Source organism: Vicugna pacos, chromosome 26 (genome assembly GCF_048564905.1).
Source record: "Vicugna pacos chromosome 26, VicPac4, whole genome shotgun sequence".
NCBI lineage: Eukaryota > Metazoa > Chordata > Mammalia > Artiodactyla > Camelidae > Vicugna > Vicugna pacos.
The window spans coordinates 20490969-20963232 of NC_133012.1; the positions used below are offsets into that span (position 1 = coordinate 20490969).

The 472264-nt window shown below is 44.3% G+C and overlaps 8 protein-coding genes, 5 long non-coding RNA genes and 1 other non-coding gene across 33 annotated transcripts; 6 read left to right on the forward strand and 8 right to left on the reverse strand.

Moving 5' to 3' along the window:
- Positions 1 to 11369: 11369 nt before the first annotated feature.
- Positions 11370 to 27920, reverse strand: LOC140689604 (uncharacterized). Its single transcript, XR_012064644.1, has 4 exons — positions 27648 to 27920; positions 21896 to 21959; positions 11949 to 12037; positions 11370 to 11495 (listed from the first exon to the last, which is right to left on the reverse strand). It is a non-coding gene; the product is annotated as an uncharacterized lncRNA (long non-coding RNA).
- An 8642-nt stretch (positions 27921 to 36562) lies between these two features.
- On the reverse strand, positions 36563 to 73996 carry TRAPPC11 (trafficking protein particle complex subunit 11). 2 transcript variants are annotated; one of them, XM_015248975.3, is made up of 30 exons: positions 73862 to 73996; positions 71223 to 71444; positions 69224 to 69393; positions 68489 to 68559; positions 67499 to 67613; positions 65456 to 65555; positions 65008 to 65081; positions 63357 to 63453; positions 61868 to 62001; positions 61088 to 61235; positions 59056 to 59149; positions 58231 to 58310; positions 58057 to 58135; positions 57920 to 57974; positions 57425 to 57570; positions 56934 to 56995; positions 56713 to 56845; positions 55992 to 56122; positions 54277 to 54432; positions 52611 to 52798; positions 52345 to 52493; positions 52048 to 52169; positions 51398 to 51517; positions 50540 to 50605; positions 50272 to 50428; positions 45936 to 46047; positions 42850 to 42941; positions 41625 to 41758; positions 39974 to 40141; positions 36563 to 36824 (listed from the first exon to the last, which is right to left on the reverse strand). In XM_015248975.3, the coding sequence occupies exons 2-30, from the start codon at positions 71424 to 71426 to the stop codon at positions 36780 to 36782; spliced, it is 3402 nt and encodes a 1133-aa protein (XP_015104461.1). In that variant the 5' UTR covers positions 71427 to 71444; positions 73862 to 73996; the 3' UTR covers positions 36563 to 36779. The 2 variants fall into 2 exon arrangements, with proteins under 2 accessions (XP_015104461.1, XP_006198036.1); XM_006197974.4 differs by having other exon boundaries at positions 71223 to 71447; positions 73862 to 73920.
- Positions 73997 to 74200: 204 nt separating this feature from the next.
- RWDD4 (RWD domain containing 4) lies at positions 74201 to 87623 on the forward strand. Of its 2 annotated transcripts, none has more exons than XM_072950491.1 (7): positions 74201 to 74486; positions 77062 to 77142; positions 79434 to 79543; positions 79703 to 79850; positions 80410 to 80527; positions 82901 to 82954; positions 85809 to 87623. In XM_072950491.1, the coding sequence occupies exons 1-7, from the start codon at positions 74463 to 74465 to the stop codon at positions 85835 to 85837; spliced, it is 564 nt and encodes a 187-aa protein (XP_072806592.1). In that variant the 5' UTR covers positions 74201 to 74462; the 3' UTR covers positions 85838 to 87623. The 2 variants fall into 2 exon arrangements, 1 of the variants encoding a protein (XP_072806592.1); XR_012064520.1 differs by having other exon boundaries at positions 74203 to 74486; positions 82901 to 83090.
- Positions 87624 to 115769: 28146 nt separating this feature from the next.
- On the reverse strand, positions 115770 to 122021 carry ING2 (inhibitor of growth family member 2). 2 transcript variants are annotated; one of them, XM_031691378.2, is made up of 2 exons: positions 121081 to 122021; positions 115770 to 116591 (listed from the first exon to the last, which is right to left on the reverse strand). In XM_031691378.2, the coding sequence occupies exons 1-2, from the start codon at positions 121250 to 121252 to the stop codon at positions 115921 to 115923; spliced, it is 843 nt and encodes a 280-aa protein (XP_031547238.1). In that variant the 5' UTR covers positions 121253 to 122021; the 3' UTR covers positions 115770 to 115920. The 2 variants fall into 2 exon arrangements, with proteins under 2 accessions (XP_031547238.1, XP_072806591.1); XM_072950490.1 differs by lacking the exon at positions 121081 to 122021 and adding an exon at positions 119905 to 120026.
- Positions 122022 to 122500: 479 nt separating this feature from the next.
- Positions 122501 to 137135, forward strand: LOC107034665 (uncharacterized). 3 transcript variants are annotated; one of them, XR_012064523.1, is made up of 5 exons: positions 122501 to 123001; positions 128088 to 128168; positions 129223 to 129296; positions 135094 to 135242; positions 136516 to 137135. It is a non-coding gene; the product is annotated as an uncharacterized lncRNA (long non-coding RNA). The 3 variants fall into 3 exon arrangements; XR_012064521.1 differs by lacking the exons at positions 135094 to 135242; positions 136516 to 137135 and adding an exon at positions 133087 to 133356 and having other exon boundaries at positions 122875 to 123001; XR_012064522.1 differs by lacking the exons at positions 135094 to 135242; positions 136516 to 137135 and adding an exon at positions 133087 to 133356 and having other exon boundaries at positions 122878 to 123001; positions 129223 to 129270.
- On the reverse strand, positions 123646 to 137736 carry LOC140689504 (uncharacterized). Its single transcript, XR_012064532.1, has 6 exons — positions 137577 to 137736; positions 130921 to 131008; positions 128017 to 128175; positions 126641 to 126708; positions 124126 to 124228; positions 123646 to 123844 (listed from the first exon to the last, which is right to left on the reverse strand). It is a non-coding gene; the product is annotated as an uncharacterized lncRNA (long non-coding RNA).
- A 2123-nt stretch (positions 137737 to 139859) lies between these two features.
- On the reverse strand, positions 139860 to 143190 carry CDKN2AIP (CDKN2A interacting protein). Of its 2 annotated transcripts, none has more exons than XM_006197970.3 (3): positions 142708 to 143190; positions 142129 to 142259; positions 139860 to 141721 (listed from the first exon to the last, which is right to left on the reverse strand). In XM_006197970.3, exons 1-3 carry the CDS (start codon positions 142977 to 142979, stop codon positions 140376 to 140378), a joined length of 1749 nt encoding a protein of 582 aa, XP_006198032.1. In that variant the 5' UTR covers positions 142980 to 143190; the 3' UTR covers positions 139860 to 140375. The 2 variants fall into 2 exon arrangements, with proteins under 2 accessions (XP_006198032.1, XP_006198033.1); XM_006197971.3 differs by having other exon boundaries at positions 142160 to 142259; positions 142708 to 143152.
- Positions 143191 to 143256: 66 nt separating this feature from the next.
- LOC116285663 (uncharacterized) lies at positions 143257 to 185890 on the forward strand. Of its 8 annotated transcripts, XR_012064526.1 has the most exons (8): positions 143257 to 143738; positions 145244 to 145404; positions 155644 to 155822; positions 156845 to 156985; positions 162981 to 163421; positions 165075 to 165148; positions 184229 to 184307; positions 185833 to 185890. It is a non-coding gene; the product is annotated as an uncharacterized lncRNA (long non-coding RNA). The 8 variants fall into 8 exon arrangements; XR_012064530.1 differs by lacking the exons at positions 165075 to 165148; positions 184229 to 184307; positions 185833 to 185890 and adding an exon at positions 151618 to 151677 and having other exon boundaries at positions 143259 to 143738; positions 162981 to 163641; XR_012064525.1 differs by lacking the exons at positions 165075 to 165148; positions 184229 to 184307; positions 185833 to 185890 and having other exon boundaries at positions 143268 to 143738; positions 156841 to 156985; positions 162981 to 163641.
- LOC140689605 (uncharacterized) lies at positions 166395 to 170139 on the reverse strand. The gene is made up of 3 exons (XR_012064645.1): positions 170001 to 170139; positions 167618 to 167668; positions 166395 to 166532 (listed from the first exon to the last, which is right to left on the reverse strand). It is a non-coding gene; the product is annotated as an uncharacterized lncRNA (long non-coding RNA).
- Positions 185891 to 195919: 10029 nt separating the features above from the next.
- Positions 195920 to 196582, forward strand: CLDN24 (claudin 24). The gene has a single exon (XM_072950617.1). The coding sequence runs from the start codon at positions 195920 to 195922 to the stop codon at positions 196580 to 196582; it is 663 nt and encodes a 220-aa protein (XP_072806718.1).
- A 1536-nt stretch (positions 196583 to 198118) lies between these two features.
- Positions 198119 to 198781, forward strand: LOC102538345 (claudin-22-like). The gene is given in 1 exon segment (XM_015234419.3): positions 198119 to 198781. A coding segment is annotated over 1 exon segment (663 nt).
- Positions 198782 to 202293: 3512 nt separating this feature from the next.
- Positions 202294 to 329667, reverse strand: WWC2 (WW and C2 domain containing 2). Of its 2 annotated transcripts, XM_072950493.1 has the most exons (24): positions 329144 to 329406; positions 267831 to 267940; positions 261174 to 261377; positions 260327 to 260403; positions 247516 to 247595; positions 242852 to 242981; positions 239813 to 239959; positions 238695 to 238768; positions 235147 to 235389; positions 230231 to 230320; positions 228996 to 229189; positions 228570 to 228692; positions 225195 to 225324; positions 224551 to 224631; positions 224373 to 224459; positions 221286 to 221478; positions 219901 to 220065; positions 215653 to 215771; positions 213622 to 213820; positions 212077 to 212241; positions 210927 to 211019; positions 207591 to 207833; positions 205677 to 205804; positions 202294 to 202596 (listed from the first exon to the last, which is right to left on the reverse strand). In XM_072950493.1, exons 1-24 carry the CDS (start codon positions 329272 to 329274, stop codon positions 202530 to 202532), a joined length of 3273 nt encoding a protein of 1090 aa, XP_072806594.1. In that variant the 5' UTR covers positions 329275 to 329406; the 3' UTR covers positions 202294 to 202529. The 2 variants fall into 2 exon arrangements, with proteins under 2 accessions (XP_072806594.1, XP_072806593.1); XM_072950492.1 differs by having other exon boundaries at positions 228570 to 229189; positions 329144 to 329667.
- Positions 329668 to 402233: 72566 nt separating this feature from the next.
- Positions 402234 to 425483, forward strand: DCTD (dCMP deaminase). Of its 6 annotated transcripts, none has more exons than XR_012064533.1 (7): positions 402234 to 402352; positions 403933 to 404047; positions 404317 to 404452; positions 420264 to 420380; positions 421730 to 421826; positions 422763 to 423052; positions 423134 to 423269. XR_012064533.1 is itself a non-coding variant. In XM_072950495.1 (6 exons), the coding sequence occupies exons 2-6, from the start codon at positions 403940 to 403942 to the stop codon at positions 423210 to 423212; spliced, it is 537 nt and encodes a 178-aa protein (XP_072806596.1). In that variant the 5' UTR covers positions 402234 to 402352; positions 403933 to 403939; the 3' UTR covers positions 423213 to 425483. The 6 variants fall into 6 exon arrangements, 4 of the variants coding, with proteins under 4 accessions (XP_072806596.1, XP_072806595.1, XP_072806597.1 ...); XR_012064534.1 differs by having other exon boundaries at positions 421773 to 421826; XM_072950495.1 differs by lacking the exon at positions 422763 to 423052 and having other exon boundaries at positions 423134 to 425483.
- Positions 425484 to 458294: 32811 nt separating this feature from the next.
- On the reverse strand, positions 458295 to 458428 carry LOC116285703 (U4 spliceosomal RNA). Its single transcript, XR_004195384.1, has one exon. It is a non-coding gene; the product is annotated as a U4 spliceosomal RNA (small nuclear RNA).
- Between the last annotated feature and the right edge of the window lie 13836 nt (positions 458429 to 472264).

Genomic DNA, 472264 nt, shown 5'->3' on the forward strand with positions numbered 1-472264 from the left:
GGGTCCCGCTCCCAGAGTTCTTCTCCCCGTTACAATGTAATGTCCTCAGTCATCTATAGTCTAAATGTGAGGCAGTGTGGTTTAATAGAATTTGGCTATAGAGTAGGACAATGTATCTTTATTCGATTTATCAAGTAAATGAGGAACCTTAGGCAAGTTACCTCTCTGACCTCAGATTTCTCATCTCTAAAATGGAGTCATTATGAGAAGCAAGAAAACGTGTAAAGTGCTTAATACCTAGTAAACAATTAGTAGAATACTAATCTCCTTTTCTATGCGTTCACATCTGGTTACATACCTTTTTCCTTACTGTGACTTACCCCTTGACTTCTGTTTCTCTGAGCCCAGGACACATTACAATGTTCACAGTTTTCTCTCCGCTGGGTAAAAGAGATACTGCTCTGATCCAACATGGGGAGTCTTCTGATTCTATTGCAAGCTTTCCCATGTCTTGCTTTCCAAAAAGTTATATCATAAAAATGAAGAGACCTTAAAGGTCACCTAGGTAAGCTATCCCTCTGGTGACAGAATCTTCCAGAACTTTCCTAAATAGCCGTTCTGATTATATAAGCCCAACTTACGGTCTGGCCCTTCCCGCACATGGGCTCCCAAGCCAAAATGCCAGCCACAGAAGCCATGCAGTGTCTGCGGGTTTGGGGGTCTCCTGCCAGGCCTCTCGTTGCCCTGATCCCTGCTCAGGAAGCCCCTCAAAGGTTCCTTGCCATCATCTGAGTGCTCAGAATTCTTTCCCAATTGTCCCCAAACCATGGTGTCTCAAAGCATCTGCCAAGGCAAGGCATGTTCCGTGGTATGAGCCTTCTCCCCGCCTCAGGCATACTCTTGGTCACCTGGCCTTAAAAATCAGTTTCTGTTGATGCCCAGAATGTCACCAAGTCTCTCTAAAACCAGTTCTTCATTTTCTATTAGTTTTTCTTAAGCAAAAGCACCCAAACACCACCACGTGCAAGAAGCAATCATACTCAAGTGTGATACAGCTTTTCCCTAGGAAAACAAATACAATACGGCCTTCAGCGTCGGCAACCTTTGACGTTCCCAACCAGATATCTGCCCCCTTTGAGTCACGTCTCTACCATTTCTTGTCCAATGATCTGCTCTGTTCTCTATTTGCATAACTAAATGTCTTATTTGGATGATTTTCCCAGAACAAAGAATATTTTCTAGAACACTCCCGCAGGAACAGTGTATTCAAATAGCTATCTCTTGAAAGATTGCTTCAAGCCTTAAAAATGCAGGCTTCCCATCTTCTGCTACTTCTTTCTGGGCTCAAAGGTCTTAGGGCCAAGTTTTCATTAAGACTAAGACTCAAGCTTTGCCTTGCCCAGAATCTGCAAAAAGAAAGCCTCTTTCCCAAACACGTGGCTTAGGAACTCAACCCTAGGACGCCTGGACAAGTTCTATTAGCATACTCTCCACGTCTAGCTCCAGGGGTCACTGTCTCCCTTGGGAAGCAGATTTTCTTAATAAGAAAATGTATCTGGTGCTCAGAGTATGAAGAAATCTTTACAAAAGATCTTTACTCCTTACAGCAGCCTTTGAGGTAGATAATACCATCCCCATTTTATGGATGAGGAAACTAAGGCACAAAGAACATAAGTAATCAGTCTAGGGTTCCCCACTCACAAAGTGGTAGAACGGAATCTGAACCTAGACAGTGTCTCCAAGGCTCAGCCCCAATCTCCAGCCGCTGCTGCCGCAGGAAGTTAGGATAGGGATGAATTGTTGTTCAAATGCTGTTATGAAGACAGAATAAAAACCAATCAAGGAAAAATAGATTCAGGGGAAACAATAACCAAAGAAACAATTCTAAGTATAATTATAGTGTGAGATAAATGCCTTGAATGTGTCAAACAGGTAAGTGGCAGAAAGAAACAGGATGCTGAGGGGAGGGCACTTGGAGGAGGTGGGTCTTTACTCCTGCCCAAAGGATGAAAAGGAGACTAACTTGCTGAGCAATGGTCGCACTGCTGACGTCCCTGGAAACACTGTGCTGTGTATTCAGTGCCCTTCACAGAGCCACTTGTATATATTGTCACAAAGGAGATGCAAATGTTGCTCAGCAAGGAAATCTTCCCTTCCCAAGTTCAATATCCAAGATCTTTGTAGTGACCCAAGTACTGGTAAGATTTCCCGGTTATTTTCCAAGGAAAAGTATTTAACATCTATCAGATGCCTTTTTCTTACAAAACTCAATGAGGAGGAACAATGATTCTTCTAATTTTTCCAAGGAGAAAACTGAAATTCACAGATGTTAAATAATTTGGCCAAAGTCACACAAGTCGATAAACACAAGATTTGAACCAGACATATGACTTCAGAACCCAAGTTTCCTCAGCATACATTGCAGCCGCCAAAGGAACTAAGAACCTGCAAGACAGACTAGTGTTACTTCGATCAGAAGAAATTCTTGCGCCAATTTACTTGAAAATGTTCAGAGAAAATAATGAAGAACTGCTTGGGTATCTAATCAAATAAGAAACCCTCAAACCCCCAGGGGAGAACCCTTGCCTCCATTTTCTCAATACTGAAGTTCAAGTTTGAGTGGGGTTTTGTGCAGATGAGAGATCACTAAGAATGAAATTCTTCCTCTGCACTTCTCCCCATGGCCTGCTATCAACCGCCCGCCATCCCTGCAAGGAAAGAGGGCTTCTCTAAACTTGCTCATGTCCAAGCTTATCACTTGCTGGTTGCCCACTGGGATGTAACAGCTGCCCAGACAGTCATCACTCAGGAAGCTACATTCCAGCATAAGGACCTTCAGTTTGGAATTTCTGTTTGCGGCAGATCATGTCTTCAAACGATGGCTGCCGGAACACTTTCATGTATGTGCGTTTCTGTAATGTGACCTTGTCACGCCCCCATCAGGAGGTGGAGTCTCCCTCTCCACCCTCTTGATGCTGATCAGGCTCTGAGATGGCTTGGACCAGTAGGACAGAGCTGAATTGATGCTATGCCAGTTCTGGGAGTTGACTTTTTAGCCTCTTAGTTCTCACTTCTGCTTCTTGGAAGCAACCCCCATGTAACTAACAAGTGCAGCTACCCTGAGATCATCACGTCATGAGGAGGCTCAAGCTAGCCACACGGGGAGGGTGTGGAGTGAGAAAGGGCAGTGCAGGCCAGCTCCTAGCCGTTCCCACCATCCCAGCTCAGGCACCAGACCCAGGAGTGAAGGAGACATTCCAGCCCAGCAGACAACAAATATAGAAGGACGAAGGCCCCAGAGTAGGAACCCCCAGTCGAGCCATGCCAGATGTCTCTGGGCACTCAAGTCAACCCATCTGACTTTGTGTAGCCGAGGTGAGCCATCCCCACTGTGCCCCATCTGAACTCTGAGCATAATAATGTGACAGCCGTTTTTCATCAAGGAGTTTTGAGGTGCTTGGTTTCAAAGCAATAGATGATTGGACCACTGTTGCTCTCATAATGTTTGCATGCTTCTTTGTGGAAGTCTAACCGAAAAGAATCCAAGCAGGAAACAAGTTTTCAATGACCACCTGATTATGGCATCTGTGGAAAGTCAACTTTTATAAAGGAAGAAGGAAGTCCTGCATCATAGGTAGATTTAGACTCATGAGTCCATAATTTAAGGCACCAACTGATTAATGTGTCAAAAACCACAGCAGTTGCACAAACTGCTCGATAAAGCTTTGCTGCGTTAGGAGTCTAGAAGCGCCACAGAGCTTCTCTAACCATGGGCTTACTGCTTGTTCTAATGAAAAGCCTCCTAAAGGATTCTAAAGAATACCACCACCCTTAATTGTAGCACACCACGTATGCAGTATTAGTGGCTCTGTCTAGTGGTTGAGAATGAGTCTGATGCTGAAAAGTCTGCAAAAGTGCATCCCATGTTTCACTTCTCCCAACAACCTACCGAAGACACTGACCTTAGTCACGACCTCTATTGATCTTCCTTCTGTACAGGGAAGACTTTTTGATCGCCTGAGACACTTTCTCAAAATAGCTCAAAGTGCTCCTAAATGCTACTCTGATTCCTCACTCATTTTTCCCCTCAAAGAATGGATCTCTTTTAGGACAAAGTTTAATATGGCCACCATAACGGAGAGCCTCATCTGGCCTAAAAATGAACTCTAGCTGTTTCTTAAGACACTTTTCAATAGCACCTCTGTTGACAATAACCCAGTCATGACTCCTCTGGCCTTCATGTGACATCGGCCCTGGCATCTCCATTACGATGGCAGAAGCCTGACCCCAGCCCAAAACCAATTCTCAAAGCGCAGTGTGCAAGATAAATTTTTCTTTCTCTTAGGTTTCTAATCGTGATTTATTCTTGTTGGATCCCTTTAGCTGTGTGTGTGGCAGCAGTTCAGAATAGAAACCCGTCTATTTTCCCCATTAAAAGATTTTACACTTATTCTGCCTATAGTCATAAACCCGACTCAACACACCCCAATTTTGATGCAAAAACTCATTTTTATTTGAACAAAAATTCCATTGGCCAAAATAAAATTATTGTGGGTTTTTTAATGAAATGTTTTAAATATTGGATGCCCACATCCTTAGCACGCATGCCTCAGACATTAACTCTGAGTGATTGGAAGTTACTAAATCTTGCTCTCGCTCATTAACGATCACATATCAAACAACTATGGTATTCTAGACACTGTGCTGAGTACTAGAGATTGAGAAATAAATATGCCATAATCCTTGTTTGGGAGGAGCTTACAGTTTGCAAGAGGAGACAGACAAATAATCTCCCCCCAAAGTGAAATTATGCCTCATTGATGCAATGGTAAAAGCTTGTATATACTGCATGGGAGTACAAAAGGGGGGAGGATAAAAGGAAGGAGTGGTTCATGAAATAGGCGACACTGAGAATGCGGTAAGACTTCATACAGTGGGTAATACTGAGCTAACACTCGAAAGATAAGTTATTTATTGTATGAGGCTGACGTATTACATACAGCTCTTCCAACTAAGGGACGTGAGCCACCAGTAAGTCTCTACCATTGGAAAGTGTGTCAAAGAAAATGGTTTATTAACAGGAGTATCTGTTGGAGACTGAGTCCTTTTTATTTATTTTTAAATGAGGGTAGATTCAAAGCTTCTCTAGTAATAAATTGACTCGATCCTTTGCAAACTGCTACGCTTTCTTAGCTATGAAAGAGAAGGGCTAGAAGTACAACTACCCTTCCAGGATGTGTACATCTCACTAGTGCTCCCAAGGGGCTGTGTTCCTCATAAATGGCATCCTCCGTGAAGACTGTGGTGGGGAAAAAAATAGAAACTGCTTCCATAATACGGACTATACTTTCATTGATGTCATCAGTATATAGGTGAGCATATACAACACCGTGTTGCTATTTCATGTGAAATAACAATCGTTGATATTAATAACAAAACAACATGGTAAAAGAAATACAATTTTTATATGTGTTCTCCTACTCACTGGAATGGAACCAGTTCATTATCTGTTGATTTTTTTTTTTAAATCTAATTGCCAAGTTCTGCCCTTTATTTTGTCTCCTCCAAATAAGGAAGTGAATAGTCAGTGTCTGAGCAATCCCGCAGTGGAAATTATAACTGACCAGGGCCCTCCCATCTTGCCCAAAGTACACATCCTCCAGTAAACAGGCCCTCCCTCCTCTGACATCACCGCACATGGCAGATCTCCGAAGGCAAGAGAAGGGCCATCTAAAAATAGACGGTTTTAGGAAGACACTCTGGTTAGTCAGATAACTGCTCTCTGAAACAGGCAGATACCAAAACATTTAGAAGGCAGAAACACAGTCATTCACAAGAGGATGCTTAATGACCTCATGCATGGTGTATTCGTTACAGTAGAACTTCAAAATCTTCTACATTGGGCATTCAATTATAAACGGAATTAAATTCCTGTGGTGTTTTCCACTTAATTACTTTAGAAATGTGGCTAACCGAAGCTTAGAAAAAAATATACGTAGTTAATTATTCCTGGTGATTCAAGATAAAGTCTTTAACTTCTAAGCATTTATCCCATTTATTCTAGGTGAATAAATGTACTCTTTTTCAAGAAAAAGTTGAAGTTTTGTCATTTGTTCATATCTCTTTTATACTATGAATGGGGATTGTCTTGATAATTTAGCAGTGCAATGTAAGTAGCGAATCAACAAGACTTGTATACCAACCATGACATATTGTGAATCTCAGTGTCTTTCCAGCACACCACTTTTAATTTGTTCTAATTATCCTACTTATATATTTTAAAGGTTGTAAGTGTAAATTGGAAGACTAATTAGATAAGCACTCCATGCTGAAAAATTTTAGGTCATATCAGAATTAAATATATACATACAGTAAAGACAACATATGGAAATCTTTAAAGGAACTGAAAGTAAAATCTTTAAAATTAGAACTCAGTACATGGGTTTAAGACTCTATCATTTTTTAACCTACCAGGGTGATTATAATTATTTTTTAAAAGGCAGGCAATAACAAGGAAGGACAATGCACAGCGCTTTGAGAAAGTTCTCATCACGCGAATGGAGACTGTTAAACCCACCACTGCAAAAGGCTCAGGGTTGCCTTTTCCTTAGGAGTTCTGCCCAGCTGAGCATGTAGACTCCTGGCTGAGAGTATATCACAGGAAATTTACTTCCACATTTCCTCCAGAACGTTCCCATCACTAACCCCAATCCTCTCATAACCCAGGCTTTGACTAACTTTTTCAGTGCCGATCACAGACAACTGATCCATAGCTAGAATTAAAGCTTTCCACGAGAATATGACTTCTCTGTTGGTGCTTCAGTCTTCCCCTAACTCCAAGAACTTAACCATGGAGATTTGTTATCCATTTTATAAATCACGAACCCCTTTAGGACTACCCTAATCAATTCCATGGGTCAAAATTAAAGAACGCTATATTGACAATAAAAATAAACTTCCTTGGTCATGATTTTGGTATAATTCAGCATCTTTACAAATCACCTAGTAGCTACACTAATATTACAACATGGTTCAGGTTGGGGAAGGTATAGCAGCGAAACAAAAACAATGTCGTGGTTCTATAATACGGTCAGACCAGTCCAAGCATTGTATTCCCAGAAAGGGAAAATGCTTCTATGCTTTATCATGCATTCATTAAGAGCTAAGTGCTCTTTCAAATTTTTGCTTGGTGGCCCAGGAAGCTAAGAGATTACCACCTGGATTTGATGAGTCAGACTCTAAATATTAAAAATGTCCCTGCAGGCAACGTCTGTTTCTCAGATCTGCCCTTTTGTGGCTAGAGACTCAGCCGTTTGGGAGGCTCAGATCCCCAGACTCTTATCCGCCCTGCCAGCCCTCCTCTTTAAGGGATTATCGTCCACGGAGTTTGCCTTTGCCCTGAAGGCGCACCCAGGGAAATCTGCAAATGCACCAGCCAGGGAGAGATGCTCAGGGACTGGGGGTCACTGAGGCTGTGGGTAAGTGACCTGATGGAATGTCTCCATTCCTCTCCCACACTCCTTCTCCAACCTCCCCTCTCCTGCCCCATGCCCGGGAGCCCGGCTGTGTGGACGCACCAATGGGCAGACTTGCCCTTTTACTTCTAGTTAGCTCTGTCCCATGGCAGAAATTGGCAAGACAGGGGAGGCCAGGAGGAGAGAGGATGGGATATTTATTCCCCCAGCTCTTCCTGGCCAGGCCCGCGGTGGCCAGTAGTTCCTCTCCCCAAGGCCATGGCTCCTCTCCAGGGCCCTTTTCTACTGTGGTGGGTCTTGCTGGATTGGTGACCATTCCCTTACTAGCTCCTTGAGGCCTCAGAGAGTAGTCAAGGAGTGTGTACAGTTGCTAGCCCCACAATGCGTCTCTAGCCTTTCTTAGGTTCTCCTAACCCTGCTCCTTCCTTTATAAATACTCCTACATGAAACTTTCTTCACCTACTTAGTATTTATTATGAGCCAGGCACTAAGCTAAGCACTTGACAGATATTAACACATTTATTTTTCAAAGCAGCACCCTCCACCTCCAAAGGTTCTAATAATATGGATCTTAGTGATAAGAAATAGGTACAAATCATACATGTCTTCTGTTATTTACTTTTAGCTTAGTTTTCCTTTCTTTTTGAATGTGCGTATTTTATTATCAAAGTAACACCTACTCACTTTTTAAATATAGAAAACAAATACAGAGCAAGATAAAGTAAAACGTTAAACCGTTTGTCAGTTCTTCCCAATTCCACTCACCAGTGGTAACTCCTATTAACTGCTTGGATTCAGGAAGGAAACAGTTGAAACTCTCACGTGGGGTAAGCAAAAAAAATTAGTCCACAGATGACCATGAACCAGGAGTGTCTCAGGCATATGGCATTATAAAAGGAACTGTTCTGGAAAGACCTTTGGATTATATAAAAAAAAGGGGCAAGAAGTTCACTCTAGACAAGTGGCCAGAAGAGCCCAAACAAAAATCATCACCCACCTTCACATCAGTGCTGTTAAATCCTTAAATCAGTATTTCTTGTCCTGGACTGAGCAGAAATGAGTTGCTGCCCATGTTCAGAGTTACCAAAACCTTCACCTAATACGAATCTTCTTTTGGAGGAAAGAGCTGATTATTTTGTGGGGTTTTTTTTTTAATCCTCACTTATTACAGACACACCTACATTTTTCTAATCATTTTGGTTCTGATCTTGTTGATCACAACATAGTTATACCTTCATTCACCTTCCATTATAATACTGATAACCGAATGTAGAACTTATTCATAGAGACAGAAAACAAAACAGTGGTACTTGTTCAACAGGCATGAAGTCTGGGAAGATGAAAGAAGTTCTGGAAATGAATAGCAGTGATGGTTCACAACAATGTGAATACACCTAAGCCTCTGAGCTGGACACTTTTCAATTGGTTTAAATGGTGACTTTTCTGTTATGTATATTTTAAATCAAAATACACATTTAAACAAATTTCTGGAAACTCAAACCTCTTCCTTTGGAGACTGGAAAAGTCCAGCTCAGGTTACCCATGAGTTTTAGCTTATCTTGAACGAATCCCATTGCCCTTTGGTAAATCCCAGCAATGCAGTGCCTCCCTGGGCAGCGCTGTGGCCACGCCCACTCCTCCCCACCCCTACCCCCGTGCCTGCTGCTTTCCTACACCTGCTGTCTCGCACCCTCCTGCCCGCACTGACTATAGCACACAGCTCGGTAAACTCTTTGTTTGAAAACATCCATCTTTTCTGTCTCCAAGACTGGGTCATTAGTTCTGTAAGTGTTCTCTTGGGCTACCTTCCAACCTGCTGAAGCCTCTGTTTTAAGTGCATTGAAGTCTGTCCTCTCTTCAAGACACTTGCCAAACTCCTTCACTTGCCTCTCACTCTTGAAAACCAAAGCACAAACTAAAATAAAAGCAAACTCTGCTATACTTTATTCCACCTGCACTGAAACCTTTACGACACCAAGTTAATTCAGATCTTTGTACATTTTATGGTTTCTGGTTGTTCATTCAACAAATCTTATGGCATGTCTGCTGGTGGCAGGGACTGAATTTAGCACTGAGAATGTAAAGGCCGTTAAGACACAATTTCAGTAGTTGTGAAGTCTGTGATTATGCTGGGGGAAACAAATAAATCAACAGGAAATCACAACCCAGAATAAAAATGCGACCATAGGAAGAAGCAGTCTGCTGTTCATGGTGTGGACCTGATCCTGTCACTTCGGAGGAGGTGACTCCCCCAGACCCTGCTGATGTGTGAGCCTAAAGCAAGAAAGTTCAGAGGAAAGGGGAGTCGAGACAGATACTCTAAAATCCAGAAACATTTTGGGCGGTCATCCTTTAAAATCAAACCAAGTTACTCACCTCTCTCTCATGACATTAAAGTATATTTTATAAGCCAAACTGCCTTAACTACGGTTTAAGAGGTGTTTTCTGCTGTTCAGAACTGTCTTTTTTGTGTATTCTTTGAGATAAGCTTTGTCAAAGCATATTTCAGTCTAAAAATATAAATACTTTCCTTTAGGAAGTCGCCACTCCCTTCCCCTCACATATTTGAGGAAATACTGCAGATCTAGTCATGATGTTTAAAAAAAAAAAAAAGGGAAGTGCAACCACAAAACAAATCCCTTCCCAATGTTTTCACGGGAGCCAGTACCAGTTAACACCAAAATGATGGGAGGTAGGCGGGGGTCTCTTCCCCCTCATGTCATACCCCACCTTCCGTTTATGTGGACTGAATGCCAAATAAATCTGAATGAGAGTCAACAAAGGTCTTTTTCATTCTGGGGGCACACAAAAAAGCAGGATTTAGCCTCAAAGTTTCAAATCTCTTAGACCTTCCATCGGCTGAATGAACTACAGGAATCTGTGTGATAATCCTTTGGAATGACGCCCCTTCAGAGCAGAAGGAGACGGCGGGCACCATAGGACCAGCCCCAGTGCTGACCCCTCTTTCTTCCCCGACTCCTCCCCTGCCCTGACTTGTCTGGATTCTGTGATTATCACTAGACCAGCCCCCAGGGGACTCCTTGAAGGCACCCTGACCGCTTTCTCTTTGCTTCAGCACATTTCCAAGAATTGACAAAAGCAATTTGGAAAAGATTTCTTTCCGACTGCGTACTACTTGGGCCACAGGTCCACATGCCTTGTTCTGACTGTCAGAGGCATTAAGTCAACACAACGTTAAGTTACAAGATATCAGCTGAATATGCCCTTTCAGTAGCTGAGTCGAGCCTGCAAAAAAAAAAAATTCATATTATTTATCAGAGAGTTTTATATCCAATTGGAGGAGTAAGTATCAGTAAGTACAACACAGTTAAAGGACAAAAGAGGGTGACTTTCATGAATTGCTAAAATCTGTGATATCACTTGAAAGGAGTGTTTGGTTTGAGTTGAGTGTTTGGGAACACCTTTATGCAGAATAAACAAAAAACAGCCATTAATGCTGTGGGCTAGCCTGAGCTTGGATCTGGTACTGACCAGCTGTGGGAACCAGGGCAAAATACTTAACCTATTCCTGCCTTAGTTTCCTCATCTGCAAAATGGAGCTAATCCAAGTACTTATCTCAGAAGGTTGTCATAAACAATGACCACACACATATATTTATACATATCTATGTGTGTGTGTGTGTGTGTGTGTATATATATATACACACACACTTTTTTAAATCTATTTTCTCACTAGAATGTAAGCTCCATGACAACAGGGAATACTGATCACTTGTTGCTATGGTAACTGTGCTGTATCGGCATAGCTAGGCTGGAACCACATTCCCAGCGTTCTCTTCCCTGCATATTTCTGGGGTAGGGTTGACCACAAGAGAAATCCACATGATATTTCCAAAGTGAAGCCTCCGCTGTATTTTTAGGCTCTGAGGGTCCGTGCAGGGCTCCAGGCAGTGCGTCAGCTCTCACGTGGTGTTGCCCATCTGCTGGCACACCTGGTGCAGGGGGTAGTCACCAGGTTCATGCTTCCCCAGCAAATCTCTTCCCTCGGCCTCTCTGGATCCTGGGGCAGGGATGTGTGCAGCTCCGTGGTGAAGACCACCAGCTTCTCCAGCAGGTCACCTGTGTTATCAGGGTTGGAGGCAGTCAAGATAGACAGATTCTGGTTTGTTCTCCTGGATCACAAACTGCCTAGGCTGATTCCATTTTATGTCTTGTTTTCTAGCCCTTGGTGGAGATGACCCTGTGAAGACTTCAGGCTTACCCCTAGATGTTGAGGCAACAGCCTTGCCTTGGCTCCCCCAGCAGGCTGCACAATTGTATAAGTTCTGATTCCTAAAATAAACCCCTTATTCGGCATCCCTTAGAGCCATTCTGCTTCTCTGACGGAACCCAGATGATATGGAAATTAGTACCAGAAATGGTTCCAGAGGATGTGTTCTCAGAACCAGTTCTAAATGATCTGAAATTGATTCTCTCATCTGATTCAGTTTAAAGGTATTAATGATCCAGGATCATTAATAATAACTACTAATGGTAGTACATGAGATGTGGTAGCAAAAATTATTTTGTTACCTGCAGTCAAATGAAAGCAAGGCTTTGGGCAACTAGGCAATTTCTTCCATAAAAGCTCTTCATCTATGATCAGGTGGTTTGGCTGCAATCTGGAGAATGTGGAGAAATCAAATGATGAGCTCAGGGCTTTAAATCCCCAGCTCAAGATCTGGCTAAATGACGAGGAAATGTTCTGACTACCCTGAAAACAAACAGCCTTCTTCCTGTAGCTACAGGACCAAGATTTCTCAAAAACCAAACGCAGAGTCCAATTCAACTGAATTTCCAACCTTAAAGGACAGGGACCATGAAATCTGGGGAGAAGATGGATAGGAATAGTCAGTGCAGCTGGGGATGTTGACTTTCCAGGTTCTGCCAAGTCTTCCATGTCGGTAGAAGAAATGCTTTCTCCCATGTCTAAGAAGGTGATCCGCCTTATGCCAGAAGATCTCGCAATGGCTTTATAAAAAAGTCTAGTGACCCTCCTCAGGGTGAACCCATTGATTCTAGGCCAGAATTAAAGTCCAGCAAGTCCCAACAGGTACAAAATATGCCCTATGAGGTTGCAATGCACATCACATAATCTGCAAGATTTTACCAATTTGTATCAATAGAAATCTAGGGAACATGTGTGAGAATCCAATAAGGGTGTTGAATCACAGTGGAAGGAATATAATGTTGGACTGGGCTGAATTTATTTATATAAGTATACAATACTGTGTGTTATATAATATAAATTGAAATGGAGATTCTTGCTTCAATGTGTTAGCTCAGTGTCTGGGAGTGGCCTTAACAGTTTCCTTATTTGGTTGACTAAGACCTGGACCCAAAAGTAGTGACACTAAAAAAATAGCACAGAGGCTTCTGGTACAGGATGAACCGAAGGTGAAAAAAGGTCATACCAGTTTCAGACATAGTTAGTCTTTAAGAATGAATGAAAAGGAATGGGTTATCTTCTTACCCATGTCTAAGAGATACAGCCTCGTGAAGTTAGTCTCTGCCTTTTACACTAATTCCAAGTATAAACATCAGGGATCATTTCTGTGCAGCCTCGTGTACCATTTGCAATTTGCAAATATCCTTGCGTGCTAAAGTCTGGGAGATGTGGTTAATTTTAATGAGAGATTCTAATTAAATCTTTGAGCCATCCAAGCACAAAACCCTTCCCCTCTTTCCAGTTGTTCTTTCTCCCATGGAATCTGTCCCTTTGGTTGAGTCCAGTGAGCATTCTCGCCAGTGCTAAACGCTGTGGAATCCATCACTTTTGTGGTTTTCAGTTATGACCCCACATTTCCTATCTCCGTGTGTTAGGGAAATGTGAACTTTATGTCTATGGTGGCTTTCATTAACATGCCTGGGGCCAGAATCCAACGGGTCACATGAGCCAACACTAGACAAGGAGGAAAAAGGAGGAGCCTGAATTCCGTGCCAGCGGTGGGGGTTTCAGCAATCTCCTGGCTCCTGGTCCCAGAAACACTCCAGTCCTCAAAGTTTCAGCAGAAAAAGCCCTCATGAGTCTCAGGAATAGAGTTAACTGCCTGATTTTTTTCTTCTTTTAAGCAGGGTCAGTTCCCAAATGCTCTCCTTACTCTTCAGTTCTGTTTCTTATTTTGAAAAAAGGCATCAACTTTCCTTTTTTGACAATTCTTTCTTATATAAAGATCTTAGCTCTTAAAAAAATCTTTTTAAATGGAGAACAATTATGCAACGGCTTCTTAGGAATCTAAACCTCAATGTGTGACCTAAATGAATAATTTAAAGAAAAAAAAAACTCTAGATGTAAACAGAAAGACGAAAGTGTTCTGAAAATCATTGCTCAATGTTTGAAATCACGTATACCATCCACCACTTACGTTAACATCACTTAACGTTCCTTGAAATTATTCCAGGGGCAATATTTGGTCTCTTTCTCCGAATTTATACGGAATTTGCCAATTTCATTTCATTTTAATTTCTTTTCATCTATAATCTTTTATTTTTAGTTAGGACATTTTATCATTTATCACACCAATATAATGAGCCATCATGGTGTGTGTGTGTGGGGGTTATTCAAGAGCTATTATTTACTCAAAATATTTAATTAAAAAATCCATGGTTTGGTTAAATTCTGTATCGTGTAACTCCTAACATATTCTAATTCCAATTTATAAAATTATTAAATTCAGAACAATTTCTTGCAGTTTTATGTTTTCTCAGTTGTAAAATAAGAAAAAATAATACTGACTACTATTATCAGTGTACATAAACAGCATGAACAGAGCTTTGCCAGCACCACCTGCTAACACTTGCTTAATAATCCTGCACTGATTTATGCCACTGTAGCAATTTTATGCTGGGTTGGTTTTCCAGTATCAAAGCAGGGGTGTGGTCATTCTGTAAAGAGGAGTACTACGCAAGCACAAAGCTGAAGAATTCTGGGTGGGGAGGGGGGAGGTATAGCTCAGCGGTAGAGTGTGTGCTTAGCATGCACAAGGTCCTGGGTTCAATTCCTAGTACCTCTTTCCAACATAAATAAATAAACAACTAAACCTAATTACCTACTCCCCACTCTCAAAAAAAAAAAAAAAAGAATTCTGCCTACCAGAATTTGCAAACTGAGACATCTCCTTAAAACAAATACAAGACCTTTCCTTGAAGGTGTCTTAATTTTCATCCATAAAGCATGACAGTCTTATAACAATCTTACAATCTTTAGTTTATGGTAAATCTCATTGTGTAACAATTGTTACACAATTAAGATTTTATAATAATTTCCCATCAACTTGAACAAGTCAAAAGTTTTAAGACCAGCACTCATGAAATTCCTAGAATGTTTCTAATTCAATGGCAAGACTTATAAAATGCAAAGATTAGTGGGCTCTTATAAACTATCCAGTTCTTCTTTCCTGTGAACATTTTGTATAATTTGGGGAAATTTTTAATAATACAATTTAAATGTTCTTTCTTTTCTGCCTGGATTTCTTTGCTTTGGCAGCTACAATTTTATTTTTTTAAGAAATGATTATCATTAAATCAAGAAGTTCTTGGCCTTAACTGTCAAGCATTTTGATGCCCAAAGTATGTAGGCATCGCCTTAAATCTCATTTAAATGACATCTTGTGAACTATTTCTTCTTATTTTTGCTGTGGATGGGTGGTTTCGGAGACATATAATTGAAACATAAGTAGGTATGAAAATGAATATATGTATATTTATGCATGACTGGGACATTATGCTGTACACCAGAAACTGACACACTGTAACAGGCTATACTTCAATTTAAAAATATTTTGTTTTTAAGAAACATAAGTATAGTTGCTAAATAAAATACAGGACATCCAGTTAAATTTGAATTTCAAATAAATAACGAAAATATTTTTAGTATAAAATATGTCCCAAATATTGTGTAGGATAAACTTACACTATTTTTTTCATGGTTTATCTGAACACAGTGGGGTGAACCCATGACCTAAAGTTCAGGCTAGCCTTGCCCATGATAGTGGTCTTCGGGTAGGAAGATGTGATTTGAAGAAACAAAACAGTTTTGCTGTCAAGTGTGAAGAGCTTGATTTCACATCTGCCAAGGTTGCTCGTCCCCCATCCCTACCCCAGTCCCAACCTTCCTCACACCCACCCTGACTCCCATCACGGTCCCTTCCCTACTCATGCCAACTACCCCCAAGGACGTAGCAATTTAAGACCCAAGATCCTGCCTTTGACCCCAATAGTCCATTCTGCCCATGGCCTCAAGAACTCTGGTCTATACACGATAAACCACTGCTATAATTGCTTCAAGATTTTCCTATCAGATTATGAAGCAGAAAGAAAGAAAAAAAAGATTATAAAACAGAAAGCTTTAAAATCTAGCTAACAAGTTAGTCAAATGACTTCTTATCTTCCTTTCTTTCCATCTTTCTTTCCTTCCACCTTCCTACTTTCCTACCTTCCTTCCTCTCTTTCTTTCTTCCTGCAACGTTAGTCTCTGACTTCTCCATATTGAGAGAATTGCCTTGTCTTCGTTTGGACAGGTCTTAGGAGAAGTTACGTGACTTTGCTCCTGAGGGTGAGTGACTGGATCTCTCCTCGCAAGGGATTTGAGGGGTAAGTTCCACCCTCTCTCTGCTTTGCGTGACAGAACGCTCTGTGCACGCCTGATGGAATCCAGGACACCGTCCCACGCCCTCCACTTGTAAAATATGCATTTCAAACTCGATGTATCTTTCAGCGTGAGCCTGCATCAGAGCTGTAGCGGTACCAGGAACTCCCCCAGAGGGCCTCACTCCAACACTTCTCTCTCCCACGGAGAAAGTAACCTCCTGTCACCCCACAGCGCGTGCTCAGCTGGCAGAGTGAATTTCTATCATGTTAAAAGAAAAATGCTCACCACAGTTCTCCAGAAACTCTGAGACAAATGTCAGCTTTAATGCTATGTGTATCAGATGTATTTCAAGGAATCAAGAGCTTGACTAACTTGTTCCCAAACTTTAGTTTTTTAAGACTTTTTTTTTTCTGAGTTCCTAATCTACTTCAAATTCCAACTATTTTGGTTCTCTGAGAGTGGGTTATTGTACTTTGCAACATGGCAACCCTGAGGCAGCATCCTTCCCTGTCGGGATTCTAGAAGGAGACAAAAGAATGATACACAGAATTCACTATGGGTAAGTTTGGGCTAAAGGAAGTGCTGTTTTTTTGTGCTGTGGGAACCGTCTCCCTGAGCCACAGGGTGCCCGGGACCACAGACGTCTCGAAGCCTCAGAGAAGTGCGGCAGCCCAGCCCTGCACCCCATCCAGCCCTGCACCCCTCGGCTCGCTCCTCGCTCCTGACCAGCTCCACAAAGAAAGTACTAGCATTTTCCAAACTAGATTTCATCATGTTCTAATTAACTAATTGACAACAGCAGGACATAACGCGACTAAGGGCATATTGTACGTGTAAAAACTAAGAATATCTTAAAAGTGAGAAATGCATTAGAAACAAACACAAAGCTACTGAAGGAAAAAAAAAAAGCTACTGAATAACCCAGGAGATTGACATTCTATCTATTCCAGTAATTTCTGAACCTATTTCCCTCAAGAGGCCACTTGGAAGGCACGACTGATGGTTATTTTATCAGTCTAGCAACAAACATTATATACTGAATACATCCTACAGTGTGCAAGGCACTATCAAATGATTACCTGAATTTAGTTAAAGAACTAAATGCATTTTTTGCAACTGCATGTGATTATCTTATTATTTCAAAATAAAAACTCTAATTACAAAAAGATGACTGAATTCCAAGATTTTGCAGGGCCTTGTGGCCTCATAAATAATGAGTGAACTTTCACAGCAAGAATTCCTGGGGAAGATAATGGCTCACGCATCCCTCCAAATTGGTATAATGCGTTGTCTTGGCTTTGGCTCATTGAACCAAAGAAGACAATTTTAGCCGTGTGTCATTTACTGGGCAGGTCTTTTGAGGGAGTAAACCTTTGATATGGAGTAACTGGGAGGAATCCCCCCCATAGCAGCCCTGTACTATGTCACACTTATATTGTGTGTGGATATGTGTGTGTGTGTGTGTACATACACATAGGCAGACCTCAGAGATACTGTGGGTTGGGTTCCAGACCACAACAATAAAGTGAATATTACAATAAAGCAAGTCACACAGATTTTTTGGTTTCCTAGGACATATAAAAGTATGTTTTACATTATACTGTAGTGTTTTCAGTATGCAATAGCATTATTTCTAGAAAAACAATGTGCATACCTTAATTAAAGAATACTGTATTGCTAAAAAATGCTAACCATCATCCGAGCTTTTAGCAAGTCTTTTTGCAACAGCAACATCAAAGATCACTGATCACAGATTACCATAACAAATATTAATAAGGAAAAAGTTTGGAGGGGAGGATATAGCTCAGTGGTAGAGCGCATGCTTAGCACACACAAGGTCCTGGGCTCAATCCCCAGTACCTCCATTAAAAAAATAAATAAACCTAATTACCTCCCGCCTCCAAAAAAATAAGTTTGAAATATTGCAAGAATTACCAAAATGTGACTCAGAGATATGAAGTGAGCAAATGCTGTTGGAAAAATGTTGCCATTAGACTTGCTCAATGTGAGGTTGCCCCAAACCTCTGATTTGCTGAAGAAGAAAAAAAAAAAAAAACACAATGTCTGCAAAGAGCAATAAAGTGACGTGCAATAAAATGAGATATGCCTGTATAACCTCTGTTCATTAACTAAAATTAACCCATCTATCTCTAGAGTCCCTTCAGCTTGGAGATTCCAGGATTCTGTGCTGTGTCAGTGTCCAGCTCAGCCCCGACGGAACAGGACAGAGGACAGACCCTGGCTCTGGGAAGTGGGAGGGTCTGGAGTGTGAGGTGCTGCCTAAGGGATGCAGCGCCAGGGACCAGGGTTGGGGGCCGGGGCAGAGACGGGGCTGTCAGACTGGAGGAGGAATCCGATGGGAGCTGTGAAGGCAGCAAAGTGAAACTTGGCCATGACCATGGCTTTACCCAGATCTAGACCTACACCTGCAAAGCTGGAGTTAATGGCAAAGTGTCTAAAAAATATGCTCAATGAAAACAGTCGACTGACCCTCTTCTCAGGAAAAAACCAGTTACAGAACACCATGAAGTCAGCATCCAAGCCTTTGTTTTAATGCCTAGAAGAATCTACATTTACACAGTCAATTTCCGCCTACTCCGGAGTTAAACTTTTGACTTCTTTGTTGAATCCTGGCAGAAAAGGGGCCGGAGGTTAATGGACTTGGGAATCTGAGGCTCTGTAATGTAAGACCACGCATTCCATTATCACTTAAGCTTCTACACATTATCCAACTAAGTAAATACAGCAACACCTCACTCATCAGCCGTCCAAGTAGACAGCAAATGCAAAGTGCGTAAGTGGGAATCAGGAGAGCAGAAAAGGTGATGGGGTGGGGATGACAAGTATTGAGAAAACAGTGCTTGGGTTAGAGAGATGGGGCAGAGGGACAGGCAGATGGGAAAAGCCAAGCAGCCCCTCCAAGAACTGCCAGCAACCCCCGGAAGAAGGGAGGAGGAAAGATCCTCCCACTGAGAGACTTCAGAGTGGGCGTGGCTCTGCCCACAGCTCGATCACAAACTTCTAGCCTCCAGAACTGTGGGACCATCAGTTTCTGCTGTGTAAAGCTACTCAGTTGGTAGGACTCAGTTTTGACAACCCCAGAAAACTAAAACAAGGTCCTAATCTCCCAGGCTCATTCCATTAACTCAGACAGTTGCTTTTGAAATAAATAAATGTTATTTGTTGAGTGATTACCATTTTCCAGACACCATTCTAAGCATTTTGCATGGGTCAACTCACCTGATCTTTACAAGTAACCTCTAAAGTGGATACTGTTATTATAAGATGAGAAAAGTCTTGCGTATTTTGAAGCTCTGTTGTTACAGATGAGAAAATGAGACAGAGGAAAATTAAGGAACTTGCTCAAGTCCATTCAGCTAGTGAATGTTGGAATAAGAAGAAATTGGACTTAGGCAGACTGGTTCCAGAATCATGCTCTGCTGCCCATAGGACACCCTTCGGCACCTAAACTATCCAAATCAATTGTTTTCATAGAGCAAATGGTCCAGATGATTCACTTAGCTTCACTGTGGGTAATTCAGGTTAAAAATTGGCAAAACAAAATACATTGAGTTTTATGGCTCATTGGCGATCTCTGCCACTCATTTTTCTACTCTACCAATATGCTGCTTACCATTTATTCATTGAAATGTCAGGCTATTTACTGGTGCCCTTGCAATAGTTATTCCTATTTCCCGAATGTTCTTCCTGGCTTTGACAAATTTTAAATTGCATCTTACCTTTCACATCACAGCTCACTTGCAACAATGTGGTTAAACAAATATGCATCTAACAACAGAGCTTCAAAATACATGAAGCAAAAACTGACAGAACTTAAAGGATACGGGAACAAATGCAAAATTTTAGCTGCAGACTTTAATAGCCCTCTCTCGGTAACGGAGAGAACCAGTAGTCAGAAAATCAGAAGGATTTAGGAGAGTTGAACTTCATCCATCAGCTGTACCCAACTTGATATTTATAGACCACTCCACCCAACAACAAAACACATTCTTTTTAACTGTATGTGAAGGATTTGCCAACAGAGACTATACCCTGGGTCACTGAACAAGCCTTTATAAATTAAAAAAATTGAAGTCATACAAAATATGTTCTTGGACCATAATGGAATTAAACTAGGAATCAATAACAGCAAGAAAGATATCTGGAAAATTCCTAGGTAGTTGAAAATTAAACAATTCACTTAATCCTTACAATAACCATGTGAGGCAGATATTATTATTCCTATTTACAAATGATAAAAAGAGGCAGAGAGAAATTATGGAGCTTGTCCAAGTTCACTCAGGTAATGGAAATGGATCCAGGCAGGCTGGCTTCAAAATCACTGTCCATATGATGTACTTTGGAGCAGCCTAAATCATCCCAATCAGTGTTTCCATGGATCAGATGATCCACATAATTTAACACTTGGCTTCATTTTGGATAATTCAAGATTTTTTTTTCACTGGGTATGAAATCCTAAGTTGACAGGTGTTTCCCCCCATAAGCACTTTAAAGACGTTTTTCCACTGTCTTCTGCCCCCGCAGTTTCTGATCATTGTTCTCCTGTAAGTCATGTGCCTTTTTATTTGTCTGGCTGCTTATCTCCAGTTTTTAGCAGTTTGCCTGTGTTTTGCCTAATGGTCATTTTCTTGAATTTATCCTGTTTCGGATTTGCTGAGCTTCTCTGGTCTGTCGGTTGAAACAGTTTTTATCAGATTTGAGACTTGGGGGCTGTTATTTTCTTCAAATAAATGTTCTGCCACATGCTCTCTCCTCTTCTCCTGGGACTCCACGTTACATATTGTCCTACGATCACCGAGTATCTGTTCACTTTTTTAAAAGTCCTTTTACTCTATTTGCTTCAGCTTGAATGATTTTTATTCATGTCTTCAAATTCCTCAGTTCTTTCTTTTGCACTTAAGCCTATGGAATCCATTTTTTAGTTCAGGTATGTATTATTTAACTCTAGGAGATCCACTGGTTCTTTCTGGCAGAAAGAAAATCTCCTGGCAGACTTTAGAATATAATCCCCATGAAGGAAGGGCATTTAATCCATCTTGTTCACTGCTTTGTCCCTATTCCTGACAGCATAGTATGTGTGCATGGACAAATAGCATGACTCCATGTCCCTGGCTGTAGCTAATGAGATAAGGAACAAATAGTTGACTTAGCAAAGAGTGTTTGGGAACAAACAAGAGCTGGCATGGGTCTTCTGTTCCCTCTAATGCCTGATGACCTCACTTCTGCCCTTCCCTCTCCTTATGAAAATCCGTATTTAGGACAGTCGCTGATTGCCTTAGTTTGGGTTCCAAAGAAGCCGACCCTGAGAATCCTGAGAGTAGGATTCAAGTGCAAGCAGTTCATCTTGGAAAGGATCCCAGGAAACATCAGTAGGTGAGCTGGGCACAGAGACAGGGAAAGGATGGCAGCCAATGCCGGGTGTATGATCAGGCACATCACTAAGTGGACAGCTGGAGCCTCATCCCAGGGCAGAATCCTGGGAGTCAGGGTAGGGTTATCCCACCTAAGGGGCAAGGGAGCTGCCCCTTTGTACACCATTCCTATCTGGCACTGGTTGAGGGCTGCTGGCGCTGGGGTCACGGAGGTCCTCTTCCTGTACTTTCAGCCTGTCTTGGGGAGAGTAGGCTCTGGAGACCTCGGGCGTGAGTCTTGCAGAACCAGTTACAGTGGTACATGTAGCTTAAGGAGAAATGCGGAAGTTACCCTCATCAGGTAACACTGATAAACTAATTTATTCTGACAATAAATATCAAAAAAGACAAATACTTAATAGCACAGTGCCAGGCCAACATAAATATTAGCCTAGTAGATAAATCACAGATTTTGGAGTTAACCCACCTTAGGTTCAGTTATAATCTCTTCTATTTACCTGCTCTGTGACGTTGAAGAAATTTCTTAACCTCTCTGAGCTTCAGTTTGTCTTTTACAAGAGACTGTAATACATAAGATTGATGTGGAGAATAAATAAGAATGTACCCGGTACATAGTCAGCTCTAGAAAAGAAGAAATTTATGTCCCTTCCCTTCTCCTGGCCTTAAGCCAAGGCAATAAATTATGGAATTTCAGGCACCAGTGAACCAGGAAGAATTTGTATGGAAGACATGAGGAAAAGAGAAGACAAGGTTCTGACATTCCTGAGTTACACGTGGAGGGAGCACCTCTCTGCCCCGCTTTCCGTTTTAAGCATGAGTGCCCAAGAGGGTGCGGTACAATTTCCAGAAGTGGGGAAACCAGAGATGATGCTTCAGTGCAAAAATGCATAATTAAGCAATTCAATCAAATATCTGGATATTTAGTCCATGAGAGGCCACACTCTGAACACTGCCCTGGATTTTGACAATATATGAGCTCAAGGAAAGCACTGTATTTACACTTCAGTGTAGATCACTCAATTTGAGTTAGAAAGCCTAAGTTCAAATTCCAGCTCTGCCACATATCACCTGCAAATGAACGAACCATTTGATTTTTATGGGCCTCAGTTTCCCCACCCACAAAATGGAATTGTACATGCTCCATCCTTGCCATGAGATTACATGAAAACGCAAGGCAAACCATACTGCGCTTCTATAAAGGTATGAAAATGTTATTCATTACTCCCAGTAACACTAAAATGTATTTCTAGGGGATTTCAGTCAGGGTAAGACCATTATAAATATTTCCAAATCCCCAAAGCCATACGATAGCAACATTCAAACCACCCTCAGACAGTATTTTCAATAAAATTAGGTGACACGGTTTACTCTGGTGGTTTGGGTAGGACCACGAAACCTGCTCCTTATAGGGTTAGCAATTGTGTGAGGATATAGGGGAGTTCTGAGGGTGTAGGAGCCAGTGATGTGCTCAGCTCTCCAAAACATTATGAAATAAACAAAACTCAGGAACCAACCTGACATGTAGTGTCTGCTGATCTTCAGCACATGAATACTCCACCACAGTGAATGTCGCTGACTGCAGATTCGGGATGCGCTGCACACAGTCAAGTCTGGCAGGAATCTCAGCTTTAGAGTCAGAGCCTTAGAGCCACTTGCTGAGAGCCTTAGAACACGACCTTGCAACAAAAGCTCACCCTCCCGAGAGAGGACTCTTCAAGGACCTCAGAAACATTCCATAAAAACTCTTCTGGGGGGAGGGTACAGCTCAGTGGTAGAGCGCATGCTTAGCATGTACGAGGTCCTGGGTTCAATCCCCAGTACCTCCATTAAGAAAAAGAAAAAAACAAAAAACAAAAAAACCTCTCTTCTAGGAGCAAAAAGACCTGCCCTAAGTAAAAATCTTCTAGTAGCAGAACCTAAATTGATCAGGTCTGAGCGCTGGGTGTAAACAGAGAGGAGGTACAAAGAAACAAGATCTCATAACCACAGAGTTGAATGCATGGAATGAAATACTTTAAAGTAATAATAGGGAAGGGAGACTTTGAGCCAGAAGGCACCTTGGTCTAGTCACTGTTTCCTACACGACAATGTTGTTTTTAAATTATAGGAAAACCCATCTTCTGTAAGTATAAACATTAGAAGAGAAATGTCATCAAACACCCATAGGAAGATATTTTAAGGAAAAAGAGAAAAAGGAACTGATTTTGTTTTGGCAGATAAAGAGGCAGACCAAAAGTAATTTTTAAAACCATAAGGGGTTACAGAACACATAGCATAAATATGACATGTAACAGTTTAAAAATAAGAGCTCAGCAAGAGGGATGTGTGTCAAATAAAAGCTGAGAGAGCTTGGGGAAAAAGTAGAAAATAATATTTTATGAACTAAGACTAAGCTAGAAGTTACACAAGAGCAATTAGACATCACAGAAAGCAGAGCAAGGGAGGGTGAGGTTATAAAGGAGGAGATTAAACAGAAATAAAGAAAAAAAAATATCTTTAAGAAGGTAGATGTAGAAAATAGGCAAAGAAAAATCCAAGAATGTATAATTACAGTTCCTGAAGGAGGAAACCAAATCAAAAGATCAGAACAAACACTAACTTAAGAAATCTGTCAGGAAATAAAAAGATCCTTGAGCCTGTATATTGAATGAGGTGACTATGTTCCTGGGAAACTCAACCAGAAGGGTCCACAGTGAGACACATTCTAATTAAACTACTGGAATTAAAAGAAAAAGTCATTTTGGTATCCAGACGCTTCAAAAAAAAAATATCAATCGTAATGGAAAAAAAGGACAGATTTGAAATGAAGATTCCTATAGAAAAACCTGTACAAGAATGTTCATAAAGACTTTACTCACAGTAATCAAAGCTAGAAACAATTCAAATGTCCTTCAGTAGGTGAGTGGTTAAACAACCCGGTAGTTCATTCCATGGAATACAACTCAGGGAAAAAAAGACAGGAAGTACTGACACATGCAATAGCTTGGACGAATTGCCAGAGAATCTTTGTGAGTGAAAAATGCCAGTCCCCAAAGGTTACATACTCTCGGGTTTCATTTATACAACATTCTTGAAATGACAAAATTATAGAAATGGAGAGAGGAGTTGTTGCCAGAGTTTAGGAACCACATAGGTGGTAGAAGGTGGACAAGGTTATAAAGGGGCAACACAGGAATCCTTGTGGGGACCGATCTGTCTTGACTGCGGTGGTGGAGACAGAAAAGGGCTTACAACGAAACACACACACACACACACACACACACACACACACACACACACACGCAAAACACAGTTAAAACTGGGGACACCTGAATGAGGTTGGTAGATTGCACCAATGTTAATATCCTGGTGGGATGTAATCTAGCCTTGTAAGATGTTACCTTTGGGGGAACTGGTAAAGGGCACACAAGGTCTCTTCTGTATTATTTCTTACAAACCCATGTGAATCTATAATGACCTTTATAAAATAAAAAGTTTAAAAAGTGCACTATCCTGTGCTAACCAATGCTTTAAAATCAGTCAGCATAGGGGAGATTTTGATGATGACGGCAGTGGTGGTGATGGTGGTGATGGTGACGCTAACTACCATTTACTGTCCTGTCACTGCAGGTTTCAAGAGAACTGGTGCTTCCTCTTCATCACTACTGCACCCCAAAGACTAGAACAGTACTGAATAAATATCTCTTGAATAGTTGTATTGGGCAAATACTAGTTGAATAAATGAACAATTATGCAAGATGGCTATTGTTAGTCTCGTGTTTCAAATGAGAAAACTGGGGCTTAAAAGGTTAGTACTCAAAGGTCACACAATTATAAGCAGAAAAGTCAGGACGACTGATCACCAAGTGCTATTAGTGACGACACCCCGGTCTCCCACGATGCTAGCACAGCTCCCAGTAAACCAACATGAATGTTCCTTATTTTCATATCACCACTTCAACTGTCTAGCATCTCTCCGCTGAATCTCATGACCACTCTTATTTATACAGATGCATCGTCAGCCCTCCTCCGAGCCTTATTGTTCTCCGAGCATCGCTGTGAGATTATTAGTGCCACTGCCTGTGAAGGGGAGAGAAGACTGGCTTATGTGTGTTCAGACAATCCACCAACGACTAGAGCCTTTTTAAAGCATGTGAGGTGCTCTGAAAATTTCCACTAATTTCTGAGAATACACTTAGGAACCACCTTATAAACTGATATTATTCCAATTTGTTGGCCATGTAAAAATCTGCAGATGGATCCACGGTCAGGTATGAATAGTTTGAAAATAATAGGTCTAGCTGCTTTGGGGAGAGACTATTTTGAAAACAAACTCCCTTGATGTAAAGAATAAACACTGGGAATAAATTCTCCAAGATGTTCAAGGTCTTCATTACTACATAATGAGATTATGGGTTACTTTTTTCTGCATTTTCCAAGTTTTCTGCTCTGCATCTCTATTCCTTTAAAAAATAATATGGTACAAATGAGAAAGTGAACAGTCTAGGTTAAAATTTTACAAAACTTTTTTTAATAAAAAAAAGATTCTTGGGGGGAAGGTGTAGCTCAGTGGTAGAGTGAGTGCTTAACATGCCCGAGGTCTTGGGTTCAGTCCCCAGTACCTCCATTTAAAAAACAAACAAATAAATAAATAAACCTAATTACCTCCTCCCTCCCCCAATTTTTTTTAAATTAAAGAAAAAAATTTTAAAATTTAAAAAAGATATTCTGAATAAACCTAGCGAAGCTGGCGGCAGGAGGCCAGGGAACATCAGGAACACCCAGAGCATCACGATGGCGCCCTGGCCGGGCCAGCAGGTAGACCCGCCCACTTGACGTTGCTGTCAGCACGAGGTGGTGGCAAAGCTCAGCATGCCCGCCTCCAGCAAAGATGGAAGCTTCCTCTCCGGGAAGGCAGGTGGTTTAGGCGGCAGAGACAGGCCAGCCCCTCCCGCGGTGCACCCAGCGCGGGCTGTCATTACGTGCTATCAACAACAGGGCCTCTTTAGGGCTTCGAGGGGGAGAATATCAGAGTGAGAAGTTCCGTGTTCTGTGTCTCTCTGACCCTGTGTCCCTATGCCTTGATTTCAATGAGAAAAAAATTTTAATTACTTATTGTTTGCTGCAGAGAAACTAAGATAGCAAACTCTTGTAAGGAACTTTCACCGAGATACAGAAATGGTACCCGGCCAGCAGGATGTCCAGAGTGCTTCTCGGACTCATTGGTGCCAGCCTCTCTCTCTCTCTAGGGCATTCGCAGTGTACACTCTGGGGACCACCAGTCACAAAACGCAGTGTAGACGGAGCTGGGCAGCATGGCAGCCTGGCCACGTCTCTTACCATTCCTTACTTCGATAGGGAGACCCCAAATGCCGGAAATACAATTTTCTTACAAATCGGGGTCCTGAAAGGCCTGTCCTGCTTTATTTAGGCCTCAGGCAGGTGACTCCATTGTTATTTTTGCGATGATGAAAATGCCATGCAGAGTTTTTGAAGACATTTCCAAAAAACAAAATATTACTATCAGCACCATATTTTACTTTACTAGAAGAGCCCCTCCCTGCTCCTCCACCAAAGACGGTATTTTCTACTGTCTCAAACTTCACTGGGGCGTAAGACACAAACACAGCTTGGGGAGAGACAAAAGGGTTTTGCAAGGGGAAATAGAGTCTGTTGCCTGAGGTGCCTGAGTTATAAATTCCACTGGCCCGTCTGCCTGCAGCATCTGGTAAACCTCTCCTCAGGTTTTGACACAAATCGTCAGTTCCCCTAATGTGCGTTACCAACGTTCCAGCCAGTCTCAAAGTTACCTGGAGCTGGAGCTGGGCACAAGGGGTGCAGCTGGAATCATCTGGGGTTTGGTTTCCGCTCTTCCATGCCTCAAGACTTTGTCACCATGGGACTCGGGAGCTTCTAGGGACCAGGCATGGCTGTGACCCGTAGTTTTAGTGGTCATTCAATTGGGCCCATCTTTGAGTGAACAGCTGGATGGACAGTGGGCAAATGACAAGGGACATGAAGTGGGCGAGGAAGGAGTTCCCGTGTATAGATGTAAAAGTGAGGGGGAAAAAGAAGAGGGAGAAGGGACAAGAAATAAGAAAGAAGCAGAAAGAGAAATCTGAAAAACTGGGAGATAAAAATTTCCCAAGAGTAAGTCTGTAGCTCACCAATATAGACAATAAATATGTAGCAGCCCCTTCTAACGTGTCAGGGCTGGTTCTCGGAGCTGGAGACAGATCCGTGAATAAAACCCGTCTTTTGGGCACTTACATTCTCGTGGTTCTGCTGGAGGGCCCACTTAGGACATCGTGGCAAGAAGGAAGCTACTGGGTCTTGCTTAGTTAAAACTTTGAAGCTCTTTGGGTTCCTTTGGCATCAGCCCCGAGGTCAGAGATCTAACTCTAGATCTGCCTCCAACAATCTAAAAGCTGAGACCTGACAAGTGGCTGCTCTGAGAACTACCCTTGCCATACAGGGCTGGGGATTGGAAGAGAACCAAGTCAATGAGCACGTTGCCAAGCAACAGATCAGCCACCAACAACCTCAGGAACCTTCTGGGTAAGAGAAAAGCATCATGGTTATAATGACAGTGGTAGGTCACCTGCTTCTTTCTTGAGTGGCCACAGAATAGCAGATCTTCCTCTTACGCAGGGCAGTCTCTCCAGGAACCCACAAGGGGTGCTTCCAGTGGGTAAACTGGTTTCACATCACCAGGTGTGCCCAATCGCAGACTCTCTTCCTCCTTGTGCTGTCATGCTGTCTTTTTAAAACATCACACTTGCCTTTTTTTCTTGTTGGGGGGGGGAAAAAAAAACCTCGTTGACTGTTGAAAACATTTTAGAACAGGTAAGTAAAATGAAGAAAATTAAAATCACCTATATATCAAAAAAAAAATTTGGTGCCTATACTTCTGGTCTTTTTCCTTCTGGCGTGTAATTGTGCTTTTGCAGTTTTGTTTTGTCTTTCAAAACAAGATCATATTGTAAACATGCTGTTTTGTAACTTGCTTTTTTTCCTCAACCATATATAGCGGCCGTTTTCCATGTTAAGTATCTCCCTATGACCAGACCTCTATATCCGGATAAAGGCGATTTCGCCCTCTTACAAAGAAAGATTTGTCTGTGGGAGCTCAGGCCCCACTGAGAGCTCTGCAGATCTGCCAAATCAAACAGAGAAGAAAGAGTGAAGGAAGGACTTGGTGGGGCAGCCCTGGCATCCGAGCGGAAATTCCAGAGGCACCTGAGTTTGCCAGGAGGCCCCCGCCACCAGCACGCTGCTCTCATCCCCTGGCCCTGCTTTCAGATACTTGTTGCCGTCTCCTGGGACACGGAGCTTCTCCCCTTCCCTTCTATTGGGCATCTGAGGTGGGTGGGATTGAGGGGGAGCTCAGAGAGGCCAGGGTGTTAGGCCACCGGGTGGAGAGGCCGCTGCAGACAGCAGACACCTGCAGGTGACCGAGAGGTTCTAAGTGAGACACATCCTCTCTCTTTCTGGACCATGATTCCTCCTGGAAAGAAAAGGTAAATTTGATCCTGCTTCACCTCCTAGGAGGGCTTTGCAAAATTCTTAGAAGGCATTTTGCATTACCTTTGGAAACCCCATGGGGGCCTCTCTGAGATTGGCAGCAATCTCCACTTTCTGCTGCTGCACCACATTTAGGCCAGAAGCGATCCCAGCAGGGTAAACGTCCACCTCAGAGGCGATGGGGGCGCTGTGATCTCTCCCCAGGGCATCCCCACTGCCCTGCCGGTTGGGAGTCCGGTCCCTGCATCACCGCAGTGTGCGCTTCAGGGGATGCGGAGGGGTTGCCAGATGCGTGGCAGGGAGCACGAGTGCGTGCAGAGCCCAGACTCACCCTCCTGCCCCGGGTCCTGCAGGTCATTTCAGCAGGTACAAGAAAACCTTTTCGCTTGTCACAGCTGGGTTCCGATTTTAAAACATAAAGGCTGCTTGTCCTGAAGTCACCCAGCCTGTCCAACCACTTTGGAAATTGCTTTCTGCTTCGAAGAACTTGGAGTCAGTCACCCGATGTTGTCCTGGGTAGTGAGAGGGGGTTATTTATGCACCGAGCCACTCTGAAGGGGCAGCCCTGGGTTAATTTTCTATGAAGGAGTGGGGAGTAGCACTTGAAGAGAAAGGTTCAGCCTGCCAGCTCGCTCAGACAAACTTGACTTTGAGAGCAGTGAACACTCGACTACCTGACAGAGGAGGAATGATTAACCCGAGAAATTAAACACTGTGGTTAATGGTTGTAAGTAAATGTATCAACACAGACCCTCTCCTTTGACCAAACTTCAATCAGGCTGCTCTGAGAAACTCTGCTCAACTAGGCCTGACTTCGGCCTTTCTCCTTGTCCTTGGAGAATCCTGTTTGAGCAAGAATCTTGCTAAAAGTTTTCCGGAAATCCCCATGCTGGTACCTGGCCACTCTGGGCTGCCTTCAGCAAGAACTCTGTTGAGTTAGTCTAGCAAGACTCCCACTTAAGACCCTAAGGTTTCCCTTAGCAGCGGTGGGGGGACCCATCCACTGACCCCCCGCCCTGCTCCTTGCCCATAAATCCACACTTGTCCCTGTGGGAGTCGGAGTTGAATCCCAATCTCTCCCCTACAAAACCCCACTGAGTAGTCCCTCTTGAATGTATCCGCTTATCTTTAACAAGGGTCATGAATAGTTTTTTTCAACAGTATCTCTGTGTTTGAAAATCCATCATGCAATGATTACCTGTTTTCAAAGAATTCCTATAAAATCCATTTATTAAACATAATGTTTCTTCCACGTCAGGCTCTTGCACTAATTCCCCAAGGGAATCACCCGGAACATCTACGATACTGAGTTTAAGCATGTGGTTGACGCAGGTTTGCAGGACTGAGTGTCTGACGCCAGTCTGTAGAAGCGGTCTTGTTGGTTTTATCCTCACGGCTGCAAATTCCTTGTCAACCTTGCTTTTTAAAGCAGAAGCGTTACACAGGTGGGCACAGGCATGAGGCGCCCTGTGTTCGGATGAAGCCAGATGGAGGGCGCTGGGTGTCCTTTAGAGAAGCTGACAGCCACCACCTGACGAAAGCCATCACACCAACCTGACATTCCTGTCCTCCAGCCTTTCATTTACATGATTATCTCATAAGAAGAGGGGAGAAAGGAGAGGACCAGCAACACCAAACCCAAACCGGAGCTCCTGAATAACAGGAGAGAGAACACGGTGAAGTCACCACTCGTTATGCTGAGAACTCTAAAGGAACAAGTTATTAAAAATTCTTTCTTTCCTACAGGAACTATACTTCAGGGTAATTAAATAGATCTAGTGCATGGGGGGTGGGAGAAACTTCCATACAGCGTAATTCCAGCCAATAAACCCAGGGTAGTGTTTTAAAATTACATTTTGCAACTTCTAATTAACTGATTCAGACAACTGCCAGACAACTGATGCATGTTTAGCTGAACCTTATAATAAAGGGCTTAAGCTGTCATCCTCTGAGCCCACTGATCAATCTGAGCATCACTAAAAGGCAACCAGACATGTGTGGCAATAGGACACTAATATAAGACACTCTTACAGGCAGATTTTGAACTCTTAACTCCCAGTCCACAGCCAAGTCCAGGGGATGGAGACACAAGCTAAATGACACCCTGGGGAAGCCATCAGCCAACACCAGGATGTGGAATGGTTTACAAGACAACCGACCCCCGCTTCTTCAACAGATCGATAATAAGGGATAAAAAGAGAGCGGGGACTGTTCTACACTGAATGAAACTCAAAAAAGACTTGAGATACAATTAAATATAATGATGGATCTTGTCTGGATGCTGATTCCAACAAACCAACTGTAAAAAGACAGCTTAGTCAATCAGGGAAACTTGAACATATGTTGTGCATTAGGCAACCTTTAAGGACTCACTGGTAATTTATTAGATGTAATAATGCACTGTGGTGATGTTTTTTAAAAAGTCCTTTTATTTATGGGTGCAGTTATTTAAGAGGGGAATTAGATGTGAGTACAAGACGGTAGATGGCAAATTATAATGGCTACTGAAGCTAAGAATAAGCATGGAAGTGTGTCAGTTTCTAATTGTTCGAAAATTTCTCATGATGATAAAATAAAGGATGGCAATCCAGAAGTGAGAATACTGTACGTGCAGCCTAAGCAGCTAGAGGGCACTAACACCGCTGACAAATCCATGTGCTGTCACGGAGCGCCTCCCATCCTGTGTTTAAATCATTCGATATTTAAACACGTCTCAGATATAGGACTTATTGTTTCCTATTAAATCTGCCTTTCGGGATTCAGTCCTTTGTTGAGACAGTGGTTTTTGATGATCACCCAACATCAAGCATTTTTCAAACTAGGATTTTTTTAATAATCTGATAAGCACTGTACAACTAAACAGAAGGCAAGCTTCATTCCAATATCCTCAAAATCCAACAGAAAAACACAGAATAATTTTATTAGGAACATGAAAGAGATAGGAAGCCCTACCTCTCTGCAGCTTCTTCACTCACACCCTATGATCACCTCCACGGGGGTTCTTTTCTACCTTGTGTCTCTTATTGCTTCTTTTAATCATGGAAAATTTCAGACACATCCAGAAGTAGAGCTCCCGGGCATCCTCTGGCCACCTTTAACAATTATCAGCATTTTCCAAATCTTGTTTCATCTACCTCTCTCTGACCTGGTTTGTTTTCTGGCTTTGGTTTTGGTTTTTGGGAGCATTTTAAAGCAATTCCCACATACCCCATCAGCTCCCCAGCCTTGTGACGGCACTTCTTCGGCATCCATCGCACTGCAGTGGATTCTGTTTGCACAGCAATGCAGGATCTCCTACCGAACCGCTGGTCTTCAGAAACAGGATTGCTTTACGGATTAGGAACCAGCACGGACACTGGCCCATGGTGGGCACTCCATACACACTTGGAATCCACGTGCAATTAAGGGCAACAGATTGACTGCCACAGACTTAATTAAGAACAGGTCTTAATTCACAGAACACGTCTTAATTCACAGAACACATAATGCCTCAGCCATCAAATCCAGATTGAGCCAGAAGTCATTTACTTGGGACTGAAGACTGGCAGCATTAGAGTGGTGGCCGTGTAGCATGGTGGTTGAGGATGCAGGCTCTGTGGGCAGATGTCTCAATCTGAATCCCAGCTCTCCTACCACCTGCCGAGTCACTGGGTTGGGCAGATGCATTTCCCAAAGATGGCGGCAGTATCTCCTGTCCCACTTGCTCTCCGGGGATATGGCCATTTCCCCATCAGGAGGTGGAGTTTACGTTCCGTCCTCCTATGTGATATCCAAGGCCAGCTCACGGAAGGCAAGGCAGCTCCCGCCCTGCTGGCTGGAACACCCACACGGAGCTCTGTGCTGCCATGTAAGTGTCTGACTACCCTGAGACCGCCATGCTGTGCGGAGGCCCGAGGGCCACACAGAACGGTTCTGTGATGAATGGAGAGCCACCTGGCTAGCCCCATGTTGCTTCGGCCCCTCGTTCTCACAGTCCCCACTATCTTCACTCCAGGTCAGACTAGCAGCTGCATGAGTGACCCCAAACCAGAACTGCCCAGCCAAGGCCTTCCTGAATTCCTGACCCACTGAAACCATTAAAAAGAAAACTGTTGTTTTAGGCCCATCAAGTATGGGGATGATTTGTTTTGCAGCAATAACCACAACACTGAGCAAGTTACTTAACCCCTCTGTGCCTCAGTGTCCACATCTTTAAAATAGCCGTAATAAAAGTACCTACACCACACTGGGCTTTTACGACTATTAAATGAGGTGAGAATGTAACTGTCTGGCACACTGTGGCCCTCAATAAACGTCAGCAACCATCATCTGCGAAACGCACATGGCTTAAAAATCCTGACCAACCTAATAAAGATATCATTTCCAAGTTCTCCCATGCCAGGCAGGCTGATACATTTTGGAAACGGGTGTATTCCATAAATGAAAAATCAACTTCCAGGTGGCTGAGTTTTGCATTCTCTCAAGGACTGGGGAGAAAAACAGAATTTAAAACATGGCTCGCAGCCTGTTAACTTGCACATTATAAGTCACCTGAGGTGCAGGAGTGTCTGGGAGGGTGGCCTTTGGTTCCACGTCCCCCTCTGAACGCGCCTCAGAACGCAGACACAAGAGGCCCGGGAACCACTTTCTCTTTTGCTCTCAGGCACAAGTAAACTAAGTAAAAGGCAAAGTTTCTCACCAATTATACCTCTGGAGAGACCTCAATATCCTTAAACTACAAATTTTTCTCTTGCATGAAAACGTGGGTTTTTATACTCATTTGGTGAAGTTCCTTAGTAGCTGCGTCTGAGAATGGCATGGTTTGCTAAAATAAAAGACAGTTACGGAGCTCAAAGGATGGCATGAGGGTCACTTGTTAGAAGTGGTTCAAGACAAACACACGAACAAGAGAAGGCGCACATTTCTGTCTGGTACCAGTGACAGCAACCTCTAATCACTAATGTCCAACAACCTCTAATCACCAATGCCCAATGATCTCCAATCACTAATGTCGCACTTGTTTCCTGAAAATTATAGCCATTACCATTTACTCACTCAGTCGTTAAATAATACAACCCATCTCTTAAGTATTTTGTACACTAGGAGTTGGGACACTTTTGGTCTTTTCTGGAGTTTTAGATCAAGAAGGGGGAGCTTCAGAAAAGTATGAGCTAGGACCACATGGAGCCTCCCCATTAAAGGAGAGCACTTCAGTTTCCCATTTGCTGTTTTTCCCTTCAAAGCATCCCCTCTCTCATGGCAGTGCCCTGTGAAAATTACTGCTCAGATTCCTTAACAGCTATTATTAGGGCCAGTATCAACTGAGACACTGAATATTCTGGGTGGAGATATTAACAGGCCATGAAAGAAATAACGGAATTAAAACAAAAGAATCTTTTTTTCCAGTACTGTGAAGACATTAAAAAAAATTCAACTCAGTAAAGCCCCTTAAAGAAGAATTCAAGCATAAGGAACCAAAGACTTGATGAGGACTTAGCTAAAGTTGCAAGTCGTAATTTTAGAATCATAAAAATGTAAAATTAAGCAAGTTGAAATTTTTTTTATCCCAAAGACAGTATCATCCGTATCCTCTTGGTTACACCCAGCACTGATCATCCACCAGAGCTCACTTTCATGATACAGGAGTCAAACTTTAATACATAGTTCCCCCAAATTCCAAATTTTAAACGCTTTACTTAGTAATGTATACCCCTGCGTAGGGCAGAGTGCTGGTGAGGAGCACATTGAGAACCAAATGGTACTTACTTTCATGAAAGACAGATGATTGTGGCTGACGGCACAGAGGCAGGAAGGGGAAGGCTGTGAGGTCCTTCTTGACACTCGTAACTGTGGTGAGTCAACAGCTCCTGCAATACTTGGACTGTTCTGATTTGGGGACCCAAGGGAAGATCACGATTTCCTGTATTTCTGAATTAAAATTTTCAATTTAAAAATAAGTAGAATACATTCACAGTAAAATGAACAATATGGGAGAATTTCTGGTCGAGAAAGGGTTACTCTATGGAGGGAAAGCCCGGCTGTTCACCTGGGGTGTTTACAGGAGCACACACGCACACAGGTCACACTGACATCAAGGCTGAACAGTTTAAAGTGGATGCCAGGGATCCACCTGCTCTAACACGCACCTAGAACTTCGTGTCTGACAACGGCGGTGTGAACACAGGAGACCTTTATTACGCAAACACTGCATCAGATGGACATTCAAATTTTTCAAACTGCAGGTTACATCCCATTAGTGGGTCATGAAATCAATTCAGCAGGTTACACCAGGGGTACTTTTTAACAAAACAGTAGAATACAAACTATAAGAGCATACAGAATGTAAGTGTTATTTCACGGCATTTTTGTTTAGCTTTATACTTTTACACACACACACACGTATGTACATACATATATGCTCCCAGATGTAGTACATTATGTAAAGTGTGTCAACAAACTCTGGTAACACAGATGCCCTGGGAGACGCACGGATGCCCTCTCCAGCCTTCCCATGAACAGTGGCGGTCACGCAGACGTCACTGGTTGGGCATTACCGTGGGTCAGGTGCTGACCCAAGCTCCTCTCGTGTATTTTATTTTTCTCATCCTCCTAACAAGCCTGTGAGTCGTATCATTCGCACCTACATCTTACAGGTAAGAACACAGACACACAGAGGGTAAGTAACATGAACAAAGGCATCGGCCCTGGGACTGGACCCAACAACCCGACAAGCTCGCGTGGCCTCCACCTGAACAGCCGGGTAACAGGACTCACGTCTTCTCACCCCAGCCCATCACCGCCCAGTCGTCTCCCCAAGGATCAGCCAAGCCAACTCAAGAACACGGCTTCAGATTCCAGCCCTGCACCCTCCACCACACCCCATGCCATGGTGTTCCTAGTGAAAGCTGTTCCACGAAGCTGAAATCAAACAAGTTCAAAGAAGAGGAGAGCTACGTACGACCATGTGTGAAAGAGAATGTATTTATTTACATTGCTCATTTCCTTTTTACAAATCCTACAGTTTTAAATAATAAAAATTCCTGGGAAATAGGGTCGTTTTTAAATTAAGATATTTTAACAAAGAGAATTTTCACAATGTGATTTTTATTTACATGGATTTCCAGAAGTTTTAAATAGTTTTTTTTTCAAACCGCACAGCATAACTAAAAGCTCTTATTCAGACCCTGCATCTTTCTCAAAAAATTTTTAGTTTGGGAAATTATAGTCAGAACCTTGCAGTTCAGATCCTTAGGGATGAAAGTCTTGTTCAACACACACAAACACAAACCTGCTTCATAAATGATCCACATTTTGGCTGCAAGCTGAACCTATGTGACGTGTTTTGACGGTATGCAAAGATATTTTTTAGACATCTTTGATTGCTTTGATTAGAACTTTCTAGAGGTTTTCTGTATCGGCCACGTGACTGCTTTCCAGTTCCTGTTACGTGTTCTGAGCACACATTAAATTCCTGAGGATGGATCTCTCTCCGGTTTAGCCAGCTCTGAAAGGGACTCACGGGGATTCGGAACTCCGCTGGGGCAGGATCCGGTGCACTTTCCTCACCTCTGGTCCTGTTTCAGATGCTTGCTTTCCCCGCTGCCGCACACGCGCATCACTTACTTTGAAAAGAATTGACTCTTCATAAAACGACTTTTAACAATAACAACAGCCTGACATCCTTTCACATCACACTGACAGGTTGCAAATATTTATTAGTGAAACTGTAAGAGAGGATCGATTTTCCTAACATTTTAAGCATGAGTTCCTCTGAACTGTTGGTATAACATGCAATAAAAAATAGAAAAGATTAATTTTTACCATGATCAAGCTACACTTCCCAATGAAAAACATCCGGTTCTGCCCCACTTCTCCGCAAGAACAGGCGGGTCCTGGGCGTCACGCGGCAGCGATGGAGGCGTCATCCACAAGTCGGCCCTGGGGCTTCAAGGTGGAGAAACAGAGCGAGTTCACAAGATAATCATGACAACGAAACCTCTATTAATTAAAGAGATTCTGAAGCTCTGTTTCACAAAAACAGAACAAATGTGTGCAGGTATCAAAACAAAATCTCTCCTCCTCTCCTCCCACCTTCCTTCTTCGCTGGGACCTGCCGACCTCTGTGCCCCTGCTCGGGTCACCAGTGGCGGACGTCACCAGCTGGTCACACCCTCCACCCACTGAATCCGCCTGGTCACGGCTTCTCCCTTAACCTTGTGTTCCAGCAGCCCTGCCCATCCACCACCGGGGGCTCGTGACAGTGAACTTGACCACCACCCTGCTTAAGTGTGAACTTTCACGCTTCTCTCTCACTCAGCTGTGTCCTGAGCGTTAAGTCGGCCACAGACCTGAGCTGACAGATAAGCTCCTTGGGATTCAAAGTCCCCCAACCTCCTGCTTGAGAAAAAGTGACTCATAATGAACTCTAGGGCATTATCAATGAACACCACGAGGATTGAAGCAGCAGATAGAATCTCCCTTTCACTAAGCTCGCTGACTGAAAACATTTACAACATCACAACAGAAGAGGAAAAGCTAAGAGTGAGTGAAAGGTATCTAACTGCTTTGAGGTGTAAAATTTCTGGCAGGTCAGCAACACCCCAGAGAGTCACTGAGTAGCTAGGAGAATGAATTCTCACAAATAATTTCATCATTCAGATGGACATTAGCAGATCTTGTGGGAAAAGCACGAGAGATGGTGTTTAGACATGCCATAGATCAGGGTTACAACTTCGGCACCAAAGGCTGACCACTTTGCTTTAACAGAAGGATTCCTGTGGGAGTCCCTGAGGCAGGGAAGGGCGCGATCCTGTCGTCTGGCCGCCGTGTGGTTTTCTCTACGTATGTACATCTGCATGCACGCGTGTGCTAGTGAGGCATCTGACATTCAGTGCAGGAATGCAGTGAATGCAAGAACAGGTTCCTGCTCTTTCCTACTTCATATCATTTTTAGGACTGATGGAGGATGTTCAGTTCTAGAAACAGAATAAATGGCTCAGTCAGATCAAATCCTTACCAAACCTAGCTTCACAAACAGGGGCAGGGGACAAGTATATGATGTAATTAGAAAACAAATCTATTTTCCAGAAGAAGAAAAATATTGATCCACGCTTGCTCTAGGGCAGCGCTGTCTGATACAGCTCTCAGTGAGGAAGGAAAAGCCCACGGCACTGCTACCCAGGATGGTACCCACCTATCACACTTGGCTACTGAGCACCTGAAGTGTGGCTAGTGCAACTGGTAACCAATTTTTAATTAAATTAAGTTTTAATTAATATTAATTTTAATCTCAATAGGCACGTGGGGCTCAGGGCTACCATACTGGAAAAGCACAGCTCTAAAGTTTAATAAAGGTACAATGAACAAAGTTTAACAGAGGTACAATTTTAGTGATTGTTCACCAAGTGGGAAAAGGGCAGTCCTCACTCACTGTCTTTGCTGTGACACGTAAAACAATCTTAATTATTAAGTTTCCCCCAATGATAAAGGAACTGGCTCTGAGGAATCCAATCAAAATTTTTAGCAGCACTCAAGTTACTAGAAGGTAGGTCTTAAATTTAAAAAAAGATCATGGCAGTCAGAGAAGGGTGTGTTAATTACGTTAAAACTTATGAATGTTTATTTTTCTGGAACCTTCCCTTGTGGATTTACACACTATCCAGAAGAGGCTGACTGTGAAAGAAAATCAGAAGACTGAACTGACATCAGCTCGGATTAGGTCTGGGTGTGCTGAGTGCTACCGGCAAAGAAATGCAAGAGATTAACTGATAGACCCAAAGTGCTGGCTTCGTAACATGATCAACCCGCATCTCAAGCTGTGTTTGTAAAGACAGAACAGGACCAGCTCTGCGCACTGATACGTACTTGCAGTGATTAAAGCCGTACTTTTGAGTTCAGGAACAGCAAACTTGTAAAGTCAAACAGCTAAGAGGACATCAGAGACCACCCATTCCCACTGCCCACACCAGCCATGAATTTCCCTCCAGGGTGACCTCAAACATGACAGTGAGAAGCAGCAATGGGAACATCTTTAGAGTGGGACTGGGTGGAAATGTTTAAAAAGCCACTACTGTATGGAGAGTGGAAAATCTCTGCACCTTCTTTTTGATTTTGCTGTGAATCTAAAACTGCTCTCTAAAGAAAGAAAATCTTAAAAGGAAAAATAAAACCACTATTTACACACGCAAGATCTAAAATTATGAGGTAAAAAAATTTTTTAAGTATGGTATAGAAGAGGAGTTTAAAAGGGTTAATAAAATGATTTTTTTTTGCAGATGCAAAAAAGAAAATTGTTAAGTTTGGAAAGAAAACAGGAAGATTGTGACAGATACATGAACACAGGCTAATTTATAATCTACCAAATCCCAGATTACATAAACAAGGGACAGTTCCCCAAAACCTGACAGATACAAAAAAGAAAACAGCAACTTGTCATTTCAAAAAGGGGGCATAAACTTAAAAAAAAAGACACACAGGATTCATATACATTCATGTCTATCTGGTTCCCAGGGGCAACCAGAACTATCTGGAGAAACAGCCTTAATTTAGGCATCAAGAGTAGCTTAATCAGACTGAAGCGACCATCCTACAGAGTCCTTTATACCGGAACTGCAAATCGTATCACTGTAGAAAATCAAAACATTAAAGGGTACAGTTACCAACCAGTGATCATTTTCAGAAAAGACCCAAATCCAGTAGTGTTACATAGTTAGAATCAGGAAAGTTCAGGGATTGTATTCAGAAAGTTAATCCATTTTGATTAAAAACCAGTTACAAATTAACTAACATTTAAAAACATACTTTACTAAGCCAAAGAAAAAAATATGTGTAAGAATATTATAAAGAAAAATCTTTATTCACCCAAGGGAATAAAAATCTTTGCAATTAGATCTAAAAAAAAACCTATAAAATATAAATCTAAAAAATATCTATAAAATAGCTTTATAGAAATGAACAGCAGTATTGCCAAATAAACAGGCAAAACTATCCGTTAGCCTCAAAATACTGTTTAGTGAAGTTTACGTGACAAAATATCTTCTTTTGTTGGTTTTCAAGGCAGTAAATGTGAACAGCAGGAAACTGCTCAGCCTTACCTTTACAAAGATACTGGTAGGTATAAAACGCCTCAGCAGCTGATTTGTGAAGTTAGGAAATCTAAGCAGGTTGATGTTGAGGGAGGGCAGTTGCTGGTATCCGGCCATCAGAGGATAGAAATTATATAACATTTCCTGCTCGGTGCCAGGTAGGATACGTAATCGAATCTAAATCACAGAAGTTGTAGAGAAAGATAATCAAATACACACAGCAAGTACACTTGAAGTATCCACATGGCATTACCCCTAGATTACTGACAAATGGTCAGACCCCAAACCCTTCTGGTAAAACAATCACGCCCTTTCCTGTTCCACCTTCCACCCAGATTCCGAAATGCAGGGCTGAATTGGTATTGAGGCCAGGACCACCCAGAGAACAAACGTATTAAAAACCGTGCATGATTTCTCAGTCTCCGCCAACATCTCAAAGGCAACTTACACCTGCTTCACAGTGAGAACAGGAGACGGAGCGGGATTTCCTGGGTCTTGGACCAGGCAGGTTTTACAGGCGTACGTGCTACGTGAGAATCTGCAGCACAGCGTCTTTGTAAACATTCTGTGCACAGAAGACAAACTGGCTGCTTTCTGTGTTTTGTCTTAGAGGTTTTACCTTTGTGGAAAGGCAAGTAACTTCAGGGGGAAAAAAAGATGTTTGTACTTTGGGAAAGAACACATACTGGTGAGATTTTTGGTATCTGACACTATCTAATTATTTTTAAGTCAGTATGTGAAAGAGATCAGAACAACCAAGAAAAGCTTACTAATTTACAAATGTGTACCTATGAGGACACGGTGTGGCACAGATAACACACACATGTGTGCACCAGCACATTACAGCTAATACTACATTTAGTATCTATTAATAAATTTAAATTAGTGTACGGACGTACAGCATCCTTCACACGTCATCCTGTTTGCACCTCACAGCAAGCACAGCACTCAGAACGCGCACAGCCAGGTGATGAGTCAGGTGGGTACTGCCAGGTATTACAACACGTTTGTTTCTCTAATTACATCCTTGTTACTAAAGCATTTACTGACCATCGAGGGGTTCTTGTTACCACTTGGGCAGAGGAGGACAAAATTCTCACCGAAACAGTTTTGCCTGAGAGTGAAGGTCCCACCCCCAAATCTGATGAACTTTTCTACCTCTGGTTGAATAGATGAATGAAAACACCTGGATCATTTTTATGTACGGATACAAAATTGTGTCTAAACGTAGCAGAGATAAGTGAAATCTATACAAGATCAAAATCTCTAAAAAATTTCACTGATAGAAAAGAATTGGGTTTTTAATATGTGTAATCACACCTCAAGAACTCAAATTAAAAGACACACAAACTTATCAGTAATGAAAGAGATCTAAAATTTTCAGGAAGTCTATCAGAGTCCAAGAATTTATGATCTCTTGTTTTTTAAGAAGAAAGAGCCGATATGTGTGACTTCAGTGTGAAAAGGACTGCCCATTTAATCCATGTCTATAGCAAGTTGTAATTAATCTTCAAAAGTGACCAGAAATTTACCACAATCGAAACAATCAGGACCACAGTCAGCCTTATCAATTCACTTGTGAAAACTAAACATATGGCTTTCCACTTCCTGGTCACATTTTTGCGTCTTCAGAAGCAACCCAGTGAGATACGACCGGTACCTGTTTAAGTCCTGAGAACATGAAGGCATCACTGGGCTCCACAGAAACCTCCACATCCTGAACTAAGTCTGTCTTATTCTGCAGGTGATACTTGACAGGTAACGACTCTCTGACACGCCCAAATGACGGCAGGTCTGCAGAGAAAGATGACACGTTTCTCTAGGTTAAAAAAAAAAAAAAGCCCACCATCTATGGGTTCTTTTTGTACACAGGTCTCATTCCACACACATGGGACTATTTAAATTAATGACAGCACTGCTGAGTAAGAAAGGTCTTTGTCTGACTGGACAACAGCCATGGGACGATGATATGTCAGCATGAGAAGGATCAAAGTCTCCACCTAAGATTGTTTTAACTTTCTATTTTGAAAAATGCCCAACATTTACGGAAGTAGAATATGACCAATTTTGTTCTATCTGTACACTCCTCCTCCCTTATCTGACTTAGAAAGAGTCTTAGCTATTGGGAGCTGAACTGTATTTCAGGGATAATTTTTTTAATCTATCAAAGATTTCCTTACATATCAATAATGGCTCAGGATGGAATGACAGACCTCATATGCCCCCTGACGGGAGCACAGACCATTAGCTATGAAGCATTCTTGCCAAAAACTTAAACCTGAATCTGATCAAACCTATACATCTAACTACCAATTGATAGGGACAGAGAAACACTTAAAAATGATACAATGAGATCAGCAAAATCCAGACTGTAGGAAGCACTACAGGACTCAGGACTCAGTTTCTTCAACAAATGAACATCAAGGCAGAGAGGGAGGAGGTAGAGTGGGTAGAGGAGGTGACAGAAGAGGTGGCAGTGGAATACAGGAGACGCGTGCAGATTTCAAAAGCACAGACATGCCTCAATGGCAATACAGCGACCTTAAAACACACTAAAGAACACTCAGAGTCAGCTAGGGAAATTTCAACACTGGAATCTGGTGATATTAAGGAATTATTGCTAATTTTCAAAGTCCTGACAATGGTACTGTGATTGTGTTTAAAAAATAGCCAGTAATATTAAAGATGCATATGAAATACTTACAGATAACACCTAGGATTTGCTTCAAAATAATGCGGGTAGGAGGAGTATACAGACAGAACAAGACTGGGCATAATCTACTTTTGTAAATGTTGGGCATTTTTCAAAATAGAAAGTTAAAAAAAATCTTAGCAACTAAAATATTCTCATTGGATTCTTTCAAGTAAAAATTGAGTGCCCTTACCTGCGTTCACATGGAGAGGGATATTTTCCACAATCACGTGTGGCAGAGTGATGACCGTGCTGATGGCAGGGATGTTTTCCGTGGCTGAAGTCCTACGGCAGAAGAGGGTATCTTTTAAATTCGCATTTCATGTGAGACGTTAATAAATCAAAAACAAGGAACATGGAGATTCAGCAACTGATTACGAAGGAAATACAAATTATCCATTTTCTAAAAGTTTATTAGTGGAAGTAGTTTTGTGAAGTAAGAGCTTTCATAATCTCATTTTTGTTTAGAGTATTTCCAATGAACAAATCTTATAACCCAAGGCTGTTTGGTCCCAGTGATGATGGAAGGAGTTGCATCAGAATGTAAATCGACTGTGCCCCGAAGAACACCATTTAACACGGTGTTCTGTGTAAAACGTTCTCAGTGTAAGTCGTGGTGGGATGCTTTAGACCAGGACACAAACGCCTTCCACACTGAGGACTGTCCACAGATGCTCTGGCACCAGACCCCTTGGTGTGCACGGCTGTAACTGCAGAACTAAAAATAATTTACTATCAACAGACACAGTGGCATTCCAATATTACTGAGATAAACTGAGTAACATTATGAAACTGTCAAATACTTTCACCCCGTATTACAGCTGGGAGCTGGGAGGGAACTACAGGACAGCTGGCAGCTCTCTGACTGCCAAGGACAACCCGTGGGAAGAGCCTGGACATGGACGTGGCAGAGCCAACGTGGTTACAATAGTGTCAACTATCACGGAGCACACGCTGCAGGCAAACACACCCAACCCCCACTGTTAAGAAACGTGTGTCTACGGTATTACAGTAACACGACAGAGTAATTAAGCAGTGCCTTTGAAATGCTGTTTTAATTCCTATAAACATAGGAATTAAATTAAACATCAATATGCTAAATTCAGGAGTGGGGGACAAGAAAGACAAGTTAGTTTTCCCCCCTAAATAAAATTACACATTCTTCCTCATTTTTATCTTATCCAGATTTAGGATTTATAAAATGATTGAGCCATACCAAGAAACTAACACATGAAACACCATGTATCTGCCTCCCAGTCTAAGATAACAGAGCTGAAACTTCCCTGGTACCCCTTTCTGCTGCATCCCCCACCCGCCACTCCAGAGGTAACTACTAGCCTGATCGTGGCATATATCCATCATTCCTACGTATTTCTTTATTTTTTCCAAATTATACACATAGCCCTAAGAAACAAACGTTTTACATGTTTTCCAAATCTACATATATGCAATTTGCTCCTATTCCGAACATCTGCAGTTGCTTTGTTTCACTTAATATTAATAGGCTGACAGGAGTAACTCTGGTTCCTTCTTTTTCAATGATGTATAATATTCCAATACATGAATATGCCACGATTTGTCTAATTTCCAGTGGGTGAACACTTAGTTTGTGTGTAACTTTTTACTATTATAACCAGTGCTGCTATGAACACTCTCACACATACTCCTTTTCTGTGCGTCTGAGACCTTCCTAGTACTGCAGGGTGTAGCCATCAGCTTTACCTGCTATTGCCAAGTAGACTTCCAGGGCAACTGTTCTAATTTATACTCCCCCTCTTGACAAACTTGCATCGTTAAACTTTTTTAATTTCCAAAGTAGTAAGAGTCCATTTGAATCTCCGATTACTTGTAAGGCTGCCCTTTCCTCCCTATGATTGATTACTGGTCATCTGGCTTTTTCTATTCACTACACCACCTTCCCAAGTGTTTTTCTCAACTTTCGGTGAAGAGACTTCTCTGTTTTTCTTATGATCTGAAGAAGTTCTTGATATGAATTCTAATCCTGCCAGTTTTAGATGCTGCAAATAGCTTTCCCCAGTTTGTATCTGTCTTTCTATTTTCTTCATGGTGTTTTCATGAACTGAGAAACAACTTTAAGAAATCAAATTCATGAATTTAGTGGCTCATACTTTTAGTGTCTTATTTAAAGAAATTCTTTCCTATGCCAAAGTCATAAAATGAGTCTCTTATTTTTCTACTAAAAGTAATAAAATCTTGCTTTTTAGAATTAGAACTTTAATAAACCTGGAACTAACTTCACATACAGTATTCAGGAGATATCCCATTTTTTTCCCAAGCTGATACCCAACTGTTCACCTCCAATTACAAAAGAGCTCATCCTTCCTCCACTGAGGACAAAGCTACCTCTGTAAAATGTAATTCCCCTGTGCGGACCTAGGGAACTAGTTCTAGACTCTCTCTTCTGTTCCACTGGTGTATTTACATCTCCCCAAGCCACTACCATAGTGAGAACAACGTAGCTTTACAATAAGCCTTGGAATCTAGAAGGACAAGTACCCTTGCCGAGTTGTACTTCTGAAGTATCTTGACTATTACTGACTTTTTGCCTTTCCACATAAATTTTAGAACCAAGAATGTCAAGTTCTACAAAAATCAAGACAAGCTGTTGAGATCTTGAGGGAAACTGCACCAAATCTACAGAACAATTTACAGTATTAAATCTTATCCAAATCCTATCAGAGACTGTTTTGTCTCTCTCCACTTATTTAGGTCTTCCTTTAATGTCTTAAATTTAAAAAATTTTCTCCCCAAAGGTAATGCACATCTTCTAGTAGACATATTCCTACATATCTTACCATTCTGCTGTTATGTAAATAATACCTATTTTAAAAGTACTGTGCCTAGAGGTTTCTTACTGATACACAGAAATCCAACTGACTTTTTTATATTGATTTTACATCCAGCAACTCTGCCAAAACTCTTTATAATTCTAATAATTTGTTGATTCCCCTGGGTTTTCTTTGTAAACAATCCTATTGACTGCAAATAAGGGTAATTTCTCCTAATGTTTTCAGTGGTCCTATCATCAGAATTAATTTGGCTAAAATTTCATTAGTACATAGGTCGAAAGTGTAGCAAACACAAATGAGAGTTTAATTATCCTTTTAAATCTTTTTGTGTTTTTGACAAAAGGCCAGTGACAGCACGTGACTCCTAGTCTGCTCTCCAGGCTGACGGAAGCTCTCAACTCTTAAATGACAATGACACACAATAAAAGCACTAGAACAGCACAGATAACAAAGGCTGATGTAGTTTTACCTCTTCCAGGAGATAATATAATGCCCAGTCGCTACTCCACCTTCAACATTGCCAGTAGATGGGCAGCGAAGACAAAAGCATTCGCTGGCACTCTCCCCAGTCTGTAAGACAACTACAAGAAACAGTCTTCATCATCCTTGTTCAGTGATTTCACCTATGAAAACAGAGCTCTACATCCAAGTAATATAACCAGAAAAGAATACCTTATCAATTATACGTTATTCACAGAAACCAAGGCTCAGAGATGTTATATGACTTTTTCCAGGTCACAATGTCCCTTCCCAGTGTTTTTCCTAATCTATTAATATTCCATTATAATAACAAATATGTGAGGCATCCGCAGGTCACTGACAAGTTTCTATAGCAACTAATGAAAGGGAGAAGTCTGAAGTCAGAATAACACCCTTTGGAGATTATTTTCCTTCCTCCAAATTATTTCATGTCTCCGAAAGAAACATTTCACAGTAGGGAAAAAGAAGAGAAAAATTTAGTTACCCCTTAAGGTACTCAAAATGTCATACCAGAAAACTCCGACTTTCTCTGAATAAGCCCGTATTACTGACACCGCTCAAATGGAAACACATCACATACTGCTTCATTATTGCCTAACGTGACTGCTGAGCTCCTGTGCGAGATGCTTGACGCTCTCCTCTAGCCTATTTGTTTGCAAATCTCCTAGTGACAAAATAAATGCTCATCTAAACCAAGCTTCCCCTATCTTTCTGCACCTCACAGCCTACAATGGTATGCCTTTAAATGCAAGTCAGTCGGTATCAGTGCCAAGCTAATGCCAATTTTAGTAAACCTATGAGTGAAATTTTCAAATAATGCCAACAAAATCCCTAAACATTAATTGTTTTTGTGGTTTTCCAGTGAAGAAGGCTGTGATAAATTAACAGTTACGATTATGGGTAGATATCAGACGTGAAAGTGAAAAAAGCTAGATCAATCTTTTTTTTTAGACTAATCTTTAACAAAATGAACTGTCCAACTTAATGGAAGTAATGTTTATGGACTAGGAAATGATGTAGCCCAGTAAGTAAAAAACGTATCAATTCAAATCTCTCAAGAAAGCTTTTTTAAAAAAAAATCTGAGACATTCAAATTAAACTCTCCTAAAGTCCTCCCTAATTCTAAGAAGTTAACCCAAATGATCACAATGTTTATTAACGCTTAACATTAAGGTCAAATGTATGACCTAGGCAAGCTGTTAAAAGTGTCAAACGCTAATTACGCAAATTTCATAGCACATCAGTGCTGGTGGTGTTGGAGGTGGAGGACAGAATAACGCCCCTACACACACCAAAAGATACCCACATCTTCATTCCCAGAACCTGTGTTACCTGACTCAGCAAAAAGGACATCGTAGATGTAACTGAGATAAGGATCCTAAAATAGGGGGAGTATACTAGATTATCCAGTTGGGCCCAATGTAATCACAAGGGTGATCAGGGAAAGAGGGAGGTATGAGAGAGTCTGAGATGTGACCACGGAAGCAGAGAAAGAGAAAGGTCAGAGAAAGAGTCAGGAAAATGCTGCACTGCAGGTTTCAAAGATGAAGGAAAAGCCACAAGCCACAGAACCCAAGTGGCCTCCCCTGCCTGTGAAAGGCACAGGGAAGGACTTCCCTTAAGAACCCAGAAGGACTGCAGCCCTGCCGGCACCTGGATTTCAGGGCTTCTGACCTCCAGGACTTGAAGATAATAAAGCAGTGCTGCTTTAACCTGCTGATTCTGTGATCATCTGTGACAGTAGCAGCAGGGAGCGAGTTCAGGGGAGATTCAAACTAGAGGTCACGCTCTGACTCAGCCAGTACTTGTTAACCAGCTGCTCTTGGGCTGGCCGTACAGAGATGAGGCGGTCACAGCTCCAGCTCTAAAGAGGCACACAGTTTAGTGGGGGGGGGGTACCTATGAATGAATAATTCCAGTACAGCATGCTAAGTGTCCTAATGGAAGGACGAACGGGACATCCTGGAGCAAACAGGGAAGAGCACTTAGCCCTGCTAGGAAGGGTCACAAAGTCAAAGCCTATCTGAGCCCCAAAGAGCAAACAAGAGACCAACAGGCTGAAGAAGATGCAGGAGGGACAAAAGTGATAGTATGTGCAAAACCAGACGGGGGCAGTGCTTGCTGAATGGACACCGCTTGGCTGAAGCCCAGGAAAGGGCCACGGGGGGCTGACTGTGTGGAAGAGGCCAGAAGGGGAGGCTGAGCCTGACTGGGAAAGCTCTGATGGCATAAAAGGCGCGGCCAGCGTAGTCCTTACAGACTTGAGCTCTAGCAGCAATGCGAAAGCACCAGGGGCGAGAGGGCAAAGAGGAATCAGGCAAGAAGCTGCTGCCAGCGGCCAGGCGGGGGCGGTGAGGGCGGCGGCGAGGAGAGACGTGCAGAAGGGAGGACCGGCGCCAGGCCGGACGTGGGTCCCAGGGAGCCAGCCGTGTCCTGCGGTGTCAGCGCGGGCTGCGTGTGCGCGGACTCCCCTGCCTGGGCCGGGGAGTGCGGGCCGCCTAAGGCTGCGTGGCAGGTGAAGACTTGCAGAGGAAGAAGAGGGGACGGGAGTCAAGATCTTGGAAATGAGCAACGTATCGGGGTGAGAAAGGGAGCGAGGAAAGAATGGACAGCAACCAGCTGTCCTGAGCCGTCAGGAGACCAGCACGGGGCTAAGGCGTTCACTGTAAGTGACCTCCTACACGGTACTTCACGTGCACTGTCTTCCTTAACTCTGAGAAGTGACAAGACAAGACAAAATGGACCGTCCAAGTTCACGAAGAGCCAGCGGCAGGCCCAGAGCTGGGTCCCGCGCGGTCTGACCGGGAAGCTAGGCCCGCTGCAGGCGAGCACGGCGAGGGGGCGAGGCCCAGACGCAGCAACCCCTGGCGGCGGCCTCCGCGCCGCAAGAGAAAAGCGACTTTCCAAAGCGAGGAAAACAAAACTTAGGAAGGCCTTCTGAAACAAAATGTGTCTATTATTATTACCGTCAAGAATGTGGAATATATTTTCAGCTTTTAAATAGAGAGGTGTAGGGACATGCTTGATTTCTATCTGTTATTCTTACACAAAGAGTTTGTGCTGAGATCTTGTGGAAAAAAAAAAAAAAACCCTCTCACCCCAGGGGGAAATGGCCCCTCCTTTGTGATGATGAGTGTCCTGATATGCACAGAAGTGAGCATGGAGCCTGCCTGTTCCTTCTGGTATCTTCTAAAGAGTCCAGTCTGCTGCTTCACAGTGAAGCACTCAATACTAGTTCTTTACTTATTGATAGACATTGAAGCGTATTTATAGGCCAGGTGCAAAAATTGTTGGGATTCTGATAACTACTCATTTCAATCTGAATGGTAGATCAACCATGGCTTGTAACACTGAAGTCAACAGAGCAAATAAAACAACTCATTCATATCTGGCTTTTGTTTGTTTTTGTTTTTGAGAGGGAGATAATTAATCTATTCTGGAGGGGAGTACTGGGGATTGAACCCAGGACCTCGTGCACGCGGAGAATGCACTCTTCCACTTGAGCTATACCCTCTCCCTGCATCTGGTTTTAAGAATACACCATGATTGTTTTCTCTCACAATATTTGCCCTTATAATCTGGTTGACCACAATTTTGCTTGCGTTGACATTCAGAGTAAGTTTATTCCCTCTAACAGCTCCAGAAACACAGAAGCCCAAAGCACTCTGAACTGGAAAAGTAATATCTTTTATACATTGTTTTAGTTGGGTGATTTAGTAAACCTACTGTCTACTTTTCTATATTTTCCAAAGTTTCCTTTATAAATATCTTTTCCCATTTCACATTATAAACAATAGTAAACATCAATTTAAAGTTAATTAGAATAAACAATCTATAAAAATCCAAATATGAAAAATTTTATTTTCAAGCATATTTTTCAGGGTAACTTTCTTTTTAAAAGAATCTGATCTTTGGGAGTGGAGGGTGGGAAGGGATAGACTGGGATTTCAAAATTGTAGAATAGATAAATAAGATTATACTGTATAGCACAGGGAAATATACACAAAATCTTACAGTAGCTCACAGAGAAAAAAATGTGACAATGAGTGTGTATATGTCCATGTATGACTGAAAAATTGTGAACACTGGAATTTGACACAACATTGTAAAATGATTATAAATCAATAAAAAATGTTTTTTAAAAAAAAAGGTCAGCAGAGAGCAGAGCATGAAATCCCATGTGTACATGGTATTCCACTTGCTAACTCCTTGGTAACCTCCTCTGTTTTTGCATGAATGTTTTCTGTGATCTAACCTTCACACACACACACACACACCTCTCCCCCTGGCTTCTGTTAGTTAAGCGGGATGATGGACATCCTCACCTTTGTCCAGCTGGGACTCCAGCTGGTCCACGGGTGTCATGGAAGGCGCGAGCCGCAGCTCGCTGGAGACGACAGTGAGGGCCCACGGCGAGGCGCTCAGCACATCTGTCATCAGCAGGAAGGGGATGTCGGCATAAACCCGCTCCAGGTGCTCAAACTGCCGCACAGAAGAGAGAGAAGGTCTGTCAGGAAGTACACTGACCCATTGTCTTCTTTCTGCTAACTTTCAAAACCTAAATGATTTCCAGTATGCTTCAGAGGAGCTTACCTTTGTAGAAACAAATTTAACTGCAACATCAAAAGGAAAGACGGTCTCTATTGTTACAGTTTCATCCTGCAAGGAAATGCAGCGGCACACTCAATGGCTTTTCTGACTCTTCACAATAGGTGAAGTTTTAAAAATACTACATAAAACACAACCAATTACTAATCAATGAACAATCCCAATTTATATATTAAGAAGCTAGAGCTTTCCCTTAGGTGATGTTTATAAAAATCTATGTAGAGAGACCGTATTTCTAATAAATGATTTATGGCTCTGTAACAGTTCACACCGCGTAGTGCTTTCTCATACATTTTTCCTCTCAGGACCTAGCAGCACCGGGCGGGACAGGCACCATCACCACCACTTTGCAGAAGAGGAACCAGAAGTTGAGGATGATTAAGTGATCGGCCTTAAGCCACAAAGCCAGTGGTATGAAGCCTAGAACCTGGGTCTTCTTTTTGTGTAAGTCCTTTACCTCACCTTAACTCAAGATGACTAAAATAATAACAGTAATACCGTGGCATGGTATTATAGACACTGTGTACGTATTATGTGATGCTCACAGTAGCTCAAGGAAACAGATGCCCTAATATTACTACCATTTTAAGATGAAGTGGTCACATGGCTAGTAGGTGACAAAGCAGAAATTGAACTAAACTGACACTGGAGCCTGGACTCTTAGCCAACCTGCTCCATCCTCCCTGCAAGAGTCTGTTCAAAAATCTTGGGCTTATTATAGCTTAAAGAAAAAACAAACAAAAAAACCATGCTGCTGGTGAGAAACCTTAAAAAAAAAAAAAAAGACCTGTTGGTTAAAAACTCCACATATGATAATTCTCAAAATAGCTCTAAAAAAAATACCTTGTGACATTTGCAAATAATTTCTTTTTCTTCAATAGTTGTATTGATCAGGTAAGAAACATACACAAGGAACATTCTTGAACCCACTGTTCCACAACGAACATACAACATTTTTTCCAGCTGTAAAAAAAAAAAAAGAAAAAGCATTGTAATTACTATTACAGATATTCTCTCCTAACATACATTCTAGGATAACGTTACCATCTTGTAGTGTTTACTGTACCATCTAAATTCTTGACCACTTTTTACCGCTGTTCCTGCCACAGCCTAAGAGGGGGATCATTACTAGCCCATCCTTTTTTTTATTATCATTCTCAACTTTCCAAGGATTCTTGGTGCTTGATTTGGAAATAAAAATGGACTGAAAAATATTCCACAAAGTTACAAATTTCGTGTTTTTAGTTATTTCATCAGGCAATTAATTCTCCATATTACAACCACTTGTTCTAAAAATCTCTTGTATAAAAACTGCTTGAGACATTTTACACATTTAAATATGTGAAATGTGTATAAAACGTGCATTAGTTAAATCACTTTTTTTTAGTCTTGGGATATGCTGTTAAAATGCTCTAAAACTGTCTTAGACTCATAACATATTTAAAACTACAACCTAACTGATTTCCTCCCCAATCACAGTGGACCACGTTCACCTGTTCCCCTGGATGTAAGTCTCCAACAGGAATGTCGGTGAGTAGAGCTGGGTAGGACTCGTCACATAGCTCTGTTCCGTGAAGAGTCACATGAGTTTTCTGAGTTAAGTTGGCATCCTGTCCTAAAAGTATTAACGTGGGCATTTTAAAAAATTCAAACATTCCTCTGAACATTGAATACTTCACACAGAGCACTACATTATAACCATATTTTAAACAAACTTCCTATAGCTGATAACACTGATGTTTATTTTATGTTGGATTCACACTGATCAAATTTTAAAAAGGAATGTTTACCGGGTTTTAAACCAGCAGTGAGCTTCACGTCTCTGATGGGGGTCTTTTCGTGGGACTCAACAGTCACAAGCAAACAGTACATTTCGTTCGTCAGGGCAGGAGGGTCATGCCGCAGATGGACAGAAATGTTTGGAACTCTGGAAATGATCCTTTGGGAAAAAGGTTAGCTAAGTAACTCATTCTAAAAAGCAAAGAAAAAAAACCAAAGTACTCGAAGTATTCAAAAGTAAGCCGACCTTCTGCAATCTGCCCCCAGGCCGACTTACATGGTGCTGGCCTGGCCCACGACGCTGTCCCAGTGAACCTCTCCGGCCGCGAGCTTCGGTCTTCTTTTGAAAGAACGGGAGGCCTGCAAGGCTTCCTGGGCGGAAGCAGCGTCCCCTCCTCCTCCCTGCCAACTTAAAACCACACATCGTCCCGCCTCGTTGCCCAGAACCAGATCCACGGATGTAATCTGGAAGGAAGAGGGCTGTCAGAAACGCCACCGCAGACTGGCTCGTCACCAGCCCCTTCCAACAAATTACAAGGCAGAGTTTTGGGTGACAGCGCCCCTCGGACCCACAGTGGGACAGCAGTCAGGACACCGACTAGCTGTGACATTGGCTAGCAGCATGTGCGGTCTCCACTATTTCGTTTTTAAATCCAACTTTCTAGCTCAGACGCGGACTGTATGGTATTGTTATCTTAGCACCTGGCGCAAGGCCCCAAGCAGCAAACGGTCAATGAGTGGTTGCTGAGTGAAATAAATGAATGTTTTGATAACCACGAACATACTCATCACCTAATTCCTGACTCTACACATCTTTTTCCTGAACACACCTACAGTATTAGCAATGAAGTTCTTTACTAATTGCATAAATGTTCTTTCAACTGCATCCATTAACAAATATACTCAAAACAGCATAATTATGATTTATGTGTGGCAGGCTTCCTTAGGTACCTTGTGAAATATAAAACAAGTAATTAGGGATTTGGTCAAAATCATGAAGAATTTTAAAAAATGAATAAGCAAAACTTCTGGATATTGGTTAATAATAAATAAATATAATAAAATCAACAGATTCACAAAAATTGTTATGGGAATACTGGGACTACAGTCTTCAGTTTCTGACTTAGAAATGGTCCCAAATTCACATTAGCCAACCATTCCCATTCAAGCCATGGGAAAGAAGCACTTAATGAGAGCTTACCTGGTCCTGATAGCTACTCCAAGCAATTTACACTGATTCGATTCTCGTGAAACACTAAGGAGTAGGTACTGTCATTATCCCCATTTTATAGATGAATACACTGAGATGCTAAGAGGTCAAGCAACTGCCCAGGGCCACAAGCTAGTAAGCTGGAGAGCTGGAACTGAAATCCACATACTTTGGCCCCAGAGTAAAATATTACTTTCATCTCATATTTCTGAAGGACATTTTAGTTATCTACATTAAATGAATCCTTTAAAATATGTATCTTCATTTTTTCTTAAAAATATGCAATCAGCAACATATAAACAAAATGACATAGCTCTTTAATCTGAATTATGTCATATTATACAAAATATAATTGCTACGATACAGAATACATTTTTCTTCTATATACCTTTTTCCATATACATGTATATTCCTTATACATATAAATTTCCAGCTTGAAACTCCTTAACTGATTATGCAGTCTTTAAAAACTGAGGTTGGTCTCATGTACTAAGAGGAAATGATGTCTAATACAACACTATTAAGTGAAAAAAGCCAACTGCTAAATATTACATATAGTATATTCTTGATGAAGGGAAACCTACAAAAAGCCATAATGAATGGTTTTCCTTGGGAAGTCAAGTGGAAGATCTTAATTTTTTACCTAATAAGCTTTTGTATTATTTAAGTTTTCTTCTGATATATAATTACTTTTATCATTTAAAATATTTGTTAAACAAAATTCGTAACTAACCTCAATCTTCTTTCCCACATCTTCAGTTTTTGCAACAAATTTAAACAAAAACTTCCTTGTTTTACCAGGAACTAAGCACATCTTTCCCTGAGTCAAATTTTCTAAAACTTCACTTGCTTTGGATGCTTCTTCGATTACACAGAACTGGTTGTATTCCTGAAAAAGAGGTTAGCAAGGGTCATGGTTTATGAGCTCAAATGTCACATGTTTTGCTAACTCTAAACACCAAATTATTTGGAGATTATTAAGTTAAAGTGCACTAAACTGAAGCAGTGTGAAGGGTTATTTATTTTAAAGAAAGCATTTTTATGCCAAATGGTGGCCCTCATCCACTCACTCCTGCCACAAGACAAAGACAGTTCACCACACACAAGTCGACTTCTGAAACGTTTGGACACCCTCCTCCTGGAGAGAGAAACAAAGACATATTCTTTGTTGCACTGGACACTTCTATCACCTTTTCTTAAAGAGCTTTTCTTTTTACTTGGCTTCCATGATGCTGTATCTCCTGTTTCTCACCCTCTCTGGCATCTTCAGTTTTTCCCTCAAAGGTCTCTCTTCCTTCTTCTTGTCCCCCAAATTCAGAGGTTCCGCAAGTCTCAGTCCTTGGCTTTTGGTTCTGCTTTTCTCTTCTGTTCATTTCACTGCAAAGTTTCACCACCTCTGCATATTTTGCATCTCTGCGCTAGTATTTCCCACATAAAAACGTCTAATTCTGACCTCTTTCCTTAGCTAAAAGCTCATCTTCACAGTCGTCTATGGAGTAGTAATTCCACTATTACTCCAAATTCAACATGTTCTGAACTGAATGTGTGGCCACCTTCCCAGAAAAGCATACTCCTCACAGATACGGGGACATCTTTCGTGCATGCATCTACAGAATCACCATCCTCATCCACTCAATAAAGATCAAGAACTTTTCAAGAGCCATCTTCTCTCCCAGCAGATGAATTACCTTCATAGAAGATTCTCACATAGTTAAAGTTTGTACTTTCCTTCTAACTTTCATGTCTGCTCCTGGCTTATGAAGCCTATGTACCCACTAACTTTTTTCTTGTGATTTGTATCTTAAATTTCAAATAACATATATTCAGAATATAACTTCAAAAATAAACTGCTTTCCTTTTTAATATTTTTATTAATCTAATTATAACATGGTCTACGTTGTTAAAAGGAAAAAAGAAAGAGAAAGAAATGGAATAAGAGACTATAACAGGAAAAGAAAGGTAACAGGCTCTATACTGACCCTCTAATTTCAGATTTAGACTATTTCAGAGTGAGCAAACATAAAAATCATCTGTCCTCTTGCAGCTTACATTTTAGTAAAAACAAGTAACGTACCAAATAATCACAGGACAAAAGTTTAACCGCGGCTGTGACAAGTACTAGGAAGGGTTATGTGAGCCTGGCTGGGCCCATCGGTCATGTAAGTCAGGGGAGGTGTCCCCGAGGAAGTGAGCTCTTAAGGGTATAAAACAGGAGGAGGAATTAAGTAAATGAAAGAGGAGGCAAGACCAATCCAAGCAGAGGAAACAGAACGTACAAAACCACTGAGCTATACCCTGCCCCCATCATTTTTGAATAGACTTTATCAAAGTCCATTTGTTAACACAAAACCATTAAGATCTAAATTTCACTGAGCTCATTTTACCTAACATAACTCAAGTGACAGTAAGATACACACATGGTAAAAACACATTGAAAAGTACCACTACCTGATTATTAAAGCTGACACAGAGCTTAGAAAACCGAATGGGATGTGGACAATCAGCCTTTAGATAAATATCAAACTGCACGGGAACATCCACATGAAAACTGGGGGCGTGGAACTTGGCTTTGCATTGCACTAGAAATGAAACAGAAAGGGCTGTCAGACACTCCCCGACCCCCCAGAGCCACACACAGTGTTCTCTGATCCACATGTGCTCTTCAGAAAGGAGTCAGCTACACTCCATATTCTTACTGGCTTCCGCACTTGAAACATTTCAACAGACATAAATGTGGCTCACTTTTCAAAAAACAAATTTAAATAAACTCTAGCTCCAAAACCTCTTTAATTTTAAAAACATGGTTGCACCTGAAACGTAACTGACATAGGATTTTAAAGAGAACCATTTTGTTATTTTTAACTTAGTTCAAGATACCTGCCCAGACATTAAAGCATAAACCTTTTAAATAACTGCCTTTTCAAATGAGTTTCAAATAGCATCTTAACTACAAATGAACAAAGTAAATTTTAAGAACTAAACTAAGAACTTAAAATTTTAATCAACTTTGTAAGTCAATAGGGAGAAAGTTTAAAAAAAAATCAGTTCACCTATAAAATGACTGTACTCTGAAAAATTCCTTGACTTACATTTACTACTCCTCATCTATTCATTTTGTAGAAATAAGAACAATTTCTCTGAAATAATACTGTAGAAGCTGGTTACCCACCAAATGGCACGAAGTCCTGGACTCCTATCGTGAAAACATTGCTGCCAGCCAGGGAAATTCGGTCTGCCCACAGCTTCTGGGCAGTTTTCACAGCTAAGATATCACAGTCAGGTTCAGGGTCAGGACTTTCATTCTGCACCAACATAGGATTCAACATCTGTTCAGTTAGTTATAAAAATATATATATACACACAGATTTTATACAAAGAATCCCAACCTACCATTAAAACATTTATGAGGTTCTTTTCTATCCGAGATTTCTGGTCATCTTTCAGAGTTGAAGCTAATGTGAAGGAAGAAGGGAAAAACTGAGAACGTAAGTCAGGCAAGACTGCTACCCCCACTTCAGTTGTAAAAATACTGAGGAATAAAGATGTCTTCCAGGGTGGCTGAGCAGAATTCCGGAAAACTGCCAGCACAGCTTTCTAAAAGTTACCCCCAGCACTGCATATATGTGCACTTGAACTCTATGTGAAAAACTGTTCTAAGCCACTTTCAAGAGGGCAGAAGAAATCCTTTCTTCTCAACTACAGTTAGACCCTCATATAAGTTTCATGAAAGTATAAACCCCTTCACTCCGCAAAGCGGCCCACACATAACAAAAGTACTACCAGATATTTGAGACTGAATCAGTCTCCCAATTTTAAGAAGCTTAAAGATGTTAAATTATGTAAAGATGATTCAGAATTTTACTGAAAGAATCTCAAGTTACCTCTTCCAAGGAGTTCTAGGGAATAAGTAATGTAATCTTTCAGTTGGGCCATGAGGTAGGAACACTTCAGAGCGGTGGTCAGTATGGATGTGAGGAGGGTCCACCAGCCTTCGCTCCGGTAATCACACATCACATAGTCCAGCAACCTAACAGGAGACAAGCCACAGACACGCTGAGTCCTCGTCACGGCTAAGGGTTTGAAGAGTTCTTGGAGAGACCAAAATAAAGTGCTTGACTCATTTTACACAAACTTCAGAACATGGTACTGATATAGTTTAACAGGTATTTTCACATTAGGTAACTGTGAGGTTTCCTCAGACTTTGAAAATGATTGAACCAGCAGACAGTACTTGAAAAAAAAAAATCACGTAAATGGAGTTTAACAGGAGTAGAAATAAATACAGAAATAATAAACCTTTCAATACAAATTTCCATTCTAATTTTGCTGGAAAGGAATCAGAAAACTTGTGAAAATAAGTAGTGAACAGGACTCACTTCAAAGCTTTGGTGTAATCCTTCGCATAGTAATATTCCTCTCCCATCTGAACCACTGTAAAGGAGAAAAGATTTTACGTACGGAGTTTAAAATGACTCACAGCTACACGAAATTGTGGCACGTTACAGATACGTACTCAGGTGACTTTTCATTCTTGGACATTTGTATTTCTTAAATTGTGCAACAGCATTGCTCAGAAGAGTTATTATTATTTCCTGTTTGAAAAGATAAAGGGTGAAACATTTCAATAAAAGTAGTCTCATGTCTTCCTTGAATCCTGTAAAAAAGCTGATATTGGAAAAAAGCTTACAGAGTGGACAACGCTTCTCTCCTTCAGCTGAACAGCAAGAATCCCCGCCTTCTCTTTCTCAGGATCAGAAAGATCAAAGCCTGCGTAACAGAGGACACAGCCCATTTCAGACAGCTCACTGAACATAAATCCTTCACGTGGACATCGGATGTGTACACTCCTTGAATCCTTTAATATAATGTACTGAAGATTCTTCAACATTCTAGAATTTCAACGATCCTAAGAGACAGATTGGTCAGCATGGAGACGGCTCTGTGATCTGGGTTCTAAGGGGAATGTCACTGAGCTCAGTGCCCGGGTGGAATCAACCACCTCAAGAATAATGTCAGTACTACTCTCCGGACAGAATACGTTTCCTGTAGCTTCAAGTAAGTAATTTCTTAACACGTGAGGTTCAATGGCCAGAGACACTGCTCAAATTAAGTACGTACAAAACACAAAGAAGATGCAGAGAAATTATTTTTAAGGTCATACAAGTAATGATGTTTTAAAATATCGAACATAAAAAATCATTAAAGTTAACTGGAATTCAAATATGTAAACAGACAGCAGTGGCTTACTTACATTACATCTGTTTAAGACAACAGATGTCCAAGTGTTCTGATCAGACCCACATCTTTAATTATGTTATTCTAAGATGTAGTGATACAAAGAAAACATTCTAGAAAGTGAAGAACTGACACTTAAACTCTTTTAAAAATGTTTTAAAAGCACGTATTTTTACTTCAACATGATTTGTTATGCCTAATGCAGCCAATGGAAGAAGCATGATAGCAATCTTTTGCCTTCTGAAGTTGAGAGAAAGAGGAGGAAAAAATTATTTACTTAGGATTCCTTGTCGCCATGATCGCTGTCCATAGAAGTCAAGAACGCCTGTCTGTGTTTCTAAGGGGTCCGGACTGGGATACGTTACAGAAGGCTGCAAGTGAAAACACAACCCTGAGTTAGCGTTTACACAACTCCGCCCAAGCCAGCTCTCCCTCCCTCTTTGTTAGAATGAAAAAGCCTTGATACATACAAATACCAAACCCACGGTCGAGTAGCAAGGTTGCGACTATCTTAACGTAAATTAAATTTCCACAAAACCAAACTAAAAATCTTTCATCTAATACTAGGTAGTCTCATAAAAATTAAACTAAATAAATCAACCTGATTCAGACAAATGATTTCACACTACTTAACCTCTTTACATTTTCTTTTAAACTATAAACCAGTAAAAATATGCTACAAGTTACGCTTGATGGTTATTCCATATGCATAAGTGCTTTACAAGCAAATGAAAATAGTATTATAAGGGGTTTTAAAAAGAAGATACTATTTTCCTTCTTTATCACTTGTGTATTACATTTTGGTATTGATGGGGGAGGGGTATTTTTGGCACCAGAATTTACAAATTTACACTGCTTTACTTTTCTTTTTTATAACTTTTTCCCTCTGAAACCAAAATGTAATACAAGTAATTGCTGAAAAATGCAGAAAACTTCCAAAAGTAAAAGAATAAACATTTAAATTACCTATAGACCACTGTTAACAATGCATACTTCATGTTTTGTATGCAAACATTTATTATCTACTGAAATAATTTTTCAACCTGCTTTCATTTAAATACATTCTGTACATCTCACCATATCATGAAGTATTCCTCCAAAACATTTTTCATGGTTGCCTGTTGTTCCACATTTTAACAGATTCCCTGTAAGTTGTTCATGTTGTTTTTATTTTACATTGCAATCAATAAATCTGTCAGAACAACTTTATACATAAATCTTAACACTGTCTCTCAGGATTTCTTGTCTGCTTTAGGCTTCCTGAATGTGAAATTCTGGGTCCAAAGATGGGCGTGCTTTGAGGCTTCTCAAATTTTATTTGACAGAAATATTATTTTACATTCCAGACAACATTTGTTAATGCACGTTACCTCGTATCCTTTTCAAGACCTACTTTTAACCACCTTTTAAAATACTTTGCTCAAATTACAATATGCCCAACTTTTAAAATATAAAACATGCAATGAAGTTATACATCACATACAAATAAAATGGTAGAAAATAGTCTAGTTATAGTATGGTTTGAGCGAAATTAAAATATAATACATGCAATGAAGTTATACACCATATACAAATAGCATGGTAGAAAACAGTCTAGGGGGGAAAAAATCCAAACACTTAAAGTACTAATATGCAAACTGCTTTTTCGAACAGTTTAAGCAGTACTGTTGTTAATATTCACCTATCTTCAGAGAAGAAATCTGAGGTTTTAAGTGAAAAGAAACTGATACAAGTCTGAATGCAAATGTCTCTGTCTATACACACACACACACACACACACCACGTTCTTAATTTAAAGGTATTTTTGGGGAAACCGGTATCTAAATATAATTATTCAAGAGAAAGGCAAAATGAAACATCAAGTTTAAGAAACGACGCGAGTAACATGATGCTTCAGATCGGTTCTTCAGAGTTTCCCAGAGGAAAACCCCAGGAAGAGAAGAAGTCAAAGTCAGCCTCTCCTGTGGGTCAAAATAAAGCAGTGAGCACAGACAACGAATGGGTTTACAGCGTGGCATGGAATAAACGGTGGCTTTCATTTTACAGCAGTTTTCTCTCATCTAAATCACTAACTTATTGCCAATCATAAACCAGTTCGTCAGAGAAAAACTTCCTAATTCACAGGTGGAAGTTAGAGTACTCAGGCTGAAACTGAAAACAACCCTAATACCTGAAAAGATGAAAGATAAAAACACATTATGTGCAAAGGCTTGGAATAAAAATTACCAACACCAATCAGTCTTACCTTCCTTCCAGAGAAGATTAATAAGGTCCCTAAACGCCAGATAACACAGGGGTCGGCGACTCACCTCGTGGTGACAGAGGGCTTTTGCGAGCTGCTTCCGCTCCTGGGCGTAGTACGCTGCTTGCTGGTAATAGAAACCAGGATTCTGTGTTTGAATAGCTGTCAACCCCAACTTAATAGCTTCATCAAATAAATCTCCAAAGGCCTGGAATCTTAAAAAAAAAAAATCAAGAAATTTTAAAAAATAATAAAAAAGAAAAAGGAAAGAAAAACCAGCTCACTTCTAATAGTGATTCATCCTGGAACCAAAAACCTCAGCAGATGGCGTCAAAATAACACTACTGATGAACTGTGAACTGTGGGGGTCTCTTTGTCTAGACTAATACACACTCACTGTAGGTTACAGAAAAATTCTCCATTTAAGAAGTCAACTCTTCTGTGCTAGTAAGTCTTCATAAATATACCATCAAACCAGAGGTCAACATGGGTCCCACCACTCAAATACAGCCTTGTTTCTGGAAAAATTTTCATTTTAGCAATTTTTAATCATCAGTCTCAGCAATCAGCAGGGATGTTGTCTTATTCACTGCTAGACCCTTAGTATCTGGACATACGGTGGAAACTTAATAAATACGTGTTGAATGAAAGATATGGTACCATGAATTAGCTGATTTCCATCAAGGAACTATATGAATCAGTATCTACCATTACTTATGCTAGATTATTAAAAACCTACTTACTGACAAAAATCTGGCTTCAATTTAGAACCAAAGTTTATGCTGAGTCCATCCCTCCGAGTCCCATTTGTTTAAAAAACATTCTGCAAGTACAATTTAAAACATACTGCTTAGACATCCATGCCGCGTGCTCAAAAGACAGCTCCGCGCTTCCGATCTTCTTCTTACACAGGTCGATGTGCTTTCGGAACTGAGCGATCGCGTCCAACGGGGTGTTGTGCTGGAAACACAGCCTACAGATCTGCAAAATGTCACATTGACCCCAAAGTAAAGGAGGAAATCAAAATCAAAAGGCATATGCATTTCAAATATGTAAAATTTGAGACTAACTTTGGGATTCCCTTCTCTGAAGTTCAGCAGAACTGCAGTGCAATAATACGACCGGGTTCCTCTGTTAGAAAGGTCCTGCTGAAAGCAGAGGCTACGTCCCCTAGGGAAATTTTATTTCATTTATCTGTTTGTAATTAATCTACTCTATACCTTCAAAATATTTTCAAAAGTGTAGAATAGAATAGAGAAATATTAAACCCAATGAAGAACATAAAGATGGGCAAAAATAAAACATCTCCAACAGGAAGCTGAGAAAGGACAGGTTAACTTTCAGTTTTAGAACTGTTGGCACAACTAGAGCACAGGAGACTCCATACCAAACAAGGATTACAGAAATTCTTGAACAACTTTTCTCTGGGATGCTATTTCAAAGTAAGAATCTATACGGGGGGTAAAATGAAAATAAGAAACAAAGCCTAAGGGTATTTCCCTATGCTTATTACCAGTTTTAATATTTTTGTATGTGTAAAGGAATACATGAAAAGTTAAGTCTCTCATCCATCCAGTTTCCAATCTTTTCCTGTCACAAGACGTGATAAGCATCCTCGGACACGTGCTGTGCACATCTTAGCACGTAGGTGGGATACACTTCCCAAAGTGGCATTGTTGGGTCAAAGGGAACGTCCACTTTCAATCTGTACAGTCATTGCAAAAACAGTCTTGGCAGAAGCTGTAGCAATTTACGCTTACACACGCAATGAATAAAGTATCCATCTGCGCTCACATCACCAACCCAGCGCCAGCCTCCTTAAAAGATGAGTGTAGAAAGATTAAAAGCAAAACAGACAGCCTCTCTTGCCTTCTGGGGCATCCATTTCTACCATATACAATCTTAAAATGCTCACATAGCCTATAGAAGTTTCCTCTAAGGTGAGGAGGTACATCTTGTCTGCGGCTGTGCCATTAAACCAAGGAGGGCTTAACACAGTTCTAACTGGTTGCATCTTTTAAAATTCAATACTATACGCAGCTTTTTTCTCACTCCCTCCTGCTCCCACTTAAAAACAAAAAAATACCCTCCTCAAGGAGTTTCACAAAAGTACAACTGCTCAGAATGAGAACTCTGGGACCCCTCGCCCGAAACCAAGCACACGAGTAGGCTGCTAAGAACCAGGGTGCTCCTTGAGATAAAGGACATAAAAGAGCAGAGCACAATTAATCAAATACTCACTTCTCAACACAGATGACTAATTTGAATTTTTAATTTTAAAAAAACAATCTAATATTTAAAGCTAAATTTTCTTCATTTGGAAGTATAACTATTACCTTGTAGTTTATAAATCCTGCCATGGTCTTAATTTCCAGAATATTAGTTTCATGGGCTCTCAATTCATGTACAAGGTTATAGGCGGTCCTGTAATTCCTAATATAAACATGGGGAAGGCAGATTAATTTTAAGAAAAGATTCCTAAGAGCAAAATTGTTAGAAATAACAGAGATAATATTTACTCAACATTTCTTAGCACTCAACAGCTCAATAACACACACATATCAATCTCTGACTTCCCGAAAAATGATAAATTGATTCATTATACGTGGGAGGAATCAATGACTTCTCAGTAAAGACCAAACCATCGAACCCTGTTCTGTCATTAACATCTGTCTACAACTAATCGGAAATAAGTGGAAAAATAAAAGTGAAGTGGAAAACTGTTCAAAGTTACATCAAAAAATCAGCATTCTGAAAAAAAAAAATCAGGATTCTGTTAGAAAAAAAGTATTTTTTAAAACCATCATTACAACTTTCTTAAAGAGAAACTGTATTAGCAAAGAAGGTGCTATCAAGACAGACAGGTCAAAAGCTTTACACTCAAGTAGCTCTACAAGTCGAGTGGGCACCCCTGGCCTCGGGGGGACGGGCTGGAGTGGGGGACGCCCTCAGGGCGGGTAGTGCTGACGGAGACAGCCTGTGGGAAAGAAGCACCTGGAGATGGAAGGTAACCAGAAGAATCTCAGGCTTCTCCACAGAAAACTGTTTGCTCCTAACTTCTCCAGGTAACATTTTTCTTTCCAGAACTGGTTTCGAACAGAATTGGAATTGAGGGTGTTTAACTAATACTAAGGACAAAAAATGAACTACGTGAAAACCAGCTATACCTGTAGGAGTTCACCGAGATTTAAAGAACACAGCTTGGTGCTTAGCACCTCATTAGTAACAAGAAAGAGGAGGTTTCTGCAATATTTCTTTGAATGACAGATTTATTTATTTCTGTCCACTCCCTGCCCCCGTATACTTAGCCTCTCCTCAATTTTGGGATATATAGCTGGTTTTGATCCCTTTGCTACGCTGCCACTGTCAATCTTAAAAAAACTGAGTTAAAGCTAGGGCGAGATGTTTTATTGAATTGTCCTTCATAAAATACAAAAGCAAAGGAATAAAATGTTTAACCACTGCCAACACACCTGCAACTACCCTTCAAAGCACTAAGCAGAGCCTTTGAATGAAAAGTGATGTGAGTGGCAGGCATCGTAAACTAAAAAAAATTAAAATAAAAATAAAATCATAGTTGAATAAATGTACTATACACCTTAAGAAATTAGCCTGATTCAGCTAATGTTTAATATACATTAAACCTTGAAAACTGGTCTTAACACAAGGATTTTACTGAATACACAAATAAGAAGTGGGCAGCAGAATGAGAAGAATTTTAGTATTACATGTCTTTAGATCATGAAATTTAATTAAATTAGACCAGAAAGCTTTCTGACACTATAAAATTTACTTCTGATAATAATGGATATATTTTTTAAAAAATACTATGTATTGTATCTCTAGACAAATTAAAGTGAATATTATAATATTAGAAACCTGAATCTAACCAACATAAACATTTTAAAATTAAAGTTTGGCTGAGATTCAGAAATTGCCATTAACATGCTATTGAAAAATTTAGTTTGACAGCCGTTAGAAACTTACTTCAGAGCATTCTGGGTATCTTGTTTCAACTCACTGAAGAAAGCTATTTTGAACTGATGTCGAACAAATAAAAGCTGAAGAAAAGAATGAGAAAAAAATACCATTACTACAAGCATTCTCTTAAAAGGATAAAAATTATAATACTGTTTATTAAGAGGAGACCTAAAAGTATGAAGGAAAATATTCAAAGTTAAAGTTCAAGAATTATTCCAATAAACAAATATAGTTAAGAAGGCCATAAAAATCTATCTTTAAGAGTTTTAAGGGCAAAGAGCATAAAAGACATTTGTTTTTAAAAGCCTTTTTAAAGAACTTCAAAAGTACAGAAACCATTTTAAAAAAAATCAAAGTATTAAAGACATTTGATAATCCCCTGAAAAATAATCAGTGATGAATAATCTGTTCTAGAATGCTGCTATTATTTCCTTCTTTAGGAAAAGACATGTACCTGGTGCGTGGTTTTATTCAAAAATTCTTTATGAGATTTCACTCGTCTGATCTCAGTGTAGTAATACGTCTGTGCATGTTCATAAAAGGCATTTTCTAATCTGTTAAAAAAAAAACCCAACATTCAAACACTGAAGTTATTTTAAACCGAACTGTTTTCAAGAATCGTATTTGTAAGAACTGAAAGTAAAATCCTGACACAGATAATGTCTGGTTTACTTCATGATTAAGATAAAAAGGGAGGCATAATATAAACTGAATTTTTAGATTAAAAAATACCTACAAATAAGACAACTTCCCCACTTAAAATTATCTAGTCCAAGAAATAACTGATAAAAATAATTTTATTTTTATAATCTGTAAGATTACCCCCACCCCTACTATTTTATAATTTTATTAAGAAGTGTGAAAGAAAACAGATATCCAATACTTAATTAGATCTGACAATTTTTTGTGACTAATATTTAGAGTTTAAAGAATAAGAAAACTAAAGGGAAAAGGACCAAAACTAAGAACAGGCAAATGAGGTGAAAATAACATTTGTATAAATTAAATCCTGCTTCACTCCATAATTATGAGATGACAGATGAACCAAGAAAATTGAACGAGCAGTAGGTAAATAACTCAAAGTTCTGTTTGTGAAAAGAAGTTCATATCAGAAGTACCTTCCTAGGGCACGAAAGAAAGCTGAATTCATGGTCAGTGGAGTAAGAGAGAGCCCAGCAGAGCCAGAAGACAGGAGCTAGCAGGAAGCATACTGACAAGGAACGGCAGTGTGACTGGGGAAGTCCCCAAGTGCAAAGGACAAGCAGGAAATGTCAAAAGCCCAGAGAGGCAGTCCAGGGCCAGCCAGGAGGCCGGGATGAGCCACCGCGGAAGACGGGCACCTGCGGGGTTACCAGTCACCCAGATGTCGTCCCAGCCCCCCCGGGGCTCTCTGTGGGTCATGTGCTCAAACTGAAAAAACAAAGCTCATTATTCTTTTCCTCTGCGTTCTGGGCCATCATCTCTATTCTTAGTGGCTACTGGTGTGACTTTATCCGGGGTCACAGCTACCGATCATTGCTTTTCCACGAACTGCATGTAAGGGGTCCTGCAGGTCATCTTCCCACTGGACCCTGCTGCTATCCCACGCCCCCTCCTCCCGAACAGATACTTCTTTCTCAGCAGCCAGGTCACTTTCACACCAAAGAGAAAGCCATGTGCCTTCCAGGAGCAGATCATTGGCAGAAGCCTGCTTCTGAGACACAGGAACAAAGGCAAGAGAGGCAATAACTAAAGACAGACTACACTGTTCTTGAGTTTAAGGACGTTTACGCAGAATAAAAAGGGAAACCATTTTATAATTAAAATCAATGAAAATATTCATATCAAAATACATCCTAGTCAGAAACTGAAAACCATAAAACCTCTCCCCTACCACACTGAATGCTAGAAAATAATGGGTAACAGTCACATAATTTGTGAGACAATGCTGTGTCCCCAGGTAACATGCCTGCTATATACCAAGGCTTTATAATGCTATTTAAGATACAGTGGAGCTCAGATTCTTCTTACAAATTGTTTAAGAATATACATCAACATATCAAAAATGAAGCAAAACAACAAGCCAGAAATGAAGACACTGTCATATAAAAGGACACACAGTATTTACGGAAAAGTACAATGTAAAAACATGCAAATATTTTAAATGAAGGTGAGCTAGATCTACACGTGGTGTCAACGAGGTAACACCACGTGGTAGCTCAGTGTGTATTATATGATTACATTTACGTATGTGTGTATTATAAAGATTATGTATCATTTGTTCTTACATAAAAAAACATATTTCGAAAGGAAACTTAAGGAACTGTTACCTCAAGGAATTGGAGAAGGTTAAAGAAATGATGAAGACGACTTTATATTCACCTTATATCCTTTGTATCCTTTGAACTTTTCCCCATTGAACATGAATTTCTTTTTAAATAAATGGGTCTAAGCTCCCAATATCTCAATGCCTAATGAACAATCTAAAGAAAAAAAAACGTTAAGGACCTTTATTTACCTTATAATATAACCCACCAGGTGGTCCGTGTGGGGCAGCACGAATAAAGACTTGCCTGAGAGTTCACACGCATTACACAAAGCTGCAGCCCTTTCTGAAGCAATCACATCCTCCCCTGTTGACAAGTTCCACAAAGATAAAAGAGAGAAATAAAATAATTAATGTATTTTTCTAAATGAATATTTTCCCAAATCAGAACAATGCAATTAAGAAAAGACCAAAACCACTTTTCACCATGTCTGTGGACCCCTGGGGCCCTTGAGAGCCCTGTGGGTGCTCAGAAGTTACTCCGTGCATATCTGTCTGGAGAACACCATGGAATTTTCTACTCAGCCAAGTCAGACAGCCCAAGTAATGCCAACAGACTCTCCACATAATCGTTTCAAAAACTGTAACTAAAAATGGAAGCAACAATTCATGAAAGTGGTCTCCAAAACTATTTAAGATGCTGTAAGTTTCCACATAGAAACAAAAAAATCATTTGGCCTCTCAAAGTCTGAGATAGTAGAAGAAATAAGCATTTGAAACAAAGACATTTTCTTACAGGAAACTAAAAATCCTAGTGTGACTCTTTGCCCTATTGCAAAGTTAAGAAAAAATATTACGTAAGGAATACAATTTCAAATAAATCTCAGATAAGTAAAAAATCTTTTTTAAAAATCAAGTGATTTGACACAACATCGTAAAATTATTATAAATCAATAAAAAATTTTTAAAAATATCAAGTGAATAACCATTTTGTCAAGTGACATGCGCCCGCGGGGGGAGGTAAGTAGAACTAGGGGAATAGAACTCAAGAAGCTCTGCACTCTTTATAATGTTTTTAATTTTTTATAATAAGCATTTAATTATGTGTTACTGGTACTTTTTAATGTTAACACTCTCTCTTTCCCATAACTGAATGCATAAAGCATTTTAACTTTAAAACCTAGGCCTCTCGGTACTAAGAACTAGAGTTATAAACCAATCAATTAGTTATTAATTAACTACCTGGGGGCAAAGGGGTTTTTTTCTGTATCAGTACCACTGCAACTTTTGTGTTTCTCCCTTGTAAACTCTGCCTGCAGGGGAAAAATAACAATAAAATTAATTAAATTGTTTCAAATTTTTAAAATGTATTCAAGATTTTACATAAAGCACAAGCTTGATAATTCAAAGAAAGAAAGACAAATTTCAACTAAAAAATCCCCAAACTTAGGGGAACTTTTTTGCCACATACAAAGAAGCATAGGTGCCACAATGACTTAAATTTTTAAAATATAATCTCACATCAAGCTTCAATTCCTTATAAAAACCGGCTTTAAAAGCAAAAAGTTTAACATACACTTTAATAAACTACAATTTAATTTCTTTATAATGACACATTACAGAGTAGTCAGCCAAAAGAATTATTTTGAAACAAATGGTGATAAAGCAGAAAGTGTTTTATGAGACTAAATAGCAAATTGCTATGTCTTCCAAAAAAAAAAAAATCCTATATATGCAAGAAAAAGCATTTGGAAATTCAGGCCAACCTGTCTTCTAAATTTCCTCACATTGCTCAGCATTATTAAGTTAATATTCATGCTACCTGTTAGAAAGAGAGCAGGTTTCACCAGAGGTCTGTGATCCCCCAACGACCGCTGTGGCCTGACCAGCACTCAGCTGCCCTCACTGACGGTCAGGGGTCAGTAAACTCCAGACGTGAGGGACCCGACGCGGTCCACCTGACAAACGGGGCCATACCTGACGATCTCCACTCTGGTCGCGCACTCGGACTGCTTTTCTTTCCACTGGGGCTCGTCCCAGTCCAGCTCGTAGAACACAACCACCAGGGCTGGCACCAGATTCAGATGTTTATTCATCCAGCCCGTCTTCAAGATCCCTTTGGGGATGTACCACTCGTACGAAGTTCTCTGCAAACGTTGGCAGAAGATGAAGAGATACTTGATCACAAGAGCACAGGCGCTTTCTTTGTGTTTAGCTCATTCAGCAAACACACGCCAGCTTTTTGAGATGTGGATACCGAGGCTCACAGAGATCAGGCAAGAGCTAGCGAGTATTGGAGGCAGAATCTCAACCTTAGAGCCGGTACCATTTCCATTTACAGAATGACCAAAGCCAAAGCGTATCTAACGATGTCAAGGCTTTCAAATACCTGGAAGTAAACAGTCGCTTTCCCGGGATTCTACTTATAAATTCTACTTATATTCCTCATCATCCTAGTTTCTGCTCTTGTAAAAGCTGCTCAAATTAAGTATTCTCTAAAACCCAATATGGCTTCATTAGTTTCAAAGTCATATTGCCAGGATGGCATTTCACCTCACTTGTGGGTGGAAGAAAAAATAAAGGACAATTCTTAAATACAGAAGCGTGACAGCAGTCACCGGGGGTCGGCACCGGGTGCCCCGTCGTGGGGAGGGAACGTGGTAGGTACGTTAGCCCTGGGAAAACTCGGGTGAGATCTCCAATTTCTTCCAAGGCACCTGCACTGGCTCAGATACTCCAGCTCGTGCTGGTGCCACCTCTACTTCCAGTGAGGAAAGGTAGGGACAGCAAGGACACCTGACACAAAAAACCTGGGAAACAGGAAAGAACCAGGAATAGGAAAATGAGAATCGAGGAGGAAATCCCGGAAGGGCTGAGCTGTGCTGGGCCGCTGGCCTTCCCTGATACAAACACCACATTCAAAACAAAAAAAACAAAAAACATGGAAGGGCCAGCAGGGCTGTGACTCCCACACCTGCAGAGAAAGCTCAGTTTCTAGAGCTTGGTGTATGAAACTGCGTCTCCACTGTGTGACTCTCAAACAAACGTTCAAAAAAAATCAGCTGGTGACCAAATCTACAGGTCCTCTCCCGCCCCAGCTTAACTGAGGACAGCTGGTATTTGCATTTTTAATAAACACCCCAGGTGATGACGATACACTTGGGCCAGAGACCAGACTATCAGAATCACTGCTCTTGGGCAGGAAAAAGTGGGCAGCTTATTTTGCTCAACGTGTCTTACTAACGGACTTTCACCATCAAGCTCGTTAAGGTTACAACAAATATCGAATCAATCAATATACATAACGTTCTTTAATAAGTGGATATAATAAGCACCATACATGTAAGAGCTGGTATTATTAATGCATACTATCATCATTATAATTATTTTTCTGTGTAAATCAGAGTGTCTACCATGATGTTCACCCTAAAAATCTGTCCTGATTCCACACTGGAATATTGTTTTAGTTTCTGTAGAACTCCAAGGACAGACAGCATCTCTTACTTAAATTTCTATCACCAGTCTGCTGCATAGCTCCAGGTACATAACACAAAGCAAGTGCTCCAAACATGAGTGTGAAATTGAACCAAACTGCAGAGACCAGGGATTCCATAAGGATACTGGCAATGATGAATGGGGAACCGAAGACCTTCCTTTTAGAGAGGTCTTTGTTAAAATTATGGAGACTTGAGGGTTTATTTTTTAAACAAATTTAAAAAAGGAAAATCTAGGGTCATAGGTTAAAAAGCTTAATAATCATAATCATTCCTCTGGAGTTAAAAGTGATTATTAGATACACCTGTAGCATATTGGGGTGTAATAAAATGGCCTAGCATTTTCTTCATGCACCACTGCAATCATACCCTTGATAAACTAAAGAGTTTATTCACACAGATACAGGAACAAAATGATACACACACACAGAAGGAGAGAGGGGGAGAGAGAGAGAGCTCCCATGAAACCATCATGGCATTACCTTGGGTCTACATTTGGGATACTCGTGGTCACCTGGGAGCACCTTGAAAGAAATCGGTACCCGATCGGCCCTCCGGTTGGCACAGAAAGCATCCCAGACAGCTCGATGTACAGCATTATAAACCACATCCAGGCCCGTGAGGGTAACAAAAGCCATAGGCCGACAACATAACTCCACAGGGAAGTCCCACTGTGTGGGGCTCATGGTCAAGGCGTCACGAAACTTCTGAAATACAAGTGTTAATACATTGCTAATTAATTTATTAAAAGCCCACATCTGCATCTAACACGAGCCTCCACCATTTAAAAAGCATTACAAAAAGGCAAAAGACTTCGAGTGCCTGAAAACTGCTGCACCAGTGCAAAAGAAGAGGGCAAAAGGGAAAATTTTAATTCCTGAATTGGAGCTATTAAACTTTAATAACTATTGACATTACATTTAAAAAAAAATCTTTCATATTACAAAGGTTGTAGTCAACTTTTAGACAAATCAGGATTTTCAGTAACAGCTCAAAACATGCACAGATCCTTGGGATGGGCAGACCAAGAAGGCAGGAGGGTGATCAAATTACCTATTTCAGTTATAGAGAAAAATAATTATTGACTTATATTCAATAAAGTACAACTGTCTCTAATTTCTCTGTAATGTCTTCCTAATGTCTAATTTCCAATTTTGTTAGGTATTATTAAAATAAAAAGCTAATTATCTAAATAGCTGTGTTTCCTCATTTCATCACAATCAATACAAATGTACTATTTAAAGGAAAATCTACAAGGGAAAAACCAACAAGGAATGGAAATCTCTAGGAAGACATGTTTCCACTGTGTCCTTTAGCTGAGAACTGGTCTACATAAACACAAGTAAGCACTTCCTTTTGAAAAGCAATTATATAAAAATGTGTTTATCCCAAACAAAATCATTTTATTTTAAAAACAACTTCTTACTTCCAAAAACATGTATCATTATGCCCATTTAAAAGGTGGTCTCCACCAGCACGTCACACAGGACTCAAATATAATTTCTGTGGAAAGCGAGGAGCGCCTCTGCCACCACTTGACAACCAAAATAGTATTTTTAACTGAAAAGTTAATTTAGGGAAAGACTATCAGGCTTCTTGCATTTAAGTACAGAAGGAACAATGGGTACTAAATAAATGGCTCAGAAAGCCTACCAGAAATGACAAATGTCCACAGCAGACAGAGGAGTTTTCGAATTGTTTTAACAGATATTTTGAGGGTTGCATTAAACTAGGAGGACAAAGGACTGCATGTTCAGAAAAAGAAATATTCTAATTCTAGGGAATCTGGGGAATTTGACCCTCTTTTTAATTGAGATGGTCAAAACACAATTTGGGTACCGCTGCTCGATACCAAAGAGTCTACATTAGAGCCTTAAAGGCCCATTTCCTTTAATAAACCCAGAGGCTCAAGAGAATTAGCTGTGGTCTTTGAATGGAGTGGATAGAAGGGGAAACAGAAATGGCTTTTAATCATTTAAAATCACAATGCTCTCCAAGAGAAATATAATATAAACCACATAAATTTTCTAGCAGTCACATTAAAAAGTAAAGAAGCAGGTGAAATTAATTTTAATAATATTCTACTTAACCAATATGCCCAAAATATTATCAATTCAATGTTAATATAAAAGTTATTAGCAAGAGATTTACCTTTTCTTGTGCTAAGTCTTCAAAATCGTGTGTATTGTATGTACCCTCAGAGCACATCTCAGTTTGGGCTGGCCTAATGCAAGTGCTCAATAGCTACACATGGCTCCTGGCTACTATACAGAACAATGCAGCTCTAAATTAAGGTAATTCTGTCCCAAAATTACTGTACAAAAACTGTCTCTGAAATTCTTATCACATTTTACCTTAGAGAGCTGTGGCACTTGAAATGGCTGTACCAAATTCCACAGCCAAAAAAAAAAAAAATTATGGGCAAAAGACAGGTGAAGACGTTGTACGGATCTCAATAACGGCCTGTAGGAGAAACTTCCAGATCTTCTGGAGAAAGAAGCAACTAACCCAACTATGACATGGAAGGAGGTGCAAAAGTAGCAAGTGAACACTCGGGAAGGGAGATCATGTAGGGCAAGAGAAGTCATCTGGAAGCTGGCGTGGCAATAAAATAAGACGTAGAATGACAGACTGCAAAGAAAGGTGACCCAATCAAAGTGGCAGATTAAAAAAATGATGTATACACTATTTTTTAATTAACAGAGGTTCAAAGTGCACGACACAAGGCCAGTTAAGGATGAGAGTCACAGATGTTTAACTACACAACAGTCAAAAGAGGAACTCCAGTTTGAGGCGGGGATGATGGAAAACAGCTGACGCCGAGGATGTGAAGCAACAACCCGACTTAGGAAAGCATTCCGTCCCCAGGGCCGCAGAATCCTGCCCGGGAAGCTCCAATGAGGAAAGGGGGAGAAGAAACGCTGCAGCCCTAAAGGCAGGCGCTATCTTCCTCCTCTCCTCCCCCGTAAACCTGATGGTCCCAGAAACAGGTGCGTCTTTTCTTTACAAGGTAAAAGAGAATTGCACTCGCTGATGCTGTAGGAAAACGCACCCACTACCCTCCCCAGGCCAGCATGGTTAAGCACCAGTTCTCTCCCCTGGCGGTCTGGCCCGGACTCACCCAGGCCGCACGCCCCGGGCCCACTGCATCTGCTGCCGGTCGCCGCCAGCCGGGGGAGGACGAGGGGAAGCAGGCAGGAGTGTCAGAGAACGCCGGGAGCCTTGCCCACCGCCACCGCCCCTGAGCCGGGGCCAACCAGTGAGACTTCCCTACGTCCACCTGCGCAGGCCCAGGAAGTACTCTCTGGGCCTGAGTGACAGTGGTCTACACCAATCGCCGTGCCAGAACTTTACGCAGCTCCACAAAACGTAAGGAAGACGCTCCGCTTCCTAGAGGAGCAGGAGCTGGAGGCGGGGAGAGGAGGAGCCAATAGGAGAAGCGAGAAGGGGAGGAGGCGTGGCCTCTGCCGTTGCCGCCCCGCAGCCTCTCCCCAGAAGCCCCGGGGCTCCAGCTGCCGCGATCTCGGGCTTCCAGCCCGCGGTCCCCGAGCCGACGGCTTCGCGCTGCCCGGGGGCCGGGGGCGCGCGTGACTCTCTGCCGTGCGAAGAGTCTGCAGCCGAGGGCACGGAAAGGGGACGCCCCGGCCTCGGGGCCACTGCCCTCGCTTTCTCTTCGTTGTCGCGAACACCGTCCGCCCGGGAGGCGCCCCGTGACCGGCGCGATGAGTGCCAACGAGGACCAGGAGGTGAGTCCCAGAGCCTGACGCCCCTTTCCCGCGCAGGCGCGGTGCCTGGGCTGACCCCCGCCCCAGACCCCCTACGTGCCCTCGCCGCTGCAGCGACAGCCTATTTGGGGTGCCCCAAGTTTACCGGTGTCCAGCGAGAAGAGGCCTGGCACGCTTGCCTGGGTAGGGGGCCGCCTCTGCCTTTCCTCCCCCTGCAGTTTTCAGTTTTGCAAACCCCAGGGTCCCCCTCACCGGGTCTCCTAATAACAAGGGCGAAGTGTCCTTGGTCCGCGACTTGGCTCGCCTTAAATCCCGTGCGTGATTTAGCCCTGTGTACTGAGTTAGACCCTTTGGAATTTGATCTGTTTTAAATTTTAAAATCTCTTGGCTGGTAGAGAAAGTTAGTTGAGTTAGTTAAATTTCTGACATAAGAAAATAATGACACTAGTGTCTTCAGGCTGTGTTGCTTTGTGGAAAGAATCATTTATCCATCTGATAGTTGTCTAGTGGATACCTGAGTATTGAGCATACCTGAGCTGCATGCTTTACCCTGATATACTTTCTCACGAAATGCCTCTTTGACATTGAGTCACATGGTATTAGAGTTGGAGGGGATGCTACAGGTCACCTCGAGGGGAACCTTTTAAATTTGAAATGTGTACATTTGAGAAGAAGGGTCTACAAACGTAAAGTGATTGTCCCAGGGATGCACAATGAGTTTGCAGTAAAATCAAGACTAGAATCCAAGTCTCCTGGAAAAGTAGTAATTGACTTTTCATTTAGAATATATTACTTGAAAGTTAGAACTTTTACACAGTAGATGTGGTGGAGGATTGGTTGGTACCTTTAAAGAAAACCCCATGTCCAACAAGCTATGATATCTGCATCCGTCTAAAATATTCTTACCAGGTGAGTTCCTAAGCTAAGGCATGAACAGTTTGTACTATGAAGCATGAAGCATATAGTGTAATTTTTCTCAAAGTTGGGTCCATGGACCACCGCCTAGAACCATTTGGGTGATTGTTAGAAAAACAGACTCCTGAACTCTACCTTGGATGTACTGAATCAGAATTCCTGTGGTGGGCTCAGGGATCTGCATTTAACAATAAAATTCCATTCTTCTTCCACATGACTGATTTTCAGATGTTTGAGGACCGTTTTCCTGCCCAGTTTTTCAGACCTCCTCTTCTCTTACTGATTTTTAGCTTTTCTGTATTGGTTCATTCTTTTTAGTTCCTTCGCTCTTCTGGAATTGTGTGTCCGAATAGAGTACAAGTTTGTAAGTGCTTTATGCAAAGCAGATTTGTCTTTCATCCTCTACATTGTATGTTTAGGTTTCTAAAGACAAGTTATTCTATTTACCCTGTGAAGTTTCATCTTGTTCGATTGTTTTTCAAGGACTTTTTGAATTCTTACTCTGCCACCAGCACGATTCACTATCCCATCAGATTTCATCCACAAATTTGATAAGCCTGCCTTCAATTTTTGTTCCTGTCCAAGTCATTTAATTGAATATGGGGAAGGATTAAGGATGGAAGGAACAGCACTGTATTTTGTGTAAGGGTGTTTGTTCCAGTCTCATCTCAGTTCTTCTTGAATCCAGCTTGAATTGTTATATATTTTTTCTGTGAAGGTAGCAAGAGAAACCTGTGGGACCTTACTGAAATCCAGGTAGACTGTTTTGTGCCTTTCCCTAATGTACCAATCCGGTTACTCTCTCTAAGAAGGGTTGTGTACATCCATTGCTTTTTTCATATACTTACCAAGTCCTAGGGGTGACTCCTGACCCTCCCAAGTCCTCACAAACTGTTTCTTTAGTAATCTATCCTAAAATTCTGTCCATGTAGGTCAGACTCACCCATCTTTAGTTTGTAGAATTCTTGACATGCTACTTTTTGAAAACTACAATGTGTACCCAAGTACAGTCTTTCTTTCCTTTACCTCTTCATAGGTGTTTGTCAGTAATCAGGACACTGTTTGGGTCGTCTCATTTGTAAGCCTACAATGATTCAAGAAATATTTCCGGGCAAAGATTACTAGTTATACTTCCTCTTGGGGTCCTTTTTCCCACCTTGGGTGGATAAACTTGTCTACCTTTTTCTAACTACTATTTTTTAAAAGTTCCTTTTACTGTCCTTAAGTGTTTTTCCAAGTTTTATATCACTTTGTGGTAAGGATTACAAATATAAATAATATATGTAAATAGTGGGAAATTACTGGGCTTCGTGGTTCTCATCTGCAGGTTTAATGCTCTTTTCTATCCCGGGCTGCTCTTCAGCAGAGTGATAAAGTTGCTGTAAACTCCAAATCTTGTTTTCCTCCCTGGAAAGGAGAGAATAACGAGATCTTCACAGGACTGATGCGAGAATTAAGTGAGACAACCCACTGGAAAATGCTTAGAGGTGCCTGGCACATAGTTTTAAAAGATTAGTATTGTGGTGTGTTAGTGATAATACATGTGTGTTACGAACATGGAAGGCCGTGTAAGTTAGCCAAGTTCTACATAGTTGAATGGGCTTCAATCAGAAATGAAAGATCCTCTATTTCCAATCCATTTGTATGACTAAACAAAACTCGTTTGACCCGTTTCTTTCAGATGGAACTGGAAGCATTACGTTCTATTTATGAAGGAGATGACAGTTTCCGGGAATTGAGTCCAGTTTCATTTCAATATAGGGTAAGACATGGCATGAACAGGAGTACTTACTACTTTGCTAGAAAAGACAAAAGTTGCTTTCTAAAATGCTGGGTTTGTTTTTTACATTTAGTGGTCAGAAAATAAAAGTGAATCAAGTAACAATTTAGGCTGAAATTTTTTTGTCGTTTAATGTTAAATATTAAAAAAAAAAACCCACAAAGCAGAGCATGTACTAAAAATGTTACAGGAGAGATTAGCATAGCCCCGTGCAAGGATGAGAGATGATGTGGTGGCTTCCCCTAACACCGTAGCAAGGCACCCAAGATCTTCTGGCATCAACCCTGGGGATGCTGGTTGATCACTGGGTTAGGGCAACAAAATCCAGATCTCTTCAATGTAAAAGCATCTTTTCCATTTCTTAGTTATGAAGTAATCTGTGTGGTGATACTGCAAAACCATGTGAATATCTTGTTTCTCAAGAACTTTTCACCTACAGATTTTACATCCATTAATAATCCTTGACAGAAACAGTCATCGCAGTGGTGGTTGCACAATGGCGATTTTCTAATCAAACCATGGAATGGTTCGTGATTAGCATCTCACGATTTGTGAGATCCTGCCTTTCCCAGAGCCGTTGAATCAGAATCTGAGCAGAGGAAACAGTCAGTCCCGACCTGGGGACTTACACAAGAACACTGGCCTGGATTCCTTTTGTCATAAAAGACATTCAAGAGGAGGTGGGGAGGGGGCTGGGGACTGTTCTCAGTTAAAGCAGAACAAAGAGGACAACCAAATGTAGTCCACGCCCCTCAATGGATTATGGATTTGTGAGTTGAGGAAGTGGCTTATTAAAGGACACTTCAGATATGATTGGAGGACTTTTAATATAGATTATGAATTAGATAATATTTTTGTATCAATGTGGAATTTCTTACATGTGGTAACGGTATTGTGGTTACAAAGGAGAATGTCCTTATTCTTAGGATACTTTACCCATAAATATTTAAGGACACTTCACAATGCCTGCAGCTTAGTTTCAAATGATTCCACAAAAAACCAAAGGGGGGAAAATCATTGGGGAAAGGGAGTTGATCCTGTAAAGGAGAGGAAGAAAGAGGAAGCAGATGAAGTAAAAGGTATTTGGTGAATAAGATACATGTCAGTGAGTGTTCAATGTTCTATTCCAATTTTTTTGTAAGATTAAAATATTTCAAAATAAAAAGCCGGGAAGAGCAAAAGAAATAGAAAAAAATCTTTGAATAATTCAGGTTAAAAAGGGGGTCAAAATATACAAACTTCCAATTATAAAATAAATCCAGGAGGTGTAATGTGCAGCCTGGTGACTACAGTTGATGATACCCTACTGTCTCTTTGAAAGTTGCAAAGAGTAGGTCTTAAAAGTTCTCATCACAAGGAAAAAAAAACGATGTGTGGTGATAGATGTTAACTAGACTCATTGTGGTGATCACTTTGCAATATATACAAATACTGAATCATGCTGTACACCTGAAACTAATACAATGTATGTCAATTATACCTCATAAAAGAGTGAATAAAAAGAAGAAAACTTACTCAAGAGTTGCTGTCCAGCTTAAGGCATTCCTTTTCCTTATCTCTCTCTCCTTTTCTTTTTTTCTCTAAATTTTACGTTTCATTTTCTGATTTCTTGGGATTGTGCTAATGCATCTGAATTTACCTGTTTTTTTTTTTTATGAGTGTTTTCCCCTAGACTAAGCCATGCATCTAATTTTCTTGGCAGCAGAAGTTTTAATTTTGAAGTCCAATTTATTGATTTTTAATTTTGCTATTAATGCTTTTTTATTGTGATAAAAAATATATAATGTAAAATTTACCATTTTTACCATTTTAACCAATTTAAGTGTACAACTTAGTGATGTTAAGTACATTCACACTGTTGTGTAACCATTACCATATCCATCTCCAGAACTTTTCCATTACTTTTCCAAGCTGAAATTCCATTCCCATTAACGCTGACTCCCCACAGTTGATGTCTTACTTTTGTCCTCAGAAAGCTTTGATGAAACAAAAAACATAGAAAAAGACAGTGTTGGTGCTGGGAAAAGCTGAAGGGCTGGTCTGAGGGACGGGCCGTGGACATCTGGAAAAGTGTGTATGCAGACTAGGGGTGAGTTAGAGTCAGACCGCCCTCGCCCTCTGCTGAGTCTCGGACCATACCTGTGAACTGCTCAGAATACTGCATTTCTGATCTGATCATGAACGTTGGAAAGAATTCGTCACTTTAAAGATCATCATTTAATACTCTCTGTTTGTAGCACTTTTTACAAGCCTAAGATTTCCCTTTCTTTCAGATAGGTGAAAACGGTGATCCCAAAGCCTTCTTAATAGAGATTTCCTGGACAGAAACATACCCCCAGACACCTCCAATCATATCTATGAACGCCTTTTTCAACAATACCATGTGAGTAGTGTTTCCTTTTCATTGGTTTTTGTATGTGTGTGTGTGTGGTAACCCTCTCTTTGACTTCTCTCTCAGCAATATTTTTCTTGTGCATTGTAAAAGGCAAAAGATTTATTCTATCTGAAGAGAAACTAGACTTATATTTCTTGTGCATTGTAGCTCATCAGCTGTAAAGCAGAGCATATTAGCCAAGTTACAGGAAGCCGTGGAAGTTAATCTCGGGACCGCCATGACCTACACGTTGTTCGAATATGCCAAGGACAACAAAGAGCAGTTCATGGAGAATCACCGTCCCTTTCATTCTACGGTGAGCCTGGAGATTGGTTTTTGCCACGTTTCTTTGCGTTTGTTTTGGTTTTACTCTGCTGGTAATTCATTTTTCCTAGTTATTATTTTTTTAAAAGTTGGAAGGAGACTTTATGTTGGATGTAAAATGAGATTTAAGTCTGAGTTAAATAAGAACAATGAATTTTAGATTTCTTAGTGTCCATTTATCTTTAAAAATGAGGTTGTATCTTCTAGATTCTACCCTTCATATAAGACTAGAATGCTTCATGTCCCCACCGAAACTGAGATGTGCAGAACCAAATATTTTTTCAAATTTATTTAACATCTTCATGAAGCTCTTCTTTCTTAGGGACCTGGTTGTAACAGTTGCACTAAAATTATGTCCTTCAACATGAATTGAAAAGAGCTCAGTGAAACCAATAATGTCCTAAAGTCACCTGATCTAATGAATATGATGATGTAAGATTCTTCTACTTCTCAAACTTAGAAATTGTCGACTCATTTTAGGAGGTAGTCATATTTAGTGTAATTCAATAAGTTTTAAGACAGGAGTCTAAGAATTATTTCTTTTTTTCTAGACGTCCATAAGCAACATGATCTCCGTTGAAACTCCTAGCACAGCCCCATCAAGTAAGAAAAAAGACAAAAAAGAACAACTTTCAAAAGCCCAGAAACGTAAGCTGGCAGATAAAACAGGTTTGTATTATTTTCCTTCCTTTTGCAGCACACGTAACTGGGTTGTTTTCAGTGCGATATGGGTGCTGAAAAAGTATATTTAGATTTAGAAGATTAGTTCTCTACTCCTTATTCTTGAAACATTAGGATCAGAGACTAAGATCACTTAGGTGTGTGTTGAAAATACTTACTGCTGCTTTACCACAAGAGAGAACCATTTGAGAAGGAAACTGAGTGACAGAGTAACTCTTAACGAGTCTTGAGGTTGAGAAACATTGGCATAGTGCACAATTGTGGGTCCTGCCTGTCGCCTGTCTGACACGTTTGAGATTTTCCTGTTTGTTTAACTCTATGGCAGGTATGTGTATTATTGGAAATGTTTTAAAATTTACAGCTCTCATTTGAGATGAAATCTGGTGTCACATTACATCTTAACACAGTGAATAATTTAATGTTTTTGTCTGTAGTTGACTCATTTATACAACAACCAGGAGATTTAAGAACAGAATTCCTGTGTGTCCTAACCCGGGGTCCTTTGGTAGGGACGTTTAGAAGAGTATTCTAAACTCCAGCTCATTTCACCAATTACATTTGATCGTTTTTCTTTCTTCAACTGGAAAATTTGCAAATTGGTATCAGTCTGTAAACTTTTTTCCCAGTCAAGGAAAATGAAGATAATACCATGTGTGCATGTTTACGTTCATATACACGTATACAAGTGTGTTTGGATACTTCTGTACTGTGTGTTATTGGTGTGACATTACAAGCAGCCCTCTGTTGAGAAGAACTGAGCCTTTTACTTTGGTGAGGAGGTTTAAAATAACGCCTTTTCTTTTATAAAGTGATGGTAGTTTTTTGTTTGTTCGTGTTGTTTAATGTCTGTGGCAGAATAAAAAAATAGCAACCCTGTGTTGGCCCTCAAAATACATTTTTGAAATTGTAATGATTTGTAAAATAGAAAATGTGGGAATCCATTCTTCCTCATGTCAGAGCAGCGTTAGAGTGTAGACGACTGAAGCAGTAAGTCGTTAGCCGCCACTGTCTCTTTCCTCCAATTTTGGTTCATCTCTGTTTGGAATGTTTCAGCATCCATGTCAGTTCATGGCCTGTTGCGTTCATGCACGATGACCTGTTGTTGTCGCCTTTCACTGACACCTCCCCACCTCCCTCTCCCTGCTGATGCTCACCTGAACGTCATTATCTTCCTGTAATCATGGCGCAGGAGTTTGTGACTTAGGACACTTAGCTTCAGAATAAAACTTGAGTGGGACAGTCGTGGCCTGTGGGTAGGTTTTAGTTAACCAGAATTGGTGATCTGTCCTCATAACCCATCACCAGAGAGAGCGAGGATTCTTGCTGGCATGAAGGAGAAAAGAACCATTAGCATCTCAAACTGAGCGCCAGTGGTTTTGCTTCTCTCCTGTAAGAATCATAGGGTTAGTTTCTCTTGCTGTAAAATTAGTGCACTTGTTTTGAATGCAGATTCTGAAGGCTTCATTAAATAAGACACATAAAGATACATCATCAAGTAAAGAGGAAATCAAGCCATTTTAAATTGAAAAAAAAAATTTTAAGAAAAAAAATGGGGGTGTGCCTCAGTGGTAGAGTGTGTACCTAGCATGCACGAGGTCCTGGGTTCAATCCCCAGTACCGCCTTAAAAAAAACTAATTAAAAAAATAAATCTAATTACATCCCCCACCAAAAAAAAAAAAGGAAAAAATTTTAGATTGTGTTTATTAAATTATCCTTTAAATTTGAATGCCTATTAAAAGAGTGAAATCACTTTATAAACTATAAGTTCTTATAAAAAGATTGAGCTTGTTTTCAAGTACTCCCTACAGATTAAAATCTGGATTAAAACTGTCAGGTTAAATAATGGATATTTTATCAGAGCACAGCAGTTAATAAATAAGTTGGCCAGGCCTCCTCTTAGACTTGAAGGCAAACATTTGTTCAGAAGGCCTCTTGTCTTGAGCCTGGCTTCCTAGCGTGAACCCTAACTCGGGAAACAGCGAAATGACACAGCTTCTCACTTCAATAAGCAGTGACCTTGTATCAAGCAGGCAACTGAGCCAGAGCGTAAAACTGATAAACTGTCAGCTCCTCTTCCTGGCGTTACCAACTCGTCTCCTTATTTTTTCCTTGATAACGGGTTTTATCTTGGACAGAAATAGGGTACATTGTGAAAAGAGGGTACACATGCACGATTTTGCAAGTATCCCCAGGAGAAGAGTGCTTTCAGTTCACAATGATGATAAATTCTTTTTCCAACTTAATAATAAGTGATTTAAAATCTTAACCCATTTGTTGTATAGAATAGTATATAAAATCTTACTTAAATTTAAATATTACTGATTAGACTTAGAAATAAAGTGACTGTTTTTATCCTCCAGATCACAAAGGAGAACTTCCCCGAGGATGGAACTGGGTTGATGTGGTGAAGGTATGTGATATTTATATTCCAGTCTTCCAGAAATTGTTGCAATTTATTGCCACCAAATAATGAAATTCCTGTCTTCCATTTTCTCCCCTCCAACCTGTGGATTTTCCCGGGATGTGTGTTTCCTTTTTCACATTCAGCATGTAAGTATTTTTAAAATATCCTTCACATCCTTTTCTTCCCTACACCCTCAATTTTAGATTTTCTTTTTTTAAATACTGGAAAATCTGTAGAAGTGAGTTATAACTACAGTAAAGTATGACTGTATGTAAGTACACCTTAAGAATGGATGTACTTAAATATGACTCTGAATTATTAACATGGAAATTCAAGAAACGAGTCATGAAAAGGAATGCTTTTATTTCTTGGTAGAAGTGAAGTATTTTTTTTAGGGCAAGCCCTAAATGTAGCTTCCAACCGTTGTCAAGAAAGACTTTCTGTTTTTGTTATTTAAAATTGTTTACTTTCTACTTGGAATTTTGTGACCTACTTCTCTCAGTATTTGGCCTGCATTACTCAAAAACTGATCCTTAACACAGGAAGGTAGTGTCCTTTGTGGGGCTTCATGAAATGAGGTTTGCATGCAAGTTAGTGTCACTACTGCTGTGTGAGATAATTAATAGGATCCAAGGGTAATGAAAGATAAAGGTTTTATTGAGGACCCACAAAAGTGGGTACTTTAAAAGGTAGTGTATTCTTAAAGTTTACTTTAAAACTGGCTGTGTGGGACATGAAATGCCTTTTCTGTAGAAACTAAAGTAAATTTTGTGCTCCTAAAATATGGTTGAAAATATTACCTGTGAGGAGGGAACCATGAGCTGCAGTTGGAATAAAGAAACAGTCCCAGCAGACCTTGTTTTATTGTGTTTTGCTTTATTTTGCTTCATAGATTCTGTGTTTTTTATAAATTGAGGTTTGTGGCAATCTTGGATTGTCAGACTATGGTTCACATTTTTAAATAATAAAGTATTTTTTTTATTAAGATATGTGCATTTTTTAGGTGTATTGCTGTTGCGCACCAAATTGGCTACAGTACGGTGTAAACGTAACTTTTCTATGCACTGGGAAACCAAGAAAGTCTGGTGACTCGCTCTATTGTGATATTTTCTTTATTGCCTTGGTCTGGAACCAAACCCATGGTATTTCTGAAGTCGGCCTTTGTTTCTCCTCGCCGTCTTGGGCAAGAGGCGGACCCTGACAGGCCGTGTGTGCAGGTGAAGTTTCCCAGGTGTTCTGTCATTGACTCAGTCCCCTACCACGGACCCTTGATGGGTACTTCACGTTGTCCTGGTGCACTCATATTTATCTGACCGGCTAAGTCTGCTCTCTCCTTAAAATGCTGCTTCCTCCAGACCGAGCTGTCTCCCGATCAGAGTGAGTGTGTCCTGTCAGCGCGGCCCATGCCAGCTGAGGGCAGAAAAACAGTTGGATTCATCTCCAGGCGCTAGTGCACCTCCCTCCTTAGCTTTTGTTTTTAAGAGAGTCCTTGTCAGTATAAACTAAAATTTTAATCCAAAAAACAAAGTAAGTTTGAAATAATCCTATAATCTTGGTAGATAGGAGAGAGATTTTTAAGGAGGTTATCCTCTAGACATGGTATGGCCTCAGAATCCATCACGCCGAGCTAGTGGTTTCTTCGTCTGGGCCATGGAGACCCTCCCACGGGGTCCGTCGGGCTCAGACTGCTTGCATCACAATATCACGGTGTTTCTGCCTTTTCCGCACCTTCTCTCACACGCGTGCGGCGGCGGCCGGTCCCGGGGGCCACGTGCGGGAGGCTGATGCCCTCCCCAGGGCTCTTCTGTGAGAGCACTGACAGCGCGTGTGCTTTCATATTCTTGTGTTTTCCAGAGTTTTCTAAGGCAGGAAACAGGGTTAGGATCTGAGGGTGCTCCGTTTGTTCTCGGCGCTCGGACTGTGTTCTTGGGGCCTCTCCCCGCACACCTGCCTCCTGGAGAAGCCGGTTTGTGAGAGGCCCGCCGTCCCCTGCGCGCGCCCGGGAAGAGAGTGCAGGAACGCGAACCAGCACTCTTCGCTTCAAGTTCCGGGTTTTTGTTTTAGAAAACGCAGCTTTTCACTTTTAAAACGTTACTGGGTTGTCATTATTGTTAGATTTGCATGAATTAAATCTCTCAGTTTTCCACTGCAGGTAGGAGATAGATTTCAAACAAACAAAACCCACCTCTTGAGGAGCCTCAGTTTTTAAGAGTGGGAGGAGGTCCTGGAGCCAGAAAGTTCGGGGAAGTGCTTCCCTAGCGGTTTCTGCTTCCCGCGGCTTCCCACGTTCTCTGGGGTTCTGGGGGTTTGGGTTTAGAGGGGTTTCTCAGTGGCTGGGTCTTTATTCCGGCCAGAATTGCCTTTGTATGTAATGTATTCTTGGCAGATTTTTATCTGCTCGTACCGCCCCTCCCATCCCCCAAATTTGCCAACTCCTGCTGTGGAGTTTTATTGGAAGAAAACTGCCATTTAAGATTTGTATCACATTTTCAAAACTGTAAGCGTTGTCTGGTTAAGATGATAAATCTTACCGCAGTCAAAAAAAGGTTAGAATTTATTGTTTGTAAAAATAACTAGGAGAATATCATTCATTGCATAAGTGGTCCCTGGTTCCAGTTTATTTTTGAAAAGCTTCAAGGGGTTCTGTTGAGGTTATGTTTTCAGAGAATCCTGCTGAAAGTAGCTGAGCCTGAAGTTGAACACTGGTTACAGGGGCAAGCTGTGGGCGGTGCAGGGTACGCGCACCTGGTTGCCTGTGGTTCTGTTAACGCTGAATGTTTACTTTTGATATAAAGTGGAAGTAGTGAACTCAAATAATACAATAGCTTCACCTTGCTGAATATCTCTTTTATCTTTTTTTATAGTTAAGCAAAACTGGCTCGAAAGAGGATGAATAGCGCTTGGAATGAGACACGGGAAGAGCATCCTTTAAACAGTAAACTGGGTTCAGAATCTTTCATTAGTCTTTTCTGGTGTTGAGGTGGTTTTTTATAAAACAATTTTTTGGTATGTTTCTTATGTAAGAAAAAATGTTTTAAGCTAAAAGTTCATGAAGAGATGTGGTGGTATTAAATTATTTTCACAAACTTGCCTTAATAAAAGGTGAAAATGTTACTGTTTAGTATACTTTATGAAGCCAGTTGGGCTTTGTAAATGGACAAATATGGGGAATTATAAATAGCCAGTGTTAATTTGTAGGATCTCATTCTAGTGGATGTGGTTTTTTTTTTTAAAGGAATATGAAGCTCTTTTCAGATTCTCATGCCAACGGAACCAAGTGTTGAGTGAGCAGTTAGTCCACAGAACGGCCCATATTAATAGGTTTTTTAACTCTTAAGTCTTCATCCCTTCTCTCTCTTAATTACTGAAGTATAAATTGCTTCAGAGAAATTTAAATACTAGTATTTGAACTTTATACATAATATTCTTTGTAGTTCCTTTTTTTATTTTTTAAGGGTGAACTGCTTTTTAATAAATGAATATCCATTTATACTTGTCTCTTTGGTTTGGGTCATGACATTTGATTGTGGGAGCTTTCAGTGGTGTGTGGAATAGGAGAAAGGAAAAAAATAAAACAAGCCTGCCAACTACATTAGAAAGCATTGGACTAGAAGTGCTGGTTCCTATTCAAAGCATTTCTCTTTGCTGCCTATATCAAGATGGGAGTGAAAGATGCCTTAATATTTAATTTTTGTACTGTTAGAGACAGTGGTTTTAATAAAGTCCTATTTATCTGTTGTGTATTTTTCGTTGTTTGGTAACAGTTCTTCTAAGTGGTTTAACATAATACCACTGTTCAAGCCTTGTTTGTTTTCAGGTATCCAGCCCAAGCATCTTTGTAAAAATAGACATGGAAGTCTTTGAAATGCTGAACTGTAGTACCCGCTTGATTGTTTTTTACGTCATGAATAGTGTAATTTTACCAGGAAGTTGTCGGTGTGTGTGTGATTTACAGTGATTCTGCACGTGCCCCTCGCTTTACAAACACTTAGAACTGTTGCTGTGGTACCTGGAGGGGTCAGCTGCTGGGTCTCCATGTTATACCTGTGTGGCTTGGGTCTGAGTTTTCAAAGAATAGATCACTTTTGAAGATGTCTCTGTAGCAAAAGAGCAGTCTGAGTTGTATCCCTGTTTTCTGCTGGATTAACATTGGCGGCTGCAGCTAAATCATCTGAATTTATAAAGTAAGCATAGTTACGGTGAAGAAGTTCAGTGTCTTTTAAATACCAAATCACGTTTTGTTTCTTGAATTAATACGATAGAAACATCAAAATTCAGGACCCCTGGAATGTGCCGGCCTTTGTTTTGGGGCTGTGGGTGTAGCTTTTGTCGTGTTGATAGCAGGTGTCATGCTACACCTGCTAGGGGAAGAGTGCTTCGTTTCGCTCTGAAGACTCCAGAATTGTTCATGCATGTTGTGGTTCACAGATTACAAAGAATCATGCGAGTAAAATGCCAATGAACTATTTTTACTCTTTTTATATGAAATGTCCAAATTTCGGGAGGGGTGATGGTGGCAATGGTGCCTCTTCCTACCTTCTATCAAACACTTGAACATTCTTGTCAGTGTTGCCATCATCTGTTTAATGCTCCCAGTATATTTTCTCAAAGCCTGTTTACTTCAAATTGTGTGGAATGATACAATTAATAAGCAATAAAATCTGAATTACACACAGTGATTTTTCTACATGTTTTATTTCGCATCACTTGAGAGAGAATTGATTTTGTAACTCTGCACAGACTTACCTTGCAAGATGGACCACCGTGTGAGAAACTGTTCCAAATGTTGGACTGAAAAATACGTTTTAAAATGAGCTGATGAGAGGGTGAAAAACATCCAGAGCCTAAAAAAGGTAAATGAAAGTTGGAACCTTGAGGTTAAGGACAGCTTTAGTTTTCACAGCCTCAGGGGGCCCAGAAGACAGGAGATGAAGTCCAGGATCCACCCTGGGTAGCCACACACACATACACATGCACACGCACACGCACACACACACACCCCCACACCCATGCATGAGGCTGAGACTGGTCCCCCAGTGGGGGGCCTGAGGAAGAGTTCTTGTCTTGCTCTTTGGTTCTGGACGGAGTGGTACAATGTTAGTGTACCTGCATGTATTCTCCTGACAACGCACACCAAGTTAGCTCACATGGGTATCAGCCCCGATTCCTCCCCGAGGTGGGCAATCTCAAAACACCCTCAAGCCAGGATGGCACCAAGTGGGTAAGAAGTCTGGACAACTGGTAGGAATGACCACAAATTTACTCTGGAAGGTTGAACCTGCCTCCAACCCAGACCTCCAGAGATGCCTCACAGTGAAAACTGAACAAGAGGCATTCATTCTCTGATGTGGGTTGGCTGGTAAGCTGATTCTGAATCCCAGTGTTTTTGATTATTTGACAAAATAAAGCGATGTGTGATCCACAGTGTTTTTCAAACTGCAATTTGTGATCCATTAGTGAAGAAATTCATTGAGGGCCTTTATCAGCAGTTTTTCTGGTGGAATTGAGGAGAATGGACTTGAACAGAAAATACTGGCGTGTGCTCTGTTGTCAGGGTATTTGGGGGTGTGTATGTGTAAGTATTATGTAAAATTTATTTCTTAAAGTGAGTAATGGTAAAAAAAAACGTTTGAAAGCCGCTGCTGAGAGCACACAACAGATGGAACAAATTTTATGTGGAGACTTAATTTTTAAAAATAAAAAATGTGCCTTTTGAAGTGTTAAGATCATTTATTATTATTATTCATAAAGCCCAATTATTAAAGCTACATTGCGCTATATAATGGGAGAGGAGCAAAACATTTGGTTTAAAGTAGAATCTTTTAATGACTTTGTAAATTTGTAATCATGAAAATTCTTGCAGGAAAATTTTTTTCTTTTTAAAGAATGTTTGGTTTTTGTAATTGAAGTATAGTTGATTTACACCTTGTCAGGTGTACGGCAAAGTGATTCAGTTACACGTATATATTCAGTTATATATAATTTTAATTGCTTTACTTTCTTACTGTTAAGAACCAAAAACAAGAAAATTAGTTTCAATTTTCCCACCATTTCCAGAGGAATAATCATTTTCTTCCTCAGTTTCCTGCATAAATCCAGTTTCCAAGATAGATGATAATCTGCTGATGGTGGTGATAAACAAGACAGGAAACACTCCCACCCCTGCTGATCTTCCCCTATTTGTTTACTGCTGGCGGCTGGGAAGTTTGAAGTGACCTTGCATGTTTCTCTGTGGCCATTTGGAGCTGTCAGGTCTTTTCTGCGACTCCCACAAAGATCTGACCTGTTGGAACACTCTTGATATTTTAAACAACAAGCCATCTCTATGATCAGTTCTTTCTTCCTTCATTAATAAAAGACAATACAAGTTACAAAAGGAGGGTGCGGTCCAGGGAGCGGAGGGGGATTGCAGATGAAAACATTTTGCTTCATAATGAAGTGGTTAGAAATTAATCTGGAAAGCTTTCATCTATGACAGTGTTTAGTACAGAAGGAGAAAAGGAAAAGGCTCTCATTTAATGTGTGGAATTACAGAGGACAAGCCTTCCCAGCCTCACTGAGTGTAGCCTGAAGTCTGAACGAGCTCCAGCCCTTGACTCCGCTGCTGCTGCAGGGCGACACTGCGTGTTTGCTTTTACAGAGGGCAGGAGTGTTCCGAGTCACTTCCTCCCCACCTCACTTGTGAAGGAACATGCTACGACTTGGACCCTTGTGTCCTGGGAACATCTTAATCCCTCTGAAGTTTCAGTGGAAGCACAAATACTTTATTAAAATTCCTACATTCTTTTCACTGTCAGTTTTGAATTCTTAAAATCACACTTTTTTCAAAGTCTACCCGTCATATAATTTTTTTAAACCCAAATGTAAAAGAAATTAACCACTGAGACCTTTTCCTCCTTTTTCTGTTCTCTTTCTCTGAAGATCACTAAATCTAGGATCTGTCAGTTGGCCATTTCACTTGATAAATTCTGAGTACGCTAAACATCCCTTACCTTCCAGGGGCTGCTCAGAATTTTAAATTGGTGGATGTTATTTATTTAAAAATCTTCATGGTTACTGAGAAATCACGGAATTTGGTTACAAGAATGTCCGTCCATCTGCTAAGAGAAAAGCTTAACTCCCACAACATGCTGACAAATGCCATCTGTTAAGTTTTTTCCCTTCGTTTCTATCTTTCTCTCCAAGCCTGTTTTTCACTGAGTGAGGTGGACGGCCTCTCGAGGGCTTTTTCCCCCAGTCCAATTATACTGACATATAATTGACATCTAATGTCGTGTAAGTACAAAGCGATGATTTGATACACTTATCTGCTGTGATTTTTTAACCCCTGCATCTCTTCACATAATTATTTCTGCATGTGGTGAGAACATTTAAGATCTCTTAGCAACCTTCAAGTATGAAATACAGTGTTGTTTACTATACTCGCCACGTTGCATGTTAGCTCCCCGGAACTTACTCGTCTTACAACTGGAAGGTCGCACCCTTTGATGAACATCTCCCCATTTTCCCAGCCCTCCGGCCCCTGGCAGCCACCAATGTACTTTGTTTCTATGAATTCGGCTTTTTCAGATTCCACACGCAAATGAGATCACATGGCTCTTGTCTTTCTCTGTCTGATTTATTTCACTAAGCGTAATGCCCTCAAGGTCTGTCTATGTTGCCACAAATGGCAGGGTTTCCTTCTTTCTCGTGATTCAGTAACATTCCATTGCACAGAGGGGTTTGAGCAGAGGAGGGAGGTGATGTGACTTGTGTGAACAGTTGACTGTGGCGTCTGTGTCGGGAAAGGACTGAAGCAGGAGGAAAGGCAGGGAGAGACCAGTTAGGAAGCTGTTGCAGAAATGTGGGTGAGAAGATAGTGATGGTTTGAACTAGGGTAGGAGGAGGAAGTGGGTGAGAAGTGACCAAGTTCTGGGTGGATATTGAGAGAACTGCTCACAGGATTTTTTTTTCACAGGATCAGATGAAGGATGTGGAAGAAATAGACATACATCAGTTATGACTCCTTAGCTTTTGATCTGAGCAATTGCACAAAGCCAATCAGAGAGATTAATTCTCCCTAAATTATTCCTAGAAATTTAAGGTAATCTTGGTGATGTTGCAACTTGCTTTTTTTAAAGAAAAAAAAGCTTATTCTGAAGTTCATCAGGAAAACCAAGTTCACTAAAATTGCCAGAAAAAAAGTATTTAAAAAGAAGAGTAATAAGGTGAAATTAGTTCTACCCATTAGTAAAACACGTTTCAAGCAACAGGAATTAAAACAATAAGGTGCTGGCACCTGCTCTCATCAATGAAATAAAATAGAATCTAGAAATAGACCTAAACATGGAGAGGAATTTATGCTAACCCTGTAGAAAATATAATTTCTTTAATAAATGGCATTAGGACAACTAGATAGTCACCTGGGGGGAGGAAAGGAAAGGCATTCCTATTTCACCCTTTGTATCATAGACATTTCCATAGATCAAGAAAAAAGTGATCCTGCAGCGAAGATAAACAACAGAATGGCAAAGCTACTATGGGGTTTGCCGGGACACAGGACTTCCAGTGACAAAACTAGAAAATCCATAAGCTGGACAGCCTATTTACAGCTATGCCCCACCTCAGCTCCTGGTGTTAAATTCTTTCGTTCTTTGCATAGCTTTGTTTATATCTGTGCAAGCTTTTATGCTGAAAATAAATAGAAGTGCTTTTGCTTATAATTACAACATAAAGGAAATTTTATGAAGGGAGAAAAATTAGGGGTTTTATGAGAGAGAGTGACAGGAGGCTCCGCTGCTTGTTTGGCGATGGCCAGGCGGCAGGGCTAAGAACAGGACGGATCAGGTATTTGTAAAATGTCCCTCGATTTTGGTTTGTCGTGTTTCTTCATGATTAGATTCAGGTCCTGTTTTGGCAGGAATATCTCAGTGTGTCCCGTCAGGAAGAGCCACGTAGTACCTCCTCTTTCCATTTCTGATGGTATCAACTGTGAACACTTGCTTAAGGTAGTGTCCACCAGGGTTCTCCACTGGGAAGTCACTGTTTCATACCTTATAATTAATAAATGTTTTGTAAAGAGATACTTTGATACTATGCAAATATTTTGTTCCACCTTTCCCCCTACTCGTTTCTCTCTGTGATTCGTGCCTGAAACAGGTATGACCATGGAGTGTCTCGTGGTGATGTTCTAATTCAACCATCATTCCTTCTGCACTTATTCACTGGCATTTCACAGCACAGCATTCTCCTTCACACTTCAGTATGGACTCATCTCCATGCTCGATTGATCATTATTTTTTGTGCTGCTTAATTTCTCCCAGATTTGGCCGATGAATGCCCCATCAAACCGGCACTTGTACTCTTTTGACAGGTCCCTGTCATACCCGAGCCATTCTTTCACTTGCTGGCACAGCACTGCGCCAGCTTACCTCTTACTGAGTGCTTGGACAAAATCACAAAGCGTGGCTCAGTGAAGGCAGTCCTGTAGACGGCCAAGACGCTGTGATCCAAAAACGCTACTGATGGTCTTGCCGGATTCAAGGCTAAAGCACAAAGAAATCATAGGAAGGAGACTTCTTTTGCCAATCTTCTGTAAATATTGCTTCTCCTGAATAGGCTTTTGATAAGATTTGGACATAGGCTGATTCAAGATTTTCTTTTCTGGCAAAGCACTATCTAATGTAACTTTCTGATGATGGAAATGTTCTCTATCTGCATCATCCAATAAGGTAGTGACTAAGAACATGTAACTTCTGAGCTCTTAAACTGTGTCTAGGATGACTGAGGAACTAAATTCTTAATTTAAATTAGTTCACCGTAGCTTTCATTTGTATAACCGCCTATGGCTAATGGCTGCCATATTGAACACACAGGTCTAGAGGGAAGGTTTCCTAAGGCATTTATAGAGGATGCATTTAAATATATTCAAAGGGAAATGATGAGATGCAACCCTAAATGATTAAACAGTTGAAGCATTTTGTGGAGTTACTAAACCGAAACCTCTTGGGAAGTTGTATCTATGCATCATGTAAATAGTAGATTATAAAATCACCGTGCCACCCTGAGGCTACTCCTTATTTGTGACGACATCATCACAGCATCAGCTCCTGGGATATTTATCTCTGTGGTCTCTCTTGCAGGGACTGTGTGTGCAGATCACATAAAAGTTGTTTCAAATTGGTAACCTCTGGGGGCAGTGATGGAAGGGAGGGAGGAAAAAACAAGCCCTATTTAATGTTCCCTCAACAACCTAAACTTTACTTAAGATAGACTTTATTCATGAATTGTCTGTATACTTTGTGGAAAGACAAACAGAATTATCTGACCCTGAAGACTTAGGTTGCCTGGCAATAATCTGGAATGGTCCAGAGCCTCCCTCTCTCCCAGCAGGAGGAGCTGTGCCCAAACCCAACTTCTCACAAGGTCAACAGGTGTTGGCAGCAGACAACTAAGTCCCCGAACAGCTGCCATCTAACTCCAGACTGCCTGATACCCAAGCAGACATTGTGTCCCAGTTGGCAAGGCCACTCATGCTGGCTCTATAAAAAGGGAGAGCAACTGAGTAGGGGGAGGGACTTGAGTCCTTCTCTTGGGGTCCAGACCCATATTAGTTCAACTTGCCCCAACTCACATGTCCCTCCGCAGAGCACTGAGATCAGAGACCGCGTGCGTCTGTCTGCTCACGCTCTACTCATGTGTTCCCACCTGTTCTGAAAACTCTCACCTTGTTTGCTCAAGCCCTTTGAGGGATACATTTTTAATAAAATTAATCTCTATTGTCCTCTCAATAGCTGACATCAAGGAAAATCACCAATGAAATGTCAATATGTGATCCTGGAGGAAAGAATGCACTGGAGTGAGATCCGTGGACTAGATGGTAGGACGATTTCTCTGTTAATTTCCTGGTTTTGATGGTGGCCACTTTGCTTGCATAGCAGAATGTTCTGGTTTGTAGGAATTACAAGTGAAAGAATTCAGAGGTGATGGGGATACATCTGGAGAAAACTCTAATTCAAAAAGATACGTGCACCCCTTTGTTCACAGCAGCACTATCTACAACAGCTAAGACATGGACACAACCTAAATGCCCATTGATAGATAACTGGATAAAGAAGATGTGGTACACACACACACACACACAAACACACACTAGAATACTTCTCAGCCATAAGAAGGAATGAAATAATGCCATCTGCAGCAACATGGATGGACCTAGAGATGATCATCCTAAGTGAAGTAAGTCACACAGAGAAAGACAAATATCACAAGATAGCACTTTTATGTGGAATCTAAAGAAATGACACAGATGAACTTATTTACAAGACAGAAACAGACTCACAGACACAGAAAACAAACTTATGGTTACCAGTGGGGAATACCGTGGGCCAGCCAAGCTGACATGGAGACTACTGCAGGGTGTTTTACAGAATTCAAGGAGAAGTTGAACAGAATGGGCATCAGGAGAGATGGGAACCAGGGGAGCCTCAGGGACCCACCGGGCAGCTGGCATGTGGGCCTTTGAGATCATGGTCTTCTGCATTTTGTCCCAGCTCTTTCAGTCTCAGTGACTCAATTTAAATAAAATGAGAGAAAAAATCTGGCCCAGTTTATGCCACAGGCCTTCCCTTAGTCAAATCACCAGAGCCTGGAAGAAAGTCTGGTCCTGAAACTATGCCAGTCAAGATCCACCCCTTGTGGATATGCAATAGTTCTCAGCATAGAGGGGTCCCAAGGAGGCCAGCTATTTCTAAATCCCCCTACTGCATTTCTGTCAGGTAACAGATCATCAAGAAAGACCAATGGCTTATAATTCTGTCTGATGATCACAATCCCCTAAGAAACTTTAAAAATGATAGATGCTCTACCCAACAATTTCCTTATGGGAATCTCAACAAGTATGACCTGGGATTTTTTTTCCCAAAAAACTTATTGGGCGATTATGATGATGGGCCAGAAGGAACGGTGAGCTTTGGCTAAATCAGGTGGTTGGAGGACATTCTTGATAGGTGTGACTTGAACTTCCTTGGAGGGAGCACAGGACGTCATTGGCCTGAAAGATCAAATTCCAAGCAGATCCTTAAAAAGATTCTACAAGTCCTCATAAATTAAACTGCGGTCTGGGCCCAAAAATAGCTGCACAGGAAAGACAAGTGGGCGTGTGAGACAGATTCATCTCTGCAACCTGACTTTCCTGCATGGGTTTGTCTTTGAATTTATCACATTGCTGTCATATCGTGATCAGTTTAATGAATCAACCGAGCTTATGCCTGTGTCAATGGGAACTGCATAACACCCTGGGAGAACTCAGGGCAACTGCACCTTGAATTCAAAGCCTTTAGTGGAACATAGTGATCTCTACCCTATATTATTTGGATTTGATAGCATCTTATAATGGAAATACTGACATTCTGCCAGCAACTAGGAACATAATTTATTTAAATCTTGGCCGAAAATCACTTATCAGTTTTTGATTTGGAAAGATACCTTTTCTTCATTCTTATCGAGAGCAATGGTTTGGAACTTATCTGTACATATTACTGTACTGAAAGGAATAACCGAAAGCTTAGATATACTCTTTGTAAATATTTGCGTTCTGGAGGGTCGAGTTCTCTAAATGTCACTCACACACTTGCATAAACACACACACGCACACACAGCCTACACTCCCCAAATTCCCCACTGAGAAGAAAGAACACCTCTAACCAAACTTACCTCTATCAAACACTTACTAAACCACTTGCTGTGAATAATATGGAATTGAACCTTTTGCAAAATACTTGAATGCCCTTTCAAATTTAATCTGCAGGAAACATAGGGTTTAGAATTTTATAGCACAATGGGGTGAACCAGGGAGTGAAAAGCAATTAAACACTTTCAGATTGCTAACTGTGCACCAGGCACTGTTTTAAGCACTTTTGATGGATTATTTAAACCTCACAATAAGCTTATTAGGCAGGTTCTGTTATTATTGCCACCATTTAAAAGATGAGGAAACCTGGGTACATGGAAATGACTTAATGCACCCAAGTCACACAGGTCATAAGCATGGTGCCTGGATTCAAACCCAGGCAGTCAGGCTCTGGGGCTGTGGAATATATAATAAGAAATAGACTTGGTCTCTGTCCCGGATTCTTGGAATTTCCTGAGTGGTGGGAATGTCTTTTGTCATTCATAAGGTACTCCTTGCCGGCCTATCTAAGTTTATGTTAATGATGTGACGTAGGGTGGAGACCCTACAGAGCCTCAGGACGGGGCTGGTCACCTGAAAGACCAAGTTGTTAGAGGGCTGGAACTTTCACCCCACCCACCAACCTCTGAGAAGGTGACTGGACATCTAGCTCTGCGCAGTCTTTTTTTTTTTTTAATTGAAGGATAGTCAGTTTGCAATGTTGGGTTAATTTCTGGCGTACAGCATGGTGATTCAGTTACATATATATATATATTCCTTTTCATATTCTTTTTTATTATAGGCTATTACAAGGTATTGAATATAGTTCCCTGTGCTATACGTTAGGACCTGGCTATTTATCTATTTTATACATAGTAGTTAGTATCTGCAAATTACAAAGTCTTGAATAACAAGATGTGATGCGTTTCCTGGTTGGTAATCATACTGAGCCGTTGGAAGGGTGACACACCAGAGAGTCTGAGGAAACTCTGGACCCTCTACCCTTACACCGTGCCTGTGTATCTCTTCCTTTGGGTTGTTGCTGAGCTGTATCCTTTAGAAGAAACCAGTAAACCTAAGGAAAGCATTTCACTGAGTTCTGTGAGCTGTTCTAGCAAATGATTAAACCTGAAGATAGGGTATTTGGAACCACTGATTTACAGCTGGTCGGTCAGAAGTAAGGGTGGGTAGGACTTTTGACTGGCATCTGAGGCGGGAGCCTTCCTTGGGGACTGAGTCCTTAAATCTGTGGAATCTGATACTAATTGCGGGTAGCTAGTGTCAGGACTGAATTGTCGGACGCCCAGTTGGTGTCTGGAGAAGGAGTTGTTGGTGTCTCAGCTTTGACGCTATTCCCACTCTCCCAGTGGTGGTGGTTGACCCTGTGCAAATGGATGGTACTTATATAATTGTTAGCTTTTCCACTGAAAAGGGCCTGAGGTATAAAGCTGAGGTTGAAATGATGTTCCGTGTCATTCGCTTTAAGAAAGCAGTTACCTGTGTATAAGTTTCAGAGGGATTGCCTTCAAGTGTGTAAAATTAACATTGCAGAGCTTACAGAAATAAGCTTCAGGGAGTTGAAAAATCATTCCCCGAATGTGATGCTGAAAGCATGAGCTGTTACTACCTGCTGATTAACCTAACTAGTCTGCTTACTGGTCCTGTCTCACTGCAGAAGGAACACAGTCAAAGTCACATAAGTCTCTGGAGGAGGAGGGGGTATTGCCTCGATGTTTTGATTTTCCATTTACCAATCCAGCCCCTAAGCTAGTTGCAGGCAGCGTGTGAGCCTTTTTTCCAGCTCTGTCTGAGAGTTCTCAGCATTCTTTATCAGCGACATCCCTGCTAACACAGAAAGGGCCAGTGCATTGCTCCTATTAATATGCTGAAAATATTTGCTTCCGACATCTGTCATTTTGCATAACTCTAGATACAAACCATAGATACCATCTGGGATGTCAGAGCAAAGGGGAATGTGATGGTTTGAAATTCTCTTCCGATTTAATTTCACAGTTTTTAGAATTCTTGTTTTTCTTCCATGATAATCACAGGACAGAATAATGAATAATTCTCCTCTGAGTGAGTGATGAAATTACTACAAATTAAGAAACTGTTATGAATATAATTTACAAATAATTATATGACAGAAGCATGAAAAGTGCAGAACTAATGAAACAAAATTAATTAAAGCTACTGAGAGATCATTTTGGTTTTTATTTATTTGTTTTTGTCACTTCAGGATAGACTCTCCCAAAGTGCTTTACAACACTGAGAACTACAATTCAAAAAGATATCAGGAAGAATATTTTTTAAAAAAAGGATATCTGAAGAACTCGCTCATAAATGTGTATGGCAGATATGTTGGGTTGCATTGCCCGTGGCTCAAGGTATAGGTCTCATCAGAACCTTCTAAAAAACGGAGCTGTCCTAATGTGAAATGTTACATCTATTGACAGGAACATGGGATGGGGGCAAATAAGTTGATGTCTAACCGGTGCTTCCTCATTGGAAGGGACGTCAGAAAAGTAAACAAAATAAGACCTCTGAAAATTATTTCTTCCATAAAAGCGAAGAGGAAACTGGTAAAAATTGTCAGAATATATTTGTCTTTTCAACAAATGGAGCTGGAACAACTGGACATACACATGCGAAGAAACGAACCTAGGCACAGACTTCATCCCCTTCACAAAAATTGAAAATGGATCATAGACCAAAATGTAAAATGAGAAGCTATAAAACTTCTAGAGAATAATGCAAGAGAAAGCCTGGATGACCTTGGGTATGCCTGTGACTTTCTAGATAAAACATCAAAGTCACCATCTATGAAAGAAATTAGCTGGCCTTCATGAAACAAAAACAATTTATGCTCTGTGAACGGCAATATCGAGAGAACGAGAAGACAAGCCACATTCAGGGAGAAAATATTTGCAAAAAGACACATCTGATCAATGATTGTTTCCAAAATATACAAAATACTCTTAAAACTCAACAATAAGAAGACAAAAGCACTGATTAAAGTGGGCCAAAGACCTGAACAGACACCTCACCAAAGAGGATATGCAGATGGCAAGTAAGCATATAAAAAGATGTGCCCCATCATCTGTCATCAGGGAGATGCAAATTAAAACAGCAACATAATTTTCTTTTTAAACTCCGACCACCTTCTAGACTTTATCGGTTATCATGGTTTTTAGCAATTTGACCATAAAGAACCTGGGTGATTTTTTTTTTTTCCCTCCAGCTTGGAATTCTCTGAGTTTCTTGAATCAATGGTTTATTGTCTTGAATTAATTTTGGAAAATTTTCAACCATTATCTCTTCAAATATTTCTTTGTTGCTATTCTCTATCTTTCCCTTCTGGGACTCCGATTTCACATATAGTAGGTTGTTTGATACTGTGCCACAGCTCTTGGTTGCTCTAAGCTTAAAAAAAAATTACTTAGTTTTCTCTTTATGTTTCAGTTTGAGTAATTCCTATGAACCTTCACATTGCTTGACCCCTTTTCAGGTTCTTCCCAGTCTGCTCGTAAGTCCATTATAGGAGTTCTTCCTCTCTGATTTCATGTTTATTTATGCCTAGAATTTGCATTTGCCCTTTTTTATAGTTCTATCTCTCTGCAAGAATTTCCCATTTGTTCGTGCATACTGTCCACATTTTCTGCTGGTTCCTTTAACATATTAATCCTAGTTTTTTTTAAAGACCTTGTTTGATAGTTCCAACTTCTGGGCCATATCTGGATCTAGTTTTGCTGATATGTTTACCTCTTAACAGACTGCTTTTTCTTGTTTGTTTTTCTTTTTGTGTATCTTAGAGTTTGTTGTTGTTGTTTATCAGCTTTTTAAAAATAGACTGTGTTTTGTTTTTTTTAAAGAGGACACTGATGAACTCATCTACAAAATAGAAACAGACTCATCGACATAGTAAACAATCTTAGGCTTCCTGGGGGAAAGGGGTGAGAAGGGAAAAATTTGGGAGTTTGAGACTTGTAAATGTTAACCACTATACATAAAAATAGATTTTAAAAAAATTTCTTCTGTATGGCACAGGGAGCTATATTCAATATCTTGTAATAAGCTTTAATGAAAAACAACATGAAAACAAATATATCTATATATACGCATGACTGGGACATTATGCTGTACACCAGAAATTGACACATTGTAACTGACTATACTTCAATTTTAAAAAAATTTTAAAATATAATACATCTTGAAAATTCAAAAAATTTTACATAGTTTTTTTTAAGAAATTTTAGATTTGCAGCAAAGGAAATTGCTGCATACCCCCTGCCCCCACCCCACACACAGGGGGGCAGCCTCAGTCCCTTTCTGTCCCAGCTCAGTTTGCAAAAGGCTCTGACATGTAATTCTTCTCTATTAGTAAGTGTTCCATTTAGTTTGCTTTCAATGATTAACTGTAAGTCATTTGAAAACACACACAACACAGCTTTCCTCACTATCAGCACCCACCCCCCGGGGGGATGCATTTGTTCTAACTGATGAACCTCCCCTGGCAAACTAGGATCACCCAAAGCCCATAGTTTACATTAGGGTTCACTTTTGGTGTTGTACATGCTACGGGTTTTGAAAGTGCACAAGGACATGTATCTAGCATCGTCGGGTCCTACAGAACAGCTTCTCTCCTCTAAAGATCCTCTGTGCTCCTCCTACTCACCCCTCCCTCCCCACAACTGTTGGCAACCAACCACTGATCCTTTTACTGTTTTATGTTAACCTTTTATGGTTTTGCCTTCTCCAAAATGTCATGTAGCTGGAATCAGACAGTATGGAGCCTTTCAGACAGGCTTCTTTCACTTAGTAATATGCATAAGAGTCTTTCGTGTCTTTTCATGGCTTGATAGTTCCTCTCTTTTTTGTACTAAATCATATCTCACGGTCTGGATTACCAGTTTATTTATCCACTCAACTATTGAAGAACATCCTGGTTTCTTCCAAGTTTGGACAGTTATTAATAAAGCTGCACAAACATCCATGTGCAGATTTGTGTTGGACATAAGTTTTCAAGCCCTTCGAGTAAATTCCAAGGAATGCGATGGCTGTGTTCTATGTTAAGAGTATGTTTAGCTTTGTAGGAAACTGTCAAAACTGTCTTCCAGGGTGACTGGACCGTTTTGCATTTCCACCAGCCATGAAGGAGAATTCCTGTCGCTCCACATTCTCATCAGTGTTTGGTGCTGGCAATGTTCTGGGTTTTTGCCATTCTGATAGGTGTGTGGTGATATCTCATTCCTGTTTCAGTTTGCAATTCCCTAATGACATATGACATTGCGTATCTTTTCATATGCTTATTTGCCATCTGTACATCTTCTGTGGTGAGGTGTTCAGATCTTTTGCCTATTTTCCCCCCTTTCCAATAAACTTTACTGTGCTCGCTTTGGCAGCACATACACTACATGGACTTTACTTCTTAGCACAGTTTTAGGTTCACAGTATGTATTTCAGATTGGCTTTGTTCATTTAGTAAATGTGCATTTAAGATTCCTCCATGTCTTTTCATGGGTTAATAGCTCATTTCTTTTTAGCACTGAGTAATATTCCATTGTCTGTCATAATTTTACATAGTATAATAAATAATGATACTTTAAAAATGGGACATCTTGACCTAACAAGATTTTTCTGGCCTGCTTTTCTGTAAATTCATTGATTAGATCATTGCAAGCTGTACTTTTAGCAATTTCATTTTTCATCACTATAATTGAAAGCAACATCAATCACTCTTGCCAGATGCCAGATCACTAGTAATTTTGGATAATTTTTAATTTTGAGAAAGAAGAAACTATTTCTGGAGCTCTTAAGGGCATTTGTGGTCTGTTAACACCATGATACATTTCTGATAAATTACTTTAAAATATAGGTTAGCACATCTAGAGATTATTATCAAAGAATAATTTTTCTAAAAAAAGGATTTAATTCTTAATACAAAATCGATCTCCTGTAAGTCTGAATTGAGTTGTAAATTTCAAATTACACACTGGCGTTTTAATAGTTTTTCTGGTATCTCCTCTAACTTGTGGAGGTTTTTGAAACTGGCCTCATCATTTTTATGTAACTTCAAACACTAATTTATGCATTCTGAAATTGTATCTTCAATTACAATGAAGATTTAATTTTAAGAATTTTTTCCTCGTTAATACTTGCTTTATTCGGAGCTCCTTATGGAAGTGGTGCTCTTTTCCGTTGAATGCCATGACCTTTAAATTTCATTTCCAAGCCTGTGGATATTTGCTTTGCTTTGCTTTGCAATGTTCCAGCAGTTTTAAAGACTGGAGAGGCTGAACTCTGAGAATTCTAATAGCTTCCTGATAAGCTTCAATGCAACACCCACGTGTATGGTTTCCTTTTGTAATAATTTACTGGCAAACTTTACTGCTTGAGCACCCACAGTTCCTGTCCTGGGGCTCAGGCCGGAGAGCTCATACTTGTGCAGACATTGCAAGGATGGGCTCTGGGGACAGAGGGTCGAGCTGCCTCCCACCCCAGGTGCTGGCAGCCACTCTTTTTCCCTGTGGCTGCAGCTGGTCTGTCTCCACTGCTCCTGCTGCTGCTGCTGCAATTGTCAGCAGCCCCAGTCAGGGCCAAGTCCTGGCCCGGCCACCTTGGGACCCCACTGGGCCCAGACTGTCCCCAAGGCATCCATATGTGTGCTTGGCCATCAAGCCAATTGCTCAGGGCCTGTCCCCTGATATTTCTCTGCTGCTGACATGCATATTCCATTGTCCCTTAGGGCTTCACGTACAAAACACAAATGCAGAGATTAAATTATCAAAAATTTCAAGATGGCACCAGTAGAGCATTAAACCACACACAGTAAGTGAAAGAAACCAGTCACAAAAGACCACATATCAGAGGATTCCATTTATGTGAAACCAAGTCCCAAACTCAGGAAGGCAGGCTTGGCTTTCGCTTGTCTGTTTCCCAGTGTGGCGTCACCTCCCATCAGTAGCACCCAAGGGCCGTTGGAGGTGGCGGCAGGCATCCTTTCCCCTGTGTGACGCCCCCTTCTGCTGTCTCCCAGAGCAGTTACCCCACCTCCTCCGTAGGCTCCCTCCTATGTGGTTGTGCCTGATCTTCTCCATGGACTTGCAAGACTGTTGCTCCACGATGCCAGTGGGCCCTTCCAGTTCAAAGGACCCTTCGCATCAACGTCTTCTCACGCTCATAATCAACAAGCTGCCTGTTTTGCCAGAGAAACGACTCAATTCCTTGCATGAACTGGACCGCTCTTCTCCTCCACCCACGGCCCCTGTGTCCTCTCTATTGGCAGCAGTGGCTTGAAGAGAGGGATGCAGACAACATTCAAAGAGATCACATTCTTACAATGCAGGGATTACAGTCTAAGGAGTGTCAGAGAAGACACGTTTGGATGGTGTGTTGTTCTATGTTTGAAGCTATAACTTCCCAACAGAAAAGCTGACCTGACCAGAATGCAAATTATTGTTCACGTTTTCCTGCATGTTCTGGATAAGACTTGCATTTGTAGTCGTGATCAATGAGGCACTGTAACGACCTTTGAGAGAGTCATTAGAAGCCCAGTGGACGGTGCAGCTTCATGAGTAATGACGTAACCAGCATTAAATACACGGTGTGGGGAGCTGCCGAGGCTGGAGGCCTATGTGGTTCAACACATCCTGGTTCTGTGGAGCCCCGAGTTGTGAGTGCGAACAATGCTGCTAACTTTTTTCATGATGAGATATAAACTTTCTTATTGAGTGTCCACTAGCTGATGAATGTATAACTAAAATGTGTAGTATATCCACACAACAGAATATTATTAATTGGGCAGTAAAAATTAATGAAATACTGACACGTGCAACAACATGGATGAACCTCGGTGAAAAGGACTCAGTCACAGAAGTCCACATAGTGTATAATTCCATTCCTGTGAAATGTCTGGAATAGGGAAGTCTGCACAGACAGAGAGTAGATTAATGGTTGCCTGGGGCTTGAGTAGGGGGGTGGAGTGGGGCATGGAGGAGTGGAGGGAGTGGGGAGTGACATCCAATGGGGACAAGGCTCCTTTTAGAAGGGACAGAAATATTCTAAAATCAGATCATGGCAATGGTTCCCCAACCTGGTAAATGTACCAAAAAAAAAAAAAAGATTTTAAAGGGTGGATTGTATAATATGTGACCAATATCTCGGTAAAACTATACAAATTTTTTGTATTTGGGTTTTAAAGTATTAATGACTTATTACAAATTACAGGCATACCTCATTTTCTCGCACTTCGCAGATAATTGCATTTTCTACGAATTGGACGTTTGTGGCCACCCTGCCTACAGCAAGTCTATCAGCATCATTTTTCTAAAAGCATTAGTTCACTTTGTGTCTCTGTCTCACATTTTGGTAATTCTCGCACTATTTCAGACTTTTTCGTGATCGTTACGTGTGTTACGGTGACCTGTGATCAGTCATCTTTGATGTTACTGTATGATTGTTTTGGGGGAGCCATGAACCACATTCACCTAAGACAGCAAACTTAATTGATAAATGCTGTTTTGACTGTTCCACTAACTGGCTGTTTCCCCATCTCTCCCCCTCTCCTCGGGCCTCCCTATTCTCTGAGACACAACAACATTGAAATTAGGCCCAATAATAACCCTACAATGGCCTCTAAGTATTCAAGTGAAAGGAAGAGCATGTCAGTTGGGCAGACTTCATTGTCGTCTTAAAAAGAAATTGCCGCAGCCCCAACCTTCAGCACCCGCCACCCTGACCAGTCAGAAGCCGTCAACCCCGAGGGAAGACCCTCCATCAGCAAAAAATTATGACTCGCTGAAGGCTCAGATGATGGTTAGCATTGTTAGTAATGAAGTATTTTTAATTAAGATATGGACATTGTTTTTTAGACACAATGCTGTTGCACACTTAATTGACTACAGTATAGTGTAAACATAGCTTTTATATATGCCCTGAGAAACCAAAAAAATTGTGTGTGCCTCACTTTATTACAATGTTTGCTGTATTGTGGTGGTCTGGACCCGAACCTGCAATATCTCCCAGGCCTGCCTGAATAATTTAACTCTAAATATTAGAAGAGTCTCACTTCAGAACTGGGTTACTTAGACTAGTAACTTCAGGCTAAGGCCAGGTTTGTAGTACAGAGCACAACAAATGTAAAAGGCTGAGTTATAAATAGGCTGGTTCTCGAGCTTCTCCCACTCTGTGACTTGCCTCCTGCTTTCCTCCAACATCTGGTCAAATTCTGACGTGAGGATCTCAGCACAGCCGCTGGAACACTGGACGAAAGGAGACTCGTGGCGTGTAGCGTGCCTGGCAACGGAAGCTTATAAATCAAGCTGAAAGGTGGTGAATCCACAAGATTGATGGCTCATGGGAAAATATGCCAACTCAAATGTAAGTTGATACCAAACCAAATGGAGAAGCATCTTCTTACCTAGCACTGCTCCCGCTGTCAGGCGGTCTTTGCGAGAATTCACTGCAGCACGTTCAATTGAAATGGAGTCTCCCATGACTTGACGCTTTCAGGTGCTGCTCAAGACGGTTTCTGACCAGCTTGCAGAAGAGATGGACAGTCTCCAGCACATGCCTTTGGCTGAAACGGCGAAAGGGATTTGAAAAACATTAATTCCGGAGCCCCTTAAAATAGCAATGGGAATATGGGGCCTTCATTTTAACTTCATTTAACCCTTGAGGACAAGAGGCACCCCATGCCTTTACTTAGGGAAGCTTAGCCTGGCTTTAAAAACTTCTGAAAATGATCTGCCAGGGTCACGAATTAGGGATGTTCAACAGATCAGGAATCGTGAATGTCTTTCTCTGTGAGTCTTTTCTTCCCCTCTTCTGTTTCTCTAATGGAAATGGCAGTGGTTGAAATTGCTTCTTGAAATAGCTGGAGTTCCAGCCATCTTTCAGGAATCCCCATTTTCCAGGCAAATTTTGCCTCGTAATCCTAGGTCAAGAGGTCATCTCTCTGCGATGAGACACTCAAGACTGGTTAAGAGCTGACGTCCTCTCGTCTTCTGTTTCCGGCTCACCTCTGGGGGGACTTCTCTTCTGTCTACAGGGTGGCTTTGCGCCTCTTTGTGCTGCCCGGCCTCCCCCCAGGACAGTCAAGACTCATACAAACACCAGCTCTGCTTAAACCGGAAGGGGTCTCCGTGGAACCTCCTGCAGCTCCCTCTGAATCCGCTGGTGTTCTGAATAATGACCTAAGATTTGTTTTCGTTCATGCAGTCCTTCTGCGTTTTATATTCCTGGCATCAGACTTAGGATTTGAAAGATTGCATTTCAAATTCTCACTTTCTCTAGTTGAAAATTGTCTTATGCTATCGAGCACTAGATTGAGTTATTTACTAAGACAGTCTGCTTTTTTTTTAATGGTATATATTTTACTTATTTTCAAAATATTTTATTTATTTATTTATTTACGTATTTAATGGAGGTACTGAGGATTGAGCCCGGGACCTCTCCCATGCTAAAATTAAGCACGTGCTCTACCACTGAGCTATACCCCTGTACTTTCTTTATACACTGTCTCTGACTAGAAACTTAAAAGAGCTGTTTTTCACAGACTCATGTTCCTTCCACCCTGACTTGATTATATTTTAAGGGGTGTTAGACCAACACGTTTTCTGAACTAGGGAACACTAAATCTCCTAAGGCATATATAGAATAGTGAGTGATATTTTACATTTCATGACCAGTTTTTAAAAAGACGGCAGGAGAAGAAGACGTGAGCTGTGGACATGGGAGACAGGGAGACAGAAGGAAAAAGGGTTTTTGGAATCTTGGAGAAGCCAGTGTTCGTCAGACCTCAAAATACCCCAGAACATGAACTAAATGCATCAGCTCTGGGATTTGGAGAAAGAACACAGTTAACTAGATGCTCCCATAAGGCCCTAACATGCAGGTGTCCAACCAGAATCATTCAGTGTTCCTGAGTGAAAGGTACAAGCACTTGGTCCATTCGACATCTTCATTCTAAGAAAACAGGCCTACTGAGAAGGGAGGGTATGTTTAAAAAACAAAGACACTGGACTAGATTAACAAAAGTTTCACGACATTCATTCAGAAAATATTTATTAATGATGTATCACGTGTTAGCACTGTTCGAGGCACTGAAAACACAGCCATGAGCAAAACAGACATAATTCCTGCTCCCAAGGAGCTACAGTTTAGTGGGAAGAGACAGTCAAGTAACCATGGGCTATAAAGAAAGGTTCACAGGAATGGGGGGATAACACGTCATTGGGACGTTTTCTCTTTTCATTGGTGTTTTTTCCTTTCTGTTTGAATTGTCTTCATCTACGATCTCAAATTTCCACAGATGCAAGATTCATTTGGATTACTGTCATATTAGCAGGACGAACATTATTAAAATTCTCTGAGAAGGTGAAGGTCAGATAAGCATCCTTTAGTTGGAGTTTCACAGACTATGGTCTTCCTCCTAATCTATTCATTTATTTATTTTCAGAGGAGGTACTGGGGATTGAACCCAGAACCTCATGCATGCTAAACATGCACTCTACCACTTGAGCCATAACCTCCCTTCTTTCCTCCTAATCTAGATGGCGGTGGATGAGAGTTTTGATTGGTTAGAGGAAACAGAACATTGCAGAGCGTAAAACAGGTATCCGTGGAGTGGTTGCGGGACAGAGGGAGTGGGGGAAATGGACATCTGAGAGCAGAGCGCTGCAGGCAGAGGGGGAGTGAGTGACGATGTGCTCGGGACACAGCGAGCTGGTCCATGTGGCTGTAACAGGATGAGCATAAGAGGAGTGCCAGGAGGAGATGGAACTCGGAGCCAGGTTAAGTGGGGCCTTTTAGGCCGTCATAAGGACTTGGGTTTTACTCTATGATGGGATGCCACTGAAAGACTGATTCACTGAATCTCTTTAGCTGCTTTGTCGAAAATAAACAGAAGGCAAAGGGAACCACCAGGAAGATCGGTTAGGAGGCTGTCCTCACAGCCTACGATCGTCCTCGCAGATGTGATTAATAATGGTCTAGATGAGGTGTGGAGCAGGGGAGCAGCGAGCTGCCCAATGTGTTTTCCAAGGTCAGATGGACAGAATTCGCAGACAAACTTATTTTGGAGTAGAAGAGAACAAAAGGAGTCAAAGATGACTCCAAGATTTTTGGCTTCAGCAGCTAGAAGATGGAATTGCCCTTGACCATGAAGAGGAAGACTAGAAAAGAATAAGTTCATGGCTGGGAGGGAGTATAATAGTCAGGGGCTAACATGTTCTGTTGGAGAGGTCCGTTAGATACGCGAAGGGCAGTGTTGAGAAGGCAGCTGGATATGCAAGTGTGGATAGCAGGGTTCTGTTGCTGGTATTTATTTGGGAGTCATCAGAGTGTCAAGGGTGTTTAAAGCCACCGGACAGGATGAGATCCCCTAGGGAAAGGGTGTAGCTGGAAAAGACTTCTGAAGCCTTCACCTAGGACACTCCGGGATGTGGAGGACAGGAAGAAGGGGCTATCCAACAAAGCAGAATGAGAAGGAACCATTCGCCTCCCATCCAAGTACAAACTAACCAGGCCCGACCCTGCTTAGCTTCTGAGATCAGATGAGCTCGGGTGCGTTCAGGGTGGTATGGCCGTAGAAAGAAGGAACCATCTGTGAGATTGGAGGAGATTCTAGAGTAAGTATACTTTGTACCCTGGAGACCAAGTGGAAAAAAAAAAAAAGCATTGTAAGAAAGAATGATCATTGTGTCAAATGTTGTCAGGAAAAGATAATGACAGAGAACTGACAATCGAATCTGGTAATGTGAAGGCATTTCATTGGAATGCTGGAGACAAAGCCAGGGAAAGAATGGAAGGCCAGAGAGACAAAAACAGACAGCAATTTCGAGTTGTTTCTCCATAAAAATGAACAAAGAAAATGGGATATTACTTGGCAGGGAATGTGGTGCCATTTATTGTCACTGTTTTCTTTTTTTTTTGTCTTCTTTTTTGTTTTTGAGATTAGAAGCATAACAACACTACATGGCAGTAGAAGAGTCCAGCGGACGGGGGAATCACGGATAACTGAGACGGAGGGCATGACTGCAGGAAGGGAGTTCCTGTGCAGGCGCGGAGCGGTTGGCCTTGGCACTGGACAGCCACCCATCATAAGGAGACGGGAGTCAGGCCGACCAGGAGTTCCAGGAGAAATAACGGGCGGAGATCTCCGGTTAACTCAGTGGTTGTTGTCAGTGAAGTGAGAGGTGAGGTCATCACCCTGTGAGTGTGGAGGGAGGAGGGGTCCTGGTGGTTTGAAGAAAGAAGAAAAAGTAGAAAAGGGATCTCGGAGAGTGAAAGAGTAAATTGACTCAGTGAAGCGGGGATGGCTTGGGCTTTGTCACAAACTGAAGGAACGGACGGTCAGCACAGTTGTGTGTTAGTCTAAGCTTCTCTCTAGCCACCCGACTGCAGAAGCCAAGTGGGCTGAGTTGGGTTTAAACAGCGTTGAGAGGTGAGGAAAGAAGCGTGCTGGCTCAGAAGGTTTGCCAGCGGGGGATCAGCTCGATGGGCCAGGAATCTGAGTCCCATAAAGCAGCAAAAGCCAAACTGAGCAGCTGAAAGGTGGGCGGGTTTGATGGGAATGTTTTGGAGGTCCTGGTGGTACTGGAGGTGCTCAGGTCAGAGTGGAGATGGGAGTGAGCCAGATCGATGGGGGGTGGTGGTCAGAGGGTGGGAGGCTGGAAACTGAGAATTTACTCTTGGAGATTCCAATAGTTGCAAAGTCTAACATGACACTGTGTAGGTGGCTGGCTGAGGTGGGATGGAAAATTTGAGGTGAGGAGGTCAAGGCCAAAGTATTGAACAGATTATTTCTGTCAGTGATTTCCAATGTTTTTGCAACTCACTGGATTAACAGACCACTTGTTAAAGTATTTAAGCAGGTCCTGCAAACTCTCTCCCACACTAAGTACTTCACGGAAGTGCTTTCCCACAATCCTAAATGCGCTCCTGTTGGCTCAAGAGGAACAAAGTCTTGTTTCAGATCTTCAAATGACGTGAAAGTGACATGTTAAAAAAAAAAGTTTTTTAATCTCTCGGTTCTGGATAGTTAACAATTTAATCTACTCCTGGAAAGAGAAATCTGATTAATTTAAGATGAATTTTAAAGACTTAAATAGAAAGACAATAATTTAAATCCTTCAATTTCTTTTTCCTTCTCTTAACCAGCTATAGGAAGCTTCTTTATTTTTCATGATGCAATTAGAAAATTTCCAGTAAACTACATCTTAAATTTAGTCAGAATGATCCGGAAGTAACACTAAACTGACGAAGATGTGGAAAATATTTGGTGCGACACTCAAGCACCAGCAGCTCAGAGCCGAAGCTGCTGCAAGCTTTTTGCAGTCAAAACTCTTCCATCACTATTTTACTACAGTTTATAGGCACTTTTTTCAATCTGTGATAATTCACTTTTTTCAAATTGGTGGGAAATAGAAGTTTATAGAAGCTAAAAGGCAAACGTACGCTCTAAAGATCACAGAAGAACCTTTCTGAAATTTGGAGGCTGTTATGTCTCAGGAAGGCACAAAAGTACAATAAAAGTCTGTTGTAAAGGCTGGGAATTGTTAGCTGCCACCACGTCACACCCTGGGTGGGTAAAACAGCAAGTTCTTCCCCCAAAACCATTGCCTCCACTGAGGCCACACGACCCCGTATCACTCGTCTAAAACCTGAGCCCTGGGGGAGAAAGCTAGCCAGTTGGCCCAGCATCGTTGTTCGTACGTGGGAAGTTTCTAAGATTAGTGCACTATATAAATAAGCTAAGGGCCCTGCTCAAATACAGTAATTAGATCTTGCTGCTCAGAGCCAGTAGATAGCAAAACGCTGCTCTTTGAAGACAGTTAAGAACAGGGAAGAAAAGAAAAACTCTACATATTTTTAAAAACCGAAACAATACATTGATGCTCTAAATAATGGAGACTGCTAAATCAAGAACCTACTAGCAAGTGGGTACCTGAGGAAGTTATCTGAAAAATTGTAAGGATTTTTTTGGGGGGGGTACTGTTATGCTGTGCCCCACAATGACTGTAGACAAGGAATCGCTCTCAACTCCTGAAAGTGTGACATTGAGGGGCTGCAAGTTTTTATCCGGAGATCAGAAAAAAACAGACAAAAAGAAAACTCCTGTGGAGTCAGGATAACGTCCGTTACCCTAATAATGAGAGAGAAAGCTGGTCACTACCTTACGGGGTTTACAGAAACCTTAAGTAAGAGGTCTGTTGCATCTGCGTGTCGCTAGATAAATGCCTTGAAATTAAGACAGGTTAGTATTTCTGTCTCATACTTATGGACAAGACCCAGACTGCAGCTTTTAATCTTCTGTTGCTCAAAGTGTTTCCCGGAGTAGCACGCTAAAGCTGTGCTCAAAATTCTCTTTACATCCTTTTGATGACATCATACAGAAAGATGCAATTTGGCATTTACATGTTTTTTACCCTTACTTCGTATTATTTACTAATCACACCTTTTCAAAAAGGGAGGTAGGGTTTGGGCTCTTCTTTCACGGACAATACTACATAGCTGGAATTTAATAAAGTTGCTTTGTTTTCATTGTATTTTTTAATCTTTAACGCACAGAAAGTGATACTAATTTTCCCTTTACCAAAGTGATTGATATGCTCCTTTCTAAAAGTAAGTTGACGTCAAAAAGTGAGTTGTTTTGAAGAAAAGTATAGAGTAAGTAATACTTTTAAATATTAAATTAGAATGGTTTGTGGAAAGGGCAAACATCCATCAGGCTCTTTCTAGTGTCTGACATGTAGCAAAACCCTGCCTACAAGTCTGGTTACCACATACACAAATTAAAAGCTGTTATTTTATTTTTATTTTTTTAAGAGCTATTATTTTATAAACTACCCAATTAGTGAACCTTGTGCCAGAACTCTTTCCTGCGAGTATTATTAAGGGGCATGAATAAAAATCACATTTTTAGGATATCCGTATCTTAAATCACACTTTACAGCTGAACAAACTGCAGGCCAAGGACAGGTGACCTGACTGGGGTCCTGGAGGAGCCACATCTAGAATCCTAGTCCCAACCTCTGCCTTCCCATTCAGGATGTGACAAAGGAGCTTTGGTTGCTCTGACTGATGGAGAGTTTAGGCAGCACAGCAAAGGTAATTGCAAGAAAACTTTTACTTTATTTAAAATAGATTTTGAATGACATCACATGATAAGGACTTGATTCAAAGGCTGAAGAGCGGTCTCGCTTATTTATACCAACTGCTCCTTTAAGGCTCGTTTTCAGGTTGGGGAGATGAGGACAGACCCCTTGGAGGAAGCCACCTGCTGGGTGTATAAAAAGGACAACGGAGCTGCCATTTTCCTGGCTGACAGTGGAGAGGGTTTGAAATTTTAAGTTATTTTGTACAGTCCTCTTTTTCTCACACTTGCATCCAGGCAAAAGAATGAATTCGTTTGAAGTTATGACCAAAAGCTTCAACTGACCCTGTTTTGACCGGGACACTCCCGGTGTCCTGAGTGAGTGTCTCCCCCCTCCTCACACGCACCTTCCACTCCCTCCCGCAGACTTCCAGCACCTTCCCATCTCAGCCCTTCGCTGGGAGCCTGGAAGCTGCTAGAAGAGAACGATCCCATTTTCCCAGCACCAAACTTAGCACGCGATATGCATGGATACCCATTCACTCCGAACCTCAGCACCACTGCGTTAATAGACTTTTGTCTTGTTCTGGTCACTGCTTTATCCTCAGCACCCCAAACAGTGCCCTGGAAATAACAGGTATGCAGTATTTTTGAATAAATGAGTAAAAATACTGCCCGCCCTTCTGACACATGAACTGGAGCTGCCCCTGGGCCTGCTGGACGTTAACCCCTCGTAGTCCTGGCTGTCTCTCCTTGCCCGCTCAGATGTCACGCCTGCAATCACCACTCCGCCTCCAGCTCTCATCTGTCCCCTTCTGATGGAATATTCCAGTCAGCATATAATCATGCGACTTCCTCCTTAGGAGTTCGAATCCTCCCTTAGCTCACCTGCCCCGTCTTCCGTTCCCCTTTACATGGAACCGTGAGCTGTCCGCAGCTGCTGCCTCTGCTTCCACCCGCTCCTGCTCCTAATCCTCTCCAACCAACCCTTCATCCCAGACCCCGCAGCCGGTTAAACTTAACGGTCCTCAGCTTACTTGGGCGGTGCTTGAGATCACTCCCTTCTTGAAACACTTTCTTCACTTCTACTGCTGGTGTGCCACGTTGCCCTGGTTTATCTCACTGAGGGACCTCCCAGTCTCCTCTGCTGGCTCCTTCCCCACTTACACGTTGCACTGCAAGGCCGGCGCCCCCCTCCTCTGCATCCGCACCAGCTTCTCCTCAAAATGTGGGTCCCTGAACCGGCAGCATCAGCACCACTGAGGAACCTGTTAGAAATGTAGGATCTCAGGCCCCAGGCCAGAACTACTGAATCAGAATCTGCATCTTCAGAAAACTAGGTGATGCACATGCACCTCAAAATGGGAGAAGCACTGATCTACTTACATGAGTGATTTCAGGCAAATGGCTTTCAATTCCCTTCATAAGCTGAATTCCCAATGTTTTATCTCCTGTCTTTTCCCTTAACTTCAGTCCCTCACCGCCATGTTGGGGCCTCCCAGACCTAAATGCAAAACAGAAATCTTAATTTTTTTTCCTCACTCAAGCCAAAAGCCCGAGTCATCCTTGCCATCCCTTTGCTTTCCACTTTCTGTACCTCTAAACACCAGCAGTCCTACGAGTGACTCGCCACCACTTCCACTGTTACCACCCTCGTCTCAGCCAGCAATCTTTTTGGGGCAGACTTCTGAAAGAGCCTCTAGAGTGTCTGGTCCAGGAACAGGGACTTTTCCTTTTCTTCACCCATCACTACTTAGAACAGTGCCTAGCACACAAGAGCACCCGAGTATCGAGTCTTCAAGCGTTGCTGGTAGAACTTTTGGGGGCAGGGGACAGACTCTCAGAGAAATGTCAGCACTCATGAGTGTTTCAGGGCCACACACATCTGGATGTGGCGAACCCGTTAGCAGTTTTCAATAGATTCAACGTCTCATAATACGGCAGTGGTCCTACAACTCTTCTGTCCGTTACAATCACCTGGGGATCTTTTAAAAATTCTAATATTTAAACTACATTCCAAATGAATTAGATCACAATTGCTGGGGGTGGGACACAGGTTATCAGTTTTTCAGAAGCTCTTGAAGTAATTCCAATGTGAGACAAGTTTGGGAATCACAGGTATAGAGTATGAGTTGGCAAGCATGATATGAACTAGTACGTGAGATCTATGATACTTAAGAAAAGAAATGCCAGTCATAATGTTTATGCAAATGTAAGACTTCTATTTCCTGTGTGGTACAGAAAACAAGAAGTATTTCTTAAACTGTTTCAAACATTAGGTCTTAAAGAGAACACATCTTTCAAGACGTTCCATGTTTGTTTTCCTGTCAAGCCTAGTCCAAATTTGGGGACTTCTATTGGTAGGTTCATTTTCCCCCCATATGCTGAGGAAAATTTATGTACGAAGGTGCCAACCTCTATGTAAGTCTCATCTGAAAGCTTTGGGGGCTTTGCACATACTGATATTTTTAACGGTATCAGGTAAACAGCTCTATCCTGGTAACAAGGATATAATCACTAAGACAAAATGCTGTATTCTCAAGAGAGAAAAGGATTTCTTCACAACTCAGTATTTCTTGCTCTAGAGATAATATAATCAACTCTGGTCATCAGTCAAAATATCCTTAGGATGGAAGCTAATCAAATATTGTGCAATTACCTGCCTCTAAGCTTGCCTTTAAACTGTCTTCATACCTCAGAATGAAGGACAAAATTAATGAGAGAAAACCAAAGTCAAAAAATTTGATTATTAAAATCCTCACTACAGTGTAAACACGGCAGATTTGGAAAGAACCTTGGAGAAAGCTAAGCCAACTGTATACTACAGAAAAAGGGCCTGACACCGAGATGGGGTGAAATAACATGCCTAAAACTCACACAGGAGAGCTAGAAGAGAAAAAAACATTTTTTTTCCTTTTTTTTCAAACAAGCAGACAGGATTTTTCACACATTAATCAAAAAGAATGAAGATCATTAAATTAGGAAGAAATGAGGAATAAAAAGTATGTTACACATAGATTTTAAGGACTAGTTAATCCGCTCCCCCCCACCCCTGAAAAACGGAAAAATTCTCCAAATATATGGACATATATCCATCAAGCTGCTTACCCTTAAAATATTCCAATCTTGGAAAATTCAATTTACAAATACATTATTAATTGCATTGTGATAATGAAATTGGTTCATTAAACGTGAAGACAAACAGCACCAATACCAGGAAGTTAATAAAGTAAATACACTATTACTTAAAATAATATATAATCACTGATTGGGACAGAAATGAATTACAGCCACTCGCAAAACTGTTTAAACTACTGTTTGACATAAAGGCGGTATTTAAAGACTAGTATGTGCTCTTTTCCCGCTGACAGGCCAATGGCTAGGCAGCCAGCAGTGGGTCAACATGACACTATTAAATAAGATGCATTTTTTAAATCGCTCAACCTTGAACCATGATACTGCATAACCAAATTTTGCCAATCTAAGCCAATGGCGGCATTTTTGGTAGTCTTAACTGCTCCTACTTGTCCCAGTTAAAACAAAACAACTCCCTTATTAAGCACTAGATTAAATGTAGCTATGAAGCAGCAGCCAGGCGTTTATAAATGGGCTACTGCCAGCGTATCAAAATGCTACTAAGGAAAAATACAGCAGCAAATACTCTAATAAGAGCACATTATTCCACATGGAATCCCGAATTATTCTTATCTCTAGTTCCTTAAATTCTTGGAAGACTAGAGATGAACAAGTGTATGTAGAAATGGGGCCAGGGAGAAAGCAGCTCTGAGTGATGTAGTGTTCCTTTTTAAAATTACCCAAGATAATCTAAATGCTTACAGAGAACTCCAGCCTGTATCTAAATTTTTTTCAAGCACGTAGAACAAAAATGCTAGCAAAACTTTGGTGTTTACCCCAAAATCAGCATTGCAGTTTTCAGTGAAAATGAAATAGGCATGGTTTGTGAAGTTTTTATCATGTTCACGCCACCCTTCCCTATCCCCTGCTCCTTCCGTCAGGTGATCTGAAGACTACCTGCTTTAAAATATTTGGTAACTCAGTGCAGAAAATTAAGGTCACAGACAAAGTACAACAACTTTTAATACACCATTAATACTAATGATTAAAAATTATTGCATAGTCTTATGCATTTACCCTAAAACATTTTCTCAAAGTAAATTCTGAAAGAATTATATAAAAGACAAATAACCCTTTAAAATGTGCATGGCCTTTACTACCTCGATCTTCTATCCTTTTTTGTCTTTTCAGTACTTTTGTCCATCGTTTTCTCATTATCTCCCCTGCACTTTGGGCAGTACCATTTCCCCTTTGGTTTATAGGTAAGTGAAACACATGAAAAGTGAAACCATTCAATTGGACACTGTTCATTGTCACATCCGATCATTTCCCCGTAAGACACTTGGTTACATAAACAATATGTAGGTTCATTGGGATCTATTGCAAACTCAACAGGTGAAGCTTCCCTCTCCTGCTTGGCCTTGGAGCGCTTCTTCTTCTTGGCTGACTTGGATTTCTTTTCTTTAGGTGGCTGATCGTCACAGTCTTCAATTCCATTCGTCATGTGACACAAATCACGGCTCTCACTGGTCCGCTGTCGGCGGGGTCTTCTCGAAGACCGCTCTGGTTGGCTGGACTCCATCTTTGCTTTATCTGAGGATCGTTCCCCTTCGGCGGGGTCTTGGAAACACTGTGAATGCAGCTCCATCTGTCTTGCCCGATTTTCCACCAATTCGAGCATTTGTGTGACGATCTGAATTTTTTCATCTCCCAATTCTTGACTATTGATTAATGCTCTCTGGAGATGCTGCTGGAGGCGTTTTTTCTGGCTTGAATCATCTTCTTTCTTATATTTTTCATAGACATCATCAATTTCCTTTAATGTTTCTAAAAATGGAAAAGAAAAATCAGGCTATTGTGTGTTGGCGCATGTATAACGTTTCTCAAGGTAGCTATTTTTCACAGAACTGATGCAGTTAGAATGAACTCAAACCATAAAACCACACTCCTTCATAGTATGAATGCATTAAAAACATTTTATTTCCCATACAAAGACCACATATTATCCAGTATAAAAGTATGTTTAGAAAAGAATGAACACAAACTCTCTAATATTCACTATTCTATATTAGAAAGGAGAAGAGATGTGTGGCTAATCAAGCCTTTTACACAGGCTGGAACCCTCTCTGCCCCTTCAGAGTCCACTGAGTGTAGTATCTCCTATACTTCAGTTGACCCTTAAAACAACCCTGTCTATAAAATTTCCATGCTGGGCTCTGGTCATAAAACTTGAAAACAGTGCAAGGACTAGGCTACAGATGACCATCCAGTTGTCCTTACAGGATTCACAATTCAATCAGTGAGCTGCTATGTGACTCCAGACACTAGACCTTTACTTTCCTATCACCCCCTGGACATTCTTAAGCAAAGCTGACACAGAGAACCCTTCATTTCCCATCATATGAGTTCTAATGGCTCTTTTATTTCATCACAAGGGAGAGTCTGAAAATCAAACTATTTCCAGAGCAGATGCAGGTTCAGGTTCTGGCATCAAACTGACTAAGCTACTAACGAAATTATAGTCAAGTCAGCATCGGACCACTGTGCTTTTGTAGATAACTCAGCAGTTGGTACTAAGCTTTCTGAACTGCTGATTTAGGTATTGTATAGCATGTGGGACACACTTAAATCAATTTAAAATGGCTGAGTCATTAGAAGCTATATAAAAATCTGAAAATGAAGTTCTAGATGTCACCAAAAATTTACCTAAGTTTCTTATTCACATCTGTTCTATTTCTTATCCTTGAGATATAATGCTGTCTGAGTTCTGTCTTAGTAAAGGTGGAGAAAGTTAATTTTTATATTCACTCTAAGTTATCACAGCACATGCCGTACCACTGTATTATCTTCCAGTATCATTACTGAAGGATAAGAACAGAGATGTTAGATGAGTAAAGTGCATACACTGGGGGTATCTGCAAGCAAGGGAACACGGAGCAAGTATTCAACACAATTTATGAATTAGCTCCTCCCTGGAAACTGTAGGTATTCACACTTGATGGACAACGACTTAACCTGGCGTACATGACAATGCGCCACTATACATTTGAGGGTACTCATACCTGCCTAGCATATTTTTAAGTAAAGCTCACATCAAGCCCATTTGTCCAGCTAGGTATGTAAGCGGGTATTATAAGAATGCACTTTTCCTCCAAGAAAAATAAGGAAATTATATATTTTTCCCTCAGACACACAAAATTTGAGGTTTAAAAAATAAAGGCAAATCTTCAAATATTTCAAATCTAATAATCAGAAATTAGAAGCTAAATATATTATTTCATACCAGCAGACTGATACTATACATGAGGAAAAATATTCACAATTTTAAGACATCTTAATCATGGAGTGAAAGAAGAAAGGAAACGAACACTTACTGAGCCCCTTCTACGTGATCTCGCACTAAACCCCACAGCAATGCCACGAGGAAGCCATCGCTTCCAGATTGGAAGAAAATGAAGCTCAACAGGTAACAACCCCAGACTTTGAACTCTGCCAGATGTGTAGGTCTGGCTCTGGCATCAAAGCACTTTCTACTCAGCTGCATGGAAGCACTTGAAATTGAGCATTAAATTTTACTTCAAAGGTTATTTACCTAAAAAATTATGAACAAGAATATTGGAACAAAAATTGAGGTTCTTTAATAGCCATTTCCCATAATATATACTTTATTCAACTGTGAAATTGTTTTCTTCATTTCTCTGACTTTAAAAAATTTTAAGGCTACTTTTAAGGTTCTTTAGTAATTTCCAAAGTGTCTCAAATAGGTAGGAAATTTCTTTCACTGCCTATATAATTTATATCACAAAATACTTCTATAGGTATTAGCTCTAAAAACAGAAAATACTTAAGACCTAGCAAAAAAAAAATAGAAAACATGAAACATAAACCAAGAAAACACAAGTATATAAAGCTAGTAGCTGGAGACTATGAAAGTTGAGTTTAGTAAGTATGTGCACGAGTAAAAATTAAATCATTGTTTTTATATTATGCTTGAAAATGAAGTACAATCTAAATGGGACAAAAAAAATTTATAATCTCTTGATCTTTTCACACCTAATACTGTTTCTCATGTTACCAAAACTACTTCTGTCATTTCTAGGTGGTCAAGATGCAGATCTCCCTGTAACAAATTGTTCCTCCCCAATTCAAATGAAAAGAAAATAGGTTAACTTTTGTGAAGGCAAACATATCTTTAAAGAAATGTAAAAACCAGCAAGCTGTATGAACTTATTATTATTTGAAAAACAAAAAAATGTTAAACATACAATTCTTAAGCACCATGTAACATTTTAAAGTAACAATTCATGTATGTGCTCCATGTCTATCTACAAAAAATACCTTTGGAGAGCTTTTCTTCCCCCTTTTTTTTTAATTCTTATTTTTTATTGAAGTGTAGTCAATTTACAGTATTAGCTTCAGGTAAGCAAAGCGATTCAGTTATACATATACATACATACATACATACTTTTTTTTTTCCAGTTTTTTTCCATTATGGCTCATTACAAGAAACTGATATAGTTCCCTGTGCTATACAGTAAGTCCTAGTTGTTTATTTTATATGGAGAGCTTTTATTAAAAAAAATTTAGTTTAAAAACAAGGATGTGCACCTGAAGTAGCCAAATCTGTGGAGTTAAACATTCCCCACCTAACTGAACAAGTTAGCTGAACTCCTTGTAAAATTGTATTTGTCTTCAAAATGAATTTTTACTTTACTGGGTTAAGATTAAATGAGATAATGTTCTGGATCTGGTACAGCAATTAATAATACAGTAATTAATCTGTACTAATTCGCTTCCCACCAACAGAGATCAGTCCTCTCAATCATATGGGTTCAAAAGGCAGAAATAAAGTATAGATTAAAAAAAACACAGGCACTTAAATGTTCTAACATGTTAAGGCCCAAAAATATCACCCACAACTGGGTTCCTCAAGAGATTAAATCATAGGATGAGTGACGTGTCTATAAACACAGAATGCGTCCAAGAAGTTAATTTTTTAAAGCCCATATGGCTGATTCCACATTATGCCCTAAGTCTGTTCCTTGATTCAGGGTTATTAAAAGCAAACGGCTCTGCATTTAAACTACTCCCCTCCCAGTAGCAGGCGCAAGGGCCTCCAACGGTAAATAATAAATAATACTGTTAGGAAGGTTGAGTCCCTGTCCCGGCTTCCTGGGTCTGATCACAAAGGGCGGCTTCTGCCTCATCACTGAAACTTGGCGGAGGACGGACCCAGGAGTTAAGGGACGCCAAGCGGTTGCCCAGTCAACCAGCTCACAGCCTCCAGGAGCCCGGAAGTGACGCAAGGCCCGGAACCTACGCGAGGCCAGGGTCAGCGAGGATTCCAGTAGCTGTGTCTTCGTCGTGATCGAGGATTGGGGAAAAGTCGAGAATCACAATAAACATGTCCCAAATCCTAACACTAACTCTGCTGAGGATGAGCTAACGTCCCAAACGGCTCCGACCCCCTCCCAACCAGCCAGCTTCGCCAAATCCTTCCCGCGACCAGCCATCTTCCAGACGGGCGGGAGCGCGCGCGTCGGCGCCCCGCCCAAGTCCTACGTCACGGCCGCAGGCCCCGCCCCGAGGGCGGGGGGGTGCCTCCCCGCCACACACACCCCTCTTCTTTCCCCCGCAGGGACCCCCAGCCTTTTAACCATTCGTTTGAAGGAGCTGGGAAAGGCTGCGGCCCGGAACTTTCCCTGGGGCAGCGGAGGGGAAGGGACTCCTCCGTTCCCGAGCCGGAGAGCCGAGGGAGGGACCTCCCCGGAGTCCGCCTTCCCAGCCCTCTCTCGCCCCCTCCCCCCTGCACGTTCCAATGCATCTGCTCTCAGGGGATGGGGGCCCAAGGAGGGTGGGGAGAGCCAGGCCCCCGAGACCAGCAGAAGTCCGGCGGCCGGCCGCTCACTCCCCGCAGTCCCCGCCCGGCTTCACGCTCCCTGCCAGGGCAGGAGGGTCTGCGGCACCGGGCAGGCAAGCACCGGAACAAATGCTTGCTGCTTAAAATGGCTGATTCCCCTCCACACCAGCTGCAGCCGCTGGGTCTGCAGCGGAGGCTGACGAGCGGCCCCCAACCCCCACCCTCGAGACCCCAGAGAAGTCCTCACCGACCGCAGCGGGGGAAGGGAGGGCCGCGAACCCGGTCTCCTGCCCCGCTCCCCCGTCCCACACACCAGACCCCTCTGTGCACTTGGGGAGACTGACACAGGAGAAATGAAAAGTGGCACTTCCCTGGGCAGGCTCCGAGCGACCGTGCCCGGCGGCCAGCGGACCCGAGTAGGGGAGGAGCCACACCGGCAGCCCCGCGGCCCCCTACCTTGGTATTTGTTGTCCAGCTCTCGCAGCACGGACACGTTCCTCTGCATGTCGTGGGGCAGCGACTCCACACACTCGAGGTAGTCCTGCACGTAGCAGGTGAGGAGCCGGCTCCGCTCCCCGGTCAGGAGCGCGGCCGACGAGTATAGTTGCTGCTGCTGCTGCCCTAACATCCTGCCGCCGCTGCTGCTCCTCGCCGCCGCCGCCGCCGCCGCCTCCGCATCCAGCAGCCACACATGCAACAGTCACGGCCGCCGCGGCTCCTCTGCTCCGCAGCCGGGCGCCGCGGGGACACCGGCAGCCGCTCAGGAGGGCACAGCCGAGTCCCCCGATCTCCACTCCCCCCAAAAGAAGCCTTCACTCCCCGCCCCCGCGGTAACAAGCCCAGGGGCGGGGCGAGATCAGGACTCTCTCCTTTTCCTCCTCCCTCCCCAGGACTAGAGCAGCGGGGATCCCCCCAGCGGAGCTGGCGTCGGGGTCCCGGGCGTTGACACTTCCTGTCCCCTTCGGAGTCCTCAGATGCTACCAATGCCGTCTCGCAGCTCGGATCCCCATGACAAGCCTCTCGCTGCCCCCTCTCCTCCCAATCACCCTCCGTGCCTGTCGTAGAGTCTCTCACTGGACTGCCCCCGCCCCTCCGGCGGCGGCCGCCTCTGCGCCTGCGCAGGACTCCCTCCTAATAAGGCCTGGGGCCCGCCCCTACCGCCCTACCGAAGGGTTCGCATTCTCCCGCCTTCCCTCCGCCACCCGGGCGATTGGTCTGTCAACTCTCGGCCCGCGGGGAGGGTGCGGAGGGCGGCCAAACGGCAGGCTGCGCCCCGCCCCCTCTTAAAGGAGAAGCACTGTCCAGCCCGCCCCTTTGCTCGGTGTCCGAATGGGACTTGCGGGGACTGGTGGCTGACTCCCTCCTTCCGTCCTTCCCCCAGGGAGGGGGAAGCCAGGCCCAGCTCCCCCGGCCCTGGGTTACCGACTCTTTCCCCATCAGGTGGATCTGGCGCGGCCCCTCGCCAGCCTTAAAAGGAGCAGCAGGCGGACGCTTTCCGCCGCAGCCCGGAGGGAGGCCTGTGGGGACGACGCTGCCGGCGGGCTGCGGGCGCGGCTCCGGGCATGCGCGGCGGCTGTGTCCTCCTCCCCGCAGGTTCCGTCCTCCCGCCGCGGCTTTCGGGCTCCCCGAGCACCGGGGACTGATCCCGGAGGTAGGCGGTGCCCCCGCGGCGCCGTGCGGGTCCTTTCTCCCGTAGTCCGCCCGCCGTTTGAATCTCCCTCTTGGCCTCGGCGCGCTCGCTCCCTTCCTCAGACGCGGGGCCTCCCGCCGCCCAGGGACCTTGCAGGTTTTGCCCACCCTCCGGCGCATGAGGAATCTCGGTTAATATAGGCTGGCTCTGCCCCTTACCTTGGCCAACAGACAACCTTAAAAAAAAAAAAAATGTCCTTCCACCCCCCGAGAATGTTTAAGCATGAAACGTCGGCGAGGTCTCCCAGTGGCGTGAAGGGCACCGCCGCCTTTACATGTCTTTCTACCCTGAGACTGAAAAGCACTGGAGGGACGAGGGGTAACAGAAGCGAGAAAAACCTAACCAGTAGTCAGGCCCGCGTCCTCATCTACGTGGTCGGCTGCCAGGGTTTCAATTCCGTCTGATGTTAAATGAAATGCCAAGCAGAGGAGCCGATTTTAATTCCACATGGTCTCAGGGTATATCATAGCGTGTGTTTTTGCAAAGAAATGGGTGTAAAGAGAACGAATACACAGAGAATTTTAATGGAATGCCTACGTAAACAAACACTATTGTGAGTAGTACCTTTAGGCTAAAAACCAAATGTAAGTGGGTGATACAGTTGGCTTTCTTACATCCAGTTGGTTCGCAGCGGTGGTGCGCCTGTGTGGTCACTTATTTACAGCACTTTTGTAACAGCTGTTAATAGTAAGTGACCGCTGACATGCAAAGAGAAATCTAGACCTTGATCTAGAGGATATTTTAAATTTGAAACCAAAACAAAGCACTCTTGGAAATTTGCGACTTGGGAGCAAAATATGTATATGTATTACACAAGACTTGGAGATTGTGTTATTATTCTGTGACACTTTGATGTTTTGACCACTTGAATATTAAGTCAACCCAGACAGTAGTGTCTTGTATTTCTGAGAACCATCTAGAGATTTTACTGTTGTCATTCTATTTAAATTTTTCAGATGACCCAGCCCCATCTAGTCAAAAAACAAATCACAGTTAAGAATTGAAGTGGGGGAGCGGATAGCTCATGCTTCCCACGCAAGAGGTCCTGGGTTCAATCCCCAGTACCTCCTCTAAAAATTAAAATAAAATAAAATAAAATAAAATAAAATAAAATAAAATAAAATAAAATAATAAAAAAATATAAACTAATTACCTCCTTCCCCCAAAAAAACACCAAAAATAAAAAAAAATTTTTTAAAGGATTGAATTATTTTTCATCTCAAGACCCTACTTATGTTTACTCATAGATTTGAATCAGCTAGTTTTTTTTTATTGAAGGCCCAAAATAAAGCAAGTGCTTTATTATTTATTGATTCAGATTAGACACAAAATGCACGTATGGATTTTATTCAGGGATCTGCAGGCAGATATTACACAAGGTTAGAAACTAGAAGAGAGAAAAGGCAGTGGTTCGGAGTACCTAGAGCACTCCTTCCAGGAACCTAGAACAGGAAGAGAGGAAGGAAGGATGTGTGGAAATGAAGGCCTTTTACAGCATTCTTTTCACCTTTCATAATTCTGTTGAACAGGCTGAAAGGAAGCAGAGTCCAAACAATGATTTTTCAGCTTGTGTTGATCTAAACCTAGAAAGAACACTCCTATATGTGTATACATGTGTGTCTATATGAATTATTCCAGACATGTGCTTTTCTTGCTCTATTAATTTATAAAAGTTAAAGGCTTCTTCCTGCCATACTTGTGAAAGCAGACTCTGTGGGGAGAGTTAAAAAAGAAAAAACCCACCATACTCCTCAAATTCAACCCTTGACCTTGGTTATTTATCATGTTCTTTCTCCTCAGTAATCACTTACCTGGAAATTTGGGGCCTTTTCAAATTGGGTTGCTATACTATGCTAAATGCAATATTTAAAAGTCCCGGTTCTCCACAATATACAGTTAAGGTGATATTTAATCCTGTGAATAAAGCAAAAAGACATCTATTTGCTTTTCATTACATATTTTCTACCATAAAGTAACCTTAAAAAAGATAATACCCCTGAATTAGTAGAAGTACCTGGCATTACATTTATTTATTTATTTATTAAAGTGGCAGTTTCTTATTTATTTATTGGGGAGGTGGTAATTAGGCTCATTTATTTATTTACTTTAATAGAGGTCCCTGGGAGTGAACCAAGGACCTCGTGCATGTGCTCTACCACTGAGCTATGCCTTCTCCTCACCATTACCTTTCCTTTTAAATCAGTTACTTTAAGGGGTACCTGGTAGGATGGTAGGAAATGTTTAACGGGTCCCTGGTAGACCTTTATTTATACTATTGTGAGGGAGTAACCAATTCAAACTGAGAAAACTATAAAAACAAACTACAAATAGTTCTGAAGGATTCCTAAAGATACCTCCGGAGAAGATTTGGCTTCTGCTTGAGTCAGGCCAATCACATTTGAAATGCTTTTTTTTGTTCTACTTTTTAATATTTTTAAAACCTTTATTGTGGAAAATTTCAAACACACACAAAAGTAGAGGTAATAGAAAGAAATCAACAATGAAAAAAAAAGAGTAGAGGTCATAGGACCTCTAATATACCATTCGCCCACCTTGAACTTTTACCAATATATAGCCCATAACAGTTTCGTCTCTAACCCTTTGCACTCCCTTACCGTTGCTGGGTTGTTATCATTTTATCTGTAAATATTTTATTATTTTTTTATTTTATTTTTTTATTTTTTATCTTTTTTTTTACATTTTTTATTGATTCATAATCATTTTACAGTGTTGTGTCAGATTCCAGTGTTCAGCACAATTTTTCAGTCATTCATGGACATATACACACTCATTGTCACTGTAAATACTTTTAAAATATGAACGGCTAAGAGATGATTTTTTAAAAACATCCACAATATCATTATCTCATCCAAAAATTATCTTACTCTCATTTAATATGCAGACAATTGAAATTTCCCTATTGTCTCATTAAAATCTTTTTACACTTGGTTTGTTCAATAGGATCCAAACATTCCACACTGCATTTGGTTAGGTCTTTTCCAAACCAGTAAGAGGCAGTTAATTCCCTATTTAATTCAGTGCAGCAGATAGCAATGTTTTTCTAAGGAAGATATTTGGATTGTTAGGGAAATTCAAGAAAATCACTCTGAACAAAATACTCATATTAAAAGGTCACCAGCTGATACCCCCTGTAGAAATGTAATTGCACCTACTGCAGATAAATAAATCCTTAAAAATCTGAGCATTTGTTGTATAATTTGTTCTAAAAGATCTAAGTGAAACATTTTAAATTGTACTAAAAAAACCCTTAAATTTTAAATCAGTTCATTAGTACAACAGGCAATAACAACAAGGAAAAATACTAACGGTCTGCAGCTCCACTGAGCTCAGTTTTTAATTGTTTGGTTGCATAAGTAGTACACATTGTAGGAAAAAAATAGACCAAAAACAAAGACATATAAAATCACTAAAAACTGGAAATAAATCTTGGTATCTAAGTACACCCCCAAGATGATTCCATTTTAGTTTTTTGCTTTATGGAAACACTTTGGCTAGGACTAAAGGACAAAGTTAAGAAAATATGTAGATTTTCGAGATGGAATATTGGAAATATGGGTACTGTTAGCCTGCACATTTAGTTTACGAGGGAGACAAGCACAGATTGGTGTGTACAGTTAATCCTATTATAGGTTACAGTACTGTTCAGCAATTAGAATGACTACTAACAGCAAAAGATGATCTTAAAATATTTTAATGAAGGACTCTATCACTAGGATTATAGTCATAGAAAATTCAGTATGATAAAATGCCATTCCCATAACCAAGAGAAAAAACAAGCACGTATTACCCACTTTGGTTATCCCAGAGAGAAGAAAATAACACATATGGTATACTTTGCATATTGCTGACCAGAAAAACATTCAGTTTTCCCTGGATGGTTACCATAGTTACATGAGCCGTTTATAACATCAAGAGGGGGAACTAGGTCACAATATTGAAGGAGTTTGAATTATGCAATTATGTTTCCTAAAAGCAGGATAAAGGGTTTAAAATTTAGGGAAGAGGGCTTTATAGTAACGTCCAAAATTGAAATTCTGGTCTGATTTTGCTGGAAAAACTTCATAAATTTGTCCAAAATTAAATAGTTGATATTGTAGACGTAAATTGTTTACCCTGACAAATAATGTCATAGCTCGATCCGTAAGTGTGATACAAGAGATGCCAGCACATTCTGTCCTCGTAGAAAGCCCTTTATCTTAGTGAGCTGTCTTACCTTAAAATGTTTTTGCAGATAACCAGTAAGCCCAATGATAGCCTAGGATCTGGGAGTAGCCAAAACGTGTAAATGAAGCTCTGACCTCTTACCTTGGAAAGTCTGGGAGCTTGGGGCAGTGCTTGTCATATGCTGCTCTTAATTTATTGTAGAGATTTTCCTGTTAATTTTATCAAATGGACAGAGAAGCATGGAATATATTGAAAGCCATGATAGCATAGACTTCACTTTCTTTAAATTACACATTTTTTTTTTTACTAAGAACCTCAGAAAAGATGATTTTATTCAAGAACCATGTCTGTTGTATCAGAGTCCTGCACAGTGCTAAAGAAACAGAGGTTAGATGAAGGAACAGCAAAGAAAAAAAAATGCATCTCAAGGTTGCACAATTTCAGATTTTTTTAAATCTCATTATCACTATATAGACTCATAGATTTTTTTATACCTAAAACTAATCTTAGATCAATGATTTCCCCCAAAGGAAGAGAGAGTAGCTGGGTGAGCCCCTGCTGCTGCTGTTGTCCTGTCTGTAGGGAGGGATGGGGAAGGTTGAGAATCCCTATTAGAAATCACCTCTAAGCCAACTTTTCTTTTACAGGTGATGATATGGGGACCCAGAGAAGTCAAGTAACTAGCCCAGGGTCACACAGCAACTCATGAATAAGTGTACATCTAAAACTGAAGATTAAAACAAATACTAATCTTATTTTCCAGTTGATAATCATTGGAAAGGAGAAAAGTACCCATGGGGGGAAAATTAAGAATTTGGGGTATTATAAAATTACTTTTTCTGAGAAGTCTTGTGGCAAATTTAACAGTATTACCTCTGAAAGAAAACTAGAGTTTCCAGAATAGTATTTAAAATAATCATAAAGTCTACGGCCATACCACCCTGAACGTGCCCAATGTCGTCATAAAATAATCATAAAATTCAGAGTACTGGAAATCATGTATCCTTTGGACTGTCATTTATTTTCAAGGGCAAATGCCCCATGCCTTCAGCTCTAGTTGAAGTGGCCTTTTAAAAATGAAACTCATGCTACTGGCCAGGAGCTTTTTGCTAAATCTTTTGTTCTTTGTAATGAGTCTAATTGATTATTTAATGAGGCTTTATTGAGGCTGTTGTTACATTAATTGCTCTCGGTATGGATGATTTAATCCAGCACTTTGGTGACTATTGATTTAGCTTCTGAGGGTAACAAATTTTTAAAAATCGCTTATCTAATCTATTTCCTTAAATTGAGGTTCTCTAACTTATGTGTGTTTCTGAAAAATTGTATTAAAACCTTATTTTGCTACCAGTAACTTTAAATACTCTGGTTCTATAATACAGAAGACCCACATTTTGAAATTATTTATTCAACAAATAATTTACCTGATTGTCTTTTGTCTTCTAGACTGCCCTCAATTGTTTTGTTCTGCTTGAGAAAACATAGGTTATTTTCTTCCTTATCTAACTGCGGCCTACCTGGGGCTGCTTTTGCTTGTCCTAACTGGTGTTCATTCCAGATACTTTAGCATAATATCCTTTGCTCACAGAAATGACATCTTCAGGGAGAAGACTTTGAAGAAATGCCTGATGTGACAGTAGAAATATTTTCTTCCGGTATCTCATCTAAAGTAAGTACTGGAATTAGATTAAAAAACAAATATATAAAGGTATGGGGAAAATTTTGTACAGAAAATATTAGAAGCTAAAAAGCCTTCTGTTATGGGGAAATTGAATCAGAGAAAGGAGTGATTATTTGAGCCATTAACGGTGGGGGTACAACATTAGAATTAAAATTTAGGGAACATGATATTTAAATTATATCTGTAGGAAAAAAAATTATATCTGTAGAAACTATTTGTAACACTTTTATGCATAACAAAAAATACAAATGTAGTACAGGGTTGGACTAAGAGTCTATCTAACTTAATCTTTGAAAAATGGCATGTTGATTCAAAAATAATTTCAAAATTGCTGGTGACTTCCTTACCAAAGTGCCTACTATATCGAAAGAAATAGTTTTAAACTCTTGCCAGGCCCAGGGAAAGAGAAGTCACCTGATTTAGTTATCAGATTTACATCTCTTATGATCAAACACATGAACATGGTCCTGTTCAACATGAAACGCTCTCTGGTAGTCGCATTGAGGTCCCTTTATGGTAATGTGGGCTATTGGGAATCACAGGCTTCCAGGTCTACCCAGGGTTCTCTCCTCCATGCTCCAAGTACAAAATCCTGAGGCTTCAGTTGAGAATCTAAATCTACTATTGAAGGGGCGGGGGGGGGGCAGGCTTTCTCCCTGTGGAGTCAGGGGAGGCCCTCCCACACTGGAGGAAACACAGACCTCAGACTCTTTAAGTACCACCGGCCACCTATCAGTCTGAAACTTGAAGTGACTGGCTCTCCTTTTCATTGATAACAAAGAATGCCTGCACTACAGATGGTTTACAGGCATATGGTTTTTGAATAAACTTTTATTGCTGCTCTTGTGGTGGTGGTGGTATTTTTTAAGAGGGGGCTTATAAAAATGACCCAGATTAAGAGTAGAAATTTTCAAAATAGGCAGCCCTAAAAAGAAGTGCATTGAATTTCAACATTCAGTCTACTGCCCAAAGTTAAGTACTTTTAATACTATTTTGTATGTCCTCCCAGTCTTTTTTTCATCTGTTTACTTTTTTTTTACAGAATTGAGCTGAAATGTATACATTCATCTGTATGGTTTATGATGACTAGGTAATGTTCCATCACATAATAATATTGTAAGTTAATTACTTTATACATTTTGGTTGTTTAGGCTTTTAGTTTTTCTGTCTCGTAAGGCTGAGATGACCATCTGTGTGCTCAGTTATTTTTATGTGTTTTGGATTATGTCCTTAGTAGAGGCCCCTTCCAGCAGAATTATTGGGTAAAATCTTCTGCTATATATTGATATTCAGGCAGGTTTTCTCTTTTCCTTCCCCACTCCCTTCCTCCTGTGATCGTTCACCAGTATCCACAATAGTAGTTGCTTCCTTCTGTGCCTTATTTTATACTCTTTGGGATCTTGTATTCTTCTCAGATTCCTCTTTCAGTTGCAAAACTGCCAGCTAACACAGTGGGACCCCTTTGTATTTCTCCATTAGCCTCAACTTGAGAAAGAGACAAGCTCAAGATTCACATTTGATCCATCCTACTTCTTAAACTTTCATCTCTTCCCGATCTTTAACAACAGAAATACAAATCAAAATATTTTACATATCTCATCTTATTTAACCCTCACAATTACATTAAAGCAGTCTTATCATCTTTGTTTTATAGATGCAGAAATTGAGGCACAGGGTTTAAATAACTTGCCCAAGATCATACATTAAACAATAGATTGAAGATTTCAATCCAGGCTTATCTAACTTCAGAATTCTTTCTATTTTACCACTGTTCCTGCCTAGTTAAAAGAAAACTCTATGAACAAATGCCCAGTGGATTAATTTCCCAAATAATGATGTAGGGGAGGCAAACCTTCCTCTTAGATTCTGTGTCTAGGGCCTGCGAATTAGACTGAAAAGGATACACTCACAGGAGAAATGGCATACAAATTTTGTCTGATGCTAATATTTCAATTTTTTCACATACATGGAGCCCTTCATGTAAAGTAACTATCTAGAGAAGCAATTAAGCTCCAGGGGCTCATGTGCCATCTTAACAAAGGGTGATAAATTGTGGAGAGGTGACAAGACAAAGTAAAAGGGCTTTGGGCTTCTGCACGTAGTACATTGTGGGAAAGTAAACACACTAGGGAAAGTGACGGAAGCAGGGTGATTTAGTGAAGTTTCATTTACGTAGACTTATCTCGATGTCATCTCCATCTCCTGCAATACACATTTTTCCCTTCCTGGTATGGGAGAGGGTAACACCCTCACAAAGGGAAATTTGTGCTCAGCTTTTAGGCAGAAACGGCGAGAGCAAACAGTTTTTCTTGCATCTGCTGTTTCTCAATTTCCATCAGCTCAAAACAATCCAAATGCCAAAGTGGCATATTTGGGGATGGCGTATTCCGGTCCTCTTCAGTTTACCACTGCCACTTGATGTGATTAGAGAAATGACTGACATCCAGCGCTCCTTTATTCTTTGTTTTCCTCTATTACATTTTCCTCATGTTCAGGCCACTTATTCTTTCAGTTTTTCCCTCAGTCTTGGCTCCATGACTGTGAAATTGAAATTTTAATTAGGTAGCACAAAATGATTTTCTAAGAGTGCTGTTAATTAATAAAAAGCATTGCTGCTTTAGGTGCTGTTTTGAAATTAAGAAAATTGAGCAAAATTGCATTTGTATTCTGCTTTAATAATAAACATAGCCTGATGCAAAGGAACTTATGAATATTACCAAAACAGATAATATAGCCTTACCTTTTTTCTTTTCTTTAGTAGTGTTGAATGCACATGTATTATAAATTACTCAGGCCAATGTCATCCTGATTCGCTGAGATTGTTGCTCCTGGAAACCAATAAAGTAATCAAAATTCCCAAAGACAGTGAAAACTAATCATACTCACAAGTGAGACAGTAGAACACTGTATGGTCACGTAAACTTGTGGAGAAAATGTGTATCATTCAAAGTAGAGAATTAAAAGCAAGGCAAAGCTGGATGATGGTGGTACGTTTATTTGGTCTGTCCGTGAAAATTTTCACCAGGAGGAATACTGTATAAGAGGCACAAATGTCAAATGGCAAAGCCACGAAGCAGATCAGAGGCAAAGTTAGCAACAGGGTTTCCAGCCAGTTTTGAACCCTCTCCATCAGAATGATCTTCAGCAGTTATTGGAAATGCATGTTTCTGGACCATAGCCTAGTGTGACTTAACAAGAAATCGCAGAAGCAGGGCCTGGGAATCTGCTTTTTAGACAAGCTCCTCGTAGTTCTTTACTCACTGAAGTGGAAAACCACAGCCTTGTCTCTGATTCCCTGCCTAGTTGCCAGTCACTTGAAGAAGTCTAGTCGCCTTGTGGCCCCACATTTGTTATTTTCATGTGTAGCTAAATGTTGGCAAATTTTTCTTCAGGGTTTGCATTCTTGAAATAATCAGACATTTATAAATCTTTTAAAATACTCCGGTATTTTATTAATAAAGTGCTTTCCATCAAATTATATGACGAAGTTAGAGACATGTATCTAATACCATTGTAAACAAACTCGGCTGAAAAATATTTTCCTGATAAAATATTAAGAAATCAAAACCATTTAGGGAGACTTCTGAAATACTTAGAGACAAATGATTTGCTTCACAATAATATAGGAAGTAGGGTAGTTGATGAAGTTACAGATGAAATATGATTGACAATGAGTTGGTAGATATTAAGTTGGGTGATGATTATATAGGAGTTCATGATATTATTTTGTCTGCTTAATATACTCCATAACAAAAAAAATTGAAAGAAACAAAAGCTGCCCACCCTATGCTTTCTAAAGACTGTCTTATTACGAAATCCCTGGGGTTTGCTGCTGATTACTCTCTTGGTTTCGCTACTGGGAATTTTAGATATAAAACTAAGAATATATTAACTGTACATTAGTTGTAATTTTAAAGCTCAGTTAAGCCTAAGTTAAGAGACCCAGAATGTGTTTACTATTGATAAGATTTTTTTAAAATTAAGAAATTCCTACAGTGTTATCACTGGATGGATAGAAAAACAAAATGTAGTATGTTCACATAAAGGAAAAGGAAGTCTTAAAAGGGAGCAAAGTTCTGACACATGCTACGATATGGGTAAACCTTGAGGACATTCTGCTAAGTGAAATAAGCCAGTTACAAAAGGACACATGCTGTATAATTCCACTTGTAGGAGGTACCTAGAATAGTCAAATTCATAGATAGAAAGTGAAATGGTGGTTGCTGGGCTGAGGTGGGGTGGGGGGGATGAGGACGACAAAGTTCTGGAGATGGATGGTAGTGATGGCTGCACAACAATGTGAATGTACTTTAAAATGACACATTTTGTGTTATGTGTATTTTACTATAATTTTAAACATTATTGAGCATCTACTAAGTGTCCCCTGATGAACAAGGCAGTAAGTTGCCTGGCCTCATGAAGCTTCCATTGTAGTGGAGGAAACAGATAATGACTAAGCAAAAATTAAGTAAGATAATTAAAGAAATAAAGAGGGGTTTGTGAGTACTGGGAGTAAGAGAGATTCACTCTGGACAGTGATATGAGGTAAGACCTAAAGGATGAGAATGAACCTTTAAAGTCATTCTAGGTAAAGGATGCAGCAAGTATTAAAGTCCTGAGGATGGGAAGAGGAAGAGAATGAGACCAGGGTGATGGAAGAAGCATGTACTATGGTCTGGAATCTTTTGAGTTTGTTCGAAGAAGGATAATAATGGGTTAGAGCAAGAGTTGGCAAACTTCTTCTGTAAAGGACCAGATAATAAATCATTTAGGCCTTGCAATCCCAGAGGAAAACAAACAAACAAATACATTCCTACAATGACATTGGTAAGAGAAATGTCTGACATGCTGTCTATAATTTTAAGAAAGGTAAGGCCAATAGTGACCATTTCTTTGCTCCACTTAGAAATGACCAGAGCCCTACCTGAACTATCCTCCATCCAAAGGTGGGACTAATAACAGGAAGAGGAGCCATAAGTGAGAAGTAACAGAAAAATACAATGTTTGTTAAAAGGCTTACTTGGATATTTGGAAGAGATCATGCTGTTGAGCTAAATTAGAGGTGACGTTGGAAGTAAGCAACTTTGCTTTTGACACCTGTGAGCACCATTCCATTCTCCAGTAAATTCCTTAGGTGTTTGGCATATCGGGCCCAATAAATGTTTATTGAATAAGAGGTTTACGTGTTTTCTGTGTTTCTGTTTATTTCCTAAGAAATCAGTGCCCTAATGCTGCCCCCTTCTGGCCCCATGACCCTCTCTCTGGACTTTTCTCCTGAGCCTGAACCTTCCCAGGCAACGCTGCCCACTACAGACCTAGGTGGTTTGACTGTGTGGTTCCCCTTCCCCACAAAGATACTAAGATGTCAAAAGACATCAGTAGTGTAGGTAGAGTAAGTTAGTTTTTCCTACTTTTGAATTTCATATTTGATTTTTTAAAATCTTACCCAAGTTGACCTACAACTCATTATGGACTTCTACTGTGTAAGAGGGTAGTGAGCTGTGGTATGTGCTGTATAATACGGATATGTGCCAGAGTATTTTCCCCACATTTAAAACTAAAAGTGATTTTTGCCAAATGTTCTCTTAAAAAATAATTAAGTTTACCTTTTTTTTCTGGAGATAAATAATTCTTTTTCATAAATTTTTAAAGTCATAAGGGAAACACAATAAAGCAAATAACTGGTTTAAGCCAAAATTGGGATTTAATTTCTTAAAGGTAGTCTCGGTAGATTGACTTTAAGTTAAGGTTATAAATAGATTTTTTTAACATTTTTTTATTGATTTATAATGATTTTACAATGTGTCAAATTCCAGTGTTCAGCACAATTTTTCAGTCATACATGGACATATACACACTCATTGTCACATTTTTTTCTCTGTGAGCTACCATAACATTTTATAAATAGATTTTAATTAATGTTACTTACAGCATGAAAATATATTGACAATGTGGTTCAATAGTGAAGCTATTTAAAACCGTAAGTCAAAGCAGTATTAATAAAAATAGATTCTAAAACAATTTTTTATAAGACTTTGTAAAAACATTTTCTTATTGAGTGAAATGATCAGACTCACATATAAGCTCAGTAGTTACAAAATTATTGTTGACGTGTTGGTTTCTAAATCTCTTTTATAGACCTACTTGTGCATAAAAAATATTTTTGAAACTGCAAATAAAGAGTAAAATTTGCCTCTTTCAAAGGACCCTGTGCTTATTTTGGCTGTGCAAGTACTTCGTCCTGGAGTGAATTTGAAATACACACTCCCAGATGTCATTTTCAATTGAAATGAGACCATTTTGGTCCTTGTTCTTGATGCTTGTGAAGCTCCCAAAAGCTTGCTCGTTTAACTTGAGCATTGCTGCAAAGTTTTCATTGCCTGTGAGTAGCAGACTTTTTTTTTGGTGGAGGTACTGGGGACTAGAGATGTGAATCCAGGACCTCACACATCTAGGCATGCACTTTACCACTGAGCTACAGTGAGATACTTTTCTTTTGCAGAAATACTGAACTTGTCTAGAGAGAGATCAGGAATCTCCTCTAGTGCACACCACCAGACTACTGTTTACAAAGTTCCTTCTCTTTTTGCAAAGTGAAGTCCTCAAGCTGAGCAGAAGGGTCAGAGGCAGGGTACCTCGCTGAGTCGTTGAGTGGTGTTGGAGGGGAGGGTCAACATGTTCCACAATGTCTGTAGTTCTTCCAGGAGGTTTGCAGTAAGACTTGAGACTCTCAGAAATCTTTCCTCACTCTTAGGGCCAAACAGCAGTGGAAACATTTCAGGATGTTTATCAACATGATTTTTCCAAATATTCAATTTCTTTTTTTTTTTTACATTTTTTATTGATTCATAATCATTTTACAGTGTTGTGTCAAATTCCAGTGTTCAGCACAAATATTCAATTTCTTTTTTAGACCCAAGCATCTTGTTACTTGGAGTCAAAACATTTTCTCCATGGCCTCAAAGATACTTGTTCTGCTAGTTCCTGCGATGAAGTATTTGCCACATGGTCCAGTTTCTGCTGACATTATCTTCAAAGCATTCAGAAAAATTGGATCATCAGGTAACTAGCATATGCTACACCCAAGAACAGTTAGAATTTTTATGCTATCCATGTTTAATTGAACTACTAATACTTAGTTCATACTAGTTTTTTAAAGTAAGGGTTTTCTAGGTTTACTCATGCAGCAATCTCAGGGCTTCCAAAAAGGGCCACCTTGTTCCACAACTCCAAGGGACCTCAGTGTAGTCCATGTGAACGTTGTCCCCAAGTGTTGTGCAACCCAGTGACTCTGGATTTCTTACTCAAGCCCTCTTTGTTTCCATCTCTTGGACCTTCCTAAGAAGGGATGCATTCTTTGATTAGTCAGGGGGTAAATGAGGCCGGCTCATTACATGGAAATTGTCATTACTCCCACTGCTGCAATACTGACACAGGTAAAACTCATGCCGGGGACGAGAGGTCAGGACCCTCTTGTCCCAAATGCCCCCTTCCCTTCTTTACCTGCCTTCTCAAAATCTAGTAGGGGTGGAACGGGGGATTTCTACTTCTTGGCTAACCCTGTATGGACTTCCTCAAAGTCACATTACCCTTCTCTCCTTCCCTATATGAGTCATAATGGCAGGATGACTGCTGGGGACTGTGAATTTCAGGGGAAGGGAGGAGTATTTTCAGAACAGTATTCTTATTTTACCTGCTGTACCTATATCAAAGGTCTTGTTAATTGCATTCAATATTTTGAAATGAAAAATGAGGATAAAGGTGTACTTCTTTACCCAACATTGGTTTCCAAACTGCAAGTTACTGGGCATGTAATTCTTTCATTAAATAATCCAGTACAGTGCATACAAGTAAGACAAACTTGAGATGCTTTTGTGGACCTTTTATTAGCTTTTAATTCATGAGAACCATTTTTTTCCCTCAGCAAGTGTAGAAAAATATTTAATATACAAATGGCAAAGAGTAATGAGACAGGATTCATTAAATTAGAACCAGGTAATTGTTTGATCTTCTAAAAGAACACTAGGTCTGAGTCCCTAGTTCAACATTTACACATGGTGAGTTCTTGCAGTGCTGACATAGTTTTATTTTTGACCTAGGTAATTGTTATGTTGGCATTTAATAATTGGACTTTATGGACTTCTGAAATTATATTTCACAAGAAGAAATGGTAAACTATTTTTAGTGTTACATAAATGTTAATTTATGTGATGTTCCCTTAAGCCTGACCTGGGTCCCTACTAACTGCAAATTCTAATATTGCATATTACTTAAAAACAGGTTAGTTCCATTTGGTAATTGGTGGCTTTCTGCCTACATCCACTACCTGTTGCAGAAGGAAGCTGCCATCTACACCAGGCCTCACAATTGCTAAGCCTCCTTCTGTTCAGTCCCAGGAGCCAAGGAATTGAGAGAGGTAGAAGGAATTCAGCCTTGGGGTGTGGCCGCCTCCTTCAACCAAAGTAGGTCTGCTCCTGTTTTCACACACCCAGGGCTCCATTTTTCTTTGAAGAAATATGACTAAAAGAAAGCTTGAAATCCACTGATTGCATATTCTGAGCTCAGGTTTAATCATTTCAATGTCCAGATTACAGTCGTAAGGAAAACACTAGGTGATTCTAATCTTGTGGCTGTGTCTTTACATTTCTCTTCCAGTTTTGTGCATTATACGTAAGTTCCACTTCTATGTAAGAGCAGTTTTATGGCTCCCTGTACTTGCTGTTTATGCTGCATCCGTTTGGTTGTTCCTAATGACTTCCAAGGATACTGACTCTACTCATAAGTTTCAAAATCACAAAAAGTATTTGCTTTCTGTTAAGCACTGGCATATGAAGTCTCTAGTTTTTACTAAAAAGAGTATCCTGTATCTAACCCTTCCTGTTTAGTATTACTTTTTTTCTTTCCAAGTTAGTCAATTTAGTTTGGGAACTTGCCCACTAACTACACATTTTCTTGCTGTACAAACCACAAAGGAAGAGATAAAAACTTTAAAAATTAGTATTTTTACATAATGATCGTCCTTCAGTAGTCTTTTTAAAGAAGGGAAACAGAAAAATGGAGAGAGAGTAAAGCTGGTAATAGGGAAGGGAAAAGGAATGGTTCCAGCTGGACAGCAATTAACCCGCGTTCAGTGAAATTTCCTTTTTTTTTTTTTGCAGAGGGGTAGTAGGAACATGAATGGCTTGACAGCTCTGCACTCATCTATTTTTGTTTAAATGGTAGAAAGCTACAAAGAGCTTCTTTAATCATCAACCACAGAAAATATTTTTCAAGTCATGATTGAACAGATACCCATAGATTTGCCAGTGTCTCAAAGTGTCAGTGTAGGACTTCAGCACCACTGAAGACAAAGCCTACTAATTCTCCTTAAGTTGATAACACTGTTGTAGAACTGACCTGCTTCCAGACGATGCTTGCTTTAGTTACCTTCTCACTACCAGTCGCTTTGGAATCCAAAGAGGAAGGCGAAATCTGTACCAAGAAAAGCTGTTCTTGGCAGAGAACGATGGCCCTTTCACACCTTATTTAAAATGGAGCTTGCGTCAGATAACACATACCAACAGCCTTGGAATTACACATATCCTCATGACAATTACCCCAGCCAATGGCTGCAGCTGCAGGCCCCCCAGATTGGGGTTAAACTCATGAAAACACCATTCTTTAAAAACAACTTTCTAACTTTACCATTAAAAAAAAAAAATTCCCTATTTTAGCACCGTCAAGAAAAATTAATTTCAGGACTTCAATTCACCTTGACTTAGAAGAAAAATCAGTATTTCCTAAATTGATATCCTATTTTATTTAGTAAACTGATTGCAAATTATTATTATTTAACAACTTCAGCTGCACCCACATGGGTTACTTCCCTAGTTACAAATATTCAAGACAGGCAAGTACTACAGAGCAGCAGCGTATAAACATGAGAGTCCCTCCTACGTGACTCATTTGAAGGAAATGAGCCTTTGGAATGATGTGGTCACTTAAAACTAGTAGAAAACCTGACTGAGGGGGATTTTCAGAAATGTAAGCACTTAGAGAAGTGAGAAATAAACGATAAACCAGTAAGAGCTTGGACTCTGGAATCAGGTATGTGCTTGAATTTGACCTTTGACCACATTACTTTTTCAGTTTCATCTGAAAAAAAAGGCCAAATGAGAATAGTTACTCATCAGGTCGTGAGGAAGTGAGGACACATACACTTACTAAACTATGGTACCCTTTACATGTATCATCTTGTCTGATCTTCAGTCTTAAGGCGGCTTTTATTTTACAGATGAAGTTAAAACGTTAAATTTCCAGGTACATGCCTACTTAAAGAGGCAGAGCCAAGATTCTGTCTCAAGATCACAAAGCTTGTTTTCTTCTGTACTACACTATCTTGAAGAATTGTAAAACACAATTTCTTTTAAATCAGCGATTCTTTAAGTTTTTAAATAGTCATAGCAAATAAACGTTTATAAATTAAACGTTTGTTTCTACACTTAAGCAATTCCAATTCTACAATATAAAAATGTTATAACTGAAGTCTTCACTTTTATATTAACTTGAAATCTAGCCAATTTAGGAAATTACTAAACCACCTAATTATAGATATATTATAGAAATCTATTCTTTGTAACATCTGGCTTGCTCATCTTGTAATCATTGCCACACAAAATACACATTCCAAGGCTGAGGAAACTGAGGTAATTAAAACTGCTTCCCCAACTCATGTTACTGCTCCTCACAATATATAGTCAACCTGTTTACAGAATATGGACTTTATCTTTGGTGTTCAATTTAACATGCTCAAACATAAACCATTTTAAAAAGTTATGTAGTGAAATAAAAACAATTCTCATTATTTCAAGTATATAAAGACTCCTCTATTATTTCTAGAATATAAAATGGAAATAACTCCTACATGCTTACATTGTGCTTTTGTTCAGTATTCCTACTCCAATACAACTGCCGTGTAAGAGGTCATTTCCCTGATTTTTCTCTGTACATTATCACCATCACTGCTCAAAGTTCAACATCTAGAAAGCCAGAAGAAAGGCCACAGAGATAACACTTTGGGCTAGAGTTGAAGAAAAATGAAACAGAATACCCCACCAGAGAGTAATGCAGTCAGAATCACGTATGTAATAGAAGTGCATTTCATTTCACTACCAACAAACAATTCAACTGAATAGGCTCATTAAAGAGCTGAGCATGGCTGCCTTATTCTGCCCAGTATTCTTCCATGAGGCCTGTAAACAAAATCATCTAGTTCTAGATCTGTAAACTGTTAACTTCTCTATCCATAAAAAGTTGTGTGTCAGCGATGAAAAATTACCTAGTCGTAATTTACGACGACGAGTGGGGGAAGCCTGTTCGCAGGATTCGGTTTTGACTTAAGGGGGTGAAAAAAAAAAAAAAACACAACTTCTTGAAAAGGTAAAATAGCTTAAAGCATTTAATTTCTAAACAAATCAATCTGTTAATAGTAGTAGTCACAAAATAGGCTTAATATAGAAACCCACATTTATGTCCTTAAGAAAAAGTGTAAATTGTATTTTACCTCAAAACATAAATTAACCCACTTAAAGAATCTGCAGCAGTCAAAATCATGGTGAATTTTAAACAACTTCAGAATAAAATTACCTTAAGTACTTTATACTGCTTTATATCTAAAAAATGCTTACAACTTCTCATAAAAATAGTCTGAGGCAACTATTTTTTCTTTTATTCTTTAACAGACAAGCTCAACATTATGGGCAACATTCTTTAAACCTTAAGCTTCACAGACTTTCAGACATTCAAATACCATGGTCCCCTTTTCTTTAATGTGAAGGTTTATTCAGCTAGGAAAGAAAAAGCATGGTAGACAACTGAATACATTTTCACCAAATTGAAAGTAGTACAAAAGTTTTAAGACTCTACAGAACTACACATCGTACCTAATGTATCATTAAAAATAGATGACAGTATTTCCTTCAGCAAATAAAATGGCATACTGGTATGCTGTTAATGCATACACCATTTAACGTGTACTGTCATTCACAAATTATTTACAACTTGCGCTGTGTGAAAAGAACTAGAATGTAAATTTTCTGCAAAACTGGAAAAAAAGCAATACAAAATTTGTGAAAGCCTGTGTTTTGTATCATACAAAAGTAAGCCAGTTTTTCTCTTCAAATACCAGATACTGAATGCAGTGATATGCTGGACAGTTTACAGTAATTCTTGAGGATGTTTTAATGCTGGAGGTAAGTTTACAGGCCTTGACTCTTCGTCGAGGAGTACTAGGTCTTCTATTTCACTGCCTCTGTATTTCCTTTTACAGATTTTTACCACCACCTTTTTCTTGAGAAATAACTTCAATGCTTCTCTTGATGCAACTGCTTTTGCGTTTTCTTTGCTTTTTCCACAGCCAGTGCCCAAATACACAGACTTACACCTCAATTCACAAACAATACTTTCTTGAGAGCTTTTATTTTGAGGCAGATCTGCCAGTTCTTTCAGTGGGACAAAAAACACATCCAGTGTTGCTTTCAGGGCCTCAATAGCTGCATTTAGGAGCTCTCCATGATTCACACTGGGACTAAAGCCACCAACGGCCACCAACTTCCACGCCACCGTTTTATACAGTCTATTGAAAAAAGGTTGCTTCTGTTTCACATCTTCATTGGTTAACTTGCAGCAAGAGAATTTCACAGAACTCTCACTTGACTGTGTAGCACTTTTAGAAGGCAACTGTGACGTGCTAGTCTGAGAACTACTCTTAGAAGCCAGCTGGGACACACCTGCTATGGAAGTGCTCTTAGAAATGAGAGCGCCACTGGTCTGGGAGCTGCTCTTGGAAGCTAACAGTGATGCAGCGACCTGCGAAGTGCTTTTGGAAGTCAGCATCGATGTGTTTGTTGAGGTGCTGCTCTTGGGAGTTAGTAAAGATGTGCCTGATGAGGAACTGTTTTTAGAAACCGATGATGAAACACTTGCCTCTGAACTAGTTTTGGAAGTTAACTCACTTGAAGCTGTCTCTGAACTAGGTTTGGAAGACAACAGTGGCAGCTCTACTTCTGAGCTTCCTGAGGAGCCCAACAAGGGCACCTCGATCTCTGAGATGCTCTGAGAAACTAAGACTGAAGGGCCTTCCAAAGCACTCTTTTTCGGTGAGCCACTCTGTTGTCTGGAATCAGTGGACTGGGTCACGTGACTATTCACACTGGACTTCAACAATGAAGAAACAAACGACACTGAACCATGTTTATCTGGAGCTTCCGATTCAGCTTTTCCAGGACCTACCGTTGTTACCTGAGAGGAAGTGCTGCTGCTGCTTTGGCTGGAAACAGATCGATCTCCATCACTTGTGGAGCTATTCTGACTCGGGGTGCCAGAGCTCCGACTCGAGTTCCCACCACTCTCTGACTTGGTAGATGACCCTGAACACGCTGAGATGTTTTCCTGCTGAGCTGATGTGCGGTCTGTTTTGGCAGGAATTTTTGCATGATCTTGCTCAACTGCAGAACTGCCCTTTCCTTCTAGGGCTCGTTTTTTCGTTGGCTCTTCTACCCCTTCTGAAAAGAAAGAAAACAGACATGTGACTAAGCTTACCTCATACGTATCAGCTGAAAATTTATAAGAGATACTCATATTAAAATAAAGGCACACGGTGAAAATATTTCAGGACTCGTAGTGTCTTTAAAAAGTTTTAAAACTTCGTTAATTTCTTAAAACAGCGTTGAATTAACCAATGATTTCTCATAATAAAAAATCAACAGCGTGGACATTTAACACTTCGAAATCTCACAGAGTCAAAGGAAACTATAAAACACAGACACATAATTTAGGTTTAACATTCCAACTTGATTAATAACAGTATATAAAGTCTAGCTTGTTAAAAAAAATTAGTAACAATCATTCCTAATTATATCAAACTTAGGTTCTAAACTCCTATGTATGTTCACATCTATGATCTGCTAACCATTGCTACTCGATATCCCTCTTTTCTTCACCTTGGCAACCAGTTCGTCTCTTGTTGTATGGATTGGAGCATCTGTCACTTTGATGCCTTCAGCCATACTAAGTATTTTATCCATAACTTTTTGGGGGTACCTGAAAAAAAAAAAGGAGGAAGACACTTTAAAAAGCATTTCTGCTAAGCTGCCACCTCTCGAGTACAAAAACAGGCCACAGGAACTGCATTTCCTGGTCGTAATCAAGAAACTGAACCAACCGCCAGGAACTTTGTTTCCTGGAACCCCACAAACACACACCCGGGGTCTGGGAGGCGGGGTCCCTCCTTACCAATCTAATTTAACCTAGTGTCCCTCTCCCCTAGAGCGCTGTCAGCTCAACGCCAGCAGCTCACCACCCGACCGGGGCACCTACAGACGGCTAATCATGTCGGCTTCAGGCAGAGACGCCCTTCTCGCCCTTAGAGGGCAGCCGGGCCCGCGGATTCCCGCGCTTCGCCACTTCCCTTCTCGCCGAGGGCTCCGGGCCCCAGTCCGGGGCGGAAGACAAAACGGGGAGAGCTGCTCGGGGACGCCGGTTCACTCACCGGCACCCGAGGAAGACGTGGTTGGCCCACGCCATGGAAAAGGAGATGAGCTGCTGCAGCTGCCGATTGCGGGTCCCGCTCCCGGCGTCGGCGGCCTCCTCCTGGTTAGCGGAGGCAGCGCCGCCGGCGGGGGCCAAGTCCCCGGCGTTGCGGAGCAGAAACTCCCTGCGGTGGCGCCAGTGTTTGTCGGTCTCGCCGTCGCAGCGCAGCGCCTCCACCCAGGCGGCCACCCGCGGGTTCTGGCTCAGGTACTCCGACACCTCCTGCGCCATGTTGGGCCTGCAGGTCGCGGAGGCCGCGAGCAGACGCTGCTCCGGGAGGGAGGCGGGGGGCGCGGGACGAGCGGCCCTGTCACTGCGGCCTGCACCGGCAGCCCTTCCAGAGAACGCCCCTCGAGAGGCGCACGCACCAAACAACAGCGCCGGGAGCAGCCGAACCGCCCACTTCCGCCCGCCGCTGGCTCCTTCCCTTTTATAACCTCGCCGCCGCCGAGCGCCCGCGCGTCCTTCCGGCGCGAGCCGGCTCTCCCAGGTCGCTTTGCGGCGCGCGAGCGGCCGCGACGCTGCGGCCCTGGCCGGCGCGGGAAGGGGGGGGAGGCGGAGCGAAGGGAGGCGGGCGCGCGCCTCCCGACCCCAGAGGGCGGGTCGTTAGGGGTTCGGCCGGGGCGCCCTCGGGCTGGGCGTGGACCTTGGCGTCCCCCCTCCGCTTTGTGACGCTGCGCCGGGCCGGGGATCCGGGGCGAGTGAGGCCAGGCCTGGTGGCCGAGCGCGGCAGGGCAGGCGGGCCAAGTCCTCGCGCGTCGCGCGCGTCCCCGCGGATTGAGCCGCAGTTCGGACGCGAGGTCGGGGCGGCTCGGCCCCGGGACGCTGATTTCGAGCGGGGCCAAAATAAACAAAAGCTCGCCTCCATCTTTCGATTATGTCAGAAAACAGCTTCCAGCGCTATTTCGAATGTAGATAAGCGGCCGTCCGGGTCTCGGGCATTTAGGAACGTGCGGGTGCATATTAGCCTAAGTCGTAGTGATAATAAAGGTAATAAGGGGACGTTTAATCCAGTTCCATGTTGCCCCGTGGAGCCCTCCTGCAAGCCAGCTCTGGCGCCGCAGACTTGGGTTTGGTTTTCGCGGTTCATCCCGGGCCGAACCGCTTTCTCTCGGGTGGGCTTTTGGTCAGTAACTTAAACACTGGGCGGAGGGCCTGCTGTCTCTGTCGCGTTTTCTTAAATTAACAGCCATTAACCTCCAGCTGGACGGGGAGCCGGGAGGCGGCTTGGAAAAGTGCGTATGTCTCTACGCCCCGTTTCCCTCTGAGAACTATTTTTTTCTGCATTTTTTTCCATTTTAGAATGTCCACACTTGAAACATTACTGCCGGCTTCCTCATTGTTATGTTTCCAGTATTAGGTATTTGGGTGTTTTAAGATTAATGAAATTTAATGATAAGTTAAAAGAAGTGATATATTAATGATAAATTACGGAATTAAAATTTTTGCTTTCAATAAATATTTGTGGGTTTTAAGATAATGAGTCAGAATAAGCAAAAAAAAGTCACTTAGACAAGATAAATTGAAAGAGCCATGTACTTTACATACATACTGGAACAGACAAAATTCAGCTATTGTATGAAAATAATAGTGCCCACTTTCCTGCCATGCCAAATGAAGCTGCATAAAAACGTAGGCATGGAGAAATTTTGAAGCTTGGGATTTTGCTTCTAGTTTTGCACTTTGCTCTTTTTCCCTGAAACTTGAGAGGGGTGAAAGGATGTGGAAATCTGGCAAATTAAAAGACTAGAGAAATTTCGTGGTTTTTCCTTTTGTGAATTATTTGGCAAAGATAGCAAGTTAAAGAATCTATGATTCCACTACTCAGCCATAAAAAGTAGTAAAATAATGCCATTTGCAGCAACATGGATGGGCCTGGAGACTGTCATTCTAAGTTAAATAAGTCACAAAGAGAAAGAAAAATACCGTATGATATCACTTATATGTGGAATCTAAAAAAAGACAAACACATTTACAAAACAAAGACTCAGACATAGAAAAACTTACGGTTATGGGGTGGAAAGGTATAAATTAGGAGCTTGAGATTTGCAGATACTAACTACGATATATAAAACAGATAAACAAGTTTATACTGTATAGCACAGGGAGCTATATTCAATATCTTACAGTAACCTATAATGAAAAAATAAGAAAATGAATATATGTATGTGTATATATGACTGAACTATTATGCTGTATGCCAGAAATTGACACATTATAAACTGACTCTACTTCAATTTAAAAAAAGAATCTATGATTCCATACCTAGATGATATTTGTACATTTTAAACCGAGAATTTTCTCACTTTTTTTCTTTTTGCCCTGTAGCCTTCCACCCATGGGCCTCATTGCCTTGAAGGAAGAGCGAGTAGAGCCTGGATTTCAGAATTAATTTTTAAAGTTACGATAAAAGCAATATGGTCTGAAAGTTGGAGCATTTCTTATTTGCAAAAGCCAGTTGCTTGGTAGAAAAGATTTTTTTCTTTTCTTAAAAGGTTGACTTTGAAGATTGAAGACTCAGGGCATAGACCATGGACCACAGAGTTAAGAAGAAGGGCATATATTGAACTGAAAAAAAAAAAAAAAAAGAGACTTCGCACCAAATGGAGGCAAATTATGTTCTAGATAGGAGGGAGGAAGGATTCAGAGAGAAAAGGTGAGAAGGGAACTTGTGAGAATCCGGGAGGGTGGGGGTGGTCGGAGGGGGGAAGTGTTGGTTTTGCCTGGACGTTTGGGAGAAGACAGCCCATTAGTCCCTGAGGGGTGGTCTTTGGAAGAGAAGAAATGAGCACAGAGCTTTTATAGCTCTGATAACCAACTACACCACTCCCTCCTCTCCCTCCATCGCGCGCGCACACACACAGACACACATGTGCGCACACACACACACACACAAGCACGCACACCCCTCTTGTCTCTCACAGACCATAGGGTTGGACTTAGAGACTGGAACCATTGGCAGACTTAGTAAAAGCAGTTTCGGTGGCGTGGTGGAGGCAGACGCAATACTGGAGTAACTTCAGGAGTAGGAAACAGAGACACTGCTGTGAAGGAGACAAGAGAGAGGAAGCTGGAGAAGGTCATGGGGTCCAGGCCACTTTTAAATTTCAGATGAGAGTAGCTTAAGCATATGCAAGTGCTGATTGGGAGAAGCTAAAAGAGGGAGAGTTTGAAGTTACTGAAGAAATGGGGGCCAACAGACAATTTCTGAAGAAGTCAGGAGGGCTGGGATCCAATGCACAGGAGGAGAGATTAACCTCAAGTACATGGAGAGGCACTTCCTCCATTTTAAAAGGAAGAAAAAGATTGTAATTTGGAGATGGGAAGTTGAGATGGAGTCTCTGGTGGAGTAGAGAATGCTGGAAGTGGACATTTTAGAGAGCAGGGGAACAAGCTGCCTTGATACACATACTTCAAGTTCTGGCCAAGTTTTTTTTAAATTATAAATTATATGTGCACACAGAAGTGAAACATTTAAAGAGAATTAAAAGCCATAAAATGAAAGTGAAAATCTCCCTCCCTTCTCAGCCTGGTCCCACTCTACATGTATCATCATTAATGTCAGTTTGTCTCTGTTTCTTTGGGTGGCTGTTTTCATAACCCCAAATTATATGCTTATGTTTTTATTTCTTGATTTTCAACTTTAAGCACTTTATTTCATTCCTGAATGTGAAAGGTGGGTAAATCCATATCACTTACACTACCTCTTCCTTCTCCCAATTTTTGTTGTATTTTAAATGTTCATCTGTTGGCCACCTGTCATAAACTTAAATATTGTACTTAATCTTTAATTTCTTAATCTATCAACTTTAGACAGTCAGCTCTTGATTCTCACGTCGTGTAAGAAAATTCTGGGGAGAGACCATATGGCAGCTATTTGGACTTTCAAAAAAATATGGCTTTAAGAGAAGATCTAATCCCTAAGGGTGAACAGGCAGCGGGTGGAGAATTCCACAGTGCTCCTGCTTACCTGCGGGCTTGGTGCCATTTTGTTTTTATATTAAGCCCTAACATTAAATAAGTTGGAGTATTTCTTATTTGCAGTAAACATGTTTGCTGCTGTGAGAATTAAATAAGATAGTGAAGTTACATCTTTCATACGGGTTAGTTTCGAAAATCAGCATGTAAATGAAAGGCAGATAAGATAGGCAACACTCCACCTCTTTTTCCTGTGGCGTAGCAATTCCCTCAGTTTTAGAAAGGCCCCTTGGGCATCTCCTGATGTGAAGACGTAGGAAACTGGGCTTTCTCTACAGGTTCAAAAATTCTAGTTTGATTAATTTCAGTTGCAAGTGACAAAAATTATGATTTTAAAATGGCTTCTGCTTAACCAAAAAGAGAATTTACTGGCTGTATGACTGACAACCCAGGGAGCAGACTTTTGGGATCCAGGTACTCAAACAGTATAATCAGGAAGCCTGCCTCTCTTCATCTGTAGACTTTGCTTTCTCTGTGTTAGCCTCAGTCTCAGAGAAGATCTTCGTGCAGGTGGCGAGATGGTTCCCAGCAGCCCAGGCATATACATCCCCACAGTTCAGCAGCTGCTGTGGAAAGACAGCTTATCTTTCCTGATAGATTCTGCCATTGTCCTGAGGGTCTGTTGGGTCATAATATTTATCCCTTAAATAAACACTCTAGCCAGAGATATGAAATATTCTGATTGGACAGGTCTGAGCCATGCCTCCACCCTAAGAAGAATAAAACATCTGAGTAGGGTCAGTATCATGCAAGGGAAATAACAAAGTCAATAAAGCAAATTTACACTCAGAAAAGCCAGGGTAACAATCATATGCACAGAAGGATCACCAAATACTAGAAAAGATTTGAAAGAAAGGATGATAGTAAGGAGCTTCGAATGACACAAGATAATTCTCCAGTGGGAACCCTTATCAAGATGACTCCCTTTCCTCCACATCTTAGCCGAAGTGGTAAAATCTTTTTATGCCAATTTTATATTTCTTTACATAGCCTTGTATAGACCTTTCCTAAAAACAGTTCCATGGTTTTAGTCTTCTTGTTCCTCCTAATGCCAACAAGATGGGGTATTATTTTCTGTACTTTCCCATCCCTTTGTGACTCTCTTCGCTTGTGTTTATCCCTAGATTTAATCTAGGAGTGAGAGACAGAGACATTTTCCGTTTTAAGGATCCATTCCAAGTAGCGGGAAGTTAATTTCAGTCCATTCAGGATCACGGGTATCCATTTTAGGGCGCTTACATAGTGTGGAGGCACGGGGCTGGGGCTGGGGCTTCAAAATGAGGCATTCCCAGGCATCCTTTGGAATATCCACCTTTCCTGTCAATTTTTGGTCCATGTCTGTCCGTGGAGGCCACTGCTTCATCCTCCTCTTCCTCACGGTGGGGCCTCTTTAGGTCAGAGGACTGTCCTCGCTAGACCCATGCCTGAGAGAGGCGTGGGTAGACGTTGCCTCTTGGACCTTGCTGGGGGCGCTGATTCTCTACAAGGCTTTCTTGGGTCCACTTGCCCGAACGTGTCTAGTCTGTTCCTCCATGCCACGCTAGGGGGAGGGGGCACTCTGGATATCTTGCAGCTCCCCTGGGATCTGCTGGGAATGAGGTGTGGGTCAGGGAGCCCCGAGCCTGCTGGGCTTTTCATCATCCTTTCCTTCCCTCTTCCCTCTGCAGTTCTGCCTGGAGGGAAAGAGCAGGCAGGACAGGGGCCCCTTCTCAGGGAAACACACCAGCAGCCTAATTCTCTTGGTTCCCTCCCCTTCAAATTCTCCTTTCCTGTGAAGAATTTCTTATCTGGGTAACAGGTAACCTGGTTCTTTATCTATTCTTTTAATCTCTTGTTATTATGCCCTACCTGGATTTTTGACCAGTCAAGACTTTGCATCTTTTGTCTTCTATATTCTGCTGCATCTTACGAAAGGCAGTGCCCTCAGCACACCCCCACATTTCAAACTAGCCACATGGCTATAAAAGTTAGAGCCACCTCTGGGGAAAGTGGGGAAAGGAAGCATCTTCAGCTAGATCTACCAGTTCGCCCTCAATATTAATGTTAAGAGACTGATTTTAATTTTTTAGTAAGCAGTTTCTTCAACCCTGTTGAGGAGGTAGGGTAGGCTAGTCAAAAATTTGCAAGTTCATGAGGAATATCTGGGTTGATGGAGTCATTCCTTCAGTCTTTCATTCTAGCAAGTACCTACTAACTCCCTACCAAGGGTCACACCAATGAGACCAATGTTATAAAATATAATGGGGGGAAATAAGGCTGAGGGGCAGGAAAGGGTTCAGCAAGTGGTCCAAACAGAAAGAACGCTCTGTGAGCTACTAAAGGCAACACTTAAAAGTCCCATCACCTCCTTCCTCTCCCCTTCTATGCAACTGTTGGTTGAATAAGGATGCGGTTTTTAAAAACCTCAATTAATTTTAAGGAAGGAAACAAAGTAAGTGTTTTTCTTCTCACCAGGGAAGGCAATTTTGATGTTAAACACCTCATTGATAGTGGTAATACTGTGCAGTTAATTTTGAAGATGAGAACAAAAGAAGTGTTTTCATTCTCACCAGGGAAGGCAGTTTTAAACACCTCATTGAGGGTAGCACCACCAGGCTCATTCGGGACTTGATAATAGCTCCTCTTGACAAGACAATACCGAACCCAGGGTGAAACCTACCAGCACTTAGACGAATTTTCACCCCCACCTCCTAGCAAAGGCGCATTTTCTCTCTTTCCCAAAAGGAGTGTTAGAGTGCAATGCAATCCAATTATTTTTACAGCGCCAAGTCCCATGGAAATGGACTCAGGCGCTCACTCCATTGATTTCAGTGAGGCTTGGTAGGGCGAAGTGGGTTCCACAGGGCTTTGATATAGAGTGAATTGGGCAAGGAGTGGAATTTTTACTCACATTTGTTAATTTTTCCAAGGTAGAACTTAAGAGGCTCAGAATGCTCCTTTTATCACTGCCATACGAAACTAGAACTAGTAAATAGTAAGGGGAAAGAAGCTAGTTATATTACCTCCGTGGCCGTGAATTCGCTCTTCATTGTGCAGAAAGTCGGATTGCACTTTTCAGTAAACGCGTGACGGGAATCAGACATTAGTTGAAGGCTTCAGCCTAGAGTTACAAGAGGACCTTGAGGTGTTGGACTGTCTGGCAGCTCCAAGTAGACACCTCATTGCCTCAGCGGCTCTGGGTCATAGGGCTCTCGACCTACTGTCACTTCTGTTGTCTTGAAGGACAGGGATCATACTACTCTAGTTATTGGCGCAGAGACAAGAGCTGTAGCTTGTTTCATACATAGCAGTTTGTACCTCTTAATCCCCTCCCCCTGTGTTGCCCCTCCCCCTTCCCTCTCCCAACTGGTAACCACTAGTTTGTTCTCCATATCTGTGAGTCTGTTTCTTTTTTGTTATATTTACCAGTTTGTTGTATTTTTTAGATTCCACACATAAGGGTTATCATATAGTATTTGTCTTTCTCTGTCTGACTTTTTTCATTTAACATAATGCCCCCTAAGTCCATCCATGTTGTGGTAAAGGGCAAAATTCCATTCTTTTTATGGCTGAGTAGTATTCCATTGTATGTGCACGCGCGCGCGCACACACACACACACACACACCCACTCCATATCTTTATCCATTTATCTATTGATGGACACTTAGGTTGCTTCCATGTCTTGGCAATTGTAAATGATGCTGCTGTGAACACCAGGGCACATGTGTCTTTTTGAATTTGCCTTTTTGCTTTTTTCAGATATATATACCCAGGAATGGAATTGCTGGGTCATATGGTAATTCTATTTTTAGCTTTTTGAGAAACCGCCATACTGTTTTCCACAGTGGCTGCACCAATTTACATTCCCAACAACAGTGTACGAGGGTTAAAAAATCACATGAGAAATTTTCTCAAAATTTGCGTCCTTGAGCCCCTGCAAAGAAATTCTGATTTGAGAAATCCGGGTATGGGCTCTGGATTATGAGATTTTTAACTAGGCTTCCAGCTGTGCCTTTATCATGGTTTGAGAAATACTGGTGTAGTGAAGAGTCAGAACAAAGCTGGGCCTTCTGTTTGGGGCTTCATCCCTGAGTGACCAGGAGGGACATCTCTGGGCGTTCTATCCAGGGATAAAATGTATATAATTTATACTGCAAAGTTTTGTCTACTAGGAGGGAAAGACATGACAAATTCAAGTGTCTTTGGCCAATTCAATGTTTATTACTGAAAAAAACCCTGATTTCTCCCAAGGGTGAAGCTGCCCCTGTGGGGCAAGACAGGGAGTAACCTTTCAGCTGCTCCCACCAGGCATCCCTGAGCCTGAGTCATGTTGTAAACGGCTTGTGATGGCAGATATGGGGGCTGAATCCACCTGTCCCAGCTGCTGGTGGCTCCAGCATTCCTTGGCATCACTCCCATTTCTGCCTCCGCCTTCACGTGGCCTTCTCCTCCTCTGTGCCTCTCGAATCTCTGCCTATCATTCCTAAAATTGCAATAACTACTATTGTGGTTTTTTAAATATACACTGTAATAAATGGTAGCATTAGTCTCTTATTTTTAAAAAATGTCCTCCAGGTGACCCTAGGGATCTTGAATTTAAGTCTCATTTCTGTCAAGGTCTGTTATCACCACTGACATCCACTACCACCCACCTCATGTGAGACGCTGAGTAAAACCCACGTAGAAATTAATTTGGGAAGAATGGCCATGTCCCAATATTCTCATCCAGAAAAATATGTCTGTTTATTTGGATTAGATCCTCATTCATATTTCAGCCTTCTCTCTCCCTCCCACCCTCAGACAGGTTTAGGGAGGGGATTAAGCAGGTGGTACTTAGCCCGGTCAAGACGGCACTGCATCCCCTTTTGCTGCAGATAAAGGGTGAACCATCGTGACCATCTTTCTGTTTAGGGAGGCGTTCCTAATGCTTGGTCCTGTCCCGTTTGCTGTCCAGGCCCTTTTTCTCTCAAGGTCAGTGATGAGAAAGCCTCTCCCCACCCCTGCTGAACTTTAGCTATTGAGGGCATTTGGGTGCATGCAAAGGAAAAGGTGCACTTGAAACTTTGGCTTGGGACCCATTTGTACCATTTCCCACTCTCGCTCCGTAGACATTTGCTAGTATTTTATTTAAAATTTATATATCTATCGTAAATGATATTGGTCTTGTGGGTGTGCCCTTGGCAAGATATTTGTCAGAGGCTTGTACCCGGGTGATACTGATTTCAAGAAATGAACTGGAAAGCTGTCCCTCATTTCCTGTGTGCTGGAGCAAGCAGAAAGCTGGGACCACAGGTAATCACCGCTTGAGCTGGCCTCAGGGAGTTTGTGCAAAAACAGCGCAGAGAAGGAGCAATTAGAAATACTGCTTGGGGGTGGTCTTTTGGACTGGCAGGCAGATCTCTCTGTTTCCAGATGTTTGCCGTATGAAACAGATTGTGTCTCCACCTTGCCAGCTGGTTTAGAGGGTAAACTCCACCAACCTCACAGCTCGCCTGTCAGAATTGTGCGAAATCCTCCAGGCTGCATCCTCTCCATCTCCCCTGAGCTGTGACTTTCAGTGCCTGTGCTCCGCAGCGTGGACGAACATGGAGGATGGAGGCCAGGCCTCACAGCCCTTTGAGCTGTTTCACTTGCCAAGGCCAAGGGGAGCGAGTGGGTCTCCGATTCCAGGGCTGCTGCATCTGCGTGTATGGAGGGCAAAGTTGAGGGACCAGGGCGGAGTCTCATTGTTGGCTTTAAAAGTAATGTGGCAGTTGGTCTTTAAAAAAAAAAAAAAGAAGTCTGTAAGACGCAAGAAGATTAGACTGTGAGTCTAGTTTTGTTCACCTTTGTGGAAGAGGAGGTCTCATGTTTTCTCACCAGCGGGTTGACAGGCTGCTGCAGTCGGTAGCTCCATTCTGAATGGGACTGAAAGTAATAAAAACCGCTTCCTATTTTGTACTTGGATCCCCCTGTGCCTGCTGGATGACTAGACGGTGGGTGCTGTGGGGGTGATGGGAATAAATGGAGGCAAGGATGAGAACCCCAGGGACTTGTTAGAGCCACTGGTCACTCTCTTTTTAGCACCTGATTTTATATACGTCTATCTCATATACATTTATAATTACATAATGTATAATTATATATTATATATGCTTTATAGATAAGTATATGTATTATATATAAATATTTTATATATAATATGAAAAATAGAGGAAGTGTCATTTCACTTACTGAACACCATTCATTTCAATATATGGACATTTTAACAAAATTACAGAAAGATTTTTCCTTCTCAATTTCACCTCAGTGTTTATGAATGAAATGCCAGTCTGACACGATTTTAAATGACCAGGTGAAAATTTGATATCAGATTTTAATGTGGCTGGAATAATACCAACATGGAAATCATTGCTTTTCAACAGCTGGTCCAGCAGGTTTGTGATCGGACCTACAAATTCCAGGCCGGCGGGACGTGCCTGGGAGCCCTCCCTGGGTCTCGGGGAGGAATGACCCCACTTCTCTGTGATTCCACCTTCCCTGAAGCTTAGAGACACTCCCACGAAGGAAACTGGGCAAGGTGTGGAGGTGGAAGCAGGCAAATGTGGGGCCCAGAAGTCCAGGAAGACATCTTTCAGGGGAGACATGAAGAGCTGGGTCAGGAGAATGAGGCCGGAGAACTGACCGCATGGAGGTCACTGGCGCCCCTGAGTAGATGGGATGAACGTGTGAATATAACCACATGCAAAGAGGCAAAGGACAGGGGCAGATTACAGGGTGCTACGTCCCAGGCTGCCGTCCTCAATGTCAATCCCCCGTGTTCACTGTTCTCTTCCAAAACACTCTACCTGTGCAGACCCAGGCTGATCCTGGCACTGAGCGGCCTTCTTCAGCCCAGGTGATAGGCTAACCACTGGTGGGGGTGGGGGCGAGCAGGAGGGGCTGCGGCAGAGAGCCCTGCCATTGCCTGTCGGATTCCCTCTCTGAACTTTGCAGAGATAGGCAAGGGGAGGTTATGAGGGAGGAGGGTCATGCTGGACCCCGAGCAGGTGAAGTTTCAAAGCAGGCAGAACGTGTGAGCAGGGAGCAGAATGTATGGCAGAGAAGATGGCATGCAGACCAGAGCGCTGTGGCTGCCTGGTAGCAGGAGAAGTGAGACATCCCCCCAAGTGGAAGAAGAGGTGGCGAATGTGGCTGTCACCTCACCGTGGGCACCACAAGGCATCGCCCTGTTCTGGAACCTTCCACCAGTCCCAGTGCCCCCATCTCTGAGCCCTGCCCTCCCATCTCCCCGAGGCTGCTCTTCCCCCATCGCTGTGAAGGTCTGCACGTGAAGCCCCCTACCTGAGCTCACGTGAGTGCAATGACGAAAACCCAACAGCACAGCCATCACTATTTGCTAGGTCAGAATGTGATCCCAGTGAGATGTGCTGAGATGGTCCTGAGTTAAAGCAAAAGAACAGAAGCAAAATAGGGAATGGGATTAACAAAGTGCTGGACTGTATTCCAAGTATGGTAGCAGAGCAGGGTCTTCCCAGGGGTCTAACAGGAAAGGGGTGGATCTCTCATGGACTTCTGCCCCCCTGGGCTTGCCCGAGCACGTGATGAAGTGAGGAAACCATGGGGAAGTCCAGACTTTCATAGTGATGAGACTGAACAGTTTCTGTTGTGTCGGAGAGACTGCGTCAGGTGTCATCCTCAAACTGGGAACCCTGGGCGAGCTGGTTTCTTGGTTTCCTGAAGCTGAATGTTCAGGTCATATGCATTTGCTAAAGACACCCCAAGGTCACTAGACCTTTGACTGAGCTTGTTATTTTTGTTGAGTTCAGCAGTCCAATTTGCTTTTCGTACCATGAATGTACACGGTTTCTTGGGACAGACTCCATCTCAGTGCTGGGAATGCCCAGTGAGACAGTAACATTCCCTTCCTGAGCGTGACAAGTAACTCGGCCCTTCACCGGATAATCAGAGGTGCCAGTGTGCTCTGCATCTTCTAATGACCCTGATGGATAAAGGCTAGAGGCCCAACTCTGTTTTTTGGACACCATACCATATGCCAGTGATTCTTGTGTGGCCCTAGAGATGGGAGGAGACCGCAAACATGACTGAGATTGAATTTCTCACCACAGAGGCCAATTGACTTAATATGAGTTAAAGAAATTCAAAATGTTGCTTTTTTTGTGCTGCTTGTTTTAGAGTAAAATTTGTAACCTTTAAATATATATATTATCTCGTTAAAACTCCCAAGAATCCTATGAAGTAGGTATTACTGTCATCACCATTTTGCAGAGGACATTGAGCCTTAAAGGAGTAAATAACTCAATTACTCACAGCTATTAAGGTGGTGCTAGGAACCAACCTGCCTGGAAGGGATTGCCTCCCCACCCCCCAAGCCGTATCCTACTTTGCATAATAATTGACTATGGACTTTTAATTTTTGAATTTGGCTAAACCTTTATTTTGAAGTGGTTTCTCATGAATTCCTTCATAATAAAGCACCCACTGTATAGATCCACTTGGTCACTGCAGCTAGATGGCCAGATTCTTCGGTGGAGAAGAGGGATGCTGTTCCCCCGCAGGAAGGCACAGAGAGACACTTAGGCTTCACTCACTACATGCCCCCAACTTGCTCTCAACCTGCAGGGAAGGGAAATTCAGGCTCAGTGAGAGAGAGAGAGGAACACCTGTAAGAGAGTCCTTTGTAACAGTTTGGTAACCCGAACAGAAAGACCTTTGATAAGATCCCTGGGAGAGCTTAAAAATTTCTCCTCTCTCGCTCTCTGTGTACGGATACCTGAAACAAGATGACCGGTTCCACCAGCATCAATAAAGCCCTCATTCTGGAGGAAGGAAGTGGGGTCCGGTTTCCACTGTTGCTATAAAAAAAAAAAAACAGGGCTTTGTTTCTCAGGATTGTTCTTCCAAGTAGTTGTAACACATGGCCGTTTGCTTTGGCAGGAAAGGCGCCTTCCGAAGACAAAGGGCTGTTTTACGCCGGAGCCGCGCTGAGCTCGCGTGATGTTCCGCTCGGCGGCCACTGGGTGGTGCTCGAGGAGCCGGGATGGCGGGTGAGGCTCCGGCGTCCTGCTGGGTCGGGTCCGGAGCCGGCACTTCAGTCACAGAGGCAATGCTCAGAGGTGACCCCCCGAGGCAAGGAGAGTGGGGCCAACCCCCTTCCCAAAGCCGCTTTCAGTGTGGACAGTCGCGGTTTTCTCCCTCGTATATAACGAATCAAAGCATATTTAGAAAAGATTTTTTTCTTGGAAAATGCTATTTTTATTGTTCTGTGAAAGGCCATCTACATCAGAGTGTGCAAACCCAGCGTCAAGGCCACCCCCCCCCCCCCGGTCCCCCGCCAGCTCGCAACCCCGCAGCCCCGCCTACAGGGAAAGAGCCCAGTGGAATGTGCGCCCTTCCTCCTTGGTTCGGCCCTCGTGCCCCTAACGTCTCCTCGTTGCTCAGGGACCCTGCCGATGGGCTTCCTGTGTTTCAAATCCGGGAACTACCCTCCTCCTACCTCCCCAGGGAGCAGCCAGACCTTAGCCAGGCCTCATCCTATCCCTGGGCTGCTCTCTTGAATAAATTTGCTTAGCAACTTCCATCTTTAAAACCAAACTACCCAAGAAACAAGGGGTCCCTCCTGGCCCTTCACTGCCCCTCTACTATATATTGCCCATCGCTTGCCTTCCCTTCCCAACAAACGGGTGGACTTGTCTCTGAGCACGGCCTCGTCTTCCTCCTTCCTATTTACTCAAATCCACCCTGGCTTGGTTTCTGTCCCTCTTGCTCCACTGAAACGGACTTTGCCCAAATCCCAACTCCAGGAGATGCTTTTGTCTTTTTTCTGTTTTATTTGATACTGATCATCTCTGCCTCCTTCCTGAGCTCGGTCCCCCCTTCAGCTCCTAAGAGTCCCCTCCCTTCGGCTTCCTCCCAGGCCCTGCCCCGGGCCCCACCCTCCAAGGCCCCACCCCTCTGGGGCTCCACCCTCAAGCTCTGCCTCCCCGCCCCCACTGGGATCCACTTGCAGAGAGCGTTGTGCTAGCTGTGGCAGCGGGTCCACAAAAGGCCCCTCTACAGCGTGGGGGGGAGGGTGAAGGCTTGGGCCTGGGCGACAAGGTGACGAGTTCTCCATCCCCATTTATTTTCACTAAGTTAGAGGGACGTTGGCCAAGGACCTAGCCAGGCGTTTTTCCTTTGAGGTTGGTGACGAGGAAGTGAGGTGTTGTGCCAACGAAGGTGACGTCCGAGCCGCAGATCGTCAACAGAAGCCACTAGTTTACCCCACAAAAGATGCCAGGTAACTGCGGGGAGGAACGACCGTCTCACTCCAGACCCAGAGCAGTTTTGAGCCTGTGACCTTGAATGACACTGCACCTCCCACAGCGCTTCGCTAAAGGGGAGAGTGATCGCAGTCAGTGGAGTGGATCCTTTCAATTATAAAGGTGGTGAAAGACAGAAGTATCCGAAGTTCAAGGCCTGTGGGCTGGGCGTGGTTCAGGGCCAGGAACTGCAGCGGCCTTTTCTCACCAATTAGGCACATTTTGCTGTACAGTCCTCTTCCCTTTGCAAGCATTGAATTCGTTTCCCTTTCACTCAGAATGGCCTTCTCCAGGAAGAATTATAAAGTGCAGTGAATAAGGTGAACATTCATCTTAAAGGAGTTTCCACCCAAGGGGACAAGAGAGTCCAGGGGTGTTACCAGAAGTCAGCTTATGATCCAGGAATTATTCCTCTGGGAGTCCCTTCCATCTGCATCAAACTCCTGGATGAGCTTGTGGAAAGTCTACCGGGGCTGAAGCCCCGGCCTCTCCAAGACAGCTCAGCCGGGGAGGACTGGGGGATTTCATGCGATTTTGAGCTGGACCCTGAAGAATGGATAAGATTTAGATCATCAAAGAAGAAGGAAAGAGGAGCCTGTCCAAGAGAAGTGGGGCAGGAAGCAGAAAAGAAAGGAGAAGGTGGAAACTAGGCTGCCTGTGGCCATAAAGGGCCACATACTCCAATGTCCCATGGACCCGGGTTCATTTTCTGGTCCCATTTTCTAGAACCTTTGGCAAGACCTTCTTTAAGTCTCAGTGTTAATATCTAAAAAGTTGGGATTAGCCAATACGAACTACTGTACATAGAATAGATAAACAAAATGGTCCTACTGCAGAGCACACGGAGCTCTAGTCAATAGCTTGTGATAACCTGTAATGAAAAAGAATATACATACGTATAACTGACTCATTCTGCTGTACACCAGAAACTAATACAACATTGGAAATTAGCTAGACTTCTATAAAAAAAAAAGTGGAGATTCCAATAACTACCTCAATAGAGCTGTTGTGAAAATTAGGTGAGATAATGGATACATGGCTGTGGTTTGAGGAGGCAGAGTTAGGATCCTATAGACTCAGTAGTCGTGGGAGTGGACGTGTGCCTAGGGAGGCAGGAGCTGGTCTGGTGTGCGCTGGGGAGGAGAGATCAGTGTAAAAGGTAGTGGGGTGTGATTGTGAAGTTACGCAGAGCACTGGTGCTAGAAGACTGGATGCACCACTTCCCAACAGAGTAATCAGAACCCCAGAGAAGGAAGTAATGTATCAGATGAACGCCGTGTTCATAATCCTATCTGAATATCTGACCTTCTCAAAAATACAAGATCTCTGAGGGCAGAGGCTGTGACTGACACATCTTTGCAAAGCCCTGCAAACCCCCAGCACGTCATATGGGGGCTCAGTTACTACTTTTTGAATATCTTGGGGGAGGGGTATGTAGCTCAGTGGTAGAGCACATGCTTAGCAGGCACAAAGTCCGGGGCTCAAACCCCAGTAATTTCATTAAAAAAAAAAACTGTCTTAAGAGTGTTTAGATTAAAAAAATTTTTATGTGTTCAGTCCTGACGATATTTTCTCTTATGTTTTGGTTTTTTTTTTAAAATCATGTTTAGAAACAGCTTTCTTTTCTCGAGTTTTCTAAAATGATGCATCCATGTGTTTGTCGTGCACATTTCTGATTTCAACTGTTCTCGTGTCAAATCTGATCCACCTGGTGCTCTGATGGGAGGCAGGCCGGAGTAACCCCGTACAGCCTTCCTCCTGCAGGGGGAGGGAGGGGTGTGTTTAGGGGCGTGGCTCCAGAGTCAACTGCTATGTGAACTTTGGCCAGTTCCTTCACCTCTGAGTTTGCATACGTCTTCTGTGAAATGGGGTAACAGTAGAACACACATCAGAGGTGTGAAGTGTAATTGAGATAAGGAATAATTGAGGTAACACATAGCATTTAGAACCCTGCTTTGCACAGATACTTATTGAATCTTGACTATCATGTTATCATCCACCACTTGCCTACCTCTTAAAGAACTTCAAGGATGATGGGCAGAAATCTGGGCCGTTGCTGTCCCTGGTCCCAAGCCCCAGCAGCATTGGCCCAAGGGCTGGAAAGCAGCATACAGCTCTGTCTGGCCCAAGGGCGACCCAGATGGGGCCAGGCCTGCAGGAGGGCCAGCTGGGTAGGGCTGGAAGAGGGTGGGTGGACGGAGCACGGAGCCAAGGCTGGAGCTGCAGGGGCTGCACGCTCACTCTCATCGCTAGGAGTCTCTGTTGCCACTAGAATCTTACGCTCGCAGCTTCCTCCCCAGCTTGCCAGCTAATTCTCAGAATGAAATCTCTCTCGGGTGCCCTTCCAGCCTCTTGCAGCCTTGCGGTCCCAGTGGGCCCGGTGTGCTTTTTTAATAAAGGAAATTAAACACACACTCTTACATGCACACACGCGCACATGCACACACAGTTTAAATAATTAACAAATCGAGGATTAAGGATAGAGATTTCCTGGCTTGGGCTGGGTGGAAGCCAGCCACTTAACAAAGGGCAGCTGATGAGGGCACAGAGGGGCAGGCCCGCTTCAGCCTGCGAGCTCACTGGGGGCTGGGGGAAGCCTGGGTAAGGGGCGGGACCCGAGTAGGGTGCCGCGTCTTTCCACGGCCCCACGGCTGGCATTCCCTTCTAGTTTGAGGGTGCACTGGGTGGGCTGCAATGGTCAGACACCCCACGTGCGGTTTGTAAGCCAGTTGTCCTCAGCCTCCCCTCTGCCCTGACACCTGCGCTTCTGCCGGTGCCCAGTTCTGTGCCACGTGTGTGCGGTACTTCACAGCAGGCGCCCTTCTGTCCCAGCACAGCAGGCGCCGGCCGGGCCTCTGTCCTCCCTCTTCACCTGGTAGGGATGAAGTGCACCCACCCCGAGGCACCCAGGGGTCCCTCCCTAATTACCTTCATTCGTCATCCCTCCCTGGCTCCCAGCTGCCAACCAACCAGAGCAGCTCCAGCCACCCCCGTCACAGAACCTAAGTTCTGCTTCCTCTGGAGCCTTCACCCCTGCCTACGTGCCCCATCTCTCCTCTTTGCCAGCCTGCATCCTTGCGCTGGTCACGTTCTTCAACTTCACTAGTCATCCTCTTCACCCTGGTGCCCTCTCAGCAGACACGCCTACATGTCAGGGCTGGAAGGAGTCCCCTGCTAGAGCGAGAGGGTGTACCCACCCCACTCCATGATGCCTGGAGCGCCCTTCCCCAGCTAGCCCTTCTGGTCGACCCTTCCTCTTTCAAAACCCTGTAACTAGACTTTTTTTAAAACCTGCCGTTCTGGCCCTCTGGTAGAGCTTCACTCTTGTGTCTCCGTACTTCCTCTGAAGTACGTGCTACCACTGCTGTATTACTGTGGTAAACCGATAATTACTGATTACTTGTCTGCACCTTTTCCTAGACTCTCAGATCCTTGAAGGCAGAGCTCACATCTTATTTATTACTTCATTAAGATAGCTTAATAATATCTTAAAACAATTTTTTGTTGTTTTCTTTTGGGGGGAAGGTAATTAGGTTTATTTAATTAAAAACATCTTAGTGATGGTACTGGGGTGAAACCCAGGACCTCATGCATGCTAAGCACTCACTCTACCCCTGAGCTATACCCTCCCCACAATAGTAGCTCACATATCTTTGTGTTTCTAGGACCAAACACTACCTTGGGATCCTCTTTTTTTCTTGAATGAGTCTATAGTGAACCACTTATTCCCTGACCGTGTTTCTAGAATATTCTTTTCTTCTATCTTATACCTCCTTTACCTTACTCATCCTATTCCTATGTCTGCTCATGAGAAAACCACATTTCTTAGGAATGCACATTGGAAATGCTGAACTCACAGGGAATAGGGTTATTTTGTTGATTTGTTCCAAGAGCATGACCTATTCTTTACAGAAGGGAGCCTGTCTTGCTCTTGAGAGAGGAACATATTAAGGAGGAGGAGGTGGGGTGGTTGGCCAGAAGCTCATTTCACCGGCACACCTGGTAACAGGTGCCTGTGATCAATCCCACAATGGCCCCTGGGACTTGCAGGCAGTGGCCCCTGGGACTTGCAGGCAGTGGCTGTTACTGACTCAGACAAGAGAAGAAGCAGGGAGTTTCTTTAACAGAAGGAAGGCACTGGTGGGTGTGAGAATGGGGTGGCATAATTTCCTTAAGACTAATTTTCATATTAACCTAAGGATAATATTGTAAATAACCTAGGAAAATGGAATACTGCATTTCAGAACCGAGTATAAACTATTATCTTAGGTAATTAAGAATTGCCTGTATCATAGGTAGGATCAACCTGGACCAGGGGGAGAAGAGAACTGATTGATCTGGAAGAAGAAAGTCAGGACACAGAAAGTGGAAATAGAAACAAGAAGGAAGGAAAAAGTGTCAGCTTCTTTAATCTGACATGATTTATCCAGGACAGTCTACCCTGATCTTCAGGGTGCTAAAATGGACAAATATTTATTTATAGGCTGCCTACCACTTGTCCTTTGAAATTCCATCCTCTCATGAGTCTGTGATATGGCCTCATTCAACATTTTGGCTTGTCCCTTGCAGCTAGCCTGATTCATAAAATGCCAGAACACCCCCTCTGTACGTTATTAGGGTTTCTAATGATGGTTCTCATCTGGATAAAATCTCCTTTGAGCTATTGGTGTTACTGCCTTAATTATATTTGTATCTTCAAATTCAGTGCTTTATGAGAATGCTCCATTAGCTAAGAAACACCTATAGCATTTAAAACAATTAAGACTGAGCCCAAACAAAAGTCATATACCTGACTGACTACAGAGCTTGCTAACTGGTAACCCACAAGACACTTGCAGACATCAGATGTTTTGTCTGTTGGCTGAGACAGTGTTTTGTTTTCGTTTTTGCATAGTTTTCAAAATTTGGAGATTTCTCATAAAAATCAGGATTTCTCACTTGCATTGAAAAATCAGAAGATCTTGCATCATCCTAGACCCCTCATCCTGGATGGTAAAAACCAGTGGGACCTGAGTGGATGCTACCTCCTTTAGGTGGGACGATTTATCTCCACTTTACAGGCTGCCCCAGTCCTCTTGTCTACCACCGTTCACACTCAGTTGTGCAACTGGCCTGCAGATCACCACAGGAGATTTTTCTTAACTAGTAGCTCTCTAGCTATTTCCCACTCGGCAAAAATGTCCTTATGTAAATGCTTCATTTCAGCTGAACTATAAAAGAGAATGTGGGCTAAGGAAAAAGAAAGATAAGACCAGCCTTTGTTACAACTATAATGAAGCCTATAACAGGAAGTCCTTTTCATTCATTTTATGATGCAAGTTTATTCATTTTACAGATGCATGTTATATACATGTACCCATCCCATGTGCTATAATGATGTTAATATACTTGAATGTGAATTTTTGTCAAATTATAATAGTTCTGCTTGCAAGTCTGGAGGGTTGGAGTTAGGAGAAGGAATTTCCAAATTTGAAAATAAAGAAGTTGGGCATATTTTATACTTTTGAAAAATCAGTATTTATGGCCAAGAGTTTATTGTCATGTTGAAATGTGTCTTGGTTTGATAACCAGGATAGAACCAGAGTTATACTTCAGTCAAAATTCTCCATGTAATGCTTTCTCCTTCCCAAGGTGCTGGGTAAAGGAGTGGGTGTAATAAAGACATTTCAGAAGTCCGTTATTCATGGCCTTGCTCCCAAGCCAAGGATCCAAGAGACCTTCGAATTTCACATCAGCCATTTGGAAAATGAACCTTAAATCTCTTTACCTTGGAGAATAAGAGTTTTGCTATTTAGCACCATTTCCAAGACAGGACTGAGCCACATTGAAACACTCCCTGGGGATGGTGGCATTTACCATGTGGGATGCTTGAGAGGCCAAAACAGAATCAAAAACATGTAAACATCAGGGGTCATTTTCAACAAGATAGTGGGAAGAATGCTAATAAGATTTCTTTTTTCTTTCATTATCTAGGCTGCCTTTTGTCAAGTCTTTTTCATTGTATCCCACTGACTCAAGAGACAGGCAAAATGGAGGTTTATTGGACTGGGTGAACAGCCAAGATTTAGTTCACGAAAAGTTGGTGAGAAGATGTGCAGTGTGATGCATTTGGACATAAAAAACTAAGACGCGACGTGTCCATGAAAGGGACCAAGAGGGAGTGTTTCCTGGTTCTGGGTTCTCCCATATTAAGGGCAGGAGCCTTACCTTACTGCCATTTATCTACTAATGAGAAGAAGGAAAACAATTTAATGCCACTAACCTGGAGAAGACAGAGAGAAAGAAAGGAAGGAGGGAAGGAAGAGAGGGAGGAAGAGAGAAGAGAAAAAAGATGAAATTGTGGCTGAGCTGTGGTTCCAAGCTGCGCAAGGAAGTGAGGGAAATGAGAGGAGTTTTAATTTAGATAAATGTAAGGTAAGACACCTGGGGAAAAATGACAATCAGCAAATATATAAAAGAGAAGGCCACTGTTTAGGAAAAAGCCTTGTAGGAAAAAACCAGGGAGTGATACTAATTACTTACCTAGATACGAGCCCACACTATCGTCCCTACAAAAAAAGACTGAGGCCGCCGTGGGCTGTGTTTAAAAGGATCCCTTAGAAAACAGAAGTGATAATAAAGTTGCTTCATACGGCCTTTGTCTGGCAGTAATTTTCACTATGAAATGCTACTGCAGACTTGCAGAAAGGGATGCTATAAAAAGGACATAAAAACACTGTTGAATGTTGAAAGCCGAATAGCTGGAATCCAGCATTTGCACGGACGGGGGAGTTTCAATGGCTCATTCAGATCCCATTTTTATTGAAAGATGTCAAATCCACCTGGGCCCAGATTTCTCTAGATACTGATTTAAAGTGGCACCAGGTTCTGTATTGTTTATTCCGCTCTGTCTCCCTATTGGAAGAGGCACATCCTGCAAATGAGCTTGGTGACACAGCCCTTCACATGGGTGGGCTCCACATCCCCAGATTCAACCAATCACAGACAGGAAATATATTTTTTTAATTCCAGAAAATTCCAAAAAGCAAAACTTGAATTTGCCACGTTCAGGCAACTATTTACATAGCATTTACATTGCTTTTGAAATATATTTTTCCAAAGCTGTAATTATAGAATATTTGATCTGGTTATCAGACACATTACTGTAAGATGCTTTACCATAACAACAGTATCAGCTCCTGGTTACAAGTGATAGCAAACCCCATTCAAACTGACTTAAGATGAAATGCAGAATTGATTTCCACATTTAAACTGAAAAATGCAGGGGTCGATCTGCCCGATCCCTGGCTCAAGAAATACGGTCAGAACTTGGTTTCTCTCTTTCTACCTTTTGACCTATTCATAAATAAACTGCCCCAGCATCTCCAGACCTCCCATTCAAATCTGTAAGCCTTGGGACATAATCTGCTTGGACTAAACAGAGTCATGTGTTCATCCTTGAACCAATCACTGTGGCTGAAGGGATCCTGTGCTCTGAGTGGCCAGGCCTGAGTCACATGTTCTGCACTGGATGTGAGCCTGGGGGAAACGCTGCTCCCCGAAAGGAAATGCAGGCCGGATGGATGTTGGACAGAAAAGACATTAAAACTCCATTCAGTGATTTCTATACAGAAGCTTGCGGAAAAAGGCCAAGGAAGGAGTGAAGCTTTATAGAGAATTCGTGCCACTGTGAGTTTTAAAACAAAACACATACTGCGATTGTCACAAGTCGTCACGTTGCCCAGAAATGCAAAGTTGCATTTCTGCTGCTATCTGGGTGACCCAGGTTCCTTTGCAGATTCTACCTTCATTTTGTTCAACTTTTTCTGCATGAGACAGTAACATTTGCACATGGCTGAGACTTGCCTGGTCTGACTCTCCTCAATTATTCGGCCAAATGAAGTCCACTTTGTTTTAAAGAAAAAGTAGAGGGAGTGGAGGACAGTGCTTTAACAGCCAGGCTTGCTTAAAACACAGTCCCCTCCCCTCCCACTTAGTTTCCCCGAAGTCAAGTGTCAACGTCCTTCTTAATTAGCCAGGGGTGTCAAACAACACAAGAGAGCTATGTGTCCTCTTTTCCTTTCCCAGGTGATCGGTCGGGCTTTGCATCAGTAAATTTTGGCTGTGCCTCTGTCTCAAAGCTGGAGTGACAGGGACCCACGGTAGGATATCTAAATTGATTTTAATGACTTTGCTAGAAGAGGTCATTTTGGGGGAAAATTTTCAGACAATCCACCCAGCCGTGAAGGACAACGCTAATGTCCTGTGTGATGCCCTGGGCACAGGAACACGTGCACGTGTGTAACATGTGGGTTCTGGGAAAATGATACGTCAAGGCGAGCTTGTCGCCGCAGTCGCAGCATACAGTGGGGGGACCCGCCAGATAGGACCGTCCCTCCTGTCTGACCCCACAAATCAGTGGCTCCTCCAGGTCTCCTCCCGGGAGTGTAAGCCCAGAAGGTGATTGTAATGGTTTTTGAGATTCTGAAAGTTTATCGGTCGTATTTCTTAAGGTAGTAGGAAGATTGCTCACATATTTGTAGAAAAAGAAAAATGTGTAATGTCTTTAATTTCATTTACTTTTTTTTTAAATTGAAGTATAGTTTACAATGTTGTGTCTCGGATCACAGGCCGTCCCAGGCTAAGGTGTTTCTAATGAATCAAATCGACTTGGTTTTGAGTGTGGGCTCGGCAACTTCTCAATGATGAGATCTTGGGAAATTTTATAAGATCTCAAATTCTCATTTACAAAATGAGGGTATTACTACCTACCTCACGGGGCTGGGTGAACATAAAGGGTAATGTGCCCCACAGCACCAGCACGGGGGCTTGGCACATAGTCGAGACTCGGAATTGGCCGGGAGACTGTTCCCTCCTCCCCGCCACGGCCTCTCCTGGAGGCAGCCTGGGGACACGTGGGGAGGAGGCGCCACCAGAAGCCTATGCAGACCGTGTCCTTTTCAGAAATGAACAGCAAAGAGCTGCAGTGTGGCTGGGGAGCCTCTGGAGAGAACGGGTTTCCTGTTTCTTCACCCGTCATCAGAATCTGCACCTGCCAGGGACGGTGCAGCTGGGTGAGGCAGCACCTGATCAGGAACCGGGTCACAAAGCAGATGAAGGAAGGGTGAGGAAAGATGTCCTTCAATACCGTGTACAATGTGTGTACCACAGTCTTGTAACTTACCATCTACCCCTCTCCCCGCGTGTCCCCAAGCCCCTGCGTTAAGTGTGGAGACCGTGGTGACTCATGGCGGTATTGCCCGTGCTCACCCCGCTGCCTGGCGCTTAACTGTAGGTGCTCAGTAGTGACTGATGACTCATTAACTGAATGAAGGACACGCCCAGCCTCCTGAGGACCCAAATTTGCATTTCCCTGCCTCTGAGAAAAAGCGGGCATTTTATAGGGCACCGAGTTCCCAGAGTTTATTTTTCTGGGGTACTGCCACATCCTCTTAGAATTCACTCCGGGTGCTCCTCTGTGACTGCAGACTCAGAGTGGACGATCCCAGGAGAAGGTCTGATGCAACAAAATGCTCTCCTCTGTGCCTTTCGGGGGGAAAATCAAGAATGGCTTTCGTCAGGAATGCTGTTGCACCAGGCCTTTAATGTGTACAGCTTGACGAGTTCTGCGACAGGCACGCATCTATGAAACCATCACCCCAGTCTGTGTTGTGAACACGTCCGTCACCTCCAAAAGTTCCCTTCCACCCGCTTGGCTTATTGTCTGTTGAGTGTCTTTTATGTGCTGGGACATTTTAAGGGTCGCTTTCATTTATCAAGTGCTGATTGTACGCCTCTCAGATACTAGACACTTTACAACACATCTTGTTGGAGCCTCAAAAGATGTTCATCTAGAAGAAAGAAAACTGAGGTTCAAAGAAGTTAAGAGAGGAAGATGGGGAAGCAGGGATGAGACAAGGAGACTCGAGACTCGGACACTCGGAGGTAGGGGGTGAGGGAGCGTCTGCTGTGTTTTCTTCAGGGAGGCTGGCGGAGATAAGCCAGTCAGGCCGAGTCCGAATCAGAGCGGAAGGACACGTGCGAGCCGTGTGTCCCAGACAAGCCTTGCCTCTACTTAAAATCTTGCTCAAAAGTTCCACTTTCATTACTTAAAAAAATATTGCTGAGTGTTTAAAAGCCTGGAGTCTCCAGGCCAATAGCAATTACTGTAATTGTTTTTAAAGGATTAATTGCTAGCGTTTTTTTGTTGTTATCTTATGTGGAGAAGAGTCCTTTTCTTTGTTCCTTTACGAACTATTCAACACTGGAAACCAGCATTTTAAGGACTACACATGCCAGGAATTCCCTGCAGGGTCCTTAGTACCTGGAGATGGTGTTAAAAAGATCATTAAGAACAGAGGGTCCCTTTATTCCCTGGAGCTCCTGGTAATTTGTGTTTAAAGACCTAGACTCTAGCAGAGTTAATATTTACAGTGAGGTAATATATTATTTACATAGACCCCAGACACCAAAACATCTATAAATTCACACACAGTTAACCTCTTTCTGCTCCTTCCTTTCTCTACTTGCTAAGTCAATTCAAGACCCCGTCTATTATTGGATATAAAGTTCTTTCAATAATTTCACCCACAAGCCCTTTAAAAGGAAAATTAAAAATGAAAAGAACTTACCAGATTCTCACTTAACACCAGGAACCTTTACAGACTTCAGAAGGGGTGGCTCTGGGTAAGGTAAACGATAAAAAAACGTGAAAGAAAAAGAAATTATTGTCATTTTGTCCTTGGCATTATATACAAACTGAAGAAGAGGAAATGGATCCCAAGGGATGAAATCTTCCTCTGGAATATAACAAACTACTCCCAAGGATTTCCAGGGAATAAAAGAGTATGCAGACGAACAGACCAATCCAAGAGGCAAATAATCCTGCTTAACAGTACGTGCGTTCATTAACACGAATTGACAAATCACATATTGCACAAGAATTCTTCAGCAAAGGTTCTCAACCGAGTCCTAAAATTCTGCACCTGCTGTGGCTTTTTCTGCACCTCCTGCAGCAGCTTGATGACTACAAGTTCAGGCCACCTGAGTGTCCAGGTGTCCGGGCATCTCAATATTTCACCCTAGGGCTTAATCCAGCTCAGGCTCCGTGATCCGCTTACCTTTCAGGGACATGAATCAGGGGAATCGCCTCACTTAATTACACAGCAATGAGGCCCTGAACGTGGGTAGTAACTGGGAAGGCCTGTTGGGATCAAAGTAGCAAACCAATTTAGAAGCTAGAGGAGTCCACACAGAAACTTGTACACAAATATTTATGGAATCATTATTTATAAGAGCCAAAAATGTTAACAATTCAAATGCCTAGCAACTGATGAATGGATAAAATATGGTATAATATCCATACAATGAAATATTATTCAGCAATAAAAATAAGTGAAGTACTGATAGATACTACAACATCGATGAACAGAAGTCACCAGTATCAGTAATGAAATGGGTTATCACTGTGGATCCTACAAACATTAAAAGAATAACAGGGAATACTAAGAACAACCTGATGCCAACAGATTCAGCAATTTAGATGAAACTGGACAAACTCCTTGAATAAACTCCTTGACTTGTGACTAGTGTCTGGACTGGGCGGGAGTTGGGCGGGCAGTCTTGTAGCGTTGAGCCCTTAACCTGTGGGATCTGCTGCTATCCCCGGGCAGAAAGTGCCAGAACTGAGTTGAATCCTAGGATACCCAGCTGGTATCTGAGAATTGAGAAGTGACTCGGTGGTGTAGAAACCCCCCAGCCCTGCCCCCTTGCATTGGAATAATCGGTGATTAGAATCTTAGTTGGTGTCAGAACCCTCAGCACACCACGCACACCCCACCATGCCCACCCCCATCACCAGCACAGCCGCACCAGCACCTCCGGGTGTCGGAGAGCCATCACTTGTCCAGAGTCATGCAATTTTCAGCATTTCCCCAAAGTGTTTTCTGATGTTAGTGGTGGTTTCTCTTCCACCATTGGTGGTGGGACGGAAACCATCAGAATTATTCTATTAATCAACACATTCTTCTGAGTCTTGTACTGAAACTATTCACCAAAACCGAAATCAGAACAAAACATTGAATTCGGCTGTGAAATACCTTTCATTGGGGGTCTGCTAGCTGATTTGTATTCTGAATGGATTCTGTTTTATTTTCTTATAGTGGAGTCATTGGTGACCGAAGAGCAGCTAAAACCCTACATATTCCATCACACCCTTTCCCTCATTTTCTCTGGCTGTATTTTTCTTTCCAATTCTTCTCCATGGGCTTTTTAGCTCCATCTCCTCCGTGGCCTCCCTTCCATCATTTGTCCTCCCACAGTTCTTTTATTGGGTCTACCTTATTTCTGAAATGTTCACTACTCAAGGATCTCACAGTTCTTAAAACCCCAAAGCATTCAGAACCTCTGGTCCTTCCCATCCCCTCCTGCTCCATCTTCACAGGAGCCAGGGGTATCTTCCTTGCAGACCTGCTTGGAGCTGACGGTAGATCTGAGCGCTCCAGACGCCTGATTAGTTTTCCTTCTACTGAACCAATCCATTTACCTAGACAATTTCTTATCTCAAGTCTCACCATCTAAGCGTGGCCAGCACTTTTAAAGTAGAAGAATTCTTGGTCAGAAATAGCCTTCGCTTTCTCTCCTAGAGACATTCGCCAGAAGATATCAATTTTTTAAAGCAAATGTAAACAACCATTTCATAAAGAAGAAAATTCCAGTTCTCACAGATTTCACCCAGCTCTGTTCCCTTCTCATTCATGCCCAGCCTGTTTGCAGGACTTGTTCAGTCCCTTTGGTTATGGGAAAATGCCAGGTCTCAAAAAGGGTAAAAGTTCCCTAAATCTTCAATAATATCTACAAAGTGTGTAATTTGATTCTACCCCTGACACATTTGATGGTTTCATGGGTTAACAGATTTATTGAGTAAAAACCTGAAATAAAAACATCCGCCCATCAGCACTGTGGATTCGGGGTCTGGGCACCCACAGTCCACCCTCTGCTTCTGGAGCACTTTACCTGCCAAGGTCTGGCCGCCCCCATCCAGCTTTTAGGCTTCAGCCTGGACGACCCGCTCCTGGAAATCTGTCCGGACCCCCCGATGAGTTCTGCGGGCCGAGGCATCCTGAATTTCTCCTCCTACCGTGGTTATCACACTGGTAACTTGTCTGTTCATTTCTCAGTGTCACCAACATGACCAAGCAAGCAGGCCTCTGTCTCTGTGGCTCACAGCTGCATCACAATGCTTAAAACAATTTTTAGCACACAGGTGGACCCAGTAAAAATGCCTGGGCTGGATGGTGAGCCGTCCAGTCCTGCTCTGCCTTCCATTCCTCTTTTTTTTTCAGATTGCATAGCTAGTGAGATCCAGTCTTGCTTCCGACCAGGGCCTCTGACTCCCTGTTTTCTGTCTTTATTATTCTCTGGTACCCTGGGTGAGGATTCCAACCTCTAGCCCTCAGCCGTCAATGAGCAGAGTTTTAAGGAGAACTTCACTCTCCTTTTTGCTGTACTGTAGACCCAGTTTCAGTCCCAAAATGCAATTATCCCACTGGCCTCCCTTCTCTGATATGTGTTCTGACCTTTGGGGACAGAGAGCAAGGAATATGCATACTTACTTTGGTTTTGATCCACGAGAAAGTGACAGTAAATTGGTTTTAAACAATTTCGGGAGCTGGATTTCTGGCTGGCTGCTGTCAGCTTGCTGGTTGTGTAACTTTATCCTTCTGTGTGTGTCCTTGGAGGAGATAACAGTGGGAACATTTTTAAAGTCTAAAAATAAAAAGCCCATAAACCAATAATGAGGATGGCCAAGCTACAGTAACTGTCATGCGATGCAGTCTTTTCCTGAATCCCAACAATTTGTTTCCAGCTCTGATGACAAAGTCGGGTTGATCTGTCCCAGCTCCTTAGCCCCAGCGCTGGTCTGAGTGGCAGGTTGCGTGCGGCCCGCCCATCAGCAGGGCCATTACAAACCACTTGCCCAGGGTCGGGTTTATCTTTGCAGTCATCTCCTTCAGGCTCGGGCGTGCCGTGTGGTTTTCTGGACAAAGACCCAAATCTTTCCCAGAGCACAAATAACCCAATCATCCGTGAAAAATTCATTTATGAAAACACAGGGAAAATACAGTAACACAGGAACTGTATTGAAATTAATTAAAAACTGGAGACACTGCCCTTCAGATGTGGTTCCGGGTTCCAGTTATCAGGGCTGCTAAGAACAACCTCTGTATTTTCTCACTGGGCCCTATCGCTAAGGATTTCTTGCATCGAAAGAACAAAGCTCTGCTATAATTAAATCAAAAGCTGATATTATGCTCCTATTGAAGTGTGAAAATTCTGGAAGAGCTGTGGTAAAATCAACAGTCATGGGCCCCTCTCTTCACTGTCAGAGGATGGTTCCCTTTGGTGGTGGCTCCAGCTTCTATGGGCCTATGCTCTGCAGAGTTTCTTGATAAGGTCTGAGAGGTCTGGCCATTTCTCAGCTCGTCACTGAACTATGGGTTAGAAAGGGGTGGGGGGAGATCAAAAAAGAAGGGGGAGGCAGAAGAGAAGGAGAGAGAGCAGCAGAATATTATTGTGCAGAGAAAGATAAAATCCCGTGTAGTCACATGGCTCTGATTCTTCTGCTAATTATCACTGGGGTCAGGGTCCATCCCTCAAAAAGAAAAGTCTAGCCTGAGCATGCACAGAAGTTCCTTTTCTCAGTGTCTCTTAGTACAAAGGAGACAAGCCAGCATTTTTGAAGGAGCATTGACAAAGGGTCCACCTGTGTGCTCCAGAAAATCTCAGTGGTATGCTAAAGGCAGATTTCCCAAAGGCAGATGTCTGATCCTGCCACGGTGAGGGTCTCACTCCCTAGGAGGCTGCAACTTCACAGACACCGGGGCTGTCCTTGCAGGATGGGTGCATCTTAATTCAGGTCACCCCAGAGCTGTATCTTCCTCGTTACTGAGGGAAGCCGCGCTCCCTGTATGCTCTGCCACTCAGATCTGGTTTTCCATGTGAGGGAGTCACCATGCAGACCCTGAAGATCCAGACAGTGAACTGGTCACCTTTTGGTGGGACCTGCCAACCCCACCTCCTGGAAGATGACTCTCCAAATCTGCAGGTCCCCCAATGTAACAATAGCTGAAATGTGTGATAATGTGTGATATTCATATAATGATATACACACATTCCCTCCTCAGACCCGGAGGCCCAGCTCAGAGGAGCGCAGTAACTATTAGCTGAGTGAATGCATGGCACTGTATTTCTCATATTGACTTACGGAACACACATGATGGATGTGCCTGTAGCCCAGGAGATGCTTAAATAAGCACGCTGGGGGAGTCACCAACTTCCCCAGGTCCTTCCAGACTGGATCATTACTTAAAAGTCTTTTATCTTTTTCATTCCCTCCTTCCATCCACCCAAAGCCTTCTGCATGGATGCATTTTGTATACAAAGAATCAAGAACAAGTATGTGACGAGATGTTCTCCTCCGAGCTCCCAGCGGCAGTGGTAGGAATTACTCAGGGGAAGTAGGGCTGAGAGCAGCCGCTGCGTGGATGGAAAGAAACACGGAGGTTGCAGGTCACAGAGCACAGGGAAGTCAGGGAGGTTGGGGACCGACTTCAGCTTCTGAACAATTTGCTCGAGGTTCGAAATTTCAGCAGATCTTTGGGAAATTGAGCAATTAGCTTCTGGAACTGTGCACACAGGAAGGCAGGGTTGCTAAGTGTCCTAGCAAATGGACAGGACAACAGAAAAGTAACCAGAAACCTATTTACTTAATGAATTGCTAGGAACACGATCCTGAGAAGCAATTTTGACCTTTGGGATTGGCAAAGATGAAAAAGAACATAGTTCATGGGGTTGCCTCTGGAAGTGATGACACAGGTGCTTGCAAACCTACTAGGGGAGGGTGCATTAACGCACGGTTTCCATGGGAACAATTAGCTAAGATGTAGCTTGGGGGAGTAGATAGACCACATGCTTAGCATACACGGGGTTCTGAGTTCAATCCCCAGTACCTTCACCTAAAAAAAAAGTGCACTTCCTTTGAATGAAAACACTATGAGGACACTCTTTGCACTTTATTTGAATTCCTTGTTTAATGTGTAAGTTTTCTAGCAGACTAACCACTCGGAAGGAGGGACCTTGTTCATCTAGATCCTTGCTGTGTTCCCAGTGCCAATAGAGATGTGCATCAGTAAACATTCAATATGTGTGTTAATGAATTAATAACTACCTCCCCAGGTAGTTGTAGCTCCAGGAAACAATCAGACAAGTGTGCAAAAATGTTGGTAAAAGTCTTTTATGTCTTTGTGGCTTCCAAAATGTCTAAAAATGAGAGTCTGGTTAAGTAAATGCAGGGATTCTATCCAACAGAATACAATGCAGCCATTCAAAATGATGCTCTTTCTTTCTTTTTTTATTTTTTAATGGAGGTGGTGGGGATTGAACCCAGAACCTCATGCATGCTAAGCACAGCACTCTACCACTGAGTTATACCCCCCCATTATTTATTAACATAGAAAGATAGTCATAATATAGAGCTAATGAGAAATGAAGCCAATTGCACACTGTGCACCAACTATTATGAAATTTTTGTAAAATAAAAAAAGCTATGTAATAGGAAACCAGGTACTTTTACTTTCCTCTTTAGGGTTCTGTATTGTCTGATTTTTAAAAAATTCTTTAAAAAATTCCTTCTATAGTGTGAAAAGCCAATAAAATCACTTGCACTTTGAAAACAATGTGGTTGTTCGTTCCCATTTGGCCTTTCTCCATATCTGGGGCAATTATGTTGCACTTGTGAAAGCAGGAAAAATGGCTTCAATTAGAGAGCACAAGAAAGTAGCACATCATTAACTGAAGGAATTAAAAAGAAGGAATTGTGGTCTACTAGACACATTCTCCCCTTTGTAGCAAACAAAAAACCTGAAAAGGCATTTTAAAAAGCCAAAGAAAGAAAAAGTATCACAGGCCATAGGTTGACTTGGTGCCCAGGGAAGACTCAGACAGCGGATCTGGAAATGATGACTCGCAAGGGGGCCTTCCCCTCTGACCTGTACATGTAATTCTGCATGACTGTGACCCAGTGTCGGCCGCCTGGATGCTGCTGACCCTCCAGCCTTCTGCAGGTCATCCTTTTTCTTTAATATCCAAACAAACTTGCTTGAGGCCCTATGCCAAGCTCTGGCTATAAAACGTTCGTGGCTTCACCAAGATTTCTGATGGCTTTCCCAGATTTGGGGGAAATGGGTACCAGCTGGATGCCCACAGTCACCTGTTGGTACAAATCCCTGCTTTTACAGAATCTGGGTGATCCGTCCATCTTGTCACTTCCTAGGGCTGCTCCCCCTTCTCCACACTGCTCTGCCCACCCCAAACAGACCTCTCCCTCACTTCCCAAAGCACCAACAGCCCTGGACTGTGATGAATGCTTAGGGCCTGAAAAGACTCTTACAGCGCTGCTCAGAAAAGGCAGACTTGTAGCCACAGCTGGCCCTCCGTATCCACTGCTTGCACATATGTGGATTCAACCAACTGCGGATGGAAGATATTAAAAAAAAAAAAAAAGATTCCAGAAAGTTCCAAAAAAGTAACTATTGACATAGTATCGACATTGTATTCACAACTATTTACATAGTGTTTACATTGTATTAGGTATTATAAGGAAACTAGAGATAATTTAAAATAAATGGGAGGATGTGTGTGGCTTATATGCAAATAAGACATCATTTTATCTTAAGGACTTGGTTATCCATGGATTTCGGTATCTGTGGGGGTCCTGGATACAGTCCCCCTTGGGCACTGAGGGCTGACTGTATAACAGACATCACAGGCCTTAAGTCCCCCACTCCCGGGCCACGGGGTCCTTCTCACTGGCTGTCTCCCGGTGTCTGCTGTCATGTTGTCCTCTCTCCCGTATCTGCTCCTCCTTTTATTCTCCAGGCCCACAAGGCCTTTTCCCTCCAGAACTGCCAGAGGACGGTGCCTGCCTTCCCCGGACTTCATTCAGCAGGGCAACCTCAATTTCCCTCCCTCCCCACCCTCCCTGCCTAGGCCCAACCATACAGACCAGGCAGAGGACTTGAGCTTCCTGACCAAAAGGCCCATGCATGTTTCCCAAGCAGATGCACCACCTTCTTTGAGTCATGCTTTTTCCCCCAGAATGTGAAAATTCTGTACTCATGTAATTTTGTAAATAATAATTTCCCCTTCTCATAAAACGTAGATATCAGATCAGTCAGAGGCACCTAACTTCATGGCCATTTGCGTCATTCCTGTGTTTCTGTATGCACAAGCTTACCCCTGCACATACACAACTCGTTTTTTAAATAAATAAAAACTGGTGTATTCTTTAAGAATCTGTCCCCATTTCTGTTGTACAAACTTTTGAGGTGGGGAAACAAAACAGGAACATATGGAGAAGGTATTTTGGGGTTTGGCACTAGCATTTCGTAAAAAAAATCTCAAAGCAGCTATGTCTCAGTGTATTTGTGGGGTGGTGTGTAGAACCATGGAACCCAAAAGTTTCCATTTAAAAAAATTATTTATTTTATTTTGGGGGGGAAGTAATTAAGTTTTTATTTATTTATCTTTAATGGAGGTACTGGGGATTGAACCCAGGACCTCCTGCATGCTAGGCATGTACTCTGCCCCTGAGCTCTACCCTCCCCCGGGAGCTTCCCTTTTGATCGAGATGCCTCCCAAGGCCCTCAGGGGCTCGTTCTGAGAGGGCTCAGCCTCTTGGTCCTTGCAGGTGGTTCCCTGCAAGTTCCCCACCCAGCTAGGCTTTTTCTCTCTGAATTCCAGTGGAGAGGACGCCCCCAGGTCGAGAAGAAACATGGGATCCTTTAAAGTGGCCCCAGGATGTAGAGTTATGATTTCTTCTCAGTTTATTCCAAGCTGTGAATAATTTAGAGTCGCATTTCAACCCCTAGACTCCATTGACTATTCAGCGAATCTCTGCTCTGCCCTCTCTTTCTGCCTTGGATTGCCCTCGAAACGTTTATTAAAGCATCTGACATTGAGTTTGTGCCTAAGCGTTCAAGAAACATGACTGAAATTACCCAAGCACATGTGTGTGCATTGACTGGAAGTAGCATAAATATTGTCTCGAAGTCATGTCCGGGAAGCATGATGGACTTCTGCTGGGTAGACACGTTCTGGATGGACGTTTACAGAGCCCACGAAGAGGCCAGATAATGGCCCCATTTAGAACAGCCATTTAGCACCATAAATACATTTCCTCAAATAAATCTGCTGATTATCCCCGCACTGACTTGACAACTCAACCAAGTGGTTTGCCTTCAATGCTGCCAAAGGCCCCGCCATGGGTCCATCCACATCAGGGACCTCTGCTGAAGAAACAGAATTAGCTGGCCCTTTTAGGAAATGATTGCACAAAATGAGAGGAGAAATGGGGGGAAAAAATCTTGCAGGAGCATGCATTTATTATCTAGCTAGTTGCCTATAGAAATCATAACTGTTGCTGCAGGAAAAATCGGCCACCATTCAAGACCCAGACGAGTGTTACTACAAATGCTTTTGAGATGACAAAAGGGAAAAAATAAAGTTTTCTTTCAGCCACACTGTGAAGATTAGGGTGGACGGTAGAAGGCTGGTTTGATAACCCTTCGGGGGTCAGTTTGTTTAAATTCCTTCAGGGCCTCCCCTTGGCTTTTAGGATAAAGCTCAAATCCCTTAGGATGGCAGAAAAGACCCTTTGTGGTTTGACTGGGTCCCTTCTGCCACCGGGAGCCTTCAGTGATCTGCTCTAACCTTGCAGAACCACCAGCAAGTGTCTCTTGTTCTCTGGAGTTTTCTCCCCTCTCCTGTCACCATCTTCCTCCACCGAGTGAAATCTCATTTGTCACGAGGAGCCCGGTGTACAGGTCATTCCCTCTGGAAAGTCTTTCTCAAGTTTCGTCCTCTGCCCCAGGCTGACTGGGATGGCCGTCTGCTTTGCCCTCCTGGCACCACCGGCTGCACCGGTCATCTTCTGGCCCACTTTCCAGTGGGCTGAGGGAAGGGGCCATTTGCCTGGTGCTGAAACACAGCAGGTGTCTGATAAACATTTCTTGGCTAATAAACAACAACATGTATTTCTTCCTAGCATACCAGGCACTAGTCTTAAGCCTTTTCCGTGTCTTATCTTCTTCAGTCCTTCCAACAGCCTTACGGGGAGGGGACTAGGAACAGACTCATTTTACAGAAGAAGCCAAGGCGCAGATGTTTGGGCAACATTCCCAAGTCACACAGCTAGTCAGCCGTGGGGTCAGGATTCGCACTCGGCCAGTCGGACTCCTGAGCCCGTATTTTTAAATACCACGCTGGGCTGAGTGATGGATAAACAATATATCGCTCTGGATGCTATGTGTTGAGAATGGAGGAGAGGCGGGGCAGCTGGAGCGCTACTGTCAGACCCTGAGCGCAGCCCCTGGCGCGGGTGAGCCTGGCGCATCCTTGGGCGCCTGTGGGGCGGGAGGGGGCGGCGCGGGAGGCGCTGCATTTCCTCTTCTTGCTCCTTGGACATCCTGCCAGTTCGACCCTTTCTGGGGTGAATAATTATAGACGATAGGAGTAGGTGTAGGTTATTCCACCTACATCTTAAGTGTCTTAAGCTATAAATAATAAGCCCCACTGGCCCTAATTACTGCTTATTAATATCTTAGAAGAACATTAATATCTTATTAAAAAATGCCCCCTCCCTCCAGCCCAGACATCTCTTCAGACAGAAACTGCCGCAGATCCTTCCCACACGCACTGGTGTCCCGGCCACAAATCATAAGTGGCTCTGTGTCTACCCTTTCCGGGCTGGGGTGGTCCACCACTCAGATTCAGGTGGGCGTGGAGGGAGGGGTGATGCTGCCGAGTGGCCGGAACCAACCCAGGAGGCAGCTGGGGTGGCCACAGGGCTCTAGCAGGACCCTCCTCTGGATTCCCCTGAGAGGATGGCTGTTGGACATGACCTCTGGGAAAGGGCAGAGGGGCAGACCTGCAGACAGCGTCCTTTGGACCTTTGTAGTGCCTCAGCCCCCAGAACAGTGCTCGGGGCTTCGTAGGTCCTTGGTGAACGTCTGCCTGCCTGCGGAAGGTAAACAGAAAGAGAGGAGGGAGGAAATAGGTGAAGGAAGGAGGCACGAAGAGAGTGAGGGAGGGAGGACCAGGAGGGTACAAAGACTTGGGTACTGGAGAGGTGAGGGTTAGACACAAGCAGAGAAAGCCATGGTCACGGTGAACTCAGAGTAGCGTCATCTGAGGATGGAGGTGGTCTCTGCAACGGCGGGTTTTCTTTTTTCTCTGTTCTTTTTTAATTGGCTCTATTCCCATGTTGTATCATATGTCCTTGTCTCTTATTTTATAGTTTGTACCTCTCACACCCCAACACCTATATTGCCCCTCCCCGCTTCCCTGTCTCCACTGGTCACCACTAGTTTGTCCTCCATATTTGCGAGTCTGCTTCTTTTTTGTAATATGCACCAGTCTGTTGTATTTTTTAGATCCCACATATAAGTGGTATCATACAGTGTTTGTCTTTCTCTGTCTGATTGACTTCACTTAGCCTCCAAGTCCATCCAAATGGTGGGTTTTACTTTTAGCTTTCATTTAAGCATCTTCTCTTTCCCACAGCTTGGATTCTTCTAGGTCTTGGATACACGTTCATTTTCTTGTCTGCAGGACTTGGATTTGTGGATGAACAATTTGCTTCCTTGGGGCTTCAAACAGCCCTCTGAGGTCCCGCAGTGGCTCTGATGCAGACCTCTTTTGTCACAGCTCTTTTCTGTACTCACCCAGCGCCCCATGGTTCAGACCTGCTCGTAATTTCACTTGAAACACGAAGTGACTTTACAACAGATGTATTTCAATCTTAGGCAGAATTGTGTTTTGAATGGCAGAGAATGATTCTGAGATTTCAGAACAGGTTATGGAATTCAGTCACCATCATTCAGTCCCCACAATCTCACCACAAGGGCCTCCAAATGAGATTTTTATCTAAGCATTACCCAGTGGCTCGTTTATTATTTTTCCTGGGTATGCCCAGATAGATGATGATGACGAACCCTGAACTCCGGTTATTTTATCTCAATGAGGTCAGCTCGATGAGAGATCTCATGGCTGAGACCCAGGAAATATCATAACTCACTCAAGATAAGCTCAATGCCATGGTGTAAATCACAAACTCTAGAGTTAGAACAACCCTCCCATATATGCTGATGTCCGTTTTCAGACGTGTTCTTAATCAGGTCTTCCAAACAATGCATTCTTTATCTGAAGGGTTTGCTGCTTTAATCTCAGACAATAATGGCCATTCACTTACTCAAGCTGGCAGCTGCCTTCTCCTCTCTACGAAAATTCCTTAATTGGAATCACCCTCTCATTGACCTAAACCATTCATTACAAACTATTTCAGACAAGCTCCTGATAACCCTGAAGTGGAGATGCCACCTGCTTTTTTCTCATCTAAGATGCTTTTTCACTCTGGGAAGCTCTAGTCACTGCTCAGAAAGCTAATTTCGTTTGTCCTCACTTTCATAGTGAACAGCTTTGCATTTGTGTAGTAGCAAAACCTGGGACCACTAGATCTTTGGGTTTCCTTATTTATCCAATGAGGTTGATGAGAGCTGGTGCCAGGAAATAGGTATTCTCCAAAGCTCCTTTTTTTGTTTTAATAGAGGTACTGAGGATTGAACCCAGGACCTCATGCATGCTAAGCACACACTCTACCACTGAGCTCTACCCCCACCCGCTTTCCTACACTCCTGATGTGAGTGTAGGTTGATACAACAGCTCTGGACTGATGGTGGCTGATCCCCTTGCTTGTTCTCATCCGTTTACTTCCATAGACCTCAGGTGTTAAGCCGGGCAGTTTGAAATTTTAATCCTATTCAATAAAAAGTCAAGTGAAAAAAACCATTAAGAAGTATCTTGATGGGAAACAAAACCTCTCTTTCTCCCCCTCTCTCTCTGTGTACGTACAAGCACTGTTGCTGGGTGGACAAAGCAGTTCCCCTTGTTATAAATTCTAAGCTCAGGCTTTTCCATTAATGTCCACTAGGATGTAACTAAATCCCTGACTCACGCTGGCTTAAACAAAAGAAGCAAATTTGTTTTCTTGTAACAGGAAGTCAGGAGGAAGTTGGGAGGCAGAGCGGCCCTGGGGCCCCTGGCTCAGTGGGTTTCACCAGGTACCCGGGGCCTTCCCATCTCTCCACTCTGCAGTCCTCAGTGTTGACCCCCGCTGCAGGCTGGAGGCAGAACTATGGGGCAGGTTCACGCGTCACACCTGCACGAAGGCGAGAGACCGTCTCTTCCTGTGGGGCTCTTTTAAAGCAGAGGAAATGTTTCCCAGAGGCCCATTCCTGTTGGGCAGAATCGGGTCCCACGCTCATTCTGGACCCGATCACCTGGAGGAGTAGGACTGTGCTCAGTCCAGACGGGCCCACCCTGCCTGGGGCAGAGCTTGGTGGGCTTGCCCCCCGCCCGCTCCAGGGAACACCGCTGCCTTCGGGGAGGGAGGCTCACTGAACAAAGCCGGGTGGGGGAGAGATGTTAGGGAGGAGGGGGGGGTGATGCACCCTGGGGGACAGTGGTCATCCCCATGCAGTAGGCTCTGCTTGGCTCTGTGGTGACAGGCATGGCGATCTTCTCATGTTCTGCAGGGCTCTGCGTTTCAAACGCAGATGTGACCCAGGATGCTGGGGGCCTAGGAGGCAAAGGCTAAAGGGTATGAGGTTCCTTTTTGGGGTGATGAATGTGTTTTAAAATTGATCGTGGTGGTGACTGCACAACTGTGACTCTATTAGAAACCACTGAATCTTACACTTTAAATGGGTGAATTGCATGGTGTGTGAATTATATCTTAATAAAGCTGTTACCAAAACCATAGTCTTTGGATTGGAATCTAATCGTAATACGATGAAGAAAGGAGAACTGGTTGTGGCTGTTTTCTGAACTCCCCAGTTTGCACCAGGATCAGTGCCCATAAGCTTCTTAGTTGTTAGACCCTAAAAATCCTAAATATTAGGTTGTTGCTCATCCGCTTCCCTGTGTGTAACTTCTTTGCGTTTCGGCACAGCGGATGCCAGCCCCGACAGACCAGCTGTCCCGGAGGAGCGGAGGACATCTTGGCGTTCTCAAACTGAGAAATTTCAGTCCCCATCCTTGTCAGTTCCTGCTGGGCACCACGAAAAGCAGAAACGAGACAAGAGGCTTCCTTTGCATTGGGATGCCCTCCGAGGTGCTTGGAGAAAAGAGATGCGTGTATTCTGCCTGAGGCAGGTGTGCAAGCACGAGGCCCAGGTCAGAGACAAAGCAACATCAAAAGTAGCCACCCAGTGTCCTGACACGGCGATCCCAGGCCAGGGCTGTGCGGCTCCCTTGATCCCATGTTGGGGTTGTTTTTCTTCTAAAGAGAGACACGTACATCTGCTTTTAAAAAATGTACTTTGCCAATGATGGACTTGAGCAGTTCTTCAAAGAAACCACCCAGTGAACATTTAATGAAACATCTTTCCTTTTAGATTATCTTGTAATAGTCATAGAATACTTCCTTCAAAAAATACAGTTACCCTCAGCAGGGGCAGGCCGCTTCACATTCTACCGTGGCTTAAATATCCAGGTCTGACCGCGCTGGCCGGGTCCAGGCACCTCTCCTTGTTCACGGCTGTAGTGTATTTCATGTCACCGCATCATTGGCTTAGCTGTTTCCCCTGTTGTATGTGTCTGGCCGGTTTCCAGTTTCATGCTGTGTTGGACTGTAGCTGCCGTGTACGTGTTTGTACATATTAGGTTTTTCCCTCTGGAGTTACTTTCTTGTAGCATATCCCCCAAAGTGGAATTACTGGGTCAAAGAGTTCTTTGCTCTTGTTACATATTGTTCGATTTTTCTCAAGAAAGAGGAACCACTATAAAGAGCCACCAGCAATGTATGAATGTTCTTCTTTCCTTAAAGTCCTGCCAGCATTGTGCTTTATTCTTTAAAGAAAAAAAATTGCACTGGCTAAATAGATGGGAGATTGTTTTAAGTGACATTTCTGTCATTGCTGGGGGTTTGAAATCCATCAGCGTGGCATCTGGCCAGATGGCCACGGGTCCGTGTAGGGTTCCCAGCAGAAAAGGCTATTGCAAGCCGCGCCCAGGGAAAAATAAAGAGGTCACCTGGGAGGCAGCCCCACCAGTGCCCAGTTGTCACTTCTCTTTAACATTAAGGACTTTTTTTTAAAGACATCTTTTTTGTTGGTTTTTTTTGGGGGGGGTGGTAATTAGATTTGTTTATTTACTATTTTATTTTATTATTATTGTTTTGATGGAGGTACTGGAGATTGAACCCAGGACCTCGTGCATGCCAAGCAGATGCTCTAGCTGAGCTACACCCTCCCCACTAACATAAGTGACTTCTCTGGAGGCTTCCACCACATATGCAAGGTGGATTTTGTCCCTGAAGGTAGATTCCAAGAATTCTTTACATTAATCTGGACCTGAAAACTCTCTCACTCACCTTTCCAGAAGGTGGTTGGGGTGAGCGTGACAAGTCTGGTTTTTACGAAAGCATGGATTAAATGGAGTTCTGTTGCCCTGGGGCGGGGGTACTCTGGGAAACCACACAGGGCCTGGGAGCTCGGCTCTGTCTCTGCTTGTCCCCACTTGCAGAAAGAGAAAACCCCACCTTGTATGTGGGCAGAGGTTCAGGCCCTAGTGTGTCCGATGCATCACCTCTTCTCCCGCAAACAAGGGCCTTCTGCCCAAACAGGAGCCAGTCCACTGGCTGAGCCCGGAGGCCCCCACAGAGGAAGATGTAACTGAACCCAGAGATGCTCAGCCGAGTGGCCCCAGATGGGAGGCTGCTTCCTTGCTGGGGCACGGTTTTGACTGGAGATTCTTGGGGTCAGCCCAAGATGATCCCAGCTGGAGAGCCATCAGCACACCCTGGGTCTTCTGGCCTCACTGCCTCCAGACCGCTGTGTCCTCGGCCTGGATACCCTCCTCTATCTTTGTTCTTGCTGAGACCCGTCACTTCAGTTTCATCTTTCCCTGGAAGCTCGTTCCTGACCTCCAGGTCTGGGTTAGGAGCTGCTCTTCTGAGCTCCCAGAGCACCTGCCATTCCTCCTCCTTACACTCGGTGCACTGAACCCCGGTGGCTGGAGCTATGTTTGACCCGTCTCAGTTCCCTCCCCAGTACAGTGCCCTGTGCGGGGCTCAATTTGTTGAATGAACAGACGAATGAACATCTGTGATGACGAAAGGATGAATTAATTAATTCCGGTGCTTACAGTGGCTACCAAGGCCGACTGTTTGCAGAAATCCAGGGCTGAGCCAGAAACTCGTGGGACACCCAAGGCAAGTGAGCCCTTGGGTTCTCTTGACTTCAGAACCTGGAGATGAGTGAAGCTGGCGCCCCCAAGTCCGACAGCAAGGGGAGGGCCCTGGAGTCTGGGAGGCAGCTGTTCTCCAGAGATCTCTCAGCTTTAGTAAAATTAGAATCATTTTTCCCAAACACATTTTGGGCTGTAGTCTTTGTTCTAGTAACCCCAGAGTCCCTTTATGAGGGAATGAGGCCATAAAATAAAAAACAAACAAAAATGATCAATCAAAACTTTGTTGCGAGGAAGCAGACTGCCTCTTCTTTTATGTGGCTCTTCTAAGCCTTTCCAAATAATCACACATGTCTCCCAGTCCATTTCAGGTCCTGCGTCCTTACCCCGCTTCATTCAATGACCTTGACAAACGTTAATGAGACATTATAAAGTTCTAGACACACTGGGAGGCCAGGGCCAGGATTCTTTGGGTTGAGGGTAGGTGCAGAAATTCCAACCTGAGACAGCTGCAAGGAATACAAAGAAATACAGCAACCAAAAAACCCCACAAAACCCACAAAACCCCCACAGATTAGAGCTGAGAATTTTGCTGAAAGCTGGACCTTAGACCAAGGACAGGGACAATACTTAGACCAAGGACAGGGACAATACTTTTGAGTGGCCGTGGAGATGGTCTCTGAAGGGCCAAACATGCTAGGAGAGGAAGAAGCTTCCAAAAAGGAAGAGCATATGGCCATTGCCTTTAAGGGAAATCAGAGAAAAACAGGCTGTAGCACACAGAATGGACTGGTAAAAGGGAACATTATTTCCCAACCACGGCCATGTTCATGTTGCAAAGATGCTAAATACATCAACAGTAACTTTTCATTTTAATAATTTAGACGATGCACGTTAGTCACGCAAAGCACTGGCTTGATCTGTGTTTGATATTACAGATGGTTGCAGAAACCAACCTTTTAGGGAAATCTTCAAAATTTTAAAGTTGCGCATACTCTGGTGGAAAAGAAATAAATGGTAAGTCCAAAAATTCTTGCAACAGTGTTGTTTTGCAGCATTTATAATGGTCTTTGCCAACTTCCGATTCTTTACAGAAGCAGGTTAGGTGGGATATAAATGATAACTGAATAAGTGAAAATAGAGTCCCTGGATTCTACTATTTTCTCTTTACCATAGGTGATAGCCAATTAAAATTTAATTTTTTTCCAGTATATCACATAATTAAAGACAACAGCGACTCTTTCTCAGGCAACTAGATATCCTATTTACTCTCATTATAATTTTCTAAAATATAAAATTCCTTAAACTGGGAATCACAGATGCCTACGCACCTGCCAGATTTAAATTTTGTATTTTCGCCTTAGTGATATTTTTTTTAAATGAGCAATTATAAAGAGAAAACTTACAATGGCAATTTACACTTGGTGTTTTCATAAAAAGACTGTTTCTTGTCATTGTTTTCTCAAACTGGGATTCACAAGCAAATTCTGAGAGGACTAAAAAATTATTTCCCTTTAAATTCCTTAAATTTAAGAAACATTGCTGTAATACATATCCTTAGAATTCAAAGCCCATTCTTCTCTGGTTCTTTTGAACTTCAAATTAATGGCATATTAACACTACATCTCATATTTTGCAGTATCTCTTGAATATTAAATGAAGGCCTTGGTTGTTAAAGATTTACTTCTACTTTTATTTCCTAAAGCACTTCTATTTTTCCATAACAAGTTTTTAAATTTGTCAAGAGGCATATTTGTTTTTTTCTTCCAAGACCATGATTTCCTCCATTGTTATTAAAGATTCAAGTAGGAGCCGCATGAATGCCATTAATTCCTTATTGTGAGGATCATGGAACTGTTAGGAAGCTTCACTTTGCCACGTTACAAGAATACATTTTGAATTATGCCTGGGTCACAATTGCTTTAACAGTCCAATCAAATCCTTGGGACACTGGGATAAAAGGATGTTCCATTCAGATAAGGAAGATTTATTCACGATGTCTGATACTATGAGCTGGACCTTTAATAAGGAAACATCAAGGAGTCTGATAAAAGAATTCCAATCTGGGATCTTTCTCTAAAGGCAAGGAATAAACCATCTAAAATGAATTTTATTCAAATCCTGCCCAATTTCCTGGGTGAAACTCAAATGCCACTTACTCCAGGACATCTTCCCACATCAGCTTATTTCTTCCTTTTCCTCAGCTGGCCCTCTCCCCTCACTGCATCTCCCTCAATCTGTCCCTAGCCTATGGCCCTCCCTGGACCGAGCGTTTGTACACTTGGAGTCAATGAACTCCAAGAAAGAGGTTCTTCTAAATGGGAAAAAATTACATTTTTACTAGCTTGTGCGTATTTTGGGAGCACCACACAGATACCTGGTGCAGGAAGGAACCAGTGGATAGACGGATGGATGGATGAGTGGGTGGGTAGATGGATGGAGGATGAATGGGTGGGCGAGTGGATGGACAGATGGAAAGATGCAGGGCAGATGCAATGCACTCCACATTTACAATGTCTTTAATCTATTCTTCATCTCTTAGAAATACAATTTTCCTTCCAGCTAAGGCTGATGGAAATCTTCATGCTGATAATATCGACAGCCCTTCTCCCAAAGCAGGAACCCGGGGAAACTTGGCAAGAAACACTGACTCTGGCTCCAGCTCCCAGCCTTGGCCACAGGAACCACAGTGGATGACCCGGGCACCTGATCCTCCTAATCTGAAGGCAGGGGACATACAGTCACACAAAACTGCTGTGGCTGGTGCAGCCGAGCCAAACCTGCCTGCCAAGCCTTTTCCGATGGCACAAACCCCAGTTTTAGAAGACTCCAGGTGGAGAAGGACTTTGGAAAAGGGCACCTGTTTTGGCCTGTGTACAATAACAACCCAGCCGCAGGAAAAAATGCAGTTTCTCATCATTCTGGGAACGTGGGTTTGAGAGACAAAATACAAAATAAAAATAGTTAACTCTCATTTATTGAGAGCCTCCTAGTGATCTGCAACTTGCATAGTTGTCCCCAACCCTGGCAGTCACCTTGTGAATGTTGGTGAATTACTATTGTCACCATTTTACAGATCAGGAGACTGAGGCTCAGAGAAATGAAATAAGTTGTCTCAATTCACACACATGTAAGTAGCAAAGTGAAGGGTTTGAATCCAGGTCTTTCTGGTTCCAGAGCCCGAGGCATTCCATTTTCTTTAAATAAATTCTTTATTTGTGGAGAAGCATCATTCTCTTTGGGAGGCTGGGGGAGGTCTCATATAATGATTCTGAAATCAGACCACTGTTGTGAGTACTAGGTGGGGGTTTTCAAAGGCCCGTTATATTGACTGGGTGAAACAGTGTCCTCTTTGGGAACTGCCCACGACAAGGGGGAGTGGCTGTCACATGCCTTTTCTCTGTAGCCAGAGAAGTGGGCTGCTTTGGGGAGCAGCCTGGAAGCAGGAACAGATGTGTTAACAGATAACAAACAGTTCATGAAAGAGAAGGCCCTGCAAAAAATATCATGGGGACACAAGGATTTCCTTTGCAAGGGGACTGATGAGGGAAATCTCCTTTCAGACCCCTTAGCTCGCTGTTCTGGGGAAACCAGATGGAACAACTTGTTGAGAGAGCAAAGGGCCTCGTGCTTGGGGAGCTGGGTACCCGGCAGCAGCAGGTGGGCGTAATGGGGAGGCCTGGAATGCGCCCTCCCCCTCCCTCCTGGGGATCCCACCCCCCCATCCCCTGGCTTCAGCCACCTCAGGGCTGGGCAGCGCCGGCCTGGTTCTGGGTTGAAACGACCACCTCCAGCACTTCCAGGCCGGCTCTGAAGTCCCCGGGGCACAGTCTGCTGCTCAGATGGGTCCAGACCTTTAAATTCCATCTGAAGTCTGGTGACTCCCAATTTAGGTCTCCCTCTCGGATCACTGAGCACAAGACCCATTTATCCAACCACCGTCTCGGCCATCCCTGTGTGGGTGACTAATAGGATTTCAGATGTGAAACAAGCCCAGGGTGCTCTTGTTCTCTCCCGTACCTTCTCGGGTCTGTCCTGTTTCAGTACCTGCTGTCACTGGCCACCCAGAGGCTCAAGCCACAATCCCTGATGTCACCGTCGACTCCACACCCCCCCACAGCCAGTCCTCAGCAGGTCCCGCCCACGCCCCGGGCAGAGGACACACCTGGATTCCTCCGTCTCCGGCATCACCGCTGGTCCCTCCCCAGGCTGAGCCGCGTCACCTCCACTGCAGGAACCCCCGCCCTGTCTGATCTCCGCCTGCAGCCCTGGTCTCACCTGGTCCCCCCGGTCACCTTGCTCACAGGTCTCCTGCCACCGCGCCCTTTGCTTTTTCCCTCAACCACATCAAGAATGTTCTTGTTCGGCTTCACTCTCAAGTTCCCTCAGCCTGGGATGGTTTCCCCCAGATCTTTGTTCGGTTAGCACTTTCTCTTTGCTTAGTTCTTGGCTCACACGTTACTTTCTCAGAGGCGGAGCCCACCCGTGGTGACTCTTACCAGCTTCTACGATCGCTGGTGTTTTCCCCTTTCACCTGTTCATTGTCTGTCTCCCTCCCTGATGGGGAGGGCTGTGCATTTCGTCCCCTGCCGAACGTCAGGGCCAAGCATGGGGCCTCACACATAGTAGCTGCTAAATAAATATTCGTGGCCTAACTGAAGGACTGTGACACCAACCTGTTTGTCCAGTGTCCCCTCCTGTCACCCCACCGTCCACCTCATCCTCTCGCTGGCTGCTTGAAAGGGTCTGGGAGGAGGGGCTACAGCAGTCCCAGACTGGGCCCCAGCCCTGGTCCTGCCCCGGCTCCTGTCACCTCCCCCTGGAGCCATGCCCTCCCACCTGGCTTCTGCCTCTCTCCCCAGCTCCCAGCTCTTTCTGGTGCGTGGCAGCTGTGCAGTTGTTGTTTGCATGGGATTTGGTCTCTCTCCCAGAGAAGCGACAGATACCCCGATGGCCAGGGTCCAAAGGGAGCTGTGGATTCCTGCCAGCAGCCGGCGGTGCGGGAGAGTTTTGGAAGGAGCTCGGGAACCCGAGTCTGGAGGCCGGCTCTTTGTCTTGACCCTGGTCCTAAGCAGGCGCACGGAGTCTTCAGGCCTCGGCTGCCTATAAAATGAAGCCACGGTGGTGTCTGAGGTGTGGGCTGATCCTGGATCCCATGAGTCTCTGGATACCCACTTCCTCAAGAGGAGGGGCCAAGGCTGTCAGTGATTTGCAATAATTTTCCCATCTGCTAACTGGAAATTCACTTCACCACGAGGGTTGTGCGCCTAGATTAATATTTAGAAAGGATTTACAGAGAAAAGAACCCAGTTAATCCTGAGATACAGGGCTTTTCACTTCCATTTGCGAAGTGGGTGGAGGCCGAGTCCTTGGCAAGGACAGTCCCCACGGTCCTCCGTGTAAAGCCCCTTTACTGTTACAGTTTGACTGGCCTTACAGCCATGAAGCCAGTGCCAGCTTCCGTGGCCTCAGCCCCCGCTGCTGTCGGATGCACTTAGCGCCTGACTCTGGTCCAAGGAGGAGACACTGAGCTAACTGAATGCCGAGGGTTCGCAGGTAAAACTTCTGGACAAAATAGGCCATTTTAACAACGGCCAAAGACTGCTTTTTATAGCATAAAAGATTAAGACTTGGACTTCGATGTTTGATTTGGGCTTAAATCTTCCTCTATGTATGTCAAGCTAGTTGGCTTATTTAAGCCTCAGATTCCTTATCTATTAAATGGAGGTCTACCTGTCTGATCACAGTCTTATGAGGATAGGATAACACAGAAAAAGGCCATCTCCTAATGCCTATCAAACAGTAAGTGCTCAAAAAACACTAGCTATTAATATTCTACTTTATTCTGTCCCTTGCTCCCCTCGGTCACTGTGTGACAAGACACTTCCCTCACTCTCCAGGAACTCAGATCTCACATTATTGTTTAAATATTAGTCCTTTTGAGGCTTGGAATAAAATCTCAGCTGGAGCCTCAGAAGATGGGAACATCAGATAACTAAGCTTTCAGAAACTCTCCACCCACACACACCCAGCAATGAAAAGGGCTTTCAGATCTGGTGCTGGAAATCCACTGGTTCCTCCAGGGTTCCCTCCTTCCTCCCTTAAATGTCACCACCTGAAACTGACTGAGGGCACTGGCAGCTGCTCATTTACCAGTGATTACGTGCGGGCGATGCATCCTGCTGAGTATGTCAGGACATCCTCCTCTGCTCTGGGAGTCGGAGGGCAGCCCCCGGGGAAGGGCCCACATACACTGCTCCCCAATCTGTCCCTTCGATGCTCTGCTGGACTGACACCTCCCCACCACCTGCTTTCAGTTCCTTCACCCCTAGAATGTCCTGAGAAAAACATGTCAGGCCAGCGGGAAAAACTTTCTGACCCCCAAAGCTCTCACATAGGAAGCAGTTGGTTCCAAGTGTAAAGACCCAGGCACGTGTGTTAAAATATGCAGAGCGGTAGGAGTTTATACTTGTTAACAGATATTTCCTTACAGTCTTGTGATGGCTCCCCACCTGGTTTTTGTTTTATTTTTTTGTTCCAGTGGGCAGGGATGGGATCTTTTTCTCCCCGTTTTGATGAAAGCTTCAAGGGCCATTCAATAGATTGCCTGGCAGTTATAAATTAAACCAACCAACCTAATTGATAAGTGCTCTGAATTTTAAAACATTAATTTTTAATTTTAACTACCAATGTCCTAAATGCCTAGAAGCCTGAGAGTCATAGAGCTTGGTGGTGTTTGGAGGACTAAGGGACCATGCACTGCAGGCGCTCAAGGCCTGGCAGGTTCACGCAGCCGCGGGTACCTCTGACATGCTTTTATTGCGGGAGGAGTACTCAGGCTTCAGTGGCGGCAACGGCAGAAAATCACGCCCGCCTCGTTTCCCAAGACAAACATCTATCCAGCTGCGGCCTCGGGGCTGACTAGTGCGCCTGCGCAGCGCAAGTCACCATTGCGAAACAAGATATGGGTCCTGCGCATGCGGGATCGTATTGCTGAGTCACTGGGCGCCAGATGTCCCGCCAGAGAAGTCACCTTGAGCAAAACAGCAAAAATCAAGAGGTAAGTCGAGTAGGAGGGGCTGGCAAAACGCAGAGCAGCCCCCTGCCCTCCTGCCTTCTCCCTCGCCCCGCCGCCCGGGGCTGAGCTTCCGCGGCGGGTCTGGGGCCAGCCCAGGATGCCGGCGGGTCTCAGACCTGGGCGGGCAGCGAAGCCAAGGGCCTGGTTCTCAAACAGTGATCTGCGGTGTCTTTGAGACTTCCTGCAGGAGCTCGTTAGCCCGCCGAGTCCGGCCCCCAGCTCCCGCGGGAGACCCTGATTTGTAATGTCTGGGCTGGTCCCGGCGATGGGCCGAGCTGGCCCACGCTGACTCGAGAGAGCCGAGGGTTCCTTTTTCAGGAGTTGGTTGTTAAACATAGCTATCATTAAAATCAAGTTATATAAACTTATAATTAAGTTACATTAAAACAGACATATTTATTAGTACTTAAAACTTACCACTTCCTGATTATTTTATTTCAGTTTATTATATCTATGCTCTTGAGGTTACTTCCATCAGTTGTATCTACAGGGCAAAAATACTGTATCATGCTGGGCTATGGCAGATCTCTTCCTAACTTCATGTTGGTAGCCTGGGATTGTTTGGGTCGACGCTATTTACACCATGGAAATTGGCAAAGGCTATAAACCAGGTCGCCACCACCTGAAAGCAGGTGTTAAACATTTACGAGCATGTTACTGGGGGCGGGACCCAAACTCAAGCTGGAATGATGCCCAGAGGTGGTTCTGATTTAGACAGAAGCTCTTCTGGGAGCAGCACTGCTAAGTGTAGACTCAGGGACCAGCCGCCTACCTCCTCCGTGCTCTCAGAAGAGAACTGAGGCATCTGCAACCAAAGCTCTAAAAATGACTTTGTGATCCTGGGCAGGGTACTTGCGTCTCTGCTTTAGTTCTGTCACCCTCTAGGGCCTTCTTGCCGGGTGATGGTGAGGATGAACTGAGCTAATGTATGTGAGAGTCCTAGGACAGTGCCTGGTAAGTAGGAGGCATTTGATAATTGCTACCTATTTATTATGATATGACGAGAGATAAAAAGTTTAGTCCATCAGGTTATAGTTTCTTTTATAACATTTATTTTTTTTCCTCCTTGTGAGAATCCTACAGGGTTTGTAGAAAATTTAGAAAATATAATGACAATGAGGAAAAGGAAAAGCATCCATCTCTAGTGCCCTGTGAACGTTTTGGTCCATCTCCAGCCTTCCCTCTTCTCGCCGAACCTAGACTATGTCCATCTTGACACCCTGTGGGAACAGGACAGCCTTGTTGGCCAACTCATGATGTTTTGGCAACGTTTCCTATCCCTCTATAGGCAGTGACCGAGCTCACACCTTTGAGAGTCCATCGGTCCTGTTCGGGCCACGGGATGGTCACTTGTCATCATGAGGACAGGTGACTGGCCGTGGGGTCAGCATTTCCAGCGTCATTCTGCCTAAACCCTCACCCACATCATCCGTTTATTAGACGCATGTTTGTCGAGCACGGAGTAGACACAGTGTGTTGTGCTGTGAGGTTGTGAAGGCAACAGGGTGTTTTTTCCTGATTAGTGGGCTCATGGTGTTAATTGTGAGAATTACTATTTAGCAGGACAAGGAATATTAGAAAAACAAAATAAACTATAGGTTTTCTTTTAACTGAAAAAAATCAAAAGCAGAACCCTGTGTTTGGCGAGAAGAAGCCCCTTGCCAGAAGCACTTGTCAGGAGATCCTGTCAGCAGATGCCAGCGGACTCCTCAGGGGAGGTAGTGACGGTTGCTGTTCCTGCTGTTAGTGATCCTCTGGACTCTCCTCTCTCACAGCAGGGCTGATCGTAGCGTCTTCAGATTCAGTGGGTGTTATTCCTACAAGATCCCAAACCAAGGCAACTGCTTGATCTTGTGCTCAGCTCGGGGACCAGTGGGGAATCCAGCCCAGTGCGGGAGAGGCTGGCGTGCAGGACGCTGGGAGGTGCGCGTGTGTCTCCAGAGCCCCAGGGATATTTTAAGGGTAATTTTGACAGCATGGGATTTGTGTCTGTCACTGACTTCAGACTCACACTCTCAGAGCACATCTGGGGGCCTCGCTTCGGCCCCTCTTCCTGTGCGCCTTCCCCGCAGCAGGGCCGCTGGCACCGGCTGAAGATGTGGGGCTGGAGCAGGCCCTGCCCAGGGGCCACCTGCCCTTACAGCAGCAGCCAGGCTATGCTTTGGCTTCTGGTGGCCTCATCCATGTGGCTTCTGTGTCTTAGATGATACGGAGAGGCTCATCCCTGGAGCCACCAGTCAGGTTTCTAAGATGCAAAAGTGATCGTGTCAAATCCTTGCGTATCATCCTTCAAAGGCTCTTAACTGTCTAAATTCTAAAATCCAAATCAATTAGCTGGTTGCCCCACCGTCCTCCTCGTTTCCTGGGGGCTCCCTCCCTCTCCCCACTGCACGACTGTTCAGTCCCCAACCCTTCCCCACCAACTGGCTTCTAGGAGCAACCCTTCCTTTCAGGACGCCTTTGCCTGCCTCCTGCCCCTAAAGTAGCCACCCTGCCTGAGCACCGTGTCTGGGAGAACAATCTACACACCGTCTCCTTCTTTGGGCTGGTCTTGCAGGGGGACAGATCTCTGCACCCCTGGCTCTTGCACGGTCCCTGCGGCAGCCACGTGAGGCTGAATCAATGAGCTTCCTGGGGCCTCCTGCTGCAGCCCTGGACTGGCGGAAGGGGCGGCCCAGGCGAGCTGGCCCAGGCTGGCAGGGGTGTGCAAAAAGGGTCAAGGTCTCCGGAGCCCACGCGGTTTGGTTGGGACCACAAGCGCCATCTTGGGCATGAAAGCATAAAGCTGAGGAGAGAAAGAAAGGCCAACTTTTCCATGCAATGCTTGCCAGGCATCAGGTAGAACCTAGATTTGGTCAATGGTGTCATTAACAGCACCATCTGATTTACTTTTCACGATAGATTTATCTTCCAGTAATGGCCACAAAAGTGCTTCCCGTCCCACAAGCCCTCCCGGGAGCCTGCTGCTACTCTCCTTGAACTGCCTCGTCTGTGCAGCTCGGTGGCTTCCAAGACCAGGTCATAAAAGGTCATTCAGCCTCAGCTGACACCACTAAGGACAGAGAGAAACTGTCCCTACTTACTGTGGGTGCCTGAGCAAAGTACCCGTGCGTGGCTGACTGTGGGTTTAAATGACTACATTTTGGGATAGTTTACTTGGGAATGTTTGTTGACCCTTGCCCTGGACTGGGAGGTTTCCCAGGATGTGTGGCTTTGGGCAGACGTGGATGGCTGGTCACCCTAACCTTTGGCCTGTCGGAAATGTACATAATCTGTGGGCCTCTCAGGCTCTGCTTATGAGTTTCTTTGTTGCTGTTTTTGTTTTGTTTTTTAAATCTGTGTTCCTGAGGTGGGGAGAACGCAGTCCTCCGTATGCTGAACCCTCGTCATAGTTGTGTTCTGGCTGAAGTACAGTCTCACCTGCACTCTGGGAGCACCAGGGTCAGAGCAGCTGACCCCGGACCTGAGATGGGGAGATGGGAGACCCCCACCCCCAGCCAGGGTGGGCGGCTTCGTGCTCCTCAGTCTCAGGGCTGCTGCGCTGGGGTTTCCTCCGCCTGCAGCACTCACACCCCCACTCTTTCTATTTCTTTGAATGTGTGTTTTTACTTGTTTCCTGGAGGTCTCTGGCTGCTGGAGGGTTTGCCCCCAGGGGCAGGGGCAGGGGGAGGGTCTGCATCCTTACGGGTCTTGTGTCTTCAGCATTTACTGCCTGGCCAGTAGGAGGTGCTCAATTTTTTTTTTAAACATACTGAAAGAATAAATGAGTTGGAGGTTATTCAGTTCCAACCCCCACCACAGTAGAAATTCCTCCCCGGAGCCCTGACAGGTGAGAATCACCTTGTAAAGACACCTCTGGTGTCTGAGCAAAGTCCACGTGCATGACTGACGACCCGGGGGGTGGGGTGAGGTGGGGGGAGCTCCGCCCCTCACAGAGCAGCCTGCTCCTTTCCATTTTTTGTTGAGTTGCAGCCATCTCCCCATGGTTGTTAATGATTGCTCTCGAGAGCTTTTGTCAACTTGACTGCCTCCTGGGAGGAACGTTCTAGGCCGTCATTATCCCGCCTCCTGGTGCGAGGCCCTGGGCACATCTCTAGCCCTTTCTGGACCCCTGTGTCCTGTGCAAACTTGAACAACTTCTTGTTTCAGTACACTGAGGCCAGCTATGTATCCTGAGGGATTCTGAAACACTGTAAAAGAAAGAATTCGTCTTCTTGTTTAATACCTGATGATGGAAAATGGTGAAGACGCGTCTTCTGACCCGACTCTCGGGCTCACTTTGCTTTATCGGGATCAGGCCCGGCTCTCCCACCTCCACTGAGCCACATCGTGAAGCTTCTCCTCCGATCCTGGACTAGAAATGTGACGGGCAGTGGTTCAGTTTCATGGGTTGGAATCTTCCAGGGTAGTGGCTCCACTTTAGGAACCTGTGTGTCTTTCCTGATCCAGGCAGGGCTGTCAGGTCCTGCCTCTGGCTGTGGGTGCAGGAGCCCAGGGGCCCTGTGGGGAGGAGCTGGACCAAGCGGAGCCTGAGGCAGCCGTGGGAAGGTCGGGCACGTGGCCTCTCCCCCTGTCCTGTGAGGCCCTGCGTTCTGAGGGGTCATGTTCTGCTGAAGTTTGCTCTCAGGTGTGGCTTAAATCAGACACACAAACAGGACGACGCCTCAAAGGTCGGCACCCTGGTGGCTGTTCTGTCTTGGAATTGGCAGGAGTCGCCATGTTTGATGTTGCTTGGTTGATGTGGCTTAAATGACAGTGAAGACAGCTCAGCTGTGGACAAAGGACACCTCTCAGATATTACGAGATCATACTTCACCCCAAGTCCTTACTGAGGATGGAGAGAATCTCAGCGTCAAGTCCTGAGCCTCCTGGGCTGCTCCCTTTCTTTGTACCTCTGGACACAGCCTTGGTCTTTTTCATTTTAATTAACCCAGTGAACCAGCCTCTACCTTTCAAAGGAATCTGTGGGCAACTTTTCTGCCAAGTCCCAGCCGAGTCCCCGTGACACTCAAGAACGCGGGCCAGGCTCTTGTGTAGGTTGAAGAAGTCCGAGAAGAATAAAGATTATAGGCAAACAGTCTGCCTTTCTTTACAAGGTCTTATTTTGCATCCCTGAAATCTCAGATTCAGTTACGACAATGAGGTCCTGTTGTCGAAAGGGCTGGCTTTTTATCACCACTTAAAATCTAATTAATCCATATTGAAGCACAAAGATTTCTGTTGTATTTTAGGGTGAGGGGTCATAGAGCCCTCTTTGTTCATCCTTAGCTTTATAATCATCAAGCATTGAGGATATAATTTTACCAAGCGATTTGGAAGGTAACAAATCAAATCCTTATCAGAAAGCCTAAGTCATAGCTTTAACAGAGTCCTTCGTCCTTTACATGAAACATTCTATTCGAGAAGAACAAAAACGCATTTCAGAGTGCGCAAAGGGTTAACGACCGAAGCTTATATTCCCCAGGCAGCGTGGAACTAAGAGCATCAGCTGCTGTCCACCGCAAAGACGGCAGCTCCTATAGGGGTGGCAAGAGTTCTCAGATTGGTGGCAATGGCTTTAGTCTTTAGAGCAGCGATGCAGTTCGTTGGAATTTTACTGTCTTTGCTGGGATGGGTTTTATCCGTTATTACAACTTACTTGCCACATTGGAAAAACCTCAACCTGGACTTAAATGAAATGGAAAACTGGACCATGGGACTCTGGCAAACCTGCGTCATCCAAGAGGAAGTGGGGATGCAGTGCAAGGACTTTGATTCTTTCCTGGCTTTGCCTGCCGAGCTCAGGATCTCCAGGATTTTAATGTTCATGTCGAACGGGCTGGGATTCCTGGGCCTGCTGGTCTCGGGGTTTGGCCTGGACTGCTTGAGGATTGGAGAGAGACAGCAAGATCTCAAGAAGCGGCTGTTAACCCTGGGAGGAATTCTGTCCTGGACAGCGGGCATCGCAGGCCTCGCTCCCGTCTCCTGGGTCGCCCACGTGACAGTCCGGGAGTTCTGGGATGAGACTGTCCCAGAGATTGTGCCCAGGTGGGAGTTTGGGGAAGCCCTCTTTATCGGCTGGTTTGCTGGCTTTTCTCTCCTGCTAGGAGGGTGTCTGCTAAACTGGGCAGCCTGTGGGACCCGGGCCCCCCTAGCTTCCGGCCACTATGCAGTGGCAGAGATGCAAACTCAGTGTTCCTGCCTGGAAAATGGACGTGCTGATCCTAAAGTGTAAGACTTTGACGAGACCAGAGAGATGTGCCTCCTACCTCAGCTGTCACGGAGGGGTCTGCATGATAAAGGGGTCTTTGTTATGTAACTAAATCTGTACTACTCACATTTTCTCATTAGATAACTAGTTTTCTAGCCTAGATACCCCATCCCCCCAAAGTCTGGGGAAGTAAGAAAGATGCAAATCTATGTCTTAAAGAAAATTATGAACAACAACAACAAAAAACTCTCACTGATCTGGCTATTTAAGTCAAAATGTGGTAGCGGTTGTCCAAGATGATCAGTATTAAGCTTTAACATGTAAATTTGATAATAGAAACCTTTTTTGGGTTTTGTTGGGAGCTGAAATTGATAATACGTAGTTCCTGTTTCCTAAAGAAAAAAACTAACAACCTGAAATCCAATAAGCATTCTACACTAGCAAAACAACACGTTAATCCTATCCAAAGTGTTATTTCCACAACAATAACTTGGTCTCTTTTTGAACAGAGGTGGTTTGTGTTTAGGAAATTACTGGGAACTCTGCGTGGCAGGACTTTATGAGGCTGAAGCTTGCAGTGCATCGTGATACCCTCAGATTTAAAATACTGGCCAATCTCTTCTCTCAGAAACTTCATATTTTAAAAAGATAAACACTTGCAAAAATCTTTTGCTTAATATCCAGCTCGTCTGCCCTAATAAAACCTTTCCTTTGTTCAGTTAAAAACAGCAAGCATAGGGATGAACCAACAGAGAGGGTGACAGCCCTGCAAGGCCCTACTGCTTCTACTTTGCAGGCATGGAAAGCATATATAAGCAAAGAAACAAAAATAGCAAGTATTTATGCCCACGTGCCTGGAGCTGACTGGAAGGCATGTAGGTTAACAGACTTGATATTTAGTTCAGAATTGTTTCATGTGTTATGGGATATATGTATCCTAATGGATTTCATTTTTTTTAAAGCCTGATGTAAGTTCTCCAGGAGAGATTTCTGAGAAGACTGACTTATTTGGTTAAGAAACACTTTTCTTGAACGTATTCAAAAAAATGATAACACTCAGTATAACCACAACGTGTATGTTGAAATGTGAGACCTTTTAACCCATGAAAATATGACAGGTGCAATTAGTAAGATACAAAGCGGCAGAAACTGAATGAAAGCTGTCGATGAAGCATCTTGCATGTAAGACTTCTTATTTCCTTGACTTGCTAGAAAGGTTGGCAACAACATGAAAGCCATTTATATGTTAGCAATGCGAGGAGGGTTATCACCACTTAATGTTATTTCGGGGACAAACTGCTTACTATCAAATGCAGCCCATAGGACGTGAACATGATCTAGGCCACACCTTGGCATTACTGGTTTGCAGAATTATTTCCCTATCCTTTTCCGAAACCTATTCAACACAGAATCGAACAATAGCAACTCTGGGAAGAATCCTCCTAAATACACAATGAAAAAATACTTCTGAGCTCTGAAAGGGAAGACACAAGTGTCACACTTCTTTTCGCAGCCACCGAAAGGCAGGGATTAGTCTGACTAAGGTTGCAGGACTTTATAATGGTTTTAGTATTTAGAGCAGTGGCACAGTTAGCTGGAATTGCATTATCTTTGCTGGGATGGGTTTTATCCTGTCTTACAAACTACCTGCCACAATGGAAAAACCTCAACCTGGACTTAAATGAAATGGAAAACTGAACCACGGGACTCTGGCAAACCTGCGTCATCCAAGAGGAAGTGGGGATGCAGTGCAAGGACTTTGATTCTTTCCTGGCTTTGCCTGCCGAGCTCAGGATCTCCAGGATTTTAATGTTCATGTCGAACGGGCTGGGATTCCTGGGCCTGCTGGTCTCGGGGTTTGGCCTGGACTGCTTGAGGATTGGAGAGAGACAGCAAGATCTCAAGAAGCGGCTGTTAACCCTGGGAGGAATTCTGTCCTGGACAGCGGGCATCGCAGGCCTCGCTCCCGTCTCCTGGGTCGCCCACGTGACAGTCCGGGAGTTCTGGGATGAGACTGTCCCAGAGAGTGTGCCCAGGTGGGAGTTTGGGGAAGCCCTCTTTATCGGCTGGTTTGCTGGCTTTTCTCTCCTGCTAGGAGGGTGTCTGCTAAACTGGGCAGCCTGTGGGACCCGGGCCCCCCTAGCTTCTAGCCACTATGCAGTGTTAGAGATGCAGCACCACCATCTACACCTGGAGATGAAAACCACTCCCCTGAAACTCTAAACTGGACGGGATCAGTGATGTTTACTCCTCAGATGATTTGGTAGGATTCCTTGTTCCACAGTCACACATTTCACTATGCTTTTGATTTTCTAAAATGCATTTTCCCCTATCGCTTCTGAAATTACAATTTCTTTCTAAGATGGGAAACCACTTTTATATTCTACTCAGACCAAAACCAATTGAGACTTAATAATCATACTCATTTTCTTAATTTTAAAACAGATTCAGTGATTGCACAGAACTGGTAAATAAAACGTATTAGTACTCACAAGTCTTTCCAAGGTGTTATTCATAGAGGTGAATCATTTTGGCAACTGGAAATGTTACTGCTAATCATTTACTTCTTTCAAGTGTTTAAGATCACCTATTATACTGAAACTAAAGTCAGGCTGCTTATTTATTTAAAAGGTACGACATCTAATTACACCAAAAACATTGCTGGCTCTCTGAAAGCTTGCAAGGTGCAGTACAGGGGACACATCATCACTTTTTGTTTAAAGGAATAACTTTCTTTGTTTTTTAATGGAGGTACTGGGGATTGAACCCAGGACCTCGTGCATGCTAAGCATGCCCTCTACGACTGAGCTATACACCCACCCCACCACATCATCTCCTTTTTAATTGGAGACCTCAGGGCCTCTATGAAGCCTTTTCCAAAAGTCAGACACCTTCATTCATGCCTTCTTTATTATGTCACGAGCAGAGGTGGGCAGTCTCCTGCTCTAAAGATTCATGTAGAATCTACCGCACACATGTGCTTTTGCTTCTGGGTCCTGTGGCCTGCAGTAGGTAGCTCAGCCACAGGGGGCGCTGCAGGGCAGGATTTGGGGGTGTGGGCAGAGCCTTTTTTTTTTTAAATCAGCAATACATATGGTCCAACCAAGAATTATTCACAACAAGCTGCTGGCTTGGGGGATTCTTCATTAAAGATTTTACATTTGTTTGGTACCTGGTTCAAGTAAACTTCTGTGTTTTTGCCAATCAGGGAAACAACTGAACAATAAACGACACTGAAATAAAGTATTAGGCAATAGATATCTTTGTTAAAAAAAAAAACAGAATTTTTTTCCCCACCCACAAACACATGAAAAGTGCAGAAACCAGAGTTAATCTATGTGATGTATTTGCATACTTTTACAAACAAGACAAATTAAAACAGAAACATATCCAGAATTTAACCTGATTAAATATTTAGTTCAGTCCTGAGCTTTTGATGTTTAATACAATATAGATAAAGTAATACCAAAAAAAAAAAAAGATTTTAAATTTATTTGATTTGCATGCTACAGAGATTCAGCTAAACTTTGTTCATTTGGCTAGCAACTTTTTTTTTGTACCTGTAACATTCTGATATACAAAATGATAATAATATACTGATAATTCAAACTTGAGAACTAAATATTACATTCTTTTTACCCTGGGAAGAATAAATTCTACCTTTAAAAAATAGTATTTATAGTATTAAAAGTCATGTTGTCCATATGGTTTTGTGATCAAGTTATTAAAATGTTTTGTCACTGTGAATCATTGGGTTAGTACAAATATGATGGGATTGTTAAAAGCTGCCTATAAATACATAATACTATTGCTGATTTTTAAAGTATGAAAAAGGATTATATTAAAATAAATTCGTCTCTCATGTTAGAAATGAGCAAATGTTGTAAAATGAAACCAAAAGCATCTTGGTCACAACGGTTAACTACCAGCCTGAGACAGATTTTATTCTTTAACACTTGTCTGAAACTCTTTGTATTATAAAAAGTTTACAGCTAATCTGATGGAATTTATAAAGCTGTAAATATTCCAATATAGCCTCTTCTATGTCAAACATTTAAGATGGCCAGAACCGAACTATATATTAAACAGAACATAAATAAGACCGTAAATAAATAAATGAAGAAAATAAAATCGTACGGTACAACTACACATAATTCTATAAACATTTTCATGGTCAAACTAAGAAGCTGAAAACAGCTGACCTTCACTTAACTCTACATTAAATAAACGTCTTTTTCACATTTGACCTTGACCTCTCCTGGTTCTCCTCAGCCATCTAGCAGGATGAGCTGGGTGGCGCAGGAGGACTGTGCTCAGTCAACTAATGAGGCTGGCTTTTGTTCAGAGTGGTGCCACGTTATTGCTTCAAAGATTTTATATAAGACATTTTATATAAATGCTGGGACGCTTAGGAAAAAGTAATTGAAGTTCTAAGCTCAAAACTTGTTAATTTGAATTTTGATTCTGATAAAACGAACTTTCTAAAATATGTATAATTACTTTCAAGAAAATAAAATTTCTTACCAATGAGGACTCTAGTTTAGGAATAGAACTTGTGTTTCTTTCTTTTTTTTTTTTTTGAGGGGCACATTCCTTTAAGATGATTTTTGCATCTCTTAAAAAAAATTGATTTTACTTGCTATGTAAGATGGCTCATCAAAAACGGCCTCTCCCGGTGTTACAGACTGAAGGATAAGTATGATTTAACTTATATAAAACTGTTTATTTTAAAAGCCTTTTATGCTGGCAGAGCTACACTGGGGGTTTGTTTCTTTTAAGAAGTGTCTGGGCTGGGGAAGCTGAAATTCCCCAGTGGAGGACTCGGTAGTCAGTTTCTACCCTTAAACTTGTTCATCTAGAACACGTTCATGTTTTTTCCCAAATGACTCAGCTTATACTTCAAATTAATAATCTCCCCAGGCACTCTCTTCTCTTGGCCTCCCGACTCCTTACCCCAGATTATAGGTAGGATTCCCTAAAAACGAGAGCTGTAAAATAATTCCTGGAAAATGTTAGAAATGTGTTTCCTGGAGTATTTCTAAAATTCGTGGCAACCTTGATTCAATCAAGATGCCCTCCCTCTCATTCCTGGTGTCACCAAGTGCGTGCTGCCGTGTTTCCCTCCCCATCATCGGCGCTGTCGGGCCTCAGAACACCGGGCCACCTCCTCCTCCTTGGTACCATCGCACCCCGGGACAAAACAAGACTGGTGCAATCCAGGCGCTCACACGCGAACACTTAGGCAAACTCCGGCTGAGTGAGAAGCAGCAGCTGCTCGCTGATGGGCGGCTGTCGGTGTATCCGAGGCTGGCTGGCTGGCTTCCTGCTTTCGGCTCCCTGCCCGCAGAGTCACGGCCGCAGGACCCGCGGCGCAGCCACGAGAGCTGCTCCTCTGCGTTCCTACGTTCTCGCACTCAGCATTTTGCTTTTGCTTTCTTTAGACAAATACAAAAGGACAAAAAGGAAGCTGTTTGAAGGAAGCGAAGTGTTCAGACAGAGGTGGCGAAGTGAGCGCCGCAGCCGTTCGGGTGGACCCGCAGCTCCGCGCCGGGCTCACGCCCCCGCCGCCGGGAGCCTGCGCACCGGGGCGCAAAGGGAAAGCGAGAGGCGTTCTGCGAAACCACGTCCCCTCTCAGCCGTCGGCTCAAGAGGACAGACATGGGCACGGCCGCTCCTCCATTTTTACAAAACAAAGCCCACTGGCCATACGACACACTGTGCACTCGTGTACCAGGTTAGCCCGTTTTGGTTATCTGATTTTTTTTTCTTTTTTTAAACATATAAGAATTACATTCATGGTACTTTACAAATTAACATTTTGAAAATCTGACGTGAAATAAAAGCTCTTTAAGAGTTGATGGTTATATTACAAAAAAACAAAACCTCCAAATGTTCAGTCTTTGCCCTCCCTAAGAAATGCAGAGGTGAGAAAATGCAGTCGCCGGTGCCGGAATCACGTCATCACACGTCATCACACGTCATCAGCCGGCAGGGCCGGGATGCTTATCTTCGCTCTGGTGAAGTAGGCAATCTTCTCCCTAGAGGCGGGGGTGAGAAATACACCGACTTCAAAGCGAGGTTGAAAATAATGCGTGCCCGTTTAAAGTTCTTCTCAAGGATGCCAGCGTGGTCTCTCCAAGCTGGGTGGGAGCTCTTTTCCTTAGCTAGGGCTCCGCTGAAAATCGAGACCGTCTTTGCCTTTTCTCGGGAGGACACAAGGGAGGACAGCTGTGACCCACAGGAAACCGTCTGTTGACCAAGGCAGTGAGTTCCCGCCCAGGATTTCCAGTGTGAGAGAGGTCTTGAACCATCAGGGGCTCGGTCTAAGTGTTTCTAGACCAGGTAGGAGAGGATTCCAGAGGGCCAGAATCCTCACAGAAAAGTCCATGATTCTGGGGAAATTCTTTGAAATCAATACCATGCTCAGGAAAGGGCAACTTAATTTGCAAGATCACGACTCAGACCGAGGGAAGAGGAGGCGGCTGACGGCTGATCGCCCTGCATCCTGACACAGGGACGAGTAGCAGCAGCCTGAAAGGGAGACGCCGAGAAAGAAGGGAGAGGAACGGTCTTCAGAGGTTAGAAGACTGTTAAAAAAAAAAAGGTTTTAGGATTACATAGCTACCATTTTCTACAAAGTCTTCACAGCGGGTAGTGTCCCTTCCGCACACGTCTGCCAAGGCCGAGTTACGCACGCGGGGGCGGTGAAGCCGTAAAGAAGGAGAAAGCACCGGCCCTCCTCTGAGACACCAGCCGTTAGATGGTCTGGGCGAGGGGGGAGGGTGTGAAGACGCCAGAACTGAGGTGGGGAAGCTATAAAGACTAAGGAAAGGAGAGAGACGAGGAGGAAGGGTGAAAACTGGGGAACTGGAGGGAGCGTTTTTGTGGTAGAGCATCCTTTCCACTGCTCAGTTCCGTAAGAAAATTAAGAGTTAAACGAGGCGAGTGGGCATGGTCATGACGTCACTGAAGGCAGAACTCAAAACTGGGACCTTTTCTTCAGTGCTTCCTGCAAATGAATTTCTTTGGCTCACATGGCGTTTTTTAAACACCTGAATTAGGTGTCAGCGTCTACATTTGAGATATTTCACATAAAAATTCCCGATTTCTACGACAAGTTTTTTTTTTTTTCCGCGACAAATCAGAAGACCAGGGAGCACTGGGCCTTTGATCCCAGGTGAGACCAGCAGCTTGGGCAGAGTGCCCCAGGCCCCACCGCTCCCAACTCTTCCCCCGCCCCGGGTGAGCGCAGGGACCAGACACCTGCCTGTTTCCAGGCCAACTGTCTTCCCTGGTCCATCTCACTGGGGTCATCACCTGCCTGGTGGTATAAATGGCTTGTATGTTAAGGGACTAGGGGAGTGATTATAAATCTTTACTTTGGGTTTTAAACACAACCCCTGTGGGGGGGGGTTGGATGACTGGACAATGTTTCTTACTCTCAAAGTGACCACAGCACCAAAGGCATGAGAAGATTCCTTTCACTGCCCTGCAGTTCTAAGACCCAAGGAGCAGCATCCTCTGAGAGTTACAAGAGCAGTTCTGGAGCACAATGGAGGCAGGAAAAATTTGACTTTTTACTCTGAACCATCACATTGAAGAGTCTTAAGCGCACGATGCCTCCATCTTCTCTCCTCTCGGGACTCCCTAGGGACAGCATGACCCCCCACTCTTCCTCTAGCCCCAAAGCCCATCCCTTCCCAACGATCGTGCTCCACCACACATCCGGTCTGTCCCGCACGTCCAAACATGCTCCTTGCGCTTCTGCCCCCTCAGCCTAAGAGCTTCCTCCAGACTCCTCTACGCCACACACGCACACACGCACACGCACGTGAGCACCACCACAGACCCGCCACAAACCACTGAAACCAAACGTCTTCTGCGGCCCTCCTCTCCCTTGACTGAACTATCCCTGGATGGTCACCAGGGGCCTCCAGTCCGGGGCTGCTTTTCAATCCTCTTCTTTGCTGTTGTATCCAACAGCACTAACCTCTTCACTCCAACTCCTAAACCATAGCCCGGTTCTCCTCCTATCTCCTCGGCCGTTCCTTCTTACACCTCATGGTCTCCTCTCCTGGTCGCCTTCTCCCACTTTCTGAGGTGTCTGACCCACATCCATTGTGGAGCCACCATATGTGGGATGAAGGCTCCCATCTTCATCTCCCATCTGACCTTCAATCCTGGCTTCAGATTTTTATTTTTACTTGACTGCTGGCCACAGCTTCCTGAGTTGTCACATTGGGACTGCTGGTCTGGTACGTCCAAAAGCAGAACTGACCGCCCCCAGCACATGACCGCTCCAGCTCCCGTGTCCTCAATCTCTAGGCAGGACTGGAGCCTGGAGGCCGTGCCTGCAGTTCCCACTTACCCCCGCCAGGCTCCCGGGCCCTCTCCACGTGCCTCTGATGTCTCCCACGTGCAGTCTCCCCACCACGTACTCTTGTGCGCGATCCCTGCTGTCTGAAGTCACAGGTGAAGGCGCAGCACGGCTCACGGGGCTGTGTGGTCTGAGTCCAGCTCTGACGGGCTCCCCTGCGGGCACTGACGTCTACCTGAGGCTTGGTGCCTCTGTCCGAGCTGGTCCCGCCTGCCTCGGTCCCTTCTCAAACCTGCCAGCCCTGGTGCTGGACACTCCTGGACCTGTTCTTCTACCCCGGGTTCAAACGCTGCCTCTTTGACCTCATCCTGCCTCTCCCAGGGGTGAGAGTCCTCCATGTGCCCCCCTGGGACCCCACTCACCCCTCAGGTGGCTCTTCCTATGTGGCCCTGCCCAGGCCTCTGTGCCCGCCGCCCCTCACAGGCTGGCATCTCCGGGGGGCCAGGAGCCCTTGCCCTTCTCGGGACGGCCGGGCCCCGCCCTGGGCATGGCTCCCAGGAGCCCAAGGACTATGTCCCGTGAGGCGACAGCAAGACCCTGACGACATGTGACTTTCCTGTGCCCTCTGTGTTACGATTTCTCCATGAGGTGTGCTAACTGCTTCGAAGAGCTGGGGATGCCCCAGGCCCCTGGGGAGCCAGGCTTCAGCTGAGTCAGGACTGCAGCCAGTGGGAAGGAACTGGGGGGGGGGGATGCACACCTGGGACCAGGGGGAGGGGTCTGAGTTCCTGGGGTGCCCACCTGAAGGACTGCACCTGCCGGGGCACCTTGCGGCTCTGCTCCCGCAGCCGACACACGTCCTTGGAGACCTGTCTCATCAGCTTCTCCGCATTCAAGTCTTGCTTCTGCTCTTCTTTCGACTGTTCGGCCTGGCGAGGAAATTACATCACAAAACATTAATTAGAAATTCCAAATACAGGCTCTAAGCCTGAAAGACACCGGGCTAACGCCAGGAGCCGGCCTGGCAGCTGAGGAGGAGGGGTCTTTTCTCAGCATCGGGTGACACCCACGTGCCCAAATGCTCTTTTGCAAATGGATGGTTTTTCACCAGGCCCCAGGGTGGGAACTACTGACTCAGTAAACACAAGGAAGTGACTTCTACCATGGTGCGCTGCGTCAGACGGGGAAACCAGTCACCCTGCTGGAGTGCTGCTGCTGGTCTGACTCCTGGTGGCCTACAACATGAGCAAACCAGCCTCAAATGGCCGTCTGCCTACTGATGTGAACAGATGGACAGATCGGGAAAAACCAGAGAAGGAATGTACGTGCTGGATATTCTTAGATAAGAAAATCTGGCCCAGCTTCCGCAAGAAAATGTATTTTATCATATCAGAGATACAACCGGCCCCCGGGACCTCATTCAGTATTCTGTCCCCTTCCACGCGAAGGGAGGCGAGGTGGTCTGCCTCATCCCCTGCAGAGCGCCGTTAGGCGGCCCCTCTAAGCCGGCCAACGGCTGCTGATAGTTGCAACTGCCAGCGTTCACGTGGCGACTGCAGAATCACTTTGTTTTGTGCAACATAAGACTGACCACATGGAATACATGAAGATACTCCTCTCCCAGCTGAATAAGAACACACTTCACTGAAGACTCTGTTTGTCCCTGTGTTTACATACTTATATCAGTGCCTAGCTAGAGCTGTATCTTCCTCCAAAAGTCTGGGCACCAAAATTTATGATAAAATTTTCATCAGCAGCCAATAATCAGTTGTAGCCAACTTCGCAGGCAGTTAAGTCTCACTGCTGAGCACGTCAGTGAAATCGTTAAGATTTATTTTGTTCAATGAGGTGTATTACTATCTCTGACACATAATTTTCTTAGTAGAGTCTAACTTGTGAAAATGTTAACATCTGTATTATTTCAAGCTTCTAAGAAGCCTAGCGTCACAGAACTTCGGCATTTTGACAGGGAAACCCTCAGAGGAAGAGAAAGAAACTTCTGCTTTGTGAGCAACTGAGGCTCCTTGGGAGAGACACCAACCTGCCCGGCCTCCCCCTCTCACCCCACAGGTCGTGATGCGCTCTTTACGGCCCACGTTCCAGGGGAGCGTGGTTGACCTCCAGTTTGTGCGGTGGGAGCCTGAGCTGCAGGAAGGCCCAGTGATTCACTCACAGTCACACTGAGAAGCCTGGCGACATAAAGAACACAATCCAGCCTAATTTACAGTCCTGAGCTCCTCGCTCCCCTTCCTCAGGGGGTTGTAAGACACACGGGGACACTAACTCTGATTCAGTTTCCACTCTGAGCTACAAAACAGACGCTCAGCCGCAAAGGGGGAAGGTTATGGAGTGTGACGCAGAGGCCTGACAGCCGTCCTGACAAGGGGGCACATCTGGGATTGCGGCTGGCTCCCACCTCGGCTTTCCTGGGAGCCACATTTTTTAGGGCAATTGGCAGGCTCTTTGCTCGCTGTTAGCATTTTATGGTCACGGTGCTGGAAATCTCACAAATCCCCAACACGGAGGGGAAGTGGTGGACGTGAATGGGCAGGCGTGTGTGCATGTGTACGTGTATGCGTGCACATGTGCGTATGTGTGCGTGCATGTTGTGCATGTGTGCGGGTGCGTGCCCTGCTGCGCCTGCGGGTCGGTGAGGGGCGGCGGGGACCGCAGGGCCAGCAAGAGGAAGCCGGCGGCGGCGGCGGCGGCCCGTACCTGCTTCTCGGCCTGTCTCAGGAGCCTCTGGAACCGCTCGTCCTCCAGCACGCCCGGCGGGAGGTCGGTCTCGCCCTGCGCTTTCAGGTCCTCCAGCTTCTGCCTCAAGCCCCGCAGGGCCTGCAGCTCGTCGTTGAGGCGGCTCTGCCGGGTCAGGGAGGCCTGCAGGTCCAGCTCCAAGTCCAGAGACGTCCGCACCGGGCACTCGGGCGCCGTCCTCCTCAGGACCGGCTGGCACACCGCCTGGAGCGTCAGGAGACGGAACAAGACGCCCTAGTTACGCGGGCGCTCACCCGCCTGCTCGCCCTCCTTCCGGGCCCGTGACAGGAGCGCGTGTCCCTGCTGCCTTGAAACGAAGCGGAACCGGCCCGGTGACCCGCCTTGGCCGATGGAGGGCAGGGCGGGGGGAGTGAGGTGTCACCTCCAGGCAGAAGGCCTTCGGAGTGTGAGAGCTGTCCCTCTCTGTCCCCTGCGAGAGGGACAGCAGAGACCCAGCGGCGGAGGCCCCGTGGCGGGGGTGCGGAGGGAGGCCGAGGAGCAGGGCCCCAGCCTGCCGGCAGGGAACAGGAACTCAACCACACGTGCGCCTTTCTTGTTTTAAACTGCAGAGATTTTTCAAGTTGTTACCATGGAACAGCCTAGCTTAGCAGGACTGGTTTACCACCCAGAGCCAGCCCTCTAAGAAAACAGCACAGCACACTCACAGCCCCTCCGTCCCGGGACACACGGCGGTGGCCTCGCAGCTGGCACCGCCCACTGTCACTTCTAGAAGCACCGGCCAGCCAGCAGCTGCTCTGCGGAGCGAGGGCTCTGACTCCGTCCTCCCGTCAGCATCCTTCCGCGCCGCCTCTCTCCCCGGCTTCCCATCGGCCGACACCCATTTCCACCCCCGAGCCCCTGTGTTCCTCCTGGGGCCGAGCTCATCCGCTTATGAAGAAATAATTCCTGAATGTGTATGAATAAGTGTCTTCTGGGGGTTTGGAGGCAGAACACCAGACAGAGAAGACACCATTTCTGCCCTTGAGGACTTTGTTTCGGGAATGGCCCGAGACAGAAAACAGAAGTGAACCATGAAGCAGCGTCTTCGGTCCCAGGAAGCCAGGGCGGGGGTGACTCAGGGCCGGGTCAGACTCACTCGAGGAAGGGAACTCGGCCGAGACTGGGCAGGGCGGCCTGAGCAAAGGGAAGCGCGGAGGGCCCTTCTTGCCCAGGCTGCTGGCAGTGGGGGTGGAAGACGAGAGATCACTAATAAAGCTGGTACTATCTGATACGAGAGAGAAGGGGCTCGGACTTGACAGGTCCTCCAGCCGGAAGGCCTGGAACAACGGCGGTGCTCACGACGGACGGAGGGACAGGGCCTGGCTGCCCCTCTTCGTGTTTCAGGGCCGCGGCCCAGTCTGAATAGCCCTCATTGTCTCCTCCGATTCCCCGTCTCCCTGCCCACAGGTCTGCCGCAGCATTCCCCGCTGCTCTCATTATCCGGTTTCCCTTTATCCAGCCTCTGCTCTAACACACTTATTACACAGCACAATCACCCAGACTCACACTCTCTACGACTGTGTTACTCATTTTTCAAGATCAGAAATCCTTCCCAGGTGTCGGGCCCATGGGGCTCCCTAACGACTCCCGCGTGGGGCGGCCCGCTGCTCCACTGCTGCGTGTATAACTGAGGCCCCCGATCTGTGTGGTTTGCCGGTTTCCTTGGTGCCAATGCTCCCACCGTATCTGCCTTCAGAGTGTCAGCGTGGGGTCGCTGAACTGGGAAGAGCTGTGCCAACAGGTCCCCCCAGCCTCGTGCCTCCCACGCGGGGCCCGCCGCCTTTCCCGTCCCGGACGCCTTCCACTGCTCTGTGCTCTTCACTGCTACCTCTTTTTCCTGCTGTAACTCCTAAATCAGAAGAGTGTTCCCTATTCACTTCTACCAAACTTTAGCTGCTCGCTTTAAAAACCATTAACTATTATCTCCTAAACGACATTTCAGGGTTAACCTTTGTCTGATGCAAGAGGTTCTAATAACTAAGTTTATCAGTAACTTGACTGTTTTCAGCTCCACTCAATTCATAAACTTTAAAGTTCTCTGAAGAGTGCTACCGTCCTAAGGAGCTGAGAAGAACTTTCATTCAAGAGGATGGAAATTTAAGTGCTTTTAAAGCAGAAAACTTGGTAACCCGAGAGACCTATACTTCAAAATATCAAAAGGCGTATTTACCTTTAGAAAAAAGAAAGATGTTTATGACTGTCAGGTAACTAGGAGGCTAAAGCAGGAAGTTAAATGCTGCCCAGGCACACAGCTGGTACTCTGCACACATCGGCGTAAATACAGAGTCACTGGGCAAGATATCGATTCAGCCTCCTTTCCAGTCCTCACTCCCAACCTTTCCATCCACAGGGCCGAGCTCTGGCCAAGCAGGATCACGCCTTATGCCCTGAATGTGTTTCCCTGCCCTGTGTCATTTCATGCCACCCCCCGATAGCACCCAGGGTCCATCTCTGTCCTCCCAACAAAGCTACCACTTTCTTTTGAAAATCTTCCAGGGCGTCAAGACCAGAGACCTTCCCTGCGAAGCCTTTTCAAGTCTCCCCACCAGATGCGCTCACTCCCTTCTAGCCGTGCTCTGCCGAGTCCTGTGCGCTCTCTGAATGCACAGGCGGAGCATCCTGCCCGCACCACCGCATCACTGCATAGCTCAGCACGCACGGTGCCTCACACTTACTGAACAGCACGTTTTAAGCTGAAATAAAGCAGCCTACTAAATGAGCACCAAACAAATTATTGGTAAACAAACAACTTTCCATTAGTATGTCAGCTGTTGGTAAGTAAGCAGGAATTTCTGAACAGTCCAAGCTTCTAGTTTATTTATTCTCCCAAGGTTACCCTTTAAAGCTCATCCAAAGACCTCTGGCTTCCAGGAAAAGCTGGCTTAATCTACATTAACCTTCACCTCAAAGTATCTGTTTTTAAAAGCAGGTTACTCCTTGTACACTCCTAAAACCAGGTACTCCTTTACCAGATGGTCTGCCCTCGCAAAAGGTACCGGCGTTACACTCTCCCCGGCGGCCCCAGAGCAGGCGGCCAGTGGTAGAAACACTCTCCACCCACACTGCGGACCGAGCCTTCCCCCTTCATCAGTGCAGGTTCCGGACCCGTGATGAATGAACGCCCTCTCTCCATCTCTACCACTGACGCAGTGCTTGTGTCTCTGTAATCTTGGTGGCTTCATTCCACAGCACAAGAGCACGGAGCAGGGACGTTTGGCAGTTCTGGTGTTTGGGCTTTGGACATTCAAGACTCTGGCTGGGTCTAGGACAGTAGGATGCTGCTGAGGGAATACATACCCTTTTGACTCTCAAACTTCGCCGTTCGGTGGAGTTTCTCACAAACAGTGATTTTTTAGCCAGGGTGGAACTGTCACTGTCACTTCGATTTAACTGGCAACAAAGGACAAAAAAAAAAAAGGTAAATCACTTTATAACAATATGCTAGAGGAAGTTTAGAATTGAGAAGTTTATCACAGAAAGAAGGTAGTGATAATACGAGTTTATTTCTTTAAGAAAATCCTTTCCAAACAAGTTTTCCCCTGTTTATGCTTTTCTTGAATAACCTGATTTAAAATAATTTAAATAATTGCTTTCAGGTGACAGTTATCAGAAGTCATATGTTAAGATAATTATACACATTTTGAAATAAAATTACCCTTTGTATTTTTAGCTAATGTGCAACAGTCATTCTTTAAATGAAAGGTCTGAATAATGCACAGAGTTCAAGGTCAGAGTGAGGTCACCGTGTGTGACACCTAGAACATCCTCAGCCCAGGTAGCCCATCCTCACTCCCTCACCTGCTTCAGGTCTTTGCTGAAACATCACCTTCTCATGAGGTCTAGTCTGAACCCTGCTTGAATTTGCGACCCTCATCCTCAGCATCCCCATTCCTTCTCAACAAGCTCTGCTGTTTCCCATCCAAGGTACTTAAAAGACAGGTTTTGTTCTAAAACCCAATGTATAATTTTTGATTCAGCAGGATGAACGTGGTTTGAAGCATCATAATATACAGCAGAAATATACAAGATACTATAAATCTCAAGTCAATTTAAGTTTCTAAATACACATCGATGTCCAAACAGACGTAGCAGCCAGGTCCTTAATGCCACTTGTTTGCTAAATAAATGGCATTAGAAGCAAAGAGACATTAAATTTGGGGAAAGAAAGGAAAGAAGAAATCCACAACCCAAACTAAAAAGAACGATTAAGAGAGTGGTATTTTATATATATTATGACATTTCTAGCCATTAGTTCTTTAATCCTAGTCTGAAGATCCCTGTGGCACAGTCTACTGTCACTGCTGAGTCACTCCCTGGGGGGTGGGGGTGGGGAGAGGCAGCAGCAGCTCCCCAAGAAATGTGTGCCTTACCCTGCAGACACCCTGCCCCGAGATGCTCCGCGCCATCTGGCAGACCCCTCGCCCCGCAGGCCCCGCAGACGCCTTACCCTGCAGACGTACTGGCTCCGCTCCCCGGGGGAGAAGGTCTGCGAGCGCACGATCACGCTGCTCCTCACGAAGGCGCGCTGCCGGGCGCTCAGGCCGCTGCGGTCTTTGGGGCGGACTGCCACACTGGCGCTGCCCGCCTCGTCGGTGTTTGTCTCTTTATCAACCTGGAATACGAGTCAGTAATTTGTCAGGAGCGGAGAGACGTGGGCACACTGAGTACCAAACAAATAACCCAATCTTACAAGAGACGCATCTAGCGCCAGGGCCGCTTCTGAGACAGGCTCCGTCTTTCTCGTGATGGGAACCCGGGGAAGTGGCTTTCTATTTAGCTCTTGGGCAGCTACCCTTGGTGTGTAGGATAACATCCGCCCGACAGGGCTCCCCGTAAGTGGTGGTGCCCCTCTAACGGAGGCGACCGGAAAAATGAAGTTTAGATTTACAGAGGGTAAATGTGCTTCTATAGAGAATCTTATTTGAGGCTGCTTCATCATTAAACATTATTCAACTTTTTGATTCATTTTTTTCCAGAATAAATGATAAAGTAATTAAATATAAGACAATGAAAATATGTTAGTTAAACCTGTAAAGTTACATACAGGTTTACACAGAATATGCAATTATATATACAGTCATCCCTCTGTATCCGTGGGGGATTGGTTCCTGGATGCCAAAGCCTGTGGATGCTCAAGTCGCAAAGTTGGCCCTCGGTATCTACACTTCCACACTTGGGCGATTGGCCAATTGTGTGCTGTTTACTATCCGCAGTTAGTTCAGTCAGATCCGCGGTGGGTTGAATCCAAGCTTTGAATGTGGGGCGGGGTGCGAATGTATGGGGGCCATGAATGTGGGAGGCCAACTGTGTGTATATGTATATGTATGTGTGTGTGTGTGTGTGTGTGTATACACACACACACACATATATATGTGTGTGTATATATGGTCTTCAGGCAGAGTATAACATTATTTTTCTCAGAAATAAAGAACTGGAATTTTCTAATCCCCAAAGTTTGCCAGCATACTGAAACCTTGGAAACGATTTCCCCCTTTGGGGGTGGCAGTCTGAACATGCCCCTCAAGTAACTTGCAAAGTTACCTGCTTGATAGCATGACCTGCACCTGTGCCTGAAACGAGTCATGTGGCATCTTCCGGAGTTGCTTTCAATCAGAACACCATCTAACCAACATGAACTTTAAATGTTTGCCTCATATTTGAAATTGAAATAAACTTACATTTATGGAATGTACAATTAAGTAGGCATCCCATTGTTATGCAGGAAATTCTGAAAATGCTTTTACTAAATATTCACAGAACATTTAGAGAGCCAAACAGCACTATTTTATATGAAATGTAAGTGGAGAATGATTATTTGGAGCCCATCAGGAAACGTTAGGGCATTTACGATGCTTCAGTGGCTTAATCTCCCACATACCCCTCACAACCAGCTATGGCACAAAATCCTAATATGCAGTGACACCTGAAGAGACACGTGTGTCTACGTGGGGTCGCTAGGGGTCCCGTTTTAGGTCTGAGCTGAGAACCTCACCAGGGCGGGTATCACAGCGGGGGGCTGACCCCCCGGGTCTCTGGCACAGCTGTTTTCTTTCCTGGTCGCGTCCTCACTCATCTCAGCCACACTCGGGCATGATCTTAAGTCTTCCGTGCAGTGACTGCCCTCAGGCAATTTAACTTCAGCCTCTTCCTCAGCCACAATTTCATCAGAGGCCTCTCTTAGCATTGTTAACCTAAGGTGAAACACAACACAACAAAACACAACCCTGTTCACGGTCAAGCAGGTGTGCTCCACGATCAGAGCAACCTGGGCGTGTAAACCGTTATCTGTACAATGAACAGACTCACACATCATGATTCAGGCCAGTTCCTGGGCTGGAACTTTTACTAAAACACTCGTGAAAGATAAACTTATCTTTCTCTCTGGTAATTTGCAGCAAAATCACCTTAACTTCATACTGTAAAGTTAAATTCATGAAATTTGACCTAAGTCCTAAATATTAAATAGAAATATGCTAAAAATCACATATAAAGTTAACCCATCATTTAAAAATATTGACACTCACTATAATATAACTTGGTATCAGTTGTTCGTTTATTGTAAAATTAATCAAACAACTGAATGCTCCATTTTATTCACTCTGCTAAGAGTGAATAAAAATATCCATTATCAACTGTGCTCACGGTCTGACAGGGGCGCAGCCCTGTGTAAGGGAGTTTTACCACTGAGATGACAGAAGACCCTAATGCTCTAGGACCCTGTCTTTAACAAGAGCTGTGGCATGGGCTTTAGGTGGCATTACAAGCGTGGCTCCAGAATACAAACATGGTTTATATTCTATATAAACTGTATTGACAGGAAAACAAGAGTACCAGGAGGGGTAAGAGTATCTTGTGCTTTGTTGAGATTCATGTCCTTTTTCCACTGATAACTAATGGTCAAGTTTTAACTGGTTGGTGACGTACTGGCAAATTGGCACAGACTAGTTGTTAAACATTTAGTCATTAAATGAACCCAGGGGAACTGGCACTGAATACTATAAATGATCGATTCCTTTATGTTACATTCTAAGTGTATTTTTGGAAATGTGTGGGAAACAAGCTGTATTTCACATACAAAAGGAAGGCTTAGTATTTAAAGATATGATGAATCTCATAATCACGCTCACTTTTTTTACTGTTTGCAGTGCTCTGATTTGTAGTCACTATAAAGGACTTTTGGTAAGAACAAAGTATACCTTACCTCTTTACAGCACTGTAGTAGGCTGTTCCTTCCAAATGTCCATGATTTTGTTATTTATAATATATCTTGTCACTCAAAGTTTGTAAAAAGTTTTATACATACATACATACACACGAATGCTATATATGTAAATGCACATATGTGTCCATAGTCATTCAAAATAACAGTCTAAGCAATGATACATACAAAATTAATCCAAATGATTTTACATATATACTAAAAAAAAAAAGCACACATTCACTAAAATTTGTTTTTAGAGAAAGCAGTGCAAACCAGGAAAGATAGTTCTATATACATTATCCACACAAAGCTATACTAACCTTTTTTCAAAAAATGGGGTATATAGATAATGAGAAGGGAAGAAGAAGGTAAAAGTGGCAATAAACAGAGAAATAACTATTCAGAAGCTGTTTTCTGAATATCTACTTTGACTTCTCAGAGCCTAAGTGGTACTTCTGGTAGTCTGCAGAAAGAAGTTAGTTCTTAAATTTACCTGGGACTCTATACTAAACTACCATACCTTTAAAAATAGATAGTTTAGACTTAAAATCAGAAAAAAGCTCAAGAAATAGTGTCAAAATGACTGAAGCAGGAACAAAGGATCTCGCTCATGTGTTAGCTTTGCCCCCAGTCTCGCCATCACTTCTTTCAGCTGATGACCAAGGAGGCTCCCTCCACGAGGGGCAGCTCCTGACGCTGCACTGCTTTCCACTAACGCCAGAGTAAGAGCTAAACCTATGAAGGTTCCCCTGCACGTTTCTTATGAGATACGAAACAAATCCTCTTTGAGACCCCAACAGCACAAGGAAATAACTGCTTTACCAGTCTCCCTCCGGACCCCTCTGCTCCTCCTCCTGCCCTGGTTCTTCTTCTTGTGCTAATTCTTGTTCCACAGCCAACAGCTCAGCTGATGTCCTTGCAAGTAAGGCTGACACCGCATCCTGGAGAAGGTAAAACAAGACAGTGAACACCATACACTTCAAGGAATGATCCAAAAACTTATCAGATGGGGACTTAGGCTTCCAGGTGTGAAAAGGAAGAAAGTATGAGACCCAATTCTCCTGCTGAGAATAAATGTCAAAGCTGAACAAAATAAAGCCAAAAGCAAAAACCAACCAAACAGAAAACTCCAGCTGTTTCATAGCAATGAAGAGCAAAGCAAAGGCAATTAGGACACAAGGGCCAAGATCCGAGGGAGAAGGGAGATGGAAGGAGGTGAGGCGACCATCACCGCCACTCTTTTCCTTTGGCGGGTGGGAGGCACACAGGCTCACAGACTGCGGCCGCCAGGGCTGTGGCGGTGGTGGGAGGATGCGAAGATGAAAACTGGGTTGAGGACAAGGCAGTCAGCATACGAGGAGCCAGAGGAGATGGACTGACTGTAAAGTGAGCCCGATATTCTGTGCCACGTTCCTGTGGAGACACTGGCCATCCCTGTGCTGCGCTTGGGCTGAGCAAGAAGCCGAGAAAGCTAGAACCAGCTGCTGGGAGACTGAACGGGAGGCAGGTATTTCAGTTGCCTCACGGTCCCAGGGAGAGAAAAACTGGAATTCGGGTCCCTCGAGTGATCTGGGTGATTTGCCCGTTTTGCAAGCTGCCTTCCAGAATATTAAATCCTCTTCAGCCAGAGCCCGTGCAGTTCTTCACACGTGATATCCAGCATTGCACTGCGAACAGCACCCAGTGACGGACAGCCAAGAAAAACAACGGCGAAGGAGGCAGCCCCACCGGGGACCTGCATACCGCAGTTATTTAGAGAAGGAATTAAACATTTCATAATTCGTATGTTCAAGAGAACTGGAGAATTTCACTAGAATAAACACAAAGGAAAACACATTACCACATTCAAAACCTGCTGAAAATCAAAGAAAAAGAGGCAATTTTGCAAGCAGTGAAAGGAAAAAGAGGTAATATCTTTTAGACTGGCCTCCAGCAGCTCAACAGAATCAGTGGAAACCGGAAGACAACAAAACGTTATCTTTTATGTGTTCAGAGAAATAACTGCTCACTTAGAAATCTGAATATGCAGCAAAAAAAAAAAGTCCTTCACAAATGAAAATGAAACAAAGATACAATAAACCTGTACTAAAAGAAATACTAAAGGAATTCTTCTGGCAGAAAGAAAATGACCCAAATTGTAAGCACAATAATGCAGAAAGGGAAAGATTACATCAGAAAGGGCAAAGATGTAGAAAAATCTAAACGAATACCAACTGCCAATAACACAATAACAATAACGTTGTGTGGGATGTGTAACTAAAACACATGAGCAGTAATTGCACAGGAGGAGGAAAGAGAATAGTGAAGTTAAAGTCTTAAAATCTTTGCACTGTCTGCAAAAAGCAAAAGAGTTAATTTAACATAGTTTCTAACAAGTCAAGGATGCATGCTGTAATCATCAGGGAAACAGCCAAAAATAAAAGACTCTTTTACTAATGTTTTAATAGAAGGAAAAATCAAATTTTAAAAATTGATTAATCCGAAAGAAGGGGAGAAGAGGAAAAAAGACAGGACTAAAAGAAAACAAACAGTAAGATGATACGGTTTAAAGCCTAAGGCATACTCTGAAGACTACAAGACATTGTTGAAAGAAACTAAGGAAGGCCTAAATGAATGGAAAGACGTCCCATGTTCATGAATCAGAAGACTTAAAACTGTTATGATGACAATACTTCCCAAACTGACCTAAAGACTCAGTGCAATCTCTATCAAACAATCGTGGTTTTTTTTAGAAATTAACAAAGTGATGCTAAAATTCATATGGGAAGTAAGGGACCCCTGAGTAGCTCAAACCATCTTGAAAAAGAAAAAGTTAGAGGACTCATCCGTTCTGATTTCAAAAGAACTGCAAAACTACAGTAACCAAGGCAATATGGTACTGGCCTGGTAGACATACAGCCTGATGGAACAGGATTTAAAGTCCAGAAGTATAAATGCTCAAACTTATAGTCAGCTGATTTTTGGCAAGGGTTCCAAGATAATTCAGTGGGGGAAAGAATAGTTTTTTCAATAAACAGTCCTGGGACAATTGTAAACCTATATGCACAAGAATGAAACTGGACCCATTCCTCACGTCACACATAAAAAACAACTCAAATTGATCACGAACCTAAAAATTAAGACTAAATTTTAAAATCCGCAGAAGAAAGAGTAAATCTTTGTGATGTTAGGTTGGACAAAGCCTTCGTAGATACGACACAAGCGATAAAAGAAAAAAAACCAGACAAATTGGACTTTTATCAAAATTTAAAACTCCTGTACTGCAAATGCAACTACTAGGAAAGTGGAAAGACAGCACACAGAACGAGAGAAAACATCTGTGAATCATTTATTAGGTAAGAGCCTTGTCTCAAGAATATATGAGTAACTCATAAGAACAATAAAAAGATAAATAACCCATTTAAAAAATAGACAGAGGATCTGAATAGACAGTTCAAAAACAAACAAAAAATATATAAATGGCCAATAAGTCCATGAAAATATGCTCAACATCATTCACCATTAGGGAAACGTGAAATCAAATTACAGAGATACCCCTTCCCACCCACCAGCACAGCTGGAATCAAAAAGACAGACTGCTAACACGTGGCAGGTGTGGCAGGACTGGAACCCTCAGACATTGCTGGGGAGGATGGAAAACAGGCAGGCAGGTCCTCCAAACGCTAAACACAGAGCCACCAGGTGACCCAGTAATTCCACTCTGAGGTACACGCCCCAGAGAAATGAAAACGGACGTCCACACAAACTCCTGTATCCGACTGTTCACAGCAGCATCATTGATAATAATCACAAAGTAGAAATAGCCCGAAGGCTCATCAGTTGGTGAACAGATAAATAAAACGTGGTCTATCCATACGATGAAATATTATTTGGAAAAAGGAATGAGGCGCTAATACAGGCTACAATATGGATATGCCTTGAAAACATTATGCAAGGTGAAGGGAGCTGCTCACAAAAGGACGAATATTGTAATCTTCCATTTATGGAAAATGTCCATAATGGACAAATTTACAGAGACAGAAGGATGATCAGTGGTTGATGAGGAAGAACCGGGAGGGACCGCTACTGTGCACTGGGCTTCTCTCTGGGCTGGCGACAAAGTTCTAATATTACACTGTGGTGACGGCTGCACAGTTCAGTGAATGTACCATGAGCCATCGAATGGTGTGCTTCAAATCAGTGAGCTATACACCTTAAACAGATGAATTGTATGGTATGTAAATTATATTGCAATAAAGCTGTTTAAAAAAATCCTATACACAGCGTGGCCATTACAAAAGCATTCTTAAATGCAGAAATCATATTTCATCATCTTGCCTGTCTCCCGTGGTGGCTCCCGGGAAGCCGTGCATGGAAGAAAGGTCTGCTTTACGAGCACGTGTGTTCCCGGTCCCACCTGCCACAATGGTCGCTGCAGTTTCTCGCACAGAGATGGTCAGTAACGCACTGCTCTTTTGTTAGAGAATCACTCTTGCTTAGCAAACGTCTCACAGATCATTTAGAATAAACTTGAACTCACTAACAGTACCACAAGTGCCAAATCAGTGAAGGCTGGCTTCACAAGATGCCCCTATGTTCGTTTTTGTGTAGTGCTGCAGCATGACTGTTGGTTACAAACACACTTTTTAAAAGAAAATATTTATGGATATTGATGTTACAAATGGAAACCAAGGCCCTGTTCAGGCTTAGTAACTGTATGCTTGCAAAAATGTGAGAGTTCCAAATGAGGAACCTGGTAGTGGAATCTAAGATGTGAACATATGAAAGCACAAATTTAAATCAGAACGTTTTCCAGAGTCACTGAAAACAATGAGACCTCCGTGTCAGTTTATTTTTATGGAAGGAAGTGTGAGCAGAAACAAGTGATTCTTTTATAAAGTAGACTTGAAACAAAGCTGGAAATTCTCTCTCTCTCTCTCTCTCGTTAGGAAGCTGGGAGAAGAGGGAAGGCTATGAACGGAGAGCGGGGTGCAGTGTACGTGGATCAAAGCACGCTGGCATCACAGCGTTCTCTCTGGTCCATAGGATTTCACTGAATTGGAATGACGTCTTTCTCCAACTGTGACTCACCAAGTCTATCGCATCGACTAGTGGCTGGCTTGGTTGAAATATAGAATCCTCAGTTTCTTCTTCATTCTTTTTGCAAGACATTTGCTTTGAGGGAAGTAGGTTATACCACAGAGTGAAAATCTCATTGGAAAATGGTAAATCTGCCAGGCTGATCTGAGTTCCAGCCTATGTGAAATGAAAGGAGAAAAAAAAAGAGAGAAAATAAAACATTTCAATCCATAACTATTCCTTCCTCTGATATAATTAAAATTACTGGACAAGCTTGTTTTAGGGTAAAAAAAAATACAATATTCATAAAGCAGTGGTGGATTTTTTTTTAATCTGGAAATGTCATAATCTCACGTGTGACCCTTGAACAACGTGCAGGTTAGCGGCACCAACACCACCCCTCAACCCTGCAGTCAAAAATCCATTTATAACCTCACAGTTGGTCTCTGCATCTGATGTCCCACATCTGCAGATTCAGCCAACCACGAGCTATGTAGTATCATGGCACATACTTAGTGAAAAAAAAATCTGCATGTAAGTGGATCACAAAAGAATCTCAGGGTTGGTTTTTAGACTGGGATTACAGTGGACCCTTAAGCAACCTGGGTTTCAGCTAGCGATCACACTGCTCCTTGAACACCAGGGCACACCTCTAGACGCCAGCATTTGAACACCTTGTGTCACCCTACTGGCATGTACTGATGTTCTGGTCATTATGCACACCAGTGTGTTACACTCACTTTTAGTCATGTATGAAGTTTTCTGCGTTGGCATTTAAATATCCTATTGCTCTAGGTAACACTTAATCTTCCTAGAAGCTCTGGCACCATGGCTGGGGAGAACCAGGTGAAGAAAGGAACTGTATACTCAGTGTCTTGCTTAACTTAAACCTGTAACAGTGAATTACGGGTGGGAGGTCCTTGTGATAATCTATCCCTCATTCACGAGCTGTGTGGCCCTGGGCACATTACCTCTCCAAGCAGCTCTTTATCTGAAAACAGGGGTAAATCATATTCTTTTCATAAGATTGTCATGAGGATTAAATGAGATAATGTACACGGAGCACCCAGCACAAGGCTGGTCCTGGGGATAATAAACAAACTCCACAGTGATGGTCATAACAGAGGTCAAAGTTCTTCTTTATCCCAAAGGTTGGAAGTGAAAAGTAGGTTTACAGAAAATCATAATTTCTAAGCAGGTTTGAAAGGTCTGCAGTAAGAGAATGAAAACCAGAAATCACTACTTCAGATACAAAAATGAAAGCACCGTTGGAGATGTCTGAGACGCTGGGCAGATTTTTAGCAGTATTGGGGCAGACTGAACAGCAACTAGCAAAGTCGTTCTCAGAATATCCACCATAAGCATAATCTGATAACGGAAATTGTGAAAAGCCCTACCAGGCACTCCTCCCCTCGGTGTTTACTAACAGAGCACAGGTCCACTCTCAGGGTCTTCTGCTGCAAGGCTGTTTGGGCGATGGCCACTCTGAACATATCATTGAACAGCATGGACTCCGTGGCTGGATGGACTTTTGTTCGAAACAGACAGCTGACATCAGTCGAGGAGGGAAGAAGGGCAACCCTAAAATATCTGCAAAGAACAAGAATGAAGGGGGTTTCATTGGTGCTTCAGTGCCGTGGGATTCACCGCTGGCACTGAAATTATCCGCCTGAGGGAAGAGCACAGGAAAGCACGGATTCATTACGAGCCAGAGCTTGGCCGCAAAGTGGGCCGTCCGTGCTCAGCGGCAGAGGGGCCCTGCTCCTGCCCACAGTGCCCCCATCATGCCAGGCCAGGCTGCCACTCCCCCCAGGGCTGCAGGGGTGCCTGGTAGGGACCTCGGGGCAGATGGATTCAACATCCTGCCTGCCGCATTCAGCCAATTCCACAGGAACCTCTGTCCGAACCTGGGAAAGTGGGACATACTGAGTAGACATGGGTGATTTTGTCCCAAAGAACGCTCATTCTGTGCAATAACCAAGAGATGCTGACGATCATTCTCCAGGAATGGAATACGTTATCCTACTAGAGGAAGAGGAACGCTAAGCAGCATATTGTTAAGAAAGTTTAAAATGTGAAATGCAACAGTTCAAAAATATCACTGCCTAGCATCTCAGAGGTCTCAGATATGACAAACTGTTCTTTGCTTTGTCAAATTCAGAGGAAGAGCTGGAGGAAAACGGTAACTTCTAAAACTACTTTAAAGTGGATTTTCAGAGCACACGTTACATGAGGACTCACAATTCTTGGAACCAGCACAGACAGAGAACACCCGTGAGGTCCCCTCCCCCGCGCATTTCCAGGCTTTCTAACTCACAGTCTAAAGGGTGCCTTCCTCCAATTACAAAAACTGTAAACTTACACGAACAACTGAGGAACATCACAGGATTTCTGTATTTTATATCAACACTGATTATGGAGACTCAGTATTAAAATCCTAGTGGGCCCTGGGTCACAGCTGTTAAGGCTGGAGAGTCAGCAAAAGAAGTCTTTTTTCTCTGTCTTCATGGAAAAGCGATAAAGGGAAGTATTTCAGAGAGGAGGGATGGATGAGGGAAGGAATGTTCTGTTTCTACAGGCTCAAGTTTACTTTGCACCAGTGGCCTAACCATTCACAACATCCCGAAACGTTTCCAAGTGAAAAGTGAGGTTTTTCATGGTTAGGAACCAACGGCTGGCAGGAAAGGAAGGAAGGTGGGGTGCTTTTCCTCTCCCGCTGCTGCAGGGGGCGTCTTTCCAAACTGGAGTCAGAGACGCTGTGCGGCCGACCAGCTGGAGAATCCACTCTGCTTGTCGAAGTTAATAATCAAAAATTAAGTTTTGACGTTAGGAGAAAAAGAGAGCTATTTTGAGGATAGTTCATGCCCGTTGTCATTTGTAGCTGTGCCGCTATTTCGGCCAAGGCTTTCGCTGTGGGTTTAGGGGCAGCTGCGGTACCTCTCAGGCAGGGTCAGACCTGTTAGACACGCGGGCCCTGTGCTGGCGCGCGGGCTGAATGCTACCATGGGCCCTGTCACCACGCTCCCCAGGGCACTCCGCGACGTCCCAGACGTAAGCCGGGGAGAGTGTGGTGGCCCGGGCAGAGGTAGAGGTTGTCCGGGTAGGTCTCCGTGGTATGAGTTACGACAAAAAGCTCATGATCTCAGGAAGCTCTGTGGTCTTTGCCTGGACTCGTGGGTTGGCTCTGGCTCTTCACAGCTTCGGTCTCTGGTGAGCTTCTCCCTGACAGGCCGCACTATGCCAACAGCACGCTGATCTCCCCGCAGGTCACAAGTAACCTTGCCAGCCGGTCCTCCCCGACCGCTACTGATGCTGTTCCCAGGCTCCGCCCTGGGAGGCGGGCTCTCTGGGTGACGAAGCCACGCCCCCGCTGTGCCGGCCCTCCTTGCTGCTCTAACTGTGAGGACCCCCTCACCGCGATGTCAGGAGGTCCTCCGAGTCCATCCCCTCCTGGAATCCTCCTCCCCCCGGGCTTCGATGAGTGTCAATAGGTAGACATCCCCAGCTCTCCTCTGCTGCTACCTCCGGGGGCAGTTCCACCTGGCTCTTTCTTAGCGCCACCTCCTCTTCTCTGAGACTTCTGAGAAATTAGGATGTGGGAAAACACCCAGGACTCTCACATTTACTCTAGTGAGTGTCTTCCCATTGAGGACGGCCCTCCATCACTGAGGAAAACACCACCAGGCGGGGCATGGGGTCTCGGGGTCACCCTGCAACAGCGCTTTCTCAGTTCCAAGCCCCTGTACTGGCAGATTCAACATATTACTAAGTGCAGGTGGACATACAGGTTCTGGAATCTAAGTCAGAGGTGCTAAGCTGAAATCTGGTTTCTTCCCGATACTTTCCAGCCATGGTCCCTACGGAGGGTCACTGGAACTGAACTCTGAATCCAGGAAGCGGGGATGGCGGTCCATCTGTCAGGAAACAAAGTCCCTAAGCAGACTGTGCAGAATTGTGCGTCACTTCGCTGGGATTCATGGTTTGATGGAGTGAAATAACTAAGAAATTCTGGTCACAGGAAAGCGAATGGCTGATGATAAAAATCATGCGATACTTTTACGATCAGCATGAATCGGTGTTTGGCAGCGCTGTACCGACCAATGAAATTTCATGACTACATTTTCATGTAAAAGATCAGAAAATTCCTTAAAGCCAAGAGTAGTCACAATTAGGAAACAACAGAAATTTTAATTATATTAAAAAAAATCAGGCTGTAACACAGAATAATGTGGAATTTCTGGTTGAAGAGAGAGACAAAGAGCCTCAGTTCCGATTTTTAACACGGAATCGGCTGAGTAAGGATGAAAACCCAGTATGCTCTCTCCCATTCTTTTCCTTGTCTTCACCGACTGCTGACTGAGACACGATCCGCCCGGCTGTGTCTTTCCCACACCTTCATTTGGATGAATTGCTCGGTTATCATATAGAGTTATCACACAGACAACTTTAAGTTCCTCAGTTTGTTCTCCACTGATTGTACTTACACTTTTGAAGTGTGAGGTATCAGGAAGGCATGCAGATTGCGAAGCTGTGCTATAATCACCATGAAACTGGCCCTTTTTGCGTCGTATCTGTCAAAAGAGAAGCTGATGAGATGAGGAAGCGGGCGGGCACTTGCCCCACGCAGAGCTCCGGGCGTGCCCCTGCCCTGCACACCCTCACCTGAGTCCGATCTGCACCTGGGCCGTCTCCACCACTGCGACATCCTCCTCGCTGTAAGTCACGTCTTCCACTTCGCTGGGCCTGGGGCGGGGACAGCGGGCACGGGGAACCGGTTATTACCCGAGATACCGACAGCTGCGTTACTGTTTGCCCCTTACTGACTCTGAACGAAACCTGAATGAACAGTCCCTCTGGGGCACCCGGTGGACCTGCGCCCGGTGAAAGCTCACTCTTTCCAACCTTTCTTCACCTTGTCGAGAGTGGGGTCTGCGTCTGGGCCTTTAGGGGGGAGGCTCCCCAGTGCCTGGCTTTCCTGGGCCTCCCCGGGGTGGACCACACCCCAGACACGTGCCAAGCTTCTGAAATCTGTGTACACGAGGCGCTTCATGTGCCAAACAGGCACTGGCCAACCTCTCCGACCTTCTCATTAAAGCAGAGTTTACGCCTCCAAGAGGCTGGGCTGTCTTCAGCACACCAGCCTGCTCCTCCCTTCCCTGCTGATGGGGTGTTCCTGGTGTAACTGAAATTCCCTGTATGCCGTTCCTTTCATGCCTAACGCCCTTCCCACTGCGGAGTGGTCTGAGGACGGTGCATCCACACCCTACAACCCACACGGGGGAGTAAGCACTCGGGCGACTCCTTACTGTTTCACGAAAGCCTCGTAGACCCCGCTGTCTCCGGCCACAGACTCATCTGATACCGCAGCTGACACGGAAGTGCTTTTCTCCCCAAGCAAGTGGATCCCTCTTCTTTTTGGTAATGATTTTTCCACATCTAGGGAGGGCAGAGTGACAGCACTAATTAGGACTTCTCCTTAGGAATCCTTAAGTGTAGACACACACACACACACACACACAGTTTGGTTCTGAGACATCCAAAGGAAAACTTCCACCTGACAATCAAAGATGTTACCACTCAGATCGAAAGAGGTCCATGACTCCAGGCACCGGGACTTATAAGATCCTGGAATACTAGTTATCTCGGTCACGATGTGAGACGGAATATGGCTTTTCTCTGTCCTGGAACATTTTAAAGGGAGGGGTAAAGTGCACATGGTCTCATGGGTCCCCTGCCTCCCCCTTTTCGGTATCACTGCGGATACCACACTCGGGCAAGAAGCTACCTGCCTCCCTCAAGTGCTGGAGACATCTCTGTAACACAGAGCTGCTGGGTGCTCAGTGGCAAGAAAGGTTCCCCCCTCTTGCCCCGCCCTCCTCTCCACACGTCCCCGTCTGTCTCCTGAGCCACTGCTCTAATAGGAGTTAGAGAGAACAAGTCTTTGACTTAGAGAATTCCTCACCGGCTAATGCCATTAAAAAAACTCTGTGCTACTGAGTCTTTAGCACCGACTACCACTTAACTTTTATCTCTGGCTCACATTCATGCCCGGCATCCTGCGGAGAGCAGGGAGCCTTCGTTTAAAGCTGTGCTCCCACGAATCCGCGAATACATGGTAAGCCCGGAGCTCTTTCATCCTCAGGCAGGCAAGCAGGGATTCGTTTTGGTATGCATTTGGCCCCCCTTCTGAGTCGTGACTTTACATCTTGTTAAGATGTTTAAATTTTAAGGCTTCAGATTACAGGATTGATTGCTGCATTTTCCCTTTTATTTCTGGCAGTGGGAATGCTTTTTCCTTGATGATGAAGTGCCTTCTCTCCGCCCACCCCCCTTTGTGAGGGGTGAAGGTGATGACATGATTTATTGATTACCCCCAGGAATAACCACAGCAGCCTGAAATTGACTTTGACAATGACAGAGACTGACTGTGGAAGGACTTCAGAGTTATTCCAACTCGATTTCTGCCGTCCAGCAGGGGTTGGTGCCAGGGAGTCAAACGTATATAAAAGGAACTTGACTTTATCTGTAAAGAGTCTGGAGCCCTGAGGGGGTGACCAGTGTCACCTCCATCAGCCACCCGCCCCCATACCCAGATCAGACATCCCCTGAATGGACCAAGTGTTGGTGACTTAACCTAAAGAGATTTAGTCTTTATGGTTAAATACATGCTTTCAGTTGTCTTCACATGTGAAATGGAATGCTGTTTGCAGGCAAAGCTCTTTGATACATTTTTTTCCCTTAGTGTGACTTTCTAAACAGCAGTTCCCTAACATAATATGCATTTAAAAAGTTAAAAGCTGTTCCGTGGATGCTTTGGAGACACTGGTCTCCAGGCACAGACCTGTCAGGCAGACACCGGAGCAGACCAAGGGCCAGGAGTGACGCAGAGGCCAGCAGACACTGCAGGAAAGCCGGAGACATCAGTGCCTCAGGAGCGCCAGGTGGGGCTGACCCTGGGCCGTCTCTTCCCCATCTACCAGCACCCAGCATCATTTACTGGCCCCTCCAAACTGGCTGAATGTTGAGAAGTGGTCACTAGAGCACATTCCAAGTACATGAAGAGCAAAAACAGCTTTGAGATGCTCAAGAATTCTAAGATCCTTTAAGTCCAAATCACAGAAGAATAGCCCAAAACCCACTCCACTTTCTTCCCTCTCTTGCTCGTTCCTCCTTTCGTAAATGTCAGTGGTTTTTGCTAGGAACTGGGTTTGGTGGAGTTTGCACTACTTAGCATCATATGGTTAATATTAATTACTGAGAACTGAGTGCCAAGCGTGAACTTAGATGCAGTATGGGAGCATGAGCCCTCCCAACACCCACGAGGTGGACACTGCCTTATCCTCATTCTGCAGATGAGGAACAACCAGCTTGAGAGACTGGGTAACATGCTTGCTGGAACATGGCCAGTCAACGGGGATGCCGAGATGTGAGTGCAGGCTGGGTTGGCCCCAGGGGTGGAGGGACCTGGCCACATGTCGCACGCCTTCCCGAGGGCAGACATGAGGCCCACGGCAGGTTTCTGCTTTGCTGGAGCCATTGTGTGAACCCCGCCCCTGTGCACATTCTCTCTGCGGTTGATGATGTCAACAATACACGACCTGTAGCTTTTGCACCTGCCAGGCAAGCGGCATGCAGACCACACAGACGCCTCCTGCGCTCTGCCTCAGCCCCAGGCCACCGGCAGGTGGGGTTTCAGCCTTCAGTATTTGAACCCACACAAATGAGACGGATTCCTCTGCCTCTTTAAACATCTGAACTGGCCAATCAATTAAGACTTAGGATTCCTAGGACCCAAACTACAAAATAAATATGCTTCCTGAAACAGCAAGAAAATACTTTTGAAGAGGACTGGCCTCTTCTGTGCTGTGGGCATGCGGAGCATGTGTAGATCTAAGCAGGGCTCCTTGGATCCAGCGCTGGAATTTATTTCACGTTTTGCTGTGGGCTGGCTCCTCGGACCACAATGTGATAATTTGCCAACCAGGGCACCATCCCATTTTCTCCCCAACTGCATCTAATACATTAAACGCTCCTGCCTTGCAAAGGTAAACAATTTAATGTTTTTTAATTTTCCCTGTTTCTGTCTCCTGGAGCACACATGGCACTTTCTCGGGCTGCAGCTAGCACTGTGGCCAGAAGGTGTCAGTCACACCACACACTGGAACTGGCTTTCTCCAAACCAAATTCAGGCGGAAAGGGAGAGCCTGGCATGAAACAAAAATTGTATCTGTATAGAATTCCCACAGCAATCTAAACACTGAACCTTGGTACTAATTAGCTGGTATGCTAATTGCCTTGGTTTTAAGCTGTTTTAGGCCGACTCTGAAAAGAAAGTCCTCTTCTTTGCCTCGCTGTTTCAGAACCAGAAGCTGTCTGGAAGGATGACGTGTGTTCACAAAATACATCCCCAGTCAGCTGCCATACACCGTGGGTTCTAGACAACAGAACAGACACTCAGCGATCAAATCTATTCAGTGGGGAAGGCGATCTGATTTTGATAAAGACAAAATGTGTAGGTATGGCAATAAAAACTCTTTCCCAAATGAAGTCAAAATAAAAAAAGAGCAGCAGGAAGAGAAGGGGGACAGGTACCACTTGTTTCCATGGAAGAATAACTCTAGCCACTCTTCTTAGAACGGTAAAGAGGGAGTAAGGAGGTGAGTGCGCGCATCTCCATTTACCTGCCGGCCCCTCGTACAGCAGCTCCCCAGCGCAGTCGGCGAGCTCCTTATCCCCCAGAAGAGACCGCGCTGCTCCTCTGGAATCCGAGTCCAGCAATATCTGATTTTCTCCCAGGCCGATGTCTGCAAAATGGCTGCTCAATTCGCAGTCCTCAAAGTCTGCACTGAACTGATGGAGGGGGACGTCGTGGGGAGACATGGGGAACGTGCCCTCCAAGACCAAGGGGGAGCCAGGAGGGGACAGGGAGGAAAGGGAGGACCGTGAAGACAGGGACGTCACAGACTTGGGGGCCTCGGTCAGGGGGGCAGTGTGGCCCGTGGCTGCGGCCGCTGCCCCACAGGGGCCACCCTGGCCAGGCTGGCTGGGGGACTTGGCCACTTCATGTTCGTGGATGGTGGTGATGGGTCCGGAAGGGATGTAGCCACCTTTCTCCTGCAGGAGGAAGTCCAGTTTGCACTGATAATCCGCGTCCAGCTGGTCCCCCTGACTGCTGTAGTAGAGCTCGCTGGAACTGAGGGAACTGAGCGACCCTCTGCTGGACGTGTTCAGAGAGCCGCGGCTGGAGGCCAGGGAGCCCAGGCTGCTCCCGGAGGACATGGACAGGGTGCTGGCGGAGAGGCTGGGAGAAGACAGCGTGCACTGTAAGAGCTGGATGATGTGAAAACCCTGGCGGCTCCTTCGGGCCCGACAGGGGAGGAGCCCAGGGACGCCAAGGAGCACAGTCAGTGACCGGGGAAAAGGAACCTGCGGTCACACCGCGTCTCCGTGCTTATCCGTGAACACTTCCAACCCGGCTCTAAATCCTCCTCAGGCAGCAACCGTCCTCATTACAAGTGTGTAAAAGTTACAAGCAATTTTAAAAAGGGATCAAATGCCTGTTAATAAGTCTGTCTGCATAAATATCCAGAAGCAACTATGCAATTAAAAAATACGGGAGTTGGGGGGGAGTATAAAACTACAAAGAGTTCATGCAGTCACTTTACTTAAAGAATAACACTTGTTATTTTGAGAGAGGAAAAGGAGAGCTTCTGAAGACAAAGGCAGGCCCCTGGCCTCACTCTCCTTCCTCCTCTTTCTGTGTATACTTCAGGAGTGAGTGTGTGGCTATTTTAGGGCAAGTCTCCCTGACCCTCCCTTTTTAAAAGATGGGGTGATGTGGAGAAATGTGTCATTTTCCTAAGGATGTCCTGAAAGTTGAAATACATCTTCTTCCCAGCACATTTCAAACACATTCCAAGTAGGACCTTGGAGTTCATTTAAAAAAACTCCAAACCTCTGCAACTATAAATTTGGTCATCCAAGTTTTATTGTACTAGTATAAGTATTTTCTTACTTTTTTTTTTTGTAAATGAAAGAAAGGAGACCATATATATGTATATATATTTTTTTACGAAGATGCACGTGTGTTTGTGCAAAGAGATCACTGCCCTTCAGCTCATCCACTGACGACCAGTATTAACACCAGTGGGACTTCCCATTTAGAATATGGGTAACGTAGACTGAGCAGCTGCATCTCCACAATTATTTCTCTTTTTTTTAAATTTTTGATTTTCTTACTTTTAAGTCACTGAAAATAAAGAGAAAAGTAATCAAAGATGAACCCAAACATGCTTGAATGTAGACAAGAAAAAATTTCCCTCCAAGAACCAAACAGGCTTACTTTTTAAGTTGTGAATGCAAATATGTAGTTAATTTAGTAGTTTCTTCAAGTTTTTGTAGCAGCTCTTTTCTTCGCTCTTCCAATTTCAATCTAGACAAAAAAAAAAAAAGGAAATGAATTTATTTTTACATAAGTACAATCAAACCCGAAAACTGAAGGGGAAAAAAAAAAGATTCTTATTATTTCCTCCTTGTGAAATCCCAATGAACTCGACACAGGGAACAGGACAACCCCCAGAAGGAAGGGGCAGAGCTGGCCACAGCCACCAGATTAGGTGGGGAGCGCACCAAACACCCGACGTCACGCAGAACTCTTAAAATTTTGGTAATCTACTGTTTTCTTAAATGGTTGAAAAAAAACCCTCATGCTCTTTTAAGTTAGGGAAAGACACTGTGGAGGAAAAGAACAGCAAAAAAAGAATCAGATCACAGGATCCTTCTGCAGGCCTGTGACTTGGGCCGACGATGCTGAAGGGTTCGTTGGCAGCAACCACGGAGAATCAGTGAATATCATCGAAGTACTGAATTTGGTAAGAAATGTTCCAAATCATACTTAGTGATAAAAATTCCAATCTTATCTTGATGAGGATTTTGGTGATTAAGAAACGAATCAGTCCATGTTGCCGGCGCAAGCTAATTTGGGCTTAACCATTTAAGTAAGAGAAAGAGATGAAGGTGATTTCCCTTCCCCTCGACAGCACGTCTCATCACCTGCGCTGGATTATCACAAAATCCCACCCACATTCAACTGAATAGGTTTTTCATGAGGACTTAAAAAAAAAATCTGAGATTGTGTACTTGAACAAGCCATTTTTAAATACTGGCAAGCACACTGTCTACGTCAAGGTCTTTAGACATCACTGACGTGAAGGTGATCAGAGCAGGCAGCGAGCAGCAAGATGGGACCTAGAAAACCACCACGGTTTCCAGTCTTGGACAGGCTGCTTCCCGGGTGTCCTGGGTGGCAAGTCACTTAATCAAGGGTCTCAGCGTCCTCATCTGGAAAATGGTGATTACGATCCTACGGCGTCTACCTGCGAAGGCCGTTCAAGGGATCACATGGAGCTGCGTGTGTGGAAGTACCCTGCAGACATCAAAACACATCTCCCTGTTCAAAGCCTCGGCATGCCCTGCAAGGAGCTGATACAAAAATTAGCTACTTTTCTTTGGAGAAAAGTAAAATTTCCCCATTTTCAACCTCTTTGAAATGTTATGTATGTTTTAGGCAGGGAGGAAATGTGCCCATATTTTATTTATATATATCTATCCTTTGATGTGTCATCAACACAATTCCATTACATGTTAAAATAAAAAAAGTAATTCTTGTCATTTTGTTTAGTACTTCAAAGGGTGATACATTCTTAATTCACAGCTTTCAAAGGTATATTTTGAAAAGGAGTAGCCCCTATTTTTTTTTTAAATCTCTTAACTATAAACAAAAACTCAACAAGATTAACTTAAAAGTAGATTAACTGAATTAGAAGGCACATAAAGGTCTGGGGAAAGCTCCCAAATCTACTAAAAGCCATGTCTTCTGATACAGGAGCAGTACTTTCGAAGAAAGTTTTAAAACAAAATATCACACTAACACATGAAGGCTCTTCTAGCATGTTAAGGAGGCTTCAGTATGACGTAGTGTGTTTTGTGGTGAAATTAAAATCCAGAGCCTTTCCCATCCCCGCTGGTCACTGGCAGTGGTCCCCCTGCGCCCTCCTCTGGCGATGGCTTGGGTGCTGCCCCTCCAGCCCTGTCCTGGGTCCCTGAACCACTGAGGCCTGGCCTGTGTCCCCCCAGTCACACCCCAAGCTCCGGGAGGGCGGGCATGGCTCTTTCTCCCGCCTCCACCCAGGCTGCTGCAGAGCCCGGCGCCCCTCCCCAGTCCCGCTCTGACAGGTGTCTAGAGAACATCTTCATCGGGAGAAGCTTAATGAAGGCTGTGGGGAGTCACGGACACCCTGCCAGGGGGCGGCTATCACTGTCCCCAGTCAAGCGCCCGCCTCCTGTCTCTGATGGAACGGTTCCTGGTATTCCCCCTGGGAAGTGACCTCCCCCACTTCCTCTGGACCAGGGACTGGAAGAGACTGCTCAGACATCAGCCCCTTTGAAAGGGTGTGCCCCTGTCCTCCCTAGCCCTTTTCCAGCGGGCCCGAAAGGCTCCTCCCGCAGCCCTGCTGCTCCGCCCCATGGCTCAGCCGCCCTCTGCGAGTCAGGGGGCCTTCACACCCTCCACCTCTGCCCCCGCGGCCCTGAGGGGGCAGGCACCTGCCTGGTCATCTATAGAAGTAAGAAGTTCCTTTTGCACTAAAAAGTGACACACCTCCACACACTTGCTATAAGCACAGTTTCAGAATCCGTGGCAAAAACATTCATATAATTAAGAAACAATTAAGACACCTTGGCAAGATAAAAGACGAAGCCCCTAATATGTGAGAAAAGAAGCAATGTTAGTATCTTATCAGCTGTGGAAAAGTACAGAGTTTAAGGAATTTCAACGACTGTAAGGAAAGAATATGAAAGCAGTGTATAAAGTCTTTTTTCATCTGAGAGCAGTTGCTCCTCGCTGATGAAACCACTAGGTGGCGAGCTTGGGCGCCGCCGTCCGGCGTGCACGGCCGCGTGTCACGGGAGGAGTAGCCCGAAGCCCACGATGTGTCTACTGGGAAATAAAGGATCCGGTGTGCGCTTTGCAGGGGGTTCTGCTCTCTTGTGCAGGGAGCACTGAGCCATTCTGGACCGAAGAACGGTGGTGAGAAAACTTTAAGTTGCTCAAGCAAGAAAGTGTGAGTCCCTCAGTCTCACTCTAAAACATTGTCACGGGGGCTTGCTTTTGGCCGTGGACATGGGAGAGGACACAGGCGTCCCTTTTCTGTAATGCTCAGCGGCTCGCCTCCTCCAAATGACTCAGAAAGGCAGCATATCACAAAGACAGAACATACATACACATTTCCCTTCCTGCTAACATCCCATCGAGGGAGGCAGGGCCACTCAGGGGTCTCAAGTCCAAGGGTGTCCAAACTGCCTGCTTCCTGTGTGACACAAACCCCACAGCTGAGTCTCACTCACTAGGTAGATAATTATTTTATGTAAGTATTTTATAGCTCCTTTTCCTGTTGAGAACAAACCTACTCTTTCTGCTGGAATTTTGACAGTTGTTATGTTTGTACAAACAAAAGAAGCCAAATTCTAGGTGCTTAAAACAAACTATTATTTCTAACATTATTTCATTAGTCGTTTTTGAAGCTCCAGCCCTAATAAAAAAGACATCATGCCTATAAAAGCTGATATAAACAAACAAACAAACGCACACCCATTTTCTCTGTCTCCTAGAACAAATCTAAAGTCTATTTGAAGGCCCTTCCCGGATTCACAACCCGTGGAGTGGAACAGCCGAGATGCCAGATGTCAGTACGTTAGACAGGTATGATTACATGACATTTATTAAGTGTGACATAACCCACAAAACACCACTGGTGTTTTATAAATGAGCCTCTCAAAGCTACCCATTTCATCGTATTTACTGATTATCACTTTTATCCTAGAAATGTAAGATACACAAACACAGACACTCAGAACATCAAGGTAACCTGGGAAAATGACTGAATTCTGCCTTCTCCCCCTGACTGTTCCTCTTGGTCCCTGTTGGGTGGATGCTTACCTGGCCAGCCTGGCTCACACCTTCCTTTGCACTGAGCTTGCAGTCAGCACTGCTAGACAGAGATGTAAGAGCAGGGGCAGGTGGGTGGTGAGAATTATTCAAGATGGGGAAAGAATGTCATCTGTAGAGGCTTTCCCCTTGGGTACTTTTTCATGCCCCCTAAACTGTGATGCTGAACTCCGATGCATCCTCTCCATCAGCATTTTAACGCACAAAAGCCAACTCTCCCCACATGGTTAAACCCAGGGTAGGCAGTGCATACACTAACACCTAACCAGGACTGTCAGAGGTTTTTCTCTCCCCAGTCTCCTCTACCACCACAGTTTTCAAATGTTTTGATGTTAAACATTTATAGAGGACAAGGAATTAGGAGGCAAGAAGCCAAGAAGTTAAAAAAAATATAAGCGACTGGATTATGGCTGGGTGTTGTAAACTTATTTCCAGGTCACTTGAAATGATGCAAATGTGAGTTTCTTTCCCGTCATTCTACTCCTTACTTGTTGGCCTAAAGGATGGATGTTCAGTGGCCCTAAGGGGCTACGTGGTCTACAGCTGAGACAGGTAAACAGGTGTCTGGCCACCAGTAGGCCAGGCCTGGACACGGGGCTGCTGTGCAGACGTCCTCACGGCAACCTGACACACAGGGGCTCCTCTGCCGAACCATCCACCCTCCAGCTCATCTGCTTACGGAACTGGGTTTTTTTAGATTAAATGATCTATTTACACCTTCCCAAGGAAAGATCAGAAAATTGCCTAAACTATTTTTTTTTCACCTGTTTCAGAGGAGGGATTCAATGGACAAACCGACTCCAAGTGAACGTTCTGTGACCTGTTGAGAAGGTGTCCGAGGGAGTGAGCTTGTAAAATGACAGGCAGTAAACGTCTGCATTCTTGTGAGTAATAAAGCCCAGAATAGGAAGCTTCGGTCACTCTTAACAGCCCAGATCACCTCCCTGACCAGAGCGCAACAGTTTACAGCCACTGTCACCAAAGTCAGTCGTGATGGACTGTGTTCCTGGCTCTATGTCAGCACTCCTCAGTTACTCAACCACTACCACAGGCGCCACACGTCCCCAGCAGACGGGGAGAGGGGCACCCCAGGGCCTAAGGACGCTGCTCCTGGCTGCTCCGCACAGAGAAGGTCCCTTTGTGCCGTCCTGAGTCCACCGAGGGCAGCGGCATCTGACCAGGGAGAAGGGCGTGGGGGCACAGCTGAGACCCCCACGGGCTGCCCCGCCCAGGGCCCGGGGTGGGAGACGAACCTCTCGGCCAGAGCTCGGCTCGGTGCCCCCCGCACCGACAGCAGCTCCTCCTCCAGCCGCTGCCTCTCGGCCTCCAGGCTCTCCAGCTCCTCTCGAGTGCGCCTCTGCGGGGTGACAAACTGCAGCTCTTTCACAAGTTCCTCCTTCTCACGGATCAGCATCAGCTTCTCCCTCTCAACGTCCAGCGCCCCAGGCCAGGCCTCACTGTCCAGCTTTGACAGTTCAATTTTCAAGTTGGCCATACTAAAATAAAATGAAATACAATAAAATAAAGTAAGATAGGTGTGCACATTCTTAGAAGTCCCAAGAAGGGGAACACACGAGCCTGGCCAAGTCTGGGGTTAAATGCTGTCCCGATTTCCCTCAGGGAAGACCTGGGCTGGGCGTGCTAGGCTGGTGTGAGGCTGACCTGAAGCTCCGGGCCCCGGGCTGATGCTACACCAAACTGTCATCCACCTCATTCTCCCCACGTTTAAAATAGGAGTCAGCACACCACCCTCCCTGAGTAAGGGATGGAGGTCAGAGTACACAGAAGCTCGAAAAGCAGCGGGCTGTGAGAGCCATGGGCGGGTCATTGCTGATGTGTGCCTGCCTGTGCGGGAGGAGGGGAGACACCGAGGGCTTTGTTTAAAAAAGAAAACAGTGGCAAATGACACTCGTTGCTTGGGGTAAAAACGCTGTCCCTGGTATGGGGCGGGGGTGGTCCCAGGGTGGGCTGGGCAGCAGCCAGAGCATCAGCCAGTCTGAGCAGGAAGAGGCGAGGAAAGAGGGCGGTGGCTTGGCCAGCGGGGACCAGAACCACGTCAGTCCAGCGAGGCTCCCCAGCACCGAGGGAAGCGGGCAGGCCTGGCTTCCTCCGCCTGCCCTGCTCAGCTGTGCACAGTGACCTCTCCTCCGGCTCTGGGCCTGACTGCGTCTACACCGCTTACTGGGCACCCACTCAGCTGGACACCGCGTGGGCCTGGTTTTCCTCTGAACATCGTTAACTGGCAGGACTGGGCACCTTCCCTAGCACAGGCAACTGAAGTGATCCCGCTAGGGTGACGGTAGGGGCTGAAGTGGCGGGACAGGCAGAGGAGGAGGAGGAGGACGCAGCAAAGGGCAGCTTCACCGCTCTGCTAATGCGGTCTGCCCCCAGACTTCACCTCGTCCAGGGCTTCATACTCAGTGGCCGAGCTAGCTCCTGACTCAGAGAGAATGCTGTGACCACCCTCCTCAGATACCCTGCTCTGTGGCCCTTGAGGACACTCAGGACTGTCCACGAGGTCAACTGGCTGTTCGACCAGAAGCGCACGATCGAGGTAAACTATGCACACGGCTGACGCCGGCACGCAGAATCCCCTTTCCTAGTAAAGTGCCCGGTGATGACTCTGGATACTGTTACAGCCCGCACGAGACAGTGAAAACCAGATAGAAAAGAGTTGCAGAAGAGAAGAAAAAGGTGAACAAAAACCGCCATCAGGACAAAGATGGAAGCAGTTCCACTTTGTCCCTTAAGTGTCTTGTTTGGGTCAAAAACAAAATCGCCACCTTGACCTGGCACTGCCCATGGAACGTGCGCCGGGTTTTCCCCAGCTGCCTGCACTTGTGATAGAGGTAACGCCAGCTATTCCTCAGCTTCAACCACAAAACCATAAACAACTGTTCCAACGTACAGGAAAATTCATCATCAAAATGCTAACTAAGCATGATATCATTAGCTTCATTAAGCACATAAAACAAAGGCTGGAGGAGAAAACAGGTTTCAGAGAAACACAACCCACCTCCTTACCTACTCAGAATTGAGGAAGAAAAAGCATTTTCAACATGTGCATAAACCCTTGGGGCTTACCTTCTTGTCAGAATCGCTAGTAACTTTAAAATCGAACCCCAAATGGTAACAGAAGGGCAATACGACCCAGTGGGAAAGAGCTAACGTCTTGAGTTTTGATGTGACTGGAATTAACCGGTCGGACGGGAGCCAGGAAGGACGGGAGGTGGGACCAGCACCCCGATCATGGTGGGACTGGCATTAGGTAGGTCTTGAATTTTATTTGGAAAGAGTGCATTGTCTGGGGAACACCCAAGAAGAGAAATGCTGTGTGAGGTCCACACAGAGTGAACTGTTAGCAGACGAAGTAAAGCAGAAGCGCGAGGCGGCCCGGGGAAGGTGGGCTCAACCCCAGAGACCCGGCCCCCAGGATTAACTCTGAGTTTTGGCCATCCTCCTTCAGAAAGCCAGACACAGACCCTGGCTTTGTTTACCTCAGAACCGAGGTGTCCTGGCTGCTAAGGGGCCACCAGTGTGCTTACAGCCCGAGGGTCCCAGACAGGCTTCCCCAGCACCGGGCCACAAAAGCACAAAGCAATCCTGTCCTTACCAAGGGCAAAGCCCCAGCCTGGGACCTGAGACGCAGACAACAAAGTACACAACATTTTTCCTAACCTCAAGAAATTTATAATCTACCTGGGACAATTTATAGGCATTAAAATTAGCCGAGTAAAATGTTGCTCAGAGAGACTAAGTAACTTGCTCAAGCTCACGTGGTTAATAATTTGTAGAACAGAGCTTAGGGTTCTTTCAGTAAATCAGAGAACCAGGTAATATTAGTAACAGAGGCTACACAGAGGCAAATTTTGCATTTAGGCAGATGAAACAATTACTCTGTTAAAGCCAGACAACCTCTAATTGCTTTTAAATTCTCATCATCGCCAGTAATAACAGCTGTCCCCAGTCCCCACCCTCCGGGCTGCCCTGCGGGGACCACTACTCTGCTCACGCTCAAGAGGGAAACACGGTATGTTTCTCTGCCCCCTGCAGGGCGATGAGGCAGGTTTGTCCCCTGGTGCTTTCTTAAATAATAGATCAGCAGCATTTTTAAACTCTTAAAAGTAAAACAGTGAAAGGTATCAGCACGACCCTCTCCATCAGAACAAGCCCGGCGTCCCACGTGCTGCAAACAAGCCGAGTCAGGCACCCAGGCAGGGACGGAGCAGGCTCTGACGCCTCGCCCCCCAGAGTCACAGGTAAAAGAAAGGGGGGCAGGCGGGGGGGGGGGGGAGGAGAGAGACACCCGCCGCAGTGCGTCACACAGCAGACGCCTCAGCGCCCCCCAGGACCTGGGCGGGGGTCTTCCCTCCAGAGCCAAGGACGGTGCTTGCAGCTGTTCACCTGAAGGCCCCTCAACTGCCGCCAAGCCCTGCGCCGGAGCCACCGCGTCACGTTTCTACCTGAGACACCAGCCTTCTCACTTTTAATTCGAAGTACCGCACAAGCCCAGAGCTCCTTCCTTCCAGAAAGAAGCGGACAGTTTCATCCGCACCCTTCCCGTTACCTCCCCTTGTTCTTCAGCCTCGGTGCGGGGGTGGGGGAGGACCAGAGAGCAGGTCGGGAGGGGCCCCTCCATCCTTAGACCCTGAAGACGGAAGGGTGAGCTGGGTAAGAACGGGCGGCTGGCGCCCAGCAGATGTCACCCCAGGAGTAAGGACTGATTCTGGAAAAGGAAATCCCGGGTGGGCCCGCCCACCCCCGGCCACCCCCGGCCACTAAACAGCTCCCCTCCTGTTACCTTCTTTTGGCTTCTTCGTACTGGAGGCTCAGCCTGACCTTCTCAGCTAAATTTGATCTAGTTCTCACTCCAATCTAGTAAAAAACGAGAGGGAAGAAGTCAATTAACTCTGCTAATGAATGAAGTAAACTGCTTTTGCTTCTAGGAAGGACAAGTGATTGAAAAGCTAAAGAAGGTACTACTGAAATTGGGAATACCAGTTTAAAAGGGCCCCTGATAGTGTCAGTAGGACAAAATGCTTCTTTTCAGCTCAAGCTTGTCTGTTTTTCAAAGACTTCAATGTGCATTTTCCCCACATATTAAACTCAATATAAAAAGTATCAGGTAAATGTTTCTGGTATCTGAGGGTTTATGAAGGGCGTTCGGGTCAATAAAATTTATGAACTGGAACTAATTTCCTTGTCTCTGTGAGCCAAAATTTCCAACATGTAGCTTTCAAATGCATAAAACATCAACTAAATAACTTCAAAAGTGAATTTTTCAAACACGGAAGCCCTACTGTTGATCTCTGCCTGTCTCCCTTTCATAGCACAGGATTCAAAGAAGCATAGAAAATACAAAAATAACTGGGAACTTATTGAAAAGTAAATGTCTGCTAATGGCATCCCAAAAAGTATAGCATAAATTATTAACAGTGTTCAATGAAGTATCTTCAAATGCCAGGTGTAAATCACAAATCACACATTTTAATATAATCAACCTTGGATTTGGAAGAACAAGTTCTTTTGCTAGTTTCTGTTAGTTTTTAAAGGCATATATTTATGTTTCTCATCAGCCTTAATGTTGATTTGGAAGGACCTTAATTTTCAAGACTCTAAATGTAACTGGAACAACTTAAATTCTCACGTGTCTCTAGCCTTTCAATAACATCTCTAAATAAATACAGTATGAGACAGTTTGAACAGAGCTACTCACAGGGACCAATTCTGATCTGCTTGGCACCTAGGCAGAAAAGATAAGGCTTTGATTTTTAAAACTGATCGGATGAGTATGAAACACAGAGTGCACACAGCTGGAATTCCATCCACCTTCTAGCCCCTGCTCCATGCGCCCTCCACATTACAATCAGGCCCAGCAAGGACAGCACCGGGGCCAACTCTCCCAAAAGGACAACTTACATCTCCAGAAATGCTTGTTTGTGACCCAGCATCCAGGGTCTGTCTGGAGAGAGACAGATGAGAGTTCACAGGACTGGATCTCAAGTCCGGCTCAGATCTGCCAATGCTCTGATCCAAATGAAACCGCTCCTGCAGCTTCGCAAGACTCTGTTGAGGAAATACAAAGTACTTCATGAAGCTTGACATTTAAGAGGGCCAAGCCTCCCCACCAGGTAAAATTAAAGCGAAAGGGCTCATCTCAATGGAAAACACAATTACTTTATCTTAGTAGGCACTTATCACTTTAAATTATTGAAAAAATGAGAGTAGAATACAATTTCTGCAAATATACACATGCCTTTGAAGGTACGTAAGAGCATATTAAACAGGCTATCTTATCTCTCCCAAGAGACAGCCTGGGAATTACTCACCCTGTGAATAACGGTATCTCTATATTTAACACGTGCATTTCTTATTTTTAAAATTTCAATAAAATCTGTTTTAATAAAAACCACTCACAGCAGCTCTTCTTAAAGTAGAAGCTACAGCAACACAGAATGCCTATAACGCAATCTCCTTTCAGAGAGAGCAGGAAGACGTCCTAACTTAGAAGACTCCTACAATTATGCCATTTTCCACCTGGACGGGATCCAAGAGATTATTTAGCTCACACTGATGTCAGAGATTGGAAAGCACAGGCCCAGAAGTCACAGTCGATCGGTACAGACAGTGATGCCTGGTTTGGGAACGTGCGGAATCAAAAGCCAACGGGACTGGGGTCGGCGCCCGGGTTTAAGACAGTGAGTTTAGAGGGAGGAAGTGAGCAAGCGAAAGTATTAAAAAGCAAAAAATCTCAATTGCTACTCAAAAAAACCCACCACAAAATACGAATAAAAATGTAAGACGCTATTATCAACTTTAAGAAGAGTGCAGGATTTAAGCCTGACATTTAAAGTTCTCATGATAAGAAATTAGAAATATCAGAGATCTGATATTTGTTTTTTATCTAACCTTCTCTATTTTCTTTCAAAGGTACATTTATATAAAGTGTACACACAAGAGGGATAAAATTTAAATGGTCACATCAAATAATATATTACAGAAAAGAACAGAGAAAACTTTTAGAGACTTTAGAAAAGGCTTTTCTACTTTTTCAGGTGAATAGTAAAAAGATGTGTATTTTTCAAACCTACCTGTGATGATGGTGCACTCAATTAATTTAATACATGACTAGTATGTTTTTAAATGAAACAGAAGAGACTAGAAAATAAAATCAAACTATATTACTAGTACTAAAAGCAGGCATAATTCTGTGAAATTTGTTGTGTGTGTGTGTGTGTGTGTGTATCTATAGGTAAAGGTGTTTGTGTTATTGGGTTTTGATGTAAAGTGTTTTTCTTACTGTGAGTCGTGGTCAAAGGGGTTTGAAAGTCACAGAAGATACCTAATGTCCCTTTCAGCTCTCCTGTTGATTTCTGCATCTACCAGTTATTTTATATATTTTAGTAATTAAAAAGAAATCTAATCTTTTAATGATCTGGCCTGTGTATACATCCAAAGTTCTCAGGAAGAATCAGAGATGATCTAAAATTGCTAAATTATAAGGTTCTAGTGTAAATGTGGTCAAGCTCCATTCACTTTTTCCAAAGGACCTATTCCAGGCATTTCAGGAATTACTGATCTAATCAGCAGGATCGCTGCAGAACCAAACAAATCATATTCAAGTAAAGTTCTGCACGTGTTACATGTACGTTAGAACCACATATTCTGGAGCAAGGCTGCCTGGGTTTGAACCCCAGTCCTACACTCCTACAACTTACCAGCTCTGTGACTTTCAGTATTTACTTCTCCAGATTGCAGTCTCCTTGCCTGTAAGTCGAGGAGGATAACACTGCCTATCTCTAGGGCTGCTGTGAGAATTAAACGAAGCCTCTCCATGCGAGGCAGGTGGGAGACCGCCCGACACAAAGTCAGTGTGAAGTGTTTGCTGCTATTATTGTTGTCTTTTCTAGTCAATCTCCTCTTGCAAGTTATTTCAAGATTCCCCAAATGCAAAATTATATGGGCTGAAGAATATTTACCTATATTTAACTAGCATTTTGAAAGCAGACATAAAGTAGACAGATATGGTCTTTAAATGCAAGGGTTCTACTAAGAATGCAAACATCGCTGTGGGCTGTAACAGTTTTCAAAAGACACAGACTAAATCCTCACTCAGCTAGGTAAAGAACTCCGAATATCTGAACTATTACCAAGAATTCTCAGTGCTTGTGCTAATTATGGGATGGAGGGGAGAGAAGAGGAGGAAGAGCTCCCTCTTTAAAAAAACCTGACTGTATCTGCTAAAAGTAGACATTCGAAAGCAGAACACTGATCACTGAATGCTTGTTTTTTTCTACACCTGAGGCTGGGTCCCTGGAGCTAAGACCCGCAAGGTGAGGACTGCACGGGTGTAACCAGGTTATCTCCTGCCATCAGCATCTCTCCTGGTCTTCTGGACTACACAGATCTCCCCAAGCTGGGTCAGCATCCCCCCTCCCACCCCGAGCTAGCACCTTGGACTCTCCTGGGCTGGGGAAAAGCTTTTCAAAGGTCCTCCCTCCTCAAGGCGTATCATCTACTTACTGATGACAGGTGACATCCCCTGTAGTATCCTGGGTGGAGGATCACTGGTTTAGATAACCCTGCTTATCAGGGTTCCACATGAAGTTTTCTGTGAGTTGCAAGGTGCACCAAGATGCTAATCTCCTTATACGGGCTCCAGGATCCTCCACCCCCATCTCAAAGGTCCCCAAAGCCTGCCTTCAAATAAGCACATCAGCACCTGGGAACCAGTTTGTTTTCCTCCAAGGCAGCCAGCTGCCTCAGTGCCTCTAACAGTCTCCTGCAGGAACAAATTCCGTGTGAATGGAGAGAGGGAGAGAGAGAGAGAGAGGGAGTGTGTGTGTGTGAGAGAGATAAAGGGCCATCTAGACTCTGATGGAGAAATTTTGCATCAAGGAGAGTTTCTGGGGCCCCAGAAAGTAGTAGTTTGACTTAACAAAATGTTCTATCACTCACCTGCATCAGATCCTGTTTTTCTTTTTCTCCAGAGCTAATAGCCTTTCTGATAGATTTCAGTTCAGTTAGAATGGCTTTGGCTTCACTAAGTTCATAGCCACTCTGGCCTCCAGACATTTTTTTATCAATTCTGTTAAAAGAAGGGGGGAAAAAATCAAAGAATGACAGAGTACAAGGTAAACAGGCAGTGGGAAGTGGGTTTAGGTTCTTCGCTGGCCGGTTATTTTGCTGCTCGATGCTCACACACCAGTTTCGTCCTTTTGGGCTGGTGGCTTCTCCTCCCTCCCCTTCTGGTCCCTTTGCGCTAAGCCCTTCCGCGCCCTCCACCTCGCACCCAGTCCAAAGTGGTCGCTGAGGCTCCGGCTTTGTGTCTTCAGCCGGTGTGGGTGAGCCCACTGCTGGCGGAACTCAGCCCTCCTCACACGCTGCTCCTGCTCTCCACCCTGACAGGCGTTCAGGACACGGGGAAACAGTTCAGCAGAAGCACAGAAATGCCAGCGAACTGCACAAGCACAGGAACCTCAGGACGCATCACTGCCGCCTAATTTTACATGCATGAATGTTGGTGCGAAACCCAGCACGGTGCCTACAGCTTGGCGACTGCTAATAAAGGGTAGTGATTCTTATTTATACTGGTGAGTACCCTCTTACATTGGATCGTTTGGTCAGTTTCTTATTTTTTTAAGAATGAGACAAGATAAAATTGCCTGGCTTGCTGAATGAGTTCAAATCTAGGAACCAGGCAGAAGGGCAGACGTGTTCATCTGTCCACGAATATTAAATAAAGAGCTCCCTATGAGCTAATGTGCCACCTCTGTGGATCTGCTCAGCAAATGTCCTTACAGTTCACGTGGTTGCCCATGTGATCACCCATCAGAGGGCTTCATGTAACCTAAGTCTCTGTGCTCCAAGGGCCCAACCAAATTAGCAAAATAACTCTTTTTTATTTAAAAAAAAAAGATTAAAAAAAAAAAGATTGCACAACTTCTTCACCATCACTCTTCTGGTTCTCCCCACCACCGTGCTGCCTGGGACTCACTATGGACGACTTGGGCTTCACTTCAGGAACTTGGGGCCACATGGCGGCCCCAGTAGCCAACAATGCTGAGACACGTGTTCTCAGACATACCCTTGTCTTAGTCACAGACTCCCCACAGAAGTGGCACCTACTCAATCAAAGACAATTGGTCCTAAGCTAATTTGGTCTCAGACATTTTGCAATTCGTATTTCTTTCAATGTGAAGGGTACAGCCCGAAAAAAAGCTAATACAATACTATCTTATCCACTCTTCCAAAGTTTACTCAAACCATGCAGTTTGTAGATAATTTGTTTCCCCAAGGACTATTTTGGAAAATATTTTATGGTGCTGGACAAGTAATTAAAGTCTTAAAGAATCTAAGAAAATAAAATAAATTTCATCATAAGGTCACTCTGTAACAAAGCACAGCTGGTGACGTCACTGGATGAAGCACACACAGTGTTTGTGATGGGAAAGGACTCTAGGCATGGCCTTGCCGCGTTTCGTCCAAACGGAGAAACGGAGACCAGAAAGTTTATGAAAAATTCTGCCCCTGAATTCCATAAACACTTAGCTGAATAGTACAGTGGTCCTCAAAATGGAAGCCTCAGGCCTGGGGCTCTTGACTACCCCACTTGGAATATTTGATACAACTCCAGAAGCGTTTTGAATATTGGTTAATTACATTTATTTGGCGAGGGCCTTATCAATGACAATTGTTGGCTCCCTTAAGCATTGTATCTACCAATTTAGTTGAGGCAAAAGGCTTATTTTAATAAGAAAAAAAAATCTGAGATGTCATGAAATAGCTAGGAGTATAGGTATCTCAAATTGGGCCAAAGGAAGTTTCTGTAGCCCAAGTAATTTCTTCCTTTTTGTATAAAACCTTCAGAATTTAATAGCAAAACATATCTTTAATTCAGAAATCAACTTTGACATTAGAAAATAAAAGCAGATGAGTCGCTTTCAGAAATTAACTTTCAGAAATTTAACATTTAAAAATGAAAGCAGGACTACCTCAGGACTGCTGATTTAAATTTCAGAGAGCTTTAAAAATAGACGAGAACGTCTCCGACGGCCATTGCTCAGCCCAACGTTAAACATCCCTCCTCCACTCAGCATTCTCCACGGAACCCCTTTTAGTCTTTCCTTCCCTTTTTTCTGCCTCCTTTGAACCTCTCTACTTGACATTAAATGTTGCCTTTTCCCTTTACCTCTATGTTTCACCTTTTTCTCCTCCACTTTTCATCTCTCCCTTTCTCTCTCTTTTTGACCCTAACTGACCATAAAATACAAAGTTATAGATTTTTAAAACAAAGTATGCACTGTGCTTTTTGCTCTTAATTGAGAAATACCATTTTAGTTTCTTCCCTGAAAAAATTTTTTTGGGTTTGTGTGTACCCTATAATTAATTTCCCTCCTTGATCTAACCATTTGCATGCCTTCCCTGGAAAATGTGTAATCCAGCCCAAGCCAAACTTTCACAGACTCTGCATATACCCCTGGCTCACTGCGTGTTTCGTATCTTTCCATTTTCCAGTTTTGAGTGAACCGTGGAGGAGGCAAAGTGGAAATATGCATCTCCTCCTGGGTATCTGTCTACACATAAACTACACTATCGCTTAGCTCAAAGTCAAATTTGGGACCACAGACTGAAGTGAATAATGTAGAGATAAACCTACATTCATTCATCGAGGAAAAACTATCACACCAAGCAAGGTGAAAGCTAGGATTTAAATTATGTAATTCCAGATTCCACAAAATTATTTCATTTTATCGTGAATTAGTGAAAAGTTGCAAAAGCCTGCAGTGGGATTCGGTTTAAATCTTTTCTTGAAATACACTCTCTGTCATAACCCCAAGGAAAAGTCCCCTTTACAGTATCAGGAATGTGGTTTCTTGAAAAGTACGGTCTTTGGGTTCAATCAATTATTATCCAATCTTCTAGTAGTAAGGTGGTTATCATTTGACTGAAAACAGCTTTATTTTGTCTGTAGTTGAGATCAACAAGAGAGGCCTATGGTGTTAGATACCATATCTTTCTGCTCTTGGTTCAGCAGATTAGAATCATTGCAAGAGAATCAAGCCTGAATTTCTACAACAAATGTCTGTTGTTTTCTTGTGGAATGTTATTGACAGATTCTTAAACATGCCTTAGATTCCTATAAAAATTGCTTGCAAGCAAACTGCTTTAAAACAATACAGCATTGTTACATCAGGATAACAAAAACAGCAAGTTTGGCTAACCTTTAATCCTGGGTAGTGACATGAGTTATAATTTCATGTGCCTTAAAAATACTTAACGTAGGGCTAAACGCTTTGTGGCGCTCCTCTCCCGGCTCCCACCACGAAGCCCTCCTTATACCGCTTACTGCGTAACACACTGAAGGGGCTGCAGGTCTGCTCAGTTTTTAGGGGAGCTCTGCAACCAGCTGAGGTGCACCTGAGAACCACCCAGGGCTCTCAGAACGTATTTCCTGGGGTGGAGACCAGACACCGGCATTTTTAAAGAACTGCTCAGATTCTTCCCATGTGCAGTCAGGTTTGAGAACACTAGGGTGGAAGCCTCTGAAAGAATGTCACGGTCACAACTGCATGAGGTGAGTGTCAAAAACAGACTGAGCCAGAAAACCCAACGTCTGAAACCAAAGCCATGTGACTGGGGGTTCCGAAATAGAACTCATCAACCAAATAGCCAGAACAAACTGTTCGTGTGTGCCCGGCCAGCAGACACTCAGGATCTTGACCGGGGTGGTGCCGTGCCACCCTGGATCGCTGCTGGGGACACGGGGGAAGAACGTGAAACCGGCCGGGAAACCCTGTGGACACCGCTCCGCTACTGGCAACACCGACCGAGCCCCGCAGCATGGAGCGGGGAAGGAAAAGGCCGAGTGCCTTTCAAGGGGAGGGTGCCCTCAAGCCCTGCTGTGGCTGGGTGGCCGCGTAAACCATCACTGCTTCCCCTGGTCGGAGACCCTGTGGTGGGGACCATGGGAGCTGGAAAGTCTCGTGTGCCTGTCGGCCTCCAGTCAGGCTGGGCCTCAGCAGCAGGAAGAACAGGGGCTTCAGGGGCTGGAAGGGGGCAGGGATTTCCAGGTCCCGCAACCCTCTGTCACCTGCTCCTCCATCTGAGGCAGCTCAGCCCGGAGTGGGGTCCCCCGGACCTCGGCACAGAGTGGCAAGGGCAGAAGGAACACGGGAGGCCGAGCGCTCGCTCAGCTCCCCAGGGGCCACGCTGCCTCGCTCCCTGAGCTGCCACCATCAGGTCACCCTCCAGGCAGACAGGCCTCCGGCCAGGGCTCAGGGCAGCGCAGGGAACCCAGCCCAGCCCCCGGGAGCTGCTCCTGGAGCCCTCCATCCCCACCTCCACCTCCACCCGGGGCGGCTGGGAGACAAAGTTTAGTTTTTTATCTGTTTCCTTTGATGTCCAATGATTAAGAGAAGCTTCAGACCTTTTCAAAGTGCATAGATTTTTCCCAAGTGTTCTGTTCGCCGGCTGACTGTTGCTTTGTCTTTTGGTGCAAGCCTTACGCTTTGGGCTTTATCGTCCTTTGAGAGATCCCGTCATCTGTCCTTCTACCTCCCTGGTGTGGGCTCGGGGGCTTTGGACTATCTCATGGTCCATCTCGGTATTTTTATACTCACTGTTTTAAGGTTGCAAAGCCTTGTTCTTTATAGAGCAATTCTTGCTTCATCTGTGAGAGCTCTCGCTTCAGCTTTTTAACCTTTTGTGAGAAATGAATGTAAATATGTTTGTCAATAATTAGCAACAGAGTCTTAAAAGGTAATCCATTAGTAAACTATTAAACACACAGACACAGCCACTAGTTTAGCATTCACTCGTCTGGTTTCTCCCAGACACAGACTGGATGGAAGGTAGGTTAATTTTGCTTAAACGATCAGTGATGTGCATTGTTACTCATATTTAGCCTCATCATCTTAGGTAGCAACATTCCTACGAGCTGGACATCACCACCGTCTCCTCTCTGTGATAAATAGTAAACAGCCAGTGCAGGGAGAGGCAGGCAGACTTTCAGAGTGTCTCTGGCTCTGTCCTCACCCCTCCTTCCCTGCTCCTGGACCACTGGCCACCCCTCCGTTCCCACAGTGTGCCAGGCTGTACCAGCCTCGGGGCTTCTGCGTGTGCCATTCCCCCGCTAAAAGGCTCTTCCCTCAGATCTTCAATAGTTGACTCCTTGTCACCTCAGCTCCACGTGACCCTTCCAACAGGACTTCTCTGGCCACCCCGCCCAGTCCACTACGCTGTTTTGTTTAGTTCATAGTATTTTTCCAGAGCTGGAACTGCGAGCTGGTTTCCTGTCTGCCCCCCAAGGGAAAGTCAGCAGCATCACGCCAGCTGTGTCCCAGGCCTCCACAACAGGACCAGGCAAACAGCAGCTGATCCGCAAATATTTGTTGTCAAACTGAGAAAACTTATCTTCCTTCCTGTTATCTTTGGTAATAACAATACTCAAAATTGGCAGGTCAGAAAAATGGCACAAGGCTGGTTTAGTCACAAACTCAAGGTCTGCTCATGGGTGTCAGAAACTTATCTCCATGTAAGTTTCTGCACATTCTGTTGTGTAGCACTACAGTGTGTTTTGAAATTTTATTTCCTATTTATTCTACTCATTCCACAAATATTGATTGACTCTCCACAGCGTGTCAGGTCCCGGGACCGAAGTGGGAACAAAACAGACCCAACCTTTGCCCTTCCGGGTCTCCCAGAACAAGGGAGCCTGAAATTGAGCAAACAGTCGCCCAGTGAGATAAATCCCACCAGTTCCCGCAGGTGATTTAGAGAAAAGCACGGGTGCTTCCAGATGTAAGAGGGGGACGGGACCCAGTCTGGTCTGAGGGGTGGGGTACAGCCCGTCTGAGGAAATGACGCCGAGGCTGACGGGGTTAGTCAGCTTCACTAACAAGACGGCCCCCACAAAGCAGAGCTTGGGGACAAACTGGGAACTGTGGGAGGGGGAACTCAGCAAATCTCTGGGATTCAAGGAATGCTATCATTGCCGGATTACAGTGGCACCGTGGGGAGTGAGGTGGGGATGGAAAAGGAGCCTGAAGCCACGTGGAGGGTTTCTAAATCTCATCCTGAGGACAGTGAGCATCCAGGAGGGGCCGAGAAGCATGAGCTACTATATATACTATAAGAGCAGTGTGGTGACCGGACCAGAGGGGCCAAGAGGGGCCATTCTGCCTGTACTGTGGGCTGGCGTGCGGGCGGTGCTATAGGAAAAATATTTTTTAGAGGAAGAATCAACAGGACTTGGTGATGGACTCAGTGTGAAGGGTGAGGGAGAAGATGCGTCAAAGATCACTTCCAAAATCCTGGGTGCATGAAGGTGCTTTCCTGGAGTGGGGGGACCAGACTAGGTAGGAAAAAGATCAAGGGTTTTCTGTAAGACATTTGTTTTTCTGATGATACCCATGACACTTCAAAGGCAGCAGGAGCACGTAGACTTGAGGCACCTAGACTACAGACAGAACATACAGAGTCACTGACATAACGATGCTATTTTAAATGCACGAGAATAAATGAGATCAGCCAGGGAGGATGTGCGTGGAGACGGGAAGAGAGCGCGGGAACACCTAGGGTGTTGGCATCACTTAGAAGCCGATGACAAGAGGAAGAGACAGAGCACGCTGTGAAGCAGAGGCAAGAGAGGTCAGAGGGAAAAAGAGCATCGTGGATCAGACGAGGAAAAACGTCAAGAGGAGACTACGAGGGCTGAAACGACAAGCTACAGGGGCTGAGTGACACCTTCAGGCATGACATTCCGGATACAGCAGATGTTCAATAATCTGTCAGCTGAGTTTATCTGAAGGTTTAATGGCTTGTGCCCAAGACACTTATATTTTAGGAGGGAAAAGGAAATACAAATCACTGTGTTGGAAGGCCCAATCCATGACAAGTAAGAGAGGCACGAACGATGCTACTGGAACCCAAAGGAGGAGAAGACGACCTCAGGGAAGGAGGAGGAGACGGCGGAACTGACTCTGAAGGAGCTGTGACGTTCAGGGAGGGCAACAAGCTCCCGTCCAGCAAGGACGCGTCACTTTTAGTACTGGGCTGTTACCACATCAAGACCATCAGGCATCAGGCGCTCATGCCGCGTGTAATTTCTACTTCTAACAGCACTCTCAAAAGCTTTTTACCAAAAAGACTAACATTTTTATTTAAAAACAACAACAACAGAAATCCAGCCATCAATAAATAGCTGGCTGAAAACTGGCTTTACCTTTGAAAACACAGTTGATAAAAACAATGGTGATGTTGAGACCTTTTGGAACAACTGGATTAAAACAACTAGTGCATCTCACCGACATAAAACAGCATTCGACTTAAAATCACTTGGACAGCGATGACACCAATTTAATTTCTTTCAAAAATCATCATTTAAAATTAAGTTAACTTTTGACATTGCAGACTCTCCCCTGTTTAAGCGATGTGAGGTGTTGCTGTATGCTGGGCGACAACAGCAGAGGAAGCTAACCCTTGTGTCTTCTTTTCTCCCACATTACTTACTTCAGAGCTACTGCTTTACTTCAGAGCATCTTCTTAGTGGGTTACGGGAATGGTACTCAGCTCCCGAATACAATTTTGCATTTTATTTTGTTAACTATGAAAAAATTTGATTCCATGACAGTGAGAGATGAAAACAGATATTATTTCCAACCCAACATCATTTCCATTGTTTTTTGGTTTTTAGCGTATGGTCTTAACCGTTCAAAACCCTTTCTTCTCGGTGGACCGTTTGACATGCTTAGCTGTCAGAGGATCACTGTTTCTGCTCGCATTCGCCAACCCGCTTGCAGATGCAGGACACAGAATGTGAATACTGATGTCCTTAGATCACGGCTGAGGATTACGCTGATGCTGACTTGCAAATTTAGCACAGTGTGGAACTCCACCAGGAAGCAATGAGGGTAGCTAAAATCCACAAGCACTGCATGCATTCTGGGGACTGTGCTAAATATAACAAGCACCTACTGTCAGTCCTCACAACTACTCTATTAGATAGATGCACTTTTAATTCTTATTTTACAGGTGAGGAATCTCCGAGTTAAAGAGAATAAGGAAGTAATCTGCTGAAGGTCACAATGTCACTAAGTAGTCTAGAGCCCACGAGAATTCTTTTAAACCACAATTATCAAAGTTTTAGTTATTAATGGCATGATAATATACGTAAGGTCAAAGACAAACTAGAACTGCTGCAAAACGACCTAAATAAAGTCTGTGGCCCTTACTCTACCTTGGAAACTTCAATATTCCTATGTCCCACCCAAACCAGCAACAGGAATGGCCCCACAAGCTCTAACGCCTACTTCCTCTCTCTCGTCCATACTGAACCTTCTGCAGCTGTAGCCAACCAGCTAATTTTACAGACCTATTTCTATGGAATCAGATCTCACAACCCAGAGTACCAATGGGAGGCAAGAGGCCCGTGACTTCGGCACATTGCCTGCTTTCTGTACCAACTCCACCAGAGCAACTGACATTTTAGAACTGATTTTAAAGTTATTTCTGAAAGCTAGAAAGATACTGTGATTAAATGTGGTAAGTATGGCTGGAAATCATAGAGTCCCTCACTACCTCTTACAATCTTAGTGTGTAATAAGTTTCCTTTTAAAAGAAGGAAGAAAAAGATGACAATGAAGGAAAAGTAAATTCCTGAATGTGTGGATCTTGGAAAGATCACAAGACAGGCAGGTTTCAGCAGTTTGCCCTCAAAGTGTCCCTTGCAACATCAGAGTTATAATGAGCACAATGACATTTTACTAATGACCACCTTCCCTTCCCACCACTTTCTCCATTTTCTTGCCGGGAGCCCCTTAAGCAAGCCAACAAAGGGCAACTGTCACCTTGCTCCTTCTGGAAATCCTTCTCTTCACTACCGCTTCCACCTCACTACACATCCTCACCACCTGCTCATCTCCCAAGTCACCTTTAAAGAAAACGAGGTATTAGCTCCAGATAGTCAGAGGATTCATCATCAAAACGTGTTTGACTTTACTAAAGAACAGAGGAAAAGAGAATCCCAGATGCTGTCAGGACCATTTGTGATGACTAATAAATGAATTCTGCCATCAGAAACGAGCTGACTGAACATATATTTTTAAAAACCCCAACTTCTGTTTAACAAAAATAAAAAGGAAGTAACAAAACAAAAGCTACTAAGAAAAAGTACATGAAACATTTTTTGAAATATACTACTGTGAGATACAAACAATAGATAAAAGTATGGAAGGTCAATGCTAGATCTCCACCATGTAATTAAAATAAACCAATAAGTTGTCCTATAGCCCAGCAATTCCGCTCCTAGGCATATACCCAAGAGACACGAAAACTTATACCCACACAAACATCTGTGCAGGGGTGTTTGTAGAGGTTCTGTTTATCATCACTCAAAAGTGGAAACAAACCCCAAGTCCATCAACTGGTGAATGAATAAATGAAATGCGGTGCCTCTGCAATGGATACTACTCAGCAATAGAGAGGAGTGAAGTACTGACATAGGGTACAACATGGATGAGCCTTGTGTGACCATGTGCTGTATGATTCCATTTTTACAAAATGTATAACAGAACAGGCAAATCCAGAGAGACAGAAAATAAAAACAGTGGCTGCCTGGGGCTCGGCAGGAGACGGGAGAGGGGGAACGGACAGGGACCGCTAATGGTGTTCAGGGGTCCTCTGGGGAAACAAAAATGTCCTAAAATCAGATTGTGATGATGGGCATACAACTGCAAATATACTAAAACCCACTGAATTGTACAATTTTAAACAAGTGAATTGTGCAGTGTGGGTATTACTTCTCAATAAAGCTGTTAAATTGAAAAAAAAATTAACTGGCAAATCGAAATAGAAAAGGTAGAACATCACAAAAAAATAAACAAATCACCTCTTAACAAAGACAAAGTTGAAAAGCATGGTATCATTGTATATCAATCCAACTAGCAAAAAAAAAAAAAGATTACAAATGGTAAAAACTTGGTCAAATGGCTTCCAATTTCACGTTAACATCCAGGGTCCATGCGGTCTCCAAGGCCTACCTGCTCATGGCCAGGGCTACCTCTCCCACCTCCTCGCACTGTCCTCACTTCCTCTTCTCCTGCTGTGGCCACATTTGACTTCTCACTGCTCCTTGACGATCCCAGACCTTCTCTGACGGCTGGACCTTTACGCCAGCTCTTCCTCACCTAACTTCACCACCTCCGTCTAGCCTTTGCTCAAATGTACCTTCTCAGTGAGACTTTACCCCAAATACTCTATTCAAAATTATAACCAGCTCTCCTTCATTCCTCATGCCCTGTCACAGAGCCATTATTTCTAGTTGGATTGATTAAAAAAAAAACTAGAAGGTGAATTTATCAAATGCTTTCTCTGTATCAAAAGGAATGATGAATGCTTTCCGTTCACTCTGCTAGCATAGTAAATGATTTTCAAATCCTACACTGTACTGGTGTAGGATAAGCCCTACTTGGTCCCAACAAACTACTTTTAAATGTTCCTGCATTTGGTTTACCAACATTTTGTTTAAGGTTTTTGTATCTAAGCTTATGAATATGGCTGACTCCCTCTCCCCACCACCCGCACATTATCTGGTCAGAATTTGGTGTCAAGGTCATATTAGCCTCATCTTCAGGGTGTCTCTGGAATAGTGACAGGGCTAGTCAGATTTTTTCTTTCACCTTGAGTCATTTTCGATCAATGATATTTTAGTAAGAATTTATTCATTTCATCCTCAAATTAAAACGCAATAGTATAAATTTGCTAAAAATGTTCTCTTATTTCTTAAGCATCTAGAGTTTTATCTCTTTTCATTCCTCGTATATTTTTGTTTCCTTTCTCTTTTACTTTTGACTCAATCCTGACAGACATCTGTCAATTTTATTCTTCTTCCAAAGAACTAAATTGTGCTTTTGCTGGTCTCCTCTGTTATAACCGTGTTTTTACTTCAGTAACATCTTCCCTTAATTTTATGTCCCTTTTCCAACTGTCTTCAGATTTATTCTGTTGTTCTTAGATTGAAGTCATTACTCATTAATTTTAAGACTTTCTTATTTTCTAGTATATACATGAAAGGCGATAAGTTTTTCTCTTTTTCCAACGCTATTAACACTATTAACTAAACTACAGATGTTATTTGGATTTTGCAGTTTTTCCACTTCCATCCTTCTTCTATTCCAGGATCCAGCCCAGGATATCGTGTTGTCTTCACCTGTCACGTCTCCTTTGTCTCCTTTGATCTGTGACACTTTCTCAGTCTTTCCGTGTCTTTCATGACCTATTTGCTTTTGTAGGTGAGATGTTTTGTAGAACACACCCGGGTTTGCCTGATGCTTTGTTGTGATTAGACTGAGGTTACAGACTGGGAGGAAGAACACGACAGAGGTGGTGTGTCCTTCTCATCAAATGACATCTGGGTACATGCTTTCAACATGACATTGCTGGTGATATTAATAAGGTGATTTGTTTATTTTGTGTATAAATTTCCAGTTTATTTATTTATTTATTTCTAATTTAATGGCTTTATTGAGAAATAGTTCCCACACGGCACAATTCACTTGGTTAAAATTGTACAGTTTCGTGGGGTTTTGTGTATTCATAGTTGTAAACACCTGTCAACCATTTGGCTTGCCTGTTCTATTCTCTTCTCTCCTTTCCTGCTTTCTTTTGTACTTCCAGTGGTGAAGAACTTTTGGTGCCATTAAGTTCCTTTCCGATTTTGTCTGAAACGTGTCTGTCTCATCCATATGCGTGAAAGATGTTCTGCTTGTGTATAAAATTCTGGCTGGTGGCATTTTCTCTCTGAGCGCTGAAAGTGGTACACTGTCATGCTCCTTCCATCGTCAGTACGGAATTTCAGGTATCTCTAACTGTTGGACCTTTGCAAATAATCTTTTTTTTTTCCCTTTTCCCTCTGGCAGCTTTGAATTTTAGCCATTATATGATTAATTTATAGAAGTTCTATTTAGTTCTTTCCCCTTACACCCTTGGTCATTTCATAGTATCTTTCAGATTCATATTCGCTTCAGGAGGCTGAGTCTCTGAAAACTTAACGTGAACGTATTAAGTCAAAGTATTTATTGGGTTTATGTCAAGGAAAAGTGTCAAAATATACGGAAGTGTTGGTCTGAATGTATTCATTATAATACCTATCTCACACAGTTCCACAGAGCTTAATTTGCATGGTCCTTCAAAAAATGAGAGAATGAGCTTTGCAGGCTTTATAGAATCATTTAAAATTGATCATTTAGGAATCATGATTTCCCTGTTCCTGTCTGCGTAGACTGTATATTCTCTCAGAGGAGAAGCTAATTGCATTTAATTTTGTAAAGTGCCACGAGCATGATGGGTATAAGGGTGTTTGTGAATTAAGATGGAGAAGTCTGGAAGTCACGGCCAGAGAGACTGATACGGCAGGTTATCGAGGTGAAGAGAAACTAAATACCTCCTCCCCAACAACACGGTGTCAAAGTAGGATTTCTTTTGAAGTATAATTATTTAGCCTGCAGCATGGTGCCCTTGAAAGCTAGAAAAGGAGACCAAAGTCATTAGAGAGAAAGAAAGAGAGAAACAAAACATTATGAAATCAATAAATGTGATTAAACCTTATAATTTCCGATTATTCAAGGTCTGAGTATGCTTTTTGAAAAAACACTGCTGTGCCGTGAATTTTAATCATTTCCAGCTATTAGCATGTCTTAGTAGAGATAAGAGCAGCTCCTGCATCAGGCAGTGTCTCTCATTTTCTCTTTCAGTCTTGCTTCTTTTCTTTAGTGAAGGTGAGGCAAGTCATACTATTCACTTCATTCAAACCTCGCTAAGACTGTTGCACTATTTTCAGGCCCAACACTAGTTACAACAAAAATTCACTTCTGGACATCTTAAAAGAATAACCATATCTAATGCACAGTTTGCTGTTGCAAATCTGTATCGCTCTACCTGCTTCAAAACCCTGAGATCAGGAAATTACGGCTGAAAGAACTCAGGATGTAAGCTCAGTATAAAGATATCACTCATGTCCAGTCAAGAGACCATCCTTATTTGCAGCAATCTGCGCTCTCAGAAGGCATGTTTCTTTTCATTTGAAGCATACTTTTGTATGTTAGTTACATCATTGGTTAATGTGTCATAATTTGCTGTGCACATAAGTTAACTCTATTTACAGTTGCAAACTAAACCTTACATTCAACTGCCATTCTTTTAATAATCTCTGCCCAAGATTACAAATAGGTGAGAATGTGGATGGCTTTTCTAAGTCCATTACCATTGCAAAGAATAATTCAAAGTGAATTCATATTAACAATGTGTGAGTAAATATATTTGAGAATAAAACATTGTTATCAACAGCAGTGCCCACTAACCAGCCATGTGTTTGCCCTGGAGAGCAAATAATTTAACCAAAAGAGCATTTCTTTTCTTTTTTGATAAAATTAAAAGTTGGATCAGAGCAGATGCTTTGGGGCTCAATAAATTCCTCAAATGCAACTGTATTTCTAAGTATTTTCTTTTACGCTTCTAACATTTTATTTGTTTGATAAACAACAGTAAAAACTTAACCAAATCCACCAAAAACTTTCTGCATCAAATTTCCACCAAATCTCACCTTTCTGCAATTTGGGGTGTAAGGTAAATTGAAGGATTAGTTTGTGTGAGATAATCCTCTTCCCTATGCTTAGTTCTATAATGAACAAATGAAATAATAAATTCCAGCATGAAAATTTGAACGTTCCTCTTCCTAAAAAATACATTTTCTCAAGAAATTAAACACCAACTCTAAAGTTATGAGTATATCATTAAAAGAGCATTAATTTATTCATTTCACCATTTCACCAACTAGAAATAAGATGCCAGGAAGGACTGGCATCCCGTTAGCCCGAGGAGGAAACTGAAGCCCAGTGACCACCAGTACCTATCACCATAACATAAAATAATATAAAACAGATGCTTTAGACAGATGTTTCTAAATACCTGGTTCTCAAATACCTGACCCACTTGCTCTAACTCCATAAAACAAATGAAGCACACCTGCTAATAACTGTTATGTTAAAATAATGAAGTATGAAACCAGAGCCTGGCTTTGTCTGAGAAATTATTCCTGTGACTGAAAACGCAGACAGGTCCCCTGAGACACCGAAGCAATGAAGAGCAGCTAATTCACGAGTTACTATTTCTGTGACATTACTTTGTGAAAGGGACTAGTATACGCAGGGATTTCTACGGGGAAGGCACGCCAAGGAAAGCTAAGTTGCCAAAGTCCACGAAACTCTGCTCAAGTCACCCACCCATGTCTGAACGGCTGGGGCATGCTCCACGAGCTGCCCGGCCAAAACACGCACAAATGGCAGAGAGAGAGACCATCTGCCCTGCCACGCTGAAACCAGGACACAGCTCAGAACATCACAACGGAACATGGGCCATGAGGGCCAATTTGCTAAGGAAGCGCTTCTATCGAAAGGCACCTGCCTGGACAGGGACTGTTAAACAAGCACCCATCCACTAACCGAAGAAATGCTCTCATCTTCCATTGCAGTCGCTTATGAATGTCTTCTACCCTCTTCTTGAGGAGGGCACCCCTTCCTGGCTCATCTTCACAGTCTCACAGTGATGACGTCCACATGAAAAACAGGCTTCTGATACTAAGAGCACATTAAACCTGGTACAAAATTAGCTTTATCTGCTGCATTAGGAGACAGGTCTGGGGAATGTGACCACTTGGGAACTTCTGGGATCTCCTAACTGAGATGGGCTTCCCTTCCTTCTGATGGTTATTTGTATGAGATATCCTATCTGCTTTTGTTTTTAAATTCCTCCCTTAGTTTGCATCTTTTCTAAAAGGGGGTTTTAATGGCCAGATTATGACAGCTTGTTGAGGTATTTCATTTATAATGCGTCTTACAAGAAAAGAATTGTGAAAAATGGTTAAAATTTCAAAGGGCAATAATAAGTAATAACGTCCTAAGAAGTACACAGCTCAAGGGAGCACTGAAGCTTAACGAGAGTAACTTTTGACAAAATATCTTCATTTTCTGTTTTTTTCTTTTAAAGACACAGTATCTGCCTGGCAGATCCCAGAAATGTATAAACCAGCCCATGAGATTCTTGAGAAACGTACAGAGAAATAAAGGTGGACCGACAGAGTTAAGGGCTCCTGATACCCTGGAGGAGTGTTTATGGCAGAAAATGACTCTTGTGTCAACGACTTCACACAGTAAGCCCAGAAGTCCAGACTGAAGAGACGTTTGCTTCCAGAAAGTACAGACGAACTTTTGTCACACTTGTTTCTGAGAACAAATAGAAAAGTTTGAGGAAAAGAAAAATCCATTGGATGCCACTGGTGAACTAGCAAGGCAGCAGGAACTGGTGCTGAACATCCAGAGGACAAGGGGGGCCTACGGTCAAGACCCACACTTGGCAACGCTCTCCCCTTTGAGGCATCTGCGTGTGCAACAGGGAGGCCGAAAAGCCGGGAGGAGGCAGTGACCGAGGGCCTGGCGCGCAGAGAGCCGCTGGCTGCGCCACGGCGCCGAGAGGCCTGGGGGGAGACCTCAGGTGCAGCCCAGTCAGGCGGGAGGGGCCCCAGGAAGCATCCCCGGGGTTCAGCCAGGATTCTGAAGCGCCTTCCCCGAGAGCAGGGCGGACCGGAAACAGACCCAGCCTGACGGAACGAAGGAAGCCCAGATCTCAGACGGCTCAAACCCTGACTGCATGACAGTGATCTGCCCCGAGACTCACTGCCTCTAGAAGCAGAACTAAATCCTGTCTGAAGGATGATGAGATCATCCCAAACCTCCGATTATCTTCATACTTTTCCATACGTAGTATATGGCTCTTAATTAAAAGCAAGCACCTATAAGAGGTCAAATATTGACCAAAAATCAAGAGAAAAAACTCAGACCAGATTGAAGAATCCAACATCTAGGAAACCTAAATATCAGATTAATCAAGATGTGGAATTCTAAAATTTTGCTTCTGTTCAAAAAATTATTGTATCGATGTGCGGAATTTGGTCAAGTAACTAGAAACAAAAAATAAAGAGATTTTAGAATTGAAAAAATACAAATGGAATTAAGCTGAAATCAATAATAAAAGATAAGAAAATCCCGAACTGTTTAAAAATTAAGCAATACATTGATATGAGAGATCATAAAGAAACTGGAGAATACTTTGAATTGACTGATGACAGATACAAAATTCAAAATCGGTGGGATGTTGGCAAAAGCCATGGGCAGAAGGTAATTTAGGGTTTTAAGGGCAGATATTCGAGACTAAGAAAGCCAAAAACCACGTATCTGTCAGTATCTGCTAGACTGAAGCTGTGTATATTTTCGATCAGCTGTTCCTAGTTGCATAACCAACAAAAAAGTGTACATATGTGCACCCAAAATACGTCATAGGCACGTACGTTAAGGCTTAATTTTTAGTTACCAGAAATAGGAATAAACTCTAACATACATCAACAGTAGAAGAAATAAAGAATTCATGGTATGTACACAAAAGTGGAATGCTTTACAGCAATAAAAGTGAATGAATCTCGAAATGCTGACAAAAGAAGCCATCGATAATCTATGTGGTCACATTCCAGTTTCACAAAGTTCAAAGCAGGCAGAAAATTAACTTTCAGCACGGCTGATAAAGGTGACCTAGTGTCACCTTTAGGGGGAAGGATAACACTGCTGATGAGGGACACCATGGGGGCTTCTGGAGTCACGGTAGTAATCTCTTTCATGCCCTGTGTATTGGCTGCATGAGTTTATTTCCTTGGTGAACAGTCTTTAAGCCTCCAAAAATCAAGGATAAACACGCTCTGACCTTAACAGCAGTGTGGTCAAAAAGAATTACGGTAAAGCTCAGCAAACAGCCCAGGGGGAAGTGTGAGGCACTAGGACAGTCACCTAGAAAAGGGAGTGACTTGGTGACGTGAACTGGGGGCGTCCTGAATATCGGGTTGTCTGATGAACCAGCAACTCGGCTCAACTCTGGGGACATACTTCAGTACAATAAAGAAAAGTAAGTTTCCGAGACTCAAATTCTGATGCAATATACTAACTGCAAATAGTAAGACTTCCCAGTGACGGAACACACTCTTGTCTCATAACAAGGACAGTCTCAGTCACTCACACGTTCTAGCAGAAGCAGGAAGACCACCCATCGAGGACAAGAAAATCCCAAACTGTTTAAAAATTAAGCAATACATTCATATGAGAGGTCATAAAGAAATTAGAAAATATTTTGAACTGACTGATGACAGACACAAAATTCAAAGTCTGTGGGATGTAGGCAAAAGCCATGGGCAGAAAGTAATTTAGAGCTTTAAGGACGGAGGGGGCCCCACACGGAATGGGGATGGTGGATGACCACAAAGGTCCCTCCTGGATTCTGTGCACACATGCAATGTAGAACCACAGTATAAAAAAACAAACAAACAAAAAAACTTACCCTTAATCGTGTAGTGGAGATCTCAGCTTTTAAAATATCAGGGTCATATTTAGTACTGGACGAAGATCCTGAGAATACTTCCAAAGGGAGAAAAGAAAAAAAAAAATGGTAACTTGTACAAGCTGCACAACTAGTTGTCAACTTGGAATGTACAAACTCTAAAAACAACAAGATTTACATGCTTCTGTGGATACTTACTTATTTTTATTACTCCTTTATTGTCATTCATCAGACACCTAAATATAAAAAGTCATCTTCAAACCTTTATAATCTTTTTTTTTAAACTCAAGAAAAAGGAATGTTATAAAGACCCCAGTGCCACATTGTTTTCTGGATTTTATATCTATGGATACAATCTTAGGGGAGCTCATTGCAGACACCATTTATCAGAGCTTTGCATTACCCAGAAGCTTGTCATTTCAGTAGAACTTCTGAGGCCATCATAGCTGCTTCTTTAAACAAGGCCAGCTCCAGATTATCCGTTTTTGCAATGAGAGGGAGGTGGATGAACTCAGGTGGGCAAAGAAACTTCATTCTAGCTAACAGCTCCAGTTTTAGTTTTGTCTCACTAAAAATATCGTACAAGAGTAGCCAAAAGGGCCAAATTATTCGCCCTGATCTGAAAAAGTAAAAATTACTCTCCAAATGAGGAGACTTCTACCTGGAATGGGGTCGAGGGGTTTTACTGAGAAACCTGACCTGTGCCCTCACCCTCGCGTGGCCTTCAGGGACTCCTGCCGAGGAAGAAACAGGACTCAAACTGGAATCCCACAGAAACCCAAGTGGCCTTCTATTACCTACGATTTGGTGCCCATTTCTAACGTCTGAACAGCCACGCTGTACTTACAGCTGGTGCGAGAGCTCGACTTTTCCTTGTAGGCATCGTTTAACCGGACGTATTCATCCAGCGCCAGAGCCAGTCTCTGCTCCTTCACGTGGTACAGCTCCTTCTGTGTCCGAAGGGCGTCCTGAGCCACCGAGAGATAGTCCTTGAGCATCTTCTCCTGTTCCCCCCGCCATTGTTTTCTGGGGTCTTCAATCTGTGTGGTTTCTGAAAATACATCAGAGTGGGTTGTCTTTCAGATTTTAATTATGGCTTTTTGGAATTGGATTTAAGCTTTAGAAAAAGTAGCCATCTTTAATTCTTATGTCCTCTAAGTAGTTTACTAGTTTATTAGTATTACCAAGTGACTTCTCCAGAAACTTGATACAGTATTGGTTTTATTTCACCCAGTCCCGCCCCATGCCCACCCCTTTCAGGTCCTTGTCAACAATGTACTCTCTCTGGGAATCCATCCTACACAATGTTGCCGGAGTGAGATTCCATAGCTGCGATCAGGCCATTCCTTTCAAGAACTCTCTGGCTCCCCAGTACGTTCAGAATAAAAGCCAAGCTATTTATGCCGGCATTCAAGGCTGGTAGGATCCAAACTCAATCTACTTCCCGTGGCAAGTGCTTCCGTTCACTTACAGCAGGACTCCTGCCATGCTAGCCTCGACATCAGCGCTACTCAGTCTGGTCTGCAGACCAGCACCAGCCGTGAACTCTGCCTCATGTCCGTGACAATAAGGATAGAAGTCAAGTCCCAGACAGCAAGTGCAGAAATCAAGGGTAAACATTTTGAAATGTTTACAGTAATTTCATACAGTTATTATATATCTGGTGACTCTAATAATAACACTAGGGCATGCATTTGGTATTTCCCTTTTTTTTCATCTTTCCTAATTCATTCTGATTGTATTTTATAAAAATATCAGTCAGTCCATTGTGGATCAAAAATTTTAAAACAAACAAAAAGAACAAACCCTGGTTCTGGGTTGAGGAGAACACCACCATGCACAGCTTCCGCACACGAGCATCACGCAGAGAGCTCTAAAGTGAGCCCCGGGTCAATCAGAGTTTCTGTGGGTGGAACCCAGGCAATGGTAGGTTTACCAGCTCCTCCAGTGATTCCCAAGAGCGGCTGTGGCTGAGAGCCTGTACTGTGCAACAGCTCATATACTGCCTCCTCCAGGAAATTATGAAACTGTTCAAATAATCTCATCCTAAACTTGCTCAAACCTGCCTCCTCGGCCTCACCCACTCCTCCCCGAGGAAACCACAGGAAAGGCTCTCGCCCATTAGGTTCTCCTTCCCTCCTTCTGCCTCATGACCAACCCGGTGCTTCCCCACGTGGTCCTGCCTGCTTGATGTGGCCCCTTCTCTTGGGAACTGTAAGGAGGACAGCTTCTTTCGATGGTACTGACCTGTGTTGTCACTCAGTCACTTGGAGAAGTTAAATCCCAGGTACAATCAAGACAGATGGGTTGGCTATCCAAACGTAATATGCACATTCATTTCCAATATATATATATATATATATGAATGCAACCTGACTCCAAGTATGGAATTCATCTTCCAACAAACAGAAATTTATGGTCTTAAAAGAGCGTTCATCACTGTGGATGACCCACAACCCTCCTCAGCTCCTCCTATTCCTGCCCCCAGAACATGGGCTGAACCTAGCGACTCGCTTCCAGTGAACGCCACCCAGACCAGGAGGCGGGATGTCACTTGAGACTAGGTTATAAGAGGCTGTGACCACTGTCTTGCTCTCTCTGCCTGGATCTTCTTGGCATTTTTGCTCTGATGAAGCAAACTGCCATGCTATACGCCATCCTGTGGACAAAGCAAGGAAGGAGGGGGAGACCGGCCAGCAGCTGACAAGGAATTGAATCCTGCCAACAACCACGTGCGTGAGCCTGGAAGCAGACCCTTCTCCAGTCACTCCTGGAGGTGAGGCAGCCTGGCCAATACCTTGAGGACAGCTTGGGAGAGACCTGGAGACAGAGGGTCCAGCTCAGCTTCGCTGGGATTCATGGCCCACAGAAACGATGAGATAACAAATGTATTTTAAGCCCCTTAATTCTGGGGTAATTTGTCACAGTGAGATGTAGAACTAGTAAACTAATCAAATAAAGAGATGATGCAAATTGAAAATGTATACGAAATAAACTTGAAATGTTTATGTTATAATAGTCATAGTAACATGTGCTCCCAGCTCTCTCAATACCTTTATAGGTTTCACCTAATCGTATTTCCCCACATACTGGTGAACTGGCGTTCTTTCAATAAAATACTTGTCAACGGCTAAACTGCCACAGAACAGTGAAAGTAACACTGATTGACACTTAAATGAATAAAGTACAATGATAATAATAATGATAATAATGAACTGTCGCATTTGTTTTGGACAGATCAGAGAAACCCTTAAATATTGTACGTTACATGAGACTCAGCAGGAAGCAGCAACATTTCTGAAATACTGCACCACTCAGACATGAACTACAAAAGAGGTTCCCAGAGGCGCCTTAGAAGAAGGCTTCACAAAGCAGGACTGTGCCTCATCTCCAACAGTTATATTTGCCGAATGGATTGGTGAAGAATATTTATTAAATGTAAATACTCAAAAATACTCATTATACAAACGTGGTATTTTTTTTATTAAGACCCGGTGGTCTTGGGAGATCACTGTATTATAATGCAATATACTTTGCATGTTGTCTACTATAGGAAAGAAGTAGTATGTCACCTACTGTTAAAATGTCCTGGACCTCAAGGGAATTCACATCCCATCAGTTCTGTAGATGTGGAAGTTTACAGACAGAGAACACACTGTGAGGTACAAGAGCTTATCAGCGGAGACAACATGAGACTCTTCAAAGGAATGTTATTTCTGTCTATCATGCATATTTCTACTCTTTCTGCTATGCTCGGGAAGAATGAATGAAATGAATATGAGAGTCTCCTTGTGTAATATAATCCTGGTTGAAGTGAATTGAAAATATATTGAAAACTGTGTGTGTGAATCAACATGAAAAAGTCTGGAAGGATACACACTAAAAGGTTTAGAATACTTAGCTATCTCGAGTGGTGTGAATATAATTTCTTCTTTTTATTTACCTATATTGTCTACTTTCTCCTATGCACATCTATTACTTCTATAAGATATTTTTTAAAATAGGGAAAAGAAAAAAAGGTACAAGGTAACGAGGTCTGAATTAGGCAAATGGCAGCAAAAATGAGGCTGAAGGAGCAATCTGAAATTATATTATAGGGGGAAAACCCAACAAGAATTGGCAAGATGATTCTACATTTTTCAATTCAGTAATCGTGAAGACTATAGTGTTTCTAAAAATAATAACGTCAAAGGGAAAACTGAAGAATCCCATTTTGTACTTGTTTGTTTTGCAGCTTTGATGGCAAAGCAGGTAGCAGTGCCCTGTAACTGGAAAGGTCTGACAACTATTAGGACAATCAGAGCCAGAAATACAGACAGAAGAGACATCTGCACAGTAAAGGCTGAGGACAGCACTGCTGTAGATGAAGGCCAGCCGGCCGGGGAGGAGGGGACCGAGAAGAGAAAGGGACTCTCAAAAGGAATACGAGGCAAATGAGCAGAGAAAGAAGGAGCAGTCTGGAGGAAGGAAAATACCAGGCTGAAGGAGAAAGGCGTAGCCATCTGTGTCAGCTCCACGTCCAGGTGAGAGAAAAGGATGGCCGTGACTGAGGAGAGGTCCCTGAACTTGACCGCTCTGTGAAACATGCAGAGCACCACACATGAGTGATGCTAACTAGTGAGTGTTAGCCTCACTTACTAGCAGAATGCGTTTTACTTAGATATTTTAAGTATTTAAATTTTTTCTTTATAAACTATCCTAACAGTTTATCGTCTTAGGAAAACATAAAGGATAAAATAAGACAGAGATGAAATAGAAGGGCCGAAGGTTTATTTCCTTTCTTCTAAAGGAAACAGCTCCACATAAAATATCACATACACCTGAGGAGTCCTCATCAGTCCTGAGCACACGCATTGCTTCAGAGCTAACACGGAGGAGCTTGGTTCAGGGTAACACGAAGGGCACACCATCCCACCTCTCCCACTGATCACAGCAGAACACCAAGGACGGCATACATAATACAATAAGGGAAGACTCTAAAAAATAAATTAGAGCAAGAAGGACCGTGGAAGGAAATGAGAACTCCCAGAACGGCAGTGAGCGCCCACCTCTGTTGTTGGCGTTGTGCTTCCCAGATCCTCTGGAGCTGCACACACAGGTACAGATGAACAAAGACTCCAACACAAGACCGACTCTTTCTTGCCAGAGGACTGGAAGGAAGGTGGGTGTTGCAGGACAAAGCTTTCTGGAGTCTCCCACGGTCACGCCAGACGAGCCCCAGGAATGGAACCTGCAGCCCACCCCAGGCTGGTTTCCTCCCTGACTTGTCCTAAGACACACGCAGCCTGGGAAGCACCCAACTGTGCGGCGAGCCTGAAGCCCCAGCTCACCGGCCTGAACACCAGAAAAAGGGGGTCCAGGGGGCGGGAGGGAGAACACGGGGAGGGACGAGAGCAGAGCCCAGCCCGGGAAGGTCTGTTTAAGCTGGCTGCCTGTTTTTAAATTGGGATGTTTGCCTTTTTTAGTGTTGATTATCAGGAGTTCTTTATATGTATGCCCTGGCTATGGGCTCTGTCAGACGAGTACGAGTATTCACCTGTGATATTGTGTGTATCAGTAGTACATTCCTTAAAAATACAGTGAGTGAGAGATTCCATCCACAGCACTGAACACACACTCCATTTGTCTCAAGCTCTAGAACAGGCAAAGCTAGGCTGTGATGACAGAAAATTGGAACGGTCTGCAGCAGTGGGGGAGGGGTGGCCGGCAAGGGGCAGGGAAGAGCTCATGGCAGGCGGGGTGAGAATATTCTGTATCTTGATTGAAGTGGCTGCTACAAAGGAGTATACAACTGTCAAAATTCACTGAATACACACTTAAAAATCTGCATTTTCTTATATGTAAATCAGACCTTAATTACTAAAAGACAGAAAAAAAAATTAAGGTGCAACTCTGACCCTACCAAAAAGTGATTTACTTATGGCTGTAATGATAACATCAAAACCTTATAAACAGTACTTCATAATTACCTTCTAGTTAGTTATACGCATCCCGCCTCGACAGGTGCACCCCCACTCCACATACACAGCCACGACAAGGGGAATTGTATCATAAAACACGTAAGGCCTAAACTTTCATTTCAAGGTCAAAACTTTCACTTCTAGTATTTAATAGTGTTACACAGAAGTAGTACTAAACAGCCAAACATTCGTTATTTCATTTTTTATTGAAATAAAGAGAAAATAATGCTGAAACTATACAATGTCAAGACACAACATATGTGTGGACCAGCTGTTAAGAGAAGGTGATACCATTTGCTCCCTAAACTACTTCTCAGGAATGTCTTTAAGATTAATGAGATAATGGACCAGATCCTTTTCAGTGGGAAAACTGCTTATTGTGGGTAACAGGGGCACTTTAGAGCATAGTAAATCCATCAGGCCACTGGGATACCATTACTGCACCAAAGCAAAATGGCAGACTTAAAAATTTATATCTTGATAACCAAGTTTTTTAATATTCAGAATGGTGCTTTCTGAAACAAATTTATACTTGCAATACAGTTTAATTTCTTTAAAAACAAACAGAAAGCTTTCCATCTGTGAGCTGAACAGTAAAGCTCTTCCTTTCTTCTCACAGGTAAGAGTTTATCATCATACCAGGCATCCAAAGATAGAGAAATAAAGATGCCCACAAGAAGCTCGTTATTAGTGAGGAAAAATACACAAATAAATAATTTAAGTACAATATGACAAATGCTTTTTAAAAATCCCTAAGGACCTGATACTTTAGAAATCCCAGCACAGGCACCGACTCCAGCATGGGGGCGGGACTTGAGGTGGAGGGTCAGGGGCCCGAGGAGGCCCTCGGGAAGCAGTGGGGCCTGGGCAGACGGACCCTGGAAGGAAGGGGCAGGTGGCGGGAAGGGAGGATCTAGAGGTGGAGCAGAGCGATCAGGGCTGGACCAACAAATGCAAAGAAAGGCAGGAAGCCCGGGAAGCCTGGGGCACAGCTGGGGTGTCACCAGTGCCAGGGCAGGGCGAGGGATGAACACGGAGGCAGTGGGGCAGACTGGAAAGAGCCTTCGAGTAAGGAATCAAATACATGCGTCTGGAACCCTGGAAGAGACTTAGACAAGTTTGGCAGCCATCAGCCTCAGGGAAGAAACTGAAGTCATCACTCAAAGAGATCTGCGGGATGCCCCATGCCCGCCTCCCTCCGCCAGGACAAGAGAGGCGGACCCCGACCCCAAGGCACAGCAGCCGAGGGAGGAGGAGCCAGATGGCTCGTGGTCTCCACAGGCCCCAGGCCTGCGCTGCAGGGAACTCGTGTCCTACAAAGGCGAGCAGACAGACAAACAGACGGACTCCTTTCTCCCTCTCTGTACCCATAAGCCCAGCTCCATACACAGGCCTCAAATTCCAAAGTGAGCATTTCAGTTAAACATCAGTCACTGAGAAAGTAGGGTTTTAAACTGTAAAATGTTCACTCTTTTGCATGACTCTATATTTGTAGGGAATTACTTTTCTGATATGTTTGCTTTCACCAAAAAGAAAAAACTTACTATTTATGTGATCGATGTAGTAGACACCAATCTGAGGGTCGAAGCCGGCTTCCCAGCCCCAGGGCAGCTCATCCCCAACACAGTCGGCAAACGACAAGGGCTTCGTTAACCTGCAACAAAGCAGAGTCAAAGCACAGGTGATTCCTTCCACCCAAGCACACCTGCCAAAAGTCAGCACCCTAACCACAGGTGAAGCGTCCAGGTTGCATTTTTGCTGATGTTGTTCCTGTTTCTAGAATTTCCACTGCTATATTCGAAAACTTAGAGAGAAAAAGAAAAACAAGGCTAAAATGCAGGGATGAATATCTGAGTAAGTAGCAATAAGTCATAATAACCTTTCAAAAATTCACAGCTTACGACTGGGAGATAAAGCTATATAATGAATAAACAAGGCCAAACTCAAATCAGAGAGGACTCCAAGCTGAGTCAGGAGCACTGGGGTCCAGCTCTACAGCTAAATAGCTAATCCCACTAAAAAGGAAAATTTGCCCCAGGAGTTGAGCGCGGAAATTATCACAGCAGTACCTCTAAGGCAAGACATACACCAGGCTACACTAACTTCAGATTCGGACGCTCTTCTATAAATGAACTCGACTGTGAGTTCCCTAAGAGCTCTCCTTGAGAGGGAGGACAATAGACCTTATTTTTATAAGGACCTTGTACATAACAGTCCCTCAACAAAACGTTTAATGGAACCAAATACACAAAGTATTTATACGTCAGTGTGATCTCGCTTTTTGAAACCATTTTATACTTTGTCTTCAAGCTTTAAAACTAATGGGGAAATTAGTTATCTAAGCAGAGTACAGGTTTCAGACTTAATTCTGGGTTGGCTTTCTCTCTCACCTCCTTCACTTTTGCTTCTGAGATGTTCCCTGGCTGTCGGAGCAGCCACGGGCAGGCCAGCACTGCAGAGCAGTCAACCCCCTGCTGCAGGTGGCCAACCTCAGTGACATCTCTGCTAATTTACTGCGCTGGCACCACCAGCACAGCTCCTACGTACGAAATCACTGGAATCCCTTTGATCCTTGCTAATGAATATCAATAATCTCATAGCTCAACTGAATTACAGGTCATTTTCAGAGTCACATCATTCATCAGAATAACCACCTGCGTCATCTACCCTTCAGAAAGCTGGGGAGAGACACATGAGAAGGAACGAGACCCTTTCTTCCCAGGTGTGGCCTGCAACAGCCCTCCTCCAAGGATGTGAAACACCAAGGGGTGAAAGGAGGGAAGGTCTCTTGTCTCTCAACCTTCCCAAAGCATGAAGTCTGCCCCTGCAGATGGCTCCAGGGGCACTGGCTTGCGAAAGCAGTCCAGCCGACAGAAGTGAAAATGAAAACCAGCTCGGCCGCCGACTCACTGCCATTCCTCCTTACTGGGCACCTCTCTACACCTGAGTCCTTCTCTTAATTTTAAGTGGTGCTCACATCCCTTATCCTCTCCCTGCAATTTAACTACCTCCTAAGATATAAAAAGGGATTAATTTAGAAAAGTGTCTAGGACATGGTCAAGCAGTCAATAAATATTAGTGATTATTAATCCAAGCACGACACGTGAATTCTCTCTCTTACTGTCCAGGGGGGCCGAGCCATGCAGCACAGTACAAACAGTGTTTCTCACGACCAGCAGCGTCCACATCTAGCAACTGGTTAGAAACAACAAATTCTTGGGCCTCTGGTCAAACTCTCCAGGTAATTCTGGAGAATTTGGCTCAGAAGTTAAGAACTTGAAACTTGGAATCAAAGGGACCTGGATTCAAATCCTTTCTGCCACTTACTTGCTGTACAACCTACGACAGGTTATGAAACTTAAAAGCCCCTGCTTTCTAATCTATTTTTTTTAAGGTAGGGAGGGGGGAGATCATGAAGTTTCAATGAGAACCAAACAGTATAATGCCTAATGGGTGGAAGGCTTCAATATGCATTGGAGGAGTGAAATCAATCTGACATCTTCAGCAACGCCCCCGAATCTGGCAACTTGCCACATTCACTTTGCAAACCTGGAGTCAATTTGAACCTAATCTGAGTCCAGAAAAATCATGCTCTTAGGACCGTGCTCAAATTCCATCTTACATCATAAAAACTGCCCAGGAAAATTGAGGTTTCTCTTGACAAAGGAATTAGATACTATATATCAAAAATCCCCACACCAGGGCAAGTGGCCCTGTCTTCATATACTCTGCCTGTAAGACTGGGCTTCGACCACCTGATTAGATAGAGCCTCTGGCATATCATTCTTCTGAGGATTCTCCCTCCCTAAACTCCTTTGTCTCCGCTGTCTAAAAGGCATATGCATCCTAAAGAAATAAAGAATAAGGAGACATGGAAATGCCAAGTGTAAATGACAAAAGGGAGATATTACAAAAGGTTTATCCTGGCACCAAATCAACATGTTTAAGCATGCGTATGACATGAATATATTTATTACTTTTAGAATTAGAAGTCACAAAAGCTTCAGAACGTGCACCGTGATTACAAGGTACGGTAATTTGATTACACTTGGAAATATTCCAGTTTTCCTATTAATTGTTCAAAAGATAATAAGCATTTTATTAACTGTCACTGTTCTAACACTAGAATTACATCTATAAGTATCATGTAATTGTGAACTCAGTTAAAAATTCAGATGTTCCCATTCCTGGAATTTTAACATAAAAGTTTCCTTGCAGCGTTACTTCGAAAGTCAATTTAATACTATATTTTCTGTCTCTGCATAAATACAAATTGCTTTTCCACACTCTATCAAGAAATATTTATAAATATACATATTTATAAATTTCAAAACTGTAAGATTTAATTCTTATCCAAATAATAAAATGTAAATAGAATAACATTCTCAGGTACCAAATAAAATTAAGCACACAGTTAAGCTGCCACCCTAATGAAGAAAACATATTAGTATGATACTAAGAAGTAACACGAAACAAAAAGAAGTAACAGATGTATTCCAAAATTGGAAACAGTATGACTTAGAACAAATACAGTGAGTAGAAATGGTGATTAGCTTCTAAATTTCTTCCTCTTGTTTTTTGCACAAGGAATCTCTGAAATAGTCAATCTTCCTTTGATGTTAAGGAAGTAAAAAGTGGATGCAGCTTGCTGGATCCCCACAAAGGAGCAACATCATGCGAAAAGCCTGAAATTAACAACCGTCTTTATGCTAAATTCCAGAGATTACTCTTTGCTTAAAAAAGTCTTCCTTTGCACCGTGACTAATGTGAAGAAAATGGCAATTTATTGCAGCACTTTGCCACAGTTTACATACAAAATTTGAACTTCGCATGGTATTTCCTCTCCTTGTGGGCATTATATCATCCTTTTACACAATCTGTCATTTAGTATTTATTGTCAGGCCATGGATCCCTGTCCTGCGATGTAAGATGCCACACACAGATTTATTTACTCTTCCTAATTATACGCCGGAGAATACCGTTGTGTGTGCAAGCACAAGTCCAGAAACAAGAGTTTGTGCTAATTGCAACCAAGTTTGTTCCTTGCTACGTTAAACGAAACACTTGACAGAGAAAACCATTGTCAGGTTAATAAAACTCTTGTCACAATTCCAGCCTCCCAAATGTATGGTTTAGCGTGAATGTTAAAGGTCTGAAGAGTCATTTTCACTTTGCAGCATCTGTTGTCGGCGTCACTGAACTAACTCCAGGCAGCGTTCGCATGGTCACCTGTCTGCAGTTACTACAGGACCAGCCACACCCGAACTGCTCCAAGAGGCAGGGGAGAGGTTACAGGTGCGCCACACAGTGTGCATTTTAAAGGGAGGGTTATAAAACACCAGAAATCTCTATAGTTCTGAAGGAATTTAACTTAAAATGATGGTGATTAGTCCCCTCAAAACAAATTTCTGTTTCGGTCAACACTCGGGGGGGGGTGGGCGGGGGGGTCACTGGCAACGCAGACGAACACGATGAGCGGAGGGGCAGGAATGAGTGAAGAGAGGCGGCAAGAAGGAACCGCCTTTTAAGAGACGTTCTACAAACCTCTTCAGAGGCAGGTAACGCAGTTCGTTCTGTGTCTTTGGGGAAATTAGCTTCAGTCCTTCAAGAAGAATCGTATCAGACGGGAGGCAACAGCCAGACAGGGAAGGCTGCAGGCCTGGGGCGGTGGAGGGAAGCGGGGAGACCTGGTCTAGGATGTGCGCGGCTCATCCAGAGTCACTGGCTGGGGAGAGCATCACGGGGTCGTCTGCACGGGCTCATTTCTTCCCACTGAGTTCCTGTCCTCCTCACCCTGTCTGTGCTCAGACCTCCTCCTCCACGTGGGCCCAAGGTCCGGTCTCCCCACAGCTCAGACCCAGCGGGGCCAGTTTTATCCTAGAGAACTAATTTAGTCCTTCCCCCATGTGATGGGCTTTCAAACACTTAAACACAACAATCTGGTTTCCCAAGTCTGCTCTCCTGGAACCCGAGGGCCATTCCTCTCACCGTTTCTCACCTCTCTCCTCCACTCTCCTGCCCTGGTTCTGTCTGCTCCTCCCTGCTCTGCAGTCTCACGCCTCAGTTACCACGTGTCCATCTCCTCTCCATGGCTAACTTCTTCTCCCTCAGCCTACAAGCAAACAGGGCTCAACCCCCCACCTCCTTCAAAGAGCCTTCCCTCAAGTCTTCTGGTCCCCTTTTGACATTAACTTCCTTACCGTTCACTCGTTGGGACCCTGAGACTTTAAATCTGGACGACTTTAGGGGCCCTATCAAAATCTCCTGTATGCCCCAAGCCTGATCCTCTAATTACGGCAGGGAAGTGCTCCCGCAAGGCAACATTTGTGAGTAATCCACTTTTGAAAGAGCACAGGCTCCTGCTGGTGCTTTAGGGACCCAGACATATTATTTGCAAAAATGTCAATACTTACGATATTCTATGCAAAAAAAGGTCAATTTTTACATACAGTAATTATACGAATAATATAAAACATTTACCGAATGCGTCCTGAGTACCACAGAGGCTTTGATATCTACAAATGTGGGAGTTAAATCCCCATAAAACTCTGCAAAGTAGAGACAATAATTATCGCCATTTGAATACCCTGTGCAGAAAAAAACTTAACTCAAACAAGTATGATTCTGCTGCACACGCCTGTCTCTCTAGCCAGCGTGCACGGTTTCCAGCCATTAAGGTTACTGTTCAGAATATGCCATCACGACCGTCACCTCGTGCATGGACTTAACTACTGACACGCTACTTAGATTTGACTGTCCCAAATTTCTGGAAGAAACGGTGAGAAAGGCATCCTTTAAAAGAGTTCTGGAGGGAGAGGGAGGGACGGGAACTGGACTTTTAAGATGACCCTGCTGATCAGAGGGACAGAACGCTGCTGGTGTCTGAGAGCGTCCGCGGTCCGGCAATAACGGCCACACACCCTTCGACGCGGGCCTTCCCACCAGAGACCTTGGCGGCAGAGGCTGCAAAGAAGTGAAGAATGAAGTCCAGTCACAGACAGCGGAAAGGTAGATGTCAAGGACACATAACTCAAATTCTTTAGAGATCTGGCCAAAGATCAAGAGGAGCTTTCAAAAAATATTTCTCTCTTTTGACATGATTTGTAGACTGAACAGTAATCTTTAGGTAAAACTGTGTGATTTACACATGTAACTCTTAAACAGGAGGTTGTAAAATGAATCAACTTAATTGTTTATTATATCTATATATATTTTTTAACTAAAATATAAACAACTGTTGTTTATATTTTAGTTTAAAAGAAAAGTTGGTGCTAACAAGGCCAAAACTGTGGATTACATCTCCCACGAGGGCTCTTTAGTGTAAGATTGGCCTGAAAATGCTGAGTTAAAGCAGTGGCTTATTAGAGCGGATTGCCGGGCCCACTCCCAGCGTTTCTGACTCAGCAGGCCAGGGGCGGGGCCTGGCCTCCTAGAACCCGCATTTCTGACAAGCTCCCCAGTGTCGCTGCTGCTGCTGCCCCTGGACCACACTTGGAGAGCCACTGGTTAAGGGGCCCAGATTATAGCCGTAATCCACCCAAGTGATGGAGAAAACGAAAACCAACTTGATTTACAAATGAAACTGTAGGCAAAAGCCTGTGCTTCAGAAATAGCTCATTATGAAAACTGTAAAAATGTTTAGGCAGAATTAATGGCTTAATAATACTCAGATTTGGGCCGCTTCACTTAATTTTTAGTAAACTATTTTTCGCCCTCAAAGAACATTTGAATAATTTTAAAGTAAGTCCTTCAAAACCACGGTTTTTCTTTCTCCTTTTCTCACTTCTATATGAAATACATAGTAGCAAGCATTCAACATCATCAGTCATCGGGGAAATGCAAATCAAAACCACACTGAGGTACCCACTAGGATGGCGACAATGTAAAAACCAGAAATAACAAATGTAGATGAGGATGTGGAGAAATGAAAACACTATCCATGGTTGATCGGGATGTAAAGTGCTTCAGCCTCTACAGAAAACAGTCTGACAGCTCCTCAAAGAGGTAAACACAGAATTACTGTATAACCTGCAATCTGACTCCTAGGCATACAACTAGAGGAAACTGAAAACCGGTGCCCAAACGACTGCATGTACGCGCACGTTCACAGCAGTACCATCCGTCACAGCCCAGACTGGAGAGAACTCAGATTTCCATGAATGGATAAGCAAAGTGCGGTCTATACATGCAATGGAATGTTATTCGGCTGCAAAAAGGAATGAAGCACTTGTACATGCTACAATGTGGATGAACCTCCAAACATTATGTTAAGTAAAAGAAGCCAGACACAAAGGTCACATACGGTATAATTCTGTGCATATGAAATACTCAGTGTAGATAAATCCATGCAGACAGAAGGGAGACCAATGGTTGCCAGGGGCTGAGCGGGGCGGGGGAGGGGGCAGCAAGTGGAGAGAAACTGCTCAGTGGGCGCTGGAGTGATGGAAATGGCTTGGAACTGGATGGAGGTGGTGGTTGTACGCCGTTGTGAGTGTACTATATGCCAGTGAATTGTTTCAAGTGGCTAATTTTGTGTTGTGTGAATTTCACCTTAACAAACTGTTTTTTAAAAAATAATAACAGGGTATTAACAATGCCAAGACTCCAAGTGCATATTTTCACTAGAGGAAGTAAAATAATAAAAATATGGGAAAATGTTCAACTTCATTAATAATAAAAAGAAATGCCAAATAAAACAACACTGAGGCTTAATTTTAAGCCTACTAGGGTATCAAGTTTTTGTTTTGTTTTGCTTTGTCCTGAGGCTGAAACTCAGTTCTGGCGAGAATGTGGGAAATCAGTTACTTTCATTTATTGCTGGTAATTTTGTAACTTGATACATCCTTTTAAGAAACACTTTGGCAGCATTAAGCAACCATTAAAATGTTGATTCCATTTAACCTAGGAACGCTACTCTCACACGGTGTTCCCTGCTGATCACCCTGTCCCACCTGATCACCCCCACACAGACCCAGGAGCCACCTAAGGTGCCTTAACAACACTGCTGTCTCCCCAGCGGCCGACGAGCTTCCCAGAGGCAGGGCCCTGCACCTGCCCTGCGCCTCCAGGACTTCACTTTCCTCGCCCTTGGTTGCGCAGAATCAATGCTGAGCTGATGCGGATTAGAAAGGAAGACAGGCAATGGAAACAAGTATATCATGGAAGAATTGTCATTAAAAAAAAGTTCAACTTACACAGATGTAATGATACAAGCATTTATTAAAAGAACACTGCGAAGGTTAACATTAAGGTGAGAGTTGGCAGACACGTTTCCGGACGGTGGGACAGGACAGAAAACAAAAGTCTTTCAAAACTGCCTTAAAATATCTGGACCTGTAATTTATTTTAGTTAATTATAATTACATTATGTATTATAGATGGATAGCTAAAGAGAAAACAGAGTTGGTTACAAAGAGGTAAAAGAATTTATCTCAGGTGTTTCAATAATTCAGCAAGTTTTCTTTAAAAAAGTACTTTACCCTGCAGAAGAAAACGGAGGGGTCAGCAAACACTTTAACCTGAACCTCTTTTCTTTTCTAAGTGGCAAGAAATGTTTGCCTGTTGGATTATTTGGTTTTGGAAAATAGTTTGAGAATTTAAGTGGACATGCCGGCAGAGAAGGTAGGAATGTTTGAGAGAGGAAGGGGGCTTAGCAGATTATTGTCCAAACAAACAAACAGAACTCACCCAGACTGCCTCGTCCTCCTGCCTACAGCTCAAACAACACACAACCATCATGGATTCCATCACAGGTAATAATTGCTCAAGGGCCGGGTCGGGAAGAAGCTAAATACTCACTCCGGTAAATGTGCTCCAGTCACATGGCAAAGACCTGTCACACGGCCCACCCACCAGCCCTCTGCCCTCGACCTGGCAGGACCTTGTCAGGCTCAGCCTCGCTCTTAAAGGGGTTAATTAAGTGATACAAACGAACCTACTTTACTTTCAACAAAACTTAAGGAATTAGGAAGACTTTCTTAATCCCTACGATCTTATTACGCAGGATAACCCCAGTTAACAATGTGCTTCACTCCAGGGCATGCTTTTCTTATACAAATATACATACACATGTATGTACTTCTATTCTCTGGTTGTTACTTTTTTTTTCTTTTATAGTCTACGTTCTTACATTTAGAGACAAAGCAAGTGAATTTCACAATGAATTTCATACAGTCCATAATGTGAAGTTTGGGTTGCATGAGGGGATCCCAACTTTGTCAGTCCTGCCTTGATAGATGCGCCAGGAGAGTATGTTGGTTTGGCCATATGAACACTGCATTCCTGCTGGATTAAACCAATTTCCTGATGCTCTAGCGATGCTCTTAGCAGAGCCTGGTCTCTCTATGATGGACCCAAATGGAGTCATCTGGCATTTGGCTGTCGGGGCTCTTCCAGGAGCCCAAAGTGGAGAAGACTCTCAGCTAAGCACGGGCCTTCCAGAGGGTACAGAACATGCAGACGTCTGAACAGATTCACATACAACTAAACCAAGTCTGACCTCTTCCTAAGAAAGCTTAGAGAAGGCAAATGAGTCAGTCATCTTCCATGTACCTATAGTTTCTCATACTGGAGAAAAAGCCCATGCTGGAAAGCATGCTTAATGTTTCAAAGATGCCTACTTACAGACATGCAAAAAAAAAACTCATGCCTGCGTCCATAAATGTTACTTTGAAAGCTGTTTGGGAACACTTGTTAAACTTAGATGTAAGTCTTGGTTATAGTCCGTCTGTATAGAATATCTTTTCACACATTTTGTATATAATGTCTCCATTAAGAGGAGAAGACATCCTTCAAAATAGCCTTTCTTGAGCCTTGGTGTACACGAAAGGAGTACTACAGACCTTCAAAGCTTCAGGCCAAGGGTCCCACAATTTCCTTCTCCAATTTCTTTTTTAAACCATTTTCTATTAAATTAACAAAAGTTACAATTTGAAGTTATCAACATCAGAATCTAATTTAACTCTTGTGTGATATGTGTATACTGGACAGAGAAAAATTTGATTTTTTCTTCCTTAATGAAGGCACTGAACCCGGGACATCATGCACGCTGAGCACACATTCTACCATTTAGCTGTACTCCTCACTCCCTGAATTTTTTTTTTAAACACATTTTTAGTGACCAAACTATTGAACGGATCATGGGTAATCCCCATTCCTTAGATTTACAGTTTAGATGGTTCTTTTGTTTATTTCACTCTTTGGTTGACTTGATGTAATATGAGCAAGAAGTAGACGTATGTCAAAGAAGTCACTGCAATTTGCAGGCTGCTGTTAATGCAACAGAGTAGACGAAGACAGTCTGTCTAAAGTACTCACTGTCCATATTAGCCAGTTGATTTCTTCAATGTTGCTACCATGTCTGATTTATCTTGTCTATTGATAGAATCTTTCTTCCTACGTCCCTACGACCTGTCTTGTCCACCACTGGACACCTTAGTGCCTGGGACAGAGGATGGTACTCATTCAACATTGCTCAATGACTGTCCTCTCCGTCTACCGCTGCATCTGGTCGACAACCACATACTAAATCCCTCTCAGGATACCAGGCTTTTGCATTGAAAAGCACCTCATCCCAGCTGAATACAACACAAACCAAAAGAATTGCAGATTTTTTTTTTTCAAAGCTCCAGGGTTGGAATTCTGAGAATCAAGTGTTAGAAAACTAAGAAATGTTCTTAAGCAGCCCAAGGAATGGTGCTAACATGCTACAAATCAGTTCCATCCCCGGCATTTGCTTTGCTAGTTAAACACACGATTGGATTTTTATAACTTATAGGAAGACTTTCTTTGGTGGTATTTCCTTGTGCCCTCCAGTCTCTGTTTTCCTCTGGCAAAGCACCAGATCCTCCAAGCACACAAAAAAAAATTAGACGTATGGAATGTCAGGAATGTCTGATAACTACACGAACTTCAGAGTTCAGCCATTAGTCATAAACAGCAATGCATGCCCTTTGAGCTCAGACTCAAATTCAACTCGAAGCAAACAGAAGTCAGGAGGCCGAATGCTGGCTGAGTGCGCATGCTGCGCTGGGGCGGGCCGGGAAGGCTGTAAACAGTCCTTCATCGCAGCAAAGGCAAACATCGCTTCTTTATCGAACATGCGAATGAACTGAAGGTGCAAAGCACCGCTTGGATAGGTATTTGATTAGTAGCACCTGACTCAGAAAAACAACCCAGTAAAATTACTTTATAAAGTTCATCCCATTCCCACATGCTTTCACTAATAGCTCCTTAACAGGGTCTCACTTTTAGTTATTTATCCAGTTCTACAAGTGCGGCTATACTGTTCAAGATGAATTAAAAGAAAAAAATACAAACAACAAAAACTCTGAGGACTTGTTCTAGTCCAAAAGAAAAATAACAACCAATTGTAGCATGTTTATCTCAACTGATCCCAATTTTTTTATTTAAAAAAAAGGATAAGAGAATTCTTGGAACAACTGGGTAATTTAAATATACTAGATGTTAGATGACAGATAATACAAACTGGATTTTTAAAAAAATTTCCATAGTTGCAATAATTGGTATTATGGTAAGAGAATATTTTTGTTCTTTGAAGATGCAAGTTCAACTATTTAATAGTGAAGGGTCATAATATCTATAACTTACCTTGCAATATTATAGTAAAAAACAGTCAACATAAACACAATACACACATATCTAAAGAGAGAGGGAGGACAGGATTAAAAACAAATGTGGCAATAAATTATGTCAGATCTATACATTTTTCGTAATAAAAAGTTGGAAAGAAAAAACAATCCTTCAGTAAGGAAATTCCAATAAACACAGCAGACTCGCTGCATGTGCCTGCCTGTACTCCATCTAGAAAAGTGCAGAAAAGATGTTTTAAAAAGTCACACACAGAAGGACAAAGGGCAGGGCAGTGCACAAGAGCCACAAAACCTAGGGTGATGGAAAGCAAACGGCTGAGGGGTAACTGACTTAGCAGACCTGAGAAACAGGAAGCCTGAATCAGCTAGTGCAAGCCCTGCGGCTGACTGGTTCACGCTGCAGACCTCTGAAACGCTCTGGAATTCCAGCATCAAGGACTCAAGGTGGCAGGGTGTGGCTGGAGGACTGGCCGGACGTCTGTGAGTAGCCGCCCCGCGGCCTGCCTTTGCCCAGGCTGGTGAAACGGAAGGTTTCTTCTCTAGAGAGACTCAATCAGGGAGACTGTGGACTTTCTGGCAGTGGGTAGAGCTGAAAGAAGGCATCTCTTACTGAAGATGGGAGGACGAAGGGACAGTCCACACATTGACTAGTGAGTCTCCGAAGCCCCCTTCCCCTGCTCAGCTGTCAGAGCCCTGGCAGCAGGGCTGCCGTTTGTTCAGCCAGAGACTGTAGTGTTTCCTGGGGAAAACTAACACGCCCAGGAAAAGAGATCTATTGGCATCAACGCCTGGGAGCGCCCCAGTAGGAAGGCTGAGCCAGGTCGCCACGTGACTAAGCCTCACCCACACTACAGAGCTTCTGAGCAGCTTTTTATGCCTCGTTCTTAAATCTGAGTCAGGACGGGATAGGTAACGCGGCAACAAAATCAACACCAAAGTCTCAGCGGCTGAACACAACAAACACTGATGTCCCACTCAAGCCAAGTTCAGGTGGTCCTGGACAACCCCCCAGGCAGCTGGCCCCCATGGTCTGGCTCAGCATTCTAGGTTGCATCTTGGGTGACTGGTACCTCTGTCGTAACACTAGAAAGACAGACAGACAGACAGAAGTTCCAGAAAGAGAGAAGAAAGTCAACACGAAGGGGAAGATGTTATCAAAGATGTAGTGCAAGAAAATTTCTCTGAACTGAATGACTGGTTTCTCTTTCTTTCTTTCTTTTTTTAAAAACTGGTTTCTTGATTATAAATGGCCCACTCAGAAGAATGATTTAAAAAAGATCTACATCAAAGCAACACTGTGAAACTTTAGAACACGGAGGCAACAAGAGGAATCTAAAAGCATCTGTGAGGAACCAGGAGCAACAACAACAACAAATCAAGAGTGAGAAGAGCTACACGCTACCAACACATTTCTGAAAAAGAAATAAAGAAATTGATTCCGTTTACACTGCATCAAAACCAACAAAAAAAACCTAGGAATACATTTAACCAAGGAGGTGACAGATCTCTACTCTGAAAACTACAAGACACTGATGAAAGAAATTGAAGACGACACAAATAAATGGAGGAGTGTCCTGTGTTTTCATGGACTGGAAGAACTGACAGTTCAAATGCCAATACGGTCAACAGCCATGTATAGGTTCAATGCAATCCCTATCAAGAAAACAATGACACTTTTTTTTTTTAACCACAGTAGAGAAAATACTCCTAAAATTTATATGGAATCACAAAAGGCCCTGAATAGCTAAAGCAATCCTGAGAAAGAAGAACAAATCAGGAGGCATCACACTCCCTGATTTCAAGCTACACTACAGCTATAGTTACCAAAACAGCACGGCCCTGGTATGAAATAAACAGACCAACAGAACAGAACTGAGAGCCCAGAGACAAGCCCAAGCATAAACAGTGAACCAGTACTTGACAAGGGAGCCAATCATACTCAACGAAGACGACACAGTCTCTTCAATACATGGTGCTGGGATAACTGGATACTCACATGTTAGAGAACGAAATTGGACCCCTATCTTACACCGCTTTAAAAAAATGTACTTGATGAGGATTAAAGACTTAAACGTAAGATCTGAAACCATGAAACTCCTAGAAGAAAACAGAGGAATAAAGCTCCTCGACATGAGTCTTGGCAATGACTTGTTGGATATGACACCTGAAGCACAAGCAACAAAATAAAAAATAAACAAGTAGGACCACGTCACGCTTCTGTAGAGAAAAAGAAACCAGGAACAAAGTGAAAAGACAAGTTATGGAATGAGAAAAAATATTTGCAAACCACGTATCTGATAAGGGGCTAATTTCCAAAATATATAAAGAACTCATAAAACTCAACAGCAAAAATAAACAAATAACCCAATTAAAAAATGGGCAAAGGACCTGAACAGACCTTTTGCCAAAGAAGATATACAAAAGGCCAACAGGCACATAGAAAGATGCTCGGCATCACTAGTCGTAAAGGAACGCAAAATAAAACCACGATGAGATACCATCTGAAATTACCACAGCACTGTGAATCAACTATCCTTCAGTAAAATTTTTTTTAATTTTTAAAAAATACAGATACAAACTCTATAATACTTTACACTATAAAAAGATGACGTTTCACGTTTAAAGATAATTTTAAAAACTCTTGCATTTCTACACATGCCATAATTAAAAACCCTACTTCAATGTGTGAAAACGGTATCTATCGTCCTTGTTTTAGATTTTTGTCCTTGACGATTTCGACCACAGCCGGCATGCACACTGACTCTCCATGACAGACGAGGCTTCAATCTCCTTAATGTTTGCTTTCTTGAAAGAATTCCTAGGCACTAGACATTTAGAAAAATAAACTTCAGCATCCCTGATGTTAAAGTAGATGTCCTCAATTTATCACAACTAGGTCAAGACACAGAGACACTGATGTGACTGGGCCAACAGTAACTGCAGGCTCCCCAAAATGTAGCTCTGCAGTGAAGAGAAACAGCCACGATGCTGAAATTCACAGCATCTAGGTCTGATCCTGTCTCTTCCAATAGCTTGCTGGGAGAGCTTTAACATTTAACAATCTCTTTGATTGTTATTTTCCTTCAACTTTAAAACAACAGGGTTTGATTCAAAGATCCAAAGTCAATTCATGCTCCAAAGCTTAATGATTATTTTTTAGATTCTGTAATACTTCACTGTAGAGTGTGGTAATTCATCTTATTTTCCCACTGACTTGAAACAGAAATCTAAACGGTCCTTAGATGCCAGTGGCCCCTAACAATTTTGTTTCAAACCCTTGTACCTCCAAAGAGTCCCTTATTATATTTGGCAGAAAATACAAGGATCTTTTTAAATTAAAAAAAAAAAAAAGGTTCACTGACTTCTACTGCCAACTACATAAAATCCAAAGGATGTGGTCTGGCATTCAGAATACTTGAAATCTGATCTCAACTCACCTTCCCAACTTTTATCTCCAATCCCTTTCTTGTTGCCAAAGATACAGTCAGATTAAACATATTTTTCTTAACCACACTGAAGTTTTCCTGGTACCCAGGTTTTTTTGTGCATGGTATTATCTTTACTTTACCTAGACTGTTCTCTATCTCCAGAGTCAAGTTTTACCTGATCCTCAAAGCTAGGAGGACCATCTAATTCATCATCCAAACTAGGACAATTCTAACAGTGTTACCTGGATGAGACACAGGACTCCAGGAACACACGGGGGCTCACCCAAGCACACTGGGACCTGTGATCGCTCTACACAAAGCCCAGTTGCGAATAAAGTCTCCCTCCCCTGAACCTCCGTCACACCGGAAATTTGTCTGTCCTTTTGACGATCATTCCTGCTGTGCATTTGAGCTACGTGTGTAACAGGCTTTATCCTCCTAACCCGCCTGAGTCATGAAATGATTCAACTCCCCACAATGCTTAGCATATAGTAGGTGCTTAACAAGCCTTTGATAAATGAGTGAGCTCCTAGTTATGTGTGACTCAAGTATATGATGTTAGGTTCTCTCATGTTGGCACACGCCTTTCTAATATCAGCACCACCGTTCACACAGAGAAGAGCCACACTCCTTGGCCACACCAAGAGCCACCTCCCGCAGGGATGCCCCATGTTCACATAGCAACTGGAATAAGGATTCGCACGCCCCTGCTGAAGCATGCCTCGTTCAGACAGACACTGACTCAGGCCCGCTTCACTCACGTATTCCAGCTCCCCAGTGCGCAAAAAAGCCCCGTGACGTAGACTCAATGAGCCCCCGCCGCGAACCACTGTGGTTCACAGAAACGAAGAGCCTTGTCCAGAAGGAGCTGCTAAGTGAGGGGCCAGGTCTTAAATCCAGATGTTCTGACCACTAGGACTATCGTGGGCCATGCAGGACATTGCAGCAAACTTGCCAGATAAGGCATTTTACAGAAAATATCAACTCTCACCCCTGAACGCCGCCAGCTATGACGGACAGCTGCCCCAACCGTCTCAACGCAGTTCTGCTAATTTTCTGAAAATGAGGCGGGAACCATCTTTCATGAGCTGCCTCCTCCAGCCACTAGTATAGACAGACCTGGCTAAGTCAGAGTGGGGACAAAAAGAAAAAGAAACCTAAATGAGAGGACAAAAGAATGAACATACCACAAAGCGAGCAGCAGAAAGCGTGGAGTGTCATAGCATCAATGCAGCACTTGGCTCGTCACAAGCACACATTACAATGTTGCCGCATAAGTGTGTCGAGTTATTTTGGGGACACAATAAAAGAGGCTCTTTATCATCTGGAATGTCCACCCGAAGATGGATTCTTCTACTAAAACAGAAAGCCTTGTGAATTAAACAAAAGCATTTAAAAAATAAATCATACACACTTATTTTTTTGTCCAAGTATGTTTCATTACAGTGTATTTAAATACTACACATGGGATTCGGATGAAAAATTAAAACTTGTACTTTGTGCCAGTTTTAAAAGTTCCTTCTTTACCTGTACAGTTTCTACATTCTTTCTTTGAAACAGTAATTAAGTTTCAGCCTCAGCGGGTTTCATTCCCATTTGCTATGAGTCTGAAGGCATGAGAAGTATGTAGCATTTATATAACAGGAAATATCTAAAAGCATTCTGCTGCGATTTCCTTCCCCCACACCCCCTTCCACACCCATTCCTTAAACTGCCTTCAAAAGGCCTGCTGTGTTCCTTAAAGTGGAACGCGAGCTACTAACGGGAGCAGCGGACCTGCTCCTCGGTGTGTCTGGACCCCACATGTCCCCCAGGCTGGACATCGCCCGGCTTCAGCAGCAGCTCGGACTCGCACCTGACCCCTAAAGCTCAAATATTTCAATGCCATGCAGGTCAAATACGCTTTTCTGCTGTTATCAGAGTGGAATTTAGGAGGAAAAGAAGAAAGCTTACCAACTTGTCTTTCCATTCTCCACATACCAAACCCTCATCAAGAGGCCCTTCCAACGTTTACGTTTGACACGAATGGGCCGCTGACTCTCCAAGTCGCCCCCACCCCACCCGCCCTCAGATCCACTCAGGCCAACCAGGGCTTGAGTTCCCATGGGTATTGCAGTAAATGTGAGACTCTGGAACAAATGGAATGTTTGTTTACGGACCATTAGAGGTAAAGATTGTGACTATGGCGCTTAAAGAAGTCTAACGTTTACTAGTCATTAGTGGCTTTGCAACAGGGCCCAGCAACAGCTGTCAGTTCTTCTCGTTTATTAACCGTCCAAAATGTGCCTTCTCTACAGGATACCACCGGCCAAGAAAAATCATTGTTCTAAAGAGAATGTGGGCTATCACTACACTGGAGGCTGTCACACACAACTGGCACACAGCCAGCCAGCCATAATTTGCCTGGTTTTTGAAAACATCTATCCATGTCCGCAGGAGCCAGTCAAGGCGAAGGATACCCAGGAGGCCTGAGGTCTGGCTCCACTGAGGAGCATCCTCACCAGAGGTGGGTCAGGCTGGCCTAAACCTGGTCTAGCCCAGCACCCAAACCCTCAAGAAAGGACTTACTTCTCCACCAGCTCCAAAGCCATGTGTGTCACTAAGTTTTTCTCCAACAGGATAGACTGGCTTAAGAGTTTCCTAAAATACTCTCAATTTTTAAAAGAGCAGGAAACTCTAACTTAGTCCTAACTTTCTGTCTTTTGAAAATCAACTCCCCATCTTTTTTCTTTTCCGATTACTTAAAAAAAAAAAAAAGTCAAATCACACCATGCAGAGGACACTGACCTGCATTAAGTCATAATATTTTACAAGTAAAGTAATAGGCAATTTAAGATTATGAAGTCTTACTAAATGAAATTTAGAGTAGAAAGTGAGTTTCTTGTATGGACCTTTTTAATTGCCGCTCACAGAAATTATTTTGTCCAAGTGGCAGGAGAGAATTTCAATTTCAGTTCCATTTTCTCATTACCCTCAAAAACTCTGAAAGTACCATTTTGTTAAATTGAGTAAGTCCCAACTGAATAGAGCAATTCAGTAACTTAGCTCAATTGTCCATTGGAACACTAATTTCATTTTTTCTAGAATTAATACAACCTGCAACCTTCAAGCAAACCACTGCCACTAATCCGGCCACCTTATTCAATTGTTCAATTCTATGTGTAATTACGTTCTAAAATTGTACAGCACCCCACAGCTAGATAACGAACCACTTTTGCAACATGACCCAGAAAACACCCACCGTCTCTTCACAAAACTGAAAACATCTAAATTAATGTTACTAACTTTGGGCACCATCCACATACAGTAACACAGTCAGGACAGAGGATTTGGCAATGACTTATAACTTGGGTCAATTCAAACAATCAAAACAAAAAAATAATAAAGGAAACAGAACACATCCTAATTTACACCGGAGTCAGGCTCCCAAAGCTCATTTTAAGTCAGCTGTTTGAGCACTGGGTTACTTACTTGCTCAGGCCCCCAGACCAGATCATAGAAGACTCTTAAACTCACCACTGGCGTAGATGAAGTTCTCTGCATCTTCCCTGTCACGTGACAAGCTTTTTTCACTGGAAGAAGGATCTGTGGTTCTGTTCTGATTACCCTCTTCGGCTGTGGGCTCTGGGCCTCTCCTCTGGAGAGAACAGATTTCCAGCTCCAGTCCACTGACTCCTGCAGCCCTGGGTGAATTGGGGTGTGGGGTGTGGGTCACAGAAGCCTGGCACACTGAGTTCTGCACGTCTCCCTAGACTCCTGTCTTCTGACCTCTCTGCAGCCACGTGGATGGGTCTGCCCACTTCCCTTTTTACTGTCATCACTTCCTCTCACCATCCAGAGTGTTTCTCCTTTATGGTTCACTGGGGATACAGTCTCATGGCTTCCTTCTATCCTTGTTGGTCCCTAATGGGCAAGTCACAGTAAATTCCTAAGGCTTTTCACTGCTTGTCTCTCAAGTATGAGGGCTTCTCTTCCTTGAAGTCATCTCATCTCACCATGGTGTTATACAGAAGAACAAAAACTGAACATTGGAAATAATGATGCCTCTTGGAACACAAGAGAAAGAGGAAAACGTTTGAAATGTCAAAGGCCTTGATAAGACCTTGCAGTTACGAATGCGACTCCAAGCGTGTGCTCTAGGAACCAAAGATAACCAGTGAACCAGACTAACCAGACAAGGACAAAGGTAACACTGAACTAGATTAACTAGACTTGGCGATGCGATGGGGTGAAGGGAGGTGAGAAGAAGAGTTGGGAGATACAGTAGTAAACTCGCTTCTCATGAGTCAGACAACCTGAAAGTCACACGCACACACACAAACACACAGCTTTGCTGACTCTGCAGACCAGAAACAAGGGCAGGGAGAATGACGCAGCGTCAGGCCAGGGCAGCTGGACGACAAGGTACCGTGCAGCATTATGGCCGGCTGGTTAGCGGAAATACCATGAAGAGTCTAAGAAGATGCAGAGCATCTCAGTAAAGCAGCTAAGCAGCAGATATTGGCAGCGGAAGGCAAACAACTTCTATTTCTAGCACAGGTAGCCCTCACCCTGCACGGTAGTGCAGGACCATGAGAACGGATGTATAAGCCACAAAGTAATCTTAATAATTAATGGGAGAAAGTGACAATTGTTCCATGACCTCTGAAAATTCTCATTGAAATAGTAAAAGCTCTCTATTCATGTATAGGGAAATGGAAAAATAGTAAAACCAATATTTACTTAGTGTAATTTAAAACATTAAAAACAGAATTAAAGTGTTTATTTGTTAAAAAAAAACAAACTTATCAAAAGTAGTTTGAACAGGGCTTGCCTTCACATTGTATAACTTATGATTTGAAAAAAGGATCTTTTCTAAATGTTGACAAACTGCCACGCTGCTGCCTAAGTTTGGATCGGCTGCTAACATTTTATCCTGTGTGTTTTCAATGTCGTGAATTACCTCCAAGGGTTCCTTTAATGTTAAGATACTTGGTGGCAACACTTCCTCTGGGACAGCTTCATATTGTTCATTAGTCATTTGCCTCACGTAAGCCTAAAAATTTGCTTTCACGAAGTTCCTCTGGCTACACATCTCATCCCTCAAATGGCGGCAGTGTCAACGTTCCCACAGTCAGCTATTCCTCCCATAACTATTTATGTTCGATTTAAATCCTGCGAAGTTTTTTGCACAGTGTGGTGAAAGTTTCTGCCATTCTGCACACATGTTCCTCGCGGTTACTTCCTGCTATGATGCTTGGATATTTTCTAATGCTTGCTTTAGCTCATAATTCTTCCAAAATTCAGCTACAGAAAATGCATGATCTCCAGTTGTGGCATCAATAACCAGTCCGGAAGTCCATTTAAGATAATAGGCTTTAACTGCTAGTAAAATGCAGATTTTGACATTTTCATTAAAGTCCCCAAGAGAATCAGGGTGACTTGGAGCATTATCTAACAGCAGTGGTTGTGCTTTAGAGGTTAAATTATTTGGCATAACTCTGGACAAAAACACAATTGAAACAAGTCTTGAAACAATGATACTACAACTCATGATCTTTTGTTTGTGCACCAAACAATTGGTTGCCGTGCTTTTTCATGGTTTTTTAGTGCTCTAGGATTCTCAGACCGATAGATAAGCATGGGTTTTAACGTAAAGTCGTCCTTTGCATTGCCTCCTAATAGAAGAGTTACCCTGTGTTTAACTCCTTTACAACCATACAAGACCTAACATCTTTTGTGGTACAAGTTCCTGATGGGGCTGTTTTCCAACCTCATGTTTCTCATCAACATTAAAATATTTAAGGATCATCATCATCACCCGCCTTAATTAATCCTTGGAACCTGGACGCAAACTTCTCAGCAGCATCCTTATCTGCATTATAGCTTCACCTGATGGCTTGACATCAATCTATTCATGCCAACTTCTGAATGATGAAGCCAGTCTTAACAGACAGTATTTCTTCAATGTCCGTGCATTTACCATTTTCTTTCAATGTGGCAACTAGCTTCAATACTTTGGTGTGAATGATAATTAGACTGTTGGGATTTTTTTAAAATTACAGTCTTTGATCCAAAATATCAGTAAACACTCTTTCAACCAAAAGCAACTTTCTGTCCCTAGCACAATTTAAACTAAAAGATGCTGAAATGACTTCACCTTGTTTTCACACTCACAGGACGTATTCAACGTGCTTCCCGCAGGCCTCGGTCTCACCCCGTCTTCGCTCTGCTGTCCACGTTTTCAAATCTCCCTGTCGCTTCCAGTTTCACTTCGGGCACTACCTCACTTTTCATTGCTTTGCTGCGCTTTCATTTTTATTGGCCAATTCCCTCTTTCAGTCATTCATTCTTGTAAAATGACGTGTGGGTTTTATCACTGGGAGATAAAGAGGCAACACAACCACACACTTCGTTGTCTGTACGTGAACTGAGTAACAGATGCTCAGTGAACAGTCTCCGACAGAGCTGAAAAAACTAGTAAGATTTGTCACTGATCATGATGCGCATTTGTTACCTATGCAGTGCTTTGTGGACTGAAGCACAGCTCGTCCGTGGCGCGGTTACAGTGAACACACCCTGGTCGTTTCAGAACTGGAAGCACGCTGCTGTGGGCCTGGTGGTTTATTCACGTAAACCACGACACCTGATGCATGTGCACATCAGCATCGTGCCAAACAGGCTCTGCCTTGTTTCATTCCAGTCCATGCTTAAAGGCTACCTATGCCAATTAGGCTAAAGATTTTCAAATCTTACCAAATCTCACCAAAATGATGAAACTTTAGGGAAAAATAAAAAGAGCCATAAACTGTAACCAGATAGGGAGAAATTAATTATAGAAATAAGACATATGGAAACAGGAGAGGAATAGGAGGGGTTATAATAAAATGTCACTATAAAGTACATTAACTCACAAAATTAACTTATTGTGACTTAAACAGTTTTAAAAAGAAAGCCAAACCTTGCAATAAAATTCAGAATATAAAAAAGACAATTTTAAAAGGCAAGAACAAATAAAATGACACAAACCAATGCCCTCAGGATAGCCAGAAGACTAGGGCAATTTCAAATGACCTGTAGGTAAAAGAATAAATACCAAATCCTAGTGAGCCACTGTCAGGTCTGCTGAGACACTTGTTTTGAAAACGCAGAATCTGGTGTTCAAGTGTGACTGACACATTAGGGAACGATCAGAACACAATGAGAATTTTGAGTGTGCGTGTGAGCATCTTCCTCTGCAAGAAACCCTAGGTGAACGCAGAAAGCTGCACCCCACTGGGAAACCACCCCCCTCCAAAACCTACCTGCCACCTCAGTTCACCACCGGAGTCACGAGCCACACCACCCATACCTGGGGTTACAACTGTCCACTCCATAAACAAGTCACAAGCTACAGTCCTTCCTAAGGCCACACCCAGAGGCAAACTTCAGGTCTTTCTCAAGGCAAAGTGCTGTATTTATTGGAGTATACATGTATTTCTAATGACGTAACATGGGTAAAGATAGTGGTAGTTTTTATTAGGTTCCTATCTATTTTTCTAATGAGCCATTGACAGCTTTAAGTATCGCGCCCTGTTATGGATTGAGTGTGTCTCCCACCCCCGCCTGACAGTCTTATGTTGATGCTCTAATCCCCAGCCCCCAGGCCCTCCAAATGGGGCTGTAAGCACACACGGACAGAGGGCCCTTCAAGAGGTGACTAAGGGGAAACAAGGAGGTCCTCCAGGTGGGCCCCAATCCTCCATGACTGGAGGCCTCATCAGACAAGGACGGAAAGACACACGCAGAGGGGGGGCCCATGAGGACATCTGGAGAGAGAGGCCTTCTACAGGCCAGGGAGGGAGGTTTCGGAAGACACTAACCCTGCTGGCGCACGGGTTTCCAGCTTCCAGCCTCCAGACTGTGAGGAAATAAGTCTCTGTGGTTTAAGCCACCAGTCTGCGGCACTTCGTCACGGCAGCCCTGGCACACGAACACATGCCCCCCAGCCCCGCTTCCCACAGGCCCTGCGGTGGCCCTTGTGGGATTCTGCACAGCGCGGTGATGTCTGGGGCGTGTGCTGGTTAGAGCAGAGCTCTGCATCGCATGCTCCTGTCAGTCATCACAGGAACAGTGCTATTCCAGGAAAAACCGGGTGTAAGAAAGAAGGGGGTGGTAGCTCTCAAATAGTTCAAAACAAAATTAATAATATACGGCAGTGTGTGTGTGTGTGTGTGTGTGTGTGTGTGTGTGTGTGTAGGGAGGAGGGGAAAAGGGGAGGGGGCAGAAAGAGAGAATGATACACTAAACATTGTAAAATGTTAACATTTGAGGAATCTGGGTAAAGAGTATATGGGAATTCTTTGTACTCCTTCTGCAACTGTTTTGTAAGTATGCAATGATTTCAAAATAAGAAGTTAAAAACAGAAAGAGATAAATTTTGGCTAGCCTTCCAATGTGTACTTTCTGGTTAAATTCTTAATCATTCACCAAGAACAGCAAGGCCAAGACAGAGTAGAAGGGAGCATAATGAACGAACAAAGAACAAAAGGGAATTAGAAATTCACAAATAATATAATCAAATTATCTTAAAACCTGAATTCAGAAATTAAAAAAAAAAAAAACTTGGAAAGTAATCAGACTCCGTAATACAGGTTGGAAAATCCTGATTTAAACCACTAACCCTGTCACATAGCACAGGGAAAAAACATTTCAGCCTTCCCCTGGGTGTTCTGTATTAGCAGCAGGCACTCGCATGCAGAGAAGGACCAAGCAGAAAGGTTGTAAGACATTTTAATCTTACTACTTTCAAGCGCATACAGTCCACGCAGCTGCTAACAGAGGGAAGACTTATGGAGTAACTTGTGACATAACCTCATTCCAGCAGCAGCACTTGACCCAGGGGCCCTTATCACCCCTAGATCGTTGTAGTTTTGTCCCAATTTGTCTCCCTCCCTCCAATCACTTTTCCTTTCAGTCTCTCTAGTTACACTCTTCTGAGTTCTTCATTCCAAAATACACCTTCCAAGCTATGACTCCTTTATCAAAACCCTTCGAAAGTTACTTGTAAAGACTCAGGTTCAAATATCTTGCCTTCAGCATCCAAGGTCTCCTACCATCTAGTCTTCAGCTTCTTTTGCAAACTTGTTCTCTAATCTCCCTTCAGCCAAAACGGGCCACCGTGTCTGTGCTGACCCCCAACATTCTCCCTGCTGATCGTCAAAGCCCACGGGGGTCCACCAACTCCATGAAGCCTGTTCTCACCACCTCAGCCACCTCCCTCTCCTGGGAAGAGGTAGTAATTAGAACTTGTTACATGTAAGTTAGTAAAAAGGAAGGAAGAGAGAAGGAAAGAAGGAAGGGAGAGAGGGAGGGAGGAAATAAAAGCCCTGCAAAGTTCAGATTTTCTGGAATATCAGTTATCTAATTTTTGTCCATCAATTATGCTCTCCTGCCATTCATTTTATTGCTCCGGCTTTGCAAGTGCTTTAGCGCATGCTTGTTCCACAATACAGTAGGACAGAGCAGCTGTGAGAGCAGATAGCGCAGGGACTGCAGTTCTCCAAGAAGCATAAAACCAAAAAGGCGCACGAAGAACTGGTTTGTGGTCTGAGAGAAGGGGTCGGGGTGTAGGGAAGGCAGCAGAGGGGTGTGGGCCACTTCCTCCAGTGGGCATGGTGCTCCCAGCAGATGGCCATTGGCAATATCATGATGTATCCAAACCGGGGAGGGACTGACGGTCAGTCACCCACCACAGACAGAAGGGTGAACTCCACCCTCATCCAGTTCAAAAATTATTAAAAATTATAATTAGATAAATCTAAATTAATGAACTGTTGCCACATTTTCAAAGTACAGCAGTAACAAAGGGTAGATTCTTGATGGAAGATACAACCATTTGGTTATAGAAATAGAGATCGTGCTGGTGAATGCACTGGGGGAATCTCAAGGCTGTACCTGACCCCTCCCTCCTCTTTACTCAGGACAAGGGCTTCAAGGTCATTTCAAGATATTCCCTTGGGGTGGCTATGTGTGTGATTGCCATCAACTACACTTATTGTGGAGATACAATATATATACATATCAAATCATTACATTGTATACCTGAAACTAAGATAATAGTATCTGTCAAGTACATCTAAATTTTCTAAATAAGTTATTTTTTAAAAAAAGAAAAATTCTTGTAACTGCAGTCCAGTTCTATAAAATCAAGAACCCAGCTCAAAAGGGAGAATTTTTAAAATGTGTTTCCTCTTTGAAATAAAGAGATAAAAGCATTTGAGTAATGACATTCTGCAACTGTCTAAGAGTTCCCAAGGATAAAATTCATTCGAAACCAAGAGAGCTACACACTTTACTCCCCATGTTTCCATGTCTGAAAATAATTCACTCCCTTGCCCAACTCCCCAGTGGACTGAACCCTTTGACAGCAAACTGCCTTTAATTTATTGCTGTATCTGTAGCTCCCAGCCCAACTTATGGGCTCAATAAATGTTTCTTATGAGAATAAATATTAAGCTAGAACAGTGAGACTATAGCAAAAGTAGCTGACCATTTTGATTAAAAAAAAAAAAATACCCTGGGGACCAGAAACTTCAGGAATGGCACATAATTCAAATATATAGTCTTCACAATTCAACGTAATAGCAGGTATCTAATCACTTACCCTTCATTAACAAACCTTTGAGTTAGGTACTCCTATGACCTAACTGAGGAGGAAACTGAGGCCCAGGGAGGTTAAGTAACTTGCCCCAGATCACACAGCCAGAGAGGGGCAGAGTCAGGATTCAAATGCACACAATCTTCAGAGTCCATACTTTTAAAAACCATTATACAAATACAAATGTATAAAAAAAGAACAAATAAATGCATTCTAAGAATTCACCAAAAAGTATAATATTTTACTTTTGGTTAATTTTTAGAATGCAGTCTAATTTAAACAACATTAAATGATAATTTGGATTTTTTTGTTTGTTTTTAAAAGCTTCCTGTTATTATTAAAATAGCAAGCTCATTAGTTGTAAGTATTTGTAGGGCAATAATAACTATTAAAAGCTGGTTTTTTAATTTTTAGTTTAATCAAAATAACATTAATACAGTATGGATATTTTTTCTTTAATAACAATGATCATTTTAAAATAAGCACATGTTTGAAATGTTTAAATATGAACTGTAGTGTCTTTTAAAACCAAAATGAGATAAACACAAATGGAACAGAACATTTTAGCTGGGTTACCATGAAAAAATGCCTCGTATATGACTCCATCTTTCTATTCCTTTTCCTGAGAGGTGGTGAAGCACAGAGCACCATGTCCAGGCTTTGAAGCTTTGCCTGAATCACAGCTGGTCCATTCTCCAGCTCTCTGATCTTAGGGAATGTCCTTAACCTCTCTGAACTTTGTAAATAACATCAAAAGGTCAAATTATTTTGAAGACAGAAATACATAATACACACAAAACAGCATACCTACAAGAAATAAACGTTAAATCCTTTTCTTTCTTAAAAAAGAAACAAGAACGGGTAACTTTCGCCTCTCCACACGAGGAAGTCCAAACTACACTGATGGTTTCCAGAGTTCAGGGGACAAGCACTACCTCTCCATCCCCATTTTCATTTCTGAAACTCTGAGGAAAACAACTGCATTAATATATTTCAGTTCTAGATCCTAATTTACATGGATAGCTTTTACAAACATAGTTACTTTCAAATATAACTTTTGAAATTATTTTGTTTTTAAAATCTCTTTAAAAAACGGACACTTTGACCTCTGTGAGCCTCTGTGATAACTTTAAACTCTTTTTAAGATGGAGAGCTCTTTGACAGCCACGGCCTCACATGCTACATCCATCTTTCATACTCAGGGAGGTAAACCAGAGTTTAAGGGGAGTTTTAGTCAGATCAGCTAACTGCAGAGCTATAATTCCACAGAGTTCTAAAATTTCTTATAACCTATTTTTTTAAACTACTCAAAACAAAAGGATTATCCAGTAGGACCATTCGAAGTATTTATTTTATAAAGGCTGTTCCCATTCATATTGAACAATGACACAGAATGAAATATATTAACACGTGCAAATATACACCCTGCCAGGGAAAAACATGTTTCACTTTACGGTTCTTCTATTTGCCTTGGTATGCTTTGTGTTTATGATGTTTCGGAAAACAGGACTTAAAAGAAATAAACTGTTCAGACAGTCTTTTGTTTTAAAATCATTCAAGGTCTCTCACAACAAGCTTTGACCAAAATACTAAACAAAAACTTGCTAGAAATTTCTGTATCTTAAACTTAAAAATTTTCATTATCATCTTTTTACAACATTTTTAAGCAAAAAGTTGAAGACGTTTTACCAATTAAAAAATCTCTGAGGTCTACTTGCTACAACCACCACATTTTAGGTCCTGGGGAACGCAGGAATCCACAGCTACACCAGGAGTCTGAGGGTCTGCTCCTTATCACAGACGTGAAGGCTCCCTCCGCTGCCCAGAGCTTGACCCTGCCCTGCAGTTACTTGTAAGGAGAATAATATGAGTTTTAACAAGAATCTGGCTTTAACTCAGAAAACCAGTCATAACACAGACTAGCTGTGTGGCTTTGGGCAAGTTACTTAGTCTCTCTGAGCCTCCATAGCCTCACAGAAGGTAGACTAGATTAGATTACTTTACTAGTGTGAGAATTAAATGATGCTATTCATACCTACAAGCATCTGAGAAACAGTAAGAACTCAAAAGTTCCTATTTCTTTCTCTTTTCTCCCCAGAAATGTTGAGAGTGGAGGGATTAAAAACAAAGTTTGCTTGTGATACATTCCAGATCTAGAGTAGTTATTCTTCAATTGTGGTCCCACGACCAGCAGCATGGACACCGCCTGCAGATTCACGGCACAGCCCCCGACCCAACCTGACATGTCACCGTCTCCGAGGACAAGCCCAGGAAACTGCACTTTAATAAGCTTTCCAGGTGTTTCTTAAGAACATTAAAGTTTGAGAACTACTGTTCTAAAAACACAAAGCACGGAGAGGCAGCATCCTCGCCCGGTTCCTTATCCCGTTTCCTGCTCCTGCCTTCCATCTCTCCCTCCCTGTTTGTCACTCAGCTCCCTTGACTGCCCAGCTATGTAGACTCAACTTAGACCTCACTGGCTCACTTCCCAGGCCCCAGCTGGTCGCTACCCCTCCTGACAGTCCTCTCCCGCTGACAGTGTGGTGACTGTCACATCACCACCCCCGGCACCACCCTGCTGCACAGACAGACATCTCGAAGGGCCTGGTGTCCACCCAGGCTGCACAACACCCTCTGGAGCAGGCTGGCCTGGGCCCACTCAGATCCCATGGGATCCTTCCCATCCCATCCCAGAAAAAGCATCATTCTGCCAACCCACAGTGCCTGGGGCGTGGAAGAACCCCCAAGAACTCTAAATTCCCTACTTCTCCCTTTCAAGGCTTTACTTGGAACTGACAAGTCAACTGAGGAAGGTTTTACGAATGGAGCCATTCTTGTTCCCATTACCGAGTCCACCCCCACATCCCCGCTTCCCAGCCCCAGCGGCAGACAGTGCTCATCCAAACCCTTTAAGCGGACAGGTTGCCAGTGTCCTGCTGGCAGCGTGTTTCAGTTTATATCTTTTCAACCACTCTGTTTCAAGTCAAGACAACAGGAGCAACACTCTTGCAAATAAATACGTGAACAACAGTTATGATGGACTCTTGCCAGAGATGTACATTCAATCAGTTACTGGCCTGGACTGACAGCCTCAGCCAGGCAGGGAAGACATTCCATCACCTGTATTTCCAGGACCCGGTATGCAAAACCTGGGGAACTGCGTGTATCTCTGACAGTGAAGTCAGAGTAAGTACTCAACCAGGAGAAGAGAAGAAGACAGACATGTCCCATCAACCACACAGGAAAATCAGAAGAGCATTTAATGATAATGGGAAAATGCGGATCTAAGGTTACATTTTAAGTTCAGATCAGAAAACTGTTTCCACACAGTTTGCAGTCTCACTACTGCTCCCTGAGAAGGCTTATCCCCTGCTTTAGTCCAGCACCAAGTAGTGATAATCTTAAGGTTTTGTCAGTTTCAAAGGGGGAAAATTGCTTTTCTTCCTTATGTATTTTTAATTACTAAAGATGTTAAATATTTTTTTCACTTAAAAAAAAACTGGACACATGCATTTCCTCTTTTTGGAGATCATTTCTTTAAGCATCATTTCTTTACTTACTCTGTTCAGACACTGTTACAAACTACAGGATGAGGGGGGAAGCAGTAGAACTTAAAAATACGTATCTTGATACCCTATCTGTGTCAAGACAAAAATACCAAAAAAGCAATTCCATAGCACAGGGCAGGATAAGTTCAGGGGTTTGGAAAAAAGAACATCAACTAATCTGATGCTTTATTTTCCCGGTGAGGGAGCCTGTCCAAGGTCACACGGCTCAGCCTGGACGGCGAGACTCCACTTCCCGCGGCCCTTCAGTCTGAGCTGCTTCCTGCCACATCACTGTCTCAGCTCAGGGAGAGGCAGTCTTTGCAGTATGAGGCACATGACTGTCATTACTTATTCTACCTATTTAATGAACAAATACTTCTGGATGAAAAAGACCATCCACATGAGAGGTGGGTATGAGAAGGCCCACCATGCACTGTAGTGGATTTCTGTCGATTCAGCTGCATGGCACGCCTTCTCTCTGAGTGAGGGAAGATGCCCCTTCCCCTCCCACGTGGCTGTGGTGGGGACCAAGCCGCTCTGTAGTGAGGGTGTGACCAGGACGGGCCAATGAGATTCAGTTGCCCACAGTGATTGCTACACACATCATGATTTTTAGTAATTTAAAATACGTGTTCAAGTAAACTACACTTAGAAGATAATATACAAACATTATTTTAAAATATTAGGCATATGGATAATTCTTTTTAAGTTCTTCTTTAATACTGCTGATCTGTCATCTTTTCAACAACAATAAAAGAAAACATGCTTGACAGGTATGCTTCCAAATGGCTTAAAATAAATATTGCCCGAAATTTTCTTTATTTATGTAAAAGTTATTTATATTCACTTACTTTGAGGCAGTTGTGATCCTAAATGTTTTCTAAATAACACACATCCAATCCCTAAAACAACCCAACGGGGAAGCAGGCAGAGAAGCTTAGCGCAGGGCTGCACAGGCAGCACCTGCAGTGCCAGAATGAAAGCCACACTCTCAACCGCCAGGCCACGCTGCTTCTCAGCCGCGGGGCTGAACTCATCAGACCGTCTCTCCATCTATGGAGACTCAATCTGAAGGAGCACAGAGAGTTCTATGAGCACTCTTTCTTGTCGACGGCCATCCTTCCTTGAGTTGTGATTTGTCAGATTTCACCTGCCAAATAAAACCCAAATCCAAACAGTACTCAGAATACAAGAAAAGCACAGCAGCTTCAAGAATGCCCTAGATACTACTGAGGTGACACTTCGTCACAACATTGAAAAAATAATGTTTGTTTGCATATTATCTTCTAATTACAACATAATGTGTTTACAATGAATAGCATTCCATGTACAATGAACATCATTAAACAAATCTTGTCCTGTTATAAACAGTTAGTAAGAAACAACTGAAACCGGAATAACCTCTTATTAGTAAGACGTAGCGTGAATGGGTAATGACATCTGGGATCATATATTTTCTCTCTACAAAAATTTCAATTAGTCCTGGCAGCCATGGCCTTAATTATTGCTTTCAAATATTAATTTTAACCTTCCAAAGAATGATTTAGCAAGGCGCCAAGATCATGAAATTAACACTGAGCAGTCTTCTTTGCCCTGGTACATTTCAATACTAATCTCCTAGTAAGACACTCTCTAAATTCGAACATTTTCTTAATTTGCAATTGAAATTCCAAACAGTATACTAAATTAAAAAACTAAGGTTTCACAGTAAATACTGATTATTTATTCAAGTCAAAACAGTGACAGTTCATCAAACTATTACCTTATCAAGTTACCTCTGCAGCCACTTAAACACATATACGCAAACCAGAGGAAAAGCTTCAGACTAATGAAATTCCTAAAAACCAAACTAATGAAGTCAATTAACTAACGATTAAAAAGAAACTTTATTTTGTTACTTTTTAAATACTAGGTAACTTGGCTCCGTAGCTCAGGGGTTACAGCACTGATCTCGTAAATACTAGGTAACTCAAACTAGGGAAACATACTATCCAGGAGAAGTTCTGAAGGTGAGCAAATGGCATATCTACACAGGATTCTGAAATACGAGCGCCTGCAAAAGATGCTGGAAAACAGTTCATTATTATTTCCTCCTTTGTGTCTCTGAATCCATTATCTTAACGTCATAGCCACTAGTAATTTGGCCCTTCTGTTAAGAAAGAGTACACACTACGAACAGCAGTGCCATACAAATTCATGACAACCTAAAATACATAGCAGTTTCAATTTTATTAGAAACTTTCATTATATTCCACCTTAATATTCTAGAAATAGAACTTAACATAATTCTTACCTAAAAATGTTTGTAGACTATTAAAAACATAAAACTGAAAGAATGAGCATCAGAGTCCACGACTTCAGAGCTGGTTCCCAACCATCCAAAGAGGCCCAGGTACACTGAACATGACAGAGACGGCAGATGAGTCTCCTCCTGCGGCAACTCTGGTCAAGTAGTAATGACCTCCCGGAGCACAGTTTTGGGAATGACTCTGAGGCAGCAGAGCCCTCAGCAGAATGCTAGGCAAGAGTGGGGTGGCCCTGGCGCCGTGCCTGAGGCCCCTACGCCCGCTCTTAACAGATACTCAGAGACTGCAAAGTTCCTAATTCAATAAAATGTAACCTAAAAAGAAAACCATCCTGTAAAAGTGTGTGGTGCATTATGAATTCCAAAGCCAAATAAAAGTGACTTGGGGGAAATGCTTGCTGCTGCCTCTTCTATCTGGCCGTTCTCTTCTGAGAGCGCCTTGCTGAGTTCCATTGTTCATTCCTGACAGGCGACTGCCGTTCCTTACGCTCCACTTTAGATTGCTCACTCTGGGAAGAAAGCTGCATTTTCTTCGTTTTTACTTTATATATAATTTATGGAAGGAAGTTGAACATTCTTGTGTTTCACTTTACAGGATACTAACAGTAAACCACCCAGCCCACGCCCTGATACCCTCGGGTAACATTAGCCCGCAGCTGAACGCGTGCCAGGACACACACCCCGTGGCTCTATTCCAGGGCTTCTCAGGCTGGGGCAGCCAGGGAGTGTGCCTGGGGGCGAGGGCATTCAAATCCACTACACAGGCACAGCATTTAAAACGTTATTTCAGTATTAAAATAGGCACAAATGTACTATTAGAAGAACACAAAATTGGCATGAATCTTTAGGAGAAGAAAAGAGACTACAAAAAATGTTCCCTTCACGAAAAGATCTGTATACACGCGCGCGCGCGCGCACACACACACACACACACACCCTCTGCGTTCAATCTTAGCATTGAGGTACTCGGTGGAAAGCTCAGAGAAACACAGCATTGCTCTATCAGTGTCCACGAACTGGGGACTGACTCAGAAAATTTATCATCATCTTGATTTTAAAAGAAGGGAGTGGTGGCATGCTAATCCTGCTAACAACTTAGCTTCCAACAAAAAAAGGACATTTGAGTAGAGAAAGTTTTGTTTGCTACTGTTTTATCTTCACCATAATCACATTAATAATAGCAATACTTAACATGCAAGCATTTCCAGGCAACGTGACTCCCAGAACCTGGGGTGTCACCCTTACACAAGAATATTCCAATCAGTAGTGGGCCTCTGTACCTCATAGTGTGTCTCCTCTGTCCCTGGCTCTTACCCTGACGTTCCTACCGCTGTTCCAACATAGCACCCCACCCCATCACGACTGCTGCCCGCCCAGGGCCCTGCCCCTCGTACCCACAGCACGCACACTGCGCCACGCAGCGCACTGCTCGCCAAGCGCGTCCCTCCACTCCTGCGCACGCGCGCTCGGGGAGGTTCTGCCATGCTCTTCACACATTATCGCAGCCCACCAACAGTGCCCGGCGTACCGCAGGAGAATCAAGTATTTGTGAAATGAATGACTCCTAGGCTGTGTCTATTTATTCAGAAACGTATCGCATGAGCCTCCCAAGATACGGTCTGTGCGCCTCCGTAATGACACACTCCGCCCAGTGAGGGAAGACGCGCCCCCGGGCCTCCCCGGCAACGCCGCCGGCCGCCTGATGCACCCGCACGCACCGCCGCGCTGCCCGCAGAAGTGCCAGGCACTTCGCGATGCGCCTTCTGGCGACACAAGTGTGAGCCCAGTCCCTCTGGTGTAACTTTTTTTTACACTGACTCTCACTAGAAGGTACTGGAGAACTTATGCAGGCACACAGGACGCCCTACTTGCTCCTCAGAGATGGGGGGTGCGCGGCAGACTGCACTGTGCCCTTCCAGCTCACACGTGGTAAAGCCTTCACCCCAGTGCCCGTGTTTGCAGATGGCGATGCTTAACAGCCTTGAAACCCTTCAAAACCCACCCCTCTTCCCCTGGTAAATCCTCCCCACGTGGCTCCCCACAGACCTGTCTCTTCCTCATGCAGGGATCCCCCCTTCAGTAACACAAGTCAGCAGTTCTGGAAAGGTTTGTTTCTATCTCTATGTCTTTCTAAGCTTCCGTCAATCTAAATATGGGGACACCAATAACACACCTCACAGGGTTTTGTGAAAATTAAACTGACCCACGGTAAAAGTTAAGAGCAGTGTGTTTCACAAAGCAAATGCCATGTAACACTGGCTCCTGTTATCAGAAGCAGGATCCTGCCATTTTACTCCCAAAATAACACGATGCAGTATGTACAACCGGTGCCCCCACTTCAGGAGCCTGAAGCACGGAAAGGTCATACAGTTTCAAGTGGAGGAGCCAAGATTCGAAAGCAGGCAGCCTGACTCCAGGGTCTGGCTCTCAACTCAGCGAGTGAAAACTCTGCAAAGGTTATTGCTTTTATTACTAATGTCACATTATAATACGAGCAAGGAAAGCAAAAGTGGGCGTAAGTCAAGAAAGCAATTTATTTTTCCTTTCCAGTGCTGTTCTTGTAAGGTCTCATCAGTCATCTAACAGTAAAACTATAATTCTATCTGCTTATTAAAAAGAATGCTTCTTTGTGTACACTAAAAATAGCTGCTATCCCAATATATTCCTGACAGTATTGAGAAGTTCTGAGGAAATGGTTCACATTTCTGACTCCTCTGTGAGTCAACACCACCCACTGATAACAATGAGGCAAGTCTGCTTTGGTCTTTCTCTCTGTCGGCAGCAGTGGCCTCTCTCTCCTCCAAGCAGAGTCTCAAGTCTTGTGCAGGGAAGAATGAGTGCAGCAACTGCCCGTAGAATTCACATTATTTTCAAGCACACGTGTAATATTCACTAAAATGGAAACATACATATGCATTCTCTGACCCCCGATTCAGTTGCATCGGAAATCAAAATCAATGACAAATCTTAGTTATGGGTTAAAAAAATAAAATAGCCAAAAATGACAAAATGTGTAAAACCGAATGATAAAGAACACCTTCAGGTGAAAACGTACGAAATTCAAATAAAGCACCAAGTAGTTAGACTTACTACCTAGTAAGTACAATTTTCAAAGAGAAAAGACCAAAACGTTCAGCACCGCTTTTAAGAAGTTTTTTAAAAAATCAGTAGCATCAACCCAGAGTAGAAGAATGGAAATGACAAGCGCAGAAAATAATAAAACAAAAAGCAAATGATAAAAAGGATGAATAATCTCAAGGTCAAAACATTTCTTTAAGAAAAAAAGTCAAATTGACTAACCTCTTACAAAAAGAGGAAAAGGAAAAGAATGAAAATACAAATAGACAACAGACAGCAGAAATGGAGAGGAAACACAAGTACAGAGGTACCACCTAGATTAAACATAATTTCTTATGAATCACTTTGTGCTAACTGATTTAGACGTATGAGTGACATGAACAAATTCCTGAAAGGTGAAACTCAAAAGAACTGAATCAAAAAGAAATAGAAAACTCGGATTCTTTCAACATGCATTAAAGAAATTATATCAGTAGTTAAAATGCCTCACCCATATGATTTTATAGGCTTGTTCAACCAAACAGTCAAGAGCAAAATAAGGTTGGTATTACAGCAAGTACTCAATAGTAAAGGAAAAGTGGGCACATTCCTCAACTCATTTTGTCATGGAATCTAATCTTAATACAAAAATCTGACAAGAAAAGAATGAGGAAGGACAATTGTAGGTCAAGTTTACTTAGGAAGATAAAATGCAAAACAACAGAACATTTAATTGGCATCAAGACGTACATGCTAAAATATTTTAACATCTCCAAAACCAAAATACATTTTACCATCTAAGACACTTTATAATCATCATTTGCCACTTAAAAAAATCAATATCCTTGAAATAGGGGTGTGTGTTACATAAATGGCATTTTAAATTTGAAAATAAAACTCTGACAATAAGGATAAGAATAACTCATAACCAACTTGAGTTTATCCCAAGAATGCAAGGTCAGTGTAACATGAAAATATCAATTAATGTATTTAACGTAACTTCTGCCATTCACAGAAGAAAACTTACTTGATTATCTCAAAAGAACAGAAAATCTTTCGATAAAATTCAACATCATTAAAAAAAACAAAACTCTTAGCATGCTAGGAACATTAGGGAACTTCCTTAACCTGATAAAGGTGTCCACAAAACACCTATTTACATTGAAAGCATTTCCTGTAGGATTTGGAACAAAACAAAGATGTCCATTATTACTACTTCAACACTGTAAGTCCAAGCTAGTACTGTGTGGCAGGAAAAAGACATAAAAGGATTAAGGATAAGCAAGGAAGAACAAAAGTGTCATTGTTTGCAAATGTTATCAATGTCTTCATATAAATAATCTAAGAGACTTTTCCAACCAACCATTGAGATTTGTTGTAAAACGGTAATATTTAAGACAATGTTTTTTTAAGGATGTCACATAAATGGAATTACACAGTACGGAACCTTCTGAGACAGAAGTCTTTCACTAAGCATGATGGAGATTCATCCAGGCTGTTGCCATCATATTCCCTGCTGAGCGGTGTTCAGCAGATACAAGTGCCACAGTACTTTCACAGCAACATTTAGACTCACGTTTGATCAAACATCTAGTTACTGTGGCTTAGCCAAGTTGACATGTAAAATTAACCAAGAAGTAATTACGACAGTGTGGTATTTGTGAAGGGTAAATGTATAGATCAGGTGGATGTAACAGAGGATCCACACAAATACGGACAATTGATTTTTGAAAAAGGCTTAAATGCAGTTTATTGAAGAAAGGATGCTTTTTCCAACAAATAGTATTTATTGAAACAACTGAACAGCTATATGCAAAAAAAGAGGAAAAAACCCTGTGTAAACTTTACATTCTACATAGAAATAAACTCAAAACAGCTTACAGCTGTAAGTGTGAAAATACTACACTATCTTAATTACTTCATGGTTAACTTCATGTGTCAACTTGGTCAGGATACAGTACCCAGATATTTGGTCAGAGTCTAAATGTTGCTGTGAAACTGCTTCCTAGAAGAGATGAACATTTAAATCAGCAGATTTTGAGAAAAGCAGATTACTCTCCATAATGGATGGGCCTCTTCTAATCAGCTGAAGGCCTTAAAAGAAAAATGATTGATGTTCCCCCAAGGAAGAGGGAATTCTGTCTGTATACTGCCTTCAGACTCAAGCTGCAACCTCAACTCTTCCTGCTGGCCTACCCTGCAGACTGCACTGGCCAGCCTCCACAACTGCTCGTGCCAGCTCTTTCAATATATCTGCTATTCTGCTATTGGTTCTGTTCCCCTGGGGAACCCTGACTAATACAAGCACTAGAGCTTCACAGTAAGTCTTATAGCTGGATAGTGCGTTTCCTCCAACTTCATTCTTTCTCAAAATTCTTTTCTCTTTTCTAACTCACTTACCTTTTCATGTAAATTTTAGAATCAGCTTGCCTTTATCTACAAAAAATCCTGCTGAAATTTCTATTGGAACTGAGTTAAATCAATTTGGGAAGAACTGACATCCTTACTGTGTTTAGTACTCCAATCTCCACTCATTTAGGTATTTCTTGATTTCTTTCATTGGTGTTTCAGGCACTTTGAAGATTACAGTTTTGTGTACTTTAGGTTTTATCTAAATATTTCATTTTTTTGAAGCTACTGTAATGGCACTGTTTTAATTTTGGTTTCAAATTATCCTCTACTAGCTTATAAAAATACTGTTTTAATTTATGTACATACTGTACCCTCAAGGAGGTAGTGCATTACTCCTTAAGTGTGGGCTATACATGGTGACTTCCTTCCCAAGAGGACAGTATGGAAAAGGGGGAAAAGTAACTTCACAATTAAAACAAAGCAAAACAAAACGAAACACCTCTGGCAGACACGACCTCAGCCAAATTAAGGCTGATGTCAACAATGATAAGCCTTACGGCAGCACCTGTGGTAATGGAGGGGGTAGGGAGGATGACAGGTTAGGGGCCAATGATACCTTAAGTCAGCTGAAAACATGATTTAAGTTGAAGACTGTATGTCTTCAATTTCATTTGTTTCTTGTGTTCCTAGAAAAAGTGCTAACTCCAGAAGGCATGCTGGAAATTTCACCTAACAGGTATTGACGAGATGTCTGTCTCTCTGTGATCAATGAAATCAGTGACATCTTCTTCATGACTTTCAAGTACACTAAGATACAACCCCTGAGGTGCCTCGTGAGTATGTGCAGTCGTCGACAGCCTTTACTACGACCCTCACACCTGCTACCTTAGTGTAAAGATTCCAGAAGGCAGAGTTCCCTTACACTACTCTCTGGGAAGCTTCCCATAATATGTGACAATTTCCTTAGGGCTTTCAAAAGAAAAAAAAAAAAAAGCTCATTTGTCACCAGAGCATTGAAAATATAACATTTTGGCTCTGATTCAGATGCCGTACGATTACATGCGAGAACTTTAATGGAGGAGGAAACTTCATTTCTTGGGCACATTTAGAAATTCAAATACCTTTGTTAAAGGTATTTCAAAAGAAAAACCTGTATTTCCACCACTCCTGCTCTTCCAGGTTCCTCCTGATACAGGATGATATCATACTTCAGTTGGAGCCTACAGTAAGGGAGAAAAATCTCAGATTTGACTATAAAAAAGCAAATGTAGCATAAAAACATTTTCCCATATTGGGTTCCACAGGAACTGGAAAACATTACCAAAAGTCAGACTGATAAAGAATAAGCCAGCTTCCACGAAGAAACAGAAGGCAGCTTTCTGTCTGCTCTTTTTCTCCCCTGCAAATTAAATCTCAGCCTGGTTTCAGCAACTTCCAAGGAAAAACCAGGACTTCCAATCTTGATTAATCTAGACTAGCCTCTGTGCCCAGGAGGCTGGCTATCAACCCTCAAAAGTCTCCTTAGGCAACCTGCACTTACACTATTCTTTCACTGCTCCTTGTGTTTCACATTGTGTGTGTGCGTTTCCAGAAGATTTTATGTGTTTAAGGATATACTTCTGAGGATTATTTCTACAGTTCGTTACTGGAGAAGTTCCTCTGAAAATAGCCAAGCAATCTTGAGAAAGAGGAACAAAGCTGGAGGTACTATGCTTCCTGACTTCAAATTATACCACAAAACAGTCATAATCAAAACAGTATGGTACTGGCACAAAAACAGACACAAAGATCAACGGAACAGACTAGAAAGCCCAGATATAAGCCCAGCACATATTACTCTGTGGCAAAGGAGGCGAGAATATAACAACCAGGAAGAGACAGTCTCTTCAATAAGAGGTGTTGGGAGAACTGGCCAGCTACATGGAAAAGAATGAAACTAGACTATTTTCTCACACTATCCAAAAAAATAAACTCAAAATGGATTAAAGACTTAAATATAAAGCCTGAAACGGTAAAGCTCCTAGAAGGAAATATAGGCAGTGTGCTCTCTGAAACAGGTCTTAGCAATTATTTTTTTTCGATCTGTCTCCTCAGACAAGGGCAAGAAAAGCAAAAATGAACACATGGGACCACATCAAACTAAAAAGCGTTTGCACAGCAAGGGAAACCATCAACAAAATGTAAAGGCAACCACTGAATGGGAGAAGTTACTTGCAAATGATAGGTCTGATGAGGGGTTAATATCTAAAATATGTTAAGAATTTATACAAATCAAGATAAAAAAAAACCAATCTGATCAAAAGTGGGCAGAATACCTGAATAGGCATTTTCCAAAGAAGACACACAGATGGCCAATAGGTACATGAAAAGATGCTCAACATCACTAATCGCCAAGGAAATACAAATCAAAACCACAATGAGAGACCACCTCATCTGCCAGGATGGCTATCATCAAAAGGATAAGAAACAACGTATTGGAGAGGATAGAGAGAAAAAGGGACCCTAGTGCACTGCTGGTGGGAATGTAAATTGGGGCAGCCACTATGGAAAACAGTACAAAGGTTCCTCAAAAAGTTAAAAACAGAACTATCATATGATCCAGCAATTCCACTCCTGGGTATTTATCTGAAGAAAACAAAAACACTAATTTGAAAGGATAACTGTGCCCCAGTGTTCACTATACCGTTGTTTACAATAGAGAGGACAGGGAAGCAGCCTAAGGGCCCCTGATGGATGGATGGATGGATAAAGAACATGTGATATGTATACATATGTAAATAATTCAGCCATCAAAAAAATGAAATCTTGCCATTTGCAACAACATGGATGGACCTGGAGGGTATTATGCTTAGTGAAATAAGTCAGAGAGAGAAAGATAAATGCTGTATGTTTTCACTTAATATACGAATTCAATAAAACAAAACAAACGAACAAGTATAACAGAAACAGACTCCCAGATACACAGAACAGATCAGTGGTTGCCAGAGGGGAGGGCGTGGGGGGATGGCTGAAATAGGTAAAGGGGATTAAGAGGTACAAAATACCAGTCGTAAAATAAGTCACAGGGATGTAACGTACGGCACCGGGAATACAGCCAATAACATTATAATAACTTTGTATGGTACATAATGTATAAAATTATCAAATCACTGTTATACACCTGAAACTAACATAATACTGTAAGTCAACTATACTTCAATTAAAAAAAAAGTTTTATGGGTTTATTTACCATTTTATATGTGAATCATACAGACCACACTCTGTGATGGAAGATTCCAGAATGGTCAGCCTCTGATACTTCCAATCTTCCCACTCCCTGTAACCATTCCAGGCCTAGCCCAGGCCGCTGTGTCTGGGAAAGTCAGCCAGAAGTCATCCTTGCTTCACGCCTAACGTCTTACCAATCAGTCCCTGGAAGCAAGCACTGGTTACAAAGCAAAGGTGGTGAGTCTGGCCTTGAACACATTAAAGTGATCTGAAGGTTACATGTAAAAAATAATCCCTTTTTTAAAAAAGTCTAGAAGAAAAATTATGAATATTTTCCCATTCTTCACACAGAAATAGGCTATCGAGGCATTTTATAAAACCCAGAAGCATAAAAGACTGGGCTTTTCCAACCACATTTGTCTTAATCTGGCCCTACAGGGTCTTCTTGCACCTGAACTGTGACCTTCGTGTGCAGGGAGCAGACAAAACGGAATGTCCAGTGTTCTTGTGTTCTATCTTGAGAAGAAGTACACATGTACAGTTTCCGAGAGAACGTATGGGGCAGTGAATGAGAAAAGAATGAGCCAGAAGTCAGAAATTCAGACTAGAATTCCGATGCAGGTGTCTCTCAAGAAGCAAAAAGTGTTATAAACTCATGAGATGGAAGCACCATAATTCTTTTCATGTCTCAGTGAGAATCTGAAAAATAAAAGCAATGTTTGTGAAGAATGTTTTCAGTTTCTCGGACATGAAGTGCTACAGAAGGCAAACGGGAACTTGAGAAATGATCCATAAATAAGTTCTCTTCAGTCTATTAATCTGGCCCAAAAAAACTGGCCACACTGGGATAGTTTGCAAAACACTTCCAATTCCTAAGAAAACGTTGATAATGAATTAAAGTTACTAACTATTCCAAAAAGAAGCTTCTTGAAAAACATTTCTTAATTTTTAAAAAACTTCAAATGCCCACCACTGAGCCAGATGGTAAAGAGAATTCAAAAAGGTAAGCTTTACTCCCTTGCCCTCGAGGAACATGAAGGTAACGTCACCGGAAAGGCCAGACGTCTTCGTGAAGCAGATGAAAAGCACGCGTGATGAGGCTCTGTGCACCTACATGCTGTAATTAGCAGGACTAGAGAAATGTATCCATTGAATCATTCATGAGTCAGCAAACGCTTATCGAGAGTCTGAAACAGGCTGGACACCCAAGCTAAGTGACGGGCACACAGGCGGAATGACAGCAGTAGCGACGGTAACTCCAACAGCAGCTCCTTACTGAATGACGGCGGTGCGGCAGGCCCTGCGCTAAAGCCCTCTGCACGATCTCATGTCAGCTCCCAACAGTCCTCTGAGGCTGGCATTGTGCAGAATATCCCCATTTTTCACATTATAAACAATGAGGCTCTAAGAAACTGGGTCAAATAGATCTGATTTTGTTTCAGGCCCTGCTCACTCACAAGCTCAATTACTCTCAACCTCAGTTTTCTTCATCTATGAAATGGTAATATAAAAGCATCAAGTGATATTGTTATGTTGGCACCAAATGGATCAGAGTTAATACCAAGTAAACAGAAGAACCAGCAGTCAAACTCGGGTCCATCAGATTCCAAGGCCTACATTCCAGAACCACAACACTACAGAGAGGGCCAGGAGTGAGGTTTCTGCTGCAAATGAAAGCTTTTGGTCTGAAGCTGGTTTAAACAGTAAGAAAATTTATTACCCCACCTAACACAAGGATGGCTGGGGACTCCAGGGCTGACTGTTTCAGTGTCTCAGTGATGGCACTAAGGACCTCACCTTGTCCATCTCTAGTCCAGCATCCTCGTGCTGGCTTCATCCTTAGGCTGGCAGCAGGCGGGGGCCACAGCTTCAGGCAAACAGCACCAAGCAGAGCAAGAAAAACTGTCTCCTTCTCCAGCTTTCTTCCAGCCTCAAGTGGACTTCCCCTCACCTCTCACTGGCCTGAACAGGCCACGTGTCCGTTCCTGAATCAGTCTCAACAAATGGGGTGGAACCCCCACAACTGCCATATACTAAGTGCCTGGGATAGAATGAAGAATTAAAAGATGTACCTAAGGAGACTGAAAACGTAAGCTGTCTCTTAATGAATCCTTAAGACGTGACTTATAAGGTGGAGGGAGACAAGAATTCCAAGCAGGGTGAGTGGAGAGCTGGAAAAACAAAACAGACGCTGGCAAAACCACCCTGGCCAGAGAAATGTGCTCTCAGACCGCAAAGGAAGTCCAACGTATGCGAAGCACAGGAGTCACACAACCGCTGGTGTTAGGCAAGTAAGCCCCCAATTTAGCCACCAAGTTTAGAGCAATAAAGCCCTGAAATACTAAAAATACACACACATTCAACCTTGCATCTAATTCAAAATGCAACTGATCTTACAGTACAGGAAATAACAGAGAATCTTGGTACAGCATTCTGCTTCCTTCTTACAATTCTTTCCCCACTGTCACACGTAAATAAAAATAAACCAGTGTGTGCATACATAGGCCACGGAAGACTTTCCAAATAAGTTATTTTTCATATTCATGCAACCAGGTTTGATGTAAAAGCTAAGAGTACAGTAATATGTAAATCCTAGAAAGTTCTAAGGAAATTGCTTGTTTCATCTCCAACAGGTCCCCTGCTATTCCGAAGGAACCTCTACTTTAATTTGTCTTGAAAATGACAAGAGTAGGTAGAAAGAACATCACCTGTCTACCTTCACGCCCTATCGTGAGGCAGGTACTGGATACTTGGAGGAACCCCAGGATGTCTGCTGGGTTGGGGAGGGTATCAGGGTCATTGCACCTGACACCCTTCTCTGCCATAATAGGATTCCAGAGGATCAGATTTGTGAACAAGCTCCCAGGACCACCCTCCACTACTGAACATGTAATCCTGGATGTGCAGCACCAGCACCATCTCTCAGACAGTCCATAACAATAACCAGTCCTGGTGAACAGTAGGCAAAAGTGATCTGACTACTCGAATGGACAAGATGGTGGCTTCTCAGGTACTGCGAGGACAGACGGGCCCACAGAGATCGTCTCTGCAGAACTAGGAGAGAGTGGACGGCTGGAGGAACTGACAGGGCCGGGACTAGGGTGACGCAAGCTGTGGTTCTGGGGCACAAGACGAAAGGAGGCATTCACTCTCGGGTCACGCAGCATGATGCCAACCCGCATCTGCACCGCAGGAGAATGAGAGTCTCCTCACCTCTACCCCGGGCCCCATCTTGTGAGATGCCTTGCCTCAGCCCAGTCCGGCCCTGGACGCAAACAGTGCCAACTGTATGCATTCACTGCAGTCCTCAAGGCCTCCCAAGTCGCTGCAACTCGGGACGTGCGACGCTGCTTCTCTCTCCTCCTTCGGAGGGAGGAGCATGGGAATGAGCGTGAGTTCTGCTGGAGCTGAAGGCAAACACACACCTACAGACTGGAGTAAATTCAAACAAGAAGTGCACCGAATTTTCTACTTCGACATTAAAAAAATTCATAAAAAGGCAGACTGAGTATGAAAAGTTTTCAACAGGCTTAACATTATGTGGGGGCAGGAAGGAGCAAGAAAACTAGACAATACTATAAAATTTCAAGCCCAGTATTGTATGATGCAAGACCAACAAAAATGTCTTTAATTTTAATTTTCTTTCACAACTGAACATACAAACAACCGTCTCAGATCAAATAAGCATCTGACTGAAGGGAAGGATTCATCACACTTTCACTGATATGAGCATTTTCAAATTGTTTTTTAGCATTCATTTTTATAAAATAACAACGAATTTATTTAAAATATTTCAAGTTATGAAAATAGTGTCTCAATGGCTACAATACCAAAACAGAGTAGCTGTCAGGGCACACCCACACACAGCTAAAAATGTCTGTCAGATAATCTGAATTCAGCCTCTGAAGGCAGACTTCAAGGTGCCCTGGGACTGTGAGTCATTTGAAAATAGAATTGGCAAAAACAGAGGATGCATTTGTATCTTCCAGGACACACGTCTTGTTTCAGGTAAGAGCTTCCAGCCCTGAGCCATCGGGACTTGAGGGAGACTGAAGGGAAGACTGTAATTCTAGACCAGCCTCGTTCCCCTTCCCAACATCTTCCACAATCAAAAGTAGCCCAGATAGTCCCATGTCATCTCCAAACACCTGGCGGGGGGAGGGGGAAGAGTGCAGCACTAGGGACATTTCCTGCACTTGGGATGACTTCTTTGACCACACATTGCATCAGGAAAATTTAGTGTGTCTAGTAATTTCTAAGTTTCTGTGGAGAAGTTTGAGCTACCATAGATTCTAAATTCTGACATAAGAGGAATTCAAAACTGAATGCTGATGAGTAAGTACAAAATAACCATGAAATCATAATATTTCAGAAGCTTTGATACAACTCAAGTGGTGATCAGTAATCCGTACAGAAAGAAAAAAAGTTTTCCTCAACCTTCTTAGGGCTGCCGGCAGGGTCGAAAAATTAAACTGACAATGACAGATTCACAGGAGAAGAGCACACAAATGTATTTAAGGAGTTTTATGTGACACAATAGCCTTCGTAGGGAAAAGAAGACCCTAAGAAACAGACCTTCGTAGGGAAAAGAAGACCCTAAGAAACAGACCTATGCCAAGTCTGATGGAGTGTGGACAGTCATGGAAGAATATGACAGTTAAGAGGTGTGCTTGACCTTACGGGAAAACAAGAATATTCACAGCTTTCCCTGCTGTTACTAATGAATAGTGAAAATAAATTAAGCAATCTCAAGAAAGCACAAAAAATGAAAAACAAAACGAAAGGAATAAAAAAATACAGAAAAGTACTGAATTGGAAAAATAGTTAATAACAACAAAGTCAAGAGCTGGTTACTTTAAGAAGAAATACACAGATAGCTGAGTGATTAGGTAACCTAAACTGGAGAGGGAAAAAAAATGGCAAAGTACAAATACACTAAGCAATAATGAGAACAGGAAAACAACCAGAGATACAGTAGAAAGGAAAAGAATGTTAAAGGATTATCTCGTCCAATAAATAGGAAAATGCTGATGATTTTCTAGGAAAATAAAAATACCAAATTGATCCCTGAAGACGGAAAAATCTAATCAGTAACATAGCTACCGAAACAGTTATCCAAGAACTAATCCCCCAGAAAAAGTATGAGATCAAACGAGTTATGAATGTGAATGCTACCAAGCTGCAGGGAACATAAAATTTCAATGATGGTTGAACTGCTCCACGGAAAACAGGCAGAGCTTCCAAATTCTTTTCAGGAAGTCAGCATAATATTAGAACCAAAATCTGATCAAGGGAGCATCAAAAGAGGGGAAGAAAAAAAATCAGAAAATTAGACTGCTCTCACAAATATTAACGTAAAAATCCTAAATAAAACACTAGCTGAGAATCCAGCAATCCAGTTTTAAAAAAATGACCAAGTGGGCTTTATGCCAAAATTCAAAATTAGGAAATTAATAAAACTCATTATATTAACAGCTTAAAGTACAAACTCTCTCTACATAGTCAAAAGGCTTGTGAAAAAATTCAAAATGTGTATTTACTATGTATCAAAAAAAAAAAAAAGACAAATGAACATCATGTCTACAACACTAAGATTTAGGAAGTGTTATCTTACCATCCCTGCCTTCAAACATAAAGAATTAAATATACATTTCAGGACAGACTCCCTTACATCTTTCCCTTCCCAGAGGAAATTACAATCCTAGTATCAGGGGTAGACCATTCCTGTTTTTAAATCTTGACTACATATGTATCCATAAATGTTATACACTCTAGTTCTGTGGGGTTTTTAAAATTTACATGAATGTTATACTATATATATATATATATAGTATATGTGTATATATATACACATGTTATACTATATATTAATTATATATTATGATATATTATGATGTATATAATGGTATTAGGATGTTATACTATATATAGTATATGTGTATATATACACATGTTTATACTATATATTAATTATATATTATGATGTATATAATATTAGGATGTTATGCTATGTATATAGTATCTGTGTCTATATATATATATACACACATACACTTCTGAAACTTGATTTGCTTCTCTAAACACTATCATCAAGACTTATCCATGTTGATACACATAAAAAGATTCTAGTTCATTTATTTTAATGCTGTATAGCATTCCATTCTATAACTAAACCATGAAGGTTGTTTAATACAATCCCCTATTGATGGACATCAGGATTATTGCCAATTTTCTGCTTTTTTAAGTTATGTTACAATGAACTTGTTTGTATATATATATACACATACACCCATGCAAGACTTTCTCTAGGATATACTAAGTGGAATCTTGGGCTACAGGAAGGCAAATGTTTAATCTGACACACGTCGCCAGCCCCTATCTCAGCAGTATTACTGACACACTTCTATCAGCAGTGAGGAAAGCTCCCACTTCCCCACATTCTCTGTCTGTCTACCCAGCTCTGCCATTACGGCGTGAAGGCAGACACCGGAGTGTATACGCACGAGCGTGGCTGTGTCCCAGAAAAACTGTATTATGGACACTAAAACTGGAATTTTATAGAATTTTCACTTCTTCTTTTGATTTTTTTTTAATCATTTAAAAATTTAAAATCCACGGTTAGATCACAGGACATTAAAAAGAAAACAAGTAGGCATGGGCAGGCTCTGGACCCCAGACCACAGTTGGCTAACAATTGCCTTGGAACGGTTCTCACTGAAACAAAAGAAGAAAGGTATTTTGTGTTTAGGTGATGGTCACTGCATAAAATGTTTTAATTTTCTCAACTAATTGTGTAACTAAATCAAATAACTGGATCATGCTTAAATTACTTTACCTGGCAAACCTGAAAGATGTAGATACCAGAAACATTCCTTGCACTGACAACCGACAGATCACAGACATTTTCTACCTCTCTATTAGGGCAACAATGATCACAAACAATTACCCATATCAACAGTCTCATTGTCTTCCTTCACAAAATGTTAAGTTTTTCAAATGCGTTTTATTTGTTCCATCTATCTTATATCAGAGGAATTTAAGAGAACTTCTCCCAAAATGCAGACAAGGTGAAATTAAACAATATTAAATATGAATGAAAATGTAGGGATATCATGATTTTAACAAACACTCTCTAGTTATAAACATGAAATATTTGAACTTTTCTCTGTAAAGAGGTTTTTATTTAAATAAACAGTAAATTAACCACATAATAATAATACAAGTGGCCCCAAAGTAACTATATAAAATACAAGTCTTCTTCTCCAACCTGTAGTCTCACTCCCCAGAAGTAATCACTAATAAAGTTTCCTTGTTCAAGACCATTCTAGCTGACAAACGTCAAGATGCATGAGTTTATGAGTGAGTGTGTGTGTAACTCAAACGGAATCACAGTAGAGATCCTCGCATCACAGTACCCACACCCTTTTCCTTTTCAAGTCACAGTATTTAATTCATTCTATATGCCATGATTATTTAACATGAATAAAGGTATTTTTCAATGAAATTTATATACACACACACACACATCCCTTAAGGCAGTTGACTTTGTGACCCTGGAAATTCAAAAATAATTTTGTTGTTTTCCAACAAGTCTCTTCATACTCCTCTTCAAGAACGTAAAAGAGAAACCAGCTTTCCTGTTTTTTCTTTATCTCCAAATTATTAATTAACTTAGAAGGATTTAATCTTAAAGTAGTAAAAACATCCTTTTTATATTTGCAAAGGTGACTTTTACCTCCATAGCAAGGACATCACTTCTGGTATCTTGATGAATCCAGAGGTTTAGATGACTTCTATTTCCATTGTGACTTTCTTTAAAATTCATCAACAAACAAGTTCAAGTTCCTTGGATGGACTGCTTAAGAACTATATAATTATCACTATGGATGAATATCAGAATAAAGAATTCTGGCATTAAGAATGAGCCTTGGAACAAGAATTGACAAGAATGGAAAGGAAATGAACTTCACATACAAGACACAGGGTTTTCTATGATTTACACACAAAAACCTTCCTAAAGGAGTTAAGCGAACTTCCATATTAAATAAACACTACATGCTCATTTAAGTTCTCACTCTTATCCCAGAGTATCTTTTCGAATTAACATCCTAACATTGTATCTGTGTTTTTAAAACTAGCATCTTAAAAATACAAAAATCCAATTTAAATTTTCAAAATTAGAGAAGACTTGTTTCAAAACAGAAATCACTGTTTTCCAACACAAATCTCTGTCTTCCGTTCACGGACGGCTACCCAGAGGTGTGCGTGTGAGGAGGCGACGGGCCCCTCTGAAGGTGCAGGGCTCCGCGGGTTCTCCTGAAACCTTACAGAAGAAAGTTAGGTTTTCTTCCTGCAGACTGTGTGTGTGTGCAGGGCTAGTGCTTCAGGGCTTGCTCTCCAGAGTGAGCTGGAAGAGGCGAGAATGCAGGATGGGGACAAAAGGCGTCTCTTCCCGGAGTCCTGTATTCTCAGAGCGAGAATTAATGATGTTATCACCAGAAATCCCTAAACCGGCCGTTCCCAACCCTCGTGCCCCTACCCGGCGAGCCGGCTCCTGCAGCCCGGCGAGGTCCCAGCGCCCTTCTAAAGGGTGGACTCGTGGAAATCCACCAGCAGCCGCCCCTGCGGGGCTGGGGCTACGCTCCGGGCCCCCTGCAAACGGGCCGACCTGTGTGCTTTCCTGCCACCGCTAATTCGGGTAAACACAGCTAGTTTAAACAGCACAAAGACGTATAATCAGAAATCATACAAGAGAACCAAACAGCAGGTCTAAGCAATCACCGGGAGTCAGTAAAATTTAGACTGCAGCAGGCTGGAGGGCAAAGAAACAAATACCATCAGGACAAAAGAAGTCTTGTAAGGAGGCAAAGTGTCATGTGGGGAGTACGAGAGGCGAGGTTTTTCAAGACAGAACGTTGGGAAATTTCAGATAAATCATTGGTTTTCTATGCAAACCACTACACACACGGCTTCTTTTCGGCCACAATAGTAAAGCCAGTCAGACGACTCAACGACTCAACGCTTGGCTACTCGGCTGCGCCCGCAGTCTTTCCTCATTTGAATAGTATTTTAGGAATGTTTTGTCAATGTGTCGGATGATTATTCACTTCTGCCGCCTTCTTCCCTTCACCATGATAGTTGTGGTCATAGTAGCAATTTATTTTATAGGCAGAACATTCACAACATCAAATGACGACCTTTTTTTTTTTAACCTGTTAAAAATTCATATATTTATTTGCCCACAATTCCTTTAAAAAGGAAGGTTAACTTTAACAACTGTTGCTCATAGCAACACAGGAACAAAAGATTTTTTACATGCATAATCTAAGCATTTAATTAAAATTCACAAACTTGGATCTCAAACCGAGTCAAAAAGTAGAAATGTAAGAATACTAGATTCCCAAATAGCAACAGACACACAGTATGTTGTCGGGCTATCACAAAGACAAAAGGAGGGGGTGGGCAGCAACTTGTGACAGGGATAAGGAAGGCACAAGTTTAAAGATTCCTTTACAGCCACCGCTTTAGTGAAGCGCTCATACTCTTCCAGGCATATAAGTTAATTAAACAAAAATACACCACACTCCCAGTTTCCAAGGCCGGAGCCTGAATCCAAATCTAAGGAACGTAAAGCAAACGCTAATGTAGCAATTTATAGAAAGAGACGGTTTTCCCCCCAGTACTTAAGCTCAACTACAAGTGTCAAGATTAAAAAAGAATTCCCATCAAGGTCTGTAATTTACACACTTGCGAAACCAAGGCATTCTCAGACAACTGATTGCCCACCAGGGTTTAAAGCAGTGAAAAAGAGAGCGTCCTATTAAAGAATCTAGAATCTAGAATCCATTTAAAATAATCAGTTCACCTGTTCTCAAATGGGAGTCGGGATCTGGGGGGTGCAGGGACTGTGGATGGCACATTTGGAAAACGGTGGTTCCACAGAAGCCTGGACTGGGAGACGGCTGTGGTACAAGGTCAAAGGGTTTTTAGAACCAGAAGGCAAGGATAGAGAGGATTTATATAGCACATCAGATCTCAACCTCTGAAAGAACTCAACGCACTGGAATAAGGCAGAAGTGATAGTCAGATCAATCTTTAACTGAGCACCTAACACGCACAAGACACTGCACTGGGACCTGTGGGGCGCACACATAAACAAGAGTGCGCACAGCTTAACCAAGGGCAGCCTACCAACTGGTTTGGGAAAAGAAAGAATAAATTCTGAAAAAGTAATGGTTCAATTCGAAGAGTCAGGAGAGGATCCATTCAGTTTTGATGCAGATGCTAAAACAGGTGCCATGAGAAATAAGGCACTGGAGGATTACGTGTGGCTGGGCTGCCATGGGAAGCTTCGAGGGCCGAAACTCAGGCTAAGCCTGGAAGGGTGGCTATGACTTCCAACCCTGAACCCGAGGCCAAGGGCCCTTCTGAGTGGTACCTGGAGGTCGCACAGAGTGAAAAGCACAGCTCTGAAGTCAGACAGACGTGAGTGAGTTCTGCCACCACCGATTAACAGCTTCGTGCCCTGAGACATGCCGCTTCACCTGTTAACCTTCAGTTTCCTGAAACCCCAGTTTCACTGGTAGTTCCTATCAAAGGTTTCGTTTACTCCAATATTTATCAAGAGCTTGCACAGAACCAGACACTGAAATACAACAGTGAACAACACACACACGGGACCTACCCTCATGGAGCCTGAAATAACATATGAAGGCTCAACAGATAACATCTGTATCATCATCATCATCATCATCTTCTTCTTCTTCAGCATCGTCATCTTTAGCACAGTGGTGGGAACTATAACATACGTTCCAGTGAGAACAGATACACCATCTTAGCTGGAACAAGTTTTCACAACAAAACAAAACAAAACAAAACAAAACAAAACAAAACAAACCTGACAAGCTTCAGTCCCAGGACCTCTTCTTTTCCTTTTCTCCCAAGAACCTCACCCCATTCCACAGTTTAAAAATACTATCTATGTATACCCAAGTTTAGTACCTCCAGCTCTGAAGCTGTCTCCCAAACTCCAGACTCTATGTCCAGCTGCCTATCAGACAACTCCGTGTAAATGTCTTCACAGGCATCTCAGACCAATAAATCTGAAACAGAACTCTGGATCACTGATGCAACTGGATACCAACCAACCAAATTCCTTCCTTGGCGTTTCCCCATCAGTAAATCCATAAATCCTTCATTCCTCTCTTTTCTTTATGCCTCACATATCTAAAGCATGAGCAAGTTCTTTCATTTTTACCTAAAAGACAGGTCCCCAATCTACTGACTACTCTCCATTGCCAAGCCGTCATTCCAGCTGAAGATCTGATTGTTTCTCATCTAATATCACTGCAATAGCTTCTATGAGTCCTTCTCCATAGAGCAATAATCTTTTTATTTTTTTAATGGATAAGAACATATCTCACACACACACATACACACACATGCCCCATCATTCCTCCATTCAACTTAAAACTCTCCAGTGGCTCCCAGATGCCCTTAAAATGTTGATGGTCTACAAGGCATACCTGATCAGACCCCCTTTTGACCTCTCTTCCTCCTCTCTAAGACCTTCCTGCCTCTGCCTCTGCATTGCAGTCATGCTGGCTACCTTTCAGGTCCTTGGACACACCAACCTCCCCAGCATTTTGGGACAGTGCAGTCCAACAGAACTTTCTGCACTGACAGCAATGTTCTCTACCTGCACATGCAGCTACTGCGCACCTAACATGCGGCCAGTGGGACTGAGGGACTAAATTTTTAAGTTTATTTCAGTTTGATGAATTTAAACAGCCACATTCTCCTAGCAGCTACCACACTAGGCAGAGCAGGGCCAGGAACCTAACCAGCTCCTCTGCCTGGACTCTTCTGCCTCCAGGTCGTCACGTGGATGGCACTTTTCTCAGCCTCCTGTCTCAGCTACATGTCGGCTCCTCAGAAAGACCTTTCCTGACCACCCCACTGACAGCAGCTCCCACTGACACCATTATCAGTCCACTTGTTTATTTCCATCAAGACATGTTCGCTACTGTCTTTATAATTTGTCTTCCCCAAAAGAGAATATAAAATTTATCAAAGTAGGGACCTTGCTTATTTGTCCTTCAATGCTATGTCCCCAAGATGAAGGTGCTTGGTTTAGACTGTTTCCAATAAATGTTTGATGGATGGTTGAATGAATGAGTGAGCCAATGACCAGGAGGCCAAGTCAGTAAAAGGAGGCTGGGGACAGATTATGGAGGCTGCTGGAAGAAGGCAAGGGTCCTTCAAACCTTCACATTTCATTTACATGGGTCCAGGGCTCTGCAGTGTTCCTAATCGCCCGCGGGGACAGGTGGTCTAAGCAGAGAGCACAAAGGAACGGTCCACACCGCAAAGCAGGTCTCCATCCTCAACTGGTTTGGAATCAGCTTCATGAGAGCGTTAGTGATGCAGACACACAGATGCTCCCTACATTTGAGACATCAGGAAATCTCTCAAGAACATATCTGTGTGCACTCTAAAGGCACACCTTTAGGGGAAAAGGGGCCGAAAGGGTGATTAGACAATCAAGTTGGTTTTGCAGTATCTGGATATGTGGCAGCAAAACAGAGCATTAATATTATGTTAAACATTCAGCCAAGTTAAATACTGGTTTATAGTCGCACTGTCCTCTGAGAAATGTCACTAGCTGTGTCACTTAGCAGAAAAGGGGGAAGGGAGGCAATGAGGGGGAAAAGTAAATGATCTGTTTCTAACAAGTTCAAACACCCTGATAATCAGCAGAAAGGAAAAGAATACACAGTGTAGACAGGATTACTGACCAGCCAAAAGTTAACAAACCTGGACCTACAGCTGACAAAACTGATACCCCAGGGATACCATGTGTAGTGTGAATTCTACACATTCATTACTGTTGTAATTTCAAAGGAAAAAAATGGCATTTGTATTTATCTCTATTTAAAACCATAACACTAAGGACAACTGTAAAGTTCTGTATTAAATGAAACTGTGTGCTCTTCAAGTCTTTTACAGTAAACACTGTCTAATTGTACTGACTACCAGTGCCACTTAATAAAATGACTCTCTCATAAGATGAAGTAGTATCAGTAATGTAATTCCACAGCCTACCACTAAGTCAGAATTTTCATCAGGAGTTCACAGCACTGTAAGTCAACCTTTCCTATGATGTGAATTGTCAGCACTCACATGTGGAGCCAGCCGGGGACCACTCCCACCCCGGACACACTAGGAAAACACAGCTCGTGCAGAAGCAGCAGTGGCACTGAGGAAAGTCTCTCTGCCTGCCAAACCCCTACACGCTTATTTTTCCAGAAATACCAGGGACACTCATTTAGGTAAAAGTCACCATTAAGTCAAAATAATGCCTACATTTCTTTAAAATTAAACCTCCTACTTCCAGCCACAGTGAGACCAAAGTAGGTTAAAGGTACACCTCTGTTCAAATTCTCTACTGGGACCACGGTACCTCCTCCTACGTTACAGCAGTGAAGGAACAGCTCCCAAAGCTTCACTCGGTTACTCTGTTCCAGTGCCACCCATTGCTGTCTTCTCAGAATCGTGATTTCTTTACTGACCTCAGGGTTAACAGTACAGGAAAAATTATTTGCAGAGCAAAACAATTTTATCCCCTCACAGCAGCTTTGGGACACCCACAGCTACGACAGGTCCCAGCTTTGTCGAGATAAGACACGGAATTACTGTCTACCTCCTCATCATCACCAACTTGGTGATTTCATTAAATATTATCAGTATGTCCCAGGAAAGTCAGTGTTTCCAATGATCAAAGCAGTTTACTATAATATTTACACTTGCAAGAGTAAACAAACAACCACGGTACTTCCAAAAGTTTCTTGTTTTTTTGTCTTTTGGGTTTTTGGGTTTGTTTGTTTGGTTTTTTTTTTGCCTGTTTCTCTCAAGTGCTTGTGTACAATTTCAGCTAACTCAGAGAAGAATGGGTCTGGAAAACTTTTAAGTAGCACACTGCATGTCATCAGAAGAGAAGTAGTAAGAGAAACAAGGCAACTCCTCCAATTGCGCATCCGGGTCTGAGTCACTTCTGTACAACACTTGCCTTGAGTCCAGGTTATCTGTGAAATCAATGATCAATAAACATGCCACTTTATCATGCAAGATTAATATCTCTTTTAAATGTTTATATTAAATATTTTAAGGACTTTATCATCTTACTCTGTATCAGAGGTCGGCAAACTTTTTCTGTAAAGGGCCAGAGAATACATATTTTAGGCCTTGTGGGCCACATACAATCTCGGACACATATTCTTCTTTGTCTTTGTTTTTACAACCTTTTAATGATGTAAGTAAGACTCATTCTTAGCTGGAGGGCTACACAAAAAGAAGGCTGCAGGCTGGGATTTGGCCCTTGGGCCATAGTTTGCCCACCCCTGCTTATTAAGTATACCAAAAAACCATAATTACATAGTGTGGTCACACTTTGACTAAAGAAAAACATTTCCAACTGTTTTGTGTGTTTTTCTGTAATTTTTTTAAAGTAGACTTTTTTTTTTTAGAACAGTTTTAGATTTACAGAAAGAAGGCAGTTAGTAGCCAGTTTCCATATGTCTCACATTCACAGGAATGGTACATTTACTAAAGATAATGAACCAGAATTGATATATTGTTATTAACTAAGATGCATACTTTTTATAGATTTCCTTAGCTTCTACCCAATTTTCTGCCCTTTTTCTGTCCCAGGATCCCACATTTACTCATCCTGGCTACCGAGGCTCCTCCTGGCTGTGACGGTGTTTCAGACATTCCTTGTTTTGATGGCCGTGCCAGCTTTAGGGAATACTGGGCAGATACTTTGTGAAATGCCCTATGTTGAGATTTGGTGGGTGTTTCCCTCATGATAAGACGGGGGTTATGATGTTTTGGGGGAGGAAGACCACAAAGTAAAAAATGCCACTGTCATAACGTCAGACCAAGGGTCCGTCAGCAGGCCAACCCTGCTGACCTTTACCTTGGTCACCTGGCTGAGCCTGTGGTGGTCAGGCTTCCTCCAAATGTTTTTTATTTTAAAAAAAAAACTAATAAAAAATGATTTTAATTCTTACCATATACCACTAGTTTAAAGCTTTTAAACATCAAATCATTTTTAATAAGCTGGCTGTATACATACACACATAGACTATGATTCATTCTGTGATTCACATCTAGGCCTCTTAAAATAAAACGTATTTGAGATGAAGACAAAAATTAATACGCACTTTGCCAGTCTATTCTACCTCTCAGTCCTCCTAACTCTTCTTCCCCAGCTGATCAGGAGACACAGAAAGGTGGGTGCGGTGGCAAGGGTTAAAGGTCTAGAATAAAGGGGGAAACGTGGCCACATTAAAGCTGTCAGAACACTGAAGAAGGAGATGCAAATCAACACCACAGTAAGATACTACTTCATGCCCACTAGAAGTGCTTAAAGAAAAAGGAAAGAAACTAACAAGTGTCGGTGAGGATGTGGAGAAACCGGAACCCTCGGACGCTGCTGGAACGGAATGGAATGGAATGGAATAGAAACTGGTGCAGCCGCTGTGGAGGAGTTTGGCAGTTCCTCAAAAAGTTAAATACAGAATTAGCATCTGACCCAGCAACTCCACTTCTAGGTAAATATTCAAGAGAACTGAAAACATACATTCAGATAAAAATTAAACATGAATGTTCACAGCAGTATTATTCATAATAGCCATTAAGTGGCAACGACACAAACGCCCATCAGCTGATGCACGGATAAACAAAGTGTGGGACATCCATACAGCGAATGTTATTCAAAGTCGCAGGAAGACACGAAGCACTGACACGTGCTATGACATGGATGAACCTTGAAAACACCCTGCTAGATGTAAGAAGCCAGACACCAAAGGACACACACTGCATCATTCTGTTTACATCAAGTGTCCGGTGTAGGCAAAAGCATAGAGACAGAAGGCAGATTCAGGGTTGCCAAAGGCAACAGGGGTGGGCGAAGAGCAAACCCTTAGTGGGTATGGGGCTTTCTTTGGGGAGTGATAAAAATGTTGAGGAATTACATACTGATCATGGTTGCAGAGCACTGTGAATCTACTAAAAAATATTGACCTGTACCCTTTAAAATGGTTAATTTTCTGTGACATTTTTTTATCTCAATAAAAAATAAATACTTGGGAAGGACAAAAAAAACCACTGAAGACACTGAAAACATTCTGAACCTATATATTTGGTAAATCATTTTTTCTATATAAATTTTAGGATCATTTGTTCCAGTTCTGAAGAAATGTCCTGGGTAATTTGAAAGGGATTGCCTTAAATCTGTAGATTGCCTTGGGCAGTATGGCCATTTTAACGATATTGATTCTGGTAAATTATTTTTAACCCTCAACTCACTTATACACTGTGCCTTTTAAAATCCCACTCCTCTTCTTTATACTTCTGTGGTAATTTTTCCAATAACAGGAGCTTCAGCAATGGATGATGAAATTAGTCCAAAATTCTAACAAGAAATCAGTTCAACCAATTTCATGTTCATGGGACCGGAGCACAGACAGACTAGGGCCCTGGCTGGAGGAATTTACACTGTGTTAGGGCTAGCACTGTTTCCCACCATTTCAGTAACGCCCATGTCGGCAAAATGAGGCTGGCCACACTCCTCTAGAGTGGTGGCATCGTTTTTCCACAGACATGGACTCAAGAAGAGTGAGCAAGCCCATCTACAAGGCCGCATCTCCAAGGCCCAGAGGCAGGTGGCGCAGGGCTGGGCGGGCTGCAGGACTTCCACACTTTTCCCTGCACACCAGGGCTTCCCCATGTGAAATTTACATACTGGCTGCCTTGAAGGCCACATGTCACAGTGGCTGACTAGGTAACTCACAACCTAGTGATTTGCAGCTAAAAAAAAAAAAATTACTTATTTATAAGTAATGGTCTTCCTTGAAAATACAATGATTGTCCTGAGTCTTCTAACAAAATTAAACTGCAAACGACAGACTGCTGAAGTCAGGGAAGAAATCTCAGCCATGTTCTAAGCCAACTACTGCTCACTACAGCAAGCATCACAGCAAACTGTCGAAAACAAGAAATACTCTGTTAGGAATTTGGGGAAGACAGCATAGTTTAGTTTAAATTAGTGCTTCCCATAGTGATTTAAAAAAAAAAACTTTCTTTTAAGAACCTCTCCACACTTCAAATACCAGAATCATGCAAATAATTCACAGTAACCACCTGGCACCCAGATTCGGACGGAGCTGCTGGAGAGGGATGATGTCCAGTAATCCATGACAAAGGCGGCTGTAATTAAGGCTACTGGGGTTGATTTTGCTTTCTTTGCTCTTGTAAGTAATTCACATGTTTATACTGTTAATCAAATGTAGCATCGTAATTCTCTCATTAATTTTAATCGAACGGGAAAATCAACGGTTTCTGGGTGTTGATGAAAACCGTTTTGGGTACAGTTTTTGAAAGCCCAACAATAAGAAAATTGGAAACAAGAGAATAGCTCAACTACTATTCTTCCATTAATTTAACAGCCTTTCTTCATTAACTGACCTAACCAACATTCACTTAACATCTGCCAGACACAAAGGATACAAAGAGCAAGAAGAAGCAACGAAGTCTTTTGAAGAGCTTACACTCCAGCAGTAGGTTTAGCAAAATTACTTGCTTTGACTTTGAAAGGAAGACAATACAGAGTTCCACAGAGCCTACTCAGGGGCCACAAACTGGGTGTGGAGAACCAGTTACTCAGTCACAGTGACACCCAGCTGACGTCCTCCTCCTCCTCACTGTCACCCTCCCCGCCCCTCAAGACTTCTTCCCTTCAATTAGAAAGTACAGGTTGCTCAACACCTGACCCCAGCCGTAAACCACAGATGGCGGCCTATCAGCCGCTTTCATGCAAAGCCACTCTGTGTGGTGGTAAATCTAAATTCAACCAGACAGTTACTGTAGCCCTGGGTCACGTCCAATCCAAGGAGAGAAAAGTGAACAGAATCCCTCTGGGTGTTCATAAAACCACTCGTCCTGTTTCTGAGACCTGCTCAGCTGAGCCACCTACTCCTCCAAGAGGCAAATAAATCCATCACCCCACCTTTTTCTCCTATGTTAAATACAGTTTTTTTGTCTTTTTTTTGGTTTTGGTTTGTTCTGTTTTGCTTTAACGCACCAGACCATTTGGCCACGGTCTATGGCCCACCATAAACACCAACTGGTGCAGTCAAAGGGTGTCCATGGTGAGCAAAATAAGAGGACAGTGAGGGAGGAGGGGGCAGACCTGCAAAACAACAGCTGGCCCAGCCTGGGGTGGGGGGAGCTCCGAGGACTCACGGACAAGAAGCCTTCTCCAGGATTGGGGAGGGGGCAGAGGAAGGGCAAAGTCAAGCCTGTTACAGTAAAACTGTAATCTATTCAGGTTGACACAGAGCCCTTAACTCTTCCCCAAAGTGAACTTCTAATGTACCCAAGAGAACACCGAACTTCCAGGTTCTACCCGGACCAGCACTGTGTTCCATGGGGTTAGCTTGATGTGTTCCCAACCCACACTCTCAAGGCATTCACCCTACAGGGATCACAGATTCCTACAGAGCTGATGGGAACCTTTGAAGGCCAGCAAAGACTGGTCAGTCAGCCTGAAAACTCAACCCTGGGCAAGAGATTCTACTCCATGCAAAGACCCTGAGCACGCCCAGGTGTCCAGGAAGTCTAGAGGAATGATAAAGGATGCCGACTCTAGAGTCGGACTATCTGGCTTCAGATCCTGGCTCCACACTCAACAGCAATGGCAATCGCCCTGTGACTCGGTTTCCCCATCTGTAACAGCACCTACCTCACAGGACTATTGGGAGAAAAATGGGCTCGCAGCTAAAGAGCTGAGCACGGTGGCTACTACACAATAAACATGCTAGCACATCCGCTGTCCTCAGGGGCAACCTGAACTATCACCCGTCTTAAAACGGAATGACACTGTAACGATCACCCTTTACCTGAGTCCTAACTACAGGCTCCCAAACATCTCTGTGGGGTAGGTGGTATGATCGACATTTTAGAGTTGCAAATGGAGCTTTCGAGGGGTTCAGAAAGCTTTCTCAGTTGGTAAGAGGTGGAGCACTGAAAGCTTTGATCACATCCCAGCACAGTCTGCATTATGTCATCAACCTCCAAAAGCTTAAAAGCATTTTAAAATAATACTTCACTTCACTATTCTAAAATCACTACTTACTGCATAAAATTATGTTCTTGTGAAATTCCCCAGCTTTCCCCCACGACAGCATGATTCCCTACACAATCAGAAATACCTCACAAGTTCTGACAGACCATTAAACAAAGAAAATTATTTTTCTTAACATAAATATGACTGGGTAAAAATCATCACGACTATCTTAATTAAACAGCTTTAAAAGTTCAAAAGTACTGCAGATCTACAGGTTTATCAAGTCAGTTTTCTTTCAGGATTTGTCACTGGATCCTGCAAAAGAAGAGGCACACTCTGATTGGCCTGTGTAACATATCTCTTTCCATACGTTTGGTAAGTGTATAACAAAACTGACCAGGGGTAACATTTACTCCAAATAGTCTCTCCCACCATCTCTGACACTACCAGCAAGATACAGACACTTCATTGCCCTAAAAGAAAACACAATCAAATATAAACTAAGAATGTCAATGTTGACTCAGATCTCACATAATATCTTTTTAAATTCTTTAATACAGAGACCCAGAAATATTCATAACCAGTCAAATTCATAATTACTTAAAGATCCAACAGCTTCAAGGAAAACTGGAATCATCTTAGTCAAAACTGGACTGGTTACCCAGTTTCCTGAAAACAGAGTTCATGATAATTGTTAATCCATTAACAATTTAAAACAAAAAACACGCTTAACTTGTTTAAGAAGTAGTGATATAGATAAGCCAAGCCATATAATTTTACTTCACTTTCTATTTGCTTTACGCAGGCATTACGTATTCTTGTAATTCTTGTTGGTAAACACGAACGAGATAATAAAATAAGACATTTAATTGAAGCAGAAGAGAATCTAAAAATGCCTAAATATTTCAAGAACGCATGGCAGTTTCAATAACCTGAAACTCCAAGTATCAGAAAGCAGAAAGAATTACTAGACAGCTGCAAAAGTCAAATATTTATACAGGTGTCTTAAAAGCCACTGTCGGGCGCACACCATCATCACTGACATTTACTATCTGGTAAGTAGTTTCAAAGTGCAATGACTGGCTTGGAGCGAGAAGCTTATGACAACAACTATGTGTGGAGAGACTGTGAAGGTGTGATGCTTGTCATAACTTTCATCGGGCCAGCAACAGGCAGCCAGGCTAGAGCAAGGCGGGGCCTCAGCACAGGTGCCTTTTCTCATTTCAAGAGGGAAACCTAAACTGATACCTTCATGGATAATTTAACAAGGATTGTTTCATAAATTTATAATGTCACTTATGACTTTCTTATAATTGCACTTTAATAGCATTCAAAAACAATATTCTTAGGGTAAAAGTAACTGAGAATCTACGTATGAAACTATTTCAGCTTCAAATTGAGAAAAGGGGGTCTGTTTAATAGGGAGAAGCATCTAAAAAGGTTATAAACCCCTAAGGCCACATTTTATAAACGGGTGGAAACACATTACAGAGATGATAAAAGTCCAAAATTTGGAGTTACCCTTAATGGTATATTATTTAAATTGATAAATAGGAATACCTCCTTAACAGTTTACAAACTGACAATAAGGAATATCTCCTACTATTCTTATAATAATTCTAACTACAAGAAATTTTCCTTCTCAGGGTAAAAGGAAAGATGGGAGACAGAGACAACATTTGTGAACATTCAGCTAAACTTCAACTCCTGAACTTCCTAGATGATGATTTTGTTATGCTTCTCTTCACTTCCGAGCGGGAATAAAAAGTGTGTTGAAAACTACAAGAAATCCTGCTCAGCTCAAGTCAGCGTTCCTCCACAACCAAGGTTCGGTTCCACTGTTCATTAAACCACTTCTTACTTCAGAACGGAATCTGCCTTTTCAAGATCTGTAAAGTCAGTTCAAGTTTTCAGGTGGAGACTAACATCAGGCAGTAAAACTCCAAATAAGCGTTTCTTAAACCTGAGGGGCAAAGTCAATTACACCCACCACCAGGGCCCTGCGAGGAAGGATGCCCAGGACCCTGTCCACGCTCAGGACCTGCGACCTGACCCCGCGGCGCGCCCCGCCAAGGGCGTGCAGTCAAGGCTGGGAGCCAAGGACGGCCAGAGATGCCACAGATGGCCTGGACGGCAGGTTGGCTCCACCTGGCACTTAGGCCTCCACCAGGAGGCCCCAGGCCCGGCCCCACCTCCCAGGCCGAATGTGCCCTCCAGCCTCACTTTAGGGCGGAGGCGAGCTCGGGCAGGACTCAGGTGGCCCCTCTGGGTCCGTTAACTGGACACAGAGTGCCCGCCCAGGGCGTCACATCCACCCTTCCCTCTGGGCCCGTGTCTATAGGTCCCGGGGCCGTCGAAAAGCGGGCAGGCAAGGGGGCCCTGGAAGGGGCAGCTTCAGCCGGCCCCCTCCAGGGCGCCTCGCCGGCTGACGCAGGAGGACGGTCCCGCGCCTCCTTCCCGGGACCCCTCCCGGCACCCGGGGCCGGCGACGCCCCACGCCCCCCGCGCCGCGGGCGCCGCCGCTCGGCCGGGTCTCCCGGACAACAGGCGCCGCGGCGCTTCCGAGGCAGGTCCCCGCGCCCACCCGCGGCCGGCCGCCCACCTGTCCCGGGGGTCGATCCAGCTGGTCCTCCGGGTGTTGTGGTCGATGTAGAAGACCTTGCCGTCGTAGTCCCTGGCCTCCTCCCAGCCCCGGGGTAGCGGCAGCTGCCCGCTCCCGGCCCTCCTAGGCATGGTCGGCGGCCTCGCCGGCGAGCGGCTCCTCCATAGGGACCGGGCGCGGGACGCGGCGGGAACGCGGCTGCCCGGCCCGGTCGCCGCACCCGACCCGGGAGCCGGCGAGGGGCTGCGGGGCGCGGGGCGCGGCGGGGCCACGCGCGGGAGGCGCCTTAGGAAACCCTGCTCTCGGCCCCGCCGGGGATCAGTCCACCATGTCTGCGTCGGAGCTGGCGAGCGAACCCTCCTCCTCCTCCTCGCGGCCGCCGCCGCTGCCTCCGCCTCTTCCTCCTCCTCCTCCTCCTCCCCGTCCCACTGTGGCCGCCGAGGGTCGCGGCGCCCAGGCTGCCCAAGACGCCGCCGTCTGGGCTCGGATCCGGGAAGCTCGGCGGAGCGGCGGCCGTGGCGGCGACGGGCCTCCTCATTTGCGTGCGATTAGCATGCGCCCCACCCCGGGCCCGCCCCTCGGGCCCGCCCCTCGCTCGGCTCATCTGCATGCACATTCCTCGCCGCCACATTCCAGGGCTTAACCCTGCAGCGCCCGTGGCCCGCCGCGCCGGCTGGATCGCTGGCCCGAGCCGGGCGGGGGAGGGGAGCGGAGGGCCAGGTGGGAGGGAAGAGGGCGAAGGAATGCACTGCTCGCTCCTTCTCCCTGACCCCAACTATCCCCCCACAGCCTAGCGCTTAGGGCTTTTAGCTTCGAGACAGGAAAAAAACAGCCGAGAAGTCTCCGCAGGCCTCTCAACCTCTTTCCGACTTCTAGGGAAACCACAGGACTTTCGAGAGGAAAGGGGTGGGGAAGCCCTCTTCGGGAGAAAACGTCCCAGCAAACAGCTAGGGCACAAAGGCTCCCCCACGCCGCACCCCTTGGGACCCCGGGGCGGTTCCGGGCTGTGGGAAAGTGTGAAAGGCACCGCTAGCGCTTGAAAGCGCGTCCGTGGCGCGTCCGGGGCGGCGTCGCCCCCGGGCCTCCGCAGGGCGCCCGGCCCTCCGTGACCTCAGTCGAGGCCGCGGGCCTCAGGGCGGAAAACGAAGGCGGGTCCCGCGGCCCGAGAGCGCTGCGACACGCCTGCCCCGGTGGCCCTCGGAGGACGCCGGCCTGACCCGGAGAAGCCACTGGGCACCAGGCCCCCGCCCGCGGGCCCGGCCGCCGCTGGCCTCCGCCGCAGGGTGCGGGACCGCTGGACGTGGACGCACCCCGTAACCAGCTCCTTCCGTCTGCCCCCGCCCCGGGAAGGCCCCCGCCCCGGGCCCTGCTCTGGCCAAGAAGGTGTGGGCCACCACGCTGGAGGGAGCCTACGGAAGCCCGGGGGCCAGGCTCTCCTATACCCAGGATGTGTCCGGAAAGAAACGTGGACTATCTCATTCCACAAGCATTTATTTATTCAGCAGCTACTACGCCCTGGTCGGCTCTGAGGAGGGACCGGACGTCGGGCGACGGTGCCAAGAGCAGCAGGCCTGGCAGGGCCTGGACACAGACCATTTTGTGCCCCAACCCCTCGGTCTGGAGGGAACCTCTCGGTCCCCAAACTCCTGTCCAGCCAGGTCTACACTGCCGTCCCCCATTCGTATTTTCCCGGGTTACTAAGCAGCTGCTTGTAAAGCAAAGGAAAACAAACATAAAAACAAAAACCCCGAGGACGGCCCCAGAGATCATTCACTTAAGGTGAATTCGCCTAATCCTGCAGGCTAATGCGTAACGACTTCCCCAGCTCGCGCGGGACACAGCGCTGGGCGAGGGCTGTCGGAGGGTGTGAAACACCGTCCGCCTCCCCTCCTGGATTCACAGACTGGTAAGGGAGTCAAGTGAATTGAGATTCACTACGGCACGGAGCTGGCGCTGCGGGGTTAGCGTAGCAGCCGCCCGGGAGGGTGGCGGGTGGGGACGGCCTTTCGCTCTCCAGGCCGTCGAAGCATCTGCGGTCAGTGTCGAAGGTGGAGGAGGGTGGTCCTGGAGAGTAAGGATGGAGGGTCAGCCTTGAAACAGCTTCGCGGCGGGAACTGGACCTGCCTTCCTGGGCGAGGGCCTTAGAAGGGGTTGCATTTGTACTTGGAGCATCTGGGCAGAAACTTGAAACCGCTAGAAACTCTAGAGAGCTCGGAGCTCCTGGGAAGGAGCAACCAGAGGGAGCCGGAGGCGGAGAAAGGAGTCGCCCAAGGCGAATTTGCTTACTTTATCTTTCTATGTCTTCCTCGTTTACACCCAGGAAGCTAGGCTTCACGCTTAATAAAGGGAAGCCCCCACCTCCTGGTCCTGTGTTCAGTCCCACTCCATTCATCAAGATTACACAAGGTAAGATTCTCCAGTTCCAGGTGAGACGTGATATCCTGGTGAGTAATCTTAAGGTTGTGCTTCTGAATGCTATGAAAAAGGTGAGACCTGGCTAAAACTAATCTCTCACACCACTGAGTGAATGAGGTGCTTTGTTTGGGACTGCTCTAAATTGGCCCATTAGCATGGCCAAAATTTGTGTTATGGTATACTAATAACACCATTCAACAGCCCAGCCACACCATTCTTGTTTAAACCTTGCTTCCTGGTGTGCTTTTTTTCTTCCCAATTAGAAAACATGTATTATGTTAAAATGTCTGCATCCTACTATTAAAGAAAAAAAAGTAGCACACTTTGCTGCTGCTGGAATTTCATTTGTTTCACTGGGATGAACTACTGCACAATACTTCTTAGTGTAATTTCAAATTTGATAAGCTGTCAGATAAATATTCTTACCCAACTTCTAAAACCGATGAGGAATCCAAAATAGCACACAGCGGTACATGACATTTATTGTTCCATAAATCTCAAGACTTCAAAAAGGGACCCTAAATAGACAAACAAAACTCTAAAGCAGTTAAGAGACAAGCTCACTTCTTCTCCCCCACTGGCTGGCACAGGAAACGTTTGGTCACACAAAAGCAGTTAAGATGACAAAAAGGAAAGTCGCCGCTCTCCAGGCTTTTTTTTCCTGATCAAGTTTTCACTCTGCTCTTCTGAATTCACCTAATTTATGTAGTACCATCCCTTGGGAGAATTCCTAATGGCTGAGGCAGTTACATTTCATTTCATTTATATTCACATCTGTAAAAATAAAGTAAATAGGAAGATTATCCCTATTTTGTAGATGGATGCATTTAGATTTCATTTGGTTCCAGTGGATCCTTGGCAAAGAAGGATGATGCTATCTGCTGTCCTGGGTGCCAGATTACCCATCTACTCACCAACCACTGAGCAGTCTGTTTTCTGGCCTTCAATTCCCCTTTCTCCCAGCTTTCCATTTTCTCCACTACTAATGGTCTATGAGGATGAGCCGCCATTAAACAAAGCTCCTATGTCAGTGTCCAAATCTTCGTTGGCTGGAAAATTAGTGATATCAAAAATGAGAGTAGAGAGTGAAAATTATTTCAGCAGATAATTAGTTATATCTATCCAAATTTAAAATAAGTATACTTTTAATCTAGCAATCCCAGTGCTACAGTTTTACCTATGGCTAGTAAATTTCCTCAGGATAGGCAAGGATGTTCACTGTAGCATGTCTGATAATAACAAAACTGGAAAAACCACCAGTGTCTATCAGTAAGAAGGTGAGTTCTAGTACAGCCATACTCAGCAGGCATTTTAAAAGCATTGCATACAAATGTATGTGCCGATAAGGAAGGATGTCCAGGATCTTTAAGTGAAAGAAAAAAGAAAACAAAACAAGGTGCAAAAGACACTTGCTTGCTACCTTCACTGGAGGTGGGGCCAATCATAAAATTTAAAGAACACAGCCTCCTATACATTCCTTAGTGCTAAAGGAAGAATTCAGACAGTATATTAAGAGAATTGGGGCTGCCAGGGAGATCCCATCAAAGCAAGATACATGAGGAAAATGATCATTAAAGAGAAGGTATGAGGCAGAGATGAGCACAGACATGATTCCAAAATGGACAGGCCCGGTAGGGCATGCTTGTAGAATGAAATGAATGTTGGAAACTCCAAGGTGAATCTGACATGCAAGAACCCAAGACTGGCTGGAGCCGTCTAGTTAGGAGGCTGGCGTGATAGTATAGGTATGAGAGAGATAAAAGTCTGGATTAGAAATAAGGGGGAGGGGAAGGGGGAGTGGAACGGAATGATCTGGCAAGAATTTGCTACTGATTAGATTAAGTGGTGAACAGACCAGAAGGAGAAATCTGGTACCATTCCAAGACTTCAGGCCATCAGGAGAGACTCAAATAGCTGAAATACATAAGGAAGTCCAAAGGGGGATCTGATATGGGGTTTGATTTTAGAAATCAGAGATACCCAGCAGAAAGTTAAAGGTCAGGACTGAAGCTCAAACAAAAGGTCAGCGCTGCAAATATCCGGGTGAATGCCACCCATCTGAAATTCTGCATCGGGCCGAGGACTCCGGGCCTGACTCCTGGGAAGGAAACATCAGAGCAAGTCTAACAGAATTAAGTAACCCATCTGTAGTTCTATTTTGGGCCTATAACTCTTCAGTAGTTTGATATGATTTAGTTTATTTCTTTGTAAAATGTGGTCTCTAATTGTGTGTGAGAATTCGTCACTAGCGTGAAATCCGTCTCTGAATGAATTATTGTTATAACCTTTATCATTATGCTATCGAGTCAACTCGTGTGTAGGACAAGATGAACTGGTTTTCAACATTTTAATCCCCCTTGTTTCCTCGAGGATATCAGGGATTATATGGACTGGAACTTCTAAATAGAGAACTTTTTTTTTTTCTGAAATATACAAGTGGCTTCTCTGTTTTTGTTTTCTCTCTTCTGCAACCAAAATGTTAAAGTAAATAACATCTCTAATTGTAATGAATAGGTAACCCTAAATTCCACAATTCTGAAATTTTATTGTCTAGACAGTCCTTAAGAAGACAGGCATGTGACCTTTAAGAATTCCCAGAGCTGGGCCAAACCAGAAACCTCGATTACCATAACCACTTCCCTTGAAGTTAATTATTATACCAACACCTTAGGCAGCAACGATTATAACAATTCAGTAGTAAACAACATCAAACTGGTTGGATTTTTACTTTATTCACTGCAGATGGAGACCTACACTGAGCAAATCCTATGGTTGCTAAAAAGAAACGAAACATTTAATAGCTGTCTTACTAGCGAAAAGGAACAGAAGTTCAAATGCCATGTTTGTATGTGTAAGGCTCTCAGAGGGTTCCTGTCGTATACTCTATGAGGCAGATACAGAGTAAATTTCCATTTACATTCCATCTTATGTAATAAAATAATGTAAGGTTCCATTTTCCTCCTACCATCTTTAATTTGCATCTTTTTCCGTTTCAATTTTATAGTCAATGAAAAACAGCTTTTTAAAAAAATGAGATTATATTCCCTCTCCCCTATCTTTTAAAACAATTTGACATCTCCTTTCTTATCCCTCTGAATTTTCCATTAAAATCTTTATTTATTTAAAATCTGCTTATTATTTATCAGTGTCTCTTTCCCTACCTCATCCTCTCTCTTCCTCCTAGTTCTTGACTTCATAATATTGACTCAGTGCTGTGAATTTAGCTTTAAGAGTTGTAACTACAATATAATCTCCCAAATTTGTCTGCTTTGGGGATATTCAAATTGAATAGGGAAAAAAAGGTCTATGTAGTAAAACATATTCAAAGAAGTATATTTTGCCAATAAACATATGGAAAGGTGCCCAATGTCATTAAGAACCAGTGAAGTGAAAACTAAAGCCACCATGAGATACTCATGCAGCCACTACATTGGCAGAAACTTAAGTTTAATGCTATCAAGTGTTGGTAAAAATGTGGAGCAACAGGAATTCTCATCAGTGATAGGTGGGAAAACAAACTGGGACAGACACAATTTGTCCAAATCTAGGAAAATTGATGATATCCCCCATCCTATGACATCGTGACTCCATTCCTGGTATCTCCCTAGAGAAATTCGCAGATATATGCACCAGATCCATGGATAAGAATGTTTATAGCGTATTATTTACAGTTGCCCCAAACTGAGCATGCAAATATTTATTAGTGTAGTGGATAAATACATTGTGTGATATATTTAAACAATACAGTAGAGCACTGAAAAAGGATGAACTCAGGGACACAAAACCCCTTCGGAGTGAGTGAGAGACTTGTTTTATTTTGTGATTTGGTGGTTCAGGTAACTTCTAGAAGAGGTGATTTGGGTGTTTTCCGCAGAAGGAGGTGGGGTGAGCTGAAGGCTGAGAGCTGGGCATCTGGGTGAGCTCGCCACTAGTGTCAGCCAGGCCCTCTTAGCAGATACGTTTACCTGCGTGTCTGTTTCCCTGCCTGTCAGAAACCAGGAGCTCACATGAATTCCTTCACCTCAAGCCTAACACCACGGCATTCACTCCAGTTTTGTTTCCTTTCCATGTTTGTGACTCCCTTCTCGAGCAGGGAGAACCCTGTTCTCTGGATGCTCGTGTATTTATGTATTTAATCAATACCCCTGAATGTCAACACCCTCCCAAGTCGGCCGCTGCGCCTTCCCCAAAGATACAGCCTCCTCCCCGGCAGCACCCCCTCGGCCTGCACGCCCGGCCCACCTCCTCACAGAAGCCTTTCCTACCCTCTGTGGGCTCCTGCTCCTGGTGCTGGGCCCTCCTCACTCCACTCAAGCTCCCACGCCCACACCAGGGCACCTGCCCCCCTCAAAGGACTCTGACACCCCACGCGATGCTGTCCCTCCCTGGGGACACCGTTCCTGCTGCTTGTTTTACTCCCCCTCCAAACACACACTGTTCTTACCCTCCTTGGGCTCCAGTATCCCACGTCCCTTGCCAGGCGACTGCCCCTCTGTGTGGATGCCCGCCTCCCTCTGCTAAGGCTCTGGCTCTCCACACATGTAAGGGCAGCATTTCTCACGACTTCAGTGACCCTTGTCAACCTCTTGGTAACCCTGTCAAAAATGCACATGGCCAGGTCCCACACCCAGAGATTATGATTCAGTCGATCAGAATGAGATGGTAAAATCCACGTTCTCAACAGGTGCTTCTGATGCAAGTGTTCTGAGTGACTAAGAAATTCTGTTTTCATCTGGAGTTACTGGATCAAGAGATAAGCACACTTAATTTTTTGACCTGTGCTGCCAAACTGTCTGCCTGAAAAGCCATACCAGTTTGTAGCTCCAGCAGGGTGCCCAGCAGCACGCTTGCAGTTCACTCCCGCTGTCTTTGCGTGTTCCGTGTGAAAGAGGGTGCTGAACGAACGCTGGGTGGGTGGATGGAGGGTAGATCCTCTTCCCTGAGCCTCAGTTTCCTTATCAGATCAGGATCTGGGACTGAGTCAGTGTTTCCGAATTTAAATCCATCATCCAAACTGGTGAGGAACATCACCAGGATGGATGGAGGGTAGATCCTCTTCCCTGAGCCTCAGTTTCCTTATCAGATCAGGATCTGGGACTGAGTCAGTGTTTCCGAATTTAAATCCATCATCCAAACTGGTGAGGACCATCACCAGGAACTCTTGTGAAAAATTCAGATTTGCAGGCTTAGACCTACTGCATCAGGCTCTTGGGCGGAAGGGAGCGGGAATCTGTGTGTTTAACGACAACCCTGAGCTTCTCTGAATAAGTTCCATGTTACGCCTTTGATTAAGTGAGTTTTGTAAATATTGCTCTGATTGATTTTGAATGTTCTCTCCGGTTCACCTGACTATACAAGACCTTATATTATGAACCAACAACCAGGAAGTTTAAAGGAAAAAGTGCAGGCTGTCTGCAGAGCAGCTGTAACACTCAAATAAGATAGATATGAATGATAAATTCAGGCCATGTCTTTTATATCTTTGTCAAGGCTAAATATTTCAGATATTTTTACATTTTTAAAGAAACTGCCACTGCAAAGATTTAAAATATTCCTCAAATGTCAAGGTTGCATACTGATACTTCTGTACTGCTTTCTCACTGGGAATATTAAAGTGATGGAATACTGCCTAATAAAATAAAAACTTCAGACCCGAAGGAAGATCAGACTTCAGGTATAAAAATTTTTCAGGTTTCTCAGTGAAAAGGAAATAAGTCCAGTAGAAAACAATAATAATGATAAAAGGGGATTGAAAGTAGATCTTATGACACCACGCTAAAGGAAGGATGTGTAATGTGGAGAAGTTATGGTTAAAGAGTTTGCTGCAGAGAAATGCATTGATTCATACCGGACAGATATTAAACTGCTCAAGGTCTTTCATATTGAAGTGATTTTTCTCTATATATTTTACTGATTTATGAATCACATTTACACTCTTTTTTCATTTTTTTATTGAAGTATAAGTGTACTATGTCTTGATTTCTGGTGTACAGCATAATGTCTCAGCCATGTTTCTATGTACATATATCCCTTTTCATTTCAGATTACTACAAGATATTGAATATAGTTCCCTCTGCTATACAGTATAAACTTGTTGTTTGTCTGTTTTATATATAGCAGTTAGTATCTGCAAATCCCAAATTCTCAGCTTATCCCTTCCCCCATTCCCCTACCCCCATAACCATAAGTTTGTTCTCTATGTCTGTGAGCCTTTCTGTTTTGTAAACAAGTTCATTTGTGTCTTTTTTTTTAAGATTCCACATATAAGCAATATCATATGGTATTTTTCTTGCTCTCTCTAGCTTACTTCACATAGAATGACAATCTCCAGGTCCACCCATATTGCTGCTAATGGCATTATTTCATTCTTTTTTATGGCTGAGGAGTATTCCATTGTATAAACATACCACAATTTCTTTATCCAGTCATCTGTCAGTGAGCATTTAGGTTGTACAAACACTCATAAAATTAGAAGTCCTCAGGTCACTGTTGGTTGTTGGATATTTTGGTCAAATTAATCTTCTTGTGTAGGCTTTTTTTAAAAAGTTAATTACTGAGCACCTACCATGAGCCATGCACTGTTCTAAGTGCTTTACTTCTATAAACTCATTTACTTTTCCATCAGCCCTGTGGAGTATGTCCTTTCATGACTCCTTTTTGAGAGGGGAAGAAACTGAGGCACAGATCACTTAACATGTTTGCCCAGTGACACGCAGCATTAAGTGATGGGGCGGAACTCAAACCCATATCACAGCAGAGCGGTGGTTAGCATGGACAATTGTTATGAAGAGCACATTGCTGCTTTAATTTCTGTCTTCATTCAAAGTTGAGTCATTATTGTTAGCAAAAGTTTAGGTAGACCTGAACCAGGTTTCTCACTGTCCAAAAAAAAAAAAAAGTTGCAAATCAGCAAGGGTGAAATCTAGAATGAACCCCGTGGTCCTAGAGCTCATGTTTACTTTAATAAAGGCAGATCGACGATAAGTGAGTAGGTAAGTAAGATAAGGCAAAAAAAAAAAAAAATCCCTCACGAAAAGAGCCAGGAGAGGCTTCCTCCAGTGAGACTGGGTTGGGGGCAAGTGTGTCCAACCCACGCAACATCCTTGAAGACAGCAGTGGGCAATCAGCCTCCCTTCTGGAGTCTCCCCTCCCCTTCAGTGATTAAGCCCATCATCCTGCCCTGCTAGAGGGTGCTCCTGGTGTCCCTGGTGAGGAATCCGCACCTTGGCCTCTGCTGAGCTATAGGGATCTGCCAGCCATGCACACGGCACCCTCCCGTCAGTAAACCATGGCGCCAAGTAAAAGAAATGTTGTTTCAAAGACCAGTCTCTTTCCTGTTACTTGCCTTACTGCTGAGATCCCAATTCATCCCCAGCCCTGTGGAATATATGGGGTCTCGTCTTTGGAGACTGGATGCTCAGTGCTTAATAAAAGAGGAAAAGAAGACTCTGTTCTGCTCCCCCTCAGACACTGAAGGAGGTTTCTCAGCTAATCTGAGATGGCAAATCTCCTGGTCAGTGTGATCGGGCACTTTTAAGTATTGCTACCTACTGACAGCAAATTGTCTCAAAGCAAAGAATTAAAAAAATTAAAAGCTGAGACCACTATTGCTCTCCTGAGGCTGACTGGGACCTCTTACAAAGGGTGACCCACAGCTCACAGCAGAGGCTACTCGGGGTCACCAGGAACCTGTCATGTCAATACCCGAGGGTGGAAAATGTTCAAGGACAGACTGGAAACAACAAAATTTAAAAAAAATTTTTTACCTGCCTAAAATATTTTGTTTAGGAGAAGGAAAAGGGTGAAAAACAGATTGATCTGGTTTGGGCAGGGTCCTTCCCAGGGGGACACTTCTGCCTAGAGGCACTGGGCCCCTCCCCTCCTCCCTTTTCTTCTTAGGCAGAAGCAAATAAAGGCCTCAAACTGGGAGGGGAAAAAAAAAAAGGAAAAGAGAAAGAAAACAAACAGAACCCCACAATGGTTATTTTGTTTTACGCCCTAGATACAGGGGGAGAAAATACAAGGTAATTAAATAAACTGTATGCTTAGCCCAAGATCCTGGTATATTCCTTGCTGTCTGCCGAAACGTACCTGCCACCTTGGCCCCAAACATATCCCAAGGCATTATTGTCAAGCTCATATTTTTAATACACTTTACAGCTCCATCAAGATATTGTTAGAGATCCCTTCCCCACCGAAAAAGTTAAATTATTTTCAGATCTATTTTCTTGGCTAATTCCATATAAATAGAAAAAGTCTAGTTGTGAGCTGACCACAGAGAACTTCTCCTCCTTCTGCTTGTGTTCCTCTTCTCCACTCTCATAATAAAATATTTTCTATGCTGTTTAGGGCAATGGATGTCCTGTCTCTGGAGGTCTCCCTTCTCATCATCCCAAAATTGCCTTAAAATGATGCCAAATAGCCGCAGGGCCAGCTGTTCTAAGAACGGTATTTTCTTAGCGGTATTAGCCTCTCCATGATGTCACTTAGTCACCTTCACACGTTAAAATCCTGTAGGTACGTTTTAACGCACCAGCCTCAGATAGCCCACAATGGCCAAAGCTGGAAGAATTTGAGCAACAAAATAAATAACTCAGTTTTGGATTACAACCCAAAATAAAATAAATATACATGAGTCCAGTAATAAATGGTGACTGAATAAATAAATAATGTGGAGAAGAGACACATCTTCCTTACAGAAGAATTCCAAATAATTCACGTGGATACTTCTCCCTCTAGGAGATAAAGTTTAATTTCCTCCCCCTTGAGTACGGGCTGGAGTTAGTCATTCATTTTAAAAAACAGAGCAGAGGAAACTAGTAACTTTATAGTGGAGAAATCTGGCAACACTAAGCAATCAAGGTTGATACTACTAGTGATGTCACGTTGATATCATGTACCCCTGATTGGTACGGTGTGATGAGAAGGGCATTCCATCCTGTTGTTTGCTTCCCTCAAGTGCCTAACCCCGATCTAAGCATGATTTAAAAAAAAAAAAATCAGACAAGCCCAGATTGAGGGGTATTCTCCAAAACAGGTCATGAAAGGTAAGAAAAGACTGAGAAACTGTCAGAGCAGACCAAGGAGGTATGAGGACTGGATGCTATCTGGTTGGATCCTGGAACAGAAAAGACATTGACGAAATGAGAATAAAGTTGTTGAATAGTGAGGTGCTCATACTGATTTCTTAGTTTGATAAATGAACCTTGGTTTTATAAGGTTTTCACATTAAGAGAATTGGGTGAAGTGTGTATGTGAACAGTCTGTACTAGAACTTTTCAAAAAATCTAAAATCATTCCAAAGTAAAGAGTTGATTAAAACAAAAAATAGCTCAGGTAGACCTAAGACAACTTCTTTTCTGTAAGATCAAGTGCCGTATTGGACAGGAAATCAAGGGACGTGAAACCTCTCTCTATGGAAATACTTTAAAGTGTGCAAAGACCATCATTGCCTTTTAGAAGAGGTTGGTTGGTCCACCTGTACGGGGAGGAGGTTGTACCATTTGCTATCTTGAAATTTCTTCCAGATCTGTGATTCCAACTTGATAGGAATTTCATTTAATTCAATTCATGCGTGATTCACTATGAATGCCAAAAAATATATGTCATATGGACCGTTTTGAAATTTTCTACATTTCATATGCAACAACCTTTACTGTATCACACAAACCCAATGAAATAACATTTTTAGTAAAAATAAGAATAATTATAATTTTAAATTATAGTAATTTATAATTTGTATAGGAAAAATATAATAATTATAAATTTAAATTGTAAACACCAGACAAAAATCCTTAAGTAGTACTAATTCGAAATCGTTTTGCTTGTTTTTCTAGTTTATGTGGACCGATTATGCCTTTCAAAAGCCAGTCCTCTTGAATAGCTGTTTTGTGCTAGACCCTGAACTGGCAATAGTCACAGGTTAAATGCTCAGAGAAATAAGATTCTAAAGGCCAAACACAATAAATTACTTAAGATATAGAAAAGAGTTTCACAGAAAGCCTATTTAAGTATGTAACACAACACATCTGTGCACAGTCCTGAGGAAAAAGTTTTTGTTTGTTCTCAAAAGTTCAGTATGATGTAGAGGAAATAAAGTCCAGTCGTTCAGACAGCCAAATAGCAGATGAAACAGATGGACTCTGAACCACCATAAAGGCCAGAAAATTCTCCTGACTGTTTTGGCTCGTGTATTGTAACTGGCAAGAAAAGTCCATTTTTCTGCCATTGTGGTTGTAAGTTGCACAGCCTTCTGCTTTTTCACTCTTATATATTGACCCTTCAAAGTTTATATCATGGATAATAGAAAAATAATTTATAAAGCATTTACTTAAAAATAAATATGGGAGATTGAGCTCCATAAAACTAATTTGGGCTCAGTGCCCAGAGAAACCTTGTGCTGAGGATTTCTTGACTGAAATATATTCACTTGAGCCACATATTAGCTGAGCCTCTCAGTGGATGTCTGACTCTGTGAAGGCAGAGAGGTATATCACAGGGCCGCTATGGATTAACACGGAACAGTAGGAAGGTTGTCTGTATGACAGTGTTTCTGTACATGACAGTACACAAAGCACTATACACGTGTGTTTGCAAACATGCAGTTTAAAGTCATGGCCATCCGATCACTCTTGGCTTCTAAACAGTCTGGCTGGTCTTTGGTTTTTGAGTGAAACAGCTACAAAGTTCACTCCTGTGTTTTGCTCTGGTTTCTCAATGCAAAAAAAAAAAAAGCGTTGACAAGTGACAACAAAAAGTGTGCTGAGGAAGGGGGTTTTTCTTTTTAGCAGAGAGCGCTCTTGGCCTCTTTGGAAAAGTCCAAGGTACACGCTGGAAGACTGTCCCTACAAAGGGGAAAGCAGCCTCCTGTTTGACCAAGTCCTGTTCTGGGCTCCACTGAAGAACTCCTGGGATGTGAATACCTTTGCTACCCTGGCTTCATTAAGAATCAGTAACTGCCCTGACTGTGGGTCTCTGTAAGTGTCCAGGACCATAAAGACCTGCTAAAGAGTTGTGAAGAGTCGACCAGTCGTATGGAGGAGTGGCACTCCTAGCCTCACAGCCCTGGTGTATGGAAAGGGGCACTCTGACTTGTTTCAGAATCTGCCGTTTCTTCCCTTCTTACTGCTTTCTCTTTCAGTGAACACGGAGATAATGGACATACGTATGTACATATGGAGGCATGTGTGTGTATTCCTTCTTATTCTTTTTCTTGACTGCGTTTCTTTTTGTGTACATACGCCCAGCAGCTTCTCTTTGGAGCACTAGATGAAGCTACCATGGCCCGGGGAAAAGCCTGAACGTGGGGATCAGAAAGGTCTTAGCTGGATTTATGGCTGCACCACATACGAGCTGGGTCACCTCACCAACCACTGTATTCTGAGCTCTCATTTTCTTACTTGTTACATGGGGATGCAAGCACCCACCTCAGGAAACTGTATGGAGCACGGAGACAATGTTTCTTCGTGCGTGTAACAGGGCAGCTCCACTCAGAGATGAGCCACTTTTTCTTCTCTGTCTTCTCCCTCTTCCAGCCTCTAACAGTCTTGTCTCTCTTTGCCATCCCCTCAGCATTTGACTGCTTAACCCAGCAGGTAATTTGCATTACCTTGGAAAGAAAGGATGTTTCAAAAAACTTGGTCCTTACTGAATACATTTAAACTTTTTAGGTTTCTAACTTAGAAATCTCATGATTTCAAACTTTTTCAGTGTCTCTGACAAAAAACGTTTAAAAATTGTAGTGGACTTTGTTTTTTCCCTAACCTCTGAATCAACCTTCTTCCTAAGCTTGGCTTGGATACAACTCCCCAGCCCCCACCCTCGCCCCTACTGTGGGAGCCTTGATGGAAGGCAGGGAATGGATCCCAGGAGAGGAACCTGGAAGGGAGTACAGGATATATGTCGGTTTAGCTCAAGCCAATCAGATGCTCCCAATGTAGTACCGAACTGGACTCACCCAATCAGATCCTCCCAATGTCGTACCGAACTGGACTCACCCAATCAGATGCTCCCAATGGGATGTGACTGTGGGATGAATGGCTCAAAGAAGCAAGGAGAGCTAACACAGCGCCCATAGTGCTAGGGTCTGGTGCAAAAGGTACGTTGTGCCTGTGACGGGCCAGGCATTCAACAATGGCCGTAGGGCTCAGTTTTCGCTGAAGACTTTCACCCTCAGGCAGTTTCATCCAGGCCCTTGTGCCTTCTCTTTTCAGGCAGCTCCTCTGGAGAGGGGCCTAAGATGTGATGCATATCTGAGACCTTTCTAGAGCCATTTCCTCTCTTAAATAAAAGTGACAGGCTGCCAACATCTGTCGGGAGCCCTCACTAGTGGGTACTGCTTGAAATTTAATTTTAGTAACCTGCTTTTATTTCTTTTCCTCTCACTTCTTTATTTCCGTGTGTACATGTTTGTGCGTGTGTGTGTGTCTTAGTGTGGGGTTCTTTCTCCTTGGTCTTCTCATGTTAAAGTCTAAACTGGAGTCAGAAAAGAGTTGACACAGTTATTTTTTTTTATTAAAAAACAATAGAGCCCAAATCGCTAGAAAATCCAGGATTAAAAGATGCTTACACATACTGTAATTTTAAAAAAAAATCTTTATTTTAAGCGTATAAATGCAAGGTTGAGTATTTTCTCCTTGCATTTTATAGTGCTTTCTTGGACTCCAACCCCAGCAGTAAGAAACACAATTTAAACAAACATGCATTCATAATAGATGCACCACATTTGAAGTCATTTGCATTTTCTAATCGGATTTGAACCATCTATTAGTTATTGTTTCTTTTCCTTTCTCCTCACACTGCTGCACCGAGCTTCCAGAATCCACCTCACACTGCAAAGAAAACCTGCTGTCAGTGTCGGCTGATGGGAAGGTGCTTCTGTTTTACTTTGTGTTCAGCAGCATCACTGCTTTCTCAGATCTCTGCTGCTGAGAGTCAGCTAAGAAGTCACTGACCAAAATCCCCTGCAGGATTTTGTAGAAACTGAGCTGATGGGGTCTGCCAGCTGTGTGGCCTTGGGTGCCTCTGTTCTCTGGGGAAGGAGGTGATGAAATAGCGCCTATTTCATGGGGTTGTTGTGAGTCTAAAACGAGTTAACACATGTGAGATGCTCCCTGCGTGGCCCAGCATGTAGTTTGTGCTCAGTAAGGGTCCACTCTGGCCATTATAATATGTATCCCTTGGTTGATCGGTGAGCGATGTTCAGTTCTCCCAAGCTGTTGGCGGCTGGATTGTGTCCCCAAGTTCATATGTTGAAGTCCTAACCTCCAGGATCTCAGAATGTGACTGTATTTGGATATAGAGCCTTTAAAGAGATAACTGAAGTAAAATGAGGTCACAGGGATGAGCCCTAATCCAGTGTGACTGGTGTCTTTCTAAGAAGAGGAGATTAGGACACAGACACACACAGGGGGAGAACCATGTGCAGACACAGGGAGAAGGCAGCTGTCTACCAGCCAAGGACAGAGGCCTTCAGAGAAGCCAACACTGCCCACACCTTGATCTTGGATTTGCAGACTTCAGAAAATAAATTTCTGTCGTTTAAGCCCCCTGGTCTGTGGTCCTGATGTTTTGGTGCTTTGCTATGGCAGTCTATACGCTCATCCACGGCCCCATCTCACGCTGGTTCCTTGAAGCTGGCTCCGATCTTGGTTTCCTGTCCCTGAACCCTGCTGACTCTCCTGTCTCTTTGGATACCCCGACCTTCCCACAGGCTCCTGGGCCATCTCTCTACCCAGAATATAAGTGTTCCCCAGGTTCTCCCTCAGCACTCTCTTCCTCCCTGCTCTGCGTTTTCTCACAAGGTGATTTTCCATCTTCCCCGCTCCAGCTGTGGCCTTTACACTGAAGGATTCCAAGTCTGCAGCTCCAGTTTCAGTCTTCCTGAGATGCACAGACTTTCCAAATGTCTGTTAGACCTCCTCACGGCTGTGTCTTGCTGGTAACTCCTCCAAACAAACCCCCTGTCTTTGCATTCATACTCTCCCCTCCTCTCTTCCCTCCCTAATGACTTCATTATCTTCTTAGTGGCTCAAGCTATGAAATCACCCAACCATCTTTTATTTCTTCCTTCATCCCTCCATTGTTCCTAAAATCCATAAACTCAGTCCCCACAACACTTTCCATACTTCTCACCTTTCCCCAGTCACCACACAAACCCCAGACTCATCAGCCACTGCCCCAAATTTTACAGTTCCTCCCTAACTATGCCCCTGGCTCCAGCTTTGGATCTCCATCCTTCAAGGAGTTATTTTCCTAAACCACAAGCAATATTATTTTCTTCTCAAAATATCTTAGTGGCTCTTTGTTGCCTAATTTAACACATAAAGTCCTAATGACTTCCACTGGCATTCATAATTTTCTATGATCTATTAAATAGCCTTCCTTTTCCACTTAAAGGATATTTAAAAAAAATTCATAAAATCAGCGAACATACTTTACACCACTGCCATATCAGACTATTTCAGAATCCGTGTAGGTTGTCAGACCTGCAAAAACCGGTCATTTATATTCTGCAAGTACGTTGCCCCTGTCTTCTGTGTATTACAAGACTTTCCTTCAAAGTAGGTCCCTTGCAGTAAATGAAACAAAGGAGAATTCTGATATTTTTAATAAATGCTATTTTTAATTTCTTTTTTAGAAATAAGTACTTTGTGGGTTTTTTTGGGAGATAATTAAGTTTGCTTGCTTGTTTGTTTGTTTATGATTTAATGGCAGTTCTGAGGATTGAACTCAGGGCCTCATGCATGCTAAGCAGGCACTCTACCACTGAGCTATACCCTCCCCTCTTGTCTTATTGATGATGGCCATTCTGACAGGCATGATGTGATATCTCATTGTGGTTTTGACCTCATTACATCTTATCCACATCAGTCTGCAGAGCTGAGGATGATAATCTGGGGGCATGCATCCCTCATTCATCCCAGGACTGTTTATAAAACTTCAAGGATACCATGGCCCTGCACCCACTACTGCAAATGGGTCAGTGCCCAGAAACACTCCTTGGGAAGTGTCAAGAGTCTAAGACTCAAGTCTGTTGCAGTCAAACACACCTCCAGTGAGCCTTGCATAAATGTTGGAATTTGTGTGTGAAATCCTACACAATCGTGAAAAGGAAATGAAACCTCACTTCTACCTTGTTCTTGGAGGCTCCAGATGCACAGACTCCCAATGGCAGGTGTTCAGCAGATAAAGGACTCCATCTTGGTAGGGAAAGGAGATCTATGTGAGAGTTGCAATTTTGGAGTTTTCACCCAGGAAATAAACAGAACTGTGCCGAAGGAGGCATCGTCTGCCAGGGAGTGCAGGAGGGGAGGGGCCTGAACCTTCAGGGTGCACACAGAGAAGGGAGAATTCACAAAAAGTGATCTCAATCTAGCAGTCAGCACTTACATAAATGAGAAAAAAAAATGAGAAAAAAAAAGAAAAAGCAAAAAGATTATCTCTCAGTTATGTTTTCTGTCTTAAGGGTTTATCCAAATCTTCATCAACATGTTCTAAGAACATTTTGCTTTTCTTTCTACTTTATTGGCTTTAGACTTTCAAACTATTTTGGCATCATTCTCTAGCATGGGCAGAGAGAAGTTTTTTTTTCTTAAAGAGTTTCTTTAGGGACCATTAAATATAGTTTTTAATCTGTTTCACTTGATTTTTATTTTAGTAATACCCAAAGGAATATTCATATATGAATCAGCCTGAAATAATGAAGCTTGGAATAATTGTATTTTTGGGAAATAGGTCAGTTCACAGCTGCCACTAAAAAGTAACATCTTGTAGCAATAGTTCTTTCTGAATGTCGGTCATCAAAACTGTTGCTAAGTTGCCCATTCCATGGGTTTTTTAACTTGGTATTAATGCTTAGAAATGTAGAAATAGTTTGGGGGGAGCAATTTTTGAAGAACAATGACTTAAGGTTAAAATACATAGGGAGTTTAGGGCCAAAATCCATCAGTATTACTCCAGCCATGCTTCACCTGGTTTAATAAAGTCCATATAGGTTCTCCTCCAATTATGATACTTGACTGATGAACATTCATATACGCAAATCCAGTATTTGTAGACTGATGACTCCTCCCGTCGGGGTTTTACCTGGGACCTTCGACACCTGAGAGGGCACGAGATGATGCTGCCACCTGGTGGTCAATAGGGGTAACTAACGCTTACCCCCAAACAATTCTCCTGGGGCATCCTCCAGCCAGTTCAGTTCAGTTCAGTTCAGGTCTGCTCTGTTTAATAAAATTTAATTAAGCTTCCATGAGGGCCAGGGACTGTGATAAGTCCTCAGCAGACAGACCTGTCCCTATCCACTTTTCCTTTTTTTGTTTTTAACCACTTGAAATTCGGTTTATTTAATCTCCTGTGATCGCTTTCTGGGAAATGGACTCATTCTTTTACCTCTGTTCTTTCCGCTCTCAGTTCTTGCTCAGGTCCTTTGGAAGTAGTTATTCTCTTCTTTCTTAGGTTCCATCTGGGCACCACCAGTGACACTAACCACGACTTAAAGCTAAAATGTTAGGCTGTTAGACATTGTTCCAAGGAAAAAGGAAATCATATATTTTATAATTTTCCCAAGAAATTAGGCACCAACATTGAAGAAAAAGAGTTATAATTCCTCTGATCTATTTTCGATTTTCTAGCAATTGTGAGAGTTGCCTTTTTCTGTTTTCCAGCTCACTGTGGATTAAATCAGCTTGCTTGAGATTATCTGTAAACACAATCATCATTGATAAAAGTGCTTTCAGGGAAAATTCGTTTGAGTGCAAACAAGTAGCTAAAAGCTTTTGAAATGTAGTCCACTTCAACAAGAGAATTTTCTGCAATTAAAGAACATAAATTAGGAGCTGTTTTGTTTAGAATATAAACAAGATTTGTTACTTCGTAGATTAACTTATCGTGGAATCTCTAAATAACATAATCTCCTGAATGCATTTAAATTGTGATTCAATTGTAAAACATTTAGAAATAGAAGTAGCTATAAATCCAGTGGGGGTAAATACAGAGCCAGTAAGAATCAAAGAATTTGGGGAAGAATCACACAATCTCAGAATTCTGTTAGTTCCGCTAAGTGTGTACTTATCTGAAATATTCTTCTTTGCAGTCAAAACAATTGTGAAGACTGATTATAATAAGAACTTTTGAGAGATCCTGCTAAATTTCACTCCCTGGAGATTATACCAGTTATGTTTCTATTATTTTTTAAATCCCCAAAGATGTCGTTGTTGGTTTATACGATCACTGTTTACTAGATTTATCCAAGCATTGACGGTTTCCTTTGCTATTCATCCTCCCTCATCTCTGGCCCTCTGTATGGGATTATTTTCTGATTTAGAAGTGCATCTTTTAGAATTTTCTTTAGTGAGGTTCTGCTGGTGGTGAACTCTCTGTTTTGTTTGCCCATAAATGACTTTATTTGCCGTCCTTCCTGAGTAATTCTAGGCTGACAGCTAGGTTCTCTCTGCATGTTGGAAAATCTCATCCCTTGTCTTCAGCTTCCTTTGCCGCTGTTAAGGAGTCAGGTCTCAGTCTGACTGTAACCCTTTCCAAAGTACTTTGTCGTCCCACCCCCAGCCCCCCAGCCCCCACCCCCTGCCCAGTGGAGCAGGAAAGTAATGAATGAAATTCTGATACTCCATGCTGCAACATGGGTGGACCTGAGGACATTATGCTAAGTGAAATAAGCCAGTCAATAAGAGAGAAATACTGTATGATTCCCCTTATTTAAGGGACCTAGAGGAGTCACATTCATAGAGACAGAAGTAGAATGGTGGTTGCCAGGGGCGTGGTGGGGAGTGGGGGATGAGGAATGAATGTGTAACAGGTCCAGAGCTTCAGTTTTGTAAGACAGAGAGTTCTGTGGATGGATGGTGGTGAGACTAGCATCATAATGTGACTGTACTTAATGCCACTGAACTGTGCACTGACATATGGTGAAGATACTGAGTTTTATGTTACATGTGTTTTACCACAATTAGAAAAAAGAAAAAAGAAACAGGTCACAAAATGATGCACTTATATAAAATTCAAAAACAGACAAAACTATGCTTTCATGGATTGTAAAACTGCAAAAAAAAAAAGAAAGAAAAAAGAAAGAATTCTTAGAAAAGTCAAAATAAAATCGCAATCTTTTCTACTGGGAGCTGGATGGGATGGGGGTTCTTTGGGGTGCTGCTTGTTTTATTTCTTGGTTCAGGTTATATATGGATGTTTGCTTTATTACTCTCTTGAACAGTACATATATTTTAGGTGCTATTTATATTTGGTATATTTCATAGCTAAAATGGAAAAGAAAAAGTTAAAAGCCCTTTACCGCTATGGATTATTCAATCAGACAATATTGTGGGAAAAGCAACTAATGGTTTGCTGGAAACCTCGCAAATTCCCACCAAAACAGCTCTAAGGCTTCTCCTGCCCGTTGTCCCTGGTGGATTTGGAGTTGGCAGCAACCAGCTCCACACAAGCCGGCCGGGCACTGTCGGGGGAGGTGGCAGAGCTACAGGGACCTCCGACAGACAGGTCTTCAGAGTGGATCTGGGGCTTGGATTTTATTTCATTCCTCTTTATGACACGACTACGTTCAGTTTTTCAGTTGTTGAAAAGCATCAGGTGAATTTCTTTTAACCTTAATAATTCAGGTCAGTGCGCAAAAGGAAGACATGCCTCACAGAGACTGAACTCAGGACTCTGCTTGGAAGTGTTTCTGGTGACCAACCAGGCAGACGCCATCAATGTCATCACCGGCGAGAACTTGCTGGCCATCACCACGTGCCTTATTTGTGATGAATGCTGTGATTGCAGGTGGAAAAAAAAATCTTTAAAAATATTGTTCATGAGCAACCAAGTGATGCTTTGCATCCAAAGAGCTTCAGGTCGAGTATAAACAACTTCAGACTCTATTGAATGGGAAAAAGTGACCCGGGCCGCGTGCGAAGCACCTTACACCCTGACGCTCACCCCTTGGGGAGGAGCTGGGGAGCTCAGTGGTCGGCACCGAGGATTTGGGGGAGGTTATGGTCGCAAACTATGATGGCTCAACAGCAGAACAAGGAGACGAACCAAGGCAGACTCCGAGGGCGGGCACTGCAAGGCAGCACTAGTGCCCGAGTGCCAGCTGCCCGTGACGGCCCAGGGGAGCCAATGCTAAGGGGGACACAAGCCACGAAAGAAGATGAACATCACGATTTTATTTAAAAGTCTGTACAATGTTTGTAAATAGGCAAAGCGCTTCTGGGTTGTTGGGAGCGCACCTCTTGGGGGAGGTAGGGAAGGGATGGCCAGGGGCTGCTCTCTGACAACCGTCCCATGCTGTTCCTCGACTTGGGTCGTGGTCACGCCTGTGCCACTGCGAGACTCTACGCTGAGATCTGTTATATGGCTCAACGCAGCAATAAAAAGCACGCTGGCCTTTTACTTACCGTGAGAAACGTGAAGATGGAGGCTGTAATGAGTGCTTTGCTGCGGTGATTTTCTGTAGAACTGCCGGGACCCTTCCAAGACGCTGACTTTCATGAACTAGAAAATTCTCTTGATCAGAGCAGTGGCACGTCAATAGGGGATGTTTTAGTTTTTGTTTTTGCTTTTCTCTCTCTTTTCCTGTTGTTCTTTCCTTGGCTACAAGGGGAGAACTGAGCTCAACAGTAGTCTTTTCCAGAGACTTTGATTTCTCAGAACACGTGCTCACATGTGTGTGTGTATGTCTGACCGGCAAAAGGATAAGATGAGACTCCTGGGGACTACCACTATATATAGCTTAGTGCTAGAGGACAGATCTTCTGGAAAGCAATTTACATCTTCATGATGTTCAGGAGTTTGTGACGTGTATTCCACATGAGGAATGCCTGCTTCATAAGAATCCTGGGAAAGGGATTTGCCGGAACTTATACTTGTAAACCATTGGCAGTCTGTCTGTCTAGTGCAGAAATGCTTTGTATCTGTGAACTATTTCATGCTTTAAATGTTCCTGGTGAATCCGTATTTCACAATGGCAGCAACGAACCTGTCCCTGAAACTGTCTACATCATCAAAGGAAAGGCATGGTAAGACCCCATCAATGAAAACACGGTCTCCTTACCATCTTTGCAGGAACGAAAGACGTGCTACTCAGAGCAAATGTCGTCACTGATTATTTGAAAAGACTTTATTTAATGTAATTTATTTCAGTATTTACGTAAATCTTTGGGAGACAGAAAATGTCTGTATGATCATATCACAGACAGAGGACTGATTTCAAATATGATCCCATTTTTTTTAATGTAAACTGTAGATCTAAGCCTTGTGTCTTGACAAAATTGTGCACGTAATGTATTGAAAGTCCACCTCCAAAGAACTACAAATGCTAGTAAAAATGGACCAAATATTCTCTAAAACATAGAGCTGAGTGCTCAGGAAAGCATTCCCCGGAGAAGTATCTAAGGCTGTGAACACATGGTTTGAGGCAGCAGCAAAGTGTCCCTTGGGAAATAGGTGCTTGGGTTTAACTTTCTTGCGGGTACAAGAGATGGGGCCTTGGGCCTGCTGTGGACAGAGGTAGGAACTGAGCTCCCCAAACACACGTGGGGCCTTTGAAAGACAGTGACCTCAGTGAATCAGTAGATTAGGAAAGAGAACAAAACTTGTGAACTATGACAATAGTGGGCATTGGAGAGTTGAAGGCAAAAAAGCATTGTTGGAGATAATGAAAATAGGTAAATAATGAACAAATTCACCTAAAAATATAACTCTGAAATTGTATGCGCCTAATAACATAGCCTCACACGTAAAGTGCGAATATTGACAGAAGAGCCGGAGAAATTAACAAAAGCACCAGCATAACGAGAGGTTTCTAACTACATCACTCTCTGTAATCATAGATCAGGCAAGTAAAATTTACTGAAAACAAGTTTTAATGATACATCAAGCAGGTAAAATTTTACCAAAAACCATGTACATTTTAATAATACAACATGTGTGATCTAATGGCTGTATAAAAAACTCGACACCCCACAGAGGATAGACATAATTTTTAGGCATATGTGCAACATATTGTAGGGCCACAAAGGAAATACCAATACATACGAAGCATTTTTACCGTGTTGGCTACATTCTCTTACCTCAATGCTATTAATTTGAAATTAATAACAACTAGACAACAAAGTTTCATATTTTTGGAAATATTAAAAAAAAAACTTCTAAAACATAGGGAATTTAAAAAATTATAATGGTATGGTAATTGCTAACGGTACTTGAGCAATGACTTCCTGCCAGGCACTTTTCATTGCATCTTACATATATTTGCCAATTTAATGCTTGTAACAATCCCATGACTTGAGAACAATGATTACCTTCACTTTCTAGACAATGAACTCGAGGCACAGAGTGATTCAATAACTTGTCCAAGAGGCAGAACCATCCTCTTTATCACAGCCCCAAACTGCTTCTCCACTTAGAAAGTAAGTCTGTAACTGAATGATCATGAAAATTAAACGTATAAAAATGTGCAGGGTACTTCAAGAGTGGCAGTGACCGGGATGTTTAAAACCTTAAGTGCCATATCTTAGTTAAAAAGAAAGGGCTAGAAAAATAATAAGGTAGATACTCAGAATGGACCCGAAAATAGCAGATGCAAGGAATTAATAGAAAGCATAAATTGATAAAATAGAAAACAAAGAAACAATAGAGAAGATTATAAAGCCCGGAGCTGATTCACTGCAAACACTAATAAAATGGTAAGGCCTGCAGGCAAGATGCAGCAGAAAGGAAGAGATTTCCGCACACAAAATGCAGTGAGACCAGAGTAAGACACACTGCCTACGAGGGAGCAGAGACTTTGAAAACCAGAAGAGAGTGCTGTTCACAACTTAATGCCGATGCTGGGAACACAGATGAAGTGGACAGTTTCCCCAGATAAACATAACTTATCAAAGGGGCCTGGAAAAAGAACAGACAAGCTGAATATCAATAATCATGGAAGAATTTTGTCAGTAGTTAAAAATCAGCCAAAAACCCCAAGCCTGGAAGTGCTGAGTGGATAACAAATGATTATCCGGATGATATAAGAACTCTTTCAAACAGAAAACGAGGAAATGCTTGCCAACTCACTCTATGAACTCATGCAATCTTGACCAGAATAGTTGAAGAAAGGAAAGTTATAAAGGATCTCATTGGCGAACATCATTACAAAAATCCTAAATAAATTCTGGCAAACTGTGCTTCAGAAATACAGAAATAAAAGAATGCATTGTGAACAAGTTGGACTAATCGCAGAGTGCCATGCAATTTAAAATTAGAAAATTGTGTTTATGTCATTTGTCACATTAACAGATTAAAAGAAAAAAAAAACAAGAGCATCTTGGCAAACACAGAAATAGCATTTGATAAAATTCAACATCAATTCATGATAACATTTTGTTTTTTACTAGAACAGGAATAGAAAATAACTTGCTAAACCTATTTTTTAGTTCCCAAGAAAATGAAAATCTGCAGCGAATTTGGCAGAGTCTTGGGGCCCACAGGTGTTTTTAGGGTTTTTTGTTTATTTCATTTTGGTTTTGGATCATCTGGATGTTAAACAGAAAAATAACTGAAATAATAGAGGAAGTGATGATATAGAAAATTTATAAAATTGAGACACTGATGAAAGAACAGAAAACGAATGACCACTAAAAAAAAAATAAAGAGAGTAAGAGGGCTGTTGCTGCTACCACATCTTAGATGGTGTGTTAGCCCGTTCAGGCTGCTGTGACAAAATTCCACAGACTGGGTGGCTTATAAACAACAGAAGTTGGTTGCTGACCATTCTGGAGGCTGGAAGTCTAAGATCAAGATGCTGGCGGTTTCAGTGTCTGGCGGATGGAGGTGTCTGCCTCTTGGTTTGTAGAATCAAGAGACAGCTGTCTCTTCACTGTTCTCACAGGGTGGAAGCGGGGCCAGGGACCCTTCTGGGGTCTCCTGTAGAGGGCGCTAATCCCATTCACCAGGGCTCCTTATCTCCCACAGGCCCCACCTCCAAACACTATTACATCGGACATCAGGTTTCAACAGATGAATTTTGGAGGGACACACACATTCGACCCACGGCAAATGGTTAGACAACAAAAATAAAGAAAATTGGGAAATGGAAGAGGTGAAAACTTAGAAAGGAGAAATAGAACAGAAGGTCATCCAGATGAAAAGTAGAAGGAAATAAAATGGAAATTTGAATCTAGTAAAACAGATTTGTAGGAACAGAAGTGTTGATTTTAAAAAGAATAAGAGGAAGAGAGAAAGGGGGTTGGGAAATGCCACTAACCCTGCTGACGCGTTAAGCAGAGCAGTCCCTCCGGGGCTGAGGGCTCTCCTCCTTACCTGCGCGGGGAGTGACCCGCTGGGCTCAGGCCGTGTGAGCCCAAGAGCTGTCAGCCAGGCCGTGTCTCCCCCTGGGGTGCGGGCAGCCAGCTGCTGCGGGTAACCTGGGGGCACAAGCACAGATGCACTGTCCCCCCAAATAGCCAGGCATGGCACAACACTGGAAACATATTCTGGCTGAAAGAAAACAGTGTATATGGAAATGCTTCACGCATTTGAATATGCTACGTAAGTGGCGCTAGACTTATCGAAGACGAGGCAGCACGTATTGTAAGGATAAGACAAGCTTCATCTTCGTTGGTAACAACACCTCGGCGGGCATTAGGCCATACCAGCCTTTACTGGTGCCTTCGTTTTGAAATCTTTCCTGAGTGCCTGCGAGGGTGCAGGAGACGGAGTCCCTGCCTCACGGAGCCACGGTGTTTCAGGGAGGCCTGGGACTCGTGTGGAATCCCAGGCAGATGGGGGTGAACGCCAGGACGGCAGTGACCTCGTCCTGTGGGCTGTAGCTCGGTGAGCTGCGGGCATCTGGGAGGACTTGGAGGAGGAGGCGGCATCCACCTGGACCTTGAAGGACAGGGAACATCTGAACGTGAAAGGATGGAGACAGGCTCAAAGTAGTTCTCTTTCCTCTCCCATAACATCAGATAACTCGCAGTCACCCATCCCTGCCTTGAGGGCCCTGGGCACAGAGGAGGCGCATTCGGGTAAGGAAAGAGAAGCTGAAAGTCCGACATGGAGAACTCCCCAGGGTCCCCTGGACACCTAGGGTGAGCTGGCAGGTAAAGGAGCATGCAGGTGCCCAGCTAAGTACTCGACTTGGGACAGTCTTGGAATTCCAAGTCTCAGATGCCCACAGCCCTTTCTCCTCATCCAGCCTCTGGCCGTGTGGAAGCAGGAGGCACTAAGGAATGGTGACAGTCCAGCCCCCACCCTCCAGACACAGGGGAGTGTCGATGGGGTTGGCTGGAATCACCACGCAGGCTCCCTTGTTCAAAGAAATTAATCAAATCATACAAAACTACCCCCATCGCCAAAAGCAAGTGCGCTCACTTGTGAATTTGAAAAAGGCAAGTGGAAATCTTTCCCCGGACTCCTTCAGGCTATCTCGTAATACAGAGACTCCTGTCTGTAAGTCACCAGTTACAATAGCCTTCCCCTTTCACACTTCCGGTGACCGTGGCGAGCACTTCCGTTTCTTAGAGAGCTGGGGTAGCCGTGGTCGGTGACGAGCAGGACCTTCCCTGCCGGGTCCATAGAGATTTCCATCGAGGAGTTTGCCCTGAGGAACAGGTTTCCCTAAAGGAATCAGTGCTAAGGGACAGATAATAAATGGTGGACACGTTCTTTAGAGATGCTTGTAAAATATTTCACGTGCCAAGGTGTATAAAGGAGTGTTGACAGGTATGAGGTACATCACAGTCTTTGGTGGCTGGTGGTCCCGATCTTATTGCTCAAAGTCCTGGGACTGGCAGCCTAGCATCTCTGCAGGAATGCAGACTCCGGCTCCACCCTGAACCCCACTCTAGACCCAGATGCCCAGGCAATCAGTATGAACATTAAATCTGGAAAAGTCCTGGCTTAGCTAACCCTGAGAGGAAGCTACCAATCCCCTGCCCAAACCCCCAGCAAGGTTCCCGAGTGGAAGGAAAGAGGAACAGAACTGTTTTGTTTACCCTAATATTAATGTTGATATCAAACAAGTCAGACAACATTCTAATTATTTCGCATCGATATCCGTAATCCCACTACTTACACTGTTTTTTTTAGTCCTCAGAAAAAAACAGTGAGGAAATTTAGTCTATTTAAATCCAAATTAAGCTCTGGTTTGCACTAAGAAAACGTATTAAAAGTCACCACACTGCTTCCGACTACATGATTATTGAAAGCAAAATACTAACCCTAAAAAGGCCTCAGCTTGTCATGCCTTATTTTCCTCATATTAGGGCTTATTCATCAAATGGCTGAATGTTTGTGAATAAATATCACTCCAATTTTTAAGATCCAAAGACAGATAATTAATGAACTATACTGATATTTACAGAATTTTAATATTTATAGGCATCTGTCACTTTACATTTTAGGACAGTCTTACCGTATGTGCTGCTCTCTTTTAATTCCAGTGATTAAAGTTTATGAACGTGCGCTGTGGAAACGTAGCTGGAACACTGTCAGCTTGATTATGAGGAGGCTTTCTTACCGATAAGCTGTCTGCTTTTTAAAGGGAAATGATTACAAAGCTTAAACTTATCTTGGAATCTCGTTCCTCTTTGGTTAAAAAAATTTGTCGTGCTCTCTTCAAATCTCTTACATTGAGCCTAAAAAATACACCCTACAGCTGTGGGTATGTGGCTGTACATAGGTCATATCCATATTGGTGTCATAATTCACTATGTGAAATGTACCGGTAATTTGATAGAACTTGTGCCTAACAAGGAAAACGTATGTCCTGTTTAATCGTCACTGACTTTTCCGTTTCTCCTGAAGCAGCTCTGGAGACGCTGCCGAGGGTGAGAAAGGCCTTTCTGGCTTCTTCCTAGGGGCAGCGGTGCAGCGTGCAAATTGACTGCTGTGTAGTTGGTGTGGGTGAGGTTGAGCTTGCCTTAAATATCACTCCAGATTGGGTTTGGTTCTCCAAATCCAGGTTGGATTTGAATCAGCCCTTAAGCATTAAAAACAGTAGACACATTTTTATTTAAGTTTTAGCAACAAAGATAACAATCTCCCATCTGTTCTCGAAGTCTCTCTCTCGACGTAGGTTCGTGGAGATGGGCAGGGAGCCCGTCGGTCGAGTCACAGACTGTGCAAACGGACAGTGACCAGGCCAGTGTGAAGACGGGACGCTGCTCCGCAGCCTGCAGCAAGTGGCCCGGGAAGCCAGCGCGCTCCGGGTCAGGCTCGCAGCTCAGGCTGCTCTCCAGCAGCAGAGCAGGAAACCCACAGTACCCTGATTGTACCCATCAGTCCAAAATACCCGGGACTTGATTAATAACTGACAGCTTCCTTAATTTTATCCCAGCTTCCAGCTCAGCACCAACCAGGGAAAGCCAAACACAACCCCCCACTAATCACACAGGACACCCCACTTCTAGTTAGCCTGGGCCAGCCGCCTCCGGTCAGGGCGCACCTGGAGCCGCCTTTTCTTCCCCACAGTGAAGCTTTCCCGCCCCTCTGCTGCCTTTGCAGCTCTGCCAAAACTCAGGTAAGGATGGCTGTTGCAGCGAGCTTGGCCGCCCTGGCTGCTTCCTGTATCTGTTTGCTCTGGCAGAAATGGCTGCGATTCTCAGCTCCTTGCGGTTTGGCCCGTTTCCTTGGCTTATCCCGGATTCACATATGTTGGAGTCATGGCTCCTGCTCGTCAGAAGTGTTTCCTGCTCTCTGCATAAGGAAGGCATTTCCCATCCGCCCTCAGTGGGGCCAAGTGGCCGGGGGGTAGGGGTGATGCGTAAACATGGATTCTGCTCTTGGGGCGTGTGTGACACCGTGGAAGAAACAGTGCATCCTTAGTTACAGTGCTGGGTAGACGGAGCTTGGAGAGCGATGTCTCAGGGGCGCCCAGGAGGACCCCGGGGGAGCGTCAGAGCGGGGGGCCGTCTCAGTCACCGGGGGACCTCGCTACCTGTTGTCTCAGCAGCTGCGATGTCTGTTGCCTTCCTGGACTTTGTTTTCATCTTCCTCGCCCCCGCTGTTTAGAGTGTCTGTTCTCTTTTTACCCTGAGGTGAGTCTCCAGTTTCTAGCGTCTTGGCTCAACACAGACAAACGTGTCCTGAGCTCTGAACAACACAGACTCACTGGTCGCCAGCCGTCCCACAGTGTCGGTGTGTCCCTGAGTTCACGGACTCACACAGCTCAGCTGGGCGGTGGCAGCAGGGGGCAGCCTCGGGGGCACAGTCTTAACCAGAAGGGGTCTTGCTCAAGGCTGCCAAGGCGGTTCCATGCCCAGTGAGCTGGGGATGACAACGCTGAGGGGTTGCGGGGGCAGAACATAAGAGTAAACAGCAAAGTCTGTGACCGAGAGATCTGCAGGTGGGTCTGGGCGAGGGAGGGTCAGCAGTTCTCCAGGGACACGGTGACCAGAGAAGGTCCCCGAGGCCCTCCCTTTGTTTGCTCCTTGTGGACGGAACTGCCTGCTGCAGAGCGGGGCGTGGACACGTCGACTCGGGCTTCAGGGACAGGCTGGCGCTCCGGGAGGCCGGGCTTAAACAGCGAGCCCTCTGCAGCAGTGCTTCTCACGTCCATTTTCCGCTTTCTTTCCGGCACGCACCGGGGCTCCCTGCAGGAAGGCGCCACTCGTGTCGCTTAGATTCCGACATTGAAGCCAGTGTGCTCCAGAAATGCTTCTTTTTATGATCTGGGGAAAAAAAAAAGAGAGAGAAACAAGAAGAGTTGACTTGGTGGGAAACTAAATTCAGGGCTTTAAGAAGAGAGGCAGGGGACCCTCAGGCTCACGCCGGGGCTCTCTAGGTGGCTGTCACTGTGTATTCCCGAGTCCTGCGGGGCTGCAGGGCGGCCGGCACTGCCTGGTGGGAAGGCAGTGGCCCGTCTTGCTGAAGGCCGTGTGGTAAGAGGCGCTCGTCCTCCACGGGCTCTGCCTGCCCCTCCAGGCCTGGCCGCGCTCCACAGTTAGAATGAGATACCAGCACGACCTGACTGGGCAGCGCCGAGCTCCTGCAGAAGGAGAGGGATTCTACACTGAGCAGCTGCAGAGGGGCTGGCACATCCCGGCAGGAACCTGTGAGTGGGCCCGGGAGACCCTGGAGTGGGGGGCCCACCGCCAGCTGCGGGAGGGTTTGTCAGTGCGGGACGCTGTCCCGTCGCTCAGGAGTTAGCTCCTCGGCAAGGGCCCGGGAGCCGGCTCTCATCTCCTGCTTGGGTGACTCCTAGGAGCTCGGGGAAAGTGCTGGCTTGCGTAAAATGAAGTAAAGGTGGCAGGCAGCCCTGGGAGACCCCAGGGTCAGAGAAGAGGGTGGGCTAGGATAGGTCCCTATGTGAGACCAGCCCGCTGTGCTCACTGGCGAAGAGACATGCGGGGCAAGGGACACCAGCTTCACTGCGGGGCGCAGGGGTGGCCGTCTCCTGCAGACCGGGGCTGACAGGAGGTGGTGCTGTTACCGCACTGGTCTCTCTGGTAGCAGCAGGGATAGCGGGATCCCCAGACTAGCAGAGCCTTTACTTATTGTCAAGAGCTGGAGGGCATGACTGCTGTGAGGACAATGCGTTTGTAATGGCACCGTGGGTGGCGGTCTATGGAGGCTCGTCTATAGTGGGGTCTGAGGGGGGGTCTACGGTAGCCAACAGAATGTGGTGTTTCTAGGGGCAAGAAAACTGGGCAGCCAGCAAAGGTCTTGCTTAATATACTAAAAGTCTGAGTGCAGTTTTAAGCTGTAAGAAGGGGTCAGGATTGGATGACCAGGAGGCCAGAGTCAGCCGTCTCCAAAGGAAAGTTACACTCTCTTGCCCAACTTCAAGACCTATGCCAGTTTTCAACCCAGGGCTCACTGACTGAAGGAGAGACCTGGTCCCCATTAGTAAGGTCCCTGTGTCTACAGTACATACAGAGCAGTCTCTGCAGTACTGATCCCCAGTGTGCTTCCCAAAGAAAACCGGCCATCGGTGTGGGTACCATATACCAGATGGAGGGGAATACCTAGGTCTCCCCAGCGATCTTGGGTACAATGTTGGAATTGACACTGATACTCAGGGAGCCAAATGTCATTGTGGCCTCCCTGTTAGAGCAGGGAAATGGGGGGGGGGGGTGTCCAGAAAATAAAGTAAGTCCTTGATAAAGTCTGTCTCACACTGGGTTCATGTATCCCATCCATGCCCTCACCTCCCCCCGCCCAGTGGCTCTTTCCCCAGTTCCAGGGTACATAATCAGGATGATCACGCTTGGCAACTGACAGAATCCTCACAATGATTCCCTGACTGTGGAATAAGAATTATTCCAGTAGGAAAGGCCAAGTGGAAGCTCTTAAAACTAGCCCCTCTGACCAGGATAGTAAACCTTCCTTTCAGAAGGGTAGCAGAAATTAATACCACCCTCAAAGACTTAGATAACTGTCTTACCAAGTAATTCAGAATGGTGGTCTTCAGTAGAATCCCATTTAATTCACCAGTCTGGCCTCTGCAAAATCTGAATGGCTCATAGCTGATGACAGTGGACTGTCACAAACTTAACATAGAGTGCCCCAATTTGAGCTGCTCATTGAGATAGAGCATAAACCTAGAAGATCTGATGCTGTTTTCAGTTAAAGTCTATGCGCATGGGAGGCTAACCCAGCAAGCTTGGCACCATTGGAGCTGCAACAGTGAGAGTTTCAACTTGGGAGATGGTAGTAAATATATTTCTACTAAACTGCCGGCAACAAGTCCCTGGAAATCGTTCAGTGGTTGTTTTGGGTATTAATGAGGTTATGAAAATTGTCTGAAGACTTTGAGATCTTGAGTGATCCCTTTGCTTTAAATCACCAGTGAACCTCCGTGTGGAAAAGCAGGTCTACACTCATGGTCATGTTCTTTCACACAATGAACCCTTGGTGGCAATTTGATGATATTTACCTATTTCACGATTTCCTCCAACACTGAAGATAAAAATGTTGTCCACCAACTGTCCTCCATGAATCAGCAGTGGACAGACTGGCTAAATTGTTATTTAATTGGTTAAATACTCATTAACCAGCAAGGAAATACCTGTTTCTGTAGCGTGGCTTTTCAGAGATAAGTAGAATCAAAAGCCACAGCAGACGTCCTCCCCCTGGATATGTTGCACATATGCTGGGAGCAGATCTGCCCTCTGGTCCTCAGTCATCGTGTCCAACAGGAAGGAGAAATGTCTGGCAGCAGGAGGACGTGGCAGCCGGAGGACATGGCAGCCAGTGCTCTTTAATTTGTCTGCCGTTGACCTAGTATGATGCCCACCAGTGGCCTTCGATAGAGGCATTTTGCCAAGAACTGTTCTGCTTTCTCTTTAAGCATAATATAGGCCATTAACTTCTGGACTGGTTTTAAATGTCTTTCTTTTTTAAGAAAACTGAATATATTTGGCACATAACACTGTAAATTTAAGGTGGACAGTGTGTGAATTTGATACATTTATGTGTTATAATGGTCTGCCGCTGACACCTGTTCCTTCACTACCTCTTTTTTGTCTCCAGGGATAAAATTAATTAGATTCGTACTTGGGAAGCAATATTTTGCTTTTTTTAAAATTTTTTTTTATTTTATTTTTTTACATTTTTTATTGATTCGTAATCATTTTACAGTGTTGTGTCAAATTCCAGTGTTCAGCACAATTTTTCAGTCATTCACGGGCAATATTTTGCTTTTATTCCAGGAGACCTTGTACGAATGCTAGAAAGGTCACTAACTGTTTTGAAAATGATGCAAAAGTTTTGATGGCTTCGTGTCATTATGGGACAAAATTTCAACACAGGCGGTGCGCCAGGGACAAAGAGTGAAAGGGTTACTTGTCAAACGAAATCCGGTTTTCAGATATTCATTATCCGATGTCCCGGCCACACTTTTCTTTCCCAGCGCTTGTATGAAATCATCACTGTCACAGGCTCACTTGTCCCAACACGCACACAGCGACATTCTGCATTTGCACTGGAGTCTCACTTGTGATGTGTGTGCGTGATGCCGTTCTGAGTTGTCGTATGTATGCTATTATTTCACTGTTGTTTTTATACTTCAGTAAGCCACTTTGGGCCATGAATCCACTTTCTGTGAAATGGAGCTAAAATCCAACATGCGAGTAAACAGAAAAGGCACGTTTAATTAAGCAAGCAGCCCCTCGTAAATGATCTGGAAGCACACGGAGCAGGAGGTAGCAGATCCCAATTTACGGGATGGTGCGCCCTCCAGAACGATCAATGCGGTGTGTGGCTTGTGCGCAACCCCCAACTCACAATATTTTCAGTTCTTTCGTGGCATTTCCGTGGAAATCATCGTTTATCTTACATTCACCATGTATGACATGTACATGAGCAAAGTTGGTTTATAGCTTTGCCCCTGCAGATGCCTGCAGGCTTCTTGACAGGCTGCCGGGGCGACCTGTGGTCTGTGAGTCCCACTCTCTGTGATTCTGCTTTTTTCCCACCCCAGAGACCAGAGAAATATGTCTACGTTTCTTTGAAGTTTTTTTTTTGAATAGTTTCATTTTTTTTACATCTAATTCTTTAATTCTCTGGACTTTGTTTTGGCATATGAAAAGATCTGAGTATCTTTCCCATCCCTCTTGGTGTATTTATTGAGTACTTTTAATTTTCTTCATTTATTTCAAATGGTACATTTATTGCAGATACTTCCTTATACAATTTAGGCACAAATTCTAGGGCTCCAGCCATACCGGCCCTGCAGGTGGCTCTTCCTTTTATTTTCTTTTCCACTCACGGATTCCTTGTCTGGTCCTGCATCTGTACACTAGGATTTCATAGAAGCTGAATACATTTTAATATCTGGTAGTGCAAGATCTATCTCATTTTTCTCCCACTTTCAAAGTTGTATTGGCTGTTCTTTCCCGAGAGACGTGTGTATTACATAGTGGTTTTTGGTTTGGGTTCTGATTTTTATGCCCAGGACTGTGAAAGCACTCTCTAACTATGCGATGTTTTTCTCCTTGTAGTCTTTTTTTATTACTATTAATGGGCAACTTAAATAAAATAAAAAGCGTTACCGCATTTTTGCCGTCTGCGGTTCTGATAGTGCTACCGATAAGGAACATTTTAAAAGAACCCCTTGACACTGTGTGCTGAGTTTTCCGAATCCGGGACGCTGATGACAATGAACCGACATGACAGCAGGCTACGTCTTCTCTCCAGTAGATTGTGGAAATACTGCCACAACATATGGACCAAAACAGTTATGGTTCCGACTACATTTCTGGGCTGCTAAAATAGCCAACTGAAAAGTCACAAATTCAGCCAGCCAATCAGTTTCTTAATTTCCGTGATCCTAAGCCATCAGTTCTCACACACCTCTTCCCTTGTTTCTTGAATTAACTCAACAAGTTCAGTTTGGGCATCAGGGAGACACAACTTCAAAGTAGCACCTTATTAAAAAGAAAAATACACACACACACGCAAAAACCTGTGGGTCTTGCTAAACATTTGCATCCTCTTCGCAAGAGTGTCAGCAAACATCGCAGAGATCCAGATGGTTCACGAAGCATCTTGCAACTAAGTGATCTGAAGCGAGAAACCCATTGGTGCCTGGTATTGTTAGTAGTTAAATATGATTTGGCTTCTGTAATCAGGATTCACGAAACGAAAACAGAGTGGGTACTATGATTTGCACTTGTTGTGCCAAGTTAGGTTTCTCTGTGGACTTCAAGAGGTTTTTATTTTTCATGTTGTTTTATTATATTTGTAATTAGCCCTTGTGAAGAAGGCTCTTTTAGATTCTTCAGTGATGCATCGAAGCTTTTATTACAACAAATATCCATGACCCCTGGTGCCTAACTGTAAACAATGACAGTTACTAGCCTCATTAGGAGACTAGCAGATGGCTTATAAAGTCCTCCTTGGAGTTTAAATCCATTTGCGGCTTGCAGTGCACAAATGTTTGTCTTTAAACAGTATAAAATATGTCAGAAGGGGTCTGCATTCTATTTTCGTTAGTATTGAATGCCTTCTGATCCTAACAAGAAAAATTTCTTCAATTACACATTTTTGATTGTTTGCCTAGACTATGAGAACTGATTCTCAGAATTTTTTTTTTCTGGTTTCTTCTGTTTTAGAAGAACTGAGTTTTCTCAGCTCCTCACTTTTTTCTTTCACTTACTCCACAAATGTTTATTGAACTCCTACTATGAACTAGACTAAAACATTAGCGATGCAACAGTGAATAGCATATTGTAGATGCTTTATAAAGACGTGCTGAAAAAAATTGAACTGAAAGTCAATTTTATTTTAGACAATGGTGCTCTCCAGCTGAACAGCACTTGAACACTATTTCCTAGATGTAGAACCGAATCATTTTCGTCTATAAACATTTCCTTTAAACTACAAAATATTAGAAATGAAAGAAAGTGTTAAAAGCTTTTCTTAGTCCAGCACATATGAAATTTTCAGTGCCAAGACTCACCCAGACAGAATAGTAATAGTGAACGTTAATTGAGTACTTACTGTGTTTCAGCACTTTCCTGTGTGAAGGACTTTATTGCCTCACTTAATTCCGTATTGTTTAAACAATCCATGGAGAAGGTGCTATTCTCCCATTTCACAGGTGAGATTAACTTAAAATGTTCATCAAGTTCTCCCAGCGGCAGAGCCCAAATTCAAACGGGGGGCAGTCTGACCCGAGACTCCATACTGCTTTCAACTATTATGCATTAATTTCAATAGCTTGCACATCTAGACATCCACATCTCTGCAATAGTCTGTTCCTACCCAGCCTTTTGGGGGACTCTCTATCACTAGTACTTCACCATTCAGACTTTGGAGCCAGACTGCTTGGTTCAATCAAATCTTGGCTCTGCCATTTAAAGCTGTGTGACTTTTAGCAAACTACTTGACCTCACTGTGGTTTGTTTTCTTCATTTAGAAATTAAAGATAATTAGAGTACCTACCTCATGGGGTCGACGTGAGAATTAAATGACTTAATACATGCAAAGCGCTTAAGAGAGAGTATCTGGCCAGCAGTCGTGCTGTTGTCACACAGTTGGCTGTAACTGCTCTGATTGTTGCCTGCATTAGTGAGAGTTGCTCCCATCTGGGCTCAGTGTGGCCCTTCAGGAATTCTGCTTTTTAAAGAGAAGATGGAAATGTAGATTTTTTTTAAAAATGTGAGGTCTCTTAATTTTTAAATGCTAGCACCTAATGCAAAATTTCAAAACTGTCATGTGAGCCAAAGGAATTGTGTCTGTGGGCCACATTCGGCCCATCACAGCCAGTGTGGCCTCTGGTAGAAGCACGGTAGTGAAGACTCATAGACCAGGGATGCAGGCAGGTGGGTGGGGAGGGTCTGAGCCACTTGGGAGAACCCAGTGTCTAAAAGGCTGTGTGGGAGATTCAGTCACTGAGCCTAGAATTTATAGACTTAACCTGGTCTAACGGGCTTGGTCCACTCCATTGTGTCTCTAGCCAGTAAGAATTCTTGTAAACTTCCATTCTTGTAAGCGCCGTGTCCTCCACGTATTCTTCTTCTCTGAAAAATGATCAGTTTGAATCAATTACTTAAAACAAAACAGAAAGGAACTGCGCAGTGAAGGGACGTTTACAAGATTTCCATTTCCAGAAACTAACATCCTCAAATTATGCACAGAGAAGGCATTGCTTAGAATGAAAAAACAAACAAACAAACAAAAGCAGTGCTATGAGTTTCCTTGGAAGTTAAAATGATCATATCTTTACTTCCGTTTCTATGATGGTTATGCCAGAGTGTCTAGGCTCTGTCATACTGTACTGTGGTCCCGAAGGCGACACTTAAATTCTTTAAAAAAGATTGTCTAGATTGAAGTAGTTTATCTGCCAGGTGTACATTCTGCATGGAGTCCTTCACAACGTGGCTGTCAGCAGTCAGAGCAGAAGCCACTGTGGCCTGGGCTCCCGCCCCCAGCGGGCTCCCCACACCCGGTCCAGCTGCTCCAGCTGATACAAGTATCCTGAGATAGATACAGGGAAAGCTCAGTCATGGTTAACGAGTATCCTTCTTAAAGAATGAGTAAATAAAAGGATTCATAGGACTGAGTAAGAACACTGCACTGTCAGAGATGTCGGTGAAAGGAAAGGAAAGGAAATGGTCTGTATGTGCCGCTCACACTTTCCCTCTATGGTGTCCAGAAGGACTGAATACACTCACCAGTCAACAGGGGAAAAATCAATCACAATGTCTCTTCTTTCTCTGTTGAAGAATACCAAGTTCAGCGTTGTGTTTTGATGAGTAGTAACTTGTTCTGTTCATTCGTCAATTGATGTATCAGACGTTCATTCATCTCCTACCATGCCCGGGTACCACGGGGCTGGGGAAGAGGCGGACACTGACGATGCAACAGTGAACGAGACACAGTTCCTGCCCTCAAGCAGCTCAGGAGCTGGTGGAAGAGGCAGACGGGTGGAAACAGGATGCATGGGGATGAGAGCTAGGAGAGGGGGAACCAGGGGAGGCGTCACAGAGGAAGAGGCATCTATCTCCTTTCCCTTGCGGTGAAGTCTGTATCTTCAAATGCAATAACTTGGTTTGTCCGATTAGAAGGCAGGATGGCCAGCCCTGAGACGTCTCCTGCAGTTGGAAGGGAGTCAGAACCAGAAGGAAGGATTCCCCCAGGAGCATTATGGGAGCACAGCCTGCTCCGCACGCTCCACCTCCTCCAGGATGATGCTGTGGTGCAGGACCCTGCAGGCCAGGTGCATCCCGGGGCCCCTCTCCCTGCGCACAGCGGGATGAAGGATGCAGTGCTATTCCTCCCCTCCTCCATCCTCTAAACGTCTTTGTATTGAGCTCACTGCTGTCTCTTGCTCTGGAATCTCTTCTCTTTCCCCTTTATTTCCCTCTCCATCTGTCACTCACTTTTCTTCCCAGGGAAGAGCACTTCCTTTCATTCTGGGGCCTGGGCGGTGGGGGAGGAGAGAGGCTTGTGGGACCCCAGCCCCACTGTGGCGGCACTTAGCTGCTCAGACTCTGCCACCTTCAGGGCAGGGACAGCCCTGCAGGTGGATCTGGTGTGATTTCCTGCCTGCATGAGGTGAAGAAACACGTAGCATCTCAAGAACTGAGCAGGCTGCTTCTCCGGTGGAGGAGGAAAGTCTCTTCTCTTACATACCTGTCCCCGCCTGTCTCTGCTCTTGGTGTGGAACTGAGGAGGTGGTGGGGATTCAGAAATACCAGTGTGTCTAGGCAGCCAAAATGTCAAGCAGTTGCACTGTTCCAAAGATGAAAGGCTAAATGAGTGTGTCACACACAAAATACAGTTGTGCTGACAGCACTAGGAGAAGTGAGTGGCTATTTCAGACTAAGCCACTTCTTAAAATAGGAGATGCTCACTTGCCAGGAGTTGGAGGAAGACCACAGATTCACTTCAAGGTATAGCCTGTTGGCTTGCCAGCGAAATGCTGTGAGTGGGCAAGGATTGGGGGGGGGGGGCTGTGCTCCGGAAACTAATGACTTGGGATGGAGTGAAAACAAGAATAAAAGACTTTGTATTCAATTCCGTCTCCCTTGAGACACACTGCCCTGTGGGAGCCATCCATAATTAATGACATTACCGTGCAACAGGAGGGCCACGGAGATACACTAATACTGATGCATACTTTTTCATTTTTATTGCACTTCCCGAGTATGCCAAAAAGCATTAGAAGTTCATAAAAGAAAAGAACTTGGCTTAATCGTGGCTGATCTCATCCCTGAACATGGTCCATGGTACCACAAGCTTACCAGCCATCTGCGCTCATTGGGACAGTCCCATTTTTCACTATCTGCACTCCCAGGTGCCTGGACGTTCCAGGTAAACTCTTGGTTTGGGGTATTGGCTTCTACCAGAAGCAACACAGCCTTGGGAAACTAAAGTCCATTTGATTCCAGAAGTATATTGAGGGAGGAGGTAGATGTCGGTAAATAAGAGGCTGAATTTGTCAGCTGATGAGTATTTATTATATCAAATACTGATTGGCCTCTTAAGCTTAAAATTTGCTTCTCAAGTTGTGGCTCACGTAGGGCGGACTACACAATAGCCAGGCTCTCAGGGGTCCGTAGCGCCTACTGGTCAAGATAACTGAGCTGAAGTTTTGCTGTTCAAAAGCAGGCAGGGTGCAAATCCCTCTGTGCTTCTGCATTCGGGAGGAAAATAGGTTTCTAGCCCTTAAATGAATAATTCTAGTGAGTCACACACACACACACACACACACACACACACACACACAATCAAGAGGAAGTACAGTGAGAAGGACGCCATCACCTGACGATGCTGAAAGGTAGATTTGACCGAGTCAAGCTGTGTGTGGCAGGGAAATGTGAATCGAGCTCACCAAATGCTCCCCGTGCCCCCCTGCATGCCTAGCCACTGCCGAATCACTAGAACTGTGAGCATTCTAGGCGCACATGCAGTGGATGAGCACCCCCTCTGGGTATAATGGCAAGGGGGAGTTCTCCCCTCCCTTCCCCCTCAGCTTCCTGGAAGCCACAGCCCGAGGAGTGAGGGAAGCCAGCAGTGTTAAGTGACCTGGCCCAGTGACATGGAGAACACCCCTCTGGGGAGTCATCAGGCCCACCGGGGACTTTGTGTGAACTGGAGATGAGCCCTACATCACTAGTCATTGTTCCCAGGGGGCCCCAAGGACACCCCAGACTCTGAAGGCTGGTGGCAATCCAATTCAGGAACATATATCCATCCTCCACTACACTCCTATGGAGAAAGCATTGGCTTGGATGCCAGAAACTCAAATCAGCGTTTTATATTTAACGTCACTTAATCTTATCTATTTACTTATTTAAAGCAACGGTGCCTTTCTTAGTCTGAAGTATGCATTTTGTACTTGCTGGCAGATAAGTATCTTTTGAAACGTATCATTTGATGTAATTTCAGATGCCTCATTTTCTTCCTAAATTACATTGCCATAAAGCCCTACTGCTCCCATCACAAAACTTCCAAATCACTCCTCTGCTTGCACCTTTGCCCCCAGTGGACCAAATTTAAAAACTAACTCTGACTTTTGGATGTATAGTAAGAGGTGGGTGGAGGAGGATAGAGAAAGCCAGTTGTCTTTGAAAGTTTCATGACAGGGTCACTTGGAAAATCCTTTTGAACGGGTACCTGATGGAGCTGACCTCAAAAAGAAAGGTTTTCTATATCTGGAGGAAACTGTACTTCAAAAAGATGCATGCACCCCAGTGTTCATAGCAGCACTGTTTACAATTGTCAAGACAAGGAAACAGCCAAAATGTTCATCAGTAGATGATTGGATAAAGAAGTTGTGGTATATTTATACACATTGGAATACTACTCAGCCATAAAAAGAATAAAACAGTGCCATTTACAGCAACAAGGATAGGCCTAGAGATTATCCTATTAAGTGAAGTAAGCCAGAAAGAGAAAGAAAAATACCATATGACATCACTTATATGTGGAATCTTGACAAAAATGACACAAATGAACTTATTTACAAAACAGAAACAAACTCATAGAAAAACTTGTGGTTCAGAGGGCAAGAGGGAAGAAGGAGTAAACTGGGAGTTTGGGATTTGCAGATACTAACTGCTATACATAAAATAGGTAAATGGATATACAGGTCCTACTGTATAGCACAGGGAACTATATTCAATACCTTGTAATAGACTATAACGAAAAAGAATATTTCTGTACACCAGGAATTAACACAACACTGTAAACTGACTAAAGTTCAATAAGAAAGAAAGAAGGAAGGAAGGAAGGAAGGAAGGAAGGAAGGAAGGAAGAAAGAAAAAGAAAGAAAGAAAGAAAGAAAGAAAGAAAGAAAGAAAGAAAGAAAGAAAGAAAGAGAGAGAGAAAGAAAGAAAGAAAGAAAGAAAGAAAGAAAGAAAGAAAGAAAGAAAGAAAGAAAGAAAGAGAAAGAAAGAAAAGGAAGAAAGAAAAGAAAGAAAGGGAAAGAAGGAAAAAGAAAGAAAAAAGAAAAAAAGCTTTCTATTTTGTTGGTATCCTCACCATGGAACTTTAAGGGAAGAATAGTGAAACTTGATTGGGGAGGGAAAGTAGGGAGAAGAGAGTGATTAATGTCCTCAATTCTCAAGTGCAGAGAAATTTCAGTGAGCTGTAAAGTTTGAGTGTGTGTATAACTTTTTATTCTCCCTTGATGTATGATTAGGTTTACTAGCTCCTGATAGTTAACATTTACAGACCAGCTGTAGCAGCAACACGTTACATTCAATTGCAAATTAGTTTCCAGTCTGCTGTATCTCCAGAAAAGAGAATAAAACCCTACCAAAGAACACGAGAGAGCTCTCGTAAACCAGCGTATTCTGTTTTTGATGGAAACTGGGGAAGAGGGAGAGAGAACCCAAGATTTTATAAGCATGATTTTATAAGCATGTAACACGATAGGTGCTCACTGCTGTGATACATGTTTCATCGTTTAATTCTCGCTACAACCCTGATGGAAGAAAACATCCCCATTTTACAGATGAGGAGACTGAGCCTTGAGAAGATAGGGGAATTTCCTCAATTCAGCCAGCTGGTCTCACAGGGGGAGGGTGGAGCTTGCGTGCAGACCCTGATGAGTTTCATTCCAGGGCTGGCTGGCTTTGTCATTCTACCAGACCGGCCACAGGAAGATGCCACATCACAGCTCTGTCTTCAGGTCACATCTAGTCACAGCTGGCTCTCCATGCATCTTCAGCAGGGGCTGCATTGCCCTCAAGGAGGCAACAATTGGTTCTTGGGAAGGGATAGAAACTTTATTCTAATTATAAGGTACAAAACAGATATACATATGGTACAAAAACAGATACCCAGTATACCCGTGCTATTAAAATTTCATGGAGAGGGATGATTAGGGAAAAAAATGTCTAAAAAAATCTCCTTCTGATAATTGAGAACACCGGGCAAAGGGAAGAGGAGAGGTCCTGGAGACGTGGATGGCAGTCGGACCTGCCGTTGCTGCATTTGGTGTCTGGAGCCACCGTGGGGGAGTGACCTGGAGCCCCAGGCTCCTCTTCCCCTCCTTCTGGACACGTTGGTCCAGAGGAGGCACAGGCCGTGGCTGGACAGAGTGTCAGTTTCCAGCTCCAACCCCGACCTTTCTCTCTCCAGCTCTTCCTTGGGAACTTGGCTGGTGGATTTGTCTGTCACATAACAATGGCAAAATGAACAGGTGCCCCTTTCCTGAAGCAGCCTGGGGACACCTGAATGGGAGCAGTCCCTGGGGCAAAGGTTCAGAGACCCTCATGTGTATCCAGGTCACAGATCCTCCGGGTCAGTCTGCACCTGGAGCTCTCCAGCTGCCTTGGTGTAACTGGCACCAAAGGGCGGGGTAGGTGGAAGGCTTTCCAGAAAATGAGTCGTATCTTTAGGTCTGCCTAAAGATTCCTCCTCCCAAATGGGATTTGAAGCTTTGCCCCTGTGAACCCAGGGGTCTCCCCTCTCACCCTTACAGGGGACGGTGGGAGTGGCTGCAGTGGCAGGCTTTTTTCGTGTTCCTTCCCTGCCCTGGACAGCGCAGGCTTTAAGTCAGGCATCCTCTGCCTTATGGTCCTGTTCAGCCGTCATTTTGAAAATGACATCAGCTCTAGTCCTAGGATCAATTAAAAACAAACAAACAAAAAAGACGGGAAATGGAAACTCTTTTGCTTTCAGGGCTCTAGTACCTGTGACTTCTCTGCATTGTGGCGGGGAACGGCATGTCTTCATGAACTTCTGTCTTTGTCTTAAAGAAGGGAAAGGACTGTTTAAGACTTTTTAATGCAAGACAAAGGAAGACCCTATTAACGGTAGGAGGAAAACTATACATTTAGGTCACTCACTAGCACACTTGAAAGAAAATGTCTCCGGTGACCATAAATAATTGGATTTCTTACAGGGGGCCCACGATGCTTCAGATCACTCCTTTCCCCTTTATCTGGGTTTTTGATACCTGGTAGGAGGGAGTCGGGGAGAGACTCTTCACAGTGGATGGAGGTAGATGAAAGCAGAGATCTGACAGTTGCCATTATTGCCGTGCCGTACCATTCACCTCGCCAGGAGTCAGTAACACGCCAGGTCACCCCCGAGGTCGAGGACAAGATGGGGCGTTTACACCGCCAAGCAGGGTAGCTTGCCGGCCGGGGGCGCACATCAAAGTGCGACAACAAACAAGAGAAGAAGATTTGTTCAGGTACAGAGACCAAGATAACAGTGCTTTCCTTGCGATTTTCTACCACTTTGGTCGAAGGGGTGCTTTACATTTCAACATCAGTTCTTTCTGATCTTTTGAGAAGGAGCCAACACAGCTAAGGGTCTAGAGAAATATCCTGTTTCTTTACAAGTGGACTCTTCCTAATAATTTATTGTTTCACTAACGTTTTCCTCTGCAGCAACTCCAAATTTGAAGTAGCAATTGACCCCTTTTTACTGCAGTAAAATATACATAATATAAAGTTTACCATTTTTCAGTGTACAGTTCAGTGGTGTCAAGCACCTACACATTGTGGTGCAACCATCACCATCATCCGTCTCCAGAACTTCATCATCTTCAACTCTGTCCCCGTTAAACACCAACTCCCCACTCCTCGCATAACCTCTCAACTCCCCAGTCCCTGATAACCACCATTCTCCTTTCTATTTCTATACATTTGACTGATCTACGTATTTCATAAAAGTGGAGTTATACACCGTTTGTCCTTTTGTGTCTGGCTTATTTCATTTAGCATAACGCCCTCAAGGTTCTTCCATGTTGTAGCCTGTGTCAGAACTTCATTCCTTTTAGGAGTGACTAATGTTCCATCGTATGCATATGCCACATTTTGTTTGTCCAGTCATCTGTTGATGGACATTTGGAATGTTTCCATCTTTCGGCTATTGTGAATACCGCTGCTGTGAACATGGGTGTATAAGTATCTGAGTCCCTACTTTCAGTTCTTTTGTGTAGATGCCCAGAAGTGGAGCTGCTGGATCGCACGATAATTCCATTTTTCAGGAACCACCATGCTGTTTTTCTCCCCTTTCTCCTATTTTTTTGCACGTTAAACCTAGGTGGCTTTGGTGGAGAGTGTTACATGAAAATATTTTATGACAGTATAGTGGTTCTATAGGCTAAATATTTTGAAACAGGTTATAGTTTCCACAATGGCGTTGGTTGCCATAAGTAGTCTCCAAGCAGTAGGTGTCTGCACAGGCAGGCAGCAGGCGAGAGGTACCCAGTGAGCACTGTTTCCCAGAGACTCCCTCTGTCGGTGAGATCAAGCGCGCAGTCTTCAGAGCAAGCCAAAGGCGGCAATACGTAGATATCACCATCTCGGAGCGGCCGTTCTCCCCTTGGGACACGGGATTAGCAGCCACATAAAACATCCTGTGAGTTCTGAATTCAATTCACCAACACCCAGTTCCCTGAGACCTTGGAGTAGGGACCATACAGGGAGATTCAGGAGACCTGGGTGCTAATCCTGCTCTGTCATAAACAACATATGACCTTGAAAAAAGACCTTTAGCCTCTCAGAGCCATAGCTTCCCTCAGGACATTCGGGTTCCGTGTTGTCTGAGTTCCTTAGAGCTTTGTAGTTCTCTGATTTAACAGTTACTTTGACACTACACTATTGTCAAACATTGAAGACTCCTTTTAAATCTGGGTCCTTTAAGGAATCCAGTGATTTTTCTAAAAACCTGTAATAATTCCTCCCTTTCTGTTCCTGGTTACTGACTACTTCCTGCTGGTTCTGAAGGATTTCTAGTTGCAGCGGCATTTCAGCAGCTCCATCAGGTGTCTTGGGTTTTGCCTGTCTGCTGAGCAGCTGTGAGTCTCCCTGGTCTCACCTCTCTCCACATTCTGAGATCTGAAAGGGCCCCTTGGCAACAGAAAGACACTGGGGGCCTCCCACAGGCAGGGCAGGTCCAGTGGGTGTCTATAATTGTACGAAGGTATTAATTTCCCCGCAGTTGAAATAAAATTAAGTGCAGAAAATAAGATTTTTATATCTGCATGGAGTCACAGAGTATTTTCCCCTCAAAGACTCCTGTGAAATAAATATGACTTCCCAGGTTTTCGTGAAAAAGTGATTTGAATATTGGGCCTGGAGTTCCAAGTTCAAACTACTTATTTATTACAGTTCTTGTTGTAACAGTGCTTGAAGGCCGACCAAAATTTCTAGGAGCCATGGGGAAAATCCGCTGATGGGAGTTTTTCTTTTGCAAGAAAGACAGACAATACCAGCTTAATGTGCACTTTCTTATTAGCTGAAATCTTGGCCAGGCTTGTAGAAGGAAAGGCTGAGCCCATGAAATGTGCTGTCTGAAATGTGCCTCTGATTCTGCCAGGGCTTCATTTGTTCAAAAGGATAGGCATGGACTCTTGTGTTTTGTTTCTTAACTTTACGTGATGAGTGGTATGATTTCAAGCAGTCTCCAGTTTAGGTCTCGGTTTTCAAAGAAAATTTTTGGTGTTGATAGACCTTATAAAAATTGCCTCTTATACAATTTTTCCGTTAAGCCCCAAAATGAAAACCAGCAAAGCTTTAAGATGCATGGCTTTCCCAATTATTCTTCATTTATTGCAGAAACTAAATCGAGTTTTGTCTTCAGCCAGGATATGTCCAGTGCATGCAGTATCATTTCCCTTTATTAGGCGTATAGATCTTGGTTAGAGAAAACCACTGGATTTATTGAATGTTACACAGAAGAGAAAATTATTGAATTACTGCTTGCCAGGGTTCTTCTTTCATACCTTTTCTGGAGGAAAATTGTCCATTCGGAATTTCTCTTATGGGTCTCAGAGGCTAGTAACTTATTGAATACAGACCATGTCTTGTTTTAAACTTATATGCATGTGAAAAATCACCTCTTAAAAAGTCTCCCGTGTGATATAATGTACAGCTTATGCAATCGCTGTAGATAGATTGAACTATATTTATAGAGATGCACAGATATTTATTCTTGGGCTTCTCCACGTGTCTTCAAAAATTTTTCTTCTGAGGCCCATTTACAGGGCTTTTTGTTTAGATGAAAGGGAAGATGACTATTTGGCCTTGGCTGACAGTCTCCATTATTTATGAATTTCGGTCTAAAATTTAGTCTAAAAAGCAAAATGTGCCTTCTTCACACAAAAGCATTAGAAAAGACTCTAAGGCATTGAATATTCATACAGTTTTGGAACTTGAGAAACCGTGTTTGTAGATGATTGCCCGACACTGGTAAACTGAGAATTTGGTTTTACCTTCATAATTTTAGGGAGTTTTTTCAATTATTTTGGGGGGACGGTAATTAGGTATATTTATTTAATGGAGGTGCTGGGGATTGAACCCAGGACCTTGTGTCGCTAAGCATGCGCCCTGCCCCTGAGCTGTACCCTCCCCCTTTGCCTTCATAATTTTGACATAGTTGGTGCTACAGATATTTGATGAAATTCTACTGTCTGTGATAATGAAATCATGATTCAAGATTCCTGTTTGTTTAGGGCACACAGGAAGAGGAGGCAAGATGAATCTTTGTGGTGTCTTTGATCTGCAACCATAAAGTCCTGCAGTGAAACCATACAATTAGGCATTCATGTATGCAAAGACGTGCAGCCAGCAGGCACCAGTCCCTCTCTCATGTCACTTTTTTCCCACAGAATATTAATATTAGGAAATATGGTCGAATGGGACTTTTATGTTGGATTCTGTCTGTCGAAGCCTTTTTGTTGTTGTTCATAAACAAATAAAAAGGATTTTAGGATTGTAATATAATTTTAGCAATCCTGGGAACTTTCTAGTAATATGAATACATATATGAAAGCACCCACACTTTTGGTCTATGCTCAGATATTTTAAAAATAGTTCTCTGTGAAAATCCTAGATGGTTTCAAACTGCCTCTGGGCACATGCCAAATGCTAGTGGGAAAACAGGAGGTTCCTTCACTTTTTTATGACAGAAAAGGGAACATTAGGACTTCTTGTCAAGGGAAACTTGCCAAGTGTCCAGGTGCCGCAGGAATTAGCTCAGCCAGCTTTGTGCACATGGACCAAATCTGCCTGTGGATGGACAGAATTAAGTAAAACAGTAAAAGAAGAAATACTGAGGACTAGGATCAATATTTACTTAACAAAGTAGATTTGCTTGGGAAAATTAACTTTAGTCTTGTTGTCACAGTAAGAGTGGAAGTTCCCAGCTCTGGGTTCTGTGGGAGAACAGATAATAAGGTTGCAAATAGAAGGAATGGATTCTTCCTTGATAGGTGTGTGTGATGCTAGAGCAGAATGTTGAAAGTGTGCCAGCCAGCCAGCCAGGTCCTTTTTCTTGTTGAGTAGCTGCTTCAAATCCTCCTGGCTTCGGAAGTGAATTTTCCTGCTGATTAATGAACGCTGGGAATCGCAGCTTTAGGTGGGGGATTTATCTCCTTGAGCTACACACTGGGTGAGAGGATGTCAGAAGAAGGCGGGAGGGCATCCTGCGTTCCTTCGTGATTCTGGAGACTGCTTTATTAGCTAGGAAACTACTCCTGCTGTAGCAAAGGACACAGAAAATGCAGGGACTCACACAAGACAGAGGTTTAGTTTTCACCCAAGTCGTCACAGTTCAGGGCAAGTGTTCTGGGTTGGCAGGTGACTCTCTTTTACACGTATATCACGCATGAAGTCAGGCTGACAGCGTCTTCACCGTCTTCAGGATACGGCTTCCAAGGTCATCGTAGATTCTGCCATCTTAGCTGTCAGGAATGAAGGAAATGCCAAGTCCAGGGTTAGAGATTTTCTCTTAGGTAAGTGAGAAGAAAACTGTACTCAGCACTTCTGATCTCACTTCTTTAGCAGGAGCTTGGGCAAGAGGAGGGCTGGAAAAGGCACTCGCCACCTCACGTCGTCTTTTGAGAAAGTCTTTATACTGCATCTTAGATCTGGGTATGGAAGGCGTTTACGCAGTGTTGACTCTAAAACCGAAAGGTCTGAGATGTTGCGCACACACCCCTTAAACACATCACCATGAAATGCCCTGTTTCCCCCTTTTTGTGCAATTGTTGTTGTATATATTATATCTACAGGTATCACAAACCCAACAATACATTGTTTTAATTATTTATGTACTTTTATGTATTTTAAAGAAGCTGAGAGAAGAAAGAAGGACAAGTATATATTTGTAGTATTTTATTATGTTAATCTTCCAATTTACCATTTCTGGTTCTCTCAATTTGTTTTTGTGGATTTGAGTTACCGTTTGGTGTCATTTCCTTACTTCAGTATAGCATTGCTCACACCCACCTCCTTTGTGCTGTTATTGGGAAATATGTTGCATTTCTATAGGTTGTTGGCCCCACGATACAATTATATATGTATCGCTTTCTACAATTGTTTTTTAAATTAGCTTTAAAAAAAGAGAAGAAAGAAGGAAAAATTCTTTTACAGTATCTTTCATAATTACATAACTAACTTTGCTGGTGCTTTTTGTGTTTTCATGTAGATTAGAATTTCTGTCTGGGATCACTTGCTTTCAGCCTGAAGAACTTTCTTTGGTGCTTCCTGTAAAGTGGATCTACACGCAGTGAAATCTGTTCATTTTTGTTTATCTGGGAATGGTGCTCCCTCACCCTGATGTTTGAAAGATAGTTTTGCTATGTATAGGGGGGGTTTATTTTCCCCAGCACTTTTGGTATGTCATCCCACTGAATTCTGACCTCCATTGTTTCTGATGAGAAGTAGCTGTAAATCTTAATGAGATGTCCTTGTGATAAGCTGTTTTTCAGTTGCTGCTTTGAAGATACTCTCTGTCTTTATCTTTCAGAGTTTTTACTCTAATGTACCTGTGAATGGAATTCTTCGCATTTATCCTACATGGAGTTTATTGAGATTTTTGAATGAGCAGATTCATGTTTTTCACTTAATTGGGGAACTTATCTATACCCATTATGCACTAACTCCCCTTCCTTCCTCCCTCCAGCCCCTGGCAACCACCATTTCACTTTCTGTCTCAATGTACTTGACTACTCTAGGTGACTCATAGAAGTTGAATAATGTACTTCACGTTTTGTGACTGGCTCATTTTACTTAGCATAATGTCTTCAAAGTTCATCTATGTTGTAACGTGTGTCAGAATTTCCTCCCTTTTTAAGACGGAATACAAGTTCGTTATACGTATATACCACATTTTGTTTATCCATTCATCAGTCGGTGGGCCCTTGGGTTATTGCCACCTTTTGGCTATTGTGAATAGTGCTGCTATGAACATGGGTGCACAGATATCTGTTTGAATTCCTGTTTTCAGTTCTTTGGGGCAGATACCCAGAAGTGGAATTGCAGCGTCATGTGGTAATTTTATTTCTAATTTTTGAAGAACTGCCATTCTGTTTTCCGTAGTAGCTGCGTCATTTTACATCCCCATCAACATGCACAAGGGTTCCAGTTTCTCTACATCCTCACCGACAATTGTTATCTCTCTTTTAAATGATGGCCATCCTAAGGCGGTATCTCATTGTAGTTTTGATTTGCATTTCCTTAATAATTAGTGATGTTGAAGATCTTTTCACATGCTTATTGACCATTTGTTTATTTTTGGAGAAAGGTTTATTTAAGTCCTTTGCCCATTAAAAAAATTTTTTTGGTGGTGGTTATGAATTGTAGGGGTTCTTTATATATTCTAGATATTAACCCCTTATCAGATACTGATTTGCAAATATTTTCTCCCATGCCATGGGTTGTCTTTTTACTCCGTTGATAGTATATTCACTTGGTTATAGTTCAAGCCAAACACTTACGATTTGTGCCCTTTTCTATATAATACACACTGCTGTATTTCGTGTATGCCTCACATGCTATAAAAATGCACACTATGTTATATAGAAAAGGGCACACATACACACACACAGCACATACAGACTGGGGAACTGAGCAGTGTTTCAGCTGAAAGATGTAAATCGCTGTCACTTTCATTGACCAAAACCTCTACTAATTTCATCTTACAGCAGCTTAAACTTTTTTGTTTTTATTTTGATTTTTAGGAATGAACAACTTTTAAAGGTTGAATCTGCATACCTAAAGCCATGAAATGATGAGAAATGTCCAAGGTCTTCACATAGGCTCTGACATTCAGACACAATGATAATTGAGAGATATCTCAAATGAAGTGTCTTATCTTCCTTCCTCATTTTTTTTGAACTCTAGGTTACTTTGCAAATTTGCAAATTGCTGCTAAGCACATGCTAGCATTAAGTACATTAACATTCCTCAGAACAAATGTCAGAGTGAATACAAAACCTGTCCTCTTACCTAGAACATATGGCTTTAACAACAGTGATGATTTTTCATGTACCAGAGATGAACAGTTTGGCTTGTGCCTTTTTTTATGAATTCAATCTGTTCTGGTCTCAAGCTTGTAGTATGCCTCTTTCTCTCTGAATAGCTCTCAAAAATGAGATGACAATCTGTAGATGTTTTCCTTTACCACCAAGGGTCCTAATCTTTTTGGAAGACACGCGAACAGATGAAAGTATTTGGTTCTGGGAATGGAAATTACAGATGGATAGCAGCCCGTTACAATGAGCTTCGCTGGCGTTTTTCTACTGAGCAATTAGCCCTTGTCCGAGTGAGAAGGCTTCCTGCCACGTCCTGAAGGGAATACATAAGGCAATGTGGGTTTTTATTTCTTCCGGGAAAACAAATTTTTTTTTTATTTCCGGCATCTTTAAATTTCAGATAAATGTATTCTTTTGCCAAAGAGGATGATTTCCCACATCGAAGGCTTAGAAGCTAAGACCCTGTGTGTGCACGTGTGTCTGTACACATATTACGTATCCCTTATCTTGTGACTGGAGTATAAATGTGACTATAAATAAAAGGTGTATTGGGGTACTTACTTATCTCATTAATTTGTTTTACAAATTATTTAAAAATCCAATTAACTTAATCTAATTTTAATAAAGCAGAAGCTACATGCCATAAGGTTGTGTGACAAAAATGCTCTAAGTGACATAACAACTCATGTAAAACAAGATTTTGTCAAAGTAACACAGGCACAATACAAATCAACGGGTGTCTCTTGTTTGGGTAGATACTGTTATTAGTCAAAAGTAAGCACACATGCAAGGAAAAGTACTAAGACTTGTTTCATAAAACTGACCAAAATATTCATGAAGCCCATCCTTTTTGTGGATGCGTTCAGACCTTTCAGAAAAAAGCATACCAAAATGCCACCAGCTACTCTGTGTGCTTCTGTCACTAGTTTACTAAGTCTTTAGAAGGCTGCATACTACTCGGCAGACATGGCAAGAACACGTGGTTTATTCCTGCCATTGATGTAATCTTGTCCTCAGACCTTCAGTGTGTGCGCAGTAGGCTTGCAGGAGATGGGGAGGAAGGACTTGCCAACTAAAGCTTTCTCTTCCAGTTTAAATACACACTTCCCGGTAAATGCTCAGGTGCTCAGAGTTTCTCCCCCTTGCCTTTTCCTCCCTGAGATGGTGAGCACAGAGGCAAGTCTCAATGACCTCGTGGTGGCCAGGAGAGGAGACCTCAAATCTTCAAGGTCAGGTTCTTGTACTGCCCTCTGAGCCTTTGCTGGCTTCAAGAGTGATGTCTGCACTGCCTGCTGCCTGTGTACGGCTGGCAGTCACTGCTGGCACCTGTGGCTGATGAGCTGTTCCCTTGCTTGGTCAGGGCCCTCTCCGTGGCCCTTGCTGCCTCAGTCCTACCTCAGTTCTTGCTGCCATTACTGATGCTACGACTCTTAGTTTTTCCGCCTTCTGCCTTTGCTCCCTTCATTCTCTCCTTCCTTTCTTCCTTTCTCCCTCCTTTCTCATTTTCTCCATTTCTCTCTCCCTCCCTTCTGTCTCCTCCGCTAACATTTGTTGAGTATCTACTATCTGCGAGACACTGCCCTAGGCATGTGGAGTCCAGGAATACCACTAACTTCCAGGCCTCCTTGGAACCTACATTTTAATCAGGGGGTGGGGGATGATCAGACAATAAGCAACAAGCAGTAAATTAAATAGTATGTTCAAAGGTGATGAGTGCTATGGGAAAAAGAAAAGAAAAGAGAAAAATTACAGCAGAGTGAGTGAGATCACGATGGGGGAAAGGGCAGGTGTGGTGTGAGATAGAGTGGTTGGGAGAGGCAAGGACAGCCAGGTTTTGTGGGACGACCAAAGTTTGTAAATGTGGGGGAGCCTTCCTCCTTAAGCAACAACTGCAAAATTGGGGATAAAACTTAGTCTCCAAAGTGAATATTTATTTAGAATGAGAAAAGATGACAAGAAATTACTGTCATATCGTAGTTATCTTCTGATTAATCTCCTTACCAGAAATGTTTACATAGAAATACTTCCTAACTGTAAACGGGTGTCCTCTTCTCCACACTCGACAACTACCGGTACCTTGTAGCCCCCCCCACTCCCCCACCTCCAGGGGCTTGTGCCGTTCACGTATCCTGAGCTTAGACTTCACTGGCTTCACACATCAATCTGCCTCTGCAGGTGGGTCTCCCTGAGAAGGGAAGATTTGTCCAGGATTTGAAGGAGGGGAGAGTAAGCCAAGGACATAGAAATCTGGAAAAGAGTGTTCCAGGGAAAGCGAGCAGCTAGAGCAAATTCCGTAACAGTCCTCCATCTGTGCCACACGGCGGTTTTGTTCAGGAGCACGTTTGCAAGCACCGGAGTGGCAAGGGCAGAGGCTGGCTGACATCAGCTGGGTGAGCCGTGCCATCTGCCCGGTTGTTTACCACCTTGTTTGTGGCAGAGGCTCTCTGATAGGCGTGACTGTGCAATGGCTTACGGTGCAGTTGTCAACACTTTGTATCCACTTCCATAGGTTCATCCATATGTCTCTTTCCTAGACCTCTCTGTCCCCTTCAAACCTGTCCCTCCCATGTCCATAACAAATATGCCATAACCATTCATCGCTGCCCAAGAGTCCATGTATGTACTTTGAATCACTTCTCTCTCTCAATACAAGGGGATCACTAGGTACGGTGCCCATTGCTTTGCCCAGTGGGGGGATTTCTCCTTCATCACTGCCTCTCAGGGGTCCCTCTGAGTGGATCTGCTGGGCAGCAACAGTCCATTTTAGCTCACACCAACATACCCCATTGACTCATCTTGGAACCAGGCCATTTTTTCTTCTCGCTGAACTGGCCATAGGTGTGAGATGAAGGAGAGGTGATGGTGCATGAATTGGTTTCCGGGGCTGCTGTAACAGAGTATCGCAAATCAAGTAGCTTAAAACAACAGAATTTGTGTACTGGACAGTGGTATCTGGACAGTGGTGAAAATCAAGACTGAAATGCAGACAGCGATTCTGGGGGCTGCGTCTGCACCAAGGGAGGACTTTCTAGTCGCGCAAAGGCTAGCAGAGGTTCTGTGGGAGATGTTTAAGGTACACTGTTGTCATGTATTTTAGCCTGACTTTATCACACGCAGAACCAAGGTTAGGGTGATTTGAAGGTTACCCAAAGACTTTATATCTTAAACATCCCTATTCCTTTGTAGCTCTGGGGTCACAGTGGAACCCAAGAAACGGAAAGCAACATATCCGAGTTGAGAATCACAAAGAAATTTGGAGGATAAGACTCAATAGCAACAAAAATGTCTTTCTTATGCATTTGTCCAACAAAAAATAAGAACAAATTTCAAAGCACATCTTGAAAACAAGAAAGTACCTGAAAAGTTCCCAGTGTATTATAGCTGGCAAATGAAAACAATTTATAGTAATTATTATTACCAGTTACATATATATGTATGTTTTATTGATATTTCCTTAATTGATTACTGTTTCTTATCTAATATTTACTACTCATTTTGTGGATATAAAACAACTCACAGGGGCCTATTTAGTGTTCCGTTTTTCTGAACATAAAAATTCATGAGGCTTTCACAAGTTTGGGTGCAATCCTTCCTCCACAGTCCTGTTTTTTTCCTGTAAGTTATTCAACCATGTATCTCCTACTATGGACCTCTTCAGGATTCTAACTCTCCTGTTCAGGAAGATAATGCTGTAGATTCTACATTATTTATATGGGCCTTTTTGACAGTGGCAGTTACAGTGTGGTGCAAGTCTCGAAACTGATTCCCCCTGTTTTCTTCCAGCCTACCTTAAAATTTTCACTTACTCTTTGATATTTTTTTCATTCCTAACATTTGAGATTCTTCTTTTACAACATCTCTTATGGCTTCCTGTTTCCCCAGCGTCACCACCCTAGTTGAGATCTAGATTCTTGCAATAGCCTCCTAACTAGTCCTCCTAATTTCAACATCTGCTCTTTCCAATCTAATCCCTGTATTGCTCTTAGATTGCTTTTCCTGATACTCCCCTTTCATCATGTCATTTCTGTGGCCAAAATTTTCAGTGATGCCCCATCGTCTATAGCAGTGATCTCAGAACTCATTTGATTGTGCACATATCAGTAAAAGTATTTTGTGCATACACCCCCGGGTATATATCTATATATTTGTATTTATTTATAAATTATACATGTGTGTTCATGTCTACTCATAGCTTTAATATTAAGCCTAACTTTAAGTTTTTTTTTAGATAAAAATAATTATAAATAGGAGTTCTAGTATTTTCTTCTGGCATCCCAAAGGATCATTTAGTGCAACTCATTTTGAGTAATGACATGTAGACGGAATCTTTTAAAAAATCAGAGATGGGCAGTGGAGTGCTTTCCCACTGTCCGTGGTGCTGAACCATCATTGTACATTACCGCATAATTGTAAGCCCTGACCTTCAAATACTGGGGATTCCTGCCTAACTTTCCTCCATATTTTTGAAACAAAAGGAAATGTTATAGACTATAATCTCAATAGGATTCTAGTTCCTACTATGGAATTCCAGAGGAGTAGAGTAAAGATTCTCTGTCCTCCATGCTGAAAGAACAAAGTATCTCTCTTCCTTGGAAAGAAGCAAACTGATAATAAAAAGAAATGGAGGGTTTAAATAAGTCTCCATATTAGCTGAATAATTTCATTTTTCTGTTGAAAAAACACAGTCAAGGAAAATGTTAAAAGAAGATTCTAATCCTCATGTTTTCATAATTTTATAGCTTCATAATCATGAATGATTGAAAACAGGAGAAAAAAATTGCTGTCAAAGATTATACAGTACAATGGAGTTGTACAGTGAGGTTTGAGAACATAAATGTTAGCAGGTACATGAATACTTCTGTGACTGCTGGCTATTAGAATCAAGACTGTGAATTTCTGCCTTGAGGAAGATTCTGATGATCTATAAAATGTCAGCTGATGTTGTCACAAATCAGTGGTTCACATGAATCTCATAAAGATTATAGAACCTGCAGCATTTGTTATATAAATGATGAAAGAGTATTTCCTCTCTAAATCTCCAGCTAGCTACCATTCAACTGAATGCAAATTAGAAAGCTTAAGTGAGATCCAGAGTGTTGAAAAAGAGTTAGGCTTCTCATATAAAAACTTAGAAAAACAGAACATTATCTGTTATTAATGGTTCTATTGTAATGCCATTAGAGAATTTACAACCATTGTAGGAACTTCTCAAAGACCATTTTAAAACGTACTTTTTCCTTTCTATGGCAACGAATCTCTGGTCACTTGAAGCCGAGAAAAATTAGTGTTTGATTGTGGATATCACCAGTATGTTCAACTTCAGTGTTAGCTATAATACTTGAATGATCCAATGCACTGAAATTCTTCTTTGATGGAAGTGTTTAACATAAATTTTCATTTAATAAATGCTTGTTTGCAAATGTTATATGCCATGCCATGTGGATATAGAGATTAAAAAGACAGAGTCTGACACTTAGGAATTTCATAATCCAGTGAAGGACACAGGCAAGAAGATAAACTAATATCACTATCTATATTATGTGATAGATGTGTAAACAGAATGCATGTCAGCACATAAGAGAGGTATCTAATCAGACTGTGACAGCCTTCCCAGATGAGTTGATGCTTGAGCTCACTTTTTCAAGGACAGTAGGAGTCAGCTAGGAAAGCAAATGGAAGAAAGCTATTCCAGAGAAAGAAAGCAGCATGTGCAAAGGCAAAGAGGTGTGAAGCAGGAGAGCAAGTTCACTATTGTGGCACAATGGATATGAATGGACAAAAAGCAAGATCAGATAGAGCATGTAAAAATAAATAAGTTAGTGGAAAAAGAAAAAAAATGAGCTATGTAGAGTATTCTAAGGGATTTGGATGTTCCCTGAGAATAAAGGGGAGGTATTAAAGGACTCTGAGCAGTGAAGGGACATGGTATTATTTGCATATTAAGAAAACCCCTCTGACAATAATATAAGAGTAGATTCACAAATAGTCTCTAAAAGGGGGAGCTGATTTTGGAATATTACAGAAATATTCAGTCATCAATCAAGTCATTGAAAGTGAAGATGGAGCATAAGAGAAAGATTTAAAAGATATTTAGGCTATAGTTTCAATAGGACCTATTGAACAATTAGTTTCAATAGGACCTATTGAACAATTAACTTTAGGGCAAGGGAGAGAGAAAAGTCTCGGATGATCTCAAAGTTTTGTGTTGGGAAAAGGCTATCACTTGCTGAGCAGGGAAATGCAGAAGGAGGAACACATTTGGGGGAAAGATTGTATGAGTTTTGGACACATTGTTCTTGAAGTACCTATGGATCATGTAAGCAGAGAAGTCCAGCCAGAAGAAACATACTTGATGCTGAAGTTCTTAAGAGCAATGTTGGCTCAAAGGCGGTATTTGGAAGTCATCAGTGGTAGGTGAAACCATGAGTCAGATCCTCAGAGAGAGCGTGTAGAGTGAAGAGAGAGCCCGGTGAAGTCTCCAGGGGAAGATAATATTTAAGCGTTGATTGGAGGAAGAGGCACCATCAAAGGAAGAATAAACTTGAGATAGAGAGGTCAGAGGAAAACGAAGAGAATGGGTATCATGGAAGCCAGTGGAGGAGGAGTTTCTCAAAGAGGAAATAATCAACAGTGACTAGGAAGATGGAAGAAGTCTGGACCTGACTCACCCCCATTGGTCATTTTTTTTGACCAGTTGAAATTTATATTCTGATCATGTTAGATACCAAGGTTTAAATAAATTACATAAAATATACATGGTCATATTTAATAGATATCACAGCTAACAGTTATGGCCAGATCAAGGGACATAATCCCTCTTGTATTCTTATGGTAATTCCCAAGGCATTCTTTCCTATTGTGCTTGAAGCAAAGCCTGGAACTATATAGAGCAACTGTTCCTGAGATTCCCCAGTGTAAAAATGAAATTTTATGTTCTAGAAATCAGCTGTAATATATGACTGAATGGATCCTTTTGAGAGATACTTTAGAATTCCTTAATATAACTACTTTGTACTCACAAGTTCAGCCGTTCAGGTTTTTATATTTGTCATAATGTCAGAAATTACCCTGAGGTGTCCAGAGAGCAGAAATACTTTGAATATGATGGAAACAAATTCAGAGTTTCTCAACACCGTCACATAAACGTTGAACCTAAGTAATTGAATGAGAAAAATACACTTTAAAAAAAGGTTTATTCCATGAGTTAAGGTCATGGCATTTTATAATAACCTCAAAAAGAAAGCAGAAATCTAAATCTGGGATATTGGCCTTTCAGGGCTAAAATATGAGATCGTTGAAACTCAGAAAATTACTTGTTAGAGGTGATGTTTGCATGTGTGTGCGTGGGTGTGTCAGTTTTGTGGGATGTCTGCGCAATGACACATCTAGAGTCTAGATTGCCCAAGAGGCAGGATGGCATGTATGATCAGGAGCTGGTGCACTCTTCCCAGAGGGTTATACATTGTAGATGGCTGATCTGCTTAGTTTCCTTCTGGTTTCTCAAAGGGGAAACGTTCTTGTAACTCTTATTTATAACCATCCACTGAAGCAAGATGTGGATTGAACAAAAGTCAACCAGTTTGTTTACAACTAGTTAATTTGTTAGAAAATGAGTGTAGGCATCATATCAATAAGAGTATTGGCTGCCATAAACCGCCGCCCACAAAAAATATAATAGTTCTTTCAACTTATTATCTTGAAAAAAGTTTCAAAACAAAAAAGAGAAGTTGAAAGAGGAGTGCGTTTATTTACCTTTCATCTAGAATCACCAGTGGGTAACGTTTGGTCACGTTGGCTTGATCAATCTGTACGTGGGTACATTTTTAAAAATAGTTTTCTTTGCACCACTTGAAAATAAGTTGTAGACATCATGACACATATTCCTAAGAATGAAGAAATTTCCTCTATAACCATAGGAGCATTAGCAAGTTTAACATTGATGTGATAACGTTATCTATCCATATTTGGATTTCCCCAGTTGTTCCTTTAATGGCCAGGATCAAATCAACAGTCACACACTGCATTTAATGATCATGTCTCCTTAGTTTCCTTCAATGTAGGACAATCCCTCGCCCATTTTTTGTGTCGGTGTTATGACATGATATTATTAAAGAATCAAACTAGTTGTTTTGGGGAGACAGAGACAGGCCGGTGACATGGGTTGGTAAAAGAATTTACCAGAGATGGAGGAGACTAGTTAAGGAGTTTGCTGGGGGTGCACTGTCACAGACAACAGCAGGCCACAGGTGCCTGCATGAGCACTGAGGGCCGGTTGTTGGGGTCTTTTATAGGGTAGGGTCACAAGGTGCCCGATGGGCATGTGCACAAGTCTCTGATTGGTTGTAGGTGAGGTAAGAAGTTTAGGGTCTGTGAAAGGGGCAGTGGGAATTATGACTCTGGCAAGGAGGGCTGAAACAAGCCAGCTGAGCTATTGTGAGATTAGGCATTGCCTAGGGCTATTGGTTTGTTAGGGCAAACACGCCCAGTAAAGCATGTACTTTATGTGTTGAGGGATCACAGGCATCTGAGAGCCCAGGAATGGGGGTCGTTGGGCTTTGAAGGACGTCTGTTGGCCCCACAGTTGTCTTGTAGAGTGTCCCACAACCTGAATTTGTGTGTTACCAGTTTACTAGAGCTGCTGTAACAAAGCAGCACAAACCAGGTGCTTGAAACAACAGAAGTTTGTTAATTCACAGTTCTGGGGGCTAAAAGTCCAAGATCAAGGAGTTAGCAGGGCCACATCCCTCCAAAGGCCCTAGGGGAGAATCTTTTCTTGCTTCTGCCAGCTCCTGGTGGCTCCTGGTGTCCTTGACTTTGTTTTTAGTAAGACTGTTGAATGAAAGAGAAAGGTCAGCCACCTCAAGAGATCATGTAATCCGGTTAAAAAATAATGAGACAGACTCCACAAGGGTCAGTCTTACTGCTTTTGAGTCATACCTAGAGTGCTTGCTCTCCTCTGGAAATAGGAAGCTTTGGTGAGCCTAATGATTATGTCACTGGATGTCAGTTTATGATAAATAAAAGTACACACACATCTATTAATATTCTTTTTGGCTTCAAGCTTTGATACTAAAAATATGACTTAGCATATGTCATACTGGTTTCCATGTGATCACTAAACTCATTATTTTCCCCAGATACAATCCTCTGTTTGATGACTCAACTACTAATGAATTCAATACAGTGTTTGTTATTGTCAGAGAAAAATCCTGGTAGATTTTTAGTTATTATCTCAGTTGATGATCCAGGTCTGAATTCAAAAATGTAATTCATATTCTTTGGAAGCTATGTGAGCTCTGTTTGCTTCATCTTCTGCTCCATGCATGAAGCAATTAACTTTGGTTACATTCATATAATACCTTCCCATATGAAAAGAAAAATTATTCCAGCTGTATTCAAACAAACATACATATATATTTCATAGACCTGAGTGTATCACAAATAGTGGAAGGTAGAACCTGGCCAAGAGGGATACAACAAAGATACTGCAAATCGCTCCCCATTGCTTGGGTCAGTCTTACACCCAAATCTCTTGAGGGTTTCCAAACCTCTAGTCTCTTCTTCAGCAGGAGATGCAAGTTATTAGTGAAATCTCATTAGTTCAACTCCGTGAGCTGTTTCATACACTGGAGCCTTATTAAAATACATACATGAGAAATTCCTGGTCAACCAGAATTTGAAGGTAAACGAAGCCAACACTTGGTTTCATAAAAGTATGGTGGGAGTTACTGTGCTTAATAGATGAATCAGATCTACCTCATAGAGGCTCACGTTGGTCAATATGACTGACTCTTAAACTTTGGCTTGTGTAACATGCTCCTTGAGAGCTCATTAAAGCTCAGGTTCTGACCTACTGACTCAGAAACTCTGAGGGTGGGATCCTGTCATCTGCATTTTCAATGATGACTTCAGGTTATCCTCATGCCGGCCAGTAGTCTACCCTAGGAGAAAAAGTGCCTTTCTATTTCAGGCATCTCTCTTCTTGTGCATAAAAGAGTTTAACCTAAAAAATTGTTATGGAAGTAAAAACTGCAAACAGAAAAGCACACAGCATAAATAAATAGCTTGGTGAATTCTCACATGGAAACACACTCATGTAATCACGTTCCAGATCAGCAGACAGAACATCTCAGCTTCCCAGGAACCCCCCACCTCCACCCTATCCGCCCAATGATGACTCCTCTCCCATCTCTATAATGGTACCAATATTTGTGCCTGATTTTAGACTTTCTACAAATGGAATCATACAGTGTTCTTTTGTGTTTGGTAGCATCAAGTTATAGAAGCCACACCAGTTATTCTAACAGAAACAACTTAATTTCATATAATGAGTTGCTAGCTGGATATTGGAGAACCGAGAAGGCAAAAAGAGACACTAAGGTATCAAGAAGTAACATCCTCAGGATGCAAAAGGGAAGATGCTGGAATTACTAAAATTTAGAAGACCAAGGTGGAGGGGTTCTATGGAGCTCAAGCTCAGACCTCTGAGAAGATGTAGTGGTGCTTTTTCTGTGATGAAGAAAAAAACCAAAAACTGCAAACAGTTGATGGTATAGGAAGAAGCAGGCCCACTTTCCTCTTCCAGCCTGCAGTCTCCTTCTAGCGCCCCCTGTTGGCAGAACCTCTTAGGAAGTCAACTAGCAAAGCAGAAATGTGCTTCGCAGAGTCCAAGCCCCAGCACAACAAAGCACAGACTGGAGAGACAACAGCTAAATAACTGGCAGAATCTATTTGGCTCAGTATGTTTGTGAGATTCATCCATGTTCTGTGCATCGGTAGCTCATTTATTTTTATTGATGCATAATATTCGGTTGTATGAATATACCACAATTTACCACTTTATTGTTGAAGGGCATTTGGGTTGTTTCCACTTTTGACTGTCATGAATAATAATGAGAATGAATATTCTTAGACATCCTTGTTCCAAGAATTCAAGCCAGAGCCACATGTGGCATTTAGCATATGTCTCTTTAGTCTCCATCAACATCAATCTAGAACGTTCCTCAGTCTTTCCTTGATTTTTACGCCTTTGACACTTTCTGAAGATTGCAGGCCAGTTATTTTGTGGTATGTCCCCCAGTCTGGGTTTGCTTATGTTTTATCATTATTACATCCTGGTTATACATCTTTGGCAGAAATGTAACAGTGTGACGCTGCGTTCTCCTTGAATCCTCCCAAGTGACACATAAATTTGACTTGTGCCATTGCTGGTCGTATTAACTTTGAACACTTGATTAAAGTGGTATCTGCCCGGCTTCTCCACTGTAACATCACTTTTTTCTCCCCTTTGGATTTAATATTCTTGGGGAAGATACTTTGAAATTATGGGAATATCTTTTATTTCTAGAAGCTTTCACTGTATTCATTTATTTATTTTTTATCAGTATGGACTGATAATGTCTGATTATACTCATTAGGCTGTAGTCTGTCTCTGTCATTATTGATTTGGATGCTCAATTGTCCCTGACTCGTTTGTATATAGAAATAAATATGGATGTAAATGTGAACGTTATATGTCTGTATGCGTGTGCATTCTCAGTCTAGTCATCTGGAACGTTCAGGGAGCAGGGTCAACCCAGGAGCATTAAGCACCAAACTGTGGCCTCTAGTTGTGCTAATTTCTATGTCTGGTTACAAATATTGAAAATAATGAGTTCATGGTAATTTCTTTAATTGAAATCAGTTACCACAGAGTGAATTCTAGTTCCTCCTCTGCATGTTGGTAACTCTTCTCTGACAATGAGAAACCTGGCTCCCAGTATTTCTAATATATTTACTTATTGGATCACTCCTCCAGTAAATAAAAAAATCTCCTGTAGCCACTGTCAGCCACCCTCTCCCTCCCTTCCCCCTACATGGGTTCCAACACCCATGCTGAGCCATGCACCAACCGCCCCGCCCCAACATCCTCCTCGTCCCTCTCGGCTGACCCTCAGTGCCAGGTGTCCCCCTTTCTCAGGCAGAGGCTCCAGTTACCTCGCTAGAGATCTGACAACCCCTCCTCCCCACTGGTGCCCCTCTGCATAAACTCTTCCTTGGCTCTGCTCTGACTCGGCTCCAATTCTATACATTGCCCCAGGTTTCCCTCCAGCGTGGCTCCACTCCTCATCCGCCTTGGGGTGTAGCATCCTATGCTGGGACCATCCCCAAATGTGGGTGCCCTCCCCACTCACCCCATGCTGGTTTCATGTCAGAAAATCTCTTGTTAATATGTCTCATAATTTATAAATTCTTCCTGTGCTTATGTGCATATGTCTGTAATGTAGTCCTGAAGGCAACGGTCACTCTGCAAGCAAAGAGCTCTGATGGGACCATCCCTTCTACTCAGCATTTCCCTCCCTTCAGGGACAGCCTAGTCACCCAGTACCTACATACCATGTGGTTGGTTCTAAGTGTGCCATTCTTGGTCCGTGCCCAGAGCTTCCTGCCCACTCCTTCTAGAGCAGGTGTGAAGTTGCAGCAGTGGGTGCCTCCACTCAGATGTCCCCACAGCATCGCAAACATAACATCCGCATCAACGGGGCAGATGCCCAGTGAGGATCAAACACCTCTCTGAGGCTACGAGTTACCTTCGACCCTAAAATTTAGAAGCAGTTTCACTTCCACGGCAGATGGAGGGGGAAGCGATATGCTGAACTGACTGTTTTTAAACCTGAAATGACCAAAACCTACATTTCTTTCACTAAACAGCATTCAATCGCAAAGTAAAAGTTAATCTAAATTCTAAAAGGATAAGAACATTTACTTTTTTCTTTTGCGCACCTGGGTTTTGTGTTGTTCAGACCCGAGTTTATGCTTGACGCTTTTTTAAAATTGAAGTATAGCTGATGTACATGTTGTGTTAGTTTCTGGTGTACAGCCAAGTGATTCAGTTATACAGATACGTATAAATCTATTCTTTCCCAGGTTCTTTTCCACTTGAAAGCAGGAGACCTGGGCTCCCTGGAGGTCTGTGCCCTAGAAGCACCTATTGTTACGTTGCATTTTCCTCCCGCTACAGGGGATCGGATAGACACGTGCAAGTTTTAAAATGTGTTTCCATGATTTTCTAATGTGCTCCTTATACAGTATCCAGTCTTTTGAATTCAGGAACTGTGCTTTCCACCTGATCTGGAAGTCTCCCCTAACGTCTTACAATCCGCGGTTTTCCCGGAAGGGAAGCTGTGCGTATTTCTTAATACCCGATTGGCTGCCTTCAATGCTTTTTTTTCCCTTTCTTTCTCTTTGTCTTGGCTCTTCCTGGAGAAGTTCTCTTTTGAATTTCCTCTTTCTTAAAAAACAAAAAACAAATTTCCTCTAGTGCCGACGGCAGGAGGAGGGCCGATGTACTACAGACAGAGGCACGGCCAGGTTGAGCCTGGGCTCCAGTCAGGCTGGTCCGCCTGCTGATGCCACTGCTTACAGAACTGGGGGCTGAGATTCCGTTTTCTTACCGCAGGGCTCCGCAAACGCTGGCTGGTGGCCAATACAGCCCACTGTTTTTGTACAGCTTTGTTACCTGTTTTTGTATGGCCCAGGAGATAAGAATGGTTTTTACGTTTTAAAGTGGCTGAAACAAAACCAAAAGAAGAACAGTGTATTTTGAGACATGTAAAAATGATGTGAAATTCACATTTTGGTGCCCATAAATAAGGTTTTATTGGGATGCAGCCACTCCCATTTGTTTACCTATTGTCCTTGACTGTGTTCACGCCATCACAGCAGAGTTGAGTGAATGCACAGATGTGACAAAGGCTGGTCAGCCCTCAAAATATTTACTCTCTGGCCCTTTGCAGGAAAAGTTTGTCAACCTCTGCTTTATCTGGAAAAAAAAAAACAACAACAAAACAGAAACCCAGATAATGATTCCTCTATCAGAGGGTTCTTCATGAGGATTAAATAAATACTAGAGATAAAATATGGGGCTGTGCTTGGAATATGCAGTGCTTAAGAAATGACTCCCTTCAACCAAGCCTGATGCAAACCTCATCACATTCCCTAAAACACTGACTTTTGCTTAAGATGCTTTGAAGCACAGTAGAGAGCATCGCATGGTCAAATAGACGGACAAGCTGAATGTACTTTGTATTTGATTTAGAAATACCTTTTGCTAATGAACCTCCTACAAGTGCGCCAGGATTAATTTAAACCTAAACGCGTCCCCCTTAATTTGATGAGCCTCTAACACACAGTATAGAAATGACACAGATGAGCTTAATAATTTATCAGTGTTTTACAAGTAGCAAAACCAGGGTTGGAAAATGCAAGTTAGCTCATAAAATGTTCCCCCGGAGCCAGGAGATTCCGATAGCAGTAGAAAGCATCTCGCCACCTGGCCTTCTCAGGACCACGCGCTAGTCCTGAATCCTACCCCGAAGTGCTTCCGTGCATCAGATAACTTTATGTTCCTCTGGCCACTAGAGAGCACTTTGAGACTAACAAACCTTGGTCTGGGCATCTAGGCCTCCGTTTGTACCCTGCTCTCCCGTGAGTGCCGGGCTGGGCGGTCGCGGTCACTCGCTGCGCCATCTAGCTACCAGGGGCGGTTCACAAATGGCCATCGAGGCTGATGGATGTGTTTGCTGAAGCTTAGTGACCTGTAGTGGTGATAATGAAGTATTCTGAAGCCCAGATAACATTTTCTTCTGTCACTCTGGTTTTCTGCCTCTGGTGACATCACCTCATGTGTCCTGCTTTACCGCGCATTTCCAAGGCCGGTGTTTTAGCCAGGGTCCCAGTTTCCCTGTGGCTCTTTCTCTCCTCTGTCAGATTGAATTTCTCTCCAAGAGAAAAATATCACTTGATATTGATTCCAGCGCCCAAGATAATTTCAGGTTCTCACTCCGCAGTTCATCCAAAGTCCTGTTTAAAATCTTGAAGAGGTTTTCAGAGCTAAGAGGTGCAGTTCAAAAGAACAGTTCTTAAATGTGTTGAAAAGACCCTTGGCTATGTTTTCTGATGTTTCATCAGCAGTTTGCACTGATACACTTTCCATTGTTATTACAACTGAACCATATCACCGGGAGTTGCACCAGCAAGACCATCAGGTTTTCTAAAAAGCTATAAAGCTTTGATGTTTTCTGGCCTATTTCTTACTGTGCTCTTAAAAATGTTTAGCCTCTGCTGAGCCAAATGTATACCTCTAAAGGCATAAGCAGTGAAAAACTCTTCAAGCATCTCTGTTACTCCTGCAATCTCTGTGTATACAGCAGGAGGATGCGATTCTGTTTGGATGGAGCAAGGGGGGAGTTCTTTGTGGTGCACATTGTGAATGAATAATACCGACCATCATCTGGGCTTCAGCCCATCGGCACTGGGGTCTGGCTGTGACTATAGAAGAATCCACTTTCCTGACCACTGCTTATGAGCATTTCCCAAAGCTGTTCCCTTCTGTATTATTGTTTGCATCAAAGGGAAATCAAAGCATCAGTTCTGCCCCTGGTTCCTAAACTGACTGAGGCGTTTGGGAGGATGGTTTGCCGGGGATGTCTTTGATGTTTTCAGAAATCCTAAATCATGTCTCCCTCTTTTGAGTGACACTTGACTTTCAAGTAAAGAATACGTCTGCATGTGAAATGTCAGTTCTGTCTAATAATAACCAGCTTAATGTGCCACGAAAATCACTAATAGAATTTGCCACCATTTTCAGAAAATGAAGTTCTCTCCTCTATCCTGGAGCCTGGCTCACGGAATCTGGCTGGAACAGTGGCAGACTTACAAACGAAGGACCGGATGGCTCCGTAATGAAATTACACTCTAAAATGTAAACTTGCTATCTCTCCTCTCGCCAACACACAGCTTTTGTGATGCGACAGGAGAACTGCAAGGGAGTGGAATAGGCTGTTAACAAAGACTTGCAAGAGAGGGACTCCTCTGGGTTTCACAGGGAACCATGAATATGAAAACATAAAGGAATGCAAGGCAAAGATAAGGAGTTTACATGGGGGGGGGGGTGTCTGTGCATTATTGTGGAGATCCTGTTGGTTTCCAGCAGCCAGACTTTGTTTTTGGCTGTCAGTCTCCAAGCCAGATCCAGGCTTCTTCTCCTTCAATCCTAGAGGGTGTGCTCCCTGCGTGCTCTTATTTATTTATTTTGTGTGATGCTTTCTGTGCGGGTGCAAAGATAGTAGAACCCTATCTAAAAGGTAATGTTATCCCTGGGATTTCAACAAGGGTTGAATTAAATAGTGCAAAGCAGAAAGATCACACATGTGTGTGTTATATCCTTATTTGCCTGAAACTCCATGGTTCCCGGGGACTATGATTATGTGAGGGACGTATCAACATTTAGTGTTCAGTGTGAACACAGAGAGATGGCAGGCACTTTTCCGTGTCTGGACTTACCTGCAGCTCTAGAAACACAATCCGATTTCTTCAGATGAGATCTTTCCCCCAGCTTGTGAAGGGCTACTGTTAGGGCAACTTTTTATTTAAGTAAAAAAAAGTTTATTTTATTGAGGTATCATTGGTTTATAATGCGTTAATTTCTGGTGAAATTATATAATTTCACCATATATAAGTGATATCATATGGCATTTTTCTTTCTCTTTCTGGCTGACTTCACTTAGTATGTGACAATCTCGAGGTCCATCCGTGTTGCTGCAGATGACATTATTTTATTCTTGTTTATGGCTGAGTAGTAGTCCATTTATAGATAAGAGCAACTGCTTATACTCAAGGTTGAGATGTGTACGATCCTGTAAGTCTCTGCAGACTCACTCTTTGCCTCTTGGACATCTTGCACGTCTTCCCCCAAAAAACAAACAAACTGGATTTTAAATAGAATATTGTACTAAATGGCAATAATGAGAAAGGAAGTAGGGGTCTCCCTACTTCCATGTCCATGAACTACAGCCTGGGTGGGCAGAAAGGGCTGTTTTTTGGTAGAAGACACACAAGTGATGTTCCACTTTGGGCAGCTCTTTAATTGTCCTCTGACCTCACTACGTAACCATTGAATGTTGGCTAACCTACTATGTACTTTTATCTTCTCTCCGGGAAAGAATCAGAGGCAGCTAATTCAGCTTTCTTTGTGCTCCTGGAAGGCTTAGCAGAGTGCCTTCCATAGAGGCTCTCAATGAACAATTGTGATGTTATTCATAGACTCTAAGACTGGGGACGGGCAGTGTGGCATCCGGAGGCAATCTTGCCAGATCAGCTGTGTGAATGGGATCGAGCCAAGTCATCTTTCTGGGCCACTATTTCCTCATCTGTAAAAAGAAGGGGCTGGACTCAGTGATTGCTAAGGTCACTTCCAGCTTTGTAAATTCTATGCTTTAAAAAAAAAAAAAACAAAAAACCTCGATCCTGAAAGAAGTGCATCTTCTGGGGTTTCCGGACAAAAGAGCCCAGGTTGTATTTGTGTGCGACCTCCCAGCACATCCGGGTTTATTCTTCAGTGATATGGCTTAGCTCCAGGACCCCTTGGTGTGGTTCTAACACTGTGTAGATATTGATTTTTTCATGCAGGATAGTGGTTACTGTAACCACCAAACTATTAAATCTCTCCCTTCTCATAAGGATGATTTCACGAATGTCCTTCCACTCCTTTTGGTTGATAGTTAACTCAGTCCAGGGCTAATTCAAAGATAGCATTACTATCAGAGTGTCTCAAAATGCTCCATAGCTGACCACTCTCTACCTTGCTTCGTCTCTGGGTTGCCAAACACCGCAGCAGATGGAGGTTGGTCCAAAATGGGACTTTTGAAGACTTTGACCTTGTCACTGCCATGTTGTCCACCATCACCTCCTGCACCAAGGCTTAGACTTTCTTACTGTGAACAGTGTCAATAGTTACTCAAATAGAATAGGCTACCCTCCTTATTTTGTTTGTTCGTGCCTGTAGAAGCTGACTTTTCACCTTGAGGCATTGATTATTTTTGTCATAGCAAGACCACAGATGTTACCCTCAATATACACATACGTAGTGAGCTGCAATACTAAAATATTAACTTGATTCTTGCTTTCTCAGTTTAGACGTTTACCCCCAGTAAGCGCTCCAGCTAGCTGATGGAAGGCACAAGATGTCAAGCAGATTATAAGAGCCATTAACTTCCAAATACAATTTAACAGGGGCTTTCATTTACAATGATTCTTGGGCACTCACCTTGTTAACATCAGTCAAAATACGCACTGCAAAATGAGTGGCGACTTTGATGTCAGTAAAGAAATTTCTATCCAGAATCGTAATACCTTGCTGGTTACCTTTCCACGGTGACCCCAGAGTAGAGGGGATAATTTAATGAGATGGTTAATATTTCTATTAAAACCAGCAATCTGCTCAATTCTCTTTTGGTAGGCACGTTTGCAGAGCCCGCAGAAGTGCCTGTTCCAAATGAAGCATTATCTTTTCTCGCACAACACTCAAAGCCTACATGCTGCTTGACAAATCTGAATTTTAAAAAGCGGGAGTGATTGGCACTTGGTAACTTACACAGAACTATAAAGTGGTACAAGAAAATTGCCCATTTCTTTTAGATTTACATTTTATATATCTTTTTTTTTCTTTTAAGAAGTGATAAGACATGTAATTTCCATCAACTTCAACCAGTTCTGTATGAAAAAGGCTGCCAGTTCAGCTCTGTAGAGGAAAAGCAAGTCACAGGGAGAACTGACATGCCGCAGGGAAGCACACAGCCTCCCAGCTGCCTTCCACTCTGCTGCTAGAGATGGTTGGTTACTTGCAGGCCAAGACCCAAATCCTAAGACTAAGGTACTGCATGTCTTGAAAACAACTCAGCTCACCCTTGGTTCCTAGCCCACCAGCCCCAGTGTCTCACTTACCAAATGTCTTTCCACGTGCACCAAGTGCGAGGAGAAAAGGAAGCAGATAGAGAGGTATAACAGAGAAGACAGAGAAAGACTTCTCTTTATGCGTAGGATGCTCCAAAAAAATTGATGCCTTTCAATTCCTTTATTTGGTCAACAAACATTTATTGCTATACAATAACAAAGCACCTAGCTCTGTGCACACCAGGTTAATACTTCCTGTCTGATCTTCATTATAATTTTTATTTTTTTAATTTTTAATTTTCTAAACTGAAGTATAATCAGTTTACAATTTTGTGTTAGTTTCTGGTGTACAGCATAATGATTCCATTACATGTATTCCTTTTCATATTCTTTTTCAATGTAGGTTATTACAAGATACTCTATAATATAGTTCCCTGTGTTATACAGTAGGACTTTGCTGTTTATTTTATATATAGTACAGTGTATCTGCAGATCCTGACCTCCCAATTTATCCTCCCCACCCACTTTTCTCCCTGGTACCCCTAAGTTTGTTTTCTGTCTTATTATAATTTTGAAGATGTGTCATGATAAAGGTAATTGGGGGCCTCAGCTCAGAACCCAAATCCTATTTAGGAATCTTGAAGGTTTTTTTTATTTTTTGTTTTTAATGGAGGTACTGGGGATTGAACCCAGGACCTTGTGCATGCTAAGCATGTACTCTACCACTGAGCTACCTTCCCCCACCACAACTAGGAATCTGGAAGTTTTGGGATAGGAATATTCTATCATATCAACTTGCAGTCTGTCTACCTTTCATTAAATATGAACAAATGACTCCCTGCTGTAACACACATATAAAATTGTATACGTTGACAAGACCATGTATTTAATTTTTTTTTTTCTAAGGTTTACATTGACTTCTTTCCTGGTCCACTCATCCCCTGACTTCAGGTTTAAAAAGTTCTCTCTGGTTGGAATTGCTGCATAGGAACATAAAAAATTATTTCTTTAGAAATCAGCGAAAGTGGTAATTTGCCTCTAAGGGCAGTTGTTGAGCTACGAACAGAGGTTTTAGTCCTGACAATCACTGGATTAAGAACAAAGATATGCCAAAGGAGGAATTCTCCTATAATAACACTTACTGTGTAAACTGAGCAGGCAATGAGGTTCATTTATTCAGCATTTATTTGGGGGTGGAGGGTAAGCCCTGTGGGGGCAAGGAGTGGTTTATCTTGTTCACTGTTGGTATTCACAGCACCCAGCACATAGAGAATTAATTAAAACAGTAACCGAAGGCATGAATGTTGTTGATTTGACAGATGAGGAAACAAAACACTCCACGAATGTAAGTACCTTCTGCAGGTCATTTGGGTGGTAAGAAATGGAACTGGAGATCAAAGTCTGGTTAGACTCCAAGGCCTGTACCCTTTACCCATGACAAACTCCACGCACCCAGATTGGTGACTTTCCAGACTCCCTGCCTCTGTTTCCACGTTGCAAGTCACATCCTTTCCTGGGTGAGCAGAGTGGTAGGAGGGGTTGTGAGTGGTATCTTGACAGAGCAGACACCCCTGAATGCCATCAGAGCCCCATCTGAAGTTGCCCCAGAAGAGTCTCATCTTGGATCCCCGCCTTCCAGGTACTGAAATATATTCAAGCTTATGCTATAGATCAGACATAGATAAGCCCGCAGGCCTGTCAATAGAGGAGCCAAGCCAAAGCCTGTGACAACAATCCTTACAGACATCTGATTGTGTTCTTGCATGTGAAGCCCCCTCTCATACTTGATGTGGCTGAAGACATAGTGAGCCTCTGTGTCTGCAGTAGGTGGAGAAAGATCGTCAATTATAAACCAACATACAAGGTATTAACAAGAGAGATTCAACACCTACAGTCCCACTTGGAGTTATAACATGTTAATGAGCAAGAGAAACCAAGGAATGCATTTTTCCGCCTCCTAGGCTGCCTAGGTTCGCTGTTGATGTAGAATAATTGAAACCTCAAGTCGTGAAACCATGAATCAGGAGGGTTTCCTGTATTGTGAATGATGTCATCTTATAAGATGAGAGACTTTCAGTGAAATGCAGGAACGTTCAGGGTAATGTGTTTGCAGCAAGCAGGATCCTGAATTTATTGCAGAGAGGAGTGTGTGAGTTGACCAAAATGGAGAATGATGAGAAGTAACTAAATTATGTATGACAGTCTTTACAGAGCAGAGGAAGGAAGAAAGCTTAATGATGTTGTGGTTGAAGGACCAGCAGTAATTGGTGATGTATAGGTTGGAGGTTGGGTAAGAAGAGAAATGGATCTATAAAGACTCAAAGACTATAGATGAGTGTGACACGGACCAAGCAGTGGATCTGGGAGGGGGAGAGGAACCGGGGGCTCAGCATATAATAAATTTTAGTGGCAACAAGACAGCCAAGTGAAGTCAACGTGACATTAAAAATCATCATCTTAATCTATGTAGCTCTTTCCAGCCTGAGTCTTATCAGGCAAAAAAAAAAAAAATCTATAGTTAACGATGAAGTATTTTTCCCCTTTGCTTTCCCGGCATCCACCGAACGAAGTACATAATTTAATTATTGAATCTACAGGCTGGACCATGGAGATGAAGAATGATGTGTCTGCTGCTGTGAGAAATTAGATAGAACCAACTGTTTATTCTCATTATTCTTCCTCTGTTAGGCTAAATTAATATAGTTAACAAGCTTTTGTTTGGATTAGAGGCTCAGATCTGGGATGTGCTGATCAGAACCCATGATTACTACAGTAGCTATTATTTATGGACTGCCGACATATCCTCAAGCCCCAGGTGTAAAACAGACAGGGGTTCTTTCGTCATTCTCTGCGGTGGAACCAATGTTCCACCAGACTAAGGGGCCAGAAGTCTGAACAGAATAAGCCAGTTCAAGAAAATCAGACTTAGTTCCTTGGAGCATATGACTTTAGAAACGTCACCCAAGGTCTTTCCTGTTGACCTGTAGCACGTTTTCCCGATCTTTTTAACAACTGTGTCAAAATGTGCACAATTTAATAGCCAGCAAACTTTATGGGGAAGACCCGGAGGGGTGTGGCCGGTGGTGGGGGTTGGGAAGGGGTAGCAGGCTTAATTAAGCGCACACCTCAGGCCCTTCCACACAATCTGAGCAGTTCCCATAAGCTGGCCGCACAAAGCAATCATGCAAATTGAGCTTCGAGGCATTTGTGCCTCGAGGCATAGCTTCCCCGCCCGACCCACTTCGCTGCCCCAATAAACCCCTCCTGCGGGAAAGGGAAGCTGCTGCGGGGACATGGGGACTCAGCAAGCCCACCCCCAAGGCCCAGACCAGTTCTCCTTACTTCGTGTGTGTGTGTGTGTGTGTGTGTGTGTGTGTGTGTGTACATACACAATTTCTTTATAGCGAGGGCTTTAAGTAGCTGGCGGTAGATTCAAGTAGGGGATTTAAAAAAAAAACCCAAATCCTTCACCATCAACAACAGAAACGACTCTCAGGTTCAGAGATGCGAAAAATGAACGGCTATGAAGTCAGAGCCCGGGGAGCGGCCGGGAGCAGTCCGTCCCGGCGACCCAGGGCGGCGGCGAGACCGCCGCCACCAGATCAAAGTCAGGGGCAAACCCAAACCACCCCCACAACAAAGGGAGACAGGCAGCCGGGGAGGAGGGCTTCGTGCGCCGGCCCGAAAGGCCGCCGGCCGGACCCCCGGGTGGGCTGGGCGAGCTAACCGTGTGGCCGTGCCCGGAGCTCCGCGCCCGGGGCGCGCCCGCCGGCCCCCTCCCCAGGGCGCGCGGCCGCCCGGGCCGCCGCCGCCGCCTTCCGGCCACGCGGCGGCCCCGCCCCCTCGGCCGACTTCCTTCCCCGGCGCGCGGCGGGACGGCGGCGGCGGCGGCGGCGGCGGGTGCCCGCCTGCAGGTCGCGGACCGGGGCCGGACGGGGGGCGGGGGCCGCCTCCCGCGGGCCACGTGGGGCGGCCGCGGCGCGGGCGCGGGGAGCCCCGGGGACGCCCCTTCCCGGTTAAACCTGCTGGGGGATCGCGTGCGGGGCCGGCGTGCTCGGTCAGCCTCGCGGCGGGCACCGCGGCCTCCAGGGCGCTTTCCCTCTCGCGGGAGCCGAGGGCGCGCGGGGGTTCTGGGGGGTCTGAAAAGAGCAGCCCCTTCCAGCGGCCGCGTGTGCCGCAGGGGTGCGCGGTTCCGTCCGGCGAGCGGCATCGGGGGAGCGGGGGGAGCGTGGGTTGCGTCTCGGCTGGTGCCTAGAGGTATCTCCCTGGACTTGTTCCTCCTGTGCTTCTGCAGCTGGGCTTCGGGGCACCAGTGAGCCTTAAACCAAACCGAGCAATAAGTTGCTCTCCCTCCCCTCTCCTTCCTCCCCTCACCTCCTGTTTAGCCAGCACTTATCCTGCCCCCCAGAAGCGATTATGGAAGCCAGTCATTAAACCGGGTGGTAAGCCAGTTCATCCAGCATCGCTTCGTGTTAAGAGGGTTTTCAGGCTTCTCAGAATTGGGGCAGCATAAATTAGTGGGTGATCATAGCGCCGACCTGTTTGCTGCCTCCCAGTCGTAGGCACCGGCTCGCTGCACTTCACAGCTAGATCCTAAAGCCCGTGTTGGGAAATCCTCGCCTTCCCTCAGCCTAGCTGTCTAGGCTCTCAAAACTTACCTGGAGCTACCCGGTGCTGGTGTTGCCCTCCTTCCTTGCCCTTGTTTCATCCCCCCTGAAAGGACCCCTGTTCCCCGTCAGAAAGTGTTTGGCCCTGTCAGGGACTCCTTCTCGCAGAGACAGCTTGTGCCTGCCAGTGAGTACAGCCCAGGGTTACTCAAATCGCGCCCTGTTCGTAACACGCGTCACTCTTCCTGTTTCCTCCTCGCTTGATTCAGTATCAGAGTTGATAACTTCTGTCCCATCTGGGAAACTGAGGGAAGGGGAAGGGACAAGTGAATATCACAGTTGGGACAGCTCCGAATGGAAATCAAATGGCATGGATCATCATCTGGTGTGATTTGGGGCGAGTTATCTAAATTCTCGGAGTCTCTGTAAGAAAGAGGATGTTAGTTACCTTAGCTCAGGATGAGGCTTCAGTGAGATGATGTGTATAATCTTTAACAGTGTCTAAAATTTATTAATGATCAATAAGTCTCCCCCCTCCTTGTGCTGGCTCCATTTGATAAAGGAGAGAGGTAAGGATGAGAATGATCTGTAGGGCAGACAAGTGTAGGAACTTGCGAAAAATCGTATGAGGCAGCAGTAGATAGATGGAATATCAGGGAATGCGCCGCTATCAGGCGAAATCCAAACCTGTGAATAGTAGCTTAATTTCCTGATTTTTTTTTTTTCCTTAAGACCAGAGACTGTCTGGGGTTCATGTTCTGGGATTTCTGATTGATAAACATAAACTGAAATTGTCTGAGTGGGGAGATCCAGAATTGAAATGTGCTTGGGTTGAACTGGACCGAAATGTGTTTCTCAACTGCTGTTTTGTTGTGTTTTTCTTTTAGACACAGCATGAGCGAAGTTCTCTGCAAAAAACGTGATGACTATTTGGAATGGCCCGAGTATTTCATGGCTGTGGCCTTCTTATCGGCACAGAGGAGCAAAGATCCAAATTCCCAGGTAAGTGAGTTTTATAGGAGGCTGCTTGGACACTCACAGACCCGGAGATGCCCACAGATGAGCAAACTACAAAAGGGGGAGGCCCCTGGACACCCGCCAACCGACAAAATTAGAGTGAATCTGCTGGCTTTTGTGCATTCCTACATGCTTACATTTTCCTGTGACAGAGGAAGTTGTCATGTGCCGTAGGCCTCTGGTCTCATTTCCTGCCTCTCCAGTGGCAGCCAGCCACTCGAAGTCACCAAGCCTTTGGGCATGTTTCCCTGTAGGTCGGAGCCTGCATCGTGAATGCAGAAAACAAGATTGTGGGCATCGGGTACAATGGAATGCCAAACGGGTGCAGCGATGACCTCTTGCCTTGGAGGAGGACAGCGGAGAATATCCTGGATACCAAGTACCCTTACGGTAGGGCACACTTTGTGTTCCATTCTGGTTAGGGGCATAGCCATGGGGAGTGCTGAAGTACAACAGCTGGTCAGAAAGCATCATCTTCCTTTCCAGTCAACAGCTGCAAAGAAAAAAAAAATCCTATTGAACTACCCCAATTTCCCGCCGCCCTCCTTTAAAATCCAAAGAAAGCCAACAAGTAGAGGCATGGTAGTAGTCACGCAGCCCGGCCTGGGGCCCAGGGCTCTCCCGGGGTGGGCCCAGCGTGGGCCTGGCGTGTATCCCTGGCAGCCTGCCAGGCTGCAGAAGCCGGAGCACTGGTGGCAGGCTTCTCTGCAGGGTGTCGCAGCCCCTGGGGGAGGCAGCTGGGAAGGGGGCCTTGGGGCGCTGCTGTTTGCTTCTCAGCTGCGTGGAAGCAGAGCCAGCTCAGCGGGTACTGGCCAGGCCTTCACTCTGATGGGAAGCCCCTCCACCTACCGAGGAAATCTGGCTCTGGTTCATCTCTGGGCAGCAGGACACAAACTGTGAGCTGGACACCCAGAGGTGGATGATGCCCTAGCCTCCTCCTGGTCCCTGGGACGCTGCAGCCCCAGAGTGGGCGGTGGACAGACCACAAGCCGGAGGCAGGGAACCGAAGACCTTTGGCCTGGCCATCTCTGGTTTTCCTCTTTAAATTAGGGAAGGATGCTCGTTCTAATCTGTTGCCCACCTGAGTCCCGGGATGACTCACTTCAGAGACCGTCTGGGAGGGACAAGCCCGGCCTCATGTTTCCTTTAATTCCCTGGTGGATATGCAGCTGATGCTGTAACGAGGCACACGGAGCTGCATCCGCTGGTTGCTGAGTTTTCATACTGTTGGGACCTGTGTTTATGTTTGGAAATGAACAGACTGGCTCTTTTGGGAGTAAAGTAGATGGAGGCCAACCCATTGGGAAAGATGTGCCTTCAGAAAATGGGGTTCAGGCGTGACCTGAGCCCCCTGTTCCATTGGCCCTTCCCTGGTAGGTTTTTCCTCCAGGTTTTTCTCATGAAGAAATCGAAGTCTACATTTAGCCTAATTTATATATTTTTACTAATATTCCTGGACCTTAATCATGTTAAATAAGCCCCATGAATTTCTTTTTAAGCTGCTTCAGGGCAACTGCTTCATTTTTAAAAGAAAAAAAAACTGTGCCTCGAGATGAAGAAGGAATTGAGGAATGAGATCGGGGAGAACTACAAAGTACTCGCAATTTTCGGGGAATAAAACAGTTTAGTGATTAAGAGGATTTCATAGTCAAGTTAGTCCATTTAACTCCCCCCTCATAGGGGGAGGATGTATAAGATCCTGGGGAAAAGAGGATAAAACTGTCTCAGCCTCACCTTCTAGCTGAGTGGAGCACAGGAAAGGCATGCCAACGTATTTTAGAAACTTCTTCTCATCCTGCTTTTGATTCTGTAAGCTTTCGATGACAGGAAAGAAGGAAAGTGATTCATTGTTTGTAGGCACCTTCGAAGGTGATTTTTCACAGGTCAGTTTAAGGTCCCATAGAAAGATCACAAAAATGAAAGGGCGTTCAGGGTCCGCTGTGAAGTGTGTGAGTAGGCTAGCCCTTGTTTGCTGAGTCAAGGCGGTGAGCGCCGGGCCCTGGGGCTGAGCTTCCCACAGAGCAGTTCTTAGGAGGTGTCAGGCTGTGGCACTGAGGCTGACTGCAAAAAGATGCTCGTGGCTGGGCCGGCATGGAGGGTCCTCACTGGTTACCCAGCGGCTCTCCCAGTGGGACTTGTGCCTTCTTCCGTCGCCGTGAGCCCTGGGCACATTTCTGGCAGTGACCTAGAAGCCCGTGGCTTTGCAGCACATTCAGAATCCCCCGACTTCTCCCTTCCAGTAGCTGGTTGTGTTTGTTCCGAGATACTTGCCTTTTGTCCAAGTTGGAGAGTACCTTTCAGAGCTCCTTCCCAGAAGAAATTAAAGAGAAACCCACACAGGCATTTGCCCAGCTTTGCTGATCGTTTGCTGTTGATTGGTTGCTCCGTTTCAGGGCACTGGCTGTCTGTCTGCATTATCTTTTACTTTCCATGTGATACCTCTAGGTTTTCAAAGCTCTTTGCCCCTTTACTTATCAATTATTCATTTTACATGTAGCTGTGTTAGAACATAGACAATCTTCTTTCACAAAGAGTAAGCTTGTAATTTGATGTACCGTAAAAGTCCTAGAAGGTATTAAATGGTTTTTAAAAGGCATTTAGTATTACTTCTGCCATAATACATGTAAAAATGGAGTTTAAGTCTCAGTAACTATGGCTAGCCGTAAACTGTACACTCAGTCTGATCTTTTTAAAAGATTTCGTACCACAGAGAAATAAATGTTTTGGTAGCCTTGGATGGAATAGAAATGTTTGGTAATAATTGACTAAAATTACTTCTGTTTTAAGACCTTAAACATTAATCTAAAAAATAAGTGATAATGTCTAGAATTGGGTTGGGTTTAACCCTTTGTCTCCTCACTGACATGAATGATGGCTAGGTTGCCGTCTCAGAAAAGAGAGACTATGTGTTCATGCTTGTAAAGGAGCTTTAGAGATTATGTAAATTCTAGACAACTGATTTCCTAATTCTTTTAAATATATGGGGACCCTCTTTTAAATGTCAGTAAAACTTCCAAGACCCTTAAATAATGCTAGTTAATCTATTAGCATCTTTTTTTTAAGTTGAGGTATAATTGACATATAAAACGACATTAGTTGGAGGTATACAACTTGATGATTCATATGTTTCGGTATTTGATACATTTACAAAAGCATTTTTTTTCCTTGTGTAAGGACTTTCACGATCATGCCCACAGGGTCTAAGCTACCTGCTTCATTCATGGATGGGGACATGAAGGCCCAGAAGCGCTAAGTAACTAATTCAGTGCCACACAGGCAGAGTGACAGCTTCTAATTCCGAGGCCAGTGCTCTGTGTTTCCTGTGGGGCAGCTCAGGAATTCAGCTTTTCTGAAGTGGGTAGGTGGTGGCAGAGTGGACCACCCATTTTCTTCTTCCCACTGTGCACCTGAGCAAACAGGGGTATCCAGGAAGCAACCCCTTCAGAGGGCAAGGGTCAGGTGGTGGTGGCCTGAACCCAAGATTGGGCAGAAAGCCATCCACAGCTGGCCTGCCTCACCATTTCCCCAAAGGGGAGCTCTGAGTTTACCGGCAGCATACACAACTTAATTCTCCTCATTCACGCTGTAAGTGGGGAAGTCATTCGTCTCGATTGACACCTTGTGGAGGGAGGTGAACACAGAAGACATGTGACAGAAGGAAGACAGAGCACCTTCTGGGCTGTGTCTCTGGAGAGATGTTTTAAAGGCTGCTTTTGTTCTTCCAGGCTGAGGATCAAAACCTCATGAAACTATTTGATTACAATGTAGTATTAATGTGGAAAGTGAAAAGTTCCCGGTGCCAAGGAAACTGCCTTTCATCTCATCCTTTTCCTGAAAAATCCAAAAGATAGTATGATGTCAGTAAGGGTAAGTGGCAGGAAGAAGTCAGTGTTATTATAGTGACACCTTTTCACATGAATGACAACGGCAAAACCAGGAAGCAGCAGATTGATCTCATTTACCATGTAAAAAACTTTGGAAGATCTTAATTTTCATGAGGGGGTGGTTGCTAAACCCAGGGTGAAGTACTCAGCTGACATTTCCAGTTCCTTTCTCTTGGTTCAATTCATCAGGGAAGCCGATGTAATCAAAATACCAATTTTGTAAAATGCAGGTGACATACACGTGGTAGTTCAGAGATCGCTGTTTCCTTGGTTTGCGTAACCTGTTTTGATGACCTGGTTTACCAACCAGAGGTTTGGGGTAGAATCAGCTTCTTTCTTCCTCGGGAGCCATTGTTAAACTTCCCGTTTTTTAGCAGCACTCTCCACGCTCACCAGGTTTGCTTGTGTCTTCCTGCTGTGCTGGTCCCGTTGGGGAGGGGCTTTGCAGGGAAACTCGCCTCTTGCGTGGCCCCCTCTTCCACCCCAGTCAGCCAGGAAGCCAGGACTGCCTTGCGTGTTGCATCACGCCCTTCCTCATGGAAGGGACCGTAGTCGTGATGTCCCAAGACGGAGCGGTAGCCCTGCCTCCGGTGCACCGGCCAGAAGTGGAGACGTGGGACTTTTTTCCAGAGTCAGTTTATATTTCTGCAGCAAAACTCTAAAAGGGACATAATGCTGGGAAGGAAAATGCGAGAATTAATTAAGGCAACAGTTCAGCATGACAGCTGGAGACAGTTTTGCCGGTGTGTGACAGTGCTCCTTTAAATTTTATATTTAAATGTAATCTTTATTTTTCAGATTTAGCATATTGTTAAGCACGCGTAGATGTCATTTTAGTGATTACTTAGCCATTTGCCTTACCCTCTCGAACACTGACATTTTCCTGACTGTCACGCCTGTGATATATTTCTTTGGCATCCGAAAGGTTAGTCTTGAGAAACTAATTTATCAAGAAGTTTGGAGGCTGATCCTTCCTAAGCTGGGACTTCCTCGCAACTTGTAAGAGCTTCTGCGTAATTAAGATCAAATTTGTTCCCTCAGCCAGTTGAAATTGAGTGCCTCTGGTTTTGTTAGGCAGATCCGTGGATCTGAGGACTTGCTGTTTCTCTTTCTGCAGGATTCTGATTTCACTGATGGTGTCCCAACACCCCTAAGTGGCCATCCGGTCGCTGTGGCCGGACTGTGGGTCTCATGAGGGAGTTTCGTACAAAATCCCTAGTACAATATTGTACTTTGTGCAGTTGGTATATCTCCAGAAATATGCAATAAAATCTGGTTCCTAGAGGTGTTTGCAAGTATTTATATTGCTTTTTACTTTCACTTCTTAGGCCTATTGTTTTGTATTTAGATGGGCCTGTACAGGCCTTTAGCACGCAGATTAGCCAGGAATAGCCCCTCAGTGCCGAAGAGGACAGTTATCAGAACGCTGGACTGATGACCGTCTGGAGCCCGGGTCCACAAACGCAGTCATTGTGGGGTTGGTGGATGCACGACTTGACATGTACGTCTTCGTATCTGTATGAAGTAAATAATCAGTGAGGACTCCTCCAGCTCTAGAATTCTCGGAGAAAATTAAACAGTATGTCTTCGACTGTATTCGACTAGGGTGCCGTTTCTCTGCTTCGGGGGTCTTAGGTGAGTACTGAAAGCATCCCGGGTGAAGGCTACCGCCAACAGCTGTGGTGGCAGCGACGCAGACAGACTATGCGTCTGTGCATGTGGACAAATGAATAGAGAGAAACAGGCTTCGTTCCCTCCCTCCTTCCAGCGATTCAGATTTGCCCCAGTTCTGAGATAAATATAAGGTGGATAAAGACTGTGCACAGAGGCAGGAGGGGGAGGCTGAAGAGTGGAGGTTACCCCGCGAACACGGACCGGAAAGGGTTGGAGGACAGCAGTGAACAAAACGACCCCAAGTCTAACCCCCCCAGGAAAATACAGGAACAGAGGTGGCCCGCTCAGAACTCTTTGGAGACAAGAGGTAGTTCTAAGACCAAATAGAAAGAAAGGACTTGAGAAATCCTCATGGGAATCAGTCCACGTGCCAATGTTTATTGAAACATAGGTACTTGCCAGGCACCGGGAACGCCCGTGATAAAGTTAGAATATTGATGAGAGCTGGGGATTAGAATGAGAGGAAGCTTTCATCTTCTCTCTCCTGATGCGTAGGTCCCAGCCAATTAGCGGAGGTGTAAGTTTTCTCTCTGCTTCTTTCAAATGATAGATGCCATAGTAAATTTAAAATATTGAATATAATAACCAAGCATGAATTTTTAAATTCAGCAATTAAAAGACTTTGTTCAAAATGCCATTAATTTTGAGTTAGGTGGAAAAGGGAAGCAGAATTCTTCCTTGTCGGTTTCCCTTCTGCAAGCAAGTTAGAACTTTTTAGGAATTGACGTAAATGCTAATAAGGCATCTACTCTTGTCTCAGTTTGAGTTGTCTGTTGGTGAGTTCTCAAGGCATCTTGCTTCCTTTTTAAGACTCGTATCTATGTTTTAAAGAACATCACATTTTTCAGGATGTGTTCACCCGCGGACATTCATTTCCTCAGCAAATACTCAAAGGGCATCTATTATACGTATTCTGTGTCAGGTGCTCTGCAGCAGGAAGTAACGTAGCGGTCTGTTCAAGGAGCGCGCGGACTAGTAGTGGAGGAGGTAGGCGCTAATGGAATAAACAGATGTTACTGGATATTCCTTTATGTCCCCACTAGGGAAGGATGGGGTAGTGGGTGCTTGGGGCTGGGAAGAGCATTCCACAGGATGCTTGGGTGAAGGCCCTCAAGCAGGAAGGCACTGGAACATTGTGTGCCAAAGAGAGAATTGGCCCCAGTTAGCCGGTGAAGGCTGGACTAAATGGTGAGGTTGGGAGACCACAGGGTCCAGAGTTTGGATGTAAAAGAGTGTGGGAAGTGGATTGTCCGGGGGCTGGGTGAGGAGGCATCTGCTTCAGAGGCGGTCTCAAGAGAGCTGGGTGATAGGGGGTGGGGGAGGGAGATCCACCCCTTCCAAACAGTTCTGTCCGGAGCACCTAGGTCTGGGGGAAGATCAAGGGAAATTGGGACCCCTGAAGTTGGAGGTGTCTGAGAGAGCTTCCAGTGAGGCTGTGAGGTCGTACAAGTGGAGGGAGGTGTCAGTGTGGCATGGTGACATTTGGGTGACATCATGGAAATGAGTGAGGTTATGTAGGGAGAGGGTGCAAAGACTGGACCCTGGCAGGATCCTGGAGAACCATAATGCCTGGAGGTTGGAGGGAGAGGATGGGTCCACAGAGCAGGAATAGGGCAGCTGGGAGTGGGTTGAGCAGTGTTTCCAGGAGGGAGCAGTTGGCCACGTCACAGGCTGCTGAGAAGTCTAAGAAGGCAGAAATGCCCATGGGGTTTAGCAGCATGGAGGTCACTGTGGACGTTGCAGAGAGCAGCTCCGACAGAACGCTGGGGTTGGAAGGCAAGCTGGGGCCAGCTGAAGGGAGAACAGAGGGTGAGGGCATGGGCGCAGCCGACAGATCCAGCGTTGAGATGCGTGGTGCTTCAGAGTGGTAGGGTGGTGGGGGAGAGGGAGGCGGTACTGTCTGCACGAGGCGGGGGTCTGGTCTTTATCTGTTTCTGCAGCACATACTTGCTTGCAGGCGGAATAATCCAGGAGAGAAACAGATGGATGAGGATGTGAGAGGTTCGGCCCCCAAGCTCATAGGTTAGTAATGAGGGGAGGGACACTGTGTGGGGGCAGGGGGGCTGGGTGACAGGCCACACCGAGGCTCCAAGAGTTGCAGGCAGAGATGTAATCAATTGCAGCGTTTCTGTGAGGGATGAGGAGGTTGTTGGCTGAAAGGGGAGGGTGGAGGAGCGGGAGCAGGAGCAGACACCTGGGAGGAGGAAGAAAGATTGTTGTGTGTGCGGGTGGAGAGCTGGGGAGCCGTCCTGGGAACAGAGGGCAGGGTCAGGAGCACGGATCTCACCTCCAGACTCCTGAGTTAGATCGGTTAAGCCCCATCTTCTCCACGCCTAAAACGGATCAGTGAGTTGCCCGAGGCGTGCCTTGTGGAGCTGGAATCAGAACAGAGCCGTCCTGACTCCTGTCCCAGTGCCAGTTGGTCAGTCCCAGTTCACCTTTAAAAGCTGTTAACCCGAGAGGGAGGCTTTGAAGCTTTGTAGTGGGTATTTGCAGCACAACGTTGTCAGACAGCGATGGGTGTGCTGTTTCTGTCCCTGCTTCTTCCGTGCACGTGAGGCATCAGCGTGCATCGCGTGTGAACAGTGGGGCGGGAGGTGGGCACGCTCACCCGTGGATGAAGTGCAGTGTTTCCACTTCCTCCTCCTTCTGACCCGATTGTGCGCCCTCAGCACGTAGGGAGGCCTTGTAATTAGAGTTCTGGGGGCTTCATTCTCAATAATAGAAACACCGCAGTCAGAAATCTCTTTAGCCCTGAGCACAACCGCTGGGGCTAAATGGCTCCCCGGGTGCCTCGTGCAGACAGACAGACAGCCTTAGCGAGGGACCGCGAGGGAGGGGCGGGTGGGGCCAGCGCAGGGGAGAGAGGGAGGGACACGGCTGCTCTGTCCGGCGAGCCGAGCAGCCCGGGGCGCCCCGGCAGGAGCGGTCGGGGTGCCAGCATTTACCCAGCCCGTCTTCCGTGCCGTGCTCTTCCCAGAGGCTGGTCTGGGTGGCCACTCTCGGAGGCCCGTCGCTGTCTCTGAATTTCACAGGCGGAGAGGCCGAGGCATCCAGAGGTCGTGGCACTAGAAGGTGGGGGCAGAGTCTGTGCGGCGGTGGCGGAGGGACACGCAGGAGGAAGTAGGGCGGTGCGGCGGCTCCAGGAACCGGCACCTCCCGACCAGCCCGGAGGCGGTGTTCCGGGAGTGGCCTGGCCCCGGCAGGTGGTGCTTCAGAGCCTGGAGGGGCTGGCTGCCCCCGCGGACCCCAGATGGGGCCAGAATCCCGTTCTGCTGCTGTCTTCCGCCGAGACCGCCCCTCTGGGCACGCGGTCACCGCAGGACGGGCTCCAGGCGCTTTCCAAGGACAGGGCTGGGATCCTCCGCATTGTCAGTATTGCTTGTTTTTATTTTCACTCACAAACCGAGGCTGTGATAACCAGCATCTCTCCACTGGGATTGGGGCCCCTCAGTGCCAGAGCTAGTGGGGCCCAGTTTGCCTTCTGAACAGAAAGGCCGCTCGCTGCGCGTGAGGCGGGGCCGGGGGGCAGCAGTGTCTGAGTCTAGGCACGCGGAGTGGGAGGGCTGGGGTGTGGCCAGGTGAGGCCGGAGTGCCGTCCCCTGTCGCCTCCTGGCTCCCCCAGCCCCGGTCTTCACCCACGCGAGGACCAGCCAGCGAGCAGGCTGCCCCTTCTCAGAAGACAAGCCCGGTTCTGACGTGGTAACAGCAGCTCCAGCGGCAGAGCTCTCTCGTTCACGAAGCTTTCTCCTGCCGTTTTCTTCACGAGCTCTTCGCTGTAATCCCAGTGAGAGAGGAAGGGACGGCGTTATTACTCCTTCTCATAGCTGAGTGAGGCTGGAACTTGAACCCTTGTGTAGGCAAATCCCAGGGCTTAGACCCCCCTTTGTTCTGAAAGCCATTTGTAACCCAAATACATGTTTCTGCAGAAGCAACACTGCCTGCAGATTGAGTTCCCCATCTACCTACCAACAGGGCATTTAACCCCTCATTTCCTGGATTTTGGAAACACTTCACATCTCCCTGGCCCTTCTCCTGCCTCCTTGGCTCCGCCCTCTGGTTTGTCTGTGCTTGGGGGTCTCCTGCCTGGCCGGGCACGGTCTCTGCAGGGACTGGCCCCACCTGCTCCTGCAGCCCCAGCGCCCTGCCCCGCAAGCGCTGTGCCCGCAACCAGAACTCAGCACCGTGTGTGTCATGGGAGGGGCCTGCAGGTTTGAGCCCTTTTCTCTCCCTGCTGCAGCCAGGTACCAAGGGAAGCCCCTCTGGCTGGGTTCAGGGGAGGGGTAGAGGTCTGTCTGCGAAGGCAGGAGAGTGAAGAAGGCTTTGGAGAGTCCAGGTTGTCAGAGAGGCAGGCTGTGGGCAGGGGCTCTGGGGTGGGGGTGTGCAGCAGCGGCGGGGACGAGCGGGGTGTGGGTGACCCGGCCTGTGTGCGTAGAGTTGCCTTAGACCAGGGATGAAACTGTCGGTTCCTTCTCCCTGTCCCCTGCCCGCCTTAACCTCAAATCCTTTGAAAACTCTGATAATGAATCTAGTTGCTACTTTACAGGGACGGAAACTTCACGGAGGGGAGGTAGGTGGAGAGAGGAATGACGCTGTTTGTGTCCAAATTCTAGAAATGTTTGCTTTGGATTTGGGGGGGAACCATAATAATGAACACTTAATAGCCCTCGTGGGGGTGCTGGGGTGGTGGGAAGTTGAGGGAGGGGCTTAAATTTGGAGGCTACTCTGTTAAATTATTGACTTGAAGGATGGGTTCTTTGAAAGCTGGCAGTGATGGATGAGGCCCTGTCAGGGTATCTTTCAATAATTAAGAAATAAGTAGTTGAAATTCCATTTTATCTCCAGAAGCAGGGAAACAGCCCCCTAAGTGGGTCTGTTAGAGGAGTGGGTGCATGCCGCACCCCTCCGTGGAAGCCTCCATCAGGCGTCTGGGGGCACCCAGGGCAGGGGGTACCCTTGCTCTGAGAGAGCTGGGCCTGATTTAGCCACTGGTACCTGTGCGACTCCAGGAGTGAGAACACACTTAGATCCTGATTTCAAGAAGTAATGACAAAAAAACTTTGTCATCAGACTGGAAGCAGAACATCTTGTAAAAATGAACATTGAGTCATTTTTTAAAAGCTGCACGAGTCAGTTGTGAACCGGGTACCCCATTTTGAGTCAGTTATTATTGGCGGGGTGAGGCTCCCCAGCTTTTCACGGCCGTGAGCACACCCTTCTTGGCCCGAGTCCTGACCGTCTGCCTTGGCAGCAAGCCCGACTGTCCGCGTTTTAGTACAGGGTGCCGCCCGGCCCTGGGAGCATCACCGTCGTCAGCTGGGGGCACAGAAGCGCTCCCCAGGGACCCCGGGGTGTGGGTAGCACAGCCCGGAAAGTACGGCACAGGGCGGTGCGAGGAGGCTGAGCTCAGCCGGTGCTCTTGGTCGGAACCCCTCACCCGCCCCATGACAGCAGCCACCCCCGGCCGCCCCACTTTCCAGGTCAGCCCTGGCTGAGTACCCCTCAGGCCCGAGGAAGTCATTTTCTTCAAGTAAAATCCTGTACTTCTGAAAATGAAGAATTTTAAGTAACCTGGAGACTTTCTTTAACTGGAATAGAAAGTCAGTTTTCCTGACCCCAGATTTTATCAGGCCCCAGTCGTAGCCATCATTTGGATAGAATCACACTATTAAATTATTTGTGTAGCAATTAGCAGTTGTTTAGCATTATTCCGAGATTTCTTGCTTTTTTTTTAAACCTAATTAAAGTAACCTTACTATTGCTACTGTCTAAAATAGTTGCTGTATTAGTCTTACATCAAACGGGAGGAAGGTTAAATCTATAAAACGTTGAATCTCTTAAACCTGGCCAAGGATGGAATATATCCTGTTAATTTGTCAAACTTCCAGAGGAACGCCTACGTGAGACAGTAAGGATTAATCAAGCCCTGGTAAGAGGGAATTTGAAAAATACCGTTTTCTAATTATACGATCTCTTCTCAGTGGTCCAAGGTTAATGTGGTTCTGAATTCTGACAGTTAGTAATAGAAAAGGAAAAAAAAAAAAAAAAGACCAAAGCATATGAAGTATCTCATAATTACCTGAAACAGAAGTTCTCCTTGGAGCAATTAAGAACTTTATAAGCATTAATCTGATATTTTCAGCCTTTGATTCTTTTCCTCTTAAATGATATGGAGAATCATTGAAGGGTTTTGTGTCATTCTTTGTGCTTAACAAATATACATGTAGTGTTTGGAGATTTCTTTTGCTTATTACTCAGCCATAGATGAGTAATTCTGGGTGAATGGAGAATCCATCGTGTGTGTGTGTGTGTTTGTGACAGTTTAGCTGTCTTCTGACTACTTTTAGACGCTGTGTATCCTTGGAATACTTGGTCCTCATTCAAGCTACAAATATAAAAACTATGGTCAATTCGAGATCACTAGCAGAACCATCTCGTTGGTTTTTGCTTCCAGGCCTATTTGTAGCTCTTGCTGCAACTGTTCCTAAGCCACACCATGAAAACACCAGCACTGGGAAAAGATACATGTGTTCTTTAATTTACTGCCATCAAATATCTGTGGAGTGTTTATCATAGTGAGAGCAGTTACAGAGAAGACTCAGACCACCCCAAGAAGAGGCCTGAGGAGAAGATGGGAAATTGGGGTTAACAATGGGGATTTCAGGGTTTTACAAGTAGATCTGCTCTCTGAGAGTCTGTAGATGGAGGCAGCGAGAAGCCAGCATTATGGGTGACGGCTGAGTGATGCAGGGCTGAGAGCCGGGCCTTGCTGCTGGCACGGGAGAGGAGACCTGCGTTTTGTAGTGAGAGCCTGTCTTGGAGCAGATCAGCTATTCTAGAGGATGGAGGAGGGAAACTGGACATATTAGGAAAAAGCTAAAAATCAGATGACCTTGGGATTTTAAAAACTGCTTTTATTTACTTAGTTGGAAATGCACTTTTTCATTTATTCCGACAAACCGCAGGAGCACATACTGGGTCTTGAACCCCAGAGCTGGCTCTTGTGGCAAAGCTCTGGTTTCTACAGACTTGCCGGAGAGGGATTTGAATACAAGGGGAAGTGCATGGCCTTGTGGTCAGGCCGGCCGGGGCCCCAGAGCAAGGCTGTCCTGGGCCAGGGCACTCAGGTACCTGTCACGTGATCAGGGGAGATGCCAGGCTGGGTAAATGAGTCCCCAGACCCCACTCTGATTGACCTGCGTTACACAAGTTGAAGGGACAGTCGTCAAGTACATCTACCCTGTTTCACTTCGAGGACAGCCTGGGGCGTGAGGCCTGACTGCGCGGTACCTCCGGGGTGGGTCAGCCCTGAGGAGAGACGCAGGATGGTTTGGGAGGGGAAGCCAGGGTCACAGCCGCAGAGATGGGAGTTGTGGAGCTGAGAGGTCACCAGGCCAGCAATGGGAAGCCTTTCAGACCTCAGCATCCGGACAGACAGCACAGGCGGTCACGACGTGGGAGGGGCCGGGCTGGGTGTCGCGGGCTTCCCGGGCCTGAGGTTTCTCCCCGCAACCCTCAGGTGCAGGCCCGGGAGCAGGTGTTAGTTGACAGGGTCCCGTGTCGGGGGTGGGGATTTTTGGAGTCTGAAGTTGGAGGGGTGCCGGGGTGAGCCGGAGCAGTCAAGTGTGGATGGGACGCTTGCGTTTTGTCTCTGTCATTGGCTTTGAGTGTGTGGGACTGTGGATTGTCACCGTTCCTTTTCCGGAGCCTCACGTGTGCCTCACACTCTTAATGCCCAGCAGTCCTCTTGTTTGTCTCACAAGAAGCTTTATATTTTCCATCTTGTGATTTGGTAATTAAGAGAAAGAAAGTCTGTTCATAGTCCTGTGTATTATTTCTATAAACCGCCCTTCATACAGGATGCTCAAGGGAATCTGTTTCATATGATAATTCTCATTAATGAATCCAGACACACAGTGTTAAGTTTTGCCCCAAACTGCCCGGGATGAATTAGATAGTTGCAGCCAATGTGACACTTTTTAGAGATTCAAAAGAAAACAATATCATTGTGTTTCCTAATAGATTCAGAAACCGTAGGCCTGAATATTAATACCAGGACCATCAAAATGTAGCTATTAGATGGGAAAGCATAGTTCTGATATTTGAATTTAAGAGGACTTTTCTGTATTTCCCAATGTCACCATCAATAATTGGAATCTGCATTTCCTCCTTTATTCATTCAATAAATATTTAACACCCATTATGTTTGTGGCAGAGTGTTCAGCTCCTGGGGAGTTACAAAGAACCTAGAAGACTGGGCTCTGCCCTCAAGGGGGAAATAGCAGGAACAATTACATCTAATTGTTTTCAACACCAAGCAGTGTTAATCGCAGTTTGGGAACATCTCGGTCTCCAGGAAGGAGACGGGGCTGAGGGGCTCCTCCGAGGCCAGCGCCCTGACAGCCCATGAGCGTCCAGTCCTTCTCCTCCTCCCCCCAACCCCTCAGGGTTTATAGGACAGAGGCTCGGGGGGCCAGGCTCAGGTCCCTCTGCAGTCAGCGGGGATTATATTCTCGGACAGGCTGTGATCTGATTCAGCCAGCTTCTTTTTTTTCCTTTCGATTTTGTTAACAATGCCAGAGACTGTTCATTTCTACACACGACTGAGTCGTGGTATTCGTAGACTCAAAGGGGCGCTCCCCAACATCTCCTGAGAGGCCCCAGGTCAGCTCTGCCTGCAGCACCACAGAGCTGCCGTGTGACTCACAGAGACAGTTGTGATGCCCCCCCACCCCGATAACGGGAGGCCTGGGGAGGCTGGTACACCAGGGTCTGTATCCTGTCTGAGCCAGAGCAGGCCCTCGTAAAGAAAGGTTCACTGAGCAACTGAGTGAGTACATCCTGGCTGAAATGTATGAGAGCCATGAGTTTAGGACACGCTTCTTCCAAGGCCTTGTTGACAGAAAGAAAAACGCAGAACATAAGAGCTGTGAGTTGACTTATTCAGGGTCTTACTGAGAACTATAGCCCGGGAGACAGCCTCTCAGACAGCTCTGAGGCAACTGCTCTGAAGAGGTGGGGAGAGGCTGGTATATAAATGATTTGGCCTAAGGAGTTTGTGCAGTCACCGTACATCTCAGTTACTGCCAGTCACAAGGAACAGATCTCAGTTAATGAATTTAGTGCTTTTCTAAGTACGGGAAAATGCAAGAATCTGGGTTCATAAGATTTTTTTTCCTTGAAATTTGTGTCTAATTTTTCATGAAATCTCTCTCTCTCTCTCTCTATGACCTGTTTTGCCTGTTTTCCCAAAGCACAGAGCACCTCTTCCTGTTCTTTGCCCTAAATTCCTTTCAAGGTGAATTGTAGGTCAGCGCCTGCCGTGGCTAATGGCTTGCTCCTTGTAGAACTGGATGGTGGGCAAGATTCTTTGTTTTACAGCCTCAGCACTCCTGGAAAAAGGTGTTACGGGTAGAAGGTTGATGAGTTGGAGAGAGAAGGGGACACCTTGGAAGGCCCCGATATTTGTAATTAGGAGTTTAGTATGGTTTGGACCAAGGCCAGGTGGTAATTTCAACCAACACTTATCTAGCACTTGTGTGCATAGCGTGTGTGAAGTCCCCTAGCAGATACAAGAGGGTTCCGTAAGGCAGTGCTTCCTAAACGTGTCTGCAGGTTGGAATCACGTGGGAGAACCTCTTAAAAATTCCAGAGCCCAGGCCACACCCCAGATCATCACATCTCCAGGGGTGGGACACAGATACGGAAGCTCCTTGGCGGGTTCCAGCAGGCAGACGGGCTTGCGAATCACCGCCCCAGGGAGAACAGATTTAGGTAACACACCCAGAAACTTTAAATAATGATATTAGAAAGCAAGACAGCCACTCAGCAAAGCAGGTGGGGGATTCCAAAGTAGACCCGAGCAGTGAGTTCCACTCGCTCCCTCAGGAGGAGCGCCCGCTGGGTTAGGTGGTGGGAACACTCTCCAAACGGCCTGGCAAGGTGGTGGGCTTTGCCGGGTGTGGGAGAGGAGAGGAGAGGAGGGTGCCTCATTCACCTTGAATTCAGATAAGTCTGGAGATGACCTTGGATCACCATTTGGGGATCCTTAGTGGAACGAGCCAGTATAGTAAGTACTTGACTTTTCATTGCCCTTAAGTGGATGGATGCTTTTCTTACAAAGGACAAACTACTGGTCATCCACTGGTGTTCTTCTTGGGTGTCCGTGGGCCGAGAACCACGAGGCGCAGCAAGTCCCTCGGGATAGAAACGTGTAGCTTCACTCCTTGATGCTCCTGCTCTTCAAATTGCTCTTTGCCCTCTTGACGGCCACAGCGAAGATCTCTGCGTGTGCACCTCAACACACAGATGAGCCATTTTATGCTGGCCATTCCCGGCCCCAGGCTCTTGTGGAGCAGTGAGCTGCTGCTCTGCTTAGGGTGGGCGAAGACACTAGACCTCAGCCCCTCCCGGCGCTGACAGACCCGGCGGTGCTGCCGGGAACTGTCCTGCTGCTGATTGCCAACCTGTCAGACCACGTGGCCCTCATTTCTCAGTACTTCCCTTTTCTAATCAATTTTTTAAAAATTGAGTCTATTATCTGTGTTATTTCAGAGGGGCAAATGGAATGCCTCGGTACTATTAGCAAATTCTTCATGAGCTGCAATCAAAGATTTTTCTCTCTTTCTCCTTCAAACCCGCAGTGTGCCACGCCGAGCTGAATGCCATTATGAACAAAAACTCGGCGGACGTGAAAGGCTGCTCCATGTACGTCGCCTTATTCCCGTGTAATGAATGTGCTAAGCTCATCATCCAGGCAGGTAGGACCCAGGCCGTTCCACTTGTCACATTTGCATTGCTGCCTGCTCGTTGCAGACGTGTTTGATCTGAAATTGCTCTTGTTTAGGTCTAAATTAATTGCACTATCAACTTTGCAAGGTATTTCCCGTGTTTTGTTTTTGAACGGTGCCAGGTATTCTAAGACTAATTGCATCCTCTGTGATTCTTAGCGTGTTTTTAATTTAGTTTGCAACTTAAACTGCAAGCTGCCAAAAAACAACACAGGCATTGCATATCATTACTGCCAATTTACTGTTCTCCGACATATTGTGCATAGATTAGGGGGGGAGGGAGAGGAATGAACCTCTGTCAGAAACAAGGTCAGCCGGGAGTCCCTATATGAAATTTTAATTTGTGTCTAATATATGGTAGAGATTTGAGGACCTAAACATCTCTTTGCATATATGTGTCATAAGACTCAAATGGTACTCCTTCAAGTTTTTCTTACCTTATGGTTACCATAAATCTTCACCACTGTATTCTGAATATTTCACCTTTTTCAAACTGTCACATCTAAGATTCAGCTACACTTTATCTCTAGAAGGCTCAGCTTGAGATTTAAAGACTTACTATGTTAGCCAGATGTGTGGTTTAACGGGGCTGTTTATCACAAGCCCGCAGATCCCTGAGCAGAAGAGGTCAGCTGGGATCAGAATCAGGGGCCTCCGTTAAGGGATGTCGTGGGCTTCCTCGCCGGTGGGGCACGATCCTGCCGGAGCTTCCCTCGCCATCCTTCAGCACAGGGACGGCAGCAGGCGCCCGGGGAGAGCAGCTTCCTGTGGTCCCTTCCGAGGCTGAGGCTGCGAGGCGAGCAGGGGGCGTGCGGAGTACCCTCCAGGTTCTTGGCCCTCCTGTTAGCACTGCCTGGTGAGACGGGAGAGAAGACAGACCTGCCCTCCGTCAGGCCGGCTTGAGTTGGCCTCCCGAGCTGCTCTTGGAAGCACAGTGGTACTTACCTCTGGTTTTGCCAGCATTCTTCACTACCCCTAGTAGCCTCCTGAGTTAGGAGTCCCTGCCTTATGAATAAAGAATATCTGATTGCCTGCAGTATAGAAAATTTGTTAATCGGATCAAAGCTTGACTATTTGACATGTTTTCACTTTGCATTTATTTTTTTAAAAAAACCATAAAGACTGGAGGGCAGATTAAATATAATCTGTCCTCTGCTGTGTTTGAAAGCAGCAGACACCTATTTCAGTAAGTGGACGGTGTCTGCCTGCACACTCAGAGAAAGGTGATGGATCAGACACTACCCGGGCTTCCGCCCGCATGTCTGTTGCGGCGTCTGTACGTGCATATAATGAGGTGTCTTCCATGGTTGCCTTTTAAGGTATAAAAGAAGTTATTTTCATGTCTGATAAATATCACAACAGCACTGAGACGACGGCGGCCAGGCTCCTGTTTGAGATGGCTGGGGTTTCCTTCAGGTAAGTGGAAAGCACCTGGGGAAAAAGGTTGCCTGAAAGCCTGATGATGACACACGCTGACCTTGCCTGGTGTTTAATTTCTTCCTGTGATGCCTGACTTCCACGCTTGGAAGTGCCTTTTTAAATGTGGGGGGTTAAGGATCTAAAGATTATTCTAAGGATAGATTTTCACGAGCAGCCGCAGAAGTCTCTGAAGACAGTTGGTGTAATGGCTACACTTTCCTGTTAGTAACTTTCCAGGGCTCGGACTGATTATTCTTGTAGTGAGAAACTTTTAAATTCGCAAGTTTCATCACATTAACATTAAGCCTTTGTAAACTTTGCAGATGTAATGACTCTGGCATAAATAATTGAGGGCGAAAGTAACCTGCCAGATGGAAACACCAGGGCTTCCTTTTACAACAGGAGTTTAAACTGAGATTTGAAAAAGTCATTGAGATTTTCATGCTTATCTTTGCTAGGTAAAGATTGGGCGGGATGTGTTACTTGCAAGTAAGTTCAACCACCTTTGGTTCCCAGTGGAAACTTCTTTTGAGACTGAAAGCTTTCTGGAGAAGTTCTCTTATAGTATTTGTGGTCAGCGTTTGGGGTCCTTATCATCGGTGACACACCTGGCCCCTTGGATGCTTCATTAGGGATATGGGTTATATGTAATGAATCTCTTAAACGGTTGTGCCTTAAGACACAAATTATTTACACAGTACTAATTAGATATTTACTGTTTACTGATTTTTTTTTTTAGAAGAGTATGTTTAGTCCCAAGTGTTCTTTTTAACTGAGAAGTTACATCAATGAGAGAAGAAATATCATGGGTTTATTTTACTTCTGCATTTTTAGAACATGGATTTTACGGATGACTCCTCTCTAGAGCTGGTTGGTTTTCACTGTGTACGAGAGCAAAAAAACAAAAAAATGTACTCTTCTTTCTCTTTGGAGTGATTCCAAGTTGGCTGTGGAACTTTCCTGGACAATAAGATAAATCTGGTGGGAAAACGAGTCATCGAATATCGTGTTGTGCAGCTAACTTGTTAGAAATCCTCCGACTCCCCGGTAATTCATGCGCTCAGCTAGCTGAAGAACACACGAGCCAAGCCACCCCCTGCGCCTTTTTTTGGTCTCAGTCTTTGCTGGTCCGTGGTCCTCTCGGTGTGGTGCACTCTAATTGGCTCCTACAGAGACAAAATATCAAGCGAATCCTGGAAAGTTTTTTCCTCCCCATGGAAAATGTAGGTTAAGCCAAAGTAAACAAATTGCTTTAAGTACTCACTGGATAAAACCTTTATTATGTTTTGTTTCTTTACGCTTAGGAAATTCACACCAAAGTGCAGCCAGATTGTCATCGACTTTGATTCAATTAACAGCAGACCGACTCAGAAGCTTCCGTGAGTTTCATCTCATTAAATCTCCAGAAGATGGGGTTATCCTCTACCAAGAAGCTGCTAATACCTTTCATCTTGAAGTTACACGTAACTTTTTAATAGCCAGGACAGCACAAGTAGACATCTGAAGAATATAAAACCTCAAATCTTCCTGTCTCCTCTGTCACATGGGATCAGCATCTATTTAAACTATTGATTTAAGGTTTAAAATAAAGGCGCCGTAGGTGGCCTGTCGCACGGGGCTGGAACTGGGCGCCCCCCCCTTGCCTCCTAGTTTTCAGGGCGCTGGTGACTCTGCAGGAGGGCGTGTCGTCCACTGCGCCTCACAGCCTCTCTTCAACGCTACGTGGGCTGGAAGGACACATGAATAATTGCTCTCTTCCACTGGGATGAGCAGACACCCTGAGCGGAACATCTGGCCCAAATGAAGCATAACGCGTCATGCCCTTGGGAAGAAAAAGCTCCCATGTGATGGTAGCATTTGAGTATTTGCTTTAGAGAATTGAGGGAACCCCACCCACCCACCCAAAGGTCCTAGACAGGGAGCACGTCTGTCCTGACAGCCGATGAGTGTAACTGAGCTTGGGAGCCTTTCTCTGCTTCTGCTGTCCTGCCACCCATAGGGTAGTGGCACCGTGTCTCTCAGGAGGGCAGGGACCCCTGCTGTTTTTGCTTCTTACCTTTGGTTTGTGGGTGACACAGCTCTCACGGTAGTTTATCCAAATAATGAGCTGCTCCCGGAGGAGGCAGCCAGCCTCCCCGTCTCTCCCAAACCCACGCCCTGCTGTGGGGCGGGCTGTGTGGATGAGGGACGGTGGGCCTGCACCTGCTTCTCCCACCCAGGGCCATGTTGCTGCTGCTCCTCGTGCCAGCCTCGTGCCATTTCCAAGGCTGCGCTGCACCCGGAGAGTCATTAGTTCCCATCCTGTACGTGAACCGGGAGGAAGTTCAGCTGGCCTGCAGGTGTTTCTTCCACATCTGTTGGTGATGGGAGATCACCTGTGCCTTTCTGGACACAAACCTCACCTTCCTAATCACTGTGCTTTGGGGAATGCATGGCAGTGCACCTTGCCTTTAATCTCATTTAATTCTTACTAAACTCATTCAGTACCTTTGTGGAGAAAATGGTTCCTTTATCCTAAAGATTATGACCGTTTCAAAGTGTTCTTATATTTTTATGAGTTTTTATTTTGTCTCTGAGGTTTTGTATAACATGTTCTGGGGCATCTGTAATTTGGCTCCTTACCAATGTTATTAAAATTTTATTAAAATCTGCCACACCGAAGTATGTTCATTTTTATATTATAATTATGTGTTCGACTCTCTGCTTCCATCATTTCTGTATTGTATGTGAACACAGTGCATATGTTTTAATGCTCAGAGAACAGTTTGAGTGTTTCTGTGTGCCTCCCTCAGGGTTGCTGGGCGATGCGTCTTTATGGGCCAGATTGAAGATGGGCAGGAGGGCTCTCTTCCCCGTCTCTCTCCTGCGTGCCCTGCTCCGGTCTCCGGTGTGGCCGTCTCGTGGGTCATTAGCCATCTGATGGGTCCCAGGCCTCCTCTCTCCTGTAATTCTGTCTCCAGTTCTGGCTTCTGCTGCCCTTCTACTGTTTCTCTAAATCCCCTTTTCTCTCCTCTTTTTTTTTTTTCCTTTATCTCCTCCAAACCCCCTGCTCCAAAGTACATAAAACAAAAGGTAAGTAGAAGAAAGGAATCAGTAAAGATACTTAAAGAGAAACTATGTTAGATTTTTATGTTGCTGTCGGTGAGTTGTGGGCCCTTTTAGAGGAGAGCGTCATTTTTATGTCACATTTGTCACTAAGTCTAGGAGCTAGTAACCCGTACAGTCAGCCCTCTGTGTTCGCGGATTCCACATCTGTGGATTCAACCAACCTTGGATCAAAAATATTCAGGAAAAAAAAAATTCTAGGAAGTTCCAAAAAGCAAAACTTGAATTTGCCACATGCATTTTTTAGGCATTTACAGGCAGACCTCTTTATTGTGCTCCGTGGACGCTGACTTCAGTTTTTACAAATTTAAGGTTTGTGGCAACTCTTCTCTGAGCAAGTTTATAAGCACCATTTTCCCAACCATATTTGCTTATTTCACATCTCTGTGTCACATTTTGATAATTCTCACAGGATTTCAAACTTTCTCATTATTAATGTTTATGATGATGATCAGTGATCTTTAGTGTTACCACTGCAGGGTGATTATGACTTGCTGAAGGTTCAGATGATGGTTAGCATTTCTTAGCAATAAAGTATTTTTTGACTAAGGTATGTGCATTGTTTTTTTAGACATAATGCCGTTGCACACTTAATAGACCACAGTATAGTGTAAATGTAACTTTAATATGCACCCGGAAACAAAAAAATGCATGTAACTTGATTTATTGTGATACTTGCTTTATTACGGTGGCCTGGAACTGAACCCACAGTCTCTCCAAGGTCTGCCTATACATAGCATTTATACTGTATTTACAACTATTTACATGGCATTTATATTGTACTGGGTATCGTAAGGGATCTGGAGATGATTTCAGATATTCAGGAGGCTATTCATAGGTTATATGCAAATACTACATCATATTCTATTTAAGGGACTTGAGCATCTGCAGATTTGTGTATCTGTAGGGGTTGCAACCAATCCCCCAGGATCCCAAGGGATGACTATAGTGCATCTAATTGATTTAATTTTGATTTTGATACTATCTTATATTTTGTCTCATTTTGTTATGTTCAGTTGTAGTGAAAAAAAATTTTTTTTCTTTTCCGTTTGGGAGGAGGTTAACAGGGAGGATCCTCGCTGAGAAAGAAGCATGTCTTTGACAGTCTGTGGGTGGGTGGTTGGTCACGTGGCGGTGTTGCCCCCGGTGTGTGTATTTACACCCTCCACGTGTAGACCGTGTTGCTGAACGTGACTTTCCGGTGACTGGAGTGTAAGTAATTTTGTCTTAGTTTTCGGTATCACTCCAGGAATAGTACAATCTTCCGTCCGGAGAACTCTGTAGATATCAGTGTTCCACTTAATAGAGGTTTGCTCTGAACTGCTGCCTTTGGGAAAAGCATTCCAGAAGCAAGGCGTTTTGAGCCCCTTTTGCCTTGCAGGCTCCGCTGGATAACTGTGACAGGGGACTGTATCTGAGGCAGTGTCGCTGCCTGTCACGGGTAATACATGACAATAAGGAAGCTGTCTCTCACGGAACTGTTGGTGGGAGAACTCCATTTAAAAGGCAAAATTTCTGAGTGAAATGATAAGAACTCCATTTCCCTGACACATTTTCTGCTTTTCTTCTTTTTCAAAGAGTCTGTCCTTAAAAGACTTCTGAAGTGTAAGTGATCTAAGATATTAGCCATTTCCTCCTAAATTAAAAATGAAGCAAAATAAGGGAACAGCATTAAAAAAAAAAAAAAGAAAAAGAAAAATTGAGAAGAGCTTGAATAAAAATTCCAGCCTGTACGACCAGGGATCAAGCTTCCTGTATGCCAGGTGTTTAATTTATCCATATTGTAGCACGTGTCAGAATTCCTTTCCTTTTGAAAGCTGAATTGTGGTCCACTGTACATCACATTTCCTTTATCCATGCATCTCTGATGGACTCTTGGCTGCCATTTTCTTTGGAAGGTCTCATGTTCCTCTACAACCCGGCATCATCTCCGTGGGCCCCTGACTGCCTCCCTGCCTACACCTGTCACCCAGACATCCTGGACAGTCCTTACTTTTTTTTTTTTTTTAAATCAGCCTTTCTAAGAGGCTCTTAATGTGCTTCCTTTGCCCACTAACAGGTTTCTATGTATCTTTCAAGACTGAGCTGGGATCTTGCCTTCTCTGAAAAGTCTCCCCAGGCTGTCCTCAGCTGGAAGTGATCTATTTCTTCCCCGAAATCCTACAACAGTTATTGTCGGCAACAATCTTGTCGGCAATGAATCGTGCACTGTTTTATGACATCTCTGCTACTGTCTGGGACTGTTACTGAGACATTTCATTTAACTTTTCACAATGATCTCTTCCTGCTCTAACTAGATGATTAACTCCACAAAGAGCACGTGTGTCCTGTGAATCTTTGTACCCACTGCCTCCCGTCCCACCCACATCTTTGCATAATAACTCACACAGATGTATTTAATACACGTTTAACATTCCCATTTAAAAGCGATGAACCTGATTGTGCTTTAATTCAGTGAAGTGGCTGGTCAGAAGCCAACTTCCTAAATCATTTTCATGCTGATTTCCTCGTGAACGGCTTCAAAAAATATGGTCAAACAAAATGCAAGAGACAGAAATCTTTCTGTTAGCATCCAGTGTTAATGGGCACATTTATCTTTGAGAGAGAAGGGAGATTACTATTAAATGTCTTATTTTTAACGTCTGTGTTTCAGTTAAAGCATTCTTCTACATGGTCTTGGATTAGGAAGTTGACAATGGTATACGCTCTTGGCAGGACCCCAGAGATGATGTTTCTATTTAAACCCATCTGATTAGAGGATGTCTTGACCTTTTTAGGTCTGAAATCACTGTACAATGCTTTCTGTCACAGGGATTCTTTAAGTTAATGGAAATTGTTACGTCTCTGGTGTTGTTCAGAATGCCACGGGGTCCAGGTTTTAGATGGGCATTTTGTTACTGAATTGCTTGTTCTGCACAGTGATGCATTTTGTATTTATTCTCATGCCTCCTCCCCATTTTTCCTGAATAAGCAAGCATCAGTAATACATGCAGCTATATGTAACAGACACCTGACTCTCAGTGACCTAAACCAACAATATGTTTTTCTCACATCATAAATACAGAGGCAAGCATTTGTTGGGGTTATTTCAGCTGCTCAATGAGGTCAGCAAAGATCTAGGCTTTTTAAATTTTTTTTTTATTTTTTTACTTGACTATCTTTTGCATTGTGTCTTCAAGTTTGTTTTGTCGAGCTCCAAGCATCCCCATTAAGTTCAAGAAGAAGGAGGTGGGAGGTGGGGTGAGCAAGAGACTTCTCTTCTGTCTGTCCCTATTTTTGTTGTCATTAGTGGAGGTACTGGGGATTGAACCCAGGACCTGTCCCTGCTAAGCATGCCCTCTGCCACTGAGCTGTACCCCAACCCTTGCCTGTCCTTTTTTATCAAGAAAGCAGAAACTTTCCCCAAAGCTCCCAGCAAATTTTCCCTTATGTCTCATTGGCCACAAGTGGGTCATATGGCCCCCTTAGCTGCAAGGGAGGCTGTCAGGGTACTTGCATTTCAAGATCAGTAGCAGAGGCCACCAAGGGGAAGGAGGTTAGTGACGCTGTTGCTAATGATATGGGCCACAAAATATGGGTGACATTGCCTGAGAGAAAAACGAACAAACAAAAATTGTTTAAGAGTTGGTCCTCCCCTCCTCACCTGTAATTTTATCTCCTGCAATATCATAGCGAGTATGCAAGGTGTGACTCATATCACTACTTTAAGGGAATTAAAAATAGACCAGCTTGTGATATAAATCAGGCTGGCTTGGTTAGCTGCAGCTGAACCAATCAAGCAGCCTGTCTGGGTTTTGTAAATTAGAATATGACAGTGTCCCTTCTTACTTAATGCCCCTGTGTTAAAATGTAATAAGAGGTGTTGAATGGAGTCAAGTCACAGCAGTGTATTTCAGGAGGATGGAATGTTCGGCCCTCATCCATCAGTGGTCCAGGCAGGCTGCTGGAAAGGTAGCATCTGGGTTCTAATGAAGACTGGGACCATCTTCTGGGGCCTGCTTGTTTCTTGCTTCTTTTCCATGGAATTTGGACAGTGGGTTTTCTGTCTAACCCCACATGAGGCTGGTTGGCCGTCTTCATTGTAGAGTTAGTGCCTTTAATTACCTACGGCAGCCCTAGAAGAGGCCATAAGTGACAGAGCATCACCATTTAGACAACACATGTCAGCGCTGATTAGCGCGGCTGGTTAGAGCCAGGACTAATGAGGCCGAGGTCACGGACTCGCCCGGCAGCCCAGGTAGCCTGGCCATTCTCCATCCTGCTGCCCCAGCCCGGTCAGCTGCCTCCCAGACACTCGCTGCCTTCTGGAAGGGGGCCAGAGAGGCACCAGCTGCAGCCAGCACTGGCTCCTTTTGTTTAAAACCAAACAAAATAAAAACAGGGTCTGTAATGTACCACCCTCTGTGATCCCTCTCTAGGAATATCAGCATTAATTATTTACATTTAATTTGTTAGCCATTGGGTGGTTAATTTTTTTTAAAACCCACTGATTTATTAGCATTTTTATAATAAGCCACATTTACTGTCTATTAATGAGAGTTCAAATGGATCAACTATTTAATTTTCTTAATAAAATGGATCAGAAAAGTATCGTTTAGGAGAAAGTCCACACTGTGAGCGTGTTCTCTGCATGTTTTGTGACCTTGTTTTGTGGGACTGACTTCAGTGCTCCCCCAGCAGCTCTGACTTTGAAGAGCGGGACGCGAGTCGGGGTGGGGGGAGGTACAGCGGGGTTTCCGTGCAGCTCCAAATATCACAAACTGATGATGACGAAGTCCGCTGCGACCCATCACCGCACTTTTCAGCTATATCCCCAGTGATGCTCACCAAGGCAGGCTGGCGCCATGTCACGCCCACAACGAGCGTGAGGAAGGGGCAAACTGAGTTAAGAGACGTGCCAGGCAGATACGCACCTGTAAGTAAATCCAGCCCTTGGCTGCCGAATACAATCTTCGCTGCACGTTTTGATTAAGCAGTTTTAAGAGGGAAGTTTCCGAAAGGCAGGTCCAGCTTGTGAAATTCACAGAAAGGACGTACTGAGCAGCACTGTGACATGAGCCTACCCCACCAAGCTGCCCCCCACCACACCAAAGAGGGGAGTTCTTTGCCAAACGTCATGGCACATTCTCACTGAGTAACGGATGTGCAGGCACAGATAGGATTCAGCATGCAGCGGTCCTCTCCCATCACAGAACCCACGGGTTAAATAGGGTCTGGGGTGCGTGTGGCGAGGAGCCGCGGAGGTGGAGGCCTGGATCTGAGCTCCAAGCTCTGCGCTTTGCAGCCTGGAAGCGGGTCTCAGAGCCAGAGAGGATCACAAGAGTCAGTCCCCCGACCCCTCCATGCCGCCTGGGGAACCCTGTTTAATGAGTAAAGGATTAGCTGATTCAGCCCCCGGCGGTGGTGCAGCCAGTGAACTTGGTGCTTCCGAACGCTCAATGTGATTTGGTCCAATTAGGAAGTCGGCTGGAGCCTCGGGCGCGGGCAGCCCTCCCTGGTACCTGCTGTCTGATGCTTTTCCAACTTGCTTTCGTGCGATCACTCCGCTGAACTGGGATGATGTTTCAATTTAGACTCCTGCTCAGTCAGGACTCAGAGCCTGATTGTCTGAGAGTGGGCGTCCTGCCTGTTACGGCTCTCTCTTCCTGCCTGTCCTCTCTTGGACACGACCGTGACACTGCTCACTGGCCAAGTGAGTTGTTAGTGTCTCCCGGCTGCAGTTGGCAGGCTTCCACTCTCGCAGGCACGGCAGTGGGTTTGCAGGGGAGGATTCTAGGCTGTTGAAATGCAAGCGTGGTGCCTGTGCGCTCGGAGTCTTGTGGCTCCGGGTGAATCTGTGTTCATGGGTGAGCAGCTTCGCGCGGTTGTTGCTGAAGAACATTACAGTTCACGATCGTCCCTTCTTGAACCTCCACGTGCGCAGACTTCTGCAGCTTTAGAGACAGAGCCGGGATGAGAACGCAGCTTCCCAACTATGAGCCTGCGCCAGGATACTGGGCTAAGTGGCACGAGCTAAAGCAGGCACGTGGGTACCGTTGTCTGCAGCTTTCCACCCACGGCTGGATTTCTAGCCTCCCTCTTACCCTCCTATTCTTGATGCTCTGGCCTTGCTGGCCTCTGTTGCGTCTCCTGAACATTTTTTCCCAGGTCAGACTGCAGCAAGACTCGCTATTTCTTCTTCCTGGATGGGAGTGTCCTCCCCTCCACTCTTCCCATCACGGAACTAGCTCAAGTCTTACTCTTCAGAGAGACTCAACCTGACTCCCCACCCTGCTGCAACCTCACCCCCCAGTTACTGTTACAGCTCCCAGTAGTCTGCCTGGCAGGGGTCATGTCCTATGGTGCCTGGGAGCACCATCCTATGGTTTCTCTGTGAATGATGCCCCTACAGAATGACCCTCAGAAGCTTTCTTATCTTAGAGTAGGGCTGATCATGGTCAGACCAGGTGCAGTGGAGGCAGATTGTTAAGTTCCAGACACTGGACTCATCTTTTCCTGGGGTGGGGCATGTGCTGGGGGACAGGGCAGTTCCAGCTTTGGAGACACAGTGCGAACTCAGAGTTGCACAGTAATTGGGGCCAGTGAGGATGGAAGGGAGGGAGAGCCACTGGTTTTCCAAGAGTCAGTGAGCAGGTCAGGGGACAAGTCCATGGTAAGGGTGACTGGAGGCTCAGAGAGATGAGAGATTGCAAGATGAAAAAGTTCTGGAGGTGGGCTGCACACCAGTGTGAAGACACTGAGCTGTACACTTACACATGATTAAGAAGGTCAGTTTTATGTTGTATGTGCTTTGCCACGATGAACAATAAAACCCAAAGAGCTGCCCCGCCCCTGGAGTGGTCATCAGGGGCCACAGCGTGAATTTTCTCAACATTTTGGGTGAACTTCTGAGCTGTCCTCCTGACTTAACCCCTCCCCACTCCGCCCTGCTCTGTCTCTTCCTGTAGTCACGTGGTCCCCAGCCATCTTTGCGCTCAACCCAAGAATCCAAGGAAGCACGTACTCAGCTTCCTGCTTTACGCCTTGGTTCCTCCTGACGCCACTTCTCTGCCCGAGGGTCCTGGACTTTCTCAGGAAGACTCCTGTTTCACCCAGGACCCTGGGACCCTGCAGTGCAGACACCTCCCCCCCCGGGAACACCCCTCAGCTCCCTGGGCTTGGCCAGGTGTCTTGCCCGCGTGGCAGAAAGACAATCATAACGCGACAATGTGGGGAACCTGGGCTCGCTCTGGACCCCGTTTTCCTGAGAATTCGAGGCAGAGACAAATTTCTATTCTCACTTAGTAATTGCAGTTGCACAGGCTTGGGGTTACTGCGAATGGAAAGCAAATGGGCTAAGAATCAAGAAATAAGCACTGGAACAGCCGGCACCACGCAGTACAGCCAAGAGGCCACTCTGCCACTTTATGTGGATAGAGACCATCGTTTGTAGAAAGATTTGCAAAAGTCTCACCAGCCCAGAGACACGATGCCCCACTAGGCTTTCCAGCGGCCCTGCCCTCCCCGCCGGGATCAGCTAAGTGGCTGCCCAGGTGGGAGACATCGGTACAGATGGCTGCCCGAGGCCCAGGCTTGTCTCCTTGGTAGGAGAGAGATTTCGTTTCATCTTCACTTTCTTGTCTGGTACTCCACCCTCAGAGATGCTCTCAGGTTCCAAAATGCTTCCGTGTGCAGCTCCCCAGACCTCCACAGCCTTGCTGCCCACCATGGCCCAGATCACAGGTGGTGACAGCCTGGAACAGGGCCGCTGCGGGCGAGGAGCCCGGAACAGCGGCTCTTGACTCAAGGAGAAAGAAGTGGCTGTAGAGAGTGACGTTTCCCGGGGCTTACTGACCCTGGTCCCCGGGCTCATCTCGCCCTTTCTCCTCCAGGGAGAGTGTCAGCCCATCATACATTTACATGAGGGGCCTCTTCTCCACGGATCACGCCACCCCCTTCCCCATGGCTAAAAGGCAATTTAATATGCAGAGGCTTTGCTAGAACAGCATTAGGTTATGACACGAGGAAATGGAAAGGAAAAAAAACAACCTCAGCCCAAACTCTGCCCTTCAGCTGTCCTCCTGAAAGAGTGCACTGCCGTCGGCCAAGGACGGAGTGAGTGGTTTGGGGCTCAGCGAACCGGAGGGAAACTGAGGCCACTTCCACTGGTGGTGAAGGACTGTCAGGACTCACACGAGTTCTTAAGTTCAAGTTTGGTCGAGGGCTTGAGCGGCTCAGACGTCCACTCCCTCGGGCTGGCAGGCACGGTGGGACCTTTCCAGACAGGACAACCTCTCGGAGGCGGGATGGAGAGGCGTGCTCAGCCCCTGCACTCAGTGGAGACTACCCCACTTAGCCATTAAATGTCACCGCAGCCCATTCGCACAGGAGACAGAATCTACATCTCGCCGTAAAAAAGGTGATGAAATGAAAGAAGTTGTGAAATGACATTTTTTTCTCCAGCAGGTTTGTCATATCTCCTGCATGGAGGAAAATTGCTTTCTGTAAATCTTGGTCCAACAGAACAAAAACACCTATTTCTTTCCAGTTGGGGAGACAGCCATTCTCGTCGCATAATGAACGTATTGTAAGCTGTGACTTTTACAAAGTCTGAGGGAAACCAATCTGAAATCTTGACAGATATGATCTTTCCAGGATGCACTGTTCGTTGACGGTGGCGAGAGACCTCAATTAATTTATGAGCGGGGACAGCGGGATGTGACCCCTTGTGCGCAGTCGAGGTGGAGCTGTCCCTGTCTGCGTTTATGTTCTGGTAATTTAAAAAGATTTATATTAAGCTTTTCTTTCATTTTGAGAGTAGATTAAAATTCTAATGGAAACCATTTGTATGCATTTGTTGAATTGAATAGTATTTATGGCTGTGTTAAAAAAAATGCTGCAAAATCCTGCTGATAATAAAGTCAGTGAAGCAAGAAAAAGTGTAAAAACAGGAAGGAAAGGCTGAATAGAAACCATACTGTATTATACAAGTATAATGAGAGAGCCAAGCCGGGCAGAACGGGGCCGGGATTAGGCCCCCGAATGGATAGTTTTCCTTCTTTAGTGTAAGGTTTTTATAGCCTTTTTATGACTTAAAACCAAATTTACATTTTGAAATAGGCCAGATCGATTCTCGCAGACCCCATGGCCATATCGTCCTCTTCCATCGTTCTTGATCCCCTCCCAGGGTCCAGGACACACGGGCGGGAGGGAGAATCTAAGCTGAGAAGAGATGCTGATCCCAGGAAAAGAGGACACATGGCACGGAAGGCCGGAGCTCAGCAAGTAAAGGGCACGTCTGAGGTCAGGAGGGCCAGCAGGTGGAGGGGAGGTAACCCTGGCACCTTCTGGGCAGGACCAGGGACGTCCTGGTGCTTGGATCTGTCCGTGCGCCCCTGGTGTCCACATTCATCACTGTGGCCCTTTGACCAGTACCTGGACTTGAGCCACCACGGTCGCCCCCACGGTGAAGGGCAGGGTGCACTCAGCGGCTGTTCGCCGGGAAAGCAGTGCCCATGACACGAGATCTGTGAACACAAGCATCTACAAAGGCTTTCTCCTGTCACTTTCCCCAGGGGACAGAAAGTCAACCCTCCTAGTTTGCTGGGAGGGTAGAAAAAGCTGGCATTCTGTCGAATGGCCATCCATCCCAGGGCCGAGAGAGGGCGGCTCACCGGGAAACTCACGTGGTCTCGGAAACGGCATCTTGGCGTCAGGGAAGCAGCAAGCGTGATGGTTAACAGCTCCAGGTGAGGGTAGGATGGAAACTTGCTGAGAGCCCACACCGCTCTGTTCCTGGGCTGTTATTTTTTTTCTCCCCGTTGGAAGAATGATCTGTAACAGAGCTGCCAGGATGTCACAAAATGCCTTACGATGCTTTAGAGCGGACCGTGCTTAGCGAATTTCACAAATGTGAAGCTGTATCGCTGTCCACAGAAGCCGGCACGGAAAATCCGGGGCATCTTAAGAAAGTACCGTCTTCTCTCAAAATTACACCCAAGCTGGTGTTTTCCGAGGCAAATAACACACTCGTACCGCCCAAAGCACAGCCCCCTTCAGGGCACTGAGTCTCACCCATCTGGGACTCTGGTCACTTCTTCTCTATTTAGTGATGTCATGCCCGTGAGGCCAAAAATTGGGTCCCTCTGGCCAACTGTGTACCCTGGGCGTCCAGCACAGTTCCTGGCACACAGAAGGTACTCAGTACATATTTGTTGAGCTAAATAGATACGTTCTAGGCCCCATGGGGGATATGACGTGAGTGAGACAAGGCTCCTGAGGGTCACAGGGTTAAAACCTCAGCCAGAGTGGGTGGAATCGTGCACTGAGGAGGCACCCAGCTCAGGTCCTCAGCTTAAGTTTAAGTGCCTAGTGACACATTTTCGACATCTACTTTTCTATTAACTGCTTTTCACCCCCAATATCAGAACGCAACTTTACATAATTTAACAGAAACCCATAAGCCAGTTGCTAAAAGCTTTACATATTTCTGTCCTCATTGGATTCTCAGTTAATCCTAGAAAGCAGGGGACATTATGATCATCAGCTCATTCAGACTCTGTCTGCCGTCCTGACCCTTGTGTCCTTGCTGGCACGGAAGTGGCAGCCCCGTAAGTGTTTGTCGAGTGAATGAAGACAGAGAGAAGCAGTGCAGGAGGGGCAGTGCCGGTGGGGAGGGGTCCCGAGGTGGGAAAGATTCCCGTGTTCTCTAAAATGACAGGTGGACGTGGCTGCTTCACAAGCTACAATGGGGGAAGTGGCGGGGTTCTGGAGATGCTGGTGGGAGGGGATGCTGGAGCAGTTACTCACGAGTGAGGAAGAACTGTTGGTGGGTTTTATGTAGAATGGAGGCAAGGTCATATTTATTTTTCCTGTTTATTGTTAAAAATCAGAAATATATACAAACAGTCTGAAAAATAAAAATCACTCATAATCTTATTTCCTAGAGATAGCCACTGTTACTATTTTAGTGAGTGTGTGTACTTCTCCTTTCAAAGCTGGGATTATTCTTTTTTTTTTTTTAACTTTTTTTTATTGAGTATTAGTCATTTTACAGTGTTGTGTCAAATTCCAGAGTTGGGCACAATTTTTCAGTTATACATGAACATACATATATTCATTGTCACTTTTTTTTTTCACTGTGAGCTACCATAAGATCTTGTATATATTTCCCTGTGCTATACGGTGTAATCTTGTTTATCTATTCTGCATATGCCTGTCAGTATCTACAAATTTTGAAACCCCAGGCTGTCCCTCCCCAACCCCCACCCCCTTGACAACCACAAGTTTGTATTCTGTGCCTATGAGTCTGTTTCTGTTTTGTATTTCTGTTTTGTTTTTTTTTTTTAGATTCCACATATGAGAGATCGCATATGGTATTTTTCTTTCTCTTTCTGGCTTACTTCACTTAGAATGACATTCTCTAGGTCCATCCATGTTGCTGCAAGTGGCATTATTTTATTATTTTTATGGCTGAATAGTATTCCATTGTATAAACATACCACAGTCAAAGCTGGGATTATTCTTTATATACTACTTTGAAACTGGCTTTTTCCCCTTAATATGGATTTCCCCATGTCATTAACTAACCTTCTAAAAGCATGGTATTTAATGACTACACAGTATTCTATCACATTACTGTAAGTAAATTTATTTAACCAATTCCCTCTAACTGGACAATTCTTATGTCCCCTCAATATTTAGTTATTAAAAGTATAATAGCAGTGCCTTCTATGCAATGAGCAGTCAAGATTTATTGAATAAGTAAGTGAATGAATGAACGATGCAGAGAACATTCTCACACATAAATCTTTCTCTGTATCTCTGATTGCTTCTTTACAAAAATGATTCTTGCAACTGAAAGTGTTGGGTCAAAGGCTGTATTTTTTTTTAATGGCTCTCAATACAGATGGCCAAATTGCCTTTCCAAAGGTTGTGAAAGTTATAACCCCACCAGCAATATATGAGTGCATTATTTCACTGCATCAGTAGTGGCATTGTAATTTTTAAATCCCTTATTTGCATTTTAGAAAAGTTTCCGTGGGGAAAGGGAGGTAGCAGTTAGGGGGTCTTGTGAAGTTCAGGCAAACAATAGTAGGAACCTAACTTTAGCCACAGAGGTTACAGAAGAATGAAAACAGGTCCAAGAGCTACAACAGGACAGAGAATCTACAGGACTTGGATGCAAAAGGTGGGAAGAGATGTTAGAACAGCTCCAATGCCCTCAGCTGATGAATGGATAAATAAAAGGTGGTATGTCCACATATTATTCAGCAATGAAAAGACATTATGCACTGATATATGCTATAATATGGATAAACCTTGAAAACACTATGCTAAGTGAAAGAAGACAGTTACAAAAGACCTCATATCGTAGGAGTCCATTTCTATGAAATATCCAAAATAGGGAAATCCATAAAGACAGAAATAGATCAGTGGTTGCCTGGAGGGTGGGGGTGAGGGCAGGTGGGGAGGAAATGAGGAGAGACTGCTAATGGCATTGGAGTCCTTTTGGACGGATGAGAATGTTTGAAAATTGATGGTGGTGATGTTTGCACAAATTCTGTGAATATACTAAAAAACACTGAATTGTACACTTTAAATAGGTGAGCTGCATGGCATGCGAACTATATTTCAATAAAGCTTTTTTTTTTTTAAAGAGAAACAGGGAATAATAACACAATGAGATCAGGAAAAGAAGGAGCAACTAAACCCGACAGACCACCTCCTCCAGTTTTAGGAACCGAGAATTGCAAAGCGACAGCCCCTGGATGAAAGCAGGGGCATCTCGCAGCCTTAATGAATAAGCCGAGTACTTGTTCCACAAAGAGGGCGAAGACTGTGGATTCCACAGGATCACAAAGCTTCGTTTCCAAATAAACCATGAATATGATGGTCCAAGGGGAGCAGACCAAGGGCCAATCCAAAAAAGGGTTCAAAAAGACCGTAGATCTTTGCTGGCGAAAGTATTAAAAATAAAGCAGCAAAACCAAAGACACTTCACAAGAACCTGAAATGTAAAGAAGAGCAACTTGAGCTGGCCAGTGTTGCGGGAACTGGAAGGAGATGGTGCTGGCACCTGGAAGTATGTGGCCAGGTGTGTTTCCCTGTGATGAACTCAGACGCCCATCAGGGCACCCAATGAAAATCCACGTCGAAAAGTGTCCTCCAATGGGAGGTGAAAATTATTTTCATTTGAAGGGGAAGAGAAAAATAAACAGAAGACGCCAAATGGACTCTCAGATATTTTACTATGAATTCATACTTTGAAGGGAAAATAAGAAAACCGAATTCATGATGACTGATTAAAAACACATCATCATGCTTCCATATCTTGGCAATTATAAATAATGCTGCTGTTAATAGTAGGGTGTATGTATCTTTCTGAATTAATTCTTACTTTGTGGTTGGCTTTATTCCTTTGATATCTATGTAAGTTTAAAAAGCTAAAGCTCTAAACGTTCTTAGAAACAATGAACAGTACATATATGTAAATTTTAAAAGTATGTACAGTATATTGTGTATATGTATTTACATACAGTATTGTATATATGCAGTCAGATTATAAGAATTCTACCTCATAAAACTGAAAAACGAAAACAAAAACAAAACCAAAACCAAAACAAACAAAAAACCCAAAAACAAACAAACAAAAAACATCATTATTTGCCAGCAGAGATCAAAAGCTGGCAAAATTGTGGTGCCTTAATTTGGGGGGAACTCTGCTCACCCCAGTCAACAAATCTTGGACCTCTTAGCCACTGTCCCCTCCCTCCAGGCAGTCTTGGGGACCCTAGTTTCTGAAGCCCCCTGCTTCGGACAGGCTTGTGAGACAGATGCTCTGCTTTGTGGCATTCCAAATCTTAGCTGCTCCCCAAGGCCTGATCGATTCTAGAGAGGAAACCTGAGAGATTTCTGGCAGAAGAGAGAGGCACACAGCCTTGAGGAGGAAGTTCAAGTTTGATGAAAGAAAGAGAAAGATGGGCTTGGCTCCTAACAAGCATACAATTTTATTAGTTCTGTAGTCTTTCCTCTGGAGAAGACACCTCTTGCTGCCTTTTCTTGGGGAAGGACTCTTCTATTTTATTGTGGAGGAAGGAAGAAGAGGAAGCTGGTGGGCTTTTCCAGCCTCCTGCCGTCTGGTGGGTCAGCATCATTTCATAGACAAGGAGACTCCAGTGTGCAAATGTTTATTAACTCACCCTGGGCCTGAATTCAAACCCAGCTAGGACCTCCAAGTTCACGGTCTTTCCATCACTCCCCACGGCCTCCCAAGAAAAACGGCTTCCCCTTTTCCCTTCCTGCCAGAGAAATGAGCTTCCCCTGTTTCCTCTGGGGGGGAATGTGGGAATAAAATGACTTCGTGTTAGCAGGTAATTCATGCTGCTGGCTGCACTGAATTATTTTGATAGGTCCAGGCTGTCTGACTTCTGGAGGTGCTTATTTATGGCTTGTTTCCTGGTCCAGGGCAAAGGTAAAGTGGACGCCCACTCTGCTGGATGATCTCAGACGCTGGACCCCACAAAAGCTGAGAGAAGACTGATGAATGGGATTCAAACTCACTTCTGCCATCCTGGGTCCTTGCTGGGTTAGAACACCGTGTGGGTCCACGTGGCTGAGATTTTTGTGAGAAGCCTGGGGTGCTGGGGTCACTTTCTCCAGGGGCATTTCTAGGACTTGAGTCTGTTAGAACATGGGGGCCTGTGTGCTTAGTCACCAGGTTTGAGGCTGGTCCTCCTGGGAAACCCAGGACAGGCCGCTCCTTCAGTGAGACCCAGAGTGCGACCAGCAAGTCTCCCAGGGCTGTTTCCTGTCCTCAGCCTCGCCTCCTGCCATTCTCCAGTGTAGCTGCTGCTTTTTCCCTCTTTAGCTGCTGTCACCAGAAACACACACAAAGATTTTTCCAAGTGTGGTTTTAAAGCAGGGATTCTTAAATTTTCAGAGGACCAAGAACCCCTTTGGCAGTCTACGGATCCCTTCCCAGAACAATATTTTTAAATGCATAAAATAAGATACGGAGGATTACAATGGAAAGCAGTTTTATTGACGTACAATCATCAAAATGTTTTTAAAACTCACTTGTGATAGAGAAAATATGTACTTTTTAAAATTAATGAGTTAAATAACAAGATCCAGCCTGGGTTTAATAACCACCATAATTTTGAAACAGCGATAGGGTAAATAATATTTTGAGATATTTGCAGCAACTAGACATGAAAACATCTGTGATTTCTGTTGGGAATAAACCACAGACACTGCTAATACCACCGTGGTTCAGCGCCCGCGTTTATAATGAAAGGAAATGCTAAATTTCAGCTAGGGGTTAGTGAGAATAAAGATGTAATTTGGTTTCTTACCCAACTTGAGGGTCCCCCTGAATTCCCAGAACTCCTGGAAAAAAGCCTAGCTTTCTACCCTCAAGATTTTTTAAAGAAATAACTTATTTATTTATTTATTTTTTTTTTAGTTATTTTAATTGCTCAAAGACTTGATTTCTCTGGTTCATCCTCTCTGCAAGCTCAGAATTCTTTCCTCAGTCTTTTGAACACCTTTCCTTTCTTTTTCAAAAAGCTCATTTCTTCTCTGGGCTCTGCAAACACAAGGAGAAATGCCAAGAAACACCTTGGAAATATGCAATGGACAGGAAATGGGGGAGGAGCTACTATTCATGTTAGGTAATCTCTCTATGACAGGGTGTCTTGTCCCCTCTGTGCACCTCTCGCTAATTCATCCTCCTCAGCTTGTTTGCTCGTCTCTTGTCATCATGAATGGCTGGCATCTGTATCCTCCCTCCTCTGGCATTTGGGGTCCTCCTGCCCTCTTGAGCCCCTCGCCTGTGAATCAGGCAGTGGCCCCAACCTTTTTGCCTGCAGAGCCCCTAAAAGAATTTTGAAACACTGTGTATCTCTTCACACATCTTTACATAAATAGCTCAAATGTTTAATTATGTTGAAATCGTATTAAAAGGTTTATTTGCCAGCATATTTTATATTGTCTACCTCTTTTAAATACATATTTTATTAAAACCTTGGAGCTGCAGATTTTAGCTCATCCAATTTATGTAACAGAAATGACAAAGCCAGTCTTCACTCTCACGTCAGTCATCGAAATCAAACATTATTTCGCAGAAGAAATAGGAGTCCCCATGACGGACCATTTCAGTTCTGAATGTGAATCCCGATACGGCCAGGATGTGGCCTCGGATGGAGGGGAGGTAGCTGGTGGGTGCAGAGATGGCGGGTGGTGGGGAAGGTAAACTGCGCCCGTCAAAGTCTGCCTGAAGCTCTCCATGCCCCATCCTCAGGATGCCTTTAGCAACAGAGCATTCTGGAATTGTCCCTTCTTTGGTGTGCCAGAGATATTTACACTCCTGAGCGATTCAGGATAAGTGACAGGAAAGCTTTCCTTTTTTTTTCTTCTAGTTTTATTGAGATATGATTGATACACAGCACAAGTGAGTTTAGGGTAGACAGCATAAAGACTGGCCTACAGACATCGTGAAATGCTCATCACAGTAGGTCTAGCACACGTCCATCCTCTCATATAGACACAATGTGAGCAAGGTCTGGCTTTTGTTCACTAAAGAGACAATTGCACAAGGGGATGGAGTCGAGGGTAAACACAGCATGACGCCAGCATATTCTTGGACCAAACAATTTTAGGAAGTTGAGAACCTGGATTCCCTTAAAGCAGCCCAGGTCCACTAAAAAGGTGTTGGGGGCTATGGTTTCTTTGCAGACTCATGAAATAAAGAAAGAGGCTTATTCCCTGCTTCATTAACGTCTTGATATCAACCAGCATTTTTCACTTCTTCAGTCACCAGGTAATCACTGAGCACCCACCCTGTGCCGATGCTGTGCTGGCTGTTGGGGGCAACCAACCCACGGTTCCTGCCCTGTCTGCAGAATCAGGAAAATGGGACAAAGGCAGACAGGGACAGGGAGCCCACAGGGGAGGGTCTCAGCTCAGGGGACAGATGGGCTTCCTGGAGGACAGTGTCCACTGTAAGGCCAGAAGGACAGGCCTGAGCAAACCGCTAGGTGGGGGAGGGGCAGCAGGAGGGGAGGGGGGCTCTGCGGACCGAGGACCCAGCATGGCCAGAGGCCCGGCGGCTGGAGAGGGAACACGAAAGAACAGGATGTGCCAGAACGGGTCCATCCCTCAGACAAAGTGCAGGAAATCATAAGGCCCTTTTAGTCCACCGCCTGCAAAGCAGAGAAACAGAAATATCAAGGCCACACACTAAAATTAGTGACTGGTGTTGAATTATGATCCCAGCATCTCAGCAGGAAGGCCAGAGCCGTGACCTCTCTTCATGAGAGGTGCTATTTATTCTAGCAGTTTTTTTATTTCAAGGCATTTAATCGCTGTCAATTAACTAAGCCTCTAAAGATGCAAACGTGCAAGGTGGAATGATCTCCGGTTCAGAGGGTGGGAGAGTCGGTCCAACAAGGCTGCACAGTCAGCCTCAGATTAGCTCCAGCCTGACATCAGGGAGCTCTTGGTGGTGACAGCAGCTACAGCTCTTCGCTTCCTTCTTGGGTCCTGTCTCATTGAGCCACCAGGCGCGGCCCCGTGGAGAGGACGGCCCGGCCCCAGCCCTGCCCCATTGGCCGCCTGCCCCGCCAGCCGCCTGCAGGACCCTGGGCTTCTGTTCTCGCCTTTGCTTTTCTCTTCTGAACTTGGCACAGCAAAGCCAGTCCCAGGAGGAGAGCGCTTTCCCAAGAGGAGGTCAAGCTTCTGGGCTTTCATTTTAAATACTCCTGGCTTGACATTTCCTTCCTTTGCGCTTCACAGAGACCAGGGAAAATCCCACAGGTGGGGCTGGTTCTCACCGAAAAGACAAGAGTGCCCAGGCCTTGTCGAGAAGGCAGCGGAGAGCTGACCAGGTGGCCAGCCACCGCCGGGGAGGTCGCCCGCCCGAGCTGTCGGTCAAGGACGTGGGTTCCTGGGGCCAGCTGAGGGCCGGCGGGAGGGGCCGGGAGGACGCCTGGGAGTCGTGCATTTGAACGGAAGGTCTCCCGGTCACAAGCCGGCAGTGGCTTTTGCTGTTTTGTCTTATAAAGGCTGTCAGATGGCGCGCAGCAGGCACCTGTTTTAATTTGGGGTTTGCGGGAGCGGCTGCCTTTTGGATGAGGGAGAGGCTGAGAACTCCCCCCTCAACTCCTGGGGGCTGCACTCACCTGCCTGTGGCAGTCGGGGCCGCACTCTGCCAGAACACGGTTGTCGGCACGGGGGCCTGGTGAGGAGGCAAGCTTTTAGCCGAGAAGATGCATTTTTCTCCATTTGGCCGCCGAGTTGCAGGAGAGCAGTGTCCTAAGGTGGCAGCAGCGACAGGCTGTGGTGGGAGAGAGCCAGAGGGAGGGGACAGAGATGGAGGGCAGGCTCTCCTGCCCCTCCCCGCCCTTGGTTAGTCACTGTGAGGTGCTGGCACGTGGCTCTTTACCCAGTGCCCCCAGCAGACAGTCAGGTCCCACAATGAAATAGTACATTGTGCTTCCTGTTACGTCACTCTCTTCGCTAATTTTCAAGGCTTTGACTAAATATCTCACAGCACACAATGCAGAGTAGCTGCTCAATAATTCCTTGGATGGGTTAGTTAGCAAATTAAAATAAATGGCGTCATAGTATCAACGTGCTGGCCTTGGACTCAGTGTTCTAGAAAATAAGGACCATGGCTTTTTACTGCGCTCTGTGAGCCTCTAGCATGCTGGAATAGGGGTCTGCTAATGCTTTTGATAATGACTATTAATATTGTATCTGGGTTCTCTGCTCTAAAACACAATGGAATAGTGGAGCTTGCAAAGTGCGAACCCATAAGGAAAACTGGGATGGAAAATTTGACAGCAAAGCATCCTGGAAGACACACCAGCTCCATCCAATAGACTCCTCCGCCTAAAGGCCTCTCGAGGACATGAGGCTTCTTTCTGTCCCAATTCATCCCCTTACAGTGAAAAAGTGAGTGGGAATTGGTCCATTCGTCTCCTAGGCTGCGGTAATAAAGTGCCGCGGGCGGGGCTGGAGCTCAAACGACAGGGGTGAATCGCCTCACGGGGTCAGCAGGTTGAGTTTCTCATCCCCCACCCGCCTCGCCCCCCGACTTCGGGTGGTTTGCTGGCCATCGCTGCGTTCCCTGGCTTGCGGAAACTTCACCCCAGGCTCTGCCTTCATCTTTTTTTTTTTAATGCTTTCTTTCTTTTTGTTTTTGTTTTTCTTTTTTCTTTTTATTTTATTTTATTTTGAGGGAGGAAGGTAATTAAGTTAATGTATTTTGATGGAGGTACTGGGGATTGAACCCAGGATCTCATGCTTGCTAAGCATGCAGCCCACCACTGAGCTATACCCTCCCCTCTCTGCCTGGCATTCCCCTATGTGTGCGTCTGTTTAAATTTCCCCCTTCTATCGGGGCAGCAGTCACATTGGATTAGTGGCCCACCTTCCTCCCAGCATGACCGTATCTCAGCTTAACTCATTAGACCTGTAAGGACCCTATTTCCAACCAAGGTCGCGTTTGGAGGTGGGTTAGGACTTCAACATGTGAGTTTGGTGGGGTTGGGGAGCAGTTTAACCCACAACACAGCGTTTCCACAGCCCCGAGAAGGGAAGAGCGAGAGAAACATTTAACAGACAACTGCACGTGTGGGGTGATGAGGAGAGGGAGGGGGACGGGAAGGAGGCGGGAGAGGAGGCGGCAGCACAGTGGTGGGGAGAGCAGAGGCAGCAGCATCAGAGAAGGCCTGGCTCCACGTGCTCATTCATTCATTCATTCATTCCTGAGACCCCGTGTTTGCCAGGCAACATGCGAGATGGTGAGCACGTGTCCATTTTTTCAGCGATCTTGTAATTTAGTTCATTCATGTGGCTATTTAAATTAACTGAAATTAAATAAAATGTAAAATTCAGTTCTTCAGTCTTGATAAGCACATATTCCAAGGGTATCTTGTTACCATTTTAAACAGTGCAGATATAGAACATTTTCAGCATCACAGCAAGTTCCACTGGACAGAGCCAGGCCAGAGGAGCAATCTGGTTGAGGAAGACAGAACGTTGACTGGAAGAAAGATGAAATGGGTTGAAAGGAGGAGGAAGGGCCTTGGCTTGCCTTGAACTCCAGCAGCATTCAGTGAGCAAGCAGGCCTTAGAGATCAACAAAGAAACTGCATGGCCTGAGGGCGCCTGAGGTGGGGGTTACAGGCTGAAGGGCCAGGGGACAGGTCAGGGGACCTTGGAGTTGGCCTTCATCCCCCAGCCCACTTCCGGGAAGCGTTTACTCATCATGATTGGCAGTGCTTTGGAAATGTCCCCAGAATCTCTAGTTCGGGAAACAGGCTCAGAGCAGAGCAGGGGAGAAGGGCGCTGGCTGGCCCGTTGCTCCCCTGAGGCCCAGAAGAGCTGCGTCCAGGGCCCGTTGTGAGGCTGGAGGAGGCAGTGAGGCCCCCTCCTCACACTCCTGCAAATGTCTGCAAACTGGCCAAGTTCCAGAGACAGGCGGATAAGCCAACGCACCCTAGTTAAGTTAGACAGATGTTTGATGAATAATAAGTGTCTCTCAGTAGTAACATGGATAACACGCTTTTAAGGGCTGAATACAAGCTATTTTATGCACATCCAGGTAGGGGACAGCGCAGCCTACAAAACCTTGGGGATTAGTGGGTCTCAGAAGCAGAGTGTGACGGCCAGCACCGCGCCGGCACTGACAGGGAGCGCGCGTATGGCCGCGAGGAACAGGGGGCCACGCGGGGTCACAGCCAGCCGTCCGGGCCGCGCAGACACCGTGGAGGGCAGGCTCGGTGACAGGACTTCGCGCTGTGCTTTGCTCTCTGAATTTTAAGAGCCATAAAGTCAAACTGCAGCAAATCAAAAGCAGAAATGAGCAGAGGTTACAGAGGAGCTGGAAGTTGTTTAACGTGTAAAAGAGAAACGTTAAGATGCCCGTAAGACAGAGGCTTATTCTCAGGCGCCCGAGAAACAGGAGCTCCTTCTGGAAGAGGCTGAGGGGAGCTTCATTCCTGCTCAGGGAGGCAAGTGTGGGGAAGGACTCCAACGACTGCCAGCGTTTTCATTACTAACCATCTCCTGGGGACGCTGAAGCTGCAGGGGCCTCGACTGGCCCACACGGTGTCTGGCAATAAATACTTTTGAGTTCGCACAGGATCAGATGTTCTCCTGAGATGCTCTCCAGCTCTAGCACCGACACCTCACTCTTACTCTCCTGGGCTGGCAGAGTGTCTCTCTTCCGCGAGTGGTGTGTCCTTCCAGTTAAGGAGGCTCGGGTACCCCTTCCTCCTGGCCCCTCTCTGCCCTTGACTCCCGGCCTGCAGCCCTGACTGATTAGCAGCTCTGGGAAGCGAGGACTGGCTGTGTTCTGCTCAGCTTCCTCTTCTTCCTCTTAGGAGCGCGGTGGGCAAGGAGCTGGTACTCTCTGCTGATGCTCTCAGGGCCGCCAGCTCTTCCCCTCCGTGGGCTGGGGTGCTGACCCATTGAGGGGGACGGCGGGGATCGATGTTAGGAAGATTTCTGGGCTCTTCTACTCTTTCCACATTAAGGATGATAGTTTAGCCTCCATCTGCTGCTACACTGTTTCTTATTAAACAATTCAAAACAGGCAAGAAAGAGGAGTAGCTATCCGGGGGCCCCGTCAAGACCCCAGCAGCCTGGCTGCAACAATCTCACAATGATCTCTCTCCACTTTCGCTCTGCTGGACGCCATCCTCACTGCCTGTAGGAGCTTTGCACAATACAAATCAGATCATGTTGTTTCTTGCCTAAAATCTTGCGCTGGTTTCCCACTGCAACTGGAATAAAACTAAACTCCCATCCGTGAGCTCAGGATCTGGCTTCCTGCTCTGCCTCCACTAGCGATCGGAGAAACTGCTGCAGAAATAATTAGCTGGAGAGGGCCTGAGGGACTTGGCGTTCGCACTGTCTAGAATGTTCTTTGTCCTCTTCCATTCCTCTGCTAACCTCCCCAGAGAGCTTCCTGTCAGCCCCAGTTCCAAACCAGCCCCTGCCCTGCTCTTCCGCGGGGTCCTTTTGCTCTCTTGATGGCACCCTGCACTAATGACACTGACATGTATACTTGCTGGCTTCCTCATTTATCATCTGCCTCCATCACTGAGATGGAGGGCCTTCCCCTGAGAGCGCGGATGTGGCCCCTTTCCATTTGCTTTGCATCCTCAGTACCAGGCGGAGTAGTCATTCAATAATTATCTGAGCAATGAATGCAGGAGGGAGTGTCCGGAAGAAGCAGCAGATCCACAGGACAAACCCTGTACCAGGAACCAAGGGAAGTGGGGCCTCAGACCCTGCTCACCGCTAATAACTGCGCTTGTCACTTACCTCTGGCCTCTCCCTTCCTTCATCTCTAAAACAAGGAGGCTTCACTCTGCCTTGGGAGAGTCCTGGAAAGGCCAAGATGTCCTTTTGGAGGAGTCTCTTGCTTCTTAGGAAACACGTCTCTTCCCGGCCCAAGGCTGCTAATATCTTTCCCCCGCCTGCTCCTTTCCAGTACTTAATGCAGCAGCTGAATTATTTAACTGTGTGCGTGTTCGGGGACCGAGTTTGAAGGGCAAATAAGATAACAAATGAAGCAGCACCATGGCATCATTCTTCCTGCTGCCGGGGATTCGGGAGCTTTTATTTTTCTTGGGCGTCTTGACTTTCCCAAAAGAAAGAGTAAAACAAATCACACACACAAATCACCGCCCTCCCCCCCCCCCCCCACCGCCCTGCCGGAGCCGCTGCGGTCGGGCAGGAGCGATTTTAAATGAGAAGATCATAGCCACTAATGGAGCAGGAGCGAGAAACGGCTGTCCTGGGCTGGCAGTGCCACATACCCCTTATCACCCTCGAAGAGTGTTAGTATTTTAATGTTAAACATAGTAAGTCGCAAACTAGTAAAGTCACATTCAGACTCGCCTCCCCTCTGGTTGCCCGGCGACAGGCGTGTGCGTTAATAAGTTTTTCCCTTATTGTGAGTTTCTCAGCCGCCCGGTCGGTTTGGCAGCCTTTATCTCCTTTGGTACCTTCCGGGGAGCCACGCAATAAAATCTCCTTTTTAGAATACAGTGCTTTCCCCGCAACCCTGTTCTTCTGGGGCTTTGATGACTCACAATTGACAAAGACCACGCTAATGGAAATGCAAATTTCCTACCTGTCAAAGACTGGGCTTGCTTTCCCAAAACACTGGCTGGCGGGGCAGAAAATGCATTAGCGTCTGCATATTTCAGGGAGAAGCTGCTTCTCATGAATTTGTGGGACAGAAATGTTTATTGAATGCTGGAATATAAATAAAATTGCAGTGGGTAAATCTCCTGTGCCGACAGGATAATTCCTTGGGAATTTCAAACTTTTTTTTTTAACCCCTTTGGTTTCAGCACGTGAACTATTCAGATTAGAATAACCTGATGCTGCTTTTACAAAGGCTCTGACTTGGGGAGCAGGAAGGTTGGATGCCCTGGCTCGCTCCTGTTGCTTCGCTGAGGAGAGCTCAGCAGAGGTCCGGCTGATGCCTGGCTACTGCGGGATTCAGCGCTTTTGAAGCATCCTCACTCACGGCCCCTTCTCTCCATCCTCTGCTGTTGTTATTATTGGACTCGTGTGTGTGTGTGTGTGTGTGTGTGTGTGTGTGTGTGTGTGTGTGTGAAGAACAGCCAGTGAATATGGTCTTGGCCTGAAATTTTAGTGGAGTGCAAGCCATGGGGATGGTTCCTGAAAAGCAAGGATGACTTCCTATATGAGCCTGCCAGAAATCACACAACCTCAAAGTTGAGAATTACGTCTTATCTGGCGGACAAACCTAAGACTTAAGCCTGGGAGACAGGCTCTCAGACAGCTCTGAGGGACTGTTTTGAAGCGGTAAGTAAAGAGTCAGTTTATATAGGCGTTTATGCAAACAAATAAACAAATAAACAAACAAAAAACAACAACACAGGTGGTGGGAACATCAAAAGATTACTGCTCATCAAAGTAAGCCAGACATCTCAAGTTAATGAATTTAGTGCTGTTCTTTCTTTTGTGTGTGTGTCTGTGTTGGTGGGGGGGGGAGGTGATTAGATTTATTTATTTGTTTTTTGGTTTTTTTTGAGGAGGTGCTGGGGATTGAACCCCGGACCCTTGTGTGCTGAGCATACGCTCTACCACTTGAGCTATATTCTCCCCCTTTAGTGTTTTTCTATGTGTAAGAAGATGCAGGAGTCTGGGCTTACTGAAATTATTCCTACATCTTTTCTATCAGAGCCAGTGCCCTGTTTTCCTCCATCCTGAACCCCTCCAGGGGGCCCCCCGGGGGTTGGGGGGCAGGGGGCGGGGAGCAGGTGACTGCGGTGGCTGACGGCTTGTTGACCACAACATCCTTCGTTTACTGATGTGGCAAGAGACAGTCCTCGTCCACAGGCTACTGTAACAAAGCAGCACAGACTGGGCGGTTTAAACAGCAGAAACATTGTCTCACAGCCCTGGAGGCTGCAAGTGAGCACACCAGGGTGTGGGTGGTGTTGAATGCCCCCGAGGGCTGTGACAGAAAGCCCTGTTCCAGGCTTTTCTCTTCGGCTGACCCATGAGCATCCTCTCCCCGTATCTCTTCACATCTCCTTCCTCCTCTGCCCATCTCTGTGTCTAAACTTCCTCCTCTTATAAGGACACAGTCATACTGGACGAGAGCCCGCCCTAAGGACCTCATTTTAACTTGACTGCCTCTGTGAGACCCTGTGTGTCCTGTAAGGTCTCATGCTGAGGTACTGGGGGTCAGGACACAGCAAAGGAATTGGGGGCAGCGGGGGAAGCACCAAGGAGCCCAGTGGCACTTCCATCTGGAAAGGTGCATGGGGCTGTGAGAAGCCAGGCTCTCCTTCAAGGAGAGTGGGCAGAGATGAGAAATCTGCGGGCCACCCCTGCCCTTGGGCGCCTGCTCCCTGTCACTGCAGCCTGCCGCTCAAGTGACAGAAGCTTTCCGAGGACCCACTTACAGCTTCTCCTCGGTGGCCCAGCAGAAGTCCTCACGTTCAACACAATATTTTAATTACCTCTGAAATGCGCCCTCATCACGCAGACACTGTGGCAGAGAGCCTGACCGGAGTGACTTTCCCTGCGGAGGGAGGTTCTCTGTGAACACGGCTGCTCTGGGGAAGGAAGACGGGGCCGAAGGGCAGCGAGGGCAGGACACACTCACCCCTCTGTGCTCAGTAGCACAGTCTGGGTTTCTTCTCTTTGGCTTAAAGGTGGCAGAGATGAAGGACATGGCTCCATGGGATGTTGCAAACAGATGTGGTGTGTCCTCAGCGCCCAGGGCGGACCAGGGTGTCTGTCCCCAGCCCCGGTAGCACCCTCTGAGGCAGAGACATTTGTCAAAAATTTGGAGCAATGGCGAAGTGGTGGATATAGCTCAGTGGTAGAGTGTGTGCTTATGGGTTCAATCCTCAGTACGTCTGTTAAAAAAAAAAAAACCTAATTACCTCACCCCAAAATAAAAAAAAATTTTTTTAATTTGGAGCAATGGAATAATCTGATGGAAAAAAAAATGACCTGTGTCTCCTTTACTCAGCTGTGTCCTCATAAAGGGGAAAGAGAGATCGTCCCCTTCTGTCAGTTCTGGCGTTTCCCTAGGAAGACTTCCAGGATACTGTTATTGTTGTTACTATTATTATTGACTTAAATCAACAGAAATTGACTGTGTCACAGTTCCGCGGTCTAGAAGTCCGAAATCAAGGTGTGGACGGGGCTGCGCGCCCTCTGTCCGGGAGTTCTTGCCAGCTTCTTGCCAGCTGCTGGTGGCTTGCTGCCATCTTTGACAACCCTTGGCCTGTAGTTGCACCGCCCCAATCCTCTTGTTCTAAGCCACCCACTGGGCGATGCTTTGTTCCTGCCGTCCTGAAGCCAGTACTCTCCCCGAGGACAGCGGGAAGCCAGGAAAGGGTTTTCAGAAGGACAGTAACTCATCCTCTGATCAGGAAATGGTTAAGGAGCTACTTACCAGGTGTCAAGGTGGTCAGGTCAGACAGCCAGGCTCAAACTGAAAGTGATACTTTTTTGTTCATGAACTTACCGTACGAGGGTAAAAAGATACCAAAAAGAGGCAAGCAGTGCTGCTGGTCCACAGATCATCCCCAAACAGGCGTCCGATGGGTCAGGGCAAACCCATTGGCACTGGGGGTGACAGGCGGGAAGGCCTCATGTCACACAGAGGCAGGGAGGGAGGGAGCGGAAACAAAGGACTCCCGCCAGTGCATGGATCCTCAGGTGGGGTGGGAGGGGGAGCCAGCTGTCTTCAAGATCCCTGAAAAGGAACCAGCGCTCCCCACCAGCCCCGTAAGGAGGCCACTGCGTGGAGGTCTTTGACTGAGATACAGTGTGAGTAAGAGCCAGACCATGTATAGAACTCTGACCTGCAGCAACTACCCAGCCAACCAACCCACCGTCTCCAATAGCCAGCCCAGGAAGCCAGCCTGCTGTAAGTCTGACTTGCAGTAACTGTCCAGGAAGCCAAACAACAGCCCCTATACCGGCCGGCCCCAAACAGCCAGGCCTTGATTAATAACTACCCACTGCCTTGATCTTTGTCCCAGCCTCCAGCTCAGGACCGACCCGAGGAAGCCAAATATGCACCCCTAACCCATCACGTGGGATGCACTGCTTCTTGTTAACCCATCTACAGCTTCCGCAGGCCAGCGCCTCTGATCAGGGCACAGCTGAAGTCTTCCCTTTCCTCCACTAGGAAGCTTCCCCGCTTCCACCTGCCTTTGAGTTTGTGCCCAAACTCAAGTGACAGTGGCTCACCCGCCTTGTTGTAGCAAGCTCAGAATGAATAGCCTTTGCTGGGTCTCATTTGGCTGGTCTTTATTTTTCCCCCCTCCCCACACTTCCCTTTTCCTTCTTGATTCTTTTCTTCAGTGAGATATAATCGAGATATAATTGACATATAACACCGTGTAAGTGTAAGGTGTGCAACGTGCGGCTTGATACATTTGCACACTACAGTGTGATTGCCAGCCTAGCACCCTGGCATTAGCGAACATCTCTGTCACATCACGTAACTATCATTTCTTTTTCGTGGGGAGAACAATTAAGATTTACTCTCTCAGCAAGTTTGAAGTTTGTGATATAGTATTGCTGCCTGTAACCTCTCCATGGGGCATTAGATCTCGGAGTCCTATTTGTCTACTGGTTGCATATTTATGCCCCTAAACCCCGTCTCCCCAGTTCCCCCACTCTCCAGCCCCTAGTAAGTGAGCAGAGGGAATTCTCTTCTCTTCTCTTCCCTTGCTCCTTCCCTCAGTCCTTACTTGATTAAAGGACAAAAGAAGTGGATGGGGTTGGTCCCTGAGCCCTGGTCAGGGGTAGCCGCGCGAGAGGACAAGGGCTGGAGACGCGATGGGGAGGAGCGACATTGCCGTGACCACTGGGACCACTGGTATCCCCAGTGATTTCAGTTGATAACTGTCACTTATGACTAACATGGCTCAGGTGATGAACATGTTTTGAAGGGAAAACAAACAGGGGATGATTGACTTGTTACTGACAATTAGTTAAAACTAGATTCCAGCAGAGAAGAGGAGAAAGATGGCAGGATAATTGAGCATTATGGTGAAGGTAAGTCACAGAACACTCGATTTAGGAGCGTCATAAAGGAGGACCAGCAGGTCCTTGTCAGTAATTTTCAGACAGAGATGACTTGGGTTCCGGGGCTCGGCTCGGTGAGACCAGATTCTCCCCAGTTCCTAAGATCCTTGCAAAAGAATCTGCCAGAATCAGATTTACCTGCTTCACCGGGGTTATGACTTCCCCCAACTTTTCCAAAATTAAAAAAAAAAAGCCTGGTTACTCTGTGGCACCCCCGCCCCCTCCCTGGGACATCCGTGTGGGTCAGTTCTGCCCACTTCCCTATCCCACAGAAAGTCCTTTCTAGGGAGAGCTGAAATGCCAAGTCATCTGAAACAAGATAAACATTTCTAATTTGGACTTGTCCTCTTTAGATGATCTTTCAGATGCCTCCAGGGCCTTTGATAAATGAGTTCTCCAGCTCTAATTCCAGGAGTGATTGGAAGGGAGATTGAGAAAAAGCCTTGAGAGAAGAGGAATTTGGAGAATCTATTGTTTGTCAAGGGCAAGGTTCACAGCCTTCCTGAGTGAGGGGCTGGCTGGCTCCCCCTGCCCTGGGGGGTGCATCCAGGGTGGCAGCTGAGTGGCCCAGGGCCCAACAGGGAGTTTCTCACATCACGTGACCCTGGGGTCGGTTCCTCTTGACCACTTCTGTGATGTCCGCCCCTGGGCAGCTGACTTCAACTCTGAGTGTAGTCACCTCATTATAAAAAGAGGGGAATCATAGCCTGTGCTTCACAGGCTCGTAAAGAGGCTAAGCGTCCCCGCGAAGCACCCAGAACAACGATCCCCCTGTAGCACGGGCTCAGTTAAAGGCACTTCCCTTTGTGCTCCGCGCAGTCTGGACCGTCACCCTTCCGACCTTAGAGGCAGATCGATGCCTTTTAGTTATTTCATTATTTCTCCACTCAAGCAAAGGTTTTGAGGGCCTACGAGGCTCCAGGTGCTATTTTAGGTGTTGAGGCCAGAGTGGTGAGGTACACGGACATCATGGCGTGGACGTGCCGACTGGGCAGCGGAATAAACCCGTCTGTTCACGTGGGGACTGTGTTAGCAGCAGAGAGCCACACCCTGGGCAGCCTCAGACAAGTGGGGGTTGCTGTCCCGGAGTTCTGGGGGTGTCAGCGGAGCCCTGCTTTCTCCGCAGATTCCAGGGAAGGGCCCTTCCTTGCCTCTTCAGCTTTTGCTAGCTGCCTGCGATCCTTGGCATTCCTTGGCCGGTACACGCGTCCCTCCGATTCCGCCTCGTCTTCACTCGGCCTTATCCCCTGTGTGTCTCTGGGTCCAAACTCCCCTCTCCTTATAAGGACTCCAGTCACTGGAGTGGGGCCCACCCTCATCCAGTACGATGTCTTCTTAACTTGATGACATCTGCAAAGACCCTCTTTCCAAATAAGGTCATAGTCACAGGTTCTGGGCGGACGTGACTTTCACACGGGGGCAGGGGGACGCTATTCAGCCCAGTGTGGTGACATATTCTATGAGGGCAAGAAAACTGGACCCAGTGGCAATGAATGGGGATGGGGATGCTGCTGGATCTGGGATGGGGCTCAGGGAGGGCCCCTCTCAGAAGGTGACCTTTGAGCTCACGTAGAAGGACAATAGGGTGACAACGGTGGGAAGAACATTCACTTCTCAGGGTAAATTTCTTGTTTTTAAAATTTTGATTTGTTTTTCTTTGTTTTAATTGATATATAACATTGTGTAAGTTTTAGGTGTATAACATAATGATTTGATACATGTACATATGGTAAAATGATCACGAGTTCAGTTAGCATCCATCACCACGCACAGTTCTGCTCTTTTTTTTCTTGTAATGAGAACTTGTACAGTCCACTCTTTTACCAACGTGTTATATCTACGATACAGTCTTCTTAGCAGTAGTCATCAGGCTGCACATTACGTCTTCAGGACTTACTTACTTTACAACTGGAAGTTTGTACCTTTTGACCCCCTCACCCATTTCACCTCCGCACCCCCTGTCAATTCTCAAGACAATAGCTTTTCATTCGAAGCCAGAACATCGCCCCCTAGAGGACACCCTACAATCAACTGGGAAGCTTTAACACGTACACGCCAATTCTCAGACCAGTTACACAGAATCTCTGGAGGCTGGGCCCCGACATGGGTATTTTTAAAAGTTCCCCAGCGAAAAGCCGGAACTGAGAACCCCGGTGGAATGCCGTCGGCACAGTGGAGGCGTTCAGACGCTTTATACAGACGCTCTCATTTCACTTCTCAGTGAACTGTTAATGCCGCCTGGTTCCCCGGGGATGTGACGTGTGGGTGGGGTGCAGCCTGGGCCACAGGACTCCTCAAACTCCACACGTGGGCCTCACCTGACTGCTCAGCTCTGGCTGTTTCCTGAAGGTGTCAGGAGCAGGGTGGGCAGAGTCAGGGAAAATCAGGCCCCACGATTCCAGGAGTGCGACAGCGTGCAAGCGGTCGGGGGGGGGGGGGAGGGTGTAGCTGGAGGGGCGCAGCCTCAGAGAGAGGAGCTGTAGTGAAAGGATGCACGGAAGTCATCTCGCACAGCACCCCCAGGTGTAGTCCCTTAGTGAATGGCAGCCAATACGTTTAATGTGGGCACGTAACCCTCCCCTCTGGCCAAGGCCGTGACCTGCCGAGTCTTAGACGGTCTTCATGGCCATCAGCTGGCCCCCTCAGCCCAGGTGGCTGCCCTCCACGTGTGCGATAATGCTAGCGATGGCATTTCAGAGCTTGCCGGCACCAGGGAAGACCCCAAGACGGCTGGAAGTCTGCAGAGCCCTACTAAAGGCAGCAGCTTCCATCATCTTCAGGTGGGTCTTGAACCTGGCTTTGCGGCTGGGGAGTCAAGAGCAGGCTTGGCCAGCGGGGCCACCTGAGTGGACATTTTGGCCTCGGGAAGCAGGTCAGCCCATCCCATGAGCCGGGTCGGTGGAGATCCCTTTCCAGAGGCCCACAGATGGGACGCCCCCTGGGCGGCCGCAGCCCTGCCTTGGGGCTCGGGGCTGCCTGCCTGCCTGCCTGCCTGACTCCGGGGCAGCCCGCATGTCGGAGCTGGTTCCCAGTGATGTTAATAAGGTCGCACTGTCTTCTCCCCCAGCACGCAGTGTCTGTCTTCATTGAAGCATGCTCTCGGTAATTTCATTGTGGGGTTTTCCATTAAAAAGTTTGATTAATTCCATAAATATTAAAATAAGACAGATAATTAGAATCTAGGTGCTCACTGTTACACTAAAGCAGTGAAGTCTGCACTAAATTATTATTATTAATAATAAGCACTCGCACAGCACTGGTAATAAGTGCCTGGGAAGAGAAGGGCCCACAATTACCGTTATTAATATCGTCTCCCCCAAGACAGGCGGAAGCAGCGGCTGTGAGTATCCGCGCAGCTGCAGGAGAGAGAAGCCACCAGGGAGGCGGAGGAACCAGGTAAGGCGGCCGGTCCTCCCGCAGCAGGCGGGGTCTCGTCGGCTTGACTCTGATGCTCGCCTTTCTAGCAGCCTCCGGCTCCTGTGCCTGGAGTCCGTCCGTGTCTCTCGCTCCCTCCTGACCGAGTCCCCCCAGGCCCAGGCTGCTCCCGCTGCCCCCGCTCCTGAACTCACGGGATGCTGGCGGTGCTGCGGCGGGAGGCACAGGACCTGGTCCCCGGGGCGCTTGCCCGGGAGCCGGAGTTAAACCACAGGTGTCTCCACGCCTCTCTCTAAATCACGTGTGTGAGCTTAAACTATGAATCATCAAGGTAGAAGGGAGGGAACACCAGATCGAGAAATAGGAAAGCAAGGGGGACACTCGGCACACAAAGTGCGATTTTGCTGTGTTGGGTCCCAGGCGTAATGGTCTCACTAGCCACTGAATGTGGATTCCCATCGTGGTCACCTTGGAGAACGGGAAGAAAAAAAAAAAGCCAGTTCTTATTTTAAGGGAAGAAGTAAAGTTCTCTTTCATGTCAGTGATTAAGGATTTAAATGTCATAGGCTTGGAACCCAGATCTGGCACTTGGAGCCCAGCAGCCCAGGCCAGGTTGAGCTCTCAATAGTGTCACTTCTTTGCCAGCAAAGTTGAGGGACTCAGGTGACTTGGGAGACTCAGGTGTGGTGCTGGGACAGAGCCCGAAGCCATTTGCTTATTATTTCCCCCAAGTCAGAAGATCTGTGTGTCCTTGGTCGTTACCCAGCCTCAGTGCCTCCATCTGTAAATTGGAACTGATGAAAGCACTTCCTTTAGAGGGCCGTCGTGAGGATTAAATGGGATAAGGAAAATAAAGAGCTTAGGACTCTTTATTAGGCTCCCCGCGTTAAGTGCTGAGTAAATGTTCACTGTGATCTTTTCTCCAGGCAGGTCGTTTTAGGCTTTCCGTTGACCGCCACTAGGGGGAGCGCTGGCCCAGTTTCTGCCTCAGGGTCCTGGGGAGAAGGGCCTGGAGTTCCCACAAAATGAGTGATTAGTGAAGAGAAGGAGGAGGAGGAGAAGGTGGTGGCGGCGTTGGGAACAAACGTAGATGGGAGGCCCTGGGGACCCAGGGCATTTGCAGAACCAGCTGGCGGTGACTGAAGGACGAATGATGCCGGCATCTTGGGTGTAGCCGTCAGCCCCGCAGAGGGAGCCTGGTCTCTGGAGACGGCGACTTCTCTGCCCTTTCTAAGCCTCTGCCGCCCCGTTCCTCACACCGGAACGAGCTGGGTGCTCACAGAGGACATCTAAAGACAATGGCATTTTGCACTGACCTCAGTCTGTAGATTTGATTTGAAATGCATGTTTCCTGTGAAATATCTTTTTGTGCGATGGTGTTTGGCAAGCTTCTGGCAGGAAGGGCTCTGCTGTCTGGTAGAGGATGCCAAATATTAGAATCGAGAGCTGTTGCAAATGCAGTGAATGCTTCTGACATTTACCTCACCCCCAAACCCGGTCTCCTGTTCTCAGCTCTGGGCTGGTGGGGCTGGGACTCTGCAAGTGGCGTTTCTCTTTTGCAGGCTGACTCCTGTTAGTTCAGCCAGAAGGGCCCCCTGGGAGCAGGAGAGGGGAAGGAGGAGGGGAGGGGATTCCTCTTCCTTGCTTGTTCACTGTTCCTGTCATTGCTGTTCCAACAGTGGTCCCTCGTCCTGTCCTGGGGCAGCAGCAGCAATTGGTCCCGGCTGCTGGCATCTGTCTGTCCTCCCAGAACCAGCCTTAGAGGTCCCAGCCAGCAGCATCCGGGCATCACCCCAGCTTGGGGTCTGGGTCCCAGCTCTGTGAGGCCAGGCTGTCCCCAAGGTTCTAGCTTTGGATCAACCCAGCCCTTCCCACGTTACCCCTGCGCTGGGAGTTGCATCTGCTTCCTGTTACGATTCTCTTGTGCATCGGTGTCCAGCGCCTTTTTCCCCCTTTCAGCTCTCCAGGGCCTGTGTGACCAATTCTCTACGTTACATTCCCTTGTTGAAATAATTGTTTGACTGGAGCTGCTGTGCGTTTGACTCTTGTAAATGCAAGTGGTCGACACCAGGGCTACCTATCTGAAGGTCAGGAGGGGCTGTGGGGCACGTGGAGGATGACAAAAGTGAAGAGCGGATGTCAGGGAGGTGGTGCAGAGGGACATGAAGTGCCCAGAGACAGACTCTGTTCAGTTTTGTCATTTTGTCCAGAGGTCGACAGCGAGCAAGTGGTGCAAATGTCAGGATGCCAGGCGCAGTTTCACAGATAGTACAAATCTATTTCACCAAAAGTGTTCATGTTTCTCACACAGAGAAAAAGATGAGCTTAGGAACAAGAAGGGAGAAGAGGAAGACATGGAGATATATCCTTACAAAGCCTTCTTTCTTTCTTCTCAATATAGCGAAGTGAAAAATTGGGGGACTTCCTCGCTCAGAATCACCTAGAAGAGAAAGGGAGATTTCAATTAGCAATAATCGCGCCTCGGATAAGCCTCATTGGCTACGATACTGCCACTGCGCAAAGCTGAGAAAGGGAGCTTTGAGAAAGAGAGAGAAAGAAAAAGTAATTCGGCATCACAGGGCCAGGGGATGCCAGGGAGGGGAGTCTGGACCGAGGGCAGCACGGAAGCTCTGGGTTCCTGAGCAGCAGAAAGTGGAGGGGGCCAGAAGTGGGAGGAGATGTGGGGGTTTGAGAGGAAGAATCTAAGAATATCTTGACTTTGAAATTTTGCTACGGCATTGGACTCTCCCTCTGGATGGAATAGATTTTTTTTTAAAGATGTTTTTGAAAGGCCAGATGTAAAACAATGTCTGTCACATGTTCTAGGGTGCTGCCCTGCTGAGGATTGCTGCACATTTGTGCTAACACGACATGTCGCCTGCGAAGCCCGAGGGGACGGCAGCTGCCTTCGGCCGGTCTGGGCTCAGCCCTGGGTGTTCGGCGGGCAATCTGACTAGATGGATTTGCTGAGGACAGTGGACTGGTTTTGACTGGTGCACAGATGGCCTTCCCTTAAGTGACATTTGCTGGCTTACCGTGAAAGGACCTCCTGAGAGAGAAGCAAAGAAAGGAGAGCTACTCGTGTTCGTTTTAGTCCTGGGGGACCCTGTGCCCTGGGGCGGGAGGGTCAGGGGCTTTCGGGTTGAGAGATGGGTGGTGAGGCTGCCGGACAGGGGTCCCTTCAGGAGACCCCGGAAATGCGCCGTCTGTTGCGGAAAAGCCATACTAATCGCAGCCATTTAGGCAAATTGATTACGGCTTAGGCCTCGGTGCCAGCAGCGCAGTCATTACAGATGAAGTTGACTGTGCGCTTTATCTGATGACAACAATAAATCCTCTCCTGTCTCGGGCGCTGTAAACTCAGCCTCCAGTTACACGCTGCTCACGGGCTTGTCGGGGGACCCCCAGGAGGCCCTGTGCAGAGGAGTGCAGGGTCGCCGGCGACAGACCCTGGGCCTTTCCGTCCCCCCCCCATTGGCTTGTGACGAAGCTTCCCTCTGGGCTCCTGGGGCTTGGGGTCTCCCTGCGATCAGGCAGTGCCACCCGCTTGGTCGCTCTGCTCTCTCTGGCCTGACGATGGGGAACTTGGGCATCTCAAGGACACTTTGCTGGCTTTTCCAGCAGTTTCCGAAGCCGCTTCTCTCCTGTGCGGGGGCCTCTCTGTGCTAGGCCCTCCCTCTGGGGGGCTGAGTTGTCACATCTCCATCAGAGGAAGACGATGTCTCTGAACAAAGGGTCCTGACTGAAGACAGGGCCCCGTGGAGGGGTGAGAGCGGGTTACTCGGATGCCAGTTACTCCTCTTTACATGAGAATGCTGTTAATTATGCCAGGGCCGGGTGCGGCCCACGATGGCACTTGACAAAAGGCACACAAATCGTGGCACAGGGGGCCCTGGAGCCCGGAAGACAACAAGGCCCCGAATCCTCAACTGGACCTGCGGGGATCAGAGCATCTCAGGCTCTTCAAAGACCCACCCCTTTGAATCTCTCGCCATGAGAGGAGCCATTTGCAGCCGCCACATAATGAGGGTTCGAGCCTTTGGACCCCTGCTTCTCTGAAGAGCACACCGGCAGCGAGGGCGCCTGCCTCCGGCCGGTGAGAATGAAGGAAGGACCTCCTGAGCCTTTAGCAGAATGGAAAGGAGCTGCCATTGGCCCAGAAAACCAGGGGCTCCCCATAGACCAACTGAGGAGGAGGCAGACCCCAAGAGAGGTCGCCAGGCATCCAGGGCAGGAAAGGCGCCATCTCCCCTCAGCTCTAGAACGTTCTGCTAGGCACATCAGGCTCCCCTGTGGTGAGAGGCACATATGCCAAGAAGGAGGAGGCCTATGGGGCCGCCGAGAATGTGTGTGCATTTGCGTATGTGTGTGTGCATGTACATGTGTGAACGTGCATATGTGTGTATGTGTAAGTGTGTATGCATTGGGCGTGTATATGTGTGCATGTGTGTGCATCTGTGTATGTATGTAGCATGTACGAATGTGTATGCATGTGTGTAAGTGTGTGTGTGTGTGTGTGACTTTGGCGTCATGGACTTTGTGATAGTGCACATTTCTTTTTTGGTTGATGCTATGGTCATTTGGATCTGAGCGTTTTCAGTGAGGTGGGTGTGAGTGAAAGCAGGGTGAATTCTCTACTAGGGTGAGGAGTGTGCCCCCAGATTCATTTCCACCAGGAGCCTCAGAATGTGGCCGTATCTGGAAAGAGGGTCTTTGCAGGTGTAGTCAAGTTAAGAAGAGGCCATACTGGATTGGGGTGGGCTCCATTCCAGTGACTGGTGTCCTCACAAGCAGAGGAAACAGAGGCCCGGAGACCCTCAGGAAAAGCTCCACACGATGTCGAGGCAGAGAGCAGGAGAATGCCCCCACGGACGAGGGAGCCCCGGGATGGCCAGCGACCGCCGGAAGCTGGAAGAGGCAAGGAGGGTCTCTGGAGATTCGGGGAGGGTGTGGCTCTGCCGACACCTCGATTTTGACTTCTAGCCCCCAGAACCTTGAGGTGGTAACTTTCTGTTGTGTGAGCCGCTGTGTTCACGGTGCCCTGTCCCGGCGGCCCTGGGAAGCCACCCCGCATCTCCCCGCCCCCCCCCCCCCCCCCGGTGCTGGGTGTGGGCCTGGGTCTGAGGAACAGACACCCTCGGGGTTTCCAGCAGGTCCTGGTTGGCAGATTTGGCACACACAGAGCAAAACAAAACAAGACACCCACTTACATCTGAATTGCAGGACAACAACAAATAAAAGTTTTTAGTGCATTTGCCCATTATTATATGGGACATACTTAACACCGACAAATGATTCATTGTGGATCTGAAATTCAGTTATAACTGGGCGTCCTGCACTTTATGTGATGTTGCTCATGGAAAGTCCTGTGGGGCCTGCACGGACCCTCCTACCCAGGAAGGTCAGGGTGGCGGTTGGAGAGCCCGGTAGGGCTGCTTCTAAACCCTTCTTGCGTCTCCCTCGGGGCTCCCTGAGCCCTGCCAGCAGCCTGCAGTCTGAACATCATCTCCACCAGCTGGATGCAAGTCTGGCAGGTCTGGAACATACAGGGGGAGGCTCAGAGGGGAGCCCACTGCCTGCCTGGGGGAGGCCTTCCAGCGGGAGGAGCTGGCGCCCCGGTGATTCCTGCTGAGCGGCACTTGGCATCAGCTTCTGCACTTTGATTTGTTCTATTTTAAACTGTCTTCAATTTCCCTCCTGGGGAAGAAAGAAGAGGTTAGGAGAAGACTGGGGGTGGGGGTGGGGGTGGCATGTGGAGTGAGTCAGGGCGACTCAGGAGTGTGTGGGAAAGCAGAAGCCGGTTGGTGGGGTTGTGTGGGATTCGAAGGCAGAGGCGAGGAAGAGGGAGCTGGCAGGCAACCTGGCTGGAGTACCAGGCATCTGAAAGGGCTCTGGGAGAGGGGACAGGCCCGAGGGGACACAGAGGGGCCGGGCCCAGTCCCCACCCAGCTATGCGGCAGGAGTCTGTAGGACTCAGTGGCCACTGACTTGGATCTGGGGACAAGGTGACCCTGAGGACACGAGCCTGCCTGCCTAGGAGGACTGGTGTCACTTCCCAAACTCGCACCCCAGAAGGATGAGGAGGAGGAGGAGTCAGAAGTAGAGGCCCCCCCAGCATGGCGGAAATGACCGCAGGCCGAGAGCTGGCCCCATTCCCCCCCACTGCTCGTTGTGGGGGACAAACTCCAAGAAACCCCTCCTCCTGCCGCCCGTGGGGAAGGCAACTGTCTGCCTGGAGGCTGGGGCCGCGTGTGTCTGCAGAAGCCACGTGTTGGCGTGGACGGGCCTTGGTCCCCAGGGCGGGGGGACAGGAGAGCCGGCCCCTTCTTCGGGAGCGAGGGCAGCGCCACCTAGCACCGCACTCAGGGGACTTTGTAATTAGTGAGTGTGGAGCGGTGGGTCTGCGGGCACCTCGGGCGTCAGAGGATGGGGCTTTGTGGAAGCGGCATCAAATTCTGGATAAAGAGCAGCGCTAGAGGCCTTCAGGGTGGTGGGCGCCCTGGCTCCCAGGCCGGTGGGAGCAGGGCTCCAGTGGGAGGCGTCCGGGTGCTCTGGGACGGAAGGGCGCTTCGGTTAATTGGGAGGTCAGCCCTTGGACTGCTCATACACCTACCCGCCAGGCAAAACTGAGTCCTGCGAACTGCCCGACACGGTGTCGGAGGCCGAGGACACAAGCACAAGGGCTCCCGCAGGGTCTGCGGTGTCAGACGCGGGAACGCAGATGCAGCACCATCGCTGTGGAGACAGGAGACCCTGTGGCGGGAAGGAAGGGGCCCACACGGTTTCCTCCAGTTGCCCATCCAGGTTCCTCGTCTGTAAAATGGGGAGTGATCGCGTCCGTCCTCTGGGGCTGATACTGTTGGATGTGTAGAAATTTCCCTGCATGATTCACCACACCTTGCGGGCGCCCGATGAACAGGAGCCACTCTGGAAATCTGTGCAGAGACACAGGGCGTAGTAACATCTGAGCTGAATCTTGAAAGCCGGTTGGGTTTTGTGCCAGGAGGAGGGGCTTGAGGCCTGGTGTCTGATCTGCCCTCCCCTAGCACTTATGAAGCATTTAGTACTAAGCCTTATTTAACTTCCGTGTCAAATCTAGTTCAGATTTTGGAGTCAGAGCTGCTGGGTTCACATCCTGGTTTTGATGTCTGTAAGCTGTGTGACCTTGGACAAGTTCCTTTAGCTTTCTGGGCCTCCGATTCCGCAGCTCAAAGAGGGGGATCATAATATCTATCGCGCAGGGAGTTGTGTGAAGACGAGGGGACCACGGTGCGGCTGCAGTGAGCGCTCCAGACGTCCCTGTGACTGTGGTTACTGCTCACGGTGTGTGATGAGGGAACAGCTCCCACTGGGGTCTGCACTGCAGAAGCCCACGTGCTCCCTTCCTGGGGAGAAGACCCCGCTCTCTAGAGAGACGGAGCAGAGATGCAAGGCCAGCCCACTGGAAGGGGGAAGCGTGCAGAAATGGTGAAAAGGGACGGTGTCCCCGCATCCTCATACTCTCTTCCCAAGGGGGAGAGGCCACAGTGCAGAGGGGCCAAGGACCACTCCTGGGGAAGCCACCACTGGGGACAGCAGCAGATGGGGGGACGCCCAGAGAAGCGGGGGTCTGGGTGGCAGAGCAGAGGAGGGGTTGGAAGGAGAGGAGCTGGTGGAGGGGAGCTGCACTGCAGGGGTGGAGGGTGGGAGGGCACCAGGGAGGCCATTCCTTGGTGACCAAGTGCCTGGCAGCTGTGGCAGTGGCAGAGAGAGGAAATGAATTGTTTGGGGACAGAGGTGACCCCTCAGAGGCGATGAGAACGAGCCAGTCTTTCAGGAAGCCTGGCTGGGATGGGACTGGAGGGGTGGGGGCAAAGACATAAGGGCCGGGTGGCAATCTGAGGGCACTCTGGCTGGGGGGCTGGGGGCCTGTGCCTGGACCCTTCCCTTTCCTGAAGGCAGGGGTGGGGGCGATTATTTTTCCCTGAGTTCCAACCCCGGGAGGAAGAATATCCCAAAGCCTCCCCTCCCCGAAGGAGCTGGACGTCTTGTTGCGGGTTGGGTGCTGTGCCTCTGTATCTGGGGCACCGGCCCGAGTGGGAGTGTTCCCTGGGGTGGGGTCTCTGTGCCTCCCCAGGGCCTGGTCCGTGGGAGTGAAGGAGTTTAATTGGCCAGAAAGATCCATCGCCCCCAAAATATTACAAACCATGAGGCAAGGATTCTTGAAGGCTCCTGGGGCTCCGGCTCTTGTGGGGTCTCCTTTGGCTTCAAGGTCCCCATGGTGAGGAGTCCGGGGATGGGGGTGGGGTGCCAGCATGGCGGGCCTGGGGCCTCCTCATCCTGGTGGAGGGCCATCCCATCCTCCTGGTTCCCTCCTAACAGGGATGGAGGAAGATGGGGAGGAGCAGACGGGAGCTGGGGTTCAGGGTCCCTGGGGCTGGGGGTGATGAGGGGGCTTGTTGTAGGTCGGCCGTGCACGTAGAAGCTTTCAGCACGCAGCACTGCCCACCCTATTGCCCAGTTTTAGAGAAATATAACATTTTAATCTACTAACTTTAAGAAATAAAAAAGGATAGCATACTATTCAATTTCTATGGAAGCAGCAAAGTCTGCTTTTGCTCTTCCCCTAGTAGGACCAGCCAAGGGAGAGAGACGAGGCAGGAGGGAGCAAACTGGGAGATGCCGGGATGGGAGAGGGCCTTGACGGAGGCCGAGGAAGGGTCCAGCTTGTGTTTTGTGTCCCGTGTGCCCCTCCCGCCCGCGGGCATCACAGGAGGGATCACCAGCTACCGCTTTGCTTTGAACTGTTAATTAGCTCTTCAATAATTTAGACCATTTCTTTCTACACCCTGAATGTCCAGTGTTTTAAAATTCAAAGTTTATTTTTGAAATAAGGGTCAATTTTCTGGAGACATCCTGGATATTTGCAGAAGGGCAGGTGCTTAGGATTTACCACGTGTTTAGCACAAGGACGCGATGACTCTTTCACAGCCATGAGCACCCCTGGGACCATCACTGTCCCTGTGCTTCGTGGGGGCCGAGGAGCTAGGCCCACTCACAGACCCAGACTCGTTGTGGCGCCACCAAGCAGGTGCCAGTCCAGAGGGGAGCCTGGCGAGGTGGGGCTGGCAGCCAGGCAAGGGGGCACAGCACATGCAAAGGCACTGAGGCGTGAGGGATGGGGTTCCTTGGAATATGGGAAGAATGTCCCCATGTGTTACAGGATGGCCCAGCATGTCCTGGCCTGGAGAAGCCAGAGAGCAAGGAGGGTGGGCATCTGAAGTGGTGCCTCAAACCCTGAGCTTGGAGCTTGGCTTTGGGGGCAGCAAGATGAATGAGAAGAATATGGATTTTGGAGTCAGATGGACGAGGATTTCAGCCCTAGGCCTGGTGGCACTAGCCACGCACCTTGGGCCAGTTTCTAACCTGTTGAAGGTGGGAAAACTTCCCAGAAAGTCTGGGGCCTCATGTTGCAGACTTCTGGCCATGGGGGCCATCCTGGGAGAGGTCCCCGGGATGTGCGTTCAGCAGCCCTGCCCGCCCAGGCTGGTGCCCAGTGTGCTGGACCGTGGCTCTGACCTTGTGCTGCCCTTGGGCAAGGAGGGCCGGGAGCACTGGTTCTCAGGGCAGCCCTGCCCATGGGAAGTGGCTCCCGGCTGCATGGGTCACACTGTGGCCGTGACCGCACCCCAGGGACCACACACCTATCAAGTGCTGAACCTGGGTGGGTGCTGTTCCAAGCTCTTGCCACCTACTCATTCACTGAGCCTCATGACGGCCCCACGGAGCCACAGCCCTCAGTGTACAAAAAAGGGAACAGCCACGGAGGGTGAATAACTGCGCTGAGTTCAGGCAGCAAATAAGTGGTAGAGCCGGGGACCCAGGCGGGCGGTCTGGCTCCTGAGCCTGTACCTTGAACCCCCCATCCACTCTCTGCTCTGCACAGCCTCCCCCGGCTGCTCCTCACTTTCGAGCCCCAGCTCAGGCCCACCTCCTCCAGAAAGCCTGCCTGACCCTCAGGTGGGATGGGGGTCTCTAGTCTGTGCTCACAGCAATCACTGCTCTGTATACAAAGAATCTGTGTTTGCCTCGACTAGACATGACATCCTGGAGGATGGGAGTTTTTTCTGGGACTTTCCACTCTGCCTCTCTCAAGTAGAGTGGCTGGACCGTCCCTCCTCCTTTTGCCTCAGTTGGGCCAGGCAGAACTGCGTGTGTGTGTGTGTGTGTGTGTGTGTGTGTGTGTGTGATGATGGAAGTGAAGGGCGGGGTGGGCTGGGATAGAGGGCTCTTCCCAGACGCGGCGGCCCTCCTGGTGGGCAGAGCCCCAGGCCTGCGAGGTCTGGCTGAGGGGAGAGGCTGAGCACCCAGGGGACTGGGCCCCGCCAGGGTTGGTGGCAAGTCTCAGCCATTCTTCCTGTCTGGACAGAATCTCAGTCTGAACCCAGACCCGTGAGGGCCAGGTGGGGGCCCGGGGGCACAGCTCCAGGCTCTAACTCTGCTCAGCCCACTCAGCCCCTTTCTGGGTGGGGGTGAGGGGGACTTGTCTGGGTCCGTCTGGCCCCTGGGTGGCCCCCCGGAAGGTGCGTGAGGCCTGTGACAGACTGGAGGTTAGGTCCGGCTAAGGCTGCCACAATTATTGTTCTCCCCCCTGGTAAACAACAGCTGGGCAGAAGCTGCCAGAATCTTTCTTTTCTTTTTTTTTCTTTGTCTTTTTGCCTGCACTGTGAGATCAGGCAACAGCATGAGCTTGGAAGGGTTCTCATGGCGGAGATGAAAACACTGCCACTGTGTCCGTCCCTCAGCGCTGGACTGGATCGCCTTGTCGGGCCATTATTTCGAGCACATTAATTGCCAGGGGCTTGCGTCCAGTGATATCCTGACACCTGGCAGGACGCATAGCTCTGGAGGAGCCAAATCCTATGCGTTCAGGACATCGATGGCCTTTGAGGCCACCAGGGAAAAGGGACACAGTCGTGCACTCTCAGGCTCGGGCCCTCAAACCCCGAGCCCGCTGCCTTGGGCCTCACCCACTCGGTTCCCTTTCTGGAGCTGGGCCAAGCCCAGGGCGCTGGCTGTGGGCTGTGTTTTGAAACCACCAGAAAATTTTTTCTCTAAAGCTCTTCCTCTCTCTCTCTCTCTCGCGCGCGCCATCTGTCTCTCTGTTACACACACACGTGTGTCCCCCCTACAACCCCCTTGTGGGCAGGAGAGGCTGAGAAGGAGCAGCTCGGGGCACAGGGTTGGGCCCACTTTAAAGATGGAGAAACTGATGTGCAGGGACAGCAGCTGGTCAGGCGAGTTGGGACTAACAGTATTCGTCTACTACTCTAGGGCCTCCCCCAGCTCCGCTGCCTCCCCGGGACTCGGTTAGTAGAAGGCTAGTTGGCAGAAGCCGCAGAAAGAGCCCTGCGTGGTGGCCAGGCTCGCCCTGTTTCCCTTTGATTTGCATCTGTCCCCATCTTAACAAGCAGGGGCATAATGGGGAGGAGGTGCCTTCCCAGAGTCCAGAGCCCTGGCTCCCCTCCCTGGTCACTCCCATAGGGCGGTGGAGGTTTTGGGTTTGGGAGCAGATTTATGAAACAGGCCCTCCTCATCTGGAGGGCTGCCAGCCTGCTTAGGAGGCGAGAATGTGTGTTTGAGGACTGGTTTCTGAAGCAGCCATCAGATACACCCGTGGGTGTCAGAGCAGGAAGGCAGTGCTTGACAGAGACCCAGAGCGACAAAGCAACCTGGCTGAAGGCCACGTCACTGTCACTGCAGGCTGCATTGGGTAAACCTGAGGGTCTTGAGATGTAACATTCCTGCCTTCCTGGTCAGCGTGTGTGTGTGTGTGTGTGTGCGCGCGCACGTGCGTGTGTGCACGTGCGTGTGTGCACATTCGTGATCTCACACCCGGCCTCTCTCTCCCCATCACTCCAGGCTCCCAAGGGGCAGGAGACTGGCTTACCCTCCGTGGTGATTAGGGAAGGATGACTGGGCACTCATGGGGAGAGCTGGGCCTCGCTCCCCACCAGGCGAGGCCTGCCCCAGGACACCACTGATGGCAAAGTGCGGGGTGTCTGTTTGTCTAATCCCGTCTCCATTTTGCTTTTCACACGAAGCTGCATTCTCCAACTTGGTTTTTATCTAAGGTGATATTGTGGCTTTCACATGCCAACTCTAATCTTTCTCATCTCCGTGAAAACTTAGGTAGGGGCAAAGGGGGGGGCTATTTAAAGGTTCCCCACAGGACTCCAAGAATGACAATGGGTTCCAACCAGGGACAATTTCTGAAGGCAGGACACCAGTTCAGGCTGCCACTTAAAAGCAGAGTCGAGGTGAGGGGGTCGGAGGTGGGGGGGAGTGTAGCTTGGTGGTAGGGCGTGAGTTTGGGGTGCGGGAGGTCCTGAGTTAGATCCCCACTGCCCCCGGTAAGGGGAAAGAAATACAAATAAAAGTAGATTTCACATTGGCTTCTCTGGGTCACAGCACGGGAGCAAAAGGTTGAGCCGGGAATTCTCTCCTCCACAGAAAATGCCAGGGCGGGGGGTGGGGGTGGGGTGACTGCCTCCACCACCCGAGGCCAGGCAGAGGGCCGGCCAGGCCCGGCTCAGGCCTCCGCTGCCCCCGGAATCTGGAGGGAGTTCCCTCTTCCTGGCTGTCACTTCAGCACTTACTGTGAGAGCCTGGCTCTCTCGGAAATCAAAACGCCACTCTGAATTTAAATGATCTGTCCTTCTGGGAAATTCTTCGGAGCGACAGGACTGTTCAAACATGAAAAGTAAAAGGGAAACAACGTGATAGTTCAGAAATCACTGTTTTCGGGGGGCTGCAAAACCCAAATAGCCCGCGGACAATTCCTGGGAGGAAGGGCCTGATTTTGATCTGCGAAGCGAGAGGAACGTTGTTTGACAAAGTTTCTGCTTGACGGGAAGGGAAATCTTACGGGAGCGATTTTTGCAAGGACCAGGCCTCAGTGAGGTGGTGCGTGAAGCAGAAGTAATCGTTTTATGTGCGAAACTCCGTGCGCAGAGCAAAGATGGGAAAATAGTGGTTAATTGGAACTGGCCTAACCAGGGAGAGAGGGAGAGAGGGTGGCGGGAGCTGGTGGTTTCTGGTCCCCACCCTGCGGCTTGGGCTCCATCACCTTCCTCATCAACGATGCCCGTCACTAGGGGGCGCTAGAAGCCTTCCCGAAAATGCCTGGGAAGAAGCAATAACCCGGAGGGTGGTCAGGGCAAGAGCCCCGGGGCCCCCAGGCCTCCCCAACCCCGCCTCTCCTTGGATTTCAGGAGGAGGAAGTGTCCTGTAGGCCCGGCCCAGCTCCCCACCAGATGCTGGGATGGCTTTTCATTCCCGCAGGACCAAAGCCCTGGAGATTGAAGGGAAAGCAGGAAGGCAGCCCTGCAGTGGGGGAGGGGGGTGAGCTTAAGGAAAGATGCTCTTCCCTGTCCTGCCAGCCCCCGACCTCTTCTCTCCTTCTGCATCCCCGCCCTGCACCTTCTCTGTGTTCTGCAGGGGCACCTGTCAGCACCTGAGCCCGAAGCAGAAACCCCAGGCCTGCCTTTTTTTTTTTTTTTTTTTGGCTACAGGGTCGAACCTAGAAATAATGTCATAGCTGAAGCGAGGAGATTTTAAAATCCTCTTGTTTATAACATTTTGTAACTAAGTTGGGGACTAAGAACTCTAGTTTTCTGGGACGTCCTGAGTAATTATTTAAAGTCCATCTGGTCTGTCAAGGGAGTCGTATGGTTTTCCTTCTAAGCCTTAGAAAGGTACATGGATAGACACAACGTGAGCTGATGCAGCCTAGACAGCTTCACCAGGGGGTAAATCCAGTGAGAGAGAAAGAGGAGAAGGAGGAGGAAGGGGAGGGGGAGTGGATGAGGGAGGAGGAGGGGAGGGGAGGAGGGGGAGGAGGATGGGAGAGGAGTTGGGGGGGAGAAGAGCGCCAGGCGTGATAGGCAGGGAGGCAGGAGTCTTGGGGATGCTTTTTGTAGCGTATCCTGGAGAACAGGCAGGCTGGACTCTCCCTAGCATTCCTTCTGGAGGAGAATCGGGGACAGGGCAGTTTCTTCACCCCCACAGCCATGAATCACCCCCGTGATAAGAAGGCCGGGTCCGAGGGAGCCTTTGGTGCGCTTCCCCACACACCTCCATTGAGCGGTTGCATTTTCAGCCTTTCAGTCGCACCAGAGAACTTGTCATTTTAACTCCTGGGGTATTTATGCGCCCCTCACAGCTCACTGATAAAGGTAAACTTGTGAAAACTAAAGAATTCATTCTAACCCGGTGGACCACTTGTAAATCCCGTCAGTTCTATGTAGTGAGTCACACGGGACAGAAATAGCCATTGTGGGTGGAATTCGGGAAGTCTCGGCTCACATGTGAAGCAGGCGATTCCCCTTGCGGAAGGGCGGACCTAACGCCTGCGGTTAGGGCCCAGCTCCCAAGGCATCTTCCAGGCAGGAAGGCGGCAGCCAAGCCACCACCTCTCCCTGGGAGTCACCATGTATGCCTCTAATATTTGACTTTCCTTAGCTTCGGTCCCAGAAGGATTTACTAAATTTGCTTTGTGGAACCTATTAACTCTAAACTGAATAATGATGTTACTCTAGGCGTACGGTCAGTTTATGGTAAATTCTCTATCTGCAAGACTCTCGGAAGCCTATATTCCTCCTCAACAGAATTTTAAGTCAGTTCATAAATGAAAAGGTTTACTCAATTTACCTAAAAGTTATTTGTAATTAACTGACATCAAGAGACCGTTGCTTGCAGAGGTGGTGAATAGCAAATGAGAACTCTGGCGAGAGGGGATATTCATTATGTGGCTTAAATTAGAAGGCAGAAAACTCCAATGGTTTTATCAGTACCTCTCCTGTACTCTGGCTTAACTCTGTGGTTAAAGTGGGTAATCATGACTTATAACTAATTTTTGTTTTTTGGGGGGCTTGGTAGGATGACCAAAGCCAGATGGATCACTTAGGGAAAATCTAGATAAATAAGCTGAGCACATGCGTATTTGCAAATCAACGGTCCTTCTTTCAAAAGTCTTTTTAGAAATTATGAAGCATTAACATTGCACCGAAGACTTTCTTATCTAAGGTGAAGGGGGCGGAGGGGCTGGAAATACTGGCAGGCGGTGGGGAACTCACAACACTGTTGTGAGGGCTGGGGCATCTTTATAGAATGAAAAACACATGTCATCAGGCTAAATTATGGCCTCTGTGGACAGACCAATGCCCGAGGGAATGGCAGGGGTAAGGAGTGTCCCCAGTGCTTTCCTGGGTGGCGTCGCTAGGAGACTGTGTGATGTGGTAGATGGTACTTGCTGACAGGACATCCCTGCTCGCCTGGGTTTGAACCATTTCTGTGAACTTGGGCACTCACTCAAAACTTCTCTAAGTCCCTTCCCTCCGGCTTCTAGAATTTGATACATTTCGCAGGGTGCTGGAATCAGCTCACTCTTCTGAAGGAACATGCAATGGAATCTGGGTACCCTTAGAAGGGGAAGAGCTCTGAGGCCCTTGAAGGCTTCCCAGGATGGGCTGGTTCCCCTCTGCGAGCTCTCCGAGGTGAAGCAGGCAGGAGGGCGGGGAGGATCCTGGTATGGGAGGACTTCCTTCTCCTTTGCGCTCTAGTGATTGAGCTGCAGCAGGCACTGCCCAGGCGGGTTTTGCCACAGAGAGCGGTGGGATCAGTGCCCTCCTGGCTGCCTCTTTTGGAGCCCTCCGTTTCAAAAGCACCTTGGCTGTCTAGCTGATTCACTGTTCAGCAGGCGGGAGAAATGGCTTCCTTTGGGAGCAGGACAGGATAAAAGGAGAGAGAAAAGGTGGTGCACAGGCAGAGCAGTGGGCTTGGTTAGGGCGTGCATCAAAGGCAGAAGTCTCCCGTCATCTTTAAAGTGCTTGCGGACTGGTGTCAATTTGAGGTGTTTATAGGCAGGTGTTATACTTATGTTCGGGTCCAGCCCTTAAAACCACGTGCAACGACAGTGTCAGGTGTGATGCATGTAAACAGATGAATGTATATTTCACCAGGTGTGGCAGCAGTGTACCTAGTGCCCAGGAGATTCTGCTCTTAAGATGCAATTTTTAGCTACAATATTTTTCTTTGCGTTCGTTCAGACATTACTTCTAAGGAAAGCAGTGCAGAAAATGAAAGCAGGAATTTGCATGTGTTTTTCTGGATTTCCCCCGTTTAAGCGTGCTAAACTCTAACTCGAGGAGAAAAAAAAATAGACCGATTTGCCATGTGGAGTGACCTGATTCTTCTTGGATCAACATGTTATCAAGTGGAGGTTGTCACTACAAAGCAAGTGTGATAAAGCCTGCCTTTTCTAACTAAAATCAAAGCCCCGGCCAGCCAGCCTGGAACTGCTGCTCTCAGCGTGCCCTGAT

Coding starts and splice junctions, on each gene's coding strand:
- TRAPPC11 (XM_015248975.3), bottom strand. CDS start 71,426: ATGAGCCCCACACAGTGGGACTTCCCTGTGGAGTTATGTTGTCGGCCT. Junction 50,429..50,539: donor TTAAATTTGTTTCTACAAAG/GTAAGCTCCTCT, acceptor TCTGTGCGGCAG/TTTGAGCACCTGGAGCGGGT. Junction 40,142..41,624: donor TGTTCTCAGGACTTAAACAG/GTACCGGTCGTA, acceptor TCTGTGATTTAG/ATTCGATTACGTATCCTACC.
- RWDD4 (XM_072950491.1), top strand. CDS start 74,463: ATGAGTGCCAACGAGGACCAGGAG. Junction 74,487..77,061: donor GTGCCAACGAGGACCAGGAG/GTGAGTCCCAGA, acceptor CGTTTCTTTCAG/ATGGAACTGGAAGCATTACG. Junction 80,528..82,900: donor TAAGCTGGCAGATAAAACAG/GTTTGTATTATT, acceptor TTTATCCTCCAG/ATCACAAAGGAGAACTTCCC.
- ING2 (XM_031691378.2), bottom strand. CDS start 121,252: ATGTTAGGGCAGCAGCAGCAGCAACTATACTCGTCGGCCGCGCTCCTG. Junction 116,592..121,080: donor GCTGGACAACAAATACCAAG/GTAGGGGGCCGC, acceptor TTCCATTTTTAG/AAACATTAAAGGAAATTGAT.
- CDKN2AIP (XM_006197970.3), bottom strand. CDS start 142,979: ATGGCGCAGGAGGTGTCGGAGTACCTGAGCCAGAACCCGCGGGTGGCC. Junction 142,260..142,707: donor CACGTCTTCCTCGGGTGCCG/GTGAGTGAACCG, acceptor TTTTTTTTTCAG/GTACCCCCAAAAAGTTATGG. Junction 141,722..142,128: donor AGGGATATCGAGTAGCAATG/GTTAGCAGATCA, acceptor CTTTCTTTTCAG/AAGGGGTAGAAGAGCCAACG.
- CLDN24 (XM_072950617.1), top strand. CDS start 195,920: ATGGCTTTAGTCTTTAGAGCAGCGATGCAGTTCGTTGGAATTTTACTG.
- WWC2 (XM_072950492.1), bottom strand. CDS start 329,274: ATGCCTAGGAGGGCCGGGAGCGGGCAGCTGCCGCTACCCCGGGGCTGG. Junction 224,460..224,550: donor CAGGTGCAGATCGGACTCAG/GTGAGGGTGTGC, acceptor CTCTTTTGACAG/ATACGACGCAAAAAGGGCCA. Junction 211,020..212,076: donor GGAGCCAGTACGTCTGCAGG/GTAAGGCGTCTG, acceptor CTTTGTTGCCAG/TTAAATCGAAGTGACAGTGA.
- DCTD (XM_072950494.1), top strand. CDS start 403,940: ATGAGCGAAGTTCTCTGCAAAAAACGTGATGACTATTTGGAATGGCCC. Junction 404,453..420,263: donor GGATACCAAGTACCCTTACG/GTAGGGCACACT, acceptor TCAAACCCGCAG/TGTGCCACGCCGAGCTGAAT. Junction 420,381..421,772: donor TAAGCTCATCATCCAGGCAG/GTAGGACCCAGG, acceptor ATATCACAACAG/CACTGAGACGACGGCGGCCA.